The sequence below is a fragment of the Homo sapiens genome, chromosome 7 (assembly GCF_000001405.40).
Source record: "Homo sapiens chromosome 7, GRCh38.p14 Primary Assembly".
Classification (NCBI taxonomy): Eukaryota; Metazoa; Chordata; class Mammalia; order Primates; family Hominidae; genus Homo; species Homo sapiens.
The window spans coordinates 6,556,792-7,115,613 of NC_000007.14; the positions used below are offsets into that span (position 1 = coordinate 6,556,792).

At 47.0% G+C, this 558,822-nt stretch overlaps 8 protein-coding genes, 6 long non-coding RNA genes, 1 other non-coding gene and 11 pseudogenes across 68 annotated transcripts, besides 49 other annotated features; 10 read left to right on the plus strand and 16 right to left on the minus strand.

The window, feature by feature from the left end:
* ZDHHC4 (zDHHC palmitoyltransferase 4) lies at positions 20,663 to 32,583 on the plus strand. 19 transcript variants are annotated; one of them, XM_047420565.1, is made up of 9 exons: positions 20,663 to 20,707; positions 20,799 to 20,929; positions 21,710 to 21,955; positions 23,764 to 23,887; positions 24,816 to 24,889; positions 25,282 to 25,460; positions 26,515 to 26,640; positions 28,225 to 28,469; positions 31,826 to 32,583. In XM_047420565.1, exons 4-9 carry the CDS (start codon positions 23,771 to 23,773, stop codon positions 32,117 to 32,119), a joined length of 1,035 nt encoding a protein of 344 aa, XP_047276521.1. In that variant the 5' UTR covers positions 20,663 to 20,707; positions 20,799 to 20,929; positions 21,710 to 21,955; positions 23,764 to 23,770; the 3' UTR covers positions 32,120 to 32,583. The 19 variants fall into 19 exon arrangements, 17 of the variants coding, with proteins under 17 accessions (XP_047276521.1, XP_047276520.1, NP_001127860.1 ...); XM_047420564.1 differs by having other exon boundaries at positions 21,775 to 21,955; NM_001134388.2 differs by having other exon boundaries at positions 21,775 to 21,929.
* Positions 20,683 to 21,012: a silencer, noted in NCBI's record as "silent region_17953". NCBI's record gives its function as "represses an Ori minimal core promoter by ATAC-STARR-seq in GM12878 lymphoblastoid cells {active_cell/tissue: GM12878}" and the evidence as "EXISTENCE:reporter gene assay evidence [ECO:0000049][PMID:35858748]".
* Positions 21,291 to 21,906: an enhancer, noted in NCBI's record as "NANOG-H3K27ac-H3K4me1 hESC enhancer chr7:6617713-6618328 (GRCh37/hg19 assembly coordinates)". NCBI's record gives its function as "activates a minimal SCP1, AML or CMV promoter by ChIP-STARR-seq in primed H9 embryonic stem cells {active_cell/tissue: H9 hESC(primed)}" and the evidence as "EXISTENCE:reporter gene assay evidence [ECO:0000049][PMID:30033119]".
* LOC124901582 (uncharacterized) lies at positions 32,132 to 33,113 on the minus strand. Its single transcript, XR_007060201.1, has 2 exons — positions 32,669 to 33,113; positions 32,132 to 32,434 (listed from the first exon to the last, which is right to left on the minus strand). It is a non-coding gene; the product is annotated as an uncharacterized LOC124901582 (long non-coding RNA).
* Positions 32,372 to 33,210: an enhancer, noted in NCBI's record as "H3K27ac-H3K4me1 hESC enhancer chr7:6628794-6629632 (GRCh37/hg19 assembly coordinates)". NCBI's record gives its function as "activates a minimal SCP1, AML or CMV promoter by ChIP-STARR-seq in naive H9 embryonic stem cells {active_cell/tissue: H9 hESC(naive)}" and the evidence as "EXISTENCE:reporter gene assay evidence [ECO:0000049][PMID:30033119]".
* Positions 32,372 to 33,554: a biological region, named in NCBI's record as "H3K27ac-H3K4me1 hESC enhancer GRCh37_chr7:6628794-6629632".
* Positions 32,835 to 32,984: an enhancer, noted in NCBI's record as "active region_25631". NCBI's record gives its function as "activates an Ori minimal core promoter by ATAC-STARR-seq in GM12878 lymphoblastoid cells {active_cell/tissue: GM12878}" and the evidence as "EXISTENCE:reporter gene assay evidence [ECO:0000049][PMID:35858748]".
* Positions 33,055 to 33,554: a silencer, noted in NCBI's record as "silent region_17954". NCBI's record gives its function as "represses an Ori minimal core promoter by ATAC-STARR-seq in GM12878 lymphoblastoid cells {active_cell/tissue: GM12878}" and the evidence as "EXISTENCE:reporter gene assay evidence [ECO:0000049][PMID:35858748]".
* Positions 33,230 to 51,935, plus strand: INTS15 (integrator complex subunit 15). 7 transcript variants are annotated; one of them, XR_926946.4, is made up of 8 exons: positions 33,230 to 33,684; positions 34,855 to 35,076; positions 37,644 to 37,809; positions 43,038 to 43,565; positions 45,310 to 45,349; positions 45,873 to 45,961; positions 50,746 to 50,806; positions 51,169 to 51,935. XR_926946.4 is itself a non-coding variant. In XM_011515518.4 (7 exons), exons 1-7 carry the CDS (start codon positions 33,493 to 33,495, stop codon positions 51,777 to 51,779), a joined length of 1,659 nt encoding a protein of 552 aa, XP_011513820.2. In that variant the 5' UTR covers positions 33,230 to 33,492; the 3' UTR covers positions 51,780 to 51,935. The 7 variants fall into 7 exon arrangements, 6 of the variants coding, with proteins under 6 accessions (XP_011513820.2, XP_005249902.1, NP_001289968.1 ...); XM_011515518.4 differs by lacking the exon at positions 50,746 to 50,806 and having other exon boundaries at positions 51,358 to 51,935; XM_005249845.6 differs by lacking the exon at positions 45,873 to 45,961.
* Positions 40,892 to 41,084: a silencer, noted in NCBI's record as "fragment chr7:6637314-6637506 (GRCh37/hg19 assembly coordinates)". NCBI's record gives its function as "represses an EF-1alpha promoter that drives an FKBP-Casp9 reporter gene in an ReSE screen in K562 erythroleukemia cells {active_cell/tissue: K562}" and the evidence as "EXISTENCE:reporter gene assay evidence [ECO:0000049][PMID:32094911]".
* Positions 45,527 to 45,821: a silencer, noted in NCBI's record as "tiled region #9377; HepG2 Repressive DNase unmatched - State 25:Art, and K562 Repressive DNase unmatched - State 12:CtcfO". NCBI's record gives its function as "represses a minimal TATA promoter and a strong SV40 promoter by Sharpr-MPRA in HepG2 and K562 cells {active_cell/tissue: HepG2 | K562}" and the evidence as "EXISTENCE:reporter gene assay evidence [ECO:0000049][PMID:27701403]".
* Positions 56,949 to 57,702: an enhancer, noted in NCBI's record as "H3K4me1 hESC enhancer chr7:6653371-6654124 (GRCh37/hg19 assembly coordinates)". NCBI's record gives its function as "activates a minimal SCP1, AML or CMV promoter by ChIP-STARR-seq in naive H9 embryonic stem cells {active_cell/tissue: H9 hESC(naive)}" and the evidence as "EXISTENCE:reporter gene assay evidence [ECO:0000049][PMID:30033119]".
* Positions 57,703 to 58,456: an enhancer, noted in NCBI's record as "H3K4me1 hESC enhancer chr7:6654125-6654878 (GRCh37/hg19 assembly coordinates)". NCBI's record gives its function as "activates a minimal SCP1, AML or CMV promoter by ChIP-STARR-seq in naive H9 embryonic stem cells {active_cell/tissue: H9 hESC(naive)}" and the evidence as "EXISTENCE:reporter gene assay evidence [ECO:0000049][PMID:30033119]".
* On the plus strand, positions 58,819 to 67,499 carry ZNF853 (zinc finger protein 853). 4 transcript variants are annotated; one of them, XM_011515439.4, is made up of 4 exons: positions 58,819 to 59,395; positions 60,394 to 60,516; positions 60,794 to 60,871; positions 64,331 to 67,499. In XM_011515439.4, the coding sequence occupies exons 2-4, from the start codon at positions 60,432 to 60,434 to the stop codon at positions 66,178 to 66,180; spliced, it is 2,013 nt and encodes a 670-aa protein (XP_011513741.1). In that variant the 5' UTR covers positions 58,819 to 59,395; positions 60,394 to 60,431; the 3' UTR covers positions 66,181 to 67,499. The 4 variants fall into 4 exon arrangements, with proteins under 4 accessions (XP_011513741.1, XP_011513740.1, NP_001340475.1 ...); XM_011515438.4 differs by having other exon boundaries at positions 60,399 to 60,516; NM_001353546.2 differs by lacking the exon at positions 60,794 to 60,871.
* Positions 67,143 to 67,643: an enhancer, noted in NCBI's record as "H3K4me1 hESC enhancer chr7:6663565-6664065 (GRCh37/hg19 assembly coordinates)". NCBI's record gives its function as "activates a minimal SCP1, AML or CMV promoter by ChIP-STARR-seq in naive H9 embryonic stem cells {active_cell/tissue: H9 hESC(naive)}" and the evidence as "EXISTENCE:reporter gene assay evidence [ECO:0000049][PMID:30033119]".
* Positions 80,207 to 80,626: a silencer, noted in NCBI's record as "silent region_17955". NCBI's record gives its function as "represses an Ori minimal core promoter by ATAC-STARR-seq in GM12878 lymphoblastoid cells {active_cell/tissue: GM12878}" and the evidence as "EXISTENCE:reporter gene assay evidence [ECO:0000049][PMID:35858748]".
* Positions 80,527 to 101,488, plus strand: ZNF316 (zinc finger protein 316). Of its 3 annotated transcripts, NM_001278559.2 has the most exons (9): positions 80,527 to 80,656; positions 81,055 to 81,218; positions 82,251 to 82,350; positions 85,034 to 85,171; positions 85,591 to 85,973; positions 86,173 to 86,282; positions 87,031 to 87,157; positions 87,689 to 87,802; positions 95,512 to 101,488. In NM_001278559.2, the coding sequence occupies exons 5-9, from the start codon at positions 85,619 to 85,621 to the stop codon at positions 97,818 to 97,820; spliced, it is 3,015 nt and encodes a 1,004-aa protein (NP_001265488.1). In that variant the 5' UTR covers positions 80,527 to 80,656; positions 81,055 to 81,218; positions 82,251 to 82,350; positions 85,034 to 85,171; positions 85,591 to 85,618; the 3' UTR covers positions 97,821 to 101,488. The 3 variants fall into 3 exon arrangements, with proteins under 3 accessions (NP_001265488.1, XP_024302386.1, XP_024302387.1); XM_024446618.2 differs by having other exon boundaries at positions 85,081 to 85,973; XM_024446619.2 differs by lacking the exons at positions 80,527 to 80,656; positions 81,055 to 81,218 and having other exon boundaries at positions 85,081 to 85,171.
* Positions 80,867 to 81,296: a silencer, noted in NCBI's record as "silent region_17956". NCBI's record gives its function as "represses an Ori minimal core promoter by ATAC-STARR-seq in GM12878 lymphoblastoid cells {active_cell/tissue: GM12878}" and the evidence as "EXISTENCE:reporter gene assay evidence [ECO:0000049][PMID:35858748]".
* Positions 81,357 to 81,406: an enhancer, noted in NCBI's record as "active region_25632". NCBI's record gives its function as "activates an Ori minimal core promoter by ATAC-STARR-seq in GM12878 lymphoblastoid cells {active_cell/tissue: GM12878}" and the evidence as "EXISTENCE:reporter gene assay evidence [ECO:0000049][PMID:35858748]".
* Positions 83,627 to 83,921: an enhancer, noted in NCBI's record as "tiled region #15225; K562 Activating DNase unmatched - State 5:Enh". NCBI's record gives its function as "activates a minimal TATA promoter and a strong SV40 promoter by Sharpr-MPRA in K562 cells {active_cell/tissue: K562}" and the evidence as "EXISTENCE:reporter gene assay evidence [ECO:0000049][PMID:27701403]".
* Positions 102,377 to 102,878: an enhancer, noted in NCBI's record as "H3K4me1 hESC enhancer chr7:6698799-6699300 (GRCh37/hg19 assembly coordinates)". NCBI's record gives its function as "activates a minimal SCP1, AML or CMV promoter by ChIP-STARR-seq in naive H9 embryonic stem cells {active_cell/tissue: H9 hESC(naive)}" and the evidence as "EXISTENCE:reporter gene assay evidence [ECO:0000049][PMID:30033119]".
* Positions 107,369 to 107,869: an enhancer, noted in NCBI's record as "H3K27ac hESC enhancer chr7:6703791-6704291 (GRCh37/hg19 assembly coordinates)". NCBI's record gives its function as "activates a minimal SCP1, AML or CMV promoter by ChIP-STARR-seq in naive H9 embryonic stem cells {active_cell/tissue: H9 hESC(naive)}" and the evidence as "EXISTENCE:reporter gene assay evidence [ECO:0000049][PMID:30033119]".
* Positions 107,607 to 116,431, plus strand: LOC124901583 (uncharacterized). The gene is made up of 3 exons (XR_007060202.1): positions 107,607 to 107,659; positions 108,253 to 108,317; positions 116,414 to 116,431. It is a non-coding gene; the product is annotated as an uncharacterized LOC124901583 (long non-coding RNA).
* On the plus strand, positions 116,434 to 118,502 carry LOC100419773 (zinc finger protein 33B pseudogene; annotated as a pseudogene).
* ZNF12 (zinc finger protein 12) lies at positions 131,642 to 150,156 on the minus strand. Of its 2 annotated transcripts, NM_006956.3 has the most exons (6): positions 149,641 to 150,156; positions 148,368 to 148,432; positions 140,894 to 141,020; positions 140,548 to 140,643; positions 135,811 to 135,912; positions 131,642 to 135,696 (listed from the first exon to the last, which is right to left on the minus strand). In NM_006956.3, exons 2-6 carry the CDS (start codon positions 148,380 to 148,382, stop codon positions 134,057 to 134,059), a joined length of 1,980 nt encoding a protein of 659 aa, NP_008887.2. In that variant the 5' UTR covers positions 148,383 to 148,432; positions 149,641 to 150,156; the 3' UTR covers positions 131,642 to 134,056. The 2 variants fall into 2 exon arrangements, with proteins under 2 accessions (NP_008887.2, NP_057349.2); NM_016265.4 differs by having other exon boundaries at positions 131,642 to 135,912.
* Positions 149,772 to 150,131: a silencer, noted in NCBI's record as "silent region_17957". NCBI's record gives its function as "represses an Ori minimal core promoter by ATAC-STARR-seq in GM12878 lymphoblastoid cells {active_cell/tissue: GM12878}" and the evidence as "EXISTENCE:reporter gene assay evidence [ECO:0000049][PMID:35858748]".
* Positions 149,772 to 150,324: a biological region, named in NCBI's record as "H3K27ac hESC enhancer GRCh37_chr7:6746247-6746746".
* Positions 149,825 to 150,324: an enhancer, noted in NCBI's record as "H3K27ac hESC enhancer chr7:6746247-6746746 (GRCh37/hg19 assembly coordinates)". NCBI's record gives its function as "activates a minimal SCP1, AML or CMV promoter by ChIP-STARR-seq in primed H9 embryonic stem cells {active_cell/tissue: H9 hESC(primed)}" and the evidence as "EXISTENCE:reporter gene assay evidence [ECO:0000049][PMID:30033119]".
* SPDYE20P (speedy/RINGO cell cycle regulator family member E20, pseudogene) lies at positions 156,548 to 166,977 on the minus strand (annotated as a pseudogene). Its single transcript, NR_173149.1, has 7 exons — positions 166,856 to 166,977; positions 165,126 to 165,703; positions 163,932 to 164,151; positions 162,858 to 162,916; positions 161,554 to 161,637; positions 158,794 to 158,898; positions 156,548 to 157,936 (listed from the first exon to the last, which is right to left on the minus strand). The product of NR_173149.1 is annotated as a speedy/RINGO cell cycle regulator family member E20, pseudogene (transcript).
* Positions 169,276 to 169,325: an enhancer, noted in NCBI's record as "active region_25633". NCBI's record gives its function as "activates an Ori minimal core promoter by ATAC-STARR-seq in GM12878 lymphoblastoid cells {active_cell/tissue: GM12878}" and the evidence as "EXISTENCE:reporter gene assay evidence [ECO:0000049][PMID:35858748]".
* Positions 171,833 to 172,808: an enhancer, noted in NCBI's record as "H3K27ac-H3K4me1 hESC enhancer chr7:6768255-6769230 (GRCh37/hg19 assembly coordinates)". NCBI's record gives its function as "activates a minimal SCP1, AML or CMV promoter by ChIP-STARR-seq in naive H9 embryonic stem cells {active_cell/tissue: H9 hESC(naive)}" and the evidence as "EXISTENCE:reporter gene assay evidence [ECO:0000049][PMID:30033119]".
* Positions 172,860 to 173,069: an enhancer, noted in NCBI's record as "active region_25634". NCBI's record gives its function as "activates an Ori minimal core promoter by ATAC-STARR-seq in GM12878 lymphoblastoid cells {active_cell/tissue: GM12878}" and the evidence as "EXISTENCE:reporter gene assay evidence [ECO:0000049][PMID:35858748]".
* Positions 173,220 to 173,329: a silencer, noted in NCBI's record as "silent region_17958". NCBI's record gives its function as "represses an Ori minimal core promoter by ATAC-STARR-seq in GM12878 lymphoblastoid cells {active_cell/tissue: GM12878}" and the evidence as "EXISTENCE:reporter gene assay evidence [ECO:0000049][PMID:35858748]".
* Positions 173,740 to 173,789: a silencer, noted in NCBI's record as "silent region_17959". NCBI's record gives its function as "represses an Ori minimal core promoter by ATAC-STARR-seq in GM12878 lymphoblastoid cells {active_cell/tissue: GM12878}" and the evidence as "EXISTENCE:reporter gene assay evidence [ECO:0000049][PMID:35858748]".
* On the plus strand, positions 178,514 to 194,810 carry PMS2CL (PMS2 C-terminal like (pseudogene); annotated as a pseudogene). Its single transcript, NR_002217.1, has 6 exons — positions 178,514 to 178,598; positions 180,285 to 181,145; positions 184,894 to 185,061; positions 189,297 to 189,397; positions 190,245 to 190,414; positions 194,458 to 194,810. The product of NR_002217.1 is annotated as a PMS2 C-terminal like (pseudogene) (transcript).
* Positions 194,811 to 195,308: 498 nt separating this feature from the next.
* RSPH10B2 (radial spoke head 10 homolog B2) lies at positions 195,309 to 241,974 on the plus strand. Of its 14 annotated transcripts, XM_006715766.3 has the most exons (22): positions 197,336 to 197,486; positions 197,666 to 197,718; positions 200,566 to 200,685; positions 200,802 to 201,140; positions 202,293 to 202,368; positions 203,435 to 203,503; positions 207,137 to 207,310; positions 208,915 to 209,000; positions 209,966 to 210,086; positions 211,799 to 211,975; positions 214,741 to 214,900; positions 216,559 to 216,680; positions 219,566 to 219,755; positions 222,819 to 222,933; positions 224,018 to 224,097; positions 224,537 to 224,685; positions 229,158 to 229,265; positions 230,087 to 230,230; positions 232,840 to 232,968; positions 235,113 to 235,206; positions 239,777 to 239,975; positions 241,572 to 241,974. In XM_006715766.3, the coding sequence occupies exons 4-22, from the start codon at positions 200,887 to 200,889 to the stop codon at positions 241,750 to 241,752; spliced, it is 2,628 nt and encodes an 875-aa protein (XP_006715829.1). In that variant the 5' UTR covers positions 197,336 to 197,486; positions 197,666 to 197,718; positions 200,566 to 200,685; positions 200,802 to 200,886; the 3' UTR covers positions 241,753 to 241,974. The 14 variants fall into 14 exon arrangements, with proteins under 14 accessions (XP_024302676.1, XP_024302672.1, XP_024302674.1 ...); XM_047420782.1 differs by having other exon boundaries at positions 197,267 to 197,718; XM_024446903.2 differs by having other exon boundaries at positions 197,277 to 197,718; positions 214,756 to 214,900.
* Positions 241,975 to 242,145: 171 nt separating this feature from the next.
* CCZ1B (CCZ1B vacuolar protein trafficking and biogenesis associated) lies at positions 242,146 to 269,484 on the minus strand. Its single transcript, NM_198097.5, has 15 exons — positions 269,287 to 269,484; positions 267,849 to 267,946; positions 267,664 to 267,757; positions 267,298 to 267,375; positions 266,522 to 266,569; positions 265,490 to 265,573; positions 262,975 to 263,150; positions 257,973 to 258,054; positions 256,185 to 256,246; positions 255,161 to 255,272; positions 249,213 to 249,246; positions 248,147 to 248,264; positions 244,574 to 244,732; positions 244,157 to 244,284; positions 242,146 to 242,488 (listed from the first exon to the last, which is right to left on the minus strand). Exons 1-15 carry the CDS (start codon positions 269,404 to 269,406, stop codon positions 242,433 to 242,435), a joined length of 1,449 nt encoding a protein of 482 aa, NP_932765.1. The 5' UTR covers positions 269,407 to 269,484; the 3' UTR covers positions 242,146 to 242,432.
* Positions 270,427 to 270,721: an enhancer, noted in NCBI's record as "tiled region #9278; HepG2 Activating non-DNase unmatched - State 3:PromF, and K562 Activating DNase unmatched - State 9:DNaseU". NCBI's record gives its function as "activates a minimal TATA promoter and a strong SV40 promoter by Sharpr-MPRA in HepG2 and K562 cells {active_cell/tissue: HepG2 | K562}" and the evidence as "EXISTENCE:reporter gene assay evidence [ECO:0000049][PMID:27701403]".
* Positions 278,032 to 279,003, minus strand: OR7E39P (olfactory receptor family 7 subfamily E member 39 pseudogene; annotated as a pseudogene).
* Positions 285,523 to 286,024: an enhancer, noted in NCBI's record as "H3K4me1 hESC enhancer chr7:6881945-6882446 (GRCh37/hg19 assembly coordinates)". NCBI's record gives its function as "activates a minimal SCP1, AML or CMV promoter by ChIP-STARR-seq in naive H9 embryonic stem cells {active_cell/tissue: H9 hESC(naive)}" and the evidence as "EXISTENCE:reporter gene assay evidence [ECO:0000049][PMID:30033119]".
* Positions 286,025 to 286,524: an enhancer, noted in NCBI's record as "H3K4me1 hESC enhancer chr7:6882447-6882946 (GRCh37/hg19 assembly coordinates)". NCBI's record gives its function as "activates a minimal SCP1, AML or CMV promoter by ChIP-STARR-seq in naive H9 embryonic stem cells {active_cell/tissue: H9 hESC(naive)}" and the evidence as "EXISTENCE:reporter gene assay evidence [ECO:0000049][PMID:30033119]".
* On the minus strand, positions 298,248 to 303,040 carry UNC93B2 (unc-93 homolog B2 (pseudogene); annotated as a pseudogene).
* Positions 309,865 to 310,831, minus strand: OR7E136P (olfactory receptor family 7 subfamily E member 136 pseudogene; annotated as a pseudogene).
* On the minus strand, positions 322,831 to 323,789 carry OR7E59P (olfactory receptor family 7 subfamily E member 59 pseudogene; annotated as a pseudogene).
* On the minus strand, positions 338,809 to 343,833 carry EVA1CP3 (EVA1C pseudogene 3; annotated as a pseudogene).
* Positions 345,227 to 345,881: an enhancer, noted in NCBI's record as "OCT4-NANOG-H3K27ac-H3K4me1 hESC enhancer chr7:6941649-6942303 (GRCh37/hg19 assembly coordinates)". NCBI's record gives its function as "activates a minimal SCP1, AML or CMV promoter by ChIP-STARR-seq in naive and primed H9 embryonic stem cells {active_cell/tissue: H9 hESC(naive and primed)}" and the evidence as "EXISTENCE:reporter gene assay evidence [ECO:0000049][PMID:30033119]".
* Positions 346,538 to 347,192: an enhancer, noted in NCBI's record as "H3K27ac-H3K4me1 hESC enhancer chr7:6942960-6943614 (GRCh37/hg19 assembly coordinates)". NCBI's record gives its function as "activates a minimal SCP1, AML or CMV promoter by ChIP-STARR-seq in naive H9 embryonic stem cells {active_cell/tissue: H9 hESC(naive)}" and the evidence as "EXISTENCE:reporter gene assay evidence [ECO:0000049][PMID:30033119]".
* On the plus strand, positions 367,021 to 375,040 carry ALG1L5P (ALG1 like 5, pseudogene; annotated as a pseudogene).
* Positions 369,669 to 369,728: an enhancer, noted in NCBI's record as "active region_25635". NCBI's record gives its function as "activates an Ori minimal core promoter by ATAC-STARR-seq in GM12878 lymphoblastoid cells {active_cell/tissue: GM12878}" and the evidence as "EXISTENCE:reporter gene assay evidence [ECO:0000049][PMID:35858748]".
* Positions 369,869 to 369,918: an enhancer, noted in NCBI's record as "active region_25636". NCBI's record gives its function as "activates an Ori minimal core promoter by ATAC-STARR-seq in GM12878 lymphoblastoid cells {active_cell/tissue: GM12878}" and the evidence as "EXISTENCE:reporter gene assay evidence [ECO:0000049][PMID:35858748]".
* Positions 370,073 to 370,835: an enhancer, noted in NCBI's record as "H3K4me1 hESC enhancer chr7:6966495-6967257 (GRCh37/hg19 assembly coordinates)". NCBI's record gives its function as "activates a minimal SCP1, AML or CMV promoter by ChIP-STARR-seq in naive H9 embryonic stem cells {active_cell/tissue: H9 hESC(naive)}" and the evidence as "EXISTENCE:reporter gene assay evidence [ECO:0000049][PMID:30033119]".
* Positions 371,527 to 371,821: a silencer, noted in NCBI's record as "tiled region #12753; K562 Repressive DNase matched - State 8:EnhW". NCBI's record gives its function as "represses a minimal TATA promoter and a strong SV40 promoter by Sharpr-MPRA in K562 cells {active_cell/tissue: K562}" and the evidence as "EXISTENCE:reporter gene assay evidence [ECO:0000049][PMID:27701403]".
* Positions 371,527 to 371,821: an enhancer, noted in NCBI's record as "tiled region #12753; HepG2 Activating non-DNase unmatched - State 4:PromP". NCBI's record gives its function as "activates a minimal TATA promoter and a strong SV40 promoter by Sharpr-MPRA in HepG2 cells {active_cell/tissue: HepG2}" and the evidence as "EXISTENCE:reporter gene assay evidence [ECO:0000049][PMID:27701403]".
* Positions 371,527 to 371,884: a biological region, named in NCBI's record as "Sharpr-MPRA regulatory region 12753".
* Positions 371,595 to 371,884: an enhancer, noted in NCBI's record as "active region_25637". NCBI's record gives its function as "activates an Ori minimal core promoter by ATAC-STARR-seq in GM12878 lymphoblastoid cells {active_cell/tissue: GM12878}" and the evidence as "EXISTENCE:reporter gene assay evidence [ECO:0000049][PMID:35858748]".
* On the minus strand, positions 373,989 to 382,822 carry FAM86LP (family with sequence similarity 86 member L, pseudogene; annotated as a pseudogene).
* Positions 381,542 to 381,601: a silencer, noted in NCBI's record as "silent region_17960". NCBI's record gives its function as "represses an Ori minimal core promoter by ATAC-STARR-seq in GM12878 lymphoblastoid cells {active_cell/tissue: GM12878}" and the evidence as "EXISTENCE:reporter gene assay evidence [ECO:0000049][PMID:35858748]".
* Positions 390,920 to 391,420: an enhancer, noted in NCBI's record as "H3K27ac hESC enhancer chr7:6987342-6987842 (GRCh37/hg19 assembly coordinates)". NCBI's record gives its function as "activates a minimal SCP1, AML or CMV promoter by ChIP-STARR-seq in primed H9 embryonic stem cells {active_cell/tissue: H9 hESC(primed)}" and the evidence as "EXISTENCE:reporter gene assay evidence [ECO:0000049][PMID:30033119]".
* Positions 391,421 to 391,921: an enhancer, noted in NCBI's record as "H3K27ac hESC enhancer chr7:6987843-6988343 (GRCh37/hg19 assembly coordinates)". NCBI's record gives its function as "activates a minimal SCP1, AML or CMV promoter by ChIP-STARR-seq in primed H9 embryonic stem cells {active_cell/tissue: H9 hESC(primed)}" and the evidence as "EXISTENCE:reporter gene assay evidence [ECO:0000049][PMID:30033119]".
* On the minus strand, positions 393,659 to 403,257 carry LOC112267992 (uncharacterized). 4 transcript variants are annotated; one of them, XR_002956537.2, is made up of 2 exons: positions 403,061 to 403,257; positions 393,659 to 396,458 (listed from the first exon to the last, which is right to left on the minus strand). XR_002956537.2 is itself a non-coding variant. In XM_024447030.1 (2 exons), exon 1 carries the CDS (start codon positions 399,759 to 399,761, stop codon positions 398,778 to 398,780), a length of 984 nt encoding a protein of 327 aa, XP_024302798.1. In that variant the 5' UTR covers positions 399,762 to 399,993; the 3' UTR covers positions 393,659 to 396,458; positions 398,649 to 398,777. The 4 variants fall into 4 exon arrangements, 1 of the variants encoding a protein (XP_024302798.1); XR_002956535.2 differs by lacking the exon at positions 403,061 to 403,257 and adding an exon at positions 397,035 to 398,077; XR_002956536.2 differs by lacking the exon at positions 403,061 to 403,257 and adding an exon at positions 397,035 to 397,181 and having other exon boundaries at positions 393,659 to 396,476.
* Positions 403,258 to 405,053: 1,796 nt separating this feature from the next.
* LOC107986763 (uncharacterized) lies at positions 405,054 to 430,792 on the minus strand. 2 transcript variants are annotated; one of them, XR_001745073.1, is made up of 3 exons: positions 430,434 to 430,792; positions 422,628 to 422,763; positions 405,054 to 405,131 (listed from the first exon to the last, which is right to left on the minus strand). It is a non-coding gene; the product is annotated as an uncharacterized LOC107986763 (long non-coding RNA). The 2 variants fall into 2 exon arrangements; XR_001745074.2 differs by lacking the exon at positions 405,054 to 405,131 and adding an exon at positions 419,844 to 421,314.
* Positions 405,945 to 406,444: an enhancer, noted in NCBI's record as "H3K27ac hESC enhancer chr7:7002367-7002866 (GRCh37/hg19 assembly coordinates)". NCBI's record gives its function as "activates a minimal SCP1, AML or CMV promoter by ChIP-STARR-seq in naive and primed H9 embryonic stem cells {active_cell/tissue: H9 hESC(naive and primed)}" and the evidence as "EXISTENCE:reporter gene assay evidence [ECO:0000049][PMID:30033119]".
* Positions 418,213 to 418,935: an enhancer, noted in NCBI's record as "H3K27ac hESC enhancer chr7:7014635-7015357 (GRCh37/hg19 assembly coordinates)". NCBI's record gives its function as "activates a minimal SCP1, AML or CMV promoter by ChIP-STARR-seq in primed H9 embryonic stem cells {active_cell/tissue: H9 hESC(primed)}" and the evidence as "EXISTENCE:reporter gene assay evidence [ECO:0000049][PMID:30033119]".
* A 2,657-nt stretch (positions 430,793 to 433,449) lies between the features above and the next one.
* On the plus strand, positions 433,450 to 554,484 carry LOC105375138 (uncharacterized). Of its 4 annotated transcripts, XR_001745076.2 has the most exons (6): positions 433,450 to 433,501; positions 538,167 to 538,340; positions 541,199 to 541,327; positions 546,332 to 546,555; positions 552,652 to 552,713; positions 554,105 to 554,484. It is a non-coding gene; the product is annotated as an uncharacterized LOC105375138 (long non-coding RNA). The 4 variants fall into 4 exon arrangements; XR_927009.3 differs by having other exon boundaries at positions 552,652 to 554,484; XR_927010.2 differs by lacking the exons at positions 552,652 to 552,713; positions 554,105 to 554,484 and adding an exon at positions 546,769 to 546,920.
* Positions 434,496 to 434,682: a silencer, noted in NCBI's record as "fragment chr7:7030918-7031104 (GRCh37/hg19 assembly coordinates)". NCBI's record gives its function as "represses an EF-1alpha promoter that drives an FKBP-Casp9 reporter gene in an ReSE screen in K562 erythroleukemia cells {active_cell/tissue: K562}" and the evidence as "EXISTENCE:reporter gene assay evidence [ECO:0000049][PMID:32094911]".
* On the minus strand, positions 444,737 to 446,397 carry LOC124901585 (uncharacterized). Its single transcript, XR_007060204.1, has 2 exons — positions 446,320 to 446,397; positions 444,737 to 445,044 (listed from the first exon to the last, which is right to left on the minus strand). It is a non-coding gene; the product is annotated as an uncharacterized LOC124901585 (long non-coding RNA).
* Positions 445,332 to 445,970: an enhancer, noted in NCBI's record as "NANOG-H3K27ac-H3K4me1 hESC enhancer chr7:7041754-7042392 (GRCh37/hg19 assembly coordinates)". NCBI's record gives its function as "activates a minimal SCP1, AML or CMV promoter by ChIP-STARR-seq in primed H9 embryonic stem cells {active_cell/tissue: H9 hESC(primed)}" and the evidence as "EXISTENCE:reporter gene assay evidence [ECO:0000049][PMID:30033119]".
* Positions 454,331 to 454,832: an enhancer, noted in NCBI's record as "H3K4me1 hESC enhancer chr7:7050753-7051254 (GRCh37/hg19 assembly coordinates)". NCBI's record gives its function as "activates a minimal SCP1, AML or CMV promoter by ChIP-STARR-seq in naive H9 embryonic stem cells {active_cell/tissue: H9 hESC(naive)}" and the evidence as "EXISTENCE:reporter gene assay evidence [ECO:0000049][PMID:30033119]".
* Positions 485,024 to 485,524: an enhancer, noted in NCBI's record as "H3K4me1 hESC enhancer chr7:7081446-7081946 (GRCh37/hg19 assembly coordinates)". NCBI's record gives its function as "activates a minimal SCP1, AML or CMV promoter by ChIP-STARR-seq in primed H9 embryonic stem cells {active_cell/tissue: H9 hESC(primed)}" and the evidence as "EXISTENCE:reporter gene assay evidence [ECO:0000049][PMID:30033119]".
* Positions 485,525 to 486,025: an enhancer, noted in NCBI's record as "H3K4me1 hESC enhancer chr7:7081947-7082447 (GRCh37/hg19 assembly coordinates)". NCBI's record gives its function as "activates a minimal SCP1, AML or CMV promoter by ChIP-STARR-seq in naive H9 embryonic stem cells {active_cell/tissue: H9 hESC(naive)}" and the evidence as "EXISTENCE:reporter gene assay evidence [ECO:0000049][PMID:30033119]".
* Positions 510,173 to 510,254, minus strand: MIR3683 (microRNA 3683). Its single transcript, NR_037454.1, has one exon. It is a non-coding gene; the product is annotated as a microRNA 3683 (primary transcript).
* On the minus strand, positions 518,979 to 539,995 carry LOC100131257 (zinc finger protein 655 pseudogene; annotated as a pseudogene). The gene has a single exon (NR_034022.1). The product of NR_034022.1 is annotated as a zinc finger protein 655 pseudogene (transcript).
* Positions 535,422 to 535,590: a silencer, noted in NCBI's record as "fragment chr7:7131844-7132012 (GRCh37/hg19 assembly coordinates)". NCBI's record gives its function as "represses an EF-1alpha promoter that drives an FKBP-Casp9 reporter gene in an ReSE screen in HepG2 liver carcinoma cells {active_cell/tissue: HepG2}" and the evidence as "EXISTENCE:reporter gene assay evidence [ECO:0000049][PMID:32094911]".
* Positions 543,725 to 547,640, minus strand: LOC124901584 (uncharacterized). Its single transcript, XR_007060203.1, has 2 exons — positions 547,603 to 547,640; positions 543,725 to 544,039 (listed from the first exon to the last, which is right to left on the minus strand). It is a non-coding gene; the product is annotated as an uncharacterized LOC124901584 (long non-coding RNA).
* Positions 548,256 to 548,373: a transcriptional cis regulatory region, noted in NCBI's record as "candidate enhancer chr7.922 targeted for multiplex CRISPR interference". NCBI's record gives its function as "positively regulates C1GALT1 gene expression with high confidence in K562 cells {active_cell/tissue: K562}" and the evidence as "EXISTENCE:mutant phenotype evidence [ECO:0000015][PMID:30612741]".
* Positions 554,485 to 558,822: the final 4,338 nt, after the last annotated feature.

Here is a 558,822-nt window from a genome sequence, read left to right on the forward strand (position 1 = left end):
CAACATGGTGAAACCCCGTCCCTACTGAAAATACAAAAGTTAGCCGGGCGTGCTGGTGCACGCCTGTAATCCCAGCTACTCGGAAGGCTGAGGTGGGAGAATTGCTTGAACCAGGGAGGCGGAGTTTGCAGTGAGCAGAGATTGTGACACTGCACTCCAGCCTGGGTGACAGAGCGAGACTCTTTCTCAAAAAAAAAGGAAGGACTGGTTGGAAACCGAATTAGGGGCTGAGACACAATTCCCACGTCCCCATGCACATCTGTTCCGGTCCCCACACCTGTGATGGGTGGCAGGGCCGCCCATCAGAGGCCGAAGCAGGGAACTTCTAACACCTCCACACCCAGTTTGGTTGGGTCAGCCCGCAGTACTGACTCTCCAGGGCTCCTGAACCCTGGCAAGCCCTCCGATGTATCCCCAGTCCTGCAGACTGGCCCAAGCCCTCTCTTCCCCCATCAGAGCCCCCAGCCTGGCCCACTGTCTTTTCCTTCACCTTCCCTGGAAGCAAGAGTGCAGGCTCTGAATGGGGATCACTGGGCTAGCTCAGAGCACGAGAAAGAGGCATCTCTGGGCCCCTGATCTCAGATGAGTGGGTGCGGTGCCCCCAGCCCAGGTCCGCTCACCTTTCTCGCTGATGACTGCAATGACCACGGAGTTCAGAGCACAGTGCTCCCGGGACGCCCAAGGACACTCGCTTGTGGCCGGCCCTCTGCTGCTCAGGGCCTTGGCATCAGTTACCGATGTGCCCGCAGTGACAGCTGGAGTTTCTACGGCAAAGTGATCCCCTGGGTAACCTGAGAAGGCCCCAGTTACCAGGTGGACCAGCAGGATGGCTGGATGGCTTGGCCAGGGCCCAAGCCTGCTGGCCCGTTCTGCTTACTCCTGGTTGGGGGTGAGCCACGGCTGGGGCCTGGCCCATGCACGAGGTCCCAGAGCATGGCAGGTAGGTCGAGAGGATTCAGGGGTGTTGCTTTGGGGTGGGGTGTATCACTTAGTTCAGAGGGAACAGTGATGCTGGAGGGGACTGTGAGACCCAAAAGGGCGTGGGAATCCAGTTCCACAGAGAATGCCGCAGTGGGAGCCCGACAGGCTGAGAAAATTGGCAGAAGGGGAGACCCAGGATAGCAAAAATGCTTTGGGGGCCAGGCACAGTGGCTCACACCTAGAATCCCAGCGCTTTGGGAGGCTGAGGTGGGAGAATCACTTGAACCTAGGAGTTCAAGACCAGCCTGGGCAACATAGCGAGACCTCATCTCTACAAAAAATAAAAATAAAAATTAGCCAAGCGTGGTGCACAGTGTAGTCCCAGCACTTTGGGAGGCCAAGGCAGGTGGATCACTTGAGGCCAGGAGTTTGGAAACAGCCTTGGCAACATAGGGAGACCCCTTATCTACAAAAAATATATGTAAAAGTTACAGCTGGGCACGGTGGCTGATGATTGTAATCCCAACACTTTGGGAGGCCGAGGCGGGTGGATTGCTTGAGGCGAGGCATTTGAGACCAGCCTGGTCAACATGGTGAAACCCCGTCGCTACTAAAAATACAAAATTAGCCGGGCATGGTGGCGCATGCCTGTAATCCCAGCTACTAGGGAGGCTGAGGCAGGAGAATCGCTTGAACCTGGGAGGCGGAGGTTGCGGTGAGCCAAGATCGTGCCATTGCACTCAACCCTGGTGACAGAGCGAGATTCCGTCTCAAACGAGAAAACAAGAAAACATATAGAGAAATCTATTACACACACACACACACACACACACACACACACACACACACATACACTAACCTGGAGAGCCTCTTTGGGTAAAGCATTTCTGGAAAACATCCCAGCTCAAGCTCAATTATGGTGACCTAGGCAACATAATGAGACCCATCTCTACCAAAAAAAAAAAAAAAAATAGCTGGGTGTGGTGGTGCCTGTAGCCTCAGTTACTAAGGAGGCTGAAGCAGGAGGATCACTTGAGCCCAGGAGGTTAAGATTGCAGTGAGCCGAGATCACGCCACTGCATTCCAGCCTGGGTGATGGAGTGAGACCCTGTCTCAAAAAAAAAAAAAAAAAGAGAGCGAAAAGAGTAGCTCCTTGTGGCCTACTACAGCGTTGCCTTTTCTCTAAAATAAAATAAAAAGTAAAAAAATAAAATAAAATTAGAACCAGAACTCACCCTCTTCTCTCCACTTTCCAGGCCACCACCCTGGTCCAAGATGCCATCATTTGTCTCTTGGAATGGTTCCACCACTTCCTCCCTGATCTTCCCTTGCCCCCTGCAGTCTATTGTCAACATAGCACCCAGAAGGAGCTGTTAGGAAAGTCAGGCGGGGCCCGGTGGCTCTTGCCTGTTATCCCAGTACTTTGGGAGGCGGAGGTGGTTATCTCAGTACTTTGGGAGGCGGAGGTGGAGGATCTTTTGTGCCCAGGGTTTGAGACCAGCCTGAACAAGATGTAACCACAGGCCCCCCACCCCCCGCCAAAAAAAGGAAAGTCAGATCCTGTAGTTCCTCAGCTCAAACTTGTTGTTGGTTTTTTGTTTTTATTTTTGTTTTGTTTTGTTTTTAGGCAGTCTTGCTCTGTCGCCCAGGCTGGGGTGCAGTCTTGGTTCACTGCAACCTCCACCTCCTGGGTTCAAGCGATTCTCCTGCCTCAGCCTCCGGAGTAGCTGCGATTACAGGTACCCACCACCAATCCCTGTTAATTTTTGTATTTTTAGTAGAGACGGGGTTTCACCATGTTGGCCAGGCTGGTCTTGAAGTCCAGACCTCAAGTGATCTGCCCGCCTCGACCTCTCAAAGTGCTGGGATTACAGGCTTGAGCCACTGCGCCCGGCCTCAAACTTGTTTTTGTTTGTTTGTTTATTTGTTTGTTGTTGTTTATTTGCTTGTTTGTTTTTGTGGAGGAAAATATCTTGCTCTGCTGCCCAGGCTGGTTTCGAACTCCTGGACTCAAGCGGTCCTCCCACCTCTGCCTCCCTAAGTGTTGGGATTACAGAAGTGAGCTACTGCACCCAGCTCATATGCTCAAATTGCTCCCCATCACTTAAGTCCTCACACAGCCTGCAGGACCCCACCCAGTCAGGTCCTTGCACCTCTCTGACTTTTCTCCCTGCTACAGGACCCCTTGCCCAGTCACTCCTTGCCCAGGCCAAACATTGAGCTCCCACTCAGGACCTTTGCACAAGCTCTTTCCTCTGCCTGGACCATTTCTCCCACGTGTCTGCATGCCTCCACTTACCCCCTCCCAGTCTCGGTGCAGATGTCTCCTGTTCCATGAGCCTCCCCAGCCCTCCTCTGCTCCCCTCCCCTAATTTCAGGGAGGAGAATGGAGGAGGTGCATCACCATCTGACATGTCCCCAGGGGTCCTATGGATTCATCCTGTTTATTGTCCTCTCCACCCATGAGAATACAAACACTAGGAGGGCAGGTATTTCCCTTTTGTTTATTGCTGTATCTGTGGGACCCAGAATAATGTTTGTCGAGTCACAGATGCTTAATAAATATTTGTGAAATGAATGAAGACATTAATAAAATCTACACTGCGGCCCCATTCCTCTAACAGAAGTACATTCCCCTCCCCAGGCTGCCCTAAGTAATTTTTTTTTTTTTGTAAAGCGGGGTGTCCCTATGTTGCCTAGGCTGGTCTTGAACTCCTGGGCTGAAGCGATCCTCCTGCCTCAGCTTCCCAAAGTGCTGGGATTATAGGCGTGAGCCATGAAGACTGACGTTTTTTGTGTTTTGCTTTTTTTTTTTTAAGAGACAGGATCTCTGGTCAGGCGTGGTGGCTCACGCCTGTGATCCCAACACTTTGGGAGGTTGAGGAGGGTGGACCACCTGAGGTCAGGAGCTCGAGACCAGCCTGGCAAACATGGTGAAATGCCATCTCTACTAAAATACAAAAAATTAGCCAGGCATAGTGGCGAGTGCCAGTAATCCCAGCTACTTGGGAGGCTGAGGCAGGGGAATCGCTTGAACCCGGGAGGTGGTGGTTGCAGTGAGCCGAGATCACGCCATGGCATTCTAGCCTGGGAGACAGAGCGAGACTCTGCTAAAAAAAAGGGCCAGGCACGGTGACTCACGCCTGTAATCCCACCACTTTGGGAGGCTGAGGTGGGCGGATCACGAGGTCAAGAGATTGAGACCATCCTGGCCAACACAGTGAAACCCTGTCTCTGCTAAAAAAAAATACAAAAATTAGCTGGGCGTGGTGGCACGCACCTGTAGTCCCAACTACTTGGGAGGCTGAGGCAGAAGAATCGCTTGAACCAGGGAGGTGGAGGTTGCAGTGAGCTGAAATGGCACCACTTCACACCAGCCTGGAGACAGAGCAAGATGCCGTCTCAAAAAAAAAGAGGGTCTAGCCGTGTCTCCCAAGCTGGGGTACAGTGGCATAGTCATAGCTCACTGCAGCCTCCAACTCCAAGGCTAAAGGGATCCTCCCACCCCAGCCTCCCGAGCAGCTAGGACTACAGGTGAGCATCATCATGCCGGGTTAATTTATTATTATTGTTGTTGTTATTATTTTTATAGAGATGAGGAATCGCTGTGTTGCTCAGGTTGGTCTCGAACTCCTGGGCTCAAGTGATCCTCCCACCTCAGCCTCCCAAAAGGCTGGAATTACAGGCATGAGCCACTCCAATCAATCCAGGAATCTTTTTTTTTTTTTTTTTTTTTTTTGAGACAGAGTCTCACTCTTTTGCCCAGTCTCGGCTCACTGCAACCTTCACCTCCCGGGATCAAGCCTCAGCCTCCCGAGTAGCTGGGATTGCAGGTGCCCACCACCACGCCCAGCTAATTTTTGTATTTTTAGTAGAGAGAGGGTTTCACCATATTGGCCAGGCTGGTCTTGAACTCCTGACCTTGTGATCAGTCTGCCTCGGCCTCTCAAAGTGCTGGGATTACAGGCATGAGCCACCATGCCCGTCCAACCCAGGAGTCTTGAAATCTCCAGCTGGGCGCGGTGGCTCACGCCTGTAATCCCAGAACTTTGGGAGGCTGAGGCAGGCGGATCACCTGAAATCGGGAGTTCGAGACCAGCCTGACCAACATGGAGAAACCCCATCTCTACTAAAAAATACAAAATTAGCCGGGTATGTTGGTACATGCCTGTAATCCCAGCTACTCAGGAGGCTGAGGCAAGAGAATTGCTTGAACCCGGGAGGTGGAAGTTGCGGTGAGCCGATATTGTGCCATTACACTCCAGCCTGGGCAACAAGAGTGAAACTCTGTCTCAAAGGAAAAAAAAAAAAAAGAAAAGAAATCTCCAAGACAGGCCCCCATGTGGCAAAAGGTAAGCATTATTTTCTGATTATTATTATAATCACTAGTATTATGCTTTTCTGACAACTCAATTATGTTTCCCAGTGTTGCAGTTTTTCAAAATAAGCTTTTTGTGCTATAGTTTTAGGTGTACATTCACTTACTGAGGAACATGTTGGTTGCTTCCAGCTTTTAGCAATGAGGAATGACTCTGCTATAAACATTTACATACAGACTTTTGCCTAGACATAAGTTTTCAAATCAGTTGGGTAAACACCTAGGATCATGACTGCCAGATCATATGGTAAGTCTATGTTTAGCTCTGTAAGGGACTGACAAACTGTCTCCAAAGGGGTTGGATCACTTTGCATCCCCACAAGCCACTCCATGTGTCTATAGGCAATGGATATTGTTAGGCTTTCGGGGGGTTGGGTGGGAGGGATTTTAGTCATTCTAATAGGTATGTTGTGGTGTATCTCCTTGATGCTCATTGATTTTTGTTTTTACTTTTTTTCTTTTCCTCTCTTTTTTTTTTTTTTGAGATGGGGTCTCTCTGCATTGTCCAGGCTGGAGTGCAGTGGCTCTATCTTGGGCTCACCACAACCTCCGCCTCCCGGGTTCAAGCAATTCTCCAGCCTCAGCCTCCTGAGTAGCTGGGACTACAGGCACATGCCACCACGCCCAGCTAATGTTTGTAGTTTTAGTAGAGATGGGATTTCGCCATGTTGGCCAGGCTGGTCTCGAACTCCTCACCTCAGGTGATCCACCCCACTAAGCCTCCCACAGTGCTGGGATTACGGGTGTGAGCCGCCATGCCGTTTTTTCCTCTCTTTATAGAGACAGGGTCTCTCTATGTTGCCCAGGCTGGTTTTGAACTCCTGAGTTCAAGTAATCCTCCTGCCTTGGCCTCCCAAAGTGCTGGGATAGGCCGGGTGCAGTGGCTCATGCCTGTAATCCCAGCACTTTGGGAGGCCAAGGTGGGTGGATCACGAGGTCAGGAGATCGAGACCATCCTGGCTAACATGGTGAAACCCCTTCTCTACTAAAAATACAAAAAAAAATTAGCCAGGCGTGGTGGCAGGCACCTGTAGTCCCAGCTACTGGGGAGGCTGAGGCAGGAGAATGGCGTGAACCTCGGAGGCAGAGCTTGCAGTGAGCCAAGATCACACCACTGCACTCCAGCCTGGGCAACAGAGTGAGACTCCATCTCAAAAAAAAAAAAAAACTGCTGGGATTACAAGTGGGATGTTTTAATTTGCCTTTTCCTAATGTCAAATGATGTTGAGCATCTTTTCATATCCTTATTTGCTACCTGTATTTCTTCTTTGATGATGTACCTATTCACATATTTTGTCTTTTAGAAAAAATTGTTTTGGCCAGGCACGGTGGCTCACACCTGTAATCCCAGCATTTTGGGAGGCCGAGGCTAGCAGATTGCTTGAGCCCAGGAATTCAAGACCTGTCTGGGCAGCATGGCGAATCCCCATCTCTACAAAAAATTAGCTAGGTATGGTGGTGCACACCTGTAATCCCTGCTACTCAGGAGGCTGAGATGCGAGCATCACTTGAGCCCAGGAGGTCAAGACTGCAGTGAGCCATGATCTTGCCACTATATTCCAGCCTGGGTGAAGAGTAAAACCCTGTCTCAAAAAATAAATAAATAAATAAATAAATAAATAAAATTGTTTTAATTGTTGAGTTTAAAGAGTTTCTGTGTGTGCATTTTGGAAACAAGTTCAAATTCTTTTCTGTTTGTTTTTAGATACACAGTCTCACTCTGTTGCCCAGGCTGGAGTGCGCCCGGCCTAGAAATAGGACTTTTAAACAGGTAATTAAGTTAAAATGGGGTCATTAGGGTGGATCCTAATCCAATCTGACTGATGTCCTTATAAGAAGACTAAATTTTGTGGGAGGCCAAGGCAGGAGGATGGCTTGAGCCCAGCCTGGTCAACATAGCAAGATCCCATCTCTACAAAAAATTTAAGAATTAGCCTGACATATTGGTGCATGCCTGTAGTCCCAGCTACTCAGGAAGCTGAGGTGGGAGAATTGCTTGAACCCAGGAAGTGGAGGCGGCAGTGAGCCATAATCATGCCACTGCACTCCAGCCTGGGTGACAGAGAGAGGCTCTGTCTCTAAAAAACATAAATATATAAAAATAAGAAGAGGAAATTTGGACATGAACAAGCACAGAAGGTAGACCATGTGAAGACACAGCATGAAGGCGGCCATCCACAAGCCAAGGAGTGAGGCCTCAGGAGGAACCAGCCCTGCCAACACCTTGATCTCAGACTTCCAGCCTCCAGAACCACAAGAAAATAAATGTCTATTGTTGAAGCCATCCGGTCTGTAGTATTTTGTTAAGGTAGCCCCAGCAAATGAATGTACGGCCACAGTGAAATTTTATCAGAATATGGCTAAAGGGCTCTTCATTCTGGATGTGTTGAGAGCCTGGGTAGGCTTTGGCCAAGGACAGCAAAGGAGGGCAGACAGGGAATGAGTGGGAAAACCCAGACACCCGTTTAAAATTGGCTGGCGCCTCGCTCTCTTCCTGCCAAGTCCACGCTGACACATCCAGCCTTTCTGGACTGAGGAGACAGGGTCCAAACAGAGGATTTTTTTTATTTTTTTGAGTCGCAATCTTGCACTCCACCCAGGCTGGAGTGCAGTGGTGTGATTATCATGGCTCACTTCAGCCTCGACCTCCCAGGCTCAAGCCGTCCTCCTGCGTCAGCCTCCAGAGCAGCTAGGACCACAGGCACGTACCACGACTGACTGATTTTTTATTACTTCTAGAGAAGGGGTCTTGATATGTTGCTCAGGTTGGTCTCAAACTCCTGGGCTCAAACGATCCTCCTGCCTCAGCCTCCCACAGTGCTGGGATTATAGGAGTGAGCCATCTCACCTGGGCCAAACAGGAGATTTGTATCCTGCAGTCACACACTCTTATCTAAAGCCTCCGTGTTTCTGCGCTATGTCCTCAAAATCTCAGGCGACAAAAGAAAAAAGGACGGGTGACAGCTTGCAGGATTGGGGGTTGGCCCAGATGATTGTCCACCACAGTGACTGAGAGCTGAAGTTGACCAGTGATGTAACGGCATTTTATTTTTTTCTTTTTTAGACAGAATCTCGTTCTCTTGCCCAGGCTGGAGTGCAGTGGCGCGATCTTGGCTCACTGCAACCTCTGCCTCCCAGGTTCAAGCGATTCTCCTGCCTCAGCCTCCTGAGTAGCTGGGATTACAGGTGCCCACCACCACACCTAGCTAATTTTTTATTTTTAGTAGAGATGGGGTTTCACCATGATCGCCAGGCTGGTCTGGAACTCCTGACCTCAGGTGATCCACCCGCCTCAGCCTTTCAAAGTGCTGGGATTACAGATGTGAGCCACTGTACCTGGCCCCGACTGATTTTTTTATTACTTGTAGAGAAGGTTTTGCTATGTTGCTCAGGCTGGTCTCAAACTCCTGGGATCAAGCAATCCTCCCACCTCAGCCTCCCAAAGTGCTGGGATTACAGATGCCCGCCACCATGCTCAGCTAATTTTTGTATTTTTAGTAGAGATGAGGTTTTGCCACATTGGCCAGGCTGGTCTCAAACTCCTGACCTCAGGTGATCCACCTGCCTCAGCCTCCCAAAGTGCTGGGATTATAGGCATGAGCCACTGCGCCCAGCCAATGTAACGGCATTTTGAAGGCAGGCTTGATGGTTAGCCCTGAGCTATGCCATGGCTTTCACCAATAACCAGCATAGTGTATTAGCACCGTTAATACCAGCTACTGTAACAACCTCCAATCTCAGTGGCTTTACATAATGAAGTTTCATCAGTGACCACATCAAAGTCCAGTATGCTGGTCTGTGAGCCCTGGTGTCTGTGGGAGCCTCTCTGAGCCCAGTCACTTCCACTTCAAAGTAAGAACAGCCCATGGGTATACCTGGCTTCACCTTGTCTTATGTTTACATCCTCTTCTTCTTGTTTCCCCTTCTAATCTCTTTTTTTTTTTCAGAGTCTTGCTCTGTCGCCCAGGCTGGAGTGCAGTGGCGCGATCCCAGGTCATGGCAACCTCCACCTCATGGGTTCAAGCAATTCTCCTGCCTCAGCCTCCCTAGTAGCAGAGATTACAGGCATGTGCCACCACGCCCAGCTAATTTTTGTATTTTTAGTAGAGATGGGGGTTCACCATGTTGGTCAGGCTGGTCTCAAACTCCCGACTTCAAGTGATCCACCCGGCTCAGCCTCTGAAAGTACTGGGATTACAGGCGTGAGCCACTGCGCCTGGCCCCCCTTCTAATCTCTTTAAAGTTATGTATGTATGTATTTATTTGAGGCAGGGTCTCGCTCTGTCACCCAGGCTGCAGTGCAATGGCGCAATCTCGGCTACTGCAACCTCCGCCTCCTGGGTTCAAGTGATTCTCCTGCCTCAGCCTCCCAAGTAGCTGAGATAACAGACATGTGCCACACCCAGCTAATTTTTATATTTTTAGTAGAGATGGGGTTTCACCATATTGGTCAGGCTGATCTCAAACTCCCGACCTCAAGTGATCCACCCGCCTAGGCCTCCCAAAGTACTGGGGTTACAGGCATGAGCCACTGTGCCTGGCCATGAGTCTAATCTCTTTAAAGTTACGTATGTATGTATTTATTTGAGGCAGGGTCTCGCTTTGTTGCCCAGGCTGGAGTGAAGTGACATGATCATGGTTCACTGCAGCTTCAAATTCCTGGGCTCAAGCGATCCTCCCACCTTAGCCTCCTGAGTGGCTGGGACTCAGGAGTGTACCATCAAGACTGGCTAGTTTTCATATTTTCTTGTTACCGAGGCTGGACTCGAACTTCTGGCCTCGAGTGATCCTCACACCTTGACCTCCCAAAGTGCTGGGATTACAGGCATGAGCCACTGTGCTCAGCCTCTTTAAAGTTATTTTACCTTGTTTTTGCGAGCCTATGTAAGCCATCTCCAGTCCTGCCTAGAATAAGTCAGGCTGATAGAAATCAATGTAGTGGGCCAGGCACAGTGGCGCCTGTAATCCCCGCATTTTGGGATGCCGACGAGGGAGGATCACTTGAGGCCATAAGTTGGAGACCCGTCTGGGCAACAGAGCAAGATCCTGTCTCTAAAATTTAAAATTTAAATTTAAATGGATAAATTGGCCAGGCATGGCCAGGCATGGTGGCTCACGCTTGTAATCCCAGCACTTTGGGAAGCTGAGGTGGGCGGATCACTTGAGGTCAGGAGTTTGAGACCAGCCTGGCCAACATGGTGAAACCCTGTCTCTACTAAAAATACAAAAATGAGTCAAGCGTGGTTGCATGTGCCTGTAGTCCCAGCTACTCCAGAGGCTGAGGCAGGAGAATCGATTGAACCCAGGAGACAGAAGTTCCAGTGAGCCAAGATCATGCCACTGCACTCCAGCCTGGGCGACAGAGCAAGACTGTTTCAAAAATAAATAAATAAGTAAAAATAAAATAAAATAAATATAAACATAAATAAATAGCGGGCGTGGTGGCTCACGTCTGTAATCCCAGCACTTTGGGAGGCCGAGGTGGGCGGATCACCTGCGGTCAGGAGTTCAAGGCCAGCCTGGCCAACATGGTGAAACCCCGTCTCTACTAAAAATACAAAAATTAGCCAGGCATGGTGGCATGTGCCTGTCATCCCAGCTACTGGGGAGGCTGAGGCAGGAGAACTGCTTGAACTTAGGAGGCAGAGGTTACAGTGAACTGAAATCGCTCCAATTGCACTCCAGCCTGGGCAAAGAAGCAAGACTCCATCTCAAAAACATAAATTATAAAAATAAATAAATAAATGTAGTGGACCACGCTTTGAAGTTGCCCTTCCTGTTCCTTCTACCTGCTGCTCTTCCCCTCAACAGTCATGCTAGAATTAGCTGGGTCTGTGAGTGTGTGGGGGGAAGGTGACGGGAGATTGAGCTTCAAAAGAGCTACCTTTTTGTCCCTATACCTCCTACACAAACTTAAAAAAAATATTTTTGGTGTCAAAGTTGGGGATTTTGGAAGGGAAAAAAAATATTGCAAAAGCTTCTGTTTTACACCATAAACCATAGAGTGGGACTGCTTGCACAAGAACTCATTTTTTTCATACCCAAGAGCAGTAAAAGTCTGAGCCATGGGCAAAGAGGGGAGACTCAAGAAGGCGGGCAGGCCAGGCACAGTGGCTCCCGCCTGTAATCCCAGCACTTTGGGAGGCCAAGGCAGGTGGATCATTTGAGGTCAGGAGTTTGAGACCAGCCTGGCCAACGTGATGAGACCCTGTCTCTAGTAAAAACAAAAAAATTAGCTGGGCATGGTGGCGTGTGCCTGTAATCTCAGCTACTTGGGAGGCTGAGGCATGAGAATTGCTTGAACCCAGGAAGCAGAGATTGCGCCATTGCACTCCAGTCTGGGCGACAGAGCGAGACTCTGTCTCAAAAAAAAAAAAAAGCAGGGTAGGAGAGACAGGTTTGCTGTCCCATTGGAACGTGGGTCACAGCAGCCACACTAAGTCCAGTTACGGAGATGTAACCACCCAAGGGGTCACCTTGCCCGCTGCCTAGACAGAGCCGACTTATCAAGACAGGGGAATTGCAATGGAGAAAGAGTAATTTATGCAGAGCCAGCTGTGCGGGAGACCGGAGTTTTATTATTACTCAAATCAGTCTCCCCGAGCATTTGGGGATCAGAGTTGGTTTTTTCTTTTTTTTGAGATGGAATCTTGCTCTGTCACTCAGGCTGGAGTGCAATGGCGTGATATCGGCTACTGCAACCTCCATCTCCTGGGTTCAAGCGATTCTCCTGCCTCAGCCTCCTGAGTAGCTGGGATTACAGGCACGCGCCACTCTGCCCAGCTAATTTTTGTATTTTTAGTAGAGACAGGGCTTCACCATGTTGGTCAGGCTGGTCTTGAACTCCTGATCCCATGATCCGCCTGCCTCAGCCTCCCAAAGTGCTGAGATTACAAAGTTTTATTTTATTTATTTATTTATTTGTTTGTTTGTTTATTTATTTATTTATTTGTCTGAGACAGAGTCTCGCTCTGTCGCCCAGGCTGGAGAGCAATGGTGCGATCTCAGCTCACTGCAAGCTCCGCCTCCCGGGTTCATGCCATTCTCCCGCCTCAGCCTCCTGAGTAGCCGGGACTACAGGCGCCCACCACCGCGCCCGGCTACTTTTTTGTATTTTTAGTAGAGACGGGGTTTCACTGTGTTAGCCAGGATGGTCTCGATCTCCGGACCTTGTGATCCCCCCGCCTCGGCCTCCCAAAGTGCTGGGATTACAGGCGTGAGCCACAGAGTTTTTACAGATAACTTGGCGGGTAGGGGCTTGTGGGCAGTGCTGATTGGTCAGGTTGGAGATGGAATCATGGGAGGTCGAAGTGAGGTTTTCTTGCTGTCTTCTGTTCCCGGGTAGGATGGCAGAACTGGTGGAGCCCGATGACTCGTCTGGATGGTGTCAGCTGATCCATCCAGTGCAGGGCCTGCAAAATAGCTCAAGCACTGACCTTAGGTTTTATAAAAGTAATGTTACCCCCAGGAGCAATCTGGGGAGGTTCAGACTCTTGGAGCCAGAGGCTGCACAGCCCCTAAACTGTCATTTCTAATCTTGTAGCTAATCTGTTAGTCCTGCAAAGTCAGACTGGTCCCCAGGAAAGAAGGGGGTCTTTTCGGGAAAGGGCTGTTATCAGTTTTGTTTCAGAGTCAAACCATGAACTGAATTACTTCCCAAAGTTAGTTCAGCCTATGCCCAGGATGAACAAGGACAGCGTAAAATTGGTTAGGTCTGATTTCTTTGACTGTCATAATTTTCTCAGTTATAATTTTGCAGTGATGGTTTCAGAGACACAAAGGAGGATGCATTTGACAACATGACTTTGGGGTCAGCTGTATATGCTCCCCCTTGATGGTCTAATCGCCTGACTGGCTCTTCTTTCAGCTGCACAGATAGAGCCAATTTACTGAGACAACGGTATTGCAGTAAAGAAAGCTTAATTAATGCAAGGCTAGCCACGTGGAAGGACTGGAGTTTATCACTCAAATCAGTCTCCTGGAAAATTCAGAGACTAGGGTTTTGTAAGAATAATTTGGTGAGTGGGGGCTAGGGAATGGGGAATCCTCATTGTTTGCACTGGGGATGAAATCCTAGGGGGCTGGAGCTACCTTCTTTTTTTTTTTTTTTTGAGACGGAGTCTTGCTCTGTCGCCCAGGCTGGAGTGCAGTGGCATAATCTTGGCTCACTGCAAGCTCTGCCTCCCAGGTTCATGCCATTCTCCTGCCTCAGCCTCCCGAGTAGCTGGGATTACAGGTTCCCGCCACTACGCCCGGCTAATTTTTTGTATTTTTAGTAGAGACGCGGTTTCAGCATGTTAGCCAGGATGGTCTCCATCTCCTGACCTCGTGATCCGCCCTCCTCGGCCTCCCAAAGTGCTGGGATTACAGGCGTGAGCCACTGCGCCCAGCCCGGAGCTATCTTCTTGAGCTGGGCCGGTCCCTGGGTGGGATCATGTGACCAGCTGAGCCCTTTTACCAGTCACAGTGGCACCAGCTGGTCCATTACAATACAGGATCTAAAAGATACCTTGAACACCAATCTTAGGTTTTCCAGTAGTGATGTTATCTATAGGAGCAACTGGGAAGGTTATGAATCTTTTGACTTCTGGAACAATGGCTGGTTGTCATTGAAGTTGGCCTCCACTTTAGCAGAGTTCATATTCCTCACACAAGCCTAATCTTTGGTTGTTTATTAGTTTTACAAAGGTGGTTTAGTCCATGAACAAGGAGGGGCTAGTTGTTGGGAAGGGGCTTTTATCATTTTTTTAAAGTTAAACTTAGGGCTGGGTGAGGTGGCTCACACCTGTAATCCCAGCACTTTGGGATGCCAAGGCGGGCAGATCACGAGGTCAGGAGTTCAAGACCAGCCTGGCCAATATGGTGAAACCCCATCTTTACTAAAAATACAAAAAAAAAATTAGCTGGGTGTGGTGGCACACACCTGTAGTCCCAGCTACTTGGGAGGCTGAGGCAGGAGAATCGCTTGAACCCAGGAGGCAGAGGTTGCAGTGAGCCAAGATCGCGCCACTGACTCCAGCCTGGGTGACAGAGTGAGACTCCGTCTCAAAAAAAAAAAAAAAAATTGAACTAAGCTGGTTTACACCTATAATCCCAGCACTTTGAGAGGCTGAGGCAGGAGGATCGCCAGAGCCCAGGAGTTCGAGACCAACCTGAGCAACATAGAGGTACCCCATCTCTACAAAAATTAAAAAATATCCATGCATGATGGCACTTCCCTGTAGTCCCAGCTACTCAGGAGGCTGAGGCTGGAGGATTGCTTGAGGCCAAGAGTTGGAGGCTGCAGTAAGCCATGATCTGGCCACTGCAATCCAACTTGGGTAACAAAGTGAGACCCAGTCTCAAAAAAAAAAAAAATTAAAAAAAAAAGTTAAACGAAATTCCTCCCATAGTTATCTTGGCCGATATCCAGGAATGACCAAGGGCAGCTTGGAGGTTAGAAGTAGGATGGAGTCAGGTCAGATTTCGCTCACTGTCATATTTGCAAAGGCAGTTTCAGTCTCCACCCACTCTTGGGAGTATCATGAGAGAGTGACAGTCAGGGTGAGGCATGCCAGCTACTGCAATGAGCAAGCTCACCGTGTCTGTGTGTGCAACAACCACCCAACACTATGTATTCCAGATGCCTCTCCCTCTGGTCCTCTTGCTTCCAGCTCGTGTTCAGAAACCCTTCTGACACTGCAGTCTCAGGCAGCACGGCTTCCAAGGCCTTATTCTGGAGGCCTCCATCCAGTGACGTAGCATCTCCAGCCAGCTCTGGAGAGGAGCTGCCCTGGTGGCTTGCTGGGCCAGAGGAATTATCAGAACCCGGGGGGCTACGGTGATCACTAGAGCCATTCCCTGGGGACATTTCACAGTCTGTGGGAGGCTCATTCCAGGTTCCTTCCATTGGCCTCACCCTTAGAGCCTCCCTGGGGGATTGTAGTGCACGTCCTCTTTGGCTTCCATGTTACCCCCTCTTCCCTGACTCTCCTCCCACTTCTTTTGCTTTGTTTTGTTTATTTAAAAACATTTTTTTTTGGCCGGGCGCGGTGGCTCACATCTGTAATCCCAGCACTTTGGGAGGCTGAGGCGGGGGGATCACAAGGTCAGGAGATCGAGACCATCCTGGCTAACATGGTGAAACCCTGTCTCTACTAAAAGTACAAAAAATTAGCCGGGTGTGGTGGTGGGCGCCTGTAGTCCCAGCTACTGGGGAGACTGAGGCAGGAGAATGGCGTGAACCTGGGAGGCAGAGGTTGCAGTGAGCCGAGATGGCGCCACTGCACTCCAGCCTGGGCGACAGAGCGAGACTCCGTGTCAAAAAACAAAAACAAAAAGAAAAACATTTTTTTTAAAGATGCGAAGTCTTGTCCTATTGCCCAGGCTACAGTGCAGTGGTGAAATAATAGCTCACCGCAGGCTTGACCTCCTGGGCTCAAGCGATCCTCCCACCTCGGTCTCCTGAGCAGCTGAGACTACAGCTGTGCACCACCATGCCTGGCTAATTTTTAAATTTTTTGTAGAGATGGGGTCTCGCTATGTTGTTCAGGCTGGTCTCAAACTTTTGGCCCCAAGCGATCCTCCAGCCTCAGCCTCCTAAAGTGCTGGGATTACAGGCATGACCCAAAGTGCCCAGCCTCCTCCTACTCCTGTGGACATCCTCCCTTGGCTTTCTTTGCCAGCTCCTCTTTTTCTGCTGGTCCCAGGAAGTTGGAGAGCCTCAGCCTCTTCTCTCCTTATACACTCTTGCTCTTCCTAAGGAATTGCATCCATTCTGAGTGACCTTGCACAACTGTAACTGCAGCTTTGTGGCTAAAATTTCCTTCTCCTTCCTTTGCAAACACGTTCCCTTGAATCTGCACCCGGAGATTGCTGCCAGGAAGGAATTGTATTAATAGATTTGCCTTTGAGTCTGGGAAATGAAGGACACGCATCAAAAGTTCCTACCATGCCCCAAGCATCTCATGTTCTCACTCTTGCACCTTCATTCATCGGGGGTTGAATTTTTTTTTTTTTTTTGAGACGGAGTCTCACTCTGTTGCCCAGGCTGGAGTGCAGTGGCGTGATCTCTGCTCACTGCAACCTCTGCCTCCCGGGTTCAAGCGGTGCTCCTGCCTCAGCCTCCCGAGTAGCTGGGATTACAAGCACCCACCACCACACCCAGCTAATGTTTTGTGTTTTCAGTAGAGACGGGGTTTCTCCATGTTGGCCAGGGTGGTCTCGGACTCTGGACCTCAGGTGATCCACCCGCCTAGGTCTCCAAAAGTGCTGGGATTACAGGCATGAGCCACCGCACCCGGCCCTGGGTTGAATTTTTTTTTTTTTGAGACAGAGTCTCGCTCTGTCGCCCAGGCTGGAGTGCAGTGGCTTGATCTCAGCTCACTGCAAGCTCCGCCTCCCAGGTTCACGCCATTCTCCTGCCTCAGCCTCCCCAGTAGCTGGGACTACAGGCGCCCACCACCTCGCCCGGCTAATTTTTTTTTATGTTTTTAGTAGAGACGGGGTTTCACCGTGTTAGCCAGGATGGTCTCGATCTCCTGACCTCGTGATCTGCCCTCCTCGGCCTCCCAAAGTGCTGGGATTACAGGCATAAGCCACCATGCCCGGCCCTGGGTAGAATCTTAATTTGAAGAGACATTTTTGACACATTCCTTGCATCATTCCAGATATCACTTATTAGATGTCCACTGATTGATTGCCTACCTGGCCAGCATCCATGTACCTTCCCAGTAGGGCCCACACATCCTTCCAGAATCCAGCCCCTCACCTGAGCAACTCATGTGCTTTGGGGGAAACTGATCCTCTGTAGCTTCAGCAGGAGGCCTTGTTTTACCCAAGACAAAGGCCACATTCCATTTTCCTGGTGGCATCATGGTTCAGGGGTGAGTCTATGACCCAAGCCAGCTTAATCACACTGAATGTCAGTACTCCTACTTGGGCCTGGAGGGAGACCTCCCCACTCTCCCTTCACTGGATGTGGGTGTGGATGCATGAAGCCCCAGCTATGGCTGGTGGCCATCCCATCATCAGGAGGAAAGCTGGTCTTCAGATGAAGCTGATCTTCCAGTCAGAGTGAGGGATAAAAAGAACATTGATTCTTGATCATGCCATTGGGCTGCGGGTTCAAGTCATTCCTGAAGCCAGCATCATTTCTGGACATTCCAATGGCAGGGACCAAGATGTCTCTTTTGTTGTTTAATCTACTTTGAGGGCTGGGCGTGGTGGCTCACACCTGTAATCCCAGCACTTTGTGAGGCTGAGGCAGGTGGATCACCTGAGGTCAGGTGTTCAAGGCTAGTCTGGCCAACACGACGAAACCCTGTCTTTACTAAAAATACAAAAATTAGCTGAGTGTGGTGGCGCATGCCTGCAGTCTCAGATACTCGGGAGGCTGAGGCAGGAGAATCACTTGAACCCAGGAGGCAGAGGTTGCAGTGAGCTGAGATCCCGCCACTGCACTCCAGCCTGGGCAACAGAGCGAGACTGTCTCAAAAAAAAGAAAAAAAAAAAAAAAGGCACGGGGCAGCAATTACAGTAGCAAAGGCAAAGTGGAAATTTGGGTGTAAACTGGGCACCCATAATGTATGCTCCAAGCCAGCTAATAGTGACAACTGTGGCCCCACCTACTGGCCACAGGAATTTTTTTTGAGTGATATCAAGGATGTAGATTTCCTTCTGATATAAGTTATCATTTTCTTTCATTCATTCAGTTGATACATTTTTATTGGGCATCTACTATGAGCTAGGTGCTAAAATAGTTGCTACTGATATAACAGTAAGCCAACACAGATCCAGTCCTTTTTTTTTTCTTTTCTTTTCTTTTTTTTTTTTTTTGAGACAGGGTCTTGCTCTATTGCCCAAGCTGAAATACAGTGGCACAGTCATGGTTCACTGCAGTCTCAAATTCCTGGACTCAAGCAATCTTCCTGCCTCATCCTGCCTCAGCCTCCCCAAGTAGCTGAGACTACAGGTGTACACCACCACACCTAACTAATTGAAAACTTTTTTGTAGCGGTGAGGTCTCACTAGGTTGCTCAGCCTTGTCTTAAACTCCTGGTCTCAAGGGATCAGCCCTCCTCAGCCTCCCAAAGTGTTGGGATTACCGGTATAAGCCACTATGCATGGTTCAAAAATACTTTTATGTTCCTTTCCTTCTTCTTAATTTCTCCATGGCAAAATTCCTCATGGTCAATAAATCACTGATTGTAAACAAGCATCATGTGTGATATGCCTTTTGCAAGCGTAGCTACGAAGTCCTGTATCCCATTTCCAAAGTATAGCATCCATCATTCCCTTGGGGACAAGAGATCGTGGTGTAAAGCTGGTTGATCCTGTCAACTGATCTCACAGCAGGTAAAAAACTGATACTGCAGGTCCAGTTTCAGGAGCTGACAGGAGCGTTTAGCAACACTCCAAAGAGGAATTCTTTGCTCCATGCATCACAAGCAAGGCAATCCTTTTGATCACACTTGAATTTTTGGTTTTAAGCTTAAGTAGTCTGTTTTCTCTTATGCTATTTATAAAATGCAGGTGTCAAGGTTTGCGCTTGGATGTTTTAAAGAGGCAAAAAATCAAACATGCCTAGGTTTCAGGAACTGACCAAGTGCTGAGAGATTAATCTTTTTTTTTTTTTTTTTCTGAACCAGGGTCTTGTTTTGTGGTCCAGGCTGGAATGCAGTGGTGTGATCCTAACGCACTGCAGCCTTGACCTCCTGGGCTCAAACAATCCTCCCACCTCAGCTTCCTAAGTAGCTGGGACCACATGTGCATGCCAGCACACCCGGCTAATTTTTAAATTTTTTGTAGAGACAAGGTCTCCATATGTTGCCCAGACTGTTCCCAAACTCCTGGGCTCAAGCGATCCTCCCACCTCGGCCTCCTGAAGTGCTGGAATTATAGGTATGAGCCTTGGTTTTTCAATTCTGGGTCCATAAATTTATGAAGACCTTGGATACAATGTACACAGGAGAAGGCATCCTGTTGGTAAGGAGTTTCATAAAAAGGAAAAGAAAACGCATCAAGAAGCTGACGTAGGTAGCAAAGAGACAGGAAAAGAGAAGAGCTTTAAGGCCAGTGTTTGGAGATCAGACATTTCCCCTCAAAGGAGGACAGGCCTGGCTCAGGTCTTCAGAGGCATCAGGAATAGACCCTGGCCTCAGCTGATTCAGAGATGGTCAGAGCAAAGGACACCCCACAGGGCCTTCTCAGGGCTATGTTTGGAAGCAGCTCTTGTTACCCCAAGCCTGCCTAGCATCAAACACCCTTCCCTTTTATCCTCAACGTTTGTGGTCAAGTATTTGTCACTGCCCCGAGGATATTTAGGGCTGTACAGAGCAACATGTCCTTGTCATCAGGAGCAAGGACACACATGGAGCGGAATCTGACTGATGGGTACACATTGTGCTTTCTGCCCGCTTCTGCAACGGAAGATGCTGGAAATGTTCTGCTAGATCTCAACAGTGTGGGTGGCTGAAAGCAAACTCTGTCCACCACACAGACATAGTCTGAGAGCCCCCTAAGTGTGACTGCCCTGGGCCACCTGGATCCCCCTGCTGGGCTCTGAGCAGGGACATGACTGGTCTCTGTGCAGGCCGCAGGGCAGCTTAGTCCCTGTCACAGCCCCAGAATGATCGCCCCCACCAGGCCCAGGTCGGTCCTCCTGTAAGTCTCCTGGCAATACTGCTCTAAAATCCCACTTCCAGCCCAGTGCAGGGACTCACGCCTGTAATCTCAACACTCTGGGAGGCCGAGGTGGGAGGATCACTTGAGCCCGGGAGTTCGAGATCAGCTTGGGCAACATAGTGAGACACCCGTCTCTACAAAAAAAAAAAAAAAAAAAAAAAAATTAGGCGGGTGTGGTGGCATGCACCTGTGGTCCCAGCTACTTGGGAGGCTGAGGCAGGAGGCATTGCTTGAGCCCAGGAGTTGGAGGTTGTAGTGTGCTAGGATAGCGCCATTGCACTCCGGCTTGGGCGACAGAGCGAGGCTGTTTCTGAATGAATGAACGAATACATAAGTAAATAAGAAAATAGGTAATACATAAAATAAAATAAATAAAATAAAATAAAATAAAATAAAATAAAATAAAATAAAATAAATAAAATAAAATAAATAAAATAAAATAAATAAAATAAAATAAATAAAATAAAATAAATAAAATAAAATAAAATAAAATAAAATAAAATAAAATAAAATAAAATAAAATAAAATAAAATCGCACTTCCCAGCGGTTACACCCGGCCACGGAGGTCCCCAGGCTGGCTGCGAGGGCGCCGGGGAGGTCACTGTTACTCCAGCCCCGCAACCCGCGGCGGCCCTCGCACACTTCCGCCGGAAGTCAGCCCCTCAGGGGCGCCGTGCTGATGTCACGAGCCCGCAGGAAGTCTCGTATCGCGCCCGGGAGGCGCCGGAGCCCAGCGGCTGGCGGTAAGGCCGCCTCCGCGGGGCTGTGGGAAGCTTGGGCTGTCCCAGGACCGTCAGTCTCCTCCTCTGACCCTCCCTTTCCCCTTGTGTGTAGGGCCGCCGTCCCACCCCCACCTCGCCCGAGTCCGGGGCGGCCCCGGTGTCCCCTCCGAGCCTGCTGCACTCCACGTCCCCCTACCAGGGCTCCAGCCCCCAGGGAAATCTCCGACCAGGCCCGCCCAGGAGGTGCCTTGGATGGGGGTGGCTTCGGGAGGCCCTAATGGGGAGTGGCGGGGAGAGACCCAAGGCTACCGACTTGGCTTATTTCTTCCCAACTAGCTGTTTCTCACAAAGTCTTTATTATTATTGTATTTTGAGACGGGGTTTCGCTCTTGTTTCCCAGGCTGTAGTGCAGTGGCGCGATCTCGGCTTACTGCACCCTCCGCCTCCCGGATTCAAGCAATTCTGCCTCAGCCTCCCCAGTAGCTTGGATTACAGGCATGCGCCATCACGCCCAGCTAATTTTTTTTGTATTTAGTAGAGACGGATTTCACCATGTTGGTCAGGCTGGTCTCGAACTCCTGACCTCAGGTGTTCTACCCGCCTCGGCCTCCCAAAGTGCTGGGATTATAGGCGTGAGCCACCGCGCCCGGCCTCTTTTATTGTTTTTAGAGATGGGGTCCAGCTCTATGGCCCAGGCTGGAAGGCAGTGGCACGATCACAGCTCACTGCAGCCTCGACCTCCTGGGCTCAAGCCATCCTTCCACCTCAGCCTCCCAAGTAGCTGGGACCACAGGCGCGGGCCACCACGCCCCACTGATTTTTAAATTTTTATGTAGGGACAGTGATCTCACTGTGTTGCCCAGGCTGGTCTCGAACTCTTAACCTCAAGCTATCCTCCTGCCTGGGCCTCCCAAAGATTTGGGAGCAGGCCTAAGCAACTTAGTCTGGGCCATTTCTCCCAAAGTCTTACCCATTCATGCTGGGGGTGCTGAAAATCCCCTACTTCCAAATCCTTTTCCACAGGTATTCTGCCTTTGACTGCAACTCTTGTCGTCTTATGTGGGTGTTGAATTGATCTGTCTCTGCAGCCAGATCCAGGCTCCTGGAAGAACCATGTCCGGCAGCTACTGGTCATGCCAGGCACACACTGCTGCCCAAGAGGAGCTGCTGTTTGAATTATCTGTGAATGTTGGGAAGAGGAATGCCAGAGCTGCCGGCTGAAAATTACCCAACCAAGAGAAATGTAGGCTGGGTACCCTGAATCACCCCGTGAGAATTGCTGCTGTTTGTTTACTCTCACCTATCATGTCATGAATAGCTTCTTGTTTGGTTATCTCACTTGGCATTACAGCCCAGAATCTTATCTGCTAAGGTCAAAAGTGACCAGTTCCGGTATCTTTTTTGGTTTGTTTTTGAGACAGGGTCTCATGCTGTCGCCCAGGCTTGAACTCCTGTGCTCAAGCAATCCTCCCGCCTCAGCCTCCACAGGCATGCGCAACCACACTTGGCTAATTTTTGTATTTTTTGTAGAGATGGGGGTCTCGCTTTGTTGCCCAGGCTGGTCTTGAACTCCTGGGTTCAAGTGATCCTCCCACCTCAGCCTTCCAAAGTGCTGGGAGTACAGGCACGAGCCACTACGGCCGGCCAATTCCAGTACCTTTTTTTTCTTCTTTTTTTTTCTTAAACCGCTACACTATGGAAAAGAGTTCCAGTATCCAGTGTCTTTTCTTTTTTTTTTTTTGAAACGGAGTCTCGCTCTGTTGCCCAGGCTGGAGTGCAGTGGCGCGATCTCGGCTCACTGCAACCTCCGCTTCCTGGGTTCAAGAGATTCTCCTGCCTCCACCCCCTGAGTCGCTGGGATTACAGGCATGTGCCACCACGCCCGGTTAATTTTTGTGTTTTTAGTATAGATGGGGATTACACCATGTTGGCCAGACTGGTCTCGAACTCCTGACCTCGTGATCCGCCTGCCTCGACATGCCAAAGTGTTGGGATTACAGGCATGAGCCACCACGCTCGGCCTCAGTATCCAGTATTTTAACGCAGGCCTGTGTGTTGACTCTGGTTCCAGAGGGTAATTCCTGATGGTTGTGGCCAGTGTCCTGGAGGGATGCTTCTTAGGACAGGATGCCTGATTCTGGGTGCAGGGCTCCTGACTGCCTCTAGGAGATGCTTGTTCTCAAGGCATTGTCAGCAGATTCTTTGGGGACACATCTTGTATCTTTGTGAATATTTAAGGAAGTAAAAGAATGATTCATGCCTGGGGGCAAGGAAGGAGGATGCATGTTCTTTCTTGGTTTATTTTGGATTTGCAAGTTGGAGATGCTTCAAAGGCAGGCCACAGTCTTAGGGTGTTAGATTCAAAGTTTTTATCTTGGGCAGGTGCAGTGGCTCACGCCTGTACTCCCAGCACTTTGGGAGGCCGAGGCAGGTGGATCACCTGAGTTCAAGAGTTCGAGACCAGCCTGGCCAACATGGTGAAACCTCATCTCTACTAAAAATACAAAAATTAGCCAGGCATGGGGTGCGTGCCTATAATCCCAGCTACTCAGGAGGCTGAGGCAGGAGAATTGCTTGAACCTGGGAGGCGGAGGTTGCAGTGAGCCAAGATCACGCCACCGCACTGCAACCTGGGTAACAAGAGTGAAACTCTGTCTCAAAAAAAAAAAGTTTATCTTTCTTTTTTTATTTTTTATTTTATTAAATTGAGACAGGGCCTCACTATGTTGCCCAGGCTGGTCTCGAACTCCTGAGCTCAAGCGATCCACCCACCTCTGCTTCCCAGAGTGCTGGGATTACAGGCATGAGCCACTGCACCTGGCCCAGAATTTTTATCTTGATTGAGGGAGCTCAGGACCATTTTGGAGGCCCCACTGAGAGGCAGCAGGCCTCTGTTATGTGTGCCTAAGAATTGGTGAATTCTGTTCTGTTTGTCTTTCTGCTTTTTGCTTTGAGATGTCATTAAAGTCTAGATGAATTCTGTTTTGGTAGCCATTTGGGAGTTGATGTCTGAGAATGTGTGCCATGGAAGAAACCTTTCAGTAGCAGATAGTCACACTCTTTCTGTTCCTTTGTAGCTGCAGGATGGACTTTCTGGTCCTCTTCTTGTTCTACCTGGCTTCGGTGCTGATGGGTCTTGTTCTTATCTGCGTCTGCTCGAAAACCCATAGCTTGAAAGGCCTGGCCAGGGGAGGAGCACAGGTAAGGATGATCCTTGGATGGCACTGGAATTTGAATACTGTGTTAGTCTAAGAGACTCACAGGTTTTGCTACAGGACAAAAAAGAGATGCCAGGCCGGGTGCAGTGCCTCACACCTGTAATCCCGCTACTCAGGAAGCTGAGGCAGGAGGATCCCTTGAGCCAGGAGTCTGAAGTTGCCATGAGCTATGATCACGCCACTGCACTCCAGCCTGGACTACAGAGTGAGACCCTGTCTCAACAACAACAAAAAAGATGCCACTTAACATCATTGATGGATTTAGTTCGTTGATGGCAGTTGTGGGATATTCCACAGCCTCTGTCTGTGTGGGTTTTGTGTTCCTGCTGAAAGTCCTCTTGCGGTGGTGCTTTGAGAGAAGAGGTTGCTGTTTTCCTCTGGATTAGATGCCTGTGATTGGGCATGGATGTGAGCAGGGTCCGCCTGGGGCACTTAATGGGTGACTCTGGGGGCCAGCAGAAAGCTCAGCATTGGCTGGCCCCCCTCCTTCAGGGATCAAAGTGAGCAAAACGGGGCAAGCAGCCTATGGGAAGGCATTGAGTTGGGAGGGACCTGGGCCAATGCCCAGTGATCTGGGTGTGGATGCTGGAACCTGGGATTGAACCCAGGCTGGGGAAGGAGCGGCCTTCACATTGACATTCCCCGACCCATCCCCTCTGCTCACCTCTCTTTCCCTGAAGACACTGACAGGTGCCTTCGTCAGAATCAGACTAGAAATGGAGTTGGCGTGAAAGGAAAGACCAGTAGAAAGAATTCCCCTCTTTATTCTCTGCTAAATCACTTCTTCACCCATATAGGGAAACAAAACTTACTATCACCCAGATTGCCAGCTGTATGTGGAGTGTCTGATTTGTTTGGGAGTGGAGGAAGTGAGAAATGAAATTGAGTCTTTCTCTTTCCTTTTGTTTCAGATATTTTCCTGTATAATTCCAGAATGTCTTCAGAGAGCCGTGCATGGATTGCTTCATTACCTTTTCCATACGAGGTATTTCTCTTTCAGAGTTTAAATATTCTCCTCTTTTCTGCTTTGATTATTAATTGTTGAGATCCTCTAGCTTCAGGAAGCTCCTTGTGGTTTCCAGCATGGTGAGGGAAAGAAGGCCGGAAAGAATCACGAGTCCTGAGTTGGGAGCCTCTACTCGTAGTTAATCTGCCTTTTGAGATGGAGGTTTTAACTTGCCTACTTTTAAAAAGCGATATTTACAGATTGTGAATTTCTGTTAAATACATGCAAAATGTTTCACATAGTTTTCTATGTAATTCTTACTATTATCTCAAGCCCAAAGGAAGTGGTTGGCCGTTGGTTACTTTCTTTAGTATCATACAATTTCTTCAAGAAGAAACCCCCATGAACAAGCCATGCCTGTTTTCTTTCAGAAACCACACCTTCATTGTCCTGCACCTGGTCTTGCAAGGGATGGTTTATACTGAGTACACCTGGGAAGTATTTGGCTACTGTCAGGAGCTGGAGTTGTCCTTGCATTACCTTCTTCTGCCCTATCTGCTGCTAGGTGTAAACCTGTTTTTTTTCACCCTGACTTGTGGAACCAATCCTGGTAAGTTGAGGCTCTTAGCATACAGCATGGTGACAGCTCCACTGTCTTACTAATAGTGCTGCAAACAAGGAGAGGCCCCCCCTGAGGACTTTGTAAAAGATTTGATGTGTAGCATTTTCATTACCTTTCAGTTTTGAGTGTTTTCTAATTTTTTTTTTCTTCTTCAACCCATGGGTTATTTAAAACCACTTAAAATTTTTAGTTTATCTTTTTAATGCTTTCACTTCGTTTTGTCATATATAGAGCATGTGATCGGTATGGTACTGTTCCTTTTTTTGTTTCTTAAGACGGAGTCACGCTTTGTCGCCCAGGCTGCAGTGCAGTGAGGCGATCTCAGCTCGCTGCAACCTCCGCCTCCCGGGTTCAAGGGATTCTCTTGCCTCAGACTCCCGAGTAGCTAGGACTACAGGCGTGCGCCACCACACCCAGCTGATTTTTGTATTTTTAGTAGAGATGGGGTTTCGCCATGTTGTCCAGGCTGGTCTCGAACTCCTGACCTCGTGATCCACCCACCTCAGCCTCCCAAAGTGCTGAGACTACAGGCGTGAGCCACCGCACTGGCAGAATTGTACACTTTAAATGAGTGAATTAGGTTTGTGTGTTATATCTCAATAAAGCCATTATTAAAAATGAATTGCGTGGCTGGGCGCGGTGGCTCACACAATCTCAGCCTGTTTGGGAGGTCTAGGTGGGAGGATCACCTGAGGTCCGGAGTTCCAGACCAGCCTGGCCAAAATGGTGAAACCCCATCTGTATTAACAAAAAAAATACAAAAATTAGCCACGCGTGCATTAGCACGCCTGTAATCCCAGCTACTACTCAGGAGGCTTACGTGGGAGAATCACCTGAACCTGAGAGGCAGAGGTTGCAGTGAGCCAAGATCATGCCACTGCATTCCAGCCTGGATGACAAAGTAAGACTGTCTCAAAAAAAAAAAAAGAATTACTTACGATATTAAAGATAGCAGTTTCAGTTGTGTTTTATCAGGACGGGTTTTGTGACTATCCAGTCCAAAGTATTGCACGAAACTGACATATGTCCTTACTTTTCCCAGGCATTATAACAAAAGCAAATGAATTATTATTTCTTCATGTTTATGAATTTGATGAAGTGATGTTTCCAAAGAACGTGAGGTGCTCTACTTGTGATTTAAGGAAACCAGCTCGATCCAAGCACTGCAGTGAGTGTGGCTCTCGTGACTCCAGCGGCACCTCCAACAGCACATGTGTGGGCTTCGTCTGTGAGGGAATGTTTCCTGAATCCGAAAGCAGAGCCAGTTCACCCCCAGATATGGTGTGGCCACTACTTGTAGAGTTGAGATAATGGTTTCTTTCAGATGAGTGAGGGTCAGGTCTTGTGTTCCTGTGTAGTAGACAGTCCTCATCTCTGGGCATAACAGCCCTTCCCTCGCCACGTGGCAGGACATGCTCCCCACAAGTTGTTTCTGCGGATGTTGTGTTTGCAGATTTCAGTCCTACAAAGCCTAGTCTTCTGGGGAGGGCCCAAGATTCTAGACCCGTGCTGTCTAACAAAAATAGAATGTGGCTGGGCGCAGCGGTTCATGCCAGGAATTCCAGTACTTTGGGAGGCAGGCAGATCTCTTGAGCCTAGGAGTTCAAGACCAGCTTGGGCACCATGGGGAAACCCCACCTCTACAAAAAATACAAAAGATGTAGTCCTGGCTACTCAGGAGGCTGAGGCGGGAGGATCACTTGAGCCCAGGAGATCGAGGCTGCAGTAAGCTATGATTAAACCACTGCACTCCAGCCTCAGCAACAGAGCAAGACCCTGTCTCAGAAAAAAAAAAAAAGGCCATGAATAGAAAGTTTTTAAAAATGTTTTTCAAAATGTGGCTGTGCTTGGAGACAGTTTTAATCAGGATGTTATTTAACCTACATATGTAAAATATCATTTTAACATGTAATCAATGTAAAAAATTCTTCATGAGATAGTTTATATTCTTTTTTTCATACTAAGCCTTTGAAATCTGGTGTGTATCTTACATTTATAGCACATCTTGATTTGGACACTAAATTTTCATGTGGAAATGCTTGTGTATTTAGATTTAATAAAATGTACAGTTGAAAAAGTAGGCTTACATGTGCAAGCTATATCCAGATATTCTTAAAAGTTTTCCAATATCTGAATTCGGTACCAAAAAAATAATTTTCCTTCACCATCCATGTCTACATTGACATAATGATTCATCTTAATCAGAAGAATTGACTTTAAAGCAGGAACACCAGTTTTAAAACTATGTCTATCCAAGTCAAGTAAATTAACTAACTCTTGTGTTGCCTCCATATTCACACTGAATTCAAAGGAGTATTGTAGTAAAAAGACAACTGTAAATTTGTCAGTATTGACAAAATGTCCTCTCTGTTTTTTGGTTTGTTTTTTGAGATAGGGTCTCACTCCATTACCCAGGCTGGAGTGCTGTGACGTGATCATAGCTCACTGCAGCGTTGACCTCCTGTGCTCAAGTGATCCTCCCGCCTAGCCTCTGAGTAGCTGGGACCATGGGTGCATGCCGCCACCACCTCAGATTTGTCTTGTAGTCAGATTGCAAGTGCTCAATACCCACATTTGGCTGGTTGCTCCTGTACTGGACACCACAGTTCCAAAAGCTTAGTTTGGAACTAAGCAGCTGCCATTTTCCTCTGATGACACATCCAGTGGACAGATTATGAAAATCTCAGCAGGTGTGCGGTGTCCTTGTCTCGTCAAGCACCATCCCAGCACGTGCCCCCTTGTTTCTGTGCAGGTGTGTGTAACTGGTGTGTGCACCGTTTCGACCATCACTGTGTTTGGGTGAACAACTGCATCGGGGCCTGGAACATCAGGTACTTCCTCATCTACGTCTTGACCTTGACGGCCTCGGCTGCCACCGTCGCCATTGTGAGCACCACTTTTCTGGTCCACTTGGTGGTGATGTCAGATTTATACCAGGAGACTTACATCGATGACCTTGGACACCTCCATGTTATGGACACGGTCTTTCTTATTCAGGTAATTATGCTGTAGGTTTCTGACTTCAAGTTTCAGAATCGCAAAAAAGACATTTATTTTTCCAGTAAAAGCATGAAGTTAGGTGGGGTGTGGTGGCTCACGCCTATAATCCCAGCACTTTTGGAGGCCGAGGTGGGAGGATCGCATGAGGCTAGGAGTTCAGGACCAGCCTGGGCAACACCCAAATGTCCATCAACTGATGATTGAATAACTGGTCTCCTGTAGAGACCTTGTCTCTACAAAAAATACAAAAATGAGCCAGGGCCGGGTGCAGTGGCTCATGCCTGTAATCCTAGCACTTTGAGAAGCTAAGACAAGCAGATTGCCTGAGCTCAGGAGCTTGAGACCAGCCTGGGCAACATGGTGAAACCCCATCTCTACTAAAATACAAAAAAATTAGCTGGGTGTGGTGGCACATGCCCATTGTTCTAGCTACTTGGGAGGCTGAGGCACAAAAATTGCTTGAACCCGGGAGGGAGAGGTTGCAGTGAGCTGAGATTGCACCACTGCACTCCAGCCTGGGTGACAGAGCAAGACCCTGTCTCAGAAACTAACAAACAAACGTGAAGTTTTTCCTTTTTCTAAACTGATATAAAATTCACATATTGGGCCAGGCATGGTGGCTCACAGCTGTAATCCCAGCACTTTGGGAGGCCAAGGTGGGTGGATCACCTGAGGTCAGGAGTTCAAGACCAGCCTGGCCAATGTGGTAAAACCTCGTCTCTACTAAAAATACAAAAAAGTTAGCCAGGCATGGTGGCCAGCATCTGTAGTCCCAGCTACTCGGGAGGCCGAGGCAGGAGAATCACTTGAACCTGGGAGGCGGAGGTTGCAGTGAGCCAAGATCGTGCCATTGCACTCCAGCCTGGGCAACAAGAGCGAAAGAGAGAAACTCCATCTCAAAAAAAAAAAAAATTCACATATCATAAAATTCACCCTTTAAAGTATCCCACAGTGGTATAAGTATATTCACAGACTTGTTCAGCCCTCACTACTATCTAATTTCAGAACATTTCATCATCCCCAAAAGGAAACACTCCCCATTCCCTCCTCCCCCAGACCCAGGTAATCACTAATCTACTTTCTGTCTTTCGGGATAGGCCTTTTCTGGACACTTCATATAAATGGAATCATGCAATATATGGTCTTTTCCACTGGCTTCTTTCTTGTGGCACAAGGTTTTCAGGGTTAATTCATGTAGCACGAATCTACTTCATTCCTTTTGTTTATTTGGGATGGAGTCTCGCTCTTGTTGCCCAGGCTGGAGTGCAATGGTGTGATCTTGGCTCACTGCAACCTCTGCCTCTCAGGTTCAAGCAATTCTCCTGCCTCAGTCTCCCGTGTAGCTGGGATTACAGGCATGAGCCACCACGCCTGGCTAATTTTTGTAATTTTAGCAGAGAAGGGGTTTTACCATGTTGGCCAGGCTGGTCTTGAACTCCTGACCTCAAGTGATCCACCCGCCTCGGCCTCCCAAAGTGCTGGGATTACAGGCATGAAACCCCGTGCCCGGCCTTACTTCATTCTTTTTTATGGCTGAATAGTATTCCGCTGTATGGATAGACTGAATTTTAATTATTTGTTCATCAGTTGATGGACATTTTGGTGTTTTCACTTTTGGCTATTTTTGAGTAATACTGCTGTGAACATTCATGTACAAGTTTTTTGTGTGGACATAGGTTTTTATGTTTATAAAACATGTTTTATGTTTATGTTTTTATGTTTTATGTTTATATTTCTCTTGGGTACATTCCACCTAGAAGTGGCACTGCTGGGTCATATGGTAACTTTTTTTTTTTTTTGAGACAGAGTCTCACTCTGTCACCTAGGCTGGAGTGCAGTGGTACCATCACAGCTCACTATGACCTGGACCTCCTGGGCTCAAATGCTCCCACCTTGGCCTCCCAAAGTGCTGGGATTACAGGTGTGAGCCACCATGACTGGCCCAGAATCACTTTTGATTTGAGGTCTTTATATAATAATGACGGTTAATCTTTTGTTATACTGTTTTTTTGTTTGTGGATCTTTTGGATCTTGGGAATGGGGTTTTGGGTTTTTTGGGGTTTTTTGGTATAGAAAAGTTCAGACATTCTTTCTCATCAAATTTCTTTTCTTTGTAACTTCAACAAGAAAGTCTCCTCCATCAGGAGTTTTGTTAAATGTTCTCTTTTCTTGTGACTTTCAAAAATATTAAACTTTCTAAATTCTTCATTTTGCTTATTACAAAAATAACTTACAAAACTTTAAGCAGCGCAGTTCCTATGGTCATATACCATTTACGGAGTCAGTTTTGTTTTTACCCAAACAAGATGACAGTGTAATCCTTACATCTTGCCTTTCTCATTAGTCAATATATTAAGTCTTTTCACAATCAGTACATAGAAATTGACATCATTTTTCATGGCTCCTCGTTTTCCCATTGTGTGACCATCCCAGAGTTTACCCTTCCTGACGGATGGACATTTAACTTGTTTCTTGGCCAGGCACAGTGGCTCACGCCTGTAATCCCAACAATTTGGGAGGTCAAGGCAGGAGGATCACTCAAGGCCAGGAGTTTGAAAGCAGCCTGGGCAACATAGCAAGACCCTGTTTCTATTGATTTATTTATTTATTTATTTATTTTTAGATGGAGTCTTGCTCTGTCGCCTAGGCTGGAGTGCAGTTGCACAATCTCAGCTCACTGTAACCTTCACCGCCCGGGTTGAAGCAATTCTTCTGCCTCAGCCTCTTGAGTAGCTGGGATTACAGGCTTGTGCCACCACACCCGGCTAACTTTTGTATTTTTAGTAGAGAAGGGTTTCACCATGTTGGCCAGGCTGGTGTCAAACTCCTGACCTCAAGTGATCTGCCCGCCTCGGCCTCCCAAAATGCTGGGATTATAGGCGTGAGCCATTGCGCCCGGCCCCTGTTTCTATTTATTAAGAAAAGGAAAAAAACTTCGGAAGAGGGGCTGATAAAATCAATGATACAACGAATATCCTTGTACATCTATTTTTGGGGTTGTATTGTTTTAAGAAAGACATTGATCTCTTTTGTCCATCTGGATTTTATATTGATGAATGAAGTCTGCATTTATTTTATAAATAGCTAACTGGAATAGCACATTTCCTAAGTAAACTTTCCCTTTTCCTTCAGTGTGAACACTTCATTCATCCCACAGGAAACTCTTGTATGTACTGGGATTATTCTGGGCTGCTTCTCAGTGCTGTTTATGTTCAGTTTGTCACATCTGGACACAAGTAGGTGGGCTGAGGAAGCAGCGCTGGTGGCTGTGGCAGGCCCAGGGTTGGCCAGTGTTCACTCTCATGGATGTCACAGTCCAGCTGCCTAAAGCACTACCTTTTCTCTGCTCCTAGTACCTGTTCCTGACTTTTCCACGGATTGTCTTCATGCTGGGCTTTGTCGTGGTTCTGAGCTTCCTCCTGGGTGGCTACCTGTTGTTTGTCCTGTATCTGGCGGCCACCAACCAGACTACTAACGAGTGGTACAGAGGTGACTGGGCCTGGTGCCAGCGTTGTCCCCTTGTGGCCTGGCCTCCGTCAGCAGAGCCCCAAGTCCACCGGAACATTCACTCCCATGGGCTTCGGAGCAACCTTCAAGAGATCTTTCTACCTGCCTTTCCATGTCATGAGAGGAAGAAACAAGAATGACAAGTGTATGACTGCCTTTGAGCTGTAGTTCCCGTTTATTTACACATGTGGATCCTCGTTTTCCAAGCATGGCTTGTTTGTTTTGATTTCTGCTGTGCTTATAAATCACTTTCGGTGGGCAAGGGAGAGAGGGGAAAATGGGTGTTGACTGAGGAATCCCCCTTGCTTGTCTTCTTTTGAAACCGGGCATCTCTGAAGTCCTGGTGTCAAGGGGATCAAGAGATGACTTCTCAGAGGTTCTAGGTGATGCTGAGACCTTGGTGTCTCTAAACTCTGGGCATGTGGACAGGAGGGGCTTGCGGCCGTGTCTCTGACCTGTGTGATGTGCAGGAGGGTCTCATTGACTCAGCGCCTGCGCGTTGTGCCTGGCTGTGCTCTCTTTTATGCCCCCTCTATTCTCCTCTCTCCCCCAGGGGATTTTCATCTCAACAACAGAGTGTCCTCACCCAGGCCTGCCTTCCGGCCAGTATGGGCTTGTACATCAGGCACCTTCCTGCATGTGTGGCCTCCGGCCTGCCCTCCTCTAGCCACATTCAAGTCCTTTCTCACCAGTTTAAAAATTGTGAAAGTGAACTGCCACCTATTTCAGAGGAGACATGACTGCCAGAAACGAGGTCTTGGTGCGGAAGGTCTTTGGAGTGGGAGGGCTCTCAGGTGCAGGTGGCAGGTGTTCTGCACCTTGCTAGGCCAAGGAGCCCGCAGTCAGAGAGGCTGGGAAGTGGGAGTCAGGGGCAGGGGGCCTTCCAGCCATCTTCCCCCGTACCCCCCAGCTGAGAACAGATGGAAACGTGAAGACGGGTAGCTGGGGCGGCCAGGGAACCCAAGTCCGCTGGCCGAAGCCAAAGCCCGGCACCACCCCCAATTCTTGCTGGTGGAAAGCACCGTGAAATCAACCAGCGGCAGCTCTGAACGCGACGCACAGCCCGCGAGGGAGCCTGGGCAAGGACGGAGCGGGCCTGCACCGGCGGTTGGGCGGGCTCCGGGGGCGGGGTCCACCTGGGACCGCGGCGCGCCCCTCACCGCTCGCGCCGCCAGGGGGCGCCCTCCGGAGAGCGCGCCTAGGCCGCGGCCTGCGCTTGGCCCCTGCGGGCCGCCGTCTCCGTGCCCGGCATTCGGCCGCTGTTCGGCTGCGCGGCGGCAGCTCCCGGCGGCTCCTGGCGGCGCCGCAGTCGGACCTTCGGGCGCCTGCTGGCCGGCGGCAGCAGCGATGGCCCCCTGAGCAGGCAGGGAGCAGGCGGCGGCAGGCGGGCAAGCGGGCGGGTGCCGCAGCCCAGGCCCGGGTCGCGCCTCTTTGTTTCCACGGGTAGCGGCGCAGTCCCGGGCCCCGGGCGGAAGTGAGACGCGCTCGGCGCGGGGGCCGCGGCGGCCGCACCATGAGCGACATCCGCCACTCGCTGCTGCGCCGCGATGCGCTGAGCGCCGCCAAGGAGGTGTTGTACCACCTGGACATCTACTTCAGCAGCCAGCTGCAGAGCGCGCCGCTGCCCATCGTGGACAAGGGCCCCGTGGAGCTGCTGGAGGAGTTCGTGTTCCAGGTGCCCAAGGAGCGCAGCGCGCAGCCCAAGGTGCGGCCTGAGACGGTCGGGTTCCCGGGCCCCGCAGGCGGGCGGGCGGGCCTTTTCCCCAGCGATGCAGGGCTGTGTCAAGCCGCGGGCGCCCCATGTCCAGGATCCCCGCGCTCGCGCTCGGCCTCGCTCCTGCAGCAGCCCCCAAACCCTTCTCCGGGTCCTGCAGTGTTGCTCAGCTGCCTGTCCAGTCTGCGGGGCGTGTGACAGCCGAGTCTTGGTGTTAAAGGGACAAACTGGCGACTGCCCGCTCCCTAGAGGTCTGTTGGGCTGTTACCGAAAGGCTCATCCTGAACCCTCCAGGAGGATGTATAATGATCTGTATGGCTTTCTTCTTACATCTTTTTCTTTTTTTTTTCTTTCTCTGCCTTTTTTTTTTTCGAGACAAGGTTTCACTACGTTGCCCAGGCAGGAGTGCAGTGGTGCAATCACAGCTCACTACAACCTTGAACTCCTGGGCTCAAGTAATCCTCCCGCCTCATCCTTCTGAGTAGCTGGGACTCCAGGCGTGCACCACCATGCCCAGCTAATTTTTGAATGTTTTGTAGAGATGGGGCCTCCCTGTGTTACCCAGGCTGGTCTCAAACTCCTGGGCTCAAGATTCTCTCTCCTTGGCCTCCAAAGTGTTGGAATTACAGGCGTGAGCCACAACGCCTGGCCTATATGACTTTTTTCTAAGATCAACAGCAAAGATCTCCCTGAGACCTGAGCTTTACGAAGGGCGAAAAGTTCTACGGGAACTTTACGAAGGGCGAAAAGTTCTACGGGAAAATACTGTTATTTCCTGTTTTTCTTTTTTTTTTTTTTTTTGAGACGGAGTCTCACTCTGTCACCAGGCTGGAGTGCAGTGGTGCGATCTCGGCTCACTGCAACCTCCGCCTCCCAGGTTCAAGCGAGATTCCTGCCTAAGCCTCCCGAGTAGCTGGGATTACAGGTGCGCGCCACCATGCCGGCTAATTGTTGTATTTTTAGTAGAGATGGGGTTTCACCATGTTGGCCAGGCTGGTCTCGAACTCTTGACCTCGTGATTCGCCCACCTTGGCCTCCCAAAGTGCTGGGATTACAGGCATGAGCCACCGCGCCCAGTCTATTTCCTGTTTTCTTAATGTATGAGTTAATAAGTACGTTACAGCCACATTTCTTAACGCTTTTCCGGGATTTCTTTTGCAGAGACTGAATTCCCTTCAGGAGCTTCAACTTCTTGAAATCATGTGCAATTATTTCCAGGAGCAAACCAAGGACTCTGTTCGGCAGATTATTTTTTCATCCCTTTTCAGCCCTCAAGGGAACAAAGCCGATGACAGCCGGATGAGCTTGTTGGGAAAACTGGTCTCCATGGCGGTGGCTGTGTGTCGAATCCCGGTGTTGGAGTGTGCTGCCTCCTGGCTTCAGGTACTGCTCAAGAGAGACCCTCGGCCGGGTGCGGTGGCTCATGCCTGTAATCCCAGCACTTTGGGAAGCTGAGGTGGGCGGATCACTTGAGGTCAGGGGTTCAAGACCAGCCTGACCAACATGGCGAAATCATGTCTCTACTAAAAATACAAAATTAGCCGGGCATGGTGTTGCATACCTGTAACCCCAGCTACTCAGGAGGCTGAGGCAGGAGAATCACATGAACCCGGGAGGCAGAGGTTGCAGTGAGCTGAGATGGTGCCATTGCACTCCAGCCTGGGTGACAGAGCAAGACTCCGTCTCAAAAAAAAAAGAGTCTCCCCTGAGAGTCTCTGAAGATGATTTTGCTGTTCGGAATTCTCATTTAATTAGATTTCTGGAGTGTTTTTTGTTTGTTTGTTTAAATTATTTTTTTTGGCCATGCTTAGTGGTTCACTCCTGTAATCCCAGCACTTTGGGAGGCCGAAGGGGGGCAGATCACTTGAGGTCAGGAGTTTGAGACCAGCCTGGCCAACATGGTGAAACCCTGTCTCTACTGAAAATACAGAAATTAGCCAGGCGTGGTAGCACGCGCCTGTGGTCCCAGCTACTTGGGAGGCTGAGGCAGGAGAATCGTGTGAATATGGGAGGCGGAGGTTGCCGTGAGCCGAGATTGTGTCACTGCACTCCAGCCTGGGTTACAGAGTGAGACTCAGTCTCAAAAAAAAAACTTTTTTTTTAAATTAGGGTGTGTTTTTTTTTCTTTTTCTTTTTTTTTTTCTGACAGGGTTTCAGTCTGTCACCCAGGGTGGAGTGCAGTGGTGCAATCTTAGCTCACTACAGCCTTTGCCTCCTGGGCTCAAGTGATCCTCCTACCTCAGCCCTCCAAGTAGCTGGGACCACAGGCGCACACCACCATGCCTGGTTAGTTTTTGTATTTTTTTGTAGAGACAGGGTTTCACCATGTTGCCCAGACTGGTCACGAACTCCTGAGGTCAAGCGATCCTCCTGCCTCAGCCTCCCAAAGTGCCGGGATTATAAGCATGAGCCACTGCGCCCAGCTTAAGAATAAGATTTTAAGAGAAATTTAGCAAGTACTGCTGTAAACACACATTTTCATCATGTGGCAGTTCACTGACTCTCCTGAATCTCTTCAATGTGATAGCAGCTGTTAATTTTTACCTGTGGCATCTCACCTGGGATCCTGTAGGGTACAGAAGTTGTCATTTCCTCACCTGAAGGCAGAAATGATGTTTCCTAAGTAAACTGTAAAGCAAGAGCTGGCAGATGTTTTATGTAGAGGGCGAGATAGTGAACTGTCTTCGGCTTTGCGGGTCCTGTAGTCTCTTTCACAGCTACTCACCTCTTTCCTTCTAGTGCAAGAACAGCTTTAGGCAGTAAGCAAACGAATAAGCGCGATCACGTCTCAGTGAAATTTTGTTAACAAAAACGGGTGGTGGGACAAATTTGGTCTGTGCGGTGGTTTTTTTTTTTTTTTTTTTGAGGCAGAGTCTTTCTCTGTCGCCCAAGCTGGAGTGCAGTGGCGCGATCTCGGCTCACTGCAAGCTCTGCCTCCCAGGTTCACCCTAGTCTCCTGCCTCAGCCTCTCGAGTAGCTGGGACTACAGGCGCCCACCATCAGTGGTGCCGGCCAATTTTTTTGTATTTTTAGTAGAGACGGGGTTTCACTGTGTTAGCCAGGATGGTCTCGATCTCCTGACCTTGTGATCCGCCTGCCTCGGCCTCCCAAAATGCTGGGATTACAGGGATGAGCCACCACACCCAGTCAGGTGGTGTTTTTCTGTTTTTTTTTTTTTTTTTGAGACGGTCTTGCTCTGTTGCTCATGCTGGAGTGCAGTGGTGTGACCACGGGGCTCACTGCAGACTCAACCTTCCTAGGCCCAAGCCATCCTTCCGCCTCGGCCTCCTGAGTAGCTGGGACTACAGGTATGTGCCACCATATCTGGCTAATTTTTTCTATTTTTTATAGAGATGGGTTCTTGCTGTGTTGCCCAGGCTCATCTGGAACTGCTGGGCTCAAGTGATCCTCCCGCCTCGGCCTCCCAAAGTGTTGGGATGACAGGCATGAGCCGCCGTGCCCAGCCTGGTCAGTGAGCTTCAGATTGCCCACCCCTGCTTCAGTGTAAGCCTTTAACTTTTTTTTTTTTTTTTTTTTTTTTGAGATGAAGTTTTGCTTTTGTTGCCCACGCTGGAGTGCAGTGGTGTGATCTTGGCTTACTGCAACCTCTGCTTCCCAGGTGTAAGTGATTCTCCTGCCTCAGCCTTCCAAGTAGCTGGGATTACAGGCATGCCCCACCATTCCCAGTTAATTTTGTATTTTTAGTAGAGACGAGTTTCACCATGCTGGCCAGGCTGGTCTCGAACTCCTGACCTCAGGTGATCACCCGCCTCGGCCTCTCAAAGTGTTGGGATTACAGATATGAGCCACCACACTCGGCCCCATTAACATCTTTTTTTTGTCTTGGAAGTGGTTCTGCCATTTCTGGAGGTGGTCACTGTGTGTGCATAGTTGCTGGTCTACTCACTCACGACATCTGTAGTTAAGTGGACTGTGTGGCTTCTTTCCAGCGGACGCCCGTGGTTTACTGTGTGAGGTTAGCCAAGGCCCTTGTAGATGACTACTGCTGTTTGGTGCCGGGATCCATTCAGACGCTGAAGCAGATATTCAGTGCCAGCCCGAGATTCTGCTGCCAGTTCATCACCTCCGTTACCGCGCTCTATGACCTGTCATCAGGTAAACTTTAAACAGGTTATTTCTATGGAAGAAGCTTCAGTCAATGGCTAGTTTTATTTTCCACTGAATACCCAGGTGAAGTGTCCAGTGAATGCTTTGGCTGTTTTGTCTCTGAAATGTATATTTTTATTTTTATTATTTTTTGAGATGGAGTCTGTTGCCCAGGCTGGAGTGCAGTGGTGTTATCTCAGCTCACTGTAACCTCCCCCTCCCAGGTTCAAGCAGTTCTCCTGCCTCAGCCTCCCGAGTAGCTAGGACTATAGCAGGCATGCGCCACTACTCCTGGCTAATTTTTTTGTGCGTTTTTAGTAGAGATGGGGTTTTAATGTGTTGGCCAGGCCGATCTCAAACCCCTGATCTCAAGTGATCCACCCGCCTCGGCCTCCCAAACTGCTAGGATTATAGGTGTGCACCACCGTGCCCAGCTGAGTTTTTATTTTTTATTTTTTGAGACAGGGTTTCACTCTGTCACCCTGGCTGGAGTGCAGAGGCGTGATCCCAGCTCACTGCAGTCTCTGCCCCCAAGGCTCAAGTGTTTCTCCTGCCTCAGCCTCTCGAGTAGTTGTGACTACAGGTGCATGCCACCACGCCTGGCTAATTTTTGTATTTTTTATAGAGACAGGGTTTCGCCATGTTGTCCAGGTTGGTCTTGAACCCTGAGCTCAAGCAATTCTCCCTCAGCCTCCTGAGTAGTCGGGACCACAGGTTTGCAACACCATGTCTGGCTGATTTTTTATATTTTTTGTAGAGATGGAGTTTCACTGTGTTGCCCAGTGTGGTTTTGAACTCCTGGACTCAAGCAGTCCTCCCACCTCGGCCTCCTAAAGTGTCGGCATTACAGGTGTGAGCCATTGCACCCAGCCTGAAATGTGTGTTTTTAATTTAGGTTAAAAGCTAAAGGTGTGGACCACCTGGACGTGTGCAGTTTGCTAAGAGGGAACTATTAGTGATACCCATTTGCCTGAGGTGCAATGGTCCAAGTGGCAGGCAGCCCAGAAAGCAAGCTCTAGTGTCTGTGAGATGTGACCCACTCCCTGGACATATGACTTGATTTCTTATCATCCCCATACTTTCTTTAATTTTTTTTACTTTTTTGGATATAGAATCTTGCTCTGTTGCACAGGCTGCTGGAATACGGTGGTGCAGTCATAGGTCACTGTAGCCTCAAAACTCTTAGGCTCAAGTGATACTCCCACCCCAGCCTTCCAGGTTGCTGGGACTGTAGGCACACACTACCAGGCCTGGCTGACAAAACCTGCTTTTCTGCTGCTGTTTCTGATTCCTCCTCCTCTGCCCTTGGCTGTTGCTGCTCACAGGGCTGACAAATAGTCTCTTTCTCTTCCTGGTCTGATAGCCATACCAGCACTTTGAAAGCCTTCAACAGCATCTGTCATTTTTATTCAGTCCAGTATTGGTCTCCCACCAGCCTCCTGACTATTTTTGAGCCTTCTTTTTTTTTTTCTTTTTTTGAGACAGAGTCTCCCTCTGTCGCCCAGGCTAGAATGCAGTGGCATGATCTTGGCTCACTGCAACCTCCGCCACCTGGGTTTAAACAATTCTCGTGCCTCAGCCTCCTGAGTAGCTAGCTGGGACTACAGGCGCGCACCACCATGTCTGACTAATTTTTGTATTTTTAGTAGAGATGGGGTTTCACCATATTGGCCAGGCTGGTCTCGAACTCCTGACCTCCTGATCCACCCATCTCGGCCTCCCAAAGTGCTGGGATTACAGGCGTGAGCCACTGCGCCCAGCCGAGCCTTCTTTTATCTGTCACCCTTTTTTTTTTTTTTTTTTTTGAGACGGAATCTCACTCTGCTGTCCAGGCTGGAGTGCAGTGGCATGATCTTGGCTCACCACAACCTCTGCCTCCTGGGTTCAAGAGATTCTCTTTCCTCAGCCTCCCGAGTAGCTGGGATTGTAGGTGTGCGCCACCACACCCGGCTACTTTTTGTATTTTTAGTAGAGATGGGGTTTCACCATGTTGGCCAGGTTGGTCTTGAACTCCTGACCTCAGATGATCCACCTGGCTCAGTCTCCCAAAGTGCTGAGATTACAGGTGTGAGCCACTGTGCCCGGCCACCTTTTTTCTTGTTGTTAGGTTTTGTAACTCTCTTGAGAAAGTTTGTGTGGAAATATTGTGAACATGCAAGCGCGTGCATATTCGTACGCTAATTTCTTTCTTTCTTGTTGTTTGTTTTTGGAGACAGAGTCTCGCTCTGTCGCCCAGGCTGGAGTGCAGTGGTGCGATCTCGACTCAACTGCAAGCTCCGCCTGCCAGATTCAAGCGATTCTCCTGCCTCAGCCTGTAGCTGGGACTACAGGCGCCCGCTACCACACCCGGCTAATTTTTTGTATTTTTAGTAGAGATGGGGTTTCACCGTGTTAGCCAGGATGGTCTCGATCACCTGACCTCGTGATCCACCCGCCTCGGCCTCCCAAAAATGCTGGCATTACAGGCGTGAGCCACTGTGCCAGCTGCATATGCTAATTTCATACTCTTCTTTTCCTAGCAGTTTCCTCGTGGAATGGGAGGCAGGTGTTGGGGAGCAGGGCCACGCTGCTGCAGTGGGATTTCCCTTCTCTCTCCTCCAAAGGCTTCCTAATTGCTGTTAACAGGTGGGAGTGGTATTCAGGTCTTTCATCTTCCAATAGGAAAGATTTCACTGAACCCAGCTATGGTATCATAGTTGGCTTTTTGGTTTTTTTTTTTTTGAGATGGAGTCTCACTCTGTCACCTAGGCTGGAGTGCAGTGGTGTGATCTCGGTTCATTGCAACCTCCATGTCCCAGGTTTAAGCGAGTCTCCTGCTTCAGCCTCCTGAGTAGCTGGGGCTATAGGCATGCGCCACCACGCCTGGCTAATTTTTGTATTTTTCGTGGAGTCAGGGTTTCACCCTCTTGGCCAGGCTGGTCTCAAACTCCTGACTTTAAGTGATCTCCCTGCCTCAGCCTCCCAGAGTGCTGGGATTACAGGCATGAGCCACCACACCCGACCTACCTTTTAAGTCATTGGTTATTCCAGGCCAACAAAAACAGAAACTGGCCTTACCATGGGGAAGGGATGAGTTAGCATATGGAACAGGAAAGAATATTCAGGGAATGCCACTGACACAGCACAGCAGATCTGAAACTGTTTTTCTCTTAAGCCAGTATGTCCGTTGAGATGTTGGTGATTTCTCAAGTCACTGCCACACAGCAGTGGCCCTGGAAGTCACCATCCGAATGGTGACTGAAACCGCTGTTGGGCACTTCTGGTAACAGGAGAGCATTCTTGGGGAGCCCGTGTCTTCAAAGCACAAAAAGGAAGATACCCACATAATTATATCCCCCCTTTCCTGGATGGAGCTGAGAACGTGGGACTCTAGAGACCCTAACTGGGATCCTAGAGACTGAGGACTCATGAAGCGAACATGCCAACGTGTATGATGAGGGCACACCTGCACAAGTGTGCACACGCACACATTTTCTACAGGCTGGTAGAGATGCGTCAGCTCAGATCTGAGGGGGCGGGGATACACTGGAGAGGTGGGTATGACCTGGTGTTGCCCAAACAGAAACATCTCTGTGGAATCAAGAGGCTGCACACGTGGCCGGGACGGGTGGCTCACTCCTGTAATACCAGCACTTTGGGAGGCCGAGGTGGGCGGATCACCTGCAGTCAGGAGTTGGAGACCAGCCTGGCCAACATGGCGAAACCCCATCTCTACTAAAAATACAAAAATTAGCCAGTGTGGTGGCAGGCGCCTATAGTCCCAGCTACTCGGGATGCTGAGACAGGAGAATCGCTTGAACCCGGGATGCAGAGTTTGCAGTGAGCTGAGATCACGCCACTGCACTCCAGCCTGGACAACAGAGTGGGACTCCATCTCAAAAAAAAAAAAAAAAAGGCACACAGGACAGCAGCTGCTCCCCGCTGTAGCCATCGTCTCACTGCAGTAGGTGGGCAGGGCGGTTCATACTCCAACAGTTGGCAGGAATCATCTCAGATGGTGGGCACAGCCCCAGAGAGAGGGGGCTGAGGACGCCCTCCTGTGCACACAGGCAGCCTAAGGGCATTGCACACCAAGCCCCGCATGCACAGTATAGCCTCCTGATTAAAAGCCAGGCTGCTGAGGTCAGATCTGGGCTGTATGCTTTGTGTGTGTGTGTGTGTGTGTGTGTGTGTGTGTGTGTGTGTGTGTGTGTGTATTTTTTTTTTTTTTCCTGAGGCAGGATCTCACTCTGTTGCTCAGGCTGTTGTACAGTGGGACAGCCACAGCTGACTGCAACCTTCACCTCCCAGTATCAAGTGATCCTCCTACCTCAGCCTCCTGAATAGCTGGGAATATAGGTGTGCACCACCACTGCCGGCTAACTTTTAAGAATTTTTGTAGAGACTGGGTCTCACTATGTTTCCAGGGCTGGTTTCGAACTCCTGAACTCAAGTGATCCTCCCACCTTGGCCTCCCAAAGTGCTGGGATTGCAGGTGTGAGCCTGGGCCATATACTTTCGACGAGTCCTGGGGAAATCACTTGACATGACTGTCCCTCAGTTTCTTTGTCCTTTGTATGAGACTAATTGCTGGGGTGGAGGGAGGATTAAACGAGTTCGTCTGTGTAAAGCGTTGAGACCTGTGCCGGGCTCATAGGAAGCCCAGACTAAGTGTCACCATCTGTTCTTCTCTGTCTGGGCCACAGAGCCTGCCAGGTCTCAGGGATCACATCTCTGAGGGTTGCTTAGATGAGGGTTCCAAGTTTGGGGTTGGGACGGCCCTTGGCAGCAGCCAGATCACTGACAGGACTCTGAGCTGCTCCCTGAAGGCCACCATTGCTGTCACTGCCCCATACAGGAGACACTGAGCACCGGGAGGACACGTACTCAGGGAAGGGGTGACGTGTGGCAGTGTGGGATAGAAAAACCGTGGAATTTTATCTAAATTAACATGCAGGAGGCAATTTCTCCAAAGCATGTTGGAGTTCCAGGGAATTGTAGACTTAAGTATTTCTGCAGCCTCTCCCTTGCTCCAGGGTCCTGGGCACTGGGATGTGACAGTGACTGAGATGAGACTCCCAGTCCCCCTGGTGTGGATGTTCTAGGAAAGGGGACAGAAAATAGCTAAGCCAGGAGGCGTGATCCAGACCATCAGGTGGGCAGTGCCATGGGCCTTGGGGTCAGGCTTCCCTCTCTCCACTTCCCGCCCCTGTCCTCGAGGCCAAGAGTGCTCCTGACCTAATGGTCTTTGTTTGCAGATGACCTCATTCCACCTATGGACTTGCTTGAAATGATTGTCACCTGGATTTTTGAGGACCCAAGGTTGATTCTCATCACTTTTTTAAATACTCCGATTGCGGCCAATCTGCCAATAGGATTCTTAGAGCTCACCCCGCTCGTTGGATTGATCCGCTGGTGCGTGAAGGCACCCCTGGCTTATAAAAGGAAAAAGAAGCCCCCCTTATCCAATGGCCATGTCAGCAACAAGGTCACAAAGGACCCGGGCGTGGGGATGGACAGAGACTCCCACCTCTTGTACTCAAAACTCCACCTCAGCGTCCTGCAAGTGCTCATGACGCTGCAGCTGCACCTGACCGAGAAGAATCTGTATGGGCGCCTGGGGCTGATCCTCTTCGACCACATGGTCCCGCTGGTAGAGGAGATCAACAGGTTGGCGGATGAACTGAACCCCCTCAACGCCTCCCAGGAGATTGAGCTCTCGCTGGACCGGCTGGCGCAGGCTCTGCAGGTGGCCATGGCCTCAGGAGCTCTGCTGTGCACGAGAGGTGGGTGCCTCCCTGGCCCAGGCCTCCTGGTGCGGGGACACCGCCGCCCTGCAGAAGGAAGGAGGGGCTCCTGGACAGACACTGTTTTTGCTTCATTTAGGACTTCTTTTCCTCCTAGTGAACACAGGGGAGGAAGGTGCCCCAGCCGTGCCCCCTGCATTCCACCCTCCCTGCTCACCCCGTCAGGGTCCTAACATCCCACAGATGGGAGGTCTCAGTGTCGCCCAGGACTGGGGACTCCTTGAGAGCCTAGATAGCTTTCCTTCCAAGGAACCCTTTTTCTTTTTTATTTTATCTTATTTTTATTTATTTATTTATTGCGACGGAGTCTCACGCTGTTGTCCAGACTGTAGTGCAGTGGCACGATCTCAACTCAGTGCAACCTCCATCTCCTGGGTTTAAGCAATCATCGTGCATCAGCCTCCCGAAGAGCTGGGACTACAGGCATGCGCCACCACGCCTGGCTAATTTTTGTATTTTTAGTAGAGACAGTTGCACTATGTTGGCCAGGATGGTCACCTGGTGCCACCTCTACCATCCAAAGTGCTGGGATTACAGGCATGAGCCACCGTGCCGTTTCTTTTTCTGTGTCCTTTTTTATTTTTATTTCTCTTTATTTATTTTTATGAGACAGGGTTTCTCACTCTGTTGCCCAAGCTGGAGTGCAGTGGCACGATCGTAGCTCGCCACAGTCTCCAGCTCCTGAGCTCAGGCAATCCTCCTCCCTCAGCCACAGAGTAGCTGGGACTACAAGTGTGTACCACCACACCCAGCTAATTTTTTAAAAAGATTTTTGTAGAGTCAGGGTCTCACCATCTTGTCCAGGCTGGTTTCAAACTCTTGGGCTCAAGTGATCTTCCTGCCTCAGCCTCCCAAAAGTGCTAGGATTACCACTCTGCCTGTCCTTGTCCTTTTTTATTGAGGCATAATTTATTTTTATTCATTTATTTTTTTTTTGAGGTGGAGTCTCGCTTCTTTGCCCAGGCTGGAGTGCAGTGGTGCGATCTCGGCTCATTGCAACCTCTGCCTCCCGGGTTCTAGTGATTCTACCGCCTCAGCCTCCCAAGTAGCTGGGATTACAGGTATGTGTCAGCACGTCTGGCTAATTTTTGTATTTTTAGTAGAGACGGGGTTTCACCATGTCGGCCAGGATGGTTTCAAACTCCTGACCTCAAGTGATCCGCCCGCCTCAGCCTCCCAAAATGCTGGGATTACAGGCGTGAGCCACTGCACCCAGCCAGGGGACGGGTTTTTTAAAGCAAAAATTGAAGACAAGGAGAACTCAGATTCTTCTTTTTTCTTTCTTTTTTTTTTTTTCGAGACAGGGTCTCACTCTGTTGCCCAGTCTGGAGTGCAGTGGTGTGATCTCGGCTTACTGCAACCTCCCTCTCCCAGGTTCAAGCAGTTCTCCTGCCTCAGCCGCCTGAGTAGCTGGGACTACAGGTGCCCACCACCACTCCTGACTGATTTTTGTATTTTTAGTAGAGATGGGGTTTCACCATGTTGGTCAGGCTGGTCTCAAACTCCTGACCTCGGGTGATCCACCCGCCTCAGCCTCCCAAAGTGCTGGGAATACAGGCGTGAGCCACTGCGCCCGGCTAGAACTCAGTTTCTAAATGACACTAGGGAAATGTAGTATGAGGCGCTCTTGCTGTCTTGCTAGCATCCTTGCAAAGAACGTCAGTGTGTATTTCACCGTGTTGTCTCCAGTATGTTCATTAATCTTGTATCTCCTTAATTGCAGATGACCTGAGAACCTTGTGCTCCAGGCTGCCCCATAATAAGTAAGTATCCTCAGGACTCCTAGCTGGGCCAGCTTGCTGGAGCAGGGTGGAGGGAGGCAAGACAGGGCGAGCCCCTTTGTCCTGGGTTCTTTGGGGAGAGCCCAGTAAGCACATGATGATAAGTGGAGCATCAGAAAACGCACGTGAATGGAACTCAAGTAGAAAGTAAACCTGAAAAATGGTCATCTTGCTGGTAGTCTGTGAGAGAGGCCAGTCCCTGTATCACCGAAAGCTCCCTAGTGAAGGTGCACCTGTTGAGTGGTGGGTGTGGCGCAGGGGGCCCTCTGTTGGTGGCACTGTGAACTGCACAGCCCTTTGGGAAGTCTCGCAGAGCCACAGCCCTACAGCACTGTACGTTTGTTAGGCTAGCTGCCAGCGCTTGGCCATCAGGCGGCACGGACCTGGGTTCTGGGCGCGGCCCTGTCTGGGATTGGCTGTGACACTTGGGAAGTCTCTTGACCTGTCTCTATGCCTCAGCTTACCCCGTTGTAAAATGGGGGTGATACTGTTCCCTGACTCACAGGACGGTAGTGAGGATGAGACCCAGTGGTGTTTGTGAATTTCTCATCCTACTCCTTGCCACGTGGAGACCTCCACAAACGCAGTCATCAGGTGAAAAGTGGGAACTGTGGTCAGATTCTGGAGAGAATCCGGGCCTTGCCACTTCCAAAAGTCCATATGTCCTTGGTCAGCTTCCCTGCCTTCTGCCTGAAGTCCTCATGTGTAAAATCAAGAAAACCATGGGACCTGCCTCATGTCCCTCTTGCCTACCCCAGCTTCTCACCGTAAGATTTTTGTGAGGATTAAATGAGTGAAAACAGGCCAGGGCTGGGGTGTGGTGGCTCACGCCTGTAATCCCAGCACTTTGGGAAGCTGAGGCAGGTGGATCACCTGAGGTCAGGAGTTCGAGACCAGCTTGGTCAACATGGTGAAACCCCGTCTCTACTTAAAATACAAAAATTAGCCGGGCGTGGTGGTGCGCACCTGTAATCCCGGCTACTCGGGCGGCTGAGGCAGGAGAATCACTTGAACCCGGAAGGTGGAGGTTTCAGTGAGCCAAGAGCATGGCACTGCACTCCAGCTTGGGCAACAGAGTGAAACTCTGTCAAAAATAAAAAATAAAAAGGCCAGATGTGGTGGCTCATACCTGTAATCCCAGCACTTTGGGAGAACGAGGCAGGTGGATCACTTGTGGTCAGGAGTTTGAGACCAGCCTGGCCAACATGGTGAAACCCCATCTCTACTAAAAATACAAAATTAGCCAGGTGTGGTGGCATGCACCTGTAATCACAGCTACTTGGGAGGCTGAGGCTGGAGAACCACTTGAACCTAGGAGGCGGAGTTTGCAGTGAGCTGAGGTCGTGCCACTGCACTCCATCCTGGGTGACAGAGCCAGACTCTGTCTCACAAAAACAAAAAGGCTGGGCACGGCTCACAACTGTAATCCCAGCACTTCGGGAGGCCAAGGTGGGCGGATCACCTGAGGTCAGGAGTTTGAGTCCAACTTGGCCAACATGGTGAAACCCCATCTCTACTAAAAATACAAAAGTTAGCCAGGCATGGTGGCGGGTGCCTGTAATCCCAGCTACTTGGGAGGCTGAGGCAGGACAATTGCTTGAACCCAGGAAGCAGAAGTTGTAGTGAGCCAAGACCGCACCATTGCGTTCCAGCCTGGGCAATAAGAGCAAAACTCCGTTTCAAAAAAAAAAATTGGCCAAATATGGTGGCGTGCATCTGTAATCCCAGCTATTCATTCGGGCGGCTGACACAAGGATTGTTTGAGCCCAGGAGTTTGAGGCTGCACTGAGTTGTGGTCGCAACTGTACTACCTGGGCAACAGAGCAAGACCCTGTCTCTTAAAAAAAAAAAGAAAAAGTGAAAACACAGAATGCACTTAAACTAGTACTTGGCCTGTAGTGAATATCTAAAAAGTGTCAGCTGCTTTTTTTCTTTTTGAGACAGTCTTGCTTTGTTGCAGAGGCTGGAGTGCAGTGGCACGATCTCGGCTCACTGCAAGCCTCTGCGTCCTGGGCTCAAGCCATCCTCCCACCTCAGCCTCCCAAGTAGCTGGGACTACAGGTGTGCGCCACCACAGCAGGCTGATTTTTGTATGCACAAAAAATGTTTCATACCGATGCAGTTACTAACTAGCAAAGAACTGGAAACAACCTGTCCTACAGCGGGGTGATACTTAGTAAATGAGCTGTGATACCTCAGGAGGATGGAACATTATGCATCTGCTACAAATAGTAACTGACTGCTGGGGAGGAAATGTTGATAGTGGAAAGCAGAACCCCTGTGCACATGGACAGGGTTTATAGAAATGACAAAGTGAGCTTGGTGGGGTTAGTAATGTTCTTCCTTCAGAGCCCTCACACTGGTCTTTAGCAAGGAGAAGCAGGCTTCCAGGGCAGGTGTTGGTGAGCAGTGTGGACAGAGGGTCAGTGAGTGGCTCGGCAGCCCTGGGGGTGCACACAGCCTCAGCCTGGCCCAGTGGCCGTGTCAGGTCCAGCAGCAGAGCGCTGGGCAGCGCTCGCAGGCTGAGACAGAAACATGCATAACTCGAGTCCAGGGTTCAGCCGGATGCTGGTCCACAGCCTGCAGAGGAACCGCATCCTTGTGTGGGGGTTGGGGACTCCCATCCGTGCCACACTCACTCTGCCAGGTTCTGCAAGGGAGGAGCCGGGGCAGATGTCTGGATGGGTACAAAGCCTGAGGGGGCGGAAGGGAACAGTCTCTGGGATAAGACTGTCCTGCGTGAGGTGTCATGACAGCAGCACAGACAGATCAGAGGGCCACCTCTCCCAGGGGCCCACACTCTTCCTCTCCTCTTTTTCTTTTTCTCTTTGTTTTTTTTGTTTTGTTTTTTTGAGACAGAGTCTCATTGTGTCACCCAGGCTAGAGTGCAGTGGTCTGATATCAGCTCACTGCAACCTCCGCGTCCTGGATTCAAGCGATTCTCCTGCCTCAACCTCCTGAGTAGCTGGGACTACAGGTGCCTGCCACCACGCCTAATTTTTGTATTTTTAGTAGAGACAGGGTTTCGCCATGTTGGCCAGGCTGGTCTCGAACTCCTGACCTCAAGTGATCTGCCTGTCTCGGCCTCCCAGAGTGCTGGGATTACAGGCATGAGCCACTGTACCTGGCCTCTTTTTCCTTTTTTTGGTCTGGGTTCTAGAAGTTTCCACAGCATCGAAGAACATTGTTGGTATCAGCTGGCACCTTTCCCCTCCTGCAGGAATCCCTTTGTGATAGTTCCCTTCTTTGTCCACCGCTTTTATTTAACATTTTAATGTTTTCTTCAGGGAATTAAAAAGACAGCAGGATACAAATCCTGTGTATCATCCGAGTCTTATAACCAGGGGTCCACATTAGAGCCCCCCAGAACTAATCAGCAGTCCCCTGCTGGTCCTGCCCTGGAGACTCTTGACTCCATCCCTTCCAAGGAGCTGGTGGCCGCCTCTCCTGACGCAGATTTGGGGAGCCCTGACCTCCCGGGGCAGGCCTGGCACTGCTGTTGGGGAAGGACAGGGGGTCGCCTGGAATACCTCCTACATTTCTTTTCTTTTCTTTTTTGAGACAGAGTCTCGCTCTGTCACCCAGGCTGGAGTGCCGTGGTGTGATCTCGGCTCACTGCAACCTCTGCCTCCCGGGTTCAAGCGATTCTCCTGCCTCAGCCTCCCGGATAGCTGGGATTACAGACAACTGCCACCACGCCCAGCTAATTTTTGTATTTTTAATAGAGACGGGTTTTCGCCATGTTGGCCAGGCTGGCCTCGAACTCCTGACCTCAGGTGATCTGCCTTCCTCGGCATCCAAAAGTGCTGGGATTACAGGTGTGAGCCACCACGCCTGGCCTACCTCTTAGATTTGTGACAGTCTCTGTGTTCACCGTGTTTCCAAATAGACTGGAAACTTCTTGAAGTGCTTTCTATCTCCGGCAGGGTGTGTACAGGTTCAAATCATCACATGACCGAAATTTGGCCTCTGCAGTACTCTGCAGTACCTCCTCCTTGGGTTCGTTAATCTCTTGCTAAGTTACTTACCCAGGGTTATTTAATAGTAGTAACAGAAAGAAAGGGGGCTCAGAAGAACTTTGGGCACCGAATGCACCAGCCCTCCACATACCCTCTGTTTACTGCCTCAGCCCCTCCTGGGGGCCCTGGGCCCAAGCCTTTGTACTGGGGAGCTTGGGGGTTCAGTCTGTGACAGACCAGCCCCTTGATGGAGTATGGGGGAGTAGACAGAGAGCAGGCAGGGCCGTGGCTGGGAAAACGGGTTGTTGTGGGACCCAGTTAGGATAATATGCAGGGACGGAGCCTTGGCTAAGTGACGGGGTGTGAGTAGAACCCGGCAGGCTGGCCTTGGTGTTAGGAGAGACCAGTGCAGGCGCTGCAGACACAGGACCCAGCCGGAGCAAGATCCTGGGGCAGGTCAGGAGAGGGGCGGGCAGAGCCCCTCTGTCTGCAGCAGAAGCTTCCGATGGGGGAAGCAAGGGGAAGGCAGGGTAGGGAGGAGGCCTGGGACCTGAAGCTGGGAAGGGCCCCAGAGGGCCTTTTTTTTTTTTTTTTTCTTTGAGACAGGGACTCACACTGGCTCCCAGGCTGGAGTGCAGTGGCACAATCATGGCTCATGGCTCACTGCAGCCTTGAACTTCTGAACTCAAGCAATCCTCCTGCCCCAGCCTCCTGAGTAGCTGGGACTAAAGGTGTGCACCACCACGCCCAGCTAATTTTTAGTTTATTTTCTGTGGAGATAGGGTCTCACTGTATTGCTCCGTCTGGTCTTGAACTCCTGGCGTCAAGCAGTCGGCCTCCAAAAGTGCTGGCATTACAGGCGTGAGCCACCAGACCCGGCCAAGAGAGGTTCTGACTGGGGAGAACCCATGGGGAGTTGGTCGTTTCCGGCTGACACAGAGCGGGGCAGCCCTCGCCTCGGCTGGGGGAGCTGGGGGTGATGAGCCAAGCCAGGGAGTTCTGGGGGGTTGGGGGATCATCCTGGGGAGGGCGTGGTTAGAAGGCAAGGGCCGTGAGAAACTCTTTCAGGAGTCTGGGAAGGGACCCAGCGTTGGAAAGCCACGTTGAATTTGCTGGGAGGAGGATTCCAGGAAGTGCGGGCCGTGGTTGTGCTGTACCACCAGGACGGGAGGTCCAGGCCTCTGGGGCCCGGAGGCCTTGGTGGGAGCGCGGTGGCGGATGGGGAGACCGTGCTTGCAGCTGTTCTCGGAGCCCCGGTGCTGGGTGCTGGGCGGGGTGGGTGCCCAAGAGTGGGGGCATCTGAAGCTGAGGCTGCGCGGGGCGGGGTGGGAGGTGGGTGGGTCCCGGAGGTCTGTAACGGCTGGGTCCAGGCCTGGGCCGTCCCCGAGGGGGCCGCACCGGACTCATTCTGAATTTCAGGACTCTGAATTTCGGGGTCGTTTGCAAGGCCAGCTTCCTGGGGCTTCTGCTTGGAATTCAGGTAGGGCGCGGTCATTCTCGGCTCTGAGGAGACTGTGGCCAGCTGTTCTGTGTGTCCCAGCGCAGCAGAGAGCCGCAGAGGCTGACGTGGAGGCCACCTGTGTGGGCTGCGCGCCCGGGAGTGCTACGGCCGGAGCTCCGTGGGCCACAGGCCCCGTGCAGAGCCCACTCCCACGCATCCTCGCCTGTGGGGTCCTGGCTCTGCCACTGCTTCTCCGTGTCCACCGCCTGGACCCCCGGGTGGTCCGTGCCTGTGTCGGTGCCTCTCCTGGGCGGGGTGCGGGGGGACGGGGTCAGCCTACCGTGCGCACCTGCGGAGTCCCCGGAGCCCGCCCGCGCTGACGCTTATGCTTGTGTTCGCAGCCTCCTCCAGCTGGTGATCTCGGGTCCCGTGCAGCAGTCGCCTCACGCCGCGCTCCCCCCGGGGTTCTACCCCCACATCCACACGCCCCCGCTGGGCTACGGGGCTGTCCCGGCCCACCCCGCCGCCCACCCCGCCCTGCCCACGCATCCCGGCCACACCTTCATCTCCGGCGTGACCTTTCCCTTCAGGCCCATCCGCTAGGCTGGCCCGTGTGTGCCTTCTGCGCTCTCGCTGGACGAAGCCTTTCGAGATGGAAGGGGTGGCCGGACTCCCAGAAGAGAACCTCGGGGAAGGGGTCGGGCAGCCCCTCCCCGCCGGCAGAACCGTCTTGGTGTCACGGAGTCCAGGTGCTTCCCACCCGGTCGCATTCTTTGACATGCAGATTGGATGGTGGAGGGAAGAGTCCAGCCTCTGCCGAGAGCCTGCTGCGTGCATTTTTAAAAGATGCCGATCCTGGGAGCCTCTGTTCTCTGCGCATTTCAGACACAGCCTGTGTGGCGAGGAGTGTGACGGCAGGAGCCACGGGTGCAAGCCCGTGTGTCTGGCCTCTTTCCTCGTGAAGACGATGTGTCCCCGCCAGAAAAAGTGGGCTCCTTCTGCAGCCCCGTGAGCTGAGCCCAGGCTGCGTAGTGACCACAAGCTTATGTGCAGCACTGCTCAGGGAGGCTGTCAGGAATTCCCCTCACCTCGGAAAGGAACTTCTCAGTTTTATTGGGGGTGTCTAAATTTCCTTTCATATGTTCAAATAAATTTTTCTAAACAGTCATGTAGACTTTATGGAATGTATTTTTAACAGCTTCATAAATATTGCTTCCAACTGCGGTATTTTCTTAGCAATCTCTTTTTTTTTTTTTTTTTTTTTTTTTTTATTTAGACAGAGTCTCACTCTATTGCCCAGGCTGGAGTGCAGTGGCATGGTCTCGGCTCACTGCGACCTCCGCCTTCCGGGTTCAATTGATTGTGGCACCTCAGCCTCCCCAGTAGCTGGAACTACAGGTGCACGCCACAACGCCCGGCTAATGTTTTGTATTTTTTAGAGATGGGGTCTTGCTAGGTTGCCCAGGCTGGTTTTGAACACTTGAGCTCAAGCGATCCGCCCACCTTGGCCTCTCAAAGTGCTGGGATTACAGGTGTAAGCCACTGCACCTGGCCTCCTTCCCAATGTCTTATGATCGTCGTAGTTTTTAGTCATTTCTTTTGACGGAAACAGCTTGGACACCTATGTTCCCAGCTGAGCCAGGCAGCTGAGGTCAGCAGGCATAGAGTGCTCCAGGTCTTTTTTTTTTTTTAAGACAGGATTTCACTCTGTCATCCAGGCTGGAGTGCAGTGATGTGATCTCAGCTCACTGCAACCTCCACATCCCAGGTTCAAGCGATTCTCCTGCCTCAGACTCCCAAGTAGCTGGGATTACAGGCGCCCTTCACCGCGCCTGGCTAATTTTTGTATTTTTAGTAGAGACAGGATTTCACCATGTTGGCCAGGCTGGTCTCGAACTCCTGACCTCAGGTGATCCACCAGTCTCGACTTCCCAAAGTGCTGGGATTACAGGCGTGAGCCACTGCGCCCAGCCTGCTTCAGGTCTATTTGCTTTGGGTCACATTTCTTCTCTCAGGTACAAAACAGCCGTCGGGGATCTTTTTCCTACTGAAAAGGGAAGGTGTCTGCTTGGAGTCCTCCCTTAACTGACTTCAGGAGGAAGGAAAGATCAGGAACCATGTCACTGGCTCTCCTAGCCTGAAGTGAGAGACAGCAAACATGGAGCACTGAAAGATGGAGCTTACCTTGCAGGGAAGAAATTGAACCTCCTGGGGCCGGGCGCAGTGGCTCACGCTTGTAATCCCAGCACTTTGGGAGGCCAAGGTGGGCGGATCACTTGCGGCCAGGAGTTCGAGAACAGCCTTAGCAACATGGTGAAATTCCATCTCTACTAAAAATACAAAAATTAGCTGGACGTGGTGGTGTGCGCCTGTAAAATCCCAGGTACTCGGGAGGCTGGGGCAGGAGAATCGCTTGAACCCAGGAGGCAGAGGCTGCAGTGAGCCAAGGTTGTGCCACTGCATGCCAGCCTGGGTGACAGTGAAATTCTGTTTCAAAAAAGAGAAAATTGGCTGGGCGCAGTGGCTCATGCCTGTAATCCCAGCACTGTGGAAGGCCGAGGTGGGCAGATCACCTGAGGTCAGGAGTTCAAGACCAGCCTGGCCAACATGGTGAAACCCCGTCTCTACTGAAAATACAAAAATTAGCCAGGTGGGATGATGTGCACCTGTAGTCCCAGCTACTCAGGAGGCTGAGGCAGGAGAATCACTTGAACCCCAATTGCTTGTTGTTTTGACACAGAGTCTCACTCTGTCACCAGGCTGGTGTGCAGTAGTGTCATCTTGGCTCACTGCAGCCTCCACCTGCTGGGTTCAAGTGATTCTCCTGCCTCAGCCTACCAAGTAGCTGGGACTATAGGCACCTGCCACCACGTCCAGCTAATTTTTGTATTTTTAGTAGAGACAGGGTTTCACTATGTTGGCCAGGATGGTCTCGATCTCTTGACCTTGTGATCCACCTGCCTCGGCCTCCCAAAGTGCTGGGATTACAGGCGTGAGCCACCGTTCCTGGCTGATTATTTTCATGCAACACACTTCCCTGTCCTGGCACGGTTGATGGCATTTATTGGGTGTTTGACCTGAAGAGTGACAACCGACATTTGCACACTAGACCACTGCCAATGCATGCTTTCCGTTTTTTAAAATTGTATTATTTTTATTTTCCTTTTTATTCTATTCAGAGAATGCAAGCATTTCTAGGGAAGGACTCTTGAGAACGTGCTCTATTAAAATGAAGGGCAGCATCATCGATGCTCACTGCAGCATTAATCTTGGTGTTTCTCCCTAGTCTGCTGCTCCTCCCCAGAACAGAATCCAAATCTTTTCCATCATCTCCAGGAGGAGACAAACTTCCTGCAGCCCCACAGCTGCCGTCTGGGAGCAGCTCTAAGTCTGTCTTATTCCACTCCCTTTCAAGGCACCTGCTACTGGCCCACCAGCTTTTCTTCTCAGGCGCAAAGGATCAATAATCAAAATGGCACTGGACTTCTCTACTAGCAACTCTGGAAGCTAGAAGACAATGAAACTGTTAGTTGCACCACGGCACTCCAGCCTAGGAGACAGAGTGAGACTCTGTCTTGGAAAAAAAAAAAGTGTCTTTAACATTCTGAGGGGAAACAATTGCCAATCTATAATCTATAGCTGAGACAGGGCTGGGCACAGTGGCTCACACCTGTAATCCCAGCACTTTGGGAGGCCGAGGCAGGTGGATCACGGGGTCAGGAGTTCAAGACCAGCCTGGTCAACATGGCAAAATCCCATCTCTACTAAAAATACAAAAATTAGCTGGGTGTGGTGGCAGGCACCTGTAATCCCAGCTATTCAGGAGGGTGAGGCAGGAGAATTACTTGAACCTGGGAGGTGGAGGTTGCACTGAGCTGAGATTGCACCACTGCACTCCAGTCTGGGCAACAGAGCAAGACTCTGTAAAAAAAAAAAAAGGAAAAGCTGAGACAGGAAGATCACTTGAACCCAGGAGTTCAAGGCTGCAGTGAGCCATGATGGCACGACTGCACTCCAGCCTGGGTAACAGAGCAAGATCTTGACTCAAAAAATAAGAAAGAGACAGACATGGTGTGAGAACAGGGATTAGTATGAGGATAACAAAGGCAAATCCCGGAAGGACGGCGGTGGAGGGGGGGGTCCCAGGTTGACAGTGGGCAGCAGCTCTGACAGCAGCCTGCCCAGTGTGGGTCTGCAGGGAGGAAGCCCCTGAAGAAACGCCCCTGGGAAACAGTGAAGCAAATACCTTCCTGACCAGATTGGCTAGGTGGAAAGTTGAGCTGGGAGGTATTTATAGCTCCAAAGGAGGATGTGGGAAGGCTTACTAAAAGATTCTAGCTGGGGCCGGGCATGCTGGCTTATGCCTGTAATCCCCGCACTTTGGGAGGCCAAAGCAGGTGGATCACTTGAGGTCAGGAGTTCGAGACCAGCCTGGCCAACATGGTGATACCCTGTCTCTACTAAAAATACAAAAATTAGCCATGTGTGGTAGCTTGTGCCTGTAATCCCAGCTACTCAGGAGGCCGAGACAGGAGAATCACTTGAACCTGGGAGGTGGCGGTTGTGGTGAGCCGAGATCAAGCCATTGTACTCCCCCCGGGAAACGAGTGAAACTCCATCTAAAAAAAAAAGATTCTAGCCCAGGCCGGGCATGCTGGCTTACGCCTGTAATCCAAGCACTTTGGGAGGCTGAGGCGGGTGGATGACTTGAGGTCAGGTGTTTGAGACCAGCCTGGCCAACATGGTGAAACCCCGTCTCTACTAAAAATACAAAAATTAGCCAGGCGTGGTGGCACATACCTGTAGTTCCCAGCTACTCGGGAGGCTAAGGGAGGAGAGTCACTTGAGCCTGGGAGGCAGAGGTTGCAGTGAGCTGAGATCACGCCACTGCACTCCAGCCTGGGTGACAGAGCAAGACTCCATCTCTAAATAAATAAATAAATAAAATAGCTGGGTGCAGTGGCTCATGCCTGTTAATCCTAGCACTTTGGGAGGCTGGGGTGGGAGGATTGCTTGAGGCCAGGAGTTCAAGACAAGGCTGGGCAACATAGGGAGACCTCGTCTCAACAAAAAAAATTAGCCTGGTGTGGTGGTGCATCCCTGTAGTCCTAGCTACTTGGGAGGCTGAGATGGGAGGATCACCTGAGCCTGGGAAGTTGAGGCTGCAGTGAGCTGTGATTGTGCCACTGCACTCTAGCCTGGGCAATGGGAGTGAGACCCTGTCTCAAAAACAAACCACAAAAAGCTCAGTGGGAGGAACTGTGTGTGGACTGGGTGGGACCCCTCTCTGGTGGCACAGGTGAGCAACGAGCCTAGGGGAGGGGAGCAGAGCCTGCAAGGTGTCAGAGAAGGGGCCAAGAGGAAGGTGAACCGAGGTGTTTCTCCCTGGACAGCATGGCAGAAGTGTCCAGTGCTGCCCAGAGGCCAAATATGATGAGGGTTTAGTGACGTGGACATTGCTGGTGACGTCACGGGGAGTTGTCTGGCTGCAGTGAGGCCAGGTCAGAGAGGAGAAGGAGGGATGGGCAGATGGGGATATGGCAAAGGAAGTTTGGCTGTCAAGGGCAGGAGAGAGAAGTGGGTAGCTCTTTTATGTTTTACAGACAGTCTTTTTTTTTTTTTTTTTTTTGAGACGGAGTCTCACACTGTCGCCAGGCTGGAGTGCAGTGGCGTGATCTCGGCTCACTGCAACCTCTGCCTCCTGGGTTCAAGTGATTTTCCTGCCTCAGCCTCCTGAGTAGCTGGGACTACAGCATGCGCCACCACGCCAAACTATATATATATATATATATATATATTTTTTTTTGTATTTTTATTAGAGACAGGGTTTCACCATGTCGGCAAGGATGGTCTCTATCTCTTGACCTCATGATCTGCCCACCTTAGCCTCCCAAAATGCTAGGATTACAGGCGTGAGCCACCGTGCCCGGCCAGCAGACAGTCTTGCTCTGTCGCCAAGGCTGGAGTGCAGTGGCATGATCATGCCTCACTGCAGCCTCCAAAGCCAGGGCTCTCACGATTCTCCTGCCTTGGCCTCCCAAAGTGCTGGGATTACAAGCATAAGCCACTGCGCCTGGCCCGGGTAGCATGTTTTTAAGATGGGAGAGCCCTGAGGATGTGTAAATCCTGTCAGAAAGAAGCCAGTGGAGGGAGAGGATAAAGACCTGAGGAGGGAGGGGCTCCTCAGGGCATGAGGGTTTGCAGGAGGCTAGAAGAGGCAGGTGCACACCTGCTCTGATCTTAAACTCCTGCCCATATCCTCCTCACCTTATCTGCTCGTCCTTATCCTGCCTAGCAGGCTGTCATCTCCACTTCACAGACGCAAGGCAGTCATTTGCCTGCAGTTACCTGGCTGCAAAAGGTCCCATGACCCTAGATGACTCTGTCTCCAAAGCCAGGCTCTTGCTGCACTTTTTCTAGCCTGGGGCAGAAGCCACCAGAGTGCAGGCTTTTCAGGCAAGGGCCAGAAAGGAAGCCTGAAACTCCAGTGCCTGTGGGGGCCAGAGAGATTCCAAAAACAGGACAAGGTGGCCACCTGTGCCACAGCAGTGTGAGCCCAGGGACAGGAGGAAGGGAGGGGGCTGTGAACCCTGAGGGCTCTTGTCCCCCACCAGGGGGGCATTCCTGCTGCACCCCAGGAGCACCTCCCAGATTCAAGCGATTCTCCTGCCTCAGCCTCCAGAGTAGCTGGCGTTACAGGCATGTGCCACCATGCCCGGCCAATTTTGTATCTTTAGTAGAGATGGAGTTTCTCCATGTTGGCCAGGCTGGTCTCCAACTCCAGACCTCAGGTGATCTGCCCGCCTCGGCCTCCCAAAGTGCTGGGATTATAGGCGTGAGCCACCGCGCCCAGCATGTTTGCTTGTTTTTAGATGGAGACAGGGTCTCACTCTATCACCCAGGCTGGGGTGCAGTGGCGCGATCATAGTTCACTGCAGCCTCGACCTCCTCCCGGGCTCAAGTGGTCCACCCACCTTGGCCTCCAAAGTAGTTGGGATTACAGGCTACTTTTCAGTAGCCCAGCTAATTTTTTAAAAACCTCTTTTGTAGAGATGGGGTCTTGCTATGTTGGCTAGGCTGGTCTCAAACTACCAGCCTCAAGTGATCCTCCCGAAATGCTGGGTTTACAGGCGTGAAGTACCATGCCCTGCCCCCAGATCTTTGGTTTTTTCTAAAGAATTTGAGCATCCCAATTTGAATTTGAATTCTCCAGGTTAGAGAGGTTTGTGCACCGAGAACAGGAAAGTTAGGTGGTGCAACATTAAGACGGGGTTAGGGAAGGCCTCCCTTGGAGAAGACCCCTGACCCAGGCAGGAATCCACTTGCCAAGTAGGGAAAGAGGAGAGGAGAGGGTGAGGGAGGTGGGAGGCCTGACCACCAGCCTTGTGGTCAGCGAAAGGCCGCAGGGGCGCTGGGCGGGAGGATTCCAGCTCTGCCAGTTCTCCACGGTGGCCTCATTTGATCTATGCAGGTCACAGTCCCTGATCGGGGGAGGGAGGCACACACTCCCTACTGGCCTGCCCTCCCCAGCCCCGGGGTCTAGGAGGAGGGCTCCACGGTGCGGACCGGGGTGGCCTCTCCAGGGCCCGCTCGGGCCGGGCCCGGATGGCGCCTACTCCCTCTCCGAGTGCCATCGAATTGTGTGCTAATTAGCCACAATTTGCACCGCGGCAGGGGCGCCCCGAGGCCACGCCTGCCCTCTAGGGGGTGGCAGGGATCGGGTTGGGTACCCCCCACCCAGACACCCAGGCAGTGACAGTCGCCAACCCCGTGGCGCGAGGACACGCGCAGCAGGGATGCGGCACAGCGCGCGCTGCGCTCGGCACCGGCCAGCCCGGGACGCCCCAGGGGCCGCCGCATCGTGTCCCCCGGGCCGGGTGAGTGGCCGGGCCGGGAATGGTTAAGCCCACCGAGCTGCGGCTGCCTAGAGCGGCGGCGGCGACGGCGGCGGCGGCGGCGGGGGCCGGGGCGCGGGGGCGCGGCGGGCGGGCAGGGGCGGGGGACAGGATGCGGATGCCGGGGGGACTTCCTGTGCCGGCCCCCGCGCCCCCGCCCCCGGCCCGGCCAGCGGCCCGCACGGACGCACTCCCGGGCGGGCGGGCGAGCCCAGGGGGACCCGGCCTTGCCGCGGCGCCCGCCCCGCCCCCGCCCCGGCCCCCGCGCGGCCCGGCCCAGGCCGCCCGCAGGCTCCGGGCACCTGTAGCCCCCGAGGACCCGCGTCGCCTGGCCGCCGCCGACCCCAGGCGGGGCCACCCCGTGGTGCCGACCCCGGGCGCCGGCCTGGATCCCGCTGCCCGCGATGGTCCCGGGGGGCCGGCCCTGAGCCCCGCGCGGGATTCGGGGCCCTGCCTCCCGCCCCAGCCCCCGCCGGAGAGTCTCCACCAACTTCTGCTCGGCCGCTCCTCTCAGCCCCTTCCCTTGGCCCAGGGCGACCTCGGCAGCCCAGAGGGCGTGGACCCTCCGGAGTGCCCAGAAAGCCCCCGGGGTGGCCCTGCGCCTCCTGGCTCTTTCTGGATGGAGGCGCCTCCGGAAGGAGCCGGCTGCACGCCGTGGCCTTCACCTCGCAGCCTCTGCTGACCACACCTCCCTAGCGCAGAGGCTGCCCGGGAGCAGGAAATGCTCCACCAGGTGAGGCCCAGGGGGTCGTTGGCGCTGGGCAACCGGGGACGCGTCCCTTGAGAGAGTTTGGACTGGATGGCACGAGTCGGCCTGTTTAGGGGAGAGGGGCCAGCTCTGCACGGGCCAGGGTGGACTCTCAGGAGCGCCTGGGCACAGGGCCAGGCCGTGGGTGACAGTGCTCTGGACACCTGCCTTGCCCGGGAGCTGGGGTGGCAGCTGACACACGTGGCCTGCTGGCGGCCTTCTCAGAGCAGGCCAGGAAGGCAATAGAATGGAAGGGCGCCAGGCGCAGTGGCTCACTCCTATAATCCCAACACTTTAGGAGGCCGAGGCAGGAGGATCGCCTGAGGCCAGGAGTTCGAGACCAGCCTTGGGCAACATCATCTACAATATAAAAAAACATAAAAATTAGCTGGGGGTGATGGCACGCACCTGTAGCCCCAGCTACTCAGGAGGCGGAGGCAGGAGAATCGCTTGAACTGGGGAGACGGAGGTTGCAGTGAGTCCAGATCGCACCACTGCACTCCAGCCTGGGTGACAGAGTGAGAATCCGTATCAAGAAAAAAAAAAAAAAGTATTTAATAAAAAAAGAATTGAAGGAGGCAGGGAGGATGTTGATGGACAGTCTCTCTTTGGCCCCAGAGCTCCCCGCCCTGAATGTCCCTTTGGTGACTCTAGCTTTCCTCCCTTGTGAAGGGCTGATACCCACAGTTGTGTCTCTGTGGGGCTACCCCACTCTCCATCCCGCTGTGAAAAGTCAGGAGAGGCAGTCCTGCCTCTATGCAGGTGACAGCCTCTGGTGCTGTCTGCCAACTCCCCAGTCCTGAGCCTCCAGGCCGCCGGCACTCCCCGTTCCCCGTTGCGGGGGACAGTCCTATAGTTGCAGCAGGTATGGAGCTGACCGCTCTGGGTGGCCCGAGGCAGAGGTGGAGGGCCTTTGGGGGCCTGTGGGCACCTGGCGGGGGTCAAAGCACTCCAGCCTGGCTAAACTGCTTCCTTCCTTTCAGCACAGCCGACTCCCGGGAATCGGGGTCTGACCGCCAGGATGGAAGTGGGGCCAGCCACCGAGACCTTCGTGCTGGAACTTCAATGTCTTGAGGATGGGGGCCCAGGGCCTGACACCCTCTCAGGTGAGGGCCTCGGGGGATCCCTTGACAGAGCCTCATGCCTGCCTGCTGTGGCAGAAAGAGGCTCAAGGGTGGCGGGCAGCCTGCACAGACTCACACCAGCCAACCTCAGCTGCATTGAGTAACACCAGCAGCTCTCCCTTGAGATTTTCCAAGGTGGCTGTGTCAGGCAGGCTGAGGCCAGGCTGGTGAGGGGCTCCCCGCTCCCCACATGGGTGCTGACTGGACTTAACACTCACACGCGCTGCTGGCTGGAACTCATTGCTGTGTTTCCTGGCAGCCAGAGGGCCTCCACCATCCTCCCACCTGGCCCCAGCTCCTGAGTCAATTTCCACTCAATTTCCCGGATCCGATTCAGGTACTAATAGGCTCTCTTCCTCTGCCCCTCCTGCCCCAGATGTTGGCTCCCTGGCTTCTTCTCCCCTGTGGCCTCGTAACCTTTTCCACTTTAGCTTGACCTCTGCTTGCATCTGTTTTTCTCTACCTGATGCCCAGGGGCAGATGTGGTACTGCAGAACCTTCCAAGACCTCTTCCTCTGGGACCCACTCTGGGCAAACCTTCTCTGGTGGCCACACTCATGAGAGCCAGTTTCCATTCTGTGCTTTAAGGGTGCTGAGTGAGGGCCTGGGGCAGGGCGGGACAGAGCTTGAAAAGGACCAAGGGAATTGGAGGGGGTGGGATGGGGATGTGTGGAGTCAAGAAGGACCGTTCTGACCGAGCATGATGGCTCATTCCTGTAATCCCAGCACTTTGGGAGGCCGAGGCGGGCAGATCAGTTGAGGCCAGGAGTTTGAGACCAGCCTGGCCAACATGGTGAAACACTGTCTTTACTACAAATACAAAAATGAGCTGGGTGTGGTGGGCACCTGTAATCTCAGCTACTCGGGAGGCTGAGGCAGAAGAATCACTTGAACCCAGGAGGCAGAGGTTGCAGTGAGCCAGGATCATGCCACTGCACTCCAGCCTTGGTGACAGAGTGAGAGTCCGTCTCAAAAAAAAGAAGAAGAGGAAAAGAAGACCCTTCTGACTTGTAAATTTACCTGACAAAACTTTGGGAGGGTATACACGTCAGACAACACTGGACTAGATGTTCACTAAAATGCCTTTGTTAAAAATGCTGAGGTCAGGCACAATGGCTCACACCTGTAATCCCAGCACTTTGGGAAACCGAGGCAGGTGGATCGCTTGAGCTCAGGAGTTCGAGACCAGCCTGTGAAACATGGCAAAACCCCATCTCTACAAAAAGTTTAAAAAATTAGCTAGGCGTGGTGTTGTGTACCTATAGTCCCAGCCACTTGAGAGGCTGAGATGGGAGGATCGCTTGAGCTTGAGAGGTTGAGGCTACAGTGAGCTGAGATTGCGCCACTACACTCCAGCCTGGGTGACAAGAGTGAGATCCTGTTTAAAACAAACAAACAAACAAAAACTGAAATTGCTGCCCCAGGGAGTCAGAGTGGCCTGTGGTCAAGACTGTGCCAGAAAAGAGGAGACTCAACACAGAGGCATGATCTGTCTCATTCCTCCCAGAAGAGGTGGGAGAAAGGAGGGTCCATGAGACATTGGACTTGCTGGGGGGACAGTTTTCACCCTGTCTTCTACCATGTGCTTCCCCCCAGCCAATGTCAGTGTCTATGAAAAGCACGCTCACGGATCTGTTAGCCTAACCAAAGGTTATTAGGAATATTTTACTAGAGGAAATTATATGCATACAGATCTCCCTTGGTGGATTTTTTTTTTTTTTTTTTTTTTTTTGAGACAGAGTCTCACTCTGTTGCCCAGGCTGGATTGCGGTGGCTCAATCTTGACTCACTGCAACCTCCACCTCCTGGGTTCAAGCAGTTCTCCTGCTGCAGCCTCCCGAGTAGCTGGGACTATAGGTGCCTGCCACCATGCCCGGCTAATTTTTGTATTTTTAGTAGAGACAGGGTTTCACTATGTCCCTTGGGTTGTTGTTTTTGTTTGTTTGTTTGTTTGTTTGTTTTTTTGATAAGGAGTCTTGCTCTGTCGCTGGGCTGGAGTGCACTGGCGTGATCTCAGCTCACTGCAACCTCTGCCTTTCAGGTTCAAGTGATTCCCCAGCCTCAGCCTCCCGAGTAGATGGGACTACAGGCGCACACCACCACGCCCGACTAATTTTTTGTATTTTAGTAGAGATAGGATTTCGTCATGTTGGCCAGGATGGTCTCAATCTCCTGACCTCGTGATCCATCTGCCTCGGCCTCCCAAAGTGCTGGGATTATAGGCGTGAGCCACCGCGCCCGGCCATCCCTTGGTTTTATTAAATCAATATATTCTTGGAAAAATGGCCAGAAAGCAAACTTTTATAAATCAAAGCATTGTCTTCCATTACAAAATGGAAAACATATGATGTTATAGGGAGAAGAGATGTTGAAATCAGAGTTGGGAACGGAGAAAGCCTCCTCAAGTCACATGTAGAAAGAAGGATTGGGATTTTCCAGTAGCACAATAGTAATACTCAAAACGAGAATCTCATGGTGTACACGGTGCGGAAAGAGAAGCGTAGTAACGGAGTGGTGCTGTTTTTGCAGGGCCTCCCAGGTTTATGCCTCCCAAAGTGTTGCGATTACAAGCATGAGCCACCACGCCCAGCCTAGTTAGTCCTTTGTATTCCTGAATGACAATCTCAAACAGTCCCAGTCTCCTTGGTATTTTTTTGTTACTTTGCAAACCAATCCTAACCTTCAGAGAGAGGGAATTTTCAAGCACCTACCAGGCTCCAGGTACTATGCCAGGGCTCTCCTTGTTGTACTGTTTAAGCAGATGGTGTGGGTATCACTGAGCTATTTTGTAGACAGGACTGTGAGCCTGCAGGAGGTTGTATACCTGCCGACTGGTAGAGTTAGGTTCTGAACTGAGAACTTCCTGTCTGAAACCTAGTGGTCTCTCTGACACTTTGGTGATTTTGGGAAACTACTTGTGGTAACACCTCCGGGCAGCTTTATATAAATTCTTTATTATTTACAGAGAAGGATAATTTCATTTATTTAAGGTGTGGCTGTAAGGTCGGAGTTCAGCATGGGGTTGATGGCTTGGCCGTTGGGACAGCCAGTTCAGTGGTTTCTACTGGAGGGTGATTAAGCGCAAGAGACTTCTCAGGATGGTCAGGGAGCCCCCAGCATCCCTGCTAGTGCCAGTGCCGAGATCAGAGCATGGGGCCTGTGTAAAGGGAAGCTCCAAGGAGGGATCAGGGAGCTGGGGTCCAGAGGGAGGTCACCAGCAGTCCCTTGGCCACCTACCTTCCTTCCTTCCCTTCCTTCCCTTTCTTCCCTTCTTCCTTTCTTTCTCTCTCTCTCTTTCTCTCTCTCTCTCTTTTGAGATGGACTCTCCCTCTGTCACCCAGGCTGGAGCACAGTGGTGTGATCTCGGCTCACTGCATCCTCCACCTCCTGAGTTCAAGTGATTCTCCTGCCTCAGCCTCCTTAGTAGCTGGGACTACAGGCACCTGGCAGCTAATTTTTTGTATTTTTAGTAGAGACAGGCTTTCGCCATGTTGCCCAGGCTGGTTTCGAACTCCTGAGCTCTGGCAATCTGCCCACCTCGGCCTCTCAAAGTGCTGGGATTACAGGCGTGAGCCACTGTGCCCGGCCACCTGGGCACATTTCCAAGCCACCCCTGCCCCTGCAGCATTTCAGTTTCTGCTGGGCTGCTATTGTTACTCGATCCAGCACTTTCGGGCTCCTGCTAAGAGCGTGTTAGTGTATCTTTGAGGGCAGGGTAAGGGGCAGGTCCTGGGGTCTGCACCAGAGAGCTTCCTGTAGATCTTTCTCTCTTGGCTTCCTGCCATTTCTTCCACAGGTGGCAGCGGTGGGAGCGAGAGTCAGGAGGAGGAAGAGCCTCAGGAGAGGAACAGCAGTCCACAGCGGCCAGCAGTCTCGGCCCCAGTGGGGGCCAGTGAAATCGCTGAGGAAACCCGGCCGGGACAACGAGAGTTGCAACTGCAGCAGTTAGAACAGCAGCCCGAGCCGCAGCAACAGCCGCAACACGAGCAGCTGCAACAGCCGCAGCCACACCTAGAACTGCAACAGCAGCCGCAGCAAGATGGGCAACAACAGCTATCTCAACTACAACAGGAAAAACACCAATCCGTGCACCATCAGGAACTGAAACCAGAACTGCAGCTAATGCACCAGCAGCAACAGTTACAGCCACAGCAAGTGCAAGAGCAACAGCGGTTGCAGCAGCAGCAGGAGCAGTTACAGACGCAGCAAGCACAAGAGCAACAGGTATTGCAGCAGCAGGAACAGCTACAGCAGCAAGTGCAAGAGCAACAGCTGTTACAGCAACAGCAGGAACAGTTACAGCAGCAGCAGCTGCTACAACAGCAGGAACAGTTACAGCAGCAACAGTTTCAACAGCAGCAGGAACAGTTACAGCAGCAGCAGCAGCTACTATTGCTGCAGCAGCAGGGACAGTTACAGCAGCAACTGTTGCAGCAGCAGCAGGCACAGTTACAACAGCAGCTGCTGGAACAGCAGCAGGCACAGTTACAGCAGCAGCTACTGCTGCAGCAGCAGGAACAGTTACAGCAGCAGCAGCAACAGCAGCTGTTGCAACAGCAGCAGGAACAATTGCAGCAGCAACAACTGCAGCCTCCTCCCCTGGAGCCCGAGGAGGAGGAAGAGGTGGAGCTGGAGCTCATGCCGGTGGACCTGGGGTCAGAGCAGGAGCTGGAGCAGCAGCGGCAGGAGTTGGAGCGGCAGCAGGAGCTGGAACGGCAGCAGGAGCAGCGGCAGCTGCAGCTCAAACTGCAGGAGGAGCTGCAGCAGCTGGAGCAACAGCTGGAGCAGCAGCAGCAGCAGCTGGAGCAGCAGGAGGTGCAGCTGGAGCTGACCCCGGTGGAGCTAGGCGCCCAGCAGCAGGAGGTGCAGCTGGAGCTGACCCCCGTGCAGCCGGAGCTGCAGCTGGAACTGGTGCCAGCCGCAGGGGGCGGCGGAGCGGCGGTCCCGGGGGCTCCGGCCGCGGTCGTGGTGGCTCCCCCGGGCTACGTGGTGGTGCAGGAGCTCATGGTGCTGCCCGCCGTGGCAGCGCCGGCCGTGGTGGCCATCCCGGGCCCGGCAGGCAGCGCGGCGTTGACCCCTGCACGGCAGCGGCGGCGGCGGCGCGCTCGGGACCGGCCGACCATCTGCGGGGAGTGCGGCAAGGGCTTCAGCCGCAGCACGGACCTGGTGCGCCACCAGGCCACGCACACGGGTGAGCGGCCACACCGCTGCGGCGAGTGCGGCAAGGGCTTCTCGCAGCACTCGAATCTGGTGACGCACCAACGCATCCACACGGGCGAGAAACCCTACGCCTGCTCCTACTGCGCCAAGCGCTTCAGCGAGAGCTCGGCGCTCGTGCAGCACCAGCGCACGCACACCGGGGAGCGACCCTACGCCTGCGGGGACTGTGGCAAGCGCTTCAGCGTCTCCTCCAACCTGCTGCGCCACCGGCGCACGCACTCGGGCGAGCGGCCCTACGTGTGCGAGGACTGTGGCGAGCGCTTCCGACACAAGGTGCAGATCCGCCGCCACGAGCGCCAGCTGCACGGCGCGGGCCGCTCCAGGGGCCTCGGCCTGCTGCGCGCCTCGCGGCCGGCGGCCCTCGGTGGCCCAGCCCGCGCGGAGCAGGCCGCTACAGCCACTGCGCCCGCAGACAAGGCGCTGTGAGGGCCGTGATCGGGGCTGCCTGGCCGGGAGGGGACCCCCCACCCGCCTCCACCTGAAAAGCTCCTTGACCCGGGTTCATGGGCGCTGGAGGCGTCCTGGAATATCCCTGGAGTAAAAGGCTTCCACCATCATCATCATCATCATCTTCCGGATTCCCTGAGAAAATACCAGGTTCACAGATTTCACCGCCAGAAAAATCCATCCGCCAAAAGAGAAGTGGACCGGGGCTGAAACAGCACACGGGACACGTTTGTCTGCCCTTTGAGGGGTCTGCCAAAGGTTTTCCCTCCGGGAAAACTGGACTTACTACGAACGAGGAAAAACCCCCAGTGGCGAGACGATTAATGACACTGGCCGAGGACTGGACACCCACCAGGGAATCAAGACGTGGTGAGACACACGTGGAAAATCTTCGATCCTGGTGAAAATGATCGCAAGGAGAAATTCGGGGAGGAAGCAAACTTGTTTGCACTATGTAGAAACTGACCAAGGCATCGAATCGTCCTCAGAGGCATTTGCCTTGAAAATACTTTCCAAGATGAAAATTCATCAGGGTGGGTATAATTCTGATGAAAACGCCTGTGTTCATCAACACAGGGTCAGAGCGCTCACCGGGTCGATGTGCAAATCCAAGCCAGGAAGTCCTGCTCCGGGTGGAAGGTAAAACCTTCCCTCCAGGGAACCAGGGGCTCCGGCGGGCATCGGAGGCAGCTTCTTGGCCTCTGCTGCTGTGTCCCCCAGTCCCCCCAGCCCGCATTAATGTCCTCTGGAATAAGAGCCTGTGGCTGAAGCAGAGGGCCTTCTGGGAGAGCTCTCCAAGGTCTGGAAGGAGGGTCCCCCAGAAGGAGCTCCGGGGTAGCCCCACTGTGGCCCCCCTGGACTCCACCAGCTTCATGCTTCTCAGATGCTACCCAGGGGCCGGCCCGGGGAGACCAGGGCAGATTTCTCCCGCACCAGGCTGTGGAGGTTTGGAGGGCTGCCTGAGCAGACACTGTGCCATTGCTGGGGCTGGGGAAAGAATATCTGAGACGACGTTTGGGAGCAATGCTCTTTACCACGTTCACCAAGTCGTCTGGGGCAGGGGTTGTGAGCTGCAGCAGTTGCTGGTGCCTTGTGGGAAGGTGGGGCAGGGAGGAGGCTGCCCGCCACCTCTGCCCCCAGTCACTTCCTGCTTGACCTGACTCTTCACATGTGGCTGCTTAATTCCTGCCCCTCTCCCCCCAGCTGCTTCTCCTTTACTAACACACCTGCTACATTTTACACATGTGTTGGTAAGTGAGAAACAGAAACGAAAAATAAATTAAAATGCAGAAATACAATGTCCTTGTCTTGGTGTTTTCACCTCTGGATTTTGTGTCTTCCATAGGGCTTCCTTTCTTTTCTTTCTTTCTTTTTTCCTTCCCTTCCCTTCCTTTCCCCGTCCCCCTTTTCCCCTTTCTTTCCTCTTTACCCTTCCCTTCCTTTCCTTTCTTCTTTCTGTTTCTTTTCTTTCTTTTTTTTTTAATGTTGCCTGGGCTGGTCTCAAACTCCCAGGCTCAAGCAATCCTTCCACCTCAGCCTCGCAAACTGCAGGGAGTACAGGTGTAGCCACTGTGCCTGGCCAAAGATTCATTCCTTTTTTTCTTTCTTTTTTTGAAAGAGGTTCTTGCTCTGTTGCCCAGGCTAGAATGCAGTGGTTTGATCACTGCAACCTGAAACTCCTGGGCTCAAGCAATTCTCCTACCTCAGCCTCCTGAGTAGGTGGGACTACAGGTGCATGCCACAATGTCTGGCTAATTTTTTTTTTTTTTTTTTTTTTTTGAGATGGAGTCTCACATTGTTGCCCAGGCTGGAGTGCAGTAGCATGATCTCTGCTCACTGCAACCTCCGCCTCCTGGGTTCAAGCGATTCTCCTGCCTCAGCCTCCTGAGTAGCTGAGATTACAGGCACCCGCCACTACGTCCGGCTAATTTTTTGTATTTTTAGTAGAGATGGGGTTTCACCATGTTGGCCAGGCTGGTCTTGAACTCCTGACCTTGTGATCTGCCCGCCTCAGCCTCCCAAAGTCCTGGGATTACAGGTATGAGCCCCTGCACCTGGCCATGTCTGGCTAAATTTTAATTAGTTTTTAGAGAGGGGGTCTCACTGTGTCGCCCAGGCTGTTGAGGTTCATTTCAAGGAAAATGTTTCTGGTTGCTCTCGAGCAAGGAGCATGCTGTTCAGGCCCATTACCCAATCCTCCTCACCCCAGACCAGCCTTCCAGCCTGAGGCCCTTGGCTGGGTAATGGACTTACTCGGTGAGAACCTCATGGGAGGGTCAGGTACCAGAGGGTGGATGCTTGAGAAGGCCAGCTTTGGGATCTAGTAAGGACAACCTTTGTATCAATTCAGCCCAACTTGGTAGTGGCTCACACCTGTAATCCCAGCACTCTGGGAGTCTGAGGTGGGGGGATCACTAGAGGTCAGGAGTTTGAGACCAGCCTGGGCAACATAACAAAACCCCATCTCTACTAAAAAATAATACCACTGCACTCCAGTCTGGGAAACAGCGAGACCATTTCCCCCTCCACCCCCCAAAAATTCAGGCCAGCTGCAGCCTGGAGTGATGGTGCTGAGCTCGCCCTGCTGCACAGCCACTTGGAGGAGCATCGTGAGGCCTGGAGTCTCCTCCCAGCCCTGAGAGTCTTCATTCATTCATTCATTCATTCATTCATTGAGAGACACTAGTCTCTCTGTGTTGACCAGGCTGGAGTGCAGTGGCACAATCTTGGCTCACTGCAACCTCCACCTCCTGGGTTCAAGTGATTCTCGTGCCTCACCCTCCCGAGTAGCTGGGATTACAGGCATGCACCACCATGCCCGGCTAATTTTTGTATTACTTTTAGTAGAGACAGGGCTTTTGCCATGTTGGCCAGGCTGGTGTCAAACTCCTGACCTCAAGTAATCCATCCACCTCAGCCTCCCAAAGTGCTGGGATTACAGGCGTGAGCCACCGCGCCCAGCCTTGCTGGATGGAGCCCCTTGATGCACCTGAGAATTACCTTCCCCAGGATGACCCTGGAACCATTAAGACAGGCACAGGAGGAGAGTGCAGCCTGAGTTCTCCTGTTTTTGTTCAGGGCGGCTCTGAGGCGTGACTCATGCTCGAGTTTGCCTGTGGGATCCAATCAAAGCATCCCTTGCATATATATATATATACACACAGGGTCTTGCTCTGTTGCCCAGGCTAGAGTACAATGGCATGATCACGGCTCACTGCAGCCTCAATCTCCTGGGCTCTAGCAATCCTCCTGCCTCAGCCTCCTGAGTAGCTGGGACTACAGGTGTGCTGCTACATCTGGCTAATTTTTTTTTTTTTTTTGAGATGGAGTCTCGCTCTGTCACCCAGGCTGGAGTGCAGTGGCTCAATCTCGGCTCACTGCAATCTCCGCCTCCGAGGTTCGTGATTCTCCTGCCTCAGCCTCCTTAGTAGCTGGGATTACAGGCAGGCGCCACTGCACCCAGCTAATTTTTGTATTTTTAGTAGAGATGGGGGTTTCACCATGTTGCCCAGGCTGGCCTTGAACTCCTGACCTCAGGTGATCCACCCGCCTTGGCCTCCCAAAGTGCTGGGGTTACAGGCGTAAGCCTCCATGCCCAGCCACACCTGGCTAATTTTTGAAATTTTTTTGTAGACATGGGGGTCTCACTATGTTGCCCAGGTTGGTCTCGAACTCCTGGAATCAAGCAGTCCTCCTGCCTCGGCCTCCCAAAGCACTGGGATTAGAGGCGTGAACCACCATGCCCGGCCTCACAGGATTTTGCTGGGGGCTGCATCTCTGCTTGGTTTCCTCTCCTTCCTTGACCCGCTTCTCTTACTCCAGCACCCTCTGAGAGCATGGCCTTAATGCATCACTCACTCAGAAATCCGTGTGTTGAAGTCTGCTGCCCAGCAGCCTGCCCTGAGACCCATGGTGTAGTTCTGGCAAATGGAGTCTGGGCTGGGGCCACTCCCCCATCAGGTGGCAATAGGGACCTGTTTGTTGGGGGTGAGTGGTGGTTACCTTTGGCTGCCTTTTTTTTTTTTTTTTTTGAGACAGGGTCTCACTCTGTTGCCCAGGTTGGAGTGCAGCTACAATCATAGCTTACTGCAGCCTCCAACTCCATGGCTCAAGGGATCCTCCCATCTCAGCCTCCTGAGCAGCTCAGACTACAGGCACACACCACCATGCCTGGCTTACTTTTATTATTTTTTGTAGAGACGGGGTCTTGTCATGTTGTCCAGGCTGATCTCAAATTCCTGGGCTCAAGCAGTTCTCCCACCTCAGCCTCCCAAAGTGCTGGGATTACAGGTGCTGGGATTACACAGACCAGGAACCGCCCCTGGGCTGATGCCCCTTTTTGACATGGTGGATGGGGTTCGAGATACAATAAGTTCTGCCAATCGCCTGCCTCCCCACGGGGCACCTGGTGGGCTGGAAACACGAGGAACATCAGACAAAGGAACCCAATCCCACTTCATCAAAAACTCAAAACAGGCTGGGTGCAGTGGCTCATGCCTGTAATCCCAACACTTTGGGAGGGTGAGGTGGGAGGATCACTTGAGTTCAGGAGTTCGAGACCAGCCTGGCCAACATGGCAAAACCCCATCTCTACTAAAAATACAAAAATTAGCTGGGTGTGGTGGCGGGCACCTGTAATCCCAGCTACTCGGGAGGCTGAGGCAGGAGAATTGCTTGAACCCGGGAGGCAGAGGTTGCAGTGAGCTGAGATCGTGCCACTGCACTCCAGCCTGGACGACAGAGCAAGACTCCATCTCAAAAACAAACAGAGACAATAGGGAAAAGAGACCTTAGTATAGAACTGATAGAACTGGGTTCAATTCTGGCCAGGCGCGGTGGCTCACGCCTGTAATCCCAGCACTCTGTGAGGCCGAGGCAGGCAGATCACGAGGTCAGGAGATCGAGACCATCCTGGCCAACATGGTGAAACTCCGTCTCTACTAAAATACAAAAATAATTAGCCAGGGGTGGTGGTGCGTGCGTGTAGTCCCAGCTGCTTGGGAGGCTGAGGCAGGGGAATCACTTGAACCCCAGAGGCGGAGGTTGTAGTGAGCCGAGATCGCACCACTGCACTCCTGCCTGGCGACTGAGCAAGACTCTGTCTCAAAACAAACAAACAAATGAAACAAAACCCTGAAAACAGAGGATGCCCCCCACACCTCCCCCATGAAGGGCTCCTGGCCTTCTGCCAACAGGAGGCAGCCTAGGGAAAGAGGGAGGACAAGCGGGCCTATGTCAGCGGCTGGTCCACCTGCCATCCTGCTGCTTATGTGAGCAGGAGGAAAGAGGAGAGGTGATTGGCAGCCTGCCCCAGGGACATGGCCTGCCTGGGCCTGTGCACCCCGAGACAGCAGGAAACAGCAAGAACAAGAAAAACAGATACCCACATGGACATTGCTGCTCAGCCCAGCCAGCCACTGGCCTGTTAGTGGGCAGCTTTCCCTCCCTGGAGGGCACTGGAGGTGGCTAACAGAGGTGGGCTGGAGCACCAGAAAGGCAGCCCCTCACTTTAGCCTCAGCTTGAGCTCCTGCACCGTGCCGCTGGCTATCATGGCATCCAGGGCCTTCAGCTCATGGCATCAGGCCTGGAGTAGGGCAAGGCCCCCCCACAAGTCCCAACCATGAGGTGCAGCCTGAGAGTCACACACCAATAATCAAGGGATGACAGAAAGAGGAGTTCCCCGGCCTGCATGGGGACAGGTGGTATTTCAGCCCAGCCTGAAAGGTGACCAGAGAGGGGGATGCAGTGGTGGTAGGGGACATTTGTCTTGAGCAAGAGCCTGAGGTGGGAGCTGGGGGCAAATCCAGGGGTCTGAGTGGTCCTGTGGCTGGAATTTCTTGCCCTGGTGGGGGGTCCATGGTGGCTATGAAAGGCGTCAGGTGCTGGGGAAGGTTATGACTTGCCAAGGTGGATGGGGTGTGGCATGTGGTCCCGATGGACAGCAGGAAGCCATCCGAAGGCTGTTTAAGGGAACCAGGTGAGAGATGACAAGACTTCAAGGTGACAGAGTTAAGCTCTGGTAACTGGAATTTTTTCTTTTTTTTTTTTTGAGACAGGGTCTGACTCTGTCGCCCAGGCTGGAATGCAGTGGTGCAGTCATAGCTCACTGCAGCCTTGAACTTGGGCTCAAGCTCAAGTGATCTTCCTGTCTCTGCCTCCTGAGTAGCTGGGACTACAGGTGTGCACCACCATGCCCAGCTAATTTATTTTTATTTTTATTTTTATTTTTATTTTATTCATTTGCTTTTTTTGAGACACAGTTTTGCTCTTGTTGCCCAGGCTGGAGTGCAATGGTGCGATCTCAGCTCACCGCAACCTCCCTCTCCTGGGTTCAAGTGACTCTCCTGCCTCAGCCTCCCGAGTAGCTGGGATTAAAGGCTCCTGCCACCTCATCCCGGCTCATTTTGCATTTTTAGTAGAGACGGGGTTTCTCCATGTTGGTCAGGCTGGTCTTGAACTCCCGACCTCAGGTGATCCGCCTGCTTCAGCCTCCCAAAGTACTGAGATTACAGGCGTGAGCCACTGAGCCCGACCTCTAATTTTTTTTTTTTTTTTTTTTTTTTTGAGACGGAGTCTCACTCTGTCACCCAGGCTGGAGTACAGTGGCGCAATCTCGGCTCACTGCAAGCTCCGCCTCCCAGGTTCACGCCATTCTCCTGCCTCAGCCTCCCGAGTAGCTGGGACTACAGGCGCCCGCCACCATGCCCAGCTAATTTTTTGTATTTTTAGTAGAGACGGGGTTTCACCGTGTTAGCCAGGATGGTCTCGATCTCCTGACCTCGTGATCTGCCCACCTTGGCCTCCCAAAGTGCTGGGATTACAGGCGTGAGCCACCACGCCCGGCCCCGACCTCTAATTTTTAAATTTTTTGTAGAGGCGAGGTCTTGCTATGTTGCCCAGACTGGTCTCAAACTCCTGGGCTCAATCAATCCTCTCGCCTCAGCCCCCCACAAAGTGCTGGGATTACAGGCATGAGGCACTGCCCAATAATTCCCAGTAAATGGGAATGATTGTTCAGCAGAAAACTGATCCCTTTGGGAAAGTTAACGTGGGGAGAATGTGGCCTGGCTCTATGGTCCTTGACACCACCGTGAAAGACCAGGTCACCCTCTGCCCATTGCCCTTCCAGAAGAAGCTTGTCCTCCCTGCCCCAGCTCCGAGTCCACCACAGTCTCCCACTCAGGCAGCTGCAAGGCATGCTGGGAGTGAGTGGCCACTGGGGCTGGGGGCTGTCGGGGGCAGAAAGGAGGAGCAGATTCCTCCCTCCTGGCACCTACAAAAGTGTGTCCACCAGACAGGGCTAGATCAAGTCCAGGTCCCCGCAATGGAATGGGAAGGAGCAGGCAGCAGTGGGGTCTCAACTGCCGATGAGGAGGCATGCAGGGCTGGAAACACAGTCTTTCTATTTCCTTGAGCGGCCTTCAGCCTCCCCGGAGCCTCTTCTCCACTCAGCCTTGACCTTTGAGTGTCTGTGCCCGTCTCTGCATTGCCCAGCTGTAGCAAAAATCCTGTCAAGTCAGTTTAGCCAGAATCTCCACCCTTGGTATCTGATCAAATCCCTCCTCTCCCACCACCTGCCAGGTGCCCTCTGATCACTCTTGCCTGCCTTCAGCCAGGATCCTGGGAGTCAGTTCAACCACAACCTCCCACTCCTTCGTATTTTTCCACCCACCCACTCCCCTCCAACCTGCTCCTAGGCTGGAAGTCTCCACTTGTCCCTGCTGTATTCAGAATTGAGCCCAGTTCTATACTGAGGTCTCTTTTCCCTATTGCAATAGTTCCTGAATAAAATCTGTTTTTTACCGTTTTAACTACTGTCCAGCTTTGTTTTCTTTTTCTTTTTTTTCTTGAGACAGGGTCTCAGTCTGTCGCTCAGGCTAGAGTGCAGTGGCACCATCATAGCTCACTGCAGGCTCACCCTCCCGAGTAGCTGGAACTACAGGCTCGCACCACCATACCTGGCTAATTTTTTCTACTTTTTGTAGAGACGAAGTCTCACTATGTTGCTCAGGCTGTTCTCGAACTCCTGGGCTCAAGTGATCGATCCTCCCACCTTGGCTTCCCAAAGTGCTGGGATTACAGGAATAATATGGTTTGGATCTGTGTCCCCACCCAAATCTCATGTTCAATTGTTATTTATTTATTTTTGGAGACTGAGTCTCCCTCTGTCACCCAGGCTGGAGTGCAATGGTGTGATCTCAGCTCACTGCAACCTCCACCTCCTGGGTTCAAGAGATTCTCCTGCCTCAGCCTCCTGAGTAGCGGGGATTATAGGCACTCGCCACCACTCCTAGCTAATTTTTGTATTTTTAGTAGAGACGGGGTTTCACCAGGTTCGCCAGGCTGGACTCAAACTCCTGACCTCAGGTGATCCACCCACTTTGGCCTCCCAAAGTACCGAGATTACAGGCCTGAGCCACCATTCCTGGCCTCTCAAGTTCAACTGTAATCCCCAGTGTTAGAGGTGGGGCCTGGTGGGAGATGATTGGATTATGGGGGCAATTTCTCATGGTTTGATACCATTCCCCCTGGAGCTGTCACCACGACAGTGAGTTCTTGTGAGATCTAGTTGTTTACAAGTGTGTGGCACCCCTCCCTTCTCTCTCATTCCTCCTGCTGCCACCATTTGAAGTGCTGGCTCCCCCTTCACCTTTTGCCATGACTGTACGTTTCCTGAGGCCTCCCCAGCCATGCTTTCTGTATAGGCTGCAGAGACATGAGCCAGTGAAACCTCTTTTCTTAAATTACCTAGTCTCTGGCAGTTCTTTATAGCAATAGGAGAACCGACTAACACGAAACATGAGTCACCGCTCCCAGCCTCACCTATGGTTTTAATAGCAGCACTACTGCCTTCAGCCCACTCCAGGCACACAGAGGCTCCGTGGGGGCATCCATCAGCATCCTTCTGTGCCAGGCTCCCTGCCAGCCCCTGGTGTGAGAGCTCAGGAGGAGCCCAGGAGGGCTTCCTGCAGGAAGAGACAGCTGAGGAAGTCCCGAGAGCCGAGTGAAGGGGAGCTCTGCCCAGTCAATGTTCAGTCCCTGCAGGTGGGTCTGTGCAGATACGGGGCAGGCCCATGTACTTGAACGGAGATGCTCTCGGCCTCACAGAATTCCAAATGCCCCAGATGCCTGTTAACTTTTCACATACCCTGTGTCCCTGCCAGTGAGACACACGAAGGCTGAAGCATAGAACAAGCTTCATGCCAATCACTGGGTGGGCTGGCACCCTCCTCACTGCCAGCACCCACCGTGGAGGATGGGCAGGAGCCAGGCAGATGACACCCCAGGAACTGTTTCATGAGTATGCTTGGATATTCCCCCAGCCCCAACCCCACCAACTGCTCATAGATAGATGACTGACATGGAATTGTACTAGTGCAAAAAGGGTATGATTTACTTTTTTTTTTTTTTGAGACGGAGTCTCACTCTGTCGCCCATACTGGAGTGCAGGGGCGCGATCTCGGCTCACTGCAACCTCCGCCTCCCGGGTTCAAGCGATTCTCCTGCCTCAGTCTCCTGAGTAGCTGGGATTACAGGCACCCACCACCACGCCCAGCTAAATTTTTGTATTTTTTTTTTAGTAGAGACGGGGTTTCACCATGTTGGTCAGGCTGGTTTTCAACTCCTGACCTCAGGTGATCCACCGGCCTTGGCCTCCCAAAGTGCTGGGATTACAGGCATGAGCTACTGCGCCCCACATTATTTAATTTTTGAGATGGAGTCTCACTCTGTCACTCAGGCTGGAGTGTAATGACACAATCTCGGCTCACTGCAACCTCTGCCTCCCGGGTTCAAGCGATTCTCCTGCCTCAGCCTCCCGAGTAGCTGGGATTACAGGTGTGTGCCACCACACCTGGCTAATTTTATATTTTTAGTAGAGACAGGGTTTCTCCATGTTGGCCAGGCTGGTCTTGAAATCCTGACCTCAGATGATCCGCCCACCTTGGCCTCCCCAAGTGCTGGGATTACAGGTGTGAGCCACTGTGCCTGGCCCCTAATTTTTGTATTTTTAGTAGCAACAGGGTTTCACCATGTTAGCTAGGCTGGACTTGAACTCCTGACCTTAGGTGATCCACCTGCCTCGGCCTCCCAAAGTGCTGGGATTACAGGTGTGAGCCACTGCACCCAGCTATTTTATTTTATTTTATTATTATTTTTTTGAGACAGAATTTTGCTGTGTCGCCCAGGCTGGAGTGCAATGGCACAATCTCGGCTCACTGCAAGCTCCGCCTCCCAGGTTCACGCCATTCTCCTGCCTCAGCCTCCCCAGTAGCTGGGACTCCAGGTGCCCACCACCATGCCCGGCTAATTTTTTGTATTTTCAGTACAGACGGGTTTTCACCGTGTTAGCCAGGATGGTCTCGATCTCCTGATCTCGTGATCCATCTGCCTCAGCCTCCCAAAGTGCTGGGATTACAGGCATGAGCCACCGTGCCTGGCCTATTTTATTTTATTTTTGAGACAGAGTTTTCCTCTGTCACCCAGGCTGGAGTGCAGTGGTGTGAACATAGTTCATTGCAGCCTCAACCTCTTGGGCTCAAGCAATCCTCTCACCACAGCCTCCTGAGTAGCTGGGACTACAGGCATGCACCACCACACCCAACTAATTTTTAAATTTTTAGTAGAGTCAAGGTTTCACTATGTTGCCCAGGCTGGTCTTGAACTCCTGGGCTCAAGCTATCTTCCTGCTTCGGCCTCCCAAAGTGCTGGGATTCCAGGCGTGAGCCACTGCACCCAGCTAATTTTTAAAAATGTTGTGTAGCGACAGGGTCTTGCTATGTTGCCCAGGCTGCTCTCAAACTCCTGGCCTTAAGCTTTCCTCCTGCCTCAGCCTTCCAAAGTGCTGGGACTACAGGCATGGGCCAATCCTGGCCTGCTTTTTAATTACTTCCTTCTTCAAATGAGTCTAGGGAAATCTATCAAGACTGAGTTCAGTAGTGAGTGACAAGAAGGTCCAACTAAACTACAGTTTATGACAACCAATTGTCCCCAGGTCAGAGGCATCCTCAGGTGGCCCAGGCCTGGTCTAGCATCTCCCTAAGGCCAAGGACACATAAGTCCCACCAGCTTCCTTCGTCTCCTCTCCGTCTCCTCAGCCCCTCAGCAGTGCTGTTGGAGCAAGAAGCAAAACTCACTCGTAGGGCCCGGTGAGGTGGCTCACGCCCTTTCCTTTCCTAAAAAGGAAAGGGAAAGGAAGAAAAGGGAAGGAAGAAAGGAAGGAAGGGAAAGAAAGAAGGAAAGAAAGGAAAGGAAAAGGAAAAGGAAAAGGAAAATTATCTGTGGACGAGGGAGAGGAAGAAATTGAGTCTTGGATTAGGTATCAGGTGAGGACAGGCCAAGAGGAGATCTGAGGAGATGCTGGGGTGATTCGGGGTCCCTGCCTGACAGGGTGGAGGGATCTAAGGCCGGGATGGAGCTGCTGACTCTATTATACACACTCCTCTTCTGGGGTCCCTTGCTGTCCACATTACAGGTGGTTTTGGGCAACGGGCAGCACTGGGAAGTGACAGGGTGCAGGAGGGCAGGGTTGGGGTACTCTCTCCTTGCCACACTGTCCCTCTATAATCACAGTGCCCACAGTGTCCCCATCTTTATATCTCCACCTCCCTCCAGGCTTGACAACATCCTGCCCTTTCCTGCTCCTGCAGGGCTAAGGGTGGCAAAGGCCTGGTGCCTTCACATTCCAGCTGCTTCCCTTTACCTGGTGTATTAGTCCATTTTCATGCTGCTGTAAAGAACTGCCCAAGACCGGGAAACTTATAAAAGGAAAGAGGTTTAACTCACAGTGGCTCTTGCCTGTAATCCCAGCACTTTGGGAGGCCGAGGCGGGCGGATCACGAGGTCAGGAGTTCGAGACCAGCCTGACCAACACGGTGAAACCCCATCTCAACTAAAAATACAAAAATTAGCCAGGCGTGGTAGTGCACACCTGTAATCCCAGCTACTTGGGAGGCTGAGGCAGGAGAATCACTTGAACCTGGGAGGTTGACGTTGCAGTGAGCAGAGATTGTGCCACTGCACTCCAGCTTGGGCAACAGAGTGCGAGACTCCATCTCAAGAAAAAAACAAAAACAAAACAAACCACCACCACCACCACCAACCACCACCAACCACCACCACCACCAAAAACTGACTCACAGTTCCGCATGACTGGGGAGGCCTCAGGAAATTTACAATCATGGTGGAAGGGGAAGCAAACACTTCCTTCTTCACATGATGGCAGGAAGGAGAAGTGTGGAGCAAAGGGGAAAAGCCCCTTACAAAACCATCAGATCTCATGAGAACTCACTAACATGAGAACAGCATGAGGCGAACTGCCCCCATGATTTAATTACCTCCCACCGGGTCCCTTCCACAACATGTGGGGATCATGAGAACTACAATTCAAGACGAGATTTCAGTGGGGACACAGCCAAACCACATCACCTGGTGACACTGCTTTTGGTCAATTGTTAATTGTCCTACAGTCAGAGCCCTTCCTGGGAGTGCCTGGGGGCAATTGCACCTTCCTACTGAACCTGACGGATCAGGTAGGGTGGGGAAGGGTCTAATCTAGGGATTAGGGGTTCTAAAAGATACCCACAGGAGAGTCAGGCAGTGTCATTCAGATGTGGGCCTGGAGGAAAGGGACAGGGAGTGGTGGGCACTGAGGACCATGGCCACGCTCAGTCCCACCCACAGAAGCTGGTTACTTCTCAGGCCCTACTGGCTGGTGCCCTGCAAACCAGGGGCCTTGTGTTGCCAGAACTTCTGATTTTTCAGATTTTATTTATTATTAGAGACAGGGTTTCAATCTGTTGCCCAGGCTGGAGTGGAGTGGTGCTATCATAGCTCACTGCAGCCTCAACCTCCTGGGCTCAAGCAATCCTCCCACCTTGTTTTCCCAAAGTGCTGGGATTACAGGTGTGACCCGCCTCGGCCCCCCAGAGTGCTTAATTTATAGGTGTGAGACCCCGCATTAGAACCTGATTTTTCAATTTTATTTTTTAAACAAGAATGGGACTCCTTATTTTAAAATGTTATTAACTTTAAGACATTTTAAGACACCAAGAGCCAAGCGACATCACTGTGAGGGTCTGATTCAAGGGGTTGGGGCTGCACCCCTCTGTGGGACTAAGGTTTGAGTCCTCCTCTATCTTATTATTATTTTGAGACAGAGTCTCACCTTGTCGCCCAGGCTGGCGTGCAGTGGTGTGATCTCGGCTCACTGCACCCTCTGCCTCCCGGCTTCAAACGATTCTCCTGCCTCAGCCTCCCAAGCAGCTGGGACTACAGGGGTGCGCTACCACGGCCGGCTAATTTTTGTATTTTTAGTAGAGATGGGGTTTCACCCACCATGTTAGCCAAGCTAGTCTCGAACTCCTGACCTCGTGATCCGCCCGCCAAGACCTCCCAAAGTGCTAGGATTACAGACACCGTGCCTGGCCGAGTCCTCCTCTATCTCTTGCCCAGTCAGGCCTGGGGTCCCCACAGAAAAGCACCAAGAACAGTGGTGCAGGCGGGCTGGGAGCTGGGGAAGGGGCCCAGGCCACACCATTCCAGGCGGAAGACAGACCCTGGACTCCACCAATGCCAGAGCTCATCCTGACACCCCAGCTGCACCTCTTGGGAGCAGGTGCAGACAGGCTTGTGGGTGGGGGTCTGGGGGTGGCCGCTGAGCTCACCGACCCCTCCCTGGGTTCCTGGGGTCGCCTGTCACTTCTGCCCCCACACTGGCCATGCCCTCTGCCTGGACATCGCTTCCCTGCCCGTGACCCCATGTCCCTCCAAGTGCGGGCTCCACAACCCCAGTCTCCTCCTGCACTCAACCGCCACAGTCCACCCATAAGACGTTCACCCCGCCCGTCCCTCCTCCCTCCCCACCCACAAGACGTTCACCCCGCGCGGGCCCGGGGATCTGGTGGAGGCGTGGACACCTGGCCCCCTCCCCACCACAGGGGTCGCCTCCTCCCTCCACCATCCTGGGGTCCCGGGCAGGCTCCGTGGACTGGCGGAGGGGGCCCAGCGCGGGGCCTGGTCCTCAGCGGGCGCCCCGATGAACGAGGCCGGGCTGGGGTTCGGGGAAGGCGGTGGTCGCAGCGGCGGGACCTCGGGGTCACCTCCGAGACCTGGCCAGGGTGTCCAGGAGCGGGGCGAGGTTGTGGGCGCCCCACGAGTGTCGAGGGCGCTCCCGTCCCCTCCCCGCATGCCCCGTCCTCGCCCCGGCCCGAGGCCCAGCTGGGCAAACCCCCGCAACCCGCGCTTCCCCGCTCCGCGCCGCTGCCCCCGCGTGACCGGAAGTTCCTCCCCCCGCGGGCGCGGGCGGGGCGGGGCCGGCCGGCGGTACTTCCGGTGCCCACGCGCCGCCGTCGCGCAGCTCCCGGGCCGTCACTTTGTGTAGCGCGGGGTCCGCCGCCGGCCCGCAGGCCCCGGCCCCGGTGTCCGGCCCGTGGCTCGGCCAGCCCGGCCCGCGCGGTGAGTGGGTCTCGCGGGGCCGGTGGGCGGCGGCGCGGGCGGCAGGTGCGGGCGGGCCGGGCTTGCGCTCGGGGGCGGCGGCGGCGGCGGGGCCGGGCTGGCCCTCGACGCCCGGCGCGGGGAGGCCGCGGGGAGGCGGCGGGGCCGGGGCCTGCAGAGTCGGAGCGGAACGCGGGTAGGGACTTCCGCGGCAGCGCCCCCGCCTCCCGGACCCCCGTCCGGGCCTGCGCGTTGCCGACCCCCGGGGCCGGTCCGGGCAGGAGGCGGAGGGGGCAGGCCCGGGAGGCCACGCGTGACACCTCGGGGTGCCCGCCCACGCCTTCTCGGCCGCAGCGGCAGGGGCTGGGCCGCGGCCGCCCCCAGGACACACCCATCCAGGAGGGGCTGTCATCGTCTAGGTCTCTGCAGGAGGAGGCGGCTCCGGACGCCCCCTGGGGGGCGGGAGGCGCTCGGCCCGTCGCCCCAGGAGCCCGCTTTGTGACCTTGGGGGCCTTATCCGGGCTTTCCCTCATCTGCAGAAGGAGCCCCGGTGGGCTGCTCGGCTGTCTTCTGCTGCCGGCAGGTAGGTAGGGACACCCATCCCTGGGATTGGATGGGGTCTGGGCTGTCCCGCGTGGCAGCAGAGGTAGGAAAGGGGCTGGGCTTTGGTCGAGGACCCGATGGGCAAGAGGAAGTGCAGGTACCAGGAGGATCAGGCCCCCAGCTCTGCTTGTGTGGGGAGACCTCGGTGCTTGGTTTGGTTCAACAAGTGTGGGCAGGTCTGGGGGCCGGGTGGGGTGGTGAGGGGGCTACCCTGGGGAACCTGAGATGGCCCCCGTGGAAATAACCTGCACCAGGAGCAAACCCAGGAAAGTAGGGGGATCCAGAATCCGAGGACAGACAGTGAGGACTGTGGTGGTCGGGGAAGGAAGTCCTTCAGGAGGGCATGAAGACCCGAAGGGCTCTGAGGGCAGCGGGGGCCACCCAGAGGGAATGAAGGGGGCTAGACACAAGCACACCCCCACATCTCCCGCTCTCTGAGTTGGGTTTCCCTGGCTTTGGAGCTTTTGTGAGGAGTTTCTATCAACTTTCAAGCTTTGCCTCTTCTTCCTGCCCTTGCCTCGCTCCCTTCTCCTCTTGGGAGATACCTTGTCACCTCCCATTCTAAATGTTGGCTGCAGCACCGTATCCTAGAGTGCAGGGCCCTAGTAGAAATGAGGGTTTGGGGCCGGGTGAGGTGGCTCACGCCTGTAATCCCAGCACTTTGTGAGGTCGAGGCGGGTGGATCACCTGAGGTGGGGAGTTTGAGAAATGAGGGTTTGGGATGACGTTGGTGAAGCTCCCTGTGGCCTCTGGTTTGGGATTGATGCTGATGAGACCCCCTGTGGCCTCTGACCCAGAGTTGGATGCCGAGGGAGAAGTGAGCAGTGTTTACAGTGGACTGGCAGGCTGGCAAGAAGAGGGCAAGAGTGCAGGCCTGGGGGAGGCAGAGATAACCCAGGGGGAGTTGCTGGAATCTAAACTCTGCCCGGACTGCTGAGGTCCGTTTTTCAAACCATTATGTTCTGAATCTTGGGTTGGGGACGATGTCTGGCTGTGCTTCTGACCTCTGTAGGAGCTGGTCCTCCACCTTCTCTGGTCATCCGTGGGTGGACTTCTTGGGAGAAAGAACTCAGTGTCGTCTTTGGAGGCAGAGACTCTCCACTGCTTCTGGGGTGAGTTCCAATTCCAAGGGTCCCCCCAACCCCCTACCCCCAGCAGTGGTCAGTCTGTTCTGGAACAGGACAGTAGGGCCAAAATGCTGAGTTTGAAAAATCCTGTGTCCATCACATTGGCTGGCGACTTTAGACATTCTTTTAGTAAGTATTTGAATGCTTCTTAAGTGCTGGTGTGAGGGGTATTCAGACATGAGCAAAGGGAGCTTCTGCCGCCCAGGAGCTGGCTGTACTCAGGGAGAGAGATGATAAGACAGTCTCATAAGTGTATTTTTAAGATGTGGTGAGTGCTGTGAGGGAAGAATTACAGGGAACTGTGTCACCCACTGGGGCCCAGGGGGCTGCCTCAGAAGACCACCCAGGAAAAGGGGAAGAGAGTTCTGGGGATGGGGAATAACACACACACGGCCTGAGATGAGATGAACATGCAGCCACTTTATTCCAAAGCTGTGAAGTGTTCTTCTGTTGTGTCCTCATATATGGCGGCCTGGCTCTGGGAGTTTAAAGTTGCTGCTTCAGGTGGTGGCCAGGCAGGAGACAGCTCTACTGAGCTTGGCATGGCACCTAGGCCCAGCCTGAATCTGCGGCCTGAGGCTTGAAAGAGAAAAGCCCTCCTCTGGGCCTCAAGTGGGTGGCAGTTGGGAAACCGTTGCTGCGTGTACCCAGCGCCCTGAGTGCTGGGCAGGGCCGTGTCCTCCTGGAGGTGGCTAGCATAACACGCAGCACGTGGATTTCGACACTTTGGGCATCTTCACACGCCAAAGAGCTGTGGACACTGAGAAGGTTGGCTTCTGGGAGAGGCTGGAGGTTGGGGTGGCGCTCCCAGGCGTAGTTCTGTGACTTGAGTCTTTGGGGGTTAGTGATTCTGAAACTAGAAAGGGGGCTGGAGCCAGTCAGGGGGCACGTGTGACCTTCGGGACAGAGGTGGCTTCTGGATGCCTGTGTGTCCCAGCCTTTGACTTGGGTGAGCCTGTGTGAATGCTCAGAGCTTCCTGGCTATTAAAGTGTGGATTTTAAAGCAACTGCTCAAAGCAGTTCAGGAAATGAGTACGCGCGGCTGCTATGGTTTGGGTGTTTGTCCAGGTGTCAGGCTGTTCTCGCATTGCTGTAAAGAAATACCTGAGACTGGGTCATTTATAAAGAAGAGGTGAGACTGGCGCATGGTTCTGCAGGCTGTACAGGAAGCATGGTGCTGGCATCTGCCTGGCTTCTAGGGAGCCTCAGGAAGCCTTTAATCATGGTGGACGGTGAGGGGGAGTAGGTATGTCACATGGCGAAAACAGGAACAAGCAAGAGAGAGTGAGTGGGGAGGCGCCACACACTTTTAAAGACGACCAGATGTCCTGTGAACTCATTACTCACTGTCTCCAAGGGGATGGCCCAAGATTCAGGAGGGACCCACCCCCATGATCCAGTCACCTCCCACCAGGCCCCGCCTCCAGCATTGGGGATTACGGTTCAGCGTGAGATCTGGGCGGGGACAAACATCCAGGCTCCATCAGTCCCCTTCCAGTCTCACGCTGAAGCATGATTTCCAGTGCTGGAGGCGGGCCTGCTGGGAGGTGATTTCCAGTGTTGGAGGTGGGCCTGGTGGGAGGGGATTGGCCCATGGAGGCGGATCCCTCATGAATGGTCTAGCACCGTCCCCTTGGTGATAAGGGAGTTCTCAGTTCACAAGAGATCTGGTTGTTTTAAAAGAGTGGGGCTTCCTCCCTCTCTCTTGCTGCCCCTTTGCCTCCCTCCACGAGTGGAAGCTTCCTGAGGCCCTCCCCAGAAACAGATGCCGGCGCCATGTTGGTGCAGCCTGTTGAACTGTGAGTGAATGAAACCTTTTTTCTTTGCCACTTACTCAGCCTCAGGTATTCCTTCACAGAAATGCAGAAATGGCCTAACACAGCTGCGCTAATTGATAGAGAAGTGATGGGTTATGGAGGGAGAGCTAATCACGGAGCAGCTTTCTCCTGTGTCCGTAAGAACACCAGGCGTGGTGGTCTGGACTGTTCTCGTGAAGGCCACTCAGTCTTGTTTTAGGAGTTCTGTGGCAGACACTGTCCACTGCTCGAGCTGGATGAGCTAGGGTGGGCCCAGTGCTCTGTGTGGCCAAGTGGCCTGACATTCCAGGATGCTTCTGGGGCTCATGGCCTCTCCCCCTGGATTCTGGGCTTGGCTTGCTTTGGAAATGGCCCTGTTCAGGCCAGAGACACTGATGGTGTGTGTCCTGGGTAATGGGCCCGGTCTCAGGTTTATACCCAGAAAGGAGCCACAGAAATGGACTCATCAACGCTATGACTCTGCCGTGCCCTTGGGACCCCACAGGGGCTAGTGAAGGACACGCAGTGGGGAGGGGCGAGGGGTCCCAGGGCCAGCAGCTCCCATCCTGCTGTGTCCATGGCCCTGGACCCTGGACCCTGTGTCAGTGTGGCTGCCTCTCCCCTGAGCTTCTGGGCTGAGCTGTTACTGATGTCAGTGAGAGAGTAGGACGCTGTAGCCTCTAGGGCTTTGGTAAGTCAGCCCTCAAGAGTCTCTGATCCCCAAACTTGAAATGTCACAGGCATTTCCTGTCCTCCTGATGGTCTGGCGATGAGCCGTGTGTCCACCATGCACTGCGCTTTTCACAGAGCGAGGGCTGAGGGCACATGAGGGTGATGCTGGCTCACAGCCCCCACTCTCCCATGTCCTGCAGGAAGAAGCCTGACCTGCCGGCTTCCTGGCACCTGTCTCTCCTCCTAGCCCCGTTGTGCCTTGCAAGTGCCTGCATCCTGTCTGTGCTGAGACCTCTTGGCGTTCCCTGCTGGCCTGGTTCATGTGTGTTGAGGACCAGGTAAGCGTCTCTTTGTCCTGTGTATCAGGTGGGCTTTTCCTTCTGGCTAAACATGGGCCACCCTCGGGCTGTGTGATGCTTCCTTGTGGATAAAGACTGGGATAAATGCCTGATTTACTCCAGGAAAGAGCAGCAGTTCACACCAGGCACGTAGTTCTTGGTGAAAAGGAGCTGAGACTGGCATCCCAGGGGTCACGCGGAGGGGCCATTGGGGCAGCCTTTCTGGGTACAGAATGTCTTGATGGTGCAGGGTAAGATCGTGGGAAGGCCCGGTCCTCCCTCATCTCCATTGCCTTCAACTACATAACAGGAGGAGTAAATCCTGCTCCCTGCGCCCCCGCCAGGCTGCGGGAGACCCTGTGAGGGGACCGTGTGGTGTGCTGAGAGCAGCCCGTCACTGGCGTCCATCTGCATTTCAGGCCACGTGGAGGCTCGCTCCCAGGGAGGATGGCGGCGCTCCACACGACTCCCGACTCCCCAGCTGCCCAGCTGGAGCGGGCAGAGGACGGGTCAGAGTGCGACCCTGACCAGGAAGAAGAGGAGGAGGAGGAGGAAAAGGGGGAAGAGGTGCAGGAGGTGGAAGAAGAGGAGGAGGAGATAGTGGTGGAGGAGGAGGAGGAGGGTGTGGCAGAGGTAGTGCAGGATGCGCAGGTGGAGGCGGTGGCCGAGGTGGAGGTGGAGGCGGACGTGGAGGAGGAGGATGTGAAGGAGGTGCTGGCAGAGGAGGAGTGTCCGGCGTTGGGGACCCAGGAGCGACTTAGCCGTGGTGGTGATGCCAAGTCCCCAGTTCTTCAGGAAAAGGGTAAGAAAAGCAGCCAGCCTTGGGGAGGAGATGAAGGGGGCTGAGGTGGGCCAGGCCAGGGACCTGGTCAAGCCAGGAGGGCTCTTGGGCCGACAGGGTGGAGCTGAAACCCAGCTTTGCAATGAGGGTGTTGCCAGGGCTCCTGGCCCTGCAGGCTGGGGGCTCAGGGCAGCTGGCCCTAAGAGATCTCTCCCCACAGGCCTGCAGGCCTCCCGGGCTCCAGCCACTCCTAGGGATGAGGACCTGGAGGAGGAGGAAGAGGAGGAGGAGGATGAGGACGAGGATGATTTGCTGACGGCTGGGTGTCAGGTGAGCCGCCCTCTCCGTTTGGGGCTTGGGTAACCTGGGCAGGGTTTCCCCCGGGGCCTCGGCACCTGCTGTTTGGAGGCGTCTGTTGGCAGCGGCCATGGCACTGGAGTCCCCGGACCAGGCCCAGGCCCTGAGCTGGGAGTGGCCACAGGAAGCGGCTGGGTGTCCAGCCCCAAGCCCGGGGGTGTGGTCCTGCTTTCCTGGGCGTTGGGTTGTCCTGATTGCTTTGGCTGCCACCCACTCAACCGCACTGTGCACAGCGACTTCAGAGGCCTGGCTCTCCCCCAAGGCTGGCCCTCCCCTCACCTGGAGTGCCTGTCACATGTCCAGGGTCTGGGTTCCTGCTGCCCAGTCAGGTCAGGCACCAGTGCCCACGCTCGGTTTAGTTGCTGCTGCTTGTCCACTCGGGTGTGGGCCCTCCATGGCTGACATGGCCATTGCACTGGCTTGAGCCAGACTGCATGAAGAGGGGGACTGGGGGCGGGGCTCCCTGTCTCCTGGCCTCTGCTTGAGCCACAGCTCTGCCCTACGAGCTGGGTCGTTCACCGTCTTTGAGCTTGAGTCCCCATTCTCTGGCTGGGATCTGGTCCTTGCTTTCCAGGGCTGTGGCAAGGCCTGAAAGCCCTCAGTGCCATCTGGGCATCTGTGTCCCCTGACACCCATGCTGGAGAGCCTCAGTGGCCTCAATCTTCCGTGGCTCTTTGTAAAGGGCTCCCTCAGCCTCTCACCTGAGGCTCTGTTTCCCCAGGAGCTGGTGACGTTTGAAGATGTGGCTGTGTACTTCTCCCTGGAGGAGTGGGAAAGGCTGGAAGCAGACCAGCGGGGCCTCTACCAGGAAGTCATGCAGGAGAACTATGGGATTCTCGTGTCCTTGGGTAAGGACGGGACCTTTTGTCCCCAAGAGGCAGCCTGGTGTGATGGCTGCCAGGGTCTTAGCTGTCTGACGGGGCGCTTTTCAAATCCCAGGGTCTTTCCAAAGGTGGATGCTGGGCCCAGCCCACCTCCCAGGGAAGCCCTAGGACCCCATGGCCCCTGGGTGGGGCGGGGGATGTCACTGGCCAGGCAGCACCCTGAGCCAGGTGACACATCTGTGGAGGCTGTCTGTCTCTGGTGTCTGCTGCATGGCCCCTGAAGCCTCCAGGGGTGAGGCGGAAGGCGAGGGAGGAGGAGGGTTGTGGGCATCTTGCAGGTGAAGGTGTTGGGGGGGCTTGGTGGGAGGAGGGCAGGGGAGGACAGGGAAAGGTTCAGAGGGAAGGGACCGCCTGGACCCTCCAGAGCAGGGGTGTGGGAGGGCTGGTGCTGGGAAGATGGAGGTGGAGGGGCACTGAGCGGTGGCACAGCACGGGCTGCAGGGCAGGGGAGGGCCCACGGGAGCCGCCTGCAGCCGCCGTCTGTTCTCCTGGCAGGATACCCAATTCCCAAGCCCGATCTGATCTTCCGGCTGGAACAAGGGGAAGAACCTTGGGTCCCAGATAGTCCCCGACCTGAGGAAGGAGACATCGTCACTGGCGTCTACACAGGTGAGCGTGGATGGAATTTTGCGGTTTGTGCCGATAGCTTCTCAGAGCTGTTGTCAAACTTTGGCCTTCACTGCGCTCTCTGCAGACCTGGTACCTGGTGCCTCTGACTGCGCCTCTGCCTTTGCCGCCTGGCTCCTGGTGGTTCAAGTTCCAGAAAGGTCCGAGGGCTGTAAGGTCCTTAGAGAACCTAGAGGCTCCTCCTAGGAACCTTTAAAAATGATACCCTGCCCTGCGTTGGAGCCTGTGAATTTCTTTGCATGTGAGGGGCCAGCTGTCAGGTGGTCGGCTGAGCCAGGGCAGACCCAGGAGCCCAGCACGCCATCGCGGAGGCCTTTCTGATGGCACAGTGCTAGCCGTTCCTCCTGCTTCTCCGCCCACTTGGCCATGTCTGGGAAAAGGCTCCCCCCAGCTCCCTTGCTCTCCCTGGAGCACCATGGGCAGGACTCTGACCGGGATGGGCAGGTTGGGGCATTCTGGAGAGGAGGTTTTGGAGTGATGGGTGCAGAAGGCGTTCAGGGTGGTGAATTTCCCTGAAAGCCTCAGGCCCAGCTCTGGCTCTGCTCCTTCAACTCTAAGGCCCCCTTTATTCATCTGAAGAAATTGAACTCAACTCAGGTTCCCACTGGGGGACGCCACATTGTCAGTTGCGTGGAGGTCCTTAGTGGTGTCTGAGGGGCTCCTAGCGTCAGAGAGCTCTGCAGAGGCCCCTGCCCCACAGGTGTCTGGTTTGGGGCTAGGTGATGCCGGTTAGGAGGGGCAATGGGTAGATTTGGAGCACCTCATAGATGTGTTTTCAAATGAAAATACAAGCTGGGTGCGGTGGCTCATGCCTATAATCCCAGCACTTTGGGAGGCTGAGGTGGACAGATCACTCGAGGTCAGGAGTTTGAGACCAGCCCGACCAACATGGCAAAACCCCATCACTACTAAAAATACAAAAATTAGCTGGGTGTGGTGGCGTGTGCCTGTAGTCCCAGCTACTCGGGAGGCTGTGGCAGGAGAATGGCTTGAACCCGGGAGGCAGAGGTTGTAGTGAGCCGAGGTTGTACCACTGCACTCCGGCCTGGGTGACAAAGTGGGCCTCTGTCTCAAAAATTAAAAAAGAAATAAAAAAAAAATAGGCTAGGTGCGGTGTCTCATGCCTGTAATCCCAGCACTTTGGGAGGCCAAGGTGGACAGATCACGAGGTCAGGAGTTCAAGACCAGTCTAGGCAATATGGTGAAACCCCATCTCTACTAAAAATACAAAAATTAGCTGGGTGTGGTGGTGCGCGCCTGTAGTCCCAGCTACTTGGGAGGCTGAGGCAGAAGAATCACTTGAACCCGGGAGGTGGAGGTTGCAGTGGGCCAAGACTGCGCCACTGCATTGCAGCCTGGGTGACAGAGTGAGACGCCATCTCAAAAAAAAAAAAAAAAAAAAATCAGATCTCGTGAGAACTCCCTCACTATCATGAGAACAGCATGGGGGGAAACGGCCCCCATGATCTGATCACCTCCCACCAGGTCCCTCCCTTGACACGACACGTGCGGATTACAATTGGAGATAAGGTTTGGGTGGGGACACAGAGCTGAACTATCATTGAGGCCTGCCAGTCCCTCCTCTGTGTCATTGTAGGAGGCCCTTCGTGCCGCCATTCTCCAGATACTTGGGGACCCTCTTGGAATATTCCCCAGGTTTCAGTCAGGAGGGCTCTGGTTGGCAAGAAAGATCACTGCTGCCCCCAGGATGAGTCTGGGATGTGGATGACGCTCTCAGGAAGAGAAGGGGACACAGACCTGCGGGGCCCGTCCCTCAGCGTGTGGTCTACTTGTGCTCCTGTTCTCTGTGCCTCCTGGAGGGTTAGGGGTAGAGCCTTGTGCAGGCTTGAGCCTGAGTGGTTCCCTTTCAGCCCGGGCAACAGTACCCTTGTGGCCTGTGCACCTGGCTGGGGTTTGAGAGCTACCTGAGGGGCTGGCTGGGCCAGTGCCTCCTGCATCCCCTGCGGATGGTCGTCGTGTTGGGGCTGGCAGGCCTGGGATGCCCCCCGGCCCTGAGTGGGTGTGTAAAGTCAGTCTCTGAAATGTGATCCATAGCCTGTGTACTGAGTGGCTACCCTCCCCTGATGCTCCCCGCCTCCCCCAGTGCTCCCTGCCTCCCCTGCATTCATTTCTGGTCGGCTGAGCTGGTTGAGATCGCTGGGGCAGGACAGAGGCTGCCTGTGCCCAGGCTGACAGAGTTTGTTTCTAGACTGGAGTCTTGCAAGAGCCAAGTATGTCCCTCTCTTGGGCTCCTTGATGAGTTGGGCCACACATGACATCTGGGCTCTGGCACTGCCCTGATCAGGACCCACCCCTCCTGAGGGCTGCTGAAGCCCCCACCTGCCCTTCAGCCATGCTTCAGACCCTCCCCTGCCCTGCCTTTCTCCTTACCTGGCTTAGATCCCCGCCCTGGTTGAACCCTGTTTTCTGCCGGCTCTGGTCTGCACTAGAGCAAGAATGTGCCTGGAGAAAATTGTGGCTGTGGGTGCCTGCCAGTGGCATTGGCCTGGCGGGCCAGCCCTGTACTTGTGGGACTGTCTTTCCACCCTCCGAGATGGACCCCCTCAGCCACTGCAGACTGGCCCTTCTGAGGTCACCTGCCCCAGTGAGGGGCAGGCCCAGTGCCTGTCCTCAGAGAGGCCCCTCCTTACAGACCTGGCAGCCTGGCCAAGGCCATGCAGCTGGTTCAGATGCCAGTGCAGAAGCTGCGCCCGAGAGCCCCGCCTCCCCCAAGCACCAATGTGTGGGGCCAGTGCCACCCTCATCCCCCTGACAGTTTGCAGAAGAGAGTGCTGCTAATGCCTATGGACTTGGGCGTGTCACCCTTGTCCTCCACCTCCTTTGCGACTGTCCCCCGTGAGAGAAGATCTCCCTAAGGCCATCTGGAGTTTGTGTCTGAATGGAGAAAGTTGCACTGGCCGGGTGAGGGGAGGGAGCAGGTGTTGGCTTCACTCGGAACTGACTTCCACAGCCTGCGCTCCAGGCCAGGCCCCAGTGGATGGGTTGTCAGAGGGAGAGAAGTGGCGCTGTTCAGTCAGCCAACTCCGTGGACTCGCCGTGGGGCCCAGGTCAGGTTGGGCCTGGAGAGCAGGTTCCAGACTCCGAGATGGGCAGAGGTTGCCCAGGAGTGGGAGTCGTAGATGGTGGCGGCCTGGTGCCATGGGTGGTGTGTGTGGGCTACACCGAGCAGCATCCCTCAGTGATGTGAGATGTGTGTGGGGTCCCGTGGCAGGTTGGGACCGTGTCTTCTGGGTCAGGCATGTGGCTGTGGGGCCACTGTCTTCCCCACAGCCGCTGTGATTAGTGTCCTACATAGGGCCCCCACGCTGTGCCCAGGGCAGGGCACTTACCAGACTGTTCTGGGGGCTGTGCTGCTGGGGACATTGGTTGGCCCCTGGGATCACCACTGCCTCCCACACAGTTAAACCAGGGCCTGGGGACAGAAGCTGGAGAGCCTGCAGTTGTGTTGGTGGGATTCTGGGTAAATGCCCGGCTTTGGTGATGCCGACGAGCACCCTCCCAGGTGTAGGGACCTTTGTGCCTCCAGGGCCTGAGGGCCTTGGCACTGCACCAGCCACTGGTGAGCAGGAGGGCACTAGTGTGGGCTGGAGGGTGCCCCGCCCCTCCTGTCCAGTCCAGGAGGCAGCCTGCCCCCGGGGCACAGGGCTGGCCAGGGGCCTATCTAGGATTAGGGACTGTGGCCCAGCCTCAAGAGGAAAGGCCTTGGTGGGGATCTGTGGCCACCAGGACCTGATGGCAGGAAAGGAGCATCGCCTGACATTTGGGGGACAACTTGAGCGGTGACCAACAGAAAGCATGGGATGGACAGCAGGGGGCCTTGGCATCTGCAGGGAACTGTGGTGGCAGCAGCGCCACCTGACCCGGGGAGCAGTGGAGGTGCTTCTGCAGCCGCATCGCAGGTGTTTACGGATGTGCATTTCATCCTGGCAGCAGTCCCACCAAGTGGATTGCAGGTGCTGTTATCAACCCATTTTACAGATGGGAAAACTCAGATTTAAGGCCTTGCCCAAGGTCCTATGGCCAGTGCGTCATAGGAGTGGAATTCACACCCAGACAGAGCCCGGGCCCCCCAGCTGCCTTTTGAGGTGAAGCCAAGGGAGAGAAGGTGTAGCATCCCGGCCTGGCCCCTGCCGTCCTGGCGGAACTGAGCAGATGTGGGGCTTCAGCCTGCAGGAGGGTTGCTGCGGGCACAGGGGAGTAGTGAGCCTTGAGGGACATCTCAGCATTAAGGTTCAAAGGGGAAGCCTCTAAAGACGCCACTCATGCTAGGGAGCAGCTGTGCCTGGTGCTGATGCCTGTGGAGGGAGGTGGGGGGATCGTTCCTGTGACAGCCCCAGCCCCAGCCCTGAGCCTTTCATTCATTCCCTTGCACCCAGCCTGCTGGGGTGGTCTCCCTCTCCATCAGCTCCTGTCACCTGCCGCTGGATGGGGGGGGTCTTAGTGTTCCCAGTTCAGGACATGGGCCGTGAAGGTTCTTGTGGCCATACTCTGGAAGCTTCTCCCTCCCTAGACAGAGCTGACTTTGAGCCTCTGATCGGCCTCTCCTTTTTATCACTGAGCCCTTGTGGTCCCTCTTCCGGAAGCCTAGCTGCATGTTGCTAGGTCAGAGTCCTTAGGCCTAAACGTGAGGTGCAGGGGAGAGGGACCGTCAGTCCCAGGGTCTCCTCTCCTCTGCTGTCCCCTGGGTTCTGGAGGAAGCAGGTGTGTTGGGTACCCTGGGCTGCTGTCGCATGGTTCCTGCCCCAGTGCCCTCCAGCTGTTGAGAAACATGCACCAGCCCCTCCTAGTCAGCCTCCTGTTGCCCCGGCTTGGGTCTGATGAGTTGAGCTGTGATGAGGCCTGACTTAGATCTGGAAAACGGCTTTGGATCTGAGAGCCAGCAAACGCCCTCGGGGCCTTGTCCCTGGAGCCCTGTTGGCTGAACACCCTCACTCAAGGATGTTCCCGTGGACTTCGACAGAGCCTGGCCTGGGGCAGGCTGGTCTCCCTCTGGGACCCTTCCCAGGGGCCCTGCTACTTCCTGGGAGCTCCCCTTAGAGTGCAGCCCGCTCAGACTCCCCAGGGACTTGGATGTCCTTCCCCTCCTGCACTCGGTGTCAATGGTGGCCTGTCACCATGCCATATGCTGGAGTGTGGCCCACCCTTGTCCCAGTTGTTGGACAAGTGGCCATGCCAGCTCCAGAGCTGGCGGGGGGTGCCCTCTCTACAGATCCCACTGGGATGGGGGCTCCCTGCCTACCTCCCCAAGTGAGAGGATTCCCTGCTGCGATCAGGATCAAGGGAGAGGTGATGGGAGGAGCCTCCCAGCTCTGGGCAGCTGAGACTTCTGTGGGCAAGGCCGCCCTTGGCCTGGGAGTCCAGTTCTTTGAGGCTTATTATCCAGTAAATGCTCGCTGAGTCTTGGCTGTTTCCTGAGGTACCGATGCACCCCGCTACAAAATCATAGTTGTTCCTAGGCTTGAACCTTCCCCGTTTGGAGGGGTCTCTAAACCCAAGACCTGCATCAGAGCCTCAGGGTGAGATCCTTTCGAGCTCTCTGCCAGCCTCCCTATCCTGTAGGGTTGGGGTATAGGGCTGGGGTGCAGCAGCCTTCCCAGACCTGGGGAGTGTGGCTGCCAGTCGGGGAAGGGTGGCCACTGATGGGGACGGGGCTTTTCTTTGCTGCTCTGTGCACGGAGTGGCTGTGGGTGGCAGTTCGAGGTAGACTCAACTTAGTGACAAGAAACCTTTTTATTTCAAGCTTACGTTTACTATGATAGTAAACCGATAAAGTATCATGAAATGTGAAAGATGCAGTAACCCGTTTTCTGACCCTTTTCTATGATGCCTGTTTTTTCACAGTGAAGCCGGGCCTGTGTGGGTCTGTGTTTTCCTGCGGCTCTAGGTCCCCATATGGAATGTATGTGGGACGAGGCAGTGCCAAGGGCATGCAGCCTGGCAGGGGCCAGCGTGCGACATGAGGGGCTACCCGAGGCCTACTGGGACCTCCTGGGCTCCGACTTTCCCTCTAGGGCAGCACTCAGTGGTCCAGGCTTATCCAGCTAGGTGACGGCTGAAATGGGCAGGGGACCCAGGTGGGGTGAGGAGGAGATTTCCACACCAGCTGTGGGAGCTGGAACCTTCCAGATGCTGAGACTGTCGGGCAGACACCAGGAGGGTCCATGAAGGTGCCTTAGAGCATCTGGGGCTGCAGGCCAGGTGTCATCCCTGTGTCCCGTGACTTAGTGCCTGCTCCATAGACACCAGTTCCCTCCTGGGTGCGTCACGATGTCTTAGGTGTTTGAGCCATCAACAGGAGCCCCACCGAGCCAGCTCCATCTACATGTTGTTCATTGCCTGCACAGGTGCCTCGCAAGGCTGAAGGGAGAGGGCAGGGGTGCAGCTTGGTGTGAGAGGGGCAGAATGGGGGAAGCTGAGCAAAGCTTAGAGCTGACAGGCCGGGCACGGTGGCTCACCCCTGTAATCCCAGCACTTTGGGAGGCCAAGGTGGGTAGACCACCTGAGGTCAGGAGTTTGAGACTAGCCTGACCAACACTGAGAAACCCCATCTCTACTAAAATCATCATCATCATCATCATCATCTGGGCGCACGCCTGTAACTCCAGTTACTCGGGAGACTGAGGCAGGAGAATTGCTCAACCCGGGAGGTGGAGGTTGCGGTGGGCCGAGATTCGGCCATTGCACTCCAGCCTGGGCAACGAGCTCAATTCCGTCTCAAAAAACAAAACAAAATAAAAAAAGGCTGGGCGCGGTGGGTCACGCCTGTAATCCCAGCACTTTGGGAGGCCGAGGTGGGCAGATCACCTGAGGTCAGGAGTTCGAGACCAGCCTGGCCAACATGGCGAAACTCCATCTCTACTAAAAATACAAAAATTAGCCAGCTGCGGTGCTGTGCGCCTGTAATCCCAGCTACTAGGGAGTCTGAGGCAGAAGAATTGCTTGAACCTGGGAGGTGGAGGTTGCAGTGAGCTTTTAAAAAAAAAAGCCGGGCGTGGTGGCCTGAGCCCATAATCGCAGCTACTTGGGAGGCTGAGGTGGGAGAATTGCTTGAACCCACGAGGTGGAGGTTGCAGTGAGCCAAGATCGAGCCACTGCACTCCAGCCTGGGTGACAGAGTGAGACTCTTGTCTCAAAACAAAAACAAAAAGCTTAGAGCTGACAAAGGCAGGTCTTCTGTGGACAGGGCCGCCGGCTGCGCTGTCTTCCAGGAAGGCCAGGGAGGCGGAGTTCTCCAGGAGCTTTGGGGAAAACTGCCCCAGCGTCTCCACCTGGTTTTCTCAGCACAGGATCCCTGCTTGGGTTTAACCTTCGGTCGCACCCCTTCCTAGAGTTTGCCCCGTTCCTCAGCAGGTGGCAAGCCCTGGAGGGAGCCGGCGGTCTGGAAGAGATGTTGGACGGGAGCCCTGGCTTTCCTGGGAGGGACAGTTTCAGGTGCTGCGTGTCCCCAGGTTCCTAGCTGGGGGCGGCGGCTTTCCTGCCTTGCGGCTGTTCAGGACTGGCAGTGGGACATGGGCAACCGCTCACTTGGTGAAAGGAGGTGCCCCGTCCGACTGAAGGAAGGTCCTGCTGGTGGCGTCTCGGAAGCCCTGATTTCTCGGGACAGGAACCTGCCAGAGGCTCCTGTCAAGTTCACTTACCTCTCTCTTCTGGCCTGCCTTTGTCACCTTCAGGAGCCTGGTTCTGGACGGACGACATAGAGGACCACGAGGAGGAAGACGACGAGGACTTCCTGGCGGAGGTGGCCGAGGAGGAGAACGAGCCCCCAGGGCTCTGGTCGGCGGCCTACGGCGTGGGGGACGTGCCTGGGACGTGGGGGCCCGACGACTCGGATTCGGCGCAGACTCCAGAGGGGTGGGGACCCGACCCAGGCGGCCTGGGGGTCCTGGCCGACGGCTCTGAAGCGAAGCCTTTCCTGCCCGGCCGGGAGCCGGGTGCGAACCTGCTGTCGCCCTGGGCGTTCCCCGCCGCAGTGGCCCCGCCGGCCGGGAGGCCGGAGACCACGTGCGACGTGTGCGGCAAGGTCTTCCCGCACCGCTCGCGGCTGGCCAAGCACCAGCGCTACCACGCGGCCGTCAAGCCCTTCGGCTGCGAGGAGTGCGGCAAGGGCTTCGTGTACCGCTCGCACTTGGCCATCCACCAGCGCACGCACACCGGCGAGAAGCCCTTCCCGTGCCCGGACTGCGGCAAGCGCTTCGTCTACAAGTCGCACCTGGTTACGCACCGACGCATCCATACTGGCGAGCGGCCCTACCGCTGCGCCTTCTGCGGCGCGGGCTTCGGGCGCCGCTCCTACCTGGTCACGCACCAGCGCACGCACACCGGCGAGCGACCCTACCCGTGTTCGCACTGCGGCCGCAGCTTCAGCCAGAGCTCGGCGCTGGCACGGCACCAGGCGGTGCACACGGCCGACCGCCCGCACTGCTGTCCCGACTGCGGCCAGGCCTTCCGCCTGCGCGCCGACTTCCAGCGCCACCGACGCGGCGGGGGCTGCGCGGAGGCGGGTGGTGACGGCCCCCGGCGGGAGCCCGGCGAGACGGCGGCCGCCGCGGGGCCCGAGGACACGGACCCTGGGCCAGAGGGATCTGAAGTTGGCGAGGCGGACGGAGAGGCGGAGGCCGCGGCCGAGGAGAGAGAGGAGGCGGCGGTGGCGGCGCCCACCCCCAGCGGCAAGGTGGACCCCGCGCCGGAACGGCGCTTCCTGGAGCTGGGCAACGGCCTGGGGGAGGGCGAAGGCCCCTCCTCCCACCCGCTGGGCTTCCACTTCCCCGTGCACCCCAAGTCCTGGCTGCACCCGGACAGCTTCCCGATCCTGGGCCTACCCGACTTCCGAGAGCGGCTGCCGGTCGACGGGCGCCCGCTCCCGGCGCCCCTGGGGGGCCCGCTCTCCCTGGTGGAGGGTACCGGGCTGGCGTGCGACCCTTTCGGCGGCGGCGGGGCCGCGGGCGGCGGAGGCGGCCTGCGCGCGTTCGGGCCCGCCATCGGGGGTCTGCTGGCGGAGCCCGCGCCGGCCGCGCTGGCGGAGGAGGAGAGCCCGTGGATCTGCTCGGACTGCGGCAAGACGTTTGGGCGCCGGGCCGCGCTGGCCAAGCACCAGCGCTACCACGCGGGCGAGCGGCCGCATCGCTGCGCCGACTGCGGCAAGAGCTTCGTGTACGGCTCGCACCTGGCGCGCCACCGGCGCACACACACCGGCGAGCGGCCCTTCCCGTGCCCCGAGTGCGGCGCGCGGTTCGCCCGCGGCTCGCACTTGGCGGCGCACGTGCGCGGCCACACGGGCGAGAAGCCGTTCGTGTGCGGCGTGTGCGGTGCGGGGTTCAGCCGTCGCGCGCACTTGACGGCGCACGGGCGCGCGCACACCGGGGAGCGGCCTTACGCGTGTGGAGAGTGCGGCCGGCGCTTCGGGCAGAGCGCGGCGCTGACGCGGCATCAGTGGGCGCACGCCGAGGAGAAGCCGCACCGCTGCCCCGACTGCGGCAAGGGCTTCGGCCACAGCTCGGACTTCAAGCGGCATCGGCGCACGCACACGGGCGAGAAGCCCTTCCGCTGCGCCGACTGCGGCCGCGGCTTCGCGCAGCGCTCCAACCTGGCCAAGCACCGGCGCGGCCACACGGGCGAACGCCCCTTCCCGTGCCCTGAGTGCGGCAAGCGCTTTTCGCAGCGCTCGGTGCTGGTCACGCACCAGCGCACACATACGGGCGAGCGGCCCTACGCCTGCGCCAACTGCGGCCGCCGCTTCTCGCAGAGCTCGCACTTGCTCACCCACATGAAGACGCACCGCGGAGCCACCGCAGCGCCGGGCTCGGGTTCGGCCCCAGCCCCCGCGCCCAAGCCCGAGGCGGCCGCCAAGGGGCCGTCCAGTGCCGGCCCCGGTGAGCGCGGCAGCGCCCTGCTGGAGTTCGCGGGCGGCACAAGCTTCGGCTCCGAGCACCAGGCCGCGTTCGCCGGGCCCTCGGGCGCCTACCGGGAGGGCGTCCTGTGAGGGGCCCGGGGCCGACAGCAGCGCAGCCTGCAGGGCCACCGGCCCCTCCCTTGGACGGCCGGCCCCCCGCTCCTCGGGCCCCGGGAGGCTGAGGGTCCCAGTCCTGGGTGCGGTGCCTTCCCTCAGCCCTCGCCCTGCGGCCCCGGGTCTCATGCCCGCCGGGTCCGTGTGCTCAGCCGGAGACGTGGGGGAGCTCTGGGGAGAAGAGCAGCGCGGAGGCAGCGAGGCCAGGACGTCACCCCCACGGAGACTGCGATATCCCCTGGGTGGGCCCGGGCTGTGAAGCAGGGCGGTAGTTGGCGGGCGATGCTATTTATTTCACTCGGATTCCGACTTGGGTGGTCTGGGGAGCAAGGGATTTGTGTGTTTGCAACCGGGTGTGGCGGCGAGGGAGGGGCCCGGCCACCCAGGTGGGCCAGCGGGATGCCTGGGAGGCCGGTGGGTTTGGCTGACCACTTCTTCCCATTCCTCAGTGAGAGACTTGGGCCCTCCCGGTCATCCGAGTCTGTCCCGAAGGTTTAACTGCGCGCGGCGAGGGGAGGCCTTGTAGGTTTCCAAAGGGCGGAGCTCCAGTGGGAAAACTTGAAACTTGTCGTCTGCGGATATTTATTTCCACTTCTTGTATGGCCTGAAGAATCTAGGAGGAGAAAAAGCCAGATACCAAACTTACGGCCAGGCAGACGGGTCGCGGGTGTTGACAGGGTCCTGAGGGAGTTTGAAGCCTTATTCTCGAGCCGCCTCCTCTTCTCTACCCACACTTGCACCGAGGTCACCCCGGCACCCTCCGCACCGGTTCGGTTTTGGTCTCTGCTTGTCCTCTCAGTCCTTGGTACTTTCGTCTCCCTCAGCCGGAGGTGGCAAACTCAGACATCTACGGGCGCCCGAGGCCCTCGCAGCCCTGAGCCCCAGCTTTCACTTCCCTGGGCTGCCCCTCTCCGGGAGCAGGCAGACGCCCCGTTCTCGGAGCCCAGCGCTCACTTAGAGCGACTGAGGTTGGTCGAAGGATCTTTCCCCACATCCCATAATCAGGGCCCTAGGACACTCGCAGGTCCCTTTAACTCTGCTTCTGTCATTACACTAGAACAAGTAGTGTTTCTGTTTAGAGTCCCATTTCACAAATTGGTTAGTGGAGGCACCCGTGGCCTGGCAGCTTGCACAGTGGCTGTCCACCTCGGGGGGGTGTGGACCTGAGCCGTGGCTCAGTGACAAACCAGGCACCCAACTATGCAAGGCCCCTGCCTGGTGGGCATCCTACCCTCTGGACTGGGCCCATGGAAGCCACTGGGCGGGCAGCTGGGGTGTAGTTCATGTGAAGCCCCATTCCCCTCACGCTTTTGGGGCCACTGTGAATGGGGCCAGGAAACGGATTTTTGGTGCAGCTGCATTCCCTAATAGACCTAGTTCCCTCCACGTTAGTGTAGACATGGCCTTGGGGGCTGAGCGCAGCAGCCAGGCTGCCAGGGCTGGGGGCGGGTAGGAGGCACGGTAGTTGGTGGGTGGGAAGAGGGCCTGGGTGGTGGCGGTCAGTTAGCCTGGCTGGGTGAGGTTGGTGAGGTTGCGGGGCGGGGTGGTGAGGAGAGCAGGGGTCCCAGGGAGGCATTGGGGTGCTGGGTAATGACCTCGGCCCTGGGTTTCTCCTCTCCCTGCGGGACAGGAGCCTCAGAAAGGGCCAAGGGCAAGGTGGGCTTGGGGGGCTCTGGGAATCTCAGCTCTAGCCCTGTATGGCCAGGATCTGCTGTCTCCGTCCCTCCTGGGCCCCAGCAGCTGTCCTGCAGCTGTCAGCAGGAGGGCCTGGCTTTAATAAAGAGTGGACAAACTGAACTTCTGACTGGACTCCATGCTGTCGCCACTCCTGGGAACCCGTCGGGGAGGCTCTGCGCGGCCTCAGGTCCAACTTGTTTCTGCAAACATTTTTTAAAAGATTTTCTCTTTTAAGAAATTAGAATGGGTCCTAGGATGGCCCATGAGGAGTTGGCCCCAGGCCAGTGTGGCCCCGTGCTGCCCATGCCCACCGTATTCCTTGGTGGCCCCCACGCTGCCCCACACTTGATGTAGTGTAAACACCTGACTTGGGGCATTACTTTTTGTGAATATGTTGGCCAGGCTTCCAGAGGCCAGAGTGAGGGGCCAGGTACCCTTCGTGGTGGTCCAAACACATCCCCAGCCCTTTCTTCAGAGGCCCCAGCACCATGTGGCTCATCCAGGGCTCACCTACTCCAGTACCAGGGCAAGGTGTACAGCCCCAGGACCCAAAATGCCTCCCTTAAAGCTGATTGGTTGATTTCTTTATTCTTATCACATGGTAGCCCACGATCAGATCTGACTCTCCTGTCCTTTCTTTGTGGGTCTGAAAAATAAGAACTGCTGTAATCAAATGTGATCTGGAGGCATCAGAACAGAGCAATCTAATGCTTCTTTTCTTGCCCAGGCTGGAGTGCAGGGCGTGATCTCGGCTCACTGCAACCTCTGCCTCCCAGGTTCAAGCGATTCTCCTGCCTCAGACTGCCGAGTAGCTGGGATTACAGGCATGTGCCACCATGCCCAGCGAGTTTTTTTGTATTTTTAGTAGAGATGGGATTTCAGCATATTGGCCAGGCTGGTCTTGAGCTCCTGATCTTGTGATCTGCCTGTCTTGGCCTTCCAAAGTGCTGGGATTGCAGGTGTGAGTCACCGCGCCCGGCCAGAGCAACCTAATATTTCAAAAAAAAAAAAAAAAAAAAAAAAAAAGCCGGGCATAGTGGTATGCATCTGTAGTCCCATCTACTTGGGAGGCTGAGGTGGGAGGATCGCCTGAGACCAGAAATTCAAGGCCAACCTGGGCAACGTATCAAGACTCCATGTCTGAAACAGACGTTTGAGTGGCAGACAAATACAAAGACCTAGTTAAAAAATGGAGCCCCTTGAGGATCTTACAGTCTATTCAGAAAAGTTAAATGAGGCTGGGTGCGATGGCTCATGCCTGTAATCCCAGCACTATGGGAGGCCAAGGCGGATCCCTTGAGCTCAGATGGATTCCTTGAGCTCAGGAGTTCGAGGCCAGCTGGGACAACACGGCAAAACTCTTGTCTCTATAAAAAATACAAAAATTAGCTGGGTGTGGTGGCGCACGTCTATAGTCCCAGCTACTCTGGAGGCTGAGCCTGGGAGGCAGAGGCTGCAGTGAACTATGATTTTTCCATTGCACTCCAGCCTGGGTGACAGAACAAGACCCTATCTCACCAAAAAAAAAAAAAAAAAAAAAAAAAAGGTTCCCCGATAGAACTTATAGTTGACTGTCCAGCCAAATACTTAAAAAAAAAGTTTATAGGGAGAAAAATACCCTCCCCCATCCAATGGTCATAGGAAAAAAAGTAGACACCCTTTATTGCCAAGGAGGAATTAAACCCTAGTGACTTGTGAAATGTGAGTCACGAAAGGTGGCACTTAGAGGGTCCCTCAGCCCTGAGCGTCACTTTCCCCTCCATCTACCTTTGTTATTTCCTTTCTCTTTTGCCGGTTTCCCCAACCTCCTTCCTTTTCTGATTCATTCCTTTTATCCTGATCTTTTCACTTAATCTCGTCCAACATTTCCTTCTATCTCCCTTTTTTCTTTCTCTAATTGGCTACATATGGAATAAAGTATTTTGAATTACTGGGTTATATCTATTAAATAAAGCTTTATGATCTTTGCTCTTTTTTTTTTCCTGATTATAAAAATACATGCTAGGACCAGGCACGGTAGTTCACGCCTGTAATCCCGGCACTATGGGAGGCTGAGGCGGGTGGATCCCTTGAGCCCTGGAGTTCGAGACCAGCCTGGGCAACATGGTGAAATCGCTACAAAAAAATTTTAAAAATTAGCTGAGTGTGGTGGCATGCACCTGTGGTCCCAGCTGCTTGGAAGGCTGAGGCTGCAGCGAGCCAAGATCCCACCACTGCACTCCAGCTGGGGCAACAGAGTGAGATGCTGTCTCAAAAACAAAAGCGAATTCTCTAACTCAGTGATTTTGAACACTTCTGGCTCATGATCCACAGTGAGAAACCCATTTTCCGTCATTGAACTTGAGTGTGCATACGTGCATACACACACTTAGTGCACCAACACTTAAACCTTTACTGCATTTTTAAATTCCACCTCTTTAAATCTATTTCATTTTTTTTAAGCCAATCTCACTTCACGATGAGTCAGGATCTGCAGTGTGAAAGCCGTGGTTTGAATCCCTCTAAGCTGTAGCTCATCACACCCCCTTCTGAGCAGGACCTGCCCCCAGCTCCAGGAAGGGGGCTTGCCCAGTGTTCAGCAAAGACAGAGGCCAGGGTGGGACGCATATCAGGAAACGCTTTGGTGCAGAAGCACCTCTGTCTGAGCTACCTGCATTTAAGGAGGTGCTGGCCACGAAGAGACATGGGGCAGCCCTTGGTAAAATGGGGGAGTGAGGCAGCCAGGACAGTGCACCTTCCTGCGGGCCCAGAGCTCCTTTTCTCTCCAGGGACTGGGTATTGAGGTCGCTGCTGCTTTTGGGAACCCAGGAACTCAGGGCTCTTTCCTTTTCCCCCTTGTCCTCCTCCCTGCCCTGTCCCCTCTCAGAGAGGGAGAGATTCCAGGACAGATAACAATGGCCACTAACACGTGTGTACCAGACTCTGTCCTGAGAGCTTTATGTGAATTCATTCCATTTAGTTCTCACAATATTATTGTCGTTCCTGTTTTGCAGATGAAGAAACCAAGGCATAGAGAGGTTCAGTCATCTGTCCAAGGTTTGCATGACACGTGACCCCAGCATGCTTAAGGGCATTTCTGAAGGTGCTCTAGAGGTAGCCGTGCAAAGACCGGGCTACTGCAAGCATGATGGTCGCATACGAGAGCCTGTGCAGCCGGGCTGTGTTGCTGCAGGCGTGTAGTGGGGTGGAAGCTGTCTATTGTCTGTTTCAGTGCTGCCTGCTGTGTTACAAATGACACCTCCCCCCAAAACACACACACACACGGTGGTTTCCTATCACAGCCGTTGGGCAATGTGCAAGGATTCCAGGGATCAGGAATGCAGGTGGCCACAGCAGGGCTGGCTTTCTTTCCCCTGTTCCTTCACTTCTGGGACCTCAGCAGGGAAGGGACTTAGCAGCTGGAATCATGCACCTGTAATTGGGGCTGCAATAACTTGGCAATTAGGACTGTCAGCTGGCATGCACACAGGCGCCCTCCTGTGTGGCGTGGCTTCCTCAGCATGCTTGGATTTCTTCTATGGTGGCCCTGAGATCTGAGCATGTCCCACATACGAGGCAGAAGCTGTATGGCCTTGGGCCGTGCGTGGTGGCTCACGCCTGTAATCCCAGCACTTTGGGAGGCTGAGATGGGCGGATCACTTGAGGTCAGGAGTTCAAGAGCAGCCTGGCCAAAATGGATATTTACTAAAAATACAAAAATTAGCAGGGTGTGGTGGCGCACGCCTGTAGTCCCAGCTACTGAGGAGGCTGAGACAGGAGAATTGCTTGAACCCAGGAGGTGGAGGTTGCAGTGAGCCAAGATCACACCACTGCGCTCCAGCCTGGGCTAGAGTGAGACTCTCTCTCTCAAAAAAAAAAAAAAAAAAAAAAAGCTGTATGGTCTCATCTTAGAAGTTGTGCACCACCATATCCACCATACTCTACTGACTGGAGCTCATTCAAAGGGTGGGACACAGACCCCAATTCTCGATGGTAAGAATGTCACAAAATTTCACGGTCATTATTTTTTTTTAAGTACGAATACTTTTATATTCAGCTCCTGGAGAGCTATCACGTTTGAAAAATTAAAACATGAACCAAAGGGTCTAGTTTTTAAAACACAGCAGTGAGGCCAGGTGTGAGTTTTATAATCCCAGCACTTTGGGAGGCAGAGGTGAGAGGATTCCTTGAGCCCAGGAGTTCAAGACCAGCCTGAGCAATATAGCAAGACCCTGTCTCTACAAAAAAATAAACAACATTAGCCAGGTGTGGTGGCATGTGTCTGTGATCCCAGCTACTTGGGAGGCTGAGGTGGGAGGCTCGCTTGAGCCTGGAAGAGGGAGGTTGTAGTGAGCTGAGATCACGCTGCTGCATTCCAGCCTGGGTGACAGAGCGGGATCCCATCTCAAAACAGAACAAAAAAACCCCACTATGATTGGGTGAAATCCTACCCATGTAATAGAGTTATCCAAATTAGTAACAAAGTATAAAATGAAAGGAGGGTCCCTTAGAAATTTGAAATTCTTCTGCAGACAGTTCTGTCTTCTTTATTCAAGAGGTTTGTAGTCATTTTCAGAATTCACTCCAGAGCCAACTTTTAAATTTAAATATCAGCAAACCGGGCTGGTTATGTTGGCTCATGCCTGTAATCCCAACCCTTTGGGAGGCTAAGGTGGGTGGGTGGTTTGAGCCCAGGAGTTTGAGACCAGCCTGGGCAACATAGCGAGACTCTGTCTCTACTAAAGATACCAAAATTAGCCAGGCATGGTGGCACAGCCCTGTAATCCCAGCTACTCGGGAGGCACAAGAATCACTTGAACCTGGGAGGTGTGGCTGCAATGAGTCAAGATCGCACCACTGCACTCCAGCCTGGGTGACAGAGCGAGACTCTGTCTTGAAAAAAAAAAACAGTATCTTCCTTCTTTCCAGTGCAGACTAAAAAAATTTAGCATCTTCCTACTCTGCTGTGATTATTTCACATTTCATGCCTGTATCAACATATCTCATGTACCCCATAAATATATACGCCTACTATGTACCCACAAAAATTAAAAATAAAAAACAGTATCTTCCAAGATTCATGAAGATGTTGCCTGTGTAAAATCAGAACGGGATGGTGGGAAAAAGAGAAATCAGAGAACAAGAAAAAATTTGGAAATTAAACATAATGGCCCAAAAGAAAAAGAAAGAACAGAAGGTAAAGTTTATCTCTTAAAATACAGAGCAAAAAAGAGGAAGAGGCAGAAATAATGATACGGAGGATTGACACAAGAATCTGCACACTCAGGTAATAGGAATTCAATAAGGAGGGAGGAACAGAACATGTCTGTCACCCAGGCTGGAGTGCAATGGCACAATCATAGCTCACTGCGGCCTCGACTTCCTGGTCTCAAGCCATCCTCCTGCCTCATCCTCCTGAGTAGCTGGGACTATGGGCATGCGCCACTAACCCTGGCTAATTTTTGTATCTTTTGTAGTGATGGGGTTTCATTCACTATGTTGCCCAGGCTGGTCTCAAACTCCTGGGCTCAAGCAATCCTCCCACCTCAGCCTCCCAAAGTGCTGGGACTACAGGCATGAGCCACCACGCCTGGCCAGGTCCACCCTACTCTTAACTAATTACATCTGTAATGATCTTATTCCCAAATAAGGCCACATTCTGAAACACTGAGATGGGAGTTAGGATTTTGACAAATCTTTTTTTCTGTTTGCGGGAGGTGGGGTGTGGGGGGCGGGCTGCTGGGGGCACAATCAACCCGTAATACAAGAGAAAGAAGCAAACCGGCCAAGAGACAGAACTAAACGCCGTCCTGATGTTGCTGCTTGGGCCCCTAGATCTGGCTGTGTCTGAAGCTAGCAAGAGCCATCCTGGACTTTTAAAGTTGCTTAAAGACAGCAGATTTATTTTTTTGGCTTAAGCTCATTTTAGTTGGGTTTCTGTATTTGCAGCAGAAAAGGCCCTCAATGGCAAAGCATCCTTCACAGTGTAGCCTAAGTATCTGTTTCTCAGGTCTTCTCTGTTCCCTTAATCTAATTTAGATTTCTCTGTTCTAGTTTTCTTTTTTTTGAGATGGTGTCTCACTCTATTGCCGAGGCTGGAGCCCCATGGCATGATCTTGGCTCACTGCAAACTCCACCTCCCAGATTCAAGCGATTCTCCTGCCTCAGCCTCCTGAGTAGCTGGGATTACAGGCACCCACCATCACGCCCAGCTAATTTTTGTATTTTTAGTAGAGTTAGTAGAAACGGGATTTCACCATGTTGGCCAGGATGGTCTTGAACTCCTGACCTCAAGTGATCCACCTGTCTCTGCCTCCCAAAGTGCTGGGATTACAGGTGTGAGTCACTGTGCCCAGCCCTTTTTTTTTTTTTTTTTTTTTTTTTGAGGTAGGGTCTCACTCTCTCCCCCAGGCTGGAATATAGCAGTGCGATCTCGGCTCACTGCAGCCTTCACCTCCTGGGATAAGGTGATTCTCCTATCTCAGCCTCCTGAGTAGCTGGGACTACAGGTGTGCACTACCACACCAGCTAATTTTTGTACTTTTTGTAGAGACAGGGTTTCGCCATGTTGCCCAGGCTGGTTTTGAACTCCTGGGCTCAAGCTATCCGCCTGCCTCGGCCTCCCAGTCCCTGTTCTGTTCTTTTATAGTCCTCTATGGGCTCTGACTTTTATAGTTCTTAGCTTTGGTTATTACATTATTATGTGTTATTGGTTGAATGACTGTTTCCTCCAAGAGACAGTGTGATCCAACAAGAAAGATTTTTTTTGTTATTCTTTCTCCCCGTGGACCAGCACAGTGCCTAGTAAAAAAATAATTATCTGCATAATTAACATGTTTGAATGAATGGGTCATTGAATGGAGAAAGGTGAAGTCTAGACCTAGAGACATCAGGTTTTGGGTGGTCCCCAGCTAACAATTCCTTGCTGAGCTGCAGAGCCTCAACCTGCCCCAACCTTTTTTTTGAGATGGAGTCTTGCTCGGTCGCCCAGGCTGGAATGCAATGCCGCGATCTCAGCTCACTGGAACCTCTGCCTCTTGGATTCAAGCGATTCTCCTGCTTCAGCCTCCCCAGTAGCTGGGATTACAGGCATGCGCTGCCACACTCAGACTAATTTTTGTATTTTTAATAGAGACGAGGTTTCACCATGTTGGCCAGGCTGGTCTTGAACTCCTGACCTCAGGTGATCTGCCAGCCTCGGCCTCCCAAAGTGCTGGGATTACAGGTGTGAGCCACTGCCTGTACGGGAGGGGATGTGGAGGTGGGGGTGATGGGGGAGGGGGTGGAGATTTAGAGGTGGGGGGTGAAGGGGATGGGGAGAGGATGTGGAGGTGGGGGGTGAAGGGGAGGGGGAGGCGATGTGGAGGTAGGGGGTGAAGGGAAGGGGGAGAGGGAAGGGATGTGGGGGAGAGGGAAGGGAGGTGAAGGAGGGGAGCAGGAGGGGATGTGGAGGTGGGGGGTGAAGGGGAGGGGGAGAGGATGTGGAGGTGGGGGGGTGAAGGGAAGAGGGAGAGGGAAGGGATGTGGAGGTGGGAGGTGAAGGGGGAGGGGTTGTGGAAGTGGGGGAGAAGGTGTGCCAGGCGATGGAGGGGGTCGGCGGGGGCGGGGCCCGCACTGTCCCCGCCCCATGTGGGTGGAGCCTCCTGCCCGGGCCTGTGTCGCGGCAGAGCCTGGCGGGCTTTGTGCGCAGGCGCTTGCGGCTTCGCGGGGCTGACCGTGCGCTTCGCCTGCGGGGTCGTGCTGGGGCGGCGGGTGAGCCTGGGGGGCTGCAGAGCGGGCGCGGGGCGCGTCCGAACAGTCGCAGCCCCGAGCCCCTGGGACCGCCTTCCCCGCGGAGGCTTGGGCTCAGCGCCTGGGGCGGAGGTGGGGCGGGGGCGGTCCGCCCGCAGCAGGGGGTGCCGGGGCCGCCTCCGGGTTTCCTCCGCTGGATGCGGCGGTGGTGCGCTGTCGGCCCGGCGGGTGCGGCGGGTGTGGGGTCACGGGTGTCGCGCGCCGCCCTGGGCCCTCCTCCGAGGTGCCTCGCGTGGGGCCCGTGCCAGGGCCCGCTGAGTCGGGGCCGCTCGTGGGCCGCCTGGCTGCCGCCTGGGGCCTCCGGCCGCTGCGTCCCGCGGCTTCTGGGAACCGTGCGCGCTCACAGGCGGACTTGGGCCTCGAACAAGGTTCCTGCTAAATTGAGTTGTGCCTTAGGCTCTGCTGGACAGAGCAGCTCCACTGCGTTGACAAGGAGGGGGCTCAGGGACAGAAATCTCAGCGGGAAGACAACCCCTCCTCCGAAGGGAGGCCCATCAGGGCTTCAGAGAAGGGGCAGAGAATCGCATAAGAGGAGCGTGTGGTCCGGAGGGGCCCGGGCTTAGGGGAGGCCCTGAAAGACCCAGTAGAGGAAGGGAGCTGGGCAGAGGGTGATAGCAGAGGCCAGACTGGTCTCAAACTCCAGGCCTCAAGTGATCCTCCCGCCTTGGCCTTGCAGGGCGCTGGGGTTATGGGCATGAGCCACTTTGCCTGGCCTACTCAATTCTGTTTTAAATGTTTCTGTGTTTGTGAAGTGGGACAAAAATTGTTAAAGCAATGGGAAACATTGCAGGTTTAAGTTCCACTAAATCATACTGGAGTCAAAAAGGGATGCGGGGATGTTTCCCTCCTTTCCTTCTGCAGGGTCAAGGTTACCCAGCGGACGTGTGGGGGTTTTTAGGAGAATTAGGCGGGTGCAGAGCCTGCCAGATCGCTCATTCTGTTTCTTCCCCCCTTCTTCCAGGTACGCTATTTGAAGAACAGGTTTCCATGCTCTTAGAGGAGCATCAGAAAATGAACAAACCCCAGGTGAGTTCCTTTTTTAGATTTTTTCATTTTCCAGGGGATTTGCTGGCTTTTATAAAATTCGTTTATTCAGATGGACATTTAAAAAGCTACTTCAGGATAAATGAGGAGTGAGAGGCAACTGAGCAGTAGGCAGAGGTGGCTGCGGAACCCTGTGGTCATGTGATCCTACAATCGTCAAAGGAGAGGGGCAGATTTGTCTTTTTTTTTTTGACACAGAGTCTTGCTCTGTTGCCCAGGCTGGAATGCAGTGGCGTGATCTTGGCTCACTGCAACCTTCACCTCTGGGGTTCAACCAAATCTCATGCCTCGGTCTCCCGACTAGCTGGGACTACAGGTGCTCACCACCACACCCGGCTAATTTTTGTATTTTTTATAGAGATGGTTTCGCCATGTTGGCCAGTCTGGTCTCGAGCCCCTGACCTCAAGCAGTCCTCCTGCCTGGGCCTCCCAAAGTGCTGGGATTACAGGCATGAGCCACTGCGCCTGGCCTTCATTTGTCTTTTATCTTCCTAATCTGCACTTCATTTTCACTGGCCACCAGAAGAAACGAACTAGTTACTCTTGGGACAGAAAGATTTCCTGGAGTCTGAAAGAATGTCTGAACATCGTCATGGAGCAAAGAACCTTGCAGTGAACCTCCCTGTTGCCTGTAATTGTTCTTTGTTGGAAGTTGGCGGTACAACTCAGGTTTTATTAGGGGGACCAGAGCAATATGGACTCAATAGAGACTTTTTGGAACATCTGTTTTGATCTAAGGACAAAACCTAAAAGCATTTGGAGAAATGAAAGAAATGGACTGCCTGTATTTGAAATAACTTTTCCTTACACTCTATAGGTGGGACAGCAGATGGTTCAAAGTCAAACCTTTTTTTTTTTTTTTTGAGACGGAGTCTCACTCTATTGTCCAGGCTAGAGTGCAGTGGTGCGATCTTGGCTCGCTGCAACCTCTGCCTCCTGGGTTCCACTGATTCTCCTGCCTCAGCGTCCTCAGTAGCTAGGATTACAGGTGTGTGTCACCACAGCAGGCTAATTTTTTTTTTTTTTTGAGACAGAGTCTTGCTCTGTCGCCCAGGCTGCAGTGCAGTGGCATGATCTTGGCTCACTGCAAACTCCGCCTCCCGGATTCACACCATTCTCCTGCCTCGGCTTCCTGAGTAGCTGGGACTACAGGTGCCCACCACCACGCCTGGCTAGTTTTTTGTATTTTTAGTAGAGATGGGGTTTCACTGTTAGCCAAGATGGTCTTGACCTCCTGACCTCGTGATCCGCCTGGCTCGGCCTCTCAAAGTGCTGGGATTACAGGTGTGAGCCACTGCACCCAGCCAATTTTTGTATTTTTAGTAGAGACGAGGTTTCACTATGTTGGCCAGGCTGGTCTCAAACTCCTGACCTCAGGTGATCCGCCTGTCTCAGCCTCCTAAAGTGCTGGGATTACAGGCATGAGCCACCGTGCCTGGCCTAAAGTCATATTCTTTGGTGAATGTTTCTGCACTATCCATTCTCTTTTTTTGCTTGTGGTAAAATATACATAACATCAAATTTGCCATTTTCACTCTTAATGGTACAATTCAGTGGCATTAATTATATTCACAGTTGTGCAGCCATCACCGTTTCTATTTCCAAAAGGTTTTCATCACTCTAAACAAAAAGTGTGTCTCCATTAAGCAACAACTCCCCATTTCTCCCTCCCCTCAGCCCCGGTAACATGTACTTTCTGCCTCTGTGAAGTTCCCTATTCTAGGTATTTTATATAAGTGCAAACATGAAATATTTGTCCTTTTGTGTCTGGCTTATTCCACTGAACATGACGTTTACAGGGTTCCTTTATGCTGTGGCCTGGGTCAGAGCTGCATTCCTTTCGGCGCCTGAATAATATTCCATTGTGTGGATCGACCACATTTTCTTTACCTCTTCATTTGCAGATGGACATTTAGACTTTTTCCACGTTTTCATTGTTGTAAATAATGCTGCTGTGAGCATTGGGGTACAGGTATCTGTTCATTCCTTCGCATTTTAGTCTGCTTTGTGTGCTCTTGCCACTTCCCCGCCACCTGCCCAGGACGTCCTGATAAAGCCTAACGGCAGCCTCTTTGCAGTTCAGTCCAATGCGTGTTTTTCTGACCTGGCCTTCCTAGAACATTCTGCTGCATTGGCATTGAACTGCTTTCACCTTCTAGAAAGGCCCCTCTCCCTAGTGTCTTGTGACATGCTTCTTGTGGCTTTATTCCTGCTGCTCAGATTTATTGGTGCCCCTCATTGTGTCTTCCTCCAGCACATTCTCATGGCTTATGTCCAGATGTCCATCCTTTACTCCCTCATCTTTTTACTCTTCCAGTCTTTCCCGAGTATTTCATGCCCTCTGTAGTGGTAGGGACGGGAGGCAGGGAAATTCTGGGCAGAAGAGGGCGGGTCCCTGGCGAGGGCCCTACCCTCAAGCCGAAAAGCCTGACACTGTGGTCGAAAGTGAGAACTGGCCGGGCGCAGTGGCTCACACCTGTAATCCCAGCACTTTGGGAGGCCAAGGTGGGTGGATCACGAGGTCAGGAGATCGAGACCATCCTGGCTAACACGGCGAAACCCCATCTCTACAAAAAATACAAAATATTAGCTGGGCGTGGTGGCGGGTTCCTGTAGTCCCAGCTACTTGGGAGGCTGAGGCAGGAGAATGGCATGAACCCGGGAGGCGGAGCTTGCAGTGAGCCAAGATAGCGCCACTGCAGTCCAGCCTGGGCAAAAGAGTGAGACTCTGTCTCAGGAAAAAAAAAAAAAAAAAGTGAGAACTTACATCCCTGTTTTCCCACTCAAATGTTGCCTTTTCCCAAACTACCCGTGGCCCACCCCACCCCCCCCATCCTGTGCCCATAAAAACCCCAGGTTTTGTCTGTAGAAGCCCTTTGTATTTCCATATAAATTTTAGGGCTGGGCGTGGTGGCTCTCGCCTGTAATCCGAGCACTTTGGGAGGCCGAGGCAGGCGGATCACCTGAGGTCTTAGCCTGGCCAACATGGTGAAACCCCATCTCTACTAAAAATACAAAAATTAGCCAGGCATAGTGGCATACGCCTGTAATCTCAGCTACTAGGGAGGCTGAGGCAGGAGAGTCGCTTGAATCTAGGAGGCGGAGAAAGAAAAAATTAGAACCAGCTTGTATATATCTACAAAGAAAAATTTGGGATTAAGATTGGAATTGAACTTGTAAGATCAGTTGGGGGAGAATGGACCTCTTTAACAGTATTCATTCTTTCATCAACCCAGTATATTTCTACATCTGTTTAAGTCTTTAACTTATTTCAGGATTGTTTTGTAGTTTACAAGGCACAGGTCTGGCACATCTCTCAAATGTATCCCTAAGTGTTTCATTTTTTTTTGATACTCTTGTAAATGGTATTGAATTTTAATTTATGATCGTTTTTTGCTAGTATGTAGAAATACCAAATTTTGTATGTTTATACTGCAAAATTATCCTGCAACCTTATTAAACTCACTAGTTCTAGCAGCTTTCTTGTAGGTTCTGCAAGATTTTCTACATAGACAATTCTATCATGTCATTTACAAATAGTTTTACTTCTTCTTTAATCTCTGTGACTTTTTGTTGTTTTATTGCGTTGACTAAAACCGCCTATACAATGTTGAATAGAAATGAGATGCGACATCTTTGCCTTTCTTATTTTAATTTTAGGAGGACAGCCCTAAGTCTTTCACCATTACTGTGATGGCAGCTGTTGGTTTTTCATAGGTGCTTTTTATTAGGTTGAGAAAATTCCCTTTTATTCTTAAACTGTTGAAAGTCCTTTTTTAAAAATCAGGAATCAGTGTTTTGTCAAATTCTTTTCTGCATCTATTGATAAAATTATATGGTTTTCCTTATCTATTTGTTAGTATCACAAATTGTTTGATTATTAAATATTAGTGTTCACCTGGTACAAAGCTGTTCTAATATTCTTACCCCATCTTGTATCTGTGGAATTTCTAGTGATGTTACCTCTCACCCCTGGTGGCGATAATTTGTTGGTGTTGCCTCCTCCTCTTCTCTGTCTCTCATCAGTGTAGCTAGAGGTTTGAAACATTTATTGATTTTTAAAAAAGTTTTATATATTACTGATTTTTGTTTCTCTGTTCTCTATTTTGTTGTTTTCTGTTCTCACTTTTATTACTTTTTTCTGACTACTTAGGTGTAATTTGCTCTTTTTCTGGTTTCTAAAAAGGTAGAAGATGAGGTCATTGATTTTATTATTATTTTTTTGAAGTGGAGTCTTACTCTGTTGCCCAGGCTGGAGTGCAGTGGCAGGATCTTGGCTCACTGCAACCTCCACCTCTCAGGTTCAAGTGATTCTCCTGTCTTAGCCTCCTGAGTAGCTGGGATTATAGGTGCCCGCCACCACGCCCAGCTAATTTTTCTATTTTTAGTATAGATGGGGTTTTGCCATGTTGGCCAGGCTGGTCTCGAACTCCTGACTTCAGGTGATCCACCCACCTTGGTCTCCCAAAGAGTTGGGATTACAGGCGTGAGCCACCATGCCTGGCCTGCTTTCAAATTTTTAAGAAAATATAGTTTAAGGGGCATGATTTGCAAAGGTGTATGTGTGGGGGTACATTTTCTGGAGGATAACTGAGTGTTTTATAGAGCCAAGGCCGAAAAGCAAGCTAGTTGAGTGTAAGAATCTCTGTTAGACTTGTGACTCTTGTTTGGGAATGAGTATTTTAGAAGATATTTATTGTGGATTCTTGTAAGGATACCTTGAACTAATATAAACCTTATTTTATCTGTTGGCACATAGATAGTGGGCTTTATCTATATAGGTCTTATTCATCTGTTTTCTCTCACATCTACGCCATCCTGTGATATTTCTCCTTAACATCCATGACGTAGTTTAAGGGGCATGATTTGAAAAAGGGGTGTGTGTGTTGAGGGTACATTTTCTGGAGGATAACTGAGTTTTTTGTAGAGCCAAAGCTGAAAAGCAAGCTAGTTGAATGTAAGAATCTCTGTCAGTCTCATGACTTGTGTTTGGGAATGAATATTTTAGAAGATATTTATTGTGGATTTTTGTAAGGATACTTTGAACTAATATAAGTCTTATTTTATCTGTTGGCACATAGATAGTGGGCTTTATCTATATAGGTCTTTTTTTTTTTTTTTTTTTTTTTATTGTTCATTCTTGGGTGTTTCTCGCAGAGGGGGATTTGGCAGGGTCATAGGACAGTAGTGGAGGGAAGGTCAGCAGATAAACAAGTAAACAAAGGTCTCTGGTTTTCCTAGGCAGAGGACCCTGCGGCCTTCCGCAGTGTTTGTGTACCTGGGTTAGATTAGGGAGTGGTGGTGACTCTTAACAAGCATGCTGCCTTCAAGCATCTGTTTAACAAAGCACATCTTGCATGGCCCTTAATCCATTTAACCCTGAGTGGACACAGCACATGTTTCAGAGAGCACGGGGTTGGGGGTAAGGTCACCGATCAACAGGATAAGAATTTTTCTTAGTACAGAGCAAAATGAAAAGTCTCCCATGTCTACCTCTTTCTACACAGACACGGCAACCATCCGATTTCTCAATCTTTTCCCCGCCTTTCCCCCCTTTCTATTCCACAAAACCGCCATTGTCATCATGGCCTGTTCTCAATGAGCTGTTGGGCACACCTCCCAGACGGGGTGGTGGCCGGGCAGAGGGGCTCCTCACTTTCCAGTAGGGGCGGCCGGGCAGAGGCGCCCCTCACCTCCCGGACGGGGCGGCTGGCCGGGCGGGGGGCTGACCCCCCCACCTCCCTCCCGGACGGGGCGGCTGGCCGGGCGGGGGGCTGATCCCCCCACCTCCCTCCCGGACGGGGCGGCTGGCCGGGCGGGGGGCTAACCCCCCCACCTCCCTCCCAGACGGGGCGGCTGGCCGGGCGGGGGGCTGACACCCCACCTCCTTCTCGGACGAGGCGGCTGGCTGGGCAGAGGGGCTCCTCACTTCCCAGTAGGGGCGGCCGGGCAGAGGCGCCCCTCACCTCCCGGACGGGTCGGCTGGCCGGGCAGGGGGCTGACCCCCCCCACCTCCCTCCCGGACGGGGCGGCTGGCCGGGCGGGGGGGCTGACCCCCCCACCTCCCTCCCAGACGGGGCGGCTGGCCGGGCGGGGGGCTGACCCCCCCACCTCCCTCCCGGACGGGGCGGCTGGCCGGGCAGAGGGGCTCCTCACTTCCCAGTAGGGGCGGCCGGGCAGAGGTGCCCCTCACTTCCCGGACGGGGCGGCTGGCCGGGCGGGGGGCTGACCCCCCCACCTCCCTCCTGGGCGGGGCGGCTGGCCGGGCAGAGGGGCTCCTCACTTCCCAGTAGGGGTGGCCGGGCAGAGGCGCCCCTCACCTCCCGGACGGGGCGGCTGGCCGGGGGCGGGGGCTGACCCCCCCCACCTCCCTCTCGGACGGGGCAGCTGGCCTGGCGGGGGCTGACCCCCACCTCCCTCCCGGACGGGGTGGCTGCCGGGCGGAGACACTCTTCACTTCCCAGACGGGGTGGCTGCCGGGCGGAGGGGCTCCTCACTTCTTAGATGGGGCTGCTGCCAGGCGGAGGGGCTCCTCACTTCTCAGACGGGGCGGTTGCCAGGCGGAGGGTCTCCTCTCTTCTCAGACGGGGCGGCCGGGCAGAGACACTCCTCACCTCCCAGACGGGGTTGCGACCGGGTAGAGGCGCTCCTCACATCCCAGACAGGGCGGCGGGGCAGAGGCGCTCCCCACATCTCAGACGATGGGCGGCCGGGCAGAGACGCTCCTCACTTCCTAGATGGGATGGCGGCCGGGAAGAGGCGCTCCTCACTTCCTAGATGGGATGGCGACCGGGCAGAGACGCTCCTCACTTTCCAGACTGGGCAGCCAGGCAGAGGGGCTCCTCACGTCCCAGACGATGGGTGGCCAGGCAGAGACGCTCCTCACTTCCCAGACGGGGTGGCGGCTGGGCAGAGGCTGCAATCTCGGCACTTCGGGAGGCCAAGGCAGGCAGCTGGGAGGTGGAGGTTGTAGCGAGCCGAGATCACGCTACTGCACTCCAGCCTGGGCACCATTGAGCACTAAGTGAACCAGACTCCATCTGCAATCCTGGCACCTCGGGAGGCCGAGGCTGGCGGATCACTCACGGTTAGGAGCTGGAGACCAGCCCGGCCAACACAGCGAAACCCCGTCTCCACCAAAAAAATACGAAAACCAGTCAGGCGTGGCGGCGCGCGCCTGCAATCGCAGGCACTCGGCAGGCTGAGGCAGGAGAATTGGGCAGGGAGGCTGCAGTGAGCCGAGATGGCAGCAGTACAGTCCAGCTTCGGCTCGGCATCAGAGGGAGACTGTGGAAAGAGAGGGAGAGGGAGATCGTGGGGAGAGGGAGAGCTTTTTTTTTTTTTTTTTGAGATGGAGTCTCGCTCTGTCACTCAGGCTGGAGTGCAGTGGCGTGACCTCAGCTTAGTGCAAGCTCTGCCTCCTGGGTTCATGCCATTCTCCTGCCTCAGCCTCCCAAGTAGCTGGGACTGCACGCATCCGCCACCATGCCTGGCTAATTTTGTTTTTGCATTTTTAGTAGAGACGGGGTTTCACCATGTTAGCCAGGATGGTCTCGATCTCCTGACCTCGTGATCTGCCCTTCTCGGCCTCCCAAAGTGCTGGGATTACAGGCTTGAGCCACCACACCTGGCCTATCTATATAGGCCTTGCTCATCTGTTTTCTCTCACATCTAAACCATCCTGTGGTATTTCTCCTTAACAGCCATGTCTCCAAACACTGCTTTTCACTCCATTTCCTGCTTATGATTTCTGTTGGGCTGACCTCATTTTTTTAGTTTCTCTGTCATGCTTTTCCCTCAGTTAACTGTTCCCTATGTTTAATAATTTCACCTTTTCAGTTTTGAGGGTCATCTTTTTAAAAATAGCAAATATATGTGTGTTCCTTGCAAGTTTTTCCTCCCTTTTCCACTATAGCAGGCGGTTTTCATTTTTATTTTTTGGAACCAAGGTGAAATATGTATTTGGGATTTCATCCCAGGAGGCTGGGCCTGAAAATAGAGAATCCATGATATAAATCACACGTACATAGGAAATGTTTTAACATTTTTAACGTATACTTAATTTTTCTCATTTCTAGAAGTCCAGAAATTAAGAGACCTGATAAAGGGAAGCCAGGAAAATCGAGATGCATATTTGTGGTACACTTCAGTTCTCAGTAACAACACACTGACTAAGAAGAGGGAATACGTTTTTGGGAAAAACCTTAATCTGGGTGCAAACCCAGTTTCTTCAAGAAAAATAGCCTGTTAGTATGACTCATGTGGAATGAGTTTGAATACGTTTCAGAATCAAGTATTAGTGATAAAAATTATGCCAGTAATAACACTGATGAAATTAATATAAGTGAGAAGTTGCCTTTTGATAGTAATCAGGAAAACACTCATACTGGGAAGAAATCTGTTGTATATAACCAAAGTGGGAAGTCACCAAGTCATAGTGAGGACCTTATTAAGGAACAGGAAATTCAAGCTTTAGCCCACCTTTGGAAGCTAATGAACATGGAAATCCCTTCCTTGAGAAGGTAGCCACCATCACACAAGAGACAGCTCAAACAAGAGAGAAACCCTGTGATTATAAGGAGCATGGGGAAAATGTCAGTGCCACATCAGCTCCCAGAGTTCATCAAGAAATTCACACAAGGAAGAATCACTCTGAAGTTAACGAGTGTGAGAAGTCAACCTTCTTCAAACATCAGAAAGTTAATACAGGGGTGAAAACCCAGGGAGCTAATGAAAATGAGAATTTCAGTCACAAGTCACATCTCAGTCTGCCTCATAGAACTCACACAGTAGAGAAAACTTTTGAATGTAGTCATGGCAAGAAATCTTTTTGCCAGGAGTCCCACTTCACTGAGCATCACAGGACATGCACAAGAGAGAAACCATGTGAAAGTAATAAATATGGGAAAACCTTCCAGAAATGACAACTTACCAACTCTCAGATAATGCATCGAGAAGAGAAACCCCATGAATCTGGTAAAACCCTTGTGAAGTCAGCCCTCACTGATCACCAGATAAGTCAATCAGAAAAGAAGCTTTATGTATGTAGTGACTGTAAGAAACGTTTTTGTCATAGCTCAGTCCTAAGAGTCCATCAGAGTATTCACACAGGGAGAAACCCTATCAGTGTAATGGGAAATCCTAAGCAAAATCAAACTTCAGTCATCATCAGAGAACTCACACAGGGGAGAAACCATATGAATGTAAGGAATGTAGGAAATCCTTCCATGTGAAACCAAACCTCACTAAACATCAGAAAACACATATAGGGGAGAAACCTTTCAAATGTACTGCGTGTGGAAGAACTTTCTTCCAGCAGTCACAATTTGCTGATTATTAGAGAAAACACACATGAGAGAAATCCTGCAAATGTAATGAATTTGTTGGCCGGGCGCGGTGGCTCATGCCTGTAATCCCAGCACTTTGGGAGGCCAAGGCGGGCAGATCACGAGGTCAGGAGATTGAGACCATCCTGGCTAACACAGTGAAACCCTGTCTGTACTAAAAATACAAAAAATTAGCCGAGTGTGGTAGCGGGTGCCTGTAGTACCAGCTACTTGGGAGGCTGAGGCAGGAGAATGGCGTGAACCCAGGAGGCAGAGCTTGCAGTGAGCCGAGATCATGCCTCTGCACTCCAGCCTGGGTGACAGAGCAAGACTCCGTCTCAAAAAAAAAAAAAAAAAAAAAAATTAATGAATGTGGAAAATCAGTCCTTCTACTATAAGTCAACCCTAAATGTCCATCAGGGAAAGCACACAGAAGAGAAACCCTATAAATATACTGAGTGTGAGAAATCCTTCTATAAATCAGTGCTAATTATACATGAGGAAACACAGATAAGAAACCCTATGCGTGTAATGAATGTGTGAAATCCTTTTGTGTGAAGTCAAGTCTCAGTAAACAACAAAATTCACACCAGGGAAAAGCCATATGAATGTAGTGAATGTGGAAAATATGAATTCAATCCTCATTGTGTATCAGAGAACTCACACTGGGGAGAAACCCTGTGGATGCAATGAATGTGAGAAGTCCTTCTACAACAAGGATGCCCTCACTAAACATAACAGAACTCACACGGGAGAGGCCACATAAATGTAATGAACGTAGGAAGTCCTTACAACCCTAGTTATACACCAGAGAACTCACACTGGAGAGAAACCTTACAAATGTAATGAGTGTGAAAAATCCTATCTGAAGTCACATCTTTTTTTTTTTTTTTTTAATTTTTTGAGATGGAGTCTCGCTCTGTCACCCAGGCTGGAGTGCAGTGGCGTGATCTTGGCTCGCTGCAGCCTCCACCTCCTGGGTTTAAGCGATTGTCATGCCTCAGCCTCCCAACTAGCTGGGATTACAGGTGCCTGCCACCATGCCCAGCTAATTTTTGTATTTTTAGTAGAGACAGGCTGGTCTTAAACCCCTGACCTCAAGTGATCAGCCTGCCTTGGCCTCCCAAAGTCCTGGGATTACAGGCATGAGCTACTGCACTTGGCCTGAAGTCACATCTTAATATTCATCTGAGAAATCACACAGGAAAGAGACCCCATGTATGTAATGAATGTGGGAAGGCCTTTTCTATGAAGTCAAACTTCACTGATCATCAGAGAACACACTGAGAAGAGAAATCCTATGAATGTACTGAATGTCAGAAAACTTTTCACCATAAATCAACCCTAACAGTACATCAGAGAACTCATATGGGGAGAAGCCTTATAAATGTAATGAATGTAGAAAATCTTTCTATATGAAGTCAGCCCTCAGTCAGCATCAGAGGATACATATATGGGAGGAACATTGTGAATGTAAAGAATGTGGGAAAACCTACCAGAGGTCACACCTTGCTAAACATCATCGAAAATACACCACACAAGAAACCCTATGAATGTAAGCAATGTGGAAAAACCTTCCAGAAGTCACACCTCATTGAACATCAGAGGACACACCCAGGGGAGATACCCCATGAATGTAATAAATGTGGGAAATCCTTCTGTTATAAGTCACCCTTGACCATTCACCAGAGAACTCACATAGAAGAGAAGCCCTATAAATGTAGCAAATCTGTTACTTATTTCTGTATGAAATCACACCTCACTGTGCATCAGAGACCCCATACCAGGAAGAACCCTTTTGAGTGTAATGAATGCAGGAAAATGTTTTATGTGAAGTCAAACCTCATCAATCATCAGAGAACTCACACAGGGGAGAAACCATATGAAGGCAATACATGTGGGAAATCTGTATGAAGTCATCCTCCACACAAGAGTGATACTCTGAATTGTAACAAATATGGGAAATCCTCATGTGTAAAGTCAATTTGTTTTTCAAACCAAAATTCATGGTAGAAACCTTATGAATGTAAATAATGTAGGGGTCTCCTTCTGTGTAAATTAAATCCTTAGTTGGCATCAGAAAACACAAGATATAGGGACTGGAGGCCTCTCCACAAATGAAATGGATATGGGAAGATTTTGTGTTATCTTAGAAAATACTGGCCGGGCATGGTGGCTCACACCTGTAATCCCAGCACTTTGGGAGGCTGAGGCAGATGGATCACCTGAGGTCAGGAGTTCAAGACCAACCTGGCCAACATGAGGAAACCCCATCTCTACTAAAAATACAAAAATTAGCCAGGCGTGGTGGCAAATGCCTGTAATCCTAGCTACTTGGGAGGCTGAGGCAGGAGAATTGCTTGAACCTCGGAGGCGGAGGTTGCAGTGAGCCAAGATCATGCCATTGCACTCCAGCCTGGGTGACAAGAATGAAAACTCCATCTCAAAAAAAACAACAACAACAAAAAAAAAACCAGAAAACTCAAATGAGGAGAGACCCCTGAGAACATCTTGTATATTAGTATCCACCAAGAAATCAAATACAGTATGTTTCACATAAATCACAGGGAAAAACCGATAGAACAGTAATATAAAAGCATTTACAAAGTTCCAGCACATTTGCACAACATATGATTGATACTGGTGTAAAACTATGTTTTCTATGCATGAAAGCTTTCAGGAAAAATTCAACTATAAGCAGACAATTAATACTGAGGGGACGTCTATCAGTTTAGGAGATAGAGATACTTTATTTTTTTGAGATGGAGTCTTGCTCTGTCGCCCAGGCTGGAGTGCAGTGGCGTGATCTCGGCTCACTGCAAGCTCCGCCTCCCGGGTTCACGCCATTCTCATGCCTCAGCCTCCCAAGAAGCTGGGACTACAGGCACCTGCCACCACACCCGGCTAATTTTTGTATTTTTAGTAGAGATGGGGTTTCACCATGTTAGCCAGGATGGTCTCGATCTCCTGACCTTGTGATCCATCCGCCTTGGCCTCCCAAAGTGCTGGGATTACAGGCGTGAGCCACTGCGCCCGGCCGAGATACTTTTTTTTCCCTACAAATACTGTAATACTAGAAGTCACATTTCAGGTACCAAATTTAGCAAATGTGATGTGTGATACATCTAATGCTAATGACATTCATTGTTGGAAGATGAAGTCTTTTGAAAAACAAGTTGCAGCAGCAAGCTGACAGTATTAGATATTTGAGTACTTGAGGTAAGATGGCCTTACATTTGTTAGTGGGCAGCATACAACATACATACATGGCCTGTGTTTGATTTACATAGTGGAACTCCACCGAGTGGTCAGCAGGAAATATCTCTCCATAGCTTAAGAACTGTTGTAACACATCTACCACACAAAATGCCTCCAGTGTATCTTTGTATCTTTTTGTTTGTTTGTTTTTGGGTCAGAGTCTCGCTCTGTTGCCCAGGCTGGAGTGCATGGCACTATCTCGCTTCACTGCCACGTCTGCCTCCCAGTTTCAAGTGATTCTTCCTGCTTCAGCCTTATGAGTAGCTGGATTACAGGTGCCTGGCACCGTGCCCAGCTATTTTTTGTATTTTTAGTAGAGACAGGGTTTCTCCATGTTGGCCAGGCTGGTCTCAAAACTTCTGACCTCAGTTGATCTGCCCGCCTTGGCCTCCCAAAGTGCTGGGATTACAGGCATGAGCCACTGTGCCCGGCCTCTTTGTATCTTAATAGTACAGTATACTTGATATGTGACATGTATGACATTTGCAGTATACAATATGTTATTGAGAAATGCAGAGTACAGAAAACTATATGGCTTGCTGCCTTTTGTTTGAGAATTGAGGGGAAGAAATAATACGTATGTACATAGATATTTTGTATATATATTTATCTATTATATATGTTTATATATTTTTTTAATTTTTAAATTTTTTGTAGAGATGGGGCTCGCTATGTTGCCCAGGCTGGTCACGAACTCCTGGGCTCAAGCGGTCTTCCTGCCTCAGTCTTCCAAAGTGCTTAGATTACAGGCATGAGCTACTGTGCTTGGCCAATATATTTTATATAATATATATATTTTGCAAATAAGTATAAACTACAAACTACAAACCTGAAGAGTAAATTACAAACTCAAAAGTGAATGCCTATGGAGATAGGAGTGAACAGGGTGGCAGGGCTGAGGATAGAGACAAGGCTTCTTCACGTGTAGCTTTTTGTGAAGTTTTGACTTTTGGATAAATATGAGTAATTTACGTACTCAAAAGCACATTTTGAAATTGAAACCAAAGAAGAAATCAACTGAAGTTTATATCAAATTGGTAACTTCACTAAGTAGAAGAGCTCATTCTTTCAAGAGACTTTTAAATGCAGTATGATGAGCATATCCTTAGTGGGATTTGTTTCTGTTTTAGGACAAAAAGAACTTAAAAAATGACATTTAGAAGACACCTGGCTAGGTCTCTTCAAAAAGCTGACTTTTTTTTGAGACGGAGTCTCACTCTGTTGCCCAGGCTGGAGTGCAGTGGCGCGATCTCGGCTCACTGCCAGCTCTGCCTCCTGGGTTCACACCATTCTCCTGCCTCAGCCTCCCGAGTAGCTGGGGCTACAGGTGCCTACCACCACACCCGGCTAATTTTTTGTATTTTAGTAGAGATGGGGTTTCACTGTGTTAGCCAGGATGGTCTCCATCTCCTGACCTCGTGATCTGCCCGCCTCGGCCTCCCAAAGTGCTGGGATTACAGGTGTGAGCCACCACACCCACCTGCTGCCATCATTTTTAAAAGGAGAGAAAAGGTGGAGGGACTATTTTTCAAGGGCAAACATGCTGAATATAGAAAGATGAACTGGCTTGATGTCTGCAGCCTTGAAGTGGCTCAGGAAAAAGATGCATGCATCGATAAAGCAAAAATGGCAAAATTTAAGCAAGTGTTGATCTGGCAGGCACATGGGTATTGACTGTTTTTCTTACAAGAGTTGTGTTTGAAAAATTTGATAATAAAAAGTTTTGGAGAAGTACTGTACCACTTAGCAATTCTGTTACTGTTCTTTGGCGTATATAAATAGCTCTGCCCGTGCTTATTGATCTGCTTGTCAATAAAGAAGCCAAACAGTAACCTTTAAAGTGTTCAGTTGTTTTGGGTTTTAGTCACTTCAATAAAAACAGAACATAACCAAAGGCTGGTCATGGTGGCTCATGCCTGTAATCCCAGCACTTTGGGAAATTGAGGCAGGAGGATTATTTGAGCCCAAGAATTCAAGACCAGCCTCGGCAACACAGCGAGACCACCTTGTCTCTGTAAAAAGTTGAAAAATTAGCCAGACATGGTGGTGTACACCTGTGGTCCCAGCTACTTGGGAGGCTGAGGCAGGAGGATCTTTGAGCCAGGGAGTTTGGCTTTGCAGTGAGCTGTGGTTGTGCCACTGCACCCCAGTCTGGGCAACAGAGCAAGACCCCATCACAAAAAAAAGAAATAATGCAAAGGCAGCGTATTATACCATTAACAACTCAAGCTTGTGTTAAGAACTAGGTGCAAACAGTAGTGCTCATTGCACTGACAATGAAAATAGTATTGTATAAAGAAAATGTGCTTCTCTTTCTACTCCTGACACGTTTCTAAGCGGTGCCTCCAGAAGTACATGGCATAGGCCCCAAGCGGTAGGAGCCCAGGAACCATTTGCCAACAGGGTGGCAGCTGTTGTGTCCTCATTCTTTCTCCCTCCTCTACCTGGATTTCCTTGCAGCAGGGGGCAGACTGTTCTAGGCTGCTTTGTTGCATGAAAGCCTTGGTGTGGCCTGTTTTCCCCCCCTCAACAGGGACTGTTTGGGTTGGGCATATGACCAAGCCTTGACCTCTAGGATGTGTAGGGAAGTGTTCTGTATGATTTTTGGGAAAGGGTTTATCACTGATGAAGAGACATGAGCAGAATCACATTACCCTTCTGAATACATCCATTGTTTGCGTCTTGTGGCCCAGGGCTGTAGTTGGAGGTTGGTGAGCAGAGATAGAAGAGCCTGGCCACTGATGGTATGAAGCACTGATTTAACCCACACTGAGGAGGCTCTGGATTGGGCACTTGAGGTCATTAGTTTTTCTTATTGTGTAAGCCTGTTGGAGTTGAGATTTTTCTGTGACTTGGAGCTGTAAGGCATCCTAACTTTGAAGAGGGATAGTTTTTGTTTGTAGAGAAAGGGTCTCTATGTTGCCCAGGCTGGTCTTGAATTCCTGGGCTTAAGTGATCCTCCTGCCTTGGCCTCCTAAAGTGCTGTGATGACAGGATACATTTTTTTAAAAGAAGTTGTGTAATTCAGAAGTGTTAGTCACAGTGATTTGGGGGCAAGAATGATTTTGAGAAAATGATTCAGCAGCTGCTTTCTGCTCTGTACATTTATATGTAATAAGGAAATGCAGGTACCCTTGAACAGCACAGGTCTGGACTGAGCAGGTCCACTTGTAAGTAGTTTTTGTTTTTTTTCCCAATAGTTGGCCCTCCTTATCTGCAGGTTCCACATCTGCAACCATATACAGCTCAAAACTATAGTATTCACAGAATGCAAACCTGAGGATACAGAGGGCCAACTTTGTATACAGGTTCTGAAGAGTCAACTTCAAAACTTTTGTATGCGGAGTTTGGTATCCACAGGGGGTCTGGAAACAATTCCCCCATGGATACTAAGGGGCGACTGTAATGTCATTTCTTATTTGCAAGAATCCAGAGCGGAAAATGTTCTTTTCGAAATTAGTTGCATATTAAGTATTCTTTCTCTTCATATAAAATGTCATTTTTAATTGATCAAATTATTCATTGCCTTTTTTTTTTGACAAGGTCTGGATTCATGTACGGATGTAATCTTTACTTTTGCAATGAACTGCTAGTTGTCCTTACACTATTTAAGAAATCCATCTCTTTGTCCCTGGTTTGAAATACTATTTTTATTTTATTTTATTTATTTATTTATTTGTTGAGATGAAGTCTTGCTCTTGTCCCGCAGGCTGGAATGCAATGGCATGATCTCAGCTCACTGAAACCTCCACCTCCTGGGTTCAAGCAATTCTCCTGCCTCAGCCTCCCGAGTAGCTGGGATTGCAGGCACCTGCCACCACATCCGGCTAATTTATATATATATATTTTTAGTAGAGATGGGGTTTCACCATGTTGGCCAGGCTGGTCTCAAACTCACGGCCTCAGATGATCCACTCGCCTCGGCCTCCCAAAGTGCTGGGATTACAGGCGTGAGCCACCATGCCTGGCCGAAATACTACTTTTATCATAGGGTAGGTCACTGTTAGTAGTGTCTTTGCTTTTTGTGTGCTCAGCACTCTTTCTCACATCTTTGTAGAAAGAGAAGCTGAAAACCTGGAGAGCTGGAAGTTCTCTGGGTGACCATTCATTCATTCCACCATCCTTTTGGCCCATCTTGATTTTACCAGGGAAGGACATTCAATCTGAGAGGTTAATGACAGTTGTTGGGAGGTTGTAATGGGAGGTCATTGTAGAGCCGTTTTTTGGTTTGGTTTCGCCTGGGAGTTGTCAGCAGCTTGGTTTTATTGGTTTTTGTCTAATTTACAGTTTTAGTCCTGCTTGGCATAGCTTGTGAGTCCCGTTATGCTTTGCTTAACAACAGAGATATATTCTGAGAAATGCTTCATTGTGTGAATGTCACACAGCGTGCTTACACAAACCTACGTGGTAAAGACTACCATCTGGGCTGTATGGTATGGCCTATCGCTCCCAGGCTACAAACCTCAACAGCATGTGACTGTACTGAATACGCTAGGCAACTGTAACACAGTTGCATTTGTGTATCTAAACAGAAAAGGCACAGTAACATGCGGTATTAGAATCTTATGAGACCACTGTTGTATATCTGGTCCATCACTGATCAAAATGTTATGTGGTGTGTGACTATACTCCAATTCTGAGTTTTATTCTATTTTATTGAACTATGAATACTTTATGCTAAAGAAGATCATGTTCCAATTCCTCTTGCTTTGTAATCTTTTCCATACATCAAAGAACAATCCTGTTTTTCAAGCTTTTTGGCTTTTCCTACAATTCATTCTCAGAGATGACCTTTAGAATAGACTCACCAGGCTCTTATTTCCAAAGCCTGTAGGGATTATGACTAAATCTGCATTTAAATTTAACCTCAGTGAACTGCCCACTGAGGGGGGCCACTCAATCCAGCTGGCTTGAACAATCTCTTGATGACCAGAGACTGGGGGGTCACTCCAGCTGCTCTCCCCGACCCCAGGGACATCACCATGGCCCACTGAGCATTCCTGGGGCCCCAGGCCTGCCTCATCTTCCTTCCAATTGTCTCCTTTCTAACTTTCTTTGGGGAAGGTGGCACCTAATTTGAATGCCCTAGAGGTTGACTGTTTACCTGCCGGCTTTACCCAGGGACTTGCAGCTTCCAGGTAGGGTAGGAGGAATTTTTTGTTGGAGGCATTTGCTGGATGCCTTCTCCATTGTTTCAGTGGTATTTCCTCTTAACAAATGCAAACGTAACAGCTCACACAATAGAACTTCAGTTTTCAATCACACCAAGTCCAAAATCAGCACTCTTGTTCAGAGAGTGGCTTCCAGGGACTTCAGTTTTTCTATAAATGGCTTCTCAGTTCTCCTTCAGGTTTCCAAGGTCAATCTGCTCATTAGCAGAAAGGGAGAGAGGATGGAGAAGGCACACTGGCTTTTTGGCCACCTCACCTGTGGCAAGTGATGCAACAATTCTGCCCCACTGGTGACAATGTGTCATGAAGGCCCCATTTGTGCAAATGGCTGGCAGGTCTCATCTGCCTGGACAGTTGTCTCTGTCATCTTTCCTCTGCTCTGGTCCTGACAGGCATCTAGGCAACTCTGTTGCATCCTAAGGCTTTGCTTTCCCATCTTACCTGTCCATTTGTCCAGCTGTCTACTCACGTCCTGAGGGCCAAAACCTAGTCACCTGGCCACAGCTAGCTAACAGGAAAGTGGAGAAATGAACTCTCCAGTTACAGCCTGAACAACACAGTGAGACTCTTTCTCTACAAAAAAAAAAAAAAAAAAAAAAAAAAAAAAAAGCTGGGCATGGTGGCACACACCTGAAGTCCCAGCTATCTGGAAGGGTGAAGGGGGGAGGATCACTTGAGCCCAGTAATTGGAGGTTGCAGTGGACTATGATTACACCACTGTGCTCCAACCTGGGAAACAGAGTAAGTCTGCCTCTAAAAAAATAAAGAAATCTCATTAGGTACCCAGCTGAGACTTGAGGAAGAGGGAATCCTACAAAGAGGGGGAACACTGTAGTGCAATTAGCAGTCTGTTGCAGAGTTCTGTCATGCGATGCAGATACTCATAGATGGAGTATTCGTTCAACAAAGCAAGGATGTGTCCAACAGTTTGAGCAGCCCAACCATTTCCATGAAAGCTGGCACAGGGCAAAGCTGCTAAAAAAGGCACAGACATCACTTAGGCACCTGAGCCATGAAAATGTGGCTAAAACTGAACAGACTATTTATTATCAACATTGGTTACTTTTTTTTTTTTTAAAGATGGAGTCTCTGTCACTCAGTCTAGAGTGCAGTGGCGCAATCTTGGTTCACTGTAACCCCTGCCTCTGGGTTCAAGCAATGCGATTCTCCTGCCTCACGCTCCTGAGTAGTGGGGACTATAGGTGACGTGTGCCATCATGCCTGGCTAATTTTTGTATTTTTAGCAGAGACGGGATTTCACCATGTTGGCCAGGCTAGTCTTGACCTCCTGACCTCAAGTGGTTCACCCAGCTCGGCCTCCCAAAGTGCTGGGATTACAGGTGTGATCAACGTTGGCTTCTGCAAGGACCTGGCTATGATTTGAATGGTTGTCCCCTACAGAACTAAAGGTAGCATTTTTAAGAGGTGATTGGGTCATGAGGGCTCTGCCCTATGAAAAAGTTAATGTGTTAATGGGTTAATGGATTAATGGGTTATCAGAGGAGTGAGTTAGTTATCACTATAAAAAGCCAGGTTGGCTCTCTCATGAGCCTCCTCACAATGTGATGCCCTCTGCACCTCAGCACTCTGCAGAGTCGCCGCCAGCATGAAGGCTGCTAACAGACGCAGCCCCTAGACCTTGGACTTGCCAGTCTCCAGAACTGTTAAATCAATGTCTTTCCTTTATAAATTACCCAGTTTTAGATATTCAGTTACAGCAACAGGAGATGGATTAAGACAGACCCCCTCTTATTTTACCTGATTTTCTTTCCTCTTCATACCAGACCCCACCCCATTCCCTCCCCCATAGGTGTTACATGAAATTTATGACGTTAAGTAGTGTTGTGAACCTATATAATAGATGTGTGTGTAGGTATGAGAAATTTTGACATTTTGTTTAGCTATATTAAATATTGTTGAATCAGTTTTCCCATTCATATCTAAGAGATTTTATCAAATGTGCTACATGCCAGTCTAGCATTTTACTTCTAACTGCTCACAGCCTTCTACTGCTTGTTTCACATTTTACTAACCTCTGTTAAGGATGTTCACCTAGGATGTCTCATAAATCTTGTTACGAAGAAATTCCAGTCTATAAAGACAAATTTGCAGCCAGGCGTGGTGGCTCACGCCTGTAATCTCAGCACTTTGGAAGGCCGAGGCGGGTGGGTCACGAGGTCAGGAGATTGAGACCATCCTGGCTAACACAGTGAAACCCCATCTCTACTAAAAATACAAAAAATTAGGCGGGCATGGTGGCGGGCGCCTGTAGTCCCAGCTACTCGGGAGGCTGAGGCAGGAGAATGGTATGAACCTGGGAGGTGAGCTTGTAGTGAGCTGAGATCGTGCCACTGCACTCTAGCCTCGGTGACAGAGTGAGACTCTGTCTCAGAAAAGAAGAAAAAGAAAAAAAGAAAAATTTGCTCAATCTAAAGTAAAACCAACAAGTAGAATATATGAGGATATTCAGCAAATAATAAAAGGGTAGTATACTAAAAAAAAAAAAAAAAAAAAAAAAAAGGATATAACCTATACCTGAAATTAGTGGTTACAAAATGCAAGTTGAAACAACAAAATACCCCATTCACATCCTTCAGAACAGCAAAAATTACAGAGACATATAGTAAATATTGGTGAAGATGTGAATGGTAATTGAAAAGGTTTCGTGCTATAAAATGACACCCATTCTAGGGAAGTGACCAGGCAGTATCTTTTAAAATTAATATTGGTCTGGCACAGTGGCTCATGCCTGTAATTCCAGTACTTTGGGAGGCCGAGACGGGCAGATCACAAGGTCCGATTGAGACCATCCTGGCCAACATGGTGAAACCCCGTCTCTACTAAAATACAAAAAATTAGCTGGGTGTGGTGGTGTGTGCCTGTAGTCCCAGCTACTCAGGAGGCTGAGGCAGAGGAATCACTTGAACCCGGGAGGCGGAGCTTGCAGTGAGCCCAGATAGCACGACGGCACTCCAGCCTGGTGACAGAGCGAGACTCTGCCTCAAAAAAAAAAAAAAAAAAAAAAAAAAAAAAAAAAAAAAAATTAATGTCTGTGCCTTATGCAATGTATACCATCAGTTTATATGTTCCAGGGAAGTTCATTCACATAAGGATATATATACAAGGAATTTCATCATAACAACAGTGCAGCAATTAGAAGTGCTGGTTTTGCAGGTAGAACATTTGATAAAATCATTTAGGTTATGAATGAAAAAAAGGATGGAACAAGATTTTCTTTTTTTTTTTTTTTTTTTGAGACAGAGTCTCACTCTGTTGCCCAGGCTGGAGTGCAGTGGCACGATCTCAGCTCACTGCCAGCTCCGCCTCCCGGGTTCACGCCATTCTCCTGCCTCAGCCTCCCGAGTAGCTGGGACTACAGGCGCCTGCCACCATGCCTGGCTAATTTTTTGTATTTTTACTAGAGACGGGGTTTCACCGTGTTGGCCAGGATGGTCTTGATCTCCTGACCTCGTGACCCACCCGCCTCGGCCTCCCAAAGTGCTGGAATTACAGGTGTGAGCCACCACGCCCAGCCCAGGATTTTCTTTATTTTTCCATTTGGCACCACATCAATCTCTTCCAATTTGAGGCCTTTCGTTCTTTTTTAATTACAAGAAAATTTTAATTCGTGTATTTTCCTCGTGTGTTGTCTCTTTTTCTTTTGGGAATTGTAGTATATGGTTATTTCTACTATCCTCTACATCTCAGTTTTTGATTTTTCACTTTCCATTTCTTCATTTCTTCTGGTGTCCTGGAGGAAATATTTGCCTTTACAACAGAGCCTGCTAACTCGTTCTTTGGGTGTATCGCATCTATCAATCTCATCTATTATTTCCTTCATGTCGATTATGCATGCTCAACAATCCACTTTTCTTTTGGTAACTATATTTTTACACACACCCCATTCATCTTTATATTTTTCTTCAAAGATACGTATTAAGGCGGGGCGCAGTGGCTCAAGCCTGTAATTACAGCACACTGGGAGGCCGAGATGGGGGGGATCACTTGAGGTCAGGAGTTCAAGACCAGCCTGGCCAATATGGTGAAACCCCGTCTCTACTGAAAATACAAAAATTAGCCAGGCATGGCGGCACGTGCCTGTAATCCTACTCAGGAGGCTGGGGCAGGAGAATCGCTGGAACCTGGGAGGTGGAGGCTGTAGTGAGCTGAGATCGCACCACTGCATTCCAGCCTGGGCGACACAGTGAGACTCCATCTCAAAAAAAAAAAAAGATATGTATTAAGAACATTTTGAAATCTGTCTGGATGCCCATATTTCATTAAGTTAGGCCTTCTCATGTAAATGGTATTGTGTACTGTCTCTTAGTACCAATTCCTCATGTGTCTGACTACTTTCCTGAATGTTTACTTGGATACTGTAAATCTTGGCTGAGAATGAATAGCAGGGAGAAGGCCTAATCCTCCTGTTTCTTCCTGTTGGGTGGGTTTAAGTGGAGGAGTGTGTTACAGAAAAAAATCCCCTATCACCAATGCCTGGAATGAGACCCCCCCCCGCCCCGCTTGACTGACCCTCAGGATACCACTTGACATGATCACCCTAAATACTGCCTCCTTAAGATGTCTCCAGTCGACTGGGTGTGGTCGCTCATGCCTGTGATCCCAGCACTTTGGGAGGCCGAGGCAGGCAGATCACAAGGTCAGGAGATCGAGGCCATCCGGGCCAACATGGTGAAACCCCATCTCTACTAAAAATACAAAAAATTAGCTGGGAGTGGTGGCTGGCACCTGTAGTCCCAGCTACTTGGGAGGCTGAGGCAGGAGAATCGCTTGAACCCGGAAGGCAGAGTTTGCAGTGAGCCGAGATCGTGCCACTGCACTCCAGTCTGGTGACAGAGCAAGGCTCTGTCCGTCTCAAAAACAAACAAAAAACAAAACGAACAAACAAAAAAATGAATGTCTCCAGTCGTAGCAATGACTGGCTTTTGAAGTGAGGAGAGGATGCTCTAATGGAACCTAAGTGCTCCCATAGGACCGAGCTGCTCTCCTATCTTATGAAGGCACCATGGTGGGCTATCATCTCCTGGGCATACTACAGAGGACCATAAATGTATAGGGAAAAAGATTACAATTCAACTACTCTTTAAGATTTGTTCTGTCTGCCATTACCTTTCCCGCAAAAGAGCCCCATTCACATCCTTAGTTCTCTGGACCCAAACACTGCTCTTATTTCCGTGGCACCTCCGGGCTTGCACTGTAACAAGCCAGCAGCCCATGCTAGTGCATCAATTTGGCAGGAATCATAGACTTTATATTCAATGAAGGGAAAATCAATTTATTTTTGATGTAGTTATCTCTGTGATAGGAAGAAAAAAGCAATATAATTTTAAGAATGTATTTCCTGGTGGGCTTCATTTTAAGATGGGCCAAAAAAATCTCTTAATTTATGAAAACATTGGCATCTTTTAAACTATAAACATGTTACTATGAACACTGACTACATTACTGAAGAGGCAGTTCAGGACCACTTATATACGTACCAGACCCTTTGATGTGCAGGCAATCCATAGGATAAGAAGAAAATGCCAAGCCATTTACAGTTTTCAAATATTTTACTGAAAATGCATATTGTACAATTAATGTATAATGACACACCAGTGTGAGAAACCTCCATAGGTATCATTTCCACAAATATGCTATGAATATAGAGTTCCTACACAAAACTATACAACTTACCAGATGTAATTCCTGTTACGTACCATACTCACAATCGTCTTGAAGAATATGGAGAAAAAGTGCTGAGTGACAAAAACAGGAGCCATGTGTGATTTTAATAAATGGAAAACACGGCATTTCAGCTCAGTGGTAAAGCAGTAAACCAATCAGATGCTTAGCTATCAAGTAATCATGTGAGAGGAAACAGAATTAGATCCTTACCTCATACTATATGTTGTCAGCTAACACTGTAGCAGTGGTATATGAATCACATAAATTACCTCCAACAAAATGTATTCCATGTATTAGAAAAAAGGAGGTATGCCTAACATTGTGTCACGTTCCAAAGGTGAATTTTGCAGGTCAACGATATGACAGTTCAAGGAAGCATACATTTTATTGTTTCAAGTTGATTTCTAATGCTCAAACTATTTACGTCAAAATTTACAGAAAATAAATCTCTATATCAACAGCTTAAAATAAATGACTTACCTAAAGTCCACTTCTGAACTGCATAACTCCTATAAAGGTTTCAGTCTGTACCAATTAGAATGTCTTCAGTTATTAGTAATAGAGCATCCTAAATCAACTGGCTTAAAAATAAGTTTAGTCTCTCACAAAAGAAACAGTCCAAAGGAGGAGTGGCTACAAGGCTGCTTGGTTTGGTGGCTCAAAGACATCATCCAGGTCTCAGGGTCTTTCAGTATTTCTGCTCAGGCCATGATTAAACTATAATCCATTGCTGAAAGATGGTTACCAGGCACCACATCCAGACAAGGTACTGTTCACCACAAGATTCCACTTCCCTTTGCTTGAATCCTTGGGCCTTTGAGAAAACCTTTTCCAGAAGTAGTCTGTCAGGTATATCCTTTGTTTTATGTCTAGAATTGGGCCCTGTGACCACTGTAAATCAACTGCTGGCAACGAGAAGGGGAGTGTCACTGGTTAAAACTAATCAGGATTTATCTCACTTCCTTTTGAGGATAAATGGATAACCAAACTCCGCCAGCAGAGTAAGGGAGTGACTAAGAAAGTCACTCGGCAATGTCTGCCACAGACCCTTGTTAGAATGTGTTCTTAATTCATTAACAGGAAGGAGTAGAGCACAAGGTTTAAAACCAGTACGACATCAAATGAAAACACAGTGAATTCCTATGTTAGAAAGTCACTCGGCAATGTCTGCCACAGACCCTTGTTAGAATGTGTTCTTAATTCATTAACAGGAAGGAGTAGAGCACAAGGTTTAAAACCAGTACGACATCAAATGAAAACACAGTGAATTCCTATGTTACACAGCATTGTGCTCTGCACTGTTATGTAAGTGTCCAAATAAAAAACAGTAGAAAAAAAAATAGATACAAATGGGAATATTTTAAGTATATCTTAAAACTGTATAGAGTGCAATGATTTTCTCACTCTTGGAAAACTGGCATTATTAATTTTAAATTACCAAGCAAAGTTTTCTATCTATTTTATACATGGATATTTATCTCTCTGGCTGACTCAGATACAGTTGAAAACATTATAAAAGCATTGGTCCTTTAGAGCTGATATTGTTCATTAAGAATGATCAATGCATTAAATCCTAGAGAAGAGTGCAAGAAAAAGTATACTTTATACCTATCAAATGATATTAATGTAGTGCTGTTTAGAATACTCTTACTATATGAATTACAAAATAAGGATACAACGTTTTTTCAAACATGATTCGAAGTGAACATACAATTCCTGTAATGTACTGTAATAAAAACAACCCTCTCCCCAAACATAAGTCCTATGTTCTTTGGGAACTGCTTACATGAGTTTAAGGTTACCGACTTAACTAGCTATCCTGATGACTTTACAGTTTCTATTTACACAAGAAGTATGTTTATTCACAGCAGGAATCTTCTATTTCTTTTTTTTTTTTCAAGTTTGCTATTGTATCAGAAACATATCTTTTAGTATTAACAGTTTCCAAAGGATTATGTCTTCCACATTCCTTATACTGATAGATTTCCCCTTGGCTATGATTTCCCTGATATGCAAAACAGTTCCAATCCATGGTGACATGTATATACATTCTTAATATTTATAAATTTTTACTTGTCTATAGTCTAGTATTGTTATACCATGTGGTCTTGTTATAATCATGGTTTCCATTCTGTGAGTCTTCAGATTATGAGTCCAACACACAAGGGGATGTCCACACTAACCTGTGTGAACTCTCTGATGTACAAGGTGTTTGACTTCAGGCAGGAGTTTCTGATTCACTATACTGAAAGGGTTCTCTGATATAAAATGAGGTCTGACTTCAGAGAAGCCTTCCCACATCTATTACATTCATATTGCCTCTCCTATGAATTCTCTGATGGCTGTTGAATGCTGATTTGTGGTAGAATTTTTTTCCACATTCAGTACACTCATAGGGTTTCTCTCCTGAATGAGTTCTATAATGTACAGTGAGGTATGACATCCGAGAGAAGGCTTTTCCACACTCATTACATTCAAAGGGTTTCTCTCCTGAATGAATTCGATGATGTATAGTGAGATAGGACATCTGAGAGAAGCACTTCCCACATTCATAACATTCGTAGGCTTTCTCTCCTGTGTGTGTTCTCTGATGTCGATTAAGGGCTGAATTCTGGCAGAAGGTTTTCCCACATTCACTACATTCATAGGGCTTCTCTCCTGAATGAATTCTATGATGTATAGTGAGGTATGACATCTGAGAGAAGAATTTTCCACATATATAGCATTCATAGGGCTTCTCTCCTTTGTGTATTCTCCGATGTCTACAAAGGGCTGAGTTCTGGTAGAAGGTTTTCCCACATTCACTACATTCATAGGGTTTTACTCCTGAATGAGTTCTATGATGGATAGTGAGGTATGACAACTGGGAGAATAACTTTCCACATTCATTACATTCGTAAGGTTTCTCTCCTGTGTGCACTCTCTGATGTCTCATGAGGGCTGAATTCAGGTAGAAGGTTTTTCCACATTCATTACATTCATAGGGTTTCTCTCCTGAATGAGTTCTATAATGTACAGTGAGATATGACAACCGAGAGAAGAATTTTCCACACTCATTACATTCATACGGTTTCTCTCCTGTGTGGGTCCTCAGGTGGGTCGTGAGAGTAGACTTGCGGCAGAAGCATTTCCCACATTCACTACACTTGTAGAGTTTCACACCTGTGTGAATTTTCTGATGGTCATTAAGTGCTGACTTCTGCGAGAAGGTTTTCCCACAGTCATGACAAACATAAGGTCTCTCTCCTGAATGTGTTCTCTGATGTTGTGTGAGGTGTGTCTTCTGGCAAAAGGATTTTCCACAATAACTACATTCATAGGGCTTCTCTCCTGAGTGAGTTCTCTGATGCTGAATGAGGTGTAACTTCTGGTAAAAGTTCTTCCCACATTCATTACATTCATAGGGCTTCTCCCCTGTGTGTGTTCTCTGATGCACAGTAAGGGTTCCCTTCTGGCAGAAGGATTTCCCACACTGATTACATTCGTAAGGTTTCTCTCCTGTGTGAGTCCTCTGATGTATAATAAATTTTGACTTTTTACAGAAGGATTTCCCACATTCACTGCATTCATAGGGCTTCATTTCCATATGAGATGTCTGATGTACAGTGAGGTCCGACATCTGGAGAAAGGCTATTTCAGATCCATTCCACTTATAGGGCTTTTCTTCCATGTGATTAACAAAAACAGTGTCCTTTTGGAAGGCTTTCTGGCATTCAATATATTCAAAAGGTTTCTCCAAAATACGAATTTTCTGATAAAGACTTTCTTCATTTAGAGTATAAGGTTCCCCATTTTGATTAAATTCATAAGCTTGATCTCCTGGATGAGTTTTCTCAAGCTTAATATGGAGGAGTGATTTCCCACATCCACTACATTCATCAGCTTTCATTCTTGCATAGCTTCCATCACTACTAATATATTCTGAAACAGACGTTAAACACTTTTCACATGAGTCACAGAGGCTATTTTTATAGGCTATTTTTCTTGAAGGAACAGGGTTCGTTTCTACATCAAAAGTTTTACCAGGAACATTACCTCTCTCTTCAATCAGGGTCTCAATGAACACAGTTTGCCTTGAAGGTTTATTTTCCTCTTCCTGGATTCTCTCTATTAGGTCATCAGTTTGCCAGACTTCATCTAAAGAGAGACAAAATTAATAAACTTTTGTACATCTTCCTATATATATATGATATGGAATGAGATTCATGATTTGTACACACGCATCTCATTGTGAGTAGATGCTAGCTTCATGAACAGATGAAAATAATTCCAAGTGTACTCTTCTCCTTTATGCTTTTGCTTAAAATTACACACACACAAACACACACACACACACACATCCCCCTCTAGGAATGGAGAAAGGGGGAAGTAAACTGACAAAAACACATGCACTTTTGATCTACTTTATATTTTGTTCAAAACTGGGAATAGAAGATAAAATATAACACAGAACAATGACTGGTAGGCGAAGAATGCAGGATGAATGGCTGACAGGGTAGAGCGATAAGGAGTGCTGTTGGACAAGGAGGGTCATAAGATGTATTCAATTAGGGATTCATTTAGGGGGAGGTAAAGCTGTACTTTATACCACATCACTTCATACCAAGTTGAGAGAGATTACAATTTAAGGCATTAGCACTGTATACTAAGATTTTTGTGGTAGCATTTTCACTAGACTACATCCTTCCAAACTATTTTGCCTTCTTTCCTCATTCCACATAGTAGAATAAACTAAATCTCCTCATGTTTAAAGGAACAGCCCTATAACCAGGGCATTCGCCCTGTAATTCTGTTTCACTTGGATGAAGAATCCCAGGAATGTATATATATATCCTACAGGAAATATAAAATAGTCCACAGAGCTATAGGCTTATCTTGTGAGGATAGCGATGAGATCAACTGGAAACTTCAGTATTCTAATGATGCTATGATTTAATGCTAAACTCATTCTGACCATGAAATTCTACTTGTTCCTATTTGAACAGTATATTTAATAGCATGAATTCTGGTGAGGTGACCTAGGGCAAGCTACTTAGCAATTCTCTGTAGTCAGTATCCTTCATCTGCCAAATGGAGATAATGGCACCTACCTCATAAGGTGGTTGTAGGATTGCAGCAGTTAATGCAGTGCTCAGAGCAGCATCTGGCACAAAACACATGCTTGATAAGCTTAGCAATTATTCTTCCCATCTTTCAATCTCCTGACCATTTGCTTAAGCCAGACCCACCCTGACATACTACCATCACTTAATTCTCAGTGTGAGTGCTTTCCCACTCCTGAGTAGCATTTAGTGTACAAACCTTACAAATCAGATCCCTGGCCGGGCGTGGTAGCTCACGCCTGTAATCCCAGCACTTTGGGAGGCTGAGGCGGGCGGATCACTTGAGGTCAGGAGTTCGAGACCAGCCTGGCCATGATGGTGAAACCCTGCTCTACTAAAAATACAAAAATTAGCCGGGCGTGGTGGTGGGCACCTGTGATCCCAACTACTTGGAAGGCTGAGGCAGGAGAATCGCTTGAACCCGGGAGGTGGAGGTTGCAGTGAGCCGAGATTGTGTCACTGCACCCCAGCCTGGGTGACAGAGTGAGAATCTGTCTCAAAAAAAAAAACAAAACAAACAAAACAAACAAACAAAATCAGATCCCTTACCATGCTCCTAAAATAACAATTTTATTTTTACTTACCTTAGAAGTGTCTGGATGAACCTGACTACTGTACTTGCTATCATGCACATTAAGTGAAACGATATCAACCGTAACCCCTATAACCTGTGCTTTCCCTGAACCCACTGCCAAAATATCAACAGATCAAATGAGAAAAAAATCTGAGAGACAATACTTTTCACCACCTGGGATCACTATATGCTGCCAAGCTAGGATGACAGTCATCTAACAAAAATATTCCGTTGCAGGAAAAGCAAGCTATTTGTTGCACAAGGAGGTTCCTAAGATAAGTCCAAGTAGAGAGTTGTTCTGGAGGAAGTGGGTCTGCACTTTACACCTTCTCATGTCACATCAAGCTGGGAGAGATAGGTCATGATCTATCTCTTATCCTTGCCTTATGCTACGATCACTGTGTGCCTGATCAATGCCCAGCACATTTCACCTACAGTCTCCACCCTTATTGTTTCACTCAGTTTGCTTGACTTCCTGCCTTCATCTTCTCAAAACCTACCTTTGTAGGGGATTTCCATGCTTGAAAAAAATACTTCTCAAATCCTTTCTCACCTCAATTCCATTTCCCCTTGAAGTTGAGAATACTGTCTATAGAATCATTTTAATACAAAGTGACTCAGCCTTGCATTGGAACATCAGCACTCCATGTAAAATGCTGAGTTTTAATTACTTCATGCAGCGCTGTTCTCTTTTTTTTTGAGACGGAGTCTTGCTCTGTCACCCAGGCTGGAGTGCAGTGGTGCGATCTCAGCTCACTGCAAGCTCTGCCTCCCAGGTTCAAGGGATTCTTCTGCCTCAGCCTCCTGAGTAGCTGGGACTACAGGCATGCGCCACCAGGCCTGGCTAATTGTTTAGTAGAGACAGAGTGTCACCATATTGGCCAGGCTGGTCTCAAACTCCTGACCTCATGATCTGCCCGCCTCGGCCTCCCAAAGTGCTGGGATTACAGGCGTAAGCCACCACGCCCAGCCCTTGTTCTCTTTTCCTAACCACAACCTTTCTCCTAGGAAGGATGGTCCTATTTCCTATTTCCTTTGAACCTCTGAATAAAAATCAGAGAAGCTGTTCTTAATCTGAATCATATAGGTATTTTTCCACTACTTGCAAAATATATGGGGATGTGACCCAGGCATGCATTATTTCTTTTTTCTTTTTTTTGTAGAGACAGGGTTTCACTATGTTACCCAGGCTGGTTGCAAGCAATCCTCCTGCCTCAGCTTCCCAGGGTTGGGATTACAGGTGTGAGCCACCACATTTGGCCCAGGCATGCATATTTAGAAGTAACTGCCTGTAAATTATTTCTGAATGGATGGACAAGAAAGTTCTTTCACCTGCCTAGCTTCTCAGATAATCAAAGAAAGAAAGAAATATCTCTCTCTGTTACACACTACATCAAGGGATAACATGCCCCTTTCCTTACAGGACTATGATCCAAGAGCAAAACAGCTCAAGCAAAATATAGACACTATCGAATAACAGATTACTTAATCAGAGTCACTTCTTTATCCTATCACCCCTAGGTGAAACTGAAGTCGAGGGAAGGGAGATACAGAAGTCATGACAAAAGTCAGGGAGGGGTTGAAGATTTGAGGTCAGACTTAAAGAATGTGTTATGTGGGGAAGGAAAGCACACCCTAATGAAATGTAAAGCTGTAGGGACAATAGTATCATGAAGAGAAGACATTAGGAGTGTGAACCAAACGGAGTTTAGTCAGAGTTTTGGGGAAACAACAGAAAATTACTTTTTCCAGGTAATACAGGCCTAATATTGTTGAGATCCTTAAGGGACAAGGAATTAAAATTCCCTTTAGGAAGTAAAATGTAACCAACTATAGGCTTATCTTGTGAGGCTAGCGATGATATCAACTGGAAACTTTAGATGAAGACATACTGCAAATCCAGCTAGGACTCATAGCATGACAGCATCTAGTCTTTGTTTACATTAAGTCAAAGGAAACTGAGGATATACAGAGGACAATGAAGACATTTCACACTGGACAAAATCCAGTAATCCAGAGAGATCAGTAATATCTGATGAGAATTTCAGTGGTTTCACAGGGACCACTATAGAAGAAGAAGAGATTAGTATAGTTTAGTAAATAAAGGGAGGTGGAAAGGTGATTAGTAATTATAATTTGGAATAGGTCATGATCAATTTCCAGGCCTGATGAGAACAAGAGCAGCTCTGTAACTGGTATCACAGAAAATACCAGACTAGAGCCCAGGCTCAATGGTGGTAGAGATGTCATCCTGGGTGCGAGCAACATAAAATAAAAAACAAAGCCTAAAGACTTGGCACTGGAGGCACCCTTTGAGAAACTCATAATGCGAGGAAATCACAGTAGGTAGAAACAGACCCTTTAAAGACATTTCTGGAGGTGGTGGAAGCATAAACCAGACTTCATTTGCGTATATGATACTTACTAAGCACCTGCCATGACAGGGTATCATTCAAGGCATTGGGAACAGAACAGAAAATAAGAAACAAGATGAAAACGAGCATTTGGTTAAAGAGGGAGACCCAGGTACTGCAGTCACCAAATTTCAGGAGGGCTGGGTCTCAGGAATGAGCAGCACTGTCCAATGAAGCACAGGTGCACATGACAAGTAGCAGGATCCACTGGCTTAGGCACAGGATGGGAACTTTGGAGTCTAACCTCAAAGAAAGAAAAGTACAAAGTAGAACAGGGTCCAGAAACAGTCTCAGGCACTGCACGGTAAAGATTAAAAAAAAAAAACCAGAAGTTACACGAAGAACACAAGAATCACATAAGTTATTTTTAAATGTCAGACTTATAACACCTAAAAAATCCATGATAATGGTTTCTGAAAATGCTAGAAGAGCAAGCAAAGACCCAAAGTTTAAGAGAACAACAGAAGTGACTGGAATTCGATTCTTGGGAGTGGCAAGCACAGAAAAGCTCCATAAACATAAGTTCTTACGGGGAAGGAAGAAGTCTTTGGGAGTGAGATTCAGGTTCATAGAGCATATAAGCAACTATTTCTAGTCACTTCTAAAGGTTCGGGACCATTAAAAAATCCCTGGGAAAAACACTCCCAAGTTACCGATCTCCTCACTGCCTCCACTAACACACCTGGATAGCTCTGAAGTAGGAATTCTCCTTCTACTATCCATGGCTCTTCTCCTTGCTCCAACTTGCTGATAACATCCGGTTTGATAATGTGATACCCTGTTAATGAGAAATGAAAGAGAACTTGAGCCCAGGCCGGTTGGCTTCAGGGTCTCTGTCATACAGGGAAAATTCCATTTGTGTCTTATCAAAATCAGAACTTTTCACGGGGGAGATCAAGACCAAAATGCCCTGCCTGGTGCCCAAAAACAGATTACTCACATTCGTCCCATCAAATTTTAAGTTAAAGTCATAAAATTTGTGAGAAATCCCATATATTTTAGCAACTGAGAAAGCAAGCTATCCTCACCCACAGAAACTAGATTGCTGTAGTTCTCCAGCATCACATCCCTGTAAGTTATCTTCTGCTCAGGATCCAGCTGCTGCCATTCCTCCTGGGTGAAGTCCACAGCCACGTCCTTGAATGACACTGGCCCCTGAAATGGCACCGTGATTGGAATTGGGTGACGTGAAATAGGCACATAGGTACAAGATCTTAGCATGCTCACTGGCAAAATTAACCATGAACACTGTATACCTTTATTTTATGTTACAGACTGTCAAAGGGAAACAAACATATCAGAAATACACTGTTCTGGGGTTCATTCAGTATACATCAAACAAAAAACAAAAAACAAAAAAACAACACTGGGATTGCACGGTGAGCCAGAAACAATCCTGGCTGTTGGGAACTCTTAACACCAGCAGGGACGAATCTCACCCCTGAGGAGCACAGGCCTGGGGACACTCACAGAACCCCAGGATGCACTCTGCTTCTTTGCACATTCTTCAATTTGCTTCTAGAACATTAATAATGTTGGTTCTCTTCTTACCTCCCTGGTCACTCCTTCTCAGTCCCTTTGCTGGCTCCTCCTCTACTCCAAGTCATCCTGAATGTTGTGGGCCTACGGCTGTCTTGAGTCTTTTTCTCTTTGCTGTCTGTACTTGCTGCTTTGATGGTGAGCCCTCTTCCTGGCTAATTTAATTACCATCTATACACCAACATTTTCCAAATTTACATCATCAGTCCAGGCCTCTCTCCTAAATTCCAGACACATATGTCCCAGATGGCAAACTCAACATCCCTGAAATTCAATTGCTGTTCCTGTTCAAACCTGCTCCTACCATAGCTACTACTGGAACCAACCCACAATATTTGACACAATTACCAAAATAACAAACAGGCTGGGCAACACACATTCTAGTTTTTATTTTTACTGCCAAGTGACCAAGCCTACAGCAGTTCAGAATGCAGCCTGTCACATGAATTATCAGTAATAGCTTGGTTCAGGTTTTCCTAATTCCCAGCTGGGAACCCCAAATTTCCTTTCTTCCCATGGTACACGTTCTAGGAGAAAGGAACATTCCTGAGGAGGAACAGACAGCTGACCTGGAAACTGTCAAAACCACATCTATAAATGTGTATCTTTTGAATAAAGTGTCCCATTCACAAGTACTCACACTAGCCATTATAACTGTTTCCTTTAATATCATCCCCTCTAAAATAAAGAGAATAATGCTACCTATACATAATACCAGTATTAAATGGACTAATCCACGAAAAGCACTTAGCATAGTTTTTTGGATAAAACACATATTTATCAATGAAATCTACTGTTATTGCTGACTTTCTACTGTGGCTCTGACCACTTTCCAAATTAGGACAGAAAATTAACCATAAAACACAGAAGTTTAAACAACTGAAGGTTATGTGGTTGTTATTTATGTAATTGGCAAGAAAGAATCATAAAACAGTGTCTGTGTGTTAAGAACAAAGAGGCTGAGATGATTTCAAGAAAATATGGTAGCAGGAATGGTGTAGAAGGTGTGGAAGGAAAGGCCATGTCATGTTCAGAGCTACGTAAGATGATGACAAACTCCTGATGTTGACTGAACACCTTGGGTTTCATATGTGGAATGACTGGAATGATCCATGAGTGCAAGCTGGGTTCTACTGACTCCCTGAGATGCCGTGCCACTCTCTCCCAGCTCTAGATATAGGCGTATCCACAGACAGGCCTGGCTGGCCTGGGAAGGATGAGGGTAATCAGGGCTGAGAGTGTCCAGCTGCTGATGGGACACACGGTGGGGAAAGAAGTGGGTCCCACCCCAGCCAGATGAATCCAGGTGCAGGACTGCCCCAGCAGGTGATGAGAACTTCCTGGGGAGCAATAGCTGAGCTTCCAGAAACTCTGTGCACACTTTGTTCAGACGTCATCCACCATGAGGATCGGGAGAGTCTCGAAGTTCACGTATGGCATTGCCCTGCCTTGCTGAGCAATAACAACTTGTTTATTTCTTAGGAAAGTCAGCCTGGTTTCCTTTATTCAAGTGGTAGGTCCCTGCTTAGTATGTCCACCTGATATCTGTCAGGATGGTCACTGTGCAATGGGTGAAAACGGGCAAAGGACTTTCAAGGACTCATAAGAGGAAAAATGTGAAGAAAGTCATCAGCTCAGGAAAAGTCACAAAAGGAAAGCAAACAAATGAAAGTAGATGAGTAAAGAGACCACATATATCTATGACTACAATAAGTGTGAACACATAAAATCTCTATTTTATTTTCGATTTTTTTTTAAATCTCTATTTTAAACCAGAATCCCTCTTACAATAAAAATATGCCAGGGACGGCCGGGCGTGGTGGCTCACACCTGTAATACCAGCACTTTGGGAGGCCGAGGTGGGCAGATCACAAGGTCAGGAAATCGAGACCATCCTGGCTAACACAGTGAAACCCCGTCTCTACTAAAAATACAAAAAATTAGCCGGGCGTGGTGGCAGGCACCTGTAGTCCCAGCTACTCGGGAGGCTGAGGCAGGAAAATGGCGTGAACCCGGGAGGTGGAGCTTGCAGTGAGCCGAGATCGAGCCACTGTACTCCAGCCTGGGCAACAGAGCAAGACTCCGTCTGAGAGGAAAAAAAAAAAATATACACACACACACACACACACACACACACACACATATATATACATATGTGCCAGGGACACGATCTTGACCAGAAACATACTTAGAAATAACCAAACCATTTCAGTCACACTTCTGTCCTATAGATCGTATATATTTGAGTCTTTCCATTAAGAGATTCTAAGTGATCTTCCTGAGAAAGAATATTTCATTCTTTTTAGAATCCCATTAGCTAGGAGAGTCCTCTGTCTAGCATCTCAGCTAGACACCCTTGAGTGTCACTGACTCAATCCCCTCAAACCCCCACTGCATTTGTTTTTCACAATGTCAGTCTCTATTAATTTCAGCTTTTCAACAGATGACACACTTTTCAAATTAGAAGGCTTGAAGTTCTCTGTAGGACAAAACCAAAACTCAGTCCAGCATTGGGGGCTCCTGGGTCCATCTGGGTATTTATCTGCATTCCCATCCCTCAGTCTCTTAACAGGAAGTCCAAATTCTAAGGAAGCAAAAATCTCACCAGCCCTCCAGGAGACTTACTCAGGCCCCTAATGCTGGTCTCCTGAGTGCCTTTACAAGCCTCTGCCACTAACCCGAATTATTCCAGGGCTGGCAAATGCCACCTTTCCCTTCCTTGAATGACTGAATCACAATACTTTGATGGTGCATTCATTTGTTCGTTTGTTCGTTTGTTCATTCATTCATTCATTCATTCGAGACAGGATCTTGATCTGTTGCCCAGGCTGGGGTGCAGTGGTGCAATCATAGCTCACTGCAGCCTCATATTCCTGGGCTCAAGTGATGCTTCTGCCTCAGCCTTCCAAAGTGTTGGGATTACTGGTGTGAGCCACTATGCCCGGCTGAGGATGCATTTAAAATCAGACTTCTGCTTCATCATCACTTCAGAGTTTCCCAGGCATTGACCAGAACGACTCCCATGATCTCCCATAATTACATCCATGAATTACCTCCTCCAAGGAGAACATAAGCACCTTGAGAGAAAGAAGTGCCTCTTAAAATCATATCCCAAACCCCAAGACAAATGATGTTAGTGTCTAAGAAAAAAAGACAAAATGCTAGCTGAGCAGAAGGACACAGAGCCAAGCAAGGAGGGAGCTTCCTCTGGGACTCCTGAAGCCCCAGAACAGCAGGTGTCTGTGTGGTAGACTGGCTGCTGCTCTAATCGCTTTCAGCTGAGAAACACCAGTATCATGACACAAGCTCCCAAAAGAGTAGTATGTTACATTTACATTGTGAGAAATGAGCTGGGATTTCAGACAGAAGGAAAGGATGGTCCTCACGGCTGGCTGAGCATGTGTGGGGGTGGTTAGGATGCAGCTGCTCTCTCCCAAAACCCGGCCGTCACCCCTCACTCTTGGCTGACGAGCTATTTCCCTGAGAAAAGAAGCAAATAGGAATGCTATGTCTACCCTCTTCTCTAACCACCTCATGGGACACCTCCAACTGTTTGCATCTCTGTCCCCTCTGGCTGACTCGAGGCCCCACAGCCATTCTCACTCCATGGGCAACAACTATTTCTCATTCTCGACAGAATCACCCCACTATTATCTCTCCCATCAAAACAAAACAAAATGAAAAATCCTTTCTTAACCTCAACTCCTATTCCTGCTACTATCCAATTTCTCTTTTTCCTTTAGGGCAAAATTTCTCAAAAAAAAAAAAAAAAAAAATTCTCAATAGACCAAATTCAATTCTTCTACCACTCTCTCCTAAACCTCTCCAATCAGGATTTCCCTTACAGATCCAGCCACAGGGCCTCAGAGAGTCACATGACCTCCCCTGAGCTAAATCCCAGCACTATTTCTCAGTCTTCCTTGGGCTGGACTCTTAACAGCATTTGACACAGTTGATCACCTGTCCCTGAAGCTTCTCATTCCCTTGGCTTCAGAAACTGCACGCTCCTGGTTCTCCCTCTAGCCTGACCAGTAGCACCTTCCCAGTTCCTCCTTCTCTACCAGACTGCACATGGGAGAGTACCAGATTCGTCTCCCAAACTCCACAAACACACACACACACACACACACCAGATTCGTCTCCCAAACTACACACACGCACACACACCAGATTCATCTCCCAAACTCCACACACACACACACAACCAGATTCGTCTCCCAAACTACACGCACGCACACACACCAGATTCATCTCCCAAACTCCACACGCACCAGATTCGTCTCCCAAACTCCACACACACACACACACACACAGATTTATCTCCCAAACTGCACACACACACACACACACATGAGATGCGTCTCCCAAACTACACACACACACATACACGAGATGCGTCTCCCAAACTACACACACACACACCCACACGAGATGTGTCTCCCAAACTACACACACACACAGAGATATATCTCCCAAACTACACACACACACACACACACACATATGAGATGTGTCTCCCAAACTACACACACACACACACACGAGATGTGTCTCCCAAACTACACACACACACACACACACACACACACACACACCGAGCAGATTTGTGTGTCAAAATACACACACACACACCCAGAGAGATATATCTCAAAATCCACACACACACACACACAACAGAGTTGTGTCTCAAACTCTACACACACACACCCCCTAGAGTGGTGTCCCAAACCACACACACACACACACCAGATTCGTGTCCCAAAACACACACACACACACACACACCTGCCTTCTTGATGCTGCCACTCATTGCATACTAACACAGCTAACACAGCTCCCAAACTACACACACACACACACACACACACACCCCTACCTGCCTTCCTGATGCTGCCACTCACTGCATACCAACACAGCCCAAATTTTAAACATCTGAAACCTAATTCTGGCCTTTTCTCAAGCCTGCTTTACCCACAGTCTTCCCCATCCCAGCTTCAGGCAACCTCATTTTCGTAGTAGCCACTCTGGGAGCCACGCAAGTGCTTTTCCCATGGGGGAAGCACGATATGATGAACACTTCAGGAGAAATACTCGACATGGGAAATGCAATATGCCTGGGCTTGTGGAGGAAAGTAGCAGTATAGAAAGAAAATCTCTACAACAGTAGAGAGGCCAAAAAATAAGCTATTTTTACAACAGCAGGGAGGGGATAGGGGACAGGATAAAAACCATCTAGAATATGACATGTACAAACTCAAAACAATCGCGAGGTCAGAAAATGGACAACTTTAGAAAGAATCCCATCTTTCTCGATAGGGCTACAGGCTGGACGATGGAACAATGAATCAATAGGAACAAGAGAAGGCATAGGTGGGGGGGCTCCAAATAATTATTCTGAACCTGCTGCATCTATGACCTTGAGGGGTCCTTTGGACACACTCCAAAGAAATGCTAAGCAGGTGGCTGGACAGTTCTATGTGGGAAAACCAACACAGAGCTGGTAGTTAGAAGCACAGGAGGGTGACATCAGATAGGTACAGAGTCGTGAGCCAAGAGTGGACACCAACACATGAAGACCAAAGAAATCATCAATTTCAGGAAGCAGGCAAGAAGAGAAAGGGCACTCAAACTGACAGAGCAAACTGCAGAGTGGGCCAAGGCAAAGATGCAAATGTCCACTAAGAGCATGTGCTGGATTATTGGCAACCTTTTCCAACAAGGTCAGGGGAGTGGTAGGGACAGGACCAAGACCACAGGCTATGGGATAAAATGGGCATCTATGCCAGAGATTTATTATGGTCCTTTCTGCTGTGCAACCCAGATAAACTAAGAGAAATATTTAGGGAGGCGGCTTGGCATGGTGGCTCACACCTATAATCCCAGCACTTTGGGAGGTCAAGGTGGGCAAATCACTTGGCACTTGAGGTCAGGAGTTCGAGACCAGCTTGGCCCAAGTGCTTCTGAAACCCCGTCTCTACTAAAAAAATACAAAAATGAGCTGGGTGTGGTGGCAGGTGCCTGTAATCGCAGCTACTCGGGAGGCTAAGGCAGGAGAATCGCTTGAATCAGGGATAGCGCCACTGCACTCCAGCCTGGGCAACAGAGTGAGACTCCATCTTTAAAAAAAAAAAAGAAAAGAAAATATTTAGGGAGACTAATTTAAGGGTGAGAAGGCCATTTCTGCAACGGATAGAGCAGTAAAAAGAATCTACCTTTGAGACAACAATGTTTTAGTTACTAGAAATATTATGGGCTGGGCGCAGTGGCTCATGCCTGTAAGCTCAGCACTTTGGGAGGCCGAGGCGGGTGGATCACCTGAGCTCAGGAGTTCGAGAGCAGCCTGGCCAACATGGTGAAACCCTGTCTCTACTTTAAAAAAAAAAAAAAAAAAAAAAAAGGCCGGGTGTGGTGGCAGATGCCTGTAATCCCAGCTACTCCAGAGGCTGAGGCAGGAGAATCACTTGAACCTGGGAGGTGGAGGTTGCACTGAGCTGAGATAGCGCCACTGCACTCCAGCCTGGTGACAGAGCGCAATACTTGGTCTCAAAAAAAAAAAAAAAAAAAAAAAAAAAAAAAGAAAGGCAAGAATTGCAATGGTTCAAGGGTTATTATTTAGGAAAGCTGTTGATAATGATCTCAGAGGAATCTTTAAAATTCATGCAAAAACAAAAGTGATTCTGCTTACGGTCAATGTAAGTCAAGGAATGGATGGTATTTATCATTTTTTGTGATAAATGCCAAGAACATAAGACGCTTGTACTCTGACTTCAAGAACTCTTTAAGGATCACGCTATCTGCGCATATGAATATGATAAAAAGGCTTGGTGCTGATGGCTACTGTTCTGTCTGACCAAATCTTGTATCTATTTCTACTTTCCCATTTTAAACTTTGAACCCTTAATCTCCTCCTAAGGTGTATTGTAAATCAGAGTAGAGAATAAATACATGAACAGAAACACTCACCAGGGATTTATTCATTTTCTGCTGCTCTTGGAAAAATCTGGAGGACTGTGAAAGCGGAGGCAGATCTGGGGAAGGAAAACCCAAGCCATGGCGTTATGAGCGGTCTGGCCTGCCAAGGCGGTCATCTCCCGCCCAAAACCTACACAGAAAGTTCCAAGAAGTACATCTTGTGGGAGACTGTCCCTTTAAGCCTTCAGAAGGGATTGGAAAATGATCAGGAGGGGGACCGATCTGCACATTTGAAACTCACACATGGCTACCTTGTGACTGAGTGGATGAGATTCTCATGGTGAATGAATACTGGATCCTACTGAAATAATCTGCCATCATTAAATGCAAGATTTAAAAAGGAATTCTGGTGACCAGCCTGGCCAACATGGTGAAACCCCATGTCTAGTAAAAATACAAAAATTAGCTGGGCGTGGTGGCGGGCGCCTGTAACCCCAGCTACTCGGGAGGCTGAGGCAGGAGAATCGCTTGAACCCGGGAGGCGGAGGTTGCAGTGAGCTGGGATGGCACCATTGCACTCCAGCCTGGGCAACAAAGCGAAACTTGTCTCAAAAACAAACAAACAAACAAACAAAAAACAAACAACAAAAAATGAATTCTGTAATACTCATCTATTTTCTTACTCTTTTAAATAAAGATCAGAAAATCCACAGGATGCCCTAAATAAAGGAATACAGTCGGCATAATTGAGTCTTTATTTGCAGAAACTTCAGTGTGCTACTCAAAAGGATCTTTTATTGAAGAACTTACGCTCACTTAACTAGGATACGGGGGACAGAACACTGGCCTGGGAGATAAAACTCCAGAGTTCTACTATGAGCAACTCCACCCACAAAACCTCGGACAAGTCACCCACCTGCTAAGGCCCTTCCCCTAGCAAATGAGGCAGCAAGAGATAGTTCCTGCAGGCTGTTCCTGCACTACAACGTATGATTCCACAAGAGCAGACCTAAGGGGGAATCAGCACTTAAATGAGAGAACAGAGGTGCTGACGGACGTTTAGATACGGTAGCAATCTGGAGCAGAGAGAGGAGGAAGGGCTGCTGGGGTGAGGGGGGAGTGGAGACAACGTCCGCAGCTGAGGCTGGTGACACCCCCCACGCCCCCGTAAGCCTCGTCCTCGCCGGACCCTGCCTTCAAACCCAAACACACGTCACTCCTGCAAGCGATCGAGACCTTCCACTGTCCCTCACTCTAAGGTGCCCTACACGCGGTGACTTCACCCAGGCCCTTCTCGCCCCGGGCCCGCAAACCCACGACTTACCCTCCTGGGGCTCCGCAGCCTCTGCCCCACCGCTCCCGACAGGCCGGGGCGGGATTGCTGTCGCGGGCGCGCGTCTGCTCGCGAGGTCCCTTCCTGTCCACCTCACCAAGGCCGTTCTGCTCCAGAGGGGCCCGGGCCGGGCCTACGGGACAAATCCAGGCGGGGCGTCCCTCCCGGAGCCCAGATCCGTCTCCCTGGGGCTCACCGTCCTGCGGAGCCGGGGCCGGGCCGTCGAGGACGCACACGGGCCGGGCCCGGGTCCCGCCGCCCCTTCGCCTCCGCCGTCGTCACCGCCCGGCCGGCCCCTTGGGCCCCAGCGCCGTCGGCTCCGGGGGTCGTGCTCGGGGATCCCCGCTTGAGCCTCCGCCTGGCCCGCACAGCCCCGCGCCCGCTTGGGTGCCGGCCCGGCTCTTCGGCGCCCAGCCCCGCAGGCTCCGCGATTCTCGCCCACCGGAGGCCAAAGCCTGGGAACTAGGGCGAGCGGTGACCTGGGGACGCACAGGAAGCGAGGGCACTGCGGCCGCGGCGCGCATGCGCGAACACGCACACAGAGAGGGGTGCACATGCGCAGGAATGCACCGGAAGTCCGCCTCCCGGGACCCGCCGCCGGTCCCAGGACAAATACCGTGACTCTATTTCCCATGAGCCTACGCGCTCCCCAAATTTAGGAGCCATTTGAAATGTCTCTATCTGGTCTAGCGGTTAAGAGGCTCTATGCTAAGAGAATTGGCAACGCCGAACCCCAGACTCAAATTTCTCCTTAGTTTAAGGGAACGTCTTCATGGGGATGTCTTGACTATCTTTAAGGGAACGTCTAGAAAGTCTCTGCTTCCTGTAGCATCTCGTAGACCATGCCTGGGCCAGTCCTGCCTTACCGGAGAGCTCAAGGCTTAAAATCAATGTCCATGTGCAACCGTGACAAATGGAACAAGAGGGTGCATCATGCTAGCTTATGATCACAATGACACATTTAACGAAAACTTCAGTAAATAGAGCCCATGGATGAAATAATAGAGGATTAGCCTGGGACAGGATACCATCCTCGCCCCAACAAGGAGAAAAAGAATTCCAGCTTTTCCAAATCACTTTGAATTAGTGATAGCTAGAAAACTCAGAGAATATGTACAGAATTGAAAGAAGAAAAAAATTAGCCAGAACTCTACTTCCTGAAGAGGATGAGGCAAGCAGAAGAAGAAATTTGCGTCTTAATGGAAAACGAAGCACATTTAGAAAGCCATGTTACTTGATTCCAACCCTGTTCCTTATCTTTGAGGTATTTTACACCTCTTTGAAAACTGTAGGTAATCGATGCAAGTTATGTTCTGTCTGGTGGAAGTTGGTTGACTTCCCACAATCCCCACTAGAGAAAATGCAGTTTTGACTGCATTTCTCCATTTACATAATCATTTCAATATTCCTGATCTGAAAATATGTCTGTTTCTCAGATTCTCTCTCTCTCTCTCTTTTTTTTTTTAATTTTGAGACAGGGTCTCACTCTGCTGTGCATGCTGGAGTTCAGTGGCGAGATCTTGGCTCACTGGTTCAAGGAATTCTCCTGCCTCAGCCTCCCAAGTAACTGGGATTACAGGTGCACACCACCAAGCCCGACTAATTTTTGAATTTTTAGTAGAGATGGGGGTTTCACCATGTTGGCCAGGCTGGTCTTAAACTCCTGACCTCAAGTGATCCACCCGCCTCAGCCTCCCAAAGTGCTGGGATTACAGGCATGAGCCACCATGTCCAGCCCTCAGATTCTCTTTTGAACCAGTTATAATATCTGCCTGTTTCCTCTTGAATTAAATAAAATCTTTAGCATGTGCTCATTTTTATATCTGTATCAGAGTCATGATTTTACTTTTATGTTTTAAGGTTTTCCAGGTCTTTGCAGAAGTCCCTGATGGAATCACATGACTGAGCCAGGAAAACCTCAGGACTGGAGTGCCTCATGAACTGTTGAAGCCCAGGTGAATCTTTTCTTGGCTCCCAGGAATGAGTCCAAAGTGCCAGTAGAAATTTGCTGGCTTCTCATTTTTCAGTAATTTCCCCATTTACCAATCCTGTGTTTTACTTTGGTTTGCATTTGTTTACATTGCTAGCATCACTGATTGGGACTTTGTTTGTTTTTGTTGTTTCAAGGCAAAGTCTCACTCTGCCGCCCAGGCTGGAGTGCAGGGGTACGATCTCGGCTCACTGCAACTTCTGCCTCCCAAGTTCAAGTGATTCTCCTGCCTCAACCTCCTGAGTAGCTGGGACTATAGGTGCATGCCACCATGCCCGACTAATTTTTGTATTTTTAGTAGAGACGGGGTTTTTCCATGTTGGCCAGACTGGTCTCGAACTCCTGACCTCAGGTGGTAGACTCGCCTCAGCTTCCCAAAGTGGTGGGATTACAGGCGTGAAGCACCGCGCTGGGCTAGGAATTTGGTTTTATGGTCTGATCACATGGTGATCTCTGTAATGAGATTAATGTTTGCAAAGACCTAATCTCTGTTGGGTGAGAGACATCAGAGTCTGATTTGTTATTCTATTTCTCTGTCTATTTTGAGCTGAAATCAATTAAGAATTTCATGCCCACTGGGAGGAGAAGAGCTCTTTCATATCTGGAAGGGTGAGTTTTTGCATTTTTGTGTTTACTCTTGACCCATGTCTGAAATTTTAGAATTGAAGCTGTAAGCTCTATTTCTTTGTATGTCTGTGTGTCTGTAATTTAGAAAGGTCTTTACCTCTGATTGTGTGAGTGTCTAATGTTTTTCCACCTCTGAATGGTATTATAGTAGATATAGAGTTTGTTTGTTTGTTTTTGAGACAGGGTCTCACTCTGTCGTCCAGGCTGAAGTGCAGTGTGTGCGATCACGGATCACTGCAGCTTCAACCTACCTGGGCTCAGGTGTTCCTCCCACCTCAGCCTCCCAATTAGCTGGGACTGCAGGTGTGTACCACCATACCCAACTAATTTTCGTATTCTCTATAGAGATGGGGTTTTGCCATGTTGCCCAGGATGGTCTCGAACTTCTGGGCTCAAGCGATCTGATCACCTCAGCCTCCCAAAGTGCTGGGATTACAGGCATGAGCCACAATATAGAGTCTTTAAAGGTTTGCTGTTCTGATTGGCTTGTAGAGGTGTGTATGTACTTATATAAATTGAATTTGCCCAAATTCTTAGAAAAAAAGAGAAATTGAACTTCTGTTGCTTTAATGTGCTAGAAAGGTATTTTTTACTGAAACCAAATCAAATGTTTTGGAAATGCGAGTCCGCATGTAGTCCACATATATGTTACCGAGCAGTCAATGCACTCGCTGCCCAGTGTGTACAGAGGCCAATACCATGGCTCCAGCTTTTGAGAAATAAAGCCTTTTTGTAAGTCAACTAGCAAGGACACAGGAGGAAATGCTCAAATCTCCCTTTCCCAGCTGGGGGCTATGTCAGGTTTTGTACGCATAGGGTAAGGAGATGTGATTTGATTGGATCTTGAGATGAAGTAATTAATGCTGGGAGGTGTGATCTGACTGGATCCTGCCATGGAGTGACACCAAAACTCAATCTCATTGGTTCCTGGCTCCTGCCACAGGGTGTCCGGTTCTTAAATGGGTCCCAGCTCCTCAGTCCGAGCACTTAGGTTCCACTTCGTGGTTGCATGCTTGGTTAATCTGGGCATGCTCAGAGTATATGACCTTCAACCCACGGATCCATGGCAGTTGAAAAACAACTGCCAACTACATTACATAAAAGTTGAAATGGACGTGGAGTGTGGTGGCTCACACCTGTAATCCCAGCACTTTGGGAAGCTGAGGCAGGCAGATCACGAGGTCAGGAGTTCCAGCCCAGCCTGGCCAATATGGTGAAACCCCGCCTCTACTAAAAATACAAAAATTATCCAGGGGTGGTGATGCGCTGAGGCAGGAGAATCTCTTGAACCCAGGAGGCGGAGGTTCCAGTGAACCGAGATCGCGCCATTAAACTGCAACCTGGGTGACAAGAGCAAAACTCCGTCAAAAAAAAAAAAAAACTTGAACTAGATTTAGTCTGATGCAGTTCCAGATTTACAAACCGTGTCCCCACCCTCCTGCCGACACCTTCCACTCCTCATTCTTGAGGGATTAGGGATGGAGGTCATGCTTCTGTATCTACTTCATGCTGACCAGAGGCACTGAGTCCCCTAAAGTTAGAGGAATGAAACTCTTGGGCTGCTGAGTTCAAATGAGTTTTGGGGTCACCCAGAATTGCTTGAAGGGCTGGTATTGTTGTGGTAATACAAGCTGAAGGTGGAAGTGTTGGAGCCGGGAGGACAAACAGCTCACCATCAATTTAAATAAACAGGACTGAAAAGTACCAGGAGAACAGTGGCCACGAGGGGCCCCAACAGAGGAAGAAACCAGGTGAGGTGCGGTATAGTGGACTCGACTGCTTTCTAAATCTCAGTGGTTGGCCAGGCACTGTGGCTCATGCCTGTAATCTTAGCAAAAGGGAGGCCGAGGCAGGCGGGTCACCTGAGCTCAGGAGTTGGAGACCAGCCTGGCCAACATGGTGAAGTCCCATCTCTACTAAAAATACAAAAATTAGCCAGGCATGGTGGCATGTGCTGTAGTCCCAGCTAATCGGGAGGCTGAGGCAGGAGAATTGCTTGAACCCGGGAGGCGGAGGTTGCAGTGAGCCTCCAGCCTGGGTGACAGAGCGAGACTCTGTCTCTAAATAAATAAACAAATAAATAAATCTCGGTGGTTCAACTACCCTTGATACAGTTTGGCTCTGTGTCACCACCCAAATCTCATGTCAAATTGTAATTCCCAGTGTTGAGGGAGGGAGCTGGTGGGAGGTGATTGGCTCATGGGGACCATCTTCCCCCGTGCTGTTCTCTTGGTAGTGAGTGAGCCCTCGTGGGATCTGGTTGTTGAAAAGCGTGCATCACCTCCCGCTTCATTCTCTCTGTCTCTCCCGCTCCACCATAGCCAGACGTGCCTGCTTCCACTTCGCCTTCTGCCATGACTGTCCGTTTCCTGAGGCCTCCCCAGCCATGCTTCCTGTACGGCCTGCAGAACTGTGAGTCAATTAAACCTCTTTTCTTCATAAATTAACCAGTTTCAGGTAGTTCTTTATAGCAGTATGAAAACAGACTAATGGACCCTTCTGGTTGAAGGAATGCAGCCATTCTGCTAGTTTGACTATTTCCTTTCTATTCATCTCTATTTCCCGGGAGGTGTTTATCCAAGTGCAGTAGGAGGTATTGGTGACTGCACAGTCCCCTCAGTGTTCTGCTAGTGAATAGTTGAAGGTTGATCAGTGATCTCCTGCATTTTCAGTCTGGCATGGAAAAGCCCCCATGTAACTGGTGAAGATATCAGTGAGCACCAGGAGGTATCTAAATCCTCCAGGAGCCATAGGCATCACGTTGATGTCCGTTTGCCAGTCTTCCCTGGCAAGGTTCTTCTGAATTGTACTGCCTTGGCCAAAAGAGGTATGGGAGGGGCTGGGCACAGTGGCTCATGCCTGTAATCCCAGCATTTTGGGAGACCAATTCGGGTGGATCATTAGAGGTCAGGGGTTCAAGACCATCCTGACCAACATGGTGACATCCCATCTCTACTAAAAATACAAAAAGTTAGCTGGGTTCGGTGCTGGGTGCCTGTAATCCCAGCTACTCAGGAGGTTGAGGCAGGATAATCGCTTGAACCTGGGAGGAGGAGGTGGCAGTGAGCTGAGATTGTGCCATTGCACTCCAGCTTGGGCAACAAAAGCGAAACTTCATCTCAAAAAACAAAAAAAGAAGTCCGGGCGCGGTGGCTCACGCCTGTAATCCCAGCACTTTGGTAGGCCAAGGCGGGTGGATCACGAGGTCAGGAGTTCAAGACCAGCCTGGCCTAGATGGTGAAACCCTGCCTCTACTAAAAATACAAATATTAGCTGGGCATGGTGGCATGCACCTGTAATCTCAGCTACTCAGAAGTCTGATGCAGGAGAATTGCTAAAACCCGGGAGGGAGAGGTTGCAGTGAGCCAAGATCGTACCACTGCACTCTAGCCTGGGTGACAGAGCAAGACTCCATCTCGAAAGGAAGAAAGAAAAAGGAAATTCCCCAGGGAAGTACCCTGGTTTATTTCATAAAGAGGTACTGAAGGAAGCAGAGGCATGTGGAGGACTGTTTCATCATTTGGCCAGGCTGGTCTTGAACTCCTGCTGGGATCAATGGAGTGAGCCACTGCGCCCTGCCACCTTTAGAGTTTTCTTACCACCTGGTTTTCCTCTCTCAATATCTTTCCCTCATTTCCTGCTTTAAAACTCTAGCTTGGGGTGTGGGCGCAGTAGCTCATGCCTATAATCCCAGCACTTTGGAAGGCCAAGACAGGCGAATCACTTGAGGTCAGGAGTTGGAGACCAGCCTGGCCAACATGGTGAAACCCTGTCTCTACTATTTTTATAAAAGTTAGTCAGACGTACAGTTGGGTGCCTGTCGTCCTAGCTACTTGGGAGGCTGAGGCAGGAGAATTCGCTTGAATCCAGAGGTGAAAGTTGCAGTAAGCCGAGGTCGTGCCAGTACACTCCAGCCTGGGAGACAGAGCGAGACTCTCTCTCCAAAACAAACAAACAAACAAACAAACAAACAAACAAAACCTCTAGCTTGGGATCGGCCTTCTCTTCTATTATTTTTCTTTTTAAAAATTTTTTTTAAAATAGATGTTGATGCTATGTTGCCCAGGCTGGCCTCAAACTCCTGGCCTCAAGTGATCCTCCCGCCATGACCTCCAAAAGTGCTGGGAATGTAGGTGTGAGCACTGCACCCAGCCTTATGTTTTTCTCTACATAAAAAATAATGCAGGATTATCTTCTAGAGCTAATTAATATGTTCAAATAACCAAAACCCCATTAAGGAAAAATGTCATGACAGCAAATAGTCAATCCAGACCAATATGATCACACTCGCTGTGAAGGTGAGAAAACTTCATCTTTATTACGTTTCCCCAAGAGACGCACTGCCTTGTTCTCTTGAAAACCCACAGCTCATGTCCTCCTTTAGAACACACATCCTCTTTAAAGTAACATACAAACATGCCAATACAAGGTAAAAAATTACATCTGAATTCTCACATTTCAAAAACATACAGTAAACATCAAATAAAAATTGATTTTTATAAGAATTTAGGGGGACTATCATGTAGCTATAAGTGTAATACATATGTTAAGTATCATAGATAAAAAGAGTGCTCCCTTCAGCAGCACATGTAATAATAGATACAAAGATTTACAGATAAAAGATTTAGGATAAAAAGAATCCTCTCTTAAAAAGGAAAACAAAATTATATTTATGTGTATATAGCAGCTGTAACACCCATCTCACAACTTTATAGGAATGGTGTCTATTCAAAAATACCAGTATTTTCAAAATATTTTAAATAAATGTAGTAATAATTCTATGCCCATCTTTTTCAAAATATACCAATAAAATATATAGTGTTTATTAGACATGTTAGTATATATCTAAGACATGTTAAAAATCACAACTGAATTCTCACAATTCAGTCACAAATCTAAACAGCAAATAAAAATTTCTATGATGAGAACTTAGTAGAACTACCAATAGCTATAAAGGGAAAAGATTATTATGTAAGTATCATAGATAAAAAGTGTACTCGCTTCAGAGGCACATATAATAATACAGAAAACAATTTAAACATAATAAAAGATTTAGGATAAAAAGGATTCTCTTAAAATGAAAAGAAAATTATCTTTATGTATATATAACAGCTATAACTCTCATCAAAAAATCTACAGGAACAGCATGTTTTCAAAAGTACAACAATTTCCAAACTATTTGAAATAAACCTATTAATAATTTGATGGCCAACATTTTCCAAACAAACCAATAAATGCATAGTGTGCATGAAGCTGTCTGTTACAGTCTATGGCACTCATATTTTACAAAGAATTCCATGCCAATCTGAGTGTCTGCACTGTGCCTTCAAATGCTCCTGGACTGTAGCAACCAAGTCCGTAAGAAACAGGACCTCCAGGTTCCGCCCCAGGAGGTTGGAATTCAGCAATATAAAAAGGGAGATGGTGCCTCAGGAAAGGGTGGAACCGGAAACACCCCTGGTTTCTCACTGTTCTCTATGGATTCCTAGAAGTACCACCCCACCCCATCCTAGGAGGACAACATGATCACTCTATTCAGCTCCGTCTAGAACAGTCCAGGTTCTTCTAGATGATCTGCACAAATGGCTCCTCTCCTCCTTCCTGGTGCCTGCCATTAGCATTGGAATAAAGTTCTTGCTGAAAATCTGCATCTCCCCTGGGCCCAGCATTCTGGAAGTGCGAAAGAGGATGTCACACTTCAATGAGGCAGCTCTCTAGACAGGAAGGTTATTCACGTCCCATGTCAAGTCTAACTAGAGTTCAGAGCAATTGAGAAATCCAGTTTTATCTCCTGTCCTTCATTCCATAGCCTGCTTCTGAACCATGGTGTTCAACTGTGAAACTCACACTTTGGTGACCCTGACTCCAAAACTCACTTAATACACCCAAGGGCAGCCCCAGTGATCTACTTCATAGCAAGGACTTCGGGTGGGTCTGCCCAGGGAGTAGGGCACCCTCAGAGAATGTGGCTTTGGACTTCATCACAGCTGGGGCCTTTTGTGTCACTTAAGAGCTAAACTTGTAACCATGCTAGATCTGTTTCTAATGTGACAACATCACGAACCCTGAGTCCAGAAGCCTAATCCATAATCCTACCTCCTCATGATGAAGTCTCATGCTCTGTGCTCAACGTGGTTAGCTGCACAAGATGTAAACCAAAGCTTCACTGAACCCTCAACCCAAATCGGTAACTCAAGTGTGTCAATCATAATGAACCTCCCCAAACTCAGTATTTATGATTATTTTTGAGGTAGGGTCTCACTCTGTCGCCTGGTCTGGAGGGCAGTGGCAGGATCAGGGCTCCCTGCAGCCCCGACCTCCCAGGCTCCAGCGATCCTCCCGCCTCAGCCTCCTGAGTAGTTGGGAGTAGAGATGCCTCCCACATCGCCTGGCTACTTTTTGTATTTTTGTGGAGAGGGGATCTCGCCACGTTGCTCAGGCTTGAAGCTGGATCAAGCAATTGGGTTCCTCAGATTTCCAAAATAGACCCCAATATTCTGCCTTTACCCCAGAGGACACAGATGTACCTTCTCTCAGGCCGATGACCTCAGGCCTCCACGGTCCCTGGAGCTCTAGGAAAGGTGGGCGCGATCTCACGCCCACACCCAGTGCCCTGGGTCATAAGCCTGGATCTGGAAAAACAGACGCCCCTTAAGAAGATGGGGACTCCCCAGGATACTCCTCCCTCCCCTTATCCAGCCTCCAGCCCACCCAATTCCTCCCCACCTCCTCCACCTCCCCAGGCCCCACCCACCTCCTCGAACTCCTCCAGGGAAATGCAAGCCCTGCAGCACACAGAACGGAAGACCCGGAAATGAAGCGTATGGAACAAGGCAATCTGAGAGCAGTTCTTCCCGTACAGGAAGAAGAAGATGTTTTGTTTGGGGGTCTCGCTGTCCTCCTCCATGTCATTGGCCAAGTAGCTGGGGACAGCTATCAGGTTACTGCTCAGGGGCACCACCAGGAGAGACTTCTGGCTGACGTCAGCTTCCTAGAGAGGAGGGCAGGGGACCGTCCTCACCTCAGGACGGGCACACACCCTGCACAGAGCCACGCCTTCCTCAGGAGGGCTCTGCTGGACAGAGACCTGCTGAAGGGCGTCTCCCACTCCTTCAGGATGGAGACAAAAACCCAACTGGTGACCAAGAATGGTGGCTTATGCGAGGAATCCCAGCACATTGGGAGGCCGAAGCAGGAGGATCACTTGAGGCCAGGAGTTTGAGATGGGCCTGGGCAACATAGCAAAACCCTCATCTCTATTAAAAATATAAGAAATATGCTGGACGCGGTGGCTTATGCCTGTAATCCCAGCATTTTAGAAGGCTGAAGCAGGTGGATTGCTTGAGATCAGGAGTTTGAGACCAGCCTGGTCAACCTGGAGAAACCCCATCTCTACTAAAAATACAAAAATCAGCCTGGTGCGGTGGCACACCTGTTAGTCCTAGCTACTCAAGAGGCTGAAGCATAAGAATTGTGTGAACCCAGCCAGCTGCGGTGGCTCATGCATGTAATCCCAGCACTTTGGGAGACCGAGGTGGGTGGATCACAAGGTCAGGAGATCGAGACCATCCTGGCTAACATGGTGAAACCTCCTCTCTACTAAAAATACAAAAAATTAGCTGGGCGTGGTGGCGGGCACCTGTAGTCCCAGCTAGTTGGGAGGCTGAGGCAGGAGAATGGCGTGAAAGCAGGGTGTGGAGCTTGCAGTGAGCGGAGATCGCGCCACTGCACTCTAGCCTGGGTGACAGAGCGAGACTCCATCTCAAAAAAAAAAAAAAAAAAAGAATTGTGTGAACCCAGGAGGCAGAGGTTGCAGTGAGCCGAGATTGGGCCCCTCCACTCCAGCCTGAGAGGCACAGCAAGACTCTGTCCCAATCAATCAACTAATCAATAACTGTCCAGGTGTGGTGGCACAGCCCTGTAGTCGGAGCTAATCAAGGGGTTGAGGTGGGAGGATCGCTTGAGCCCAGGATATGGAGGCTGCAGTGAGCTATGATCTCACCACTGCACTCCAGCTTGGGGGACAGGGGAAGTCTGTCTCAAAAAAATAAAAGAAATTGAATACATTGATAGTTTGCCAGGACCCTGCCTTCTACAGGCATCTAGTCTAATGGGACTGGTAGTAATCAAGGCAGATGACCTAATCCCAGTGTCACATTATAATAGGATATAACTGGAGATCTACGGGCGTGCAGAAGTTGGAAGATGAGGGAAGGCATGACAGAGGCTGTGGGGTGAACTGACTTCAAGGAATGGGTCCTTCCCTTCAGAACCACATGTGTGTGGGACATCCAGACAGAAAACACAAACGCAAAGTCAAGTGGAGGACATTTGGAAGGAGCAGTGAAGCCAAGCCAGGAAACACCAAGAAGGCGAGCCAGTGTGGTTGTAGAGATTGTAGAGAGGGTGGAATTGGCACTGTTACCCTGGCCTCGATTTAGAAAGATGTCAGCTAAGGAGGTTGTTCAGGTGGGCAGTGAGGGCATCGTGCCGTGGAAAGATGTTCAGGCTGCACTAGGGAGCCCCCTGGCTTGGGGAGAGACTCCAGGAGACCCCAGCAGGGAGCATTTGACAGTGGATTCGAGTGATGCGAGGGGGACCTGAACTGTGGCCTCTGTCGTGGGAACCCGGAGGAGGTCGATGGCATTTGTGGTTGATGTGGGAAGGAGAGAGAGAGAAGAACCAGAAACGTCTGCTTGCTGGGGGAAGTGTCGTGTCCGCTCCTCCGCTCCTTTTCTTCTCCCCTTAGGAGCAGTTTATGTTTCCTTTTGTTTTATTCTTTTATTTGTACACTGGCATTGGAGTTTGTTTTTTTTTGCTTTTTTTTTTTGGAGAAAAAGTCTCACTCTGTCACCCAGGCTGGAGTGCAGTGGCTCAACCTTAGCTTACTGCAACCTCCACCTCCTGGGTTCAAGGGGTTCTCTTGCTTCAGCCTCCCAAGTAGCTGGGATTACAGGTGCACACCACCATGCCCGGCTAATTTTTCTATTTTTAATAGAGATGGGTTTGGCCATGTTGGCCAGGCTGGTCTCGAACTCCTGACCTCAGATGATCCGCCTGCCTGGCCCTCCCAAAGTGCTGGGATTACAGGCGTAAGCCACCGCTCCCAGCCTGAGTTTCTTTTTAGAAACAACAGTCTAAGAACAAGATAGTAAAATCCTGTCTTTTTTGTACACAGAGTAAAGTGGACAAATAGGTGAAAGAATAAATGAAAGGCTGGAATCCCACCTTCCTCTGCTGTCCCAGAGCATTGGATATTGACCGATAGGAGGCAGCAAACCACTCACAGAGCCAGGAAGAAATAGATGCGTTGGTATTGCCAGGAGAAGGGTCTGGCCCGGCTAAAATACGCTGACCATAGCCAGGAGATACTGATGGAGAGAAAGGAACACAGAGAGGTCACATCTTGGAAGAGGAAGATTGTGGAGAGGGGGAATGAGGGTCTGGGGAGGGGCTGCCCATCAGAGAAGGGACTTCAGTGTTGGGGTGACTGTACTCATTTGGAAATAGCAGGGTGGAGGGGTATTCGATGGTCGGATGCAAATCCGAGGGAGGAAGGGATGTCGGTGATGCTCCCAGGATGGTGGGCTCCGATGGGATCTTTGGTGGGGGCGTGTCTAGGTCAGCTGGTGTCAGGAGGGTCTTTTGTGTGCCAGGCAGAGAATTGTCTCAAAGAGCTGAGAGTAGAGGGGCCAGGAGCTTCAGGGCTGCGGTCAGACTGTGGACCAGGGCTCAGATCCTAAAGGACCCATAGGAGAGGCAGGGGCTATTCATTCACTCGGCAAGAGACCAGCAGAGTCCTGAGGGAGATGCTGACAAATCATAAAAAGACCAAGAATAGCCGGGAGTGGCGGCTCAGGCCTGTGATCCCAGTACTTTGAGAGGTGGAGACAGGAGGATCACATGAGCCCAACAGTTTGAGAACAACCTGGGCAATGTAGCGAGACCCTGTTTCTACAAAGATTTCAAAAATTAGTTGAGCATGGTGGCATGTGCCTAGTCCCAGCTCCTCAGGAGGCTGAGGAAAGAGAATTGCTTGAGCCCAGGAATTAGAGGCTGCAGTGAGCTATGATCATGCCACTGCACTCCATCTTGGGGAGCAGAGCTAGACTCTGTCTCAGAAAAAAGTGTGGGTGCCAAGACTCAAGATTGTGGGAGCTGGTGGGGCACAGTGGCTGACGTCTGTAATCTCAGCACTTTGGGAGGCCAAGGCGGGTGGATCACCTGAGGTCAGGTGTTCAGGACCAACTTGCCCAACATGGCAAAACCCCGTCTCTACTAAAAACACAAAAATTAGCCAGGCGTGGTGGTTCACATCTGTAATCTCAGCTGCTTGGAGGCTGAGACAGGAGAATCGCTTGAACCTGGGAGGCTTCGGCTGCAGTGAGTCAAGATTGAGACACTGCCCTCCAGCCTGGGCAACAGAGGAAGACTCTGTCTCACAAAAAAAAAAAAAAAAAAAAAAAAAAAAAAAAGACCGTAGGAGCACCTGGTGGGAGGTGGTGGAGGGAGAACTGTGGGTTTGGAAGCTGCGCCCTCCCTCCGGTGGTGCGTTGAAGCAGGAACACAGTTACATGGAGAACAACCTTACGTTGTCTGACACCCTCAGATCTTTGTCCCAGGCCAGGAATCTTTTAATCACAGGATCCTCTGTTATTAGAGGGCAGATGTCAGCATGAGAAGCTTTCTGTGGGAGCAGCAGGGCAGCGAGAAGTGTGCCTCCCGGGGGGGAGGTCTCAGGATTGCTGCCATGGGCGAGGTGGATGGGAGGGGGGAGAATGACTTTCACTGGGCAAAGGAGAGAGGCTCCTGCTCTGAGACTCCCCTGAGAAGAGGCCGAAGGAGGCCCTGGGTGTGAGAATCTACGGGATGTAGAGCTGGGAATAAGCCAGGATGCCCTCCCAGCAGACACGGAGGGACCACTGCAGAGTCATAAAGGAATTCCCATCATTTCCTCATGAGACAGTCACATCAGGGTGTGACCATGGCCTTGGTATCCCCCACTATGGATGGAGACACTTAGGTTTAGAAAAGTCAGTAAGAGACATTAAGTTTCAGAGAGCACAGCTGAAACCACTTTCTTTGTTTATTGATTTTGTTTTTCTTTATTTGATTTTTATTTTTATTTATTAATTTATTTTGAGACAGAGTCGTGCTTTGTGGTCCAGGCTGGAATGCACTGGCGTGATCTTGGCTCACTGCAACCTCTGCATCCCGGGTTTAAGCGATTCTCCTCTCAGTCCCCTGAGTAGCTGGGATTACAGGCATGAGCTACTGTGCCCAGCCTTGGTTTTTCTTTTGAGACAGGGTTTTGCTCTGTCACCCAGGCTGGAGTGCAGTGGTGCAGTCATAGTTTACTGCAGCCTCAAAGTCCTGAATTCAAGCAATCCCCTTGCCTCAGCCTCCCAATATGCTGGTATCTCAGGCGTAAGCTCACCTGGCCCAAAACAAAGCTTTCTTATCCCAAGCACTGACCTTTGTCAAGTCTAGCCTAATCCTCTATTGTCTCCTAAGCGTCCCTCATGAGTGATCACTTCTGAGTCCTCCCACATGGAGAGCTCACCCAATGGGGGCATATTTTTCCCATTGGAAAATAGTGGTTATTGGAAGTTTCCTCTTTTTTAGAAGAACAGGATTGGAGGTGCTCTCTGGAGTGTCCTCCTACCAATCTGATTATTGAAGGCCTCGTGGTGCTCAGGGAGCACGAGGTGACACTCGCTGTTGCTTCAGCTTCATCTTGAGCCCACACAGCATCTCCACCACCCAGGTCTCCTCAGGCTCGGGGGTGAGCTTCTTCTCTGGCTCCTCCTCACATTTGTCCAACCACTCCCTCTTCCTTTTCCAGCAAAAATACCTACATGGGGGGCTGGGATCTACCCCAGGGGCTGAGTAAAGAAGCCAGGCCATGGTGTAATGCTTCTGCAACTGACCACCTTAGACCCCGACCCCAAACCCCAAACCACTCTCCATCCTCCCCAGCTTCGCAGACTGCTGGCTTCTCCAAGCCATCTTTCTGGATTTCTCCTCTGCTGAGCCCCATGTGCCGCTCCTTCCCCTCCCCGTTCTTCCATCTCTCTGTCCTCACAACACTTCCTCATGTCCTTCCCTGGTCCCTGGCTCTCTGAGTCCCTCCCTTTTTTTTTTTTTTTGTTTTGAGACAGAATCATGCCTTGTCTCCTGGGCTGGATTGTAGTGGTGCAATCTCAGCTCACTGCAACATCCATCTCCCAGATTCCACTTATTCTCCTGCCTCAGCCTCTCAGGTAGCTGGGATTACAGGTGCCTGCGATAATGCCCAACTCAATTTTGTACTTTTAGTAGAGATGGGGTTTCACCATGTTGGCCAGGCTGGTCTCAAACTCCTGGCCTCAAGTGATCTGCCTGCCTTGGCCTCCCAAAGTGCTGGGATTACAGGTGTGACCACTGCACCTGGCCTGAATCTGAATTTCTCCATTCTTCCCACACACCCGCCTCAGGTTCTTCTTCCTGACCTCTGACCTTTTTTTTTTTTTTTTTTTTTTGAGACAGCGTCTCACTCTCTCACCCAGACTGGAGTGCAGTAGCGCAATCTTGGCTCACTGCAACCTCTTCCTCCCAGCCTCAAGCGATTCTCCTGTCTCAGCCTCCCGAGTAGCTGGGATTACATGTGCGCACCACTAACGCCCAGATAGTTTTTGTACTTTTAGTAGAGATGGGGTTGGCCATGTTGGCCAGGCTGGTCTTGAACTCCTGACCTCAGGTGACCCGCCCACCTCGGCCTCCCAAAGTGTTGGGGTTACAGGCATGAGCCACTGCGCCCGGCCCCCTTCCTTCATCTTAGTCAATCCTATCCTACCTCTTCTTCCTCCAGTCCCCTCACCTGATGGTCCCGACACTTCATCATCCACCACCTCCTGGAGGGGTACCCTGAGGCGCTGGGCTGGGGGCTCTGCTCCTCATCCTGGGGGTGCGGTTGATGGCTGGTTATGATCTTTCCCAAAATCTGTCCCATCCCACGGAACCTAGTCTCTGTTCTGTCCAAGGCCTTCTTCTGGACTCTGCTAAGACCCAGAAGAGTGTGTTGTCAATTTTCGAGGCTGGGAGAAGTCAGGAGTGGAGACCAGCTCTGAGAAGGTTGTCCAGCTGAGCTCCCAGGAGCCCACAGAGTCCAGTCCTTCCAATCAGGAAGGTTGGAATCTCTGATGTCATTGGTCATTCCAACCTGGCAACCAGTTTGAAGAAAAACACATGTAACTGCCAGGCTGATCTTTGTCCTGGAGATCGTGGGTGAATGGTATCTCCTGCCACTGTCCCAACCTCAGGCACTGTCCAAAAGCATCTTTAGGGTCTCCACATCCCTCTGTTCCCTGTCCCAGCAGAGGCTGTGTCCTCTCCACTCAAAGCCTGAAGCATGGTGGGGTCTCCTCTTCTCTGTACATGCCCATTTCAGAGTCCAGTCTGGTGGGAGAGGGAACAGGGTGGGAAAGAAAACTAGGCTAAGCAGAAACTATGAAACCTTACAAGAGTGAGATGATCATGTACAAGAGATCCCAGGAACATTGACTTGATGAAAATGTCACATCAGAGCACTCAGTTTGGCAGAGCTTTTCTGCCGAATGTTTACTGACATTCACTGTCCGAGATTCTATACTGGGGGTACAAGCGTCCTCTGCCCTAAGGCATCTTTGAGTCCAGAGACATCTTGAGGCCTGAAAGTCATAGGAAACTGTCCAGGAGCTCACACATATTTCCAATGGTGTCCCCAATTTCAGGGAGTCCATGGATTACCTAAAGCCAGCCCCTCCAGTTTGGCTAACAAACTCTAGTCTATATATCAAGTTTTGTATCATATGTATTGCTCTGAACTCAGAAATTTCCCTACCATTTATGGATTCTAGGAATAAAATATCGCATGTACAAAAAGGCTAAGTCAAAAAATCTCAGCTGTGCACAGTGGCTCATGCTTGTAATCCCAGAACTTTGGGTGGCCAAGGGAGGAAGACTGCCTGAGGCCAGCAGTTCAAGATCAGTGTAGGCAACATAGCAAGAGCCCATCTCTAAAAAAACAAAACCAAACCAAATTAGCCAGGTGTGGTGGCTGGCACCTGTGTTCCACCTACTTGGGAGACTCATGTGACAGGAAGATCGCTTGAGCCCAGGAGTTAGAAGCTGCAGTGAGCTATGATCTGGCCACTGCACTCCAGTCTGGGCAACACAGCAAGACGTTGTGTCAAAAAAATTTTTTTTGATACAAAATAAAAGAGTTGCATGACATTCAGAGACCATCCGAAAAACCTGTGGGTTCCTGGCCGGGCTCAGTGGCTCATGCCTGTAATCCCAGCACTTTGGGAGGCCAAAGGGGGTGGATCACTTGAGGTCAGGAGTTTGAGACCAGCCTGGCCAACATGGTGAAACCCCATCTCTACAAAAAATACAAGAAATTAGCCAGGCATGGTGGTAGGTGCCTGTAATCCCAGCTACTCAGGAGGGAGGGCTGGAGAATCACTTGAACTCAGGGTGCAGAGGTTGCAGCAAGCCAAGATCACACCATTGCACTCCAGCCTGGGCAACAAGAGCAAAACTCTGTCTCAAAAAAAATAAACAAAGAACGTGTGAGTGAGTTCCCACACGGCTTCCTAATGGGCTGTGGCTCTCCTAGGAGTCTCTTGCTCATGGGAAAGACACAGACTGAGTGAAGAAGCAGATCCCATTGCTGTGGAAGTCCCATTGTTAGGAAACTCTGCTTTTCTGGAGTTCAAATTTGCATTCATGATGCTTTAAACCGTCAGAGCTGGGTAGGTCCTCCTACAACAAACAGTTTGCTCTCTCTCTCCTAGTTAACAGGCTTTCAAATATTAGAAGATCAATGTCCTGACCCCGTTAAAATTGCTCTTTTGTGGAATGAAAAGCTCTGATTTAACCCGTCTTCAAGCCTGGTTTGCATATTCCCCTCTCTTCTGGCCACCTTGTCTAGACACACTACACTGAGGCAGTGCCCATCTTAAATGATGTTGATACGTTGTCAAAAAATGGGCGAAGCAGGTGCGGTGGCTCATGCCTATAATCCTACCACTTTAAGAAGCCAAAGCAGACAGATCACCAGAGGTCAGAAGTTCAAGACCAGCCTGGCCAACGTGTTGAAATCCGTCTCTACTAAAAATACAGAAAAAATGAGCTGGGCGTGGGAGTGCACATCTGTAATCCCAGCTACTTGGGAGGCTGAGGCAGGAGAATTGCTTAAACCTGGAAGGCAGAGGTTGCAGTGAGCTGAGATTGCGCCACTGCACTCCAGCCTGGGTGACAGAGCGAGACACCATCTCAAAAAAAAAAAAAAAAAAAAAAAGGCTAAACAGCCCAGGTTTGGTCTGATATGTTCAGAAAAAAGCAAAACAGCCACCTCTCGCCTTCTCTTTTCCCGCAGTGATGCAGTTGAATACAGCAATGGCTGCAGGTATGCTGCAGAAATACCATTCAAGTGACACAGAAGGGCTTTCCTGGCCGGACACAGTGGTCACTCCTGTAATCCCAACACTTTCGTTGGCCAAGGTGGGAGGATTTCTTGTAGCCAGGAGTTGGAGGCTGCAGTGAGCTGTGATCCCACCACTGCATTCCAGGCTGGGCCTCAGAGTGAGGCCTGTCTCTAAAAAAACTCTTCACTCCCCACAAGAAGGGATTTGCAAATACCAGCCTTTCAGCATGAGGATCACATGGAGGAACATTAAGATACAGATGCTGGGACCCAGCCCTATTGATTGTAATTCAAAAGCTGAGGTGGGGCGTGATTTAACTCTGTCACTGGAATCCATTCAGATTTGGAACTCTCTGGGTTGGACAGTGCAAGAGAGATCCTAAAGAAAGCAAAGTCACTATGGACTGAAATGAGCAGACAAGGTTTTCTGAGCATGGTGAAATATGCTTTGGGCCTCACTTGGGAGGGCTGTGGCCAGGCCTTGAGTCCTTGGCTCAGTGGGACCTTCTGAAACAGCCTCCAAGCTCCGCTCCCTGCTTCCTTTGCTGTTGGATGACCCCCTCCAGCGGCTTTGGTGCTGATGGGAATAAGTCGACCTGCAGAGGAAGTTCAGCCCAAGTCTCAGCCCAGCAGCGTCCCGACACCTGACCGGGGTCTGGTCATGCTGCTGTCTCTGTGGTTCTCTGCGGAGTCATGGTTTCTGTACCTTGAAGAGAACTTCCCCTTCTGGAAACCAGAAACCCAGTAAACCCTGAGGAAATAAGCGAATGAAATTACTGCAGACAGCTCTGTGGTGGGGAGATGGAAAAGGGGCTGTTTGTTTTTGTTTTTTATTTTTTTTTGTTTTTTGAGACAGAGTTTCGCTCTTGTCGCCCAGACTGGATTGTAGTGGCTCAATCTTGGCTCACTGCAACCTCTGCCTCCCATGTTCGAGCAGTTCTCGTGCCTCAGCCTCCAGAGTAGCTGGGACAATAGGCGCACACTACCATGCCCAGCTAATTTTTGTATTTGTAGTAGAGATGGGGTTTTCCCATGTTGCCCAGGCTGGTCTTGAACTCCTGGCCTGAAGCAATCCGCCTGCCTTGGCCTCCCAAAGTGCTGGGACTACAGATGATGTGAGCCACCGTGGCCAGCCCTCACTGTACGGATTTTCTAAAAAAAAAAAAAAAAAAAATTAAATTTGTCTTATTTGCCAAAAGGTAAATTAACCTTTTCTCCTCTCCTTTTTAAAGAGTATTTCCTGATAAACATTGTAATATAAATAACTTTTGTGCCTTTGACATGTATCTAAATCTTTTAAAAAGGTAAATGAACTTCTTGCCAACACTACAACCCGGGAATTTTTTTTTTTTTTTTTTTTTTTTTGAGACAGAATCTCGCTCTGTCACCCAGGCTGGAGTGCAGTGGTATGATCTCGGCTCACTGCAACCTCCACTTCCTGGGTTCAAGCTATTCTCAGGTCTCAACCTCCTGAGTAGCTGAGACTACAGGAACTTGCCACCACGCCTGGCTAATTTTTGTATTTTTAGTAGAGATGGGATTTCACCTTGTTGGTCTGGCTGGTCTTGAACTCCTGACCTCAGGTGATCCACCCGCCTCGGGCTCCCAAAGTGCTGGGATTACCGGTGTGAGTCACCCTGCCGGGCCACAACCCAGGAATTTTTTTCTTAAGAGCCTGACAGTCTTGTCTTTGAAATGTAAACCTCGAGGAAAATAGTGTCCCTATCTTCCTGTTGCCTAGGGAGTTTAGCCTAGGCACCTTGAGCTGTTACTACCTGCTTGTCAAGGAGATATGAGAAGTTTAATTTTTTTTTATCTGATACAGGTAATTAACTAGCATGGGTGGCCACCTTGATTTCCAGGTGAATTTAGGATGAGTGTTTAAGAATGCATAGCAGGCCAGGCGCAGTGGCTCACACCTGTAATCCCAGCACTCTGGGGGAGGCCGAGATGGGCGGATCACTTGAAGCCACACAGAAATTGAAAGGAGTTTGAGTCTAGCCTGGCCAATATGGCGAAACTCTGTCTCTGCTAAAATACAAATATTAGCTGGGCATGATGGCACATGTCTGTAATTCCAGCTACTCCAGAGGCTTAGGCACGAGAATCACTTGAACCCAGGAGGTGGAGGTTACAGTGAGCCAAGATCACACCACTACACTCCAGCCTGGATGACAGAATGAGACCTTGTCTCAAAACAAAAAAAAAAAAAAAAAAAAGCATAGCAAGTCCTTTTACATGAGGATGAGTTACTGTTTATCTTGAGAGCATGTATGCAATGGATTGTATCTGCCAGGCTATACAAAAAGGAGGCTTTGACCAGGCGCCATGGCTCATGCCTATAATCCCAGCACTTTGGGAGGCCGAGGCGGGCAAATTATGAGGTCAGGATTTCGAGACCATCCTAGCTAACATGACGAAACCCCGTCTCTACTAAAAATACAAAAAATTAGCCAGGCGTGGTGGCATGCACCTGTAGTCCCAGTTACTTGGGAGGCTGAGGCAGGAGAATTGCTTAAACTGGGGAGACAGAGGTTCCAGTGAGCCGACATCGCACCACTGCACTCCAGCCTGGGCAACAGAGCAAGACTCTGTCTCAAAAAAAAAAAAAAAAAAAGAGGCTTTATTTCTCTTTGCATCTCATTAATGGATCACCTGTGATGGGCATCACAGTCTGGTTTAATGCTTATTCAATGATAAAATTGTTTTCTTTATTTTCTGAATTTGTGGAGAGAATATTCTAGGTTAACAGAATAATTTATTTATTTATTTTGAGATGGAGTCTTGCTCTGTTGCCAGGCTGGAGTGCAGTGGCGTGATCTCAGCTCACTGCAATCTCCACCTCCCGGGTTCAAGTGATTCCCCTGCCTCAGCCTCCCAAGTAGCTGGAACTACAGGCGCGCACCACCACACCCAGCTAATTTTTTGTGTTTTAGTAGAGACGGGGTTTCACCATGTTGGCCAGGATGTTCTTAATATCCTGACCTCATGATCCACCCACTTCGGCCTCCCAAACTGCTGGGATTACAGGCATGAGCCACTGTTCCTGGCCTCAGAAGAATTTATTTTTAGTCTTTTCCTTACCAGTTTTTATGAAACAACTGGGCAAGAACACTGTTAGATTTCACCAAAAAGTTGTGATGAATCATTGTCCTTATATCCCATTTTTGAAAACTGACATTTTAATTGTAAAGCAAAAATAAAATTCTAAGCCTCCACAGCTGTTGAGTGGACTCCCCTGTTGGCCAGCAGGATCCAAAATAAACATGAAGAACTAATTCAGGTCATGACGGGAAGGAGGGGGTCGGACATGCCTTGTCATACTCTCCTCCCTTCAGAGTTTAGGCACAGCTGACCAACATTAACACTAGACTACAGATCATAAGACTGACAGAACAGGCTCTTTGTGTCAGTAAGATACCCAACTCCAACCAGACTCTGATATAGCATCACGTGACAGATAGCAGTCCCTGAAGGAAATCATAGTATTTTACCCCATAATATATTTTCTTTGTCACACTTTAAAATAGTCCTGCAAAGCCATCTCTTTGGGGGAAATTTGCATTCTGTAGAGAATCTCCTTCCCTTACAGAAAAGAATCCAGGTCTTTTCTCGAGATTCTGACACCTTTTAAGATCCAATAAGAGATATTTATCATCTATTCTCTCTGAAGCCTGTTCTGAGGCTTCATCTACATAACAAGAACCTTGGTTTCCACAATGCCCCTTATCTTAACTCAAGCTTTTCTTTTCTTTTCTTTCCCTCCCTCTTTCTTTTCCCTCCCTCCCTCCCTCCCTTCCTTCCTCCCTTCCTCTCTCTCTCTTTCTTTTCTTCTCTGTTGCCCAAACTGGAGTGCAGTGGCACCATCATGGCTCACTGTAGCCTCAACTTCCCAGGCTCAAGCGATCCTCCCATCTCAGCCTCCTAAGTAGCTGAGACTACAGGCATGCACCACCACACCTGGATAATTTTTTTTTTTTTTTTTGTAGAGATGGGGGTCTTGCTGTGTTGCCCAGGCTGTCCTTGAACTCCTGGCCTCAAGGGATCCTCCCAGGTCACCCTCCCAAAATGCTGGGATTACAGGCAAGAGCCACCGCAATGGCCCATTTCTTTACGTCATCTTCCAACTGTTCAGCCAACACTTAACTCTGAATCAACTGCCAATCTTTGAATCTGCTAGTGACCTGAAAGCCTTTCCAGGCTGACCCAATGTGTACATCCCATGTATTGATTTATGTCTTTGCCTGTAACTGCTGTCTCCCTAAGATGTATAAAACCAAGCTGTAACCCAACCACTTTGGGCTCACGTTCTCAGGACCCCCTGAGGCTGTGTCACCAGCCATGGTCACTCAAATAGGAGGCCCAGAATAAAACTCTTTACAAACTTTGAGTCTTTTTGGTCAACATAACCTAACCCTAAACATAATCCTCCTGGGGAAGGTGAAATCACAGGTATCTTTTCTTTGTTCGATTTGTGTATTTCCTGATTTCTCTACAGTTTTTAGGCATTTGCTGTGTGATCTAGAAAAGCTACAGAGTCTCGCTCCGTCGCCAGGCTGGAGTGCAGGGGCGCGAGCTCGGCTCACTGGAACCTCCGCCTCCCGGGTTCAAGCGATTCTCTTGCCTCAGCCTCCGGAGTAGCTGGGATTACAGGCACGCGCCACCACGCCCAGCTAATTTTCGTATTTTTAGTAGAGACGGGGTTTCACCATGTTGGCGAGGATGGTCTCTATCTCTTGACCTCGCGAGCTGCCCTCCTCGGCCTCCCAAAGTCCTGGGATTACAGGCGTGAGCCACCGCGCCCGGCCACAAATTCTATTTTCTTTCTCTTCCTTGGAAAGCATCGCTGGGCATTTATCCTGTCCTAGTATTTGAGTGAAACTTCTCTTAGCATTTCAGCGCAGTGACCACGATACACCCTTTCCTTTCCTTCTCGTTATGGGAAACTCGGTTCTAACCTGGAGGCCTTGGGCTCCAGGACCCAGTCACTGCAGCCCTGGACTTGACCCTAAAAGGGAATAAAGACAAATGCGAAGTTCAGTCCGGGGATCAGGGCTGCCGAAGCTCATATAGCCTGGGGCTTCTTAACCTTTAGACGGGGTAGAGACATTTGAAATGGCCCCTAAAGTTGGGGGGCGCTGGTAGGCTCATGGGAAATAGAGTCCGGCCCTTGTCCTGGGACCAACGGTGGGCCCTGGGAGGCGGACTTCCGGTGAACTCCTGCGCGTGTGCGCCTCTCCCTGGGTGCGTGTTCGCACATGCGCGCTGCCGCCGCACTGCCATCGCTTCCTGTGTGTCCTCAGGTCACCGCTTGCTCTAGTTCCCAGGCTTTGGCCCCCAGTGGACGAGAATCGCTGAGCCTGCGGGGCTGGACGCTGAGCGCCTAGGCCAGCACCTAGGCGGGCGCGGAGCTATGTGGGCCAGGGTTCGCACGGGCCGGGTGGAGGCTTGAGCGGGGACCCCCGAGCGTGAGCCCCTGAGCCGGCGGCCCTGCGGCCAGGGGAACCGGGCGGGAGGTGGCGAAGGTGGCAGCGGAGGCGGAGGCGAAGGGGCGGCGGGAACCGGGCCTGGCCCGTGTGTGTCCTGGGGGCCTGGCCCAGGCCGCCGCTGTACGGTGAGTCCCAGGGAGGCGGATCTGGGCCCCGGGAAGGACACCCTCCTGGATTTGCCCCGTAGGCCCGGCCCGGGCCCCTCAGGAGCAGAACAGCCTTGGTGAGGTGGACAAGAGGGGACCTCGCGAGCAGACGCGCGCCAGCGACAGCAGCCCCGCCCCGGCCTCTGGGGAGCCCCAGGAGGGTAAGTCTTTGGGTTTTCGGGCCCGGAGCGAGAAAGGCCTGGGTGAAGTCACCGTATGTTCGGGACCTTAGAGTATGAGGCGGGGGAGGGTCCGATCGCTTGCAGGAGAGGCGTGTGTTTGGCCTTGAGGCGCTGCACGGGAATATCTGGGAGGACGAGGCTTACGGGGGCGTGGAGGGTATCACCAGCCTCAGCTGCAGACGTCGTCTCCACTCCCCACTAACCCCTAACAGCCCTTCCTCCTCCTTTCCGTGCTCCAGATTTCGACCGCCTCTAAACGTCCGTCAGCATCTCTGTTCTCTCATTTAAGTGTCTGCTGATTCCCCCCTTAGATCTGCCCTGGAGACTGGTAGTAATGCAGGAACAGTCTGCAGGGATTCTCTCTTGCTGCCTCAGTTGCTAGGGGAAGAGACTGGGCCTTAGCAGGTGGGTGACTTGACCGGGTCACTGGCTTTGTGGGTAGAGTTGCTCATAGTAGAACTCAGGAGTCTTATCTCCCAGGCCAGTGTTCTTTCTCCCGTATCCTAGTTTTCTTAGTAGAAGGTTATTAGGTGCAGCAATAACCAAGTTCAGTTAGATAATTTAGAAACAAAACCATATTTTATACACATTCATTTCATTTCTGAGAGCTCACATACTCAATTCCTATGGTTTCTTTGATTTTAAGCAGTTTAAAGAGACAATAAGAAAATGCGGGCCGGATGCAGTGGCTCACACCTGTAATCCCAGCACTTTGCCGGGCTACAGCAAGAGTATCCCTTGAGACCAGGAGTTAAAGAACAGCCTAGGCAACATAGGGAGACCCTGACTCTACAAAAAATACAAAAGTAGCCAGGCATGCTGGGATGCACCTGTGGTCCCAACTACTCAGGAGGCTGAGGTGGGAAGATCAATGGAGCCCAGGAGGTGGAGGCTGCAGTGAGCTGTGAATGTACCACTGCACTCCAGCCTGGGTGGCAGATTGAGACCCTGTCTCAACAAACAAACAAACCACAAAAAACATGAGCCGTATAATGGGAATTTTTTTTTTCTTTTTGCGGGTTGTATTTGATGATGGCAGACTATTTGTAAAAGAAGTCATGTTACCCATGAGAGTCTTAACTCATCTAATTACTACCTGATTATCTTAGAGTTACAAAGTTACAAGTGCATGCTTCCCTTATCAGTCTTTTTTTTTTTTTTTTTTTTTTGAGACAGTGTCTCTCACCCAGTCTGGAGTGCAGCAGCGTGGTCTCGGCTGACTGCAACCTCCACCTCCCAGGTTCAAAGGATTCTTGTGCCTCAGCCTCCTGAGTAGCTGGGACTACAGGCATGTGACACTGCGCCTGGCTAATTTTTTTGTTATTTTTAAGTAGAGACGGGATTTCGCCATGTTGGCCAAGGCAGGTGGATCACTTGAGGCCAGAATTTGAGACCAGCCTGGCCAACATGGCGAAACCCTGTATCACTCTTTTAGGCCCTTCTGAGTGTTTGCAGGCTGAGTGTTCACAGGGTGTTAGCCTATTGAGCTTTCTTTTGTGGTTCTTACGCAGGAGATTCCTGCCTTTGCAGGCCAGAGCACTCATGACTTCAGTGACCTGCTTCTCCCCCTCTAGGTCTACCAGCCACAGTCTCTGCACGTTTCCAAGAGCAGCAGAAAATGAACACATTGCAGGTGAGTTTTCATGCTTGTGTATATGTTCCTCAACTTTATTTTATGATGCATTTTAAGAGGTTTGTAAGGATTCCTACTTTTTTTTTTCTTTTTTTTTGGGATGGAGTCTTGCTCTGTTGCCCAGGCTGCAGTGCAGTGGCATGATCTCGCTTCACTGCAACCTCCACCTCCTGGGTTCAAGCGATTCTCCTGCCTCAGCCTCCCGAGTAGCTGGGATTACAGGCGTGTGCCACCATGCCCAACTAATTTTTTGTATTTTTAGAAGAGACAGGGTTTCACCATGTTGGCCAGGCTGGTCTCAAACTCCTGACCTCAGGTGATCCTCCCGCCTCAGCCTCCCAAAGTGCTGGGATTACAGGCATGAGCCACCGCGCCCAGCCAGGATTCATACTTTAAAATGGGAATGTGGAAATAGACATTGTCCTGTAAAATATAGTGTGGCAGATCAGCACCAAAAATGATTTGTGAAGCTTGTGTGTGTGGATAGTAGATTTTAAGGCTGTTGAAATTGAGCCACACCCAGGACTGATATTCTTGGCAGTCATCACAAAAGGAAAATGCCATCTGTATTAGTCCATTCTCACACTGCTGTAGAGAAATAACCAAGACTGGGTCATGTATAAAGAAAAGAGGTTTAATTGGCTCACGCCTGCAGGCTCTATCATAGGAAGCATGGCTGGGGAGGCCTCAGGAAACTTACAGTCATGGTGGAAGGCAAAGGGAAAGCGGGTACATCTTCCATCACCAGAGCAGGAGGAAGAGGGAGAGGGAGGCGCTACACACTTTTAAACAACCACGTCTTGTGATAAGTCACTGAGTGTCAGGAGAACAGCACCAAAAGGGAAATTGCCCCCATGATCCAATCACCTCCCACCAGGCCCCACCTCCAACATTGGGGATTACAATTGAACATGAGATTTGGTTGGCGACACAAACCGAAACCATATCACCATCCATGACATCGCTTGCATTCATTATAAGGAGAAACCAATTTTGTTACTTGTGGATTTAAGAGATTTTCTAGGACTTTGAAAACTTTCTTCATTCCAGTTGATACAATTGCGGATAGGCTTCCTAATAACAACCATTAAATTACCGTAACTTACGGCGTATTCTTGGTGCTTATGTAAGCAGAGGGCCTGCCTGCTGCCCAAGGAGAACTTGGTGCCTATAATTTTTCCAGGGACGGAAATATTGTGATCCCAGTAGACAGAATTCTGTTTTTACTGTTGAGTCCTAGATCATGGGGGGAATGAATGACTTGATCATCCTTCAAATATTTGTTCGTCTTTCTGTTTGGGTTGCACAGCAAACAATACAAACAGTTACTCTCTTTTGAAGATTTCCTCATTTCTGTTTCTCATTTCAGTTCTCAGTGTTTTAGTTTTGTCCTTTTCACGTTGCTGAGTCAGTCTGTAAAGATTACCAATGATTTCATTGCAGTCGAATCCAGCGGGCATTTTCTAGCCCCTACCTCCCAGGACCCTTTGTCTGCCTTTGACATCTGTTACTTCCAAACTGATACTTTCTCCATGGAGTCTCTCTTTTCTTGGCTTTTAAAAAGATTCGTCTGTAAGTATTTCTGCTTGTCTTTAAATGATGAAGTCTGTTTTGTTCTGTTTTGTTCTGTTTCTTTTTTCCTTTTTTTGAGATAGGGTCTTGCTGTGTCACCCAGGCTGGAGTGTAGAGACGTGATCACAACTCACTGCAGCCTCAATCTCTTGGGCTCACACGATCCTCCTGCCTCAGCCTCCTGCACAGCTACAGGCGCACGCTGCCACACCCGGCTAATTTTTTTTGTATTTTAGTAGAGACTGGGTTTCACCGTGTCACCCAGGCTGGTCTTGAACTCCTGAGCTCAGGCAGAGCTCAGGCAATCTGCCCGCCTCGGCCTCCCAAAGTGCTAGGATTACAGGCGTGAGCCACTGCTCCTGGCCTAGAGATGTATTCTCACTGTATTGCTCAGGCTGGTCTCAAACTCCTGGTCTAAGTGATCCTTTCACTTTGGCCTCCCAGAGTGCTAGGATTACAGGTGTAAGCCACCACACCTGGCCAATAAGGAATCTTATGTGATGGATTAATAATTATTAATTATAACTATTAATAATGTGATATTTAGGTTTATTTCTAATTACATTTTAATGTCATAAATACTTTTCTATGTACATTGAATGTGTTTTATGAACATTTAAGCTGTGCCCGCATTTCACTAGAATTTCTCGGAGAGCAACTTTAGGTTGGAAAAAGACTCAGTTTTAGGAATCTATGATTAGAGAAATACAACTTTGTTTTTTGTTTTTTTTTTCCCGGGGTCTCGCTCTGTCGCCCAGGCTGGAGCGCAGTGGCGCCATCTCGGCTCACTGCAAGCTCCGTCTCCTGGGTTCATGTAATTCTCCTGCCTTAGCCTCCCGAGTAGCTGGGACTACAGGCGCCCGCCACCACGCCCGGCTCATTTTTTGTATTATTTTTAGTAGAGATGGGGTTTGACTGTGGTAGCCGGGATGGTCTCGATCTCCTGACCTTGGGATCCGCCCGCCTCGGCCTCCCAAAGCGCTGGGATTTCAGGCATGAGCCACCGCGCCCGGCCGAGAAATAACACTTTGAGAGTTGTGAGGAAACTTTTGGTGATGGATATATTCATTATCTTGATTGTGGGGATAGTTTCACAGGTGTTTGTGTATATGTCAAAACTTATGAAATTGCACACTTTAAATATGTGTAGTTTATTCCATGTTAGTCATATCTCAGTAAAGCTGTTAAAAAATGTATCCTTAGGCCAGGTGTAGTGGCTCACGCCTATAATCCTAGCACTTTGGGAGCCCGAGGCGGGCAGATCAGCTGAGGTCAGGAGTTCGAGACCAGCCTGGCCAACGTGGTGAAACCCCGTCTCTACTAAAAATACAAAAATTATCTGGTCGTGGTGGCATGTGCCTGTGATCCCAGCTACTTTGGAGGCTGAGTCAGGATAATCACTTGAGCCCTGGAGGCGGAGGTTGCAGTGAGCCAAGATCGCGCCATTACACTCCAGTCTGGGTAACAAGAGCGAGACTCCGTCTCAAAAAAAAAAAAAAAGAAAAAAAGAAAAAAAAAAAGTCCTGCCTGTAGTCCAAGCTACATGGCAGGCTGAGGCAGGCGGATCACTTGAACCTGGGAGGTTGAGGCTGCAGTGAGCCATGATTGCTCCACTGCACTCCAGGCTGTGACAAGGCGAGACCTTGTCTCAAAAAAAAAACCAAAAAAGTATCCCCTTCTAAGAACATGCTGGTTGGTTAGAATAGTATGTTGTTAGAATGCAGGGGGTCGGAAACATTTGTCATTTTTTCTTTTCTACTCCTTGTATTTTGTGCAGGTCTGCAGACTCGTGAATGACGTCTACCGCGTGTATAATCGACACCAGTATCCATTTGTTGTTCTTAACATTTCTGTTGATTCAGGTAAGTTCCATTGGCATTTCAGTACAACTAGTGACTAATGCCTCAAAGAATAAAATGAAATTCTACAACTCTGCTATGACTGGAATGAGATAACAATTTATGGTCATGTAAGTTTTTTTTTTTCTTTTTGAGACGGGGTCTTGCTCAGGGTTTCACCGTCCACGCCCTGTAATCCCAGCATTTTGGGAGGCTGAGGTGAACGGATAAGTTAAGATCAGGATTTCAAGACCAGCCTGGCCAACATGGCAAAACCCCGTCTCTACTAAAAATATAAAAAATTAGCCGGGTGTGGTGGCGGGCACCTGTAGTCCCAGCTACTCGGGAGGCTGAGGCAGGAGAATGGTGTGAACCCGGGAGGCGGAGCTTACAGTGAGCCAAGATCGTGCCACTGCACTCCAGCCCGGGTGACAGAGGGAGACTCTGTCTCAGAAACACAGACACACAAACAAACAAAAACCAAAACAGTATAGTTTAATCTGTTTTTAATTTGAAGTTATTCAGTCTGTCCTTTTCTGTGATTTCTTTCTTTCTCTCATTATTTTGTTTGTGAGATTCATCCAAGTCATGCGGCAAAATTCATTTTTTTGTTCGCTATACAGTGTTCCGTTATAGTCAGATATCATAATTTGTGAATATTTGAATTGTTTCCAGTTTCGGGCTATAATGAAGAATGCCGTCATGAACATCCTCATCCACGTCTTTTGACGAGCATAGAGATAGACACTTCTTTTTTTTTTTTTTTTTGAGAGGGAGTCTCACTCTGTCACCCAGGCTGGAGTGCAGTGGAGTGATCTTGGCTCACTGCAACCCCTGCCTTCCAGGTTCAAGTGATTCTCCTGCCTCATTCTCATTCTCCCTAGTAGCTGGGATTATAAGTGCATTCCACTATGCCCTGCTGATTTTTCTTGTATTTTTAGTAGAGACGAGGTTTCAGCATGTTGGTCAGGCTGGTCTTGAACTCCTGACCTCAAAGAGCTAGGATTACAGGCATTAGCCACTGTGCCGGCCGATAGGCACTTCTGATAGGAGTAGCTATGCTGGGTTGCAGGTGTGCATACATTCAGATTTAGGAGGTATTCCCAGAGAACTTTTCAAAGCAGCTGTACCAGGTTCATTCCTACCAGAGGTATTCAAGCATTCCGCTTGATCCTGATCTTTGTGAGCATTTGTTGTTTTTTTAATTTTACCCATTCTGGTGAGTATATGGCCATATCGCATTGTGTTGGGTTTGTTTTTTTTTTTTTTTTTTTTTTTGAGACAGAGTGTTGCTCTGTCACCCAGGCTGGAGAGCAGTGGTGGCATCTTGGCTCACTGCAACCTCTGCCTCCCGGGCTAAAGGGATTCTTGTGCCTCAGCCTCCCAAGTAGCTGGGATGACAGATGTGCCACCACACCCGGCTAATTTTTGTATTTTTAGTAGAAACAGGGTTTTGCCATGTTGTCCAGACCGGTCCTGAACTCCTATCTTCATGTGATCCCCCTGCCTTGGCCTCCTAAAGTGCTGGGATAACAGGCGTGAGCCACCACACCTGGCCCATATTATAGTTTTATTTTGAACATTGAACCGTGTTCATCTGTGTAATTAGCATGTGGATCTCCTCTTTTGTGAAGTATCTGTTCACATAAGCACGTCCTCTCACCATTTCAGGATAGTCCCTGACCCTCTTCTCCGTCCACGTTTGCTTAGGTAACTTAATAAAAATGCATGCAGCGGATTTGGAAAAGCCCATGGTAGAAAAGCAGGATCAATCCCCTTCATTAAGGACTGGAGAAGAAAAAAGGGACGTGTCCATTTCCAGACTGCGAGAGGCCTTTTCTCTTCGTCACACAACAGAGAACAAGCCTCACAGCCCAAAGACTCCAGAACCAAGAAGGAGCCCTCTAGGACAGAAAAGGGGTATGTCGTCTTCTAGCACTTCAGATGCCATCTCTGACAAAGGCGTCCTGAGACCTCAGAAAGAGGCAGTGAGTTCCAGTCAGGGACCCAGTGACCCTACGGACAGAGCGGAGGTGGAGAAGGACTCGGGGCATGGCAGCACTTCCGTGGATTCTGAGGGGTTCAGCATCCCAGACACGGGCAGTCACTGCAGCAGCGAGTGTGTGGCCAGCACCCCAGGGGACAGGGGCTCGCAGGAACATGTGGACTCTCAGGAGAAAGCGCCTGAAACTGACGACTCTTTTTCAGATGTGGACTGCCATTCAAACCAGGAAGATACCGGATGTAAATTTCAGGTTTTGCCTCAGCCAACTAATCTCACATCCCCAAACACAAAAGTGTTTTAAGAAAGAAGAAATTCTTTCCAATTCTGACATTCGTCAAAAGTTAGTAAATACTCAGAACGTGTCAGCTTCTCAGGTTGATGTAGCTGTGAAAATTAATAAGAAAGTTGTGCCCCTGAACTTTTCTGAGTTCTTTAGCTAAACGAATAAAGCAGTTACATCATGAAGCACAGCAAAGTGAAGGGGAACAGAATTACAGGAAGTTTAGGGCAAGGATTTGTCCTGGAGAAAATCAAGCAGCCGAAGATGAACTAAGAAAAGAGATAAGGTAAAGTTTTAATTTTTTACTTTTTATTTTAAATTTGTATTTATTTTTATTTTTTATTTTTTTGAGACAGAATCTTGCTCTGTGCACAGGCTGGAATGCAGTGGCACAATCTTGGCTCACTGCAGCCTCCACCTCCTGGGTTCAAGCGATTCTCCTGCTTCAGCCTCCTGAGTAGCTGGGATTATAGGTGCACGCCACCATGCCTGGCTAATTTTTATATTTTTGGTGGAAACAGGGTTTCACCATGTTGGCTGGGCTGGTCTCGAACTCCTGACTTCAGGTGATCCAGCCATCTTGGCCTCCCAAAGTGTTGGGATTACAGGTGTGAGCCACCACACCCGGCCAGGTAAAGTTTTTTCTTAAGAGTATTTTGAGGCTAGGTGTGGTGGCTCACGCCTGTAATCCCAGCATTTTGGGAGGCCAAACCGTGGAGGGAGGATCACTTGAGCCCAGGAGTTCAAGACCAGCCTGGACAACATAGGGAGACCTCGTCTCTACAATAAAATTGGCTGGGCGCGGTAGTGCGCAGTTGTAATTCCGGCATCTGCGCCTGGCCAGATCCTGTTCTCTGTGGCAGGACACAGACTCCAAACACATGGAAGACTTGGGTCTTTTAGGCCAGCACCAGCTTTTGAGCAGATTATCTATGTACTGGGAACCAGGGCATATTCAGACAATTCCCGGGAGAGCCTGGGATCGGCGCCAGGGGAGGTGGTATTTGTGCTGGCATCTGGGATGCTTCTGGGATGTTCTTTTCCTTCCCTCCTGTGCGGCAGGAGTTCCTGTGTCATCACTCACTCTGGCAGCTTCTCTCCATCCAGCAGGCTGCGGCCACTCCTGCTCCAAGGAGGTCTGAAACTCAGCCTGAGTGGGTAGGAGCCTCTTACAAGAGTTCCTTTTCTGCTGGGCATGGTGGCTCATGCCTGTAATCCCAGCACTTTGGGAGGCTGAGGTGGGTGGATCACCTGAGGTTGGGAGTTCGAGACCAGGCTGACCAACATGGAGAAACCTTTTCTCTACTAAAAATGCAAAATTAGTGGGATATGGTGGTGCATGCCTGTAATCCCAGCTACTTGGGAGGCTGAGGCAGGAGAATTGCTTGAACCCGGGAGGTGGAGGTTGTGGTGAGCCAAGATTGCACCATTGCACTCCAGCCTGGGCAACAAGAGCGAACTCCATCTCAAAAAAAAAAAAAAAGAAAAAAGAGTTCCTTTTCTGAGGACTCTCCCTCTTCCCTAGGGTAGTAGCATTTTCCATTCCTGTATTTCTTAGCATAGTAGTTAACCACCTTTTGCTAGTTTGTGTAATGCTTTATTATACATTTTTCCTCCTCAGGCCTAGCATGGTGGTGCACACCTTGTAATTCCAGCACTTTGGGAGGCTGAGGCAGGAGAATCACTTGAGGCTAGGAGTTTGAGACCAGCCTGGGCAATATAATGAGACCCCATCTCTAAAAAAAAAAAAAAAAAAGTTAGCTAAGTACACTGCTGCACGCCTGTAGTCCCAGGTACTCAGGGGGCTGAGGCAGGAGGCTCACTTGAGCCCAGGAGTTTGAGGCTGCAGTGAGCTATGATCATGCCATTGCACTTCAGCCTGGGTGACAGAGCAAGACCCTGTCTTAAAAAAAAAAAAAAAATCCCTGTTAAAATCACTGGTGTGGTTTTTGTCTCTTGATTGATTGCACTTTGCCTGATATGGAATCAGTACCAGGAAACAGACCCTCAAAGATAGGATTTGGGGATTGGTTTGGTTATGACTTGGATTTGAGCTCTGTGTGGAGCCCCTCACCATAGGAAATGTGGGCTCAGTAATCCATGCCATGTGGAGGTCTCACAGTTCACCAAACTGTCCCCTGTGGTTGATTGTGATGGTGACGAGCATGGTGGCATGGGACCGGGTCTTCCTGGAGCACTTATAGAAAGAAACAACAATATCAGCTCCTTTCTCTTTTTTTTGAGACAAGAGTCTCACTCTTTCACCCAGGCTGGAGTGCACTGGCACGATCTCAGCTCATTGCAACCTCTGCCTCCCGGGTTCAAACGATTCTTCTGCCTTCGTTTCCCAAGTAGCTGGGAGTACAGGTGTCCACCACCACGCCTGGCTAATTTTTTTATTTTTAGTAGAGATGGGGTTTCACCATGTTGGCCAGGCTGGTCTTGAACTCCCAACCTCAAATGATCTGCCCACCTTGTCTTCCCAAAGTGCTGGGATTACATTATAGCTCCTTTCATCCTCAGCTCAGACCACCAGGTGAGAACCAGAAAACGTCCATGGCTGCTTTAACAGAGCCATTTCTTGTCGTCACCGCGCTGATACTGCGGAAAATCCATTTTCACCGGATTTAATTGTGTGGAACTGAGAATGACAGTGTCAATTTCTCGTGTGAAGGTTAGCGGTGGTGTCTGTCTTTTGTCCAGATTGACTAAGTTAGTATTTAATGACATTGGATGTTGAAGCCACCCAGCAAAGGACCCAGTGGTGGGCCTGGCAAAGATGAGAAGGATTGATATCCAGCATTGGCAGAAAGGTGCTCTTACACACCATTGGTGGGAGTGTGACTTTTCACAGATTTCCCGTCAAAAAGTACATATGTAGTTCTACCTGTAGCGTCTGTCTCACGGAAATGCACCCACAGATGAGTAGGTTTATGCACAGAAGTATTTGTTGCAGCTTTGAGTGCACTATTGAAATTGGAAACAACCGAAATGTCCTTTAGCAGGGGATTTGTCAGACAAGTTATGGTACATCCATGCAATGAATTCCTATGTGGCCATTAAAAAGAATGAAGTAGGGCGGGTGCGGTGGCTCACGCCTGTAATCCCAGCACTTTGGGAGGCCGAGGCAGGTGGATCACTTGAGGTCGGGAGTTCAAGACCAGCCTAGCCAACATGGTGAAACCTTGTCTCTACTAAAAATAAAAAAATTAGCCGGGCTTGGCGGTGCATGCCTGTAGTCCCAGCTACTCGGGAGGCTGAGGCAGGAGAATCGCTCGAACCTGGGAGGCGCAGGTTGCAGTGAGCCACGGTCGCGCCACTGCAGTCCAGCCTGGGCAACAGAGAGAGAGACTCCGTCTTAAAAGAAAAAAAAAAGAAAAAAATAATGAAGTAGATCTATGTGTACAGGTCTAAAAACGTCTTTCAGATGCATTAAGTGATGACAGAATGGAGAATTAAGATTCCATTTTTGTTTTTTAAAATTAAAAAAATTATATATAGAGACAAGGGTCTAGAAGGATATATTCCATTTAAATCGTTAATAGTAGCAACTGATGTCTTCTCCGGAGAGTTGGATGAATGAATAATTAATGTTATCTTTAGAAAGTGGGATGGTTAAGCCGAACGCAGTGGCTCACGCCTGTAATCCCAGCACTTTGGGAGGCCAAGGCGGGCAGATCATGAGGTCAGGAGTTCGAGACCAGCCTGACCAACATGGTGGAACTCTGTCTCTACTAAAAATACAGAAGTTAGCTGGGCATGGTGGCGCACCTGTAATCCCAGCTACTCAGGAGGCTGAGGCAGAAGAATCACTCGAACCCGGGAGGTGGAGGTTGCAGTGAGCCAAGATTGTGCCATTGCACTGTAGCCTGGGTGACAGAACGGGACTCTGTTTCAAAAAAAAAGAAAGCGGGATGGCTAGGGACTTTATTTTGTTTTTGTATTGTTTGACTTTTTTTTATTACAGTGTTCTATAACATAATCAGAAAAATAATCTTGTAAAATGTCTGATAATTAACATTTTCTACCTGCAGTAAAACGATGTTTGCAGAAATGGAAATCATTGGTCAGTTTAACCTGGGATTTATAATAACCAAACTGAATGAGGATATCTTCATAGTGGACCAGCATGCCACGGACGAGAAGTATAACTTCGAGATGCTGCAGCAGCACACCGTGCTCCAGGGGCAGAGGCTCATAGCGTGAGTGTGTTTAGTGTTCATTCCCAGACTCCCCCTCAAATTGAAGATCTAATAGAGGCCGAGGCAGGAGGATCACAAGAGGCCAGGAGTTTGAGACCAGCCTGGACAACACAGCAAGACCTTGTATCTACTTTAAAAAAGAAGAGATCTAGGAAGGAGGGGTGTAAAAAATAAAAAAGATCTAGTTGGCCAGGTGCGGTGCCTCACACCTGTAATCCCAGCACTTTGGGAGGCCGAGGCAGGCAGATCACCTGAGGTCAGGAGTTGGAGACCAGCCTGGCCAACGTGGTGAAACCCCGCCTCTACTAAAAATACAAAAAGGCCAGGCACGGTGGCTCACGCCTGTAATCCCGGCACTTTGGGAGGCCGAGGTGGGCAGATCACTTCAGGTCGGGAGTTCGAGACCAGCCTGACCAACATGGTGAGACCTGTCTCTACTAAAAATACAAAATTAGCCAGGCGTGGTGGCAGGCGCCTGTAGTCCCAGCTACTTGGGAGGCTGAGGCAGGAGAATCGCTTGAACCCGGGAGGCGGAGTTTGCAGCGAGCCGAGTTCGTGCCATCGCACTCCAGCCTGGGCAACAAGAGTGAAACTCCGTCTCAAAAAATAATAATAATGATAAAAAATAAAAATACAAAAAATTAGCTGGGCATGGCAGTGCACGCCTGTAATTCCAGCTACTCAGGAGACTGAGGTAGGAGAATCGCTTGAACCTGGGAGACAGAGGTTGCAGTGAGCCGAGATCGCACCACTGCACTCCAGCCTGGGTGACAGAGCGAGATTCTATCTCAAAAAAAAAAAGAGACCTAATAGTTTATATGTGTGTCTATATGTATATATGTAATTTTCCATAAGTATTCATATAGCAGATTTTTATACTTTTTACATAATAATAGTGATAGTTACCATTTATTTAATGCCTAGAATCTGCCAGGCACTGTTGAAATAATGTATGTGTATTAGTTCCTTTAATCCTCAAAAACCTGTCAGGTTGTTACTGTTACCATCACCATTCCACAAGCGATAAAACTGAGGCACATGCAGAGAGGTTGAGTAACCTGCCCCAGTTCACGTGGTTAACATGTTCTCTAAGTATCAGACCTTTTTTGCTATTAAAAATGTTGATCACTGGTTAGCCAGAAGATCCTTCTGATGAGGGCAATTGATAGTATGGAGTATTAGTATGCATAGTGTATGGAATGTGTGTGTTCAGAAAGACAGACAGCCTGTGCGCCAGTGTTGATTGACAGTAGAGTAATCAGAAGTCAGATAGTCACTGCAGGTTGGATGCAGGGGCACACGCCTGTAATCCCAGAGCTTTGGGAGGCTGAGGCAGGCAGATCCCTCGAGCTTAGGAGTTTGAGACCAGCCTGGGCATCATGGTGAAACCTTGTCTCTACAACAAATGTAAAAAATTAGTCAGACTTCATGGTGTATGCCTGTGGTCCCAGCTATTCGGGAGGCTGAGGTGGGAGGATCGTTTGAGCCCAGGAGATTGAGGCTGCCATGATCGTGCCACTGCACAGCTCTCCAGCCTGGGTGACAGAGTGAGACAGTGAGACTCTGTCTCACAAATAAATTAATAAATAAAATAAAATAAAATTTAAAAATTATTTTAAGATAGTCACTGCAGAATTTGGTATTTCTCTCTCCTCGGCCAAGCTGGAATGTTTTACTCTGACTACTTCACAAAGGTCAGATGTGATAGTATCATGTAAAACCAAAGTCTTGTCTTCAGCAAAGTTATAAGAAGAGGTCATGGATTTTCGTGTGGGAAATTAAACAACGTAGTGAAGTAAACTCAGATCCCAACAAGTAGATCCCACATGGAGAAATGTACCACTGAACCTGTGTAGTTTGCTGAGTACTCTCCTGTGTAGTTTGCTGAGTACTCTCCTGTGTAGTTTACTGAGTACTCTCCTGTGTAGTTTGCTGAGTACTCTCCTGTGTAGTTTACTGAGTACTCTCCTGTGTAGTTTGCTGAGTACTCTCCTGTGTAGTTTGCTGAGTACTCTCCTGTGTAGTTTGCTGAGTACTCTCCTGTGGAATGCGTGAATTGTTTTTATTCTCAGTAGGAGGCAATGGTAATAATAGACATTTAGTAAGCTACTTTATATCCCTTCCCTGTTCCTCTTAATAGAGGTTTTTTGTTTTTGTGTTTTTGAGACAGAGTTTCACTCTTTCGCCCATACTGGAGTGCAGTGATGTGATCTCGGCTTACTGCAACCTCTGCCTCTCGGGTTCAAGTGATTCTCCTGCCTCAGCCTCCCGAGTAGCTGGGATTACAGGCACCCGCCACCACACCTGGCTAATTTTTGGATTTTTAATAGATAGGGAGTTTTGCCATGTTTGTCAGGCTGGTCTTGAACTCCTGACCTCAGGTGATCCACCAACCTCAGCCTCCCAAAGTGCTGGGATTACAGGCGTGAGCCACCATGCCCGGCTGAGGTCTTGTATTTTTTAGCCATTCGGCAAAGATAACCTCTCATCTGTGACATTTCAAGTTGGCCCAGGTAATCACAGACCACTTAGGGTCCCAGATGGACCACACTTCAAGATTAAAGGATAAAGACCCAGTTCCACCCTGCCCTGCCAGCCCCTGTGTAGGGTGGCCCTGTTGACCTCTGTAGCTTTTCCCGTTCGTCTTCCCCTTGTTCCCTGTACTCAAGCCTCTCTGGCTGTCTTTCTTTTTCCCTTGGCAGGCCTGATGAATCCCTATGTGGCCACTAAGCAGAATGAAGGATATCTTTATGTGTGGCTCTGCAAACATCAGCGGTCCATCCTGGGGCTTGGCACAGATTGTTGTCCCTGTCTAGAATACTTGTCCTGCACCCTGCACCCACTTCTCCCCCGTTACCTGATTAACTCTCTTATCCCCGGACTCAGCTCAAAGGTCACTTCCTGACCCCAGGGTGAAGTCTCTCTATGACACTGGCTGCTTTTTCTTCCTGACCTTCCTGTCGTTTCTCATCATAATCGACTTGCCTGAGTATTTGCTCAACGTCTTTCTTCCCCGGTAATCTGTTGGCTCCAGGACCAAGCCTGTGTTTGCTCACCAGCTGTCTCCTGCCTTGAGCAGTGTTTGTCTTATCCAGCACTCAGGACCAGATGCAGTGGCTCACACTCGTAATCCCAGCACTTTGGGAGGCTGAAGTGGAAGGATCGCTTGAGCCCAGGAGTTTGAGAGCAGCCTGGGCAACATAGTGAGACCCTGTCTCTATCTTTGAAAAAAATAACGAAAGGTTAAAAAAAAAAAGCACTCAGTAAATCCAGGAGGAGAGAAGGATGGAGATATAATACAGGGAGAGGAAGGAACAGGATAGCAAAATAAATGCTGTCTGTTCATTCTGTTTACAAATGCTGGCAATGACCTAACCCAGTGTTTCAAATTCTCTATTAGAAGGAGAAAAAATAGCATTTTTGTGATACTGTTATCCTTAAGGAAAGGATTCAGAAAAAGTGGGAGTCATTGGCGTGGCAGGCTGAGGAAAAAGCAAACTACTTTTGTAGCTACTTTAACTTTTTTTTTTTTTTTTGAGTCAGAGTCTTGCCCTGTTGCCCAGGCTGGAGTGCAGTGGTGTGATCTTGGCTCACTGCAACCTCCACCTCCTGGGTTCAAGCAATTCTAGTGCCTCAGCCTCCCGAGTAGCTGGGATTACAGGCATGAGCCACCACTTCCAGCTAATTTTTGTTTTTGTGGGTGTTTTTTTTTTTTTTTTTTTTTTTTTTTGAGACAGAGTCTTGTTGTGTCGCCCAGGCTGGAGTACAGTGGCGTGATCTTGGCTCTCACTACAACCTCTGCCTCCCTCCTGGGTTCAAACGAATCTCATGCCTAAGCCTCCCAAGTAGCTGGGACTACAGGCGTGCGCCACCATGCCTGGCCTAATTTTTATATTTTTAGTAGAGAGAGGGTTTCGCCGTGTTGACCAGGCTGATCTCAAACTCCTGGCCTCAAGAGATCTGCCTGCCTCAGCCTCCTAAAGTGCTGAGATTACAGGCGTGAGCCACCGCACCTGGCCTGTAGCTATTTTAACTTCTAAAAAGAACTTTAAGAAAGAGAAAATTAAAAGGAACTTCTCAGGAAGTTTTGTGACACTTAGCTGAATTATGTTGTTATTCGTGTTGTTATTTTGACATGAATTCAAAATACAGTATTGTTGTTTTCATTTCATTTCTGCTGTAAAGCTAAATGTTTGACTTCAGGATATGGTTTGAATCATTTTTGTGTTTTTCAGACCTCAGACTCTCAACTTAACTGCTGTTAATGAAGCTGTTCTGATAGAAAATCTGGAAATATTTAGAAAGAATGGCTTCGATTTTGTTATCGATGAAAATGGTAAGTTATTAATTAGAACTATAGCGGCTGGGTGTGGTGGCTCACGTCTGTAATCCCAGCACTCTGGGAGGCCAAGGCGGGCAGATCGCCTGAGGTCAGGAGTTTGAGACCAGCCTCGCTAACATGGTGAAACCCCATCTCTACTGAAAATACAAAAAGTAGCCGGGCCTGGTGGCGGGTGCCTGTAATCCCAGCTACTCAGGAGGCTGAGGTGGGAGAATCGCTTGAACCCGGGAGGTGGAGGTTGCAGTGAGCCGAGATCACGTCACTGCACTCCAGCCTGGGCAACAAGAGTGAAACTCTGTCTCAAAAAAAAAAAAAAAAATTAGAACTATAGATTCTTGTCTTTTTAGAGCTGGGAATAATCTTTCAGGTCATATAGACTGTTTTTTTTTTATTTTATAAAAGATTAAAAAGGTTCCCCCAAAAAGCATTTTGTGACTGTCCTCTCTTTCAGATGTTCACTATTTTTTTTTTTTTTCTTTGAGATGGAGTCTTGCTCTGTCACCCAGGCTGGAGCACAGTGGTGTGATCTCGGCTCACTGCAAGCTCCGCCTCCCAGGTTCACACCGTTCTCCTGCCTCAGCCTCCCGAGTAGCTGGGACTACAGGTGCCTGCCACCACACCCAGCTAATTTTTTCTATTTTTTAGTAGAGACGGGGTTTCACCATGTTAGCCAGGATGGTCTCTATCTCCTGACCTCATGATCTGCCTGCCTTGGCCTCCCAAAGTGCAGGGATTATAGGCATGAGCCACCACGCCCGGCCTCAGATGTTCATCCTAAGTAGCTTTCAAGTGAAACGTGTTTGTCAAGTCATGGATTTTTCTCAAAATTGTATTCTTTTAGCTCCAGTCACTGAAAGGGCTAAACTGATTTCCTTGCCAACTAGTAAAAGCTGGACCTTCGGACCCCAGGACGTCGATGAACTGATCTTCATGCTGAGCGACAGCCCTGGGGTCATGTGCCGGCCTTCCCGAGTCAAGCAGATGTTTGCCTCCAGAGCCTGCCGGAAGTCGGTAAGTAAAGAAAGCCTGGCTGTCAGCTCAGCTGCTCAAGCTTGCAGTCGAGGAAGGTCTCAGCCCAGCTCCTGATTTGGTCAAGGTTGTAAACGCCTTTGTGATTGCCAGGGGTCATTTTACACAGAGAGCTACGTGCAGCGTCGTAGCTGAGCATCTGTGTCGTCTGTGTTCTCTGTGACCTTGAACTCATAATTATTGCTCTTTTGTTACCTCTGTTAAGCAGTATTCTTGGCCGGGCATGGTGGCTCAAGCCTCTAATCCCAGCACTTTGGGAAGCTGAGGCGGGCGGATCACGAGTTCAGGAGATCGAGACCATCCTGGCTAACATGGTGAAAGCCCGTCTCTACTAAAAATACAAAAAAATTAGCCGGGCGTGGTGTCGGGCGCCTATAGTCCCAGCTACTCGGGAGGCTGAGGCAGGAGAATGGCGTGAACCCAGAAGGCGGAAGTTGCAGTGAGCCAAGTTCATACCACTGCACTCCAACCTGGGCGACAGAGCGAGACTCCGTCTCAAAAAAACAAAAAAAACCCAGAATTCTTCTTTTTTTTTTTTTAGACAGATTCTCCCTCTGTCCCCCAGGCTGGAGTGCAGTGGCACAATCACAGCTCACTGCAGCCTTGACGTACCAGGCTGAAGCGATCCTCCTCTCTCTGTCTCCCAAGTAGTTGTGACCACAGGCATGCACCACCATGCCCAGCTAATTTTTAAATTTTTTGTAGAAACATGGTCTCCTTTTGCCCCTTGTCTCAGCCTCCCAAAGTGCTGGAATTACAGGCATGAGCCACTGTGCCTGGCCCGGCCAGTATTCTATCTCCGAGCTTTGGTTGACTCCAACGCAGTTAGCGTTTGAGGTACCTTGTTCGTCTATGGACCTTATGGGTCATAACAACATTGGGAGATAAAGATTTGCTGCTGCCAGGACTCGGCGACATTGGACACGATTCTGCAGAGTCATCGAGGCAGCAGGTGCTTCACGGGGTGCCGTGGTTGTCATTGCACGTGGCGTCACTGCCGCTGCTTCGGTTGGTGTGGGAAGGTGGCAGCAGTGGTTCTGCCTGCAGTGGGGATTAGCCTGATTTCCAAGAAAAGTGACTGTGTATCAGCTGGCCACTGGGAAGGGCCAGGACGCCATTCCTTTATTTATTCAGCAGGTGCTCCTTGAGCCCCTGATGTGGGGCCCGCCCTGCTCCAGGTGCTCGGGACACAGAGGTAACAAGGCGGCTGCAGCCCCTGCCCCTGTGGAGCAGACAGTGGGGAGAAATAGGCATCACCACAAATAAATGACACGCATTAGATGCCAGTAAGCACAGTCAAGAGATTCAAACAGCATTTTTCTTTGTCTGTTTTTGAGACGGAGTCTCGCTCTGTTACTAGGCTGGAGTGCAGTGATGTGATCTCAGCTCACTGCAACCTCCGCCTCCCAGGTTCAAGCGATTCTCCTGCCTCAGCCTCCCAAGTAGCTGGGACTACAGGCACCCACCACACCTGGCTAATTTTTATATTTTTAATAGAGACGGGGTTTCACCATGTTGGTCAGGCTGGTGTTGATCTCCTGACTCATGATCTGCCCGCCTTGGCCTCCCAAAGTGCTGGGATTACAGGCGTGAGCCACCGCACCTGGCCTAAAACAGCGTTTTGGGGCAGGAAATGACAAGAGAAAAACATGGTGACCAGGTGAGATGGTGGTCAGGGAATGGCATCTGGGCAGGTGGCATCTCAGCTGCCATCTAAAAGGTGGGATGGAAGCCAGGCATGGTGGCTCACACGTGTAATCCCAGCATTTTGGGAGGCCAAGGCAGGAGGATTGCTTGAGGCCAGGAGTTAAGAGACCAGCCTGGGCAACACAGGCAGACCCCATGTGTACAAAAAATTAAAAGATTAGCCAGGTGTGGTGGCATGTGCCTGTAGTCACAGCTACTCAGGAGGCTGAGGTGGGAGGATCACTTGAGCCAGGGAGGTCGAGGTTACAATGAGCCAACATCACGCAACTGCACTCCAGCCTGGGTGACAGAGTAAGACCTTGTCTCAAAAAAAAAAAAAAAAAGGTAGAATGGAGCCCTCTTGGGTAAGAACTTTCCAAGCGAAGGAAGTAGCAAGACTGAAGCCAGAGGCTGATTGTGTCCCTGGAGAGGGGAAGGGAGTGAGCAGAGCGGCGTCCAGAGGACAGCCACGTAGAGTGTTGCCGGTCATACCTAGACCCTGGGGGTCTGTGCTGTGTGTGGCACGAGCCACTGGAGAGAACAGACGGGAAGGAGTCCCGTGATTGCAGCTGCTGGAGAGAGAACAGACTGGAAGGGGTGCGGTGGCTGCGGCCGCTGGGGAGAGCAGCAGCTGGGGGCCACGTGGGGAGTGGGTGGGATGGAGCCTGCTGTGTGAGCTTCAGGTGTAATTTACAGCCATGAGATTAGATGAAATGACTCAAGGGCAGAGTTTAATTAGAAGAGGGCCCAGAGTCTGACTTCTAGCCACAGTGTTTCTTGGATAAAGACCTAATAGGGGCTGGGCGTGGTGGCTCACACCTGTAATCCCAGCACTTTGGAAGGCGGAGGTGGGTTGATCACCTGAGGTCAGGAATTTGAGACCAGCTTGGCCAACATGGTGAAACCCCATCCCTACTAAAAGTACGAAAATTAGCTGGGCATGGTGGTGGGCGCCTGTAATCCCAGCTACTCGGGAGGCTGAAGCGGGAGAATTGCTTGAATCTGGGAGGCGGAGTTGCAGTGAGCTGAGATCGCACCATTGCATTCCAGCCTGGGAGACAGAGTCTCTCCACCACCCCTGACCTCACCAAAATAAAAGACATAATATGGATCTTCCAGTCTTGGAGTCTGTGAGTGAGAGCGTGGAGCTGAGCTCATAGCCGGGCAGTTTTGATGTCCTGAGTTTAGTGTGACTCAGTGGCCCGGGGAACCACAGGCTGCTCCTTCCCTCTCGCCCTGGCCTACCCGTCCATCTCCGGTGTTGTCACTGCCTGCCCAGGAGGCTCCTGCTTTGAGCCCTGCCCACCCTTCCAGCCCCATCTCCCCACCATGTAGCTTCCAGCCATGTAGCTGCCTTCCAGTTCCACGCTCGCCTCAGTCTCCTCCCTGCCTTACACCCTTTCTCCCTACTCTCCTCTCTACCTGGGTTTGCCACCGTCACCCTTCACCCCATCCCCACACCTGAGCAGGCCGCCTCGCCTGGGTGCCACCTGTCTTGGTTCTCTGTTGACTTGTTGATTGTCTGTCCTTCTCCAACCTGCTGTCACCCCAGCCTTCTGACTGTGCTTGGCACATGGCGAGCCCTCAGGGTGCTGCAGGAAGAAAGAAGGTGACATTGGGCTTCAGGCTTGTGTCCTCTCCTTCCTGTCAGAGGACCCATGGCAGGGAGGCAGCAGGGCCAGGGCTGGAGTGCTATGGGCAGCAGGTCGGAGCTCGACAGAGGGGGAGTGACGCCTGCACCCATTGGGGGAGAGGGTCCCGGGAGTGCCACAGTCCCAAGGCAGGTGTTTGCGTGATGGGCCTGTGCAAGAGGAAGGGAGTAGCAGTGCAGCTGGGGTGAGGAAGGGAGGCATTCGTGCTTGGAGGTGGGGGTGCAGGCACAGCCCAGCGAGGGCCAAGTCAGGGGACAGACGGGGGCTTTTATTCAGGTGAGGGGGAGAGCTGTGAAGTGGAATGAATAACCTGACAGCCCTTTAAAAGTAATCACTGGCTGCTGAGTGGAGAGCGGCTCGGAGGGGTCGCAGTGGGGCAGGGAGGCCTGCTGGGAGGCTGCTGCACCTGCCAGGGTGAGAGGGCAGGGTGGCTGCTGAGACAGGTGTGGTCGGCGTCTGGAGTGGAGGCGGTGCCACCTTGAAGGAGCCACAAGGAGCCTGATTTCACAGAAGGGTGGAGGGCTGAGATCTAGAACCTAGGCTTCTCTGGGGGAAGGTTTTTCAGGGAAGGTAGTTTTTGAGCTGTAATCTTGTCCAGCCTTATTTTAGAGAAGAATGCTTCTGAAGAGCTGCCATTCTGACGTCAAAAAACTACTAAAACGTTGAACCATTGTGTCTCACACTCAGGTGATGATTGGGACTGCTCTTAACACAAGCGAGATGAAGAAACTGATCACCCACATGGGGGAGATGGACCACCCCTGGAACTGTCCCCATGGAAGGCCAACCATGAGACACATCGCCAACCTGGGTGTCATTTCTCAGAACTGACCGTAGTCACTGTATGGAATAATTGGTTTTATCGCAGATTTTTATGTTTTGAAAGACAGAGTCTTCACTAACCTTTTTTGTTTTAAAATGAAACCTGCTACTTAAAAAAAATACACATCACACCCATTTAAAAGTGATCTTGAGAACCTTTTCAAACCAGATGGAGCATTGCTTGCAAATTTTTTTTCTCTATGTTTGCATGCGCTCGTGTGTGTGTGTCCAGGCAAGAACACATTTTATAAAAATAAGAACACTTGGGCTGGGCATGGTGGCTCATGCCTGTGATCGCAGCACTTTGGGAGGCCGAGGCCGGCAGATCACCTGAGATCAGAAGTTCGAGACCAGCCTGACCAACATGGAGAAACCCTGCCTCTACTAAAAATACAAAATTAGCCAGGTGTGCTGGCGCATGCCTGTAATCCCCGCTACCCAGGAGGCTGAGGCAGGAGAATCGCTTGAACCCGGGAGACGGAGGTTGCAGTGAACCGAGATTGCGCCACTGCGCTCCAGCCTGGGTGAGATAGAGCAAGACTGTGTCTCAAAAAACAAAACAAAACAAAACAAAACAAAAAAAACCAAACCACTTTGGAAGTTACTCAGGCCTCTGCTCTGGCTGGACATAGTTTAGTCTATAACTTTCAACCCTTAACAATAATTAAATTCATCTTTGTTTAATTTCATAAATTTAAAAGTAGGGTCCTTTTCAGTTAGTGATTCTCAGCCCTGATTCACATTAAATTTTTAAACACGGGGGATTCTCTGCCCGGCTGGAAGAAAATGACTGGATGGGACAGGGGTCACTATTTGAAACATTCCTCTGTGCGGCCAAGGTCGCAAAATGCTGTCCTCGCAGGGGAACAAAAAGAGTTTGATTTCCCATAATTTGATGCTGTGATTTGGTTTCCTCAGGATGTGAACTGTAGAACATTCCAGTTACTGGCCTTGAATGGTTCTGGGAATATAAGAATCCCTGTCTGTCTTTTCAAATAGTTTTCATGGAACCTTGTCCTGTTTGAACTTGGCTGAAAATGGAAGTAAAGATGCCCTCTTGGGGGCCCAGAGATGACAGATGTGGCTCCCCCTGCTGCCCCCACCCCTTCTCCAGACTGTGGGCGGCTCCCCTTCCTGCTTTAGAATCCTTCAGATGGAGGAGGCAGTACAGTAGTCACTGTGCCATCGTGTCTGGCACTGTGCTGGCGTGGTCTGCAGGATCCCACTTATGAACTCTCCAGATTGGGAGCTGTGGCAGGATAACAGCCCCCAAGACAGCTGTGTCCTAATCCCCAGAACCTGTGACCACGCTGCCTCACGTGGCAGAAGGGACTCGGCAGGTGTGATTGAGTGAAGGATCTTTTTTTTTTTTTTCTTTGAGATGAAGTTTCGCTCTTGTTGCCCAGGCTGGAGTTCAATAGCATGATCTCAGCTCACTGCAGCCTCTGCCTCCCAGGTTCAAGTGATTCTCCCACCTCAGCCTCCCGAGTAGCTGGGATTACAGGTGTCCAGAACCATACTGGCTAATTTTTGTATTTTTAGTAGAGACAGGGTTTCACCATGTTGACCAGGCTGGTCTCGAACTCCTGACCTCAGGTGATCCGACCGCCTCGGCCTCCCAAAGTGCTGGGATTACAGGTGTGAGCCATCATGCCTGGCTGAGTTAAGGATCTTGCAACAGAGAGATTATCCTGGATTGTCTGGGTGGGCCCAGTCCATTGGGTGAGTCCTTCAAAGGTGGAGACCTTTCCCTGCTGGCCAGAGAGAGGCTGCCTTGCTGGTTTTGGAGATGGAAGGAGGTACCACTAGTCAAGGATTGCAAGCAGTCTCTAGAACAGGGATTCCAACACTCCGGACACAGACCAGTAGTGGTCCATGGCCTATTAGGAAGTGGGGTGCACAGCAGGTTAGGGGCCGGCAAGCCAGCGAAGCTTCATCTGTATTTATAGCCACTCCCCGTCGCTGGCGTTACCACCCGAGCTCCGCCTCCTGTCACATCAGCGGTGGGCATTAGATTCTCATAGCAGCACGAGCCCTATTGTGAACTGCACACACGAGGGATGTAGGTTGCACGCTCCTTATGAGAATCTGATGCCTGATGATCTGTCACTGTCTCCCGTCACCCCCAGATGGGGCTGTCTAGTTGCAGGAAAACAAGCTCAGGGCTCCCACTGAGTCTCTGTGATGGTGAGTTGTAGAATTATTTAATTATATGTTACAATGTAATAATAGTAGAAATAAAGTGCACAATAAATGCAATGCACTTGAATCGTCCTGAAACCATCCCTCCCCGACCCCAATCCATGGAAAAATTGTGTTCCGCGAAACCGGTCTCTGGTGCCAAAAAGGTTGGGGACCGCTTCTGGAAAAGCTGGAAAAGGCAAGAAAACGCATTCTCTCCCTCAGCCTCTGGAAGGAACCAGCACTGTGGGACTAATTTACATACTGTAGGGTAATAAATTTGTGTTGCTTCGAACCACTAAATTTATGGTAATTTGTTTGCGGCAGCAATGGAAAACTAATGCCTGCGTTATTCCTATTTTATGATGAAGCAGTTAGCAGAGCTGGGAAAACCCTGGCCTGCTGCCTCCAGCGTCCAGCCTTTCCCCCGGCCTTCAGGACCAGCAAGGGCGGGACACCTGCTTGGCGCTGGCGCGCGGCCCCTTTAAGAGCACAGGGTGGGCCTGGCGGCGTCCGCGGTTGCCTGGAGACCGGAGCCGGGTCTGGGACGCCGAGAGCCCGGCAACACCTCAGCCCGAGCCCGGCGAGGTCTCTGGGCTCCTGGAGCGAGGTGAGCGCCCCAGGCCGCGGTCCTGCCTACGCCGGGACAGCCATGGCGACTGGGTCCTGCTCCTTCCCGGCCGGACTGACGCGGCCTCCCAGGACCCGAGCACGTGCGTGATGGGCGAGGAGGGCCTAGGCCGGGCAGACCAGTGCAGGGAGCCGATTCTTCTCGGCTCACCGTAGACACAGGAGAGAGATGGCCTCTCCTTAAGCCCAGGAGAACAGAGGAAACATTAGGAAACGCACTGAGAAACGAAATTGGCTTGATTTGTAGTTCACTTATTTGTAGATCACTGACAGAAGACCGAAAAGCTCGTAGTAAAGGCCCCTCTAAATTTAGAGGTGAGAGCACCTTGGGCTAGGGGACCCAGGGGCGGCTTCGCTGAGACAGTAGTCGGGGGCGGGAAGGAGCAAGGGTGTTGGAAGGAAGCGAGAAGGCTTGGCCGGGCGCGGTGGCTCACGCCTGTAACCCCAGCACTTTTGGGAGGCCGAGGCGGGCGGATCACCTGAGGTTAGGAGTTTGAGACCAGCCTGGGCAACATGGTGAAACCCTGGCTCTACTAAAAATACAAAAATTAGCCGGGAGTGGTTGCAGGCACCTGTAATCCCAACTACTTGGGAGGCTAGGGCAGAAGAATCACTTGAACCCGGAAGGTTGCAGTGAGCCAAGACTGTGCCACTGCACTCCAGCCTGGGTGACAGAGCGAGACCCTGTCTCAATAAATAAATAATGGAGGAAGAGAGAAGGCTGGAGATGGGTTCAGCTGGAGGGTGGGGTGTCCAGAGGATGGCATCCAGGAAGAAGAGGGCAAGAAGTGCCCACTGCACCCGTCGGGGCCTACGAAAAGGGACCAGACCTGGCCTTCACCACAGGGCTCACCTATGCATCCTGCCTGATGGACCAGGGTGCTTTCAGCGGGGCCAGATTAGGAAAGCCATGAAAACTATGGCTTTGAAACCCTGCACCGCAGCTCATATGCCAGACAAGCAAAGATATGCGCTGGAAACGGAGCTCGAGCAACGATGCGCTGGAAATACAGCTCAAGCAACCATGCGCTGGAAACGCAACTCCAGCACACCGGTCCTTGCTTGTCCGGCATATGAGAGGCACTCAATCGATGGCAGTGCTAGAGGGAGTGGGAAACCAATGATTTCAAGTTTGAAAACAGGAAAGGGACGAGATAATCACTCAATTTATTGACTTTGCTCTGTATCCTGTACTTAGGGATTTTTCTGTGTGTCATCGGTTTAATTCTTATGAGACAAGGTTCTGTTATTTCTATTTGTGAGGCAGAGGAGATTAAGCAGCTTGCTTCAGAACACAGCACTTGGCCGAGCTCAGTGGCTCATGCCCGCAATCCTAGCACTTTGGGAGGAGAAGGTGGGAAGATTGCTTGAGGCCAGGAGTTTGAAACCAGCCTGGGCAAAATGTACAACACCCCGTCTCAAAAAAAAAAAAAAAAAAAAAAAAAAAAAAAGGAAACCAGCCAGGCACGGTGGCTCACACTTGTTATCCCAGCACTTTGGGAGGCCAAGGCGGGCAGATCACGAGGTCAGGAGTTCGACACCAGCCTGGCCAACACAGTGAAACCCCATCTCTACTAAAAATACAAAAATTAGCTGAGTATGGAGGCAGGTGCCTGTAATCCCAGCTACTCGAGAGGCTGAGGCAGGAGAATCACTTGAACCTGCAGTGAGGTTGCAGTGAGCCAGTGAGCCAAGATCCTGCCACTGCATTCCAACCTGCAGGACAGGGCTAGAGAGTCTGTCTAAAAAAAAAAAAAAAAAACAAACCCAAAAAACACAGAACTGGGCCGGGCACCCACACCCGGTGACTCACGCCTGTAATCCCAGCACTTTGGAGGCCAAGGCGGGCAGATCACGAGGTCAGGAGATCGAGACCATCCTGGCTAACCCGGTGAAACCCCGTCTCTACTAAAAATACAAAAAGAATTAGCCAGGTGTGGTGGTGGGTGCCTGTAGTCCCAGCTACTCAGGAGGCTGAGGCAGGAGAATGGCATGAACCCGGGAGGTGGAGCTTGCAGTGAGCCAAGATCGCACCACCGCACTCCAGCCTGGGCAAGAGAGTGAGACTCCGTCTCAAAAATAAATAAATAAATAAATAAACAAACCCATAGAACTGGTAATGGGCAATGCAGGACTCCGAATCCAGCTCTTGCACACTTTACAATGCTGACCTATAAGGAGAGGGGCTTTTGTTTTGTTTTGTTTTTTTTGAGACAGAATCTTGCTCTGTTGCCGAGGCTAGAGTGCAGTGGTGTGATCTCGGCTCACTGCAACCTCCACCTCCTGGGTTCAAGTGATTCTCCTGCCTCAGCCTCCTGAGTAGCTGGGATTACAGGCATGTGCCACCATGCCTGGCTAATTTTTTGTATTTTTAGTAGAGACGGGGTTTCACAGTGTTAGCCAGGGTGGTCTCAATCTCCTGACCTCGTGATCCACCTGCCTTGGCCTCCCAAAGTGCTGGGACTACAGGTGTGCGCCACTGCATCCGGCCAGAGAGGGGCTTTTAAAGTGTGAATTGGCTGCATGCAAGACCTGAGAGGTGAAGTAGCCTATTTCATGTGTAGGGTTACCTTTCAAGAAACAATGCTAGACAATGGTTCCAACTTAAATAATTTTTGGGGCAAGGTACAGTGGCTCACACCTATAATCCCAGCACTTTGGGAGGCTGAGACAGGCGGATTGCTTGAGCTCAGGAGTTCCAGACCAGCCGGGGCAAGATAGCAAGACCCTGTCTCTACAAAAAATTAGCCAGGTGTGGTAATGCATGCCTGTGGTCCCAGCTACTTGGGAGGCTGAGATGGAAGGATCGTCAGAGCCTAGGAGGTTGAGGCTAGAGTGAGCTGTGATTGTGCCACTGCCCTCCAGCCTGGGTGACAGAGTGAGACTCTGTCTCAAAAATTAAAAATAAAAAAATTTTAGGAACAAGCAATGCGATGTTGAGGTTGTATTTTTATAAACTGATGGTACTTGAAACTTGTAATTATAGTCATTTTTGAGACAGAGTCTTGCTCTGATACCCAGACTGGAGTGCAGTGGTGTGACACTACTCACTGCAGCCTCGACCTCCCAGGCTCAAGCAGTCCTCCCACCTGAGCCTCCCTAGTAGCTGGGACTACAGGCATGTGCCACCACGCCTGGCTAATTTATTTTTATTTTTTGTAGAGAGGTGGCATCTCACTACGTGGCCTAGGCTGATCTCCCTCTCCTGGACTCACATGATCCTCCCACCTTGGCCCTTCAACGTGCTGAGATCGCAGGTGTGAGCCACCACACCCGGCCCTGGTAACTAATTTTTCAGACTTTGTCAGGAGAATGATAATGACATTGTGTTGTAAAACTGAAATTTTAACTACAAATGAAAACCCCAAGTGTTTGGAGACGTAATTTTTATTTTTCAGATAAAACTCATCAGTGCTTTGAAACAAGCAGCTCTGAACCAAAGAAATCATTTGATTCAAGTAACCATTGGATCTTCCCAAGGCAATGGTGAAAGAAAAGAAAAAAGCAGACAAAAAAGGGGAGAAGTCTGCCCGCTCTCCCTCATCTCTCTCTGATAATCTAGACTTTTCCAAACAAGATGGCAACACCACTAGGCAAGAGATGTCCCCAGCTGGTGTCCCATTGCTGGGAATGCAGCTCAACGAAGTGAAACCCAAAAAAGACCGCCAAAACGTTCAGCAGAACGAAGATGCCAGCCAATACGAAGAGTCCATTCTGACCAAACTCATAGTGGAAAGGTGATTTTAATGGGGGTGCCATCGGGTATAACACTGCCAGTCAGGCGGTTTATCTTATTTTATTTTGAGACAGAGTTTCACTCTGTCGTTCAGGCTGGAGTGCAGTGGTGTGATCTTGGCTCACTGCAACCTCCACCTCCCACATTCAAGCAATTCTCCTGCCTCAGCCTCCTGAGTAGCTGGGATTACAGGTGCCCGCCACCATGCCTGGCTAATTTTTGTACTTTTAGTAGAGACAAGGTTTCACCCTGTTGGCCAGGCTGGTCTCGAACTCCTGACCTCAGGTGAGCCACCTGCCTCAGCCTCCCAAAGTGCTGGGATTACAGGCGTAAGCCACTGTGCCTGGCCTGAAGGTAATTTTATGTATTTAAAAAAATTATTTTATTTTAGATTTAGAGGGTTACATGTGCAGGTTTGTTACATGGGCATGTTGTGTGATGCTGAGGTTTGGGCTTCTAGTAAGCCCATCACCCAAATAGCAAACATACAGCCCCATGGCGTGTGTATATATAGAGTTTATTGTGGTGAAACATATAACAAAATGTACTATCTTAATTATTTTAAGTGTACAATTCAATGGCATTAAGTACGTTCATAGTGTTGTACGACCGTCTATTAAATAGTAACTCCTGGCCAGATGCGGTGGTTCAAGCCTGTAATCCCAGCACTTTGGGAGGCTGAGGCGGGCAGATCACTTGAGGCCAGGAGTTTGAGACCAGTCTGGCCAATATGGTGAAACTCCATCTCTACTAAAAACACAATAATTAGCTGGGCGTGGTGACATGTGCCTGTAATCCCAGCTACTCAGGAGGCTGAGGCGGGAGAATCACTTGAACCCGGGAGGCAGAGGTTGCAGTGAGCCAAGATCACGTCATTGCACTCCATCCAGCCCGGGCGACAGAGTGAGACTCCATCTCAAAAAAAATCCCCAAAAAACAAACAAAAAAACCCCGAAATGCCTTCATTCCTCACCCTACTTTCAAACCCCTGGTAACCTCTTCTACTTTCTAGCTCTGTGTATATATATATATATATATATTTTTTTTTTTTCTGACTTCATTCTTCCCATTACATAGTTATATAGTTTAACCCACTGTCACTTGGGTTTATTCACATTGTTCATTACCTTGAATTACCTTTATTTCTTTGTAGCTATGAAGGGGAAAAGGTTCGTGGGCTGTATGAGGGAGAAGGCTTCGCAGCCTTTCAAGGCGGTTGTACCTATCGTGTAAGTTGCCCATTTGAGAACCTGCAGGAAGGGGAGGAAGGTGTGGGGTGATGGTCGTAGATTTGTAAATCTTCAGTAAAATCCACTGATGCTTCAAAAGAAATCGGAAGCTCTTCATGCCGATTTTATTCTGAAACCTGATTACCTATTTAAGGTAAAAATAATGCTCAATATAACAAAAGTTATTTTAGATTTGTTTCTTTTCCTGATTATTTTATATTTTTTGAGACAGGGTCTCACTGTGTCACCCAAGCTGGAGTGCAGTGGCACAATCATAACTCATTGTGGCCTCGACCTCCTGGAGTCAAATGATCCTCCCTCCTCAGCCTCTTGAATAGCTGGGACTACAGGTGTGAGCTAGCACGCCTGGCTAATTTAATTTTTTTTTTTTTTTTTTTGGTAGAGACAAGGAGTTGCTACGTTGCCAGGGCTGGTCTTGAACTGCCGGGCACAAGTTATCCTCCTGCCTCAGACTCCTAAAGTGCTGGGATTGCAGGTGTGAGCCCCCGCACCCGGTTGAGAACACATTTTTGTAGCTGAGGTCATCCTTAGGTCATGAAGATGAGGACCTCTTAGATCCTTTTTAGAGAAGGATGGAGCCCAGCATGGAGGCAGCTCAGAGTAGGACTCACTAGGACTCAGCTGGTGCTGAGTGTGCAGACAAGCATCTTCACGCATGTGAAATCGGGATAAGGCAGTTGTGGGAGAGAATCATCAGCTGCAGGCCAGGCGCGGTGGCTCATGCCTATAATCCCAGCACTTTGGGAGGCCAAGGCGGGCGCATTGCTAGAGCTCAGGATTTCAAGACCAGCCTGGCCAACGTGGTGAAATCCCGTCTCCACAAAAAATACAAAAATTAGCTGGGCATGGTGGTGGATGCCTGTAGTCCCAGCTACTCGGGAGGCTGAAGTGGGAGGATTGCTTGAGCCTGGGAGTTCGAGGCTGCAGTGAGCTATGATCACACCACTGCACTCCAGCCTGGGTGACAGAACCAGACCCTATCTCAAATATGTATATGTGTCAGCTGTATTCTAAGTGTTTGTCGTTGCTTTGTTTTGTTTTGAAGGGTATGTTTTCAGAAGGACTCATGCATGGACAGGGGACTTATATTTGGGCCGATGGATTAAAATATGAGGTGAGGCATATAACCAGTTATAGTTCTAAGCTGTGATTATTGGATGGAACAATCAGTTTCCCACAATTGAACAGACTGTTTTCGTAGATGTCATTCAGCATATGGGTTAAGAAAAATTTGCAGAACCAGAGGATCTAGTAACTCATGACTGCATGGGACCCGCCAGTAATTGTTATTGGTTTCATCTGTGTGTTCTAGAGGTATTCTATGTGTTCTAAGCACAGAGAGCACACATACATGTATGTAGCTTGTCCTACTTTTTTCTTTGAGACAGGGTCTTGCTCTGTTGCCCAGGCTGGAGTATAGTGGTACGATCATAACACTGCAGCCTGGAACTTCTGTAGCCTGTCTTGCTTTTTACAAACACACATAGTTTATTATACACTCTCTTTGGCATATTTACTTAGTTAGTTAGTGAGTCTGAGATGGGGTCTTGCTCTGTCACCCAGGCTGTAGTGCAGTGGTGAGATCATGACTCACTGCAGCCTTGAACTCCTAGGCTCAAGCGATCCTGTTGGCTTAGCCTGCTGAGTAGCTGTGACTAGAGGTGTGCTCCGCAGCACGCGGCTAATTTATTTTTACTTTTTTTTTTTTTTTTTGTAGAGACAGGGTTTGCCATGTTGCCCAGGCTGGTCTCGAACTCCTAAGCTTAAGCGATCCTCCCACCTTGGCCTCCCAAAGTGCTGGGGATTACAGGCGTGAGCCACCACACCTGGCCTGTACCTTTAATTTTGAGATCAAACCATATCCATTCATGTAGATCTGTTTTTAGTGGCTGCATGTATTCCATTATGTGGCTTTTATTTAACCTGTCTTGTGGGGTTGAGGGGAATGTGTATTTTTAAGCTGATTGCAAGGACCAAATTGTTCGCCAAGAGATTGTACCAGGCTCAATTCCCACCCACAAAGTGAGTGAGCACCTGAAATGCTATTCTAAAAATCCCAAATGCAGAGTTGCTAACAGATGGTGTTTATAAATGGTAATGATGACATTTAAAACACATGCGCATAACGCACTTATTCAAATAACACACAGGCAATGATGGAAACGGAGTCAAGTTTGGGCCGGGAAGCCACCTGCAGCTGGGCGGTGAGAGGCATGCTGCAGAGGAGCGGGGAGAGGGAGGGAGGGGCTGACCGTCACTGGCGGGGCAAGGAGGATCTCCAAGTTCCAGGGGAGCCTGAGGATTGGGCCCCCACCTTGGGTTCATGCCAGCTCCCTTCCCACGCGACATCCCGCCTTCTAGCCGGTGGCTGACATGTAAGGTTTCTGGTCTTTATTTTATTTATTTTTGTGGGACAGAGTCTTGCTCTGTCACCCAGGCTGGAGTGCAGCGGCGGGATCTCGGCTCACTGCAACCTCCACCTCCTGGGTTCAAGCAATTCTCCTGCCTCAGCCTCCAGAGTAGCTGGGATTACAGGCGCCCGCCACCACGCCGGGCTACTTTTTGTATTTTTAGTAGAGACGGGCTTTCGCCATGTTGGCCAGGCTGGTCTCAAACCCCTGGCTTCAGGTGATCTGCCCACCTCAGCCTCCCGAAGTGCAGGGATTACAGGTGTGAGCCACCGCACTGGGCCAGTTTCTGGTCCTTAAGTGACAACTTACCAAGAACCGCCCTGTGCCTCGTTGTCTCGGGAAACTCCCGGCAGGGGGGGAGGTCATTTTTGCAGGCACAGACCCCCACTCCAGCCCAGTCAGGGGGGCTTCTGGGCAGGACTCGGGGGGCTCCTAGAAGCATTCTCAGAGGCCGACTGGCCTCATGGGTCCTGGCTGGTGATCAGGCCACGGCGTGCTGTCCTCTTTTCTCTGCTGCTGTGGCTGCCTCCAGGGAGTTCAGGTTCCTGGAAGAGAATCCGATGCTGCTGGGTGCTGTGCACTGTGCTGCCTGCTGCCCACTCAGGCGTCCTGGGCAGAGCGCGTTCCCTGGCAGGTGCCCCTGGGGCAGGCTGTTGGCTGATTTGTTTACAGACTATTTTGATGACCGTGGCAGAAAGAGGGATTTCCTGACCGGGCATGGTGGCTCACGCCTGTAATCCCAATACTTTGGGAGGCCAAGGTGGGCAGATCATCTGAGGTCAGGAGTTCAAGACCAGCCTGGCCAATATGGTGAAATCCTGTCTCTACTAAAACTACAAAAATTTGCGGGGCATGGTGGTGCACACCTGTGATCCCAGCTACTCGGAAAGCTGAGGCAGGAGAATTGCTTAAACCTGGGAGGCGGAGGTTGCAGTGAGCCGAGACTACACCATTACACTCCAGCCTGGGGAACAAGAGCAAAACTCCATCTTGAAAAAAAAAGGAAAAAGAAAGAGGGATGTCCCCAGTCATCACTAAGCCTTGGAGGGAACAGTGAATTCACCTCCTTCGAGCGGGTTATTTTTTTTTTCATTAGAGACAGGATCTTGCTCTGTCGCCCAGGCTGGAATGCAGTGGTCATAGTTCACTGCAGCCTCAACCTCCTGGGCTCAACAGATCCTCTCACGTCAGCACCCCCAAAGTGCTGGGATTATAGGCGTGCACCACTGCACCTTGGTGGCCAGCACCTGTAGTCCCAGCTACTTGGGAGGCCAAGGTGGGAAGATCACTTGAGGCTGGGAGTTTGAGACCAGACCAGCCTGGGCAACATAGAGAAACTCCATCTCCACAAAAAATTTAAAAAGTAGTGAGGCTTGGTGGCACACACACTTGTAGTCTCAGCTACTTGGGGGGCTGTGGTGGGAGGATCTCTTGAGCCTGGGAGGTCGAGGCTGCAGTGAGCTATGATTGTGCCGCTGCACTCCAACCTAGGTGACAGGGTGAGACCCTGTCTCAAAAAAACAAAAAAACAACAACAAAAAATCCACAAAAACTAGGCATGATGGCTCATGCCTGTTAAATGCCTGTTAATCTCAGCACTTTGGGAAGCCGAGGCAGGTGGATCACCTCAGGTCAGGAGTTCGAGACCAGCCTGGCCAACATGGCAAAACCCCGTCTCTCCTAAAAATACAAAAAAAATTAGCAGGGTGTGATGATGGGTGCCTGTAATCCCAGCTACTTGGGAGGCTGAGGCAGGAGAACTGCTTGAACCTGGGAGGCAGAGGTTGCAGTGAGCCGAGATGGCGCCATTGCACTACAGCCTGGGCGACAGAGTGAGACTCTGTCTCAAAAATAAAAACAAAAATAAAATCTTTTTCTAGAGACAGGGTCTTCCTAGGTTGCCCAGACTGGCCTCAAATTCCCGGCCTCAAGCAGTCCTCCCGCCTCAGTCTCCCAAAGTGCTGTGATTACAAGTGTGAGCCACTGCACCTTGCCAAGGTGGGTTCTAAGAATCTGAAGTTCCCCAGGTCAGGATTGGAAGCCAGCACTTTCCAACATCACCTGCTTGTTTCTTCGAACTTGGTCAACCTGCAACCTCCCAGATATTTCCTCCTGCCTGAGCTTCCGCCCACTGGTCGGGTCAGATGAGAGAGGATGCGATGAGAGCAGACAAGGAAGGAAGAGAGAGAGTGTGAGGGGGATGTTCAGTGTGTCCACAGGAGAGGCAAGAACAGAATCAGAGGTCAAGCAGCTCCTGGAACCGCCCGCAGGACTAGGGATTCCCGCCCCCACCCCCCAACGCTTCCTTCTGTCACCCCATGGCCGTTCTGCTTCAGGGCGACTTTGTGAAGAATGTCCCGATGAACCACGGCGTGTACACGTGGCCGGACGGCAGCATGTATGAAGGCGAAGTGGTCAACGGCATGAGGAACGGATTCGGGATGTTCAAGTGCAGCACCCAGCCTGTGTCCTACATCGGCCACTGGTGCAATGGCAAGCGGCACGGGAAGGTGGGCGAGGTGGCCACGTGGAGGGCAGGTGGGGCAGGAGTGAAGGGGGTGGGCGGACATGGGGGGGGCAGCCATGAGGGGGCAAGGTCGGGGGGGTCGGGGGGGCAGAAAGGGGGTGGGGTGGCCATGTGGAGGGCAGGGGAGGGGCTGGGTGGCCACATGGAGGGAGAGAAGGGGGTAGGGGCTAGCGGCGCTGTCCAGGGCATATTCACTTTTTGTTTATTGAGGCGAAATTCACATCACATAAATTAACCATTTTATTAATTTTTTTTTTTTTGAGATGGAGTCTTGCTCTGTCGCCCAGGCGGGAGTGCAATGGTGCCATCTCAGCTCACTGCAACCTCTGCCTCCCGGGTTCAAGCAAATCTCCTGCCTCAGCCTCCCAGGTTGCTGGGACTACAGGTGTGCACCACCACGCCCAGCTAATTTTTGTATTTTTAGTAGAGATGGGGTTTCGCCATGTTGGCCAGGGTGGTCTTGAACTCCTGATCCCAAGTGATCCACCCACCTCAGCCTCCCAAAGTGCTGGGATTACAGGCGTGAGCCACACTGTGCCTGGCCGTATGCATGCTTTAATAGGCTATTTATTGAGTTGTGTTGTTGTTGTTGTGTGTGTGTGTGTGTGTGTGTGTGTGTGTTTTACAGCAGATTGCTTGAGACATATTGGAGGGATTGGGGGTGGTGACTTCTAGACAGCAGCATCTGCATGGCTGCAAGAAGGAATGAGTTTGCCTGATCATGAGAAAGAAGATAGAAAAATTCTCTCTCACACACACAGATAAACCTGTGAAAAAGCCTTTTGAGGCTTTTCTATGTAGATCAAACAAAGGGTACTCTATGCTCACTTATACTCGGAGGCGGTAAAATGAGTAGCATGTCCAAATGGGTAAAACAACAGTGGATCTGGTGCCTAAGAGAGAGTGACCTTCCGTTACATGGAAGGCGCAACTGTTCACTCCAGGTGGCAACAGACAGGATTTCTCTAGGTACTTAATTGACTAATAGTTACTGGATAGAATGAATATACTCGAATATGATGAATACAGTCATTCTGTGCCTTAATGTGATACTTTTTATTTTATTTTATTTTGAGATGGAGTCTTGCTCTGTTGCCCAGGCTGGAGTGCAGTGGCACGATCTGGGCTCACTGCAACCTCTGCCTCCCAGGTTCAAGCGATTATCCTGCCTCAGCCTCCCAAGTAGCTGGGATTACAGGCACGCTCCACCACTCCTAGCTAATTTTTGTGTTTTTAGTAGAGACGGGGTTTCACCGTGTTGGCCAGGCTGGTCTTGAACTCATGACCTTGTGATCCGCCCACCTCGGCCTCCCAAAGTGCTGGGATTACAGACGTGAGCCACCGTGCCTGGCCAATATGGCACTTTATTAAGGAGCAATTGATTTGTGACATTATCTCATTTCCCTTTGTGCAGCAGTTTTACCATTTTCTTGATAGCAAAACAGAAAAATAGCAGTTTACATGTCTTGCCTATGTATGACATTGACCTCTGTGTAGGTTCTACTTTTCAAGTTAATATCCTTACATTTGACAAAGCATTTGTGTCATGAGGCTTGATAGTTTTAAAGATGACATTATTTGTTTCAGGGCTCCATTTATTACAATCAAGAGGGTACGTGTTGGTACGAGGGAGACTGGGTACAAAACATCAAAAAGGGCTGGGGAATAAGATGGTAGGTATGACCACTGCCGCGCTTGGGGTGTAGATGAAGAAGGGTTTGTGGGCCCAATAGCGTTCACCTCGGATATTTAAAAGTAAGATGCAAAAGTTGCATGGAACATTTTCTCTCTAAGCAGAGTGGATTTTTTCTCTTTTCTTTGAGACGGAGTCTTGTTCTGTCACCCAGGCTGGAGTGCAGTGGTGCCATCTCAGCTCACTTCAACCTCTGCCTTCTGGGTTCAAGCAATTCTCCTGCCATGATCACACCACTGCTCTCCAGCCTTGGTGACACAGTGAGATCTCATCTCAAAAACTGGCCAAATATTCACTAATCATGATACAATAGGGAATTATTAAAAAATTTTAAAAACCCGGCTCTTACCCACTTTGTCCCCTTATTAAATAGTCAGAAGATTTAATAAAGTGACTCATTCTGCTCCCTTAGGACCATGAGCCTATCCATTGATTTTTTAAAAATTTTATTTATTTATTTTTTAGACAGTCTCGCTCTGTTGCCCAGGCTAGAGTGCAGTGGCATGATCTCGGCTCATTGCAACCTGCACCTTCTGAGTTCAAGTGATTCTCCTGCCTCAGCCTCCTGAATAGCTGGGATTACAGGTGCCTGCCACCATGTCCGGCTAATTTTTGCATTTTTTTTTTTCTTTTGAGATGGAGTTTTGCCTCCCAAGTAGCTGGGCTAATTTTTTATTTTTAGTAGAGATGGAGTTTCTCCATGTTGGTCAGGCTGGTCTCAAACTCCCAACCTCAGGTGATCCTCCAGCCTCGGCCTCCCAAAGTGCTGGGATTACAGGCGTGAGCCACCACGCCTGGCCTGAATTTAAATACAGAGAAGATTGTATAAGTACAAGGGGTGGATTTCTTCAAAGGAGCTCAAGGGGAGTGTTTAAAAGAATGTCTTAAAGGTAAATGTTGTGTAGGAGGTAACTGATTGTTTTTCTTTGGTTTCTTTCATCCTAGTTATAAATCTGGAAATATATACGAAGGCCAGTGGGAAGACAACATGCGCCACGGGGAGGGGAGGATGAGGTGGCTGACCACCAACGAAGAGTACACCGGGCGGTGGGAGAGGGGCATCCAGGTACGCCCGGGCGGGGTAGCAGCTTATACCCAGAGGCGGATGCTCCGCCGATTCTCAACACATGTATATTTCTTTTTGGGTTTTGTTTTTGTTTTTGTTTTGAGACAGAGTCTCTCTCTGTCTGTCTCCCAGGCTGGAGTGCACTGGCGCAATCTTGGCTCACTGCAGCCTCCACCTCCCGGGTTCAAGCAATTCTCCTGCCTCAGCCTCTGGAGTAGCTGAGATTACAGGTACCCACCACCACCACGGCCGGGCTAATTGTTTTTTTTGTATTTTTAGTAGAGACGGGGTTTCACCATGTTGGCCAGGTTGGTTTCGAACTCCGGACCTCAAGTGATCCGCGCGCCTCAGCCTCCTAAAGTGCTGCGATTACAGGCGTGAGCCACCACACCCAGCCTGTTTGTTTGTTTTTAGAGACAGAGTCTTGCTCTGTTGCCCAGGCTGGAGTGCGGTGGCAGGATCTCAGCTCACTGCAGCCTCCACCTCCTGGGTTCAAGCAATTCTCCTGCCTCAGCCTCTGGAGTAGCTGAGATTACAGGCACCCACCACCATGGCCCGGCTAATTTTTTTTTTTTTTTGTATTTTCAGTAGAGACGGGGTTTCACCATGTTGGCCAGACTGGTTTCGAACTCCTGACCTCAAGTGATCCACCTGCCTCGGCTTCCCAGAGTGCTAGGATTACAGGCGTAAGCCACAGCGCCCAGCGTGTTCGTTTGTTTTTAGAGACAGAGTCTTGCTCTGTTGCCCAGGCTGGACTGCAGTTGTGCAATCAGGGCTCTCTACCTCCTTGGCTCAAGCGATCCTCCCACCTCAGCCTCCCCTGTAGCTGAGACTACAGAGGTGCCCACTGCCACCATGCCTGGCTAACTAAAAAAATAATTTTTTTTTTTTTAGAAACGAGGTCTCACTTTATCACACAGGCTGGTCTTGAACTCTGAGGCTCAAGTGATCCTTCCATCTCTGCCTCTCAAAGCGTTGGGATTACAGGCATGAGGCACAGCACCCAGCCCAACTGGTATCTTTAAAAAATAAAAATTTAGGCTGGGCTCAGTGGCTCACACGTGTAATCCCAGCACTTTGGGAGACCACCTGAGGATTGAGGCCAGGAGTTTGAGACCAGCCTGGGTGATATGGTGAAACCCCATCTCTACTAAAAATATAAAAATTAGCCGGGAGTGGTCTCTGGTGCCTGTAGTCCTGGCTACTTGGGAGGCTGAGGATCACTTGAGTCTTGGAGGTTGAGGCTGCAGTGAGCCAAGATTGTGCCATACTCTAGCCTGGGTAACAGAGTGAGACCCTTTCTCAAAAAATAAAAATATATAAAAGCAAATAAACCCCAACATTTAAAATAACAATGAAAATCTTCACGATCAAGCCAGGCACTTTATGTACACTTATCTTCACTTTTTAGTAGAGATGGGGTTTCAACATGTTGGCCAGGCTGGTTTCAAACTGCTTTATATCTAACCTGAGGGGTAGGTGTCATTTCTGTTTTACAGACGAGGAACTTAGAGGGCTTAAGTGATCTGCCTTATTTCAAAAGACTCCTTAGTAAGTAGCTGAGCTGAAATTGAACCCAAGTCTGTGTGACTCCAGAGTCCAAGTTCTTTGCCCTTTCCAGTTTTCATTGTATTTATCCTAATTTTAAGGGGATCCGGGTAAAGAGAGAAACTGCTTTGTGCATTTCTGATGGCAGTGTGCTTTCTTTTCAGAATGGCTTTGGAACACACACATGGTTTCTAAAGAGAATCCGCAGTTCCCAGTATCCTTTGAGAAATGAATACATAGGGGAGTTTGTAAATGGATATCGTCACGGACGTGGCAAGTTTTATTATGCCAGTGGAGCCATGTATGATGGAGAATGGGTTTCCAATAAGAAACATGGCATGGTGAGTATAGACCTGGGAGGATCACATTTCAAACAATTATGTAAAGCCATTGAAATTATGTAAAGCAATTGAAATGTCCAAGGATAATTGCAGATTTGTCTATTCTGCTTTCAGATCTATCAGTTTTGATTCAAATATTTGAAGCTTTGTTAGGTGCATATACATTGAGGATTATTCTGTATTGGTGCATTGGCTCTTTTGATCATCACGTAATGTTCCTCATTAACCCTGCTACTTTTCTTTTTTTTTTTTTTTTGAGATGCAGTCTTGCTCTGTTGTCCAGGTTGGAGTACAGTGGCATGATCTCAGCTCACTACAACCTCTGCTTCCCGGGTTCAAGTGATTCTCCTGTCTCAGCCTCATGAGTAGCTGGGATTACAGGCGTCGGCTACCATGCCTGGCTAATTTTTGTATTTTTAGTAGAGACAGGGTTTCGTCATGTTGGCCAGGCTGGTCTCGAACTCCTGACCTCAGGTGATCCACCCTCCTTGGCCTCCCAGAGTGCTGGGATTACAGGCGTGAGCCACCACGCCTGGCCAACCCTGGTAATTTTCATTTCTCTGAAGTCTATTTTGTCTGATGTAAATATAGGCGCTCTAGATTTCTTTTTAATTTTAATTGTGGTAGAGTACACATGAGATTTCCCATCTTAACCATTTCTGAGTGCACAGTCCAGTGGCATTAAGCACATGCGCATTGTTGCGCAACCATCACCATCCATCTACAGAACTCTTTTTGACAAAAGGCATGTCATTCTCGATTAAATTACATTATCTGTTTTGTATAGGATGACTTACTGTTTTGCTAAGGTGATTACATGACTTTTTTTTTCTTTTTTTTGAGACAGAGTTTCGCTCTGTTGCCCAGGCTGGAGTGCAGTGGCATGATCTCAGCTCGCTGCAACCTCTGCCTCCCGGGCACAAGTGATTCTTGTGCCTCAGCCACTAGAGTAGCTGGGATTACAGGTGTGCGCCACCACGCCCGGCTCTTTTTTTTTTTTTTTTTTTTTTTTAGTAGTTACAGGGGTTTTGCCGTGTTTGCCAAGCTGGCCTCCTGGTCTCAAGTGATCCTCCCACCCAAAGTGCTGGGATTACAGGCATGAGCCACTATGCTTGCCAAAATAGTTTCAATGGTCATTGATTTCCTATATATTTAGTGGTTATTTAATCAGTGTTTGGTGTGTGTGTACGTGTGTGTGTGTGTATGAGGATGGTTTTGGTTTGCAAGTAACAGAGAATCTAGTGTCGTCTGCCATGTGAAATACAGAATAATGGTTTGATTCAGCAACTCAGAGCTGTCAGGATTTCTCCTCCATCTATCCACGATATCTCCCACCATGTCACTTTCACCCTTGTGTTTTTTCCTCCCTCATGATTGCAAGACAGCTGCTGTGGTTCCAGCCTTCACATCCACATACCATGCTAACTAGAAGAAAAGGAGGAACTTTTTACAGAAGCTCTCTAAAAAGGTCTTTCATTTCACAGAGCCAAATTGGGTCATTTGCCCACTTCTGAATCAGTAACTGACTATTGGCCTGGGTTTGACAAATCTCAGGGAGTCTTGGCCAGGCTTAGTGGCTCAGGCCTGTAATCCCAGCACTTTGGAAGGCCGAGGTGGGCAGAACACTTGAGGTCAGGAATTCGAGACCAGCTTGGCCAACATGATGAAACCCCGTCTCTACTAAAAATACAAAAATTAGCTGGGTGTGGTGGTGCACGCATGTAATCCCAGCCACTCGGGAGGCTGAGGAAGGAGAATTGCTTGAACCCAGGAGGCGGAGGTTGCAGTGAGTTAAGACTGTGCTACTGCACTCCAGCCTGAGTGACAGCGAGGCTCCACCTCAAAAAAAAAAAAAATTGTGGGGCACGATGGCTCACGCCTGTAATCCCAACACTTTTGGAGGCTGAGGCGGATGGATCACGAGGTCAGGAGATCGAGACCATCCTGGCTAACATGGTGAAACCCTGTCTCTACTAAAAATACAAAAAATTAGCTGGGTGTGGTGGCGGGCGCCTGTAGTCCCAGCTACTCAGGAGGCTGAGGCAGGAGAATGGTGTGAACCCAGGAGGCAGAACTTGCGGTGAGCCGAGATCGTGCCACTGCACTCCAGCCTGGGCACAGAGCGAGACTCCGTCTCAAAAAAAAAATCAGGGAGTCTGTATTGTGTGATGGGCGTTCTGCTGGTCACTAGCGTAGTTTAATAAGACACATTCTGTGGCCATAGGTGCTTAAAGTTGGAGAAAGATTGTTGGGGAGAGAGAGAGGGGAGGGGGAGGAATAGGAAAAGGAGGACGAGAGAGAGGACTTATACAGTGCATGAGACCCAGGAGCCTGATTATGTGTAGAGTAAGTGCATATTTTCAAAACGAAAAGCTCCACACCCTTGAAAAAACTATTGATGTACATTTACCCATGTTTTTCTTTCCTTTTTTTTTTTTTTTGAGATGGAGTCTCGCTCTGTCACCTAGGCTGGAGTGCAGTGGCACGATCTTGGCTCACTGCAACCTCTGCCTCCCAGGTTCAAGCGATTCTCCTGCCTCAGCCTCCCGAGTAACTGGGATTACATGTGCCTGCCACCAGGCCCGGCTAATTTTTGTATTTTTAGTAGCGATGGGGTTTCACCATGTTGGCCAGTCTGATCTCGAACTCCTGACCTTGTGATCTGCCCGCCTCAGCCTTCCAGAGTGCTGGGATTACAGGCATGAGTCACCGCCCCCAGCCTTACCAGTGTTTTTCTAAGAAATCTTTTCCTAAACTGTAAAAAGTTTTTCTGTCTGCAGGGCCGATTAACTTTCAAGAACGGGCGTGTGTACGAAGGCGCATTCTCCAATGACCACATAGCTGGGTTTCCGGATCTTGAAGTTGAATTCATCAGCTGCCTGGACCTGTCTTCAGGAGTTGCCCCAAGACTGTCCAGGAGCGCCGGTAGGAAGCATTCACCTGTTGAAATAAAATTCATTGGCCGGGCGTGGTGGCTCATGCCTGTAATCCCAGCGCTTTGGGAGGCCGAGGCCGGCGGATCACGAGGTCAGCAGTGCGAGACCAGCCTGGCCAACATGGTGAAACCCCGTCTCAATTAAAAATAAAAAAAAATTAGCCAGGCGTGGTGGCAGGCGCCTGTAATCGCAGCTACTCAGGAGGCTGAGGCAGGAGAATCGCTTGAACCCGGGAGGCAGAGATTGCAGTGAGCCCAGACTGCACCATTGCACTCCAGCCTGGGCCACAGAGAAAGACTCCGTCTGGTAAATAAATAAAATGGAAAAAAAAAAAGAAATAAAATTCATCTGTTTTTATCCATGGTGTTCACTCATGAAAATACACCGAACACTTCAGGAAACAGAAGTCCTCTGTGAGCAACTCCTTTTTTAAAAAAAAATTTTAGACAAAATCTCGCTCTATCACCCAGGATGGAGCAGGATACGATCACTGTTCACTGTGGCCTCAAACTCCTGGGCTCCAGTGATCCTCCCACCTCAGCCTTCCCCATAGCTGGGAATACAGGCACACACCACCAAGCCTAGCTAATTTTTTTTTTCTTTTTGAGACGGAGTCTCACTCTGTCGCCCAGCCTGGAGTGCAGCAGTGTAATCTTGGCTCACTGCAATCTCCGCCTCCCGGGTTCAAGAGATTCTGCTGCCTCAGCCTCCTGAGTAGCTGGGATTATAGGCGTGTGCCACCATGCTTAGCTAATTTTTGTATTTTTTGTAGAGACGGGGTTTTACCATGTTGCTCAGGTTGGTCTCTAACTCCTGACCTCGTGATCCACCCACCTTGGCCTCCCAAAGTGCTGGGATTACAGGTGTGAGCCAGCACACCTGGCCAGGCTTAGCTAATTTTTAAACTTTTTGTAGAGGCAGGGTCTCACTATGTTGCCCAGGCTGATTCAAACTCCTGTCCTCACACAATCCTCCTGCCTCGGCCTCCCAAAGTGCTGAGATTACAGCTGCAAGCCATTGTGCCTAGCTGGCAACTGCTTTTAAAAAATGTTTTTTTTAGAGACAGGATCTCACTCTGTTGCCCAGGTTGGAGTGCAGTGGCGTGATCATAGCTCACTGCAGCCTTAACCTCTCATTTTGGCTTCCCAAAGTGCTGGGATTAAAGGCATGAGCCACTGTGCCCAGCCTGTGTTCTTAGTAGGTTTTTGGAATATTCTTGTATCCCATTTTGGTGGAAAATCTTTGTGACATAATACTGAGAAATTTGAACATTGCTTTTCATAATTATCTCCAAGGATGGGTGTGGTGGCCCATGCCTGTGATCCCAGCACTTTGGGAGGCCAAGGCAGGCGGATCAGTTGAGCTCAGGAGTTCGAGACCAGCCTGGGCAACATGGTGAAACCCTGTGTCTACAAAAAAATACAAAAATTAGCTGGCCGTTGTGGTGTACTTCTGTAGTCCCAGCTACTCGGGAGGGTGAGGTGGGAGGATGGCTTGAGCCTGGGAGGCAGAGGTTGCAGTGAACTGAGATCATGCCACTGCACTCCAGCTTGGGCGACAGAGTGAGGCCCTGTCTCAAAAAAAAAAAAAAAACAAACCCCACCAAACAAACCGTACTTATCCCCTGTGTTTGCCTTCATTCATTAGAACTGATCAGAAAGCTTGATGGCAGTGAAAGTCATTCTGTGTTGGGATCGAGCATTGAGCTGGATCTAAATTTGCTCCTGGACATGTACCCTGAGACAGTCCAACCTGAAGAAAAGAAGCAGGTAAAATCTTTTTGATTGGTATGAGTTGCATCCTGGGAAAATATAGCTGGTGACTGCTGTCACGTGTTGAATGTCTTCTTTTTTGTTTTGTTTTTTGAGACCGAGTTTTGCTCTGTCGCCCAGGCTGGAGTGCTGTGGCGCAGTCTTGGCTCACTGCAACCTCTGCCTCCCGGGTTCAAGCCTCCCCCACCTCAGCCTCCCCAGTAGCTGGGATTACAGGTGTGGGCCACTACGCCCGGCTATTTTTTTGTATTTTAGTTGAGACGGGGTTTCACCATATTGGCCTGGCTGGTCTGGAACTCCTGACCTCAGGTGATTGGCCCACCTCGGCCTCCCAAAATACTGGGATTATGGGTGTGAGCCACCACACCCGGCCTAGAACAATGCTTTAGATTGTATGTGTTTATTCAGTTGAATTGCGTTTTCAAAAGCAGGAATGAATGCTCAGCGTAACAAATGCCTGAAGCCGCCCAGGTAGGGCTCTGTCTCCCTTAGGACCCTGCATCCTGTTCTTCGCATTCTCTGAATGTCTCATTATGAGGGTAGGGCATGGGGTGAGTGGTTCTGGAGAACAGGACGCTGTGTAGAGGGCAGGGCTGCATGTGTGGGGAATCTGGGGCAGCTTAAGGGCGTCAAGGTCTGGGGAAAAATCCTAAAAGGTGAAGTGTGACAGAGGGAGGTGAGTAAAGCAACCACCGTGAATATTGCTCCTTTTTTTTTTTTTTGAGACGGAGTCCCTTTTGTCGCCCGGGCTGGAGTGCAATGGCATGATCTCAGCTCACTGCAACCTCCGCCTCCCGCGTTCAAGGGATTCTCCTGCCTCAGCCTCCTGAGTAGCTGGGATTACAGGCATGCACCACCACCCCCAGCTATATTTTGTATTTTTAGTAGAGATGGAGTTTCACTGTGTTGCCCAGGCTGGTCTCGAACTCCTGACCTCAGGTGATCCTTCCACCTCAGCCTCCCAAAGTGCTGGGATTACAGGCATGAGCCACTGCACCTGGCGGAATATTGCTTCTTTCAGACTTTCAGCCCTATGTGTGGTGTGAGTTGCATGTGTTTTGTACATGCTGTTTATCAGGTTGAGGGATTCCTTTCTATTCCTAATTTGCTGAGGGTGCTTTTCATGAATGGATGTGAAATTCTGTGAAACGCTTCAGTTGTTAGAATCATTTGGTTCTTCCTCAGTCTGTGAATTACATTGATTGATTTTTCAAATGTTAACCCAGCTTTGCAATTCTAGGAGAAACCCTACTTGGTGCTGCTATATTATCTTTTTTTTTGTTTTTTTTTTTTTCTTGTTGAGATAGGGTCTTAGGGTCTTGCTCCGTCACCTTGGCTGGAGTGAAGTGGTGCGATCTCAGCTCACTGCAGTCTTGACCTTCTGGGCTTAAGCAATCCTCCCGCCTCAGCTTCCTGAGTAGCTGGGACTATACGGGCACTTGCTACTGTGTCTGGTTCTTTTTTTCTTTTTTTGAGAGGGAGTCTTGCTCTGTCGCCCAGGCTGGAGTGCAGTAGCACGATCTCTGCTCACTGCAAGCTCCACCTCCCGGGTTCACGCCATTCTCCTGCCTCAGCCTCCCGAGTAGCTGGGTCTACACCACGCCCGGCTAATTTTTTGTATTTTTAGTAGAGACAGGGTTTCACCGTGTTAGCCAGGATGGTCTCGATCTCCTGATCTTGTGATCCGCCTGCCTTGATCTCCTGAAGTGCTGGGATTACAGGCTTGAGCCACCACGCCCGGCCAGTTAATTTCTTTAATTTTTAATTTTCAGTTGAGACACAGTCTTACTATGTTGCACAGGCTGGTCTCGAGTTCCCAGGCTCAAGCGATCCTCCCGCCTCGGCCTCACAAAGTGCTGGGATGACAGGCATGAGCCACCATGCATGGCTACTATTCTTTTTATATATTGCTGGATTCAACTTATTTTGTTGAGGATTTTTGCACATTTGTTGATGAAGGATAAGGATCTGCAGACAATAGAATTTTGTTGCCGCCACTGAGAGGGGAAGCCAGCCCATTGCCATGTGAAAGGAAGTCTACTTTCCAGATAACTTGTTTTGTTTTGTTTTTACTGTTGGTCGGAGATGGCATTTTATTGACCAAGGGGGGTGGGTGGAAAGAATAAAATGCTTCTTGGCCAGGTGCCGTGGCTGACGCCTGTCATCGTAACACTATGGGAGGCCGAGGCAGGCGGATCACCTGAGGTCAGGAGTTCAAGACCAGACTGGCCAATATGGTGAAACCCCATCTCTACCAAAAATACAAAAATTAGCCGGGCATGGTGGTGGGCACCTGTTATCACAGCTACTCTGGAGGCTGAGGCATGAGAATCACCTGAACCCAGGAGGCAGAGGTTGCATTGAGCCAAGATCGTGCCACTGCACTGCAGCCTGGGTGACAGAGCAAGACTCCATCTCAAAACAAAACAAACAAACACTTCTTAAGTTCTTACAGTGGAAAGAGCTAAATGCCATTACTTTACTTGTATTATCGCATTTAATGTAGGACACAGGTGTTGTGTCTTTTGTTCTTTTTAAAATATTTAAATTTTCTTTCTTTATTTTGAGGCAAGGTCTCACTCTTGACGCCCAGGCTGGAATGCAGTGACATGATCTCGGCTCACTGCAACCTCCTCCCAGGTTCAAGCAATTCTGCCTCAGCCTCCTGAGTAGCTGGGGTTACAGGCATGTGCCACCACGGCCGGCTAATTTTGTATTTTTAGTAGAGATGGGGTTTCACCATGTTGGCCAGGCTGGTCTGGAACTCCTGACCTCAGGTGATCTGCCTGCCTCGGCCTCCCAAAGTGCTGGGATTACAGGCGTGAGCCACCACGCCCGGCTGTCTTTTGTTCTTAATCCACGTATGACTTTCTTCCTTTCAGGTGGAATATGCCGTCTTAAGAAATATTACAGAATTAAGAAGAATTTACAGCTTTTACAGCAGCCTGGGATGCGGCCACTCTCTGGATAATACCTTTCTGATGACAAAGCTTCACTTCTGGAGATTTCTAAAAGATTGCAAATTTCATCACCACAAACTAACTCTTGCTGATATGGACAGGATATTAAGTGGTGAGTGTTCCAGATCCTTCACATCTTTTGGTTTAAAGCAGAGGACCAGGCCGGGCACAGTGGCTCATGCCTGTACTTCCAGCACTTTGGGAGGCCGAGGCAGGCGGATCACGAGGTCAGGAGTTCAAGACCAGCCTGACCAACATGGTGAAACCCCGTCTCTACTAAAAGATACAAAAAATTAGCCAGGCGTGGTGGTGCATGCCTATAATCCCAGCCACTTGGGAGGCTGAGGCAGGAGAATCGCTTGGACCCAGGAGGCGGAGGTTGCAGTGAGCCAAGATTGTGCCATTGCACTCCAGCCTGGGTGACAGGGCGAGACTCCATCACACACACACACACACACACACACACACACACACACACACACACACACACACAAAAGGCAGGGGTCCCCAACCCCCAGGCCAGGGAGCAGTACTGGTCCATGGCCCGTTAGGAAACAGGCTACACAGTGGAAGGTGAGCAGTGGACAAGCAAGTGAACTTTCATCTGTTTTTTTGTTTTGTTTTGTTTTGTTTTTTTTGAGACAGAGTTTCACTCTTGTTGCCCAGGCTGGAGTGCAGTGGCACGATCTCGGCTCACCGCAACCTCTGTCTCCTGGGTTCAAGTGACTCTCCTGCCTCAACCTCCTGAGTAGCCGGGATTACAGGCATGTGCCACCATGCCCAGCTAATTTTTGTATTTTTTAGTAGAGATGGGGTTTTTCCATGTTGGTTAGGCGTGTCTCGAACTCCCGACCTCAGATGATCTGCCCGCCTTGGCCTCCCAAAGTGCTGGGATTACAGGCATGAGCCACCGCACCCAGCCTACCTTCATCTGTTTTTACAGCCATTCCCCATCGCTGGCATTCCCGCCTGAGCTCCGCCTCCTGCAGATCAGCAGGGCATTAGATTCTCATAGGAGCGCAAATCCTACTGTGAGCTGAGCATGGGAGGGATGTAGGTTGCACGCTCCTTAGGAGAATGGAATGCCTGATGATCTGTCACTGTCTCCCATCACCCCCAGATGGGACTGTCTAGTTGTAGGAAAACAAGCTTAGGGCTCCCACTGATTCTACCTGATGGCGAGTTGTAGAATTGTTTCATTATGTATTACAGTGTCATAATAATAGAAATAAGGCGTGCAGTAATTCGAATGTGCTTGAATCATCCTGAAACCAACAGCCCCCCACCGCTTTCCACCATTCATGGAAAAACTGTCTTCTACAAAATCGGTCCCTGGTGCCAAAAAGGTTGGGGACCTCTGGTTTCAAGGACAGTATCACAGTGTCACCTGGAAAGCAGTTAGGAAATGTGGAGGGAGCTGGGAAGGCCCAGGTTGGGAGACGAGTGTTCCAGAAATCAGCGCGTGGTCATTTCCCCCGTGATTACGAGGTACTTGATAAAGAGACAGTCTCGTGACGTAACAGCAACAGCACGAGGTCACCTACAAAAGCAGGGCCAGCAATGCACGGTCTCAGGGTGAAATCCAGTCCACCCCCGTTCCCCTAAATCATGCTTTACTGGAACACAGACATGCCCGTTTGCTTACGTGTTCGTGACTGCTTTACCCCGAAGCACCACAGCTGAGGGATTGTGATGTAGACGGTCTGGTCCACCAAGCCTAAAATATTTACTCTCTGGCCCTTTACAGAAAGTTTGCCTCCCTCTCTCCCCCTGACCAGCGATCTATAGTAAAAGAGCACTAAATTGTCAGGTCAGAAATGGGGAGATGGCCAGGCCTCGTGGTTTACGCCTGTAATCCCAGCACTTTGGAAGGCCGAGGCGGGTGGATCACTTGAGTCCAGGAGTTTGAGACCCGCCTGGCCAATATGGTGAAACTCCGTCTCTACTAAAAATACAAAAATTAGCCAGGTATGGTGGTACATGCCTGTATTCCCAGCTACTTATTGGGAGGCTGAGACAGGAGTAGAATCGTTTGAGCCTAGGAGGTGGAGGTTGCAGTGAGCCGAGATTTCCAGCCTGGGTGACAGAGTGAGACTCTGTCTCTAAAAAAAATGCGGTGGCTCACACCTGTAATCAGCACTTTGGGAGGCCGAAGTGGGCAGATCATGAGGTCAGGAGTTCAAGACCATCCTGGCTAACATGGTGAAACCCCGTCTCTACTAAAAATACAAAAAATTAGCTGGGTGTGGTGGTACGTGCCTGTAGTCCCAGCTACTCGGGAGGCTGAGGCAGAAGAATCGCTTGAACTCGCGAGGCGGAGGTTGCAGTGAGCCGAGATTGTGCCACTGCACTCCAGCCTGGGCAACAGAGTGAGACTCTGTCTCAAAAGAAAAAAAAAAAAACAAAACAGGGAGAATCAGCAATGGCTTGGAAGAGTCTAGAAAAGGCCCTAAGTAGTCTTAGGATTGGTCTTGATTTCAAATTAGGAAGTTGATGTCATCAATTTAACAACTTTGGAAGTTTAACTTCTTTCAGCCAAATCCTGGCAGGCAGAGCTGCAAGCTTCTAATTATCCGCTTGAAAAATGAAGTATTAGAGCAAATGCCTATTTACGTCAAAGTTTAGTGTTTGAAACATACTTAAAATCCATTTAGAATTAGCAGCATTCATCAGATTGTGTCTCAGACTATTCTGGAAAACAGTGGGACAAGATTGACATCTTTTTTTTTTTTTTTGAGATGAAGTCTCGCTCTGTTGCCCAGGCTGGAGTGCAGTGGCTCAATCTCGGCTCACTGCAGCCTCCACCTCCCGGGTTCCAGCGATTCTCCTGCCTCAGTCTCCCAAGCAGCTGAGATTACAGGTGCCCGCCACCACACCTGGCTAATTTTTTGTATTTTTGGTAGAGACAGGGTTTCGCCATGTTGCCCAGGCTGGTCTCAAACTCCTGACCTCAGGCAGTTTGCTGCTGCAGCCTCCCAAAGTGCTGGGATTACAGGCGTGAGCCACCGTGCCTGGCTTTCACGGAGTTTTAAATTTTTGGTTGGACGCTTATACACATGTTCAGAGCATTTTGAAATAAGCGCATATATTCAGTTCTTCGAATTGTATACCAGGCGCAAATAAAATGGAAGGTTCTAGCAAATGTCAGGCATCCTCTCCAATTTTCTTATTTTAGCCAATAATGACATACCAGTTGAAGAAATCCATTCTCCATTTACAACAATACTTTTGAGAACATTTTTGAATTACCTCCTGCATTTGGCGTACCACATTTATCATGAAGAATTCCAGTAAGTACTATTTCTGGACCCTTGTTGGGGGATGGGGCACAGCTAAGCTGTATTATTGTCATAATGCCCTCTTTTCTTCAGCAGTCATTTTTATTTTTTTGGAGATGGAGTCTTGCTCTGTCGCCCAGGCTGGAGTGCAGTGGCACAATCTTGGCTTACTGCAACCTCTGCCTCCCCGGTTCAAGCAATTCTTCTGCCTCGGGCTCCTGGGTAGCTGAGATGACAGGCATGTGCCACCATGCCTGGCTAATTTTTTTTTTTTTTTTTTTTGTATTTTTAGTAGAGACGGGGTTTCACCATGTTGGCCAGGCTGGTTTCAAACTCCTGACCTCAGGTGATCCACCTGCCTCAGCCTCTCAAAGTTCTGGGATTACAGGCGTGAGCCACCATGCCCAGCCTCAGCAGTCTTTTTTTAACATACTCTTGAAATGAAGGACTCAGAACACAACCTTTCCACAAATATTAACCACAAAGCCATGACATACTGGATCAAAACTTTGAAAGCCCTTCATATCTGGTCAGTTCAATACTGCAAATATCTCTCGGGGTTTCTAATGCAGAAACAAATAGTCACAACCAAGTCTTCTTTCTTACATCAGAATTTCTTGTCTTTCTTACAGCAAAAGTGGTTTTATATCTTTTTTTAAAAAAACTTTTATTTACATATTTATTTTTTTGAGATGGAATCTCGCTCTGTCACCCAGGCTGGAGTGCAGTGGCGCGATCTCGGCTCACTGCAACCTCCACCTCCCAGGTTCCAGTGATTCTCCTGCCTCAGCCTCCCAAGTAGCTGGGATTACCGGTGTCTGCCACCAAGCCCAGCTAATTTTTTGTATTTTTAGTGGAGATGGGGTTTCACCATGTTGGCCAGGCTGGTCTTAAACTCCTGACCTCGAGTGATCCGCCCACCTTGGCCTCCCAAAATGCTGGGATTATAGGTTTGAGCCACTGACTTTGCCTTCCCTTTCTATACTCTATACATTAGAAGCAAATTATTAAGTCTAGCCCGTGCTCAAGGAGAAGGGAATTATGTTCCCTCTTTTGGAGGAGAAGTAACTATGGTATCTTTTGATGATTATCACAGAAAGAGAAGCCCATCCCTCTTCTTGTGTTTTACAAAACTGATGACCGAGAACATTCGTCCAAATGCCTGCCAGATAAAAGGTAAATACAAAACCAATAGGATTCTATTTACCGCCCCATTTTTTTTTCTCAAAATATAAATCTGGGCTGGGCGCAGTGGCTCACTCCTGCAATCCCAGCACTTTGGGAGGCCGAGGCAGGAGGATCACCTGAGGTCAAGGAGTTCAAGACCAACCTGGCCAACATGGCAAAACCCCATCTCTACTAGAAATACAAAAAAATTAGCCAGGTATGGTGGTGCATGCCTGTAATCCTAGCTACTCGGGAGGCTGAGGCAGGAGAATCGCTTGAGCCTGGGGGGCGGAGGTTGCAGCGAGCCAAGATGGTGCCACTGCACTCTAGCCTGGGTGACATCAAGACTCTGTCTCGGAAAAAAACAAAAGCAATAGGATTATATTTACTGCTATTTTTTTTCTCAAAACATAAATCTGTAATCATTTTTCGAACGTTGTATTTTTAGGCAATTTATTCCGTGAGCAACAGCGGACGCTCTACTCTATGAGTTACATGAATAAGTGCTGGGAGATTTATCTCGCTTACTGCAGACCCAGTGCAGCGCCTCCCCACGAGCCTACGATGAAGATGAGACACTTCCTCTGGATGCTGAAAGTAACCACCTAAGTTCGATATTGGCTTTCTATTTACAGGCACTTTGATTTTAATTAAAGAAAGGCAGGATATTCCAGCTGTGATATGCAAATTATCAGGTGAAGATCTGGGCTGGGTTTTCAGGACCATTAAATGTTTACTGAGTCTCTTGGCAGAACAGTGGTCTGTGGTCGTGGAAGGAACAGAAACAGCTGTCACCTGCCCAATATGCTAACAGATTAGGGCAAGACAATGGTCCATGGCCTATAACAATGGCCCATGGCATGCGTATATATATATATTGCAATCCCAGCACTTTGAGAGGCCGAGGCGGGCGGATCACCTGAGGTCAAGGAGTTCAAGACCAGCATGGACATATATATTTATATATGCCATGGGCCATTGTCTTAAAAAATATATATATATATAAATATATATATAATAAATATATATATTTTTTTAATTTTATTTTTTTGAGACGGAGTTTTGCTCTTGTCACTCAGGCTGGAGTGCAATGAAGTGATCTTGGCTCACTGCAACCTCCACCTCCTGGGTTCAAGCAATTCTCCTGCCTCAGCCTCCTAAGTAGCTGGGATTACAGGTGCCCGCCACCACACCTGGCTAATTTTTGTATTTTTAGTAGAGACGGGTTTTCACCATGTTGCCCAGGCTGGTCTTGACCTCCCAACCCCAGGTGATCCACCCGCCTCAGCCTCCCTAAGTGCCGGAATTACAGGTGTGAGACACTGTGCCTGACTGGCCTACAATATCTTTATTCATGCAGATCCAGCCATTTAAAGGAAGATAGGGCCGAGTACAGCGGGGCACCCCTGTAATTCCAGCACTTTGGGAGGCCGAGGCAGGAGGATCACTTGAGCTTAGGAATTCAAGACCAGCCTGGGCAACATAGTGAGATCCCCCTCTCTACAAAAAATAAAAAAATCATAGCCGGGCGTGGTAGTGCACGCCTGTAGTCCCAGCTACTCGGGAAGCTGTAGTAAGCTGTGATCGTGCCACTGCATTCCAGGCTGGTTGACAGAGTGAGGCCCTGTCCCAAAAAAATCCCCCAAAAAACAAAAAAGGAAAATGGAGGAACACCTTAGTCTTTTTGATGGACTGAAGTGTTGCCTGATCCTAGAATAGCAATAAAGTCAACTGAAATCTTTTTAAAAAGGAAGGACTTTGGAAGGCAGAGGGGGTGGATCACCTGAGGTCAGGAGTTTGAGACCAGCCTGGCCAATGCTGTGAAACCCCCTTTCGACTAAAAATACAAAAAAATTAGCCAGGCATGGTGGCCAGAGCCTGTAATCCCAGCCACTTCGGAGGCTGAGGCAGGAGAATTGCTTGAACCTGGGAGGCCGAGGTTGCAATGAGCTGGAATTGTGCCACTGCACTCCAGTCTAGGCAACAAGAGCAGAACTCTGTCTCAAAAAAAAACTAAGGAAGTGGGGAGGATGGATATCATTTAAAACAATTACAGTTTATCGAAAAAGGAATTTTTAAAAGTTATTACTTGGGAAAATAGTGACAACATCTATACAATGTTCTCATACTAACTATTGGTTGTTTTTGTTCCATGATACTTTTTTTTTTTTAGACAAAGTCTCGCTCTTTTGCCAGGGTGGAGTGCAGTGGTGAGGTCTCGGCTCACTGCAACCTCCGCCTCCCGGGTTCAAGCAATTCTCCTGCCTCAGCCTCCCGAGTAGCTGGGACTAAAGGCGTGCATGACCATGCCAAGTTAATTTTTGTATTTTTTAGTAGAGACAGTGTTTCACTGTGTTAGCAAGGATGATCTCAATCTCTTGACCTCGTGATCCGCCCGTGTCGGACTCCCAAAGTGCTGGGATTACAGGCGTGAGCCACTGTGCCTGGCCTGTTCCATGGTACTTTTAATTTGTACTTGTGGGAATACAAATGATTAAACAGAATCAAATACTAATGATACAGTGTTTTTACAAATTTCATAATGTTGTATACATATGAAAAATGGATAATAACCTAGTGTCTAACTATAGGAAAATAGTTTTGTTTTTTTGAGCAAGGTTCTCACTCTGTCACCCAGGCTGGAGTACAGTGGTGCAATCTTGGCTTCCTGCAACCTCAACCTCCCAGGTTCAAGCAATCCTCCCACCTCAGCCTCCTGAATAGCTGGGACTACATGTGTGTGCCAACATACCCAGCTAATTTTTCTATTTTTTGTAGAGACGGGTTATTGCCATGTTGCCCAGGCTGATCTTGAACTCCTGGGCTCAAGCAGTCCTCGTGCCTCGGCCTCCTGAAGTGCTGGGATTACAGGCGTGAGCCACTGCACCTGGCCCTTTTCATGGTTTCATTTGTTTCAAGCATGTTTGCAATTGCCCATTGAATAATAATAATAATAATAATTATTATTATTATTATTTTGACAGTCTTGCTCTGTCGCCCAGGCTGGAGTGCAGCGACCTGATCTTGGCTCACTGCAACCTCCGCCTCCCGGGTTCAAGTGATTCTTCTGCCTCAGCCTCCCGAGTAGCTGGGATTACAGGTGCATGTCACCACGCTCGGCTAGTAGAGACGGTTTCACCCTGTTGCCCAGGCTGGTCTCAAACTCCTGAGCTCAGGTGATCCAACCATCTCGGCCTCCCACAGTGCTAGGATCAGAGGCATGAGCCACCACACCCAGCCTCATGGAAGCATTTTTGTGATGACTGTCTCACAGTCTCTGTCAGTCAATTGTAACATCTTTGTCATCTTGGAGATGGCATCTGTGGATTCTCTTTTTTTCATTCAGTTTGAGATCTTCCTGGTTCTTGGTATGAGTTTTTTTTTTGTTGTTGTGTTTTTGAGATGGAGTCTTGCTCTGTCTCCCAGACTGGACTGCAGTGGCGTGATCTCAGCTCACTGCAACCTCTGCCTCCTGGTTCAAGTGATTCTCCTGCCTCAGCCTCCCAAGTAGCTGGGATTATAGGTGCGTGCCACCATGCCAGGCTAATTTTTGTATTTTTAGTAGAGACGGGGTTTCTCCATGTTGGCCAGGGTTTCACCATGTTGCCCAGGCTGGTCGGTATGAGTGATTTAAAAAAAAAAACATTGAAACCTGAACATTTGAGTACAGTAAGTCCTCACTTAACATTATTATTATTATTATTTTGAGACAGTCTTGCTCTGTCACCCAGGCTGGAGTGCGGTGGCACGATCTCACCTCACTGCAACCTCTGCCTCCTGGGCTCAAGTGATTCCCTTGCCTCAGCCTCCCGAGTAGCTGGGACTACAGGCACATGCCACCATGCCCAGCTAATTTTTTTGTATTTTTAGTAGAGATGCGGTTTGTCCATGTTGGCCAGGATGGTCTGGATCTCTTGACCTCGTGAGCCGCCTGCCTCGGCCTCCCAAAGTGCTGGGATTACAGGTGTGAGCCACCGCGCCCGGCCCCACATAACGTTATTGATAGGTTCTTGGAAACTGTGACTTCAACCAGTGCCGTGTGGTCAGGAGCTTAACTCTTCTTCATGTCAATTATTCTGCGGTCACATCGGTTTTGTTGTGCAGCACGTTGTTTCCCGACGTGCTTTTCGGCCTACAGCATCGTGTTAATATTTCACACCTGGACCGTGTTCTGGTCTCCCATGTTCTATGTCCTGTTCTGATGCCAACAAATACTCTGCTGTTATTTTGGAGGCACTAGAGAAGGGATAGAGAGGTAAATACGTGTGTGTGTGTGTGTGTGTGTGTGTGTGTGTGTGTGTGTGTGTGTGTGTTTGAGACAGGTTCTTGCTTTGTTACCCAGGCTGGAGTGCAGTGTTATGATCACAGCTCACAGTAGCCTCAAACTCCTGGACTTAAGTGATCCTCCCACCTCAGCCTCCTGAGTAGCTGGGACTGCAGGCATGCACCACCATGCTCGGCCTACATTTTTAATTTTGTGTAAAGACAGGGTCTTGCTATGTTGCCCAGGCTGATCCCCAACGCCTGGGCTCAAGTGATCCTCCCACGTCGGCCTCACAAGGTTCTGGGATTACAGGTGTGAGCCACCATGTCTGGCCGCAAATGCCCATGTTAATCCAGAATGCTTTTCAAAATTATCAGTCTTTAAGATATTAATTTATGGCTGGGCGCAATGTCTCACGCCTGTAATCCCAGCACTTTGGGAGGCCGAGGCAGGCGGCTCACTTGAGGTCAGGAGTTTGAGACCAGCCTGGCCAACATATAGTGAAACCCCATCTCTACTAAAAATACAAAAATTAGCTGGACGTGGTGGTGTGTTCCTGTAGTCCCAGCTACTTGGGAGGCTGAGGCAGGAGAATCACTTGAACCCAGGAGGTGGAGGTTGCAGTGAGCTGAGATTGCGCCACTGCCTAGCAGCCTGGGCGACAGAGCGAGACTCCGTCTCTCAAAAAAAAGAAAAAAGATATTAATTTCTGGTATACTTTCTTAGTTATTGTATTGATATAAATTGACATTAAAACATATAGCTGTTTACAATTATAGGCAGTTATGGTTTTTCTTTTTTACAGGACTTTAAAATGATAAATAAAGAATTAACAGCAGCTACATTTATGGAGGTCATAGCAGAGGATAATCGTTTCATATATGATGGAATTGACAGCAACTTTGAACCTGAGGTTTGTAAAGAGCCATCACAAATGGTACAGATCCAATTCAGGCTGTTGGTTTTGCCATGGATACCAAGGACAAAGAACCAAGATTTTTTTTTTCTTTTTTTCATTAGCCTTTTCACTGATGCTTTTTTTTTTTTTTTTTTTGGAGACGGAGTCTCAGTCTGTTGCCCAGGCTGGAGTGTGCAGTGGCACAATCTCTGCTCACTGCAAGCTCCGCCTCCCGGGTTCACGCCATTCTCCTGCCTCAGCCTCCCGAGTAGCTGAGACTACAGGCGCCCGCCACCACGCCCGGCTAATTTTTTTTTTTTTTGTATTTTTTTTTAGTAGAGACGGAGTTTCACCGTGTTAGCCAGGATGGTCTTGATCTCCTGACCTCGTGATCCACCTGCCTCGGCCTCCCAAAGTGCTGGGATTACAGGCATGAGCCACCGCGCCCAGCCTTCAGCTGATTTTTTAAAAACAATTTTTTGTACAGAATGGGTCTCACTGTGTTGCCCAGGCTGATCTCAAACTCCTGGGCTCAAATGATCCTCCTGCCTCAGCCTCCTAAAGTGCTGAGATTGCAGATGTGAGCCACTGTGACCAGCCTAAGAACCAAGATTTGATTGAAAGCACTCTGAACACAAGTACCTAATATATGTGTGTGCGTGTCTGTGCGTGTGTGTGCATGTGTGTGTGTCTTTGTGCACATGTCTGCATGTCTGTGTGTGTGTGGGCAAACGTGCATATTCAGATGTCAGGAAATAATGAACACCAGTCAATCAATGCTCTGTCTCCAGGTGTGTCAGAATGATGGAAACTCTCTGTGTTTTATTTTATTTCAGCTGGTTTTCCTGGAATTCTTTGAAGCTCTCTTAAGCTTTGCATTCATCTGTGTTACTGACCAAATGACTAAATCCTATACAAATGTTCCAGCTGATGATGTGTCTGGAAATAAACATGAAACTATTTATACAATACTAAATCAGGTAACACATAATATCTTAGAATTAGGTAATCTTAGAATTACAGAGCAAGGAGGGCTGGGCACGGTGGCTCACGCCTGTAATCCCAGCACTTTGGGAAGCCGAGGCGGACGGATCACGAGGTCAGAAGATCGAGACCATCCTGGCTAACGTGGTGAAACCCTGTCTCTATTAAAACTACAAAAAAATTAGCCGGGCGTGGTGGCAGGCACCTGTAGTCCCAGCTACCGGGGAGGCTGAGGCAGGAGAATGGCGTGAACCCAGGAGGTGGAGGTTGCAGTGAGCTGAGATTGTGCCACTGCACTCCATCCTGGGCGTCAGAGCAAGACTTCTCAAAACAAAACAAAAAAACCAAACAAACAAAAAGAATTACAAAGCAAGGAATGGCTTTATTCTGGAATGGTTAAACCATCATCAAAACTATCTTGGCTTTACTAACCCTTCCAGAAAGTAATTTAAGAAGTCTTTCCGTTTTCCTTTTAAAATTTTATTTTATGTGTTTTGAGACAGGGATTCACTCTATTGTCCAGGCTTGAGTGCAGTGGTGGAATCATGCCTCACTGTAGCCTTGACCTCCTGAGCTCACACGTTCCTCCCATCTTAGCCTCCTGAGTAGCTAGGACTACAGGCATGTGTCACCACACCCAGCTAATTCTTTTTTTTTTTTTTTTTTTGAGACAGAGCTTCATTCTGTTGCCCAGGCTGGAGTGCGGTGGCACGATCTCGGCTCACTGCAATCTCCGCCTCCTGGATTCAAGTGATTCATGCCTCAGCCTCCTGAGTAGCTGGGATTACAGGCGTGTGCCACCATACCTGGCTAATTTTTTATATTTTTAGTAGAGACGGGGTTTCGCCATGTTGACCAGGCTGGTCTCGAACTCCTGACCTCAGTTGATCCGCCTGCCTTGGCCTCCCAAAGTGCTGGGATTAGGCCTGAGCCACTGTGCCTGGCCTTTTTGTATTTTTTTGTAGGGATGGGGTTTTGCCATGTTGTCCAGGCTGGTCTCAAACTCCTGAGCTCAAGTGATCCTCCTGCCTCGGCCTCCCAAAGTGCTGGGATTACAGGTGTGAGCCACCATGCCCGGCCAAGATGTCTTTTTCACATTTTGGAAGTGTATATAGATTTTTTTAAGTTAGGGGAAATGTGTTTCCTGGCCATGATCCAGGAAGTGGACTCCTAGCCACAGCAGAGAGTTGCCGATGAAGGTGACAGTGCATACCGACATGCTGGGTGGGCCGCTAGACCACACTTTAGAAAATCAGAGGTGTTTTACTAGGAGATGTTTCGTTATATGGATCCAGTGTTTCTAAGAGTGGAAAGCCTGCTCAAGAGCAGATGTGTCGAATAGTTCCTGAGTGTGCGTGGGATGCTAACCAGGTCCGCAGGGCTTGCTCACAAGCATGGACACCCAGGCCAGGCGCGGTGGCTCACGCCTGTAATCCCAGCACTTTGGGAGGCCAAGGTGGGCGGATCACTTGAGGTCAGGAATTCGAGACCAGCCTGGCCCACCGTGGTGAAACCCCGTCTCTACTAAAAAGACACTGGAAACTGAACGTTCATGTCGTGCTCCCTTTTGACCAACAATTTGGGAGTGTGATTTAGAGATCAGAGAGAGGCTCAGCTTCAAACTTATCAAAGCTGATCCTTCTTGCTCAGCTCACAGTGGTTTCACACGCTCTAGTAATTTGGGGAGGCAAAGGTAGAATTCTGTTCCACAGAGGTAAGTGTGCTATGAAGAGGGACAGCAAGCTCCAGACATGTGCAGAAGGCTCCCCTTGAGCCGTCAGCTGAGTGTGCATGCATGTGAGGGAACAGCTGGAACCTAAGGGAAGAGCCGCCAGCAAGCAGGGGAGGGACCTCAAGGACTCACGCGGGGCTGGGAGTAGTTTGCATTTCCAGTCGCCAGCGTAGAGAAGCCTTCGCATCCATGAGGGGCATCAGGCTGGGTACTTAAAAGTTCACTCTGTGTGTGTGTGTGTGTTTCTTGTTTGTTTTTTTTTGACAAAGTCTTGCTCTGTTGCCCAGGCTCGAGTGCAGTGGCACAATCTTGGCTCACTGCAGCCTCTGCCTCCCAGGTTCAGGGTGATTCTTCTGCCTTGGCCTCCCAAGCAGCTGGGATTACAGGTGCACACCGCCACACCTGGCCAATTTTTGTATTTTTAGTAAAGACAGGGTTTCACCGTGTTGGCCAGCCTGGTCTTGCACTCCCGGCCTCAAGTGATCCGCCCGCCTCATTCTCTGAAACTTCTGGGATTACAGGCATGAGCGAAGCGCCTGCCCTGTTATTTATTTTTTTTAGAGACAGGGTCTTGCTCTCTTGCCCAGGCTGGTCTCAAACCCCTGGGCTCAGGTGATCCGCCCACCTTGGCCTCCCAAAGTGCTGAGATTACAAGCGGGAGCCACTGTGCCTGATTCGGTTCACTCTCTTGACTGAGGCGATGGTTTCACAGGTATAGATGTGTGAAAACACATCAAAGGGTACAGTTTATGTGTAGTTCATTGTAAATCAGTTACAGCCCATTAAAATATTGCGTGTGTGCATGTATGTATGCCTGTATGGATCTCTATGGAAACCAGAAGCCCTCTGACGCGTGTGTTTGTTCTTGCTTAGGACGCCCAGAACAAGAGTCCCAGCGCGGTCATGAGCCACGAATCGGATGCTGCTCACTCTGACAGTGCCAGGTCATCTTCCAGCAAGTTAGAACTCTCGCCTGATGTTAACAAAATAAGGAAATCAGAGGTTTGTCTTGGCAACTAACCGTGTAGAGACACCCGCTACCGAGTGCCTGCTCTGCGAAGAGCTCTTTTCCATGCTCTGGGGACCTAGCAGTGAACAGAAACCCACGCCCTCATGGGCTTTACTTTCCAGTGAGGAGGGGACACGGCAGCAAGTGAACAGCAGTAATAGCGTTTATGGGTGTTTACCAGGCGCCGAGCTGTCCCCAGGGACCAGCTCAGCATCCCCATGACCTTCAGGTACTGTGATTCTCTCTAGGAGGGAACCCAGGCCCAGAAAGGTTAAATAGCTTGGCCACAGCTGCATAACCAGTAAGGCATGGAGCTGGGGGTTTGTGCCCAGGCACTTTAACTCCAGAATTAGCACCGGTTACCGCAAGCTATGCTTCTTCCCACTTACGAGGTCTAAGTGACAGGAAGGGCATGTGGCCGGGGCGGGGGGTCCTGGCGTTTATTCTGGGTGAGTGGGATGGGATGGGACACCATCTGAGCAGAGGTGTCAGGAGGCTCTGTGGCTTCACTGTTGACAAACCAGTGAGGAAGCTCTTGGAACCATCCCGCTGGGAGGTGATGGTGACTGGGACTAAGGTGGGCTGAGGTCTGAGGTGTTTTGAAGGGTGCAGGGGTTGAAAGGCAAAGAGAAGGCAAAGATGAGTCCAAGATTTTTTGGCTGAGCATTGGCAGAATGGAGTTGCCATTTATGATGATGTGGAAGACGGAGGCAGGGGGCTGAGTTTTGGGAGCAAAATTAAGTGGTTGATTTTGGACAAGTTAAGCTTAAGGTGCCTGAACTGATGCCCAAGTAGCATGGCTGGAGGCAAGACTGGAGTTCAAGGGCAAACTCCGGCTGGAGGTAGAAATATGGGGGTTAGGGCATACATGTGGTGATTAAAGCCGTTAGGTCGGGCGAGGTGGCTCACGCCTGTCATCCCAGCACCTTGGGAGACCGAGGTGGGTGGGTCACTTGAGGTCAGGAGTTCGAGACCAGCCTGGCCAACATGGTGAAACCCCATCTCTGCTAAAATATATAAAAATTAGCCAGGCCTGGTGGCAGGTGCTTGTAATCCCAGCTATTCAGGAGGCTGAGGCAGGAGAATTGCTTGAACCTGGGAGGCAGAGGTGGCAGTGAGCCGGGATCCAAGATCACACCACTGCACTCCAGCCTGGGCAACAGAGTGAGATTCCGTCCCAAAAAATGTAATAATAATTAAAGCCATTAGTATATGAATCTAAGTATGGTTAAATTTTTTTTTTTTTGAGACAGAGTCTCGCTCTGTCGCCCAGGCTGGAGTGCAGTGGTGCGATCTTGGATCTCCGCTCATTGCAAGCTCTGCCTCCCGGGTTCACGCCATTCTCCTGCCTCAGCCTCCTGAGTAGCTAGGACTACAGGCACCCACCCCCACGCCCGGCTAATTTTTTGTGTTGTTAGTAGAGATGGGGTTTCACCCATGTTAGCCAGGATGGTCTCGATCTCCTGACCTTGTGATCCACCTGTCTTGGCCTCCCAAAGTGCTGGGATTACAGGCATGAGCCACCACGCCTAGCCGGTATCATTAATTTTATACAATAAATACTGTACCAACAGACCCAGGTGACATTTTCAAGTTTTGGGGGTTTTTTTTGAGAGGCTTTCAGTAAATGCCATAATTCTGTTATTCATTTCATTAATAATATAAATATTTTATTCAGGTTAAAATAGTCAAATTGGCTGGGTGTGGTGGCTCACACCTGTAATCCCAGCACTTTGGGAGGCCAAGGCAGGCAGGTCACCTGAGGTCAGGAGTTCGAGACCAGCCTGGCCAATATGGTGAAACCCCATCTCTACTAAAAATACAAAAATTAGCCTGGTGTAGTGGCGCATGCCTGTAGTGCAGCTACCCAGGGAAGCTGAGGCAGGAGAATTGCTGGAACCCGAGAGGCGGAGGCTGCAGTGAGCCGAGATCGCGCCACTGCACTCCAGCCTGGGCAACAGAGCAAGACTCTGTCTCAAAAAAAAAAAAAAAAAAAAGTCAAATTAAAGTCAAATTAGCTCAAGGAGAACAGCCTCATTAATAATTTTCTAATTAATTAAAGTATAAAAAAGCAGTTTTAACCCCATAATGATGTAAACGTAATATTTTGCTTTATGATTTTTTTAAAATGCAAAAGCCCAAGATCAAGAAGTCTGTAAGTCATGAAAGAGTCTCCAAAATGAATTTTAAATTGACTGGAAAAGGGATCACCTTTTTCTCATCTGAGAGCAGTGAGTATTTTAATTGTAGAACCTTAATATTTACAAACTGTTGCTTATGAATTATATAATGTCTATACTGTTTTACAACCATCTTTTTTTAATTTTTAGTTTCTTAGAGGCAGAGTCTCGCTATGTTGTCCAGGCTGGTCTTGAACTCCTGGGCTCAAGCGATCCTCCCACCTCGGCCTCCCGAGTAACTGGGATTACAAGTAGGCATCACCACACCCAGCACAACCATCTTTTTAAATAATGAGGCTGGTACAGCTGCTTCTGTTTCTCCTCCCTGGTTTGGAGTTCAAGTTCAAGGCGTGACCTTGCTGTGCTGACTCAGTCTGTTAGGGCAGATGCCAGTATGGGACAGCTGGGCCTCCCCTGGGCCCTGCACGCCCATCTCAGAGTCTGATGCCGTTGACTACATTGTTTTCTTACAGGCAACTTTTCTCTCTCAAGGGTCTCATTCTCTCGGATTTTTAAAGGTGCTCAAATTAAAAACAACACACAACCCTTATTCACTTCCTCATCCTCCTGTTTTATTATGTTTTCCTTTATCCTGGGAAGATCGCTCTTGAGGCCTCTCTGTCTGCTGACTGCGCTTCCTCCCTCTGGTCTGATTCCTCAGCCGTGTCCGTGTGAACTTCCAACCTCATGCCTCTGCTTTCCTCAGGGTCATCCAGTGATGATCAATGTCATGGGAATTTTCCGCTGTTACTCTGCCGGCCTTGCCAGTTGCACGTGGCCTTGTTTTCATGATTAAACAAGCCCTGGTGTTTCCCCTTTTCTTTTCTTTTCTTTTTCTTTTTTTGAGACAGGGTTTTACTTTCTTGCCCAGGCTAGAGTGCAGTGGTGCCATCATAGCTCACTGCAACCTCTGCCTCCTGGGTTCAAGTGATTCTCCTGCCTCAGCCTCCCTAGTAGCTGGGATTACAGGCACCCATCACTGCACCTTGTATTTTTAGTAGATGGGGTTTCATGATGTTGGCCAGGGTGGTCTCAAACTCCTGACCTCAGGTGATCTGCCTGCCTCGGCTTCCTAAAGTTCTGAGATTACAGGTGTGAGCCCACCCGCCCCTGGGCATTTTTTTTTTTTTTTTTTTTTTTTAAAGAGGTGGGTTCTTGCTCTGTTGCCCAGGCTGGTCTTGAACTCCTGGATCCAAGAACTCCTGGATCTGAACGCCTTGACTCCCAAAGTGCTGAGGTTACAGGTATGAGCCCAACCGCGCCTGGTCTTTTTTTGTTTGTTTGTTAAAGAGATGGGGTCTTGCTATGTTGCCCAGGCTGGTCTTGAACTCCCGGGCCCAAGTGATCTTCCCGCCTTGGCGTCCCAAAGCACTGGGATTACAGGTGTGAGCCACTGCGCCTGGCCCTCCCCCTTTTCTGACGGCGTCTCTCTATGGCCGGCCACCCACTCAATGGTGGACTTTTAAAGGCTCCGTCCCGGGGCCTTGTCTTCTCAAAGGCCTCCCCTGTGTATCCCCCTCTACAGTGCCTGTCGTTTCCCGTTACTCCTCCTCCAGTGGATCATTCCCATCGGCACACATGTGCTGCATATGCCCAGTTAGGAAAATCTCTTCTCTTGGCCGGGCATGGTGGCTCACACTTGTAATCCCAGAACTTTGGGAGGCCGAGGCAGGCAGATCACAAGGTCAGGAGTTCGAGACCAGCGCGACCAATATAGTGAAACCCCATCTCTACTAAAAATACAAAAATTAGCCAGGTGTGGTGGCACACGCCTGTAGTCCCAGCTACTTGGGAGGCTGAGGTGAGAGAACTGCTTGAACCCAGGAGGCAGAGGTTGCAGTGAGCTGAGACCATGCCATTGCATTCCAGCCTGGGTGACAGTGAGACTCCATATCAAAAAAAAAAAAAGGAAAAAAGGAAAATCTCTTCTCCCACTTTCCCCTCTAGATCCCACTTTCTTTCCCTGCTCCTTTGCTGCTAGGCATCTTGGGGGGCTGTGTACATGCTCACCTTTGCTGCTAGGCATCTTGGGGGGCTGTGTACATGCTCACCTTTGCTGCTAGGCATCTTGGGGGGCTGTGTACATGCTCACCTTTGCTGCTAGGCATCTTGGGGGGCTGTGTACATACTCACCTTTGCTGCTAGGCATCTTGGGGGGCTGTGTACATGCTCACCTTTGCTGCTAGGTATCTTGGGGGGCTGTGTACATGTACACCTTTGCTGCTAGGCATCTTGGTGGGCTGTGTACGTGCTCACCTTCTCCAGGACCTCTCCTGTGTGTCCCTTAGCTTTTGCTCCACGTGGCACTGTCCTCCCCAGGCCACTGAAGGCCCCTTTTCATCAGCAGTGACTCCGTGTTGCCACCGCCAGGAATCCTGCTGTCACTTGAACCGATCTCTCCATAGTCAGGAAAAGCGTCAGCTTCTTGAAATACTCTTCACAGAGATTCGGCCTCTGTGACCCCTCGTCATCCTAGGTTTCTTCTCCCTCTGGTGCAAATCTGTGGGTTGTGTCATTTTCTCCCGCAGAGCTCAGCATCCCAGCAGAGACAGGGCATTCCTGCGGTGCCGTAATCAAGACGCACAGTTCCTGTAACAGAAATAGAACTGAAAATGGAACCCCAGCTAATGTGTTTTCCTGCTGATCTGATTAGCAGGGAAGTGATCTCTAGTCCCAGCTCCAACTGGATTTTGTCCTGGATTTCTCTGGTTGTTCCTTTAAGTCCCGTGTGCCAGTCACCAGTCCTGTGGCTCCTGCCCTGTGTCTTGTCAAGGATCCCCTTGACCCACGTGGCATCTCTTCCAGTACCATTTCGTCTGATTACTGCATGTGGCAGCCGTGACTTACTGTCCTCCAGCTTGTGGGTGTCTAGTTGAGAGTTCATGAATGAACATAAGACAATCTTGCAGCCAGGTGCAGTGGCTCACAGCCGTAACCCCAGAACTGTGGGAGGCCAAGGCAGGAGGATCACTTGTGCCCAGGAGTCTGAGACCAGCCTCGGCAACATAGCGAGCCCGTCTCTACAAAAAAAATATCAAAATTCACCGGGTATGGTGGCACACTCCTGTAGTCCCAGCAACTTGGGAGGCTGAGGCAGGATGACTGCTTAAGCCCAGGAGCTCGAGGCTGCAGTGAGCTGTGATTGCACCACTGCACTCCAGCCTGGGTGCCAGAGCAAGACCCTGTCTCCAACCAACAAAAAGGAATCTTCCTTCACATTCAGTCTTGTTCTGACCTTAGAGTCCTGGATTGCGTATAATTTGATTCTCTGAATTTTAAAATCTTCCAAGTGAATAGATAACCAGAATTGCTTAAAAAGATGGAAAAAATTACGGTAGTTTAAGATTTAGAGATTCTTTAGCCTAGACAAGAAAGATAGAGAGGGATAACTATAACTACTAGGAAATTACTTTTGTGAGAGTAACCCGTTGTCTAGTTCTCTAGGAGAGAGGATTCACTTGGGATACACAGCTATCCTTGTCTCTAAAGGGGTTTCAAACTCTGAATAAATAAAAGCTTTCGAATATTTTGTCCCCAAGACCTAGGCCGGGTGCAGAGGCTCATGCCTGTAATCCCAGCACTTTGGGAGGCCGAGATGGGAGGATTACTAGAGCTCAGGAGTTTGAGACCATGGGCAACATAGCGAAACCTTGTCTCTATAATAATTAGCTGGGTGTGGTGGCACCCGCCTGTGGTCCCAGCTACTTGGGAGGCTGAGGTGGGAGGATCATTTGAGCCCAGGAGTTGGAGGCTGCAGTGAGCCATGATGGTACCACTGCACTCCAGCCTGGATGACAGAGCATGACCTTGTCTCACAGTAATACTTAAAACAATTAGCCTCGTGTGGTGGTGCATGCCTGTATTCTCAGCTATTAGGGAGGCTGAGATGGGAGGATCACTTGAGCCCAGGAGTTCCTCCAGGCTTCAGTGAGCCATGGTCATGCCACTGCACTCCAGCCTGGGCCATAGAGTGAGAGCTTGTCTTTAAAAAAAAAAAGAAAAAAGCAAGAGAAACGAGTTTTTTTATTCTTGAAACATGGAAAATTAAAATATCAGAAAACCCAAATTCTTAAGATAGAAAAAAAAGAGGTGGCTGGGCACAGTGGCTCATGCCTGTAATCCCAGCACTTTGGGAGGCCGAGGTGGGTGGATCACGTGAGGTTAAGAGTTCGAGACCAGCCTGGCCAACATGGTGAAACCTCATCTCTACTAAAAATACAAAAATTAGCCGAGTGTGATGGCGCACGCCTGTAGCTACTCGGGAGGCTGAGGCATGAGAATCACTTGAACCCAGGAGGTGGAGGTTGCAGTGAGCAGAGATCACGCCACTGCACTCCAGCCTGGGTGACAGAGTGAGACTCTGTCTCCAAAAAAAAAAAAACAAAAAAGAAAAAACGAGGTAGCAGGAAACTCAAAGGGAAGGCTGACAATCCCAGCCAGGGTCTGCTGAGCCCCTGCCTTGTTCCAGGTGGTCATGGAAGCAGCGTCCTTACTCCTCTCACTTCTCCTGGCCGAGGAGAAGGGGGCCCACCCCAGGGAGGCTAGAACGAGAAAAAGCACGCAGACCCCCAATTGACAGCAGGATTGTATTCATGTTCAGCTTCATGAAACTCTATTCCAGAGAAATATGAGAGACCCAAGGATGATCGAGAGGAAGAGTTCAACACGTGGGTCAATAATACGTACGTCTTCTTTGTGAACACGCTCTTTCATGCGTATAAACGTGAAGAAGCTATCAAGGAGAAAATAAGGGCAGACAGGTTACGTAGCACAGCACAGGCCCAGCAGCGGAAGATGGAAGATGACGAACTGGAAGCAAGGTAACTTACGAGGTCCCTCCTCTCCTTCCCCAGCTGCTCGCTCTCTTCCTGTCTTCCGTAGCTGCCAGAACGCATCAGGACCAAGTGCTTTCCGGACAAGCCGTAATTTCCTATGGGCGTCGTTGACATAAAAAGGAATGAATATTTGGTCTCTGTTCCTGGCAGAACACCTGAAGCCTTTGTAACTTCCTGAGTAATGGGATAATGGGAGCATCTTTTGTTCTAATATTTGGTCTTAGTTTCTAGTTTTATTTTTTTTTTTTAGACAGGGTCTCACTGTCACCCAGGCTAGAGTGGAGTGGTATGATCTCAGCTCACTGCAACCTCCGCCTCCCGGGTTCAAGCGATTCTCTTGCCTCAGCCTCCCGAGTAGCTGGGATTACAAGCATGCACCACCACGCCTGGCTAATTTTTGTATTTTTAGTAGAGACGAGGTTTCACCAGGTTGTCCAGGCTGGTCTCGAACTCCTGACCTCAAGTGATCTGCCAGCCTTGGCCTCCCAAAGTGCTGGGGTCACAGGGGTGAGTCACTGCATGCAGCTATTTTCTATTTCTTGACCCAAGAGTTCAAAACCTGTGGACTCTTTGGGGTAATGACTATGTTGAGATGACTGGTAGCCAGGGGAGGGGCCCTCGATAGCTTCTCGCTGGAGCTGGTTGCCAGGAAACCAACCACGAGATTAGAAGGTTGGGACTTTCAGCTCCAGCCCAACCTCCCAGGAAGGGAGAGGGGCTGGAGATTGAGTTCAATAACTAATAGCCAGTGACTTAATCAGGTCTACATATTGGACCCTCCATAAAGTCCCCAAATGGGCTGGGCATCATGGCACATGCCGGTAACCCCAGCATTTTGGGGGGCCAAGGCAGGAGAATCACTTGAGTTTGAGACCAGCCTAGGTTAATACAGCAAGACCTCATCTCTACAAAAAATACAAAAATTTAGCCAGATGTGGTGGCAGGCGCCTGTAGTCCCAGCTACTTTGGAGACTGAGGCAGGAGGATTGCTTGAGCCTGGGAGGTTGAGGCTGCAGTGATTTGTTTGTGCCACTGCACTCCAGCCTGGGCAACACAGTAAGACCCTATCTCAAAAAAAAAAAAATACACACACACACACACACACACGTAACTTTGGGAGGCCAAGGTGGGTGGATCACCTGAGGTCAGGAGTTTGAGACCAGCCTGGCCAACCTGGTGAAACCCATCTCTACTAAAAATACAAAATATTAGCCGGGCGTGGTAGCGGAAGCCTATAATCCCAGCTATTCAGGAGGCTGAGGCAGGAGAATCGCTTGAACTCGGGAGGCGGAAGTTACAGTGAGCCGAGATTGCACCATTGCACTCCAGCCTGGGCAACAAGAGCGAAACTCTGTCTGTCTCGAGAAAAAATTTTCTTTTCATAGATAGATGAGAAGTTTATTTTGGACTGTGTCGACATGGCATCAGTTATTTCAGGCAGAGTGTAGCAACTTACAGTTTTGTTTACACATGCTGTTGAAATGCAGGTATGAAGGGCTGTATACTATAAATAGCCTAAAACTGGTTTTGCAGTTTGGAGGGGGATAAAAAAAGCTACCACCTTCTCATGTTTGCTTTTAGGCTGAACATCTTTATCTTGAGAGAGGAAGAGGCCAAGAGACATGACTATGAGGTGGACATCACAGTGCTCAAGGAGCCGGCAGACGTGTCATCCTCTCACCTCATACTGGACCCTCCCAAGGAGGATGTGACCGTGTCCCCATCCAGCAAGACCATCACCAGCAAGAAGAAGAAAAAGTAGAGAGACACGAGGACACACACACAGGCTTAGGATGGCACGTGCTGTAAGATTTCCTGAGCATTACAGTTCTTAGCACTGAACTCGTCACAGTGTTTTAACATACCCCTTGGCCCACTGCATCTCAGGTTTCCTACATGGCTGGATTACGGGAGTTCGAGACCAGCCTGGGCAACATAGTGAGACCCCCCCATCTCTGCAAAATTAAAACATCAGCCGACCGTGGTGGTGTGTACATGTGGTTCTAGCTTCTTGGGAGGCTGAGGTGGGAGGATTGCTTGAGCTCAGGAGGTTGAGGCTGCAGTGAGCCATTGCATTCCAGCCTGGGTCACGGAGCTGGTGGCCAGTGTAATCTATAAATAGGCAGCAGGAGAGAGACTCAACACCAAACCAGAATTTTAAAAACTTTTAACAATTTATTAGTCTTATTTTCCAGTAAAATATTCAAATAATGTCAAAAGAATGAAATGATAGCGATATAGCCAACTACCTTTAATTAATTCCACATAAATATTTAAAATCTAAAAACCTCAGATCAGCAGACCGAGTCGAAATCTGATTCTTCAAAGCAAGTATTGCTTTACCCTTGTCCTGAATGCAGTCCGTCATATGACCACTAACTTGCATGTGACCAAATGTTTGCAGAGTGTTTTTTAGATATGCTCTCGGTGAGCCGTCATCCGTCAATCCAAGAAGAAGATGTTGTTGAACTGCGTTGCACAAAGTTTCTTGACCTCTTCTGCAACAAGGACACAACAGTGAGGAAGGAAGAGGCAGTCACTTAAAAGGTTACATAATATATAATTAAATTCTTCTTGGGTAAAATTAGGAAGAGAGATTTGCATTGATTTTGACCTTAAATCCCAGAAGACTAGGCAAGAATTTTTTTTTTTTTTTTTTTGTTTGAGACAGAGTCTTGCTCTGTCACCCAGGCTGGAGTGTAGTGGTGTGATCTTGGCTCACTGCAGCCTCTGCCTCCCAAGTAGCTGGGACTACAGGTGCACACCACCACGCCCTGCTAATGTTTGTATTTTTTGGTAGAGACAGGGTTTCGCCATGTTGGCCAGGCTGGTCTCGAACTCCTAACCTCAAGTGATCCGCCCACCTTGGTCTCCCAAAGTGCTGGGATTACAGGCATGAACCACTGTGCCCAGCCAAGAAATGTTAACAAGTAGAAGAGGGGAAAAAATCCACCTACAAAACCTACCAGGCCTCAGGAGTTTTGAGCCTATCAACACTGCTGCCCGGGGCCTGAGAAACTGCAAAGTGCCCGGGACACCCAGGGGAGGGGGTTAGAAGCACAAGGCTGGTGACACACACCAAGCACAAGGTTGTCATCCTGGGACAACTAATGGAACAACAAAGAAACGGACAGCAACCTTGAGCTGCAGACCAAGTGCTCCGCAGAGGGGTCAGGATTTTGATCTTACCACATTCACAGTTTAGATCAGGCTTGCATTAACTGATGTTTCTAGTGCGCACAATGACTAACACAGGTATTACTAATAAAGAGAAAAATGTAGTATGCCCAAGATACAAGGGGAAAAAAACGCTTACACTGAATTTCCACACAGTGTACACGTGGGGCATCTCCCAAGGGGGCAGCTCTGCCGAGGTGAGGTCCCCTCTCTCCAGGGCAGCCGAGCTATCAGCACCGCAGCTGCCGGGTCACCCCGTGCAGTGGGCAAGGCTGGCCGCTTTGGCGGGAAGGCAGGAGAAAATGTCTGCCTCCTTCTGCCTGTGTACAGAGGGATACTTGTAAACGGCTATGTGAACCCGGCAGCTTCTCCCTACAAAAGATATGTTTTTATCACAGGATATTAAAAAAGGACATTTTGGGCTGGGCAAGGTGGCTCACGCCTGTAATCCCAGCTCTTTGGGAGGCCAGAGGATCACTTGAGGCCTGGAGTTTGAGCCCAGCCTGTGCGACAGAGCAAGACTCTGTTTCAAAAAAAAAAAAGAAATTAGCTGGGTCTGGTGACACATGCCTTGGTGATACATGCCTGTGGTCTCAGCTACTCTAGAGGCTGAGGTGGGAGGACTGCTTGATCCTAGGAGTTGGGGGCTGTGGTGAGCTATGATTGCACCACTGCACTCCAGCCTGTGTGACAAAGTGAGAACCTGTCTCCAAAAAAAGGGGGACATTTCTTAATATAAAGTCATTTTTTTTTTTTTTTAGAATTGTAGAAAATAATTTTCTTTCTGCCATTGCCAAGTTTCCTGTGCTACAGGAAGGTCTTGTCATAGTTTTCCAAGGAACAGAAAATGGATCAAATGTGGAGCAGAGGCACCTGCTTAGAATCTCAACAGTCATGATTTGTTCTATTTACCTATTTTTTAACCATGTTTCTTAATGCAATGAAAAGACAACTTCTCAAATTCTCCTGAAATACCAAATCCTACTTACCATTTACTTCAATCAGGTTTGCATTTTTTTGATTCAAAATAACATAGAGCTCCCGCCGATCAGACTTCTTTCCAACAACCCAGTAATCACTCATGGCCTTCACAATGATCTCCTCATCTTCATCCACTCTGCAAGACGAGGGTCAAAATGCAATTGTTCGTTACTCATACGGCCAGACTGTGAGAATAAGCGTTCCAAACCAAGAACAGGAAATGGAACGGGCGCACGTGGCATTTAAAAGGCTCAGGGAGTGCCGCGCGAGGGAACCGGTGACTTCAGGGCTCCCGGGTCTGTTTGGAAGCGGCGCCCATGAAGGTGGTTCACGCTTGAACCCCATGGAAAGGGCTTGAAGGGATTTTCTGTGTCTTTTCTCGTCTTAGAAAGGGGACGCCTGATTGGAGAAGTGGCTGGAATCACCTGGTAAAGTCACTGTTGATGTCACCGAGAATCTTCATTAAATCCGGGTGCACGGAAGTGAGCGACACGCTGGGCGTTTTCCTCATGTGAACTGTGCTCTTCTCGGCGAGATTCATGTGGTTGAAGTAGATAAACTTAAACTGGGGTTCTTTCTCAGACCTGTGAAAACATGTCACGAAGACAGTAGCACTCGGGCCGGATACAACTAGATTCTTCTTTTAAAATTTTTTTGAGATGGAGTCTTACTGTCGCCCAGGCTGGAGTGCAGTGACACGATCTCGGCTCACTGCAACCTCCGCCTCCCTGGTTCAAGCGATTCTCCTGCCTCAGCCTCCTGAGTAGCTGGGATTACAGGCGCCCGCCACCACGCCCAGCTAATTTTTGTATTTTTAGTAGAGACGGGGTTTCACCATGTTGGCCAGGATGGTCTCGATCTCCTGACCTTGTGATCCACCCGCCTTGGCCTCCCAAAGTGCAGGGATTACAGGCGTGAGCCCCCGCGCCCGGCCCTGGCCCTCTTTTTCTAAACAAAGTTTCACGGGAACCTCGCCATTGCCACATGTTCATGTGCTGTCTGTCTGCTTTCCCACCAAAATGATAGTTGAGTAGTTTTAACACGTATCTACATATAGCCCGTGACATCTGAGATACTTATTATTGGGTCCTTTACCGTAAAAGTCTGCTGACCCCTGCTTGAGGAGAGTAACACCTCGTTCCTCCCACAGTGCGGGGAATGAGTGTCCCGTGGAAATTAACCTGCCTCATGAGGGAAGCCTACGACACTATGTAACGAAGCTTTCCCTCATATCATCCCCAGTGGACATCACTGTAAAACGCAGTCGCCTTTTCCACTGCAGTCTGATGAACATTTTAAATGGGATATACCTTTTTATTTCTTAAACTGACTAGGCAGTGCTACGACGCTGCCTCCCAGGTCAGAGTCTGTGACCTCCTCGGGGACCTAGTGGGAAAAGCTGGGCCTCACTGCTCCTGGGGCCCCTCCCCTCCCCTCCCTGCACCCTCAGTGTCCACCCTGGGGCCTGGATGGGGCCTGAGCACAGCCCCGCCCCTGGGCTCAGAGGCCTCCTCTGCTTGCTTCAGGGTTAGCAGCCACGTTCTGGAGGGCTGGGGGTACCAGAAATCCGACCTCCGGACCAATGGGGTACTCATGAAATACTCTACGTCCAGGCAAAGAAAGAACGTGGAGGATTGAGTTTCCAGGAACATGTAAAGAAACTTCTTATAAAACCAGAATTTGTTTTCATAGTTCCCTAAGGTTAAGGAAAGTATAATGACAAGAAAAACTGTTTGGAAAGAGTTGTAAATTTAGTTGTCTGGGTAGACAAGGAACTTAAATCGGGTGTAAGCTTCTATCCTCAAAACACTCTGTGAGGCCAGGAGCAGTGGCTCACGCCTATAATCCCAGCACTTTGGGAGGCTGAGGCAGGCAAATCACTTGAGGTCAGGAGTTCGAGATCAGCCTAGGCCACATGGCGAAACCCCGCCTCTACCAAAAATACAAAAATTAGCCAGGCGTGGTGGCACACACCTGTAGTCCTAGCTCCCGGGGAGGCTGAGGTAGGAGGCTCACTTACAGCCTGGGAGGTCAAGGCTGCAGTGAGCCATGATTGCACCACTGCACTCCAGCCTGGGCGACAGCAGGAGACCCTGTCTCCAAAAACAAACCCACAAAAAAACAAAACAGGTGACACGTTCTCTATGGTCACTACACTTTGTCACTTTCCATCTGTTAGTTGATAACCTGCATGATCCAAACCGATTTAACTCACTTTTGCCTCCTTCACAAAGGAAAACCTGGTATTTTCACGGCCAAAGGATTCAATGATTCAGCAGCACTGTCAAGATATAAGCTGTTGGCTGGGCATGGTGGCTCATGCCTGTAATGCTAGCACTTTGGAAGGCCGAGGTGGGTGGATCACCTGAGGTCAGGAGTTCAAGACCAGCCTGGCCAACATGGCAAAACCCTGTCTCTACTAAAAATACAAAAATTATTAGCTGAGTGTGGTGGCACACGCCTGGAGTCCCAGCTACTCGGGAGGCTGAGGCAGGAGAATTGCTTGAATGAACTCAGGGGCTGGAGGTTGCAGTGAGCTGAGATCATGCCACTGCACTCCAGCCTGGGTGAAAGAGTGAAACTCTGTCTCAAAAAATAAAAACAAAAAGCAACAAAGATGTAAGCTGTTGACAGCAGTAATCCACACACTGTTGTACAAAACCTAGAGGTGCTTTCACCTTTGCTCGCTTCTGCGCTCTTAGAGGCCCACGGTTATACAAGACCATGCAGAAATAACATATGGGCCGGGCGCGGTGGCTCACGCCTGTCATCCCAGCACTTTGGGAGGCCGAAGTGCGTGGATCACGAGGTCAGGAGTTCGAGACCAGTCTGACCAACATGGTAAAACCCAGTCTCTACAAAAATACAAAAATTAGCCAGGCATGATGGCACCCAGCTACTCAGGAGGCTGAGGCAGGAGAATCGCTTGAACCTGGGAGGCGGAGGTTGCAGTGAGCTGAGAACAGACCATTGCACACTCCAGCCTGGGCAACTGAGACTCTGTCTTAAAAAAAAAAAAAAAACCCAAAAAACAACGTATGAACATTAAGACCATGAGCGTATGCAGAAATTCACAGCCTTTTAGTAACTTCTCAAATGTGTAGAGAGCCCATTTAAAAGCAGGACTTCAACTTCGCAAAGTGCTTTCCATCGCCTCACTTTCACTTTATAATAACTATTTTATATTGAGAAAAGATAGGCATGGCCGGGTGCGGTAGCTCACACCTGTAATCCCAGCACTTTGGGAGGCTGAGGCAGGTGGATCACTTGAGGTCAGGAGTTCAAGACCAATCTGGCCAACATGGTGAAACCGTCTCTACTAAAAATACAAAAAGGAGCCGGGCATGGTGGTGCACGCCTGTAATCCCAGCTACTCAAGAGGATGAGGCATGAGAATCGCTTGAGCCTGGGAGGCGGAGGCTGCAGTGAGCCAAGATCAAGCCACTGCACACTCCAGCCTGGGCGACAGAGTGGGAATTTGTCTCAAAAAAAAAGCCAGGGAGAAAGAATTCAAGGACATTTCAGTGTCTAGAGAGCCGGAGGAGTGAATCCCGCCTCTCCCACTCAGTGTAGACACTTCAGGCTGCCAGACTGAGTACCCAGGCCCAGTGCCCCACATCCCAGCCAGTTTCCCCTACACATTTTCACACAACGAGAGGCAAAATGCTTTCAGTCTGTGCACACCAAGACCACGCCGATGACTACTGTCCAAGTGAACGTAACAATCTGGGCTGGTGAAATGGGACGTTCCATTCGGGGGGAGCTGAGGGAAGGTATTTACCAGAAGGCCCAGCCCCAGCTGCCAGCGTGGGGCAGAAACACTCAGGGTGACTGTCCCCGGGACCCTTTCAGACAGAGGCCTGAATGGCACGTAGCACCATCCTCTACAGTCCACGAGAACACAGGACTGTTAATACCACCCGTATTTGTAAGTGAAAACTACGTGTATTTCAAAAGCCGTTCAATGCCTGAAAGTGAACCGAAAGCAAAGTACAAACCCAGACATCCTCTTGTTGATGTTAAACTGTTCACAGATGTCAGAGGCCAGCACTGTGAGCTGGGGCCCAACGATGCTGTCCAGTCTTCGGCAAAAATCCAACGTTGGGTGGACAGAGGCTGGCAAGTCATGACAAAAAATACCAGTAAGATTCATTTTACTGTGCGACACTGAACAACAGTATTCAAACGAAAACTTCACTGGTCTGGGAAAACAAACAATGAATGCTCAGGCCCCCTTCTGCTCCTCAAATAGAAGAGAAACAGAAGATAGAAAACCGGTTACATTTCAGATGAAAAAAGGGCGAAGACCTATCTCACCGTGAAAAGCTGACCGAGGCACACCCTGTAGGGTGGTAAACGGTTGCCTACCCCAGAAAGACCTCAGAAGGTCGTATGTTTATTTAACAAACATTACGTAGCACTCATGGGCCAGGTGCTTCACAGACATGACCTCATTCGATCCTCAGAACCCCCCCGAGAGAGGTACCACTGCTGTCTCCAGCTCGCAGTCGGTGGGACACAGAAAGATGCCCACACTCTACTGCTGACTAGCGGGAAAACTAGGACTTAAAAAATATGAGCACTGGCTAGTTAAGGAGACAGGGGGGTCCCAGATGGGGAACAGGGCTCCTCTCTATGCCTCTATATTGCTTATGACAACACATTTATCATTTAATGGGCTGGGTGTGGGGGCTCACGCCCGAAATCCCAGCACTTTGGGAGGCTAAGATGGGTGGATCGCTTGAGCCCAGGAGTTTGACACCAGCCCGGGCAACATAGTGAGACCCTGTCTAAACAAACAACCACAAAAACATTAGCTGGGTCCGGCGGTGTGTACTGGCAGTCCCAGCGACTTAGGAGGCCAAGGTGGGAAGATCACTTGAACCCAGGAGGTCGAGGCTACAGTGAGCTATGATCATGCCACTGCACTCCAAGAGTGAAACCCCGTCTCCAACAAAAAAACCCCAAACAACCGAAACCCCCAAAACATATTTATCACTTAAGAATAGGATGCAGCAAAGTACAAAAAGCTTAGGCTGAAATCAGACAAAGGCGCGTACCCACCGTCGATCATAAAGCACACAGCCGCACTCATGGCCTGGGAAGACAGAACAAACCAGAGGTTATGAAATGGTGGAAAAAAGGAGACTTTCGTATAATAACAATCTGTTCAAAGTCAATGGGGAGAAGTCAACTGTAAGAAGCTGCTTTTTGGTCAACTAGAGCCATCTGGACACAGACTGCCCATTCCATGATGCGAGGGGAGTGCTGTTGACCTTGTCAGGTGTGACAGCGCCAGTGGGGAGGTTACCACGGATGTCCTCATCAGAGAGGCACAGGGAAGTGTTCGTGACTGACGTGATGACTTAAAATGCTCTTGCAAACCCGACAACACAACATGGAGAAGCAACGAAGACCAGAATCTTATTCACTTGTGTGATGGGGACTTAGGGGTTCACTGTTCTAATCTCTCTGTGTATAGTCCAGAGAGAATAGAGAATTGGCAGAAACTGTCCATTATTCTGTGACGATTTCCATTGACACACGTTTACAAAGACAGCAAATGGATATCATCCTGTCTCACTTTATTATAGCAAGTAATTACAGTTATGACATTAGACCTAGCAACCGACAACAACCAGGACCACAGATAACCAAAAATGTTTAAAAGTTATCAAAGCAATGTATGGTTAAGAGAGGCTGAGCAGAACACCAGGCCTGATGATGAAAGCCACAGATTTCGTTCTCTGACCCTCCTCCCCGGCAACCACTTTACACTGTCATTAGACAACAGCGTTATCCTAACTCTTCAACGTATCCTCTTTGGGCATCGTACTGACTTCCTGCTCATGTCATGACAGGTGTGACCCCTCGTCTGCCTTCCCCCTCCTCCTCTATGGTTTATAGCATTCTATTTCCTCCGCTGGCCGCCTTCCACCAGCCACAGCCTCCGCTCCTGAACTCACATTCCCACCTGCCCCAGTACCTCTTCCCACTTCCGAGAGCGAGATCCTGTCTCAAGAGAAGAAAGATCTCAAATCAGTGACCTGACCTTTCGTCTTAAGATCCTGGACAACAGGAGTCAACTAAACCTAAAGCAAGTGGGGCCGGGTGTGGTGGCTCATACCTGTAAGCCCAGCACTTTGGGAGGCCGAGGTGGGCGGATCACCTGAGGTCAGGAGTTTGAGACCAGCCTGGCTAACATGGCAAAACCCCATCTCTACTAAAAGTACAAAAAAATTAGCCGGGCGTGGTGGTGCGCCTATAATCCCAGCTACTCAGGAGGCTGCGGCAAGAGAATCATGTGAACCTGGGAGGCAGAGGTTGCAGTGAGCTGAGACTGTGCCACTGCACTCCAGCCTGGGTGACAGAGCAGGACTCCGTCTCAAAAAAAACAAAAACAAAAACAAAAAAACCCAAACAAACCTAAAGCAAATGGAAGGAAATAATAAAGCATGAGAGCAGAAACAAACTCAACAGAGAAAAATCACAGAGATAATAAATGAAACCAAAAGTTGTTCTCTGAAAAGACCCAACATTGAAAAACTTTTCCTTTTTCTTGTGAAGATTCCAGAAGTATGAAGAACCTTTAGCTAGACTATACAACAAGAAACAAAGAGAGAAGACTCAAATTACTAAAACCAGGAATGAAAGAGGAGACATCACTACTGACTTTACAGGAAAAACGAAGGAGTATCCGGCTTTACCTACAATACCATGAAAAACCACGTGCCGACAAATCAAATAAATTAATTGAAGCTGACAAATTCCTAGAAAGACACAAACTACCAAAGCTGACTCAAGAAGAAACAAAATCAAAATAAACCTGTAACAAGTACAGAGATTAACCCATTTATGCTGGAGGTTGTAAATCTTTTTTGTGAAAAATGAGACCTTGGCAATGACCTTCAGCAGGATATAAATAACTCTCACAAGCTTAGTGTTCCAATAATGGAACACTGGGCATAAATGGTTAACTTTAAAATTTGCCACAAAGAAAAGCCCAGGTGCAGAGAGCTTGACTGTGAATTCTATGAAACATGTAAAGAGGAATTAACACCAATTTTTCACTGTCTTCCAAAAAAATAGGAGGGAACATTTCCCAACACATTTTATCAAGCCAGCATTGCCCAAAGATATCACAAGAAAACAAAACTACAGGCCAATATCCCTTACACCCAAGCCCGCACAGCACCCGCTCCACCTCTGGAGGGCTGGAGACTAAGGCTGGCCATGTGGGGCCAGCTGTGTCTCTGTGGCCAACCCCCAATCAGATCTCTGGATCTCGAGGCTCAGGTGAGCTTCCCTGGATGTCAACACTCCACAGACACAGCCACACATCCTCGATGGGGAAACACTCACTGGGCTGTCCACATGACCCCAACGGGAGAGGACAGCCGGAAGCTCACACCAGAGTGGGACTCCATCTCAAAAACCAAAAAACCAAAAAAAAAAAAAACAAAAAACAAAACAAAAACCCAAAAAACCAAACCAACCCAAACCAACCTAAAGCAAATAGAAGGACTCCTGGTCCTTCCATTGGTGGCTCCTGGGCCCTGCCCCACACGCCTCTTCCCCGGGCTGATTTTAACCTGTATTCTTCCACTGTAATAAACCGCAGCTGTGAGTGCCGCCATTCTTCCTTCCCCCTGGTTTTGTTTCCCATGGTTTCTGTTATGTGAGGGACAGTATAATAAAATATTGAGGGAAGGGGGAAGCAAACCGCATTCACATGACTTTTATTGCAGTAGAGTGTCATCGTCCAATTATGATTACTATTACTTGTTTTGAGATGGGGTCTCACTCTTGTCCAGGCTGGAGTGCAGTGGCACGATCTTGGCTCACTGCAACCTCCGCCTCCCAGGTTCAAGAGATTCTCCTGACTCAGCCTCCTGAGTAACTTGGATTACATGTGCATGCCACCATGCCTGGCTAATTTTTCTATCTATAGTAGAGGCAGGGTTTCACCACACTGGCCAGGCTGGTCTCAAGTTCCTGGCCTCAAGTGATCTGCCTGCCTCGGCCTCCCAAAGTGCTGGGATTACAGGTGTGAGCCACTGCGCCCAGCCTTATTAATCGCTTACTGTACTGAATTTATAAACATTATCACAGGCATGTATGTACAGGAAAAAACACAGCAAGTGAAGGGTTTGGTACTGTCCCCGGTTTCAGGCACCTCCCGGGGGTTTTGGAACACATGGCCTTTGGCTCGGGGGTACTGCTGTAGAAAGCCTTTTCTGAGTCCTGTAGTACTTCTAGAGAACTCTTACCCTAAAGGTGGTCACGGGGACTCCCAAACTCGCAGTGGGTGTCAGAAGTGAGGATGGTCTTGGAGACTCATGAACTTTGCAACTAGAAATCACTGAACTGTACATTTTAAGTGTAGGAGGGTGAGTTGTATGGTACGTGCATTGTATCTCAAAGTCATTAAGAAAAAGGTAAGGACCCTTTAACATAGCCACAACCCCATCATCACACCCCACAATATGTCTGTAGATTGACTCTAAAAATAGAAATGCAGCCGACAGCATATTACACACCAGGGTTATGGAGATTTCAGTCATTACCTGGGTCATTCAAAGGAGGATGATTTTTTTCTTGAGATGGGGTCTCAAACTTTCACTCGATACACAAACGGACATTCTTCCTACTCCAATTCCTGCTCTGAATTACACCTCCAACATTTTGGTTTGCTTTTTCAGACCACATCTTTCTGTATGCTCTGCCTGCAATCTCCCCTTCCCTGCCAGTCTGTCACAGCCCAACTTTAAGTGACTCTCAAGCACACCATGTGATGAATGAAACATCTTTTTATCTTGGCGGCTTGAACCCTAGAGCCCTCCCTCCTCCTGCTGTCACGGAGCTGCTGGAGGTGGGGTGCCGCCAGCAGACCTGAAGAGCCTTATCACCCCAAGATTTCCTTGTACCGTCTCACACATGAGAACTACTGTTCTGGATTCCCAAGTGTTCCTTCTTGGTGTGCTCACTTATTCTGCTGACGGATGACCCTGTGTAACACCCTCAGGAAGGGTGCATGACGGTAAACTTTTTGAGGCTTTTCATGTTGAACGTGTTTTTTTTTTTCTTTCTGAGACAGAGTCTTGCTCTGTTGCCCAGACTGGAGCACAGTGGCGTAAGCTCAGCTCACTGCAACCTCCGCCTCGCGGGTACAAGTGATTCTCCTGCCTCAGCCTCCGGAGTAGCTGGGATTAGAGGCGTGCGCCACCTCACCTGGCTGATTTTTTGTATTTTTAGTAGAGACAGGGTTTCCCCATGTTGGCCAGGCTGGTCTCGAACTCCAGACCTCAGGTGATCCGCCCACCTTGGCCTCCCAAAGTGCTGGGATTATAGGCGTGAGCCACCATGCCCCGGCTAATGTCTTTCTTTTGTCTTATCTGTGGTTGACAGCTTGGCATGGCAAAGAACTCTATGCTCAAATTCATTTTCTCTCAGAACTTTGAAAGTCTCTCTTCCACTGTCACATAATGTCTGGTGCTGGATATGAAACTGTTGATACCAGTTTCATTATTTTTGAGAGGGTTTCACTCTGTCACCCAGGCTAGAATGCAGTGGTGTGATCATAGCTCATTACATCCTCCAACTCTTGGGCTCAAGCGGTTCTCCTGCCTCAGCCTCCTGAGTAGCTGGGACTACACATGAGCACTGCCATGCCTGGCTAATTTTTAAACATTTTCCTGTCGACACAGGGTCTTACTATGTTGCCCAGGCTGGCCTCCAACTCCTGGCCTCAAGTGATCCTCCCACCTTGGCCTCCCAAAGTGCTGGGACTGCACCTGGCCCATTTCAATTTTATATTAATAGATACAACTCTTCTAATTAGTGGATACTAATTTTTAAAGTTCTCGTCTGTCCTCGGAATCATGTTTCTTTCGAGACCTCTAGTTTTGTTTTTGCAGCCATATTTAACAATGAGGGAACCAGAAGGCTGACCAGAGATGGAGGCTTCACTCTGAGTGTAGGATGAAGGTCTCAGTTCTGTCTGGAAGAAAGAAATGCCAGAATGAGCAGGGCCTCATTCTCAGGGGCAGACATCCACGTTAGCCACTCTGGGTCTCTTCAGACTGTTTCCTTTCTTTAAACAGACCCTCGATTGTCACCCAGGGATGGATGCTCAGCCGTGGGCCTGTCTGTGCAAGGATGGGGGAAGGGGAGGCTGACTGGCCTCTCTGCCACACTTCACTTCCCTTCCCCACCTTTCCAGGCCCAGGCCCCACTCTGACTCCTCAGGTGACCTCCTCCAAGTCAGGAGCCTCTCTGGGCTTCCACAGGGCTGTGGGTCCTTGCCTTAGCACAGGGTTGCCACTCATATTCCAGGCCTGCTCCGGCACCGCCCTCTATCAGGCATGGTTTACAAGTCCCGTCTACCTTCCAGAGAGGGACAGGACTCCCTCATCCTGACACATCCCGCTCCTTCCTGTTCCCCCACGGCATCATTTCTGAGCCTTTATAAATGAAAACTTCTCCACAGCCTCAGGCAGGAAAGAGGATAAACACGTGCACATGCTCCGTCTTCTTTCTTGAATCAAAAACTGCCTTTAATTAGAAACACAACCTGAGTACATATCCTTACAAGACCATGTCCTGACAGAAACAAAATACGATCCTTATGGAATTAGCAAGCCTACAGCTTTAAAATCAGAGCAAAAGCAGCATATGCACAGACACGTGGCTACGGCCCCCATCCAGAGCCATTTCGAGAACAGGCAGCACCAACCTCTGACAGCCTTTGGTTTGAGAGCACGTGAGACTTCACACGTTTATAAATCACAATCTTAAACAGTTCCTCTTTCACTAATAACAGAACTGTTTAAAAGGAGCTGAAAATAAACTTATTACGCTGGAAGAACACCCATTTTGAGTTTTACCATAATCAGAACTTCCAATATCTTTTCCAAGAAACATTTAAGAGGTTTGCACATGCACTCGTGTACACATGCAAGAAAGATCCATTTCAGCACAATCATTAACGCTGGAAGGAAAACAGTTGTTACCTTATAAACGATTAAATGGAGCTCTTCATAAGTGTCATCTGTATTTACAAAAATTTTGGGGAATCTGCATTTTGCATCTGGATCATTGAGGTTCAAGGGTCCGGTAAGAAATCTTAAAAGCAAGAACAGACATGACTTGATTCAACGAGGTGAAGGAGAATCAGGAATCTAGAAACAGAACACACTCCCACTTCATACACACCAGTTGCTTTTGATGCCAGCTGCTATTTGGCAAACACCATATCAGAATAGGCCGGCTGGGCGTGGTGGCTCATGCCTGTAATCCCAGCACTTTGGGAGGCTGAGCTGGGTGGATCACCTGAAGTCAGGAGTTCAAGGGCAGCCTGGCCAACATGGCAAAACCTCATCTCTACTAAAACTACAAAAATTAGCTGGTTCTGGTGGTGGGCACCTGCAATCCCAGCTACTAGAGAGGCTGAGGCAGGGGAATTGCTTGAACCCAGGAGATGGAGGCTGCAGTGAGCTGAGATCGTGCCACTGTACTCCACACTCCAGCCTGAGCGACAGAGAGACACTCCATCTCAAAAAAAAAAAAAAAAAAAAAAAAAGGGTATGCTGAAGTAAGTTTTAACTCATTGGAAACAACAAACTTTCCTTTGTTGATTACTGTCAATCAGATGGCACAAAGATATTTCAATGTCCATATTATCTTTACCAAAAAGATAATAGGCCAGGCATGGTGGATCACACCTGTAATCCCAGCACTTTGGGAGGCCAAGGCAGGTGGATCACTTGAAGTCAGGAGTTCAAGACCAGCCTGGCCAACATGATGAAACCCTGTTTCTACTAAAAATACAAAATGAATTAGCCAGGCATAGTGGCTCATGCCTGTAGTTCCAGCTACTTGGGAGGCTGAGGCATGAGAATCACTTGAGCCCGGGGAGGCAGAGGTTGCAGTGAGCGGAGATCTTGCCACTGCTCTCCAGCCTGGGTAACAGAGCCAGACTCTGAGTCAAAAAAGAAAGAAAACCCAGTATCATAAATCAAAGAACAGAAGTCCTACCTTCCATAGTGTTGAAGATTTCCTGGCATTTCTGCTCTTATTGGAGAATCCCTTCCTGCTAACTGCAAATACATTTAATGTTGAGAATGACTTATCAGACTTTTTATTTATTTTCCAAGCTTTGAAAAACAGCATTATCTACTAATTGGTTCCATGCCATTTGTCTTTTTCTTTTAGAGACAGGATCTTGTTCTGTTGCCCAGGCTGGAATGCATGCAGCATGATCATGGCTCACTATAGCCTTGAACTCCTAGGCTCAAGCAACCCTCCCACCTCAGCCTCCTGATAGAGGCATGTGTGACCAAACCTGGCTAGTTTTTAAATTTTTGGCCAGGTGAGGTGGCTCACGCCTATAATCCCAGCACTTTGGGAGGCCAAGGCAGGCAGATTACTTGAGCCCAGGAGTTTGAGAACAGCCTGGGCAACATGACGAGATCCCATCTCTACAAAAAATTAACCAGGTGTGGTGGCACACACCTGTAGTCTCAGCTACTTGGGAGGCTGAGGTGACAGGACCGCTTGAGCCCAAGAGTTTGAGACCATCCGAGTCAACAAAGTGAGACCTCATCTCTTAAAAAAAATATTGGAGAGCGGGAGGACAAGAGGGAGGGAATGAACAAGCGAAGAGAGTGAGTTCAACTGAGCCAAAATGATTTTTGTGTGTTAAGCTCTGAAAATACTTTGGGGAGAACACAGTGATATCATTTAAAAGTTCTCTGCAGGAAACCAGGAAATTAAGTACTAGAGTGGAAAGCCAGGTAGGCACTAAAACATCTACTGAAAATTAGGTCTCCTGTTGATAGAGGAAAATACTACACAGGTTGATTGTTTTAAAGATCACTGGCATTTTAAAGGTTTCTAGAACCCAACCTAAAATCCAATTTTTTTGGCCAGGAGCAGTAGCTCACGCCTGTAATCCCAGCACTTTGGGAAGCTGACGCAGGTCAATCACCTGAGGTCAGGAGTTCGAGACCAGCCTGGCCAACATGGTGAAACTCCATCTCTACTAAAAATATAAAAATTAGCCAGGCATGGTGGCAGGTGCCTATAATCTCAGCTACTTGGGAGCCTGAGGCCGGAGAATTGTTTGAATCCAGGAAGCGGAAGTTGCAGTGAGCTGAGATTAAACCACTGCACTCCAGCCTGGGCGAAAAGAACGAAACTCTGTCCCAATAAATAAATAAATAAATAAATAAAATAAAATACATAAATTAAAAGTAAAATAAAATCCAATTTTCCTCTACTCAATGACTCACTCCTCTTAAAAACATGCTTTGTGGACTGGGGGCAGTGGCTCACGCCTGTAATCCTAGCACTTTGGGAGGCCAAGGTGGGCAGATCACAAGGTCAGGAGTTCGAGACCAGCCTGGCCAACATAGTGAAACCTGTCTCTACTAAAAATACAAAAAAATTAGCTGGGCGTGGTGGCGGGCGCCTGTAATCCCAGGTACTAGGGAGGCCGAGGCAAGGAGAATTGCTTGAACCTCTCCATCCCAGGTGAAAGTTCGAGACTCCGTCTCAAAAACCAAACAAACAAAAACACACACAAAAAAACCAACACACAGACACACAAAACGATGCTTTCTGTATCACATCTGAATGTCACATACTGGAGGAGAGCTGCATGTGGTTTTCTGTGCTAATTGATATACAGTGACATAAATAACACACTAAGACAAAACATACATCAGAAACGATCAGAAACACCCCCATGCACCACCATCTCACTCCACCTGCCCTCTCTGTGCCCCTGCATGTAATTGTGTGCAGCTATGGTACCCATCATACCTCAGGTTCGATGTGCCTTGGGAAAAGGGAGGTGGTAAGGTATTTGTATAAAATTCTCATGTCATCTTGTTCTAATCCACTCCTGCAACAACAGAAAAGCACTGGGTTAAACGTTTCGAACTGTCTTCTGTCTTTCCACTGCTGTGATAAAGCTCATTAAACAAAAATTTTTTTTTCAAGTCATTTTTAGTAACACAGAATAAATTCTAACTTTTTAAAGTTTAAAGCTACTTAAAACTCAAAGCAATCTATTTTTCTACCTGAGATCAAAATGAGTTTCCTTTTTCCTAAACATAATTCTTAGCATTGAGGTAAATCTGAATTTACGTGGTATACTTTGTCAAACTTTTCCAAAGAATTTGAAGCCCTGGATAAAGCTCATTTTTTATTAAAAAAAAATTTTTTTTTCTTTTTTTTTTTTGAGACAAGGTCTTGCTCTGTCACCCAGGCTGGAAGCAGTGGTGCGATCATGGCTCACTGCAGCCTTGGCCTCCAGGGCTCAAGCGGTCCTCCCATCTCAGCCTCCAGACTAGCTGGGACTACAGGCATGCGCCACCATCAGCTAATTTTTGTATTTTATGTAGAGATGGGGGTCTTGCTACGTTGCCAGGCTGGTTTCGAACTCCTGGACTCAAGCAGTGCTCCCGCCTCAGCCTCCTAAAGTGCTGGGATTACATATGTGAGCCACTGTGCCTGGTCTCATCTTTTTTCATTTTTCAAGAGATGAGTCTCGTCTGTCGCCCAGGCTGGATTACAGTGGTGTGACCACAGCTTGCTGCAGCCACCGATTCCCAGGCTCAAGCAAACCTCCCACCTCAGCCTCCTGAGTAGCTGGGACAACTGGTGCTTTTTTCTTTAACATTATATCAAGAGGCTCACCACCTGACCGCGAAGTTAAGGAAGGTAAAGAGTTAAACTTCAGCCCAGGCACTGGAACTTTATCCTGACCTGCAAAAGGCTACTCCTACAGTCCTGTATTTTACATGCCATTTGAGATGAAAAAAAAAGTCACAAGGGATTGGACTCGCTGGTTGAATTCCGTGTAGGATTATGCAGGAAACCTCCAAAGCCACACTGTTTCATTTTAGGAGCAGATGTCTCTTAGCTTCCTGGGTTATATGGTAATGCCACATTCTCTCCCCTAGTCCCCTGGGAAAATATGGGTATGCTGTAGACAGGGAACGTGATCCTAGGTCTCAGAAATGTACATGGATTTTAATTCTCCGGATCTTCGGTGAAGAAAGAGGAGGAAGAGAAAAACAAGCTTTCAGGCAAACCATCTGATCTGAAATGAGGCAGGAAGGAGCAGCACATGGAAAAAGCACAGAGAAACTAGCAGGTATCAGACTCTGGAACCGGTTTTTTAAAAGGAGACAGACAATGAGGCTGGATCTGGGCGTTTTCTATTCAAGATCACTGAAATACCGTGAAGGTGGTCGGGCGCGGAAGCTCACACCTGTAATCCCAGCACTTGGGGAAGCCAAGGTGAGCAGATCACCTAAGGTCAGGGATTCAACACCAGCCTGGCCAACATGGCAAAACACCGTCTCTACTAAAAAATATAAAAATTTGCTAGGCCTGATAGCACACACCTCTAATCCCAGCTACTTGGGAGACTGAGGCATGAGAATCGCTTGAACCTGGGAGGCGCAGGCTGAAGTGAGCTGAGATCACACCACTGCACTCTAGCCTGGGCAACCAAGCAAATGAGACTCAGTCTCAAAAAAAAAAAATCAAAGCAATATACTAAGTAAATACATAAGGGTAATATATACTCTGCTTGTGACAAATGTTTTTTTTCCACTTTTTGGTAGAGACAGAGCCTCATTATATTGTCCAGGCTGGTCTCCAAGTAACTCCTGGCTCAAGCGATCCTTCTGCCTCCTCCTCCCCAGTAGCTGGGACTATAGGTATGTGCACCACGCCTGGCTTAAAAGTCTTTTTGGTATTTAATATAACAGCTTTGGAATAAGCAATTCCATCAAAACGTGCTGTTTTTCTTTTTCTTAGACAGGGTCTTGCTCTGTCACCCAGGCTGGAGTACAGTGGTGCTATCATAGCTCACTGCAACCTCAAACTTCCAGGCTCAAGTGATTCTCCAGCCTCAACCTCTGTAGTCTCTGTAGTTGGGACTCTAAGTGCACACCACAATGCCCAGCTAATTTTTTTTTTGCATTTTTTGTAGAGATACAGTCTCACTATGCTGCCCAGGCTGGTCTTGAACTCCTGGTCTCAAGTGATCCTCCTGCCTCAGCCTCCCAAAGTGCTGGGATGACAGGTGTAAGCGTTGGCGCCTGGAGTAAGAGGCTGTTTTTCTTGAAGGTTATTTTTGTTGCTACTTCCTGGGACTGACCTTTCCCCACGAGCACACTGGAGGTGACAACCGAGCAGTTCTGTGCAGCCACCAGAGCTGTGCCCTGCTCAACCCCTCAGATGCTATTCCAAGATGACGATGCCAACAGGATCCCCAGAGCTGGGCGCCAGATTGTCCTGTGACTCCAGGCTTCAAAGGGCCAACGCTGCTGGTCACTCTGGCTCCAGGGTCTCCCAGAATGAGCTCCTGGAAGACCCTCTGCTCTAAGCCTTCCCTCTTCCTCACTCTCAGGAGTTTGCACCCATGGCGGGGCTTGTGTTCTGTCCCAGAGATCAGAATCTCAGCTACCCTTCTCTTTTTGGTGGAAGCAAGGCCATGGGCCACTACTGCTGGATTCTGGCTTGTCACACGACATCTCCCTATCGCCGTGGCTGCGTGTGATTTGCAAGCACGTCCTGTCATTTCCATCTGTGGAGGAGCCATCCCTCTGCAGACCTGATGCTACAGAAGCACAACTAGCCTCCCATCTCCTACATTTCACAGCAGAATTTCACTTTAGTAACATTGTGTACATATCACAGAAAGCAACTATAGCTGAGTCAGTACAGCGTAAGGTTGCCTGATAAACTATTTGTCAAATTAGAAAGTAGGTGGAGGCCGGGCACAGTGGCTCACACCTGTAATCCCAGCACTGGGAGGCCGAGGTGGGCGGATCCTTTGAGGTCAGGAGTTCGAGACCAGCCTGGCCAACATGGTAAAACCCCGTCTCTACAAAAATTAGCTGGGTGTTGTGGTACTCACCTGTAATCCCAGCTACTCGGGAGGCTGAGGCAGGAGAATTGCTTGAACCCAGGAGGCAGGGGTTGCAGCAAGCCAAGATCATGCCACTGCACTCCAGCCTGGGCAACAGAAAGCGACTCCATTTCAAAAACAAAAAAAAAAGTAGATGGGTTTCACCTGAAATTTGTGTTGTCTTCCTAGGAGATAAAGTTCATGTGGAAACCCACCAAGTTGTTTATTAACTGGATTCAAATTTCTTTACAGTAACTTGTTTCTCTTCTTAAAATGGAGCTACAAGATTTTGGCAGGGAAGGTAAATTTTAGGGGAACTAGTTTTGCCTTTTCTATTAGCTGAACTTACCTTATAGTAGTACCATATGGCCACACCCCTAATTAAGAAACGGGGCTAGGCCAGGTGCGGTGGCTCACACCTGTAATCGCGGCACTTTGGGAGGCCAATGCAGGCGAATCACCTGAGGTCAGGAGTTTAGGACCAGCCTGGCCAACATGGTAAAACCCTGTCTGTACTGAAAATACAAAAATTAGCCGGGCATGGTGGCATATGCCTGTAATCCCAGCTACCTGGGAGGCTGAGGCAGGAGAATCGCTTGAACCCAGGAAGGGGAAGTTGCAGTGAGCCAAGATCGCGCCACTGTACTCCAGCCTGGCAACAGAGTGAGACTCCGTTAGAAAGAAAGAAAGAAAGACAGAAAGAAAGACAGAAAGAAAGACAGACAGAAAGAAAGAAAGAAAGAAAGACAAGAAAGAAAGAAAGACAAGAAAGAAAGAAAGACAGAAAGAAAGACAGACAGAAAGAAAGAAAGAAAGAAAGAAAGACAAGAAAGAAAGAAAGACAAGAAAGAAAGAAAGAAAGAAAGAAAGAGGGCTCTAGTCAATGGGAACATAAAACTTGAGGGTCCCGGAACAGCTGCAAGCCTTGATGACTTCTGTCCACCTACTCTAGGCCAAATGTGCACAACCTCGGTTGCCACCCAGCTCTCAGGGGTCATATATGCTGGGCAGTCTTGTGCCCACGTTGTTCCTACTGCAGGACACAAACCTAGTTTCACGATAGCAGGTAATTTCCTGGTTTATATAACACTTTGGATTTCTTGGATTAAAAAAAATCTAGTTTCTTTAAAAGAAAGTAGGTGCAGTGGCTCGTGCCTGTAATCCCAGCACTTTGGGAGGCTGAGGCGGGTGGATCGCTTGAGGCCAGGAGTTTGAGACCAGCCTGGGCAACACAGTAAACCCCATCTCTATAAGAAAAAAAAAAAAAAAAAAAAAAAGGTATAAAAATTCTGCTTTTAACATTTATCATTTCAGAAAAAAAAACTCCAAAATAAAAACAGGATTCCTAAATCTTACTTGATAGGAACATTCTTTTTTTTTTTTTGGAGACAGAGTCTCTCTCTGTTGCCAGGCTGGGGTACAGTGGTGCCATCTCGGCTCACTGCAACCTCCGCCTCCCGGGTTCAAGTGATTCTCCTGCCTCAGCCTCCTGAGTAGCTGGGATTACAGGCATGCACCACCACGCCCAGCTAATTTTTGTATTTTTAGTAGAGACAGGGTTTCACTATGTTGACCAGGCTGGTCTCCAACTCCTGACCTCGTGATTCACCTGCCTTGGCCTCCCAAAGTGCTAAGATTACAGGTGTGAGCCACCGTGCCCAGCCTTTCATCTTTCATGCAGCCAGTTTTAAACTCCTCTGCTTGGAAATTTGAACCCAAATCACCCTAGTTCTGCTTTAAATAATCACTGCTTTATTTTGACAATATCTATGAAGATGCTTCCTACCCATCCTCCCCGCTGCAAGTTCCTGTTTGACAACCTGTCATCAATCCAGTCACTGCTGTTTTTATTATCTTAATTTCTTCTTTTAATACCATGCCTCGGGGTGTACCTACCAGATGAGCTGATCGTTATAGAGAAAAGCAGTGTATTTGACTATATTCAGGCTTTCCTCCATTCTATTAATAAAGGACTGGATTTTCAAATAAGTCATTTTATCCAACGGGAAGAAGCTGATTCCACCAAAAATGTCAAGTAGGTCACATGACTGCAAATGTAGCGTTTGCAAATACTGTGGAAAAAAAATAAGGCATAAAATTTACTAATAGTACACTGAATATAATGCTCCTTGATAACTGAAAATAATCTTATGTCAGACTCACATTTATGGTACAATTACATACTAGCAAACAGCACAACAATGAGGCCGTGGTGAAGACATGGGTGACTGAGTGTCAACTCAGTACCAATTCCAAGATACAAAGTTCAAACTATCTACTTAATGTTTATTCAGTATTGTGTTTTACTGCTTTAAATTTATTTTTTTGTGACAGAGTCTTGCTCTGTCATCCAGGCTGGAGTGCAGTGGTGCGATCTCAGCTTACTGCAAGCTCCGCCTTCCAGGTTCACACCATTCTCCTGCCTCAGCCTCCTGAGCAGCTGGGACTACAGGCGCCTGCCACCATGCCCAGCTATTTTTTTCCATTTTTAGTAGAGACAGGGTTTCACCATGTTAGCCAGGATGGTCTCAATCTCCTGACTCGTGATCTGCCTGCCTCAGCCTCCCAAAGTGCTGGGATTAGAGGTGTGAGCCACCACGCCTGGCCAAAAATTTTTTTTTTTTTTTGGTATAGACAGAGTCTTGCTATGTTGCCTAGGCTGGTCTTGAACTTCTGGCCTCCGTGATTCTCGTGTCTAGGCATCCCAAAGCGCTGGGAATACAGGCATGAGCCACTGTGCCCAGCTAGCACTTTCAAGTATTTAATTCCTGGCCAGGCACAGCGGCTCGCGCCTGTAATCCCAGCCCTTTGGGAGGCCAAGGCGGGCACATCACTTGAGGTCAGGAGTTTGAGACCAGCCTCGCCAACATGGCAAAACCCCGTCTCTAATAAAATTACAACATTAGCCGGGCGTGGTAGCCTGTAATCCCAACTATTCAGGAGGCTGAGACAGGAGAATCACTTGAACTTGGGAGACTAAGGTTGCAGTGAGCCAAGATCACACCATTGCACTCTAGCCTGGGTGACAAGAGTAAGACTCTGTCTCAAAAAAAAAAAAAAAAATTAACTCCCTGCCTTAATGCTCTTCAAATTAGACTAACCTAATGAGGGATCTATCCATTAATACTACAGAGAGTGCCATCTTTATTTCCCCCCCGAGATGGAGTCTTGGTCTGTCACCCAGGCTGGAGTGCAGCGGTGCGATCTCGGCTCACTGCAACCTCTGCCTCTGGGGTTCAAGCGATTCTCCTGCCTCAGCCTCCAGAATAGCTGGGATTACAGGCGTGCGCCACCACGCCCAGCTAGTTTTTTGGTATTTTTTAGTAGAGACGAGGTTTCACCATGTTGGCCAGGCTGGTCTCGAACTCATGACCTCAAGATCTGCCCGCCTCGGCCTCCCAAAGTGCTGGGATTACAGGCGTAAGCCACCACACCCAGCCAAGAGTGCCATCTTATACTAAAATCATGTCTAAATGATATGTACTCAGGACAACAGTTCTATCCATATGTTGACGGGTAAGAGAGAAATGAGGACAAGAACAGAAACCAGGAGATAATATGCGAGTGGATAATTGTGGTCATTAAAATGACAAAACAACAAAGAAAAGTAATTCAGAGAAACAAAAAAATTCAAAAATAGCTATGAAAGCTGTTTTAGAAAGTCGAATTCAAAAATAGATACAGAAGGTATTTTCAGAAGAAAATAAATTGAGAATTGTTGCTTCAAGATAAACTAGGCTAGGCGAGTTGGCTCACGCCTTTAACCCCAGCACTTTGGGAGGCCAAGGAGGGAAGATCGCTTGAAACCAGCCTGGGCAAAACAGCCAAGACAAGACCCTGTCTCTTTGTTTCCTTTTAAAAAAAAAGATAAACTGAGCTTGACAAGGTAGGGTGAAACATGCAAAATTCAATTACAACGAAAGAGGACAGCACTTGGAACAAATCTCCCCAATCGCTAATCTGACAAAGTCTGTCAAGGCCAATAACTCTTACCTACATCAAGACAGTTTACGCCCGTTTAGTGAACAGAACCAATCCCTGAGATTGTGCAACTCCAATAATTAAGTTTTCCTTATCAACTAATCTATCACACAAAAGATGGCTGCTGAGTAAGCCCAGAAGGACAGATGCAGGTAAAACACAGGGAGGCCAAACGATGTCTCCAGGACCCTTTAAGAGCCCCGGGCAAACGCAGGAAGCTCTGCCTTACACCACAGCTGGAGGGAAGGTTCCAGAGCACACGCCTCATGCGTTTCCTCGCTGCTCCAGTTTTGCGACGGTCTGTCTCAGGCTCTTTGCCACTTTCAAGTTCTGGGTTTTTTGTAGATAAGAAACAAACTTGTCTGTCTATATTTCTCTAAAAACCTGATGAATGCTTAGTAAAGTTATAAATGAAATTCAAAATACTTACCCGATGGAAGAATTTCTCTAATCTTTCTTTCAGAAGCTTGACGCCTCCGTCTTCCATGGCTTTCAGAAATGTACCATTAAAAAGCTAGTGAGGTAAAAGATTGCAGAAAAAAAAATCAGTTTCCTATGCTCACTTTTTCAGTATAACAAGTTCTTTTTTTCCTTTAGATTATTAATTCAGCTCATTAAATCTCCCAGTTCTTTCCAACAGAGAATATTTACGTGAGAAAACTTGAGTTAAAAATGTAAGTTACAAAAAATACTGTTAAGTGATGCTGTTTTATGAAACCACCTAATTGCTCTAGGCATCTTTCAAAAATTTCAACTTACCCTTAAGTTTCAATTTACATACATAATATCACCCACATTTCTGTTTTTTTATTTTTCAGTGTTCTGTTAATAAATGGAATCACCAAACTTTTTATCCTTTTTTTTTTTTTTTGAGATGGAATCTCGCTGTTGCCCAGGGTAGAGTGCAGTGGTGCAATCACAGTTCACTGCAGCCTCGACCTCCAAGGTGCGAGCGATCCTCCCACCTCAGCCTCCCAGGTAGCTGGGACTACAGGCATGCACCATGATACCTGGCTAACTTTTATAAAATTTTTTTGTAGAGATGGGGTCTTGCTATATTGCCCAGACTGGTCCTGAATTCCTGGGCTCAAGCAATCCTCCCACCTTAGCCTCCCAGAATGCTGAAATTACAGGTGTGATCCACTGTGCCCTGCCTCACTGAAACTTTTAAATCATAAAATTATCTGCATTCTGTATGTTCCTTGAGCACATAGATACACTTTTTCATCAATGGGGACACATTCCTACTATAAGGCTGAGAAAAGAGAAGGGAGTTCAATACTTACTGAATAAATGTAGGCATAAACCTCACTACCTGTTTCAAAGGCCTCATTATTTTCTTCTCTAAGACAAATACAGAGTCACTTTGCAGTCATTTATAGACTTCTCTTTAAACAACCCTGGAGCCTAGAGATAGGGGTAAGTGGTTGGACTCTGAGTTGAGAAAGAACGCCACGCTTACCTTGTACATGCTGTAGCACTGCCGCAGCACCGAGCTATAAACCTTGTCCTGCAGACGCGAAAACACAGCACACAGCTCAGTTCAAGGGAAAAACAATGTCTACTGGATAGATGGCAAAGGTACACTGACTCTTGGCCAAACAGTATAATGTTTATAAACTTCATCCCACAATAGTTGCGTGCTGAAAAAAAGTGTTTGCGTTCTTTTTTTTTTTTTTTTTTTTTGAGATGGAGTCTCGCTCTGTTGTCCAGGCTGGAGCGCAGTGGTACAATCCTGGCTCACTGCAACATTTGCGTCCCCGGTTCAAGCGATTCTCCTGCCTCAGCCTCCTGAGAAGCCGGGATGACAGGTGTGCGCCACCATCCCTGGCCAGTTTTTGTAGTTTTAGTAGAGACAGGGTTCCGCCATATTGGCCAGGCTGGTCTCGAACCCCTGACCTCAAGTAATCTGCCTGCCTTGACCTCCCAAAGTACTAGGATTACAGGTGTGAGCCACTGTTCCCAGCCAGAAGTGTTTAAACTCTAATTTGTCAATCAGTAAGCCTTACTTTAGGAGGGCTTTCAATATAGATGAAGAGTAGAAGGTATTAGTGAGATTGGGTGCATATACATTTTAAAAAGATTGTGCTCATGTAAATGATAAACATAAACCTTTGCTATATACCCCGAGAAACTTCTGCAAAAGCCTCCTAGTTTAAATCCGACCAAGTAAGGCATTCAACATACTCAGCAATACATTTAAAAAAATAAATAAATAAACAAACAATGACACATTACCAACAACTCCTCCTCTTGATATTCAATAACTGGTTTTCCATCTTTACTCTGTTTTTCAATTATAGGATTCCGAACAACCTACAAAGTTTGATAAACTGAAATTATACAATGAATTCATTAGACCATGTTTATTTTGCCTTAATTTAAAAACTTTGAACATGCTACAGCACCAGAAACACAACTTCTTAAAACAGCCCCAAGAATGAATAAAGCAAATAGGAAGAACTTGATTTTAAAATTGCAACCAATTTTATTTTAATTTTACTTGGATGCAACAGCCAGAGAACTTTCCTAAATTCTGAACAGTAAAGATCACCCATAACTTCACCATACAATTTCAGAAAGATACACTGTGTGTGTAAATACCATGACCATCCAGAAATTTTCTTCTGGTTCATTGAAGAACTGTCTGTTCTTCTGTGTATGTAAAGATTTTGCAGGTTTTGATGGGCTAAATGTCCTACAAAGGTTAAAAAAATATGTTTGGGACAATTCTCCAGCAGCAGTTTTAAGAATTCACTGAACGCTAAAGGCACACTTAGAGGTATTACCTTGTAAACTGTACAATAGCTTCACACAATCCGACATTTCTAATCTTCTCATTCTTTTCTACCTCATTTGGATGATAAAATAAAATCTTATTTTCCTCCTGAAACATGAGGAAACAGAAGCACAACATGAATAGAAACATTTCATCTTAGCTATTGAAAACGCTAAGTTCAATGTCGACCTCTTGTGTCACACATGCTAATGACAAAATAAAACAAAAACCGGTTTTAGAAAAACAGGAATTGTAATCCTAGTATTTTCAGAGGCTGAGGCGGGAGGATCACTTGAGCTCAGGAGTTCAAGACCAGCATGGGCAACACAGTGAGACGTCTCTATTATTTAAAATAAGAAGAAGAACAGGAATGATCTCATCATTGTGCAAATACTGCCCACCAGTCAGAAAGGCAATTTCGATAGTCAAGAAGTCACATCTGAAGTAGCACCAGGTAATTTTTATGAAAACTCAAGTCTCCAGGTTTCTTTCCTAGTGCTAATTTGTAATACACCAATGCTTGTAAGAAGTAAAGGTGTGCCCATCTGCAGACACATAGCTCCCTGAAAATTAAATCCAGTCAGTTCCCAGCCATTTGAACTGACAAGTTGTTTTTTTTTTCTTTTTCTGGAGATGGGGTCTGTGCTGCCCAGGCTGTAGTGCAGTGGCGCTATTACAGCTCACCTGCAGCCTCAATCACTTGGGCTCAAGCGATCCTCTGGCCTCAGCCTCCTGAGTAACTGGAAATACAGGTGCGTGCCACCACGCCCGGCTCACTTTTCAATTTTTTTTTTTTTTTTGTAGAGTTGGGGGTCTTGCTATGTTGCCCAGGCTGGTCTGGAACCCCTGGCCTCAAGCAATCCTCCCATCTCGGCCTCCTAAAGTGCTGGGATTACAGGCGTGAGTCACAGCGCCCAGCCTGGACAGTCTTTAACAGAAGTCTGACTTGCTGGAAACAAAACACAGCTCCGGACATCCTTTGAGAAAGTCGCCGTCCCCACCTCAGAAAAACCACACACACACACACACACACACCCCTCCCGAAATTAATTTATTTCCTCATTTGGGCGAAAACTATTACAGGGACCTCCAGGCTTGCATCATTTGAAGGCTAGCGTCTGCCACCCTGGTTCCACGCTTCTAGTTGGGGACTACCCACTTAACAAAGCCAAGTTCAATTTTAATTTCCCAGAACTGACGCAAAGCAAAGCGCAAAGAGCCTCAACCTGGGGTGTGGAGTGATATAGACCCGACGGGGCTTTATTCCATCGACCTAGGACCTGAAGCGGTCCCTGCCTGCTGTCAGGTCCCCGCCGCAGCCCCCTGCCCGGACTCGCACCTGGCACAATGCAGGCTAGGTCAGTGCCCCTCGAGGTGGGCAGAACCACAGGGCCACCTTCCCGGGGAACACCGGCGCCGCCCGCCCGCGCGCCGCCCCCTCCGCATACCTGTCCTTCGCGCGGCCCGAAGCGCGGGTTGTAGATGAAGAAACTCAGCAGCGCCGGCGGGAACTGCTTCTCCTGGGCCGCCCAGGGCCCGCTCCCGGCCCCGGCCGCCGCTGCAGCCATCCCGCCCCGGCCCCCACCTCGGGAGCCTCCCACGGCCCGCCCAGAGACAGCAGCCACCGGCTAAAACACCGCACTTCCGCCTCCGTCGCCACCGCCCCGGAAGCACTCGCCGCAGGCCCGGAAAAAGAATCCGCCTCGCAGCGTCCTCTTCAGGCACCCCCGGGTGGCCTTGTTGTCTGTTTCCTGGCCGAGTTTGTGTTTTGCTGGCTCGCGGAGTTTTCTCCTGGCTACAGGCGAGGGCTGCGCGTTTCAGGAAAAACCGAGCGGGCACTGTTTTTTTGTTGTTGTTGTTTTTTCTGATAGGGTCTCAGTTTGTCATCCAGGCTGGAGTGTAGTGGCGCGATCTCAGCTCACTGCAGCCTCAACGTCCGACACTCAAGCAATCCCCCTGCCTCAGCCTCCCAAGTAGCTAGGATTACAGGCGCGCGCCACCAAGGCCAGTTTTATTTTTTTGTAGAGGTGGGGTCTGTGTTGCCCAGGCTGCTCTCGAACTCCTGGCCTCAAATGGTCTCCCACTTCGGCCTCCCAAAGTGCTCCGATTACAGGCGTGAGACACCACCGCCCAGCCTGTTGTTGTTTTGGTGGTATTGTTTTAAATTTAATTTAGAGACAAGATCTCGCTTTGTCACCCAGGTTGGAGTGCAGTGGTGCCATCATAGCTCACTGCAGCCTCAACTCCTGGGCTCAAGGGATCTTCCCACCTCAGCCTGAGGAGTAGCTGAGACCACAGGCATGCACTACCATGCCCAGATAATTAAAAAATAGATAGATAGATAGTAGAGACAGGGTCTCACTTTGTTGCCCCGGCTGCTCTCTAACTCTTGGCATCAAGGGATCCTCCTGCCTCTGCTACTGGATGGAAGGTCTTGACCGTGGATTGCCCAGGTTCTTGGCTTGTTGAACACAGAACTGAACAAAATGCAATGCACAAAGTAACAAAAGAACAAAGCAACGAAAAGAAACAAAAGAAAAAACCGGAGTAAGGAATAGACAGATTTATTGAAGCGAAAGTACAACTCACAGAGCAGGAGCAAGACAGAGCAAACAGCTCAAGAGCCCCCATTAGGATTTTCATTAAGCTGGAAGAATTAGGTAACGCCCCTAGGTGCCCGTTAGAGGTCTCCGATTGGTTACACCCTCTGAAGGATTGGCCTGTGACCAATCAGAGGCTGAAGTGGAGACGCGCACCCGCCCCCCCGTCAATCAGAAGCTGTCACCCTCCCCCCCGGCCAACCCCCTGTCGTCCGTCAATCAGCCTCTGATTGAGGGAATGAACACGTGGCCTCTATGCTGCCTAATCTTGCCTAGAACTGGCTGCACCTGCTGTTCTTTTGTTTATGCCTTAACCCTTGGTTACCCTCATTCCCTATTCTGCCTCACCTGCCCTCCGAAAGTGCTGGGATTACAGATGTGAGCCACCCACACCAGGCCCATTGTTTTGTTTTTAGTTTATTTAAAAAGTATTTTATTCTAAGACAGCACTTTGCTCTGTTGCCCAGGCTGGAGTGCAGTGGCCAGATCAGACCTCACTGCAGCCTGGAACTCCGGGGCTCAAGTGATCCTCCCACCTCAGCCTCCCGAATAGCTGGGACCACAGGTGCATGCCACCATGGCTGGCTAATTTTTAAATTTTTCGTAGAGCTGGGGTCTCACTATGTTAACCCAGGCTGGTCTCGAACTCCTGGGCTCAAGTGATCCACTGGCCTTGGGCTCTCCAAGTGCTGGGATTGTAGGCATAAGCCCCTGTGCCATGGCAGTTTTTTTTGTAGAAGGAAATGTAGAGACACAAAGGAAGCCTCATTTAGAAATAAACAAGGCTGGCCACGGTGGCTCATAGCTGTAATCCCAGCACTTTGGGAGGCCAAGGTGGGTGGATCACTTGAGGCCCAGAGTTCCAGACCAGCCCCGTCTCTACTAAAATAAAAAAACTAGCCAGGAGTGGTGGCACATGCCTGTGGTTCCAGCTACTTGGGAGGCTTGAGGCAGAAGAATTACTTGAACCCAGTAGGTGGAGGTTGCAGTGAGCCAAGATTGCACCACTACACTCCAGCCTGGGCAACAGAGCAAGACCCTGTCTCAACAAAAAAAAAAAAAAAAAAAAAAGAAAGAAAGAAGAAAAGAAAGAAAAGAAACACACTTAGGGGCAGATGTGCATTCCGTTTGGCCCATTAACATCATCTACAGAGTCCTTGTTTGAGAGACCTCAAGTGACCACTGGATCACCCACACCTACAAAGCTTGCCCCTTCCCCCCATTCCTTCAGCGCAGGTCTGGAGGCAGATGGGGCACCATGTGTGCCACGGGAGCAATATCAGAGGTGGCAGACTCCCCAGAGTGGCTGTTCCTGGACCTTGTCGCCTGGGATTCCCTTGCCTTTGAGTTGTGTGGGTTGTGGCATAGTTGGGATGGCTTGTTACAGTTATGTGGATTCAAGCCTTGGCAGCATATGGTTTGACCAAACTCAAGAAGACTTTGGTTTAGATTGCCTTATCTGTCACATATTAAGTTTGGAAGCAGAACCACTTCCCTTATCCAGCCTGGCAGATAAGGGAAGTGATGAGTTGGAATTTGGACTGGAGACAGATCTGGGTACATATCCACTTTTGCCATTCACCGACTGCACCAATCTCCTTGCACCAAAGAAGAGATAGAGACTCTCTCGTCTGTATCTCTTATTTGGAAAATGGCTAATAGTAAATTCCTGCCAAGTGAGAGTTTCACTTGAAGAGTTAAATGGGACTATGAATGTGCATCAGGTGCCAGCAACTCATCATTATTTCATAAACTGTTGACTTTCCCAATTAGCTTGCTCTAGTGCATGCAGTTATTCCATGAGAAATACATGTTTTGGCTGGGTGTGGTGGCTCATGCCTGTAATCCCAGCACTTTGGGAGGCCGAGGATGGCAGATCACTTGAGGTCAGGAGTTTGAGGGCCAACATGGTGAAACACTGTCTCTACTAAAAAATAAAAATAAATAGCCATGCGTGGTGGCAGGTGCCTATAGTCCCAGCTACTCGGGAGACCGAGGCAGGAGAATTGCTTGAACCCGGGAGGCGGAGGTTGCAGTGAGCTGAGATTGTGCCACTGCACTCCAGCCTGGGTGACAGAGTGAGACTCTGCCTCAGTAAATAAATAAATAAATAAATAAATTAATTAATTAATTAATATAAAGTACAAGGTGCTATATAAGTGAGTGAGATTAATATTTTATAGTATGAGTCACAGTTTCTCCCAGGATACCTCTGTGTCCTTGTACATGTTTGCCTCTCCCTTCCTCCCACATACAATTCATTGCAGGAGGCATCGAAAGAGGGAGATGACAAAAAACAAAATGAAACATCCAGAGATCAAAGAAAAGAACATGCTTTTATGGTTTCAAAGTTAAGGATGCAAGAACGCTTAGACCTCAATGCATCTGCCTCTCCAAACACAGTCCTTGGGTGTGCACGGGTACCAGGCAGGAGTGGTAGTGACGACAGATACCCACATAGGTTTGGAGGTCTCAGAGGAGAGGGTGTGTGTGTCTTTCTCCCTGGGGAAGCTGGGGGAGGTGGTGAGCTTTGCAGAGTTCCCCTCTGGGTCAAGCATGGTTTGGTAACAGTAGAGTAACCACGGAACAGGGGTATCTGGATGAGAAATCCTTATTGTTCAGGAAGAAGCTGAATGACTTACTTGTGCACAGAAGGAATTCAGAGAAAGCCAGTGCTGAGAAGCCTCAAGGTCAGGACCAGGAGGAGGTAGCAGTGGCCCCTCAAGACCACGAGAGTAGAGAGGATTGAGGATGACTCTGTGTTCACTATTCGGACTGAGAATACTCCAGTCCCATCTGGGGCCTCGACTCTCTCCCCTAGCCTATGGTAAGAAGGGAGAAGAGGTTGCTTAATTACCTGACATGATTAAGATTCTGACACCCAGCACAATGGGAATTCAAATCAAGTTCAGTTACAGAAATAGAAGTTAGATGTTTTGCGCAAAGAATTTGCGAACTCAAATTCCAAAGGAATGAGCTGTGGGAAAGACACATTTTGGTGTTGGAAAGGGAGCTCAGTTCCAAGTAGAAAGTGACAGTTCCAACCGGGTGCAGTGACTCATGTCGGTAATCCCAGCAATTTAGGAGGCCAAGGTGGGCAGATCACTTAAGGTCAGGAGATTGAGACCAGCCTGGCCAACATGGTGAAACTGCGTCTCTACTAAAAAAAAAATACAAAAATTAGCCTAGTGTGGTGGCAAGCCCCTGTAATCCCAGCTTCTTGGGAGGCAGAGGCACGAGAATCACTTGAACCTGGGAGTTGGAATTTGCAGTGAGCTGAGATTGTGCCACTGCACTCCAGACTGGGCTACAAAGTGAGACTCTGTCTACAAAAAAAAAAAAAGAAAAAAAAAGTCCCAGTTCCAGGCTAGGTGGTTCTGGACATAGGTTGTCACATATGTCTGTCTCCTCCCTATCAAGGTTATATATATATATATATATATATATATATGCGTGTGTGTATATATATACACACACCACAGACACACACACACACACACACACACACACATATATATATATATATATAGGTTTGAGACAGTCTTGCTCTGTTGCCCAGTTTATAGTGCAGTGGTATGGTCATAGCTCACTGCAGCCCCTAACTCCTGGGCTCAAGCGATCCTCCTGCCTCTGCCTCCTATATAGCTGGTCCTACAGGCACGGGCCACCATGCCCTCCTTCCTATCAAGGAAAGTGAACTTCTTGAGGCCAGGACTCTGTTGGGGCCATCTTCTGGTTCCTGTTGTCTAACACAGTGCCTGCGTCACAGGACACGGTAAATCTGTGTTGAATGAATGAATGGAGGAGGCAGGGGATGGGGAGGAGTGGGCAACAGACGTCAGAGATGGGCTTTCATCCTTCAGAGCTCAGCTACTGCTTATCCTATGAATGGAGCTCAGTCCACAGGCTGATCTGACATTCAGGTGAGTTCTCTGCTCCGCTCAGCACTGAGCTCTAAGAAGCAGCTGCAGGGTAAAGGTTTGGGTGCAATGTACACCTCTAAGACAAAGGGCCTCTTCATCCTATTCTGTTGGCAGAAATATCAGACCAGTGAATGGAGTAACCAATCTTAGTGGATTTAGAGCCCAGAGACACTGTGTCAGTCAGAGGTCACCTTTACTGTGAGGGTACATCTTTCTCCTGCAGTTAAAATTGTCCTTGACTTCCGTTTCCTCCTGAGATCACTTGTGAAGGAGCTTCAAAAAATCTGGTTTTTTGGTTTGTTTGTTTGTTTGTTTTTTTGAGACAGGTTCTCACTCTATCGCCCAGGCTGGGGTGCGGTGGTGCGATCTTGGCTCACTGCAACCTCTGCCTCCCAAGCTCAAGTGATCCTCCTGCCTCAGCCTCCTGAGTGGCTAAGATCACAGGTGTGCATCACCATGCCCAGCTCATTCTTTGCATTTTTGGTAGAGATAGGGTTTCTCCATGTTGGCCAGGCTGGTCTCAAACTTGTAAGAAAAAGCCATCATGCAAGTAATACCACGATTTGATAAAGTGTGGTGGCAGGTGCACAGGTATTATTTTGCTCAGTATTCTCCTAATGTTTGAAATACTTTATGATTTAAAAATAATTTAAGGGACAGGTGCAGTGACTTACACCCGTAATCTTAGCACTTTGGGAGGCTAAGGCAGGCAAGTCGCTTGAGCCCGGGGGTTGGAAACCAGCCTGGGCGACATAGTGAGACCCCATCTCTACAAAAAAAAGAAAAAAGAAGAAAGAAATGAAAAAAACTTAGCTGGGCTTGGTGGCACGCACCTGTAGTCCAAGCTACTCAGGAGGCTGAGGTGGGAGGATCACCTGAGCCTGGGGAGGTGGAGGCTGCAGTGAGCCATGATTGCTCCCCTGTATGCCAGCCTGGGCAACACACCGAGACCCTGTCTCAAAAACATAACAATTTAAGGTGAATAGATTTACAGTCATTGTAGAGCCCCTAGGAAAACAATGTCAAAATCTATACCCCCCGCCAAAAACAAGTTGACTTTTTCAAACCCGTGAAAACGTATGCAAATGAAGTCTTTCCAGTGAATAAATTAACAGGCCATGTGGAAACCGTCCTGGTGATTCCAATTTCATCTCTCTTCTTAAGTGTTTGCAAAGTAACCTCATACCTTAACATGAGCAGAAGAGATAGAAGATAGGTTTTTGCTTGCAATTGGATTCCTGAGTACCCATTCCATAAACTTAAACTGCAGTCATGACAGAGAATTAACTACATAGCTTGGAAACCTATACAAATAGGCAAGTATTTCCTATCATCACTGTTTTGCTATCCTTTGCTTATGAGCTAGAAAGAATTACTTTGTAAATACTGCTACTAAGTCTTTACTAAGTACTGCTACTTAGTAAATAACTACTTAGAAAATACTAAAGCATTTACTGAGTATCAGTACTTAGCAAATGACTACCTACAGAATACTAAAACATTTACTTAATAGCCATACTTAGCAAATGGCTACTTACATAAAATGAAAGTATTTACTGTGTAGCAGTACTTAGCAAATGACTACTTACAAAATGCTAACATATTTACTGAGTAGCAGTACTTAGCAAATAACTATTATAAAATACTAATTAATTACAGATTTTGTGCAATTATGTAGTAGTGCTAAATATTAAAATACTTAGTATTTTTAAAATACTAAAGTATTTACAAATTACTAAAGTATTTACTAATTAGTAGCATTTACAAAAAAGTATTTTCAGATTGGAGTGTATGGCATGATCATGGCTCACTGTGGCCTCAACTTCCAGGATCAAGGGATCCTCCCACCTCAGCCTCCCAAGTAGCTGGGACCACAGGTACATCCTAACACACCCAGCTAATTTTTAAGTTTTTTTTGTAGAGACACGGTCTCCCTAGGTTGTCCAGACTGGTCTTTTGAAAATTTTAATTTTAATTTTTTTCCTTCATTTTCTCTAGTTACCATGCTGCATTTTATTTTATTTCTCACAGTTGGTGTACACACTGTGACATTATTCATAATAGTCCAGTGGGATGTTACTCCTCAGGTCACAGGGGGTTAATACCCTGGGACAGTAATCCTCATATTCCAGGGCGGTGATACTCCTAAAGTCACAGGGTGTGTACCCCGTGATATTATTCGTCCTATTCTAGGGGGACATTACTCCTAATGTCACAGAGATGTACACCCTGTGATATTATTCATAGTATGCCAGAGGGATATTAGTACTAATGTCACAATGCATGTACACCTTGTGATATTATTCATAATATCCTAATGTCACAGGGGGTGTGTTCCCTGTGATATTATTCCTAACATCCTAGACGGATATTGCTCCTAACATCACAGGGTGTGTACACCTTGTCATATCACTCATAATATCCTAAAACTATGTTATTCCTCACTTCACAGGGGGTGTTCGCCCCGTGATATTACTCGTAATAGTTTTGTGGGATGTTACTCCTAATGTCACACGGGGTGTACACAGAGTCACACAGTGCTATGACCTGTAATATTCTATAGAAATGTTACTCATAAATCACAGGGGCTGTACCTCCTGCGATATTATTTGTCATGTTCTAGGGGAATGTTACTACTATTGTCACAGGGGGTGTACAGCCTGTGATATTACTCATCATATCCTAGTGGGATGTTACTACCAATGTCACAATGCGTGTACAACCTGTGATATGATTTGTCATATCCTAAAGAGATGTTACTACTAAGGTCACAATGCTTCTACACCCTCTGATATTATTCGCTATATCCTCGGGGGATGTCACTCCTAATGTCACACGGGGTGTACTCCCTGTGATATTATTCATCATATCCTAGGGGGATGTTACTTTTAATGTCACCGGGGGTGTGTATCGTGCCTATTCAATGCCTGTGATACTATTCCTAATATCCTAGGGGCATGTTCCTCCTAATGTCACATGGGGTGTACAACATGTGTGTACACCTGCTGTGATACTATTCATAATATCTTAGGGGAATTTTATTCCTGATGGCACAGGTGGTGTACACCATGTGTGTATACCGCCTGTCTCATTATTCATAATATCCTAGGGGGATGTTTCTTTTAATGTCACAAAGGGTGCACAAAATGTCACAGAAGGTGTTCACCTTGTGATGTTATCTGTAATACCCTAGAAGGATGTTACTCCCAATATGTCACAGGGTTGTACACCCTTTGATATTACTTGTAATCACATAGAGAGATATTACTTCAACTATCACCATGGATGTACACACATGGTGCATACCCCGTGATATGACTCGTAATATCCTAGGGAGATACGACTCCTGATATCACAGTGCGTGTACCCCGGGTGTGTACACCCTTGATATTAGTCGTAATATCCAGGGTAAAGATTACTCCTCATATCACACAGTGTGCACACCCTGTGATATTTTTCATCCTACTTTAGGGAGATATTGCTTCTAGTGTCACAGCGGGTGTACCCCTTGTGTGTGTACTCTGTGACGGTATTTTTTATATCCTAGGGAGGTATTACTCGTAATGTCACAGTGGGTGTTCACCCTGTGATATCATTCTTATTTGACCTTGCTGCCTTTTTGAACCCACACTACAAAAGGAATGGAACAGATAAGAAGATATTGAGATTAGACTGTGCTGCCGTGTGGCCGCCGCAGGACACCTTTAACATCCCTGTTTCTCAGGCTGTAGACGAAGGGGTTCAGCATGGGGGTGACAACCGCGTACATCACTGAGGCCACTGCACCCTTTCTGGGGGAAAATGACACATCCGAACTGAGGTACCCTCCAACGCCTGTTCCATAAACTCAGCAAACAACTGACAGGTGAGACCCACAGGTGGAGAGGGCTTTATACCTCCCACCTGACGATGAAACCCTCAGAATGGAGGAAACAATTTTAGAGTAAGAGAAAAGGGTCCCCGAGATGGGAAGAAAACCAAATATGGCGGCAGGGAAATACATGATTATGTTAATGGTGAAGGTGTCACAACATGCAAGATGGGGGAGTTGAGAAGGGTCACAGAAGAAATTAGGAATTTCCACATCCTTGAAGCAGGTCACTTGTAAGGCAATCAAGTTGTGCAGCTGGGCATCTAAAAGACTGAGAAAAAAAAAGACAACAAAACTAGGAAGCCACAGAAACACGGGTTCATGATGGCTGAATGATATAGAGGGTGACAGATGGCTACAAACCAGTCATAGGCCATCACACTCAGGAGCATGCCTCTCTTCCATGCCTCCAAAAATGACAAAGAGAGACATCTGAGTCAGGCAGCCTGCATAGGAGATGACTCTGCTGTGAGATTGGATGTCCACAATCATCTTGGGGACTGTGGTGGAGGTGAAACTGATGTCAGGCAAGGACAGGTTGGAGAGGAAGAAGTACACGGGGGTGTGGAGGTGGGAGTCAGGGCTGATGGCCAGGATGATGAGCAGGTTCCCCAGCACCATGACCAGGCAGATGGACAGGAACAGCCCAGCGAGGACCAGCTGCAGTTCTGGATCCCCTGAGAGTTCTAGGAGAAGGAATAGAGAGACATCTGTTAGATTCTGTGGCTCTGCATAGTTTGGATACCTTTTGCCTAGAAAAGAGGGTTGCAAAATGGGAAACAAGTAAACCAACACCCGGCATTGATTGTGTCTGCATTTTGAATAGAAGCAATTCACAAGTCATGTTTTCAGATTTCAGAGCAATCCACACTCAGCAATATTTTGCAGTTCTGATAAACTCAATTGTCTTCTAGTGCTTTCATCATTGATTTCTGTGTTATTCACTTCTTGCTGTACACACCTGCCTTAGAGACAATAGATTCAAGAATGTTCCAAGAACCAGATCATCATATATAACAAATTCATAATTGCTAGAAAATACAGCCTATCTTGTCTGAAGGAAAATATGTAATAAAACCATTCTCTTCACTTTAAGAAAAAAGTTATCCTAATTAAAGGAAACTAAGAACTCAAATATTTTATTTCATACTACTAGATGGATACAAATTCCCTTGATTTAGAACATTTATAAACACTGTAGAACAGCTGAGACCGGGCCAGGCGCAGTGGCTCATGCCTGTAATCCCAGCACTCTGGGAGGCTGAGGCGGGTGGCTCACCTGAGGTCAGGAGTTCGAGACCAGCCTCAACATGGGGAAACCCTGTCTCTACTAAAAACACAAAATTAGCCAGGCGTAGTGGTGCATGCCTATAATCTCAGCTACTCGGGAGGCTGAGGCAGGAGAATTGCTTGAACCTGGGAGGCGGAGGTTGCGGTGAGCCGAGATCAAGCCATTGCACTCCAGCCTGGGCTACAAGAGCGAAACTCCGTCTCAAAAAAAAAAAAATAAAAAAATAAAAAAAACAGCTGAGACCATGTCATCTGGAAATGAAATGAAAGTTGATAGTTCATAAGCAGAAAATAGTTCCACATGCCGGTTAGGTCCTAGTGATTTCATCATTATGTGTTCTGACTTTTCTCCTTCAAGAGAGTAATTGCTTCCTCAAATCGGTGGGTCTTCTTTGAAAATTCACGTAAGCTCTAACTCCTGTCCTTAGCTTAGGTGGACTTAGAATTTTCATCAGAAAGTTTGGCCGGACGCAGTGGCTCACTCCTGTAATCCCAGCACTTTGGGAGGCCGAGGAGGGTGGATCACGGGGTCAGGAGATCAAGACCATCCTGGCCAACATGGTGAAACCCCGCCTCTACTAAAAATACAAAAACTTCGCCCGGTATGGCGGCGCGGGCCTGTAGTCCCAGCTACTCGGGAGGCTGAGGCGGGAGAATGGCTTGAACCTGGGAGGCAGAGGCTACGGTGAGCCGAGGTCACACCACTGCCTCCAGCCTGGGCAACAGGAGCAAAACTCCGTCTCAAAAAACAAAAAACCAAAAGAATCAAGTAAGTCGAAGTCACACTGATGACAGCCAATTTTTGTGAACCAAGGAAGTATCAATTCAATAATTCACATAGATGTTGACTTTTGCTGTCTCCTATGTGCCAAGCAAGATATCGGCTCTGGGGCATCAGAAACAAAAGATACTCACTTGTTCCTCTCACAATACTCAGTACTTACTGAGATAAGGACAAAAGTAAATGTCCTGTCTGGAATGCAGAGAAACCAGAACTTCAGGTCAGGGGATATTTCCGTTGAATTGTATGGAGTTGAAGCTGAAAATATTCACGGATGTACCTAAAATTCACTTTGCCTTGACTTTACGCATCCATCACATAGAGATCACGCAGCGGGCACCCACGATCGGTTTCATCATCGCTCACTTCCATTGGATCAACTAGAAATCAGCTCAGATGAGAGTGCTGAGTCTCAGAGGATGGGCCTCTCACCCCTTGCCATACAGAGGAGTAGAAAAGGTGGTATTCCAAATTCATGGCCAGACTCTAAGTCCCGGGTACTATACTTCATGGTCTTCCAACTTTCAAAAAGTTGTGGTTTTGGTTTTGGTTTTGTTTTTGCTTTTTTGAGACGGAGTCTCATTCCGTTGTCCAGGCTGGAGTGCAGTGGAGTGATCTCGGCTCACTGCAACCTCCGCATCCCAGGTTCAAGCTATTCTCCTGCCTCAGCCTGCTGAGTAGCTGAGATGACAGGCGCCCACCACTACACCAGGCTCATTGTTTTCTATTTTTAGTAGAGACGGGGTTTCACCATGTTGTCCAGGCTGGTCTCCAACACCTGACCTTGTGATTCACCTGCCTCAGCCTCCCAGAGTGCTGGGATTACAGGCGTGAGCCACAGCGCCCAGCTTCCAAAAGTTTTCAACAGAGCTCAGAGGTCTTAACCACAGGCACATCTGAGGAGCATTCACAAGCAATTCACAAGGAACATCTTCACACTTGCTGACCATACACCGCCAGCAGTGTTTCTCAGTTGTGTCAATTCCAAAAATCTCAGAATTATTACGTGATTTACTTTTTTGCTATACAAGGCTTTCTGTACATACTACTTTAGAGAAAATCCACTGAAGAATATTAGAAGACCAAAACGTCATATATAAGAAATCCATGATCTCAGTAAAATACGGCCTGCTCTTTTCAGAAAAAATAGAATGCAATGAAAATGTTCTTCTCTCTTGAAGAGAAAGATCTCAGTCTAATTGAAAGAAATTAAGAAGCCGTGAAATACACTCTATTTTATTCTGACACCGTGCTACAAATTCCTTTGATGTAGAATACGTAAAAGGACGATACAAGAGCTAGGACCGCATTATCTAAAAATGAAATCGAAACTTAGAGTTCTTCATCGGAAGACCTTTTCACATGCCACTTACTTTTCGTATTTATTATCATCCTTAGGTTTTCTGACATCATTTCTTCATAAAAGTACATGCACACTCAAATATGGGAGCTGTGTTTCCAAATGAATTGAATCTATAACTCTCGGCCGAGCGCCATGGTGCACCCCTGTAATCCCAGCACTTTGGGCGGCCGAGGCTGATGGATCACCTGAGGTCAGGAGTTCCAGACCAGCCTGGCCAACGTGGTGAAACCCCGTCTCCAGTGAAAATATAAAAATATTAGCCGGGCGTGGTGGCGGCTAACCCTAGCTACTCGGGAGGCTGAAGCAGGAGAATCCCTTAGAACCTGGAAGGCAGGGATTGGACACCCTGTGATAGGATTTTTGATATCCTAGGGAGATACTGCTCCTGACAGCAGAGTGGGCGTACACCCTGTGATATTATTTGTAATATCCTAGAAAGATATTGCCCCTAATATCACAGTGGCTGTACACCCTGTGATCTTAATTGTAATATCCTACAGAGATATTACTCCTAATAATACAGTGGGTGTACACGCTGTGATATTATTCATAATATATTATGGAGATACGACTCCTGATATCACAGTGAGTGTACACCATGTTTGTACACCCTGTGATCTTATTTGTAACAACTTAGAAAAATATTACCGCTAATATCGAAGTGGGTGAACACCCTGTGATGTTATTTGTTATCTACTAGGTAGATATTACTCCTAATATCACAGTGTGTGTACACCATGTGTGTACAGACAGTGAAATTATTCGTAATACCTTAGGAAGATATTACTCCTAATATCACAATGGGTGTACACGCTGTGATATTATTGGTGATCCCCTAGGGTGATACGATTCCTAATATTACAGTGGGTGTACACTCTGTGAGGTTATTTGTAATGTCCTAGGAAGATATGACTCCTAATATCAAAGTGGATGTACACCATGTGTGTACACTCTGTGATCTAATTCATATTATCCCAGAGAGAGATTTCTCCTGATATCACAGTGGGTGTACACTCTGTGATATTATTTGTACTATCCTAGAGAGATATTGCTCCCAGTATCACAGTGGGTGTACACCCTGTGATATGATTCATAATATCCTAGAGAGATATTACCTCTAATATCACAGTTTCTGTACACCCTGTGGTATTATTCATCATATCCCAGGGAGATATTATCCCTAACATCACAGTGCGTGTACAGCATGGGTGGACACCCTGTGATGTTATTGGTAATATCCAATGGGGATATTACCCTTAATGTCACAGTGGGTGTACAGCATGTGTGTACGCACTGAGATGTTACTCGTAACATCCTAGGGAGAAATTACACCTAGTGTTACAGTGGGTGTAAACCGTGTGTTTCTATTCTGTGATGCTATTGGTAATATCTGAGAAAGTTATTAGTCCTAGTGCCACAGTGGGTGTATACCATGTGTGTCCACTCTGTGATGTTAATCGTATTATCCTAGGGAGATAGTTCTTATAACATCACTGTGGGTGTACATCATGTATGTACTCCCTGTGGTCTTATTGGTTATGTCCTGGGTTGATATGACACCTAATATCACCATGGGCGCACACCATAGGTGTACATTCTGTGATGTTATTCGTAATATCCTAGGGAGATATCACTTCTTATGTCATAGTGGGTGTACAGCCTTGTGATATTCCTGGTAGTATCCTTGGGATGTATTACTCCTGTTATCACAGTGGGTGTACACCCTGTGATAGTATTTGTAATATCCTAGCGACGTATCACTGTATACCCTGTGGTATTCTTTGTGACATTTGAGGGAGCTATTTCTCCTAAAGTCAGAGTGGGTGTACACCCTGTAATATTCTTCCTGATATCACAGTGGGTGTACACCGTGAGTGATTTTTTTTTCTAATATCCAGCGGGGGAGAGGATGATATTGCTTCTAATATCATGGAAGGTATACACCCCCTTGTGATATTGTTCCTAGTATCCAGGGAAGGAGAGGATGACATTATTCCCAATAGCACTGGGGGTGTACCACCTCCCGCCGGGATATTGTTCTTAATATCCGGAGGTGGAGAGAATGATGTTACTCCCAATATCCCAGGGGGTGTACAACACACCTGTTTGTAGACACCCCCTTTGATATTGTTCCAAATGGCCTGTGAAAGAGTCAATATTACTCCCATTATCGCAGGGGGTGTTCAGCCCTGATGATATTGTTTTCTAACATCCAGGGAAGGAGAGTATGATATTACTCCCAATATCGCAGGGCTTGTATACCTTTTTGTGTTATTGGGCCCAATATCCTGGAAAATAGAGGATGATAGTACTCCCAATATGGAAATAATTGTGCAGCACCCCTGTGATATTCTTCCTAATATCCAGAAAGGAAAAGAATGATATTATTACCAACAGCGTAGGAAATGTACACCCGCGCTGTGATATCTTTCCCCATATCCAGGTGCGGAGAGGATCATATTACTTCCAATATCGCAGGGTGTGTACACCCCCTCTGTGATCTCGTTGGTAACATCCAGGTTTGGGGAGGATGACATGACTCCCAATATCGCAGGGGGAGTCCCCCCCATGACCTTGTTAGTCATTTCCTGGGTGGAGAGGATGATCTTACTCCCAATATCGCAGGGGGTGTACACACCCCTGTGAAAATCTTCCTCATATCCAGAGGGAGAGAGGATGATATTACTCCCAGTACCGCAGGGGGTTTCCACAGCCCAGTGATACTCTTCCTAATATCCACAGGGAGAGAGGATGATATGACTCCCAATATCGCAGGGGGTGTACACAACCCTGTGATATTGTTCCTCATATCCAGAGCGAAAGAGGATGATATGACTCTCAATTTCGCAGGGTGTGTACACCCCTCCCGTGCTATTGTTCTGAATACCCTGGGAGGGAGAGGATAAGGTGACATTGAATATCGCAGGGAATGTACACCCTCCCCCTCTGATACCCTTCCTAGTATCCAGGGGAAGAGAGGATAATTGTACTCCCAATATCGCAGAGGCAGTACACCCCGCCTGTGATATTGTTCCCAATATACAAGGGGGGATAGGATGATACTACTCCCAATATCGCAGGGGTGTTCACATCCCCGGTGACATTTTTCCTAATATCTAGGGGAGAGACAATTACATGACAGCAAATGTCGCAGGGTCTGTACATCCCTTCCTGATATTGTTCCTAATATCCAGGGGGGAAGAGGATGATATCGAATATGAAAGGGTGTATACAACCCCCACCCCTAAGATATTGTTCTTAATATTCTTGAGGGGAGACGATGATATGACTCCAAATATCGCAAGGGTTGTTCACACCCCACTGTGATATCCTTTCTAATATCCAGTGGGGGAGAAAATAACATAACTTCCAATATTGCAGGTGGTGCATACCCCACCTGAAATATTGCATTAAATATCCAAAGAGGGAGAGGATAGTATTCATACCAATATCTAAGTGTGTGTACACGCCCCTTGTGACATGGTTTTTAATATCCAGGGGGCGGGAGGATGATATTAGTCCCAACGTCACAGAAGGAGTACACTACCCCTGTGATATTGTCCCTAACTTCCAGAGGGGAGAGGATGAGATCACTCCCAATATCTCAGAAGTTGTACATCCCCCGTGATATTGTTCATCATATCCAGGGAGGCACAGGATGACATTCCATTGAATTTCATGACAGGCATACACGCACAGTGTGATATTGTTCCTAATACCCAAGAAGGCAGAGGATGACATTAATCCCAATAAAGCAGTGTGTGTACATTACCCCTGTGTTATTGCCTCTAATATCCGGGACCGGGGGATGGGGGAGAGGATAACATTCCCTCAAATGTAGCAGGTGGTTTGATGCCCCTCGTGGTGTTGTTTTACATATCCAGTGGGGAAGACAATAATATTATTTTTGATAGTCCGATTCATCCTCTCCACCTTTCTGGAACTCTGAGGCCGGGAGGCGGCATGCACTTTCCGTGTGATCCCCAATACCTTTGCCGTCTTCTGTAGCAAGTCAGCCACAACCGCAGGCCCGTTATCTGAGCCAATCCGGAAGGGCTGTCCCAATCTACGAATCAGATCTCGAAGAAGCACATGGGTTACTTCACGAGCTTTCTCAGTTCGTGTTAGATAAGCCTCCACCCACCCAGAGTAGGTACGCCCAAGAACTAGTGAATACTTGTTACCTCCACACTTTGGCATCTCTGTGAAGTCTACCTGGAGATCTTCAAAGGGGGCTGCTCCATAAGCTTGTATGCCGGGTGGAACAGCTGGACCTGGCCTCGCATCATGCTGTCGGCAGCTGACACATCGCTGCCTCACCGTTTTGGCAAGGGCTGACAAAGGCGAGATGGAGAAATACCAGCCTAACAACTTTTTGCAGTGACTCCTGACCTAGATGGGTGGTTTCTTGCACAGCCAGTACAACTGCAGCTCCTGGCAGCTGTGGCACAGCTACTCTCCCATCCGGTAACCAAATCCATCCTTCCTCCATCACTTGTCCTTCCCTCTACCTGGACAAAGTCCTTTTCTCCTTTAGAATAAGCAGGTCCAAGATCAGGTGCTTGAGGGAGCAGAGGAGCTGTGACTGATGCCTGGAAAGGGGCAGATGCTGCTTTTCGAGCCTCTGAGTCAGCGCGGGAATTCCCCAAGCCCACCAAGGTGGAAGCTCGCTGGTGCCCCCTGCAATGCATAACTGCCACCTTGTGGGGTTTCCATACTGCTTCTAATACATGGAAGATTTCTGGTTGATATTTTCTGCCTTTTCCCCCAGAGTTCAATAGGCCCTTTTCTTTCTAGCATGCTCCATGCACTTAAAGGGTTAAAAAGGCATACCGAGAATCAGTGTAAATGTTGACAGTCTCACCCTCACTGAGCTCTAAGGCCCGAATGAAAGCAATGAGTTCAGCTTTCTGGGCTGAAGTGGCCTGGGGCAATGATCTGGCTTCAACAACAGTGTCCAGGGTTACCACTGCATACCCTGCACCTCTCTTTCCTTGGGTGTTGACCAAGCTGCTCCCATGCACGTATAGTTCCCAGTCTACTGATGCCCAAGGCTGGTCCCGGATGTCAGGTCTGCTAGGGTCAACTGAGTCCAACACTTCTACACAGTCATGCTCGACAGGGCTCTCTGATAGCGGGAGCAAGGTGGCGGGGTGTAGGGTGTTACAAACTTCAATGGTTATACGGGGATTTTCACAGAGCAAACTTTGGTACTTGGTGAGTCTGGCATTCGTTAGCCAGTGATGTCCTTTAGTATTCATTAAAGTCACCACAGCATGGGGGGCCTTTCTGTTCAGGTTCTGCCCAAGAGTCAGCTTCTTTGCTTCTTGTACTAGCAGAGCAGTTGCTGCCAAGGCCCTCAAACACAGGGGCCATCCTTTAGAATCCCCGTCTAGTTGTTTGGAGAGGTAGGCCACCGGCCTCGGCCAGGGCCCCACAGTTTGGGTTCAAAGTCCGGCTGCCATCTTTTCCCTCTCTCTGACACATAGGATGTAAAAGGCTTTGTCAGATCGGGTAGCCCCAGGGCTGGGGCTGACATAAGTTTCTCCTTTAACTCATGAAAGACTTGCTGTTGTTGGGATCCCCATTCAAAATGTTCCCAGTCCCCCCCCCCTGCCCCTTGGTGACCTCATACAAAAGCTTGGCTAATACTGCAAAGTTTGGGATCCGCAGTCTACAAAACCCCACAGCTCCTAAGAATTCTCTCACCTGCCTTCTGCTCTTAGGCTGGGCTAGATTGCAAATGACCTGCTTTCTTTCTGATCCCGGGCTGCATTCCCCCTGTCGGATAGTAAATCCCAAGGAACGTACCTGCTGTCGGCAGATCTGAGCTTTCTTCTTGGACAGCTTACACCCACAGTCCTCCAGGTGTCGGCATAGGGCAATCCATTCCCTTGGCGCATCCGACTGCCGTGGGGTGTCCCAGCAAAAGCTCATCAACCTAGCGGAGCAACGCGCAGCCTAGGTCTCTGGTGGGAAACTTCTGGAGGTCTCGAGCCCACGCCTCCCCGAAGATGGTGGGGGAGTTCTTGAACCCTTGGGGAAGCCCGGTCCAAGTGTACTGAGTAGTGACACCTGACTCCGGATCTTCCCACTGAAAGGCAAACAGCTTCTGGCTCTCAGGGGCTAATCTGATAGGAAAGAAAGCGTCTCTCGGGTCCAAGCAGGTGAACCAGCTGTCCTCAGCTGGCAGCAACCCCAACAATGTGGACGGGCTAGGTACTGTTGAATGGAAAGTCAGGGTAGCTTGACTAAGCAAGCGCGAATCCTATCCCGGCCTGTAGTCCTAGGCCCATGGCTTGGGAACAGGCAGGAGGGGAGTATTCCATGGAGACTGACAGGGAACTATCATTCCGAAAGTTCTTAGGTGCTTAAGATGGACCTGGATACCTTGAAGAGCTTCTCTGGGGACCGGGTCCTGTTTTTGCTTAAGCGGCTGGGCCCCAGTCTTAACTGGCCAACCCTGGAGGGTTGTCTTCTGCCTGTACTCTTGGCCACCGCTTAGCCAGAGCTGGTCTTCTCTTGGCCCGGCTCAGTTCAGAAAAGTCTCCATTCCTCCTCTCGGGGGACCGTAAGGGTCATAATGACTCCCGTGGCGGGTCACTTTAGCAGCAAAGAGCTGTGTTCTGTCAAAGAGAGAGCAGCTCTCAGCTTGCTAAGCTAGTCCCTTCCCAAAAAGGGCAAGGGACAGTCAGGCATGTACAAAAACTGATGAATCACTTGATGTCCTCCTACAGTGCACATCCCAGGCAAGTAGAAAGCTTGCTTTGCTGAAACCCCCATGGCTCCAGTGAGGTCAAGAGTCTTTCTGGATAAGGGGGCGACCGGGGTGGTTACTAGCGAATGTTCAGCACCGCTATCTACAAGAAAATCAATGTCTCTACCCTCGACTGTCATTCTGACCAGAGGCTCTTTGGGGACACTGGAGCCCGGTCTCCCTCAGTCCAATAACCCTTCTGCCAGGTTGAGCCGGGCCCCTTCCTCCTTGTCCAGGGCCTCCTGCTCTGAGTCACCTTCTTTTCTTTTGAGCTGAGGGCATTTGTTCTTCCACTGTCCTATTTCTTTACAATAAGCACACTGGTCACGCTGCAAACTCTGACACCCAAGCTGAGTTTCTTTCCCAAGGCCCCCCTTCCCTTGCTTCTTTGGGGGGACAGCTCTGATTGCTGCAGCTAACAAACAGGTCGGCGTTTCGCCGGGCCTGACCTTCATTCTCTTTGGGCTTTCCCTCGCGGCTTACTGCATCCCTGTTTACAAACACCTGCTTAGCTATTTCTCATCAATGTGATGTATTCATCCCTGCAAGCCCAGCCTGCTTCTGCAGTTTTCTTCTAACGTCTTCCGCGCTTTGATGGACTAAAGCCATGTGAATCATGCGCTGATTTTCAGGGTTATCGTGATCAAGGGGAGTATACATACCATAGGCCTCACACAGTCTCTGGTAGAATTGCGCTGGACTTTCTACTTTTCCCTGAATGACCTCAGAGACCTTGTTAACGTTTGTGGCCCTCTGAGCTCCCCTCTTGAATCCTTCCAAGAGAGCTTCCCTGTCTCGGTTTAGCCTTTGCATCTCCTCTCTTTCATGTGGGTCCAACTGGGGGTGGGTTCCTGGTAACTGGGTGCTTCCATACTCTTGGGGGTTTTGATAATCAGCTGGTGCATGTTCCTCTAGCCACTTAGTTGCTGCGTGAAGCCCTCTCCGCCTTTTGCCTTTCATCTCTCTTAAAGAGGAACATGAGCAACCGGTGGCGATCGGCCCAGGTGGGGTTGTGGGTCTGGATAACCGTTTGGAGGAAATCAATTAGGGCTTGTGGCTTTTCGCTCTAGGACGGGGTATTGTTTTCCCAGTTGAGAAGGTCGGCAGAGGTGAAGGGCTGGTACACAAAAACACGCCTCTCCACCACGTGACCATCCTCCTCTCTCCCAGTATGCCGCTGCTCTCTCAGGGGCATTTGGATCCCCGTTTTGGGTCGTAAAAGAGCTGCCGAGGGAGGGGTGGAATGGCGCAATGTTACTTACCGCAATTAATAATCTTAATTATTAATTGATACTGATAATTATCAATATTAATAACTGATCATATAATTCTGAAAATCAATACCGATAATGATAATTCGTATTAAAGAGTTATACTCACGATAACAATAAATGAATATTAATGATTAATGATGCATGGTCTTAAAGAGTGATATTGATCTTATTCATTAGAAAACTGTCATATTAGCTCCTAATAATTAACATTAATATTAATAATCTGAACACTATTTTTAACAATGATTTCTTAATATTAATATTAATATTGGTAATACATATTCATGTTAATAAAAGAGGAAGAATTAATATGAATATTATCCCTAATACCTCAGTGGGTGTACACCCACCTGTGATGTTGTTCCTAATGTCCAGGGAGGGAGAGAGCATGATATGACGTTCAATATCGCAGTAGGTGTACACCCACCCGGTGATATTGATCCGAATATCATCTCCAGGGGGTGGCGTATGACGTTACTCCCAAGATAGCAGTGGGTGTGCATCCACCCGGTGATATTCCTCCTAATATTCCCGGAAGAAGAGAATGCTATTACTCCCAGTATCTCAGGAAGTGTACACCCCTTCTGTGACATTGTTCCTAATATCCGGAGGGGGAGAGGGTGATATTACTCGCAATATCGCAGGCTGTGTGCACCCACCCTCTGATATTGTTCCTAGCAGCCAGGAAGTGAGAGGACGATATGACTCCCCATACAGCAGGAGGTGTACACCCATCCTGGGATATTATTCCTAATATCCACGGAAAGGAGAGGCTGATATGACTCCCAATATCGCAGGGGGTGTACATCCAGTCTGTGATATTGTTCTTAATATTCAAAGGTGGAGAGGTTGATATTACTCCCAATATCACAGAAAGTGTACAAGCCCGTGTACTATTGTTGCTATTATACAGAAGAAGAGAAGATGATATCACCCCCTCATCGCAGGAGGTGTACACCCACTCTGTGATATTTTTTCCAATGTGCAGGGCAGGGGAGGATAATACTCTTCTTCATAGCACAGGGTGTGTACAGCCCCACCGTGATATGATCCTTAATATTCCAAGGCGGAGAGGATGATCTTACTCCCAATACCGCAGAAAGTGTACACAACCCCAGTGATATGGTTCCCATGATCCAGGAGAGAAGAGGATGATGTTACTTTCAATATCGCACGGGGTGGACACGCTCCGGTGATATTGTTCCTAATTTCAACGTGGGAGAGGATGATACTACACGGAATGCCCCTAGGGATAAAAACACTCCTGTGATATTGTTCTTAATATCAAGGGGAAAGAGGATGCTATTACTCCAAAGAGCGCAGAGGATGTGCACCCGTCTGTGATATAGTTGGTAATTTCCAGAGGTGGAGAAGATATTACTGACAATAACGTGAACACGCTGTGTGACCACCGTGGATCGTCATATCCAGGGGGGGAGAGGGGGTGCTGATATGACTCCCCGCATCGCGGGGGGCGCCCGCCCCCCTGCGACGTGAATCATCATATCTAGAGGGGGGTGATATGACTGCCCGCATCGCGGGGGCCTCATCCCCTTGCGATGGGGGTCCTAAGAGCCAGGGGGTGATAGGGGCTGGCTCTTACTCCCCGTACCCCAGGGTGGGGCCTTACCCCCCTGCAAAGGGGCTCCTAAGAGCCAGGGGGAGAGAGGGGCTGGCTCTTACTCCCCGTATCGCAGGAGGTGGGTACAACCCCTGCGATATTGGGAGTAATGTCATCCTCTCCGCATGAATATAAGAAACAGTATCACAGGAGGATGTACACCCCCTGCGATATTGGAAGTAACAACATTTTCTCCCCCTCCGGATATTCGGAACAATATCACAGTGGGTGTGTACAGCCCCTGCGACATTGCCGCTAGTATCTTCCTCTCCCTCCCAGGATAGAAGGAACAATGTCACAAGGGGGTGTACACTCCCTGCGATATTGGCTGTAATATCTTCCTCTCCCCCGCTGCCCTTTAGGAGCAATGTTACACAAGGGGTGTACACCCCCGGCTATATTGGGAGTGATATCATCCTCTCCGTCCCTTTATATTAGGAACAATATCCCTAGGGAGTGTACACATTCTGCAATATTCAGACTAATAGCATCCTCTCGCCGCCTGGATATTAGGATCAATATCACAAGGATGGTGTGCACCCCCGGTGAAATTGGAAGAAATATCATCATCTCCACCTTTGGATGTTAGGGACAGTATCTCGGTGGAGGTCTCCACCCCCTGCGATATTGGGAGTCATATCCGCTCCCACCCAGGATATTAGGAACAAGATGACCGAAGGGATGTACACCCACTGCGCTATTTTCAATAATGTCATCCTCTACCCCCCGGCTATTAGGAGTAACATCATAGAGGGGTGTACACTTTCTGCGATATAGGGAGTCATATCCTCTCCCCCACGGATATCGGGAACAGTTCTATTAATTATTAATATTAATAAATATAATAACAATTAATAGTAATCATCAATATTAATAATTACAGTAGAGACAGTAAAACAGTACAGATGAAAAATATTAACGGTTACTATTAATAATTAATAGCAATATCACTATTAATAATAAAATAATGATATCACTAATTAATGTTACTTCAATCAATCATAAGTGATGTTGGTAATAAAACAATAATTAATATTAAGATTAATAACTAATATTAAAAGTGACATTAATCTTAATAATTAATTTTAATCATGCATAATCATATCTTGAAAATAATCATTAATGATTAATAACGTTATACTGTTAATTAATATTACCATTGATAATTATTAATAAGACTGATGTTTAATAATTCAGAATATTATTACTGCTAATACCACAGGGGGTGTACACCTACCTGTGATATTGTTCCTAATATCCAGGGATGGAGAGCATGATATTAGTTTTCATATCGCAGTAGGTGTACACTCACCCTGTGACACCGATCCTAATACCCAGAGGGTAGAGTATGACATGACTGCCAACACAGTAATCAATGTACAGCCACCCGGTGATATCGCTCCTAATATTCACGGAAGAAGCGTATGATATTACTCCCAATATCGCAGGGAGTGTACACCTCTTCTGTGATGTTCTTCCTAGTATCCCGAGGGGGAGAGGGTGATAATAATTCCAGCATCGCAGGCTGTGTTCACCCAGCCTGTGAAATTGTTATTAATATCCTGAAAGGGAGAGGATGATATTACTCCCCATAATAGATAGATATGACTCCCCATAATAGAGCAGGAGGTGTACACCCACCCTGTGATATTCTTCCTAATATTCGGAGACCGAGAGGTTGATATTACTCCCAATATCGCAGGAAGTATACACCCCCATGTGAGATGGTCCTTCATAATATTCTAAGGCGGAGGGGGTGATATGACTACATATATGGCAGAAAGTGGACACCCCCCAGGGATATTGTTCCCATGATCCTGGAGGGAAGAGGATGATATTACTTTCAATATCACAGAAGGTGGACACGCCCCCACTGATATTGTTTCTAATTGCAACGTGGGAGAGGAGGATATGACACGCGATATCCGAGGGAGTGGAAACACCCCTGTGATACTCTTCTTAATATTCAGGGAGGAAGAGGATGATATTACTCCCAATACAGATGGGTGTACACCCTCTGCACACCGAGGGTGTACACCCGTCTCTGAAACAGTTCATAATCTCCAGAGGGGGAGATGATATTGCTCACAATATGGTAAACAGGCTGTGAGTCCACCGCGGATCCTAAAAACCAGGAGGGGGGAAGAGGGGCTGGCCCTTACTCCCCGCATCGCGGTGGGCACCTCACCCCCCTGCGATGGGGGTCCTAAGAGCCGAGGGGGAGAGGGGCTGTTCCCTACATTGGGGCACTGAGGTCCCTGTTTTCTTGCAAGCTGCCATCGGGGACCACTCTCGGCTTCCAGGGGCCTCCTTGTAGGTGGCACCATGGCCACTTGCCCTACTCCAAGCCTGCAGAAGAGCACCTCTCTGCCATGTCCCTTTCTTTTAAAAGACTTGCCTGACTGGTTCAGGTCCATTAGGTAGCGTCCCACTTGATTAGCTCAAAAGTACTGTAGCCCATCACATTCACTCACAGGAGGGCATTAGCGGGGTGTGGACACCAGGGAGTGAGAATCTCTCAGGCCAGTTTAGCATTCAGTTGGTTAGCGAGGTTCAGTGGCTCACGCCTGTACTCCCAGCACTTTGGGAGGCTGAGGCGGGCAGATCACCTGAGGCCAGGAGTTCGAGACCAGCCTGGCCAATATGGTGAAACCCAGTCTCTACTAAAAATACAAAAATTAGCCAGGCTTGGTGGTGGGCGCCTGTAATCTCAGCTACTTGGAAGCCTGAGGCAGGAGAATCGCTTGAACCCGGGAGGTGGAGGTTGCAGTGAGCCGAGATCGTGCCATTGCACTCCAGCCTGGGCGATACAGCGAGTCTCAAAAATAAATAAATGCGAAGGCTGCCGAGCGCAGTGGCTCATGCTTATAATCCTGGCACTTTGGGAGGCCGAGGCAGGAAGACTGCTTAAGGCCAGGAGTTTCAGCCTAGCATGGACAACACAGTGCAACTCTATCTCTAAGTAAAATAAAATAAAATAAAATAAAATAAAATAAAATAAAATAAAATAAAATAAAATAAGTAAAATAAGAATTCAGTTGGTTAAAAGAAACTCACTAGGTCCAGCCCACAATCAAGGGATGGAAATTACACAAAGTTGTGAAGAGTCAAGGGTGGGAGATCGCTGGCAGCCCTTATAGAAGCTGCCTATCTCACATACCTGTTGGACAGCTTCTCTCTCCTAGCTGGGGGTATTTGGAGCGGGTGTCGAATCCTGCTCTTTTGTATGTCTGTTGCCTTTTCTCGCGGTGATGTGTTTCCTTTGCGTTCTGTAATTTTGGATCATGAGCTGAGCTTCAGAGGGGCTTTATGTGGGGAATCCTGGGTGGCCAGGTTTGAGGGAGCCACCTAGAGAGGTTTTCTATTTGGCTTTTCCAGGGGCCCCAGGGTACCAGTAAGCGAAGGCACCTGTTTTTTTTTTGAGACAGAGTTTCACTCTTGTTGCCCAGGCTGGAGTGCAGTGGCGCAATCTCAACTCACTGCAACTTCTGCCTCCCAGGTTCAAGCTATTCTCCTGCCTCAGCCTCCCGAGTAGCTGGGATTACAAGCACACGAGGCGTGGCTAATTTTTTGTATTTTTAGTGGAGATGGGGTTTCACCATGTTGGCCAGGCTGGTCTCGAACTCCTGACATCAGGTGATTCACCTGCCTCAGCCTCCCGAAGTGCTGGGATTACAGGCGTGAGCCACCACGCCTGGCCCAAAGCAACTTTTTAGTGTTAATTTCTCAACTCTGGCATTCCTAGACCACACAGGTAGCATGACTTCATTGTAGGAGTTCCACATTTATATAAGAGAGGCCTGAAAACGCAACGATCTCATGGGAAACTTGTTCACCACCTAAAGCTCAAATTTTCTCACCTCTCTCTGTTCCCCTGGGTGGAAATGTTTCTGTCCCTTTCTCTAAAGGTGTTGCATTTCTGTGGCCCCAACTTCATCATGCTTGACTGTAACCCTGACCCCCTGCCTTGTAAGGGCTTCCAACACTCAACCCAGCCCTGCCCTCAGGCAGTTGCAGCACCAGCTCCTCTGTCCCCACCTTGGTTCTCACTCCCCTCTTCACTTCTGGCCTTAGGGGACTTAACTTGTTTTCTGAAGAACTCAGCTAGATATTTATTTTATTTTATTTTATTTTATTTATATATTTTTTGAGATGCAGTTTCACTCTTTTGCCCAGGCTGGAGTGTAATGGCGTGATCTTGGCTCACTGCAACTTCTGCCTTCCGGGTTCAAGCGATTCTCCTGCTTCAGCCTCCTAAGTAGCTGAGATTACAAGCACCTGCCACCACTCCTGGCTGAGTTTTGTATTTTTAGTAGAGATGGGGTTTCACCATTGGCCAGGCTGGTCTCGAACTCCTGGCCTCAGGTGATCCGCCCACCTCAGCCTCCCAATGTTGTGGAATTACAGGCGTGAGCCACCATGCCCGGCCTCAGCTCTATAGTTAAAAGGACATTTGTTTCTTACCCAGCATTCCTAGGTGTTTTGAAGAGGGAGACTTCTCAGGTTATCTAACCTGCTACTGAGAACTTAAAGATAGGGAAAATCTTGGACTGGAGATTCTTGGAATCACATAATTGAAAAATCCCAGCCGGGCGTGATGGCTCACGTCTGTAATCCCAGCACTTTGGGATGCCGAGGCAGGTGGATCACCTGAGGTCAGGAGTTTGAGACCAGCTTGGCCAACATGGTGAAACTTCGTCTCTACTAAAAATACAAAAAAATTAGCCTGGCTTGGTGGTGGGCGCCTGTAATCCCCGCTACTCGGGAGGCTGAGGTAGGAGAATCACTTGAACCCAGGAGACGGAAGCTGCAGTGAGCTGAGATCACGCCATTGCACTCCAGCTTGGGCAACAAGAGTGAAACTCCGTTGCAAAAAAAAAAAATAAATAAAGAAAAGAAAAAGAAAAATCCCCACAGTGCAGATCGACAAAATCACAGAGTTGCTTTGGGAGCGAGGGTGGCAATCAGACACGGAGGCCATGACACAGCCTACTCGTCCACTCAGGGGTCCAGAACCTCCACCCAGTCACCTTATCCGGGGGTGATGGAGACAGGGGAGGTGCCACCTACGCCAGTGTCATCTCTTACAATGAGCTCTTCTCCTGCTCGAAACGAGCCAGCCTGCTGAGCTTGCTGCCAGGGCCCGTCGCACTGCCTGCACTGTGTTTCCCGTCGCACAGCCTGTGATGTGTGTTTCCCGTCACACGGCCTGTGATATGTGTTTCCTATCATGTGTGCACGTGCATTGTCATGTAGTGTCTGTCACAGGTGTTACCCGTCACGTGTGTTTGCATGTTGCATGTGCGTGGCCTATCAGGTGTACATATGTGTTGTTTGGCACATGTCAGCATCTGGGCATTCTCCGTGTGCCAGGAGCAGCCAGGTGGCCTGTGAAACCTTCTCATGGGAAATGCCCAGATAGAAAGAGCACAGCCAGGAGCCAAGACCCTGAGTGGCCACTCCATGTGCCTGGATCACCTTCAAGTCTGCTCAACATCAGAGCCTCTGTTCCTTGGCACCATGGACATTGGAATTGACTCGGAACTGGGAAGAGCTGTAGGCCCACTATCCAGGTACCCGCTCCCCGTTTGCCCAGCATCCCAGGGGCCCACAACCTTCCAAATATCACCTTGCCCTCCATTCAGAGGTGAATCATCCGAGCGTCAGGTTGCCCAACTCCGACTGGTTTGCTGGAGGCTGCCTGTAGGATGTCGCCAGCCACCTCCAGAGAACACTCAGTCCACAGATGCCGAGGGGGAACTGGAAGCACACAGTGCTGGCCTTCACCCAGTTTACGGTGGCACCTCGGGACCGCTTCTGAGTCTGCTTGTCGCTGAAGGTCGGCATGAGGAAGGCAGCGTTCCCTCCCAGATTTAGAAAATGTCAAGTCTCCCGCCGCACCCTTTTGTGTTTCTTACAGGGTCTGGGGCGCTTGCAGCTGCCACACTAAGGGCTCCAACATGTTCCGTCACACACTCAACAGAGAAGGAACCTATGGCTCAGATGGGAGACTCCCTATCCAAGGCCACAGAGTCTGGCCCCAGGGACCACTAGAGGCTTCAAGAACCAAACTCACATGAGGGCAGAGAGGAGAGATGGGGCCAGTTTAGGGCTGGGAGAATCCATAGAGCGATGCTGAAGCGGGCATGGAGCCTGGAGGTACGGACGAGGGTCTCACCAAAGTCAGGGGTAGAGAGGCTGTGGGGAGTGAGGAATGGTGTGGGCCGGCCCCGGGCCTGCTGGGGTGCAGCTGGGGGCTCCATGGCCCTCCCACGGCCCCGACTTGTCCTCACCCAACCGTTCAGAGCTCTTCATGGCGGGGGTGTCCCTCTCCTCTGGCCACAAGAGGAGCGGGTGGAGGAACGGCACCTTCAGGCCTTGTAGGGGGTCTGCCCCTCCACCAGCCTGTTTCTCTTGGGCATCGCAGCTGAGGCTGTAGCCAGGAAAGGGTAGTAACCGAGCGTACCTGGCCTCCAACCACTACTTCCAAGGCCCCTACTGGGCACAGGGTGACCCCACCGTGGCTCGGAAGTGGACCCTGTCCGACGCGGGGGTGGTCGCTGGAGGGCCGAGGATGCCTACACAGGCCCCTGGAGGGTGTGCCTTCGGAGTCTGTCTCGCCCTCTGGACCCATGGGGGACCAGCAACGCCGTCACACCCTCCTCTGTCTCTGCCAGCCGCTCCCCCGCTCCCTTCTCCTGGCTGAGGCTGGCAAAGGCAGGCAGGCATGGGGGGGCGGGGCCTCAGGAGGGAGGAGGGGCTGGTGGGCGGGGCCTACGGACACCTCGCCCCGCCCCCAGTGGGGCTCCGCACTCCCCACACCCCGCGGTCCCCCTAGGTCAGGGCCTCTCACCACCGCGCCCAGAGGCCGGGCCAGCCGGGCGTGCATCCCAGGGGCGCTCCGTCCCCCGCGGCCTGGGACTCTCCAGTCAGGACAGTACAAAATCTCTTTATCGCTCATTTTCTGTAAAAAATCGTGGCTCTCGGCGGACCCTGGAGATAGGAGGTGCAAAGGGCGCTCACACGCGGCCCGGGTCCGCGGCCGAGAGCTGGGGGGATCTGGAGCGGGGCCGGGTCGCAAGAAGACCCTGACCCTGCTCCGGCGCTGGGGCGCGTGCTAAGGGCCCGCGGGGTATCAGCTGTATTTTCGAACCCCTGTGCTTGGCCGGGGAGTTCCCAAGGCTCCACTCCGCCTTGGAGGGGGCTGCGGAAGCCCGGAGGTGACCCGGGCTCTGGGAGGGGCGTCCCCAACGTGGGGGAAGGGAGACAGGGGCCTTCGAAGACAGCGCGAGACTCGGAGGGGGTCCCCCCGACCTAAGACGTGGTAAACTGAGGCCGGCGAGGAGCGAGGCTGAGTCCGGGGACCAGGCGGCCCCTCACTGCTCCTCCGGCCCGTCGCCCCCCTGCGCCTGTTCGTACGGGCAGGGCCGGCGGCCGAGTCCAGCGGGCTCGGGGCCAGGCCTGGGCCCCGGGGGCGGCGCCTCCTCCTCCGCGCCGTCCCCATGCTCGCCCTCCGCGTCGCTCTCGTCCGAGTTGTCCTCCTCCAAGTAGCCGTCACCGCGCACCTTGTGCTGGGGCCGCGGGATGCGGGGCTGGCGCGGGGCCACGCCCCGCCGCAGCTTCTGCTCCATCCGCAGGTAGGAGACCGCGGCCACCACCAGCGTCACCAGCAGCACCGCCAGCTTAGCCTGGGCGTAAGGAGAGGGATGCCAGGGACCCGCGGCCGCCTCGCCCCGCACCTTCTCCGCCTATACCCCTCGCTGAGATAGGCCCTTCCCTCCTCCGGGAGCCTCCCGGGCCACGCGGCCCTCAATTTCTCCAGCCCCTCCACCCACGTTTCCTGGACCGCCTCCTGCAGGCGAGGCTCACATCCAGCACTGTCCCTTACAGTCGCCATGCCCCTGGCGACCTCAGTGTCCCACGCTGTAAGGGGACAATGCAAATCCCTTTGCCTCTTAGGGTGCATGCGCCAGTGTTGATAAAGTGCTGGCCACAGGCCCTGCCTTCCCAGGGCTCACAACACTGTGTCCCTGACACACCCGTGGGCTGTAGTGATGCTTTTCATGGGGTTTTGACTATAACCCGCAGTCAGGAATGATTTCACACCATAGCTCAGTACACACACACATATCTGTATGCATACTTCCTGCTCTTTTCTTTTTTCCAGACACGGTTGCTCCGTTTCCCCACCGCGCCCCCTCCCTCCCTTCCCCCACCCACTGCTGGAGCGCAGTGCCATGCTCACTTCAGCCTCAATCTTCCAGGCTCAAGCCATCCTCCCACCTCAGTCTCACAAGCAGCTGGAACTACAGGCACGCGCCACCACGCCCAGCTAATTTTTAAATTTCTTGTAGAGACAGGGTCTCCTATGTTGCCCAGGCTGGTCTTGAACTTCTGGCCTCAAGCAATCCTCCTGCCTCAGCCTCCCAAAGTGTTGGGATTACAGGGGTGAGCCACCATGCCCAGCCCACTCACTGCTTTTCTTTTTTCTTTTTTTTTCTTTTTTCTTTGGGAGACAGAGTCTCGCTCTGTCCTCCAGGCTGAAGTGCGGTGGCGCGATCTTGGCTCACTGCAATCTCCATCTTCCAGGTTCAAGCCATTCTTGTGCCTCAGCCTCCAGAGTAGCTGGGATCACAGGGATGCGCCACCATGCCCAGCTAATTTTTGTTTTTAGTAGAGACAGGGTTTTACAGCCTGTTACCCAGGCTGGTCTCGAACTCCAGACCTCAGGTGATACCCCCACCTCAGCGTCTCAAAATGCTGGGATTACAGGCATGAGCCACTGCTCCCGGCCCACTCCCTAGTATTTTTAGTTCTATTTTTATTTTTATTTTTTTTTTTGAGACGCAGTTTCGCTCTTGTTGTTTAGGCTGGATGGAGTGCCAAGGCCCCGTCTCGGCTAACTGCAACATCCGCCTCCCAGTTCAAGCGATTCTCCTGCCTCAGCCTCCCGAGTAGCTGTGGTTAGAGGCACCTGCCATCATGCCCGGCTAATTTTTGTATTTTTAGTAGAGACGAGGTTTCACCATGTCGGTCAGGCTGGTCTCAAACTCCCTACCTCAGGCAATCCACTCGCCTCGGCCTCGCAAAGTGCTGGGATTACAGGCGTGAGCCACTGCACCCGGCCTTTAGTTCTATTTTTAAAAAATGTTTAGCAACTGGGACTTCCTAGACCGAGCCACCATCTTTTGGGAGCAGAACATGAGGAGCCTGCTCCCCTTCAGGCCATGAAGGGAGACAGACCCAACATCTGGAGAACAGGGTACCAAACAACCCACAGGATGGCTGTGATGCACCCACAAATCCCCTCAGAGATGGGCAAACTGAGACTGGCTGGAGGTGGGCCAGTAAGTGGGGTGCTGAGTTGGGGGCCACCCAGTGGGCTGCAGGAATGGGGCCTTGGCCCAGAGACTGGCTAGGGAAGGGGTGGCGTTTAGGAAGCTGTGAAGCCAGGGCAGGGGCTAAGGAAGTACCTGTCATTGGGCATGGGGCCCCCAACCCTGCCCAGTCTCACCTTCATGTGCAGGCTGGAGCCCAGGTACACGGTGAAGATGGCCACAGCCTGCCACCAGTGGTAGATGGTGAAGATGAAGTCCTGTCTCTCCTTGTCTTCGTACAAGATTCCCAGGAGTGCTGCAAGCAGGCAGTACAGGGCAGGCAGGGGAGAGGTGTCACCTGGGGCCTGGGGCTGCCGAGCTACCATCTATGAACTTTACTAAGCCCTGTATGTGTCCCAGCCCGGGACCAGAAAGCGCCTAGAAAGTGCTGTGAGCCGGTCCTGGCCTGCCCCCTGGTGGAGACCCTGGTCACCACACTGCTCACACGCTAAGCAGAAGTAGGAGCAGGTTCGCCAGGCTGTGTGGATGCAGGTGGTCCCGCTCCACACCACATGCGTGGCCTCAAAAGAAGAAAGCTCTGTGCTTAGTCATGTTCTGTCCCCAACCCCAGGTGTGCAGTGCCAAGCTTGCAGGCGCTGTTTCTCCTCCTCAGCCGGGACTAGAGAGATCCAACTGTTTGCAGCTGCCAACTCTGCAAATCAAACCTGAAGCTAAGCATGGAGAGGGGGGCTTCCTTTCCGGTGAGTCCTCCCAGGGTGGGCAACAAGAGTAATGGATTGGGAGTCAGAAGATGCACACTCGTTCTCAGGACTGTAACGTTGGTTCTGTGGGTGATTTGGGTACTTAACTCCCCAGAGCTGCTTTTCCCAATGGTGAGATGAGCCTATGCCTATAGTGTGCTGTGTTCTGAAGTTCTAAAGTGAGAAAGTGGGCATGGCACCTGCCAAATCATAGGGGCCACTATTAACACCTTCACCAGGCACTCAGGACATGAACACTCCTGTCTTGGGGCCCTGCAGGGTGACTTTACCCCCACAGTGCTGCTATGAAGAGACAAGGATCCCCCAGGGTTCACCTGTGGAGATGGGATATGGAGCTGGGCAGAGGGGATGCCATGACCAGACAGGGCACAACATGGGTCCAAGATACCCAGGTTGGACTCGGCCCAGAATTGGCTATCCTTGGGCAAAACGGCCAAGAGACTGTGGTGCAGTATGAGGCTCCAGCCCCTGCTACAGACAGAGACACCGAGCCAGCCTCTGCCCTGCCAGCAGCAGGCATGACCTCTGCCACTCCACACCCCCAAGGATGACGTTCAAAACTGTTCACAGCTTCCGCCCATCAGAACAGACACTGACATGGATGCCCCGCAGGACTGTGCCCGTGTGTGCTAGTTGTGTGTCACTGCGTGTGCCCATCTGTGGGCAGGGAGCATCCTGGAGCTGAACATGGGCCCACCCACTGCCTTCTGCAAACAGGGCCCTGTTCCCCACCAGCCCAGACCTGGGGCCTGGACTGTGGTACTGAGCAGACTGGGTTGGGGCTGCAGGCCTGCTCCTCTCTATACAAAGGCCCATGTCTGTATCTATGCCGTGGATGTACAACAGGCCACTTGCTCCTACCACATGCTCCGTGAGGCAGAGACCAAAACATCTGCTCCAAGTGTCACGAAAACAATGTCAGGGTAAGCCCTGTCCCCTGGTATGAAAAGGGAGAATCCCTGATGTGTTTTTCACACTGTCCGTAAGGGGTGTCCACAGAGCCCCACACCTGCCCCGTGTAGCCACGAGATTTCACACTGACCCTCCAGTGTTGATGGGGCCCTGTGCCCGCCCTGGGGTGTTAACGGAATGTCCATGGCGTGGAACCCCAACACCTGTCTCCAGAGTGTCCACGCCCTACCCATCTGTCCCAGTGTGTCCATGAGACTTCCCTTCCAGCCCCGGAGTGTCCACAGGAAGCCCCACCTGCCTCTGCCATGTCCACAGGACCCTATGTGACCATGGGACCCCATATCTGTCCCTGCGATGTCTATGTCTAGCCAACCACCCACAGATAGCCATAAAGCCACCTGCCCTGCCCCCCCCCAGTGCCCACAGCTATACTCACTGCTGAGTCCAGTCTTGTTCAGGGCGCTGCCCACACCCCAAAGGGCGGCTGCCACACAGAGGATCCAGCTGTGTTGCAGGACCTGAGGCACAGGGGCCCAGAAAAAGAGGATGAAGGTGAGCAGCAGGTGCACCCCTTCTCCAGCCACGAGGGGCACCGGGTGTGGCAGCCACAGGCCCAGCAGAACCAGGAGTGAGGCGGCTGAGGCGCCCAGGCTGTAAGCCACGAGGAGGTAAGCCAGCCACTCCAGCCCCACCGAGCACACACCATAACCCTGCGGGGGGACAAGGGGTGAGTGTTGAAGTCTGGAACAGCCCAGACCCCAGTCTCAGCCCTCCCTGCATCGCGGGGGGTGCCTCACCCCCCTGCGATGGGGGTCCTAAGAGCCAGGGGGGGAAGAGGGGCTGGCTCTTACTATTCCTGATGGAATAGTTTAGAGGGACTCATTCCCTGCTATCGTGGGTGAGATGTCTATGAAAAGGACAACCAGTGGGGGAGGGTAGCAAAATTTTGAATAAGATTTCTGAGACCCCCAGCACAACCAGGAACAGAAACTCCACACTCTGCTGAGCGGATAGTTTGCACATTGGTCTCCTCCCATCTGCCCATCTCACTCTCCTGTTTGTCCTGAGGAGGAGGAAACAAAACAAGGCTCCCGACCGTCCCTCAACACTCACTTGAAAGGGTGGCCCGTCCCTCCACACCTGTGGGTATTTCTAGTCGGGTGGGATGAGACACTGAGAAAAGAAATAAGACACAGAGACAAAGTATGGAGAAACAACAGTGGGCCTAGCGGACCGGCGCTCAGCATACCAAGGACCTGCACTGGCACAGGCCTCTGAGTTCCCTCTGTTTTTATTGATTATTATTTTTATTATTTTAGCAAAAAGGAATGTAGTAGGAGGGCAGGGTGATAATAAGGAGAAGGTCAGCAACGAACATGTGAGCAATAGAATCTATGTCATAATGAAGTTCAAGGGAAGGTACTATGACTGGACGTGTACGTAAGCCAGATTGATGTTTCTCTCCACCCAAACATCTCAGTGCAGTAAAGAGTAACAAGGCAGCATTGCTGCAAATATGTCTCACCTCCCACCATAGGGCGGTTTTTCCCCATCTCAGAATTGAACAAATGTACAATCGGGTTTTATACCGAGACATTCAGTTCCCAGGGTCAGGCAGGAGACAGCGGCCTTCCTCTCCCTCAACTGCAAGAGGCTTCCCTCTTTGACTAATCCACCTCAGCACAGACCCTTTACTGGTGTTGGACTCGGGGATGGTCAGGTCTTTCTCCTCCCACGAGGCCACTTTTCAGACTATCACATGGGGAGAAACCTTGGACAATATGCCGCTTTCAAGGGCAGGGCTCCCTGCGGCTTTCCACAGTGTATTGTGCCCCTGGTTTATTGAGACTAGAGAATGGCGGTGACTTTTACCAAGTATACTGCTTGGAAACATCTTGTTAACAAGACACGTCCTGCACAGCCCTAGATCCTTTAAACCTTGATTTCATACAACACATGTTTTTGTGAGCTTCAGGTTGGGTCAAAGTTGCTGGGGCAAAGCTACACATTAACAACATTTCAGCAAAGCAATTGTTGAAAGTACAGGTCTTTCTCAAAATGGAGTCTCTTATGTCTTTCCTTTCTACATAGACACAGTAAGAGTCTGATCTCTCTTTCTTTTCCCTACACTCACTGAACTGCCCTTCCCCTCTGCTGGGCCATGACCACGGAGAACAGGTCCACTGTCCTCCCTGTGTGGTGCACCATGGAGGCTCAGACTCCGTCCTCAAGGCTGGCAAGAAGACAGGGTGAGACGTGAGCCTCCTGATACAGGTGACGGGAGTGGAGCCCACAGGACTGGAACCTCACACTGCAGGGCTGGAGTCACAGACTATTTACTATTCTGTGGCCTCGGGGGCTCAAGGCACAGAGCTCCTTATTAGCCAAAGCCACCGAAGTTCCCCAAGCTCTAAGGATTCCTCATCATCATGCAAGAAGAAGAAGAGAAAAGTGAGTGTCCATAGAAGTTTTGGGGCTCTTCCTCTAATCAGGAGAAAGCTGGTGTGTATTCTTCGCTTCTTTCTTTTCTTTTTAGACATCCAACTGCTTTAATTTTCATCTTTTATTATGGGAAAATATACCAAGTATAAATATTAAAAATTATAAATATATATTAGTTCATATAGAATGGCCAGTATAAACATTTACAGTTTCCACGCTTTTTCAGTTTACAGTTTCATGACATTAAGTACGTTCAGATTGTTTAGCAAGCATCACCGTCATCGTCTCCAGAACAGTTTTATCTTTCTTTTTTATTTTTTATTATTTATTTATTTTTTAATTATACTTTAAGTTTTAGGATACATGTGCCCATTGTGCAGGTTAGTTACATATGTGTACATGTGCCATGCTGGTGCACTGCACCCACTAACTCGTCATCTAGCATTAGGTATATCTCCCAGTGCTATCCCTCCCCCCTCCCCCCACCCCACAACAGTCCCCAGAGTGTGATATTCCGCTTCCTGTGTCCGTATTATTCACAATAGCAAAGACTTGGAACCAACCCAAATGTCCAACAATGATAGACTGGATTAAGAAAATGTGGCACATATACACCATGGAATACTATGCAGCCATAAAAAATGATGAGTTCATGTCCTTTGTAGGGACATGGATGAAATTGGAAAACATCATTCTCAGTAAACTATCGCAAGAACAAAAAACCAAACACCGCATATTCTCACTCATAGGTGGGAACTGAACAATGAGTTTTATCTTTCAAAATGGAAATTGCACCCATTCACCAAGCTCTCCACTCCTCTCTCTTGCCCGCCCCTGGGGGCCACCTTTCTAGTTTGCAACTTTATGAGTTTAACTACTCTAGACACTTGATAGATAAGTGGAATCATACCGTGTTTAATTTTTTTGTTTTGGAAACAGCGTCTTTCTCTGTCACCCCGGCTGGAGTGCAGTGGCGTGATGTCGCCTCACTGCAACCGCCACATCGTGGGTTCAAGCGATTCTTCTGTCTCAGTCTCCCGAGTAGCTGGGATTACAGGCATGCGCCACCACGCCCAGCTAATTTTTGTATTTTTAATAGAGACCATATTGGCCAGGCTGGTCTCGAACTCCTGACCTGAAGTGATCCGCCTGGCTCAGCCTCCCAAAGTGCTGGGGTTACAGGTGTGAGCCACTGAGCCTGGGCGTGTTTATCCTTTTGGGATTTATTTATTTCACTGACGATAATGTTTTCAAGGTTCATCCATGTTGCGGCCAGCGTCAGAAGTTCCTCTCTGTTTTTTTTTTTTTGTTTGTTCGTTTGACTTTGTTTTGTTTTGTGTTTCCATGGAGTCTCACTCTGTCGCACAGGCTGGAGTGCAGTGGCACAATCTGGGCTCACTGCAACCTCCGCCTCCCGGGTTCCAGCCATTCTTGTGCCTCAGCCTCCCGAGTAGTTGGGACTATAGGCACACGCCACCACGCTTGTCTCATTTTTTGCATTTTCAGTAGAGACAGGGTTTCACCAACATGACCAGGCTGGTCTTGAATTCCTGACCTCAGGTGATCCACCCACCTCGGTCTTCCAAGACGCTGCGATTACAGGCATGAGCCACCGCACCGGCCAGAAGTGCCTGCCTTTTTAAGGCTGAATAGTCTTCCATTGTATGAAGGAACTGCAGTGTGCTTTTTCATTCATTTGTCCACGAACCCTTGGGTTGCTTCCACATTTTGGCTGTTGTGAATAATGCTGCTATGGATATGGGTGTACACAAATCTGTCTTCCACTCCTGGCTTCTAATTCTTTCTGGTAGGTACCCACAAATGCAACTGCGGGAACATCTGATCATTCTGTTTCTAATTTTTCCAGTAAAAGCCATACTATTTTCCCCATTCCTTCACGGTTTTACATTCCCTCCGATCATATTCAAGCATTCCTACTTCCCTCTAGTCTCACCAATGCTTGTTTGTTTCTCATATCCATCCTAATGTGTGATATCACATTCTTGGTTTGATTTCTGCTTCCCTATGATGAGTGATTTTGAACATCATTTTAGATGCTTATTGGCCATTGCTGTATCTTCTTTAGGAACACGTCTACTCGAGTCTTCTGATGGGACGCTTTGGGTTTCTTGTTGTTTAGTTCTAGCTGTTCTTTATATATGATGGATATCAGCCTCTTTTCAGATATATGCTTTGCAAATCTTTTTCCTAATCCATGAGTTATCTTTTCACTCAGGTCACAGTGTTTTTTGCTGCACAAAAGTGTCTGTCATTTAGATGCAATTCAAGGAATCAAATTTTCTTTTGTTGCCTATGCTTTTGGTGTCATATCCCAGAGAACATTGCCCAGTCTGATGTCATGAAAGCATGGCCAATGGTTTCTTTTAGGCGTATGATGCTTTTAGCGCTTGGGGTGAGGTCTTTGATCCAGTTTGTGTTAATTTTTGCACCTGGTGTGACATAGGGTCCACCTTCATTCTTCTGCATGTGGAAATCAAGTTTCTCCAACACCATTTCTTGAAAAGGCTGCTTTTCCACCAATGAGCTTTCTTAGCACTCATGTGAAAAATCATTTGAACATATAGGTGAGAAGTTATTTCTGGGCTCCAAAACAAACAAACAACAACAGACAACAGATAAGGATACAGCATGGGCCGGGCGCGGTTGCTCACGCCTGTAATCCCAGCCTTCTGGGAGGCCGAGGCGGGCGGATCACCTGAGGTCAGGAGTTGAAGACCAGCCTGACCGACAGGGAGAAACCCCCGTCTCTACTAGAAATACAACATTAGCTGGGCATGCTGGGGCATGCCTGTAATCCCAGCTACTCGGGAGGTGGAGGCAGGAGAATCGCATGAACCAAGGAGGCAGAGGTTGCGGTGAGCCAAGATTGCACCATGACACTCCAGCCTGGGCAACAAGAGTGAAACTCCATCTCAAAACAAAAAACAAAAAACAAAAAAACAGCATGATTTCAAGAGCAGAAAGAGAAGAGCTTAAAAACCAGCCTAATGAGAAAGTTAGGAAGCTTCTTACCAAAGCATCTGGAAATATGCAAACGATTCTTGTGAACTAAAATTTTCATATTGTACTATCAAACAGTAGAACTCACTTATTCCATCTTTCTGTATTTTGGGACCCAATTATCCACTTGTCTTCATTCCCTATCCCACCCCTTTTCTTCCTAGCATCTGCTAACCACCTTTATACTTTCCACTTTCCTGAGATTCCTTTTGTGTGTAGGTGTGTGATGGAGTCTCTTTCTGTTGCCCAGGTTGGAGTACACAGGCACAATCCGGGCTCACTGCAAGCTCCGCCTCCCGAGTTCAAGCGCTTCTTGGGCTTCAGCCCTCCGAGTAGCTGAGACTACAGGCACACGTCACCACACCCAACTCATTGTTTGTGTTTTCAGTAGAGACGGGGTTTCACCATGCTGGCCAGGCGGGTCTCGAACTCCTGGACTCAAGTGATCTGTGCAACTCGGCCTCCCAGTGTGCTGGGATTACAGGCCTGAGCCACCACACCTGGCCAAGGTTTCCTTTTTTCTTCCTACATAGAAGTGAGGACATGAAATATTTGTCATTCTGTGCCTGGCTTATTTCATTTAATATACAGACCTGCAATCTCATCCATTTTGTCTGCAGTGGAGAGGAGTTTCTTCCTTTTTAGGCTGAATAATACTTCACTGGGTGTGTATACCACAGTTTCTTCATTGAAACAAATTTCTGAAGAGCAAATATTTTAAAGATGTCTTGGAATGTGAAACTTCACGGATACTGTGCCCATTTTATTCTTTTCTATTTCCCATCTTATGTATATGCAAGTGTATAACAAAGCAGCCATCAATGTGTGTATAAATCTGTAACTTCAACAAATGTAAAATGTAAATGCTAAGTGGTGGCTGGGCGCGGTCGCTCATGCCTGTAATCCCAGCACTTTGGGAGGCGGAAGCAGGCGGATCACCTGAGGTCAGGAGTTCAAGACCAGCCTGAACAAAATGGAGAAACACTGTCTCTATTAACAATACAAAAAAAAAAAAAAAAATTAGCCAGGCATGGTAGCGCATGCCTGTAATCCCAGCTACTTGGAAGGCTGAGACAGGAGAATTGCTTGAATACGGGAGGCAGAGGTTGCAGTGAGCCGAGACCGTGTCTTTGAACTCCAGCCTGGGCAACAAGAGTGAAATTCTGACTCAAAAAATAAGGAAAAGAAAGAAATAGAAAATGCGAAATGGTAAGAAACAACAGCATAATAAATATTTGTATGGTGTTGCTGGACAATGCATTTGAAGATAATATTTGAAGAAATCATATTACAATTAATTTCTTTTCTTACTCATTGGAGCTTGATGCCTCTAAAAACTTTGTCATTGGAACCACCTCTTGTGCTTTAAAAGAAAAAAAAGAAATCCACATACTCACACAGGTGCAAGGAAATCAGAATCTCAGGTATTGAGACCCAGGCCTCATCATTTGTAAGCTCCCCAGGTGAGTTGACTCAAAGCCAAGACTGAGGAACGGCGACATGGATCTCTACACACAACTTTCCTAAATAGATTCTCTAGAAGCAGTTTATAAAGAAATTCCACATGAACTGTGGAAGAGGATATGAATTTGATGTACAGTATGTCCTCACGTAACATCTTTGAAAGTCTCTTGGAAACTTCACCTTGAAGCAAAATGATGTACAGTGAAACCACTTATTCCTAATCCACAATATAACTAGACAACTTTGAACACACCAGTGGTGTTGGAGGACCTCCTGTACATTGTTTCCATAAAGTCAGTTTTCAGGGAATTCCAAAACGAAGTGAGGACTTCGTGTATATAAAAAGATGGTTGTGATTCCACCTGGATGACAGGGTTATTGCTCAGAAACTAAAAGAGGCCGCCTAGGTATAGAGGATTCTGTCGTGAGGTTTCTGCTAAACAAAGGATCCCAGAATCCTCACCCATTCCAGTGAAAGGCATAACGAAGAAAGCAATATTCACAAAGGAAATGCGGAAAGGAATAAAAGCCATCAAGCCACAAAAAGAATGTGACTAAGGGGCAGGATTTGCAGATGTTGAGATTTAATGTGGTTGCCCTTTCTAACCCACACAAGAAAAAGGATGGAACAGATCATGAGATTCGACTGTTCTGCTGAGCAGCCTCCGCAGGGCGCTTTGAATGTCCCTGTTTCTCAGGCTGTAGATGAAAGGGTTCAGCATGGGGTGACCACAGCGTACATCGCTGACGCCACCACACCATTCCTGGGGGGTGGTGCCACAGCTGAAGTCAGGTACACGCCAATGCCTGTTCCATCAAATCAGCAAACAACTGCTAGGTGAGAGCCGCAGGTGGCGAAGGCTTTATACTTCCCATCTGACGATGACATCCTTAGAATGGAGGGGACGATTTTATAGTAAGACAAAAGGATCCCTGAAATGGGAAGAAAACCAAACATAGTACTATCGAAATATATGAATATGCTATTGATGACGCTGTCAGAACAGGCAAGTTTGAGAAATTGAGAGGGGTCACAGACAAAATTAGAGATTTCCACATTCTTGATGATGGTGAATTGTAACACAATCCAACTGTGCAGCTGGGAATCCAACAGGCTAAGGAAAAAGGACACCAAAATGAAGAAGACACAGAGGTGAAGATTCACGATGACTGGGTAGTGCAGAGGGCGACAGATGGCTACAAAGCAGTCATAGGCCATCGCACTCAGCAGCATGCCTTCTATACATGCAAAAAGGACCAAGAAAGACATCTGTGTCAGGCAGCCCGCATGAGAGATGACTCTGCTATGCGACTGCATGTCCACAATCATCTTGGGAACCGTGGCCGAGGTGAAACCGATGTCAGCCCAGCACAGCTTGGAGACGAAGAAGTACATGGGGGTGTGGAGGGGGGAGTCAGAGCTGAAGCCAGGATGCTGAGCAGGTTCCTCAGCACTGTGACCAGATACATGGACAGGGACAGGGACAGCAAAGCGAGGACCGGCTGCAGTTCTGGATCCTCTGAGAGTCCCAGGAGGAGGAATTCTCAGACACCTGTGAGATTCCGTGGCTCTGTGTGTCTTGGACACCTTGAGAAGGAAAAAGGATTGGAAAAGTAAAAGATAAAATCCAGCCCTTAATGCTGGATGCAAGCAATTCACAAGGAACATCTTCACACTTGCGGACCATACACCGCCAGCAATGTTTCTCAGTTGTGTCAATTCCAAAAATCTCAGAATTATTACGTGATTTACTTTTTTGCTATACAAGGCTTTCTGTACATACGACTTTAGAGAAAATCCACTGAAGAATATTAGAAGACCAAAACGTCATATATAACAAATCCGTGATATCCGTAAAATACGGCCTACTCTTTTCAGAAAAAATACAATGCAATGACAATGTCCTTCTCTCTTTAACAAAAACGTCTCAGTCTAATTGAAAGAAATTAAGAAGCCATGAAATACAATCGACTTTATTCTGACACCGTGCTACAACTTCCATTGATGTAGAATATGTAAAAGAACGACACAAGAGCTAGGACCCCATTATCTGAAAACGACGTCGAACCTTATAGTTCTCAATCGGAAGACCTTTTCACATGCCTGTTACTTTTCATATTATCATCCTTCGGTTTTCTGACATCATTTCTTCATAAAAGTACATGCACACTCAAAGATAGGAGCTGTGTTTCCAAATGAATTGAATCTATAACTCTTGGCCCAGCACCATGGCTCACACCTGTAATCCCAGCATTTTGGGCGGCCGAGGCTGATGGATCACCTGAGGTCAGGATTTCCAGACCAGCCTGGCCAACGTGGTGAGACCCCGTCTCCAGTGAAAATAAAAAAAAATCAGCCGGGCGTGGTGGCAGGTAACCCTAAATACTCGGGAGGCTGAAGCAGGAGAATCCCTTAGAACCTGGAAGGCAGACATTGGACACCCTGTGATAGGATTTTTGATATCCTAGGGAGATATTGCTCCTGACAGCAGAGTGGGCGTATACCCTGTGATATTATTTGTAATATCCTAGAAAGATATTGCTCCTAATATCACGGTGGCTCAACACCCTGTGATCTTAATTGTAATATCCTACAGAGATATTACTCCTAATAATACAGTGGATGTACACCCGGTGATATTATTCATAATATATTACACAGATATGACTCCTGATATCACAGTGAGTATACACCATATTTGTACACCCTGTGATCTTATTTGTAACAACTTAGAAAAATATTACAGCTAATATCAAAGTAGGTGTACACCCTGCGATGTTATTTGTTATCTACTAGGTAGATATTACTCCTAATATCACAGTGAGTGTACATCATGTGTGTACAGACTGTGAAATTATTCGTAGTACCCTAGGAAGATATTACTCCTCATATCACAGTGGGTGTACACTGTGATATTTTTTTGTAATATCCAGCGGGGGAGAGGATGATATTGCTTCCAATATCACAGAAGGTGTACACCCCCCTGTGATATTGTTCCTAATATCCAGGGAAGGAGAGGATGACATTATTCGCAATATCACTGGGGGTGTACCACCTCCCGCCGGGATATTGTTCTTAATATCCGGAGTTGGAGAGAATGATATTACTCCCAATATCACAGGGGGTGTACACCACCCCTGTTTGTAAACACCCCCTGTGATATTGTTCCAAATGGCCTGTGAAAGAGCAAACATGACTCCCATTATCGCGGGGGGTGTTCAGCCCTTATGATATTGTTTTCTAACATCCAGGGAAGGAGAGTATGCTATTACTCCCAACATCGCAGGGGTTGTACACCCTTTTGTGTTTTTGTGCCCAATATCCAGGAAAATAGAGGATGATATTACGTCCAATATCGAAGTAATTGTACAGCACCCCTGTGATATTCTTCCTAATATCCAAAAAGGAAAAGAATGATATTACTCCCAACAGCGTAGGAAACGTGTCCCCGCGCTGTGGTATCTTTCCCAGTATCCAGGTGGGGAGAGGATCATATTACTTCCAATGTCGCAGGGTGTGTACACCCCCTCTGTGATCTCGTTGCTAGCATCCAGGTTTGGGGAGGACGACATTACTCCCAATATCGCAGGGGGAGTACACCCCCCTGTGACCTTGTTAGTCATTTCCTGGGTGGAGAGGATGATCTTACTCCCAATATCGCAGGAGGTGTACACAGCCCTGTGAAAATCTTCCTATTTTCAGAGGGAGAGAGGATGGTATTACTCCCAGTACCGCCGGGGGTTTCCACAGCCCTGTGATCCTCTTCCTAATATCCACAGGGAGAGAGGATGATATTACTCCCAATATCGCAGGGGTTGTACACCCTTTTGTGTTTTTGTGTGCAATGTCCAGGAAAATAGAGGATGATATTACTCCCAATGTCAAAGTAATTGTACAGCACCCCTGTGATATTCTTCCTAATATCCCAAAAGGAAAAGAATGATATTACTCCCAAAAGGGTAGCAAATGTATACCCGCGCTGTGGTATCTTTGCCAGTATCCAGGTGGGGAGAGGATTATACGACTCCCAATATCACAGGGGGGGTACACAACCGTGTGATATTGTTCCTAATATCCAGAGCGAAAGAGGATGATACGACTCTCAATATCGCAGAGGGTAAACACCCCTCCTGTAATATTGTTCTGAATACCCAGGGAGGGAGAGAATAAGGTTATGTTGAATATCGCAGGGAATGTACACCATCCGCCTCTGATACCCTTCCTAATGTCCAGGGGAAAAGAGGAAAATTTCACTCCCAATATCACAGAGGCAGTACACCCCACTGGTGATGTTGTTTCCAATATGCAACGGGGGAGAGGATGATACTACTCTCAATATCGCAGGGCTGTTCACATCCCCAGTGACATTTTTTCCTAATATCTAAGGGAGAGACAATTCTATGACAGCAAGGGTCACAGGGTCTGTGCATCCCTTCCTGATATTGCTCCTAATACCCAGGGGGAAAGAGGATGATATCAAATATGAAAGGGGGTGTACATCCCCCACCCCTACGATATTGTTCTTAATAATCGTGAGGGGAGACGATGATATTACTCCAAATATCGCAGGGGTTGTTCACAACCCCCTGTGATATTGTTTCTGATATCCAGGGGTGGAGAAACTCATATTACTTCCAATATTGCAGGTGGTGTATGCCCCACCTGATATATGGCACAGAATATCCAAAGAGGGAGAGGATGGTATTCATACCAATATCGAAGTGTGTGTACATGCCTCTTGTGATATGGTTTTTAATATCCAGTGGGCGGGAGGATGATATTAGTCCCAACATCCCAGAGGGTGTACACTACCCTTGTGATATTGTCCCTAACTTCCAGAGGGAAGAGGATGATGTCACTCCCAAAATCTCAGAAGTGGTACATCCCCTGTGATATTGTTCGTCATATCCAGGGAGGCGCAGGATGACATTCCATTGAATTTCGCGACAGGCGTACACGCACAGTGTGATATTGTTCCTAATATCCAGGAAGGGAGAGGATGATATTACTCCCAATAAAGCAGTGGGCATACATCACCGCTTTGTTATTGTCTCTAATATCCGGGGCCGGGGGAGGGGGGGAGAGGATAACATTCCCTCAAATTTAGCAGGTGGTTTGACGCCCCTTGCGGTGTTGTTTTAAATATACAGCGGGGAAGACAATAGTACTATTTTTGATAGTCCAATTCATCCGCTCCACCTTTCCGGAATGCTGAGGCCGGGAGGCGGCATGCAGTTTTCGTGTGATCCCCAATACCTTTGCTGTCTTCTGTACGAAGGCAGCCAAATACGCAGGCCCCTTGTCTGAGCCAATCCGTAAGGGCGGCCGAAATCTAGGAATCAGATCTCGAAGAAGCACAGGGGTTACTTCACGAGCTTTCTCAGTTAGTGTTGGATAAGCCTACACCCACCCAGAGTAGGTGCGCCCAAGAACTAGTGAATACTTGTTACCTCCACACTTTGGCATCTCTGTGAAGTCCAGCTGGAGACCTTCAAAGGGGGCTGCTCCATAAGCTCGTATGCCGGGCGGAACGGCTGGACGTTGCCTCGCGTCATGCTGTTGGCAGGTAACACACCACTGCCTCACCGTTTTGGCAAGGGCTGACAAAGGCGAGATGGAGAAATACCAGCCTAACAACTTTTCCAGTGACTCCTGACCTCGATGGCTGGTTTCTTGCACAGCCAGTACAACTGCAGCTCCTCGCAGCTGTGGCACAGCTACTCTCCCATCTGGTAACCGAATTCATCCTTCCTCCATCACTTGTCCTTCCCTCTACCTGGACAAAGTCCTTTTCTTCTTTAGAATAAGTAGGTCCAAGATCAGGTGCTTGAGGGAGTACTGATGCCTGGAAGGGGGCAGATGCTGCTTTTTGAGCCTCTGAGTCAGCGCAGGAATTCCCCAAACCCAGCAAGGTGGAAGCTCGCTGGTGTCCTCTGCAATGCATAACTGCCACCTTGTGGGGTTTCCACACTGCTTCTAATCATTGCAAGATTTCTTGTTGATATTTTCTGTCTTTTCCCCCAGAGTTCAATAGGCCCTTTTCTTTCTATCACGCTCCATGCACTTGAAGGGTTCAAAAGGCATACGGAGAATCAGTGTAAATGTTGACAGTCTCACCCTCACTGAGTTCTAAGGCCCGAATTAAAGCAATGAGTTCAGCTTTCTGGGCTGAAGTGGCCTGGGGCAAAGATCTGGCTTCAACAACAGTGTCCAGGGTTATCACTGCATACCCTGCACCTCTCTCTCCTTGGGGGTTGAAGAAGCTGCTCCCATCCACGTATAGTTCCCAGTCTACTGATGCCCAAGGCTGGTCCCAGAGGTCAGGTCTGCTAGAGGCAACTGAGTCCAACATTTCTACATAATCAGGCTCGACAGGGCTCTGATACCGGGAGCAACGTGGCGGGGTGTAGGGTGTTACAAACTTCAATGGTTATATGGGGATTTTCACAGAGCAAAGTCTGGTACTTGGTGAGTGTGGCATTCGTTAGCCAATGATGTCCTTTAGTATTCATTAAAGTCACCACAGCACGGGAGGCCTTTCTGTTCAGGTTTTGCCCAAGAGTCAGCTTATTTGCTTCTTGTACTCGCAGGGCAGTTGCTGCCAAGGCCCTCCAACAGGGGGGCCATCCTTTAGAATCCCCGTCTAGTTGTTGAGAGAGGTAGGCCCCCAGCCTTGGCCTGGGCCCCACAGTTTGGGTTCAAAGTCCAGCTGCCATCTTTTCTCTCTCTGATGCATACAATGGAAAAGGCTTTGTCAGATCGGGTAGCCCCAGGGCTGGGGCTGACATAAGTTTTTCCTTTAACTCATGAAAGCCTTGCTGTTGTTGGGATCCTCATTCCAAAGGTTCCCGGTCCCCACCCCCTTGGTGACCTCATACAAAGGCTTGGCTAATACTGCAAAGTTTGGGATCCACCGTCTACAAAACCCCACAGCTCCTAAGAATCCTCTCACCTGCCTTCTGCTCTTAGGTTCCCCTAGCTTGCAAATAACCTGCTTTCATTCTGATCCCAGGCTGCGTTCCGACCCCTGTAAGATAGTCAATCCCAAGGAACGTACCTGCTGTCGGCAGATCTGAGCTTTCTTCTTGGACACCTTCTACCCACAGTCCTCCAGGTGCCGGTGTAGGGCATCAGTTCCCTTGGCACACCCGACTGCCGTGGGGTGTCCCAGCAGAAGATCATCAACCTACTGGAGCAACACGCAGCCTAGGTCTCTGCTGGGAAACTTCTGGAGGTCTCGAGCCCACGCCTCCCCGAAGATGGTGGGGGAGTTCTTGAACCCTTGGGGAAGCCCGGTCCAAGTGTACTGAGTAGTGACACCTGACTCCGGATCTTCCCACTGAAAGGCAAACAGCTTCTGGCTCTCAGGGGCTAATCTGATAGGAAAGAAAGCGTCTTTCAGGTCCAAGAAAGTGAACCAGCTGTCCTCAGCTGGCAGCAACCCCAACAATGTGGACGGGTTAGGTACTGTTGGATGGAAAGTCAGTGTAGCTTGATGAAGCAAGCACAAATCCTGTACCTGCCGGTAGTCCTTGGTCGGTGGCTTGGGAACAGGCAGGAAGGGAGTGTTCCATGGAGACTGACAAGGAACAATAATTCCAAAAGTTCTTAGGTGCTTGAGACGGACCTGGATACCTTGAAGGGCTTCTCTGGGGACTGGGTCCTGTTTTTGCCTCACCGGCTGGGCCCCAGTCTTAACTGGCCAATCCCGGAGGGTTGTCTTCTGCCCGTGCTCTTGGCCACCTTTTAGCCAGAGCTGGTCTTCTCTCTTGGCCCGGCTCAGTTAAGAAAAGTCTCCATTCCTCCTCTGGGGGGACCATAAGGGTCATAATGACTCCCTTTAGCAGCAAAGAGCTGTGCTCTGTCAAAGAGATAGTGGCTCTCAGCTTGCTGAGCAAGTTCCTTCCCAAAAAGGTCAAGGGACAGTCAGGCATGTACCAAAACTGATGAATGACTCTATGTCCTCCTACAGTACAAGCCCGAGACAAGCAGAAAGCTTGCTTTGCTGAAACCCTAGTGGGTCCGATGACGTCAATAGTCTTTTTGGATAAGGGGGCGACCGGGGCGGTTACTAGCAAATGTTCAGCACCGCTATCTATAAAAAAGTCAATGTATCCACCCCCAACTGTCATTTTGACCAGAGGCTCTTTGGGGCCGCTTAAGCCCGGTCTCCCTCAGTCCAAGAACCCTTCTGCCAGGTTGAGCAGGGCCCCTTCCTCCTTGTCCGGGGCCTCCTGCTCTGAGTCACCTTGTTTTCTTTTGAGCTCAGGGCATTTGTTCTTCCACTGTCCTATTTCTTTACAATAAGCACACTGGTTACGCTGCAAACTCTGACAGCCAAGCTGAGTTTCTTTCCCAGGGCCCCCCTTCCCTTGCCTCTTTGAGGGGGCCCCTCTGATTGCTGCAGCTGACAAACAGGTCGGCGTGTCACCGGGCCTGACCTCCATTCTCTTTGCCGTTTTCCTTAGGGCTTACTGCATTCCTGTTTACAAACACCTGGCTAGCTATTTCTAGTAATTGTGGTGGATTCATCCCTGCAAGCCCAGCCTGCTTCTGCAGTTTTCTTCTCATGTCTTCTGCGCTTTGACGGACTAAAGCCATGTGAATCACGCAGTGATTTTCAGGGCTATCGGGATCAAAGGGAGTATACATACGATAGGCCTCACACAGTCTCTCGTAGAATTGTGCCGGACTTTCTTCTTTTCCCTGAATGACCTCAGAGACGTTGTTAACGTTTGTGGCCTTCTGAGCTCCCCTCAATAATCCTTCCAAGAAAGCTTCCCTGTCTCGGTTTAGCCTTTGCATATCCTCTCTTTCACGTGGGTCCAACTGGGGGTCGGTTCCTGGCAACTGGGTGCTTCCATACTCTTGGTGGTTTTGATAATCAGCTGGTGCATGTTCCTCTAGCCACTTAGTTGCTGCTTGGAGGACTCTCCGCCTTTCTTCGCTGTTAAAGAGGAACATGAGCAACTGGTGCCAATCAGCCCAGGTGTGGTTGTGGGTCTGGATAACAGCTTGGAGCAAATCAATTAGGGCTTGCGGCTTTTCGGTATAGGTCTGTGTATTGTTTTTCCAGTTGAGAAGGTCGACACAGGTGAAGGGCTGGTACCCAAAAGCACGCCTCTCCACCACGTGACCATCCTCATCTGTCCCAGTATACCGCTGCTCTCTCAGGGGCATGTGTGTCCCCGTTTTGCGTCGCAAACGAGCTGCCGAGGGAGGGGTGGAATGGCGCAATGCGACTTACCACAATTAATAATCTCAATTATTAATTGACACTAATTTTCAATATTAATAACCGATAATATAATTTTAAAAATCAATACCGATAATAATGATAATTAATATTAAATAGATATACTAATGATAACAATAAATGATTAATATTAATGATTAATGATGCCTGATATTAATAATTGATATTGACCTTATTAATGAGAAAACAGTCATATTAGCCCCTAATAATTAATATTAATATTAAAAATGGGAAGTTTTTATTAGCAATTATTTCTTAATATGAATATTAATATCGGTCATTCATATTCATGTTAATAATAAAAGAGGAATAATTCATACTAATATTACGCCCTAATACCTCAGTGGGTGTACACCCACATGTGATATTGCTCCTAATGTCCAGGGAGGGAGAGAGCATGATATTACGTTGAATATCGCAGTAGGTGTACAACCAGCCGGTGATATTGATCCGAATATAATCTCCAGGGGGTGGAGAATGACGTTACTCCCAATATAGCACTGGGTGTACATCCACCCGGTGATTTTGCTCCTAATATTCACGGAAGAAGAGAATGCTATTACTCCCAACATCGCAGGAAGTGTACACACCAGTGTGAGACGGTCCTTAAAAATATTCCAAGGCGGAGGAGGTGATATGACTACATATATGGCAGAAAGTGGACACCCGCAAGGATATCATTCCCATGATCCTGGAAAGAAGAGGATAATATTACTTTCAATACCACAGAAGGTGGACACGCCCCCAGTGATATTGTTTCTAATTGCAACCTGGGAGAGGAGGACATGACACCCGATATCCCAGGGAGAAGAAACACCCATGTGATACTGTTCCTAATATTAAGGGAGGAAGAGGATGATATGACTCAAAACACAGACCGGTGTACAACCTCTGCACACAAAGGGTGTACACCAGTCTGTGAAAAGGCTCAGAATCTCCAGAGGGGGAGATGATATTACGCACAATATGATAAAAAGACTGTGAGTCCACCGCGGATCCTAAGAGCCAGGGGGGCAAGAGGGGCTGGCTCTTTCTTTACTCCCCGCATCGCGGGGGGCGCCTCGCCCCCCTGCGATGGGGGTCCTAAGAGCCAGGGGGGCAAGAGGCGGTTGCTATTACTCCCCGCATCGCGGGGGGCGCCCTCACCCCCCTGCGATGTGGCTCGTAATATTCAGTGGGGAGAGCGGTTGATATTACTCCCTTTCTCCTATTATGTTTTCTCTACTGCCACGCTTAGTTAACATCCTGGGACATTATTTTCCATCTTCTAGGATGGTGTCACTGTTTAAGTCCCAGGGGTTATACACCCTGTGATATTATTCGTGGTATTGTCGCGAAACATGAATCCGTATTTCACAAGTCTCTACACACTCTGATATGATTCGCAACACCCTAACGATACGTTAATAATAATGCCACAATGTGTGTTCAGCGTGTGCTATTATTCTTAATCTCCTAAGGGGAGGTTGATTTTATTGTCACACGGAGTATTTTCCCTGTGGTATGATTCGGAATATCCTGGAAGCATGTCACTCTTTATGTCACAGGGTTTGTGCACCTTTTCAAATTACTCGTATTACCCTTATAAGATGTCACTCCTCATATCAACGAGGGTGTACACTCTGTGATATTATCGTCATATTCTAGGGAAATGTTACTTTTAATGTCACAGATGTTGCACACCTTGTGAAATTATTCGTTATAGTTTTGTTTGATATGACTGCTAACGTCACACGGGGTGTACATCCAGTGATATTACGTGTAATCTTCTATAGAAATGTTACTCGTAAATCACAGGTCCTGTACACCCTTTAATATTCTTCGTCTTATTCTAGGAAAACGTGACTACTAATGTCCCAGGGCGTGTAGACCCTGTCATAAAATTCGTAATATCCCAGCGGGAGTTCACTACTAATTTCACAATGCGTGTACACCCTTTGATATTGTTCGTATTATCCTAAAGAGATGTGACTACTGATGTCCCAATGCATGTACATTCTGTGATATTATTCCTTATATCCTCGAGGGATGTGACTTCTAATGTCACACGGCGTGTAGTCCCTGTGTTCTATTTCATAATATCCTAGGGCAATTGTACTGTTAATGACACAGGGGGTGTACACATTGTGATATTATTCATGATATTGTAGAAGGATGTTACTCCTAACGTCACAGGGTGTACACCCTGTGATAGTATTCAAAATTTCCCAGGGGTCTATACTCCTAATGTCACAGAAGATAACACACTGTGACATTATTTGTAATATTCTGGTGAGATGATTCTCCTAATATCACAGGAAGTGTATACCCTGTGATAGTATTCTTACTATTCCAGGGGGATGTCACTTGTAATGTCACAGGTGTCTTCCTTCCTGATATTATTGAAAATATGCTAGCTGGATATTACTACTAATGTCAGAATGCGTGTACCCCTTGTGATATTATTAGTAATATTCTGGGGGGATGTTACCCCTAACGTTACAGGGGTGTACACCGTGTGATATTGCTCCCAATATTGTAGGGGGATGTTACTCCTAATGTCACAGGGGGTGTACAGCCTTTGATATTATTTGCAATCTTATAGAGACATATTACTTTAATGATCACAGTGGGTGTACACACATGGGCTACACCCACTGGGATATTATTTGTAATATCTTAGGGAGATATAACTCCTAATATCACAGTGGGTGTAGCCCATGTGTGTACATCCTGTGATATTATTTGTAATATCCATGGTAAACATTACTTCTAGTATCCCACAGAGGGTACACCCTGTGATATTTTTCATATCATTGGGAGATATTTCTTCTAATAACACAGTGGGTGTACACCATGTGTGTACACTCTGTGATGTGATAGCTTATATCCTAGGGAGATATTCCTTCCAATATCAGAGTGAGTGTACACCTTGTGATATCATTCGTAATCTCCTAGAAAGATGTTGCTGCTAATATCACAGAGGGTGTGCCCCCAGTGACATCATTCGAAATATCCTAAGGAGATGTTACTCGTAATGTCACGGGGGTTGTACACCCTGTTATATTATTGTAATATTCTAGGGTGGTGTTACTTTTAAAGTCAAAGGGGTGTACACCCTGTGATGTTATTCGTAATATCCTAGGAAGAGGTTACTCCTAATATCACAGCCTGTGATAGCATTCAGAATATCCAAAAGGGATGTTACTTTTAATGTCACATGGGGTATACACCCTTTGATAATATTCGTAAGATCCTACGGACATATGACTTCAAATATCACATTGGATGTACACACATGGTGTACACATTGTGTGTGAACACCTCCTGTGATATTATTCATAATATCCTAGGAAAATGGGACTCCTAATATCACGGTCAGTGGACACCCTGTGATATGATTGGTAATATCCTAAAGAGATGTTACCACTAAGGTCACAATGTCTGTACGCTCCCTGATATTATTCGTTATATCCTCGGGGGATGTTACTCCTAATGTCACACGGGGTGTACTCCCTGTGATGTTATTCGTAATATCCTAGGGTGATGTTACTTTCAATGTCACCGGGGGCATATATCATGTGTATTCAACACCTGTGATACTATTCCTAATACCCTAGGGGCATGTTCCTCCTAATGTTCACATGGGGTGAACACCATATGTGTACACCTGCTGTGATATTATTCGTAATATCCTAGGGGAATGTTACTGCTGATGGCACAGGAGATGTACACCATGTGTGTCAACCGCCTGTGTCATTATTCGTAATATCCTAGGGGGATGTTTCCTTGAATGGCACAAAGTGTGAGCAAAAGGTCACAGAAGGTGTACACCTTGTGATGTTATCTGTAATACCCTAGAAGGATGTTACTCCTAATATGTCACAGGGGTGTACACACTTTGATATTATTTGTAATCTCATAGAGATATATGTCTTCAAATATCACAGTGGATGTTCACACATAGTGTATACCCTCTGATATTATTCGTAATATCCCAGGGATATGCAACTCCTGATATCACAGTGCGTGTACCCGGTGTGTGTACACCCTTGATATGAGTCGTGATATCCAGGGTAAATATGCCTCCTCATATCACACAGTGTGCACACCCTGTGATATTTTTAATCATACTTTAGGGAGATATTGCTTCTAATGTCACAGTGGGTGTACCCCATGTGTGTGTACTCTGTGACAGTATATTCTATATCCTAGGGAGGTATTACTCGTAATGTCACAGTGGGTGTTCACCCTGTGATATCATTCTTATTTGACCTTGCTGCCTTTTTTAACCCACACTACAAAAGGAATGGAACAGATAAGAAGATATTGAGATTAGACTGTGCTGCCGTGCGGCCGCCGCAGGACACTTTTCATATCCCTGTTTCTCAGGCTGTACATGAAGGGGTTCAGCATGGGGGTGACCACCGTGTACATCACTGAGGCCACTGCACTCTTTCTCGGGGAAGATGACACATCTGAACCGAGGTACCCTCCAACGCCTGTTCCATAAAATCAGCAAACAACTGACAGGTGAGACCCACAGGTGGAGAAGGTTTATACTTCCCACCTGATGATGAAACCCTCAGAATGGAGGAAAGAATTTTACAGTAAGAGAAAAGGTCCCTGAGATGGGAAGAAAACCAAATATGGCAGCAGGGAAATACATGTTGATGTTCCTGGTGAAGGTGTCACAACATGCAAGATGGGGGAGTTGAGAAGGTTCCCAGAAGAAATTAGGAATTTCCACATCCTTGGAGCAGGTCATTTGTAAGGCAATCAAGTTGTGCAGGTGGGAGTCTAGAAGACTGAGAAAAACAAACAAACAAACAAACAAAAACAAAGACAACAAATCTAGGAAGCCACAGAATCACGGGTTCAAGATGGCTGAACGATATAGAGGGTGACAGATGGCTACAAACCGGTCATATGCCATCACACTCAGGAGCATGCCTCTCTTCCATGCTTCCAAAAATGGCAAAGAGAGACATCTGAGTCAGGCAGCCCGCATAGGAGAGGACTCTGCTGTGAGACTGGATGTCCACAATCATCTTGGGGACCGTGGTGGAGGTGAAACCGATGTCAGGCAAGGGCAGGTTGGAGAGGAAGAAGTACATGGGGATGTGGAGGTGGGAGTCAGGGCTGATGGCCAGGATGATGAGCAGGTTCCCCAGCACTGTGACCAGGCACATGGACAGGAACAGCCCAGCAACGACCGGCTGCAGTTCTGGATCCTCTGAGAGTTTGAGGAGGAGGAATATAGAGACATCTGTTAGACTCTGTGGGTCTGTATAGTTTGGACACCTTTTGCCTGGAAAAGATGGTTGAAAAATCAGAAACAAGTAAACCAATACCCAGCCTTGTGTCTGCATTTTGGATATAAGCAATTCACAAGTAATGTTTTCAGATTTCAGAGCAATCCACACTCAGCAATATTTTGTAGTTCTGACAAGCTCAATTGCCTTATAATGCTTTCAACATCGATTGCTGTGTTATTCACGTCTTGCTGTACACACCTGCCTTAGAGACACTAGCTTCAAGAACGTTCCAAGAACCAGATCATCATATATAACAAATTCGTAATTGCTAGAAAATACAGCCTATCTTTTCCGAAGAACAAGATGTAATAAAACCATTGTCTTCACTTTAAGAAAAAGGTTATCCTAATTAAAGGAAATTAAGAACTCAAATACTTTATTTATTCTACTAGATTGTTACAAATTCCCTTGATTTAGAACATTTGTAAACACTGTATAACAGCTGAGACCATGCCATCTGGAAATGGAATGAAAGTTGATAGTTCATAAGCAGAAAATAGTTCCACATGCCAGTTGGGTCCTAGTGATTTCATCATTCTGTTTTCGGACTTTTCTCCTTCAAGAGAGTAATTGCTTACTCAAATCAGTGGGTCTTGTTTTAAAATTCATGGAAGCTCTAACTCCTGTCCTTAGCTTAGGTGGACTTAGAGTTTTCATCAGAAAGTTTGGCTGGATGCGGTGGCTCACGCCTGTAATCCCAGCACTTTGGGAGGCCGAGGAGGGCGGATCACGGGGTCAGGAGATCAAGACCATCCTGGCCAACATGGTGAAAACCCACCTCTACTAAAAATACAAAAACTTCGCCCGGTATGGCGGAGCGCGCCTGTAGTCCCAGCTACTCGGGGGGCTGAGGCAGGAGAATGGCTTGAACCTGGGAGGCAGAGACTACAGTGACCCGAAATCACACCACTGCACGCCAGCCTGGGCCAACAAGAGCAAAACTCCGTCTCAAAAAACAAAAAACAAGAATCAAGTAAGTCAAAGTCACCCTGATGACAGCCAATTTTGATGAAGCAAGGAAGGGTCAATTCAACCATTAACATAGATTTTGACTTTTGCTGTCTCCTATGTGCCAAGAAAGATATAGGATCTGGGGAATCAGAAACAAAAGAGACTCTCTTGTTCCTCTCACAGTACTCAGTACTTACTGAGAGAAGGACAAAACAAAACGTCCTGTGTGGAATGCAGGGAAAGCAGAACTTCAGGTCAGGGGATATTTCCGTTGAATTGTGTGGAGTTGAAGCTGAAAATCTTAAGGAATGTATCTAAAATTCACTTTGCCTTTACTTTATGTATCCGTCACCTAGAGATCACGCAGCAGGCGCCCACGATCAGCTTAATCGTCACTCACTTCCATCGGATCAACTGGAAATCAAGTCAGATGAGAGTGCTGAGTCTCAGAGGATGGACATCTCACCCCTTGCCATACAGAGAAGTAGAAAGGGTGGTATTCCAAATTCATGGCCAGACTCGAAGTCCCGGGTACTATACTTCTTGGTCTTCCAACTCTCAAAAAGTTGTGGGGTTTTTTTGGTTTTTGTTTTTGTTTTTGTTGTTTTGAGACGGAGTCTCGTTCCCTTGCCCAGGCTGGAGTGCAATGGAATGATCTCGGCTCACCGCAACCTCTGCATCCCAGGTTCAAGCTATTGTCCTGCCTCAGCCTGCCAATTAGCTGAGATGACAGGCGCCCGCCACTACGCCTGGCTCATTTTTTTCTATTTTGAGTAGAGACGTGGTTTTACCATGTTGGCCAGGCTGGTCTCGAATTCCTGACCTTGTGATTCACCTGCCTCAGCCTCCCAATGGGCTGGGATTACAGGCGTGAGCCACCGCTCCCAGCTTCCAAAAGTTTTAAGCAGAGCTCAGAGGTCTTAACCACAGGCACATCGGAGGAGCATTTTTGAAACACTTTCCAGCTTCCTCATTAGGAATGGAAGCCAAACTCCGAATTGATGACTCCTTGGAGGAAGTCGAGAGCTGTAAGGAAAGCCAGGAACAGGGGCAAGGGAGAGATGTGTCCCAAATGATCCTGTGCCAATTCTTTCTGGAATCCTCGATGTGATCTCAGCTGCTGTTTCCATACTTGACACAGTGATTGTGGCACTCACTGGTCTAGCTGTGGTCTACAAGGAACCCCCAAAGGGAAGGGCACAGTGAGCAGGGGCATCCGCCTGAGTGACGAGAATTTGAGAGGACAGGTTGGTTGCAGGGAGAGGACTGGCCAAATGCCATATGTCTGGACTTAGACTGCCTGGTTGAAAATGGACTTCACCCTTTTTGACTTCATGATCAAGTACGAGTGATTTGAAAAGGCATTGCTCCTTTTCTAGTCTGTAAAATCATCCTGAAATGTGCACTAATAACGTGGAGACTACGCAGATGAAATGAAACAAGCTGCATAGAGCACAGAGCTCAGAGCCTGGCCTTTAGGAAACCCTCAGTAAGGGTTCATGATGCCATGGTGTCTGTCATCATCCTCTTTATCCTCATCATCACCTTCATAATCTTTTTGTTGTTGTTAGGGAATAGTTTAGAGGGACCGATTCCCTGCTATCATGGGTGAGATGTCTATGAAAAGGACAACCAGTGGGGGAGGAAAGCAAAATTTTGAATAAGATTTCTGAGACCCCCAGCACATCCAAGAACAGAAACTGCACACTGCTGAGCGGACAGTTTGCACTTTGTTCTCCTCCCATCTGCCCACCGCACTCTCCTGTTTATCCTGAGGAGGAGGAAACCAAACAAGGCTCCCGACCGTCCCTCAACACTCACTTGAAGGGGTGGCCTGGCCCTCCACACCTGTGGGTATTTCTAGTCGGGTGGGATGAGAGACTGAGGAAAGAAATAAGACCCAGAGACAAAGTATAGAGAAACGACAGTGAGCCCAGGGGACCGGCGCTCAGCATACCAAGGACCTGCACTGGCACAGGCCTCTGAGTTCCCTCAGTTTTTATTGATTATTATTTTTATTATTTTAGCAAAAAGGAATGTAGTAGGAGGGCAGGGTGATAATAAGGAGAAGGTCAGCAACGAACATGTGAACAATAGAATCTATGTCATAATGAAGTTCAAGGGAAGGTACTATGACTGGACGTGCACGTAAGCCAGATTGATGTTTCTCTCCACCCAAACATCTCAGTGCAGTAAAGAGTAACAAGGCAGCATTGCTGTAAACATGTCTCACCTCCCACCATAGGGCGGTTTTCCCCCATCTCAGAATTGAACAAATGTACAATCGGGTTTTATACCGAGACATTCTGTTCCCAGGGTCAGGCAGGAGACAGCGGCCTTCCTCTCCCTCAACTGCAAGAGGCTTTCCTCTTTGACTAATCCACCTCAGCACAGACCCTTTACGGGTGTCGGGCTCGTGGACGGTCAGGTCTTTCTCATCCCATGAGGCCACTTTTCAGACTATCACATGGGGAGAAACCTTGGACAATACGCCGCTTTCAAGGGCAGGGCTACCTGAGGCTTTCCACAGTGTACTGTGCCCCTGGTTTATTGAGACTAAAGAATGGCAATGACTTTTACTAAGTATACTGCTTGGAAACATCTTGTTAACAAGGCACATCCTGCACAGCCCTAGATCCCTTAAACCTTGATTTCATACAACACATGTTTTTGTGAGCTTCAGGTTGGGTCAAAGTTGCTGGGGCAAAGCTACACATTAACAATATCTCAGCAAAGCAATTGTTGAAAGTACAGGTCTTTCTCAAAATGGAGTCTCTTATGTCTTTCCTTTCTACATAGACACAGTAAGAGTCTGATCTCTCTTTCTTTTGCCTACACTCACTGAACTGCCCTTCCCCTCTGCTGGGCCATGACCACGGAGAACAGGTCCACTGTCCTCTCTGCATGGTGCACGACGGATGCTCAGACTCCATCCTCAAGGCTGGCAAGAAGACAGGGTGAGACATGAGCCTCCTGATACAGGTGATGGGAGTGGAGCCCACAGGACTGGAACCTCACACTGCAGGGCTGGAGGCACAGACTGAGTATTTACTGTTCTGTGGCCTGGGGGGCTCAAGGCACAGAGCTCCTCATTAGCCAAAGTCGCCCAAGTTCCCCAACCTCTAAGGATTCCTCATCATCATGCAAGAAGAAGAAGAGAAAATGATTGTCCATAGAAGCTTTGGGGCTCTTCCTCTAATCAGGAGAAAGCTGGTGTGTATTCTTCGCTTCTTTCTTTTCTTTTTAAAAATCCAACTGCTTTAATTTTCATCTTTTATTATGGGAAAATATACCACATATAAATATGAAAAATTATAAATATATATTAGTTCATATAGAATGGCCAGTATAAACATTTACAGTTTCCACGCTTTTTCAGTTTACAGTTTCATGACATTAAGTACGTTCACATTGTTTAGCAACCATCACCGCCATCATCTCCGGAACAGTTTTATTTTTCAAAATGGAAATTGCAACCATTTACCAAGCTCTCCACTCCTCTCTCTCGCCCAGCCCTGGGGCCACCTTTCTAGTTTGCAACTCTAGGAGTCTAACTACTCTAGACACTTGATAGATAAGTGGAATCATACCGTGTTTAATTTTTTTTTTAGATACAGAGTCTTTCTCTGTCGCCCAGGCTGGAGTGCAGTGGCATGATTTCGGCTCACTGCAACCTCCACATCGGGGGTTCAGGCAATTCTTATGTCTCAGTCTCCTGAGTAGCTGGGATTACAGGCGTGCGCTATCACGCCCAGCTAATTTTTGTATTTTTAATAGAGATGAGCTTTCACCATATTGGCCAGGCTGGTCTCGAACTCCTGAGCTTAAGGGATCCGCCTGCCTCAGCCTCCCCAAATACTGGGGTTACAGGTGCGAGCCACTGAGCCTGGACATGTTTATCCTTTTGGGATTTATTTATTTCACTGACGATAATGTCTTCAAGGTTCATCCATGTTGCGGCATGTGTCAGAAGTGCCTGTTTTTTTTTTTTTTTTTTTTTTTTTTTTTTTTTTTTTGATTTGGTTTTATTTTGTTTTGTTTTGTGTTTTCATGGAGTCTCACTCTGTCGCACAGGCTGGAGTGCAGTGGCACAATCTGGGCTCACTGCAACCTCCGCCTCCCGGGTTCGAGTGATTCTTGCGCCTAAGCCTCCTTAGTAGCTGAGATTACAGGTGCGTGCCACCACACCAGCTAATTTCTGTATTTTTAGTAGAGATGGGGTTTGCCATGTTGGCCAAGCTGGTCTTGAACTCCTGAGCTCAGGTGATCCACCCGCCTCAACTTCCCAAAGTGTTAGGATTACAGACGTGAGCCACTGTGCCCAGCCCAAGGGTGTGGATATTTTCTATAGACTTTTGATGATAATACTTTGACAGCAAATATATTGTGTCTATCTATATATACATTTATATATATATATATATATATATATATATATATATATAGAGAGAGAGAGAGAGAGAGAGAGAGAGAGAGAGAGAGAGAGAGAGAGAACGTGTGAGAGAGACAGCGAGAAAGAGAGAGTCTCCCTTTTTCACCCAGACTGGAGTGCAGTGGCACAATCATAGCGTGCTGCGGCCTTGAATTTCTGGGCTCAAACAATCCTGTCACCTCAGCCTCCTGAGTAGCTGGGACTACAGGCATATACTACCATGCCCGGCTAACTTTTTATTATATTTTTTTGTAGAGATGAGGTCTTTTTTCCCGGGTTGGTCTTAAACTCCTGGCTGAAAGTGATCCTCCTGCCTTGGCCTCCCCAGGTGCTGGGGTTACAGGTGTGAGCCATTGCATCTGGTGTGAAGCTGGGATTGCAGGTGTGAGACACGGCATCCGGTGTGAATATCTCCTGGTAAATACCTTGTACTTTCACTTTCATTAAGATGTCTTTCGTCCTCATGAAATTATCTGAAAAACGGATGAAACACTGTTCTGCTCCATCTTCCCCGCAGGCACTTGGGCCCCATCCTGCTCTCCTGCCCCCCTCTTCTAGTGAATGGCCAGATAGGAACTATTGCAGGTTTATGGGCCACGTGGTCTCTGTTGCAAATATAACAGCTCTGCTGTTGTAGTGCTAAAGCAACCACAGACCATATGGAAACCATCTTTCCTGCATGGCCTCTGTAATCTTTTAGAAATACCCGTTGGGTCACACCACTGCCTGACTTAAAACATATAGATGACCTCTTCCGTCTCCTAAGCTATTAGGTTGGTGCAAAAGTAATTGCTGTTTCCATTCAAAGTAATGGCAGAAATTGGCTGGGCGTGGTGGCTCACACCTGTAATTCCAGCAGTTTGGGAGACCGAGGCACGTGGATCACTTGAGGTCAGCAGTTTGAGATCAGCCTGGGCAACATGGTGAAACCCCATCTCTAGTAAAAATACAAAAATTAAAATTAGCTGGGGGTGGTGGCGTGTGCCTGTAGTCCCAGCTACTTGGGAGGATGAGGCAGAAAATTGGCTTGAAACTGGGACTTGGAGGTTGCAGTGATGCAAGATCACACCACTGCACTCCAACCCGGGTGACCGAGACAGACTCTGATAAAAAAAAAAAAAGTAATGGCGGAAATCACAATTACTTTTGCACCAACCTAATAAAAGTCAAGTCCTGACCACAGCCTAGGAAGCCGGCTATGACGTGGCCCTTGTCACCCTCTCCAAGTTCAACTCCCGAGACTTTCCGTTTCCTCTCTGCTCCCCGCTCCGGCCTCCCATTCCTCACTCGTGTTGCATCAGATGCCTGCGCACCCTGGTGTTTCCGCATGTGCTCTTCTGTTAGCCTGGAAAGTTCTTTACTCCCTCTTCATCCAGCACTACTAGATACCTCCCCCTGCCTTAGCCTAGCCAGGTCCCCTGTCATTTAGTCTCAGAGTATCTTGAATGTCTTCTTCACAGCCCAACTGACAACCCTCACTCACTCGCTGAGTGGGTGCCATCCTTTCTCTCCACCTAGAATGCAAGCTCCCTGAGGGCAGGGGCTGGAACCGTCTTGTTCTTTGCCAAATCCCCAGTGCCATCTCTGGCACACAGTGGGCATTATGAAAATATTTGCTGAGTGCATAAAAGGAGGGAATCATGCATTTGAGCCCTCGGCTTGGTGCCCTGGGGATGTGGCTCCATAAAATCAGTTCCCATTTTTTCTCTCTCTTCTCCTGGGAGGTGGGTATCTGGGTTCTCCTGCCAGGAGAGCTTCTCTCTCATAAGACTCCAGGTGCCTCTTGGCCTAGGCCTGCCTCCTGCTAAGTGAGACTCTTTAGGGCTAGTCTGCATCGACTCTGCTGAGATGCAGCCGCCAGAGATGGGTAACGTGGGCAACCCTTGGCAGGTCCCTGGGAACGAGGCTTCCGAGTCATCTGGATCAACTAGTTTGAAGTTACAAACTCACCAGATGTTGGTCAGCTGGCATCTTAGTGATGAGCTGGTCCAACCCCCCTTGTTGTAGTCAAGTCACTTGTGCAAAGCCACCACTTGGCTGGGACCCCAAGCTCAGGCCCGTGCTCTCTCCATGGTCCCAGGCTTTACACTAAGGGAATGTCAACTGTTCTCTAGAATCACTTGGACTACTTTATACTTTTGTGTCTCCTTTTCCTATTCTGTATTCTGGAAAAACAAAGTTTTCCTTGTGATTGAACAGACTCTTCACACTGTGTTATTGCTGGCATTGTTCTAAATTTAGCCTTGGTTCATCCCCAGCTGGAGTGAATGACTTTAATTTGATCAGCTGCTGTCTGTGCTTGGGAGCCTCCGAAGGGGTCCTATGGCCTTTAAGGCTCCTTTCCATACTTAGATCCTGACCTGGGGCAAACACACACTCCAGCTCGTTCATGTCCAGATAAGACACCTAGAGGCCATGGCGAGGGTTCCCCCTGTCGGGGCACTATTGCTGTTGAGAGGATCAAGGCAGCAGTCAGGGCCTGAGTGTTGTCCAGAAGAAAGCACAAAGTGTACCGAGCGCTGGTCTGACAGCACTTAGGGGTGTGACAGAAACCTTCTGTCATGAAACCAGAGATTGGAGACTGTGGGAACACATCCGAATCCACATCTCCATGACAAGGTGGTGCTGATTTCCAGTGGTCCTCCCTGGTGGGGGAATCACGTAGCTCTGACGGTGGAGCGTGTTGTTGTGTTTCTCTTTCAGTATGAGCTTGTCTGTGGCCCTAGGGTTCCTCCCTTATGAAATAATGATGCCTCCCAACACAGGACATCCCAGGCTGCAAGCCTGTCCCTTCAGCCCAGCTTCCTTACCCCTGTGCCCCAAAAGCCCACAGCAGGGCCTGCCAGAGGCTGATGACATATCTGTCACTGTCCCAAGGGGGCAGGGGCAGCGACGGAAATATTAGGCCACAAAAGGCATGCCTGCAGGCACATATGAGGGAAACACCCAAAGCCAGATGTCAATGAAACAGTAATTCGGTGGAATAGGAGAGGTCATATTCTCATGCAAGACTGTCTAAATACATAAGTCTCCTTGGGCACAATCTCCCAGGGGACAATGGTTCATGCCGAGACAGCTATTACACTGTCTTGCTAAGAACTTCCAACACACACTTACACACACACATACACACGCACATATGCATGCACACACACGCATGCATACACTCATGCACCCACACACACACATGCAAGCACACATACAGATACACACACATGCACAAACACACATACAGATACACATACATATAGGCACACACATGCACACACACAGATACACACATGCACACAAACACACGAAGGCACACACACATGCAACAAATGCACATGCATACAGACACATGCACACACAGGCAACACACATGCATACACATACATACACACAGGCACACACAGATGTACATATGCACACGAAGACACACATGCATGCACACACATGCACACAGACACACACATGCACACACAGAGATACACATGCATGCACATACAGGCACACACATGCAAACACATGCACACGCAGAAATGCATGTACACCCCTGTACACACCGTACACACACATGCACACAAAAACACGTGCACACACATGCACACACATACACACATACAGATGCACACACAGACACATGCACACAGATACACACACATGCACACATCCACATGCACACACGTGCACACACGTGCACACACATGCACATGCACACTTGCACACACGCACACACACACACATGCACACATACACACAAACCACTCCTTTTCCATTTCTCTAATTTCCAATTTTTTTTCTATGAGCTTCCTCAGACTCATGATCTTGATTCTAGAATGAATTCAGGGAGTAAGTGTGTATTATTGAAATAACAGTAAATTCAAACATGCCTAAGAAGCTTTTTGAATGTTGGGGAAACCATCTCACAGATCATTCAAATGACCCGAGGAGACACTTCACCAGGGACCCTTGGACATGTCCCTGTCCCTTCTGCCGACCTCTGTGCTGTAATATCAGGGGACAAACCTCTCGATTTTGGTTTCTCATCTCTTTGTCCCCAGGTACACTGGACTGCACTACTGTGTCAAAGCTACTTGTAGCCTGACCTGGGAAATGCACTTTTGGATTCACTCGATTTGCCACCTATTTGGGTGGTTTGGGCTGGAAACTGCCCTGCTCACACTCTTGGCTCCCAGCTGCTCCTGCTTTGGGGGCGCCTAGAGACCCCAGCTCATCCCGTGGGTCATATCCCCACAGTGGGGCCGGGGGTGCGACTGAGAGTTGTCTGGGCACCTGTCCCCAGCAGCATTGAGGATGGCGCTCAGCACTGTGTGATGTTGGCTGGTGGCCACTGCCTGTTTAGGTCGAAATGGCCCAGCCTGATGTCCACAAGCACCTCTGCGGCACACTGGCCTGCAGACCCCCGAGCATGCGCTGCATGCTTCTCACCTCTAGAGTGGCCACCCAGACAGCGATACAGACACACCAAGAAAATCCACAGGCAAGCCCAGAGGAGCCCGTTCTACTAGGGCCTTGTGAGCCTCTGTGATTTGAGTCACGAGCTTCTTGTGGTGATTTCATTTGGCTAACATCCAACACAGTGCATTTAGAGACTCTTTCTCTTGGACATTATATGGAGGAGTGGCCATGGTTTGCTGAGAGAAATGTCCCAAAACACCCCTCAATAAAACCAAATAACAGCTCATCAACTCCTTACATTTAAAAAAAAATTGACATCTTATAAATAGCAAATATTGGATGACAATAAGGCACAGGAAAAAGCTCATAAGCCCAGATCAGCAGTCATCCTTCAATTGTTCCTTAACTACTGACTGTGCACCTGTTCTGTACCAGCACCGCAACCTAGATGCAGGGACACCACACGAAATAAGATGACAAAGCACCTGCCCCTGTGGAGCTGAGCCACTAGCAGGAGAGACAGTCACTAAACGAATATCTCTATCCTGTGGTTTCTGGGAATGACAGTCACATAAAAGTATAGAAAGGGATGGAGGAAAGCTAATTTAGCCAACTCAGGATCAGAATGGGGAGGTGGTTGCATCCCTCAAAATTCAGAGTAGCTGGAGTGCAAGCTTTGTATTAGCTGAGCCTGAATCCGGGCCCTGCCATTGTCCATGGTGTCCTCAGGCAAATGGCTGAACTCCTCTGGCCACCGGCTTCAAGTGCAGAACAGGGGACCAGAGTCCCATCTCTCAGGGTTGTTGCTGTGGACTGAATTGTGTTCCCTCCAATTCACTCATTAGGAGCTAATTAACGTTAAAGGAGGTCATAAGGGTGGAATCCTAATCTGATAGGATTGGTGGATTTATAAAAAGAAGAGATGTCTCTGTCTCTGTCTCTGTCTCTCCCCCTCTCTGCCATGTGAGGACAAGCAAGAAGGCTGCTGTCTGCCAGCCAGGAAGACAGCCCTTACCAGAAAGGGATGGTGGATACTTTGATCATGAACTTCTGGCCTCCAGAACAGTGAGAAAATCAATGTCTGTTATTTAGGCCATCCGGTCTCGGGTACTTTGTTATGGCAGCTGGGCTGGCTGAGGCAGTTGTTGAGAGGAACCGACAAGGTAGTTGGGGTAAAGCACACAGCACGGCCACAGCTCACTGAGCACAATGTCAGTCTCATTCCCCTTCAATTGTTATTCTCTGTCTGGAGGATTTTCATGATGGCTTTTCTCCAAGAAGCTCCCTGGGGTCTTTGTAAATATGGGGATATATCTGACAAGAAAAATCCTTACGGTTCTTAACATTGACAATGATCAGGAACAGCAAGACATGAAAATGAGAAGGTGGCTAGAAAAGAGAGGACCCACAGAAGAAACCAACAACCACATAACACACACACACAGGAGGAATCCTAATGCAGGAGAATAGAACATCAGGGGACCCTGAGACTGAACTCTGCATCTCATGTATTGAGATCATTCCCTGATATGGTTTGGCTGTGTCCCCACCCAAATCTCATCTTGAATTGTAGCTCCCCTAATCTGCATGTGTCATGGGAGGGACGTGGTGGGAGGTAATTGAATCATTGGGTGGGTCTTTCCCATGCTGTTCTCATGATAGTGAATACGTCTCACGAAATCTGATGGTTTTATAAAGGGGAGTTCCCCTGCACAAGCTCTCTTGCCTGCTACCAAGTAAGACGTGACTTTGCTCCTCATTCACCTTCCACCGAGATTGTGAGGCCTCCTTAACCATGTGGAACTGTGAGTCCATTCAACCTCTTGCCTTTATAAATTACCCAACCTCAGGTATGTCTTTATTAGTAGCATGAGAACAGACAAATACATTCCCTAAGCCTCTCTTTTCCTCTGAGACAGGCTTAAACTGAATAGCCCCATCTTTGCAGGCCTTGAATAGTAATACTGTTATGTGTTATATTAACATGTACTTTACTGAAAGTCTCTGGTTTTTGTCTCTCTGAACATAGGCAGGCATTGCTGAAACTTGCAGATGACACTCCAAAATGCATTCTATCTTAAGATAAGAAGAGAGGGTGGTGAGGAAAAATTGTACATACCTTCCCCTTGATGAAGAGGTCCCCGTGGTGTGGCCGGCCTTGGTATAAGCCTTTTGGCTCTGTTAATTCATGAGGGCTGAGTCTGATTGATCCTCATGGGGAAGACTAACAAGGGAATCCTTGGCAACCATTAGGAATAACACTAATGACCCAGAAAGTGGTTCTGTCTTCATGGGGCATCATCTGTCTTGTTTACTGAGTGATCTTCTGGCTCATTTTTCTTCCAACCAGGGTTGGAATTCAATAATTCTAGTTCCTTCCCAAATTTTAGAGCTGGGAAATGCATTCCTCAGGTATCTGCTTTTCAAAAGTGAACAATATCTGTGGAGCTCAACTCCTAAATAGTGTGACTTTGTCTGTTTATGTGGTTCTCTTGCTGACTGCCTGGTTGCGACTGTGCCTGAACTCAGGCCTCTGTGTTTCTGAATCTTAGAAGCGGTGGTTGGCATGTCAAACTTGAAGTCATTGTCCTTTAGTTATCTGAGTGTTATAATTGAACAGCACATTTATTAACAAGACTTTAGTAAATCCATCAGCATTCTAGGGAGCTTTGATTCATTGACCTATCTCTAATGTACGCAAAGGCTGCCATAGAGTCGCTAACAAGAATTCCATCTTTCCTCAGAACCTTCGATTCGCTAGGGTCGGAGTTCATACCTGTTTCATGAAAAATGCAAAACCATTTAATCACAGCTGTTCATAGTATGCCTATTCTAAGAGACCTCTGCTGTTCCTACCCCAGGGACCGCCAGAATAATTAAAAGTCACAGAAATCAAACAAATGGGCCTCTGGCTAAATTATAGAAGATTAACCCAGGAAGAGCACTTATTAAATAGTAAGCAGTCCCCGAAAATATTAAAGTACAAAAAGGATTAGAAATTGTTTTAAGTGTTGATTCCAACTTCAGGTGCTGTTCTTCCACTCCACTGCGGAAGGGAACAAATGGATTTTCCCGTCCTAAAGACAGTAACATTCATCACGCCCCTTGGAGGCTTAATAACATCTCGCTTTATTTTATTTTAATTGTTTATTTATTTATTTATTTTTGAGATGGAGTTTCACTCTTGTTGCCCAGGCTGGAGTGCAACGGCGCGATCTCGGCTCACTTCAACCTCTATCTCCTGGGTTCAAGCGATTCTCCTGCCTCAGCCTCCTGAGTAGCTGGAATTACAGGCACATGCCACCATGACCAGCAAATTTTTGTATTTTTATTAGAGATAGGGCTTCCCCACGTTGGCCAGGTTGGTCTCGAACTCCTGACCTCAGGCGATCTGCCTGCCTCGGCCTCCCAAAGTGCTAGGATAACAGGCGTGAGCCACCGCCCCCGGCCAATAATATCTCACGTTAAGCAAGGAGTTGCTGTCTGCTGTGTGGCCAGAGAGAAAACAAGCCGCCATTACAGAGGGAGGTGGTATTGGGCTACTTTTTTTTGGAAACAACAGCAAAATGTGAGGCAAATCCGCTTTTAGATCCTGGTTACACTGCTGGATGGAGCTTAGCAAGCCTGTGATAGGGTAGCCTGGTGGTGGCTTGGGGGACTCCTAGCCATGTCAGACAGGACAGATGCCTTTGAGGAGAGATGGCATAGCGTTGGCTCTCAGGCCCCCATTGCAGGGGGACCAGGCTGTTTATGGATCAGGTGGGAACCCTGTTAGAAAAATAAGAGGAGGCTGGGTGTGGTGGCCTACACCTGTAATCCCAGCACCTTTGGAGGATGAAGTGGGTGGATTGCTTGAGCCTAGGAGTTTGAGACCAGCCAGGGCAACTTGGCAAAGCCCTGTCTTTAGAAAAATAATAATATTAGTTAATTAATTAGTTGATTTTTTTTTTTAAAGAAAGAGAAGTGGAGCTAAGGAGCACAGAGCCTGCCAGAAAGCCAAGGTGACCAGCTAGAAGGACACAGAAGAACATTACCATAGTTCTCTCTGAGCTTTTGGACTAGGGATGCTTTCATGTGGTTTTCATATCAAACATACTTTAATTTTATACTTAGCCGGGAAAGACCTAATACATACAATAAAGGTAACACGAGACAAAACTCTCACCTAAGCCTAACATCTTAGATGCTCTACTGGGTCTCTGCAATTTCTATTAGGGACCCCATGGGTTTGAATTGCATTCTAGATTTGTTAAGAAGATCCAAATGCTCAACCCCTTCAACCACCCCGCATCCGTCCACCCCATTTACAAAAGCCAAGTGAAAACTAAGGAGGGACCGGGTGCAGTGGTTCACACCTGTTATCCTAGCACTTTGGGAGGCTGAGGCGAGGGGAACACCTGAGATCAGGAGTTCGAGACCAGCCTGACTAACCTGGTAAAACCCCGTCTCTACTAAAAACACAAAAATTAGCAAGGTGTGGTGGTGGACACCTATAATCCCAGCTACTTGGGAGGCTGAGGCAGGAGAATCACTTGAACCCGGAGGCAGAGGTTGCAGTGAGTGGAGATTGCACCACTGCACTCCAGCCTGGGTGAGAAAAAGCGAAACTCCAAAGAAAAAGAAGAAAGGAAGGAAGAAAGAAAGAAAGAAAGAGAGAAAGAGAGAGAGAGAGGGAGAGAGGGAGGGAGGGAGGGAAAGAAAGAAAGAGAAAAAGAGAGAAAGAAAGAAAGAAGAGGAAGAAGGAAAAGAAGGAAGGAAGGAAAGAGAGAGAGGGAGAGAGGGAGGGAGAGAGGGAGGGAGGAAGGAAGCTAAGGAGGAAGGTGGCTTGTACAGAGGTACAGAGGCCCTCAGGTCCTAGCCGGCACTGGTGCCTACGCAGGTTCCAATGGGCTGAGCTTTGCAAAAAGCTCATTGTGTAACCCAGGAAGCCCAAATTTATTTCTGAGCAGATGTCTTTTCAAAGTGATTTTCCTTTTAGGAAGTGAGAGGAGAATGAAGGGGAGGTTTATCTACTTCTGATGTTAAAAAAGTCAAAACAAAATAAATTGGTGTTCATTGCAACTATTGGCCAAAGCACTATAATCACCAGGACTGGTACCTCAAACACACCTCCTGACAGCCCCTTCCATTCTAATCAAGATGTGCCCAACAGTGGTCACCCAGGGGCTGTTTACCTTTACTTAAAGAGAACCGCTGGTAGTAAGCCATAAAAATTACCATATTCACCATCTTTCTGCTTCAAAGAAGGTTTTAGATTAGCAATGGCTGGATCAATCACTGTGAGTATGTTCTTGGGAACTAAAAGCCAAAAAGAAATATTTTAAATACGTGGTATATTTTTAAAATGTGGACTCTTAATATATTTTTAAATGCAATGTAGGTAAGATTTTAAAATCACTTTCCAAATCGGTGCAAGAGTCACTCCCTCTCCCTGTTACATACACACACATACACACAACCCAATGGTATCCACGTGATCATCAAATGCTCCAGAGAGGTGGTTTTAGGCCCATTTTGCAATATTTAAAAAATGGAGACTAAAAACAAGATATGATATATCCATCCAGAAGAATACACCTCAGTAATAAAAAGGAATGAAAAGCTCGGCATGGTGGCTTACACCTGTAATCCCAGCACTTTGGGAGGTCGAGGTGGACAGATTACTTGAGGTCAGGAGTTCGAGACCAGCCTGGCCAACATATTTGAAACCCCATCTGTACTAAAAATACAAAGTTAGCTGGGCTTGGTGGCACAAGGCTGTAATCCCAGCTACTTGGGAGGCTGAGGCAGGGAGAATTGCTTGAACCCGGGAGGCAGAGGTTGCAGTGAGCAAAGATCGCACCACTGCATCCCAGCCTGGGTGACAGCGTGAGACTTCAACTCCAAAAAAAAAAGTGAAGTACTGATACGATACATGCTACAACATGGATGAACCTCTGAAACATTACATTCAGTTAAAGACGTCAGCCGTGCACACACACACAAAACCATCCATTGCATAATTCCATTTGTATGAAATATTCAGAAAAAGCAAATCTAGAGAGAAAGTAGATGCGTGGTGACCTGGGACCGGGGGGCTGGGAATGGGACAGTGACGGCAAATGGGCACAAGGGAGCTTCGGGGCATTGTGAAAATGTTTTAAAACTGGAGGGTAGTGATGGTTGCACAACTCTAAATTTACTACAAATCATTGAATTTTATTCACGTGTAATAGAATTTTAAGAAAAATAAACAACACGTCAATAGAGTGGTTAACTCTGGGCCGGGCACGGTGGCTCATGCCTGTAATCCTAGCACTTTGGGAGGCTGAGGCAGGTGGATCACTTGAGTCAGGAATTCAAGACCAGCCTGGCCAACTTGGTGAAACCCCGTCTCTACTAAAAAATACAAAAATTAGCCAGACGTGCTCACTTGAACCCAGGAAGTGGAGGTTGCAGTGAGCTGAGAGTGTGCCACTGCACTTCAGCCTGGGTGACAGAGGAAGACTCTATCTCAAAAAAAAAAAAAAAAAAAAAAAACATATATATATATATATATATATGGTGGTTAACTCTGAAGATGAGCTTCCCTGGACTCAATAAAGCAAAATGACTGTGACCAACTCAAAATCCACCATCAAACTCTCCCAGCACCTGCTCTTCTGCTTTCTACCCCAAGCTCTTTGCCTCTGTGTTTCCATCGTAAATCTGGAAAGAATTCGAAGACTCTGTGCTAAAGTGATTTGCTAAATATTATCAGAAAGGACTACAGAAAGATGCAGAGAGGATGGCAGCGTGACCGACCCCTTTGAAGGTGGTTGAAGACTCTGCTGAACTGAACCTAAGAATAAGCCCTGGGATGTCAGAATCCCCAGGCAAAGCTGCTGGCAGATGACAGCACCCGCTGAAACAGAGGACAGAGCAAGAATTCTGCAGGCCAAGCACACTGCCGCAGGCTGGGAGAAGGGAGTGGAAACCGAATATTCCTCCTGCATAAAACTGCTTATTTTTATTTGTTCCTCAGCCCAGCTGAGATCTTGGAGAAGTAGCAACAGGAAATGGAAAGAAAGCGAAAACAAACTGCAAATTCAGTTGCACTGCTTTTTAAAAAAAGAACAAGTGAGACATCTTCAGCAGCAAGAAAACCTTGTTTCCTTTCTTGGAGGGCTTAACTAAATTCTTCTGGGGATGTCCCAGGATCAACAACCACAGGACATTCCTAGATTGTGAGTTTTCCATGTACAAGAGGCCCTGGTACCTTGGTGCCCCTCAGCAGCAAGGGAGACTTCCCAGGGAGGCCCGGTGAAGTTGCTGGAGGTGGCTGATGATTTCCAGGGCCTCGAGAAATGTCCCTTGGCTGTCCTCAGGGCCCACCACTGATCCTGGGACCATGGCAGCTTCGGAGAGCTGAGCGGAGCTGCTGCAAAATGCTTTCTGCTTTAATTACCTCGCATTCATTTCTGGGCCCAGAGAAGGATACAGTGGCCTGGGAAGTGTCAGCTCTCCCTGCCAGGGGTAGGACTTCTTTCTCATGTCTGCCTCTTGGCTTGTTCTCAAACTGTGGCTTCAGGAGGGCCTTGGCTCTTGGCAAATGCCAGAGGCTTTACAGTTTGAGAAAGAATCAGAATTTTGAAGAGGAGCTCAGAGAGGAAGGTCATTCTAGGATGCACTTTGCAGAATCACCAGGCAGTGAAAAGGTGAAATTGGCTGTGGATGACACAGGCCACTGCAGGGAATGTGCCCCTCTACCATGTGAAATTGGTTCTGAAATCCAGAGAATCTCTTAGGACCTTTAAAATCACCGTTGTCAACACACTTGTCAGATTTTTGCATCTCCTTGTTTCAAACTGGTTCAGAATGAGGTCGGGGACTTGGGTGTGATTGATCACCGTCCTGCTCCACTTCAGATATGTTGGTGAAAACACTAGGGACCACTCTTCATGGAGCTCCTACTGTGTGCAGGACCCTGTTCTCAGCAGTTTAAACCAGGGCCATCTTCCTCCTCATCAACACCTTTCCTCTCCCACTCAGCAGCCTCAGCGTCTCAGCCCCTAGTGTGCAGCTAGTGCGCATACCCTAGTGTTCACCCTACAGGATGGTTCTCTTTGGAACACTTAAACCACCACCCCCAAGCTAAATTAGGCCCCCTCCACTGCTATAGTCTTCTTCCCTTTTCTAAAATAGCATTTGTCACAATAGGGCATGATGATGTGTCTGTCTATTTGGTTAATGCTTGCCTTTCTCCCTCAACTGTTCACCCCATGAAAACAGGACCGTGTCTGGTTTTTTTTTTTTTTTTTTTTTTTTTTTTGAGACAGAGTTTCACCCTTCTCACCCAAGCTGAGTGCAGTGGTGAGATCTCAGCTCACTGCCAACTCCACCTACCAGGTTCAAGTGATTCTCCTTGTCACAGCCTCCCGAGTAGCTGGGATTACAGGCATGCGCCACCATGCCCAGATAATTTTGTATTTTTAGTAGAGACGGGGTTTCACCATGTTAGCCAGGATGGTCTCGATCTCCTGATCTCGTGATCCGCCCACCTCGGCCTCCCATAGTGCTGGGATTACAGGTATGAGCCACCACGCCCTGCATTAGTTTAGTTTTTTAGAGACAGGGTTTCACTCTGTTACCCAGGCTAGAGTGCAGTGGTCCAATCATAGCTCACTGCAGCCTTGAACTCTTGGGCTCAAACCTAGGCTCAAGGGATCCTCTCGCCTCAGCTTCTCAAGTACCTGGGAATATATGAATGCACACCATGCCCAGCTTACATTTATTTGTTTAAAAGACAAGAAAGAGGCCAGGCACAGTGGCTCACAAGTGTAATCCCAGCATTTTGGGAGGGAGGCTGAGGTAGGAGGATCACTTGAGCCCAGAAGTTGGAGACCAGCCTGGGAAACATAGCAAGGCCTCATCTCTAAGTTAAAAAAAAAAAAGCAATAAAGATGACATGATACCAAATCAAATCATTTCCTTTCCTAGGAAAAGGGCAAAAACAAGGCACGGTGTCAGTTAAGAATCCCTCTTTAGAGAAGCATGAAAAGTCTGCCCCAAATCTGGTAAAACCAGGAACAACTGACGGTCAAACTGATGGTGCATTCTAGGTTAGGATGATTTGGACCAGGTTGTACTTTGTTCCCAAAGAATTCAAGGAAAAGTTAGTTTGTTTAATCCGCTTATCATGGTAAAATCTTTCTTTGCAATGTCATACAAAGTTGGCATTGTGTGTGCACTGTTGAAGAAAACATAGTTAATTGTTTTTTTAAAAGACTGTATTCCAAAACCATTTAATTAGTAAAAATGTTTAATAATGATTTGTTTTTTTTTGTTTTTGTTTTTTTTTTTTGAGACGGAGTCTCACTCTGTCGCCCAGGCTGGAGTGCAGTGGCGCGATCTCTGCTCACTGCAAGCTCCGCCTCCCGGGTTCATGCTATTCTCCTGCCTCAGCCTCTGGAGTAGCTCGGACTACAGGCGCCCACCACCACACCTGGCTAATTTTTTGTATTTTTAGTAGAGACAGGGTTTCACCGTGTTAGCCAGGATGGTCTCAATCTCCTGACCTTGTGATCCACCTGCCTTGGCCTCCCAAAGTGCTGGGATTACAGTCAGGAGCCACCGTGCCTGGCCCTTTGAGTACATTTTCTAAGAACTTGGTCATGAGTTCAGATGTCTGCCTCAGAGATACATGTGGCTTCCTTTAAAGAACCCACCTTCCCTTTCTATAGGAGTATTTATGGGAGATATGAGCCTGGAGGTTGGAATCTATCCTGGTTGTACTTTGCTATACTGAAGTAAGGAGTAAACCTACAACTAAATTCATACTGAAGTATACAAAGGGGGCTCTACAATAGATAGGAATTCTGTTTAGTTTTGTTGGGTAACAATTTCTTTGAGAAGCAAATAATAGCTCACCTACAAAACTGGTGATCTGTATAAGTTGGGATTTTTCATGGATCAGTTTTGCTTGGAATGAACTACCTAATCACAAATATATTTATACCCAGAGAGAGAGAAGGAGTGTCTGTTGAAACCGTATCATCTTAACGTGTCTATAAAAGGCAATACCTGGAAGGTGGTGGGTGCCACACAGGTTAAGCTGTCTTCCCTCTGGGAGGCAGGCTTCTGGGAACTACACATTTGGTAATCTTGCCCATAAAATGCCGATTGGACACTTATCGTAGAATGCCGAGGGCACTGTAGATTGAAATAGTCCCCATCACAGGCATATGTGGTGTGGTTTTGCAGGAGTTTGGTTAGGTAACCTGGTAAATATTCAGTCGGGTTACAAGAGTTCCAGAAACCCACCACTCCTCCTTGGGTTTGGGGACAGGAGGACGTTGGTTCCCCTGGGGAAGGGCTGTTGAGTTAACAACATGTGGGGTGGGGCCTCCCTAGCAGCTCTGGTGCAGAGGTCACCAAACCAGGCCCAGAGGTGGGGCACAGGAGCCAATGTCAGCTTTCATGTTGATATGGAAGGGGGGCAGGGGAGTGCTGGGTAGAGAAGGGTGGGGTCACTGTCGAGGGCTCTGCCCTCGGGCTTGTGCCCTTGGACCTTAGTGAGAACAGGCACTCCTGTTTTCTTGTCCAAATGTTGCATTTTCCAAGACTACTCTGGCCTGCTATGACCCCCATCCTGTGCCCATAAAAAACCCAAGATCCTAGTGGGCACAGACACAAGTGGCTGGACATCGAGAGGAGCAGAGAAGCAGGAGAGCACACTGAAAGACATCAGCAGATGCTGGCAGGCTTTTGACAGTGGGGAGATGTGGAATTCAGTAGGGGGTGGTCGGAGGAGAGTGTGGCTACTAGGCAGCCCGACTCTAGCAGAAGATCACCTTCCCACTCCATCCCCCTTCTGGCTCCCCATCCATCTGAGAGCCACCTCCTCCACTCAATAAAATCTTGCATTCATTCTCCAAGTCCACGGGCAATCTGATTTTTCAAGTACACTAGGGCAAGAACCCGGGATACAGAAAGCCCTCTGTCTTTGTGATAAGGCAGAGGGCCTAACTGAGCTGATTAACACAAGCCACCTGCAGATGGCAAAACTGAAGGAGACCACTGTAACACATGCCCACTGGGGCTTCGGGAGCTGTAAACACCCAATTCCACACGCTTCTGTGGGGCCAGATCCCAGAAATGCTCCCCACGACATGCCCCTCTACACGCTCCCTCTAGGGGTTTGAGCAGCAGGGTACTGAGAAGCGAGCCATGCCCCTGTAGCATGCCCTGCAAGGGGGATAAGGGTACTCCTCCTGTTTCAATGTCTGGGTCAGAAACCTTGGTCTAGGCCCACTGAATGGTTTGGAGGGCTCTTTCCCCTTCAGGAAGCACTAAGGTATTGGCCAGGAGCCAAGAAGTCCTGAAGCACCTCTGTAAACCAGGAAAAAACAATTGGGATGAGTATCCCCTGGACGTGTGGATGCCCATCCTGAGGGAGGCTTTCATTTTCTCATCTCCCACTAGTGAGGCCATGCCTTATTGGGATGAGAGGATGCAGTTTCATTTCAAGAAATCACTCTTGGCTCTGTCTTGGTGCTGGAGAGGAAAGACAGGCAGGGTGCCCTGTGCAGAGAAGCGATGGTGGGGCTCTGCTGTGGGTTGAATGGTGTCCTCTCAAATTCACGTTCATCAATGTGGGGAAAAGAAAGAGAGATCAGATTGTTACTGTGTCTGTGTAGAAAGTAGAAATACGAGACTCCATTTTGTTCTGTACTAAGAAAAATTCTTCTGCCTTGAGATGCTGTTAATCTGTAACCCTACCCCCAACCCTGTGCTCCCTGAGACATGTGCTGTGTCAACTCAGGGTTAAATGGATTAAGGGCTCCGCAGGGTGTGCTTTGTTAAACAAATGCTTGAAGGCAGCATGCTCGTTAAGAGTCATCACCACTCCCTAATCTCAAGTACCCAGAGACACAAAACACTGCTGAAGCCCACAGGGACCTCTGCCTGGGAAAGCCAGGTATTGTCCAAGGTTTCTCCCCATGTGATAGCCTGAGATATGGCCTCCTGGGAAGGGAAAGACCTGACCACCCCCCCAGCCCAACACCTGTAAAGCGTCTGTGCTGAGGAGGATTAGTGAAAGAGGAAGGCCTCTTTGCAGGTGAGCTAAGAGGAAGTCATCTGTCTCCTGCTTGTCCCTGGGCAATGGAACGTCTTGGTGTCAAGCCCGATTGTATATTCCTACTACTGAGATAAGGGAAAACCACCTTAGGGCTGGAGGTGGGACATGCTGGCAGCAATACTGCTCTTTAATGGATTAAGATGTTTATGTGTATGCACATCAAAAGCACAGCACTTAATTCTTTATCTGGTTTAAGATGTAGAGAGCTTTGTTCACGTGTTTTCCTACTGACCTTCTCTCCGCTCTTACCCTATTGTCCTGCCAAATCCCCCTCTCTGGAAACGCCTGAAAATTATCAATAAATACTAAGGGAACTCAGAGGCTGCTGCCGGCATGGGTCCTCCGTATTCTGAACGCCCGTCCCCTGGGCACTATTTTCTTTCTCTATACTTTGTCTCTGTGTCTCTTTCTTTTCCAGGTCTCTCATTCCACCTAATGAGAAACGCCCACAGGTGTGGAGGGGCAACCCACCCCTTCAATCAGGAACCTCAGAATGTGACATTTGGAAATTGGGTGGTTGCAGGTGTAACGAATTAACCTGGTGACATACTGGAGTAAGGTGGGCCCTTCACACCATGTGACTGGTATCCTTAAAAGAAGAAGAGACTCAGAGGGAAGACAGCCATGTGCAGCTGGAATGATGCATCTGAAGCCAAGGAATGCCACGCATTGCCAGCCACCACCCAAAACTGGAAAAAGTCAGGAAGGATTCTTCCCTAGAACCTTCAAAGGCAGCACAGCCCTGCCAACATCTGCATTCAGACTCTGGCCTCCAGAACTGTGAGAGGATGAATTTGTTGTTTTCAGCCACCCAAGCTTAGGAAATGGGTTGCAGCAGACTGGGAATAAGACAGGCAGCCAGTCAGACTCCGTGGAATTCCCAGGCAGCTTGCAGAAGCCACAGTGGGCCCTGGGCTCTGAGAAGTCTGAGGCCTAGCAGGCACGTGGCCTAAACTATTTCTCGGCAAGGAGGAAGGAAGGCTCATCCAGAACGTAGATCCCCTTCCTCCTTCTCACACCTCACGAGGTCACAGCGAGGTGGCTGGGAGGAGAGCCAGGGGCTTTTCACTGAGGTGTGTGGGAGACAGCTTGGCCGCCCTTGGCCTCTGAAGGGAGGAGGTGGTGTGAAGGAGGGCAGCTTCAGAACTTCCCAGTTCCTGCTTGACCACCTGTGTGTAAAGTATTCCTGTTTAGGTTTCAAAATCCTCTCAGAAACATAATTCTCAGAAAATCCAGGCACCCAATCCAGCTCCCTGGCCTTCCCTGAAATCTGAAGTCAAAGGGGCTGAGCCAGCCTGCCCTGGGTGTCAGGCCTCTGAGCCCAAGCTAAGCCATCATAGCCCCTGTGACCTGCATGTACACATCCAGATGGCCGGTTCCTGCCTTAACTGATGACATTCCACCACAAAAGAAGTGAAAATGGCCTGTTCCTGCCTTAACTGATGACGTTGTCTTATGAAATTCCTTCTCCTGGCTCATCCTGGCTCAAAACCTCCCCCACTGAGTACCTTGTGACACCGACTCTGCCTGCCAGAGAACAACCTCCCTTTGACTGTAATTTTCCTTTGCCTACCCAAATCCTATAAAACGGCCCCACCCCTATCTCCCTTTGCTGACTCTCTTTCAGACTCAGCCCACCTGCACCCAGGTGAAATAAACAGCCATGTTGCTCACACAAAGCCTCTTTGGTGGTCTCTTCACATGGACGCACATGAAATTTGGTGCCGTGACTCAGATCGGGGGACCTGCCTTGGGAGATCAATCCCATGTCCTCCTGTTCTTTGCTCCATGAAAAAGATCCACATACAACCTCAGGTCCTCAGACCCACCAGCCCAAGGAACATCTCACCAATTTTAAATCGAGTAAGCGGCCTCTTCTTACTCTCTTCTCCAACCTCTCTCTGTCCATCAACCACTTTCTCCTTTCCAGTCTTCAATCTCTCCCTTCTCTTAATTTCAATTCCTTTCATTTTCTAGTAGAGAAAAAGGAGACACGTTTTATCCATGGACCCAAAACTCTGGCACCGGTCATGGACTGAGAAGGCACATTTCCCTTGGTGTTTAATCATTGCAGGGATGCCTGATTATTCAACCACGTTTCAAAGGTGTCAGACCACCCAGGGACGCCTGCCTTGGTCCTTCACCCTTAGCGGCAAGTCCCGCTTTTCTGGGGGAGGCACAAGTACCCCAACCCCTTCTCTCCGTGTCTCTACCCCTTCTCTGCTTTTCTGGGGGAGGGGCAAGTACCGCTCAACCCCTTCTCCTTCACCCTTAGTGGCAAGTCCCACTTTTCTGGGGGAGGTACAAGTACCCCAACCTCGTACCTCTGCACCCCAATCCCTTATTTCCGCACCCCGACCCCTTTTCTCTGTGCCCCAATCCCTTATTTCCACACCCTGACCTCTTATATCTCTGCACCCCAATCCCTTATTTCCATGCCTGGACCTCATATCTCTGCGCCCCCACCCCTTTCCCACTTTTCTGGAGAGTAAGAACCCCCGAACCCCTTCCCTCCGTGTCTCTACTCTCTCTTTTCTCTGGGCTTGCTTCCTTCACTATGGGCAACTTTCCACCCTCCATTCCTCCTTCTTCTCCCTTAGCCTGTATTTTTAAGAACTTAAAACCTCTTCAACTCTCACCTGACCTAAAATCTAAGCATCTTATTTCTTCTGCAATGCTGCTTGACCCCAATACAAACTCAACAGTAGTTCCAAATAGCCAGAAAACGGCACTTTCAATTTTTCCATCCTGTAACATCTAAATAATTCTTGCCGTAAAATAGGCAAACGGTCTGAGGTGCCTGACTTCCAGGCATTCTTTCACACATCAGTCCCTTCCTAGTCTGTGCCCAAAGCAACTCATCCCAAATCTTCCTCCTTTCCCTCCCACCTGTCCCCTCCGTCCCAAACCCAAGCATTGCTGAGTCTTTCTAATCTTCCTTTTCTACAGACCCATCTGACCTCTCCCCTCCTCCCCAGGCTGCTCCTCGCCAGGATGAGCTAGGTCCCAATTCTTCCTCAGCCTCTACTCCTCCACCCTATAATCCTTTTATCACCTCCCCTCCTCACACCGGGTCCCGCTTACAGTTTCATTCCATGACTAGCCCTCCCCAACCTGCCCAGCAATTTACTCTTAAACAGGTGCCTGGAGTTAAAGACATAGTCAAGGTTAATGCTCCTTTTTCTTTATCCCAAATCAGATAGCATTTAGCCTCTTTTTCATCAAATATAAAAATCCAGCCCAGTTCCCGGCTTGTTCGGCAGCAACCCTGAGACGCTTTGCGGCCCTAGACCCTAAAAAGTCAAAAGGCCGTCTAATTCTCAATATACATTTTATTTCCCAATCTGCCCCCGACATTAAATAAAACTCCAAAAATTAAATTCTGGCCCTCAAACCCCACAGCAGGATTTAATTAACCTCACCTTCAAGGTGTACAATAATAGAAAAAAGTTGTAATTCCTTACCTCCACTGTGAGACAAATCCCAGCCACATCTCCAGCACACAAGAACTTCCAAATGCCTGAACCGCAGTGGCCAGGCGTTCCTCCGCAACATCCTCCCCCAAGAGCTTGCTACAAGTGTCAGAAATCTGGCCACCAGGACAAGGAATGCCCGCAGCCCGGGATTCCTCCTAAGCCACGTCCCATCTGTGCGGGACCCCACTGGAAATCGGACTGTTCAACTCACTGGCAGCTGCTCCCAGAGCCCTTGGAACTCTGGCCCAAGCTTCTCTGACTGACCCCTTCTCAGCTTAGCGGCTGAAGACTGACGCTGCCTGAGTGCCTCGGAAGCCCCGTAGACCATCATGGATGCCGAGCTTTAGGTAACTCTCACAGTGGAGGATAAGTCCGTCCCCTTCTTAATCAATACGGAGGCTACCCACTCCACACTACCTTCTTTTCAAGGGCCTGTTTCCCTTGCCTCCATAACTGTTGTGGGTATTGACAGCCAGGCTTCTAAACCTCTTAAAACTCCCCAACTCTGGTGCCAACTTAGACAACACTCTTTTAAGCACTCCTTTTTAGTTATCCCCACCTGCCCAGTTCCCTTATTTGGCCGAGACACTTTAACTAAATTATCTGCTTCCCTGACTATTCCTGGGTACAGCCACACCTCATTGCCACATTTTACCCCAGTTCAAAGCCTCCTTCACATCCTCCTCTTGTATTACCCCATCTTAACCCACAAGTATATGATACCTCCACTCCCTCCTTGGTGACCAATCATGCACCTCTTACCATCTCGTTAAAACCTAATCACCCTTACCCCACTCAACGCCAATATCCCATCCCGCAGCATGCTTTAAAACATTTAAAGCCTGTTATCACTCTCCTGCTACAGCATGGCCTTTTAAAGCCTATAAACTCTCCTTACAATTCCCCCATTTTACCTGTCCTAAAACCAGACAAGCCTTACAAGTTAGTTCAGGATCTGCGCCTTATCAACCAAATTGTTTTCCCTATCCACCCTGTGGTGCCAAACCCATATACTCTCCTATCCTCAATACCTCCCTCCACAACCCATTATTCTGTTCTGGGTCTCAAACATGCTTTCTTTACTATTCCTTTGCACCCGTCATCCCAGCCTCTCTTTGCTTTCACTTGGACTGACCCTGACACCCATCAGGCTCAGCAAATTACCTGGGCTGTACTGCCACAAGGCTTCACAAACAGACCCCATTACTTCAGTCAAGCCCAAATTTCATCCTCATCTGTTACCTATCCTAGCATAATTCTCATAAAAACACACGTGTTCTCCCTGCTGATTGTGTCTGATTAATCTCCCTAACCTCAATCCCTTACAAAACAACAACTCCTTTCCTTCCTAGGCATGGTTAGTGCAGTCAGAATTCTTACACAAGAGCCAGGACCGCACCCTGTAGCCTTTCTGTCCAAACAACTTGACCTTACTGTTTTAGGCTGGCCATCATGTCTCTGTGCAGTGGCTGCTGCCGCCCTAATACTTTTAGAGGCCCTAAAAATCACAAACTGTGCTCAACTCACTCTCTACAGTTCTCATAACTTCCAAAATCTATTTTCTTCCTCATACCTGATGCATATACTTTCTGGCGCCCCGGCTCCTTCAGCTGTACTCACTCTTTGTTAAGTCCCACAATTACCATTGTTCCTGGCCCGGACTTCAGTCCAGCCTCCCACATTATTCCTGATACCATACATGACCCCCATGACTGCATCTCTCTGATCCACCTGATGTTCACCCCATTTCCCCACATTTCCTTCTTTCCTGTTCCTCATCCTGATCATGCTTGATTTATTGATGGCAGTTCCACCAGGCCTAATCACCACACACCAGCAAATGCAGGCTATGTTAAACACACCTCACCAAGCTCAGCCGACTTAAAAAGGACTGGACAATACTTTTACCACTTTCCCTTCTCAGAAGTCAGACCTGTCCTCAGAATGCTACAAAATACAGCCCATTTGAGCTCCTGTACAGACGCTCCTTTTTATTAGGCCTCAGTCTCATTCCAGACACCAGACCAAGTTAGACTATGCCCCAAAAAAACTTGTCATCCCTACTGTCTTCTGTCTAGTCATACTCCTATTCACCATTCTCAACTACTCATACATGCCCTGCTCTTGTTTACACTGCCGGTTTACACTGTTTCTCCAAGCCATCACAGCTGATATCTCCTGGTGCTATCCCCAAGCCTCCACTCTTAACTCTTGAGGTAAATAAATAATCTTTGCTGACAAGGCTATGCTGAACCTCCTTAGGCACTCTCTAATTAGATGTCCTAGGTCCTCCCAATTCTTAGACCTTTAATACCTGTTTTTCTCCTTCTCTTATTCCATTTAGTTTTTCAGTTCACACAGAACTGTATCCAGGCCATCAACAATAATTCTACACGACAAATGTTTCTTCTAACAACCCCACGATATCACCCCTTACCACAAAATCTTCCTTCAGCTTAATCTCTCCCACTCTAGGTTCCCACGCTGCCCCTAATCCCGCTCAAAGCAGCCCTGAGAAACATTGTCCATTATCTCTCCATACCGTCCCCCAAAATTTTCGCTGTCCCAACACTTTACCACTATTTCATTTTATTTTTCTCAGTAATATAAGAAGACAGGAACGTCAGGCCTCTGAGCCCAAGCTAAGCCATCATAGCCCCTGTGACCTGCATGTACACATCCAGATGGCCGGTTCCTGCCTTAACTGATGACATTCCACCACAAAAGAAGTGGAAATGGCCTGTTCCTGCCTTAACTGATGACATTATCTTGTGAAATTCCTTCTCCTGGCTCATCCTGGCTCAAAACCTCCCCCACTGAGTACCTTGTGGCCCCCACTCTGCCCGCCAGAGAACAACCCCCCTTTGACTGTAATTTTCCTTTACCTACCCAAATCCTATAAAATGGCCCCACCCCATCTCCCTTCAATGACTCTCTTTTCAGACTCAGCCCGCCTGCACCCAGGTGAAATAAACAGCCATGTTGCTCACACAAAACCTGTTTGGTGGTCTCTTCACATGGATGCGCATGAAACTGGGGTCCTCACGCCCACCAGCCCAGAGTACTCTCTAGAGGAAGGCTACAGATACTTCCTGGCTCGCTCATCCAAACGTTAGCTGTCTTGCTGAAACTCCTTTTGTCACCCTTGAAAACCACTGGAAGAATGGCCAAGAACCCAGCTATCCTGAGTAAGTTCACTTAAAGAAGCAAAATCTGACATGAGTGGCAAAACGGACATTGGCACCAAGAGTGTGGGTCAGAGTCCTGCCCCTTGGAACTACATCATCGCTTGTACAGTGTACCCCCCAGGCACCAAGAGACCAGGCGGAGACCCTTCAGTGGCCCTGGGCCTCTGGTCACTGTCTTCCTGCCTGGCACAGAGGCAGGCCCTCATAAATCAATGAGTACTGAAAGTTCCAGCCTTCTTGGTGGGTTCTCTGCACCCCGTCGTGAGCCACACCCTGCCCCAGGGAAATCAGGGTCAACTTGATGCTACCCCTAGGCCAGTGCCCCTTCTGCAGTGCCCCAGGCTGGCACCCCATACTTAGATCTCTTCAGCCTCTTCATGAAAACCTTCTTGTCCATCACCCCAGCATTCCCCAGACTGTGCTAAATGAGCAGCTGACCACACGTCAAATCAATTTTCAGAGTTTGCCTTTGGTTTAATATTCATGGCTTATCCAAAAGATCTTGTCACCATAGCTAGATGAAAAAAATGACAAGGCTCTGGAGAAGCAGAGCCACAAGATGGAAGATACCTGGGTCCTAGGTTCATGAGGAGAGGAGCTTCTTGCTCCACAGACTGTCACATGAGTGGGAATGAAACTTTTGCTGCGTTTAGACGATTACCTTTCTTCACTCTGTCACATAGTCTATCCCCGCTAAACAGAACTTGACCTCCACCAGACCGTTTACATCAAGACCTATATGTGTAGTGCAGCGGCCTGAGCCTCCAATCCATGCCCCACCTATCCAACCAGCCTTGCCATATTCTAACTCTGAGAGTGGTATTCTGGGGGCAGACGCTCAGAGCATAGAATTGACTAATGCCAGATACTTCAGGCGCTTTGCACTTTGAAGTCTCTCTGTCCTAGCACATTCCAAGTACAAAGAAGACACTTCAGCAGTACAACCTGGCCTACACTCAGTTCAATTACTTCTTCAAAAACCTAGGCCCGGCCAGGTGTGGTGACTTACATCTGTCATCCCAACACTTTGGGAGGCGGAGGTGGGTGGATCACCTGAGGTCAGGAGTTCGATACCAGCCTGGCCAACATGGTGAAATTCCATCTCTACTAAAAATGCAAAAAATTAGCTGGGTGTGGTGGCAACCCCCTGTAATCCCAGCTACGCTGGAGGCTGAGGTGGGGAAATTGCTTGAACCCTGGAGGCGGAGGCTGCAGTGAGCCGAGACTGTGCCACTGCACTCCAGCCGGGGAAACAGAGCAAAACCCCATCTCAAAAAAACCCAAAAAAACAAAAACAAATAAAAACAAGCCTAGGCCCACATCCAGACAATGGAATGTTATTTAGCACTACAATGAAATGAGCTATCAAACCACAAAAAGCCATGGAGAAACCTTAAATGCATATTCCTAAGTGAACGAAGCCCATCCGAAAAGGCTGCACACTGTATGATTCCAACGATATGACATTCTGGATAAAGCAAAACTATGGAGACAGCGAAAATATCCATGGTTTCCAGAGGTCAGGAGAAAGGAGGAATGAATTGATGAAACACAGAGGATTTTTAAGGCAGTGAAACTACTCTGTGTGATACTACAATGGTGGATCCACGTCATTGTCCATATGTCCAAACCCATGCAATGTACAACACCAAGAGTGAGCCCTCATGTTAACTATGGACTCTGGGTGATAGTGCCCACCTCGGCCTCTCAAAGTGCTGGGATTACAGGTGTGAGCCACAGCGCCTGGCCTCTGCTTCATTTCTCTAACACATTAAGTCTATTTAAAAGGAAAAAAAAATTCCCTATCCCCAGGATAGCATTACCTTTGGGAGGAGAGGAGCTAGCGTTAGGGAGGGGAGAATGAGGTGCTCAGGCAAGCTGGCCATGCCCAGTTCCTTGATCTGCATGACGTGCATGTGCTTTACTGTGTGAAAGCTCACCCGGTTATCCACTTGGGATATGTAAACAAAAATGTTTAAGGAAACTTCGAGGATGGGCTGCTGGGTGACAGCAGGACAGGCTCATGAGGACCAGCCATCACCCAAATGCTCTGGTCCTCCAGGCTGCCTGCCCATGCCTCAAGCTGTTTGGTCTACAGTGCCAAAAGGTCAGGAAGAAGGACAGTTAGGACAACCTCATAGTTTCAGCAACATGGAGGCCATCAAGAACCATTTTGAAACCATATGGAATGGGGGGTGGGGACAGAAGCTTGTTTGGAAAAGGTAGAAAAGTGAGTGGAGGGGCCAGGTGCGGTGGCTCATGCTTGTAATCCCAGCACTTTGAGAGGCTGAGGCAGGTGGATCACCTGAGATTGAGAGTTCAAGACCAGCCTGACTAACATGGAAAAACCCCATCTCTGCTAAAAATACAAAATTAGCCATGTGTGGTGGCAGGTGCTTGTAATCCCAGTTACTTGGGAGGCTGAGGCAGGTGAATCACTTGAATCTGGGAGACAGAGGTTGCAGTGAGTTGAGATTGCACCATTACACGCCAGCCTGGGCAGCAAGAGCAAAACTCCATCTCAAAAAAACCAAAAAAAAAGAAAAGTGAGTGGAGGTTCAGAAAGTCAAAGATGGTCCATGTGGTAGGCAGAATAATGGCCCACAAAGATGTCCACAGGCCTTAATCCCCAGGACCAGTGATTATGTTACCAGACATTGATGGAAAAAGGGACTTGGCAGATGTGATTAAGTTCAGGATTTTGAGTGGGGGAGATTATCCTGGATTATCTGGAAGGGGTTTATATAATCACAAGAGTCCTTAAAATGAGGAAGGTGGCTGAGTGCAGTGGCTCACACCTGTAATCCCAGCACTTTGGGAGACCGAGGTGGGTGTATCACCTGAGATCAGGAGTTTAAGGCCAGCCTGGCCAACATGGTGAAACTCTGTCTCTACTAAAAATACAAAAAATTAGCCGGGCATGGTGGCTGATGCCTGTAATCCCAGCTACTCAGGAAGCTGAGGCAGGAGAATAGCTTGAACCTGTGAGACGGAGGTTGCAGTGAGCCAAGATTGCACCATTGCACTCCAGCCTGGGCAACAAGAGCAAGACTCTATCTCAGAAAAAGAAAGAAAGAAAGAAAGAGAGAAAGAAAGAAAGAAAGAAAGAAAGAAAGAAAGGAAGGAAGGAAGGAAAAGAAAATAAGACAGAAATGGTTTATACTGGATCAATCTACCTGGGAGGAGATATTCCCAAGCAAGCAGCGTCTTTTCTCCTATGACTGACTCTGGAACAGTGAGGAGCTGCTGGATTCTATCAACAGTTCGAGAGTGCCCTATATAACCAGCTCTCATCTCACTCACCCCCAGCTGTTTGGTCTATGGATGACAATTTCGAGGTGAACAAACAACATCCTGTTTGGAGGGCTGCTACTCTGGCTAAAGACGGTAAAAATCAGTCAGCTCAGTGAGCTGAATTGCATGCTGTTTTCCTAGCCACTGATTTATACTAGAATGATGCCAGTAACTGATTTTCAAAGAATCATGGTATGTGTCCCAAAGTGTTCCACAGGAGTGTGATATTGTGAAATATATATTTGATCAGTTGAACAGTGGTAGAAGTCCCCTGTTTGGGTTTTTACTGACTCCTGGGCAGTGACCAGTGTCTTGGCTGTACACTCAGGCAAGAGGGCAATCGCCACCTGGCTTATTAACGGATGTCCATATGGGGCACAGCCCTGTGGAGAGGTGAAAGATGCCTTGAAGTAGAACAGGTTCACGTCCATCAGAAAAACTCCCTTCCAGGCTCAGGAGGTGGCTGGAGTCACCAAGTGGATTTTTTTTGTGTGCTCCTGTGAGGTGGTCACCTGGGCCCATGAAATGAGTGAGCAAGGCCGTTCTGCAGCAGTACAGAGATGGGCTGAATCTAGCCATGCCCCTTGGGCTCAAAATGCCAATAAGAACTGTTCTGTCGCTGGGTGCGGTGGCTCAAGCTTGTAGTTCCAGCACTTTGGGAGGCCGAGGCGGGTGGATCCCCTGAGGTTGGGAGTTTGAGACCAGCCTGACCAACATGGAGAAACCCCATCTCTACTAAAAATACAAAATTACCGGGGCGTGGTGGTGCTTGCCTTTAATCCCAGCTGAAGCAGAAGACTTGCTTGTACCCAGGAGGCGGATGTTGCGGTGAGCCGAGATGATGCCATTGGACTCCGGCCTGGGCAACAAGAGTGGAACAACGTCTCAAAAAAAAAAAAAAAAAGAACTGTTCTGTCTGCCAGCAAGAGAAACAGAGACTGCCCACAACTGCCAGGCACATTCCCTAGTGAGAAAGCTCTTAACGTCACTGGCAAGTGAGATGGATGCTGGCAGCCCTGGGGGAGCTGCATCTAGGTCTTTACAGGAATAGACGCTGTCTCTGGACTGGGCTTTGTTTGTGTGGTAGAAGATGCAAACTCTCGGAGTGCCATTAAAAACAAGAAAAAAGGCCAGACACGGTGGCTCATGCCTGTAATCCCAGCACTTTGGGAGGCTGAGGTGGGCGGATCACCTGAGGTCAGGAGTTCAAGACCAGCCTGGCAAACATGGTGACACCCCGTCACTACAAAAATATAAAAAAAATTAAGCAATCCCAGCTACTCGGGAGGCTGAGGTGGAAGAATCACCTGAACCCAGGTGGCGTAGGTTGCAGTGAGCTGAGATCGTGCCATTGCACTCCAGCCTGGGAGACAGAGGGAGACTCTGTCTCAAAAAAAAAAAAAAAAAGAAAAAGAAAAAAGAGAAGAAAAGAAAAGAAAAAAACAGAAAAGGAGATACTGCATGAATCTTGATAGCCAACGTCATTGCTTCAGAAAAAGGAGCACTCTGTACAGCCCATAATGTCCAACAATAGGCAGAGAGGCATCCTCTTCAGAGTCATAATGTGGCACAGAAATGGAACAGGCAAATCAAACGCTGGTTGTCTAAAACGGGGGAGGTGAAAGCAGAAGGGCTGGTGATAGAGTGTGGATCTGTATCTCCACCAAATTGTGTGTTGAATTGTAATCCCCAGTGTTGGAGCTGGGGCCTGGTGGGAGGCAACTGGATCATGGGGGCAGGTTTCCCATGGATGGTTTAGCACTATTCTCTTTGGTATTGTACTCACGATAGTGAGTGAGTCCTCGTGAGATCTGGTCATTTAAAAGTGTGTGGGGCCGGGCATGGTGGCTCACCCCTGTAATCCCAGCATTTTGAAAGGCTGAGGTGGATGGATCACCTGAGGTCAGGAGTTCAAGACCAGCCTGGCCAACATGGCAAAACCCCGTCTCTAGTAAAAATACAAAAAGTAGCCAGCGTGGTTGTGGGCGCCTGTAATCCCAGCTACTTGGGAGGCTGAGGCTGGAGAATCACTTGAGCTCAGGAGGCAGAGGTTGCAGTGAGCCAAGGTCACACCATGGCACTCCAGCTTGGATGACAGAGCAAGACTCTAAAAAAAAAAACAAAAAAAGTGCGCGGCACCTCCCCCAGTCATTCTCTCTGGCTCCTGCTCCTGCCATGTAAGAGAACTGCTCCTCCTTCATCTTCTGCCATGATTGGAAGCTTCCTGAGGCCTCACCAGAAGCAGAAGCTGCTATGCTTCCTGTATAGTCTTCAGAACAGTGAGCCAATTCAACCACTTTCCTTGTAAATTACCCAATCCCATTGCTTCTCAGCCTTTTGGCTAAGATCAAGTATAAATTACCCAGTCTCAGGTATTTCTTTATAGCAATGCAAGAATGAACTAATATAGCTGGCTTGCACGCTTTGTGAGTGTGCACTCATACTTAGCATGAGTGGTCTAAAGGAGTGGCCTTCCAGATTTTTCTCCATTTTTTTGGTTGATCTGGGGAAGGGGGGGTGGGGAGGATGCTGACATGACCATGCAATTTTTTTTTTCTTTCTGAGACAGAGTCTTGCTCTGTCACCCAGGCTGGAGTGCAGTGGTGCAATCTTGGCTCACTGCAAACTCTGCCTCCCAGGTTCAAGCAATTCTCCTGTCTCAGCCTCCCGAGTAGCTGGAATTACAGGCGCATGCCACCAGGCCCAGCTAATTTTTGTATTTTTAGTAGAGATGGGGTTTCACCATGTTGGCCAGGTTGGTCTCAAACTCCTGACCTCATGATCTACCCGCCTCAGCCTCCCGAAGTGCTGGGATTACAGGTGTGAACCACCGCACCCAGCCCAATGAACAGTTCTTGAATGAATGAGACAGTGAAGAAGACTACCAGAAGAATAGCAGATCAAAGGTGAATAAGTGAGTAGTAGCTTCTGATTAATCCCTCATCAGCAACCAACGTAACCCAGGGCTTATAGATTTCTCTGTGTAACATGTTACACACATGTCTACGGAAAGAGAGAGAGAGAGAAGCACATCAGTCAAGCATTTTTCAAAAGTTACCCTAAATGTGCTGTGTTGGTCTTGTATTACAATCTTTAGATTACACTACTGTTTTATTTCAAACAGGACTGGTAGAAACTTCTTCATGCCTTTTCAACCAAAGGCCTTCAGTCCTATAAAAATGATCACCTTGTTCTTTGACCAAGTACCAACCTTAGAAAGTTAAGCAGCGAACTCCATCTGACTTAGATTAGTTGAAAAGTAACTGGATCAATCCCCCTTTACCCCAAACATCTAAATGGAACAATTTTCTTTTCTTCGGGATGCAGCATAATCCTCAAACTACAGAGCCACTTGGCGATGAAGCCAGAATTGCAGTGCATTTGATAACTTCATGCAACTTTTTACTAGCATTTAAAACTCAGATATGAAATCTGTACTTGATCTTTTCTGCTTGGAATTGGCCAGATTAGTGGTTCTGCCCCCACATACAACAAAAGGCTCTCAGAAACACTCAGGGTTGCTAACCAGTCAGAAGGACCAACAGAGCTCGACAAACAGACAAGAGGGAGAAGGGCACCACCTTCCAACCTACCCGCTTAGACAGCCTTTCAACTCTGCCCACTTTGAGGATGTGTAGGATGATCCAGGTAATCATGATACCTACCTTAACTTCAAGGTAGAAATTAAGGCTTGAGGGCACTTATTTGGTGCCTTATTCAGTGAATTGGAAGACTATATGGTAATTTCACTGCTCATAATAATTAAACCTTTTTTTTAACTTTAGGGATGATAATGACATTTGGAGAGTAGCACTATAAACCTCAGACATCTATTTTGAAGATGACTGGATTTAGGAGCAAGACAGGTTTGCTGTACACTTGACTGAACATGCTTTGTTCCCCAAAGCAGCAAAAAAGCCAGAGCCTGGAAGTTTCTAAAACTTGAAGCAGATGTAAGTGGCAAATCCAAAAAGCCATGCCTAGAGAACAGGTCGGGTGACCGGCTGTGTCTATTCCAGCCTCCCTGTTGGCTCGGTGGAGGACTTCGGACAGGTCTGTCAGTATCCCCTTCTTTGGTTTCACCTTAGAATGAGGGGAAGTCACAGCATTTCTTCGTTTGTATTTCACAGAAACACAGTCAGCAAATGTAAAGAAGTACGGGCGCCTAAATGGTGGTTATGCTGCCCTGGTCTCAAGCTTCATATTCATCCTTAATTGATTCCCAGGCACACTCACTAGTGACCTGGCTCTGCTTCACTGAATGACCCCAAGGGCCCACACTTTCTTAATTCTCCTGTGGACCCTTTATTCACTCCCCCTCATCCTTCCTTTGCTGACGGTGTTTGCTTCTGATTGTCCCAATCTTTTTTTTCTTTTTCTTTTTCTTTTTTTTTTCTTTTTGAGATGTAGTCTTGCTCTGTTGCCCAGGCTGGAGTGCTGTGTCGAGATCTCAGCTCACTGCAACCTCCGCCTCCCCAGTTCAAGTGATTCTCCTGCCTTGGCCTCCCAAGTAGCTGGGATTACAGGCGTGCGCCACCACACCCGGCTAACTTTTTTTGTATTTTTACTACAGATGGAGTTTCACCATGTTGGCCAGGCTGCTCTCTAACTCCCAACCTCAAATGATCCATCTGCCTTGGCCTCCCAAAGTGCTGGGATTATAGGCATGAGCTACTGAGCCTGGCCTCAATCTTATGCTTACAATTCTTAATCTGTTGCCTCATTTTATAGCCACAGCTCAGGTGACAGCTGAGGGATTACCTTCGTCTGTCTCTGAGCCTCTAAGATTTCTATTTTCTTCACCACCTTCCAGGAATCCTTTTTTCTAGCTCTTGGTTGCTGGCCATGTCCTGGACAGTTCAGTTTAAAATCTGACCTCCAGTTCATCGGTGCATCTACCATCAATCCTCATTACCTGCAGATTCTGCAGCTGTAAATTCACGTACTTGATAATGTTTATTTATAGCCCCTAAATCAATCCCAGCAGGGCTTTCCTGGATGTGCGCCAAGTGCTGAAGAGGTTGAATGGCTGATATGCACGGTCCCAGCAGAGCTCCATCGAGGAGCTCCTTTTGGTTTCCGCTCTTATACCATAAATGAATGCCCTTTTCTTGGTTGCTTTGGGGTTTTTTTTTGAGACAGAGTCTCACTCTGCCACCCAAGCTGGAGTGCAGTGGTGTGATTGCAACCTCTGCCTCTTAGGTTCAAGCGATTCTCCTGCCTCAGCATCCCGAGTAGCTGGGACTACAGGCATGTGCCACCACACCCAGCCAATTTTTGTTTTTTAGTAGAGACGGGGTTTTGCCATATTGGCCAGGTTGGTCTCAAACTCCTGACCTCAGATGATCCACCTACCTTGGCCTCCCAAAGTGTTGGGATTGCAGGTGTGAGCCACCATGCCCAGCCAGGGTTCTCTTAAATGTAATGGAAAGAGGAGAATTGGAAAGGCAGAGAGAGAGAACTAGGATCCTGCATGAATGAATCAAGTTGAGTTGGAGAGAAACTGTATTTATAGGAAAGTTAAGGCTCTGAGTTTGGAGGCCAAGCAGGGTGGGGATGAGCAAAGCCATGAGAAGGAAAGAAGGGCTTCAAAAAACAGCTGCTCCTTCTTGATAGATGCAGAGAGGAATCAGGAAAGACCGGGGGCCATGCAGTGTTATTTGTAGCACTTGAATAGCTTGGCTCTTAGAGTTCCAAGACCTCCAGCTAGTGATCCAGAGATGCCATTAGAGGGCAAAAGCGCTCGCTGCTCCCTCATTTGTCACCAGGAAGACATGGTATGGCCCTGGTCTTAAGGACAAATTAGTCAATTGCTTATTGTATATCACGAGATGAACGCTGGGAGAGAGGAAACGCAGGGTGTGTAGGAAGAGGGCAAAACCGGCTACATCTGACCCACCCCAGAGATGAGGAAGGCTTCCAGGTGGGAGGTGACGCCAGGAGGTAACCAGGTGGAAATCACCGTCAAGTAGCAGGGACAGGAGTGCAAAGGCTCAGAGGGAACTTCTCCAGGATCAGCAGAGCTCAATTGTAGGGTGTGAGGCTGTCACAGAGGCTGGAGAAATAAGCAGTGCCTTGCTAAGAAGTCTGAATTTTAACCTGAAGGGACATGAGAGCTACTGCAGGCTGGTAAGCAGGGGGGTGATGCTGGTTGGATTGCAATGCAGAGAAACCCTGGGTTGGCCTGCGTCTGATGGACTGGAGACACCCTTGAAGAAATCAGGGTACAGGCAGTCCTCCGGAGTAGAAATGAGGAAGGTGCCAGCTGAGACCACAGCAGTGGGGAAGAGTGTGAGAGGGATGGAAATTGAGATGAATTCATGGGTGTTTGGCCTGTGCAGTCACACAGTGCCCCATGCTGAGAGGGACCCCGAGCGTGGCTTAATGCTCTGCTCTTACTGTCTTAAAATTCCTCCTCATTTTATGTTTGAATCTATGTTTTGTTTTGTTTTGAGAAAGAGTCTCGCTCTGACATCCAGGCTGGAGTGCACTGGCGCCATCTCAGCTCACTGCAACCTCCACCTCCCAGGCTCAATTGATTCTCCTGCCTCAGCCTCCCAAGTAGCTGGGACTACAGCCACCTGCCACCACACCTGGCTAATTTTTGTATTTTTAGTAGAGAGTGGGTTTCACCATATTGGCCAGGCTGGTCTTGAACTCCTGACCTCAAGTGATCCGCCCACCTCAGCCTCCCAAAGTGCTGGGATTACAGGCATGAGCCACCGTGTCTGGCCTTTTTTCTTGTTTTTAATGGCACTCCGAGAGTTTGCATCTTCTACCACACAAACAAAGCCCAGTCCAGAGACAGCGTCTATTCCTGTAAAGACCTAGATGCAGCTCCCCCAGGGCTGCCAGCATCCATCTCACTTGCCAGTGACGTTAAGAGCTTTCCCACCAGGGAATGTGCCTGGCAGTTGTGGGCAGTCTCTGTTTCTCTTGCTGGCAGACAGAACAGTTCTTCTTTTTTTGAGACATTGTTCCACTCTTGTTGCCCAGGCCGGAGTCCAATGGCATCATCTCGGCTCACCGCAACATCCGCCTCCTGGGTACAAGCAAGTCTTCTGCTTCAGCTGGGATTATAGGCAAGCACCACCACGCCCCGGTAATTTTGTATTTTTAGTAGAGATGGGGTTTCTCCATGTTGGTCAGGCTGGTCTCAAACTCCCAACCTCAGGTGATCCACCCACCTCTGCCACTTAGAAAACAATAAACAAATGGGGTAAAATGGTAGCACTGGGGAATGTCAGCGAAGGGTATAAAGGATGTCTTTGTACTATTCTTGCAGCGCTTCTGTGTCTGGAAAAATAATAATAAATATTACATATTTAATAACTAAATGAATGAAAAAGTGTGCAATGTTTTTGCAGATGTCAACCTTGGCAATGCAATAGGATCATCTCAGAAGCTCTGCATGAATATCAGTGCCCAGGCTCCAACCCAGAGATTCATAGTCAGTTAGCTGGGGGTGAAACTCCAGACATCGGCATGTGTGAAACACACCCCAAGGTCATTCTAGTGTGAATCCAGAATAATAAGCAGCCAGCTTAGCCTTTAGTGTCATTGGGTGACAGGAAAGTTCTAGGCTGGGGACTTTCTGAGCCCCCCATGTCTGCTTGTTTTGAGATCTGATCTTGGGGGCAGCATGGTGACTCAAAACAGGAGCACAGTTGTGGGTCCAGTCTTGGTCCTTCCACTAATAAGATGGGAGACGTTGGGTCAGATCCCTTGCCTGTGCCAAGCCTGGGTTTTCTCAGCTGTAGAATGAGGTTAACCAGGAAGTGCCTCAGAGGCCAATGTGCATTCAAGGAAGAAGATGCCCAGCTCAGTAACTGATATGGTGTGGCTGTGTCCCCACCCAAATCTCTAATTATAGTTCCCATAATCACCACATGTTGTGCGAGGGACCTAGTGGGAGGTAACTAAATCATGGTGTGGGTCTTTCCCCTGCTGTTCTCATGACATTGAATAAGTCTCACAAGATCTAATTCTTTTTTTCTTTTTTTGAGACCGAGTCTCACTCTGTTGCCCAGGCTGGAGTGCAGTGGCGTCATCTCAGCTCACTGCAACCTCCGCCTCCTGGATTTAAGCAATTTTCTTGCCTCAGCCTCCCGAGAATCTGGGACAACAGGCATGAGCCATCACTCCTGGCTAATTTTTGTATTTTTATGAGAGATGGGGTTTCATCATGTTGGCCAGGCTGGTCTCAAACTCCTGATCTCGGGTGATCCACCCACCTTGGCTTCCCAAAGTGCTGTGATTAGAGATTTGAGTCACTGTGCCCTGCCTGATCTAATGGTTTTATAAAGGGGAGCTCGCCTGCACAACTCTCTTGCCTGCTGCCATGTAAGATGTGACTTTGCTCCTCCTCCACCTTCTGCCATAATCATGAGGCCTCCCCAGTCATGTGGATCTGAGTCCATTAAACCTCTTTTTCTTTATAAATTACCCAGTCTCAGGTATGTCTTTATTAGCAGAGTGAGAATGGACTAATACAGTAATCCTTACACCCCCGGACCCCAAAATGGAGTTGCCACAAGATGGCAGTCTGAAATCCTTGTGATGTCCAGCTGGCAGAAAGGAATTTGGATGAGTAGGGCTGGCCAACTTCTGGTATTGCTGGTGGGTCCTGTCATTGTGTGGGTGACTCCTTGCACCCCTGGCCCTTCATAGGACTGAAATCTGGGAGGGTTCTTGGGAAAGGGGCTAGAGAAAGCAAGAGGACACCAATTTTCTTCCAGGCAGTAGGAAGGCAAGCTGGAGAGGCCAAGCTCCCAAGTAAACTGAGGCACCTCCACTGGCCCCTTTGTGAGGCACGCTTGACCTGGGTTTTATGGAAAGAAAGTGCCCTCACCAAAGGGTGCTAAACAAGGCCCCAGGCTCCACACTTGATCCCATGTGCCCCCCTCTGCCCTGCCCTAGACTCACCTAAAGCTGTACTGCCCAGAGTCATGGCCTCAGGCCACACGTGGCTACTGGGCACTTGAGATGTGGCCATCTCAATTGAGATATGCTGTTAGTGTAAAATATACACTAGATTTCCAAGCCGTCATGAGCAAAAAAAAAAAAAAAGAACATAAAATATCTCATTAAGAATTTTTAAGTATTCATTAATGTTGAAATAAAAACATTTTGAATATATTGGTTAAATAAAGTTTACTAGGAGAATTCATTTCACCCCTTTTACTTTTTCTAATGTGGTGACTAAATTATTTAATATTACACATGTGGATTACATTATATTTCTATTGGACAGCTCTGTTCTAAAGTCTGCACGTTGTCCTTTTGTGGCTTATTTCCTTGATAATTTTATTAAAATTAAATTGACGGGCAAGGTGCAGTGACTCACACCTGTAATCTCAGCATTTTGGGAGGCCAAGGCAGGTGGATCACCTGAGGTCAGGAGTTCGAGACCAGCCTGGCCAACATGGTGAAATCCTGTCTCTACTTAAAAATACAAAAATTAGTGGGGCGTAGGGGGGCATGACTATAATCCCAGCTACGCGGAGGCTGAGGTAGGAGAATCGCCTGAATCCTGGAGGCAGAAGTAGCAGTAAGCCGAGATCACGCCACTGCACTCCAGCCTGGGGGACAAGAGCGAAAATCCATCTCTAAATAAATAAATAAATAAATAGAAAAACAAAATTGAGGGCCAGGCACGGTGGCTCATGCCTGTAATCCCAGCACTTTGGGAAGCCAAGGCAGGAGGGTGACTTGAGGTCAGAAGTTCGAGACCAGCCTGGCCAACGTGGTGAAATCCCATCTCTACTAAAAATACAAAAATTAGCTGGGCTTTGTGGTGGGTGCCTGAAATTCCAGCTATTCCGGAGGCTGAGGCAGGAGAATCACTTGAACCCAGGAGGCGAGGTTGCAGTGAGCTGAGATTGCACAAAGGCGCTCCAGCCTGGGCGACAGAGTGAGACCCTGTCTCAAAAAATAAAGAAAGAAATAAAAATAAATTGAGGAAGGATTGAGCATGCAAAATAGAATCAGCCTTTGACCCTGAATACCCTGCAGTGAGAATTCCCCTGTGGTTCTCAGGCTTCTGTCATTCCAGCAAATACACTCTTCCCTCAGCTTCACTAAAATGCAGATATTGTGAGATAATGCTCATTTCTCACAGCTTGCTTGAATAATAACAATGATCATTATAGTAATTTATAACTTAATAGTCAACATTGCCTTTTTAACCCAGTCTGTGAGACTGAATCGTAAACGTGACATTCTTTAAAGCTGTCAATTAATATACCAGACTGCATAAACTCTAATAACTTACCTTTCCATGGAAAGAGAATATGTGGGTATTCTCTTTGAAGACAAATGGTGGAGAGTAGACTCTCATCCAAGACCCTCTGGCAGTAATGAGTTGCATTCCAGAAGGTTCCAGAAGGTTCTGTGGAAGGCTGCAGTTTGGGATTGGTTCTCAGGTGTCTGTCTAACTGCTTTCTAAGGATGAAGACGGCCGGGCACGGTGGCTCACGCCTATAATCCCAGCACTTTGGGAGGCCAAGACGGGCGGATCACGAGGTCAGGAGATCGAGACCATCCTTGTTAACACTGTGAAACCTCGTCTCTACTAAAAATACAAAAAATTAGCCGGCGTGGTGGTGAGCACCTGTAGTCCCAGCTACTCCAGAGGCTGAGGAAGGAGAATGGCATGAACCCGGGAGGCGGGGCTTGCAGTGAGCCGAGATCGCGCCACTGCACTCCAGCCTGGGTGACAGAGCGAGACTCCGTCTCAAAAGAAAAAAAAAAAAGGATGAAAACTCCTGGTTCGTGCTTTAGCAACATCCACAGGAGCAACAGACTAAGACATTCCTCCACACACTAACAGACCCCGGCAGTGCAGAGCCACGTGGGTCTTATCTGTCCTGTTGTCCACAGTCTGGTTTTATCTTAGACCTGGCCTGGTGCAATCCATGCTGCGTATAGGCACGCCACTTAAGTTTCCTGTTTGTAAAAAGCCCCTTTCATTCAGTGATTCCTCAGGGCTTTAGGGGAACTTTCTGGAAACCAGGAAGAAGGAAATAAAGGTTGTTTTACTGAGGATGGGTGACATTGGGTGCGGGACCCAAATGAGTGGTTTGAGCAGAAAGTAGCCTCCACGCTGGACTAATGCTTGGCAACATTATGGGAAAATTTGAGGAAGCCGGGAGAGGAGGGGGCAGAGTTTCTTTCCCAGCCAGCCACGGGGGCCAGGCAGTTTTGGTCCTAGGATGTCTCTATGCATTCCCAAGTGATTGCAAGGCTTCTTCTTGTCATCGTCTGAGACTTGGATTCCCCAAGCGTCCTTCTTTTCCTGGAGTCTCTGAGTCCTCTATTCCTGAGGCCTTTCTTCAGCCCTCCCAATAGCCCTGCCATGATTTCATTGCAGGGCTGTGACCGTCTATGACAAGCCGGCATCTTTCTTTAAAGGGACACCTCTGGACCTGCAGCACAGGCTCTTCATGAAGCTGGGCGGCATGCACTCTCCGTTCAGGGCCCGGTAGGCCTCCCATCCTCAGCTGCTTTCTCTCCTGCTCACCACTGCCCTGGCCTCTCCCCTTCTCACTGCAGACCTGGGAACACACTCATCCAGGGGTTGGCATACTAAGGCAACCGGCCAGTCTCCTGCTTTGGTAAGTCAAGTTTCATTGGGACACAACACACTCATTGCCTTCTGAGTTGTCTACAGCCGCCTTTGAGCTACAATAGCAGAATCGTGTTTTGCAACAGAGAACCCGTGGCCTGCAAAGCCTGAAGTATTTACTCTCTGGCCCTTTAAGAAACGTTTGTGGACCCCTGTGCTGTCTTACTCTCCTGCCAGTGGGTTCCCAGGCCTGTGGCAGGATCTGTGGACCTGTGGGTCCCCTGGGGTGTCTCACGGGGCTAAGGAGGGACCTTTGTGCAGATCCACACACCCTAAGGTGTGCCCCTGGGTAAGCTGCGGTGGTGTGGGAGGGCGTCCCTGCACCCTCATATTGAGTCCAGGGGATGATAAGACAGTAAGTCCCACGGAGAAAAGGAATGAGTCAGTCTTGTTTGCTGTTGTAACCTTAGCACCCAGCAACAATATTAGAGAAAGGAAGCCCAGGCCTCGATGGCAGGGGTGGCCTGGTGCTGCTGATGTGGCCGGGCACCCCAACCTTTGGGAGCCTGCAGGCCTTGCCATGGCAGGAGAAGCCTGTCCTGGGTCCTGGGCCTGCTCTGTGGCCTCTCACAGGCTTTTTTCCTGCTCTTTCAGTTTAGAACCTGAGGAACCAGCCACGGAGCCGTCGGCCTTCATGGAGCGGGATGCTGGGAGCGGGCTGGTGATGTGTCTCTGCGAGTGGCCAGCCCTGCTGGTCAGCAGCACAGGCTGGACAGGTCTGCACGACCCCTGGAACACTTGGGCTTGGTGTGACGGGCACCTGGCCAATCTGTATTCTCCTCACCCCTGCCAGTCCTGCATGCCCCCACCCTGCCACAGTCTCAATGAGAAGGGGAGGGCGTGTGAGCTGGAAGAGGGGTGTCTAGAAACAGGCCCCTGACATTCAATTCTCTTCTCATAGAGGACGAAGACTTCTCCATCCTGCTGGCAGCTTTAGAAAGTAGGGGTGTAGCTGTGGTGAGGAGCTCTGGGCTTGTCGGGGGCCACTGAGCTGTGAGCTGCTTGCCTGGCCTGCAGCATGTTCCTGTCCCGGGCCACTGGGTGGGGCAGCCTGGGGACAGCGGAGGTGGTGGAGGTGGGCTGCCCTGAATCCCCAGTTGGGTCATTGAGTGACCAGGCCCTCAGGCTGAAATGCCTCCTCCAGGAGAGTATCTCACAGAGGCTGGTGGCCTCCCCACAAGAGCAGTGCTCTTTCTCCAACTGACCAGGTGACTCTGGCTATTGTTTATTTAAAACTTTTTTTCTGAATGGGCATGGTGGCTCACACCTGTAATCCTAGAACTCTGGGAGGCTGAGGCAGGCAGATCACCTGAGTTCAGGAGTTTGAGGCCAACATGGCAAAACCTGTCTCTACTAAAAATACAAAAATTAGCTGGGTATGGTGGTGGGCGCCTGTAATCCCAGCTACTTGGGAGGCTGATGCATGAGAATTACTTGAACCCAGGAGGCAGAGGTTGCAGTGAGCTGAGATCATGCCACTGCATTCCAGCCTGGGTGACAGAGCAAGAGTCTGTCAGAAAAACAAACAAAAAAAGAAATTCTATCAGAAATTCCATGTAGAATTGTTTCTTTTTTTAAACACAGAGTTTGAGCAACTGACTCTTGATGGACACAACCTTCCTTCTCTCGTCTGTATAACAGGTACCGCCTGGGACCCTGGGTGTCTGTTTGATTGGGGGATGGTGGAGGGGGAGGGGCACGCAGCCTTTACCCTGTGCTTCCCACGATCTTGTCTCCTTAATCTTCACTGCAGCTCTCTGCATAGGGTCTTATACTGCTTGACGTGGGGGAAACTGTGGCTCAGAGGATTTCACAGCAGGGCAGGGAGCCCAGATTAGAATCTGTAGATACCAAGCTTTCTACTTTTTCAGTAGTTTCCAAGCATCTTTTTGTTGTTGTTGTTACATCATTAGTGTCTTTTTTTCTTTTTTTTTTTTTTTTTGAGACAGAGTCTCTGTCGCCCAGGCTGGGGTGCAGTGGTGTGATCTTGGCTCACTGCAACCTCCGCCTCTCACATTCAAGCAATTCTCATGCCTTAGCCTCCCGAGTAGCTGGGACTACAGGGGCCCACCACACCCAGCTAACTTTTGTATTTTTAGTAGAAACAGGTTTCACCATGTTGGCCAGGCTGGTCTTGAACTCCTGACCTCAGGTGATCCACCCACCTTGGCCTCCCAATATGCTCGAATTATAGGCACGAACCACTGTGCCTGGCCATGTCATTGGTGCCTTAACCAAGCCTCTTTTAATTTTTCAAACGGAAGAGCCCCTGTGCCACAGTTACTGCTGCTGAGCCCTTTCAAGGTGACTCAGTGAGGAGGGAGAAAAGCGGAAGTGGTGTGGGAAGAGGCGGGGTCTGGGCCAGCTGCTGGTCCTGCTCTCCTCCCTCCTCTGGCCTCTAGGCTCCCAGGAGTGGTTTGGAGCCCGCGCCATGTGCTCTGGAGGCTGTGGCAGGGCAGGGGGAGTCCTCGTGTCCCCTGTGCACAACACAGACAAAAGGCTGGGTCCACCCAGTGGGGGGTCGGGTGCCAGGCCGGTGCTTACCCCGCCATGTTTGCAGCCCGAGGCCAGCTGGCTGCAAGTGCAGGGCTGTGCGTCAGGGGTCAGGGTGCACACACCCCTGCGGGTCTCGGGGCTCCTGGGATGCTTCCCGAAGGGCCCGGATGGGGCCTGACTGGAGCTGCCGAGGGGTGGAGCTTCTGGGAAAGGGATCCCTCCTAGCGGGGAGTGTCTTGGGCCTGGGGCCACTTGGTAGGGTCAGAGACGGGTCCATAGCAGTATCTGCTCTTCTCTGTGAAGGCAAAGGGCCTCTGACGGAGTATTACAGCTGCCTCATCCACCAGAAGCATTTCCAGCACATCCAGGTCAGCACCCCTTGGCTGGAGGCCGAGGACTAGCCCCTGCTTCTAGGTGAGAGGCCAGCAGGAGGCTCAGGGAGGAGGCGGGGCCTTAAGCAGCGGGAACAGAGGTGGGCGGGATGTACTTTTTCTGAAAAGGTGGCTCTGGAGGCCACTTGGGGACAGGACCTGGGCTCTGGCTGAACTCCCGGGAGGAGGCTACTTCCTGGTGTGCCAGCCCCTCCCTGCCAGGTGGCCCCAGAGGCCCTTTACCAAGGGGTTTGAGGAGGCCATGTCCTTTCAGCCTGCCACGCCCTCCATTCAGTCCTCTTCCTTCCTGCAGGAGGGCTGGGCCTGGGGTTGGGGCACTGTTGCCCAGGTGTGGGAGGGCAGTGGCTTTGGGAGGTACAGGGACGATGTGTCAAACAGCGTCGCTTCTCCCAGTGAGATGGTTCTCCTTTGCCTCCGTCTCTTTCCCCGATTGATTTTTCCAAATGGGGAGTCGTGGCTTGGTCCTGATGCGTCTCTAGAGCTGCATCTTCCAGCTTCAAGTGAGCAGAGCAGTTGGAGGCTGAGGGCCTTTTCCTGGCAGGACTCTCCAGCTAGTCTTTGTTTTAGACAGTCTCGCTCCGTTGCCTAGGCTGGAGTGCACGATCTCAGTTCATGCAACCTCTGCATCCTGGGTTCAAGCGATTCTCCCACCTCAGCCTCCTGAGTAGATTACGGGATTACAGGAGCCCGCCACAACACCTGGCTTATTTTTGTATTTTTAGTAGAAACAGGGTTTCACCATGTTGGCCAGGCTGGTCTTGAACTCCTGACCTCAAGTGATCCTCCCGCCTTGGCCCCCCTAAATGCTGGGATTCCAGGCGTGACCCATCACGCCTGGCCCCAGCTAGTCTTCAGAAATATTAAGCTGTTTCGCTTTGTTTTCACACTGACAGCTGGTTTGTGGTGGGTGTGCTGTGGTTTATTATTATTACTGTTATTATTATTATTATTATTTTGAGACAGAGTTTCGCTCTTGTAGCCCAGGCTGGAGTGCAATGGCACGATCTTGGCTCACTGCAACCTCTGCCTTCCAGGGTTCAAGCGATTATCCTGCCTCAGCCTCCTGAGTAGCTGGGATTACAGACAGCTGCCACGATGCTTCGCTAATTTTGTATTTTTTTTAGTAGAGATGGGGTTTCACCATGTTGGCCAGCCTGGTCTTGAACTCCTGACCTCAGGTGATCTGCCCGCCTTGGGCTCCCAAAATGCTGGGATTACATGCGGGAGGTGAACCTGGGAGGTGGAGGTTGCAGTGAGCTGAGATTGTGCCACTGCACTCCAGCCTGGGTGACAGAGTGAGACTGTCTCAAAACAAAACAAAACAAAATGACAACAAAAAAAAAACAAATTGTGGTTAAGTAGAAAAAGTGTCAACTTACATTTTCAGATGTCCCAGCCAGGCCGTGTGGCTGCTTGGCCGGCTTAAGCCACTTGTGCTTGGTGCTGTCGGGTGCCTTATCCGATTTTCACTCCCCTCAGGGGATGTTGCCTCACTGTGCTGGGAGGATTTGTGTTCCCAGGGCAGAGACCAGTGCTCTGACCGCACCCCTCTTGCCTAGCAGGGTCGGTGGACCTGGGTGTCTGTCTGCACACGTTCTCCAGTGGCCTGGACCTGCCCATGAAGGTGGTGGACATGTTCGGGTGCTATTTGCCTGCGTGTGCCGTGAACTTCAAGTGGTAGGAGCAGAACCCGAATCTTTCTAGGGATAGCTTCACAGATCCACCGCTGAGGGGGAAGCAGTGCAGAGGGAGCTGCCCACAGTGAGGCCCTGCCCCTCGGTCAGTCCAGCACACACTGGAGGCCACGAGGAGGAGCCCTGCGGTTACTGTGGCTGGGCTGAGCCTCACTGAAGTAGTTGCTTCCATTTAGAGCTCATGTTATATTTAGGCTGGTACAAAAGTAATCACGGTTTTTGCCATTAAAGATGGCAATTACTTTTGCACCAACCTAATATGAAAAAAAAGCATCTTAAATACTAGAACTCCACTCGGGGCTTTTGCTCCTGGAGTAGAATTGGCGGGAATTGCCTGCAGGCTTACATGGTCTTCTTTGTTTCTTTCTCTCCCACCATGTCCCTTTTGGCCAAGCTCACGTGGTGGGTTTGAATCAGTTGAATGAGTGTCATGCTGTGGCCTCACTCCACCCAGCATAGACGGGTGTTTGGAAGGGCACTGTTAGAGGAGATTCTAGAAGCAGTAGCCCCAGCACAAGCTGAGCCCTTGGCCCCTGCTCAGGAGCCGGCTCATGGATGGGATTCAGCGATGTGAGCCCCTCCTGTGAGCTGAGCTCAGGGAATGTCGGGATCAAATCTGGTGCCCTAGAAAAGTCATCTTTTATGTGCTGAGCCAGTCCCCAGGGTGTTCCCTTTACTTGTTCCATGGCCATGGAATTAAGAAAAACATGCAAAAATAATTCTTCAGTCCTTGAAGAGCATCCAGCACAGAAGGTACAAACCCCCCTTAAGGCTCCCTCCTCAAATCGGTTTGGCCACTTAGATGTGCACCCCCCCAGGCCTTTATACCCTTCAGATGCCAAATCTAAGAACGAGCTCCCGGAAACCACACCCCCTGTTCCAACCCCCAGCCTGGCTTGAGCATGGGGTTGGGGGGGTGGAGCCCAGGTGGGCACCCCAGGGGTCTGGTGTCTTCTCCAGGCAGCTCTCAGGCTCCCTTGGTTCTCTCTGCAGTTTAAATGAGCTGGTGAAACATGAAGAAAATGGCCTGGTCTTTGAGGACTCAGAGGAACTGGCAGCTCAGCTGCAGGTAGCCACATCTGCCACCACGCCAGGGTGGGGAGGGTTCTGGAGACTGGCTCCGAGCCACGCTCCCTGATCCCTTCTTCCCACAGCCAGGGTGGGACCATGTAGGGTCTGGCGGAAAAGCTAGGGAGAGAGCAGAGGTCACAGGCCGGCCCACTCTGCTGTCCCGTTTTGGTACAGTAGGCTCAGGAAAGTTAGGACACACCCCCACCTGCCCTCTGGATTTATGGAGCTGACACTCCACAAATGATGCTGGAGCCGGGTGGGCCAGGCTGCAGTTTAGGAAGTGATCAGGATCACGTAGGTGGGCGGGCAAAGGGAGCTTCTGGGACCAGCCTTGAAAGATGGGTGGAATTCTGCAAAGGTTACTTGTTTCTTATTGCTAAAAGTAATACACCATTCTTGCCAACAGAATGATTGGCAGGATTTTCAGTAAAGGTCCAGGTCGGAAGTCATTTAGACTGGGTCCCCCAGTCTCTGTCAGAACCATGGTACTGACATGTGGTGTGAAAGTAGCCACAGATCATCTGTCGATTAAGGGGTGTGGCTCTGTTCAAATAAAACTTTATTTACAAACACAGGCTGTGGGCTGGATTTGGCCTGCAGGCTGTAGTTTGTGATCCTTGATTCAGACAGTTTAGCAAGGCTGCAAAGAACACAGACACCCCCTTGTTACCCACAGATGGGTGGGACATGGCCAGAGGCCAAAAGGAGGGTGCTTGCAGGGGAACATACAGCATGTAGAGGCCGGGAGGTACTCCAGGGCACCAAGTGTGGGAAAGTGGGACACACGGGGAAGTTTCCAGAAAGCGTGATGTCAAGTTGGAGGCAGAGCGCTGCTGGGGTGTGAAGAGTCTCGAGTCCAAGTGAGGGAGTTAAGAACTTGGGAGGGGTTGTTGTTGGGTTGGGGACATGGGGTCAGCCAGGTGGTGACCTGGGATGGGGTGGGGACAGGAAATGAGTTAAGCTCTGCTCTTTATTTTTTTGCAGATGCTTTTCTCAAACTTTCCTGATCCTGCAGGCAAGCTAAACCAGTTCCGGAAGAACCTGCGGTAATCGCAGCAGCTCGGATGGGATGAGAGCTGGGTGCAGACTGTGCTCCCTTTGGTTATGGACACATAACTCCTGGGCCAGAGGCTAAAACCCCGGGACCCCTGCTGTCCTTCCCGCAGCTTCTTCTCGGAGTCTCAGGGCAAACCCTTTCGAGCAGCGCCTCCCAGTGGCCAGAAGGTGAAATGACGGCAGTGGTGCCGCCTGGTGAATGAATTGGTTCTGTGACCCGGGAAGCTGTGCTTGGTTCTGATTTCTTTTCTGGAGGCTCAGAAACACTTCCTCTCTTCTTCTGTTCTTCATGCCCCATGCCCCTGCTAGCGTATTACTGTTCTGTGACTTCTGCAGTACTCCTTATCCTGCGTTTGGTCTCCAGGTGTCATCTTTCTGCCGTGTTCCTAACATTTTGATTCCTGTCTTGAAAAAAGCACCTGCTGCACCGTAAGCCCAGGGATGTGGCAGCTGCAGCGGGCTTGGCTTTGTGAAGAACCGAGTGTGTCCACGGATGTGGCAGCTGCAGCGGGCTTGGCTTTGTGAGGAACCGAGTGTGTTCAGGGATGTGGCAGCTGCAGCGGGCTTGGCTTTGTGGGGAACAGAGTGTGTCCACGTTGGGGGAACATCATACTTGATACACACTTTTTATTTGCACAAAGAAAATGCTGTTTTTGGAGCCAGAGTTTTCATGTCTGATTGATGGCGATTTTCTTCAGAACCAGAACTGCTGGCAGAAAGGGAGCACCCACACGCTTAGATAGCTGATGTCTTATTAGAGGGCAGTTTGTGGTTCCTGATTTGGAAATTAACATTCTCCAAACATTCCAGTCCAATGAAAGTTTTATCTGCTTTCCCATATAAAAACTCTTCCCACAAGAGTGACTTGATTCTCACAATCCCGTTGGAGTCGTGTGTGAATCCTACAGTGTGAGGTTCAGCATTGCCATCTCCAAGTGCTCTTCGTAGGGAAATAGTTTCTGGTCATGACGAGGGTTCCACTTCCCATCTGATCCTGGCCTGCCTGGAAACAGAGGACATGTGTTTCAGGATGGCAGAGTTTGGGGACAGGACATGAGCGTATTGTGTGGGGCTGCTAGGACAGGCCTGGCGGGGTCGGGGGGTGTCCAAGTCAGTTTACTTGGTTCACAGGTTCCCAGGCCCACCCAGGTGCCTAGAATTGGCCTCCAGGATGGGACCAGAAATCTGGTTTTGCATAGAAATGGCTAGCAGCAGGCACCGTGCCGCTGTCCAGTCTCTGCCCGCGTCTGCCCCAGCACTTGGCACAGCGGGACAGACGCAGAGATCTGAACCCACATCTACCTGGCTGCTCAGTCAACCCACTCTCCACAAAGCTTAGAAAGCAGCCAGGCACAGTGGCTCACGCCTGTAATCCCAACACTTTGGGAGGCCAAGGCGGGTGGATCACTTGAGATCAGGAGTTCGAGACCAGCCTGGCCAACATGGTGAAACCCCATCTATACAAAAATACAAAAATTAGGCAGGCACGATGGCAGGTGCCTGTAATCCCAGCTACTTGGGAGGCTGAGGCAGGAGAATTGCTTGAACCCAGGAGGCGGAGTTTGCAGTGAGCCGAGATTGTGCCACTGCACTCGAGCCTGAGTGACAGAGTGAGACTCCATCTCAAAAAAAAAAAAAAAAAATCACACACACACACACACACACACACACACACACACACACACACACACAGCTTAGAAGGGGCTGGTGTTCTCATAAGCACAGATATCTGAAGAGCCGTTAGCCAGAATGATTCTTTTTTTTTTTTTTTTTTTTGAGATACGATCTTGTTCTGTCACCCAGGCTGGAGTGCAGTGGCACAGTCATTGCTCACTACAGCCTCGACTCCTGGGCTCTAGCAATCCTCCCACTTCCTGAGTAGCTGGGATGACAGGTGCGTGCCACCATGCTAGTAATTTTTTTATTTTGTAGAGATGGGGTCCGGAATGCATGGCCTCAAGTGATGCTCCTGCCTCAGCCTCTTTTATTATTATTTTTTAGACAGAGTTTTACTCTGTTCCCAAGGCTGGAGTGCAGTGGTGCAATCTCAGCTCACTGCAATGCATCCCAGGTTCAAGTGATTCTCCTGCCTCAGTCTCCCGAGTAGCTGGGATTATAGGCGTGCACCGCCAAGCCTGGCTAATTTTTGTGTTTTTAGTAGAGATGGGGTTTCACCGTGTTGGCCAGGCTGGTCTTGAACTCTTGACCTCAAGTGATCCGCTCACCTCAGCCTCCCAAAGCCTCAGCCTCTAACAGTGTTGGGATTACAGGCGTGAGACACTGTGTCCTGGGATGATTTTCAATCACAGTTTTTTGTTACGAGTGGAAAATGCATATTTATAAAAATGAAGTAGTACAGACATGAACGTGTAGAAGTCTCTATAATCCTGCCATCCAAGGATGGCACCTGTTAACGTGTATATCAGGTATGTCCAATCTTTTGGTCTCCCTGCACCACATTGGAAGAAGAAGAATCGCCTTGGGCCACACATAAAATACACTAATGCTAGCAATAGCTGATGAGCTAAAAGAAAAAAAAATCACAAAAAAACCTCGTACTGTTTTAAGAAAGTTTACAGATTTGTGTTGGGCCGCAGGTTGGACGAGCCTGCTATATATATATTCTAGGTTTTCCCCTATAGGTATACTTATGTGAAAATGATTATTGTGATAATTTTATTTTGAGATGAAGTCTTGCTATGTTGCTCAAGGGGGCCACAAACTCCTGGGCTTAAGCCATCCTCCCGCCTCAGCCTCCTGAGTAGTTGGGAATATAGGTACTCATAACTATGTGTGGGTGATTATTATTATTTTTAAAACAAAAATGGGGCTGGGTGCAGTAGCTCATGCCTGTAATCCTAACACTTTGGGAGGCTGAGGCAGCAGATCGCTTGAGGTCAGGAGTTCAAGACCAGCCTGGCCAACATGGCGAAACCTCGACTCTACAAAAAATACAAAAATCAGCCAGGCGTGGTAGCACGCACCTGTAGTCCCAGCTGCTCAGGAGGCTGAGATGGGAGGATAGCTTGAACCTGGGAGGTGGGAGGTTGCAGTGGGCCGAGATGGCACCACTGCACTCCAGCCTGGGCAATACAAAGCCAGACTCTGTCTCAAAAAAAAAAAAAAAAAAAAAAGGTGGATTGGGGCTTATACTATGTGTGCTGCTTGGCACTCTTTTTTTCACTTCAAAGATATTGCAGGTATTTTTTCACATAAGTATCTGAAGAAAGACTTCCTTTTTTTTTTTTTTTTTTTTTTTTTTGCATTTTTGAGACAGGGTCTTGCTCTGTTGCCCAGCCTAGAGTGCAGTCGTGAGATCAGGGCTCACTGCAGCCTCCACCTCCTGGGCTCAAGCCATCCTCCCACCTCAGCCTCCCAAGTAGTTGCGCAACCATGCCCGACTAGTTTCTGTACGTTTTGTGGAGATGGGGTCCCACTATGTTTTCCAGGTAGGTCTTGAACTCCTGGTGTCAAGAAGTCCCCCTGCCTTAGCCTCCTAAAGTGCTGGGATGACAGGCCCGAGCCTCGCACCCGGCCAGCCTCCTGTGCGAGGTTGTGCGGGACTCTGTCGTGGAACCCAGTGTGTCTTCGTGTGCTGGCTTGTTTGTTGGCTCTGTAGTTAACGGGCTGCCCCACGTGGACAGGCATTGGACCCGTGTCTCTCTGTGCAGGCAGAGGCTGCTGCACGTGCATCTGTGAACATGGCTGCCAAGAGGGGCTGTGCTCAGGGGGAGCTGGGGCAGAGGCTGGTGGCAATGGGGGGCTTGGGTGTAGTGTGGAGGCACGAGAGCCAGGTGGCCGGGCTACAGTCTGTGGGAGCTTGGGGGTTGCTTGTCCTCTGTGTGTCCCAGTGTCTTTGTCGGTGAGATGGGACAATGATAGCACACTCTCACAGGTGCTGGGGGCTGACAAATGTCAGGTCTGAGGACAGTGGCTGGCCCACTACGGGGCCAGTTCCCCTACTCTATAGTCACCCTGCTCGTCTTCCATCAACTGGGTGCTCAGGACAGTGGCATGGTGGATCCGCCTGTACAGCCTGTGCTCCAGCGTCCTGCAGGCCACAGCGGTGTCCAGCCCTGACCATGACTGCCCCTCCCGCCACCTCCATTTTATAGATGAGGAAACCGAGGCCCAAGGGCTTAGGGAATCTTGCTCTGAAGCACACAGTAGGGCTGCTGGGCTCAGATCCTCCCTCCCTGTGCTGAGCTGCCCTCCTCCTGCCGCAAGTCCCCCACGCCATGAGCCCACCCTGCTCACCGGCCTCTGCCCTAGTTCCCCGCATGGTGTGGGAGTGTGGGGCTTCCTAGCTTTTACCCTGCCCTCAGTTCTTTCACTTCCACTGGAGTCCCGCAGGGACAGCTCCGGGACCATGCAGGCCCGGGTGGGCGTGGGGGCTCAGCTAGCTCGGTGGTGAACAGCTGGCACGTCTCTTGGTTGCGGACGGTAAGGGCCACATAGACTTGAGGAGCCCGTTGGTGTTCCCGGTAGGCAGCCAGCCTCCGCAGGACCCCGACCAGCGACACAATGGCTTCTGGGCAATACGGCACGTCTACGGTGAAAGCTTCAGATTACTGAAGGGGACCAGCGGACAGTTCCAGGTCATGCTGACCTCAGCAGAAGGGCGAGGCCAGAGAGGCAGCGGTCATATGAGACTAGTAGATGCCATTTGACCATTTGGGCCATTAGATGGAAAGGCAATTACTTGGGTGAAAAAGGAGAACCCTTAGTAGAGAAAGCTGCAAAAGACCGAAGCAAAAGAAAAAATCTCCAGACTCACTGGTGTTCCTTAAAAAACGAGCTCTGGTTCTCGGCCTATCTAGAGGGCTGTGAATGACACAAAGCCTGACCCTGCCATGAACTTCGTGTTTCAGGCGTCTGCCGATTTGTCTGCTGGCTTGCAGGGGTGGGCCTGTGTCCCTGGCCACTGCTGGACCTGTGGTTTTCAGGGCTGGGACCCAGGACCACAGGCAGAGCTCTGTTCGACCCGAGAGGAGACTGAGTGTGCTGGCAGGGGCGAGGGGTTTTCGGTGGCCCAGCCAAACACCACCTTCTCTCAAGGGCCCTGTCCTCATCCCAGAAGTGGTTGTTTTCCTCCTGTGGTCTCTGAAAGACACAGGCATGGCTCTGGGACAGAGCCATGTGGTGATGACTGTAATGGGAGTATGCCTGTCTCCAAAAAGAGGGCTGTGGCTGTAAGGTCACCTTAAGAGGCACCCCTGTCCTTTGATGTCACCCTGGAGGCCCAGAGTAACTCTTCTGGAAGCCCCATCATGTCCATGCCCAACAGCGTCCATCGTTCCCTTTTCCCAGAGCCCAGAGCTGGGTAGAGCTGCAAGGACACCGCCTGCACAGGGTGCCCGGGGCTGGGCATTACCTGCTGCAGTGACAACATCTGGCTGGATGGCAGAGAGCTGACGGACTGTCGCGACATCCCAGTCCAGCTGGGCCACTGTCACCCTGGGGTTGTCTAAGTTGGCAGAGATGTCTGCCTCTAATGAGAGGCCATTGAGAAGGATATTCCCTCGGAGCTTCTTGAGGACCCGGCTGTGACAGTCGCTGAAGATATATGCCCGGGGGAGGCACATCTTGCAGATGGCCAGGCCTGTGAGGCCGGCGCCACTGCCAAGCTCTAGGACAGTCCTGGCGGGAGGAAAGGGGACCATGTCTGCGACTGCACCAGGGTAAGCCTGCCTCGGTGCCCTGCCATGCACCCCGAGGTCACCTATGAGAGAAGGCTGCCGGGTTCTCAATGGCCCATTCTGCAAGGTAGAGGGCAGCATCTCATGTGACCAGGCCTGTGATGCCGTGGGAGATGATGGCTGTGCTCTCAGAGAGTGTGACTGAGCCTCCCGAGGGCTGCACCAAGAGAGGGCGAGAGAGTCAGTCCAGCGATCAGAAGGCAAGTGGCTTAGAAGACAAGTAGCCATCCACCACATGGCTGAATAAACCATGACAGGACCAATCGCCACTCAGCAATGAGAAGCAACTAACTGTTGACATGCCAACAGCTTGCACGGGCCTCAAGGGTGTCATGTGGCATGAAAGACACTCATCTCAGGCCACACAGGATTCCATTCATTGAACATTCCTGAGACAACGGAATTCTGGTGATAGAGCACAGGTCAGTGGTGGCCAGGGGCCGGGTGTGGCTATGAAGGGGTGGCTGCCTTGTGATGATTCAATATGCTATGTTTTTCCTTTGTGGTTTTCTGTATCTATGTTTTATCTTATTTTTTTTGAGCTCTGTTCCCCAGGCTGGAGTCAGTGGCACAATCTTGGCTCACTGCAACCTCTGCCTCCTGGGTTCAAGCAATTCTCCTGCCTCAGCCGCCCAAGTAGGTGCAACTACAGGCATGTGCCACCATGTCTGGCTCATTTTTCTACTTTTTTTTGAGACAGAGTTTCACTCTCGTTGCCCAGGCAGGAGTGCAATGGCGTGATCTTGGCTCACTACAACCTCCTCCTCCTGGGTTCAAGAGATTCTCCTGCCTCAGCCTCCCGAATAGCTGGGATTAGAGGCACCCACTACCACACCCGCTAATTTTTGTATTTTTAGTAAAGAGAGTTTCACCATGTTGGCCAGGCTGGTCTCAAACTCCTGACCTCAGGTGATCCACCTGCCTCAGCCTCCCAAAGTGCTGGGATTACAGGCATGAGCCACCACGCCCGGCCTAATTTTTGTATTTTTAGTAGAGACAGGGTTTCACCATATTGGCCAGGCTGGTCTTGAACTCCTGACCTCGGATCCACCCGCCTCAGCCTCCCAAAGTGCTGGGATTACAGGTGTGAGCCACCACACCCGGACCTGTCAAGTATTCTTTGAGGAATGGACACCAGGTCCTTGTGAAGGAGGTAGAGTGTGTCACCTATTGGACAAATGCCCAACAACCCCATGAGACATGCTGTTGTTGTTGAAGTGCTTGATTTACAGACAGGGAAACTGAGGCTAAAGAAGGTTGACGGACCTCATGTCTAAGACTGCAGAATGGGTGAGTCAGGATTTGAACCCACACCCACGTTTTCACTTTGTCTGTGCAGGAAGGGTATCTGGGCTGTGAGGGGGAGGAGGGTGCCCTTCTTATACCAGCAAATAGCTCCGGTGGCCCTGGGTGGACTCCTTGGCCATCAGGGTCTCCGCCAGCGCCTCGTACAGCTCGTCCAAAGGCTCCGTGTGGACAGCCTCCTGCTGGGGGCAGGCAGAGTGAGAGCTTGTTTGCTTTCGTTCTAATCTGTAAAAATGGTCAGATGATTTCACCAAGTTTGGAGGGGAGATTTGGGATGGAATGGTGTAATACTGGCCAGCTGGCATATAAAATATTCACTTCATTGGGCTTGGTGGTGTGTGCCGAATAGTCCCAGCTACTCTAGAGGCTGACATGGGAGGACTGCTTGAGCCCAGGAGTTCGAGGACAGCCTGGGCAAGAGACCTTGTCTCTAAAAAAAAAATTCACTTGGTAGGGAAACCTGGATGGGAGGGCCTTCAACGAGAGGTGTTGAGAGGGTAGTGTTAGGTGTAGTCTAGGGCAGGAGACAAGGATCCGTGAGAGCTGCCACATGACCATGACAGAGAGGAGGAAAACAAAAGGTGCTTTTAAGTGAGCCCAGGCAGAACTGTGAGGGCGGCCCATGCTGTAGGCTGTGGCTGTCAGCAGGCTGCTTCTCCACGGCTGGCCCCATCCTAAGATTCACAGGGCAGCAGCAAGATACACTGGGTGACTGCTGCCCTCTCCTGGTGGCACAGGGCAGACCTGCTGGTGACTACAGATGCACCCTTTTGGGGAGGATTAGGGAGAAAGCAGGTATTGGAGAAGCAGGGGATTGTTTACTTGCTAAAAGTGTGGCCCTTTCACTCAGCAGGTCTGCTACTGCCTACTGAGGAATGGCCTCTCGACATCCTTATGTCAAACGCTGCATGTTCGGGCCCATCTTTAAAATCCATCCTAGGCCAGGTGCGGTGGCTCATGCCTGTAATCCCAGCACATTGGGAGGCCGAGGCAGGTGGATCACCTGAGGTCAGGAGTTCGAGACCAGCCTGGCCAACATGGTGAAACTCTGTCTCTACTAAAAATACAAAAATTATCCAGGCATGGTGGCATGTGCCTGTAGTCCCAGCTTCTTAGGAGGCTAGGTACGAGAGTTGCTTGAACCCAGGAGGCAGAGGTTTCAGGGAGCCGAGACTGTGCCACAGTAATCCAGCCTGGGCAACACAGTGAGACTCTGTCTCAAAAAAATAAATAAGTAAAAAATAAAATCCATCCTGTATCAGTCAGGAAAGAGCACATTCCAGCAGGATCAATGCGGAGAATTCACCAGAGGAACTAGTTCCAAAGTTATGGCAAGAGCTAAACCTTCCAACAGGGGCCCGTGGGGCAACCCAGAGACAGACAAGAGTAGGAAACTCCAAACCCTTCGGCGGGTAGGACAGAGGGTGTGGGTGAGGGTTCCAGTGCTGTGGGCTGGGCCAGCCTGGTAGGAATGAGAATCCATATGCTAGGAGCTGGGGCCCCAGAGCAGCAGCTGCGGCAGAAACCCCAGGAGGCAGAGTGAGGGAGAGACGCTGGCCTCCCCTTCTTCCCATCCTGCATTGTCTCCCATGGGTCACACGCGGCTGCAGCCAGTTGCCTGGTTAGGCCCCTGCCACGCTGGGGTTTGCAAAGCAGGCCCAGGGCCTGGGAAGGACGGGGGCTCCAGCACGCAGGTGGCTATGCTGTCTGGCTACTGGGCGGACACTCCCCATAACTGACCTTTTTGATGAGTTCTGAGAGAAAGCACCGGGCATACTTGACTGACGGCCGGTGCTTCACACACACAGGATGCTTCACAGTCTACCGCAAAGGACAGAACGTTGGTTGCTCGAGAGCCCGTCTTAAGCCTCCTATGAGCTTCAAGCCAACACAGCAGAGGGCAAACTCCAGGCTACCCGATCCCCCAGCAAAGATGTAGATGGACACAGCGTTCTGGCCCCATGCATCTGAAGTTTGTCTTATGATATAAGCCGTTTCCTAAAAATGCTTCCACTGCAGTGGCACAGGCTATGGCAGCATTTCTAACGCCCATTCTGAGCAAGAACGCAGGGCACGTGGGCCCAAACCACCTCCCTCCCAGGGGAGCCAGTGTGAACCAGGGTTTACAGTGAGGACAGTCGCCAACTGTCTGGCTCTATGGAAGAGGCGGGAAGGCCCACTCGGCAACTGCTCTCTTGGAGCGTGTGTCCCTGGGGACAGGATGGAGGGGAGGGGACGCTCAGGGTGACACCCCAGCTAAAGCCGAGAGAAGCCGAGTGCAGGACGAGCAAGTTCCAGGCAGTGGCAACAGCTGGTGCAAGCTCTGAGGTGGCCGCGGCCTGGCACTTGGAACGGAGGGCAGAGGGACTGCTGCAGCAGGAGCGGGGACAGCGGGAAAACAGGAGCCTGGAGGGAGAGGGAGGAGACGGTCCGCAGCGCCTGCTGGCTGGGAGGGATGCAGATTCTGCCCAAGGGCAGCAAAGTACCCCACGCAATACACAGGCTCTTCAGGCTGCTGCTGGTTTTTCATTTTTTCTGACACAGTCTCGCTCTGTTGCCCAGGGTGGATGGCAGTGGCCCGATCTTGGCTCACTGCAGCCTCCGCCTCCTGGGTTCAAGCGATTCTCCTGCCTCAGCCTCCCGAGTAGCTGGGACTATAGGCGTGCACCACCACGCACAGCTAATTTTTGTATTTTTAGTAGAGATGGGTTTTTGCCATGTTGGCTAGGCCGGTCTTGAACTCCTGACCTTAGGTGATCTGTCCACCTCGGCTTCCCAAAGTTCTGGAATTACAGGTGTGAGCCAGTGCGCCCAGCCTTGTGCTGGGTTTTAAAGCAGCTATCCCTGCATTTCATGCTTCACCACCTACGAGAGTGAGGCTCAGGGTGAAACTCAGAGCAGGGTGCAAGATAACTGCAGGTATCTCCATGTTCGAAGCCCTGACCTACTGCATTGACCTGAAAGTTGCTTGAGCCCAGGAGTTGGAGGCTGTAGTGAGCTATGATTGTGCCACTGCACTCCAGCCTGGGTAAGAGAGTGAGGCTCTGTCTCAAAAACCGAAGAAAACAAAAAACAAAAAACAGATGCTATGTCCCATTCCAGAGGTTGAGGTTTAATTATTCTGGGGTGGGGTGTGACCTGGGTTTTGGAACACTGAAAAAATCCCAGGTGATCCTAAAGTGTAGATGAGTCTGGAAACCACACACCTAAGGCACACTTGAATGGGGGAGCAGTGAGGTGGTGTGGGCTAGCCGGCCAGAACCCAGGGGTGGGAACCAACATTGCAGATGCCATAAAGGCTGGGAAGCATAGTGTCTGGGGCCCATAACAATGCTTGGACATGAATGCTTTAGACCTAAGACAATTGGCTCCTAAATGTGAAAACTGCAAGGCTGAAATGAATGCATGTTTAATGCTTTGCAACATTGTCAAGTGGTCAGCTGCAACTCCGTTCTGAGGGCGTGATGCCTGAGATACGCCTGTCATGGCGGTTGATTTTAATGAATTTAATATGGTGTGGAGTGGGGCCTTCAAAAGTAAAAACGTCAGTTCTAAGTTGGTTGCGGGGGTCTGGGCAAAGGTCTTCAAACCCCGTGGTAAACACCCCGATTTTAAAACAGGGCCTTTTTTCCAAGAGACTTTTTGAAAATAGCTCCTATTTTGAGGGGAGGAACCCTGGCGGGAGAGAGCCAGAGTTAAGCCCAGCTGAGAGGGGGTTGGCAGGCACGGGCCTGCCTGGTCCTCACTGAAACTTGCTACTCAGGGTGAGCTTCCTAAACCAATGCAGACTTGCTGGCCCACTGAGCCTCCCAGCTGAGAACCTGCATTTCGACAAGGTCCTCAGTGCAGCAAAGTTTGAGATATACTGGGCTAGAGCACCCAGGGGACCTAAAGGTTCTTTGAATACTAAGGAAAATAGGCAGGGTGTGGTGGCTCATGCCTGTAATCCTTGTATTTTGGGAGGCCAAGGTGGGTGGATCACTTGAGGTCAGGAGTTCGAGACCAGCCTGGACCAATATGGTGAAACACCGTCTCTACAAAAGATACAAAAATTAGCCAGGTGCAGTGGCAGGTACCTGTAGTCCCAGCTACATGGGGAGCTGAGACAGGAGAATCGATTGAACCTGGGAGGCGGAAGTTGCAGTGGCCCGAGATCGCACCACTGCACTCCAGTCTGGTGACAGAGTGAGACTCCATCTAAAAAAATAAAAAATAAATAAAATAAATATAAATACTGGACTAGAAGACCCAGGAGACCCGAAGATTCTCTCAAAACTAAGGAAAATAATCTAGGTCACAAATATATTCTCTTTCTCCTTCTCCCCATTGCCCCCCCCTGCCAGTAATCTTTATAGACTCAAATAGAGTTGATGTTCTATAATCAATTCTAGTCACTTTTATTTATATTTATTTATTTTAGAGATGGGGGTCTCACTATGTTGATCAGGCTGGTCCCAAATTCCTGGGCTCGAGTGATCCATCCACCTCAGTCTCCCAAAGTTCTGGGATTACAGGCATCAGCCACTGCACTTGGCCATCACTTTTATTTTTGATGTTCAAATTATAAGCTAATATCTGTGAGACCATAGATTCTTTTTATGCACTCAATACATTTTTGTGTTTACCTTACATTTTTATTATGGAAAAGATTCTGTTTTTTCGACTTGTTTCTATTTGATAATGAAGCCCTCTGTGCCTATCACCAGCCTCAGCCGCCATCATCTCATTACCAAGCTGGGTTATTTGGAAGCAAATATCTTCAATATTTAGCCAGTGTTCAAATTTCCCCAACCATCCTAAATGAGTGTTTAGAATAGTTGTTTCATTGGAAACAAGGTCAAAACAAGTACATTTTACATTTTTAGGCCAGTCTTGAAAGTAAGTGTAAAACCATGTGTGGGGTAGGAGGTGGGACTAGCCTCTCAAGGTGGGGCCTGCATACCAGACCCAATTGAGGACTAGCTAAGACAGATTCCACAATGAATAACACCAGGAGGTGGGAATATTAAGGTCCATTGCAAAGGTTGGCTACCACAATTATTTGATCAACTAGTTATCAACCCTGACTGCAGCTGAGAGAGATTTCTTTTTGCTTTTTTTTTTTTTTTTCAGAGACAGGGTCTTGCTATGTTGCCCAGGCTGGACTCAAACTCCTGGGCTCAAGTGATTCTTCTGCCTCAGTCTCCCGAGTAGCTGAGACTACAGGTGTGTGCCACTGTGCCCAGCAAGATATTAAAATATACGTATGCACGGACACCACTCTAAACCAACTAAATCAGAATCAGATACTGTGAAGTCATTAATCATTTTGCTCCTGGGTCTTTTTGACAGTTTTGCTCCTGGGAAACTCCTGGCAATGTGTTAGAGAGAAAGAGATGGGAAAATAAGATTTTAAGAAGTGTTGCTATGCATTTTGAAAATAATTTTTCTTTGGTGTTGGTCTTGAGGGACGGCGGTAAACATTTCAATTGCCTTTAAGTATGCTTGCATGCTGGAATGATGGTTCTCTGAATGCAGCAACGAACTGGCATTGGGCCACATGGCAGCCAGTGTGAGCCTTTATGCCACATTTATAAAACATGAATGTCATGAGCCCACTCTCAGGGACCTTACAATTTGGAGGGTTAGGTCAGATCCACAAATCTCCTCTATCTCATGGTAAAGGAAACCTGGCGTGTAGCAGGAGATGGTGTGATAACAATGTCATATTGCATGATCAATATTTGTATTCTTCTTGGCAATATTAAACTTTCGGACCCCCTCCATTGTGTCATCAATTTGCTTAATACAGTTTCTGCTTCAGCGTCGGTTTTTAGGCCTGGCATAAGCTGTTTGAAACCCAAGCACGTACCCCGCCCATCATCTTTGGCCTAGTTAACACCTCCCCTCCCTGTGTGGTGGTTTGGAGAACCTGCTTGTTCCTCATCCCACTGATCCCAAACCCAGGACACCCCACAGCTGCTGACCAGGATTAAACCTAACAGAGATTTAATGCCTTTCTTCTGATTCTCAGGGACTGACATTCATTCACTTAAATACTTGCAGAGTCAGCCAGGCGTGGTGGCTCACACCTGTAATCCCAGCACTTTGGGAGGCCGATGTGGGTGGATCACGAGGTCAAGAGTTCGAGACCAGCCTGGCCAACATGGTGAAACCCCATCTCTACTAAAAATACAAAAATTAACTGGTGTAGCAGTGCGTGCCTGTAATCCCAGCTACTCAGGAGGCTGAGGCAGGGGATTTGCTTGAACCTGGGAGGTGGAGGTTGCAGTGAGCCAAGATTATGCCATTGCACTCCAGCCTGGGCAGCAGAGCGAGACTCTGTCTCAAAAAACAAAAAACCCAAAAACTTGCAGAGTGAATTTAGGAAACCATGAAGTCCAGAGTTTGATCCAATCCCTTCCTTTTTCTCTTTCTCAAATATTTTGAGCCAGGTACTATTCTAGATTGTCTTGTGATATTTACAATCTAGGAGAAGGCAGGAGAGAGAACTAAGAACAGAGAGCATGTTCTGAGATGTCTGCTGTGCTTGCAGGTACCTTCCCTCAATTTCCCTGCTCATTGGCCATGCTAGAAAGCAGGTCTTGGCGCCATATTTGTACCATGGTACTTCCCCTCCCTATACTCAATTGGTTGGCCAGAAGCCCAATTGTCGTTCTCTCTCTCTCTCTCTCTCTCTCTCTCTCTCTCTCTCTCTCTCTCTCTCTCCCTCTCCCTCTCTCCTCCCTCCCTCCCTCCCACTCCAAGATATCCAGTAACTGACTGATCAGCTGGTGGTGGGCTCTGCTGGCTGCCATGATGGGCCACCAGCAAGAAGGGAAAATTGGTTGTGAGTGAGAGAAGCAGAGATAAGGAAGTCCACAGGGCTGATAGGAAAGACCATGGGCTGCCGGGCACGGTGGCTCACGCCTATAATCCCAGCACTTTGGGAGGCCAAGACGGGCGGATCACGAGGTCAGGAGATCGAGACCATCCTGGCTCGCATGGTGAAACCCCGTCTCTACTAAAAATATAAAAAATTAGCCAGGTGTGGTGGCGAGTGCCTGTAGTCCCAGCTAATTGGGAGGCTGAGGTGGGAGAATGGCATGAACCCCGGGAGGTGGAGCTTGCAGTGAGCTGAGATCGCACGACTGCACTCCAGCCTGGGCGACAGAGCAAGACTGTGTCTCAAAAAAAATGGGCTTCTGAGAGCCAGAAAGAGGCATTTTGGTTTCTGTAACTGCAGTTTCCATTCTCTCATGGCCTCTCATTTATTTCTCGTGCCCATGAGTTTGCCTATTAGAGATAAGGTGTGCTCCTTTCCCTCCAGCTCATGCAAATGGATTTCTGTTTCTTACAATCATTGTTCCCAGATATGGATGGTGACTGATGCTCTACTAAATGCTGAAAAAAAGCAGAGTGGAAGCACAGAAAAGAGGGCTTCTCTGAGGAGGTGACGTTAGAGCCCAGTTGGAAGGCAGGAGTAAATGTGCACCATGATTTTTTAGGATTAAAACCAAGTATCTCACTGCTTGGGCACATGTAGATAGAGGTGATTTAAGAGTAAACTGTCCCAGTGGTACCCATTGTCAGTTACCTCACCACAGGGATTATGTAGCCCTGAGTTTGCTTAGTGCTTATTTATTTTAGGTTGTTGTTTATCCAAACCTCTTAAATGGTAAGCGTTTCAAACAAGTGACAGCATCGTTCATTGATGTTGTGGACAAACCACTATTTTATTACTCAAGACTGGGTAATTTATAAAGAAAAAGAGGTTTAATGGGCTCACAGTTCCATGTGGCTGAAGAAGCCTCAAAATCATGGTGGAAGGCAAAAGGCACATCTTACATGGTGGCAGACAACAGTGATGAGAGCTATTTTAGTCATTGTTCACTGGCCATAGAATTTACTTCTATATTTTGAACTAAGACAAGAGCCAGGCACACAAGACCGTTACAGGTCTGTCTTTTGTTTTTGATGATGATGATGATGATGATGATGAAATGGCTGACATGGTTCATGACTTGCTTTTTCTCATCATCTCAGACCTAGATTTTTGGCTGGACTATTGTCTTGAGATAGATGAAAATCATTCCTTGTATCCCCTGATCTTAAAGTCAAGACTGAACCAGCCTCCAGACGCAAGCCTTCATGGGGCTTCAGATACCATGAGGAATGGGCGTCCCTGCAATATTGTCATGGCTGTCAAAAGTGTTATTGGAGCTGGGCAAGTGGGCGCTCTCCTGCCACTGCATCCTGCTTAGATTTTCCATTCAACATCAATCTTATTTCCTTTTTTTTTTTTTTTTTGACAGTCTCACTCTGTCTCCTAGGCTGGAGTGCAGTGGTGGGATCTCGGCTCACTACAGTCTCCACCTCCCAGGTTTAAGTGATTCTTGTGCCTCAGCCTCCCAAGTAGCTGAGATTGTGGGTGCACACCATCAAGCGTGGCTCGTTTTTTTTTTTGTATTTTTAGTAGAGACAGGGTTTCGCCATGTTGGCCAGGCTGGTCTTGAACTCCTGACCTCAAGCGATCCACCTACCTTGGCCTCTCAAAGTGCTGGGATTACAGGTGTGAGTCACCGTACCTGGCCCCATTTCCTCTTATACCATAAGTCATTGCCCGCAGATGTGTTTTCTCCATTAGTTTGCAAAAGCTTCCGGAGAGTAGGTCTGTGCCTCATTTATTCTGGAATCTTCCTGGCACAAAGCACAGGGCTTTATCCTCAGTAGGCATCCAACAAATGTTTAATTTCATTCAACAGCTCCTCTTACCACTGCCCCCACCTTATTTGCAGGTGGCTAAGTACAATCAGAACAAGTAGGTATCATAAGATTTAGTCCAGAGTCAATCCGGGAAGAAATTACCTTAGTGATGTGAAAAGAAACCAAGCTCTTTAGTCAGAATGTTTCTGAGAGTATCCCCTGTCCAAGCATTTGCGGAATTTCGATCTACTAATTTTCAGGTGGAACAGTATGGTTGCAGAGTCCATTTGGACATAGATACACTTTCATGCATTCATGTCTTTAACAATAATTTGTGGCCCTACTGTGTTTGTTCACTAACTCCTTTGAACCTACCATATAAGCTATATATTTCCCTTGTAATTTGGGAGGTCCAATGCTTCATTAAGCTCACATGCCTGAAACTAATGAAGAAAATAGCTCGTTAACCAGCTAGTATAAAAATAGCCACCAAAACAAGTCAATCACCCGCCTTAAATCAGCTCATTACTCCCATCTTGAGTGGAGAAGCCCTTTCTGAATCACATTCAAGACACTGATGGAAGAACAGCTCTGTCTGGGTATCAAAACCACGCTCACCCCACATCCTCTTCCCCAGAGTTCTACTCATTTCTCACCCACTGAACCCAGAACAAACCAGAAGTGCTTGAAATGAGGACGGGTAGCTCCGTGTACCAATTGGAATTTAAAACTATATCAATTCCTGCTATAGAAATGAGGCTTCTCCCCAGGACCAGCATTCCATGAAGGCAGCCCTTCTCTAGATGGAGAAATAGAACCTGAAGGCACCCGTTTCCCTAAACTGCTCTTGCTCATGTGTAAGTACAAATGAAAAATGCTGAGGCTGCTTCTGTTGGCATTGCTTTATAATTACGGCCATCAATAAATCATTTTATCCTTGAACAAGACTTGAGAATGGCCCGAAGGCAGAGGCATGATTCCTTAGGAATTAGGCCAACAGAGAATGGGCTATCTCTCTTCCCACCTCTTCTCTTACTCTGCTGTCAGAAACAGAAAAGTTCTCTGTGAGTAGCTGGGAGCAGACGGCGGCACTCGAGTTCCATCTGGGGGTTCTGTTGACACAGTTTTACCCCAGCCTGCCTTGATGGCCACTGCCACACAAGCTGCATCTGTTCTTTCTTCTGCGCCTTTTGTTACTTCGTTATTTTTCCTCTTTCTAGTGTAGTGAGCTGAATGGTGGATTTGCACAAGATATATCCAGATCCTTGTGCCTAGAATCTGTTGAGGTGGCATTATTTGGAAAAAGGGTCTTTGCAGATGTAATTAAGTTAAGGATCTTGAGATGAGATTCTCCTGGGGTATTTTAGGTAGGCTGTACATCTAAAGACAAGTGTCCTTATAAGAGGACACTACTGTCCGGGCGCAGTGGCTCACACCTGTAATCCCAGCACTTTGGGAGGCCGAGGCGGGTGGATCACCTCAGGCCAGGAGTTTGAGACCAGCCTGACCAACATGGAGAAACCCCATCTCTACTAAAAATACAAAATTAGCCGGGCATGGTGGCGCATGCCTGCAATCCCAGCTACTGGGGAGGCTGAGGCAAGAGAGTTGCTTGAATCCAGGAGGAGGAGGTGGCAGTGAGCTGAGGTCATGCCATTGCACTCCAGCCTGGGCAACAAGAGTGAAACTCCTTCTCAAAAAAAAAAAAAAAAAAAAAAATAGGACACTCTTTTTCATGCACGTCCGTGTGAAGAGACCACAAAACAGGCTTTTTGTGAGCAATAAAGCTGTTTATTTCACCTGGGTGCATGTGGGCTGAGTCCAAAAAGAGAGTCAGCGAAGGGAGATAGGGGTGGGGCCATTTTATAGGATTTGGGTAGGTAAAGGAAAAAGGGGTGCTCTCTGGCAGGCAGGAGTGGGGGTCACAAGGTGCTCAGTAGGGGAGCTTTTGAGCCAGGATGAGCAAGGAGAAGGAATTTCACAAGATAATGTCATCAGTTAAGGCAGGAACAGGCCATTTTCATTTATTTTATAGTGGAATGTCATCAGTTAAGGCAGGAACCGGCCATCTGGATGTGTACATGCAGGTCACAGGGGATATGATGGCTTAGCTTGGGCTCAGAGGTCTGACGTTCCTGTCTTCTTATATTAATACGAAAAATAAAATGAAATAGTGGTAAAGTATTAGGATGGTGAAAATTTTTTGGGGGTGGTATGGAGAGATAATGGGCGATGTTTCTAAGGGCTGCTTCAAGGGGGATTAGGGGTGGCATGGGAACCTTGAGTCGAGAGATTAAGCTGAAGGAAGATTTTGTGGTAAGGGGTGATATTGTAGGGTTGTTAGAAGAAACATTTGTCATTTAGAATTATTGGTGATGGCCTGTATACAGTTTTGTATGAATTGAAAAACTAAACGGAATAAGAGAAGGAGAAAAACAGGCATTAAAGGACGAAGAATTGGGAGGACCTAGGACATCTAATTAGAGAGTGCCTAAGGAGGTTCAGCATAGCCTTGCCAGCAAAGATTATTTATTTAAGAGTTAAGAGTGGTGGTTTGGGGATAGCACCAGGAGATATCACCTGTGATGGCTTGGAGAAACAGTGTAAACCACCAGTGTAAACAAGAGCAGGGCATATATGAGTAGTTGAGAACGGTGAATAGAAGTATGACTAGACAGAAGACAGTAGGGATGACAAGTTTTTTGGGGCACAGTCCAAGTTGGTCTTGTGTCTGGAATGAGACTGGGGCCTAATAAAAAGGAGCGTCTATACAGGAGCTCAAGTGGGCTGTACCTTATAGCATTCCAAGGACAGGCCTGACTTCTGAGAAGGGAAAGTGGTAAAAGTATTGTCCAGTCCTTTTTACGTTGGTGGCTGAGCTTGGTAAGATGTGTTTTTAAAAGACCATTAGTCTGTTCTACCTTTCCTGAGGACTGAGGACTGTAAGGGATATAAAGGTTTCACTGAATACCAGGAGCCTGAAAAAATGCTTGGCTGACTTGATTACTAAAGGCCGGTCTGCTATCAGACTGTATAGAGGTGGGAAGGCTAAACTGAGGAATTATGTCTGACAGAAGGGAAGAAATGACCTTGGTGGTCTTCTTACACCCTGTGGGAAAGGCCCCTACCTATCCAGTGAAAGTGTCTACCTAGACCAAGAGGTATTTTAGTTTCCTGACTCGGGGCACGTTGAGTAAAGCTAATTTGCCAGTCCTGGGTGGGGGCAAATCCCTGAGCTTGATGTGTAGGGAAGGGAGGGGGCCTGAAGAATCCCTGAGGAGTAGTAGAATAGCTGATGGAACACTGAGAAGTTATTTCCTTGAGGATAGATTTCCACGATGGAAAGGAAATGAGAGGTTCTAAGAGGCGGGCTAGTGGCTTGTACTATAGCATAGCCTGCCTTTGCTGGTGTGTGGCGATTAGGCCTGGTGGAACTGCCATCAATAAACTAAGTGTGATCAGGGTGAGAAACAGAGAAGAAGGAAATGTGGGGAAATGGGGTGAATGTCAGATGGATCAGAGAGATGAAGTCATGAGGGTCAGGTGTGGTATCAGGAATAATGTGGGAGGCCGGATTGAAGTCCGGGCCAGGAACAATGGTAATTGTGGGAGACTCAACAAAGCGTGAGTACAGCTGAAGGAGCCAGGGAGCAGAAAGTATATGTGGCAGGTGTGAGGAAGAAAATAGATTTTGGAAGTTATGAGAGCTGTAGAGAGTGAGTTGAGCATAGCTTGTGATTTTAAGGGCCTTTAAAACTATTAGGGTGGCAGCAGCTGCTTCACGGAGACATAATGGCCAACCTAAAACGGTAAGGTCAAGTTGTTTGGACAAAAAGGCTACAGGACGCGATCCTGGTCCTTGTGTAAGAATTTCAACTGCACAGCGCTGCACTTCGGCTGTGTGTAATGAAAAGGGTTGGGATGAGTCACGGAGAGCTAGAGTAGCAGGACGAGTTGCAGACAAAACTCCTCAGACACCGGATTAAAGAAGGAAGAGGTTTTTTTATTCGGCCGGGAGAGTCAGCAGACTCGTGTCTTAAGAGCCGAGCTCCCTGAAAAAGAAATTCCTAGCCCTTTTAAGGGCTTACAACTCTAAGGGATCTACCCGAAAAAGTCATAATAGATCAAGTAAGCGTGAGAAATGTGACTGGGGGCTACAAACATCAGCTAACAGAACAAAAAGTTTTTACAGTGCTTTCTCATACAATGTCTGGGATTTACAGATAACACCAGTAGTTTTGGTCAGGGGTTAATATTATTGATATTTTAACCACCGGGGCCAGGTGGTGGCGCCGAGGGCGTCTAGCTATTTATTTTACTTCTGTTTTTTCCAGCTTTTTGCTTTCTCCCTTTTTTCCTGTCTTATAAACTAGGGAAAAAGGGAGGTTGGGGAGGAACTGGGAAGGACAGCAGGAGACGTGGTGGTCTCACACCATATTTCCCTCCTTTGAGAATTTTCACTTTTAGTGGGAGTTCTCGCTCTCATCTTTACTTTTTGAGTCTCTCTGTGAGATTGAACGATAGTGATTTATATAATACACCTGTGCTGAAGTTTTCTGATGAATCAAAGTAGCAACAAAACCTTTTGTCATTTGAAAAAGCGAGGGTAATACACGGGGGAGCAGCAAGCAAGCTCCTATCACTAGCAATACACCTACAATGAGGGGTTTAAATCCTCCTATAGCTGGAAACCATTTTCCAAATAAAGACTCAGGGTTAAACTCGTGCCAAATCTGTAAAGGCACATGTGCCACCTTTGTCATGTCCCTGACTATCCTTGATCATTTTAACCTCCTATCCTTGATCATTTATTTGTAGGCAGCAATTGGTTAAGTTAAATTTTCCACAAACTCCTCCTTCAGCTACTAACAAGTAGTCTAAGGCCAGTCTATTCTGATAGATAGCATTCCTCATTTGGGTTTCTTGCCAAGCTAAAACAGTCAAAGCTCTGCCAGTTTCATTAGTAATTATTTCTAAGACAGCCTGCAACCGTATGATCCAATTGAGCATGTAGATGGGGGTTCGGTATCCCCATGAGCCATCTTGTGCCCATGTGGCAGGCCCATAATACTGTATGATCCTTTCAGGGGGCCACTCATTATCTTTCCAGTTTCCTATAACTATGCCTTTCTTTTCTCGGGAAGTATAGACAGGGAAACCTAGCAGCTTACCTGTTTTTATGGGTAATAAGAAAAAGGACGGCTTAATAGTGCCAATAACACAACTGCCTGCCCATTTATTAGGTAACTGAAAGTAGGCTCTGTGCCTACATATCTAGTATAGTCCAGAGGGAACTGTCCAGTCCTGATGAGATTCTGGATGAGCCAAAGCAGTTTGTAATTTAGAAAATTTACTAAATGGATTCTTTTCAGTGTGGTTTAGGCCCTACTAAGTAATTGTCTTTGTTGTGCTGTTATACAACTTCTGTCCTATACAATTAAGCTTTCCTACAGGGATGATAAAGTCTTTCCCTTCTCTAGCTATACAGTATTGTCTAATAATTGAGGTTTTTGGACCTAGAAGTTGCTAGCTTGGGCCTTCTGAACTGGAATTATATCAGGAGCTGGATCAGTAGGCACCAACTCTCGGGCTTCCCAAGGCCATCTGTCTCCGACAGTGGTTCCTCCGCGTACATAACAAGAAGTAACATTAAGGGAATGAGCTACATTTTCTGCTAATTGGAGAAACAAATTTTTTGTCTTTTTCGGAAGTTCTGGTGCTGGCAGATTCAGCTCCTCATAAAAGGTTTGAAATACTGGTTTTGGGAGAGCACTTGTGGACCTCCCCTCTAATTAAAATGGCAACTTGAGGGTTTAACCCTGTCCTATTGATCCCCAGGGTTACACGTTCTCCCTTTTTCCAACGGGGATCTAGGGAATGGTAATTATTAGTTCTAGTGGGTTACAGTGACTGGCAGCACAGGAGGGGTTGGCTTCCCCCTTCTGAAGATAAACCGGGTCCTTTTTGTTCTTTTTTAAAGTAGCCTAAATAACACATGTCCAATAGCCACAATTTTCACAAACCCCTGACTCATGACAAACATATTTATTTTCTACTCTTTAGCTCCTTTCTTAATTAAGAGAACCACATCCTATTTCTAGCTGTTTACTATTAATGGCTGCACAAGCATCAAATCTTAAAGTTATTTGCTTGGGGATTTCTTTTTCTTCTGTTCTAGTTATTATTTTACTTGTATCACCTAGGAAAAGGCCAGTTCTTATTCTTTTTTCAAAAACGGCGGTTGCAGGGGGCTCAGATGGGTTATAACACACATCAGGTCGGTCATTTCTTCGGCTACATACCTTGTACTGAGTGGCATTATACAAACAAGTTTCTTTTAATGTTCCCATACATTCATAACTATAGAACAGAAAGATTGTTTTAATTTGCTGTCCTACTTCGGTGACCTGATGAATACACTGGGAACAGTCCCCAGTTTGAGTAAGGTCAGTTGAAGCCCTTACTGTATAAGTCCAAAATTTAAGAAAAATGAATCTCATGATGAGCTTCCTCAGGCTTCGGCCGTGCGTGGACCAGTCAGCTTCTGGGTGTGACTGGAGCAGGGCTTGTCGTCTTCTTCAGGGTCACTCTGCAAGGGTTGTCTGGGCTTGGTCTTGCCTCCCAGGTTTCAGGCCCTGCAGGTTTTATATGGCTGTGTTGGATCCAGGCTGGGATTCCTTCTACCTTCACAGCGGTGGGAGTGCTCAGGACGATAGTCTGGGGTCCTTTCCACCGTGGGCACAAAGAGGCTACTTTCCAGTCCTTGATCCACACTCGATCATCTGGGGAGAAAGGGTGAACTGGGGAGAATAAGCTAACAGGGCATCTCTCATTTACCCAGGCTGAGATTGTTTGTGTAATTTTTCATAAGGCCTGTAGCTGTCGCTGTAACTCAATTTCACCTAACTCTCAGGGAGTGCCTGGAAGTCCCCGCAATATAGGAGGGGGCCTACGATATAATATTTCATAAGGGGAATATCCTGTTCTTTTAGAACGGGTACATCTAATTTTAAATAATACCATAGGGAGAGCCTGTAGCCATTTTAATCCTGTTTCCTGACATACTTTCCCTAAACTATTTTTGATAGTTTGATTCATTCGCTCCACCTTTCTGAAACTCTGAGGCCAGTAGGCAGCATGCACTTTCCATGTGATCCCTAACATCTTTGCCACCTTCTGTACTAAGTCAGCCACAAACGCCGGCCCATTATCTGAGCTGATCCATAAGGGCAGTCCAAATCTAAGAATAGGATCTCGAAGAAGCACACGAGTTACTTCACGAGGTTTCTCAGTTCGTGTTGGATAAGCCTCCACCTACCGAGAGTAGGTGCGCCCAAGAACTAGTAAATACTTGTTACCTCTACACTTTGGCATCTCAGTGAAGTCCACCTGGAGATCTTCAAAGGGGGCTGCTCCATAAGCTTGTATGCCGGGTGGAACGGCTGGACCTTGCCTCGCATTATGCTGTCGGCAGGTAACACACCACTGCGTCACCGTTTTGGCAAGGCCTGACAAATGTGAGATGTAGAAATACCAGCCTAACAACTTTTCAAGTGATTCCTGACCTCAATGGGTGGTTTCATGCACAGCCAGTACAACTGCAGCTCCTGGCAGCTGTGGCGCAGCTACTCTCCCATCCGGTAACCGAATTCATCCTTCCTCCATCACTTGTCCTCCCTCTGCCTGGAGAAAGTCCTTTTCTTCTTTAGAATAAGTAGGTACAAGATCAGGTGCTTGAGGGAGCAGGGGGGCTGTGACTGATGCCCGGAATGGGGCAGATGCTGCTTTTCGAGCCTCTGAGTCAGCGCGGGAATTCCCTAAACCCACCAAGGTGGAAGCTCGCTGGTGTCCTCTGCAATGCATAACTGCCACCTTGTGGGGTCTCCATACTGCTTTTAATAATTGCAAGATTTCTTGTTGATATTTTATGTCTTTCCCCCCAGAGTTCAATAGGCCCTTTTCTTTATATAATGCTCCATGCACTAGAAGGGTTAAAAAGGCATATTGAGAGTCAGCGTAAATGTTGACATTCTTAGCTTCACTGAGTTCTAAGGCCCGAATTAAAGCAATGAGTTCAGCTTTCTGAGCTGAAGTGCCCTGGGGAAACGATCTGGCTTCAACAACAGTGTCCAGAGTTACCACCGCATATCTTGCACATCTCTCTCCTCGTGGGTTGATGAAGCTGCTCCCATCCACGTATAGTTCCCAGTCTACTGATGCCTAAGGCTGGTCCTGGAGGTTAGGTCTGCTAGAGTAAACTGAGTCCAACACTTCTACACAGTCATGCTCAACAGGGCTCTCTGATACTGGGAGCAAGGTGGCGGGGTGCAGGGTGTTAAAAACTTCAATGGTTATACGGGGATTTTCACAGAGCAAAGTCTGGTACTTGGTGAGTCTGGCATTCGTTAGCCCATGATGTCCTTTAGTATTCATTAAAGTCACCACAGCACGGGAGGCCTTTATGTTCAGGTTCTGCCCAAGAGTCAGCTTATTTGCTTCTTGTACTAGCAGGGCAGTTGCTACCAAGGCCCTCAAACACGGGGGCCGTCCTTTAGAAACCCTGTCTAGTTGTTTAGAGAGGTAGGCCACCCACCTTGGCCAGGGCCCCACAGTTTGGGTTAAAACTCCAACTGCCATCTTTTCTCTCTCTGACACATACAATGGAAAAGGCTTTGTTAGATCGGGTAGCCCCAAGGCTGGGGCTGACATAAGTCTTTCCTTTAACTCATGAAAGGCTTGCTGTTGCTGGGATCCCCATTCAAAACCTTCCCGGTTCCCCCACTTTGTGACCTCATACAAAGGCTTGGCTAATACTGCAAAGTTTGGGATCTACAGTCTACAAAACCCCACAGCCCTTAAGAATTCTCTCACCTGCCTTCTGGTCTTAGGCTCCGGTAGATTGCCAATGACCTGCTTTCTTTCTGATCCTAGGCTGCGCTCCCCCTTCGGATAGTAAATCCTAAGTAACGTACCTGCTGTCGGCAGATCTGAGCTTTTTTCTTGGACACCTTATACCCACAGTCCTCCAGGTGCCGGAGTAGAATATCTGTTCCCTTGGCGCACCCAACTGCCGTGGGGTGTCCCAGCAAAAGGTCATCAACCTACTGGAGCAACACGCAGTCTAGGTCTCTGGTGGGAAATTTCTGGAGGTCTCGAGGCAATGCCTCCCCGAAGATGGTGGAGGAGTTCTTGAACCCTTGGGGAAGCCGGGTCCAAGTGTACTGAGTAGTGACACCTGACTCCGGATCTTCCCACTGAAAGGCAAACAGCTTCTGGCTCTCTGGGGCTAATCTGAATCTAAAGAAAGCATCTTTCAGGTCCAAGCAGGTGAAGCAGCTGTTCTCAGCTGGCAGCAACCCCAGCAATGTGTACGGGTTAGGTACTGCTGGATGTAAAGTCACTGTAGCCTGATTAACCAAGTGCAAATCCTGTACAGGCCTGTAGTCCTTGGTCCTAGGCTTGGGAACAGGCAGGAGGGGAGTGTTCCATGGAGACTGACAAGGAACTCTAATTCGAAAAGTTCTTAGGTGCTTGAGATGGACCTGGATACCTTCAGGAGCTTCTCTGGGGACCGGCTCCTGTTTTTGCCTAAACGGCTGGGCCCTAGGCTTAACTTCTATAAGTATGGGGGCTTGGTTGACTGCCAACCCTGGAGGGTTGTCTTCCGCCCACACTCTTGGCCACTGCTTAGCCAGAGCTGGTCTTATCTCTTGGCCCAACTCAGTTAAGAAAAATCTCCATTCCTCCTCTGGGGGGACCATAAGGGTTATAATGACTCCCGTTCTGGGTAACTTTAGCAGCAAAAAGCCATGCTCTGTAAAAGAGATAGTGGCTCTCAGTTTGCTAAGCAAGTGCCTTCCCAATAAGGGCAAGGGACAGTCAGGCGTGGACAAAAACTGATGAATCACTTTATGTCCTCCTACAGTAGAAGTCCGGGGCAAGCAGAAAGCTTGCTTTGCTGAAATCCTTTTGGCTCCGATGACGTCAATAATCTTTTTGTATAAGGGGGCTACCGGCGCGGTTACTACTGAATGTTTAGCACCGGTATCTACAAGAAAATCAATGTCTTTACCCCTAACTGTCATCCTGACAATAGGCTCTTTGGGTGTCCTTGAGCCCTGTCCCCCTCAGTCCAATAACCCTTCTGCCAGGTTGAGCAGGGTCCCTTCCTCCTTGTCTGGAGCCTCTTGCTCCAAGTCACCTTGTTTTCTTTTTAGCTGAGGGCATTTTTTCTTCCAATGTCCTATTTATTTACAATAAACACACTGATTACGCTGCAAGCTCTGACAGCCAGGCTGAGTTTCCTTCCTGGGACCCCCCTTCCCTTGCCTCTTTTGGGGGACCCTTTTGATTGCTGCCGCTAACAGGTCGGCATTTCGCTGGGCCTGATGTTTCTTCTCTCTGCAGTTTTCCTTACGGCTTGCTGCATCTCTGTTTACAAACACCTGGTTAGCTATTTCTAATAACTGTGATGTGTTCATCCCTGCAAACCCAGCCTGATTCTGCAGTTTTTTTCTAATGTCTTCTGTGCTTTGACTAACTAAAGCCGTGTTAATAATGCATTGGTTTTCAGGGCTATGGGGATCAAAGGGAGTATACATACCATAGGCCTCACAGTCTCTCCTAGAATTGTGCTGGACTTTCTTCTTTTCTCTGAATTACCTCAGAGACCTTGTTAACGTTTGTGGCCTCCTGGGTTCCCCTCTTTAATCCTTCCAAGAGAGCTTCCCTGTATCGGTTTAGCCTTTGCATATCCTCTCTTTCATTTGGGTCCTACTGGGGGTTGGTTCCCAGTAACTGGGTCCTTCCATACTCTTGGGGGTTTTGGTAGTCAGCTGGTGCATGTTCCTCTAGCCACTTAGTTGCTGCTTGGAGCACTCTCCGCCTTTCATCTGTGTTAAAGAGGAACATGAGCAACTCGTGGCAATCAGCCCAAGTGGGGTTATGGGTCTGGATAATAGTTTGGAGCAAATCAATCAGAGCTTGTGGCTTTTTGGTATAGGATGGGGTATTGTTTTCCCAGTTGAGAAGGTGGGCAGAGGTGAAGGGCTGGTACACAGAAACACGCCTCCCCACCACGTGGCCATCCTCATCTATCCCAGTATACCGCTGTTCTCACAGGGGCATTTGTATCCCCGTTTTGAGTCTTAAACGAGCTGCCAAGGGAGGGGTTTCTCCTGAGTCCTCACCTCTTCTCTTGTATACTCTGGGTGGCCTAGGGATATGTTTGTCTCGTGGAGGCACAAGCACCGTGGACTCAAAAGTGGGGAGCCTCTCTCCCTGGTAAGGGGAGGGCACCACTGGGATCACTGGTGCCATCTCCTGCAGTGCATCTTCTGATGTTGGGTCGAATAGAACTTCAGGAGTTGATTTCCCTCAGCGGGTGGAGCGGGATCCTTCCTTGGCTATCTGTCCCTTTGCTACTAGCACTGCTGCTGCCTGCCCCCTTAGCCACTGTGGGGGGTTTAGCATCAGCTGTAACCAAGTGTCTATGTATGGAAACTGGTCTGAGTGTCCTGACTTACCAGTTACCTTGTGCCATACCTTAGAAACAAGGGACCTGTCCAGGCTTCCTTCTGATGGCCATCCTACTTCTAATATTGGCCAATCTATTTTACACAAAGTTCTAAGTTTCCCTGGTGTCATAGTAACCCCATAGTCTCCATTAAATCCTTTCTTAAAATTTTTCAACATAGTTCCTAGCAGAGTAGGCTTACTTTGTGTCTGACCCACGTTTCCTCGAGACAAAACACCAAGCTCACACCACACGCACACAACAGAACAAAGAATGGGTAAAAAGGGCACACACACACTTTTTCAGTTTTCACCAAACCAGAATCAAAACCAAAATCAGAGTATCCAGAAATCCAAGCCAGGTCTAACCAAAACCAAAGTATCAAGCAATTCAAGTCAAGTCAAAAACAAAAACCAAAGTGCCAGTACAGGCACGCCGTGGGTGATCAGGCCACACTTCCACTCAGATAGAGTGGGCAAGTTCCAAAGACCAGTCTTACCAAGTTTCAAATGTCCGGACTCCAAGTGCCTGTTCCTTCCCAGTGTTCACCCACTGCGTCGATCCTCCACGGGGGCCTACCACACACTGCTCTGACGAGGCATTCCACCGGGTCAATTGCCTACTTGGGAGAGCTCTCAGTATCCGTGTCGCTCAAGCTGGCAGGAGTCCCCCGCAGGGATGCTCCACAGGGCAGGCCTAAGCCGCCTAAAGTGCTGCCTCAACTGTCCGCCAATTACCTCGCTTCCCGGTCAGGTAACCAAGACTAGGGTGGGGGCAGTCTTTAAAGCTGTCTTCAAGGAACAGAAAGGGGAGTGGGGAAAGGATTTAGGATCTATGGGGTCAGCTAGGTTTCCTTTTGTGAGTTTATATAATGGTTTTGTTAGGATGGCAAAACCAGGTATCTAAAGGTGAGAGTGTCTAACCATGCCCAGGAAGGAAAGGAGTTGTTGTTTTGTAGAAGGGTTTGGGGTTTGAGAGATGAGTCACACACGATCGGCAGGGAGAGCACGTGTGTTTTTATGAGAATTATGCTGAGATAGGTAACAGGTAAGGAAGAAATTTGGGCTTGACTGAAGTAATGGGGGCTGTCTGTGAAGCTTTGCGGCAGTACAGCCCAGGTAATTTGCTGAGCCTGATAGGTGTCAGGGTCAGTCCAAGTGAAAGTGAAGAGTGGCTGGGATGAAAGGTGCAAAGGAATAGTAAAGAAAGCATGTTTGAGATCCAGAACAGAATAATGGGTTGTGGAGGGAGGAATTGAGGATAGGAGAGTATATGTGTTTGGCACCTTGGGGTGGATGGGCAAAACAATTTGGTTGATAAGGCATAGATCCTGAACTAACTTGTAAGGCTTGTCTGGTTTTAGGACAGGTAAAATGGGGGAATTGTAAGGAGAGTTTATAGGCTTTAAAAAGCCATGATGTAGCAGGTGAGTGATAACAGGCTTTAATCCTTTCAAAGCATGCTGTGGGATGGGATATTGGCATTGAGCGGGGTAAGGGTGATTAGGTTTTAATGAGATGGTAAGGGGTGCATGATAGGTTGCCAAGGAGGGAGTAGAGGTATCTTCTACTTGTGGGTTAAGGTGGGTGGCAATGAGACGTGGCTGTAGTCCAGGAATAGTCAGGGAAGCAGATAATTTAGTTAAAGTGTCTCAGCCTAATAAGGGAACTGGGCAGGTGGGGATAACTAAAAAGGAGTGCTTAAAAGAGTATTGTCTAAGTTGGCACCAGAGTTGGGGAGTTTTAAGAGGTTTAGAAGCCTGGCTGTCAATACCCACAACAGTTATGGAGGGAAGGGAAACAGGCCCTTGAAAAGAAGGTAATGTGGAGTGGGTAGCCTCCGTATTGATTAAGAAGGGGATGGACTTACCCTCCACTGTGAGAGTTACGTAGAGCATCTGTGATGGTCCTGTAGGCTTCTGAGGCAATCGATCGGGCATTGTCAGTCTTCAGCTGCTAAGCCAAGAAGATCTGGGAAGGAGTCAGTCAGAGAGCCTTGGGCTGGAGTTCCAGGGGCTCTGGGAGTGGCTGCCAGGTGAGTTGAACAGTCCAATTTCTAGTGGGGTCCTGCACAGATGGGACATGGCTCAGGAGGAATCCTGGGCTGCAGGCATTCCTTGGCCTGGTGGCCAGATTTCTGGCACTTGTAGCAAGCTCCTGGGAGAGGCGGTTCTGGAGGAATGCCTGGCCACTGCGCTTTAGCCGTTTGGAAGTTCTTGTGTGCTGGAGATTTGGCTGGGGTTTGTCTCACAGTGGAGGCAAGGAATTGCAACTGAGAAATATGTTGCTACTTGGCTGCCTCTGCTCTATTATTGTACACCTTGAAGGCGAGGTTAATTAAGTCCTGTTGTGGGATTTGAGGGCCGGAATTTAATTTTTGGAGTTTTATTTAATGTCGGGAGCAGACTGGGTAATAAAATGTATATTGAGAATAAGACGGCCTTTTGACCTTTTAGGGTCTAGGGCTGTAAGGCAACTCAGGGTTGCTGCCAAACGAGTCATGAACGGGGCTGGATTTTTAAATTTGATGAAAAAGAGCCTAAACGCTATCTGATTTGAGAAAAAGAAAAAGGAGCATTAACCTTGACTATGCCTTTAGCTCCAGCCACCTTTTTAAGACGAAATTGCTGGGCAGGTTGGGGAGGGCTGGTCACAGAATTAAACTGCAAGCCAGATCCAGTGTGAGGAGGGGAGGTGATAAAAGGATTATAGGGTGGAGGAGCAGAGGCTGAGGAAGAATTGGGAGCTAGCTCAGCCTGGCGAGGAGGGGAGAGGTCAGATGGGTCTGTAGAAAAGGAAGATTAGAAAGACTCAGCGACACTAGGGGTTGGGACTGAGGGGACAGGTGGGAGGGAAAGAAGGAAGATTTGGGATGAGTTGCATTGGGAACAGAGACTAGGGAGGGACCAATGTGTAAGAGAATACCTGGACATCAGGCATCTCAGACCATTTGCTCATTTTATGACTAGAATTATCTAGATATTGTAGGATGGAAAATTTGAAAGTGCCGTTTTCTGGCTATTTGAAACCACTGTTGGGTTTGTATTGGGGTCAAGCGGCATTGTAGAAGAAAATAAGGCATTTAGGTTTTAGGTCAGGTGTGAGTTGAAGAGGTTTTAGGTTTTGAAGAACACAGGCTAAGGAGAAGAAAGGGGAATGGAGGATGGAAGCTTGCCCATAGTGAAGGAGGCAAGCCTAGAGAAAAGAGACAGTAGAGACATGGAGAGAAGGGATGGGGGGTTCTTGCCTTCCAGAAAAGAGGGAAAGGGGTTGGGGCACAGAAATAAAAGGTTGGGGTGCAGAGATAAGAGGTCAGGTTGTGGAAATAAGGGATCGGGGCTCAGAAATAAGAGGGCGGGCATGGAAATAAGGGATCAGGGCACAGAGATAAGAGGTCAGGGCATGAAAATAAGGTATCGGGGTGCAGAGATAAGAGGTCGGGGTTCTTGCCCCTCCCCCAGAAAAGCAGGACTTGCTGCTAAGGGTGAAGGACCAAGGCAGGCATCCCTGCGTGGTCTGACACCTCTGAAACCTGGGTGAATAATCAGAGAGGCGTCCCTGCAATGATTAAACACCAAGGGAAGGCTGCCTTCCCTAGTCCATGACCAGCGCCGGAGTTTCGGGTCCACGGATAAAACGTGTCTCCTTTGTCTCTACCAGAAAATGAAAGGAATTGAAATTAAGAGAAGGGAGATATTGAAGTGTGATGCCAAGATTGGAAGGAGAAAGAGGTTGAGGGATAGTGAGGGAGGTTGGAGAAGAGAGTAAAAAGAAGCCGCTTACCAGATTTGAAATTGGTGAGATGTTGCTTGGGCTGGTCAGTCTGAGGACCTGAGGTCGTAGGTGGATCTTTCTCACAGAGCAAAGAGCAGGAGGACAGGGGATTGATCTCCCAAGGGAGGTCCCCCGATCTGAGTCACAGCACCTAATTTCACATGCATCTGTGTGAAGAGACCACCAAAGAGGCTTTGTGTGAGCAATAAAACTGTTTATGTCACCTGCGTACAGGTGGGCTGAGTCCAAAAAGAGAGTCAGTGAAGGGAGATAGGGGTGGGGCCATTTTACAGGATTTGGGTAGGTAAAGGAAAAAGGGGGGTTGTTCTCTGGCAGGCAGGAGTGGGGGTCACAAGGTGCTCAGTAGGGGGGCTTTTGAGCCAGGATGAGCAAGGAGAAGGAATTTCACAAGATAATGTCATCAGTTAAGGCAGGAACTGGCCACCTGGGTATGTACATGCAGGTCACAGTGGATATGATGGCTTAGCTTGGGCTCAGAGGCCTGACACTCTTCCTCCAGAGGAGGAGACCCAGACAGAAGAGGAGGAGGCAAGGTGATCACAGAGGCAAAGAATGGATCATGCAGCCACAAGTTGAGGAATTCTAGTAGCCTCTACAAGCTGGAAGAGGCAAGGAATGGATTCACCTCTAGAACCTCTGAAGAAGCATGCTCCTGCTGACATTTGATTGATTTTGGACTTCTGGCTTCCAGACAATTTTTTTTTTTTTTTTTTTTTTTTAGACAGAGGCTTGCTCTGTTGCCCAGTCTGGAGTGCAGTGGCACGATCTCAGTTCACTGCAACCTCCGCCTCCCAGGCTCAAGCCATTCTCTTGCCTCAGCCTCCCAAGAAGCAGGGACTACAGGTGCCTGCCACCATGCATGGCTAATTTTTGTATTTTTAGTAGAGACGAGGTTTTGGCATAGTGGCCAGGCTGGTCTCGAATTCCTGGCCTCAAGTGATCCACCCACCTCAGCCTCCCAAAGTGCTGAGATTATTTAGGTGTGAGCCACGGCACCCGGCCCAGACATTGTTTGAAGCCACCCATTTCATGGTTCTTTGCTGCAGTGGTTGTGGAATATGAATGAACTCGTGCTGTTGGTTAGACTTTGCTGCCCTTGTGTCTGTTATTCCCTGGCAGTTCTACAAGGCCTGGAGCTGATACGAAAAACCTCCCTTCTTTCCCTAATGGTCCCCAGCTTCCCCGTTCACTGAAGGCCCTGCAGTCAGGAACAGTCAGGACTTTGCACCCAGTTGTTGTGGGTGTTTGGCCGACCCTTCCTCTAGTGTGATTCATGGACCCACAGCATTGCGTCACCAGGGAGCTTTTGGAATTGAAGACTCTCAGGGCTCACCCGGAAGGACCTGCTGGGCCAGAATCTGCATTTTAACAAGATGCCCACGTGATTTGCATACACGTTCAGATCTGAGAAGCGCTAGTAGGAGAGGCTTTAAGGTGGTAATTAGATCTTTTCTCCACCTGCAAGAATCTTAGTTTCTTCATGTTAAATCAATTAAGTGTGGCAATGTCATGGGTGTTATAAAACAAAACAAAATCCTTACATCAAGAATGCACCCTGGCGTGTTATGGATGTGGGTGAAATGAAATGTCTGGAATTTGCTTTAAAATATCCTAAAATAGCAAGAAGGAAAAGAAAAGTGGGAACTGGAATGAGATTGGCGAAATGTTGACAAGTTCTTGCAGTGGGATGATGGGTGCATGGGGGTTCATCGTGCAATTCTCTCCCTGCTTTTTGTGCGTATGGGAAATTTCCATAATGAAAAGTTAGAGGTCGGGCACGGTGGCTCATGCCTGTAATCTCAGCATTTTGGGAGGCTGAGGTGGGTAGATTGCTTGAACCTAGGAGTTCAAGACCATCCTGGACAACATGGTGAAACCCCATCTCTACTAAAAATGCAAAAATTAGGCATGGTGACAACATGCCTGTAGTCATGTTGAGGTAAGAGTTTGAGATATGAGAATCACTTGAACCCAGGAGGCGGAGGTTGCAGTGAGTGGAGATCGCAGCATTTCACTCCAGCCTGGGTGACAGAGTGAGACTTGGTCTCAAAAAAATTTTCAATTTTCTTTTTTTTTTGAGATAGGGTCTTGCTTTTTTGCCCAGGCTGGAGTGTAGTGGGGTGATCTTGGCTCACTGCAAGCTCCACCTCCCGAGTTCACTCCATTCTTCTGCCTCAGCCTCCAGAGTAGCTGGGACTATAGGCACCCAGCACCATATCCGGCTAATTGTTTGTATTTTTAGTAGAGATGGGGTTTCACCGTGTTAGCCAGGATGGTCTCAATCTCCTGACCTCGTGATCTGCCCACCTTGGCCTCCCAAAGTGCTAGGATTACGGGCATGAGCAATCGTGCCCGGCCTTAATTTTGTTTAATTTTTTTCTTTTTTGAGACAAGATCTGTAGCCCAGGCTGGAGTGCAGTGGTGCAATCCCGGCTCACTGCAGCCTCTACCTCCTGGGTTCAAGCGATCCTCCCACCTCAGCCTCCCGAGTAGCTGAGACCACAGGCGTGTATCATCACACCTGGCTAATTTTTTTCCCTTTTTCTAGAGGCAAGGTCTTGCTATTTTGCCCAGGCTGGTCTTGAACTCCTGAGTTCAAGCAATTTTCCCGTCTCAGCCTGGGAGTAATCCCAAAGTGCTGGGATTACAGGTGTGATTCACTCTATCCAGCCTCAACTGTTTTTCATGACTCCACTTTTTCTCCCCTCTTGGAAATGAGTAGTCTTTGAGGGAATGTCATTTTGTCTCAATCTCTGGTTTCTTTGCTCAGTGCAGCTGTGTTTGGGGCTTTGTTGATCTCCAGGCCTTTTTCAGCAGCGTTGTCCCTGGAGAGCAGGATGGGAGCTGATGGCTTCTCAGCATCTTTTAACCTCAGTTTAAAGATGACTATCAACAACATCTAGTCAGCATCTGTTGCTCTCGGCAGCTGGGACTTCATTTCCTTTCTCTTTCTCCACCTCTCTAACCTCTTTAAGACTCTGGCTTTGTCAGGGGTACAGCATCACCTGTGTGGCCCTTAGGCTCTCTTACTTACATGTGATCTGCGTATTATGTCTTTACTTCAGGGCTTCTCAGCCAGGGGGTGATTTTGCCCCCCAGAGAACATGTGGCCATGTCTGGAGACAATTTTGGTGGTTGCGGCTGGAGGAGGTGGTGCTACTGGCAGCTAATGGGTAGAGGCCAGGGATGCTACTAAACATCCTACAATGCCCCGGACAACTCCCACTAAGACAAAAGAATGATCCAGCCCCAAATGTCAATAGTGCTGAAAGTGAGAGACCCTGATTCCATCTTAGAGATCATCCAAGCACACTTGGCCAAATTGTTTTTGCTACTGTCCCATGAAGAAAAGGCAGACTCATGACTGATGGCAACATCGATGGGAGTTTTGCTTACCTCTTCTTTGTGGACTTTGGGATACGATGACTTACCGTTTGTGCAAGTTGTGCATTACATACCTCCAGGGGGCGCCACCCACATATTTATGAAAATGCCACCCCAGGAATTGCACAGTACATAGTCTACGTGGCAATAAGCAGTTGCTCTGGTTTTGGGGTTGCCCTGGGGTGCTCTGGAACTGGGAGGAATTTTATCTCTGGCCATTAGAGGCCCTGAGCGTGACATTGAGTATCCTTTCAAGAAAGGAGAAATGTTGAACAGAGAGGACCTCATTTTTATAACTCTTGACCATCATCTAGTTACGGAGCGTCCACTTTTCTCCCCTGGGCCATATCCATTTGACGGATGAAAAATCATCAAATTATAATATCATGGCTTATACTTTTGATAGATTCTGCCCGGAACATGGCGGTAAGAGCTTCTCATTTTCAATTGATTCATTGGGGGAGAGAATATACACAGCTGTCCTAAGACTTTCAATGACACACCATTTGCTTGATGGGATTTCTTTAGTTTCTGTAGCATAACTTATTCTAACTGGTCCTCAATCACTTTGCAATAAAACCTGAGATTGTGAAGATGTTCATTGTCATTACCAGTGATGGAGCAGTAAGTACAGAGTTCTGGAGAGAGAAGGAATTGAGAGAGTTAAACTAGCAGAATGAGCCGCTCACCCTCAGAATTGCTTTTAATCTTGGTGAGAACTGAGGGGAATTTTGACAGGGTTCAGGGAGACTGCGGGGAGTGGGGCTGGGAGGTGGCTGTTTGCACGTGTGGTCAGCAAATCCAGTGAGGGGTTCATGTACTGTGGGCAGCCCCGCAGATGGAGTTGGGATTGCCCTGGACTGAGTACTGTGTCATCAGTACTCAAGACATCGAGGCCCAGGCTGGTGCAGGAGATACATTGCACTGTGTCAGCCTTTCTTCTATCGCTGCTCTCCAATGACAGTCCCCGATTTTCCACTGAGGAGTCACTAGTCCCCCATGGCATGTGTGCCACTGGCTATTCCCCACCCTGATCTGGAGCTGGGGCATGTGGTCCCAGCCTGGATGCCAGTGTCCTTCCACCACCCTGGCCACAGTGATTGGGTCTGAGAAGCAGATTAGCCAAAGGAGAGACAATCTTGGAAATTTCATGTTCATGCTTAAGAAAGTAAAATGGAAAGCGGGGGGAGGGTGAGGGGTCATTCTGATGATATAGTTTTAGGACCTGGATGTAGCCACACCTGTAGCTGTCAACTCTGTGCTATAGTACTGCTTTTTTTTTTTTCCTTCCAATTTAAATACTTTCTAAAGGCAAGATCTTGCTATGTTGCTTAGGCTGGTTTTGAAAATTCCCTTTCGTGGGGATGCTTTCTCTGCTTCACTTCCTTTCTATGACAGCTCAGGGAATCAGAAGACAAGGGAGATGCCTTTTTTTTTTTTTTTTTTTTTTTGAGACAGGGCTTGCTCTATTGCCCAGGCTGGAGTGCAGGGTTGCAATCACAGCTCGCCACAGCCTTGATCTTCTGGACTCAAGCGACCCTCCTGCTTCAGCCTCCTGAGTAGCTGGGACTGTAGGTGGCTACCACCAAGCCCAGCTAATTAATTTTTTTTTTTTAGAAATGAGGTCTCACTATGTCACCCAGACTGGCCTCAAACTCCTGGGCTCAAGTGATCGTCCTACCTTAGCTTCCCAAACTTACAGGTGTGAGCCCCCACACCAGTCAACGCTGTGGTCTTATGCACCTGGTGTCCCCTACGCCCTGAGCAATGATCCTCCTGCTTCAACCTCCCAAAGTGCTGGGATAACAGATGTGAAGCAGCATGTGTGGTCCACATAGTATTCTTACGGGTTAAATTGAGTCCTCCTCAAAACATGTTGAAATCCTAAATTCCAGCAGCTCAGAATGTGACCTTATTTAGAAATAGAGTTATTGCGGACCGGGCGTGGTGGCTCATGCCTGTAATCCCAACACTTTGGGAGGTCGAGGCGGGTGGATCACCTGAGTTCAGGAGTTTGAGACCAGCCTGACCAACATGGAGAAACCCCATCTCTACGAAAAATTCAAAATTAGCTGGGTGTGGTGGCCCATACCTGTAATCCCAACTACTCGGGAGGCTGAGGCAGGAGAATCGCTTGAACCCAGGAGGCGGAGGTTGCATTGAGCTGAGACCGCGCTATTGCACTCCAGCCTGGGCAACAAGAGTGAAAGTCCCTCTCAAAAAAAAGAAAGAAAGAAAGAAATAAGGTTATTGCAGATGCTGTTGATTAGGATGAAGTCATCCTGGAGTAGGGAGGGCCTAAGTCAATGACTGGTGTCCTTATAAAAGAGGAGAGGACACACCGAGTCACAGAGACACAGGGAAGAAGGCCATGGATTGGACAGAAGATTGGACTGATGCGTATGCAAACCAAGGAACACTGAAGACTGCCAGGAAACCACAGAAAGCTAGGAAGAGGCAAGGCAGGAATCCCTGACAAGTACAGGAGGGAACGTGGCCCTGCTGGCACTTCCATTTCAGACTGCTGGCCACCAGAGCCACAAGACAATCAATTTCTCTGGTTTCAAGTCACCCAGCTTTTGGTACTTGGTTGTGGCAGCCCTAGGGAATGAATATAAGTACTTTCTTTCTTTTTTCTTTTTTTGAGACGGAGTCTCGATCTGTTGCCCAGGCTGGAGTGCAGTGGCGGGATCTCCGCTCACTGCAATCTCTGCCTCCTGGGTTCACGCCATTCTCGTGCCTCAGCCTCCCAAGTAGCTTGGACTACAGGCACCCGCCACCATGCCCAGCTAATTTTTTGTATTTTTAATAGAGAAGAGATTTCACCCTGTTAGCCAGGATGGTCTCCATCTCCTGACCTCGTGATCCGCCTGCCTCAGCCTCCCAAAGTGCTGGGATTACAGGCATGAGCCACCACACCCGGCCGAATATAAGTACGTTTAAATTAACTCTCCTCTTCTCTCCATCTTCTTCTAAATCATCATTTTTGCCTAAGCAACAGCTAGGGTCTAATACAGATGTGACGACTCACTTGAAAGTGGGGGAAGCCCCCATGTGCACCCAAAGCTCCTGCTGCCTTGGCCCTGGGTTCAGAGACTGGACCATCATTTTGGAGGCTTGCTGGAGATCTGAGCCAGGGCATCATTCTCTGTTGCCTTTAAACAAAGGCTGGTGCTCTCCCAGGCATGTGAGCTCCACCGAGGATCTATTTGGAGGGCAGAATTCTGAGATGACCCCTTAGGTTCTTGCCCTGGATAAATGCCAGGTGTAATCTCCTCTCCCCTGGAGTGTAGGCAGGACCCGCGTCTTGTTTCTAATCTATACCTATGGAAAAGTTGAAGGGATTTTGCAGATGTAACTAAGCCCCTAATCCATTCACTTTGAGTTAATCAAAAGGGAGATTATTCAGGGTGGGCCTGACATCTATAGGTGAGATCTTCAATGAGGGTCTGGAGGAGAGAGACTCCTTCCTCCTGGTTTTTGTTTGTTTATTTGTTTTTGACATGGAGTCTCACTCTGTTGCCCAGGCTGGAGTGCAGTGGCAAAATCTCGGCTTACTGCAACCTCTGCCTCCTGGGTTCAAGTGATTCTCCTGCCTCAGCTTCCCAAGTAGCTGGGATTACAGGCGTGCGCAATCATGCCCGGCTAAGTTTTGTATTTTTAGTAGAGACGGGGTTTCACCATATTGGCCAGGCTGGTCTCGAACTCCTGACCTCAGGTGATCCATCTGCCTCGGCCTCCGAAAGTGCTGGGATTACAGGCGTGAGCCACCATGCCTGGCTGGTTTTGAAGAAGCCAGCCACATGAGTTCCACAGTTGCATGGAAATAAATTCTGCCAACAACCATGTGAGGTTGGGAGAAGACCCCAAGCCTCATAGGAGACACTAATTCCCGCCAACACCTTGATCACAACCTTGTAAGAACCTGAGCAGAGGGCCCAGCTAAAGCTGCACCCCCAGACTCCTGACCCACAGGAAAGGAGAGGGAATAGATGGGTGTTTTAAGCTGCTAAATTTGTGTTGATTTGTTATGCAGCTTAGAAAATGAATACATCATTCCATTTTTAAAAAATCATAAGCTAATCACACCACTCGAATTCTTTTTTTTTTTTTTTTCTTTGAAACAGAGACTCACTCTATCGCCCAGGCTGGAGTGCAATGGTGCAATCTTGGCTCACTGTAACCTCTGCCTCCCAGGTTCAAGTGATTCCCTTGCCTCAGCCACCCAAGTAGCTGGGACTACAGGCATGCACAAACACACCCAGCTAATTTTTGTATTTTTAGTAGAGATGGAGTTTCACCATTTTGGCCAGGCTGGTCTCGAACTGCTGACCTCAAGTTACCTGCCTTCCTCAGCCTCCCAAAGTGCTGGGGTTACTGACATGAGCCACTGCACCTGGCCTGACGTACTATTCAATTTTAAGGAACTTCCAGGTTCTGTGGTCATGCCCCTCTTGTGTGGCATGCAGGTGGGGAGAGATGGGTTGGAAGATGACTGGATGGGGGCATGGAGTTAGGTGGGAAGAGGAAAAGTGTCTTGAAGGAAGTAAGTCCCTTCAGATAAGGGAGGGAGAAGCTTGATCAATATGCAGACTTTCACAGTCCTTCAGTCCTTGGGATATTGGAGGAGAGACAGGTCTTGCCTTATATTTGAGAGTTACCATCCCAGGCAGAGGCCCTACTTCCACCTTCTTGCATGTGGGGCTGGGGGGCAAATACTTAGAGGAGAAACGAACACCCTTTGTAAGTATGTGAAAAGTTTCTGGAGTGGAGAGATGATGAAGCAGGATATTTGGAGTCAACAGCAAAAGTTTTTATTTCATTTTTTATTTTTTATTATACTTTAAGTTTTAGGGTACATGTGTACAACGTGCAGGTTTGTTACATATGTATACATGTGCCTTGTTGGTGTGCTGTACCTATTAACTCGTCATTTCACATTAGGTATATCTCTTAATGCTATCCCTCCCTCCTCCACCGACCCCACAACAGGCCCCGGTGTGTGATATTCCCCTTCCTGTGTCCATGTGTTCTCATTGTTTAATTCCCACCTATGAGTGAGAACATGCGGTGTTTGGTTTTTCGTCCTTGCAATAGTTTGCTGAGAATGATGGTTTCCAGCTTCATCCATGTCCCTACAAAGGACATGAACTCATCATTTTTTATGGCTGCATAGTATTCCATGGTGTATATGTGCCACATTTTCCTAATGCAGTCTACTGTTGTTGGACATTTGGCTTGGTTCCAAGTCTTTGCTATTGTGAGTAGTGCTGCTATAAGCATACGTGTTCATGTGTCTTTATAGCAGCATGATTTATAATCCTTTGGGTATATACCCAGAAATGGGATGGCTGTGTCAAATGGTATTTCTAGTTCTAGATCCCTGAGGAATTGCCACACTGAATTCCACAATGGTTGAACTAGTTTACAGTCCCACCAACAGTGTAAAAGTGTTCCTATGTCCCCACATCCTCTCCAGCACCTGTTGTTTCCTGACTTGTTAATGATTGCCATTCTAACTGGTGTGAGATGGTATCTCATTGTTGTTTTGAGTTGCATTTCTCTGGCCAGTGATGATGAGCATTTTTTGACGTGTCTTTTGGCTGCATAAATGTCTGCTTTTGATAAGTGTCTTTTCATATCCTTCATCCAGTTTTTGATGGGTTGTTTGTTTTTTTCTTGTAAATTTGTTGGAGTTCATTGTAGATTCTTGATATTAGCCCTTTGTCAGATGAGTAGATTGCAAAAATTTTCTCCCATTCTGTAGGTTGCCTGTTCACTCTGATGGTAGTTTCTTTTGCTGTGCAGAACCTCTTTAGTTTAATTAGATCCCATTTGTTAATTTTGGCTTTTGTTGCCATTGCTTTTAGTGTTTTAGACATGAAGTCCTTGCCCAGGCCTATGTCCTGAATGGTATTGCTGAGGTTTTCTTCTAGGGTTTTTATGGTTTTAGGTCTAACATTTAAGTTTTTAATCCATCTTGAATTAATTTTTGTGTAAGGTGTAAGGAAGGGATCCAGTTTCAGCTTTCTACATATGGCTAGCCAGTTTTCCCAGCACCATATATTAAATAGGGAATCCTTTCCCCATTGCTTGTTTTTGTTAGGTTTGTCAAAGATCAGATGGTTGTAGATATGTGGCATTATTTCTGAGGGCTCTGTTCTGTTCCATTCGTCTATATCTCTGTTTTGGTACCAGTACCATGCTGTTTTGGTAACTGTAGCCTTGTAGTATAGTTTGAAGTCAGGTAGCATGATGCCTCTAGCTTTGTTCTTTTGGCTTAGGATTGACTTGGCAATGTGGGCTCTTTTTTGGTTCCATATGAACTTTAAAGCAGTTTTTTCCAATTCTGTGAAGAAAGTCATTGGTAACTTGATGGGGGGATGGCATTGAATCTATAAATTACCTTGGGCCGTATGGCCGTTTTCATGATATTGATTCTTCCTACTCATGAGCATGGAATGTTCTTCCATTTGTTTGTGTCCTGTTTTATTTTGTTGAGCAGTGGTTTATAGTTCTCCTTGAAGAGTTCCTTCACATCCCTTGTAAGTTAGATTCCTAGGTATTTTATTCTCTTTGAAGCAATTGTGAATGGGAGTTCACTCATGATTTGGCTGTTTGTCTGTTATTGGTATATTAGAATGCTTGTGATTTTTGCACATTGATTTTGTATCCTGAGACTTTGCTGAAGTTGCCTATCATCTTAAGGAGACTTTGGGCTGAGACAATGGGGTTTTCCAGATATACAATCATGTCATCTGCAAACAGGGACAATTTGACTTCCTCTTTTTTTAATTGAATACCCTTTATTTCCTTCTCCTGCCTGATTGCCCTGGCCAGAACTTCCAACACTATGTTGAATAGGAGTGGTGAGATACGGCATCCCTATCTTGTGCCAATTTTCAAAGAGAATGCTTCCAGTTTTTGCCCATTCAGTATGATATTGGCTGTGGGTTTGTCATAGATAGCTCTTATTATTTTGAGATACGTCCCATCAATACTTAATTTATTGAGAATTTTTAGCCTGAAGGTTGTTGAATTTTGTCACAGGACTTTTCTGCATCTAATGAGATAATCATATGGTTTTTGTCATTGGTTCTGTTTATATGCTGGATTATGTTTACTGATTTGTGTATGTCGAACCAATCTTGCATCCCAGGGAGGAAGCCCACTTGATCATGGTCATAAGCTTTTTGATGTGCTGCTGGATTCGGTTTGCCAGTATTTTATAGAGGATTTTTGCATTGATATTCATCGGGGATATTGGTCTAAAATTCTCTTTTTTGTTGTGTCTCTGCCAGGCTTTGGTATCAGGATGATGCTGGCCTCATAAAATGAGTTAGGGAGGATTCCCTCTTTTTCTATTGACTGGAATAGTTTCAGAAGGAATGGTACCAGCTCCTCCTTGTACCTCTGGTAGAATTCAGCTGTGAATCCGTCTGTTCCTGGACTTTTTTTTGGTTGGTAAGCTGTTAATTATTGCCTCAATTTCAGAGCCTGTTATTGGTCTATTCAGAGATTCAGCTTCTTCCTGGTTTAGTCTTGGGAGGGTATATGTGTCGAGGAATTTATCCATTTCTTCTAGATTGTCTAGTTTATTTGCGAAGAGTTGTTTACAGTATTCTCTGATGGTAGTTTGTATTTTTGTGGGATTGGTGGTGATATCCCCTTTATCAATTTTTATTGTGTCTATTTGATTCTTCTCTCTTTTCTTCTTTATTAGTCTTGCTAGTGGTCTATCAGTTTTTTTGATCTTTTCAAAAAACCAGCTCCTGGATTCATGGATTTTTTGAAGGGTTTTTGGTGTCTCTATTTACTTCCGTTCTGCTCTGATCTTAGTTATTCTTGCCTTCTGCTAGCTTTTGAATGTGTTTGCTCTTTGCTTCTGTAGTTCTTTTAATTGTGATGTTAGGGTGCCAATTTTAGATCTTTCCTGCTTTCTTTTGTGGGCATTTAGAGCTATAAATTTCCCTCTACACACTGCTTTGAATGTGTCTGAGAGATTCTGGTACTTTGTGTCTTTGTTCTCATTGGTTTCAAAGAACATCTTTATTTCTGCCTTCATTTAGTTATGTACCCATAGTCATTCAGGAGCAGGTTGTTCAGTTTTCATGTAGTTGAGCAGTTTTGAGTGAGTTTCTTAATCCTGAGTTCTAGTTGGATTGCACTGTGGTCTGAGAGACAGTTTGTTATAATTTCTGTTGTTTTACATTTGCTGAGGAGTGCTTCACTTCCAAATATGTGGTCAATTTTGGAATAAGTGCAGTGTGGTGCTGAGAAGAATGTATATTCTGTTGATTTGGGGTGGAGAGTTCTGTAGATGTCTATTAGGTCCGCTTGGTGAAGAGCTGAGTTCAATTCCTAAATATCCTTGTTAACTTTCTGTCTCCTTGATCTGTCTAATGTTGACAGTGGGGTGTTAAAATCTCCCATTATTATTTTGTGGGAGTCTAAGTCTCTTTGTAGGCCTCTAAAGACTTGCTTTATGAATCTGGGTGCTCCTGTGTTGGGTGCATATATATTTAGGATAGTTAGCTCTTCTTGTTGAATTGATCTCTTTACCATTATGTAATGGCCTTCTTTGTCTCTTTTGATCTTTGTTGGTTTAAAGTCTGTTTTATCAGAGACTAGGATTGCAACACTTGCCTTTTTTTTGTTTTCCATTTGCTTGGTAGATCTTCCTCCATCCCTTTATTTTGAGCCTAGGTGTGTCTCTGCACATGAGATGGGTTTTCTGAATACAGCACACTGATGGGTCTTGACTCTTTATCCAATTTGCCAGTCTGTCTTTTAATCGGAGAATTTACCCATTGACATTTAAGGTTAATATTGTTATGTGTGAATTTGATCCTGTCATTATGATGTTAGCTGGTTATTTCGCTCATTAGTTGCAGTTTCTTCCTAGCCTTGATGGTCTTTACAATTTGGCATGTGGCTGGTACCAATTTGCAGTGGCTGGTACCAGTTGTTCCTTTCCATGTTCAGTGCTTCCTTCAGGAGCTCTTGCAGGGCAGGCCTGGTAGTGACAAAATCTCTCAGCATTTGCTTGTCTGTAAAGTATTTTATTTTTCCTTCGCTTATGAAGCTTAGTTTGGCTGGATATGAGATTCTGGGTTGAAAATTCTTTTCTTTTTTTTTTTCTACAGTGATGACTTTATTTTATTTTTTTATATTTCTTTTTTAAAATTAATTAATTAATTAATTAATTTATTTTTTAATTGATCATTTTTGGGTGTTTCTCGCAGAGGGGGATTTGGCAGGGTCATAGGACAATAGTGGAGGGAAGGTCAGCAGATAAACAAGTGAACAAAGGTCTCTGGTTTTCCTAGGCAGAGGACCCTGCGGCCTTCCGCAGTGTTTGTGTCCCTGGGTACTTGAGATTAGGGAGTGGTGATGACTCTTAACGAGCATGCTGCCTTCAAGCATCTGTTTAACAAAGCACATCTTGCACCGCCCTTAATCCATTTAACCCTGAGTGGACACAGCACATGTTTCAGAGAGCACAGGGTTGTGGGTAAGGTCACAGATCAACAGGATCCCAAGGCAGAAGAATTTTTCTTAGTACAGAACAAAATGAAAAGTCTCCCATGTCTACTTCTTTCTACACAGACACGGCAACCATCCGATTTCTCAATCTTTTCCCCACCTTTCCCCCCTTTCTATTCCACAAAACTGCCATTGTCATCATGGCCCGTTCTCAATGAGCTGTTGGGTACACCTCCCAGACGGGGTGGTGGCCGGGCAGAGGGGCTCCTCAATTCCCAGTAGGGGCGGCCGGGCAGAGGCGCCCCTCAACTCCCGGACGGGGCGGCTGGCCGGGCGGGGGGCTGACCCCCCCACCTCACTGCTGGATGGGGCGGCTGGCCGGGCGGGGGGCTGACCCCCCCCACCTCCCTCCTGGATGGGGTGCTGGTCGGGCGGGGAGCTGACCCCCCCACCTCCCTCCCGGACGGGGCAGCTGGCCGGGCAGAGGGGCTCCTCACTTCCCAGTAGGGGTGGCCGGGCAGAGGCGCCCCTCACCTCCCGGACAGGGCGGCTGGCCGGGCGGGGGGCTGACCCCCCCACCTCCCTCCCAGACGGGGCGGCTGGCCGGGTGGGGGGCTGACCCCCCCACCTCCCTCCCGGACGGGGCGGCTAGCTGGGCGGGGGGTGACCCCTCCCACCTCCCTTCCGGACGGGGTGGCTGGCCTGGCGGGGGCTGACCCCCACCTCCCTCCCGGACGGGGTGGCTGCCCGGCGGAGACGCTCCTCACTTCCCAGACGGGGTGGCTGCCGGACGGAGGGGCTCCTCACTTCTCAGATGGGGCGGCCAGGCAGAGACGCTCCTCACCTCCCAGACGGGGTCACGGCCGGGCAGAGGCGCTCCTCACATCCCAGACGGGGCGGCGGGGCAGAGGCACTCCCCACGTTTCAGATGATGGGCAGCCGGGCAGAGACGCTCCTCATTTCCTAGATGGGATGGCGGCCGGGCAGAGACGCTCCTCACTTTCCAGACTGGGCAGCCAGGCAGAGGGGCTCCTCACATCCCAGACGATGGGCAGCCAGGCAGAGACGCTCCTCACTTCCCAGATGGGGTGGCGGCCCGGCAGAGGCTGCAATCTCCGCTCTTTGGGAGGCCAAGGCAGGTGGCTGGGAGGTGGTTGTAGCGAGCCGAGATCTCGCCACTGCACTCCAGCCTGGGCACCATTGAGCACTGAGTGAACGAGACTCCGTCTGCAATCCCGGCACCTTGCGAGGCCGAGGCTGGCGGATCACTCGCAGTTAGGAGCTGGAGACCAGCCCAGCCAACACAGCGAAACCCTGTCTCCACCAAAAAAATACGAAATCCAGTCAGGCGTGGAAGCGCGTGCCTGCAATCGCAGGCACTCGGCAGGCTGAGGCAGGAGAATCAGGCAGGGAGGTTGCAGTGAGCTGAGATGGCAGCAGCACAGTCCAGGTTTGACTCGGCATCAGAGGGAGACCGTGGGGAGAGGGAGAGGGAGAGGGAGAGGGAGAGGGAGAGGGAGAGCTACAGTGATGAAAATTCTTTTCTTTAAGAATGTTGAATATTGGCCCCCACTCTCTTCTGGCTTGTAGAGTTTCTGCCAAGAGATCAGCTGTTAGTCTGATGGGCTTCCATTTGTAGGTAACCCGACCTTTCTCTCTGGCTGCCCTTAACATTTTTTCCTTCATTTTAACTTTGGTGAATCTGACAATTATGTGTCTTGGAGTTGCTCTTCTTGAGGAGTGTCTTTGTGGCGTTCTCTGTATTTCCTTAAGTTGAATGTTGGCCTGCCTTGCTAGATTGGGGAAGTTCTCCTGCATAATATCCTGCAGAGTGTTTTCCAACTTGGTTCCATTCTCCTTGTCACTTTCAGGTACACCAATCAGATGTAGATTTGGTCTTTTCACATAGTCCCATATTTCTTGGAGACTTTGTTCATTTCTTTTTATTCTTTTTTCTCTAAACTTCTCTTCTCGCTTCATTTCATTCATTTCATGTTCCATCACTGATACCCTTTCTTCCAGTTGATCAAATTGGCTACTGAGGCTTGTGCATTTGTCACGTAGTTCTTCTGTCTTGGTTTTCAGCTCCATCAGGTCCTTTAAGGACTTCTCTGCATTGGTTATTCTAGTTAGCCATTCATCTAATTTTTTTTCAAGGTTTTTAGCTTCTTTGCCATGGGTTCAAACTTCCTCCTTTAGCTTAGAGTAATCTGATCATCTGAAGCCTTCTTCTCTCAACTCATCAAAGTCATTCTCTGTCCAGCTTTGTTCCATTGCTGGTGAGGAGCTGCATTCCTTTGGAGCAGGAGAGGCACTCTGATTTTTAGAGTTTCCAGTTTTTCTGTTCTGTTTTTTCCCCATCTTTGTGGTTTTATCTACCTTTGGTCTTTGATGATGGTGACGTACAGATGGGGTTTTAGTGTGGAAGTCCTTTCTGTTTGTTAGTTTTCCTTCTGAGAGTCAGGACCCTCAGCTGCATGTCTGTTGGAGTTTGCCTGGGTATCAGCAGTGGAGGCTGCAGAACAGCAGATATTGGTGAGCAGGAAATGTTGCTGCCTGATTGTTCCTCTGCAAGTTTTGTCTCAGAGGAGTACCCGGCCATGTGAGGTGTCAGTCTGCCCCTACTGTGGGGTGCCTCCCAGTTAGGCTACTCGGGGGTCAGGGACCCACTTGAGGAGGCAGTCTGTCCATTCTCAGATCTCCAGCTGTGTGCTGGGAGAACCACTACTCTCTTCAAAGCTGTCAGACAGGGATATTTAAGTCTGCAGAGGATTCTGCTGTCTTTTGTTTGCCAGTGCCCTGCCCTTAGAGGTGCAGTCTACAGATGCAGGCAGGCCTCCTTGAGCTGTGTTGGGCTCCACCCAGTTGGAGCTTCCCAGCTGCTTTGTTTACCTACTGAAGCCTAGGCAATGGCAGGCGCCCCTCCCCCAGCCTTGCTGTCACCTTGCAGTTTGATCTCAGACTGCTGTGCTAGCAATGAGTGAGGCTCCATGGGTGTAGGGCCCTCTGAGCCAGGCATGGGATATAATCTCCTGGTGTGCCATTTGCTAAGACCATTGGAAAAGTGCAGTATTAGGGTGGAAGTGACCCGATTTTCCAGGTGCCGTCTGTGACCCATTTCTTTGACCTGGAAAGGGAATTCTCTGACCCCTTGCACTTCCTCGGTGAGGCAATGCCTCGCCCTGCTTGGACTCATGCTCACTGCACTGCACCAGGTGTCCTGCACCCACTTTCTGACACTCCCCAGTGAGATGAACCCAGTACCTCAGTTGGAAATGCAGAAATCACCTGTCTTCTGCGTCGCTCACTCCGGGAACTGTAGACTGGAGCTGTTCCTATTCTGCCATCTTGGCTCCACCTCCGCTATTATGATTCTTACACAGAGTCCTTTGCTTTTCAGCAGCCTCCTTTTCCTCCTTTTTAGGTTGGAATCCCTCTGTTTTAGTGGCCACTGGGATTCTGAAATGACCAGGTCTTTGTCTCAGAGACCTGACACATGCTCTTCCCTCTGCCTGGAACACATTTCCTTGTTCTGGTCCCCTGAGAACTCTTTCAGCTCAACTGCCCCATGCTCAGAGACCCCCTTTCTCCCTCTCTAGTTTGAAGCCAGTTTACTCCTGTAGTCTGCGCCTGGAAAACTCGTTTTCCTCCTTGATGCCTCCCGAGTTGTCACGGGATGTATGTGTCTGTTTGGGTGTCTGGTGTCTGTCTCCCCGACTGGACTGCATGCTCCTGGTGAGCTGGAGGGACTGGACTAACACAGGCCAAGACTCTGGGGCTGGAGGGAGCAGGGCAGAAGGCACAGGCAAAAGGCCTTTGTGATCCGGAAGGAAGTGAAGGAGAGGGAGAGAGATGAGAGAGGCTGGCAGAAGATGGGCCAGGCGCCAGGCTGTGTGGGATCTTTTGAGCCACAGAAAGACATTTGAATTCTCATGTAAGAGAACCAGAACACCATTGGAGGGTATGAGTCACCTCATCTAACTGAGCTCTGTAAATGTCAATGTTTTATTATTTTTATACAATTATTTAAAAGTGACTTTAGTTATTTACCTTTTTATTTTTATTACTTTTATTTTTTTTGAGACAAAATCTTTCTCTGTTGCCCAAACTGGAGTGCAATGGCATGATCTTGGCTCACTTCAACTTCAACCCCACAGGTTCAAGCGATTCTCCTGTATCAGACTCCCGAGTAGCTGTGGTTATAGGCATCTGCCACCAAGCCCAGCTTATTTTTGTATTTTTAGGATAGACGACGTTTCACCATGTTGGCCAGGCTGGTCTTGAACTCCTGACCTCAGGTGATCCACCCACCTCAGCCTCCCAAAGTGCTGGGATTACAGGGGTGAGTCACTGTGCCTGGCCCTATTTACTTTTTTAAAAAAGATCAGGCCAGGCATGGTAGCTCATGTCTCCAATCTCAGCACTTTGGGAAGCTGAGGTGGGATGTTCACTTGAGGCCAGGAATTCAAAACCAGCCTAGGCAACATAGTGAGACACCCCCTGCCCCAATTCCTAAGAAAATGAGAAAATTAGACACGGTGGCTTGTCTGTATCCCCAGCTACTGGGGAGCCTGAGCTAGGGAGGACTGCTTGACACCAGGAGTTTGAGGCTCCACTGAGCTGTGATTATGCCACAGTCTGGGCAACAGAGTGAGACCCCGGAGCCTCCTCAGCCTCCCTAGAGCTGACCGAGCTTTTGCTTCTTATCACAGGGAATGACGGACGCTGGGGCTTTGATGGGCATCGGGTGAAATGGGCAGAGTGGCGCTTACCTGTGATGGCAGTGAAGTGGGACGGGGAGGTCATTGTGACAAGGGGTGGCATGAGGTACTTGGCCTTGACGCCCTCCTCGGCCAGATGGTCCAGGTTGGGGGTGTCCACATCCTCATCCTAGTTCCAGCGGAAGCCCTGGAAGGTGATCAGCAGCAGCTGTGAGTGCTCTTCTTCCCTGGGACGGGGTGGCCACCCAGTAGGACAGGCGGCGGCAGCAGCAGCTGGAGGGCACCGAGCCATGTCATCCTACAAGCACCTGTCATGCACTCCTCACAGAGTTCATGGGCTTCGCCCTCTTTAGTCCGTTGTTGAACAAAGTCCACATTAATAATTCAGCCCAGCTCTGTTGTGGGACAGACAACCTGGAGTGAAGCAAGGTGCTGCATATTTGCAGGACAGGATGAAAGCGTTCTGGGGTTGGATGGGGGACATGGTTGTACAATGTGGTGGACGCACTTAACACCACTGAATTTTTCCTTTGAAAATGGCTAAAATAATAGATTTTGTATGTACTTTACCACAATAAAAAATCAAACTGGCCGGACATGGTGGCTTACACCTGTAATCCCAGCACTTTGGGACGCCAAGATGGGTAGATCATTTGAGGTCAGGAGTTCAAGACCAGCCTGGCCCATGGAGAAATCCCATCTCTACTAAAAATGCAAAAATTAGCCGGGCGTGGTGGTACATGTCTGTAATCCCAGCTACTTGGGAGGCTGAGGCTGGAGAATTGCTTGAACCCGGGAGGCGGAGGTTGCAGTGAGCCGAGATTGTGCCACTGTATTCTAACCTGGACGATGGAACGAGACTGCATCTCCAAAGAAAAAAAAAATCAAACTACATGAAATATTTTGGACTCTTATACTAATTCGCCACATGAAATATTTTGGACTCTTATACTAATTCCAACATTTTGAAGATCTGGGGAGAACAAACTAGATTGGTGCTTTCCTTGGCTTAGTATGTCCTGTTTTTATAGGGAGAGCAAATTTTTTTCACCAGCACTATTAAAATAGCTACAACAGGATGGGCATGGTGGCTCACACCTGTAATCCCAGCACTTTGGGAAGCTGAGGTGGGAGAATCGCTTGTGCCCGGGAGTTCAAGATGCCAGCCTGGGCAACATGGTGAGACCCTGCCACTACCAAAAAATACAAAAACAACAACAAAAACAGCTAGGTGTGGTTGTCTGCACCTGTAGTCCCAGCTACTTTAGAGGCTGAGGTGGGAGGATCACTTTTGTCCAGGAGGTTGAGGCTGCAATAAGCCATGATTATGCCACTGTACTCAGCCTGGGTGTCAGAGTGAGACCCTGTCTGGGGAAAAAAAAAAAAAAGCTGCAGTGGACTCAGTGACCATGAGGCCAGGCACTGTATACATATACGTCATCTCATTTAATTTTTTCTCTTGTTTAAAATTATTTTTTCCTCTAATCCCCATGTTGATCGACATTTTTTTAATCCTAGGAATATATTAGTTGAAAATTTCACATAAGAATTAAAAATTGCCTGGCCTGATGGCTTACACCTGTTATCCCAGCACTTTGGGAGGCTGAGATGAGAGAATCACTTGAATCCAGGAGTTTGGGCCAGTCTGGGCAATATAGTGAGAATGCAACTCTATAAAAAAAATTTAAAAAGCTGGGTGTGGTAGGATTCACCTGTAGTCCCAGAAACTTGGAAGACTAGGTGGGAGGATTGCTTGAGCCCAGGCGGTAAAGACAGCAGTGAGCTATGATTGTGCCATTGCACTGCAGCCTAGGTGACGGAGTGAGACTCTATCTCTAAAATAAATGAATAAAATTGTGGTATAACATATGCAACTTTTACCATTTTGTGCATCTGAAAGTGTACAATTCAGTGACATTTTGTACATTTATCATGTTGTGCAATTATCACCACTACCTAGTTTCAGGGCTTTTTCAACACCTCAATTGGAAGCCTCATATCCATTCAGCAGTCACTCTCCATGCCCTCTCCTCTGCAGCCCTCGGAAACCTCTCATCTACTTTCTACCTCTGTCGATTGGCTTAGTCTGAACATTGCATATAAATGGAATTGTACAATATATGACCTTTCATGTCTGCTTCTTTCACTCAGCATGTTTTTAACGTTCATCCATATCACAGCATGGATAAGTTTTATTTTCTTTTTAGACGCTATCTAAAAAGAAAAAAAAATTATAAAAAACAAAAATAAAAAATTATATAGGATGGAGATCAGATGAGTCCTGCAAAGTTTATAATATTTACTATCTAGCAGTTTACATAGAAGCTTGCCTACCTCTGAATGATATGCAGGTACAGAGATGACATTTATCTTGGCACTTATAGAAAGACCTATAAATTGTATAAAGACATCATCATTGGATTTCCAGTAACAAGAAGCGGCAAGACATGACAGTGTGTCCAGGTGTTCAGGTGAAGTTTAGGGAAGGTCTTGTCTTGACGAGGTCGGATGTGAGACCCAGATGAGATAACCCCATTTCCCCTGCTGAAATTGCCTGAGAATTTCATTCCAGTTATTTGCGTAGGTTGATTCTTTCGGTGGGGGTGGGGTGGGTGAGGAGGTGAAGTGTCAGGGGAGTTCTATTGTGTATTTGCACAACTTGGCTTTCTTTTCACTTGGTGTGGGGTTTTGCTGTCTGAGGAATTTCATAGAATTTTGTGATGAGTATGCAGCATAGTGGTTTGAATCCTGCCAGGCCGAGGGTCATATCTCAGCTCTGCAACTCATTATCTATGACGCCTTGGGGCAGGTCCCATAACTCCCCAAGCCTCTGTTATATATTCCATGGGGTTGTGAGGTTCAGATGAAATAATGCATGCTGGCGGGAATGGTTACTGCTCATGGGATTTCCATGTGCTCCCCGTATTCACCAGACCCCCAGTAGTTAGATGGATCCATGCCAGGGTCCAGTGCTCTATAAGTGGAAGTCACTGACTTCACCTCTAGTCTACAGCTTTTGAGGGCTTGGGGATAACTATCTCATTCTCTCATCTCATGGTGCAGTAACTATGGGAGAATCCTTGCATTAAGATGGTAGAATTTCCATCATTCTAGGTCTTCGAGTGGCCATATGGAGCACACCGTACCCAGCCAACCCATTGTGGACATGGAATGTAAGAAATCAACCTTGGTTGCTAAGCTGCTGAGTCTCTGTGGTTAATTTGTTACTGCAGCATAACCTAGTCCATCCTGATGCATGCAGCATGCAAACCACTTATGTTGACCCTTAGTCATGGTAAGTGCTCCACAGATGTTGGTTACTTTTGGTAGGAAGATAGATTGCCTCTGAAAGTTTTGTTAGCTGATCTCATGATGCCAATGTTGCTATTTTGTAATTGGATAAATTGGACTTGTCTCTCCTTCCAGCAGGTGGGAGAGAAAGATGACTGAGAGACAATAAAGCACTATTATCTTCAGTTTGTGTCCTTGGATACCCTTGGTGGCAATGAACAATGTATGCTCCTCTGAGAAAACTGGACTTAAATGAGAATGGGAGGTGATACCAGAATTGGGAACGTCCAAGGCCCCAGGCATTCCCTGGTCTGGAGACAACTTTGAGTCCTTGGTGGGAAGATTCTCCAAGGGAACATAAATGCTTTTACTATCTAGTTTGTCTCTTTGAGAATTAAAACATTTTTTTTTCATTCCAGTAGCTTCTGGGATACAGTTTGTCTCTTTGAGAATTGCATACTAATTAATTTTAGGGGTCATCTGTACACATCTCTATATTCCTGAAACATGGTAGAAACAGCCAGCAGTCAGACAACAATCTACCATGACCACTAAAACATCCCCAAAGTGAAACACCAGATGTGACCCACTAGGTTTAGTGGGGATGGCTGGCTCGAGAGTTGATTATATTTATTATTGTCACTGTGGTGATTATGGCCACAACATTGTGATGCGTGTTGGTCTTCTTTTGGTGAGTTGCAGTTTGGAAGGAATAAATCCATTATTTTTTTGTTTGAGTCTCGCTCTGTCGCCCAGGCTGGAGTACAGTGATGCCATCTCAGCGTGCTGTAAACTCTGCCTCCCAGGTTCAAGTGCTTCCCCTGCCTCTATGGCCAGGCTGGTCTTGAACTCCTGACCTCAGGTGATCCACCTGCCTCAGCCTCCCAAAGTGCTGGGATTACAGGCGTGAGCCACCATGCCCGGCCCTATTATTCATTTAACCAATATCTATTGAACACATTGGGTGTGGTGGAGGATGAACTGCTGACTATGTTTTCAAGTTGTCCTAATACTCCACTGTGGGACACGCAGGCTTGTGGGTCCCAGAGCTCCAGAAGCATCTTCTGACCGCACCATCCTGACCCAGATTCTACTGAAAAATACGTGAGTCTAGCAGAGCCATCTCTGACACTTCCCTTCTTTTGAACGGCTGATCTGTCAGTCATGGGGAGCTCTTATGAAAGTGTAGTGTGTTTTGTGAAACTTGAGGTTGGTCAAAGAATACCATTAAACTTTGTTAAGAAATCTACATATTGATGACATAGGCAGTGGGGTGGAGGTGGGAAAATTCCCAAATACATTTTAGGAATTATCTCAGAAGGAGGTAATAGTCAGAACTCTTGGTTGCCAGTGACAGAAACTCATCTTACTAGTGTGGAGTACAAAAGGGGTCATGTTTTTGTCTGCACTCCCCAACCCCAAGCAGATCCTGAAAGAGGGACAGGATTGCAAGTGGATTATTTAGGAGATGATTCCAGGGAACACCAATAGGGGAGTGAGGAACTGATTCATGGAAAGGCAGGAGGCCACACAGGGGCCTTCAATGAGCAGCTTACCACTCCAGGCAACTAGGATTTGACCCCACTGGGGACCTCTGGGAGGTGATGTGGAATGCATTTCAAAGTTGTTCCATCCAGGGGGCAAAGATATTGAAGCATTTATAGCCTAGCTCCCATCCGTCACTGGCTGAGGACAGGTCCCAGGGCATCAACTCTCTGGCTTTTCTTTTTTCTTTTTTTTTTTGAGACATAGTCTTGCTCTGTTACCCAGGCTGGACTGCAATGGCATGATCTCGGCTCACTGCAACATCTGCCTCCCAGGTTCAAACGATTCTCTTGCCTCAGCTTCCTGAGTAGTTGGGATTACAGGTGCCTGCCACCATGCCCTGCTATTTTTTTTATTTTTTGTAGAGACGGAGATTTGCCATGTTGATCAGTCTGGTCTCAAACTCCTGACCTCGTGATCCACCTGCTTCGGCCTCCCAGTGTTGGGATTACAGGAGTGAACCACTGTACCTGGCTTCTGTGGCTTTTCTGACATAATCCATGCCTGACTTTGAGAAAGCCCTCAGGTGAAAGTCTTGGTTGTATGTAGTAGCAAGCATGTACTAGAATGATAAAAACCAAGGGGTTTACCATAAGATCTCTCTCTCTATCTCTGTCTCTAGCTTTGTCTGCATACTGGCTTAATTTCTTCTTACTCAAGCTTTTTCTCCATAAGGTGAGAAACGTGGCCACAAAAGCTCCTATATTTCTCACTACACACAGTTCCTGTCATCACGGAGAATGATTAAATTGGTCTAGTTACAGTTTGGAAAAATATTCAAGGGAAGAATTCTGATTGGCCAATTTAGGCCAGATTCTCATCCCTGGACCAATCAACTGAGGCCAGAGGGGTGGAGTCATGTAAGAATATGGCAGCCCCTATGAGAGCCACGTGACTGGAGTAGGAAGTGTGAGTCTCTATAGAGGGGAGGGCTGCTAGGCTGAAAAGGCAATAGATGTCTGCAGTGAAAGGAATAGATCAGGAGATACATTCTGTTAAACCTGTTAATTATTTTTGAAAAAAGAGAAACTTTCAATATACAGTTATAGTATAAGTAAGCGGGTGGCTCACGCCTATAATCCCAGCACTTTGGGAGGCTGAGGTGGGCAGATCAGAGGTCAGGAGTTCGAGACCAACATGACCAACATGGTGAAACCCCGTCTTGTGTGCCTGTAATCCCAGCTACTCAGGAAGCTGAGGCAGGAGAATCACTTGAACCCAGAAGGCGGAGGTTGCAGTGAGCTGAGATCATGCCACTGCCCTCCAGCCTGGGCAACAGAGTGAGACTCGGTCTCAAAAAAAAAAAAAAAGTTACATTGTGGTTCCCACAGCATGATTTATCAGAAAGGAAAAACTTAAAATATGCGTATTTTCTATGCACAGGCTACTGCTATGAATTCAAATTCTTAAATTCCAAAGATTAACTAAAATGTTTCTCAAGACACATAAACTGTTAGAATCTGCTTATAATGAGGCTGAAGTTGAGTAAGAAGAGAACTGGCATTTGGGACCCTACTTTTCTTCTGTCGAGTACTGTCAAGTTTTGGTTCTGCCTGGAAGTAGATGCACCTCAAGGGAGGGTTACATGTAAAGTTGTGTGTGTGTGTGTGTGTGTGTGTGTGTGTGTGTATGGTAGTTTCCAAAGATGGGTACAACTTTCTGCAAATGCTCGTGCAGTGTAATCGAACCAATCTTTCCTTTAAGAGGTAGAGTTTATATTTCTCTACATAAATCTGGGCTGCCTATGACTTGCTTTGGCCAGTGGAATGCTGCCAAAGTGATGGTGACCAACTTCTAGCCGTGAAAGGAAAATAAACCTTGGGTCCCCAAGATCACTAAGCTAGGCTGGGCTCGGTGGCTCACACCTGTAATCCCAGCACTTTTGGGAAGCTGAGGCAGGCGGATCACCTGAGGTCAGGAGTTCCCAGCACTTTGGGAAGCTGAGGCGGGCAGATCACCTGAGGTCAGGAGTTCAAGACCAGCCTGGCCAACATGACAAAACCCCGTCTCTACTAAAATATATGAAAATTAGCCAGGCGTGGTGGCAGGCGCCTGTAATCCCAGCTACTTGGGATGCTGAGGCAGGGAAATTGCTTGAACACTGGAGTTGGAGGTTGCAGTAAGCCGAGATGGTACCACTGCACTCCAGCCTGCGCAACAGAGCGAGACTCTGTCCCCCCCAACAAAAAAAAGTTACTAAGCTAAAGAGAAAAGTCAAGCTGGGAACTGCTTAGGGGAAACCTGCCTCCCATTCTATTCAGTTACCCCTTTGCTCACTGAGATAAATGTATATCTGATTGCCTCATTTGGAGAGGCTAATCAGGAACTCAAAAGAATGCAACCATTTGTCTCTTAACTACCTATGACCTGGAAGCCCCTACCCCTTGTCTCACCATCACCTTCACCTGGACTTGTCCCGACTTTCCAGACTGAACCAATGTACATCTTACACATATTGATTGATGTCTCATGTCTCTCTAAAATGTATCAAACCAAGCTGTGTCCCCACCACCTTAGGCACATATTGTCAGGACCTCCTGAGGCTGTGTCAGGCGTGCGTCCTCAACCTTGGCAAAATAAACTTTCTCAATTAACTGAGACCTCAGATTTTTGGGGTGCATATAGTCTTAGGCCTTGAGAGCCCTCTCCTAGTTTCTATATTTTTGCCCTCTTGGATGCTGGCACCAAGCAAACCTTGGCTATCCTGCTTAAAGGGCCATTTGGAGAGGGGTTCTGCAGGGCGAGGGGCCACATGGAGGAAAACAAGTTTCCCCAGCTGACAGCCAGCACCAACTGCCAGGCACATGCATGAGGTCGTCCTGGATGTTCCACCCAGCTGGCCCTCCAGCTGCAGGTAGCCACACAAATGAGCCCCGGTTAAAACAGCCAGGAAGTCCCCATGCAACTCACAGGGTCATGAGCAATAATGACTTGAGGTGGTTTAAAGTTTCTAATTTTAGGTGCAATAGGTAACTGAAACAGCCCACAAGGGTTTGAGCCTGTGGAGGGTGCATTTCCCACCTGCTGAAGCTTCTCAATTCCCAGGATTCAATGCGGATAAGACTCTTGTTCTCAGTGTCCTTGATGGAAATGGCAATGAACTTTTTGCAGATTGGACCATCTCAGGGGAATCCCAAAGATCGGAAACTATTTTCTTTCTCAGAATCTTCCACACAACATTGAGCCTTAGGAATTTCTAAGAAGGATCTGGAATGAAAAAAAATCTTTTGAAAAGGTATTTGTATAGCTTCACTTCAGCAAGATTCATGGTGGGTGTTAGACTAAGTGCTGGTGTTAAGCCAAACCATGTTTTTCAAAGACTCATCTGGCCTCAAGGTTGGCAGGATCAGAGTGGCCTCCCAGGATCTACCACATCCTCAAAAGAGTTGGTTCAACTGGCATGTACCCAGATCTCTTTGAGCTAGTATGATACTCCCTTGAGTCAAAGGCTGCCACATCACATCTCCTTTAAGTCTCCCTAAGTACGACCCCAGAAGTATTGACAAAATAGTGCTATTCCTGAAGATTTCAGGAGGACATAAATGAAGAGATTAAACTGCAAGGTACCAAAACTTCCATCTTTGCTAAAGACCCTCATCCAGGCTGGGCACGGTGACTCACGCCTGTAATCCCAGCGCTTTGGGAGGCCAAGGCGGGCGGATCACCTGAGGTCGGGAGTTCAAGACCAGCCTGACCAACATGGAGAAACCCCATCTCTATGAAAAATACACAATTAGCCGGGCGTGGTGGCACATGCCTGTAATCCCAGCTACTAGGGAGGCTGAGGAAGGAGAATCGCTTGAACCTGGGAGGCGTAGGTTGCAGTGAGCTGAGATCGTGCCATTGCACTCCAGCCTGGGCAACAAGAGTAAAACTCCATCTCAAAAACAAACAAAAAGCCCTTATCCAATGGTCATGCCACTCTATCTGGCCATGTAATTTCTCCTCCTGGCTTTCTGTAGCAACAGCCTTCTGAGGAACCTCACTCTGCCTTTCAAAACCCCTTCAACTTGTACCCTTCATCAGCAAAGTACTTAGCTCAACATGTATGCGTCTGGGGGAACTCATCCACATGCTATTTAAGGATATTTCCAGCAACATCATCTTCACTACCCCAGGATGGCATTTTAGAGTGGATTACGTGCCTGCCGGATGTGTTGTAGTTGAACGAGTTAGAGAAAATGCCACACTTTGAGACGAATTAAGAGTCTGTTCATTTAGCCGGTGGCTAAGAAATGGCTAACATTTAAAGTTCTCTCGGCCTCGAAGAAGGGGCTAGATTTTCTTTTATACTTTGGTTTAGAAAGGGGAGGGGGATTTTTTACAAAAGTAGGAATTTTACAGAAGTAGACAAAAAAGTTAAAAGGATAAATTGTTACAGGAAAGTAAACAGTTCTAGGTCTAGGGGCTTTTAGACTATTATGAGGTGACAGATGCGGGGCTTTGGGCGTTATCAATTGGACGAATTCCTGGGAACTGCGGATATTGCTCGCCACAGTATCTTATCAGTTAATTGCATTCTTGGATGTGCTGGGAGTCAGCTTGCACAAGTTAAGTCCTTGAGGAAGGGGCTGCCAGTGAAAGAGCCAAGATGGAGTCTGTCTGGCTCTCTTAGCTAAGGGAGAGTCAGTTCAGGTTGAAACAAGGCTAGGTGATTAAAAGAAAGGGAGAGTCTAAGAACAGGGTTAGTAAAAACAAGGTTGGGCATTACATTCCTCACTTGTGTTTTTGGGGAGTCAAATCGTTGATTCTTCAGTTATAACAAGGGGGTTATATTGAGTCTTAAGATACATAAGTTTGACAGAAGCTATGCGTTGTTTTACAAAATTAAGAAACTAATTTAATATACAAGGTCCAAAAATTAGACTTAATACTAGGATGGGGAGGGGGTCTGGCTAACTTAGTAATTAGAATAGTTAGCTCTGGGTTCTAGTTGAACATGCTTTGATACTAGCGGATGTTATTTTCTTGTTCTTGTTGGCGCTTATCTAGATTTTCTTGCACTTTCTGGAGTGTATCTTTTATGACTAAGAATGGTGGAGGAACAGTTAAATCAACTTTGTCAGGGTGTTTCTGGAACATAGGGTTACTTAGATCAGTTAAAGGCCTGATTGACTTGGGTGGGCTTTATGAGACTATGGTTTTTTTGGATGGTGAACATAGACTTAACATTAAATCCTGGGATGTAAAATCTTAATCTTCATGACATGCCATGATACTATTGAGTTGAGTTAAGGTCATGGACAGTTACAGTAAGAGGATTACAATTTTTTCTAGTACATAATTTAGGATGAGAAGCAGGACTTATGGAAAGAGTTGAAGATCTGGTTGATCTTTTAGAGTAGGTGGCTAAAGTTACACATGTCTAATCAGGACAGGAAAACTGATAAGTATCTTGACAGCTAGCATCAGGGTGATTTCTAGGACAGAGGTAAAAGTCAATATTTTGGAGTCTTTTTTCTGCACTTTTGGAGCTTCTACACTTAGTTTGGCTCTTGGAGTGTCTGAATCTTGCTGAAAGGTCGACCCTTGCTGCTCCTGGGACTGGCAGATTGTGTTGCTTTTCATGGGTATGGGCTGGCTTTGGGAAAAGTACAAATAAGTCAACTGCAAAGGAGACTTCCTTGGAGGTACTGGCCTTCTAAGTGGTGTTTGCAAATACAAGTCCTGTTGTGAAAGAGGTGAGGAGAAAGGAGTAGGAAGGCACAGAGGACGTAAAGGGCAAAAACAAATAAGTGAGGCAGATAAAAAGAATGAATCTAATGGGTTCACCTGACTTAGGTGCAGTTTTAAGGGGCCTAACTTAGGCCTGGGGACTTATGTTTTTAGTTGGGCTCTGTTGGCCTTTTTGATGCGGGAGTGATGAATGTAAGCAGGAATGCCGTCTACTTTCAGAGCCATTGGCGTTGTGAGGATGACGGTGTGAGGTCTTTTCTAAGCAGGAGTGAGTCTTTCTTTCTGGAAATTTTTAACAAACACTAGGTCTCATGGCTGGAACGAATGGCTGGACTTTGGTCAGGAATTGGATTGGGATGGGCTCCTGGAACAAGTGGCAGGATAATATCTTGTACCTGTTGGAGAGACTATAGGTACTGTAATAAATTATTTTGTGATATTTCTGCTAATTTGGCATCTCTTAGCTTAGGCAAGATAGGGGGTTCCTTCTTATACATGATTTCAAAAGGTGAGAAACTAGCCTGGTAAGGGGTGCACCTTACTTTAAGTAGGGCTAAAGGAAGGAGACTTACTTAATTTACACTTTTTTTTAAGATTAATTTTGTAAGAGTGTTTTTTAGGGTGTGGTTCTTGCGTTCTACTTGCCTGGAACTCTGGGGTTGATAGGCACAATGGAGCTTCTGTTGAATGTTTAAGGCCTTACTGACTGACTGAGCTATAGGCGAGGTGAAGGTTGGTCTATTATCAGACTTTATGGCAGCAGGCAGCCTATATTGAGGGATGATTTCATTGAGTAAAAATTTAACTACTGTGTTGGTGGTTTCGTTTTCGGTAGCAAATGCCTTAGTCTATCTGGAGAAGGTGTCTACCAGTACTAGAAGGTATTTGTACTTAGCCTGGTGTGGTTTGACTTCTCTAAAGTCAATTTCTTACTTTTTTCTTGGTGAGTTTTTTCAGAGACAGTGGCCTGGGCTGGGTTTAGGACTTTGTTTGGCATTTACTTGGGCGCAGGTTGTGCACTGGAGAGCTGCTTAATCTGTTAGGCTTTGAAGATGGGGGATCTTAAAATGGCTCTGGAGGAGCTAAGGTAGATTTGCTCTTCTTAAATGGGTGGTAGACTGTAGGTAACTGATTAAAGTTTCTTTAAGAGTTCAGGGTATGAAGATTCTAAAGTCTGGAAGAATCTACTAACTTTCCTGATTTTTATTGGCTCTGAGATCCGAAGCCAGTTTTTTTTGTTGTTGTTGTTGTTGAGTATACGGGATTGTCAGGCAGATCTGGCTGTGGAAAGGAGACTGTGGGCAGCAAGTTTAGAGGCGTGACTGAAAGTCGCGCTGAGACCTGAGCTGCTGAATCACGTTTCTGGTTACTATGGGCAACGGGTGTGTTTTCTTTTTGATGTCCTTTGCAGTGGATCACAGCTACCTGCTGAGGTGAGTAGCCTGCTTTCCTGGTAGATGGCTTTACGTACATACACAGTAGCAAAGGCGTACTTGCTGTCAGTGTAAATGTTAATACGTTTATTCTTACTTTATCAGAGAGCCTGAGTGAGGGCTATCAATTCAGCCTTTTGGGCTGAGGTGTTCGCTGGTAAAGCTTGAGCTTACAACACATGTGTCTCCGTGGTAACAGCTGCACTGACTTTTCATACTTCCTGCTTGAGGAAGCTGCTACTGTCTCTGAACACGGCGGTACCTGCCTTTTCTAGGGGCACACCTTGAAGATCACATCGGCCAGTTTCGATAGTTTCTAACAGTTCTTGACAGTCATGAGCAGGAATAGTGGAGTCTGAGTCAGGAAGTACTGTAGCTGGATTTAAACACTTTGTGGGAGAGAAAGTCAAACGAGGCTGATCTAACAGTAAACTTCGATACTGCAAGATGCGAGCATTTGACATCTATTTGCCAGAAGCACTTCGTAGTAAGGTCTTTATGGCGTGAGGAGCTGTAAGGGTTAAATTTTGGCTTAGAGTTAATTTATCGTCTTCTTGGGCCAGGCTTGCTGTAGCCGCTACGGCTCGCAGACAACTTGGCCATCTAGAGGCCACAGGATCTAGCCTCTTAGACAAATAGGCCACTGGGCGTCTTTAGGGTCTTAGAGTCTGAGTAAACACGTTTTTAGCAACTCCTTGGCTTTTATGGAGATATTAGGGAGGGCTAAAGCAGGGGCTTCAGTTAATGCTAAATTAACGGGCTATTTCATTCTGTACTTCTTGGATAGCTGCCACTAAGATTTTTGTTTGTCTTTTGAATGCTTTATCAGCGGCCTTTTCAGCTGCCAGTGTAGCTTGTTTTTGTTTTTTAAACTTTTGATTGTCAAAAACTTCTTGGGCTATTTCTAAAAGCTGACTGATATTTATTCTAGCAAATCTTTTTAGTTTTTGGAGTTTCTTTTTAATATCTGGGGCTGCCAGAGCCACAAATGCTAAATGAAGAGCACGGCTATTTTCGGGAGCTGCCGGGTCAAAAGGGATGTAAATCCAATAAGCCTCCTGGAGGCGCTCTAAAAACGTTCTTGGTGACTTATCGGGCCTTTGGACAACTTCGCTTGTCTTAGACAAGTTTATGGGTTTCTGAGCGGCTCTTTTAATACTTGCGAGGAGATACCGGTGAAAATCACCTAAAGCTCCCTTTCTACTTGAGGAATTTGGGTGCTGGTTAGGCCGGGTAGAGGGAAAGACCTCCTCAAGGGGGTCTCTAGCTTCTTCTTCCGGTCCGTTGGCTGATGTGAGGAAGTACTTTTTGGCTTCTTTTTGGATACGTTCTTTCTTTTCAGAGGTGAAAAGGGTTAAAAGGAGCTGTCGGCAATCATCTTAGGTGGGCGGGTGAGTCTGGAGTACAGACTCTGTCAGAGAGGTCAAAGCCTGGGGCTTTTCAGAGAAGGGAGGATTATGGGTTTTCGAATTACATAAGTCAGAAGTAGAAAAAGGGACATAAACTAAGAAGGGTGCTGAGCGCTCATCACCTGGAGGGACTTGTGCCTCTCTCAGTGGTAGGAGAGGGGCTACTTCTTCCTGCCACGGTCATGATTGAGAGGCAATGGGTGGCGAGCCTACAGGGGACGTCGTCGAGCAGACATGGGATAACTTTAAGGGAGAAGGTTGGTAGTAAGGCGGTGGGACTGGGTGAGGGAGACTCCCCTCTTCTTCAGAGGGAGGCAGTACAGGGGGAGCTGAACCGGCTGAGGGTCGAGGCGAAAACGTGGTCTGGCTTAGGAGGACCTTGGAGGTAGAATTATGAATGGCGCATGAACGGAGCCATGGAGAGTGGATCCTGACTAAACTTAGCTCTTGATCAATGTAGGGAAACTGATCAGGGTGGCTAGGAGTTTCAGTAACAACCTGCCACACAGCTTGAACAATTGTGAGGTTCAATGACCCTTCAGGGGGCCACTTGACTTTAAACTTTGGCCATTTTATTTTGCAGAGTGTCTAGAGCTTGCCTTTTTTAAGGCGGACTTTATAATCTGAGAAACTGAGAGGAAAATTCTGCAGCATACATTGGAGAGGGCTTTAACTTTACAAGGCTGGGAGGAAGTGTTTCTTTTTTTTTTTTTTGAAGGCAATTTAATAAGATTTGAGCATAGATATTAAACTTAGCATGGACAGAGAAACTTATTTCTTGGGGGACTGGAGTAGTGAAAGAACAGAATCAATATGACTAGAAAGAGCAGAAAAACTTACAACAGCTAATACTACTTGCTACATTGCTGTAGCTTTAAGACTGAGGGAGGAGGACTAGAGCCAGCCTGAGATCTTCTGGGTCAGTTTGATCTAGGCGTTCTTCTTCTTCTTCTAGATCTGCACTTTAAATACTTTTGGTGTCTTTATAACTTAAACGCAAATAGCTTAAACTTAGCTTTTTCTCTTAAGGGTTTAAGGAGTGAGAGCAGAGCCAAGTCCTGGAGACGGTAAACTTGCTGTGGCACCGGAAAACGAGATGTGCGGGATACGGGGCAGGGACAAGGTGGAAAAGGACTACTCGGATCATTTTTAAGATGGAAGAGTAGCCACAGAGGAACAGAGTAAGAATCTCAATGAAGTAAAGCAGTACGGGCGTACATTTCTTTACACAGTGCTCTATTTCAGGGCACAGGAAAAGTTACAGAATGACAAGAGAGGTGAGCAAGGAAATCTGCAGGGTGGCTGTTTTGAACTCATTACTGGTTTAGTTTAGAGGACGTCTAATCACTTGGACGTGGAGTATGATGATCTAAATACTTAACAACTTTCTTGGTGCTAGAAATCTTAATCAGGCGAATATTTTTCACACTTGTTCTTGTAACAACACTTGACTTGCTTCTGGCAGAAAAGACAGGACTGTGGTGGCCAGCCTAAAAGATTGATGAGAAATTTAACCTCCTGTGACAAAAAATCAGCACTAAGGACTTTGAAGAAGTTTTTACTTAGAGGTCTTGGGCAATACCAACGTCTTGACATGCAAAACTTTGACAACTACTAACAAGACAATAGACGCTGAACAGAACAATCAATATAAAACAAACAGTTGACTTTAGGGCATGTAAACAGTTATGACAGTTTTTCCTTTTTTTTTTTTTTTTTTAGACAGACAAGGGGAGGGTTTCCTGTGATGGGATCAGTCAGATGCCTGCCTGGCCACTCCCCTTGAGGGGACTTGGGCTCCTCTTAGCATTGGCAGGCCGGTATAAACTTCCGGCTCAGATCAAGGTACGCCTGATGCTGCCTTAAGCCTTATGAGGTCGCCACGGAACCGCAGGTGAGGGCCCACTTGAACTCCGTAGCTTTCGCCGTGGAGCTACAAACTGGAGGACAAGCGCAAACCCTTGTCCTCCCTCATTCATTCATTATTCACACAGAGTATATAACAGTTTTTTTTTTTTCTTTCTTGGAGATTCTTCAAGAAACTTGAACAAGAGAAAGATGAGAGATACAAAAAGAGAGAGAGAGAGTGACCGGTCTGCCAGAAACCAGGACTCAGTCCTCCAGCATCCTGGGATGTGGACTGAGTCAAGGGAGGGCCCCTGTCAGGGCCACTTCCCTCCTAGAAAGAGACACAGAGGAGCCTAACAGAAAACCAGGGCTCTACCTTCTAGCGTCCTAGAGAAACAGGCAGAGTCAAAAGAGGGACACCCTCATCAGGGCCGCTTCCCTCTTACTAGAACTGAAGTCAAATCTGACCTACCTGACCTCAGGGTCAGAAGTCGAGGACTCAGAGGTGGAATTTTTATGGGCACCCACAAGGTAGTCGATCCGCTCTCCTCTGGAAGACGGTCACCTTTCGAGGACCTGAAAATTTTTTTGTAGGTGGCACCCCGCAACAAGCCGGCCGTCCTTCCGGGGGAGCCCGGAGCGAGCCCGGTTCTCGCCTCGTGGCGTTTCTCGCTGGGGCCTCCAAATGTTGTACTTGAATGAGTTAGAGAAAATGCCACACTTTCACATGAATTAAGAGTCTGCTTATTTAGCTGGAGGTCAAGAAATGGCTAACTCTTAAAGTTCTCTTGGCCCTGAAGAAGGGGCTAGATTTTCTTTTATACTTCAGTTTAGAAAGGGGAAATGGGTCTAGTTAAAAGAATTTTACAGAAGTAAAGTAGGCAAAAAAGTTAAAAGGATAAATTGTTACAGGAAAGTAAACAGTTCTAGGTCTAAGGGCTTTAAGACTATTACAAAGTGATAGACATGGGGCTTTAGGCATTATCAATCGGACAAATTCCTGGGAACTGCGGATATTGCTTGCCCCACAGTATCTTATCAGTTAATTGCATTCTTAGATCTGCTAAGAGTCAGCTTACACAAGTTAAGTCCTTGAGGAAGGGGCTGCCAGTGAAAAAGCCAAGATAAAAGCTGTCCCCAGTGTTAGAGGTGGGGCCTGGTGGGAAGAGATTGGATCATGGGGGTGGATTTCTCATGAATGATTTAGTGTCATCCTTTTGGTCCTGTCCTTGCAATAGTGAGTGAGTTCCGGCAAGATCGGGTTGTTTACGAGTGTGTAGCACCTCCCTCCTTACTCTCTTGCTCCCGCTTCACCTTCTGCCATCATTGTAAGTTTCCTGAGGCCTCCACAGAAGCTCAGCAGATGTCAGTGTCATGCTCCCTGTATAGCCTACAAAACTGTGAGCCAATTAAACCTCTTTTCTTTATATATTACCCAGCCTCAGGTATTTCTTTATAGCATGAGAGAACAGCCAAATCCAGCAGCCATAGACAATATGCAGCAAATGTGCATGGCTGTGTTTCAGTAAAACTTTATTGACAAACACATGTGCAAGCAGGTCAGATTTGGCCCATGGGCCATAGTGTCCCAACCTCTGCTCTGGAATATTCTCTTCAGCCTGGACGGACATCTCTAGGTTGTTGTTGTTTTTTTTGTTTGTTTGTTTTGAGACAAAGTCTCACTGTTGCCCAGGCTGGAGTGCAGTGGTGCAATCTTTGCTCACCGCAACCTCTGCCTCCTGGGTTCAAGCAATTCTACTGCCTCAGCCTCCCAAGTAGCTGGGATTAGAGGCACCTGCCACCACACCTGGCTAATTCTTGTATTTTTTAATAGAAATAGGGTTTCACCATGTTGGCCAGGCTGGTCTCAAACTCCTGACATCAGGTGATCCACCCACCTCAGCCTCCCAAAATGCTGGGATTACAGGTGCCCACCACCACACCTGGCTAATTTTTGTATTTTTAGTAGAGATGTGATTTCACTCTGTTGTCCAGGCTGGTCTCGAACTCCTGATATCAAGTGATCCAGCTGCCTCAGCCTCCCAAAGTGCTGGGATTACACGTGTGAGCCACTGCAGCTGCCCTCTAGATTTTTTTTTTTTTTTGACCATTGCTTATTTGGTTTGACTTTCATTTTCTTCCCCATTGTGGTAGTCATTTTCTGAATGCCTGTTAGTTTGTCCATCTCTCTCCTCTGTAGTCCCTAGAGTCAGATGAACTCCTCTGCAGGTGCAATGGTGTAACACTCTCTAGTGCTGAATTTTGAGCAGGAGAAAGAGAGCAAGAGTGACCAGTACCTTTGGAAACTCTGCCCTCCTGAGAATTTGGTGTCTTCTCTGCAAATGTTGCAAACCTGTTAACCCACAGGCTGGAGAGAGAGACAAGCCAGAATCATGATCTGTTGAGCTTCAGTTTAATATTTGATGCACAGAGATCACTGAGTTTTTTTATAAGAATTAGAGGGGGAAGAAATGGCCACAGAGAGCAATTTCTATCTCCAGGTGAGGATTCAGGAGATAATTCTGCGAACAGAACTTCCTGAGAACTGAGATGGGGGAAATCGCTGGTATTAGAAGAGTGAAAAGTTCAGTAATTAAGGCTACGACTGTGCTCTTAGAGGCAAAAGAAGAAAATGAGACTGCCAGGCATGAATAATGAGAAATCTTTGATGGAATTAGCCATGCAGAACAGATACTAAATGCATCCTCATTCTTCTCATAGTCAAAAGTTTTTGCTTAAGCTGGATAGGAAAAAGAGCATCCCATTTCACTAAGTATAAAAGAGGGGATTTTAGAGAAGGTCTCAGAAGAAAGAGATGTGGGGGTTTGGTGAAACTCACCAGAGGCTGGACCCTCTCCAGCATAACACAGGGATTGGGAGGAGCGGGGCGGCATTAGGCCAGGTGCATAGCCCAGTGCTGCTATCTCTGGACTTTCTGCTCTCTCTGGACTTGTTTACTAGCTGAGCTTATCCATTTACATAATTTTCAGTGCCATTTCTCAGCTGATGAGTCCTGAACTTTTGTCCTGAGGCTAGAATTCTCCTTGAAACAGCAGTCTTAAACACTCAACTTCTTTCTTGTTTTTTCCACTTGTCAACTCATGAACACCTCAACCTTGTTACATCCAAAGCCAAACTCATGGCTTGGTGTGGTAGGTGATGGCTGTAATCCCAGTGCTATGGGAGGCTGAGGTGGGAGGATTACTTGAGGCCAGGAGTTTGAAGCCAGCCTGGAAAACACAGTGAGACTCCCTATCTACAAAAAAAAAAAAAAAAACAACAAAAACAAAAAGCTAGGCATGGTGATGTGCATCTGTAGGATCTGTAGTCCTGCTACATGGCAGGCTGAGGCAGGAGGATCAATTGAGCCCAGGAGTTTGAGGCTGCAAAGAGCTATGATGGCACCAATGCACTCCAGCCTGGGTGACACAGCCAGAGACCCTGTCTTAAAAAAAACCCAAAGCCAAACTCTCTTTTTCCTCCTCCTTCTCCATGGGCTCTGTCCATGCCATCTCTCTTCTGTAAATGGCACCACCCCCTGCTGAGCTGCTCAAGGTGGTCATAACTCATGTGTTGTGCTAACTCTGCTTTTGCCCTCTTCTCCAGTCAGCAAGTCCTGTGATTCTAAACTTTATCCAACTTGTCCACTCTCTCTAGCTTCACTGTCATTATCTTTGCCTAGGACACCAGTATCTCAGCTGGGCTACAGCAGCAGCCTCCTAACTGGTCTTAACTGGTACTCTGCACCTGCTCTCCATGCTCAGCAATCCATTTCCTACCTGGCAGCTTCAGTGATCTTAAGGTGTCCATTGAGTCTCATCCCTGCCTTTCCTGCCCATGGTACATAGAATAAAATCGAGACCCCGAGTCTTCTGCCTGTTCCTGCCACCTCTCCAGCCCTCTCCTATCTCCTGCCCTTGGCCTACTCTATTTCAGCCACTATGGCCTCCTTTTGTTTTCTTGGACTTTCAAACCTTTTTCCACAACAGGGCCTTTGCACTTGCTGCTTCAGCCTGGAATGATTTTCCTCTGCACCTCCCCAGATTAGACCATCCTTTAGGTCTCAGCTAAAATGGTGCTTCCACAGACAGCTCTTTCCTGACCCCTTTATAAAGTGGACTTCCCTGCTCTTCTCCACCTTAACCTCTTATTGTTTCTTGTTGTGGGAAGTCAGGGACCCCAAATGGAGAGGGACTGGCTGGAGCCATGGCAGAGGAACATAAATGGTGAAGATTTCATGGACATTTATCAGTTCCCAAATAATACTTTTATAATTTCTTATGCCTGTCTTTAGTCTCTTAATTCTGTTATATTCATAAGCTAAGGATGTACATCACCGCAGGACCACTGTGATAATTGTGTTAACTGTACAAATTGATTGTAAAACATGTGTGTTTCAACAATATGAAATCAGTGCACCTTGAAAAAGAAGAGAACAGCAATTTTTAGGGAACAAAGGAAGACAACCATAAGGTCTGACTGCCTGCAGGGTTGGGCAAAAAGAGCCATATGTTTCTTCTTGCAGAGAGTCTATAAACGGATATGCAGGTAGGAGAGATATCACTAAATTCTTTTCCTAGCAAGGAATATTAATAGTAATACCCTGGGAAAGGAATGAATTCCTGGGGGAAGGTCTATAAATGGCTGCTCTGGGAATGTCTGTCTTATGCGGTTAAGATAAGGACTGAGATACACCCTGGTCTCCTGCAGTACCCAAAGGCTTACTAGGGTGGAGAAAAACTCCGCCCTGATATATCTGTGGTCAGACTGGTTCTCTGCTCTTGAACCCTGTTTTCTGTTGTTTAAGATGTTTATCAAGACAATACATGCGTGAATGAACATAGACCCTTATCAGTGGTTCTGCTTTTGTCCTTTGCTTTGTGATCTTTGCTGGACACTTCTCAGTAGTTCTGCTTTTGCCCTTTGTCCTGTTCCCTCAGAAGCACGTGATCTTTGTTAGACCCTTAGTAGTAGTTCTGCTTTGTACCATTTGAAGCATGTGACCTTTGTACCTATTCCCCATTCTTACACCCCCTCCCCTTTTGAAGCCCTTAATAAAAACTTGCTCATCTGAGACTCAGGGGGCATCATGGTCCTACTGATGTGTAATGTCACCCCCAGCAGCCCAGCTGTAAAATTCCTTTCTTTGTAGTGTCTCTCTTTATTTCTCAGCTGCCTGACACTTATAGAAAATAGAAAGAACCTACATTGAAATATTGGGGGCAGGTTCCACCTATACTTCTTTCATGGATTTACTTATTTTTTGTTTGTCCCCCTGTGTATCCTAGAAACTCCTGGAGGGCAGAGGCATGCCTGCCATCTTCATCATTGCATTACCACCACCCAACACTATTGGGGGACCTGCCCCGATAATCATGTAGGTTCTTTTCTACTTTCCTAAGCGTCAACTGGCTTGAGAAATAAAAGGACAGAGTACAAAAGAGAGAAATTTTAAAGCTGGGCGTCCGGGGGAGACATCACACATTGGTAGGATCCGTGATGCCCCACAAGCCACAAAAACCAGCAAGTTTTTATTAGGGAGTTTCAAAAGGGGAGGCAGTATACGAATAGGTGTGGGTGACAGACATCAAGTACTTAACAGGATAATAGAATATCACAAGGCAAGTGGAGACAGGGCGAGACCACAGGACATTTAGCCCCCCAGCTCTCTTACCTCAAAGCTTGTCTCCTGAAGGCCACAGCTTCTGTCAACTGACCCTTTCCACACCTCCTTTTCTTCAGATTCCAGGAACTGCTCCCTATCCAGCTACTCTATCACAATGCTACTTGCTTTCTCACTCTAGGATCTGTTAAAACAAAAAGTGAGTCTGGGTGCATGGTTCACGCCTGTAATTCCAGCACTTTGGGAGGCCAAGGCAAGAGGGTGGCTTGAGGCCAGGAGTTCAAGACCAGCCTGCTCAACATAGTGAGATTCTCCCCCCACTCCCATCTCTGGTCTCACACACATACACATGGGCACAAATTAAATTTTATCTAAAAATTTAAAAATTGTTTTAAAATTGAAATAGTTACATGGATTATGTATATATTCATTTTGTAAAACTATAGATCTCATGGAAATGGGAACTCTTTACTCTTCCAGCAAAACATTTTTTTAGCCACAAATAAAAGAAGACCAGTGATTTAGCCTGTACACACAAAAAAGACATAAGAAAATACTGCTAAGGCTGGGGCAGGGGTGGGGGAAAGAGATCTAAAAAATTCAAATTTTACTGGGAAGGACCACTAATTAGAATCAGAATAATTACTGTTTTAAAGCATTTAAGAATAGAGCACAATGAACCCCGGGAAGAAATAGATATGATTCAGAGTCGAGCTCACAGAGCAGATGGTACCTCAGCTGAGACTGATAGAATAACATTAATAAGGGCATTCACTGCCATTTATTATCTCCTAACTGCAATGCATTTTGTATAAGTTATTTGTACTCTTCACATCAACCATGGAAAATAATAATTATTCTTATCTTTTGACGTTAAGGAAGTGGTAAGTGGTGTAAGAAGATAAATTAACATGCCAACACCAAACAGCTCAAGTTCGATAACTCAGGAGTGCCCGTGTCTCCCCAAGAGGTTGCTTAGCAGGCAGACCAGGTAGAGAGAGCCCTTCCAAGAAGTGGCAGTGAGATGTGAAACGTCTCAGTGTGTCTCTAAGAACAACAGAAACCAGTACGTAGACCAAGTGGGAAAAGCCAAGGAAGAGGCAGGAATTTCCTCTTAAGATAGCAAGAAGAATAAACAAGAGCAGGACTGAGGGAAGCCATGGGAAATGGGCAAAATACCATGCATTAAGCGAGAAAAAACAACTTTTACTTTAGAATAGGAAAGGGGGAAGGAATGGTGGTAGTCTAGGTAAGCCTAGAAGAGTAAAGGGCAGCAGAGAAAAAATTAGTTGTACTAGGGTTCTCCAGAGGGACAGAATCAATTGGATACATGTATATGAAAAAGGGAGTTTATTAGAGAGAATCGGTTCACAGGATTACAAGGCAAAGTCCCACAATAGGCTGTCTGCAAGCTGGGGAAAGAGAGAAGCTGGTGGTGGCTCAGTCCAAGTCCAAAAGCCTCAAAACCAGGGAAGCCCACAGTGCAAACTTCAGTCTCAGGCTCAGGGCCTGAGAGCCTCGGGGAAGCTGCTGGTGCAAGTCCCAGAGTCCAAAGGCAGAAGAACCTGGAGTCTGATGTCCAAGTGAAGGGGTGGGTTGCCCCTCCACACCTGTGGGTGTTTTAATTAGGTGAAACGAGAGACCTGGAAAAGAAAGAGACACAGAGACAAAGTATAGAGAAAGAAAAAGGGAGCCCAGGGGACCGGCGTTCAGCACACGGAGGATCCCACTGGCCTCTGAGTTCCCTTAGTATTTATTGATCATTATTGGGTGTTTCTCAGAGAGGGGGATGTGGCAGGGTCATAGGATAATAGTGGAGAGAAGGACAGCAGGTAAACACGTGAACAAAGGTCTCAGCATCATAAACAAGGTAAAGAATTAAGTGCTGTGCTTCAGAGATACATACACATAAACATCTCAATGCCTTAAAGAGCAGTATTGCTGTCCACAGGTCCCATCTCCAGCCCTAAGGTGGTTTTCACCTATCTCAGTAGATGGAATATACAATCGGGTTTTACACCGAGACATTCCATTGCCCAGGGACGGGAAGGAGACAGATGCCTTCCTCTTGTCTCAACTGCAAAGAGGCGTTCCTTCCTCTTACTAATCCTCCTCAGCACAGACCCTTTACGGGTGTCGGGCTGGGGGACAGTCAGGTCTTTCTCTTCCCACGAGGCCATATTTCAGACTATCACATGGGGAGAAACCTTGGACAATACCTGGCTTTCCTAGGCAGAGGTCCCTGTGGCCTTCCGCAGTGTTTTGTGTCCCTGGGTACTTGAGATTAGGGAGTGGTGATGACTCTTAACAGGCATGCTGCCTTCAAGCATTTGTTTAACAAAGAACATCCTGCATAACCCTAAATCCATTTAACCCTGAGTTGTTGACACAGCACATGTCTCAGGGAACACAGGTTTGGGGGTAGGGTTACAGATTAAAATGGAGTCTCTTATGTCTACTTTGTATACAGACACATTAACAATCTGATCTCTCTTTCTTTTTCCCACATCCAAGGTCAGGAGGAATGGAAGCAAGCTTCCTGCATGGGAAGAAGAAAAAAAGGCTTCTGGCAGAAGCCTCCACTAGCAAGCCTATCCCACCTTCCTCCGCCTGCTTTGTTCTAGCTGCTCTGGCAGCTGATTGACTGGTGCCCACCCACCTTGAGGGTGGGTCTTCCTTCCCAGTCCACCAACTCAAATGTCAGTCTCCTCTGGCAACACCCTCACAAACACACTCAGGAACAATACTCTAGGCAGCTGTCAATCCAATCAAGTTGACACCTAATTTTAACCAACATACAAGATTTATAAGCTAAGTATGTCAATGATGATAAATAAGTGTTGTGGAGAAAAGCAGAGCAGAGAGGAGAAAAGGAATGCAGAGAAGGGTTTACAAGTTTTAGAAGAATTCATACTTACAGGCCCCTGTTTTCCATAAAAAACAGGAGGCTCATCTTCTGCAGGTACTGAAGGGCTTGGGATGTTGTGAGGGTGAACTTGAAAATAACAGACAAATATCAGAGTTAATGAGGGGAAAAAGAAAAGATGAGTGGGCATCATGGTGGTCCAGCAAAGGAGGAAAACCCAAGCATGAATGTGGACTGGCACCATCAGAGAGGGCAGAGCCTCCAATAACATGGGGCAGTCTGAGAGCCAGAGTCAAGACGTGGGGGAAATGGATCCAGGTTCTGTGTTTGGCACAGTGTGTGTGGAAGAAGGATAAGAGGGCTCGGGAGGACAGGTACAGTGAGTGTGCCTCCACAGGGATGCTCTTTTGGTATGTTCTATTATTGCTGAAAAATATGCAGTGCCCCTCCCTGGGGGAGGATTATGCTATATCTAGCCCATTGATATCAGTGTAGCCAGGTGACTTGCTATTGCCAGTGAAATGTGAGTAGAAGTGACAGGTGTTACTTGTGAGCAGAAATTTTAAGAACCACGATGTAGCTCAACACCAACTTTTTTTCCTCTGCCAGTATTCCAGGTAGGAGCGACTCCCCCAACCAAGGGCCCAGAATGAAAATTATGTAGAGAAGGGTCACAGCCTACCCATGATCAATATGTAGCTGGAGTGAGCAAACAAACTTTTCTGGTTGTAAGTGTCTGAGACTTGGGAGTCATTTTGTAACTGCAGCATAACCCAATCTAAACTGGCTAATTCAAGCTTGAATATTTTAAGTTGAAAGGGAAATTAGTAAAGCCATAAGTGACCTAATTTGTTGAGAGCAGTAACAGGAGCTGATGATTAGAGGCTTGGTTGCAGGCTATGGGAGAGAAGTATGGGAATGAAAGAGACAGATGAACTGGACATTTTCATGGGTAAGGAATGTATAATTTTACAGTGTTAAATAAAATGATGAATGTAAGATTATCTAGCTTAGGTCCCTGAACACAATGTGTGTTAAATAAACAAAAGCTTTCTTCAAACAGAATTCCCCTAAGCATTTCCAGGTTGTTCCCTGTCCAGACATAGATACACCCTGTGCAGTCATAGATACTGTTGAAAGATTCGGAAATAGGAATCAGGAGCCCTGGAGTAACAGGCCCCCAGAAAATCAGAGTGGAATTGTTAGTCCAGAAGCTTGACAAACATCCACCTTCATTGTCTTCCAACTGTATCTCTGACTTCCCTCTCCCTAGTTCATTACATCCCAGTCATATTGATATCGTTGCTGTTCTTGAACACATTAAGGAGAGGCGAATAGGGTTTTTAGCTGCTGAAAGTTAGACTCGTGGCTAGAGACCAGACTAAGTCCTTTTCCTTCATGTGGAGGTTATGATTAGGATTGTCAGAGAGAGTTAGGGTTTAATTTTTTCATTAAACTAATAATATGTTTTGAGTATCTATTGCATTATGGGGCATGGAGCTTATTACATTCATGGTGCAGAGGAAGAGGGGGAGTTAACAAGGCACATAAATTACATATATAAATGAAGGTAAGTGCTATAGAGAAAAATAGAGTAGAGAAGAAAATGCCATAATGGGGCCCGGGCATTGCATTATGTAATATCATCCTATATAGTCTGCTATAGTCCAAATAGTCTGCTATCATTTGGTTTTCTCATTGGATAAAATGTTGTGAACATCTCTCTGGGATGAAACAAAAACATTCTGTATTGCTGTAGTGAAAGGTCCTCAGAAGGGAATCATTTTGTCATTCCTGAGGCTTGTTAGATATGACCAACCCATCCACCGCATCTCAGTCATAACTACTCTAAACAACACCCACCAAAGGGGGAAAGGGCTTGCTGGAATCCAGCCATCAGTACATCCTTGCAGCAGCTGAAGACTCATTTCACTTTTACCCTAACTTGGCCATCATGACAGCACCCAGCCCAATATTCCAAAGCTAGGTATTTAACACCATAATGGGGACCACTGTTTCCTAGGAGGTACTGAAGGGTTTCAGAGGCTGCAGATACAAATGATGCTTACTGCTATATCTGCAGTGCAGAAAGCTGAGAGCAAAAGTGATGAGATATCAAGGCTGCCTCTGTGGTCTGGATGCTTTCTTTAAGAAACTGGCACCAAGTGTAGGCTATATGCAGACTGTCCAGATCAATTGTGGCAGACCTTGAAATAACAATCATAGCTACTGTTTATTGAGAGCATTTTGGGTCACCTTTTCAAAGTGATTTATTTTTGTCCAATGTTAAGTAACCGGCTTAGAAGCTGAACTCACAGGGTATGGCAGGGTCAGCCCCACCCTCAGAAAATCCTTCAGACCAAGCATGTCTCAGCCATCAGGCCCCAGCATAGACAGAAAAACACATCTCCCCACGGCATCTGGCTGTGATCTAGAACATCTGGTGACAGGACAAAGGTGAGGAAGACTGACAGGAAATTATCAGAGCAAGCAAATAACAGTCTGAAATTCGGGTTTCTCTGTGAGGCTACCTCTGTCCATTTCTATCTCTGAGCATAGTATGTAAAGGAGTTGGTGTAGTAGTCGAATGGTGGCCCCCCAAAATATATACACATGTCCCAGAACCTGTGAATGTGACTTTACCTGGAAAAAAGCATTTTTGCAGATGTAATTAAGTGGAGGACTTCAGGATGAGACCACCCTGGATTATCCAGGTGGGCCTTAAATCCAAGGACAAGCGTTCTTTTTTTTTTTTTATTATTATACTTTACAGTTTAGGGTACATGTGCACGACATGCAGGTTAGTAACATATGTATACAAGTGCCATGTTGGTGTGCTGCACCCACTAACTCGTCATTTAACATTAGGTATATCTCCGAATGCTATCCCTCCCCTCTCCCCCCACCCCACAACAGGCCCCGGTGTGTAATGTTCCCCTTCCTGTGTCCATGTGTTCTCATTGTTCAATTCCCACCTGTGAGTGAGAACAGGCAGTGTTTGGTTTTTTGTCCTTGCAATAGTTTGCTGAGAATGATGGTTTCCAGCTTCATCCATGTCCCTACAAAAAAGGACATGAACTCATCATTTTTTATGGCTGCATAGTATTCCATGGTGTATATATGCCACATTTTCTTAATCCAGTCCATCATTGTTGGACATTTAGGTTGGTTCCAAGTCTTTGCTATTGTGAATAGTGCCACAATAAACATGTGTGCGTGTGTCTTTATAGCAGCATGATTTATAATCCTTTGGGTCTATACCCAGTAATGGGATGGCTGGGTCAAATGGTATTTCTAGTTCTAGATCCCTGAGGGATCGCCACACTGACTTCCACAATGGTTGAACTAGTTTAGAGTCCCACCAACAGTGTAAAAGTGTTCCTATTTCTCCACATCCTCTCCAGCACCTGTTGTTTCCTGACTTTTTAATGATTGCCATTCTAACTGGTGTGAGATGGTATCTCATTGTGGTTTTGATTTGCATTTCTCTGATGGCCAGTGACGATGAGCATTTTTTCATGTGTCTTTTGGCTGCATAAATGTCTTCTTTTGAGAAGTGTTTGTTCATATCCTTTGCCCAATTTTTGATGGGGTTGTTTGTTTTTTTCTTGTAAATTTGTTTGAGTTCATTGTAGATTCTGGATATTAGCCTTTTGTCAGATGAGTAGATTGCAAAAATTTTCTCCCATTCTGTAGGTTGCCTGTTCACTCTGATGATAGTTTCTTTTGCTGTGCAGAAGCTCTTTAGTTTAATTAGATCCCGTTTGTCAATTTTGGCTTTTGTTGCCATTGCTTTTGGTTTTTTAGACATGAAGTCCTTGCCCATGCCTATGTCCTGAATGATATTGCCTAGCTTTTCTTCTAGGGCTTTTATGGTTTCAGGTCTAACATTTAAGTCTTTAATCCATCTTGAATTAATTTTTGTATGAGGTGTAAGGAAGGGATCCAGTTTCAGCTTTCTACATATGGCTAGCCAGTTTTCCCAGCACCATTTGTTAAATAGGGAATCCTTTCCCCATTTCTTGTTTTTGTCAGGTTTGTCAAAGATCAGATGGTTGTAGATATGCAGCATTATTTCTGAGGGCTCTGTTCTGTTCCATTGGTCTATATCTCTGTTTTGGTACCAGTACCATGCTGTTTTGTTTACTGTAGCCTTGTAGTATAGTTTGAAGTCATGATGCCTCCAGCTTTGTTCTTTTGGCTTAGGATTGACTTGGCAATGCAGGCTCTTTTGGTTCCATATGAACTTTAAAGTAGTTTTTTCCAATTCTGTGAAGAAAGTCATTGGCAGTTTGATGGGGATGGCATTGAATCTATAAATTACCTTGGGCAGTATGGCCATTTTCACGATATTGATTCTTCCTACCCATGACCATGGAATGTTCTTCCATTTGTTCGTGTCCTCTTTTATTTCATTGAGCAGTGGTTTGTAGTTCTCCTTGAAGAGGTCCTTCACGTCCCTTGTAAGTTGGATTCCCAGGTATTTTATTCTCTTTGAAGCAATTGTGAATGAGAGTTCACTCATGATTTGGCTCTCTGTCTGTTATTGGTGTATAAGAATGCTTGTGATTTTTGCACACTGATTTTGTATCCTGAGACTTTGCTGAAGTTGCTTATCAGCTTAAGGAGATTTTGGGCTGAGACGATGGGGTTTTGTAGATATTCAATCATGTCATCTGCAAACAGGGACAATTTGACTTCCTCTTTTCCTAATTGAATACCCTTTATTTCCTTCTCCTGCCTGATTGCCCTGGCCAGAACTTCCAACACTATGTTGAATAGGAGTGGTAAGAGAGGGCATCCCTGTCTTGTGCCAGTTTTCAAAGGGAATGCTTCCAGTTTTTGCCCATTGAGTATGATATTGGCTGTGGGTTTGTCATAGATAGCTCTTATTATTTTGAGATACGTCCCATCAATACCTAATTTATTGAGAGTTTTTAGCATGAAGGGTTGTTGAATTTTGTCAAAGGCCTTTTCTGCATCTATTGAGATAAACATATGGTTTTTGTCCTTGGTTCTGTTTATACACTGGATTACATTTATTGATTTGCGTATGTTGAACCAGCCTTGCAACGCAGGGATGAAGCCCACTTGATCATGGTAGATAAGCTTTTTGATGTGCTGCTGGATTCAGTTTGCCAGTATTTAATTGAGGATTTTTGCATTAATATTCATCAGGAATATTGGTCTAACATTCTCTTTTTTTGTTGTGTCTCTGACAGGCTTTGGTATCAGGATGATGCTGGCCTCATAAAATGAATTAGGGAGGATTCCTTCTTTTGCTATTGATTGGAATAGTTTCAGAAGGAATGGTACCAGCTCCTCATTGTACCTCTGGTACAATTCGGCTGTGAATCCATCTGGTCCTGGACTCTTTTTGGTTGGTAAGCTATTAATTACTGCCTCAATTTCAGAGCCTGTTATTGGTCTATTCAGGGATTCAACTTCTTCCTGGTTTAGTCTTGGGAGGGTGTATGTGTCCAGGAATTTATCCATTTCTTCTAGATTTTCCAGTTTATTGGCATAAAGGTGTTTATAGTATTCTCTGATGGTAGTTTGTATTTCTGTAGGATCAGTGGTGATATCCCCTTTATCATTTTTTATTGTGTCTATTTGATTATTCTCTCTTTTCTTCTTTATTAGTCTTGCTAGCGGTCTATCAATTTTGTCGATCTTTTCAAAAAACTTGCTCCTGGATTCATTGATTTTCTGAAGGGTTTTTTGTGTCTCTATTTCCTTCAGTTCTGCTCTGATCTTAGTTATTTCTTGCCTTCTGCTAGCTTTTGAATGTGTTTGCTCTTGCTTCTCTAGTTCTTTTAATTGTGATGTTAAGGTGTCAATTTTAGATCTTTCCTGCTTTCTCTTGTGGGCATTTAGTGCTATAAATTTCCCTGTACACACTGCTTTGAGTGTGTCCCAGAGGTTCTGGTATGTTGTGTCTTTGTTCTCATTGGTTTCAAAGAACATCTTTCTTTCTGCCTTCATTTTGTTATGCACCCAGTAGTTATTCAGGAGCAGGTTGTTCAGTTTCCATGTAGTTGAGTGGTTTTGAGTGAGTTTCTTAATCCTGAGTTCTAGTTTGCTTGCACTGTGGTCTGAGACGCAGTTTGTTATAATTTCTATTCTTTTACATTTGCTGAGGAGTGCTTTACTTCCAACTATCTGGTCAATTTTGGAATAAGTGTGGTGTGGTGCTGAGAAGAATGTATATTCTGTTGATTTGGGGTGGAGAGTTCTGTAGATGTCTATTAGGTCCACTTGGTGCAGAGCTGAGTTCAATTCCTGGATATCCTTGTTAACTTTCTGTCTCGTTGATCTCTCTAATGCTGACAGTGGGGTGTTAAAGTCTCCCATTATTATTGTGTGGGAGTCTAAGTCTCTTTGTAGGTCTCTAAGGACTTGCTTTATGAATCTGGGTGCTCCTGTATTGGGTGCATATATATTTAGGATAGTTAGCTCTTCTTGTTGAATTAATCCATTTACCATTACGTAATGGCCTTCTTTGTCTCTTCTGATCTTTGTTGGTTTAAAGTCTGTTTTATCAGAGACTAGGATTGCAACCCCGCCTTTTTTTTTTTTTTTTTTTCCATTTGCTTGTGAGATCTTCCTCCATCCCTTTATTTTGAGCCTATGTGTGTCTCTGCACGTGAGATGAGTTTCCTGAATACAGCACACTGATGGGTCTTGACTCTTTATCCAATTTACCAGTCTGTGTCTTTTAATTGGAACATTTAGCCCATTTACATTTAAAGTTAATATTGTTATGTGTGAATTTGATCCTGTCATTATGATGCTAGCTGGTTATTTTGCTCATTAGTTGATGCAGTTTCTTCGTAGCCTTGATGGTCTTTACAATTTGGCATGTTTTTGCAATGGCTGGTACCAGTTGTTCCTTTCCATGTTTACTGCTTCCTTCAGGAGCTCTTGTAAGGTGGGCCTGGTGGTGACAAAATCTCTCAGCATTTGCTTTTTTGTAAAGCATTTTATTTCTCTTTCACTTATGAAGCTTAGTTTGGCTGGATATGAAATTCTGGATTGAAAATTCTTTTCTTTAAGAATGTTGAATATTGGCCCCCACTCTCTTCTGGCTTGCAGATTTTCTGCCAAGAGATCAGCTGTTAGTCTGATGGGCTTCCCTTTGTGGGTAACCCAACCTTTCTCTCTGGCTTCCCTTAACATTTTTTCCTTCATTTCAACTTTGGTGAATCTGACAATTATGTGTCTTGGAGTTGCTCTTCTCGAGGAGTATCTTTGTGGCGTTCTCTGTATTTCCTGAATTTGGATGTTGGCCTGCCTTGCTAGATTGGGGAAGTTCTCCTGGATAATATCCTGCAGAGTGTTTTCCAACTTGGTTCCATTCTCCCCGTCACTTTCAGGTACACTAATCAGATGTAGATTTGGTCTTTTCACATAGTCCCATATTTCTTGGAGGCCTTGTTTGTTTCTTTTTATTCTTTTTTCTCTAAACTTCTCTTCTTGCTTCATTTCATTCATTTCATGTTCCATCACTGATACCCTTTCTTCCAGTTGATCGAATCGGCTACTGAAGCTTGTGCATTTTTCACGTAGTTCTCGTGCCTTGGTTTTCAGCTCCAGCAGGTCCTTTAAGGACTTCTCTGCATTGGTTATTCTACTTAGGCATTCGTCTAATTTTTTTCAAGGTTTTTAACTTCTTTGCCATGGGTTCAAACTTCCTCCTTTAGCTCGGAGTAGTTTGATCATCTGAAGCCTTCTTCTCTCAACTCGTCAAAGTCATTCTCCATCCAGCTTTGTTCTCTTGCTGGTGAGGAGATGTGTTCCTTTGGAGGAGGAGAGGTGCTCTGATTTTTAGAGTTTCCAGTTTTTCTGCTCTGTTTTTTCCCCATCTTTGTGGTTTTATCTACCTTTGGTCTTTGATGATGGTAACATAGAGATGGGGTTTTGGTGTGCATGTCCTTTCTGTTTGTTAGTTTTCCTTGTAACAGTCAGGATCCTCAGCTGCAGGTCTGTTGGAGTTTGCTGGAGGTCCACTCCAGACCCTGTTTGCCTGGGTATCAGCTGCGGAGGCTGCAGAACAGCAAATACTGGTGAGCAGCAAATGTTGCTGCAGGATCATTCCTCCGGAAGTTTTGTCTCAGAGGAGTACCCGGCCGTGTGAGGTGTCAGTCTGCCCCTACTGGGGGGGTGCCTCCCAATTAGGCTACTCGGGGGTCAGGCACCCAGTTGAGGAGGCACTCTGTCTGTTCTCAGATCTCCAGCTGCATGCTGGGAGAACCACTACTCTCTTCGAAGCTGTCAGACAGGGACATTTAGGTCTGGAGAGGGTTCTGCTGCCTTTTGTCTGCCTATTCCCTGCCCCCAGAGGTGGAGTCTAAAGAGGCAGGCAGGCCTCCTTGTGCTGTGGTGGGCTCCACCCAGTTCGAGATTCCTGGCCACTTTGTTTACCTACTCAAGCCTCGGCAATGGTGGGCGCCCCTCCCCCAGTCTTGCTGCCGCCTTGCAGTTTGATCTCAGACTGCTGTGCTAGCAATGAGCAAGGCTCCGTGGGCACAGGATCCTCTGAGCCAGGCACGGGATATCTCCTGGTGTGCCATTTGCTAAGACTGTTGGAAAAGCACAGTATTAGGGTGGGAGCGACCCAATTTTCCAGGTGCTGTCTGTCACCCCTTTCTTTGACTAGGAAAGGGAATTCCCTGGCCCCCTATGCTTCCCAGGTGAGGTGATGCCTCGCCCTGCTTTGGCTCGTGCTGGGTGCGCTGCACCCACTGTCCTGCACCCACTTTCCGGCACTCCCCAGTGAGAAGAGCCCAGTAACTCAGTTAGAAATGCAGAAATCACCCATCTTCTGTGTCGCTCACTCTGGGAGCTCTAGACTGGAGCTGTTCCTATTTGGCCATCTTGGCTCCACCCCGACAAGTGTTCTTAAAGAGACACACAGAAGGGAAACAGAGAAGGCCACGTGAAGGCAAAGATTGGAGTCATGCAGTCACAAGCCAAGGAACATCTGGAGCCACCAGAAGATGGAAAAGGCAAGGAAGGGATCTTCCCTAGATGCTTCTTAGGAAGTGTGGCTCTGCTGACACCCTAATGAGAGACTTCCAGTTTCCAGAACTTCAAGAAAATAAATTTCTGTTGCTTTAAGCCACTTGGTTTGTGGTAATGCATTACAGCAGTCCTAGGAAACTAATACACTTGATGACTCTCTTTAGCCTGACCCCACGTTTGATGCCTACCACCGACACAAGAAGAAGCCCAGGCAGCAGCACCACTGCCAATCCTAAATGCCTCTGCAATTGTCATGGCCTCCATTTCATGTGCACTCCCTGTCGTATTTAAACTAAGGGATCTCTTGCACCTCCATCCTCCCAACAACCATCGAGGTCAGAGCAAGCTACATAATCATTAAAGAGATTCTCCATCTTCATGGACTATTCAGCCAATTAGTCTCCAACCTTCCATTCTGATGGATGCCCCCACTTTGCAAGACACCATTCAAAACTATCTATGTAATTACCAGATGCCCTTCTGATACACCCTTCCAGACACCTTGGCTCTTTTACCTGCTCAGATTGCATAGAAATGGGCTACAGTGAATTAGTAAATTGCTATTTTCCTCTTACAGAATAGCCATTTCCCTGAAAGTTATCATTTCCTCCTCTACATTTTCTCAGGTGTCTGCTGCTCTTGACACAGTGCAGAGCCAAGCACAATGCGTGGCACATAGAAGGCACTCAATAAATGCTTGCCAACTGAATAACTAGAGGCCAGGCAGCTTAGGAACACCCAGGAGGATAACCTAGAACCCACAAAAACGTCAGGGAGTGCTCTAAACACTTTCCCACTGGCACTGCTACCACTGGCCTCCTAATACATTTCACCACTCTCCTTAGCTTGACCCTATTTTTGATGCCTGCACCTAGTGATGGTGGAAGCCTATTCTGGGCTCCCCACAGTGGGCATATGGAGCTTGCTTCGGGCAAAGTCTTCCTGCCAAAGGGAGAGGAATTTACCAGGTGAACAAGCAAAACTTCAAGGACAACCTCTACCTTCTGGCTAGCATTCTGCCTCCTGTCTCTTTTCTGTTTTGACCTCCCTGGTTCCATGCATTGTGTTCAGACACCCAGAACTCCGTCTCTTAGTGTTTGGATCAAGTTCTCTACTTAATATTAGGCTCACAAGCTCTCATGCTGTGTTTTGGGAGTGTGACAGTAAGAAATATATACTTGGTGTTTGTCTTTGGTTTCCAACACAGAGCTTTAAAAAATAATAATAATTTTTAAGAGACAGGGTCTCACCAGTGGCATGATCATAGTTCACTGCAGCCTTAAACTCCTGGGCCCAGGTAATCCTCCTGCCTCAGTATCCTGAGTAGCTGGAATGACAGGTGCTTGCCACCATGCTGACTCCTGACAGAATTCTAAAACCCTTGGAATTTCCTGAGTGACAAGGGTGATAGGAGCATCTTTTGTTATCATAGCAAGCACCTTTCAACCATATCTGAGTTTATGCTAACAATGTGACTCTTGGAGGATAAGGGCTGGTTGTCCTAGGAACCAATGAAGTGATTAGAGGGTTGGAATTTCCTCCCCGACCCCTCGACCTCCTGGGAGGGGACAGGGGCTGGAGATTGAGGTAATCAACAATGGCCAATGATTTAATAAATCATGCCTATGTAATGAAAGCTTCATAAAATGCCTAAATGGTGGGGCTCAGAATGCTCCTGGATTGGTGAACACAGCCAGGGGCTGAGAGGGTGGTGCACCCAGAGAGAGCATGGAAGCTCCGTGTACCCCCATACCTTAAACTATGCATCTTTTCTGTTTGGCTGTTTCTGAGTCATATCCTTTAAGATAAATTGGTAATAGTAGGTAAAGTGCTTTCCTGAGTTCTGTGAGCTGTTCTAGCAAATTATCAAACATGGAGAGGGAGTCTTGGGGGAATCTCCAATTTGTAACCAATCAGTCAGAAGTATGGGAGGCCTGAGACTTGGGACTGGTTTCTGAAGCGAGGGCAGTCTTGTGGGACTGAGTCCTTAACCTGTGGGATTCACGCTTACTCCAGGTAGATGGTTAAAACTGAACTGAATTCTTGGACATCCAGTTGGAGTCCGGAGAGTTCAGGGAGACAGGATCTGCGCTATGGTATCATACAGATCAAACATAAGAACCTCAGCTACATTACCTTGAAGCTGTATGACCTTGAGCAAGTCCTCTCAGATTCTCAGTTTCTTCACTTGCCAAGTGGAAAAAAGATAAGAACTATGCAGGCTTGTTTGGAGACTTAGGAATAATGCGAGGATTAGCAAACTGGCAGGGTAGTTGGAACACAATAAAATTTCAAAATATATCAGCTCTTGTTATCACTGGACTATATTCACGTTTGGCCTCCAAATTCATAGCATTTAATGCAGAAAGGAGTTCTTGCAGAACCCTGGGCAGCCTCGCTCACTCTTTCAGACCCGAAGAGGTGAACAGAATACTCCCAACTATTCCCAGATGTTTCTACAGTTCTCTCTTACTGAACTGGGGATGGAAATAACAAAAGCCATTAGAAAATACTAGTTTGAAAAAATTAACTTTCTTAGCACTTAATTTTATCTCTAGCAAATGTAACTTTCTAGTTTTACACAGTGTCAGCAGATGTAACTCAAAATGCCTTACAAGAATACATCAGTCACAAAACATTGTGATGTACTAAATATCACTGAATTGTACACTTTAAAATGGTGAATTTTACCTCAATTTAAAAAATTTGTTTAAATGTGGTTGATACAGGAGTTAAGAAGAAATTACTTAGGCAGATAGTGAGGCTATGGACATAAGGTAAGGTTTTTTCCTTTTAATGAAAAGCAGCCCCAAATTATTTTTCTTTCTAACAAAGAGCAGCCTGTAAAATCAAGCTGCAGATGATGCTGGCAGTTGTGCCAGTCGGAGCAGAAAAAATGGTGCTGCCAACGGGAAAGTGCATTTGCATAATAAGATTATGGTGGGGCAGCCAGCCTTCCCCCTTCCCTGGCTATGTAAATGTTATACCTGATCAAAACCAATCTGTGAGCCCTGTGTAAATTAGACACTGCCTCCTCAAGCCTGACTATAAAATCCTGCACATCTGCCACAGGCCAGCCTTTTCCTCTCAGAAGTCCCCTCTCTCCCATTAAAGAGAGTGCTGTTTTCCTTTCTCTTTCTTTGTCTTTCTTTTGCCTATTAAACCTCCACTCTGAAACTCCTCATGTGTATCTGTGTCCTAAATTTTCTTGGCATGAGATGACGAACCCTGGGTATTTACCCCATGCAACGTAACTGCCGCACAGTGACTGATGTTGTCTCCAGGATCAGAATGTTGACCTGGAGTTCATTTTAAAAACAGGTTCTTGAGATTCTGATTCTCTAGGTCAAGGTAAAGCATAGTCATCCATGCCTTGTAAAATCTCCCTTAGAGATTCAGATGAGTCAGAGTTGAGAACCATTGATTCACGATTTAAAATATCTCAAAATTGGGCAAAGGATATGAATAGAGTAGAAATTGCACTTAAAAAAAGAAAAAGACTGTTGTTATCTGGCTAAGATGGTTGGATTCTGGGGGCATTCTTTTCTCTATCATTTCTATTATTTGAATTATGATAAAGTTTGGGTTTTCTTGTTGTTATTTTGGGGGATTTTTGAGACAGGGTCTCACTCCTGTTTCCCAGGCTGGAGTAGCTGGGAATACAGTCACATACCACCAAGCTTGGCTTTTCTTTTTTTCTTTTAATTTTTAGTAGAGATGGGGTTTCGCCATGTTGCCCAGGCTGGGCTTATTAATCCAGGGCAGATTACTCATGGGCTTAAGAAATCCACCTGCCTTGGCCTCCCAAAGTGCTGGGATTATAGGCATGGGCCACCATGCCCAGTCTACGATAACGTTTGAGCAATGCATTTAACTATGTACTTTTCTGTGGGTTTTTATTCATTTTGTTTTTAGGAAGAAGTGTCTGTTTAGTGGTAGGGGCAAGCTTGGGAGCTATGAGGGGGGAAAACAAAACATGGTCCCTATAGCACCCTCTGGATTCTCCTTATCCAGGAGAGGATGAGAGGAGCTAGGGTAGCATAGCAAGACCTCATCTCTACATTGAACCTCTTCCATTCGAAAGGGTCCCAACACCAAAAGCAATTTCAATAAAAGCAAGATTTGATACATGGGACCTAATTAAAGAGCTCTGCACAGCAAAAGAAACTATCAACAGAGTAAACAGACAATCTACAGAATGGGAGAAAATATTGGCAAACTAGGCATCCCACAAAGGTCTAATATCCAGAATGTATAATGAGCTCAAACAAATCAATGAGCAAAAAACAGCCCCATTAAGAAATAGGCAAATAACATGAACAGATAACTTTTCAAAAGAAGACCTTCATGTGGCCAATAAGCATATGAACAAATGCTCAACATCACTAATCATTAGGGAAATGCAAATCAAAACTACAATGAGATACCATCTCACACCAGTCACAATGGCTATTACTGTTAGTATTATTATTATTATTATTTAGACAAAGTCTCACTCTGTCACCCAGGATGGAGTGCAGTGGTGCTATCTTGGCTCACTGCAACCTCCACCTCCCGGGTTCAAGTAGTTCTCATCCCTTAGCCTCCTAAATAGCTGGGACTACAGGTGTGCGCCACCACACCTGGCTAATTTTTGTATTTTTAGTAGAGACGGGGTTTTGCCATGTTGGCCAGGCTGGTCTCCAACTACTGACCTCAAGTGACCTGCCTACCTCAGCCTCCCAAGGTGCTGGGATAACAGACTTGTGCCCTGATGCCCAGCCACAATGGCTATTAGTAAAAAGCCAAAAAACAACAGATGCTGATGCGGCTACACAGAAAACGGAACGCTTATACATTGTTGGTGGGAAGGTAAATTAGTTCAGCCACTGTGGAAAGCAGTTTGGTGATTTCTCAAAGAACTTATATCAGAATTGCCACCTGACCCAGCAATCTCATTATTGGGTATATAACCAAAGGAATATAAATCATTCCACCATAAAGACATATGCACACCTATGTTCATTGCAGCACTATTTGCAATAGCAAAGACATGGAATCCACCTAAATGTCCATCAGTGATAGACTGTATAAAGATAATGTGGTACATGTTTACAGTGGAATACTATGCAGCCACAAAAATAATGAGCTATGTCCTTTGTAGCAACATGGATCAACATGGATGCAGCTGGAGGCCATTATCCTAAGCAAACTAACAGACAGGAACAGAAAACCAAATACCCCACGTTCTCATTTATAAGTGGAAGTTAAATGTTGAGTACATATAGATACAAAGAGGGGAACTATAGACATCGGGGCCTACTTGAGGATGGAGGGTGAGAGGAAGTTGAGAATTGAAAAACTACCTATCAGGTACTATGCTCATTACCCGGGTGATGAAATAATTTGTACACCAACCACCCCTCCATTGCAACATGCAATTTACCTATTTAACAAACCTGCACATGTGCCCCTGAACCTAAAATAAAAGTTTAGAAAATAAAATAAAGTAGTTGTGAAACTCTTTAAAAGAAAAAAAGGGTCCCCAAGCACAGCTCAGCATCCCTTTGTTTCCTGATGGGAGGTGGGCAGTGGGGATATGAACTTTCCGGGGTGACTGAGGCTCTTCAGTGAAGCAGGGTGCTATGAGATCTGGAGGAGAGAGGCTATATAGGAACAGCCAGGGTGCAGCAGACAACACTCCAATGCTCGGTTGTCTTCAGCTTTCCCTCTGACCTCCTCCCCTCACACCTCCTGCCACCCACCCCACCTCCCCCACAACCCATCTTCCCCGCCACCTCCAAGTCCACTTGTAACTGGCATATGAATGTAGACTGGGCAGTACCTCATTTCTGAAAGGGCTTGCTGCTTCCAGGAAGATTTCACCTAAGGCAAAATCTTACTAGATTTGCAAGCAAAGAGCAAACAACCCCATTAAAAATTGGGCAAAGAACATGAACAGTCACTTCAAAAACAGACATTGGTGCAGCCAACAAGCTTGTAAAAAAATGTTCAACATTACTAACCATTAGAGATACGAAAATCAAAACCACAATGAGATATCATCTCATACCAGTCAAAAGAAAACATGCGGGGAGAAAGGGAATCAGGTGGCAGAAATAAAGGGAAGTATTAAACCTACATCTATGAGCCAGAGAGAAAAAAAAAGACTGAATTTTAATAAAAAAAAAAATGTTCTTACTAGGTTCTTCATTTCACAGGGTAGGAGAAAGAACCTCATCTCTGACTATTTGGAGTTTTCCCAGTTTGCTATTATCCAAGAGAAGATGCTTTTGGATTTTTTTGTATTTCTTTTAGGGATGTAATCACTACTTGTTATTATCCTCCTCTACATTTCATTTCTCCCTCCTCCTTTTGATTGTAAACTCTGACTTTTCAGATCAACTCAAACACTCCCTGGCTGAGTTGTTACCACATAAATACCTGTTGAATTACTAAGTGATTAGTTGAAGTGGAAAATGTAAGAATCGTAGAGTGTTCTGCTTTTACTATAAAAGATTTGATGAAGCTTTTCTTGTGGTTCCTAGGAAAATACATTCTTTTTTTTTGAAGCTTCCACCTCTCTCACAGCTGATGTCCCAGCTTATAAGATTGGAAACTGAGTTGAGATATGAGTCTCCAACTAGGCCGTGAGGTCCTACTGGCCCCTTCAAGCCATGTTAACAATGCCAGGTTAGGAGACTAGAATATTGAGGTCTAGTCCCAGATGCATATAGTAGTATATTACTATACTGTATATTAAGGCTTCACCTGAATGCCTCTTTTGGAAGTTAATAAGAGACCACAGGGAATTTTTAATTACTTTAATTGAGCTTTTTAGAATGTGGAATTTATTCCATTCCAGTTTCAAAAAGACTCTAGTGTCAGTATCCCAATCTTCCCCCACACCAATTACCTATTTCCACTCTGTAACTGATACATTACCAAAGTTTATTATGCAGAATTAACATGACCTAGCTGCAAGGTCCACAGCCAGAAAACAGACATGTCGAAGAGTATTAGTTAAAATGAGAGCTTTTACATAACAATAATCAAATCGGTATGTAGTTATGAATGAGTATCTTTTTTAATGTCAAAAAATTGAGCAGACTCATAAGACAATCGTTGTGCATTAAGTTACCCATTGAGAAAAAATAATTGATTACTTTTTTCCTTTTTTTTGAGACAGGGTCTTGCTCTGTCACCCAGGGTGGAGTGCGGTGGCATGATCTCAGCTCACTGCAGCCTTGACATCCCAGGCTCAGGCGATCCTCCCACCTCAGCTTCCCCAGTAGCTGGGACTACAGGCCTGTGCCACCACGCCCAGCTAATTTTTTGTATTTTTTGTAGAGACAGGGTTTTGTCATATTGCCCAGGCTGGTCTTGAACTCCTGGGCTCAAGCAATCTTCCTGCCTCAGTCTTTCAAAGTGCTGGGATTCCAGATGTGAGCCACCAAACCAGGTGAATAACTCATTTTTAATTTAATGAATTTATTTAAAATTTAGTAAAGATTTTGAAACTTGTTTTCTTCAGCATAAGAAGTATCTACATATATCTTAAAATGTAATTATTCACATATGTTCATGATGTGTCTGACAGGCAAGGAAGGCACGGCCATTTATGTCTCTATAAATCCTCTAAGAACACAAGAAATCCTCTAAGAACACAAATGACTCTGGAGGTGACAAGGCCCATTGGAGATTTTTAGGTGGAGTGGAATGATGACATTGATTTTTTGAAAAGCTAACCTTGACAGCTGTAGGGAGAACCAACTGCAGTTGGGAACTCAGCAGCCCAGAGGTCAATTAGGAAGCAGAGGGGAATGCCGGCTGCGCTGGGATGCAGAGACGCCTCTGTGGTGACTTGGAGACCAACGGAAATTACAATGAGGGAGAGAGAAAATCCAAAGTGTTCTTAAGGGGTGGATTAAAGGAGAAAGCATGATAAGAAATAAGAAATATCAGAGAAGGAGGTGTTGAAATAGGGACAATTGAAGGGTAGAAAAGGGGTTGAAAGGAGGGACAAGTAATATGAATTTAGTTTAATACCTACTAAGGCAGAAGTACCTGAGCTACATCCAGTGGGTAGTTGGATGTCAGTCTAAAACCAAGGAGATCTGAGTTAGAGGTTTAGAAGATAATGAAATATAGTCGTTATAACAACAGCTTCAAAGTCAAATAGACAATGGGTTCAATCAAAGTTCTGCCACGGGATTAGACAAAATTTGGGGTCTTACTGAGCATACACTTCTTCATTTTAGAATGAAGATGGTAATTCTCAGAAGAGTATTTGGTATGAATTGGGTGAGACAAGGCAGGTACAAAAGTTAGCAAAGTGCCTGGCACAAGTACTATGCTAACTGCTCAGTAAATGTTAGATGCCGTTACTATTACGTAAGTTATTGAGTCATGAATAGAGTAGGAATTGAAGCCAGGATGGAAGCTGATAACCCTGAAGTGTGTGAGACAGGAGAATCAAAGACAGGGCCTTGGGGATGCCAACCCAGGAGGGGCAGGCAGAGCTGGAGCAGGCAAAACAGACTAAGAACACACAGAGACAGGGGGACGGAGAATCAGGATTGGGTGATAACCTGGAAGCCAATGAAAGAAAGAGTTGCAGCAAGTAGGAGGATGGTTAGAATCGTATTTAGCAGATAAGCAGCAGAAAATTAACTATTAGATCTATCAATAAGTATGTCTTTGTTGACCTGAACAGCAATTTGAAGAAAGATAGGGTAGAGGCAGTGCACAGAGACAGCATTCAGCTTTCCTATCAGTCTGAAAGTTTAATTATTAAAATAGCCATATAATTCTGAAAGAGTGAATATAATCTAGCTAAAAACCAGGCAGGGACTAATTACTAGTATTAACACAGCTGAAGCGGATCTCCTCAGGAACCTTCCCCTCAGTGTGTGATCATGCTAGTATTTCTCCCATCTTAAAAAAGTAAAAACAAAAACAAACAACACAATAACAAAAAAATCTCTTAACTTTACAACTCTGCAGCTCTACTTCTTTTTCCATTCTACTTCTGCTCCATTTCTCTCATTACCTTCACAGCAAAACTCTGCCAGTGGTTGGTCTAAATTCCCCATTTCCAGTTTTTTTATATTCTCTCTTACACCTACTCCAAAATGGCTTCTCTCTGACATTCCACTAAAACTCTTGTCAGAGTCACCAAGGACTTCCACATTGCAAAATCCGATGGTCAATTCTCAGTCCTCATCTTCGTTGCCTGATTAGCAACATTTGATACACCTAATCACCCTTTTTCTTTAAATATTTGATTCATTTAGTTTCCAGAATGCACATTCTCTTCACCCTCCTCTTTTTTCATCAGCCACTCTCTGAGTCTCCTTTCCTTGTTCCCTTTTATCGTCTTGACCTCTTAATATTGAAGAGCCCTAAGCTCAGTCCTTAGACTTCTCCAATATATATTTTAAATCTATGCACTCCTCACTCAACAATCTAATCCAGTCTTGTGACAAAAATAAATTGTATGCTGGTAACTCCTAAATTTGTATTTTAAGCCTAGAACTTTCCAGAAACTCCAAACTACTACTTCCATGTTCATTTAAAGATTTTTATTTGAAACCCTTTTTTTCAAAAAACTGTCCATTTAAAAAATAAATATCAACAAAAGCAATGCATCATCTCTTTTAATTTTTATTTTAGGTTTGGGGGTACATGTGAAGGTTTGTTACATGGATAAACACGTGTTGTACATATTATTACATCATCCTCGTATTAAGCTCAATATCCAATAGTTATCTTTTCTGCTTCTCTCCCTCCTCCCACCCTGCCCCTTCAAGTAAACTCAGTGTGTGTTGTTTCCTTTTTTGTGTCCATAAGTTCTTATCATTAAGCTCCCTCTTATAAATGAAAACATGCGGTATTTGGTTTTCTGTTCCTGTGATAGTTTTCTAAAGATGATAACCTCTGGCTCCATCCATATTCCCACAAGAGACATGATCTCATTCTTTTTTAATGGTTGCATAATATTCCATGGTGTATATGTACCACATTTTCTTTATCCAGTCTGTCGTTGATGGGCATTTAGGTTGATTCCATGTCTTTGCTATTGTGAATAGTGCTGCAATGAACATTCCCATGCACGTGTCTTTATGGTAGAATGTTTTAAATTTCTCTGGGTATATACCCAGTAATGGGATTGCTAGGTCAAATGGTAATTCTGCTTTTAGCTCTCTGAAAAATCACCATACTGCTTTCCACAATAGTTGAACTAATTTACTCTCCCACCAACAGTGTGTAGGATTCCTTTTTCTCTGCAACCTCACAAGCATCTGTTATTTTTTTCTTTTTAGTAACAACCATTCTGACTGGTGTGGGATGGTATCTCATTGTGGTTTTGATTTGCATTTCTCTAATGATCAGTGATATTGAGCTTTTTCTCATATGTTCATTGGCCACATGTATGTCTTCTTTTGAAAAGTGACTGTTCATGTCCTTTGCCCCCACTTTTTAAGGTGGTTGCTTTTTTTTTTTTGAGACGGAGTTTCACTCTTGTTGCCCAGGTTGGAGTGCAATGGCGCAATCTCGGCTCACTGCAACCTCTGCCTCCCAGGTTCAAGCGATTCTCCTGCCTCAGCCTCCCTAGTAGCTGGGATTACAGGCATGTGCCACCACGCCCGGCTAATTGTGTATTTTTCATAGAGATGGGGTTTCTCCATGTTGGTCAGGCTGGTCTCGAACTCCCGACCTCAGGTGATCCACCCACCTTGGCTTCCCGAAGTGCTGGGGTTACAGGAGTGAGCACCCAACCTTGTTTTTCTCTTACAAATGTCAGTTCCTTATAGATGCTGGATATTAGACCTTCGTTGAATACATAGTTGGCAAATATTTTCTCTCGTTCTGTAGTTACTTGCTTACTCTGTTGATAGTTCCTTTTGCTGTGCAGAAGCTCTTAAGTTTAATTAGATCTCATTTGTAATTTTTTATTTTTGTCGTGTTTGCTTTTTGTGTCTTTGTCGTGAAATCTTTGCCCATTTCCAGATCCAGGATGGTATTGCCTAGGTTGCCTTCTAGGGTTTTTATAGTTTTGGGTTTTACATTTAAGTCCTTAATCCATCGTTTTAAATATTTATTTATTCTTCAACTTTTCTTTTAAGTTCAAGTCCTGCACATGTACAGGACGTACAGGTTTGTTACATAGGTAAACGTGTGCCATGTGGTTGGTTGTACAGATCATACCATTACTTAGGTATTAAGCCCAGCATCCGTAAACAATTCTTCCTGATGTTCTCCCTGCCCTTGCACCACCAACAGGTCCTACTGTGTGTTGTTCCCCGCAATGTGTTCATGTGTTCTCATCATTCAGCTCCCACTTATAAGTGAGAACATGCGGCCTTTGGTTTTCTGTTCGTGTGTTAGTTTGCTGCGGATAATGGCTCCCAGATCCATCCATGTCCCTGCAAAGGACATGATCTCATTCCTTTTTACGACTCCATAGTATTCCATGGTGTATATGTACAACATTTTCTTTATCCAGTCTGTCACTGATGGACATTTAGATTGATTCCATGTCTGCTATTGTGAATGCTGCAATAAACATACACGTGCATGTATCTTTATAATAGAATGATTTATATTCCTTTGGTTATATACCCAGTAATGGGACTGCTGGGTCAAATGGTATCTCTGCCTCTAGTTCTTCGAGGAATCACCACACTGTTTTCCACAGTGGTTGAACTAATTTACGCTCCAACAGGGTAAAAGTGTTCCTTTTTCTCTGCAACTTTGCCAGGATCTTTTGTTTTTTGACTTTTTAATAAAAGCCATTCTGACTGCAGTGAGATGGTATCTCACTGTGGTTTCGATGTGCATTTCTTTAATGATCAGTGATGTTGAGCTTTTTTTCATACGTTCGTTGGCTGCATGCATGTCTTCTTTTGAGAAGTGTCTGTTCATGTCCTTTGTGTGCTTTTTAATGGAGTTGTTTGTTTTTCTCTCGTAAATTTAAGTTCCTTGTAGATTCTGATATCAGATCTTTGTCAGACAGATAGATTGAAAAAATTTTCTCCCATTCTGTAGGTTGTCTGTTCACTCTTGTGATAGTTTCTTTTGCTGTGCAGAAGCTCTTTAGTTTAATTAGATCCCATTTGTCAATTTTTGCTTTTGTTGCAATTACTTTTGGTGTTTTCATCATAAAATCTTTGCCCATGCCTGTGTCCTGAATGGTATTCCCTAGATTTTCTCCTAGAGTTTTTAGTTTTTGGTTATACATTTAGGTCTTTAATTCATTTTGAGTTGATTTTTGTATATGGTGTAAGGAAGGGGTCCAGCTTCAATCTTCTGCATATGACTAGCCACCTATGCAAGCACCATTTATTGAATGAATAGGGAGTCTTTTCTCCATTGCTTGTTTTTGTCAGAAAAGCAAAACATCTTAACCTTAAAACTCAATCAGTTTTCATGTGTCTTCCTCAGACCAAAATTTAAGAAGATGTCCTACTCCTGCTAGGTGCATGTAAAACTATTACTATTTTTGGTCTATAGTAGCAATTATGGGTCTCAAATCAATCCTTTCAGAAAGTCCATGATGTCAAAGATATTTTCATAATATGAGACATGACCTGAATTTTTCACTTTCATACACCCAAATGTACGGAGTACAAAAAGTTCATTGATACCATTTCTGTTTCCACATTATAGCAAACCTTTAGTAAACTAGTACTTAAACAATTTGATGTCATATCAAAAAATACTCACAATTGTCTAAAAAGACCATTAAAATACTACTCCTTTTTTCAGCTATACATCTGCATGAGGCCAAATTATCTTCATGTGTTTATCTAACACAGTATATCACAGCAGATTGGAAGTAAACAGATGTGAGAATCCAGCTATCTTCTAGGACAAACATAAAAGAGATTACAAAATTTGTAGACAATATCACTCATAACTAATTTTTATGTTTGGGAAACATAATTATTTCTTGTAAAAATTATTATTTATGTTAAAATGTAAAGGGTTTATTATTGTTCTATTTTTACTTTTGTCCAGCTTTATTGAAGTATAATTAACAAATAAAAATTGTATATATTTATGGTGCACTATGTGATGTTTTGATATATATTCACATAGTGAAATAATCCCTACAGACAAGCTAGTTAGCATATGCATCCTCTCACATAGTCAGCATTTTGTGTATGTGTGTGTGTGGTAAGAATATTTAAAATCTACTCTCTTAGCGAATTTTAAGTATACAATATAGTATTATTAACTATAGTCACCATGCTGTCCATTAGATCTCCAGAACTTTCATTCTGCGTAACTAAACTTTGAACATGCTGACCAACATCCCTCCCTCTGCCTCATCCCCTAGCCTCCAGTACCACAATGCTACTCTCTGCTTCTATGAGGTTGACTTTTACATATTTCACATGTAAGTGAGATCATGTTACTGTTTATGTTTCTGTGCCTGGCTTATTTCACTTAGCATGATGTTCTCTACATTCATCTATGTTGTTGTAAATGATAGGATCTCCTTCCTTTTTATGGATGAATAATATTCCATTTTATATGCCCATTGACACTTAGATTGATTCTATATCTTGACTAATGTGAATAATGCTGCAGTAAACATGGGAGTGCAGATGTCTCTTTGACATACTGATTTTCTTTCAATATATGCCCAGAAGTTGGATTGCTTCATCATATAGTAGTTTCATTTTTAATTTTTTTGAGGAACCTCCACAGTGTTTTCCATTATGGCTATGCCATATCATGTACCCACCAACAGTGTGCAAGGGTTTTCTTTTTTCTCTTTGTCCCCATCAGCATTTGTTATCCTTCTTTTTTTGATACTAATTATTCTAACAGATATGAGGTGATATCTCACTGTGGTGTTAATTTGCATTTTCCTGATGATTAGTGATTTTTAGCACCTTTATATACCCCTGCTGACTATTGGCATGTCTTCTTTTTAGAAATGTCTATCAAGCCTTTTGCCCTTTTGAAAATTGTTTTTTTTTCCTTGTTATTAGTTGGTTGAGTTTCTATATATTTTGGATATCAACACCTCATCAAATGTAAGGTTTGCAAATAATTTCTCCTAATCTAATCTGTAGGTTGTCTTTTCATTCTGCTCACTGTTTTCTTTGCTGTGCAGAAACGTTTCAGTTTGATGCAGTCCCATTTGTCTATCTTTCCTGTTGTTGCTCATGCTTTTGGGGTCATATCCAAAAAAATGATTTCCCAGGCCAACGTCAGAACACTTTTTTCCCTATATTTTGTCTAGTAGTTTTACAGGTTCAGACATACATTCAAATATCTAATCCATTTTTAGTTTATTTTTGTATATGGTATGTGATAAGGGTCCAATTTCATTTTTTGAATTTGGATCCTGTTTTCTCATGTAGTGTGATGCCTTCAGCTTTGTTCTATTTCTTTCATCTTTCAAAAGTTTTTTTAATTTTAATTTTTATTTCAATAGTTTTGGAGGAACAGATGGTGTTTGGCTGCACAAAAAAGTTCTTTACTGGTGATTTCAGAGATTTTGGTCCACCCGTCACCTGAGCAGTGTACACTGTACCCAATGTATAGTCTTTTATCCCTCACCCCCTTCCCATCCTTCCCCCTAAGTCCCCAAAGTCCATTATATCATTTTTGTGTCTATGCATCCTCATAGCTTAGCTCTCACTTATAAATGAGAAGATGGACAGTGTTTGATTTTACATTCCTGAGTTACTTCACTTAGAATAATGGTCTCCAACTCCATCCAAGTTGCTGCAAATGCCATTATTTCATTCCTTTTTATGGCTGAGTAGTATGCTGTGGAGTATGTATACTATATTTTCTTTATTCACTTGTTGGTTGATGGGCATTTGGCTGGTTCCCTATTTTTGCAATTATGAATTATGCTGCTATAAATGTGTATGCAAGTGTCTTTTTCATATAATGACTTCTTTTCTTCTGGGAGACATCCAGTAGTGGGATTCCTGGATCAAACTAGCTCTACTTTTAGTTATTTAAGGAATCTCCACACTGTTTTCCACAGTGGTTATAATACTTTGCTTTCTAACCAGCAGTATAAAAGTGTTCCTTTTTCACCACATCCACACCAACATCTGTTATTTTTTAATTTTTTGATTTTGGCCATTCTTGCAGGAGTAAGGCGGTATCTCATTGTGATTTTGATTTGCATTTCCCTGATAATTAGTGATGTTGAGCATTTTTTCATATGTTTTTTGGCCATTTCTATATCTTCTTCTGAGAATTGTCTATTTATGTCCTTTGCCCACTTTTTTATGGGATTATTTGCTTTTTTCTTGCTGATTTGTTTGAGTTCCTTACAGATTCTGAATACTAGTCCTTTCTCAAATGCATAGTTTGTGAATATTTTTTCCCACTCTATGGGTTGTCTGTTTACTCTGCCAATTATTTCTTTGGCTGTGCAGAAACCTTTTAGTTTAATTAAGTCCCATCTATTTGTTTTTGTTTCTGTTGCATTTGCTTTTGGGTTCTTGGTCATGAACTCTTTGCCTAAGCCAATGTCTAGAAGAGTTTTTCTGTAGTTACTTTTCAGGATTTTTATGGTTTCAAGTCTTAGATTTAAGTCTTTATCCATCTTGAGTTGATTTTTGTATAAGATGAGAGATAAGGATTTAGCTTCATTCTTTTAGATGTGGCTTGCCAATTATCCCAGCACCATTGGTTGAATATGGTATCCTTTTCCCACTTTATGTTTTTGTTTGCCTTGTTGAGGATCAGTTGGCTTTATTTCTGGGTTCTCTATTCTGTCCTATTGGTCTATGTGCCTATTTTTATGCCAGTACCATGCTGTTTTGGAAATTGTAGCCTTGAAGTATAGTTTGAAGTTGGATAATGTAATGCCTCCAGATTTGTTCTTTTTGTTTGGTCTTGCTTTGGCTACGCAGGCTCTTTTTTGGTTCCAAATGAATTTAGAATTATTTTTTCTAGTTCTGTGAAGAATGATGAAGGTATTTTGATGGGAGTTGCATTGAATTTGTAGATTGCTTTTGGCAGTATGGTCATTTTCTTTTCTTTTTTTTTTTTTTTTTTGAGATGGAGTCTCGCTCTTTCACCCAGGCTGGAGTCCAGTGGCATGATCTCGGTTCACTGCAAGCTGCGCCTCCCGGGTTCACGCCATTCTCCTGCCTCAGCCTCCCAAGTAGCTGGGACTACAGGCGCCCGCCACCATGCCCGGCTACTTTTTTGTATTTTTAGTAGAGACGGGGTTTCACTGTGTTAGCCAGGATGGTCTCCATCTCCTTACCTTGTGATCCGCCTGCCTCGGCCTCCCAAAGTGCTGGGATTACAGGCTTGAGCCACCGCACCAGCAGTATGGTCATTTTCACAATATTGACTCTACTTATCCATAAGCATGGGAGGTGTTTCCATTTGTTTGTGTCATCCATGATTTCTTTCAGCAATATTTTGTAGTTTTCCTTGTAGAGATCTTTCATGTCCTTGGTTAGGTATATGCCTAAGTACTTTTTTTTTTTTCAGCTGTTGTAAAAGGGGTTGAGTTCTTGATTCAATTCTCAGCTTTGTCACTGTTGGTATGTAGCATGCTACTGATTTGTGAACATTTATTTTATTTCCTGAAACTTTACTGAATTCATTTATCAGATCTAGGAGCTTTTTGGATGAGTCTTTAGGGTTTTCTAGATATACAATCATATAATCAATGAAAAGTGACAGTTTGACATTCTCTTTACCAATTTGGATGCCTTTTATTTCTTTCTCTTGTCTGATTTTTCTGGCTAGGACTTCCAGTAGTATGTTGAATAGAAGTGGTGAAAATGGACATCCTTGTCTTGTTCCAGATCTCAGGGAAAATGCTTTCAACTTTTCCCCATTCAGAATTACATTGGCTATGGGTTTGTCATAAATGGCTTTTATTACATTAAGGTATGTCCCTTCTATGCCGATTTTCCTGAGGGTTTTAATCATAGAGGGATGATGGATTTTGTCAAATGCTTTTTCTGCATCTATTGAAATGATTCTGTGATTTTCGTTTTTAATTCTGTTTATGTGGTGTATCACATTTATTGACTTGTGTATGTTAAACCATCCCTGCATCCCTGGTATGAAATCCATTTGATAATGGTGTGTTATTTTTTTTTGATATGCTGTTGGATTCGGTTAGCTAGTATTTTGTTGAGGATTTTTGCATCTATGTTCATCAGGGTTATTGATCTATTGTTTTCTTGTAGTGTCAACAAGATTGGTACAAATTCTTCTTTGAATGTCTGATAGAATTCAGCTGTGAATCCATTGGGTCCTAGACCTTTTTTTGTTGACAATTTTAAAATTACCATTTCAATCTTGCTGCTTGTTATTGGTGTGTTCAGACTTTCTATTTCTTCCTAGTTTAATCTAGGAGGGTTGTATATTTTTAGGAATTTATCCATTTCCTCTAGGTTTTCTAGTTTATGCATGTAAAGGTGTTCATAGTAGCCTTGAATGATAATCTTTTGTATTTCTATGGTATTAGTTGTAATATCTCCTGTTTTGTTTCTAATTGAACTTATTTAGATCTTCTCTCTTCTTTTCTTGGTTAACCTTGCTGATGGTCTATCAGTTTTATTTATCTTTTCAAAGAACCAGCTTTTTGTTTCATTTATCTTTTATATTTTTTGTTTCAATTTCATTTAGTTCTGCTGTGATCTTTGTTATTTCTTTTCTTCTGCTTGGTTTGTGCTTGATTTGTTCTTGTTTCTCTAGTTCCTTGAGGTGTGACCTTAGATTGTCTATTTGTGCTCTTTCGGGTTGTTTTATGTAGGCATTTTATGCTATGAAATTTCTCCTTAGTACAACATTTGCTGTATCCCAGAGGTTTTGTTAGGTTGTGTCACTATTATTGTTGAGTTTAAAGACTTTTTAAATTTCCATCTTGATTTCATTGTTGACCCATCTTGATTTCATTGTTGACCCATCTTGATTTCATTGTTGACCCAGTGATCATTCAGGAGCATAAAATACATGGATTTTTTTTTTTTATTATGAGGGTTCATCTTGGAGTTAATTTCCGATTCTATCCCACTATGGTTTGAGAGGGTACTTGATATACTTTCAATTATCTTAGATTTATTCAGACTTGTTCTGTGGCCTATAATGTGGTCTGTCTCTGCGAATGTTTCATGTTCTGGTGAAAAGAATGTATGTTCTGCATCTGTTGCATAGAATGTTCTGTAAATATTTATTAAGTCCATTTTGTTGTAGGATATAGTTTAAGTTCATTGTTTCTTTGTTGGCTTTCTGTCTTGGTGACCTGTCTAGTGCTGTCAGTGGAGTACTGAAGTCCCCCACTATTATTGTGCTGCCATCTGTCTCATTTCATGTCTAGTTATAATTGTTTTATAAATTTGGGAGCACTCATGTTAGGTGTGTATAAATTTAGGATTATGATATTTTTCTGTTGGACTGATCCTTTTATCATTATATAATGTCCCTCTTTGTCTTTTTTTAACTGTTGTTGCTTTAAAGTCTGTTTTGTGAGATATAAGAATAGCTACCCCTGCTCACTTTTGGTTTCCATTTTCATGGAATATCTTTTCCCACTCATTTACCTTAAGTTTATGTGAGTCCTTGTGCATTGGGTAAGTCTCGTGAAGACAGCAGATACTTGATTGGTAGATTTTTCTCCATTCTGCCATTCTGTATCTTTTAAGTGGAGCATTTAAGCCATTTACATTCATTGTTAGTATTGCGATGTGAAGTACTGTGGTATTCATTTTTGCTACTTGTTGCCTAAATCCCTTTTTATAATTGTATTTTGTTTTCTAGGCCCTGTGAGATTTATGCTTTAAATAGGTTCTATTTTGGTATATTTTGAGGATTTGTTTCAACATTTAGAACTCCTTTTAGCATTTCTTGTAGCACTGGATTGGTAGTGGTGAATTCTTTCAGTATTTGTGTGTCTGAAAATGACTTTATCTCTCTTTCATTTATGAAGCTTAGTTTTGCTACAGCCAAAATTCTTGGCTGATAATTATTTTGTTTGAGGAGGCTAAAGATATGACCCCAATCCCTTTTGGCTTGCAGGATTTCTGCTGAGAAATCTGTTATTCATCTGATAGGTTTTCTTTTATAGGTTACTTAATGATTTTTGTCTCACAGCTCTTAACAATCTTTCCTTTATTTTGACTTTAGATAACCTGATTACTATGTGCCTGGGATTACTATCTTTCTGCGATGAATTTCACAGGTGTTCTTTGAGCTTCTTGTATTTGGATGTCTAGATCTTTTGCAAGGCCAGGGACATTTTTCTCAATTATTCCCTCAAATATGTTTTCCAAACTTTTAGATTTCTCTTCTACCTCAGGAATACCAATTATTCTTAGATTTGGCCATTTAACATAATTCCAAGTTTCTTGGAGGCCTTCTTCATTTTTACCAAATTCCTTCTTCTTTGTTTTTGTCTGATTGAATTAATTTGAAAAGCCTTGTATTTGAGCTCTGAAGTTCTTTCTTCTACTTGTTTGATTCTATTGTTGAAACTTTCCACTGCATTTTGTATTTCTCTAAGTCTGTCTTTCATTACTAGAAGTTGTTATTTAAAAAATATATATATACACATATATATACTTATACACATATATACATACATATATATATAGACACATACATATATATATATATAATACGTGGAGCATTTTTCATCCATATCCTGTTTTTTTTAATTTAAGTTAGTCTCCACCTTTCTCTGTTATCTCCTTGAGTAGCTTAATAATCAACCTTCTGAATTCTTTGGCAATTTAGAGCTTTCTTCTTGGTTTGGATCCATTGCTAAGGAACTAGTGTGGTCTTTTAGGGATGTTACAGAACCTTGTTTTGTCATATTGCCAGACTAACTTTTCTGATTCCTTCTCATTTGGGTAGACTATTTCTGCACAAAAGTCTGGAACTCAAGGGCTACTGTTCAGATTCTTTTGTCTCATGAAGTGGTCCCTTGGTGTGGTGTGTTCCCCCTTTCCCTAGGGATGGGGCTTCCTGTTAGCCAGACTGCAGTGATTCTTATTGCTCTTCTTGGTCTAGCCACCCATTTGGGCTACTGAGCTCTGGGCTGGTGCTAGATAATGTCTCCAAACAATCCTGTGATGTGATCCATCTTCAGGTCTCCCATTCATGGATACCAGCACCTGCTCTGGTGGAGGTGGCAGGGGAGTGAAGCAGACTCTGTGACAGTCCTCGGTTGTAGATATTTTTAGTGTGCTGGCTTCTTAAATACTTGTTACGCTAGCAGTGAAGTTGTTACATGGACACACTCAGGACACACTCTGGTTAGCCAGGATGTTGCGGGCAGTGGAATTAGCTGTTGCCTTGTTCTTCCTGGGATCAGGCTTATTTTGTCATGAGTTGCTATAAGGATCTGAGTTGGTTGGCCTCCAGCCAGGAGGTGGTGCTTTCAAGAGGGCACCAGCTATGATAGTAGAAGGTGGATATAAGCTTGCCCTAAGTTGACCAGGGTAACTATTTGGGTTTCTCAGGCAATGGGAAGGGTCATAAAGCTCCCAAGAGTTTATATTTTGTGATACGCTACCAGGACAGGTAGAGAAATACCATCAGGTGGGAGCAGGGTTAGGTGGGTCTGAGCTCAGACACTTGAGTGGGGCTTGTTGTGACCACTGTGGGGGATAGGGGGTAGTTCTTGGGCCAATAGGCTTATGTTCCAGAGGAAATTATGGCTGCATCCGTGGCTAGGGAAGTGGTGGAAAGGCATTAGTGATAGGCCTTACCCAGTTCCCACGTGTTGGTGAGACTGGTATCTTTTCCACTGTACCCTGCTAACAGCGCTAAGTTTGTCTCCAGGCAGCCTGTCCACAGGACTCAGACCTTACCCCAGACTATAAGTTTCCCCACTGAGAAAGCAAGCAAGGCTTTCAGGCCATGCCCCTTCCTGTCTGTCCACACTGTCTGCCTCAACTCCTGCTCTACTCTTTGAGGCAATTCCTGTTCACCCCCAGATTCTGCTCAAGAAAGTTTGCACCCAGTCAAAATTATTACATAGTTCAGTTGGAAGCTCCTTTCATGCTGTGACCCCTCCCGAATTTTGCCAGCTGCCTTCACCAAGGTTCCCTGTGAGATATAGTCAGGGATGGCTTCTCTGGGCTCAAGCTGGAGAACGAGAGTGCCTACAAGGCTCTTCCCCTGCTGCTTCTATTTTTATATTTTATGCTAAATCCGTTTAATCTCTAGGTAAGGTTAAGTCCTTTCCTCATGATTTGAATTTTCAGGCTCTCCAGTGGCAACATGTATTCAGAGGCAGGTTTTCCCCGCTCACGCTTTGGGAATGCACGGTTTTTTGCCTGTCTCATGGAATATACAGCATACTGCCACTTCTTTCAAAGGATCTGTGAATTCTTTCAGTTTTTCTGTTATGGTGCTGCTATTGTTCCTGAACCAAAAGTCCATGGTGTGAGTCTTTATACACTGTTGTGTCTGTCCAAGTGGGTGCTGCACATCAGCCCTGTCCCATATCCATCTTCCATTTATCTCCTGGCTTTGTTCTTTTTATTCAAGATGACTTTGGCTACTCGGGGCCTTTTGTGCTTCCATACTAATTTTAAGATTTTTTTTTTCTATTTCTGTGAATAATATCATCAGAATTTTGGCAGACATTGAATTGAATCTGTACACTGCTTTGGGTAGCATAGACATTTTGATAATATTAATTCTTACAACCTATGAACACAGGATATCTTTCCATTTATTTGTATCTTCTTCAATTTTTTTCATCAGTGTTTTATAGTTTTCAATGTACAGATCTTTTGCCTCCTTGGTTAAATTTATTCTTATGTATGTTTTGGCAGCTATTGTCATTGAAATTGCTTTCTTGATTTCTATTTTGGATAGTTCATTGTTAGTATGCAGAAATGCTACTGACTTTTGTATGTTGATTTTGTCTCCTGCAGTTTTATTGAATTTATTGGTTCTAACAGTTTTTTGATGGTGTCTTTAGGATTCTTCTGTGTATAAAATCATGTCATCTGCAAACAAAGAAAATTTTACTTCTTTCTTTTTGATTTGGATGATTTTATTTCTTTCTCTTGTCTAATTGTTGTGGCTAGGACTTCCAGTACTACATATATTGTTTGTTTGTTTGTTCGTTTGGAGATGGAGGCTTGCTATGTTGCACAGGCTGGACTCAAACTCCTGGGCTCAAGTGATTCTTCCATCTCAGCCTCCCAAGTAGCTGGAACTATAGGGGTACACAAGCATGCCCAGCTTAGTACTATATTGAATGGAAGAGGGGAGATTGGGCAATCTTGTCTTGTTCCTAATCTTAAAGGAAAAGCTTTCAATTTGTCACTGTTGAGTAAGATGTTATCTGTGAACTTGTCATGTATGACCTTTGTTATGTTTAGGTAGTTTCTCTCTCTTCCTACTTTATTGGGTGTTTTTATCACAAAAGAGTGTTGAATTTTATCACATGCTTTTTTTTAATCTATTGAGATGATCACATGGTTTTTGTCCTTTATTCTGTGAATGTGGTATATTACATTTATTAATTTATTTATATTTAAAAGTCTGCACCCTAGGGACAAATTCCACTTAATCATGGTGAATGAGCCTTTTAATGTCCTGATGAATTTGGTTTGCTAGTATTTTCCTGAGAATTCCTGCATCTATGTTCATCAAGGATATTGGCTTGTATTTTATTTTCTTGTTGTTTTCTGACCTGACTTTAGTATTAACATACTGGCTTCATAACATGAGTTTGAAAGTGTTCCCTCCGCTTCAATGTTTTGGAAAAATTTGAGAAGGATTGACATTAGTTCCTTAAGTATTTGGTAGAATTCACCAGTGAAGCCATCAGGTCCTAGGCTTTTCTTTTTATTGCTGATTCAATCTTTTTCCTCCTTATTGGTCTGTTCAAATTTTCTATTTTTTCATGACTCAGTCTTGGTGGCTGTTTATTTATTTATTCTAGGTTCTTTGATTTGTTGGTATATAATTGTTCATGGCAGTCTCTTATGACACTATATTTTTGTGGCACCTGATGTAATTTGTCTTTCATTTCTGATTTTATTTATTTCATTCTTTTCCCTTTTTTTCTTACTCTAGTTAAAATATTGTTGATTTTGTTTATCTTTTCAGAAAACTCACTCTTATTTGCATTGATCTTTTCTATTGCTTTTCTGGTCTCTATTTCATTTATTTCTACCCTCATCTCTGTTACTTCCTTCCTTCTACTAACTTTGGCCTTAGTTTGCTTTTCTTTTTTCTAATTCCTTGAGGTGTAACAGAAAGCTGTTTATCTGAAATCTTTTTTTCTTTTTTGATATAGGTGTTTATTGGTATAAACTCCTGTCTTGGAACTGCTTTTGCTTCTTTCTATAAGTTTTGGTATGCTGTTGTCCATTTTCATTTTTCTCAAGATTTTTTTTAAATTTCTCTTTCAATTTCTTCTTTGATGCATTCATTGTTAAGTAGCATGTTGTTTAATTTTCATATACTTGTGGAACTCAGAATCTTTGGACAGGCTGACTGGTGAAGGGCTTTCCCTGCCAAAGCCAGTTTATAAAGACTGAAAGAGGTGCCTACTTCTTCAATTGTGCAAATACCAATGCAAGGCCACAGGATTATAGATAATTGGGGAAAGATAACACTACCAAGGGAACAACAACAACAAGAAATGGAGATCTATAAACTGTCTAAAGAAGAATGCAAAATAATCATTTTTAAGAAGCTCTAGGGAGTTCCACAGACTTGGTCAAGCTGGTCTGGTGTTTGGTCAGTGGGTAGATGATCCTAGTACCCTGATCCATCAAGTTAATTTTGGGATCTAGGTCTGTAAGTGCAAGGCTGGATCTTGAGTTTACAAGGGTTTTCTGGTGCTGGGGTCCACTTATGTGGGTCTGGAAACTAGAGCCACAGGGGTATTTCAGAAGCCTGGGTCCATGGGGGCTAACCTGATGTTGGGGGGAACTCCTGATCTTGAATACAAAGGCTTATATAGCCCTGGGGCAGTCCTAGTGTCTGGAGTCTGGCGGGGATGTCCTGAACCTGGGTTTATGAGTGTGGGCCTGGGTTTATGAGTGTGTGTATGCAGGGGCCAGCCCTGGTGCTGGGGTCTACTGGGGCAGGCCTGGAAACCAGATTTGTAGGGTTGGGCCTGGATCCTGCATCTGGGGTTCAGGTCTGGAGCCTGAGTCCAATGGAGCATATATCATTAATTTAAAAAGAATAGATAAATAAATATTTTTAAAATTTTTCTTTTCTAATTTCTTATACTGTAAATATTGATCAGTACCATTCAGGTAAACAAAAGCTCTTTGGGGGTCCTAAATAATTTTCTCAGGCTCTAAAGAAGTCCTAAGATTTTAAAAAGTTTAAGAATCATTGGTTTATAAAAATTTTTTTGTTAAATGGAGCTATAATGCTCAGAATAGGCAAATCAATAGAGACAGAAATGAGATTAGTGATTGCCTAGGGTTGGTGGCGGTAGTGGGCTGGGGTGGGATTAGAAATTAGTTACTTAACAGGTACAGAATTTCTTTTTGAGGTGATGAAAATATTCTAAGATTGTCTGTGGTGATGGTTGCACAATTCTATGAATCAAGTAAAAAGCACTGAATTGACTTTAATAGGTGGATTTTATGGTATATGAATTATATCTCAATAATATTGTTACCCAAAAAATTGAGTTATAATACTGGAGATTGTGGGAAATTTCAGCTCCTCAGCTTTTGTAACCATGACATCCTCCCACATATCTAAAAATATGTGGCATTTTTAGCTTAAAGAACAAAGATAATATGCCTTGTGGTATCTCCGCCAAACTGAGTGAAGATCTCAAGGTACCTCTAAGATTCTCAAGGAGACTCAAACAAATAACATTATGACCTGGGTATGTACTGGTAAAACCACTGAGCCAATACCCCAGTGGAAGGATCCTTCTTCTCTGCTTCTAATCACATATGTCTCTGGTAAGTGTCACTGAAAGTGGTAGTCAATCATTACACCCCCTAGAAAGACCCATAAATATATGGGTATAGATATTTGGGTTAAAATCTACAAGGGAGTGGAAGCTGATGAAGAAGAAAAACAGTTTCCATAATAAACAGAACTTGTTGTCATATATCCTAACAGGTAAATCTCAAGGTTTCCTTATTCTACTGCCTTTCAGAATAAACACTGAGACTCCTGCATTGTGTGTTAGTGTTTTACTTTCCTAGGCAAATATTGTGAATTCTCCTTAAATCTTAAATATTTTATTGGATAATTAATATAACTTCTTTCAACTGCAGGTAGTCGCCTTTAAACAATCTTCTTCCAATTTGCCAACTTAAGACCACAAGGTATGACCTTCACCAGTCTGACCCATTCCCACATATCACAAAATCCCAGTGTGTCACAAGACCCAAGATTTCCATTTATAGTACATGTTGTGATAGACCATAAATGCCTATATAAGTTTAAAAAGAAAGAAAAGGAAACAAGAATGTAAGTAATGGGAAGAATATGGGAAAATGGAGGCTAATGTGGTCTCTATTCGTTGAGTGAGTTGAAGTAGCATGTCAGAGGTTGCTCATCACATCATAATCATCATAAATTTGTATAGATTTACACAAATTTGTATTGATTTATGATGTAAAACTATAACAATTTTCTAGCATGTGGCAGTACAGTGTCTTGAGGAAGGGGTGCTTTTTTTCTAGTTCACAAAAAGTTGCCAACATTAGTCAGCAGTGATGGAAATAGCCCTTCTTATTGGCTGACTATGGAGTACTTTCCAAGAGGAAATTAGGTTACAGAATATATATAATGAAAACCCATCATTTTGAGGTGCTAAGGAACTAGGAGTGATATTTTCTTTAGCCTCTTGCTGGTTTGTGGCCATTATCCTCCTTCCATCTTGCAATATGGTTTTCATGTACAAAAATGTTTTATTTAAAATTCTGAGGCTAGGGTCTTTTTTCACAATACCACACACAACAAGCAAAAGATTGGTTGATCCAGAATTGGGGTTGATTAGAGCAATGCTAGAAGTAAAAAAGAACAAGGAAGAAAAAAAGGTATGGGATGAATATCACTGATGTCACAGAATGTAAGTTTAGACTGGAAAGGTTAAGGAAAAATAAATCATTAATAGAATGGAAGCATATAGAGGAATGGAAGAAAATGTGGTCTCAGTGAGTTGAGGTAGATAAAGCAATGGAAGGAGCAGAAGAATTGAGAACTTCCCTGCCCTAATAACTGAAACAAAAATGCCCATGAGAAGAGAAAGATGTGTGCTTGATCTCCAGCCATAAGTTTAGCCTATAGAAGCTGAAGACAGAATTATCTGTGCACAATTCTGACCAACATGAACAGGCCCAGCATTAGATTTCAAAATCTAGGCTTGCAAAATCACAGAAAGCCTCATGTGTCTCAAGAGTATCTGGGTACCAATGGCCCACCCCTGCCCCTACTTGCTAGGGAACTAGAATCAAGAATTATTAGCAACCAAAGCTGCCTTTAAGTATATGTAGAATGTCGAATAATGGCCCACCCAAAGATGTTCATCTAAATTCCCAGAATTTGTGAATATGTTATGTTATACAGCAAGGAAAAATAAGATTGAGGATAAAATGAAGGTTGCTAATCAACTGACTTTAAGATTAGAAGAGTGTCCTGGATTATTCAAGTGTGCCCAATGTAATGACAAGGGTCTTTTAAGTGAGTAAGAGGGAGGTAGAGGCCAGGTGAGAAGAGAGATTTGAAGATGACACTCTGCTGGCTTTCAAGATGAAAGTGGGCCATGAGCTGAGTAATGTGGGTAACTTCTAGAAGCTTCAAAAGATGGGGGTATAGATTCTCTCCTAAAGCTTCTGAAAAGAAAAGCAGCCTTGCCAACATCTTGGTTTTGGAATTTCAGCAGATGCAGAAATAACAATAAATGCTAGCATTTAATAAATCTACTTTAATTCATCATTTCAAGTACGTGCACTTCTCCATTTGCTAAGTGCCCAGTGGCCAACACTATCTGAAAGATGCCCAATCTGGAAATGCAGACACCAGGTGAAAAGGTTGCTATTAACCCAGATATCTTTCAAGTAAGAACTTTACCACTACCTGGTCCTCATGGAAGAAGCAGAAAGACATTCTTTCTGTAGAGAACATCTAGAGGGAATTCTAGGTATTAGGAAGGCTGAGAGCTTTATCAAAACAAGTAAAGGAACAGGAAGCAGCAAAATGGAGATGCTTCCCCAGCAGACCCTACTGTGTTGGTTGATTTTTGCTGTGGAATAAAGAGTTGCAAAATTTTATGCAACAACACATTTGTTCTACTCATGAGTTTTTGGGTCAATGGAGGTGGCTCTGCCTTGGATTGCAGGTCTCAGTCAGCTGTATAAGGCTTTTTTTTTTTTTTTTCGGGGTCTCACTCTGTCACCCAAACTGAAATGCAGTGATGCAATCACAGCTTATTGTAGTCTCAACATGCAGGCTCAAGCAACCCTCCGACCTCAGCCACCCTGAGTAGTTGGGACTACAGGCATGCACCACTATGCAAGTAACCCTCCTACCTCAGCCATCCCGAGTAGCTGGGACTACAGGCATGCACCACCGTGCCTGGCTAATTTTTGTAGTTTTTGTAGAGACAGGGTTTTGCCTTGTTGCCCAGGCTGGTCTTGAACTCCTGGGCTCAAGCAATTCGCCTGCCTCAGCCTCCTATAGTGTTGGGATTACAGGTGTGAGACTCCATGGCCAGCCCTCTGTGTAACTTTTATCCTCTTTGATCACTAGGCTTACCATGGCATGTCCCTCAAAATGATAACAGATACGCAAGATGATTAACCCCACTGTGCAAGGATATTTCAAGTGGATGAAAGTGCTAATATCCTATTGCTCAAAGCAAGTCACATGGCCAAGCCCAATGTTAAGGGATGGGGAATTTCACTCTTTCCACAAGAAAATGTGTGGATAAAGAGAGGAGTGAAGAATTGAAGCTAATAATTCAATCTACCAAAAATATTATCTGTCTTAGTCTATTTTGTGCTGCTGTAACAGAACACTTGAGACTGGGTAATTTATAAAGAATGGAAATTTATTTTCTCACATTTTTGGAGGCTAGGAAGTTTAAGATCAAGGTACCAGTAGATTATAGCCTGGTTTATCTGCTTCCAAGATGGCACCTTGAATACTGTATCCTCCAGAGGAAAGGGACACCATGTCTTCACATGAGAAGAGCAGAAGAGAGGGAAAGAGAGAGAGTGAGACAGAGAGACAGAGAGCCCACTCCCATAAGCCCTTTTTTATGGTGACATTAGTCCATTCATAAGGGTAGAACCCTTTTGATCAAACACTTCCCATTAGCCTCCACTTCCCAATACTGTTGTATTGGGGATTAAGTTTCTTACACATGCATTTTGGTGGGACACATTCAAACCATAGCACTGTCCATTGGATATCTGAACCGAATCTGCAGGGAACTTTGGTGACACAGATATTCCCAATTAGTCTCTCTAGCTGGATATTGACTTTGACATCTACCTACAGGGAAAGGACAAGCCTAGGTGGCCAAAGGGTCTACTTTAGCCTTGCAATCTAAAATGTCTTTGGAAAAACCTGACTATGGCTTCTATTTTATTTTATTTTATTTTTTTAGAGATAGGATCTTACTCTGTTGCCCAGGCTGGAGTGCAGTAGTGGGATTATGGCTCACTGCAGCCTCAAACCCTGGACTCAAGCAACCCTCCACACTCAGCTTCCTAAGTAACTAGGACTGCAGAGATACACCACCACACCCAGTTAATTTTTTAATTTTTGTAGTGGCAGGGTCCCATGTTGCAAAGGCTGGTCTTGACCTCTGTTCTCAAGGAATTGTCCTGCCCTCAATTCCCAAAGTGCTAGGATTATAGCCCTGAACCACTGTGCCCAGTTGGCCTTTATTTTAGATACATTTCCTGCCACCTTCAACCTATATTGTGTCCCGAAAGTTCTTCCTAAAAGCAAGGCCATCTATTACAATCTTATTTATCAAAGAACATTTTTGTATTTATGTACTGTCCAGCTGTCTGCACCCCAATCTTCAATTCACATGCTTTTTCCACGTAGGAGGACATTATTCCAAGTAGCCCTGCTTTGCAATGCCCGAAATACTCAGACAGAAGGGACTCTTTTTGTATACCTGCTAAGACATCATAGCTTTTGCACCTACCCAAGCCAAATGGCATTTTCCTGTGGCAATCACTGCCTTTGTTGCAGGTTGCATTCTCCCAGAAGCAGACTTTGAGAAAGCAATTAACATAAAGGAGTTTTATTTGGGAGTACTCTTTAGGTCAACAGCTATGGAAGGGAAAGGGCCAGGATAGAGCAGGGAGAGGTTGGATTATAACGTGTCAATGAACATGTCATCCAACCCCATTGGAGCTCTGAAGCTGAAAGAGCCCTTAAAGTTGTCCCAAGTTGGGATTATATAGCTAGGCCTTTATGACTCTGCATCAATCAGTCGTTGGTTAAGGAGTGTAACGTTAGACAAGAAAAGTCCTCAGCTGAAAGCAGTGAATGGAGGGCTCTCAACCAGCAGTACTCGGATATGGCTGGTGCACCACACCAGCCTATCCTATGCAAAATGGCATAGTTCCCTCCAATAAGTTCCTGTTATAACAGTTCCCTGATCCCCACTCTTCCTGGAGCCACTGACAGCTAACAGCAATAAAATATCAAGAGAAGCAAAACAACACATGGTAGGTTCAGAGGGAAAGCTGAGGGCAGCATCTCTGTAATTTTTGAGATTCGTGGATAGCCTCTCTAATTACGAATATCTCAAAATTGTGCAAAACAGAGAATACATTTGCTGGCAAGATGGCCGAATAGGAAGAGCTCTGGTCTGCAGCTCCCAGTGAGATCGACACAGAAGGCAGGTGATTTCTGCATTTCCAATTGAGGTACCCGGTTCATCTCATTGGGATTGGTTGGACAGTGGGTGCAGCCCATGTGGAGGGCAAGCAGAAGCAAGGTGGTGCGTCACCTCACCTGGGAAGCACAAGGGGTCGGGGGATTTCCCTCCCATAGCCAAGGGAAGCCATGAGGGACTGGGCTGGGAGGAACGGTGAACTCCAGCCCAGATACTGCACTTTTCCCATGGTTTTCACAACCCACAGACCAGGAGACTCCCTCCGGTTCCTAGGCCACCAGGGCCCTGGGTTTCAAGCATAAAACTGGGCAGCCATTTGGGCAGACACTGAGCTAGCTCCAGGATTTTTTTTGTTCATATCCCAGCGGCACCTGGAACCCTAGTGAGATAGAACTGTTCACTCCCCTGGAAAGGGGGCTGAAGCCAGGGAGCCGAGTGGTCTTGCCCAGTGGATCCCACCCCCACAGAGCCAGCAAGCTAAGATCCACTGGCTTGAAATTCTTGCTGCCGGCACAGCAGTCTGAGGTTGCCCTGGGATGGTAGAGCTTGGTGGTGGGAGGGGCGTCTGCCATTGCTGAGGCTTGAGTAGGCAGTTTTACCCTCACATTGTAAACAAAGCCGTCAGGAAGTTTGAACTGGGTGGAACCCACCGCAGCTCAGCAAGGCTGCTGCAGCCAGACTGCCTCTCTAGATTCCTCCTCTCTGGGCAGGGCATCTCTGAAAAAAAGACAGCAGCCCCAGTCAGGGACCTATAGATAAAACCCCATCTCCCTAGGACAGAACACCTGCGGGAAGGGGCGGCTGTGGGTGCAGCTTCATCAGACTTAAATGTCCCTGCCTGATAGCTCTGAAGAGAGCAGCAGATCTCCCAGCACAGTGTTCAAGCTCTGATAAGGGTCAGACTGCCTCCTCAAGTGTGTCCCTGACCCCCATGTATCCTGACTGGGAGACACCTCCCAGTAAAGGCTGACAGACATCTCATACAGGAGAGCTCTGGGTGGCATCTGGCAGGTGCCCCTCTGGGACAAAGCTTCCAGAGGAAGGAACAGACAGCAATCTTTGCTGTTCTGCAGCCTCTGCTGGTGATACGCAGGCAAATGGTCTGGAGTAGACCTCCAGCAAACTCTAGCAAACCTGCAGCAGAGGGGCCTGACTGTTAGAAGGAAAACTAATAAGCAGAAAGGAATAGCATCAACATCAACAAAAAGAACGTCCACTCAGAGACCTCATCCCAAGGTCACCAACATTAAAGACCAAAGGTAGACAAATCCACAAAAATGGGGAGAAACCAGCACAAAAAGGCTGAAAATTCCAAAAACCAGAGTGCCTCTTCTCCTCCAAAGGATCACAACTCCTTGCCAGCAAGGGAACAAAACTGGACAGAGAATGAGTTTGACAGATTGACAGAAGTAGGCTTCAGAAGGTGGGTAATAACAAACAACAAACTCCTTCAAGCTAAAGAGGCATGTTCTAACCCAATGCAAAGAAGCTAAGAACATTGACAAAAGGTTACATGAATTGCTAACTAGAATAACCAGTTTAAAGAAGAATATAAACGACCTGATGGAGCTGAAAAACACAGCACAAGAACTTCATGAAGCATACACAAGTATCAATAGCTGAATCAATCAAGCAGAAGAAAGTATATCAGAGATTGAAGATGAACTTAATGAAAAAAAGCGAGAAGACAAGATTAGAGAAAAAAGAATGAAAAGGAACGAACAAACCGTCCAAGAAATATGAGACTATGTGAAAAGACCAAATATACTTTTGTTTGGTGTACCTGAAAGTGATGGGGAGAATGGAACCAAGTTGGAAAACACTCTTCAGGATATTATCCAGGAGAACTTCGCCAGCCTAGCAAGACACACCAACATTAAAATTCAGGAAATACAGAGAACGCCACCAAGTTACTCCTCGAGAAGAACAACCCCAAGACACATAATTGTGAGATTCCCCAAGGTTGAAATGTAGGAAAAAATGCTAAGGGCAGCCAGAGAGAAAGGTCGGGTTACCCACAAAGGGAAGCCCATCAGACAAACAGTGGATCTCTCTGCAGAAACCCTACAAGCCAGAAGAGAGTGGGGGCCAATATTCAACATTCTTAAAGAAAAGAATTTTCAACCCAGAATTTCATATCCAGCCAAACTAAGCTTCATAAGCAAAGGAGAAATAAAATGCTTTACAGACAGACAAACGCTGAGAGATTTTATCACCACCAGGCCTGCCTTACAAGAGCTCCTGAAGGAAGCACTAAACATGGAAAGGAACAACCGGTAGTAGCCACTGCAAAAACATACCAAATTGCAAAGACTATCGACGCTATGAAGAAACTGCATTAACTAACGGGCACTAAATTAATTTGATGTTTCTTACCTTCTTGGTATACTACTAAAGGGAACTAAAGGCCTAGGGAGATTGATAAGCTGAAGTGAGTAAGTACCTGTTCAGATACTGGCTAAGTTCCTCAGAATGGTTCAGAGGATACATCTTTCATTTCAGCTTTCCAAAATACATTGGGAAAGAAAGATCTTTGTGGTAGCTGTTCTCTAAAGGTTCTAAATGAGAGGGGGAAATGCTACCTTCTAACTGGGGTCTGTGACTTCAGTGGAAGTGATGAGATCCCAGGGAGAATGCGCCAATTGCTGGCATTTGATCACAAAAGATGAGGAAGGTAGCTGGGACCACAGGTGTGTACCACCATACCTGGCTAATTTTTGTTGTTTGTTTTGTAGAGACAGGGCCTCACTTTGTTGCCCAGGCCGATCTTGAATCCCTGGCTTCAAGCAGTCCTCCCACCTGGGCCTCCCAAAGTACTGGGATTACAGGCATGAGCCACTGCACACAGCCAGATAGAGATCTTTAACATTCCACTTAATAGTTGATCATGGTATCCCTAGAACTGAAACAGGTAATTATCATATGCCTTAGTCATTCAGGCTGCTATAGCAAAATACTATATACTGGGTAGCTTACAAACAACAGAAATTTATTTTTCACATTTGTTAAGCCTTGGAAGTGCAAGATCAAGGTACCAGCAGATCTGGTGTCTGGTGAGGTCCACTTCCTCATAGACAGCACATTCTGGCCATGTCCTCACGTGGTGGAAGAGGCAAGAATCTCTCTGAAGTCTCTTTTATAAGGCCACTATTCCCATTCATGAGGGCTTGGCCCTCATGACCTAATCACTTCCCAAAGACCTCATCTCCTAAAGCCATCACCTTGGGGGTTAGGGTTTCAACAAATGAATTTGGCGGAATGTAAACATTCAGTCCATTGCACTCCATTAATGTCCTACTTGATTCACAAACAGTCTGGTGAACCGACGCCATACCTGCATTAGCACAATAAGGAATTGTGGAACCTCAACCAATTTTCAGACTTAAGATGCAAAGATTTTGAAAGAAAGGAAGACAGCGTCTCTTTGAGGATTGCTTCTATGAGACCAAATATGTACACTCTAGCCCTAGCCCTAGTTGGCGGTGTCTCAACCCAGGGCAATTTGCCCCCAAGAAGATATTTGCCAATGTCTGCAGACATTTTTGGTTGTCACGACTAGGAGCATGCTACTGACATCTAATAGATAGAATCCAGGGATACTAAATATCCTACAAAGCACAGGACAACCCCACTACAACAAAGAATTATCTTGCCTGAAATGCTGAAAGTGCTAAGGTTAAGAAATCCTGCTTTTCTCAAAAGACCTGTGACCACCGAGTTACAACAACAGAAAGTGAACCAACATCATCATACTTTGCAGTAATTCAGGAGGACCTAGACTAAAGTCACACTGGGCAATAAAAAAGTCATAACACAGATTGAAGAGTGATATGAGCTTAATGTTAATACACAGGGACAATATTCAGTCTCCCCTAGAGTTCTGCAATGTTAATTATCCAAAACATTACATAATTGCAAGAGAGATAAAGTAATCTGGATTAAAAATAGGAAGAATATAATTAACCGTATTAACAAACTGAAATAAAATGTTGTTTTAAAAAAAGTTAATCTTCTTTCATTTACCAAATCCAATCCATCCACAACTGCCATGTAAAAATCAATAACAAATCCATTCCCTTCTCCTCTCTCCTTCTTCTCTTCTACTACCTTCCCTAGTAAAGCCACCACCATCTCTCTCCTGGACAGCCTGTTTACTGTAGCTTTCTACTTCCTCCCTTGTTCCTGCATAATCTTTTTTGATATGCTGTTGCCAAGTACTCTTCTTAAAATGTCAACTACTCACAACACTCCTGAGCATCACAGAGAGTCCCAGTGAGGAGGGAAGCTACGGTGTGTGAGATGAAATTGGAATCTTTTTCCTGCCTCAAAGGAAAGCCCGGAAGTATGAGTTAAAAAAAAAACAAACAAAACACTGGCCAGGCATAGTGGCTCACGCCTGTAATCCCAGCACTTTGGGAGGCCGAGGTGGGTTGATCACCTGAGGTCAGGAGTTTGAGACCAGCCTGGCCAACATGATGAAATTCTGTCTCTACTAAAAATACAAAAATTAGCCCATTGTGGTGGTGCATGCCTGTAATCCCAGCTACGTGGGAGGCTGAGGCAAGAGAATCACTTGGACCCAGGTGGCAGAAGTTGCAGTGAGTCTAGATCATGCCACTGCACTCCAGCTTGGGCAACAGAGTGAGACACTGTCTTGAAAAAAAAAAAAAAAGAAAGAAAACATTGATGCAGTTTTGCTCTGCCTAATACAGCCTGTATGGAAGGTCTCCGTGGTCTCCTTGCTTTCATTCCTGGCCCTGCCTGCCTTCCACACCCACTCACAAATTATCCTCTGTAGCAGAGGGATCTATGCAAACCATAAATCAGGTCACTCAATATAAAACCATACCTGCAAGTACCTTCCCAAGCCAGTGCTTGATCTAAGTTGTTTCAAGTAGGGCCTAGGAATCTTATATTGTCTAATATGTCCAGGAGATTCTAACTTAGCCAAGACTGAACACCCCTGGCCTAGAGCTGTACTTCTCAAAATTTAACTTAACGGGTCTCTGAACTACACTTTCTCCTGGACAGCCTCTTTAGTAGGCTTTCTACTTCCTCTCTTGTTCCTGCATGATCTATTTTTGATATGCTGTTGCCGTTTGATATGCATGTTGTCCAGGAGACCCATTAAGGCTGAGTGGATCCCGATATGCTGCATTTCTAACAAGCTCCCAGGTGGTGCTGGTGCTGCCTCCCGAGGACTATACTCTGAGCAGCCAGAGCCTAGAAGGGAAAAACATTGCTCCCCTCTACCTAAACCACCCTTGTTCATCATTACTAGCAACTATATTTTCCACCCTTTACCCAACCTTCTGGACCTGGTAATCTGCAGCCAGCCCGCTCAAGATTGCCTGACAGGACCTTCAGGGCAGACTTTTATAGATGAAAGAATGACATAATGATGGTGCGCACTAGGAACAGATCAGAATATGTGAGAAACACTATTTTTTTCCCAGTGTACAGCAGGCTTTCTTCTGGTAAAATTAAGCAAAACTCAGCCCTGCCCTGCCCAGTTAGAGACTAGTTCATCAAGGGGGCAGGTTGAAATTTAGCCACAGTACCCTCCTATGCCTGATATGCAACTAAAAAGCAGTGACTGTCAACCTTTTAACTATCATGACCTCCCTAAGGAGCCTTTTTAGACTTTTTTTTTTCCTGATCACACCCTCCGTATAAAATGTCAATACCACAGATATACGATATATATGGTTATGAACTCTTGACCTTTGTAGGACTACAAACCATTAAATGAGACCTAAGAATTTTTGGCCGCTCCCTGTGGGCAATACAACCCTCATTGAGAATGCATGATTGAGATCCATTCGCTCATTCCAGTCAGCTAGATTCCAGGCCTGGTGTGTAGACCACATGTTTGGACACATTTCTCCAGCTTTCCCTACCAGGCCAAGTGGTGGAGAGGACACTATCTTTAGAATCACACAAATCAAGTTAAAACCAAGCCTCAGCCATTTACAAGTTGTAGGACTCTAAGCAAGAATCTTTACCTCTCTTATCCTAAGTGCCCCAACTGTTAAATGGAATTAAAATACTCACACTGAAAATTTGCTGTAAGGTGTAGAGGTGAGGTAATGTTCCTGTAAAGTATAAACTGTAGTGTCCAGGGCAGGACAGGTATTCAAGAAATAGTAGTAACTGGCCATAATTTAGTGGTGGCCCTCCACAGCTTTCTATTTCCTTTGAGATTAGATTCATTACACCTGGGCTCAGTAGCGCCTTGATGGCCCAGTACACCAGCCCAGTACAACTGCAGAGTTAGATGTCTCTCTCGTCATGCCCCAGTGCAGAAAAAAGAAAGACACACCTTCCCTAAGTATCTACCTGAGAACCAGGGCATCTTGAAGCAGTTCCGGGAGTTTGATTAAAGTGGAGTGGGGAGCTGAGAAGGATTTGTCAGCACAAGCAAAGGTACAATCTGCATCCAAGGCCACTGCTATCAGTTTGTAGCCCTGACCCAGTCTCTTCGACTCAACACTACCCTTGACGCCCATCTTCTGGATAAGAATAAGCCTAGTCAGCCTACGTCTACCACACTACACTTTATCTCAAATGCTCCTGGACAATCTGACTACAGTTCCATTTCAAGAATCATCTTTAACCTCATTTGCCACATTGGTCCTAATTTGTCTTTTGAAATACACTTCCTGCCAAACAGTACTAGCTATCTGTTAGAGAGCAAAGAGATTTTCCATTTTCTCAAACTACCCGCCACCTAGTTTATAACCTCAACCTCAGTGTTTATCCCAATTTTGCAGAGTACCATTGATATGCTTAGGCCACTCAAATCTCATCTTGAATTTTAATCCCCAAAATCCCCACATGTCAAGGGAGAGACCAGGTGGAGGTAATTGAATCACGGGGGGCAGCTTCCCCAATGCTGTTCTCCTGATACTATGTGAGTTCTCATGAAATCCAATGGGGCTCTTCCCCCTTTGCTCAACCCTTCTTCCTGCCACCTTATGAAGAAGGTGTCTTGCTTTCCCTTCACTTTCTGCTGTGATTGTGTTTCCTGAGGCTTCCCCAGCAATGCTGAACTGTGAGTCAATTATACCTCTTTCCTTTATAAACTATCCAGTCTTGGGTAGTTCTTTATAGCAATATGAAAATGGACTAATACAACTATTCAAAGCTGTCATTGAATATCTTCTCCTGTCAAGCTCCCAACCACAACAGAAAGAGTGAATCAGCTCTTGCCCTTTTTTTTAATATTCGAAAATATTTCCAAAAAATAGCCTCGTCTCTCAAAATGAAAATCTTGCCTTATACCAACTCCCTGGTCTCCACTCCTCTTGGAACCCCTTGTCATAAGCCAGTGCTTAGCCCAGTTCCCCACAAATAGAAAGCCCTAAATAAACACCTGTTGCCTGTTCCTCTATTGTCAGCACCAGAAATACCCATCTCCTAGGGAGTATCTGGCTCTGTCACCTGCAGGCTGTGTGACCTTCCTACAGGTGGCCTTGCCTCCCTGAGCCTCAACTCCTTTACCTGTCAAATGGAAGTAAAAGAACCACCTCCCAGGGCCATTTCAAGTGTTGGGACAATTAAAGAATTAGACACCTAGCAGAGAGACTGAATCCTACCCAAGACCTCTCTAGTGAGAAATTAACCCATCCTCTTTTGATGGCCTGGTAATGCTGCCTGAAACTGATGGCTTCACTGGGAGGGGAAATCATTTTCAGTCTCTTTTTTTAAATTTCAGGATGTAGCTGAGGACCAAGTTATATTGTACTACTGTACAGATTTATTACTAAGGAATTATTACTACTTTTTCCTGACTTTAACCTCTTCCCATATTAGATCCTATCATCAAAGCCAAATACTTCTTAAGATTCTACCACATAAAAAATAGAAATGATCTTGAAAACATTTAGTATTTCAACAAATAACAAAAAACCTTAGTATTTTATAGATAAATACATTTTAGCCATAACTATTATTAAGGCTTTGTCTCTTACAAAGGAGAAAGGTAAAGGCTTATAATTTCCCTATTAAGTCAGCACATAAAATGCAATTTTAACTTAAAATTCTGTTAAAAGTATATTTATTGTCATAGTTTCCAGCCCTGATTGGTCCTAAGAATCACCTGTAGAGCATCTTAAACATAAAGAGCTGTTTGGGGCCATTACAAATGTAGTACTAAGAACATCTTATATAGTACCTATCTTTTGGGGCACATATGTATGCATCTCTGTGAAGTGTATATCTGAGAATAGAATTGCTAAATCAGGATATGCATGTGATGAGCTTTCATAGATATCACCAAAGAGTTTTCCAAAATGGTTGTACAAATTAACACTCACACCAATGCAATATGAGAATCCCCATTGTTCCATATTCAATACCATTGCTTGGTATTTTATATCTTTTTAATTTTAACCACTCCAGTGGATATTTTAATTTTTATTTCCTGAGCCATAAATGAAGTTGAGCATATATTTATTGAGTATTTGCATATTTTCTCTGAGGTGTGCCAAGTATTTTTAAAATTGAGCTGTGTTTTACTGGTTAATACATAGGATTCCTGTCTATATATTCATTCCCTCTCACTGGGGTACAGGTCTTTTATTTTTTATATGTGTATTGAGAATATTTTTCTTCACATATCCCTCTCTTTAATGGTGACTTTTGTTAAATTTTGTTGTTCCTTAACTTTAATATGCTCCAATTTATCAATTGTTAACTACCTAGGTGCCCATCAACAGTGAAATGGATAAATAAATTGTGGTTTATTCAATCAATGAAATACTATAAAGCAATGAAAATGAACAAATCACAACTACCTGCAACAAATATAAGTGAATCTCATATAACATTGAGGGAAGGAAGCTAGCACAGGAGTAGATATTATTTTAATTTTTTTTTTTTTTAGTTTCAAAAACAAACAAAACTAACCCATGATGTTAGAAGTTAGGATGTTGACAACTTTCACTGGGCTGCAGTAGCTAGAAAGGGGCCCTAGTGGCTCTCTTGAGCTGCTGGTGAGAATCTGTTTCTGAATCTGGAAAGCTAGTCACTCAGTTTTGTTCAGTTTGTGAAAATCTATCTAGCTTCACATTTATAATATATGTTTATTTCAATAAAAATTTAACCAAAATAGAGGTACATATATCTGAGCCTCAACACCTGGACATCCATATTTCTTAGTGATTCAAATGGGCAGCCAGGGCAAGGACCTTCGATCAATATTCTGATCACAAATATGTGTGCAAATATAAGGACTGGAAGCCCCATTTTTTGAAAAATGTCTGTGGTTTATGGGAAACATTAAAATGGTGGGATTCTAGAGTTTCTTTTTTCTCTAACATTGTAATTTGTATTCTTACAATGTTGTTTTGTGCAATTGTGAAAATCCTGTGAATTACACTTCTCTGTGCTCTCATTTGTCAGTGTTGTCCATTTCTAGGAAGAAACATTTGCTTGCATGTCTAGAAGTGTGGCAAGAGGGAGGAGGGACAGAAGCTATGAGGAAGTGAGAAAATAAGTGCTGGCTTTCCTCCATCTTGTGCTACTCTGATTAGTCCCAGCTCACAGCCAAACATCCTCCTCTGACCAGATGTGGGGGCACAGTGGTGATGTACACTCGCCAGGAGGGCAGAGTCCAATGTTTATGGGGTTCTGCAAATTACTGGAGCAGAGTGTGGTCCCGAAGAACAGGAGAGACAGAGGAAGCTTCCAGCTACAGCTTTCTCCTCCACTTTTTCTCTGCCCTCTCATGCCCTGCTTGTCTGGCAATTTGAATGCAGACTAGACATTTCATCATTTGTTACAAGGACTTATGAAAAGGGATACGGACTCCGATGTTGTTGGGCAGATTCTAGTTTAGGCTAGAAGCTGGGGAGTAGGGGAGGAGATATAAGGGAGGAGGATGAGGTGTTAATGTTGTGTGTACTTTTGAGCCAGGAAAGAAATGTGATTCTGGGTGGTGAAGGTCTTGGCCAAATGGATCTGTTTTTCAGAGAGACAAAGAGCCCCTGTGATATTGTGAAGTATATATTTGGTATCCGTCCCCTTTCCTGGCATACAACTTTTAAAATACTTTGAATCTCCAAAGTGCTTTTTTTTTTTTCATATGCAATTGTTGACTGATAGATTGAGGATGGGACTGGCCACTAAAAAGACAAAGGCATGATCACAGGGTTGGGACTTTCAGCCCCACCCCCCAACCTTCCGGGGAGGGGAGAGAGGCTGAAGGTCAAGTTGATCACCAATGGCCAATAGTTTAATCAATCATGCCTATGTAATAAAGCCTCCATAAAAACCCAAAAGGGCAGAGTTCAGAGAGCTGAACACATGCAGGCTGACAGGAAGGTGAACCAGAATTTATTCATGTGCCAGGAAGATGGAACACCCCAACTCCACAAGGCAGAAACTCCTGTGCTTGGGACCCTTGCAGACCTCACCCTAGGTACCTCTTCTCTAGCTGCTTATTTGTATCTTTTAAAATAGGCCAGGTGTTGTGGCTCCCACCTATAATCCCAGTAACGCTTTGGAAGGCCGAGGTGGGAGGGTCATATGAGCCCAAGAGTTCGAGACCAGCCCAGCCAACATAGTAAGACTCCGTCTCTATGAAAAATAAAAGAAATTATCCAGGCATGGTGGCATGAGCCTGTAGTCTTACCTATTTGGGAGGCTGAGGCAGGAGGATCACTGGAGCCCAAGAGTTTAAGGTTACAATGAGCTATGATCATACTGCTACACTCCATCCTGGGCACATGCGCAAGACCCTGTCTTAAAAAAAAAAAAAAAGAGGAAAATCCTTTAAAATAAACCAATAAAAGGCTGGGCGCAGTGGCTCACGCCTGTAATCCCAGCACTTTGGGAGGCCGAGGCGGGTTGATCATGAGGTCAGGAGATCGAGGCCATCCTGGCTAACACGGTGAAACCCCGTCTCTACTAAAAATAGAAAAAATTAGCCAGGTGTGGTGGCGGGCACCTGTAGTCCCAGCTACTCGGGAGGCTGAGGCAGGAGAATAGCGTGAACCTGGGAGGTGGAGCTTGCAGTGAGCCGAGATCGCGCCACTGCACTCCAGCCTGGGTGACAGAGCAAGACTCCATCTCAAAATAAATAAATAAACCAATAAACAAAAGTAAGTGTTTCCTGAGTCTGGTGAGCCAATCTAGCAAATTAATTAAACCCAAAGAGGGGATTGTGAGAACCCCAACTTGAAGCCGGTCAGTCAGAAGTTCTAGAGGCCTGAACTTGCAACTGGTGCCTGAGACGGTGGAGCAATGTTGAGGACTGAGCCCTTTGCCTGTGGAATCTGACATGATCTCCAGGTAGATAGTGTTGGAACTGAACTGAAGGACACCCAGCTGGTGTCTGCTGCAGAATTGATTGCTTGTTTGCTAGGGGGGAGAAATATCCACATATTTTGGGGTCACAGAAGTCTTTTGTGTTGATGATTATTGATGTGTGGTATGAGAGCAGAGGAAAAAACACAGTTTGAGTTTTTCCCAACAGTTCCCATCCCCAGCTGCTTGATGGTTGCGAGTTTTTTGCCACTATAAATCAGGGGACTTCTGTAATCATTTACGCCTCGTTTAGGGAAAAAAATCAAATTATTGCATTGTTTGCTTCTGTATCTTATTTCCTCCTCCCTTAAACCGTTAGTTGTTTTCAAATACAAAATCCTATGTAGCCCAAAATTAGCATTTCTACACCATAAATTGATTGTATTGAATTAGCGAATAATGAGGCAAATTGGAAGAACCAGAACAACTGAAGGCAAACCTCCCAAAGCCTTACTTTTTATCGCAGACAAAGCAAATCCCTCCTTTCTTTTCTTCTGCTGTGCTTGTCACTTCTGTAGAGCTGCTATTCCAGCTGGCCTGCCCTGTTCTTGGTGATATTAGAGATCTGTAACTCACCCTAGACCACAGGTTCTCAGAGTGTGGTCCCCAGAGCAGAAGCATCATCTGGAAACTTTCAGACATGCACATTTTAAGGCCGCAGCCCAGACCTCCTGAATCAGAAACTCTGGGAATGGGGCCCAGTGCCCTGGGATTTAACAAGTGTTCTAGGTGATCCTAATGCAGTCTACAGTGGTTCTCAAACTCTATGAGTTCCTTTAGGTAGAGAGCACATCTGAGGTACCTCCTGCAGGACTTGGAAACCAATTGAATGTGGGAAGGTAGAGAGGAAGTAAAAGATAAAGATGTTTCAACAAACCAAGTAAGGAATACAAAGAAAAGAGGTGTTTTGGTTTTGTTATTGTTTACTTGTTTGTGGTATTTACACAGAAAGAAGTAGGTGATAAAAAGCTTTTTTATGCCTATTTTCAAAAGCCCGTTCTACATACATGTGTTGTCCGCTCAAAACATCCATCTGCTACGGACAGCAGCGACCATAGCTGAGGAGCCACATGGGTTTGGCTGTAAATCGAAGCTCTGCCATGTTTAATTCTTCGAGCCTGGGCAAAGCCTTGCACATTCCTGAGCTTTAGCTTCCTCATCTGACAATTGGAATAGTCATACCTACCCCACAGAGTTCCTGGAAGTATTAAATGAGATCATGTATACAAATCAATTAGCAAAATTCCTGACTCAGAAATGGCTGGTACTATTTGCGTATAGATTTGTGAGCCTGCAGAATGTATATGAGAAATGTAGACAATAGAATGGCTCTGATTATCCTAGTTGTGCAAGAGAGATGGAAAACTGAGCACACTTGAGGATGCCAGCAGTGGGAGCGGGTGGAGGAGGAGCAGGCAGAGAGACTGATGAGAAGGCACATGGGAGAGGCAGGAAGAGAATCAGGAGAGTGGCCTGGGAGCCAATGGAGGAAGGAGTGAATCAACAGCCACACATGGGGCAGAGATTAAGTAGGACTGAAACTAAGAATTAGCCATTTTATTTGGCCGTGAAAAATTCACTGTTGGCCTGGAAAACAGCAACGTCCACGAAGGTGTAAAGGGAGAGGCAGAACCCACTAGCGGGACCATGCAATCCTGAAGTGCTGTAACTTTAATCATGGAAATGGATTGATAACTGGGAGAGAGAAAGAGAATGTAAGCCATCTTCAAAATGGATAGAGCCTGATTAATGGTATTAATACATATAATGAAAGAATTTTCCTGAAATGAAAATTTTGGAGTTATCCATGATTTATTTCTTTCCATCACATCTCACATGTGATATGTGAAATATTTGTTAATATTTGGTGATAGGTCCAACAGAGGTTGTTGAGTTCATCAGCAGCCTCTCTTGGACCTATCACCAAAATAAATCCCAAATATATCCACTTTTCTGCTCCACTACTGTCACACTAATCCAGGCTACCCTCACCTGACTTCCAGGCAACTACAATGGCTACAACTGGCCTCCCTATCTCCTCTCTTGATTTCCTCCCTGCCTCAGCTCTCTTCCCAGCAGCCTCAGAGATGTTTTATCATGTAAATAAACTACAGTAGTCCCCTAATTCAAACCCTTCACAATTAGCAAATAATTCACAAGATTTACCTTGGTGAGCAAAGCCTCACCTACCTGGTTCCTGCTAATCTTCTGACACCATGTCGTCCAATACAACTGCCACTAGCCACATGTGACTCCTGAGAATTTGCAATGAAGCTGGTGTAATAGAAAAGCTAAATGTTAGATTTTATTTAATTTATATCAACTTAAATTTAAACAGCCACATGTGACTACTGAGAATTTGCAATGAAGCTGGTGTAATAGAAAAGCTAAATGTTAGATTTTATTTAATTTATATCAACTTAAATTTAAATAGCCACATGTGGCTAGTGGCTACCATATTATCCAGCACAGATTCAGAACACGTCTATCATCACAAGTTCTGTTGAATAGTGCTTATCTGACCTGGTGTCTCTGTGCTCTTCCTTGCTTATTGCACTTCAGCAGCATTGGCAAACTCACCCACAACAAGCTACTTCACCCTTGAAAGCCTTTGCACAAACTGGATATTATGAGAGGAAGATATTACTCCCAATATTGCAGAGGCAGAGAGAATGTTACTACCAATATCGTAAACACCCTGGGTATACACCATCTGTGATATTGTTCATAATATCCATGGGGGAGAGGAAGATACTACTCCCCATATTGCAGGCGGCGAACAACCCACCATCATATTGTTTGTAATATTCAGGGGGGAAGAAGATAAAATTACTTCCCATATCGCAGGGGGTATACACTTCCTTGTGATATTGTCTGTAATATCCGGCGGGGGAGAGGATGACATTACTCCCCATAATGCAGGGGGTACACACCCCACGGTGATATTGTTCGTACTATCCAGAGAGGGAAAGGATATCACTCCCCATATCGCAGGGGGGTACATCCCCCTGTGATATTGTTCGTAATATCCAGGGGGAGAGAGGATGATATTACTTACCTGTGACGTTGTTCATAATAACCAGAAGGGAAGAGGATATTACACTCCATATTGCAGGAGGTGTACACTCCCCCTGTGATATTCTTCATAATATCCAGGGGGGAGAGGATGATATTACTCCCAATATTTCAGGGGGTGTACACCCACCTGGGATATTGTTCGTAATATCCAGGGGGGTGGGGCATAAGATTACTTCCAATATCGTAAACACCTGTGTACACCTACTGTGATATTGTTTGTAATATCCAGGGAGGGAGAGGATAACATTACTCCCAATTTCATAGGGGGTGTACATCCCCTTGTGATATTGTCCGTACTATTCACAGAGGCAGAGGATGATATTACTCCCAATATCGCAGGGTTTGTTCACTGCCCTGTGATATTGTTCATAATATCCAGGGGGACAGAGGATGATATTACTGCGATTATTGCAGGCAGTGTGCACCTTCCTGTGATACTGGTCATAATATCCAGAGGGGGAGAGGATAATATTACTCTCAATATCGCAGGGGGTGTACACCCATCTGTGATATTGTCCGTAATATCAAGGATGGAGAGGAAGATATTACTCCCCATATCGCAGGGTTTCTTCACCTTTCTGTAATTTTGTTTGTAACATCCACGGGGGGAGAGGATGATATTTCTCCCAATATTGCAGGGGGTGTACACCCGTCTGTGATACTGTCTGTAACATCAGGGTGGAGAGGAAGATATTACTCCCCATATCACAGGGTTTCTTCACCTTTCTGTAATTTTGTTCATAATATCCACGGGAGGAGAGCATGATATTTCTCCCAATATCGCTGGGGGTGTACACCCCCTGCTAGATATTCTTCATAATATTTAGGGGGGAGAGGATGATATTACTCCCAATTTCGCAGGGGGTGTACACCTCCCTGTGACATTGTCCACAACATCAAGTGTGGAGAGGAAGATATTACTCCACATATTGCAGGGTGTGTACACCCACTATGATATTGTCCCTAACATCCGGTGGGGGGGGGGAGTGGCTGATATTACTCCCCATATCGCAGGGAGTGTACACACTCCTGTGATATTGTCCATAACATCTAGAGTGGGAGAGGGTGACATTACTCCCCATATTGCTGGTGGTGGTATTCACCCCACCTGTGATATTGTCTGTAACATCCAGGGGTGGAGGTGATGATATTACTCCCCATATTGCAGGGGGTGTACGCCCTCCGGTGTTTTGTTCGTAACATCTAGGGAAGGAAAGGATTATATTACTCCCCATATGGCAGGGTGTGTACTCCTTTCTGTGATATTGTCCATAACATCTAGAGCGGGAGAGGAAGACATTACTCCCCACATCGCAGGGAATGAAAGCCCCCTTAAGATATGGACTGTAACATCCAGAGAGGGAGAGAATAATATTACTCCCCATATCGCAGGGGGTACACACCCCTGTGATATTGTTTGTAACATCCAAGAGGGGAGAGGATGATATTTCTCCCCATATCAAAGGGGATGTACACCTCACTCTGGTATTGTCCGTAATATCTAGGGAGGGGGAGAGGATGATGCAACTCCCCAAATCCAGGGGCACACCCCTGCGATATTGTGTGTAAAGTCCGGGGGTGGAGAGAAGGTGTACACACCCCTGCGATTTTGTCCATAATATCCAGAAAGGGAGACGATGATGTATCTCTCCATATCGCAGGAGGTGTACACCCTACTGCGATATTGTCCATAATAACCAGGGGGTAAGGATGCTGTTACTCCCCATATCGCAGGGGCTGTACACCCTCCAGCAATATTGTCCATAATGTCCAGGGTGGAGAGGATGATGCTACTCCTCATATCGCAGGGGTGTATACCGCTGTGTGATATTGTCTGTAAAATCAAGGGGAGGAGAGGGTGATTTTCCTCCCTATATCGGAGGGAATATACAGCTGTCTGGGATATTGTTCATAATATCCAAGGAGGGAGAGAGTGATGCTACTCCCCATATCGCAGGATGTGTAAAAACCCCTGTGATATTCTTTGCATTATACCCGGGGGAGGAGATGATGTTACCAATCATATCGCCGTGTGTGTGTGCCCCCCTGCGATATTCTTCGGGATATTCAGTGGTGGAGAGGATAATATTACTCTCTGTATCACGGGGGGTGTACACCACACTGACATATTGTTACCCCCAGCGATATGAGGAGTAGTAGCAACCCCCTTTCCCCCCCCGGCTACTACGATCCACATCGCAGGGGGCTGCACACACCCCACCGTGATGCGGGGAGTAGTAGCAACCCCCTCTCCCCACCTGACTATTACGATCCACGGTGGACCTACACAGTGTTTATGATATTGTGAGTAAATCATGTCCCCCTCAGCAAATTACGAACTATTTCACAGACGGGTGTACAACCTCTGCCGTATTGGGAACAATATCATCCTCTCCCCCACTGGATATTAACAACAATATCACAGGGGTGTTTTTACTCTCTATGATAATGCATGTCATATCATCCTCTCCCACGTTGAAATTAGGAACAATATCACTGGGTGTGTGTACACCTGCGATGTTCAAAGTAATATTATCCTCTTCTCTCCTGGATCATGGGAACAATGTCACTTGGGGGTGCACACTTTTTCCAATATTGGGAGTAATACCATCCCCTCTGCTTTGGAATATCAAAGACACTCTCACACGGGGGTGTACATCTCCTGCGATACTGGGAATAATATTATCCTCTCCCCCCCTGCATATTAGGAAATATATCACAGAGTGGGTGTACACCTTCTGCGATATTGGGAGTAATATCCTCTTCTCCCCTTCTGGATATTAGCAACTGTGTCGCACGGGGTTTACACTTTCTCTGATATCTGGAGTAATGTCATCGTCTCCTCCTTTGAACGTTAAGAACAATATCACAGGGGGCATGTACACCCCCTGCCATATTGGGAGTAATATCAGGCTCTCCCCCTTCTCTTGATATTAGGAACAATATCCCAGCGTGGGTGTACACCTCCTAGTATATGGGGAGTAATATCATCCTCTCCCTTCCTGGATATTAGGAACAATATCACAGGGTGGGGGTACAGAGCCTGCAATATTGAAAGTAATGTCATCCTCTCCGCCTCCGGATATTAGGAACAATATCACAGAAGGGTTGTACACTCTCTTCGATATTGGGAGTATTATTATTTTCTCCTTCCCTGAATATTAGGAGCAATATTCCTGGGTGGATGTACACCCACTGTTATATTGGCAGTAATGTCATACTCTGCCCCCTGGATATTAGGAGCAATATCACAGGGTGGGTGTACACCCACGGCGATATTGGGAGTAATGTCATGCTCTCCCTCCCTGGATATTCGGAACAATATCACAGGTGGGTGTACATCTCCTGCAGTATAAGGAATAATATTATCTTCTCTTCCTTTAGCTAGTAAGAACAATATCACATGGGGGTGTACACCCCCTGCACTATTGGGAGTAATATCATTCTCTCTTATTCCGGATAGTAGAAATAACATCACAGGCGAAGTGTACACCCCCTGCGATATTGGGAGTAATATCATCCTCTCCCAACGTAGATATTAGGAACAATATCGCAGGGGGCGTGTACACTTCTTCGATATTGGTAGTAATATCAACCTCTCCCCCTTGGATATATGAAACAATATGACAGGCGGGGTGGACACACCTCGCCATATAGGGAGTAATATCACCCTGTCTCCCTCCCTGGATATTACGATCCACGTGGACACACCACGTTGTTTACGATATTGTGAGTAATGTCATCTCCCCCTCTAGAAATTACGAACAATATCAAAGATGCGTGTACACCCTCTGCAATATAGGGAGTAATATCATCCTCTCCCCACCTGGATATTAGTTACAATGTCAAAAGAGTGTGTATAACCCCAGAGACATTGGGAGTAATATCATCCTATCCCACGTTGAAATTAGGAACAGTATCACCGGGGGCGTGTACGCCCCCTGCGATATTGAAAGTAATATCATCCTCTTCCCTCCTGGGTGATAGGAACAATATCACTGGGGGGTGTACACTTCCTGTGATATTGGGAGTAATATCATCCTCTCCGTCTTTGAATATTGAGGACAATATCACGGGAGGTGTACACCCTTTGCGATATTGGGAATAACATCCTCTCCCCTCCTGCATATTAAAAAAAATCACAGAGTGGGTGTACACCTCCTGCGATATAGGGAGTAATATCCTCTTCTCCTCTTCTGTATATTAGGAACAATATCACACGGGGGTATACACTTTCTGCGATATTGGGAGTAATATCAACCTCTCGGCCTTTGAATATTAAGAACATCACAGGGTGGATGTACACCCCCTGCGATATTGGGAGTAATATCAGCCTCTCACCTCCATGGATATTAGGAACAATATCCCAGGGTGGGTGTACACCTCCTGCTAGGTGTGGAGTAATAGCATCCTCTCCCTTCCTGGATATTACGAACAATGTCACAGGGTGGGTGTACACAGCCTGCGATACTGGAAGTATTATCATCCTCTTCCCCCTCCAGATACCTGGAACAGTATCACAGAAGAGGTGTACACTCCCTGCGATATTGGGAGTAATATCGTTCTCTTCTTCCGTGAATATTAAAAGCAATATCACCGGGTGGATGTACACCCACCGCTATATTGGGAGTAATGTCATACTCTAATCCATGAATATTAGGATCAATATCACAGGGTTGCTGTACACCTACTGCGACACTGAAACGAATATCATGCCCTCTCTCCCTGGATATTAGAAACAATATCACCAGGGGGTGTAGACACCCTGCGGTATTAGGAGTAATAACATTATTAATGATTAATCCTAGCTTCTTAATATTAATATTAATGATCAATATTAATATGAATTTTTTCTAATATGATATTAATTAATAGTAACAGTAATTAATATTAATTACTCATTATTTTGTTATTGATAGCACCATCAACTAATGTTAATCATTAATATTAATTTTTATTAACATGATTAATAACATAATTGATAATATTAATTGGTATGATTGTCATGTTTATTAATATTTATAATCAATATTAATTAATAATTATCAATGTTATTGTAACAATGATTATTAATAATAAATAACTAATAATGTGTTGATTATTCATAATTACAACTTAATTAGAATTAATTAAAATCAATTATTAATTATTAATAAATAGTATTATTATTTCTGATATCGGGGCGGGGAGGGTGTGATATTACTGCCAACATCGCAGGAACTGTGCACCCTTCTGTGATATTGTTCCTAATAGCCAGAAGGGGAGAGCATTACTCTCAATATCACAGGGGGTGTACACCTGTGATAGTGTTCTTAATATCTATGATGGGAGAGGATGATATTACTCCCAATATCACAAGAACTGTACAGCGTCCCGTGATATAGTTCCTAATATCTAAGTGGGGAGAGGATGATATTACTCCCAATATGGCACAAATTGTAAAACCCTTTCGATATATTTCCTACAATCCATGGGGAGAGGGTGATATTACTCCCAATATCGAAGGAGGTGTACACCCTCCCGTGACAGTGTCCTCAATATCCATGTTGTCAGACGATGATATTACACCTAATATTGCAGGGGCTGTACACCCACCCTGGGACATTGTTCCTAATATCGAGAAGGGGAGAGGATGATATTAATCCCAATATCGCTGGGGCTGTACACCCCTCCTGTGATATTGTTCCTAATATCCTAGGTGGGAGAGCATGATATTACTCCCAATATCGCAGGGCTGTATACCCACCCAGTGATATTGTCCTTAATGTCCAGAAGGGAAAGGATGTTATTACTCCCGACATTGAAGGGGTTGTACCCCTCGACACGCCAGGATATTGTTCCTAATATCCGGGGAGGAGAGGGTAACATTGTACCCAATATCGCAGGGGGTGTGCACCCCCCCTGCGATATTGTTCCTAATATCCAAAGGTAGAGAGGATTATACACTCTCAATATCGCAGGGGGTGTACACCCCACTTGTGATACTGTTCTTAATATTTACGGGGGGAGACAATGGTATTACTGTCCATATCTCAGGGGTGGACAACACCCCTGTGATATTGTTTTTACTATTCAGTGGGGCAGAGAATGATAATTTCAATATCACAGGGGACACACTCCCTGTGATATCGTTTCTAATATTCAGGGGAAGAGAAATCATATGACTCACAGTATGACAGGGGGTGTACTCACCCTCCATAATATTGTATCTAAAATCCAGGGGGGATTTGAAAGATATTACTCCTAATATCACAGTGGGTGTAAAAGACCCCTTTGATATTGTTCCTAATATCCGGGGAGGGAGAGGATGATATTACTCCCAATGTCTTTGGAGGTGTACACCCCCCCGTGATATTGTTTCTAATATTTACGTGGGGAAAGGATGATATTACTATCAATATCTCAGAGGGTGTACACCCTTCTTGGGATATTTTTTCTAATATCAAGTGGGGGAGAGCAAGATATTACTCCCAATATCGCAGGAGGTGTACACCCCGCCTGTTATTTTGTTTCCAATATCCAGGTTGGTAGAGGATGACGTTACTGCCAATATTGCAGGAGTTGTACCCCCAACCTGTGATATTATTCCTAATAGCCAGGGGAAGAGAGGATGATATTACTCAAAACAGCGCAGGAGGTGTACACACCCCTGTGATATTGGTGCTAATATCCAGTGTGGGAGACGATGATATTACTGGCCATATCGCGGGGGTTGTACACCCCCTCTGATATTTATTTTAATATCCAGGGGGTAGAGTATCACATTACTCCCAATATCGCAGTGGGTGTACACCAACTCTGTGGTATTGTTCTTAAAATCCAGGGAGGGAGAGGATGATATTACTGTCAATATCGCAAGGGGTGGACACCCCCTCTTTGATATTGTTCCTAATATCCAGGGGGAGAGCATGATATTAATCCCCATATCGCTGGGGGATACACCCCTTTTTGATATTGTTCCTAATATCCCGGGGGGAGTCAGTGATATTGGCAATATCACAGGGTGTGTACACCACACCTGTTATATTGTTTTTTTTTTCCGGCAATGAAGAAATTGATACTATTGTCAAAACAGAATGCGCGGTACACCCCGCATGAGATATTGTTTCTAATATCCATGGGAGAAAGGATGATATTACTCCCAATGTTTCAGTGGGTGTATAATCCGCCTGTGATATTGTTCCTAGTATCAAGTGGGGGGTGAGGATGATATTACTCCCAGTCTCGCAGAGGGTGTACACCGCCCCTGTGATATCGTTCTCAATATCGATGGGGGTAGAAAACTATATTACTCCCAATGTCGCTGGTGATGTTCACCTTCCCGGTGATATTGTTTCTAATATTTAGGTGAGGGAATGATATTACTCTCAATATCGCAAGTGGTGTACACAGCTTCTTTGATATTTTTCCTACTATTTTCGGGGGGAGAAGAGGATATTACTTTCAGTATTGAAGAACGTGTACACGACCCCTGTGATATTGCTCCTAATATCAAGGTTAAAAAAGGATGATATTACCCCCATTATCGCAGGGGGTGGGGTGTACACTTCACCTGTGATATTATTTCTAATATCCAGGGGAAGAGAGAATAGTATTACTCCCAATAGCGCAGGGGGAGTACACACCTTTTGATATTGTTCCTAATATCCAGGGAAGGAGCCGATGATATTGGTGGCCATATCACAGGGTGTGTATATCCTTGTCTGATATTGTTCCTAGTATTCAGTGGGGGAGAGGATAACATTAATCCCAATATTGCAGGAGGTGTACATATTTGCTGTGATATAGTTCCTAATGTACAGGGAAAAGAGAATAATATTATTCCCAATATCGCAGGGGATATATTGTCTCTGTACATTGTTCCTAATATGGAGAGGGGTAGAGGCTGATATTACTCCCAATATCGCAGGGGGTGTACACACCCCTTTTGATATTGTTCCTGATATCCAGCGGGAAAGCGGCTGATATTACTCCCAATATCGCAGTGGGTGTACACCTCCTTTCTGGTATTGTTTCTAATATACAGGGTGGAAAAGGATATTACTGACAATATCGCAGGGGGTTTACACCCCTTCTGTGATATGGTTCCTGATATCCAGGGGGTGAGTAGATGATATTACTCCCAATAACGTAGGAAGTGTACACCCCCCTGTGATATTGTCCCCAATAACCACATGGGGAGAGGTGATATTACTCCCAATATTGCAAGGGGTGTACACACCGCCTGTAATGCTATTTCTTATATCCAGGAGGTGAGAAGATGATATTACTACCAATATTGATGGAATGTACACCACCCATGTGATATTGTTTTGAAAATCCACGTGGATAGAAGATGATATTACTCCCAATATAACAAGGGGTGTACACACCGCCTGTGATATTATTCGTAAAATCGAGAAGAAGAGAGAATGATATTACTTCCAATAGTGCAGGGGGAGTACACTCTTCCTGTGATGTTGTTCCTAATATCTAAATGAAGAGATAATGATATTACTTTCAATACCGCAGAGAGTGTACAACCCCCTGTGATATTGTTCCCAATAAACTAGTAGGGGAGAGAATGATATTACTTCTAACATTGCAGTGGCTCTTCTCCACACCCCCAACCCCGTGATATTGCTCTTAATTTCCAGCTGGTATAGTATAATGTTTCTCCCAGTATAGCAGTGGGTGTACACTCAACCTGTGATATTTCTCCGAATATTCAGGGAAAAACAGGATGATACTACTCTGAATATCGCAAAGAATGTACACTCCTTTTGTGATATTGTTCCTAATATCCAGAAGGGGAGAGGATGATATTACTTTTAATATCGCAGGCAGTGTACACCCCCCTGTGATATTGTTCGTAATATCCAGGTGAGGATAAAATGATATTACTCCCAATATTGCATGGGGTATACATTCTCCTGTGATATTGTTAGTAATATCCAGGGGAGCAGAGGTTGATATTACTGTCAGCATCGCAGGTGGTATACATTTCCCTGTGATATTTTTCGTAATATCAAGGGAAGAAGAGGTTGATATTAATCCCAATATCGCAAAGGTCATACACCCTCTGTGATATTGTTCGTAATATACGGGGGGGGGGGGAAGGATGATATTACTCTCAATATCGCAGAGGAATATACACATATCACAGAGGACCATATCACAGAGGAGGTACGCCCCCTGAGACACCCCCCTGCCATATGGTTCATAATATCCAGAGGGGGAGAGAATGATATTACTGCCAATATCGCAGGGAGTGTACACCTTCTTCTGATATTGTTTGTGATATCCATAGTGGAAGAGGATGGTATTACTCCCAATTTCGTAGGGGGTGTACACCCCCTTGTGATATTGTTAGTAATATTCAGAGGGGGAGAGGATGATATTACCCTCAATATCACAGGTTTTGTTCACCGCCCTGTTATATTGTTCATAATATCCAAGAGTAGAGATGACATAACTCCCAATGTCACATGGAATTTACCTTCTATGTGATATTGTTCATGATATCCAAGGTGGCAGATGATGTTACTTTCAATGTCGCAGGAGGTGTACACCCTAACTCATAATGTTCGTAATATCTAAGGGCGGAGATCATATTACTCCCAGAGTCGCAGGGGATGTACAACCTCTGTGATACTGTTTTTCATATCCAAGGGGGAAGATGATATTACTCCCAAGATCGTAAACACCCTGTGTATGCACTCTCTGTGATATTGTTCATAATATCCAAGGAGGGAGATGATTTTACTCCCAGTATCGCAGGGGGTGTACACCCTGTGTGAAATTGTTTCTAATATCCCAAGGGTAGATGACGCTTCTCCCAGTATCACAGAAGGTATACATCCTCTGTGATATTGTTCGTAATATCCAATGCGGGAGATGACGTTGCTCCCAGTATCGAAGGGCGTGTACCCCCTCTCTCTGTATTGTTGTTCATGATATTCAAGGGGGGAGATGACTTTACTCCCAGCATTTCAGGGGGTGTACCACCTTTTAGATGTTGTTCGTAATATCCAAGGAGGGAGATGACGTTACCCCCAGTATCGCAGAAAGTGTGCCCCCTCTGTAATATTGTTCATAATATCCCATGTGGTAGATGACGTTACTTCGAGTATTGCAGCAGGAGTACCCTGTGATATTATTTGTAATATCTAAGGGGAAAGATGACGTTACTCCCAGTATCTCAGAGAGTGTACCCTCTCTCTGATATTGTTCATAATATCCACGGGGTGAGATGACGTTACTCCCAGGATTGCAGGGGGTGTACCCCCTCTGCGATATTGTTTGTAATATCAAAGGTGGACGATGATACTACTCTCAGTGTCGCAGGTGGTGTACACCCTCTGTGATATTGTTCATAATACTCAAGGGGGGAGATGATACTACACCCAATGTCGCAGGGGGTGTACACTCTCTGTGCTATTGTTTGTACTATACAAGGGGAAAATGATACTACTCACAATGTTGCCGGAGGTGCACACCCTCTGTGATATTGTACGTATTATCTAAACGGGGAGATGACACAAATCCCAATGTCACAGTTGTTGGACACCCTCTGTGATGCTGTTCGTAATAATCAAGGGGGACGATGATACTACCCCCGATGTTGCAGGAGGTGTACAACCTCTGCGATATTGTGTGTGATACCCAAGATGGGAGATAATACTACTCCCAGTGTCGCAGGGGGTGTACACCTTCTGTGATATTGTTCGTAGCATCCAAGGGAGAGATGATACTACTTCCAATGTCGCAGGGGGTGTACACCCTCTGTGTTATTGTTCATAATATCCAAGGGGTGAGATGGTACTACTTCCAAAGTCATAGGGGATGTACTTCCTCTGTGATATTGATTTGTGATATCCAAGGGAAAAGATAATATTACTCCCAATGTCGCATTGGGTGTACACCCTCTGTGATATTGTTTGTAATATCCATGGGGGGAGATAATATTACTCCCAATGTCGCAAGGGGTGTATACCTTCTGTGTTATTGTTCATAATATTTAAGAGGGGGGAATGATATTACTCCCAATGTCCCATGGGTGTACATTCCAAGGGTGGATATAATATTACTCCCAATGCTGCAGGGGGTGTACACCCTCTCTGTTATTGTTTGTATTATCCAAGGGGGGAGATGATACTACTTCCAATGTCTCAGGGGATGTACATCCTCTGTGATATTGTTTGTACAAAATCACAGAGGATGTACACCCTTTCTGTTATTGTTCTTAATATCCAAGGGGGGAATGATGTTACAATGTCGCAGGGGGTGTACACCCTCTGTGATATTGGTCTTAATATCCAAGGTGGGAGATGATATAACTCCCAATGTCGCATGGGGTGTACACCCTCTGTGATATTGTTTGTAATATCCAAGTTGGGAGATGATATAACTGTCAATGTTGCCTGGGGTGTACACCCTTTGCGATATTTTTGGTAATATCCAAGGGGGATGATGATGTTACTCCCAGTATTGCAGGAGGTGTACCCCCTCTGTGATATTCTTCATAATATCCAAGGAGGGAGATGTCATAACACCCATTATCGCAGGGGATGTACCCCTCTATATCATTTGCAATATGCAATGGAGGAGATGACATTACTCCCAGTATCGCAGCAGGTGTACCCCCTTGTGATATTGTTCATAATATTGAAGGAAGGATATGATACTACTCCCCATATCATAACACCGTGTGTATACACTCTCTGTAATATTGTTTGTAATATCCAAGGGGGGGAGATGATACTACTTCCAATGTTACAGGGGGTGTACACCCTCTGTGATAATGTTCTTAATATCCAAGGGGGGAAATGATACTACTCCCAATGTCGCAGAGCATGTACATCCTCTGTGATATTGTTTGTAATATCTAAAAGGGGAGATAATACTACCTCCAAATGTCACAGGGGGTGGACACCCTCTGTGATATTGTTTGTAATATCCAAGGAGGGAGATGATACTACACCCAATGTCGCAGGGGGTGTACACCCTCTGTGACATTGTTCATAATATCCAAGGGGGGAGATGATACTACTCCCAATGTTGCAGAGGGTGTACACCCTCTGTGATACTGTTTGTAATATCCAAGGGGGAGGTAATACTACTCCAAATTTCGCAGCGGATGAACACCCTCTGTGATATTGTTCACAATATCCAAGGTGGGAGACTATACTATTCCCAATGTCTCAGGGGATATACACCTTTTGTGATATTGTTTGTAATATCCAAGGGGGGGGGGATGATACTACTTCCAATGTCACAGGTGTGTATACCCTCTATGATATTGTTTGTAATATTCAAGGGGGGAGATGATACTACTCCCAGTGTCACAGGGGGTGTACACCCTCTGTCTATTGTTCATAATATCCAAGAGGGGAGATGATACTACCTTCCTTGTCACAGGGGATGTACATCCTCTGTGATATTGTTTGTAATATCCAAGGGGAAAGATGATATTACTCTTAATGTCACAAGGGGTTTATACCCTCTGTGATATTGCTCATAATATTTAAGGGGGGAATAATATTACTCCCAATGTCGCATGGGTGTACACTTTCTGTGTTATTATTTGTAATATCCAAGGGGAGATATGATATTACTCCCAATGTCGCAGCTGGTGTACACCTTCTGTGATGTTGTTTGTTATATCCAAGGGGGGAGATGATATTATGCCCTGTGTCGCAGGGGGTGTATACCGTCTGTGATATTGTTTATAATATCCAAGAAGTTAGATGATATTACTCACAATGTCGCAGGGGTGTACACCCTTGGTCATATTGTTCGTAATATCCAAAGGGGGAGATGATATAACTCCCAATGTTGCATTCAGTGTACACCCTCTGTGATATTGTTCATAATATCCAAGGAGGGGAGATAATATTACCTTCAGTGTCACAAGGGTGTATACACCCTATGTGATATTGTTCATAATATCCAAGGGGGAGATCATATTACTCCCATTGTAGCAGTGGGTGTACAACTTCTGTACTATTGTTCATAATATCCAAGGGGGAAGATGATATTACTCCCAATGTCATAAACACCCTATGTGTACACCCTCTGTGATATTGTTCGTAATATCAAAGGAGGGAGATGACATTACTCCCAGTATTGCAGGCGATGTGTACCCTCTGAAATTATTCCTAATATCCAAGGAGGAGATGACGTTATTCCCAGTATCACAGAAGATGTATCCCCTCTGTGATATTGTTCATAACATCCAAGGGGGGAGATGACGTTACTCTCAGTATCTCATGGGGTGTACCCCCTTTGTGATATTGTTCGTAATATCCAAGGGGGGAGATTACATTACTCCCAGTATTGCAGCAGGTGTACCCTCACTGTGATATTGTTCGTAATATCTAAGGGGAAAGATGACGTTATTCCCAGTATGTCAGGAAATGTACCCACTCTGTGATATTGTTCGTAATATCCAAGGGGGGAGATGACGTTGCTCCCAGAGTCGCAGAGAGTGTAACCCGTCTGTGATATTGCTTGTAACATCAAAAAACGGAGATGACGTTACCCTAGTATCACAAAGGGTGTATCCCCCCCTGTATATTGTTCGTAATATGCAAGGGGTGAGATGACGTTACTCCCAGTATCGTAGGGGGTGTACCTTCTCTGTGATATTTTTCATAATATCTAAGAAGGGAGGTGACGTTTATTCCGGTATCACAGGGGGTTGTACCCACTCTGTGATATTATTTGTAATATCCAAGGTGAGAGATGACTTTACTCCCAGGATAGCAGGGGGTGTACTGCCTCTGCAATATTGTTTGTAATATCCAATAGAGAAGATGACGTTACTTTCAGTATCACAGCACGCGTACCCCCTCTGTGATATTGTTTGTAATATCCAAGGGAGCAAATGACATAACTCCCAGTATCTCAGGGGGTGTACTGCTCCTGTAATATTGTTCATAACTTTTAAGGGGAAAGATGACGTTACTCCCAGTATCTCAGGGGGTCTACCTTCTCTGTGATATTGTTCGTGATATGTAAGGGGGGAGACGACGTCACTCCCAGTGTCGCAGGGGGTGTACCCCTTCTGTGATACTGTTCTTAATATTTAAGGGGGGAGATTATGTGCCGAGACCAGCTCGGTCGGTCGGGGAGACCCTAACCCAGCGGAGCTAGAGGAATTAAAGACACACATAATGTAAATGACGAGTTAATGGGTGCAGCACACCAACATGGCGCATATATACATATGTAACAAACCAGCACGTTTTGCACATGTACCCTGTAACTTAAAGTATAATAATAAATAAATAATAAAAAAATAAAGTTACAAAAAAAAAAAAAAGAAACATATAAGTGTGGAGTAGGAAATCAGGGGTCTCACAGCCTTCAGAGCTGAGAGCCTCAAATAGAGATTTACCCACGTATTTATTGACAGCAAGCCAGTGATAAGCATTGTTCCTAGAGATTATAGATTAACAAAGTATTCCTTAGGGAAAATAAAGGGAGGGGCTGAAATAAAGGGATGGGTTTGGCAGGAGTGTGTCCTTAAGGCACAGACCGCTCATGCTATTGTTTGTGGTTTAAGAAGGCCTTTAAGCAGTTTTCCACCCTGGGTGGGCCAGGTGTTCCCTGCCCTCATTCCGGTAAACCTACAACCTTCCAGCGTGGGCATCATGGCCATCATGAACATGTCACAGCGCTGCAGAGATTTTGTTTATGGCCAGTTTTGGGGCAAGTTTATGGCCAGATTTTGGGGGGTCTGTTCCCAACAATTATGTAACTCCCACTATCGCAGACGGTGTACCCTCTCAGTGATATTATTCGTAATAACCAAGGGGGAGATGACGTTACTCTCAGTATCACGGGGGTGAACCGCCTGTGAAATGGTTCATAATATCCAAGCTGGAAGAGGACGTTACTCCCAATATCGCAGAGGGTGTACCCCCTCTGTTATATGGTTCATAACATACAAGAGGGGAGATGATGGTACTTTCAATATCGCAGTGGGTGTACCCCCTCTGTGGTATGATTCTTGTAGTATAAAATGGGGGAGAAGACTTAACTCCCAATATAACACGGGATGTACCCCCTCTGAGATATGTTTCATAATATCCAAGGAGGAAGAAGACTCCCAATATCGTAGAGGGTGTACCCCCTCTGTGACATGGGTCGTAGTAACCAAGAAAGGAGATGACGTTACTCCCAATATCGCAGAGGGTGTGCTCCCTCTCTGATACAGTTTGCAATATCCAAGGGGGGAGATGACATTACTCCCAGTACTGCAGAAGGTGTACACCCTCTGTGATATGGTTCATAATATCCAAGGAGGGGAATGACGTTACTCCCAATATCGCAGGTTGTGTATCCCCTCTGTGATATGGTTCGTACTATCCAATAGAGGAGATGACGTTACTCCCAATATCTAAGGAAGTGTACGCACTCTGTGATATGGTTCATAATATCCAAGAGGGAAATGACGTTCACCCAATATCACACAGGGTGGACCCTTCTGTGATATTGTTCATAATATACAAGGGAGGAGATGATGTTACTCCCAATATTTCAGGGGGTGGACTTCCTCTGTCATATTGTTCGTAATATTCAAGAAGGGAGATGATGTTACACCCAATATCAAAGGGGATGTACCCCATCTATGATTTTGCTCATAATATCCAATTGGGGAGATGGTGTTATTACCAATATCACAGGGGGTGTACACCCTCTGTGATATTCTTTGTAATATCTCAAGGGGGAGATGATATTACTTCTAATATCGCTGGGGGTGTAAACCCTCTGCGAGATTCTACATAATATCCAAGCGGGGAGGAGATGATATTACTCCTAATAATATCGCAGGTGTGCAGCGCCTCTGTGAGATTCTTCGTAATATCCCTGCGGGGAAGAGATGACGTTACTTTTAATAATATCGTAAGGGGTGTACCCCCTCTGCGAGATTCTTCGTAATATCCCAATGGGGAGGAGATGATGTTACTCGTAAAAATATCGTGGGGTGTACCCCCTCTGCGAGATTATTTGTAATATCCCGGGGGAGAGGATGATATTACTCTTAATAATATCTCAGTGTGTGTACCCCAACTGCGAGATTTTTCATAATATCCCCGGGGGAGGTGACATTACCCCTCATAATATCGCAGGGGGGTGTACCTTCACTGTGAGATTCTTCGTAATATCCCAGAAGGGAGATGATATTAATCCTAATAATATCGCAGGGGGTGTACACCCTCTGCGATATTATTCTTAATATCCCAGTGGGGAGATGATATTACTTATAATATTGTAAACACCCTGTGTGTACACCCTCTGTGATATTCTTCAAAATATCCATGAAGGGAGATGATGTTACTCTTAATAACGCAGGGGGTGTACACCTTCTGTGATACTCTTCGTGATATCCAAAATTGGAGATGATGTTACTCCTAATATTGCAGGGGGTTAAAACCTCTGTGATATTCTTCCTAATATCCAAGGGGGGAAATGATGTTACTCCTAATATAGCAGGGGGTGTACACCCTCTGTGAAATTCTTCATATGATCCGAGCGGGGAGATGATGTTACTCCTAATATCGCAGGGGGTGTACACGCTCTGTAACATTCTTTGTAATATCCAAGGGGGGAGATGATATTACTACTAATATAGCAGAAAACGTACACTCTCTGTGATATGCTTGGTAATATCCAAGGGGAGAAATGATTAATTTCGCAGGGGGTGTACATCCCCTGTGATATTTTTCATAATATCCAAGGGGGTAGATGATGTTACTCCAAATATCGCAGGGGGTGTACACCCTCTGTGATATTCTTTGTAACATCCCAGGGAAGAAATGATGTTACTCCTTACATCGTGTACACTCTCCGTGATACTTTTCGCAATATCCCAGGGGGCAATGACATTACTTCTAATATTGCAGGGGGTGTACACCCTCTGTGATAGTCTTTGAAATATCCAAGGGGGGAGATAATGTTACTCCTAATATCGTAGAGTGTGTACACCCTCTGTGATATTCTTCCTAATATCCCAGGAAGAGATGATGTTACTCCTAATATCGCAGGGGATGTACACCCTCTGTAATATTCTTGGTAATATCCCAGGGGGGAGATGATATTACTTCTATTATGGCTGGGGGTGTACACCCTCTGTGATGTTCTTTGTAACATTCCAGGGGGGAGATAATTTTACTTCTAATATCTCAGGGGGCGTACACCCTCCGTGATATTTCTCGTAATCATTTTCAAGAAAGGAGATGACATTACTTCTAATATCGCAGTGAACGTACACCCTTTGCGATATTATTCGTAATGATGTCCAAGGGAGGAGAAAACATTACTTCTAATACCTCAGTGTGCATACACACTCCATTATATAATTCATAATCATGTCCAAGGCAGGAGATTACATTACTCCCAATATCTCAGGAGGTTTATAATATCGCAGTGGGCATACACCCTCCGTGATATTATTCGTAATGATGTCCAAAAAGTAGATGACATTTCTCTTAATATTGCAGTAGGCTTAAACCCTCTCTGATATTGTTCGTAATGATGTCCAAGGGAGGAGATGACATTACTCCTAATATCGCAGTGGACGTACACCCTTTGTGATATTATTCATAATAAAGTCCACGGGAGGAGATGACATTACTCCTAATATCGCAGTGGGTGTAAATCCTCTGTGATATTATTTGTAATGATGTCCAAGGGAGGATATGACATTACTCCTAATACCGCAGTGGGCATACACCCTCTGTGATATTATTCGTAACAATATCCACGGGAGGAGATGACATTACTCCTGATATCGCAGTGGGTGTACACCCTCTGTGATATTATTCATAATATCCAAAAAAGGAGATGACATTACTTCTAATATCGCAGTGGATGTACACCCTCTGTGATATTATTTGTAATATGCAAGGAAGGAGGTGATATTACTCCCAATATCCTACACACCCTGTGTGTACACCCTCTGTGGTTATATTTGTAATATCCAAGGAAGGAGATGATATTACCCCTAATGTTTCAGTGGTCGTACACCCTTTGTGATATTATTGGTAATATCCAAGGAAGGAGATATTACTCCTAATGTAGTAGTGGGTGTACACTTTTTGTGATATTATTCGTAATATCCAAGGGAGGAGATGATATTACTCCTAACATCGTACACACTTTGTATGTACACCCTCTGTAATATTATTCATAATATCCAAGGGAGGAAATTATACTGCTCCCAGTATCGCAGGGGGTGTACACTCTCTGTGATACTCTTTGTAATATCCAAATGAGATGATATTACTCCTAATATCGTGCTGGGTGTACACCCTCTGTGATAATATTCATAACATCCAATGGAGGAGAGGAATTACTCCTAATAATGCAGGGAGTGTACACCCTCTGTGATACTATTTGTAATATCCAACAGAGGACATGATATTACTTCTAATATCACAGAGGGTTTACACCCTCTATGATACTATTCAGAATATCCACGGGAGGAGATGATGTTACTTCTAACAGCGCATGGGGTGTACACCCTCAGTGATACTATTCTTCATAATATCCAAGGGAGGTGATGATGTTACTTCTAATATTGCACAGGGTGTACACCCTCTGTGATACTATTATTCGCGATATTTAAGGAAAGAGGTTATGTTACTTCTAATATCGCATGGGGTGTACACCCTCTGTGATACTATTATTCATAATACTTAAGGGAGAATATGATGTTACTCCTAATATCGCACGGGGTGTACACCCTTCATGATACTATTATTCATAATGTCTCAGAAAGGAGATGATGTTACTGCTAATATCGCATGGGGTGTACACCCTCTGTGATACTATTATTCATAATATTTAGAAAAGGAGATGACGTTACTCCTAATATTGAACAGGGTGTATATTCTCTGTGATACTATTATTTGTAATATACAAGGAAAGATATAATGTTACTCCTAATATCGCATGGGACGTACACTCTTTGTGATGCTATTATTCATAATATCCATGGGAGGAGATCATGTTCCTTCTAATATCACATTGGATGTACACCCTCTGTGATGCTATTATTTGTAATATCCGAGGGAGGAGATGATGTTACTCCTAATATTGCATGGTTACACCCTCTGTGATGTTATTGTTCGTAATATCCAAGGGAGTAGATGATGTTACTTGTAATATCCCACGGAATGTACACCCTCGGTGATACTATTATTCATAATATCCAAGGAAGGAGATTATATTCCTTCTAATGTCACAAAGGTGTACATCCTTGGTGATATTATTATTCATAATATCCAAAAAAGAAGACTATATTATTCCTAATATCACAGGGGGTGTACACCCTTAGTGACATTATTCATAATATCCATGGCGTATGATGACATTGCCACTAATATCACCGTGGGTGGTCACCCTTTGTGACATTATTCATAATATTCATGAGAGATAATTATATTGCCACAAATATCCCCATGGGCGGACATTATGTGACATTATGTCACATAATGAGGTGACAATATGTCACCTCTGTGACATTATTCGTAATATCCAAAGGAGATGATGATGTTGCCCCTCGTGGGTGGACTCCCTCTGTGATACTTTTTGTAAAGGAGGATTATAGAGTGAGCAATATATTTTTATATATTTGTTGAGGGTCCCTAGCAAATATTATAACATCTGAACTATGAAAGCCTGGCTTGACAACTAGAATTTTAAATAACACTTGTCTTATTCACAAAATGTTATAAAGCTTAAGATGGAAAAATATAAAATGCTTTGACATTACCTAAAGAAGCATGAGCTCTTGTTAGGTATATGATGGTGGCCCTGAACTTGAGCCGACATCTATAATCCCTTTTATCAATCAAAAAGCCATGTTCTTTTATATGGCATGCAGACTATTAAAATACGAAAATGTGATAATGGATAAGCAACTAACACAAAGCCCCCACACTTCAAATACTGTCCTGGATTGATGAGGGAAGACTGGTTGGTGTGGGGGTGGGGGAGAATTCAAATATTTATCTGCAATCCTAATGGTTAAAATTTTACCAGGAACAGACCTGCCACTCTCTTGAAATACTGTCTCTGAGATTAACGTTAAGAACAGCATCATCTCTGTTGAAAGGCTACATTCCCTTATGATGCTGATTTTTTTTTTGTATGTTTTTGTTTTTTGTTTTGTTTTGTTTTGTTTTGAGATGGAGTCTTGGCCAGCTGGAGTGCAGTGGCGATCTCGGCTCACTGCAACCTCCGCCTGCCAGGATCAAGCGATTCTCCTGCCTCAGCCTCCTGAGTAGCTGACACTACAGGCACGTGCCACCACGCCTGGCTAATTTTTATATTTTTAACAGAGACAGGGTTTCACCATGTTGGCCAGAATGGTCTCCACCTCCTGACCTCGTGATCCACCCGCCTCAACCTCCCAAAGTGCTGGGATAACAGATGTGAGCCACCGCACCCAGCCTGTGTATGTTCTTTGTGTTTACCGTACCAAAAGCAGACCTGAGCATTTTGCTGGCCTTAGAGGTCTATAAAAGAACTCTAAGCTTAGGCATGCAGAACAGGCACTGGATGTATGTAGTGAGCTTACCAGGAGTCTTGTTGGCTCCCTGATGTCCTTATCATCTCTCTTTGCAGGCTGTGGATGCACACAAGGCAACTAAAATCTTGGGCATCGTTTGAAAATGTTTGGCTGCCTGCTACAAACTCAGAAGAGAGAACACTTACTTATATTCATACTTGTATTGGACTGGATATATTTTAAATCCAATTCTTTTTTAAAAAAGATGCCTCACTTTAGGAAATAAGACATCAGACCAGCAACATCAACTAGGTATGGAATACTTGCTGGTGAGACACTTAAAACTAGGAATCTTCTAAATCTTCTAAAGGTGCTTAAGAGCATGGAGAAATCAATAAACAGGCATCCAAGTGTTGTGGCTGTAAAGCAATAACATAGGGTCCCTAGTAAAGAGTAGGCCTAAGAGTTGGTTTTGGAGAGAACTTGGGCCAAGAACAGCAGAAAAAGCTAAATGAGCTACTTATGTTGATGTGTTTTAATACTGGTGCATTCGCAGTATCTTATGGAAGTTGTGAACACTAAGAACCAATTTCAAGAAAAATAAAAATGTTTATAGGGCATATTAAAATAAAAACAGCTTAAATTAGTTCTGTAAATAAAATAGGCCTAGCACAGTGACTGATGCCTGTAACTCCAGCACTTTGGGAGGACAAGGTGAGAAGATCACTTGAGGCCAGGAGTTCGAGACCAGCCTGGGCAACAAAGTGAGACCCCATCTCTGTTCTTTTTAATATCAAAATTATTATAATAAAAAAGTAAAAATAAATGTACCTACTTAGAACACATATTAAATAAAGGAATGCCATGAGAAAATGGCACTGCATTTACCAAGTCACCACTAGATTCTTGTGCAATGATAAAGTTTGAGACTATGTATTAACAATTTCATAAATAAATAATCAACAATTTTCTTTCCACTATTTTGATGTTGGGTAAAGCCTGACATGTGCTGTCAAGTTTTCCATTTGCATTACATCAAATTCTTGTCTACTATGGATATTCTGATATAAAAAAGACTAGTTAAACTCCTATTGAAAGATTTGCCATTCACTACACTCACATAACTTCTCTTAGATATAGATTCTTTGATGTTGAATGAGCGTTGGGTTGTGACTGAATCTCCTCGTGCACATACACATTTATTACATTCATAATCTTTTTGCATGGCATGAATTTGATACTAAACAAGGTAGTTTCTTTGACTGATGGCTTTTTCACATTCATTGCAGTAATGGAATTTTATTCCCATACGAATTCTCCAAATGTGACTAAGGTATGAAATTATTAATAGCATGAAAATTGAATTATCTGATGCTGAGTAACGGTTGAGCTATGACTGAAGGCTTTACCACATGCAGTACGTACATGATTTCTCCCTGGTGTGAACTCCCGGATGTTGAATGAAGCCTGAATTTGACTAGACTAAATGTCTTCTCACCCTCGTTATATTCATGAGTTCTCTTTGGTATGAATGCTCCGATATTGAACCAGGTGTGCTCTCTGACTGGAGTTCTTTTTCCGTACATCACAATCAAAGACTTTCTGTCTGGTGAGGACATCTTGTTGCAGGATAAGGTCTGAGCTATGACTGAAACTGCCCTCATACTCGTTACATTTATATGATTTCTCTTTCCTATACATTATTTGATGGTGAATAAGGCATGAGGTTTGACTGAAAGCTTTTCCATATTCATTACACTCATGCAGTTTCATTCCTGTGTGAATTTTTTGATGCTGAATAAGATGTGAATTCAATCTGAAGTCTTTTCTACATTCATTACATGTATAGGGCTTTTCTCTGAAATGAATTCCTTGTTTAATATAGGCCAACCCATATTCATCATATTCATAGGATTTCTCTTCATGGTGGACCCTCTGATGTTCAAGCAGATATGAAGGATGGCAGAAGTCACTGCCAGATATAGTACACTTACAGGGCATCTCTTTGTGAATTTTCTGATGTTGAGTAAGGTGGACACTATGACTGAAGATTCTTTCACAACTGCTACATGTGTAAGCTTTGGCTCTGGTGTGAATTTTCTTGTGTTGAATTATGCCTGAGCTTGGACTACAGGATTTATCAGATGCTTCACATTTGTAAGGTTTTTCTCTAGTGTGTATTCTTTTATGTCGACTAAGACTCGAGCTCTGACTGAAACGCTTTTCACATTCTTTACATTTGTAGGGCTTCTCTCTAGTATGGATTCTCTGATGTCTAGTAAGGGCTGAGCTCTGATGGAAAACTTTCTCACATACATCACATTTATAGGATTCCTCAGTGTTAGGGATGCTGTCCCATTTATTAAGGAGGGAGAGATCCATTAAGCTTTCCTTACATATACTACTCTGAAAATCCTGTGTTAGATTTATGTGTTCATGTTTACCAGAGGCTGAATTCTGGCTGAAGCTCATGTCGTTCTTATCATTATCATCAGTGTTCTGTATTCTAAGAACTTTCTGATCTGCATCAATAGTAGAGTCCAGACTGAAGCTTTTTTCAGGTTTATTACATTCATTGTTCTTCTCACTGGTGAAGGCTTCTTTGCTGATTGTTATTTGCCTAAACTCTCCAGGTACAGGAATTTCCTTAGAATTTCCTGAAGCCTTTCTAATCTGTCCTCAGACTTATACACTTCTCTAGTCTCAGGAACTTAGGTAATATTGTGTTTGAGTCTTCCTACTATCACTTTGCATGAATGTACTTCTTCTGAAATTTTCTCCTTAGGAATCAACAGCTTGTTCTCTGGTCTCTCCATCTGATACAATATATAAATAGAAGATACAAATGTAATCTGTACCCTGTGCTTAGGAAAAGAAAACTCAGATGAGAAAACTGAACAATGTAATATCTACAAGGACAAGAAAAGTTTATTTATGCTGAAAAACAGGCTCAAAATCTCAACAGCAGAAGTAAGGGCATGAACAGGAGCAGTGAGGTAAAACAGCGGACATCTTTAGCAAAGTAAGAAGACACCAGTTAAGGAGATAATAGGGAAAGAGTTTGAAAGAATTTTAGATAAGCAACTTGATTAGCGGTCCAGTACAACATGTGCACAGGTCCTAAACAAATGGAAAGGGTCAACCTAACTGAAGGAAAAAGAAAATAACTCTCCATGCTGGGACACACACAGAACTCTTCATTCTGAGTGCCAAAGCAGCTACAACTTGGCTCAACAATTGAACTTTACTTCCCTACTAATTCCATCTGATTGATTCTGCCTTCCTCACCTGAGAAGTCATCTCTTAAGACTTCTCTAGTCTTAGTTTCCAGATCAAAGACCTGTAGATCCTGTTCCAGCTGGGAGAGCCCATCAGGCTTGGAAATTGGAAATCCTGATCATAGAGAAGGAAATGGGTGTGGCAATGTATCCCCAGATGCTACACCAGCCACTTTTTCTTTTAACTAATGATTAAGACAGAGAGAAGGTAAACTCTGAGAAGACGTTAATTAGGAAGGCCTGGAGAGTGAAGAGGGCAAAGATCTTCTACAAGGAGCTCAAATTTGGGCTCTAGAAAGATGTGTGTTAAGGGGCAAGTTGATGGCTTGGGAGCAGAAGGATTCATTTAAACATTATTCGGACAACAGGATGTGTGCATGGGTTTGTCTTCACAGAAGTTATCCTTATCACTCTCCATCTGTTACCTAAAGATCAATCTTTGGATTAGAGCTGGTCTACAAGCATCAAAATGGAGGTCATCAAAATATAATTCTGCTGGACTGGAGAAAGGTGAAACTCAAGCATCTGCTACATGGTTAGCTAACCTGTAGCAAAAGAATCAGTGAAAACTGAATAAATATTCTAAGAACCAATCTCAAGAAACAATTCGTTTCAGTGCACATAAGAAAACAAAGAATAATATGACACATTCTTACCCATTAGGAGTGTAGCATTTATTCAGTAAACATTTGTGGAGTGCCTCCTTTACGCAAAGTATGCAGGGGATAAAGAGGGCAAGCAAGGTCCCTTCCCTTAAGGACCTCAAGGATCCCACACTCTACACAGAGAGAGCTCTAAACAACTAACTACAATAAAATGTAGATAGAGGAAAGTGCAATCAAAGTGCATCTTCACATAAAACGGTCTTTCTATGGCTTGCATAATGGAATGCTTGGATCTAAATCTCTTTAAAAGCGAAAGCAATAGGCAGTCTGCTTCTGAGGAGACAGAATTTTAATACTATTAGCATCAAAGGGCAGTTTTTATATGTGTCCAGCCCAGAAAGCTTCTAATAGCACACATACAAGGTCTAGCTCAAGCTCCTCATCTCCAAAAACCTTTCTCTCCATTTACTGAATGTCTACAAAATTTATTAGTTGTTCCTCTTACCCTGACATGTCACATATCATGGTGTTTACATAGATTTGTTTTGTTTTTTGTTTTTTTGTGACAGAGTTTCTTCACTCTGCCGTCCAGGTTGGAGTGCAGTGGCATGAGCTCAGCTCACTGCAAACTTTGCCTTCCGGGTTCAAGTGATTCCCCTGCCTCAGCTTCCTGAGTAGCTGGGATTACAGGAGTGCACCACCACACCCAGTTACTTTTTGTATTTTTAGTAGAGATGGGGTTTCAACATGCCTGAACTCCTGACCTCAGGTGATCCACCTGCCTCTACCTCCCAAACTGCTGGGATTACAGGCATGAGCCATAGCACCCGGCCCTTTACATAGATTTTTTAAAGTAGTTTCAGGTATTATCATTCATACTTGATTTATAAACTCTTTGACAGAAGGGACCATGTATCTTGTATCTTGCACTTCTTTTGATTCATTTACTTAACAGCTACTTATTGAATGCCAACTCTGTGCCCAAGTATCAATGTATTAACAGCTACCCAATTTTGTAAAAAGGGTATTGGGGCTGGAAAATATGAAGAACAGCTCCCCAGAAGATTCCATGTGACAGCCTATGAGCAAGGAGATCAGGACAGATAGAAAAAGGTATTTACACCCCCTGCGATATTGGGAGTAATATCATCCTCTCCCCCCTGGATATTTAATCCTTATAACCGCCTCTGAGATGTGTGCTAAAGAATTCACACTTGGCTGGGTGCAGTGGCTTATGCCTGTAATCTCAGCACTTTGAGAGGCCGAGGCGGGCAGATCACCTGAGGTCAGGAGTTTGAGACCAGCCTGGCCAACATGGTGAAACCCCATCTCTATTAAAATACAAAAATTAGCTGGGCATGGTGGTGCATGCCTGTAGTCCCAGCTACTCAGGAGGCTGAGGCAGGAGAATTGCTTGAACCTGGAGGTGGAGGTTGCAGTGAGTCAAGATCGCGCCACTGCACTCCAGCCTGGCGACAGAGTGAGACTTCGTCTCAGGAAAAAAGAAAAAAAAAGAGAAAGTATTCACACTTTACAGGTGATTAAATCAAAAGCAAACAGGCCCAAGTAATCTGTCCAAGCCCAAGAAGCTAGTAAATGGAGGAGTGAGAATTCGAACCCTGGCATTCAGAACCCAGAGCCAGAGCTCTTTGCCACATTGTCATACTGCCTTCCTCCTTATTACAGAGGTGCATATAGTAGCCATTTCATTAAAAATGTAATAAATGAATGTTCATTGCAGGGCTCTGATAGCTCCTCATTCCTTCCAAAGTAGCAAACCAGGCATAAATAAAAGATGAGATACATAACTTAGAAACGTTTACATAAATTTCTACATATTAGAAATTTAGCACACAAAATGGTACACATTATGCAAGAATACAAACAAAAAGATGTTAAACATTTGAGAATGGTTATGTATGGAGCATTGTAAATAAACAGGAATAGACAAAACAAGAGAGGCCTCCCGATATCGCATGGACATATAATGATAATGTGCCATGAACTGAAAATACAATTATTTGGCACTCAGCACCTGAGGTCTTAGCACCTGGGCCCACGTCTCCAGAGGTGAAGAGCAGAGTCACATGCCTCCCTCCTCCCCCACGGAGGTCTCCCACCATTCTAACCTCACAGGGCTTGGGGTGGGATGAGATTTAAATTTATATGAAAATACTTACAAATATTTTAAAATTATTTCTTACTGTTGCTATATTTATTATATAAAAATATGAATACTTAATCATTTTTAGGTGAGGCTAGTGTAAAAAAATGGACCTTCCAATCAAAACTCTATAAATAAAAATTTTAAATGTTATCTTGGTTCTCATCCTTGGCAATGATTCTTAAATATATCTCTATATATTAGGAATCTGCAGCTCTGCAGTGTGGCCCAGGCATCTGGTAGTGTGTGTATGTACGTGTGTGTGTGTGTGTGTGTGTATGTGTCTGTGTTTATTTCTGTCATTGCTTTTTTTAAATTTTAACACATTTTCAGCACTCCAAAAAAGAAACCAATACACTTTAAGAGTCACTCCTCATTCTCCAGTCTCACACCTGACCCACAGTCCCAGGCAATCTCCTTTATGTCTCTTTAGAGTGACTCAATTTCCGGACATTTTAACCTACTTTCTGTATCTTGGAATTGGTCTATTCTGGACACTTCATATAGATAGAACAATACAATATGTAACCTTTTGTGATTGGTTTCTTTCACTTGACATAATATTTTGAAGTTTCAACCATGTTGTAGCATATGTCAGTATTTCATTCCTTTTTTTTAAAAATATACTTTAAGTTCTGGGATACATGTGCAGAATGTGCAGGTTTGTTACATAGGTATACACGTGCCATGGTGGTTTGCTGCACCCATCAACCTGTCATCTACATTAGATATTTCTCCTAATGCTATCCCTCCCCTACCCCCCTACCCCCAGACAGGCCCCGGGGTGTGATGTTCCCCTCCCTGTGTCCATGTGTTCTCATTGCTCAACTCCCACTTATAAGTGAGAACATGCGGTGTTTGGTTTTCTGTTCCTGTGTTAGTTTGCTGAGAATGATGGTTTCTGGCTTCATCCATATCCCTGCAAAGGACATGAACTCATCCTTTTTTATGGCTGCATAGTATTCCATGGTGTACATGTGCCACATTTTCTTTATCCAGTCCATCATTGATGGGTATTTGGGTTGGTTCCAAGTCTTTGCTATTGTGAACAGTGCTGCAATAAACACACGTGTACATGTGTCTTTATACTAGAATGATTTACACTCCTTTGGGTATATGCCCAGTAATGGGATTGCTGGGTCAAATGGTATTTCTGTTTCTAGATCCTTGAGAAATTGCCACACTGTCTTCCACAATGGTTGAACTAATTTACACTCCCACCAACACTGTAAAAGCATTCCTATTTCTCCATATCCTCTCCAGCATCTGTTGTTTCCTGACTTTTTAATGGTCACCACTCTAACTGGTGTGTGATGGTATTTCATTGTGGTTTTAATTTGCATTTCTCTAATGATCACTGATGATGAGCATTTTTTCGTATGTTTTTTGGCCACATAAATGTCTTCTTTTGAGAAGTGTCTGTTCGTATTTTTCACCCACTTTTGGATAGGGTTTTTTTTTTCTTGTAAATTTGTTTAAGTTCCTGTAGATTCTGGATATTAGCCATTTGTCAGATGGATAGGTTGCAAAATTTTTCTCCCATTCTGTAGGTTGCCTATTCATTCTGATAATAGTTTTTTTGCTGTGCAGAAGCTCTTTAGTTTAATTAAATCTCATTTGTCAATTTTGGCTTTTGTTGCCATTGCTTTTGGTGTTTTAGACATGAAGTCTTTGCCCATGCCTATGGCCTGAATGGTAATGCCTAGGTTTTCTTCTAGGGTCTTTATGGTTTTAGGTCTTACATTTAAGTCTTTAATCCATCTTCAGCTAACTTTTGTATAAGGTGTAAGGATGGGGTCCAGTTTCAGTTTTCTGCATATGGCTAGCCAGTTTTCCCAGCACCATTTATTAAATAGGGAATCCTTTCCCCATTTCTTGTTTTTGTCAGGTTTGTCAGAGATCTGATGGTTGTAGATAAGTGGCATTATTTCTAAGGCCTCACTTCTGTTCCATTGGTCTATATATCTGTTTTGGTACCAGTACCATGCTGTTTGGGTTCTGTAGTCTTATAGCATAGTTTGAAGTCAGGTAGCATGATGCCTCCAGCTTTGTTTTTTTTTCCTTAGGATTGTCTCGGCTATATGGGCTCTTTTTTGGTTGCAATATGAACTTTAAAGTAGTTTTTTCCAATTCTGTGAAGAAAGTCAATGATAGCTTGATGAGGATAGCATTGAATCTACAAATTACTTTGGGCAGTATGACCATTTTCACAAAAATGATTCTTCCTATCCATGAGCATGGAATGTTTTTCCATTTGTTTGTGTCCTCTCTTATTTCCTTGAGCAGTGGTTTGTAGTTCTCCTTGAAGACGTCCTTCACATCCCTTGTAAGTTGGATTTCTTGTTATTTTATTCTCTGTAGCAATTGTGAACTGGAGTTCACTCATGATTTGGCTGTTTGTCTGTTATTGGTGTATAGGAATGCTTGTGATTTTTGCACACTGATTTTTATATCTTGAGTTTGCTGAAGTTGCTTATCAGCTTAAGGAGACTTGGGGCTGAGACGATCGGGTTTTCTAAATATACTATCTTGTTATCTGCAAATCTGCAAACAGAGACAGTTTGACTTCCTCTCTTCCTATTTGAATACGCTTTATTTCTTTCTCTTGCCTGATTGCCCTGGCCAGAACTTCCAACAGTATGTTCAACAGGAGTGGTGAGACAACCTTGTCTTGTGCCGGTTTTCAAAGGGAATGCTTCCAGGTTTTGCCCTTTCAGTATGATATTGGCTGTGGGTTTGTCATAAATAGCTCTTATTATTTTGAGATACATTCCATCAATACCTAGTTTACTGAGAGTTTTTAGCATGAAGGTGTGTTGAATTTTATCGAAGACCTTTTCTGCATCTATTGAGATAATCATGTGGTTTTTGTTGTTGGTTCTGTTTATGTGTTGAATTATATTTATTGATTTGTGTATGTTGAACTAGCCTTGCATCCTAGTAATGAAGCCAACTTGATCGTGGTGGGTAAGTTTTTTGATGTGCTGCTGGATTCAGTTTGCCAGTATTTAATTGAGGATTTTCACATCAATGTTCTTCAGGGATATTGGCCTGAAATTCTCTTTTTTTGTTGTGTCTCTGCCAGGTTGTGGTATCAGGATCATGCTGGCCTCATAAAATGAATCAGGGAGGAGTCCCTCTTTTTCTATTGTTTGGAATAGTTTCAGAAGGAATGGTACTGGCTCCTCTTTTTATCTCTGGTAGAGTTTGGCTGTGAATCTGTCTGGTCCTGGGCTTTTTTTGTTGGTAGGCTATTAGTTACTGCCTCAATTTCATAACTTGTTATTGGTCTATTCAGAGATTTGACTTCTTCATGGTTTAGTCTGGAGAGGGTGTATATGTCCAGTAATTTATCCATTTCCTCTAGATTTTCTAGTTTATTTGCATAAAGGTGTTTATAGTATTCTCTGATGGTAGTTTGTATTTCTGTGGGATCAGTGGTGAGATCCCCTTTATTATTTTTATTGTGTCTATTTGATTCTTCTCTCTTTTCTTCTTTATTAGTCTGGCTAGTGGTCTATTTTGTTAATCTTTTCAAAAAATCAGCTCCTGGATTCACTGATTTTTTAAGGATTTTTCATGTCTCTATCTTCTTCAGTGCTGCTCTGATCTTAGTTATTTTTGGTCTTCTGCTAGCTTTTGAATTTGTTTGCTCTTTGCAAAAGAACAAAATTTGTTCTTTTAATTGTTATGCTAGGGTGTCGATTTTAGATCTTTCTCACTTTCTCCTATGGGCTTTTGGTGCTATAAATTTCCCTCAAAACACTGCTTTACCTGTGTCCCAGAGATTCTGGTACGTTGTGTCTTTGTTCTTATTGGTATCAAAGAACTTATTTATTTCCACCTTAATTTCGTTATTTATCCAGTAGTCATTCAGGAGCAGATTGTTCAGTTTCCATGTAATTGTGTGGTTTTGAGTGAGTTTCTTAATCCTGAGTTCTAATTTGATTGCACTGTGGTCTGAGAGACTGTTACGATTTCCATGATTTTGTACTTGCTGAGGCATTTTTTACTTCCAATTATGTGGTCAATTTCAGCATAAGTGCAATGTGGTACTGAGAAGAATGTATATTCTGTTGATTTGGGGTGGAGAGTTTTGTAGAGAACTTGCTTTGTGAATCTGGGTGCTCCTGTATTGGGTGCATATATATTTAGTATAGTTAGCTCTTCTTGTTGCATTGATCCCTTTACCATTATGTAATGCCCTTCTTTATCTTTTTTGATCTTTGTTGGTTTAAAGTCTGTTTTATCAGAGACTAGGATGGCAATCCCTGCCTTTTTCCCTTCCATTTGCTTGGTAAATATTCCTCCATCCCTTTATTTTCAGCCCATGTGTGTCCTTGCATGTGAGATGGGTCTCCTGAATACAGCACACTGATGAGTCTTGACTCGTTATCCAATTTTCCAGTCTGTGTCTTTTAATTGGGGCATTTAGTCCATTTACATTTAAGGTTAACACTGTTATGTGTGAATTTGATCCTGTCATTATGATGCTAGCTGGTTATACTGCCCATTAGTTGATGCAGTTTCTTCATAGTGTCAGTGGTCCTTACAATTTGGTATGTTTTTGCAGTGGCTGGTACCGGTTTTTCCTTTCCATGTTTACTGTTTCCTTCAGGAGCTCTTGTAAGGCAGGCCTTGTGGTGATAAAATCTCTCAGCATTTGCTTGTTTGTAAAGTATTTCATTTCTCCTTCACTTATGAAGCTTAGTTTGGCTGGATATGCAGTTCTGGGTTGAAAATTGTTTTCTTTAAGAATGTCGAATATTGGCCCCCACTCTCTTCTGGCTTGTAGGGTTTCTGCAGAGAGATCTGCTGTTAGTCTGATGGGCTTCCCTTTGTGGGTAACCCAACCTTTCTCTCTGGCTGCCCTTAACATTTTTTCCTTCACTTCAACCTTGATGAATCTGAGGATTATGTGTCTTGGGGTTGCTCTTCTCAAGGAGTATCTTTGTGGTATCCTCTGTATTTCCTGAACTTGAACGTTGGCCTGTCTTGCTAGGTTGGGGAAGTTCTCCTGGATAATATCCTGAAGAGTGTTTTCCAACTTGGTTCCATTCTCCCCATCACTTTCAGGTACACCAATCAAATGTAGGTTTGGTCTTTTCACATAGTCCCATATTTCTTGGATGCTTCATTCATTCCTTTTCATTTTTTTTCTTTCTAATTTTGTCTTCATGCTTTATTTCATTAAGTTGATCTTCAATCTCTGATACCTTTCTTCTGTTTGATTGATTCAGCTATTCATACTTGTTTATGCTTCACGAAGTTCTCATGCTGTGTTTTTCAGCTCCATCAGGTCATTTATATTCTTCTCCAAACTGGTTATTCTAGTTAGCAATTCTTCTAACATTTTTTCAAGGTTCTTAGCTTCCTTGCATTGGGTTAGAACATGCCCCTTTAGCTCAGAGGAGTTTCTTATTACCCACCTTCTGAAGTCTCCTTCTGTCAATTCGTCAAACTCATTCTCCATCCAGTTTACTTCCCTTGCTGGCAAGGAGTTGTGATCCTTTAGAGAAGAAGAGGCATTCTGGTTTTTGGAATATTCAGCTTTTTACCCTGGTTTTTCCTCATCTTCATGGATTTATCTACTGTTGGTCTTTGATGCTAGTGACCTTCAGATGGGGTTTTTGTGTGCAAGTTCTTGTTGATGTTGATGCTATTCCTTTCTGTTAGTTTTCCTTCTAATAGTCGGGCCCCTCTGCTGCAGGTCTGCTAGAGTTTGCTGGAGGTCCCCTCCAGACACAGTTTGCCTGGGTATCATCAGTGGAGGCTGCAGAACAGCAAATATTGCTGCCTGTTCCTTCCTCTGGAAGCTTCATCCCAGAGGGGCACCCGCCAGATGTCAGCTGGAGCTCTCTTGTATGAGGTGTCTGTCGACTCCTGCAGGGAGATGTCTCCCAGTTGGGAGGCATGGGGGTCGGAGACCTACTTGAGGAGGCATTCTGTCCCTCAGCAGAGTTTGAGCACTTTGCTGGGGGATACGCTGTTCTCTTCAGAGCCAGCAGGCAGGAATGTTTAAGTCTGCTGAAGCTGCGCCCACAGCTGCACCTTCCCCAGGTGCTCTGTTCCAGGGAGATGGGAGTTTTATCTATAAGCCTTTGACTGGGGCTGCTGCCTTTCTTTCAGGAGCCCTGCCCAGAAAGGAGGAATCTAGAGAGGTATTCTGACTACAGCAGCTTTGCTGAGCTGCAGTGGGCTCCACCCAGTTTGAACTTCCCAGCAGTTTTGTTTACACTGTGAGAGGAAAATCACCTACTCAAGCCTCAGTAATGGCAGACACCCCTTCCTCCACCAAGCTGGAGCATCCCAGGTCAACTGTAGACTGCTGTGCTGGCAGTGAGAATTTCAAGCCAGTGGGTCTTAGCTTGCTGGGCTCCATGGGGGTGGGGTCCACTGAGCTAGACCACTTGGCTCCCTGGCTTCAGCCCTTTTTCCAGGGAAGTGAATGGTTCGGTCTCGCTGGTGTTCCAGGCCCCACTGGGGTATGAAAAAAACTCCTGCAGCTACCTTGGTGTGTGCCCAAAGGGCCGCCCAGTTTTGTGCTTGGAACCCAGGGCCCTTGTGGTGTAGGCAGGCACCTGAGGGAATCTCCTGGTCTGCAGGTTGCGAAGACAGTGGAAAAAGTGTAGTATCTGCGCCTGAATGCACTGTTCCACGTGGCATAGTCCCTTATGGCTTCCCTTGGCTAGGGGAGGGAGTTCCTGGACCCCTTGCACTTCCCAGGTGAGGTGATGGCCCACCCTGCTTCTGCTTACCCTCCATGGGCTGCACCCACTGTCTAACCAGTCTCAGTGAGATGAGCTGGGTACCTCAGTTGGAAATGCAGAAATCACCTGCCAACTGCATTGATCTCGCTTGGAGCTGCAGATCGCAGCTGTTCCTATTTGGCCGTCTTGCCAGCCCCCTCATTCGTTTTTAAGACTAAATGATATTTCATTGTATGTAGATGCTAATTTTGTTTATCCATTTATCTATTGATAGGCACATGCTAATTTTTTATGATTACGAATAATACTACTATGAACATTTATGTGTAAGTTTTGTGTGAATGCATATTTTTGTTTCTCTTGGCTACATACCTAGGAAAATAATTTCTGGGTCATGTGGGAACTCTACATTTAACTTTTTGATGAGTTTAAGCATCTTCATGCTTTAAAGTTCCCTGGAAGGACAAGGACCTGGCTCTCTGACTCCCCAGGCTGTCTCTTGAAAGGTCCACACTCCAGGTCAGGTTTTTGAGAAGTTACTTTAATGTTTTATGAAAAGAGAGGTGTCTTCACTTCAACTTTTTAATGAAAAGATTCATCATAATGATTATTATCTCCCTTTCATCATACCTCTCTCCTTAGCTCTATATACTTTGAGAATGACATTATTCACCTTTTTAAGTAAATAGGTCACATAGCACAGTTATGAGCACATGCTATAGAGGCAGCCTTCCTGGCTTACATGCTGCCTTCCCTACTTACCAGCTATATAATTTTGGCCATGTTACTTAACAGTTTCTCATGTATAAAAATGATATGATGACAATATGATATTACTTTCTTAGGGTTATTGTGGAAATTCAATTAATTAATATCTGTGAAGTCCATAGAATGGTACCTGGCATAGTCTAAGTATTCTATAAATGTTCATTTTTATTATCCTACTACCAACATTCCACAATGTTTGTCATACAGATGGTGCTCCACGAGTATTTGCTGAATGAGATACATGATAAGAGGGCTTAGCTAGAGCAAGACTCATCACATGTAAAGTATTAATAGAATGAACCAGTCCTTCCCATTTGTTCCTAGGGAAACTAATCACTCCTTCCTGGTTGCACCTACAGCACTTAGAACATCCAATAGAGCTGACATCTGGGCCTTGGAATATTGTGGCTGTGCTCATATCTGTGGCTCACAAACAGCTCCAAACTCTTCTTCACCTTTTTATAGCTGACACCCAGCAGAGGAGCCAAGCACTAAGCAGGTTTGCAAATATTCAATGCAACACCTTATTGGTACTTGATTGGCAATAAGACCAGTCTTAAATAAAATCTATATATATATATTAGCCATTAACCAAGACCACCAAGTTTTATGTGCAGTTTTATAATTAGCTAGTAGTACGACATTTGACCATATAGCTACCCTCTTTTGTGTTTTCCTAAGGTATAATATTGGCCCAGATGAAAATGGGATTTGTTTGGTTCAAAAATCGTCAAAAATCAGCTATTTCATATGATTCAAGCTGATACTTCCAGCCCTCAAGTTCTATGCCCTAAGCAAGTAGTTCTCAAAAGACTCCTTTAGTCGAGAAAGAAAAAATACTCCTTATGACAGACTCGTACAACATAACGTACACACAAGCATGAGTGTACTTAATAAGCATAGGTAACTTTGAAGCACAGCACTAAACGAAGGGAAATACGTATTTATTAACAGTCAGGACCACAATCCCATTTAAATTTCAAACAACTTTCAGAAATAGGTATCTCTTCACATTACAAATGAAAGAAACAGATGCCAAATGAATCACTTGTAAATGATACAGAAGTATTAAGTGTGGATCCAGGACTCCCACCTACCCCCAAGTCTATCTGAATATAGAGCCTATGTTTTCCCCACCACGACCCTCTGCTTTCGCTGAGGAAGCCTAACCTACACAGAATGGCCCTGGAAAGAATGACTAAAGGATAAGCAGCCAAAACCAGAATGGAAAATAATTCGTATACTCTAATTTTACTGCAGGATGCAACTGCAATTTTATTTCAGTCGTACCATTTATTATGAAATATCTCTTCTTGATTTCCTCCCCAAACCTGACATTGAAGTCTCGATGGTAACATTAAAAAATCTCTTAGCTATATCCTTAAGGGTTCAGAATAAAATCTTCCTGTACATGATAAGAGGCAGCATAGGTCAAGAGCCTACTCTGATTTCTGCTTCTTGGTGATCATACAACTTCATACAAGTTACTTGGCCTCCTCTTGCCTCAGCTTCTCACTTCTGGAAAAATTAAGAAAATATCAGTAACTATCATGGAATTTTAAAACACACCTTCCTTTTCTTACAGAAAAAAAAAAGAGGAGCTAAAAAATTATATTTCTGGGGTTTTTTGTTTGTTTGTTTTTTGTCCATTCTTGGTTAAAAAGGAATCAGCTAAGGAAACTTGAAGGCAAAAGAGTGACGTAGAAACTACAGATACTTTATTGATAAACAGTTGATGTAAATATCTTATTTTGAGTAGGTGATGTAATGGAAATGGTACTAAAACTTGATTAAGTAAAGACAAAACTGGCCAGGCATGGTGGCTCATGCCTGTAATCTAAGCCCTTTGAGAGGCTGAGGTAGGTAGATCATCTGAGCCTGGGAGTTCCAGACCAGCCTGGGCTACATGGCAGAACCCTATCTATACAAAAAATACGAAAATTAGCCAGGTATGGTGGTGTGCACCTGTGGTCCCAGCTACTTGGGAGGCTGAAGTGGGAAGATTGTGTGAGCTGAGAAGTCGAGGCTGCAGTGAGCTGAGATTGCGCCATTGCACTCCAGCATGGGTGACAGAGTGAGACCCTGTCTCAAAAACAACAACAACCACCACCAAACAAACCTAATATGTTATGAATAAATTTAACTCTGTAACTCCTCTGTATAAGTCATGGCAGTTTTCCTCTTGTGTGATTTCCTTCTTTTCACTATAAAAAAAATGAGGACTCTTCTGTTGTCGAACTTTGCTAAATCATATTAATAAAATGTATGCCAGTTAAGGTGTGATTTTTTCTTTTTCTCTTCTTTCTTTTTTCTCCAAAAAGCCATCACAAGAGAGAACAATTTTGTTTTTTTTTGAGATAACGACTAAGATTAATGTGGTCCCTTTTATATAAGCTAATAAGACAAATTGTTTTTAATTTTTAAACAAAATTATTATTTTTTAGAGACACGGTCTCACTCTGTCACCCAGGCTGGAGTGCAATGACAGTATTACTGCTCACTGCAGCCTTGACTTCCCAGGCTCAAGGGATCCTCCTGCCTCAGCCTCCTGAGTAGCTAGGACTACAGGTGCACAACACCACACCTGGCTAATTTTTTATTTTTTGTAGAGACAGGGTCTCATCATGTTGCCCAGGCTGGTCTGGAACTCCTGGGCTCAAGTGATCTGCCCACCTCAGCCTCCCAAAGTGCTGGGATTACAGGTGTGGGCCACTGTGCCCGGCCTATAATATTTTAAATTGTAAAATTAAAACATTAATAAGTTTCTAAACCTGAATCTAACATGTGGCTTTATGTCCTGATAACTCCACATGATGTTACGATGATTAAAGGAGTAAATTCATGAAAAACACTTAGGACAGTGTCTGGCACAAGCTAAGTGTTCAGGAAATTATTATTATTAGTGTTGCATCTTAATGGTCTCAAGCTATTATTTTTCACCCATCATATTTAGTGTAAAATAGAATTTGGCCCTGGGAATCAATGACCACATACATGGTATAACTAATCTCAAATATTTAAATTGACTAAGATATCTATGTTTCATTAAGGTAATCTTGGCCCATAGAGTCTAACTAGATCAATCGTTTACAATCATTAAAAGAAAAAAAAGTGAAGCACATAATGCAAAAACATTTCACAGGACTCCATGTGATATAAATTATATAAATTGTTATTTTGTTTTATCCCCTAGCTGAAAAAAATACATAAAGAGTAAAAGCTACCATAAATCCTCTAATGCTTTGAAATTAATTTGTATTTTGTTTTTGACAACGTATATTTGAAAATTTATATTTGAGCCATATTCATTCACACGGCAGTTAAGCTTGTAGAATATACAGATTCACTGGCGTTTTAATAGCTTAATGAGCTCCTGGGAAGCCATGGCTAGCCATTAGGAATAATGAGTTAGAAAGGTCAGCAAAACCTTTTCTGCAAAGGGCCAGAGAGTAAATATATTAGGCTCTGCTGGCCATGTATGTCTCTGTTGAAACAACTCAACTTTGCCATTGTAGCAGTGGGCAACATGTAAACAAATGGGTGTAGCTGTGTTCCAATAAGACTTCACTTTCAAAAGCCTCAGCCCACACTGAAGGTGGGGAGGTTATGCAAAGGTGTAAATGCCAGGCAGCAGGCATCACTGGGAGTCCTCGCAGAGGCTGCTGGCCACATAACCCAATGCTCACGATCCCCAAAGTGTATTTGGAGGAACATGAATTGTTGATGTGTTTGGGAATTTTTTTGAAGCTGCATTTTATATTTAAACTATATTTTCAAAATTTCACACAGGAGCTTCAATCAAGCTGTGTAATAAGTATATGGGAGTCATTTATATTATTCTCTATAATTTATTTGTAATATATCAAAACAAAAATGCCTCAAAAATATACAGTAAAAGAATCAAACACATTCCTAGAGTTGTTTTTATGAACAATCTGTTTATATAGTGCTGGTTTATGTTTTATATCTTGTCATAATTTTAACATATGTTTAAGTATGAATGTTTATATAATAGTAAGTTTCTCTCATAGACCATCTCTCTTCTGCTTACCACATTTCCTTTAACACCCTAATTACAACGACTCTGAGATTCTACCTGAAAAATTAGCAAGATGCCCCCACATTCTAGCTTTTCTCTCCACAAATATTGAGGAAAGTCCCAGCTTTGTTTACACATGTCCTTGAGTCAGACCTCATTGCCACCTACTGATGTGATATAATTTGGGTGTGTGTCTCCTCCAAATCTCATGTTCAAATGTGACCTCCAATGTTGCAGATGAGCCTAGTGAGAGGTGTTTGGGTCACGGGGGCAAATCTTTCATCAATGGCTTGGTGCCATCCCAATGGTAATGAGTGAGCTCTCATTCTGGCAGTTCACACGAGAGCTAGGTTATTTAAAGGAGACTGGGACCTCCTCCTCCCTCTCTTACTACCTCTCTCCTGCCATGTGATATGTCCACTTCCCCTTTGTCTTCCACTATGAATGGAAGCTTCCTGAGGCCCTCCCGAAGCAGATGCTGTTATCATGCTTCTTACACAGAACTATGAGCCAAATAAACCTCTTTTCTTTATAAATTACCCAGCCTCAGGCATTCCTTTATAGCAATGCAAGGTAGACTAACACGTGATGCTCATTTTTTTTTAAAGCCTGCAAACAGTAAGAAGATTCCCCTCTCTTTCTCAGTGGATGTAAAGCAGTGATTCTGCATAAATGTATCAACACTATAGCTCAACTCCTTCTGGAGTGGACTTCCCCTAGACCTGGAGAGCGAGTCCTGCCTAGCATACACGGCCTGAAGTTCGAGATCTCTTCCAATTCAGGTAATATTCCGCTTTCTGTATGCCTGATCTCTACATATATCTGACATTGATTTTTAACTCAAATGAGGAAACAGGAAATTATTAATTACAATCTCCTAAAACTACAACAGGTGTTATAAAACTTCTGAATATAAACAGGCAGACAGCAAAAATGTACACAGGCATAAAATGTAAACTTGAGTGAGAAAAAGGAGCTGAAAAATGAAAGGCTCGCTTTGAAACAAAACAGCACTGAAGAGTCTACAAAGAGAGAGTGACTGGAGAGAGACTGATGTGGGAGAGCAGAATGGGGATCAGATTATAATGAGTATCTCTCCCACACTAAGGAATTTGCAGCTTTTTTTGATAGGCAATAAAGAGTTACATATAACAGCTGTATTTAAATTGTTCCTAGGTGATGGAGCTGCAGGTAATTCTTTTCTTCTTCCTTTTTGTATTTTACTTTTTCTTTTTTTTTTTTTTTTTTTGAGACAGAGTCTCACTCTGTCACCCAGGCTGGAGTGCAGTGGCGTGATCTCAGCTCACTGCAACCTCCACCTCCTGGGTTCAAGCAATTCTCCTGCCTCAGCCTCCTGAGTAGCTGGGATTATAGGCGCACACCACCATGTCCAGCTAATTTTTGTATTTTAGTAGAGACGGGGTTTCACCATTTTGGCCAGGCTGGTCTCGAACTCCTGACCTTGTGATCCACCCACCTTGATCTCCCAAAGTGCTGGGATTACAGGTGTGAGCCACTGCACCTGGCCTTAATTTTTGTTTATTGGAAAAGAAGGAAAATCTATATTTTTAAGGCCACCAGCCACAGCACTTAGAGAAGAAGGAGGACGTATATTGCTTTTGCTGTTTCCTGTTAGCCTGACATTTGCGACTACATTGACTCTGCTGGGGTCACTTTCTCTAATTTGTGGATTTTTTTTTCTTTCTCAACTGCCTGGAGGATATGTATGGGTCCATGACTCGGCCACCACATAAGATTGTGAAGATTATACCTGTCAAGGGTGCCCAGTCAAGGAAGAAGAGTGGCTGAATTCAGCCTGTGCTCTGCCTGAAAGCCCTATGCTCTGTGTGGGCCTTAGTCCACCTAGAGGAAGGGGTACCTTTTAAAAGTACACACAAAGGCACATCATGGGCTGGCCGCAGCCCTGCCTGGCCCCAGGTGAGCTAGCAGTGCCAGATGCCTCCAGAATAGACTGGAAGGCCTTCTGTCCCTCTATTATGTCAAAACTGCAACTGGAACTACTTTGTCCAAGGAAAGGAGAGAGAAACCATAGGAAAAGGCCATAGGAGAATGGTGTCTGGAAAAAAAAACTGCAACGAATATAAGAGATATGAATGAAGCAGATGCAATGAAACAACAGGTTTAATTTCAGGCTTATTTTAGCGAATGGAATAGAATCCCCATTGAGTAAACACGAATACAAAGGGTTTATTGAGAAGATACAGAGGAATTGCACAGAGCCAAAAGCCCAGTCTGGCTTCACAAGACTTGGAAAACTAGAGTGAGGTTCAAGGAGGTTTTCCCCGTTCATTTCTCCAGAGTCACACAGCCTCTCCTCTCCTCACCTCTGTACTGTCTGCTCTACTCTTCAGTCTCTCTCTAAAGACAAGTTTTTCTTACTCGTTAGAAAGCTCACGGCAAAAAATGGCTCCTCGATCTCAACTTTATGGGACCATTCTCTTCATGCATTCACTGTTCTCCGACCACAATGTCTATAGATTTGGATCAAATTTCCAAGAGATGAGAGAGCAAATTCCTATTTTACTCACTTGCAGATTCAAAATTAACACAGATATGATTTGTAAAGAGAGTATTTCTACCAGTCTTGACCAGGACAGTAGATTTCTATATTGAGTTCTACAGATCAGCCCATAGCTGTGTTGAAGTCAGATAAAATATAAAGACTAATCTCTAAATTTAAAACATTTTATTTGGGAAGCAAAGATTGGATTCAGCACATACCCACAGACTGGCTGGCCTTTAGTATGTCCAAAGAAAAAAGAGAAGGTTGGAGGCTTTTATAAAAAGGACAAATGTTACATATTATTTTGAAAGTAATTTCATTGGCACTAGTAAGGTTTTGGATAGCTGGCAAGCTCTGGTTGGTGAACGATGGTGGTGGCTGAAACTAGTTGTAGAGTTACAGCAGGCTGTTTCTGTAGCTATTATATTAAAACTGGTTCACGTTAAAACAGGCAGTTTCGGCAGCCAGGTTTGCAGAGAATTACATTCTTGGAGCAATATGATATGCCCTGAGTGCATTTTCCCCCTGGTTCCTCAACTCTGATTTAGTTGAGTATAACAAGAATGACCCAATTTGTGTGATCAACTTTCACAGCTGGTTCCCAATCATTGAGTCACAAAGTAAGAAATAATCAAGACAAGATATAAGCAATTTTATGAAAATTCCCCCACAATGTGATGAATTTATTGATGATCATCAACAGTGAAATAACCATGCTTAAAACTCCCTGTTCTATATAAATTATTGAACTGACAGACACAGGCATGTGACTTATCAAAGAAAAAAATAAGTATGCTTTTTAGCTAGAATGCCTGGGGAATTAATGAGTTCAAAACTTAGGGAGATGCATTATTCTCTCTTGTTAAACAAAATGAGACCGTATTTATGGGTTAATATTTGGCAAAGGTGTACAACTACCATCAGAGATGGCTTTGAACAGTCATGGAGTCTGAATGCTTTATTTAGCAAAAATTGTACAAGAACCCTATTAGAATACTAAGGCTACAAAATTCAGAGCAGGTAACCTTGATTTATACGTGTAGGAAAAATAAGTCTTTCAAATGTCAGAGTCTGGAGTTTTCTGCAATTAAGTCATAATTTTTGCTATTTTTACAGGTCAACAAGAAAACTCAATTCCTCTTCAGGAAGTTAAGTGACTTAAAGATTACATAAGAGCTAAGAAGACAAGCCAGCTAAGCATGTTCAAGACCGGGCTTTTTGAAACTGCACTAATTGATCATAACGGTGTGAGTTTCAAGCCCCTTCATAGCTTTCCTATAGCTCACTCTGTGCCTCTCCCAAATGACAAAAACAAGGCAAACCCATAGAGTATGAGTTTACATCATATGCAAAAAACACAAGTCCAGAGTATAGAAAATGGAAGAAGAAAAATGAAATCAATGAACTTTAATATCGTTAAAGTTAACACTATATCCATGGAACTTTGATCTGGCATAGTTTTTTGCCACATTTTATTTAAAAGATTTCAATTTATGCATCCTTTTCCACATCTAGGTTATGGATTCTGGCAGATATAAGATTGTCTCTTATTTAATCTCTGTATCCTTAGCAACTAGTGATATACCTAGCACAGAAAAAGCACTCAACACATTTGATGAATGAATGTGATTGTTCTGTTGACAAAAGGATAATAATCTCTTGACTAGAAAAAAAATCATTCTAAAAATCATCACATCAGGGACTAAAAGAATTTGGGAGTTTATTTACTGTTGTTCCTCTTTGTTTAAACACAGCAGGCCCTCCCAAGTATCCTATTGCATCTGGCCCACAAGATCTAGTTGCAGAGATAAATGATTCAAGAAAATTTCCCTGGCTTACTCCCCATTTATACCAGATCCACTACTTTTGCTTCCATCCTCCATTTCTCTGAATTCAGGGCCCAGTACCTCTGACTTTGATCAATGCTTTGGGCTCCTTCAGGTTTGATGACTGATAGAAGTTACCCTCTGGTTCATGAAACCTCTGCCTCCCACATGACTCTTGTCCTAGCTTGCTTCACAATGATTATGATTGTATTAGGCTCCATAAATACCATCATGATAATCAAATCAACACTCTTAGAGGGCTAACTGATAATGGCAATGAATACACCATGAATTCAATGGAGACACCTGTCTGTCATTACTTGTGTAAACGATACTCATTAGTGGTTCTCTGCCTTGGCTGTTCATGGGAAATACCTGGGGAAATCTAGAAATATTGATGCTTACCCCCATAGATTTTAACAGGATTGGCTTGGGGGAGGCCTGGCATTAGAACTTTTTAAAAACTTTCAGCGGATTCTTACATAAAGTTTTCAAATCACTGCTTTAGGCTGAAAACCTAACTGGTGCAATTTTTTCCATATTGCAGAGAATAGACATTACAAAATGAAAATGAAAAAATTTCCTAGCTTTGTGTTCTAGTTTCTTGTCTGTGTATACCATAACATTTATCTAAGTATTGCTAGGTGAATGTAGGTTGGCTGAGATGACATGTTAAAAATTTCCCTGGAGTAAAATGAGCTATATTGAGTGGATAGGTTTGAGACATGTTAAAACCAAAAAATCCAAAACGTTAATGCCATAAGGATTGATTCTTCTCTCTAAAGTGAGAACCAGGGGAGAATGTTCTCCTCCACTTCCTATCTTAACTGAAGGCTGAAAGCTGTCCATCCCCACTCCCACCCCACAGGATCAACAAGAACTGGCATTCTCTGACTGTCCCCTCCCACTTGCAGGTCATTTGCCCAGGCATTGGCTATTTCGAGAGCTGTCTGTCTGGAGACATAGGGAACTTAGCTGTTAATGGAGGGACAAATGCCAGCCCTGGGAGCTGACTCATGCCTAAAATATGCAGAGGGAGCCCAAGGGAATGCAGGCTTCCTTTCTCTTCCTTTCTATTTGTCTTTAAACAGCTGATGGGGAAGCTCCCTTGCTACAGGCAACTGAGAAATAGTGCTGACTCAGCTTCTGTTCCAAGGCTCAAGAGATAAGGGCATAGCACAGCCCTGGGTGCTGGCATCTTCAATTTTAACTCCTGTTTGCCATTTGTCCCTCTCTCTAGACCATAAGTGTCTGCTTATATGTTGTGCCAAAAGTAAAGCTTCAATTTCTAGAAGAAAAGGAGAGTTTATTACATTTAACAAAAATGGCAAACAATACTGTAAAAATTGCATACCATGTACAGTTTAAATAAACTACATATAGTATATTTGGCTTCTTTCATTAGGCCTCATTATTATGGTTGTCTTCGATTTCTCCATTGATAGTGATCCTCCCCTTGGATAGTCCTGGTTTGAGGCCAGGGCAGAGCTGGGAGGAGAGGGGTCACTAACTGTTCACAGCTTGCACCATCCCTAACATGAGATTCCAAATGAATTTTGCCACAGCCCAATTCTTACAGACCCTTCAGGCTGTAGCAGTGTCATTTAAGACACCTGGCTCTTCTCCAGAGACACATTCGAACAGGCATTGCAATCACCTTGCTGGCAGAAGAAAGAGGAGATAGGACAGTCCATTAGTGGCTAGAGCTGCAACTTGAACAGAGTCAGAGACAGGCAAAAAGAAGCAGGTAGCCCACGGGCAGGCAGCGAAAGCTGACATTCTCTCTGGACAGGGCTATGTCACAGGAGAGCTCACGGCAGGGCTTGTGTGGATTAAGATGAGGGTTAGAGATAAACAGCAGACTCCTCAGTATCTTGAACAGCAGGCCTCAGCTTGCCTTGTATGTGGAGACAGCAATGAATGGGTCTCCTTGGCAACGGAGGCATGCATGCTCAGCAGGACTACCGGGCAGGCATCTGCAAGCCTGCGATGAGTGTTGGTGTCCCTGCCCTCTTCTTCTTAATGTTCATGTCATCTAAGTATACCGCCCTTTTACTCCTCTTCACTGCTGTCATCTACTGCCTTCAGATCACTGTCCATCATTGCGTAGAAATCTTCTCCACCACAAATCCTGAGAGATTTCAACCTCTATTTAGATAGCCACTGAGCAATATTGCTTTGTAATTCCTGAGTCTCCTTTGCTGCATTGCATTTCAGCCTCCTAATCCAAGGAGCTGATCTGGGATCTTAATATCCTCCAAATGCCCCAATTCAGAAATCCTAACTCCAGTTGTCCGGTCTCAGATTATCCCCTATCCTTTCTGCTGTCTCTACCTTCAAACCATCTGTTCACAGAGACTCCTAATTCCTTGACTTGTTCTTTCATTAAGGTCTAACAGGATCCTCTTAGCCTCTCTTCTTCCATTACACTGGCCAGACCCCTTCATTCTAAATTACTACCTCACCAGAAAGATCAAAACTTATGATCAATTTTACAACCTACCTTTTCTGATTCTAAACTCTGGTGTTGCTGCTGCAAGTGCACACTGGCACAAAGTTACTATACAATTCATTTGTGCTTTTCAATCTCAGCCTAGCCCTGAGCAATTTGTCAACCTTCCTGTTTGTCTTTGACCAGGTTCTTCATCCCACTTCTCAATGGCTCTCAGTTGACCACCTCATCTCATACTTTATTCACAAAATTGGCAGTGTCAGTAAAACATCCTATATCATCCTACTCATACACATTACAAAGTTGCCTGCCTCCTCTGCCCAAGTCTCAGAGGGCAAGTTCTTCCTGCCCTCATCACCACTGGGAACCTACTCCCTCCTGCTCCCTCTGCAATTGGCTTCATCAATCTTTTTCTTGTTTTCCTTTACCTTCAACCTCACCTTCTTCATTGAGCCCTCCTCTAGTATCTACAGACCTGCTCATGTTCCTCTCAACCTAACATTTTATGCCTTGTATATTTCAAAGGAAGCTAGAAATGCAGATTTCTTGAGATACCTCTCAATTCTTAACTGTTGGCAACTATTTTTAAAAAATATTGTAAACACTGGTGAGGGAAACAAAATGAAAATTTGGGCCAACTTGGTCCAAAGGCTGTGGATGAGTGCCCATGGATTCCATGGCTGAATTTGCTTGGTTTTCTTTGGGAATCTTTGGTTTTTGCTGCTGGTGGTTGTTTGTGAGCCAACCTCCCTCTGCCTACTCAGGTGTTCATCCCCAGCCCATGAGTCTTCTCTTACTACACAGTCTTTCTGAGTGACGTCCTAAGTCTATATCTCACACTCTTACCTATGCTTTTGTTTCTGACTTCCATTTCCAGTTCCTGCTATAGCTGGAAATCTTACAAACACTTCAAAGTCCACACCAGCCCTCCCATCACCCCCAACCTCTATCCTTCGCTAAGCCAACACCTACACATAATTTAAGACTCAGCTTCCCTGAAACCAAGCTGCCCTCCTCTCCATTTCTCTCTCAGGATTGGGATACCCCTCCCATGTCTTCAGAACATTTTTATAATTATACTTTCTAGAAAGTATTATAATGATCTGTCTTGGTATCTGTCTTACCCACCTACAATGGGACATGTCAATGAGCAGGGGCTGTGTCTCATTAATCTTTGTAATCCCAGCTTCAAGCATAGTGCTGAAATATAGTAGCTTCCTATTAAATGCTTGGCAAATTAATAAACAAACAAGAGAAAAATGCACTAAAACAGAAAATTGTCATATGCCCACAGAACACATTTCCTATGTTATTTTTATTTATGGTCTCTGTTACATAATTCGTGTTATAGTTAACGTAAAATTTTGGTATTTTATCAGAAAAAAATATTTTCCCTTGTTACTTTTTAAATTAAGAAAAAACTTAGACTAGTCAAGTGCAGTAGAGAGAAGGCAGGGAAGAGTGGAACAACAAGTTCAATCTGTAACTATGAACAATCAATTGAGATAACTCACTGCCTTCAGACCAGCCTTAATTGTTATTTTGTAAAGCATTTATTTGCATGATAAAATAAAACTTTATTACATTCAGCAATAAAAAATATAAAACTGAATGATGGAAGTCAATTAATAAGGTAGGATTTGCCAAATAAACATACAAAACATAATGATACACATTTCTTTTATTAAGTGAGAGATTTACTAGGACAATTTTCTACCATAAAAATGGAAAAATTAGGGTTTTTTGTTTTTGAAATTATTTATTTATTTATATGTATTATTATTATTATTACCTTTTTTTTTTTTGAGACAAGGTCTTGCTTTGTAGCTCAGGCTGGAATGCAGTGGCACAATCATGGCTCAGTGCAGCCCCCGGGTTCAAGCGATCCTCCCGCCTCTGCCTCCATGAGTAGCTGGGACCACAGGCGGGCACCACCACGCCCTGCTAATTTTTCTTTTGTGTTGTTTGTAGAGACGGGGTTTCACCATGTTGCCCAGGCTGGTCTAGAAGTCCTGGGCTGAAGCGATCCGACCGCCTCCCAAAGTGCTGGGATTACAGGAGTGAGCCATCTCGCCCAGCCGAAAAAGTGTTTTTTGATCTTAAAATCTTACGTGGAATGAAAGTGAACAATGAGGCAATGAAAGTGGAAGTTTCTCTTAAGCAAACACAGAAGTCAACCATTCCAGCTTTCTAAGGTACTGGTAATACTCTTTCGTCTATTTTATTTTATGGCATAATTTTAAGACTCCTGTGAGCTATGTCTTTAGGGGAAGTTTGGGAAGGACAGGCAGAGTGTCAATACTAAATTAACATCAGTTTAATTTCCGCCCATGGTTATCTGGGCCTCATTCCAGCATTAAGACTTTCAGAAAAAACATTGAGATAAAGCTGTCTTTTTATACCAACAGGTGGCAGTATTGCTTTGAAACAAACGACAGCAACGACACCGTACTGTCCCATTTTAAGAAACTTCTAGATCCATTGCATTTCTAAAATCTTACACTTTTATTAGACTTCGCCTTTTTAATTTAATTTTATTTGTATTTATTTATTTATTTATTTATTTATTTGGAGACAGGGTCTCGCTCTGTCCCCCAGGCTGGAGTGCAGCGGCGCGATCTCTGCTCACTGCAACCTCTGCCTCCCGGGTTCAAGCAATTCTCCTACCTCAGCCTCCCGAGAAGCTGGGATTACAGGCATGCACCACCACACTCGGCTAACTTTTTGTATTTTAGTAGAGATGGGGTTTCACCGTATTGCCCAGGCTAGTCTAGAAGTCCTGAGCTCAGGCAATTCGTCCACCTCGACCTCCCAAAGGCTAGGATTACAGCGTGAGCCACCGCGCCCGGCCTTTTTTTTGACCGTCTGGTGGCTTTGTCTCCCAGGTTGGAGTGCAGTGGCGCGATCACAGCTCCCTGCAGCTTTGACCTCCCGGGCTCAAGCGATCCTCCCACCTCAGCCTCCCGAGTAGCTGGGACCACAGGCCACCATGCCCAGCTTCTAGGCTTCAACATGCCCCCCAAAATGACAGTGGAATAGCCAGATGCGGTGGTGCCAGCCTGTAGTCCCAGCTACTTGGGGGACTGAGGTGAGAAGATCGCTCACCAGGAGGTCGAGGCTCCAGTTGGCTGATTGTGCCACTGGGTGACAGAGCCAGAACTTGTCTCAAAAAACAAAACGAAACAAAAGTGGATTAAATAAAGCACAAACGTGGTATTTGAAGAAAATTAAAAAGGACTCACCAATATCGCCCGTTCATTCAGAGCCTTGCCTTTGGAAGAAACACACACTCATTTATCTTCCCCCAGGAAGGCCTCTTTCCTATCAAGTAAACCTAGAGTGATGATTAATGCAGAAAAACAGGCCCCGTGTTGCAAATGATAAGTTTGCTTCTCTGAGAACCTCCAGATTAGGTTACATTCAATTCACTAATCTAGTCTCCAGCCTGGCAAAAATTTACTGTGAAAACGTCTTCAAGTAAGTTTCTTTTTTACACTGACTGTTGGGATAGGACTGGAATCAGCGATCACAATTTGATCCTAATTTGTTGATGTTCCCTTAATTTTTAAAATTTTTTGCATGTACATGCACTCATGTAACCATCACACTGATTAAAATATAGAATATTTCTAGTACCTAAGAAGGTTTCCTATGCTCGCTCAAACTTTAAAATCAGAAAAAAATATATTTCTCAATTTGTGTGTTTAAAACCAAAACAAACAAATACAAAACATGAAGTAGAAGGGTTGGGGATGTGAAAGGAAAATAAAAGTTGGGGTCCCCAAATCACTAAGCTAAAGGCAAAAGTCAAGCTGGGAACTGCTTAGGGCAAACTTGCCTTCCATTCTGTTCAAAGTCACTCCTCTGCTCACTGAGATAGATGCATATCTGATTGCCTCCTTTGGAAAGACTCAAAAGAAACTCAAAAGAGTGTAACCCTCCCTCCGTCACCTATCTGCGACCTGGGAGCCCCCTCCCTGCTTCAAGTCTTCCTACCTTCACTTCAAGTTGTCCCGCCTTTCCAGACCGAACCAATGTACTTCTTACATATATTGACTGAAGCCTCATGTCTCCTAAAATGTATAAAACTAAGCTGTGCTACATCACCTTAGGCACAAGGTCAGGACTTTCTGAGGCTGCGTTACAGGCACATCCTCAACCTTGGCAAAATAAGCTTTCTACTCAAATTTTCAGGGTTCACATTTTGGTAACCATGGAGGGATTCTTAGTGGAGATGGCCCTGACCTTTGACAAGTCTCCTATTGGTGCTTGATACCAGCAGGAGCTAACTTTATGGCTCAAACCGAAAGAACAATTTGCTAAGGTCTGAGGGCACCCACTCCAGAGAATCCCTGATTTCCCCAAATTCAGTCATGACCCCAACTTTATTTTGCTGTACAACTCCTCTTTTTCTTTTGAGTTTTACTTGCTCCCAACACAAGGAAGGCAAGTTTTCTTGCTTCCATGACGTTGAAAGGCAGGTAACTCCTTCAAGGAGTTTGAGCTCGCTTGCAACAGAGAAAATGAGCTTGGTTTTTTGTTGTGGTTGTTTTTTCCTGCTTCTAGGGTGGTAGAGAGCAGTCTACAGCCTGAGACCCATCACTAGGTAGGAAACTGGTTTGGGATTCTATCTTGCAAACTCCTTTTAAATGACTAAAGTTAGCATTTAACAACCAGCTGGTGTTAATTTCTTCTTAATACTTAGAGCGCTCAGAAATAGTATATTTTTGTGTGATCATTGTTAGTTTAGCAGCATTTTGTCCTAGTTGAAATATGGTAATAAGATTTAAAAAACATTTTTAAAGGAGCTCAATGTTAAAAATCAACTTAATTAAAAGGCCATCCAAGATGTGTGTATGTATGTGTGCATGTATGCATCTTTGTATTTGAAAGGTCTTCAAGTTTTTGCTTTTTGTTTGTTTTTCTCTCCTAAGACCTTGTCTTTTTTTTTTTTTGAGCAAAAGTTTTTTTTTCTTTTTCTTCTCAGTTGACTGAATTCTGTTTTCACCTGATTTTTTTTTTCTTTTTTACTAAAATAGTTATTGCAACAGAGGCTACTGTTAAGTTTTTAAGAAAGAGTGTAGTTTAATTTTATGTTTCATTTGGCTCAAAATAAAATAAAAAACATCTCCCTCTAGGACCACCAGACTCTTTCTCTCTGTACCTTATGATGTAAATTTTGCTATTTGATTTTCACCTGAGTTGTTTCCTTTAGTGTGCAAATTTAAGGCTATTTAGCTGACAACTGCCTAGGGTTGTGAAACAGGCTATCAAGAATCTGAAAGTCTAAGATAGGAAAAAAAAAGAGCGGGGTCTTTATAAATCTATAAAATGTACTTCCATCGGCATGCCTAATACATCTTTGTATGTATTTATGCGCTGTGTACAAAATGTTTCACTACTAAAAATATATAAAAGAGCTCTAATCAATTGGCTTAAAGGAAAATAAAAGCTCTTAAATCAGATACTAAAAAATAGACTAGTCAAATGCTTTTTCAAGTTTATGTAACTTAAATAAAATCTTTAACAAATAAGCTAGCTTTAAAATTATTGGTAAAGTAATATTAGAAATGTCTTAAGAATTGCCAGCATACAGTTTTTGTTTTGCATTTATTAATCAAGCAATTCCATACTTATCCCTGCCAAATGCTATAAGGTGTCAAAATTTGGCATGGGATTACGAAACTATAAAACCAGTCCAAAACAGAATGATTTTTGTTTGTGTAATTTTTAATAAGTAAGACATTGATATGGGTTTAATGAAAATAGCTGCATCTTGAATTTAGTAAGATTACCATAATTTCTAATCCTGTGGCTTTAGGCAGTCTAGTCCACAGGCAATAAGGAAGTTTGTTTTGGGAAAGGACTGTTATCATTTTTGTTTCAAAGCTAAACTATAGACTAAGTTGCTCCCGAAGTTAGTTTGGCCTATGCCTAGGCATGAACAAGGATAGCTTGGAGGTTAAGAGCAGGTTGGAGTCAATTAGGTCAAATCTTATTTTCACTGTCTCAGTTATACATAATTTTGCAATGGCAGTTTCATAACTTTAAATTCATGACTATCACAGTTTTCATAAATAATCTAGGTAGACAATTAAAATAAAATAGATAAATGTAATGGGATAAATACTTGTAGAAAACTGGTCATAATTTCATAATTTAGAATATAAAGTTATATTAAATTAAATAATATATATTTCATTATTTGGGTATTTTCCAATAAATATATATTGTAGGAAAATATTCTTGCAAAAAAAAGTGTGACTTTTTAAAAAAAAAAAGGTGAAAAATTTTTGTCTAATTCGAAGCTTATTTAAAGGTTATATATAAAACAAGGTAAAAGGAACCATGAAATAAAAAGAGATGTAAAGTTATAAAAATAAAGAGGTATTTTTGTGTGTGTGTGGTAAGAAAGCTTAAAGAGAAATAATTTTATATGAGAAAGAATCTTACATGGTAAACTTCAGTCCTAAAATAAAATGACTGGTTGTTTAAAAAGGAGGCATATTCAGGACAAATCAGAAAGTCCAAATATTAAGTTCTGGTTTGCTTAGGGAAAAAAACCTGAGATTAAAAAAAAAAATTTTTTTAAGGTTATTATATCCATGTATTTTCCTGTATGTTCTTTTAAAGTCCTTGTGACATTGAGTTACAGGGTTTTGACTCCTGGATCTAAAAAGGACACAAAGTCTTGCTAAATCTTAAACACCAACAGCAATTAAAGCCTCATCTTCAGGCCCTGTAGAAGATGCCAGTCAAAATAAACTGCATTTCTGCGACACAGGGCAAGAAATTAAAGCTATTTCAACTCCTCAAGGCCCAGGGACTATCACAGAAGAGATGGGCACACACGCAATATTGTAAGGGCCAATTTTGAAAGATAAAATAAGTTAAGCTTCTTTATAGATGAATCATTAATGTCAAAGGCACACTGATGGAAGACCAGCATATGGGCCCCTGTGTCAGATTAACAAAGTTTTCTCAAAGCATTAACCAACTCCTTAGTGAAGGTCATAAAGATTATAAAGTGCTATGGAAGCTATATCTTATGTTCAAGATTAAAAATTTTATAGATTGTTTATAAAATTTTGAAAAACAAATTTAATTGGATTCATGCTGTTTTTATTAGGGCTTATTGTTTGGAAAATTAAGTCTCTTCTCAAAGAATAAAGGTTCTTGCCTTTTTTTTAAAGTCCAGAAGTTATCACTTTGGTTAAATGAATGACTTATTTTACAATGACCTGTGATCCTATTTTATGATATCAAATGTTTAAAACCTTTGATATTTGACAAACTTTCCAAAATCAAATTATAAATTATGTCTTTTTCTGACCTAATTAAAGCTTTAACATATTAGGTTCCCTAAAGTTCAGAAAATAACATAATTTGGCTTATTTGGTACAAAAATCATATAGGAAGCATTGTCAAATATGAAATGGTGTTGGGTTTTTGAGGGCTGCATTTTTAAAATATGTTATTAGTATGTGTTCCAAAATTATGGGAAATTCCTATAATTCTATATAACTCAGTGTACATTATCAGTAATAATCATAATTGTTATGTTAAAATTATTGTGTGCCGCAGAGGTAACAAATGTCCTTTTCAACTGTGTTTTTGACTATGGCTGTCCTAAAACTTTTTGTCATCCATGGACAATTTTTGTCTTGTTTTGGTCCTCTTTAGAAGGTGGCTTTATAATCAGCTACAAAACTCTAACAGGTGCTCTTGAATGCAGGTTTCTGATAACTTTGGAGATTGTGACATCAGAATAGAGGAAAAACTTTCAGGACTCATGGAGAGCTATAAAATATTCATGAGTATCAAGCAGAACAGGAATTAACTGCATGGACTGAACTGATCTTTTTGACTTTTTGCTTAAAATGTTGCTGATCTTTTGTTTTGCTTTTCAGAGTCTTAAAACTTTTCTTTTGAGCTATTGGCAGCTTTTAACAATTTAGTATACTCCCATAAACAAAGTTTGGAGCATATTTGTTTCTCTTTAGCTGATTTCTCCAGAATTTGGAAACTATTTGTAAGTATTCTTAACTCATGGCAATACAGTTATTTGCATAAGTGCAATAAGAATCTGTTTTCATTAATAACAGACCACAATTGGAGAAACTGCTTATTTTACCAAGGCTTTGACTGGAATGGTGTGCTTTCGTTTAAGGAATCAAACTTGACTTATGGAGCCAATAAAGCCCTTGAAAAAATTGGCCTCATATTTTGTGTACACAGTCCCTGTACAGGGTTTCTGACCTGTGGTAAGTAAAGAATGTCACTTCTAACAGGCGTAGAGGCCCCCGGTTTATCTTGGAACCTCAAGAGGAGAGAAAATTCACCCAACTCACAGGTATTTGATGGCACAAATCCATGGCTGGGCTCTGCTTTAAAAACATCTTATCTGGTATTCCTTCTATGGAACAAGGTTCCATCAAAGCCAATATAAAGCCTATGTAAAAAATAATTTTTTTTGCACTGTATATAAGTAATTAGGCCAAGTATAATAAAGCAAACCAATCCTACCATGATTTGTCTTTAGCAAAAATGGGAAACTGGAGAGAGAAAAATTATGTTTCAAAAACAATTGTACACCTGTTGTTAGATTCTAGTCTTGTCTAATGTTTTTCAATTTTTATTATTTCTACAGTTTGGGCTAAATTCTAATTTTCTCTTGACTACAAGTCTTCAAAATAATGTTTTCAATTTTTTTTTTCTTTTTTTTCCTTCTTTTTTTTTTTTTTTTTCAATTTTTCCTAACTGGGAGTCACTGAAAACCAAGCTGTGCTTTCTTAAAGCCCTGCAAACTGAAACTAGACAACTTAAAGTTCAGAAGAAAATAACAGCCACCTATTTACATGCATAAGCCACTTTCATACCTGCTACTGATTTATAGACTTCAGAGTAGTGGGGCCTATATTGATTTTCCAGGAGTGTTCTTTTGTTTGTTGTTTTTCTCCCTTCTTCTTCCACTATTTGCTCTTCTAGGAATAAACCATCCTAGCCATGAAAGATCAGGTGAAACCTGAGACCAGAGACTAATTTTCTAGTTAAATGCCATCTCCAAAATATTTTTAAAAAGAAAAGAGGGTAAATGTGAAAGGAAAACAAATCTTGAGGCCCCCAAATCACTAAGCTAAAGGGAAAAAGTTATGCTGGGAACTGCTTAGGGCAAATCTGCCTCCCATTCTATTCAAAGTCACCCCTCTGCTCACTGAGATGCATAGCTGATTGCCTCTTTTGGAAGGACTAAGCAGAAGCTCAAAATAATGCAACCCTTCCTGTCTCACCTGTCTTTTTACATATATTGACTGTACTTCTTATATATATTGATTGATGTCTCGTGTCTCCCTAAAATGTATAAAACTAAGCTGTACCCCAGCCACCTTGAGCACATGTTGTCAGGACCTCCTGAGGCTGTGTCATGGGGACATCCTCAATCTTGGCAAAATAAACTTTTAAATTAACTGAGACCTGTGCCAAATTTTCAGAGTTCACAGGAAGAAAGACAACCCTCCTTTATACGTTGCTCTGGGCCTCTGCATTGCCTGGATGGGAACTCTGGGATAGATGCTTTTAGAAGGGTCTACTGAACCCATGAGCCATTCCCTTCTCTGGAAATGGCTCCCCAAGTAATAGCTTGGGCTTCTAGGAATCCTGTTGGTAGTCTGTAACTCCCTACTCATCTGGATATAGTTAATTGGAAAATTTGACCTAGTTTGAGCTAATCATTTTTCTTCTCAGGAATGTGGAATCCAGACCAAAGGAAAGCCAGCCAGTCTATTTTCATGGCTGTTAGGTACAATTTGTATGCTTGGGAGCTGTGGAGTTGCTGTATTCTGTCATAAGGGCAGATCAGCAGAGAAAGCTAAAGCAAGAGGAGAATAGTAACATGGACACAAGGCAGAAATGCAGAGATCAAAGATGGAAAGAGAATATATCCCAGATTCCTAATGGCTTTCCAAAACTGATCCCCTTCTTTCTTGTTCCCCAAATACTGCCCTCTTCATATGGCCCTTAAATTCTTGTAATAAATTCTCCCTTCTTTGTTTAGGCCATTTCAAATTGGTTTCTGTTTCTTGCAACCAGACACCTTAAAAAAAATAAACTCAAATTTTCTTTCATGCTCCCTTTTTGCATGGTAATTAAGAGCATAGAATGTGGAGTAAAAGAGATAAAACTTTAAATTTCAGCTCCTTCATTCACTAGTTGAAAACCTAGTAGAAAAACTTAATCACTTAAACTCTCTGAGCTTTAATTTCCATATCTGGAAAAGGGGAATACTTTTAGCTATCTAAAAGCATATGGGTGTCAAACAAATATAACGACGTATATAAAATGCTAATTATAGTACCTGGCACAAAAGAAATACTTAATTAGTGGTAATAATGATTACATATTTATTCAATAAATACTTATCGATTACTAACTATACAAAAGTTAGATGACCTGAAGTGTACAAATATATTCAAGATTTAATCTCTGCTCTCAGACATGTACATAAATATCCATAATAGAAGACATTATAGAATAATAAAGGGTACATGAATGTTTTTAAAAAACAAGGACTCTAGGTCATAATCAAAGAAATGCAAATTAAAACCACAGTGCAATGCCATCAGAATCAGAAAAATAAAATAGATTAAAGGCCGGGCATGGTGGCTCACGCCTGTAATCCCAGCACTTTGGGAGGCCAAGGCGGACGGATCACGAGGTCAGGAGATCGAGACCATCCTGGCTAACATGGTGAAACCCCGTCTCTACTAAAAGTACAAAAAATTAGCTGGGTGTGGTGGTGGGCACCTGTAGTCCCAGCTACTCGGGAGGCTGAGGCAGGAGAATGGCATGAGCCCGGGAGGCGGAGCTTGCAGTGAGCCGAGATCACGCCACTGCACTCCAGCCTGGGTGACAGAGTAAGACTCCGTATTAAAAAAAAAAAAAAAAATAGATTAAAGATTTTTCTAATTTTTAAATTCTTTTTCTTTTTAAACATTTTTAATGTAGAAACAGGGTCTCACTATGTTGCCCAGGATGGTCTCGAACTCGTGGCCTCAAGCAATTCTCCCACCGCAGCCTCCCAAAGTGCTAGAATTATAGGTGTAAGCCACCACATCCAGCCAGTTTAGAGATTTCAAGTAATAGTGAGGATGTTGAACAACTGGAATTCTTGTACATTAATGGTGGGTATGTAAATTGATATAATCACTTGGGAAAACTGTGTGGCAGTATCTACATATGCATACCCTATGACCCAACAACTCTACTCTTACCTCTATACACAACAAAAGTGCATACATACTTTCACCAAAAGAAATACATCAGAATGTTAAATGTAGCAAAAAGCCAATCGACAGATGCATAACTAGATTGTGATAGTATGCACACAATGGAATACTGTACCACCACAAGAATGAAGCATTCACAAATAACTATAACAATATGAATTTCATTAACATAATGTTAGGAGAAAGAAGCTAACATAATGTTAGGAGAAAGATCCAAGAGAGTACACATGTTATAATTCCACTTTTATAAAGTTCAAAATTAATCTATACCCTAAAGTGTGAGTTGTAGTTACCCTTAGGTGGGAGTAGTGACTGGAGAAAGGGTTTCTGGGGTGCTAGTAGTGTTCTGATTCTTGATTATTCCAGTGTGTTCAGTTTGTGAAACTTCTTCAACCTGTATGCTTACATTTAGGTAAGTATGTAAGGAAGTACATGTAAATTATACTTAAAGTTTTTAAAAATTAAGCTTAGCCAAGTATAGATAAAAGTCACTTCTACCTGGAATGACAGTACAACTGGATGAAGGAAATCACATTTCTTTTCTTTTTTTTACTTTTTTTTTTTTTTTCTTTGAGACAGGGATCTGGCTCTGTTGCCCAGGCTGGAGTGCAGTGGTATATTCATAGCTCACTGGAACATCGAACTCCTGGGCTCCAGTGATCCTCCCCAAAGCACAGGGATTAAAGGCAGGACCCACCTCACCCTCAGATCTCACCCAGTAAGAAATCACATTTGCATTAGGCCCTCAAAGGTGGGCAAGTCTTCCTAGGTAGAGACAGGGAATGAGCATTCTAGAAAAAAAGGAATGGCAGAATGGCACAAAAGCAAAAGCACAGAGGTTTGAAAAAGTAAGGAGCATTTGGAAAATGACTAAATTAGCCAAAGAATAAGATTGGTAGAAGAAAGTAGGAAAAAAGTTTCAAAACTTATCTAAAGAATTTGTTCCTTATTCATTGGGCAACAAGGAGCTAGTGAAGTGTTATGTTCTATTTTGTTTGAAGTGGAAAACAACATGATCAGATCTATACTCTGAGAAGATCAATATACAGGAGATAGTGGAGGAAGAAGAGCCTAGAGGTTGGGTAGGGTAGCATACAAGGAGAACATAGGACCCTTTGTGATCCGCCCCAAACTGTCACTGAATACTCCCATTTTTCTAAGAGATAGTTTAATTATTTTTTCTGTCTCTTCTCTTTTTCCTTTTTCCAACTTCCTACTTAGCTCTTTAGAAATGCAATTATAGCCTTTACCACCTCTTCAGCAGATATTCCTCACAGGGCAAATTCATCTAACTGTGTGCTTAGAAGCTCCAGAATGGAACTCTTACCCACCAGGAGGTTGCCCCGAGAGATAACAGTCAATTTACAATCCAAAGTATGCCCGCTAGAGTTTTTGGCCACCATTACAACTCATTTCTGCCCATGAAGACACCAGCTTGACAGCCTGATAGATAAGGCACCAAGCTAGCACAAAACCCCTCACCTGCTTGTGTCCTCCTTTGCCTTTTAAAAGTGCCCACTTTCTGCTCCAAAGGTGAAGCAGTATACTTAAGGACGGAAGCCTGTACTTCTTCCCCTAAGCTAGTTTTGGAATAAAAAGGCACTTTCTTTATACCAGACCTTGTTCTTATTAATTGGACTCTGCAAGCGGCGAATGATTGAACCTGCACTTCGGTTGCATGACTACCAACCCATCTCTTCAGCCTCATCCCTCACCCAACCCCACCCAGCTGCAAGCCAGTCATCCAATCACTTGCCGTTCCTTGAACAAACCAAGCCCTGCTGGCTTTGCACAAGGGCTCATCCCTGCAGAAGACCCTTCCTCTGCTCCTTCATTACGCTTAAGCTGGAAGAGAGACAACTTCCTTCCCTCCAGCACGCCAGAGAGCTTTTCCATAACATGAAGCAAAGCCTGCAGGTGCAAAACTTGTCTTTAGGATTCTTAGGACCAAAGAGTGAATATATAAACCACATAAGGAAACACAAGCTACAGTTAGCTTTTTTCCTTAAATTGTGTGAAAACTGTGAAGGAAAACAAATCTGCTACTAATTTTTAACATATTAATTCACAAACAATAAAATTGCATATTGTAGTTACTCCTGAGCCTCTCATCACTTTGAGTAGTCTAACCAGGATCTCTGTAACCACAGAAACATGTAGCTGTTTCTATAATTAAAAAACACCAGAGGTCACCTCAAAAGACAACCCCAGACCCAATTTTATTTTGGTGCACAACATGCTATGCCTCCCCCTTTCCACACTAACAATCAGAAAGATTCTCCTTGGTTATTGCCAAGAAATTAGAAATGAGATATTGCATCATTTGAGTTATTTTTACAGACTCAAGTTGTTCAGTGCATGAAGAAAATGTATAAGAACAGAAGAGAATTATCTCGATGTTTTCTAAGATTCAAAAGGAAACAGGAAAACTCAGGTAATCCACAATCTTTCAGGCCATCTACACAATACACACCATTAAGCATTGTTAAGTGCAGTCTTCTACAAAAGCAAATATTAGCCCAAGTAACACACATGCACGGCAGTGGCAAAGGAGAAGAACAAATATTTGTAGTGAGGTTTCAATGCCAGAACCAGCCCAGAGAAAGAGGAAGAATGGAAGCCAGCTAATGCCTTTTGCCCTGCCGGGAATGCCTGTTTTTCCTAGGTCCTCCATCCAGCTTATTACTAGTCGTCTTTCAGAATACATCTGTCGTAGGTCATCTCTTATGAGAAACCACACTGGACCCTGCCTAGTTTGAGGAGGGCTCTGCTGGAGTACCAGGGCACTCCATGTGTTACACTAAGCACAGCCGTTGCTACTGTGAAGTGACTGAAGATTTCCTGGTTAGCTCCCATTCTGACTTGGAGTATCTTCAGGATAGGCACTGTATCTTGTTCCTCCCTCAGTCTCCCATGCCTAGCAAGTTCTTCCCACATTAGGGCCCAGCAAATTTGAATGTCTGCCTCAGGTTCCTTTTAAAGCTTTTGGCCTCTTAAGCTGGTCCTGCAAGATCTTAAAAGAATATAGCGTGATCTGCTCATTAAGTACTACAGTCAGGACTTGAAGGCATCTTCTATCTCTGAAGTCCATGGTTCCCCGCCATAATAATATCACTATTTTCTTTACACTGTTTTAAAAGACAATGACACAATCTAGATTGCAAATAATAAAATATA

Bases quoted from the DNA above. Each gene is read 5' to 3' on its own strand.
- ZDHHC4 (NM_001371292.1), top strand. From the start codon at position 23,771: ATGGACTTTCTGGTCCTCTTCTTGTTCTACCTGGCTTCGGTGCTGATG. The intron at 24,890-25,281 runs GTATTTCTCTTT...GTTTTCTTTCAG, and splicing joins CATTACCTTTTCCATACGAG to AAACCACACCTTCATTGTCC. The intron at 26,686-28,224 runs GTGTGGGCTTCG...GTTTCTGTGCAG, and splicing joins CGGCACCTCCAACAGCACAT to GTGTGTGTAACTGGTGTGTG.
- RSPH10B2 (XM_047420782.1), top strand. From the start codon at position 200,887: ATGGTGAAAGAAAAGAAAAAAGCAGACAAAAAAGGGGAGAAGTCTGCC. The intron at 209,001-209,965 runs GTAGGTATGACC...CTTTCATCCTAG, and splicing joins AAGGGCTGGGGAATAAGATG to TTATAAATCTGGAAATATAT. The intron at 222,934-224,017 runs GTAAGTACTATT...TGATTATCACAG, and splicing joins ATTTATCATGAAGAATTCCA to AAAGAGAAGCCCATCCCTCT.
- ZNF853 (XM_011515438.4), top strand. The intron at 60,517-60,793 runs GTGAGGGCCTCG...GTTTCCTGGCAG, and splicing joins AGGGCCTGACACCCTCTCAG to CCAGAGGGCCTCCACCATCC. The intron at 60,872-64,330 runs GTACTAATAGGC...TTTCTTCCACAG, and splicing joins ATTTCCCGGATCCGATTCAG to GTGGCAGCGGTGGGAGCGAG.
- INTS15 (XM_005249845.6), top strand. From the start codon at position 33,493: ATGAGCGACATCCGCCACTCGCTGCTGCGCCGCGATGCGCTGAGCGCC. The intron at 33,685-34,854 runs GTGCGGCCTGAG...TTTCTTTTGCAG, and splicing joins AGCGCAGCGCGCAGCCCAAG to AGACTGAATTCCCTTCAGGA. The intron at 45,350-50,745 runs GTAAGTATCCTC...TCTGAATTTCAG, and splicing joins TCCAGGCTGCCCCATAATAA to GACTCTGAATTTCGGGGTCG.
- ZNF316 (NM_001278559.2), top strand. From the start codon at position 85,619: ATGGCGGCGCTCCACACGACTCCCGACTCCCCAGCTGCCCAGCTGGAG. The intron at 85,974-86,172 runs GTAAGAAAAGCA...CTCTCCCCACAG, and splicing joins CCCAGTTCTTCAGGAAAAGG to GCCTGCAGGCCTCCCGGGCT. The intron at 87,803-95,511 runs GTGAGCGTGGAT...TGTCACCTTCAG, and splicing joins CGTCACTGGCGTCTACACAG to GAGCCTGGTTCTGGACGGAC.
- CCZ1B (NM_198097.5), bottom strand. From the start codon at position 269,406: ATGGCTGCAGCGGCGGCCGGGGCCGGGAGCGGGCCCTGGGCGGCCCAG. The intron at 266,570-267,297 runs GTAATGTGTCAT...TCGCGTCTGCAG, and splicing joins ATCAAGAGGAGGAGTTGTTG to GACAAGGTTTATAGCTCGGT. The intron at 248,265-249,212 runs GTGGGTACGCGC...ATGACTTGCCAG, and splicing joins TGTGTGCTTTATGATCGACG to CCTCTGTCCACCCAACGTTG.
- LOC112267992 (XM_024447030.1), bottom strand. From the start codon at position 399,761: ATGACAGTTAGGGGTAAAGACATTGATTTTCTTGTAGATACCGGTGCT.
- ZNF12 (NM_016265.4), bottom strand. The intron at 140,644-140,893 runs GTGAGGATAGCT...TCTCATTAACAG, and splicing joins CAGCAATCTAGTTTCTGTGG to GGTATCACATTATCAAACCG. The intron at 135,913-140,547 runs GTGTGTTAGTGG...GTCTCTCTTTAG, and splicing joins CCTACTTCAGAGCTATCCAG to ATGAAGTCTGGCAAACTGAT.